The sequence below is a fragment of the Equus przewalskii genome, chromosome 2 (genome assembly GCF_037783145.1).
Source record: "Equus przewalskii isolate Varuska chromosome 2, EquPr2, whole genome shotgun sequence".
Classification (NCBI taxonomy): domain Eukaryota; kingdom Metazoa; phylum Chordata; class Mammalia; order Perissodactyla; family Equidae; genus Equus; species Equus przewalskii.
Genome location: NC_091832.1, coordinates 96,753,374 through 97,330,089, shown reverse-complemented (window position 1 = coordinate 97,330,089; position 576,716 = coordinate 96,753,374). Strand labels below are relative to the sequence as shown.

General features: G+C 34.9%; 1 protein-coding gene and 1 long non-coding RNA gene across 4 annotated transcripts; one reads left to right on the top strand and one right to left on the bottom strand.

Annotated features, from left to right (window-relative positions):
- Positions 1–121,006: 121,006 nt before the first annotated feature.
- Positions 121,007–310,017, bottom strand: LOC139081813 (uncharacterized). Its single transcript, XR_011537166.1, has 20 exons — positions 309,794–310,017; positions 308,603–308,749; positions 308,113–308,190; positions 306,514–306,695; positions 227,726–227,778; positions 206,388–206,448; positions 205,743–205,942; positions 203,857–203,956; positions 189,640–189,784; positions 180,795–181,002; positions 169,766–169,865; positions 144,285–144,387; positions 142,405–142,524; positions 141,902–142,054; positions 140,659–140,791; positions 135,220–135,329; positions 131,495–132,870; positions 123,954–124,063; positions 123,050–123,118; positions 121,007–121,420 (listed from the first exon to the last, which is right to left on the bottom strand). It is a non-coding gene; the product is annotated as an uncharacterized lncRNA (long non-coding RNA).
- Positions 310,018–310,155: 138 nt separating this feature from the next.
- PCDH10 (protocadherin 10) lies at positions 310,156–371,795 on the top strand. 3 transcript variants are annotated; one of them, XM_070609062.1, is made up of 5 exons: positions 310,156–313,661; positions 315,260–315,318; positions 315,877–315,983; positions 323,637–323,942; positions 367,480–371,795. In XM_070609062.1, exons 1-5 carry the CDS (start codon positions 311,031–311,033, stop codon positions 367,548–367,550), a joined length of 3,174 nt encoding a protein of 1,057 aa, XP_070465163.1. In that variant the 5' UTR covers positions 310,156–311,030; the 3' UTR covers positions 367,551–371,795. The 3 variants fall into 3 exon arrangements, with proteins under 3 accessions (XP_070465163.1, XP_070465166.1, XP_070465164.1); XM_070609065.1 differs by lacking the exon at positions 367,480–371,795 and adding an exon at positions 350,142–350,763; XM_070609063.1 differs by lacking the exon at positions 367,480–371,795 and adding an exon at positions 330,620–330,896.
- Positions 371,796–576,716: the final 204,921 nt, after the last annotated feature.

The window sequence follows — 576,716 nt, the reverse complement described above, 5'->3', positions numbered from 1 at the left end:
GAACAGTTGATAGAACAGCTAGACAAAAAATCAGCCAGGATAAGGGCTGGCCCTGTGTAGTGGTTAAGTTTGGTGCACTCCACGTTGGTGGCCCAGGTTCGTGAGTTCAGATTCTGGTCATGAACCTATACCACTTCTCAGCTATGCTGTGGCAGTGACCTACCTATAAAAGTGGAGGAAGATTGGCACAGATCTTAGCTCATGGCTAATCTTCCTCAGCAAAAACAGAAAACAAAAAACAACAACAAAAAATAATTAGCAAAGATATAGACTAACTCCACAACATCATCAAAAAATGAGGATCTAATTGATATGTATAGAATACTAATTGTCATTTTTAGAACATTCCAATGAACAGGAGAACATACATTTATTTGAAGTGCGTATGGGACACATACCAAGAGAGACCATAAAATAAACCTCAACAAATGCAAAAAACAAAATTAAACAAAATCATGCAAAGTGTGTTCTCCGACCACCAAGGAAACAAACAAACATTATTATAGATAACAAGAAAATATCTAAACACCTGGAAACCAAATGACACATATCTAGGTGACCTAAGGGTCAAAGAGACTGTCTCAGGGACATCAAAAAATCCCGAGTGGGCTCGCCTTGTGGCATAGTGATTAAGTTCGCACGCTTCATTTTGGCAGCCTGGAGTTTGCAGTTTCAGATCCTGGGTGTGGACCTACACCACTTGTCAGGCCATGCTGTGGCAGCACCCCACAAACAAAATAGATTAAGATTGTCACAGATGTTACCTCAAGGACAGTCTTCCTCAAGCAAAAAGAGGAAGATTGGCAGCAGATGTTGGCTCAGGGCAAATCTTCCTCAAGCAGAAAGAGGAAGATTGGCAACAGGTGTTAGCTCAGGGCCAACCTTCTTCACCAAAAAAACAAAACAAAAAAACCAAAATCCATTGAATTGAGTATATGAACATATAACAGAAAAATTTATGAAACATAGTAGAACAAGGGCTGATAGAGAAATTTATAACACAAAATGCCTGCATTGCGAAAGAATCAAATCAACAATTGAAGCTCCCACCTCAAGAAATTAGCAAAAGAGGAGCAAAATAAACCCAAAACAAGCAGAAGGAAGGAAATAATAAAGATGAAAGGAGAAATCACTGAAACTGAAAACAGAAATACAATAGATAAAACAATAAAACAGAGTTATATTTTTGAAAAGATTAATAAAAACTGAGAAATCTCTGGCAAGAATAACAAGAAAAAAAGAGAGAACACAAATTTCCGTTATCAGGAATGAGAGAAGGGTATTACTACACCCCCTGTATGAATGAAAAGAATATTGGAATACTACAAACAATGCTTCACATATGAATTTGACAAATTAGACAAAATGGGGCAATTCCTTGAACAGAAACTGCCGCAATTCACTCAGCAGGAAATGGATACTATGAGCGGCCCTACAACTTTTAAGTAAATTGAGTCTTTAATAAAACAGTGCAAAAGAGAATTCCCGAGGCCCATGTGGTTTGGCAAGAAGTAATGAACAAATGTTTAAAGAGGAATTAACATCAATTCTACACGATCTTTTCCAGAAAATAGATGAGGAGGAAATACATCACATTCTATATTGTGATGTTAACATTACCCTGATACCAAAACCACTACAAAAACAAACAAATCCCACATTGCAATATTAAACTAAAGTAGAAATCAATAGCAAATATTTTAAAATCTCCAAATATTTGGAAGTTTAAAAACACATGCCTTAACTCTATCTCTAGTATCTCTTTATTATGGTGTATGCAAAAAATTCTAAGGAATCCTAAGAAGTTTATAGTCATTATACTAAAAATAATAAGCACATTTTGTAATTACACAGGATATGTGGTCTATATAGAAAAATCAACTGTAGTCCATACCAGAAATAAATAATTTGAAAATGAAGTTAAAAATTCATAATAGCATCATAAAATATAAGATTCTTATGAATAAATTTAACAAAAGATGAATAAACCCCCTCCACTGAAAATTAGAAGTTCCTAATAAAATCATACATACATTTATCCTACGATTTGATAATTTCAGTCCTGTGTATTCACCAAAGAAATACAAAACAAACCAAATCCAGCACCATTACCACCATGCACACACAAAACAAAAAGACATTCTCAAATATGTAAGGATTCAAGATCATGCCGGCAGCCCCATGACTTCCCACAAATCCTCCTTGGAGCTGTGAGCCATGAAACAAGAAATTAATTAAAATAAAATTTTGTGATAAGAAAATTGTAGAGGAACGAACAGTTGATGGCCACTCAATCCATTTAACATAGAATTAATAGTGCGGAACATCATCTGAGTTTTAAAATATTTAAAAACAAAATTCACTCTAAAAGATTAACACTTTTGCCTGTTCTATTTAAATTTGAATTGTGACTACTTTATACAATATGTATTATAGAAAGTGAAAACTAAATGAACATTTTTTGGAGAAAATACGCAATCCCAATCAAATTCTCTTCCAACTCTTTATTTTCCATTATATGTTTTGAGTTATTTTCTCAGTGGTTGCTTCAGGGCTTACTATGTACATTTTAATTTATCACAATGTACTTCAGATTAACGCTAAGTTAATTCCAGTGAGACGTAGAAATCTTACTCCTATATAGCCTTGGTCCTTGTTCTCCTTTTCAGTGCTATTTGTATGTGTGTGCATTCACATACAAAATTATGTTATATATAAAATAATATACATAATTTGTATATGTGTATATACAGGAGTATAGATTCATATGTATATAATTATATATATGCATTGTATTTATATATGTTACAAATCATACAATACCTTGTTATAAATATTACTTCATACATTTTTATGTCTATTAAAGAAATTGAGAAAATAAAGGAAATCAAGTATATGTTTATAGACTCTGTTACATTTGCCTTGTTTACTATTTCTTGTTCCTTTAGTTCCAAAATACCATCTGGTGTCACTTATTTACTCCAATTACAACTCTGTTCCCACTAACCTTCTTCGTGTTCTTGTTGTCAAATATATTACATTTCTTTACGTTATAGGTCCAACAATATAACTCTACACATATGTTCATACAATTCCTGTTTAAATCAGTTAGGAGGAGAAAAGAATGCATTTATACTGTCTTTATAATTACACAATTACCTTTAAAAGTGTTCCTTGAGTTTGTGCAGATTTAAATTTCTATCTGGATATACTTATTAGTAGCCTGAAGAACTTCCTTTAGTAGTTTTTGTAAGGTAGACATGATAGCGACAAATTCTCTCAGTTTTATCTGTGAGTGAATTCATTTTTGAAAGGTATTTTCCTGTATGAGCTTTTTGGTTGACAACTTTATTTTCATTTATTATTTTGACTATGTCATCTCACTCCCTTCTGGTTTCTTTTGTTTCTGATGAGAAATCAGGTTTAGTCTTTTTAAGCTTCCCTCACACATGACAAGTCATTTTTCCCATGTTGTTTTCAAGATTTTATTTTTGTGTCTTTCAGCATTTTTACTATAGTATGTGTAAATCTTTTTGAATTTATCTTAATTAGAGTTCATGAGCTTGTTGGATGTGTAAGTTAATGTTTTTGATTAGCCATTGTTACTTCTGATATCTGTTTTTAATCTCTTTTTCTCTCCTCTTTCTGGTACTCCCATTAAGCATATGTTGGTGCGCTTAAAGATGTCTCAGATTTCTCTGAGGCTCTGTTTTTGTTTTTGTTTGTGACTTTTTTTGGTTTCTTTGATGAGGAAGATTGGCCTTGAACTAACGTCTGTTGCCAAACTTATTCTTTTCGCTTGAGGAAGGTTGCCCTGAGCTAACATCTGTGCCACTCTTCTTTTATTTTTTTATGTAGGATGCCGCCACATCACGGCTTTATGAGTGATTTAGGCCCGTGCCTGGGATCCAAACCACAAAGCCTGGGCTACTAAAGCAGACCACAAGAACTTAACCTCTATGCCACTGGGCCAGCCTTGGGCTCTGTTTATTTTACTTCATTTTATTTTCTCTCTGGTCTTCAGATTACATACTTTCTATTGATCTGTCTCCCAATTCACTTATTTTCTTCTACCAGTTCATCTACTGTTAGCCCTTCTAATACATTTTCAAGTCAATTATTGTACTTTTCACTCCAGAATTTCCATTTGGATATATTCCAATTTTAATACATTTATAATGGCTAATTTGAAACCTTTTTTGTTAAATTGCCTCCTACTGGCAATTTCTATTGCCTTTTTTTTCCTGTAATGTCATGTTGATGTTTCTTTGCATGTCTTATAATTTTGTTGTTGCTGAAAATTAGACATTTTAGGTTATATATTATAGCAACGGTGGATACTGATATCCCTCTGCTGTTCTCTGGGCTTTGTGCTGTTGTTTGTTTTTTATTTGTTCTGTGGCTTAGCGGGGCTATTTTACTGAAGTCTATTTCCCCTGTAGTGTGAAGATTTTGGTGCTGCTTCTTGGAGAAAGCCAAGTTCTTGGGTGTGCTTAATACCACACTGAGATGACAATGATTTTAGCAGGATGATTTTTGACTTTCTCTTTTTCTGATCTCTCTGATAAACTGTCTGCTTTGTTTGGTATTACACCTCTGTTTCTTAAGCTCTACTACTTACTGCTCATTGCTCTATTGACAACACCCTGGACTTAAATCGCCCAGAAGTCTGATGCAATTCTGTTTTGGCAGGAGTAGTTTTTGAGGCTGGTCTTTGAGGTTTTGATTCTAGGGGGGCTCTTCTTTGCTGTCTCTTTTCCAGGTTTTCTCAGGTGAACTAGATGGCCTATGATTTAATGAGTTGCTCTTAATTAAAAGGAGCTGCTGCCTTCAAGAGGGCCCTTAGGTTGCAGTTTCCACACTGTTTCAAATAAAATCAGTCCTTTGGGAAGAGCATCAGAGCTCTCCTGCTTTATGGACGGCTTCTCATCCTAGGCAAACTATCCAAGCCACTATTCTTGGTTCTGGGCCAGCAGTAGCTTTAGCTTCTGTTCCTCTTGGTGTTCCTCTTCCTGACTTTCCAGTGCAGATAGTCACCCTATGAGCAAGCTGAGAAGAAGGCAGCTGAGGCCCCAGTATTATTGGTTTGCTGTGCCTGGAGATAGAGTCTGGGGGGAAGAAGGGAGCCTGACCTCTGACTTGTACTCACCAAGAATTTAGCATCTTCATCTTTAAGTTGAAAGGGATGAGAAAAATGGCAGCCAGCCCCTCTTGGAGAGATATAGTAAGCCTTTATTGAAACACGAGGAAAGATCAGGGTCTGTCTTCATTTTTTCAGACATTCTTACCCTGGGCGAAGCTTTTATCAAGCTAAGCTGTCGAAATAGGAAGGGGGAGAATGGAGTGGGTGGTGGCTCACATGTTAGACTCTCACTGATCATACTGGGTTTTAGTAGATTTTCTTGGAGAAATACTTATTCATTTACTATATGCCCTAAGAGAAATTTCCGGAGATTTAGAATAGTTGGGATTTCTTTTGGTTTTAATAGTTTTTCCACTTTGTTTTATTGGGGAATGGGTCCATCGAGCTGCTAATGCTGTCATCCTGGAAATAGACCTCAATTTAAATTTTTTTTTTTTCCTGAGGAAGATTGTCCCTGAGCTAACACCTGTGCCAATCTTCCTCCACTTTGTATGTGGGTTGCTGCCACAGCATGGCTGCCAACGAGTGGTATATGTTCATGCCCAGGAACTGAACCTGGGCTGCCAAAGAGGAACATGATGTACTTAACCACTGGGCCACAGGGCTGGCCTTTCAAAACATTTTTTCATTCTCCAACACATAACACAAACAAAACTCAAAACAAGAAGTCTATATTAATTTCAAAATGATCTAGGAGAGCACCATTCATTTTCAAAGGCTATGAAAGCATACTCAGTAAGAGCATCATTGACATGGTCAGCCTTCAAAACTGCACCCTCAGTGAAATAGGATTGCTTCCTACCCTGAGTGCATTGTCTTTGTATTCATTAAGCAGCATTTCTACATATTTTAATGTGTATACACTCTTTTAATCCTAGTCTGCTAAACGCTTTATCTATTATTCACAACTAATTGAATCCTGCTCCACAGTGTATCATGAAACATTTCTACTTGGCACTCTACATTGAAAACATTGTCATACAGATAGATTTCTTTGGGTTTAAAAAGGAAGAATTGTGCACATTGATAAATAACTTGATGGCACAGCTCTGAAGAGGCCTCAGGACACACTTGTGAGTGAAGTAGTTATCAACTGAGAAGAACTGTCTTGCCTCCAAAATGTTCATAAATAAATCAATAACTAAAGTGTAACAAATGAAAATGTAAAATAGCATGAAAAATGTGACTTCATACATTAAGAAGTAGGAAAGGTCTGCTAAGCATGTTATAAAAACTGGAAAATATAAACAATATAAATTGGATTACATAAAAATATCTAATAGTTGCTCAAAAATACTACTCCATATAAAATTTGAATAAAATCATTTGAGAAAAAGATATATACTTCAGTCAATGGTTTAATAACCCTACTAAAGCAAAGAACTAGTGAGGATTTGAGGAATTTTAATTTAGAAATAGGTGAAAATGAAAACATACTGTTCATGGGAATATTGCTGGATTTAATAAAGCTGCAAACAATTTGGAATCTCTCCCTCAAATATGGACCTTGGGACCCATCTGTGGAGACAAAGTGGTCTCAGACCGGATGCTTATTTAGCCAGCTCTTGAAAGATTATAGCTTTCCTTACCCCCACTGCTATCTCATATAGTACATGTGCCCTTTTCACTACACTAACACCCCATCCTCAAGCATAACCCATTTCTCATGGCTAGTACCCTACAAATATGTAGCATTCATGGGACATACATCCACATCTCAAGGAGTTCACTTAGATACCTATCCTCACTTTGTCAACAACATAAACAAAAATGAAATATAAAATAGAGAATCAAAAGGAATAAGGCCACATGTAGTTGGGAAAAGAAAATCAGGAAGAAAATTTTCATGGGTAAAATGTCATTTATAATAAACTTTAAAGAATAGATAGGATTGTTTCTCCTTGCAGTTCTATCAGTTTTTGCCTCAAGTATTTTGATGTTCTCTTGTTAGGCACATACACATTTAGGATGTTATGTCTTCTTGGAGAATTGACCACTTTATCCTTTTCTAAGCCCCTCTTTATCCCTGATAACTTACCTTGCTCTGAAGTATGCTCTGTCTCAATTTAACCTAGTTACTTCCACTTTCTTTTGATTACTTTTAGCATGGTATATATTTCTACGTCTCTTTCTTCTTAATCTATGTCTTTATATTTAAAGTGAGTTTCTTGTAGACAACATATAGTTGGGTTTTGTTTTTTGATCCAGGCTGACAATCTCTTTTAGATGGTACATTTAGACCACTGACGTTTAAAGTGATTATTGATATAGTTGCATTAATATCTTCCTTTCAGAGTTCATTCAGGTCGCTGAATAAAAAAATACCATATGCTAAGTCACTTAAACAACAAACATTTATTCCTCACATTTCTGAAGGCTGGGAAGTCCAAGATCTAGTGCCAGAGATTCAGTGTCTGGTGATATCTTCCTTCCTGGTTCGTAGATGGCTGTCTTCTCATTGTGTCTTCACAAGTTGGAATGGGCTCAGAAGCTCTCTGGGCTCCCTTTCTATAAGGGCATTAATCTCCTCCCAATGACTTAGTCACCTCCCAATGGCCCCGTTTCCATATATCATCACATTGGGGATTAAGTTTCAACATATGAATGTCCAAGGGACCCAAACATTCAGTCTATAGTTCTACCATATTTAGTATTGATTTCTATTTGTTGCATCTGTTCAGTGTTCCTATTTTTGTCTTTCACTCCTTTCTGTTTTTGTGGCTTTAATTGAGCATTTCATATGATCCCATTTTCTCTCCTTTCTTAGAATTTTAGTTATACAGTTTTTGACTTTTTTAGTGGCGGTCCTGGAATTTGCAATATACATTTACAACTTATCCAAGGCCACTTTGAAATAACACTATACTGCTTCACAGGTATTGCAAGTACTTTTAATAACAAAATAATCCTAATTCCTTCCTCCTATATCTGTATCATTGCTGTTGTTCATTATATGTGTACACAAGTATACATAAGCAACATATATATTTATATTCAAATACATTGTTATTATTTTGAACAAACGCTTATCTGTTAGATCAATTTAGAAGAAGAAAAGTTTTAATTTTATCTTTGCTTATTCCTTCTCTAATGCTTTTCCTTTTTTAATCCAAATTTGAGTTTCTGATTGGTATCATTTTCCTTCTGTATTAGTCTGCTCAATCTACCATAACAAAATATCACGTATTGCACAGCTTAAACAATAGAAATTTATTTTCTCACTGTTTTGGAGACCAGAAAGTCCAAGATTAAAGTTCTGGCAGGGTTCAGTTTCTCATGAGGACTCTTACTGGCTTGCAGATGGCTGCTTTGTCCTCACAAGGTCTTTCCTCTCAGTGCACATGGAGAGAGAGAGAGAGAGAGAGAGGGAGAGAAAGCGAGAGAGAGAGAACTCTTCCCTCTTCTTCTCCTTATAAAACCAAGAGTATTATTCGATTAGGGCCCCATCTTTAAGATCTTATTTTAACCTTCATTACCTCCTAAACACTGTGTCCAGATACAGTCACTGTGAGGGTTAGGGCTTCCCCATATGAATTTGAGGGGGCCACAGTCTAGTCTGTAGCATTCCACTCCTGATCCTTCCAAATTCATATTCTTGTCTTATACAAAACACATTCATTTCCTTCCAACAGTCACCAAAGTCTTAACTCCTTCCAGTATGAACTCTAAAGTCTAAAGTGCAAAATGTCTATAAATATTATCTAAACCAGGTATTGGTGAGATTTGAGGTATAAATCATCCTGAGGCAAAATTCTTCTCCAGCTGTAAACCTATGAAAGCCAACAAGTTATGTGCTTCCAAAATAAAACAGTGGGACAGACGAAAGATAGACATTCCTATTCCAAAAGAGAGAAATTAAAAGGGAGGAAGGGATGGTGGGTCAGTCCCATGCGAGCCCAAAACAAGCAAGGTGAGTTCAATTGGATCTTAAAGCTGGCAAATAAACCTCTTTGATGAGATGCTCTGCAGGCCCAATGGGATCATCAGGGACACGAACTCCCAGCAGAGCTGTGAGGGAATCACTGCAGTGGTTCTCAGCAGCCCAACCCTCAAGGCTTCTGGCAGTGGCAGCCTGGCTTGCTGAAATGGAGTTGGTGGCCCCACTCTTTGAAATTAAAGAGGCAGCCCTGATGATTTCTGAATCGCCTTTGGTGCCATTTGTCCCTTTTCTTGAAGAATAGTGCACCATTGCAGCCAAATAGCTCTATTGTCCAGGACATTAGGCCCCGTTGTCTGCAGAGACATATTCCAAGACTCACAGGGCATGCCTGAAACTGGGCTTAGTACTGAACCCTATACAGACCATGTTTTTTCTTAAACATACATACCTATGATAAAATTTAATTTATAAATTAAGCACAGTAAGAGACTAATAACAATAAGTAATAATAAAATAGAACAATTATAGCAAAATACTGTAATAAAGTTTACCATAGATCTTAGCAACCTCAGCACACGATTGTTTTTTACTTATTAAGCCGAGAACTTTCACCTTTTCACTTAACGATATGGTGGCAGTTGATCTGATAACCGGGGTGACTACTAAGTGACTAACTGGCAGGTAGCATGCACCGCGTGGATACACTGGACAAAAGGATAGTTCACGTCCAGGGCAGAACAGAGATGGATGGTGAGAGATTTTATCATACTGCTTAGAATGACCCACAATTTAAAACTTATGAATTGTTTATTAGTGGAATTTTCCACTTAATATTTTTAGACCAAGGTTGCCTGCACGTAACTGAAAGCAAAACCTCAGATAAGACGAAACCACTGTGTTGTAGAATTCTGGAAGTATGGAAACCTTCTTTTATTTTATCCCATCTCTGTTCCCTTTGATCCAAACTGGCAGTGTCTCGGCTACCATAATCCCATCTTTATTGTGGACTTCTACTGTGATGGCTGATTACGTCTGTAATTTATACCCATACTAATCTCCTTTTTTGTCTCCTTATCAAATAGCTGTTCAGTCACAATCTTAATGTTCTCTTCAGAAAAAGCTTCCTCATTTTTTGCCACATGGACATGCTGAGAATTTTCCCAATCTTTGAGTTCTGGTTCCTTTTTTCCTTAAGAATTCCTTCAATTTATCTCTCTCCTCTCACATTTCACTATAAGCAGAAAAGAGAAGCAAGCCCACACCTTCAACGCTTTGCTTAGAAATCTCCTCAGTTATCTATCCAGTTTCATAACTTTTAAGTTCCCCTTCCACAACACATTACAACACAATTCAGCCACGCTCCTCGTCACTTTATAATAATGATCATCTTTCCTCCAGTTTCCACTAACACGTTCTTCATTACCGTTTGAGACTTGATAAGATTCACCTTTCACTATTTATATTTCTACCAACATTCTGTTCTTGATGACATATGTATTCTTTAAGATGATAGAGTCTTGCTCTATAGCTCTCCTCATTTCTTTTTTAGCCTTAAACAGAATCGCCTTTAATGTCCATGTTTCCATCAACAGTCCTGTCACAGCAATCTAGACATTTATTAGCATTCATTTCAAACTCCTCCAGCCTCTCCTCATTACTCAATTCCAAAGCCATTTCCATATCTTTAAGTATTTGTTACGGCCACGTCTTGGTACCAAATTCTGTATTAGTCAACTCAGACTACCATTACTAAATACCACAAGCTCGAGGACTTAAACAAGAGAAATTTATTTTCTCTCAGTTCTGGAGACCAGAGAGTCTGAGATTAAGGTTTCTGGTGAGAACTCTCTTCCTGGCTTGCAGACGACTACTTTTTCCTAACATGACCTTTGTTTCAGGTTCACACACAGGACAGAGAGAGATCTCTCGCTTTCCTTTTTTTTTTAAAGATTTTATTTTATTTTATTTACTTTATTTTTTTTTTCTTTTTCTCCCCAAAGCCCCCCGGTACACAGTTGTATATTCTTAGTTGTGGGTCCTTCTAGTTGTGGCATGTGGGACGCCACCTCAGCGTGGTCTGATGAGCAGTGCCATGTCCGCACCCAGGATTGGAACTGATGAAACACTGGGCCGCCTGCAGCGGAGTCTGCGAACTTAACCACTGGCCACGGGGCCAGCCCCATCTCGCTTTCTTTTTTTATAAGGCTTACAGTCTTAAGGGCCCTACCCTTAGGACTTTAATCTTAATTACCTCCTAAACCCTATCTTCAAATTTAGGGCTAAGTCTTCAATGCATTGATTTTAGAAGGACACAATTCAACCCATAGCTCATTCTTTCTCAAGAACTTCTTTTAACATTTCTTGCAATGCAGGTCTACTGGCAACAAATACTCCCAATATTTGTTTGTCTGAGGTCTTTACTTTTGAAGGATAATTTTGTATGGTACAGAATTCTAGGTTGGTGGTTTTTTCTTGCAACACTTTATTTCCCTCCACTCTCTTCTTGCTTGCATGATTTCTAAGGAGAAGTTAGATGTAATTTTTATCTTTGTTTCTCTATAGGTAAGGTGCTTCTTTCCTCTGGCTTCTTTAAAGATTTTTTCTTTATATTTGATTTTCTGCAGTTGGAATATGATATGCCTAGGTGTATTTTTTTTGGTATTTTTCTACTTAGTGTTGTCTGAGCATCCTGGATCTGTGGTTTAGTGTCTGACATTAATTTGGGGAAATTATCAGTTATCATTTCTTCAAATATTTCTGCTATTCATTTCTTTCTTCTCTTTCTCGTACTCCCATTACATGTATAATTACACCTTTTGTAGTTGTCCCACAGTTCTCAGATATTCCTTTTCTGTTTTTATCAGTCTTTTTCTCTTTGCCTTTCCATTTTGAAAATTGCTGCTGAGACACGCTCTAGCTCGGAGATTGTTTCCTTAATCATGTCCAGTCTACTTATGAGCCCATCAAAGATATTCTTCATTTTTGTCACAGCATTTTTGATCTCTAGCATATCCTTATGATTTTTTTCTGAGAATTTCCATATCTCTGCTTGCATTGTCCATCTGTTCTTGCATGCTTTCTACTTTATTCATTACTGTCCTTAGCATATTAATCATAGTTGTCTTAAATTCCCAGTCTGATAATTCCAACATTCCTGCCATATCTAAGTCTGACTCTGATACTTACTCTGTCTCTTCAAGCTGTTTTTTCCTTTTTATTATGCTTGTAAATTTCCTCGAGAGCCAGACATGATGTATTGGATAAAAGGAACTATAGTGAACAGGCCTTTAGTAATGTGGTGGTGAGGTGTGGAGAGAGGAGGAGCAGTTTGCCATGCTATGATAAGGTTGCCGTCTTTTGGTGAGCCTAAGCCTCTGACTTTGAACTTTACAAATGCTCCTCTGTCCCTCTTCTCTCCCCTGAGGTGGGGCGGGATGACTAGTGTTGGCAGGAGTTGGGTATTTGCCTTCTCCCAGGTCAGTTAAGTTCTGATGAAACCCCAATAGTTTAGGGTCCAGTAAAATAGTTTCTTTCAAGGGCAGGCCTTAGTAAAAGAACAGAACGGTCTGATGTATTTTAAAATGGTTCCTTTTTCCCTCCCCCTACAGGAAGCATGAGAGGATTTTTCTTTGATAGTCACTGTGAGAACCGGGTTGGGCTTCTGGAGGCGAGACTCATAAAAGTATGGGAGGTTCCCCTATGACTGGTCTGCCCTGATGTTTTTAACTCTCAGAGTTGTCTTCACTGAGCCTCCAGCAATTTGTCGATTACAGTTCAGCTTTCCTAACCTGGTGTTGGCTCCTGGGGAGGTTTCTGTTCAGGTAATTTGTGATTCTCTGTATCACCTCTCTGTCTCTCCAAATCTGGAGAAGAAGATTGCCCTGTGATGTCACTTCTCTGATGGATCTAAGAGCTGTTGGTTTTTTAGTTTGTTCATCTTTTTACTTATTGATAAGGCAGAGTGATGACTTCCAAGCCTCGTACATGCCAGATTGGAAACTGGAAGTCTGGATACATTTTCAATTAGTGCCAATGGCATATTACTATTAGTAAGGGGATAAGTATATAACAATAACTGAAAGCACATTTGTAGGGCTTAGTATGTGAAAGGTTCTTCTAAGCATTTTCTGTTCCCCAACACCCCTATAAGGCACTGACTTAGCAAATACACAGCAAAGAAAAGCATGAGAAAAATAATTAAGCCATGCATACTTTTCTCCAAAAATGCAGGGTGCATGAAAGACAGTATTTAGACTTAAAGCAGGAACCAAAGTTGGAGATAATATTTTAAATGTCTTGAAAGTATTTAACTGAGAATAGGAAAAGACTAATATTTTTGAGCAGGTAATTTTATTTTAGAAAAAAGTTGTCTGACATTACTATCTAAGATATAACAATCTCAACGCCTCTTATGTGCATTACTGCCTATATGATTCGAATACAAAATAACAGACAGCAGAACTGGGAGTTACTCTGCCACTGTTACTGCTACCATTAATTGCTGCTCCACACATACTCTTACTATTGCTGTCACTACTACTGCTAGTGATAATAATGTCAAACAATATTTATAAGTGTTTCCTCTGTGCCAGTCATTGTCCTAGGACCTTAGACGTGCTAGCTTATTTTATTCTGCAATGACCTTTGGAGAAAATATATATGCGTATTTGAGGAACCAGAGGCATGTAGAGGGTACATAACTTGCCCAAAGTCACTCAGGAGATAAGCAGTAGAGCTGAAACTAAGAGGGAATGACTATGCATAATTACTTTTTAAAAATAAACCGTCCCTCTGCTGAGTTGAATCTCAATGAGGATAAAGAGAGATTTTTCTGGTTGGTCACAGTATCCACAGCGTCAAAGTGTCTGGCGGTTCTCCTGTGCTCAGTACATACTGAGCTCGAGAGTGAATAAATTAATAAACTCTGCCTCACACGTGCTTGTACCTAACTCTTTGTCCATTTTTACTTATTTCCTCAAGATAAGTCCCTATAGAAAAAAGTTCAGGCATTTCCTGTCTTACTATCAATATATCAGAATGTAGAACCAATTTACATTGCCATAAGAAGCATTTAAGAATGTCTCTTTACCGAATGGATCACAGTGGTTCTTATGTATTTATCAAATTTTGCCATTTTGAAAGGCAGGGTGTGTAATTTAATATTAGTTACTAAATGTTTTATTAATAATGAAGATATTTCATTTTTTAAAAATTTCTATTGGCCTTGTATATTTATTTTTCTGTGAAATACCTGCTCATATTTTTTTCATTTTATAAAAGATAATCTAAATGATTAAAGAAATTAACCCCATATTCTTACAATACTTGTGATTTGCCATTTCTTTCTTAAACATATCAGTAGTATTTTCAGTTACATGTGTTAATTCAAACCAGTCATTAAAATTAGCTTTTTTTCTCAGACTAATAATCGTGAAAAAGGCTAAAATGCTTGTGCACATTTTATAAAACTTATTATTGGTTTTCTTCTGGCCTGTACAAATAAGAAGAATTCTAGATATTAATTAGAGATAATCATAACGAACCCAGTGAAGCATTGTTACAATATAAAGAAACACTGAAGGAATAAGAAAGAACATCATAATTCTGTTTAATCCATATAAAGAGAAAGCTTTGGTAGTACTAAACAAACAAACAACAAATGAATGAAGATTCACAGCGCTGGGGAAAAAAATAGACTAGGATCTCCTAACAAAGTTTCTCAATATTCTTGCCATTATTAGGTTTTTTCTTACACAGAAGTTTTGAATAAAATGCCTTAACGAGGTATCTCTGCCAATAAAATTGACAAGATAGTTGCAAAGATGTTTTGAAATCCATTGCAAAAGCAATTTATATTCAGTTTACACTCACATACAGTTAAATAACATTGGGATTTAGCTTCTAAGTAATCTTAGAAGGAATGTCACCAGCATTGATTTAGTCAGTACAGTAAAAGTGTACTCTTTCAGATTTTTTTCTCAAGTATAGCACATGTTTCACATTACAGTAGGAATGAAAAAAAAATCCATACCTCTTCTACAGACTTCCTTCAGCATCGTATGTGAATTTGTTAAAAAAGAAAAAGATCCCAATGTAATGTTATACAATTAGTCCACTAATTTCCTCGAATGTATATACACTGTCAATATTTACAAAACTCATGCTTTGAGCTACAACAACAGGATTCCAGGACCTCTCACTGCTATAAGCAACACTTTGTTTTTCTTCTTTGAATATTTCTATTTTCGTGGAAAAAGCTTAAAACATTTCATCCATATTTGTTTTCAATTACATTCTAGAAATACAGCAAATCGTGTCTTCTTGTAATGGCTCCCACCTTATAGCAGAGAATACAATCGAAGCTGTACCTGATAGGTAAGTAGCGGTCATTCAGTTTTTACCATTAACAGGAAATCGTGCATTGACCCATCTCAACTAGAAGTTAATTGAGCTAACGGAAGATACCGTAGGAAGGGGGAGTGAAAGGTCATGGGGGACTTGAATGCAGAGCACCTACTTTATATAGAAATAAAATCTATAGTACATTTTAGCCTGTGATATGTAGTGATTTAAGGAACTTGAATAAAAGGGATGATAGAAATGCATACAAATGCTACATTAAACATTATGTTTTAATATTCTTTCTATGCATATTTATAACTTTTGTATCAGTCAGGATTCTCCAGAAAAATAGAACCAATAAGGATATACGTACAAGTATTGATATATTTTATTTAAAACACATTATTTTAAGGATTGGCTTGCCTGATTGCAGGGGCTGGCAAGTCTGAAATTCTTAAGACAGGTCAGGAGGATGGAAATTCAGGCAAGAGTTTATGTTGTAGTCTTGGGGTGTAATGTGCAGAGTGGGCAGGCAGGTTGGAAATCCGGGCAAGTTTTCTTTTTTTTTTAATTTAATTTTTCTATTAAAGATTGGAACCTGAGCTAAAAACTGTTGCCAATCTTTTTTTTTTTCTGCTTTTTCTTCCCAAATCCCCCCAGTATAGAGTTGCATATTTTAGTTGTGGGTCCTTCTAGTTGTGGTACCGGGAATGCTGCCTCAACATGGCCTGATGAGCAGTGCCATGTCCATGCCCAGGATCTGAACCAGAAAACCCTGGGCCGCCATAGCAGAGCATGCGAACTTCACTACTCGGCCATGGGGCCTGGCCCCGGGCAGGTTTTCTGTTACAGTTTTAAGGCAATATTCCTTCTTCTCAGAGCAGGTTCAGTTCCTTGTTTCCGTCTTCAGCTGATTGGCTGTGGCCCACCCACATTATCAAGAATAATCTCCTTTACTTCAAGTGAACTGGTAGTAGATGTTAATTCCATCTATAAAATACCTCCACACAAAATCTAGTGTTTGACTGAACAACTGGGCACCATAACTTAGCCAAGCTGACATAAAATTTATCCATCACAACTTCAATATGTGATCACTCACATCAAAATTTATACAAAGCAGCAATTATGTATTGAGTATATCTTCTTAAGCATCATACATTTTATTTTATTATTTATTTATTAATTTTTTAAGATTCAATTTTTCATTTTTCTCCCAAAGCCCCCCTTTACAAAGTTGTGCATTATAAGTTATGGATCCCTCTAGTTGTGATATATTTTAAATATGTTTGAGTATTTTGAAAGTATATAAGGCAAATAAAAACAAGAAGAGTCTGAACTATCCAATAATTGGAAAATAATGAGTTAAAAGGAGATAAAATTTCAATAAATTAAGGGTTCAGAGTGGAGGTGTAAAGAACATTTTTATATCAAATTGTCTTTTTCTCAGATACCAAAATGGACTTTTAGTTGAGAAGCCATATAACTATTTGGAAAACTTGAAGATAAATCAATAAAGAAGAGATAATGAAAGCTTAACAGTTACGGTAATTAACACAACTGAAAGGAACCAATAAAGTGAATGATATAAAACTTTTCCATGGATAACATGCTTAAAATCCAAATAAACAATGACCTGAGTTTGCAAATAAGAAGTATAAAAAGAGGAAATCAGGGGCTGGCCCCGTGGCCGAGTGGTTAAGTTTGCGCGCTCCGCTGCAAGCAGCCCAGTGTTGCGTTGGTTCCAATCCTGGGCGCGGACATGGCACTGCTCGTCAAATCACGCTGAGGCGGCGTCCCACATGCCACACCTAGAAGGACCCACAGAGAAGAATATACAACTATGTACCGGGGGTCTTTGGGGAGAAAAAGGAAAAAAATAAAATCTTTAAAAAAAAAAGGGAAAATCATTTGTTGAGAAGTGAGTGAAAGTAATATATTTTTAGTTTGAACAAATGGACTGACCTAAGTAATTAATATTAACTTTACTCTTTTATATATAGTTTTTTACTATCATAACTTACATTCTCATGCTAAATTCTCAGGTGACCTGGTTTCATTTAAAAAGTTTTCAAATGGTTCTCCACCTGAACCGCATTTTAAGTGGAATTATGAGAATCCAACGATATTTTACACAATTTAGGGGTTATCTTGCACACTTCCCTGCAGAAAAACTGTGTGCTGGCAAAACAATAATAGTTTCAATAGAAACAGCAGATTCCACTTACTTTTCAAGAACAAATTGAATACATTTATGAGAAAACCTTTAAAAACCTGCCAAATATGAGTTATCAAATACCTATAGCTATGAGACAATGTTTATGATTATTTTCCTTGTGGGAGAGAACGCTTTCCCCCTATATTCTGTGCTGCATCCTAGTCAAACCAGCAGCACAGCACTCCTTTTCCTGTTTCTCTTGTTGGACAGGAACAGTTTGAACTGATACCGAGATTGCTTAAGGGACAGGAAGGCATTTCAAGTGGCATTAAAACTTGATTATCTTTCTAAAGAACTTAAAAGTATGCTTTATGAATTATTTAAATGTGATTTCGGTTTTAAATTAGATGTTGTGATTACTATAATATTTTCATGAGTGACCATAAAAATTATATCAAAATAAATTAAAAGTGGATAAACATAAACTACACTGTGTGTTTAGAAGCTAAGCCTTGGGGTTTTTGTTTTCAGTGTTGCTGTACTTGTTTCTGTATTGTCAGCTTTGTCCTGAGCTTCCATTTAAATGAGAATTAAAATGAATAGACCTTTTATCCTTCTCCTTGGTGTCAAGATCTTAAACATGTTACTTTTTCTCGACAATTCTGAATTTGCTCCAAAAGAGAGAAGATGGCTACAATAACATGTGAGCGCTTACATATGTCTGGACGCAACCAGATAAAACATACAATAAGGAAACTAGGCAGTGGCTATGTTTATTCATTCAACCATGTTTTTAAACTTTTACTACTGGCTGCTTTGCTTAATGAGTATGTGAATATTTGAATTTACTCTATTTTAAATGTTTGAAATATATCCTTCTTTGTAGTTCTTTATAAACGGTTACATGCATTTATTTGATTTCAATAATGAAACAATGATACATATATTGACTTATACATTGGCATTTTTTTCCAACAAAATTTTTATTATTGATATAGCTTGACGTCTTCAAACCAAACATCATTTAAATTCAAATGCAAACTGTACCTTCTATTTTCATTTTAAGCTAATTCTTGAAATGAAATTAACTATTCCCAGAGAGCAATAAAATAAACATTTAAATAATGTGCAAACGTTTTAAGAAGCTTAATTTTTTGGTTATAATATTAATCACAATCCATTTTTTAGTTACTAGCAATAATGTGTTGCACTGAATTACATTAAATGGAATTAAAAGCAAAATTTCTAGTGAATCAACTGAGTTTAATTATATTTTTATACTTTCATTCTTCATCCCAAATTATTCAGAAGTGGATAGAAGATCATGCAGATAAGATCTTCAAATTATGATACACACACTCCTGGGGGGTGGGAGAATTTCAGAGCAGTACATTGGCACCGAGCTTCATGGGAATAAACTTCCAGGTCCTTAACTTCAACACGGACTTTTTCCTAAAACTGTCTTTCCTGAGCCTGCGCCTTTAGATAGGTTCATTATGTACCTCCTCCCATCGCTCCTATTCCATCCCACCCCACCTGTACCTTTTCCATCTTTGTAAGGAAGGCAAATCTCTTATTGGGAGGTTTCCGTGGTGCATATGTGCTGCAAAAATGAAGGGTGTTAAACAAAGAACAATTTAAAATATTTATAGCTGCGGAGCTTCCATACCATACAAAGATATGTCTTTCGCCCATTTTTTTTTTTAAAGATTGGCGCCTAAGCTAACAACTGTTGCCAATCTTCTTTTTTTTCCTTTGGCTTTTTTTCTTCTGCTGCTTCCCAAAGCCCCCAGTACATAGTTGTATATTCTAGTTGTGAGTGCCTCTGGTTGTGCTATGTGGGACGCCGCCTCAACATGGCCTGATGAGTGGTGCCATGTCCATGCCCGGGATCCAAACCAGGGAAACCTGGGGCCACTGAAGTGGAGTGCACAAACTTAACCACTCGGTCACAGGGCCTGCCCCTCCCTTTTAAGGGTACCAATATTAAGGGCAATAAGACAGCACATCTTTTCCTTGCAGGGGTATTATATTGCAAAATGTGATGAGAATGATGACAGCTTTTTTAATTACCTCATCTCTTCTGATCATCTGCCTGAAGAAAGTCCCATAAGAGAAGGTAAAGGGAACAGAGGTGAGAAATACTGAGGGCCGTGACTCCTTATTACAGCCAGGCAACAAACTCATGGCAAGGTCTGAGCCTTGTCTATCTATTCTAGAATTAGCAATCAGAAACCAGATAGTTGTCTCGGAAAAACACATTAGCAGGTTTTCCTGCATTGCGAAACAAAGGCAGACTTTTTGGCTGGAAACTCAGTCTGATTTGGTTGATTCATTTGACATTGAATTCTGGCTTTGGCAATTAGGTTACATGGCACACATTTTCTTCAAAATTGCATCAGTTAAATCTCACTTCTAAACTTCTGGGGAAAACATCTTTAAATATATTGGCAAAGGTGTTTTGAAATTAAAAATATTTTAATTTACTCAGTCTTAGAGCATCAGATGCTTTAATGTTACAAAGAAACTTTCTTAAACAGGTGCACATATATAAATGGACCTTCTGAGATAGATTCACACGTAATTTTAAAACTTAAAATTAATAAGAAATATGTTGTTTCTATTGCCTTGGGTTTTACATATTTAGTGTATCTTTTGAACCAATATCTTGTGAAATTTCAACCAGCTGGGCGTCTTAATGGGTACTTGTGTGCTTGCAGCCCTGAGATGAGATTGTAAGAGTCTAAAGATTGTTAGAGCAAAATATTGTCCTGGATATTACAGTAAATTAAAATTTAATAAAAATATCAAGTTGAATTTATAAGAAATTGATTCAAAAATCGTTTCTAGGGGCTGGCCCCATGGCTGAGTGGTTAAGTTCGCACGCTCCACTGCAGGCGGCCCAGTGTTTCATTGGTTCAAATCCTGGGCGAGGACACGGCACTGCTCATCAAACCACACTGAGGCAGTGTCCCACATGCCACAACTAGAAGGACCCACAATGAAGAATATACAACTATGTACCGAGGGGCTTTGGGTAGAAAAAGGAAAAAAAAATAAAATCTTTAAAAAAAATAATTTCTATAATTCCATTTATCTCTACAAATATTTGATAGCTGAGTAAAAACGAAAGAGTGGTGCATAATTGTTTTCTAAGAACATCTTTCGTTTATAGATCTTTTGGGTGATAATAGTCACCACAATTGTATTTTCTTTCTGAAATAAAATACTTGTAAAAAGGCTTGACTTGGCCTCATACACTATTGGTGGGAATGCAAACTGGTACAGCCACTATGGAAAACAGTATGGAGATTTCTCAAAAAGTTAAAAATAGAAATACCCTATGACCCAGCCATCCCATTACTGGGTATCTATCCTAAGAACCTGAAATCAGAAATCTCAAGAGTCCCTTGCACCCCTATGTTCATCACAGCATTATGTACAATAGCCAAGACGTGGAACCAACCTACATGCCCAGAAACTGATGATTGGATAAAGAAGATATGGTAGATATACACAATGGAATACTACTCAGCCATAAAAAAGACAAAATTGGCCTATTTGCAGCAACGTGAATGGACCTCGAGGGTATTATGTTAAGCGAAATAAGCCAGTCAGAGAAAGACGAACTCTATATGACTCCACTCATAGGTGGAAGTTAACATATTGACAAGGAGATCTGATTGGTGGTTACCACAGAAAAGGGGGGGTGGGGGGAGGGCACAAAGGGGGAAGTGGTGTACCCACAACACGACTAACAATAACGTACAACTGGAATCTCACAAGGTTGTAATCTATCATAACATTAATAAAAAATAAAAAAAAAAAAGGGTTGACTTGGTCAAAATTTTAAAGTAATGTAAGAGAAGTAGAAAGAAAAACAATAAAACCTCAATACACAAAAGTTTCTACAATTTAAAAAACCCTCCCATTTATAAGTAATATTTACATATAATATCTCATTTTATACTTCAAATTCTGAGTTAATACTATTGTCATTCATTTTACAAGAACTCTAATTTTAACAGCAATGGCATTTCCTTCCACTCACAAACCCTGCCCACTCTATGCTTATCCTAATCTGCTTTGTATTTCAACTAGTAGTTCTACTAATCTGATTATATGTATATGTATCCCACAGTCATGTAAACGTATTCTCCTTACTTCATGTGAGAAATGTTTTGGAGATATATCGTTTTCTTTAGAGGCCCTGTATCTAGAATGTGAAAAACCATAAACTATAAACTATAACTATGGTTTGAGAGCAAACCATAAACTAGCCCTCAATATTGCAGACCACCCAAATGAGACATGGATAGAACCTAGCATCCTTCTTAAACAAAACCATCATTCCATCCTCTCTGATTTGTGCGGCCCCACCCACACCTCCATGTTAGGAACCCCAGAGAATGATGGGAGGCAGCAGACAGTAGTGGTTAAGAGTATAGAATTGTGAAATCACAGGGCCTGGATATTCATCCTGGCATTTTAGTGCACTACCTGTATGGTCTTGAGCATAGTGTTAATTATTCTTAGCTCCCATCTCCCAGCTAGGGATTGCAATAGTATTTGTAATAGCATTCTTTTGAGAGTTAAATGAGATAATTTGTTGAAAGCACTTAGCTTAGGGATAGGAATACAGTAAGCACACCCAAAATGGGGGCTATTGACTGGTTATCAACTGAGAGATTTTAGATTCATTTTTCTTACTGATTTCAGTTTTTGAGATATTTTATTATTAATTAGTATTCTGTCTCAAATAATTAAATGGCAGGTCATTCTATTTATGTCTTGTTCACAGCAAAAATAAAAAAGAGCTCTCTTAAGGGAAGTGGTTGAATCTTTTGGCTTGTTTTGGATATTATCTACAGACATTATCTATGACTTTTTTATTGGTGTGATATGTATAGCCAATTATCATGGCTAATCAAGAAATACCTAAACCAACAATTTTGCTAAATCATCATTATTTTTAAATTAGTGTATAAGACAAAAAATTTGAAACGTTTGTTAGAACTGAAATGTTTCCTTTAAGCCTCTAATTAGAAATGCACATGTTTTACAGCTGCTGTTTATCAAGTCAGACGTCACACCTGTCTACCATATATTTTAAATCCCATTTTTTGTAGATTGATGTTTGCTATAAATGCAGCCATCTCTTAGTATAAAGCTTTCCAGTTAGTGTTTTATGCTTCTTAAAGCCTACATTATATGCTACATGGCTCATTTGGCAAGAGTTGCATTTTGCATTCTTGGAATGATGCTGTATGCTATATAGATAAATTTATTTTTGGAGAAAATAAATGCATTTTGTTATGCAATATTTTGTTTGTGAAATTTAATTTTTTTTTGGGGGGGGGAAGATTAGCCTTGAGCTAACATCTGCTACCAATCCTCCCTTTCTTGCTGAGGAAGACTGGCCCTGAGCTAACATCCATGCTGACCTTCTCCTACTTTATGTATGGGTAGCCTACCACAGCATGGCTTGCCAAGCGGTGCCATGTCCACACCCGGGATCCGAAGCTACGAACCCCAGGCTGCAGAGGCGGAACATGGGAACTTAACTGCTGTGCCACCGGGCTGGCCCATTGTTTGTGAAATTTTAAAGTATTGTTTAGTAGGGAACAGAGGTACATATATCTGCCCAAGACTGAACCTGAGATATCTACTTTTTTTTGAGGAAGATTAGCCCAAAGCTAACATCTGCCTCCAATCCTCCTCTTTTTACTGAGGAAGACTGACCCTGAGCTAACATCCATGTTCATCTTCCTCTGCTTTATATGTGGGATGCCTGCCACAGCATGGCTTGATGAGCAGTGTGCAGGTCCGCACCCAGGATCTGAACCAGCGAACCCTGGGCCGAGGAAGCGGAACATACGAACTTAACCGCTGTGCCACCAGGCTGGCCCCATAGATATCTAGTTTTTAAGATGTGTGTTTGAATTGACAGTAAAATAATTCTATTTCAATAAAGTCATTGGGAATAGAGTTTAAATATTTAAGTCTTTACTTACTACTTTAATGCTTACTCTCCAAAGAAAAACATAACACTTATCTAAATAGTAGATAGGATAATTATTTTATATAGAATAAAACATTATAAATTTCATAAATCTGGATTACAAAAATGATAAATCCAAAAGGCATTCATTCATGACCATTTGAATCTTCCTTAAGTCCAGTTGCTTTTGTCAAAAAATAAATAAAAAAATAAGATCCTGCTAGGCTACATGACAATCTCTATGGTAATGCCATATTCTGTAGGATTTTAGGATTTTAGACTATTAAAAACTCACACACACTCTGCTTGTTCTTCCTATTACATCCATAATCACTCCCTTCCCATGCCTCCTGTAACACTTTGGCTCATATAGTAAAATTATTTATTCTTATGCTTTCTATCTATTAAAGCGTATTATAAGTAAGGTCACCATAAAATTGGTTATTCAAATCAAGAAATTTTGAGAGGGAAATGGGGAGCTAAAAATAATTTAAAGGACATAATTTCTGTGATCTTAATTTACTGAGCAAAAACGGTTTTATAGTTTTGGTGAACATATGAAATTATTCTGTTAAAAAATCGCTTTCAAAATTAAAATTCTTTCTAAAGGGGCCGGCCCAGTGGCGTAGTGGTTAAAGTCACATTCTCTGTTTCAGCAGCCTGGGGCTCACAGTTTGGTTCACAGTTTTGGATCCCAGGCACAGACCTATACACCACCCATCAAGCCATGCTATGGTGGCATCCCACATACAAAAAACAGAGGAAGATTGGCATGGATGTTAGCTCAGGGACAATCTTCCTGACCAAAAAAAAAAAAACTCTAAAATTAAAAATAAAACATATCATGGGCATTTAAACAAAATAAGACATAACTTCCTAATTTGTTTACCTGAACATGTAAATATTGTAAAAAGAATAATTTCTCTTGGTATATATGCCTATATTATAATCAGATTCTTATGCAATGCTTTTTCAAATGTCTTGCTACTGCTATACATTTGAAGAATGCCTTTTAATATAGTCTTATCAGGTTAAATATTTTAATAAAATAGCTTGGAATCTTCAAAGTTGCAATTTATGTTTAGTTAATTTCAAATTATTGTTGATTATTTTTTTCCCTTTTTTTTTTTTTAAAGATTTTATTTTTTTCCTTTTTCTCCCCAAAGCCCCAGGACATAGTTGTATATTCTTCATTGTGGTCCTTCTAGTTGTGGCACGTGGGACGCTGCCTCAGTGTGGTTTGATGAGCAGGTGCCATGTCCACGCCCAGGATTAGAACCAAGGAAACACTGGGTCGCCTGCAGCAGAGTGCGCAAACTTAACCACTCGGCCACCGGGCCAGCCCCTAACTAGAGTTACTTTTAACTAAAGTGATTGCAGTGGAGATAGAGGCAAGGGGACCGATTAAAGATTAGTTTCAGAATTAGAAGCGATAAAACTTGCAGAAATACGCGTTATGAGATGTGACAGAAATGTGGGAATTCAAGATGAACCAGAATGATAACAGATGTATTTGGAAATATTTACAAGGGAGAGGAGGTTATTTTTTGCAAAGAATATGGCTTTGGCTATATTATGTTTATGAGTCTCATATTTCAAAATTATGTCTGAAGGTCAGAAGAGTTGACAATGAAGATCTCAGTTTGTAGCACTGAAGAGAGTGTTTCCAAGCTATTTCTTGAAGCTCCTGCAGTTACCAAGAATCTGCTAGAAGCTCCCACTGACTGCCACAGTCTTCCACAGTGGCAATCTCCTGGTTCATATGAGCTGGTTAGTCTAAACAAGGGGCTCCAGCCACCTTCAATACATCAATGACCTCTGCTTCACCTCCACCTTCTGAAACTTGCAAGAGTTTCTCTCACTGGACAGCTCTAATACAAAACTATACAGAAAACAATGGTCAGAAATAGCACTTGGAGCCAAACAAGAGACTAGTGGTAAGTAGTGTTGAGCTGGCAATAGAAAATCCAGCACATAATTTAAACATCTGATTCTTGAGGTAGTATTTAAGCCACTGGCATGAGAGATTTCCCTGAAGAGAGAGAATATTAAGACAAATAGGGTAGAGAGAGAAAAAGTCCTGAGATAGAATAGAATAGGAGCAGACTGCAAATTAGCTTGAAAATAAATAGCCAGTGAGTTGGGAAGAAAGTGAGAATATGATTCCACAGAATATAAGAGAAGATATGTGTTTCAAGATGGAAGAGTAGAGAATGTTTTCTAACAGTACTTTAAGTTATGAAGACAAAGATAGAGAAACGTTGATTGTTTTGTACAACAGCGAGATAATTATTGGTCTAAAAAGAAAAATTTCAGTGATGGTATAAGAATGTAAGCCAGATAGCATTAGCATTTGAAAATTACAAATGAGTAAGTATAGTCACAAAATATGAAGTGCTTTTTTTTTTTTTCAGAAGGAAAAATCTGGGGAAGCAATTATAGTTACATACAGAATCAAGAAAGGATATTGTTATTTATTAGATGATACATAACTAACACATCTTCATATGTCATTAGAAATAATATCTTTGAAGAAAGAAAACTGATGCCAAAGAAACAGGATAGGGTTTTATAAATGGATCCCTAGAACAATCAAGATTTGCTTAGCTTAGTTAAAAATGTTACAAACTTGGGATTGATGAACAATTGCTATGTGAATGGCACCACCTATAGAAATCTACTCAAGATTGGATTTTCAGTGACCCTGATCCCTCCTTCCTACATGTGGTTGGGAGAAGCCTGCAAAGATGTTCTAAATAATGGAAAGATTTCTGCTCTGTCTAATATATTCAGCCTCTTTCTAACTCTGTTACTTACAACAGAGTTTCTCAGTTGAGGATATTGCAGAAACCACATGAGTTTCTGCTAGAGATTTTGTGAGAGATCATGACTGAAAACATGAACATTCTTTGAGCTTTGCATACTGCAAATTGCTAGAACTTGCCCTAAGGGAACTTGACTAAGCAGGCTTGTTAGCAATTTTGAGAGAAGCCCTTCAGCTTCCTTTGGCAGTGCACACTAAGTAGGGAGCATGTTCATTTGTTGAGCCAGTTCTCAGTTTTTGGCCTGAGACAGGGGCAGCCTCTGATTTTTGTCAAACTTTGTCGTGCACAGTGGGGAGAAAAATCGGCTGGTGATGTCATCCTCTCCCTCGTGGTTTACTTGGCCTGAATTCTTTTATTTGTCACCAATTGACTCACAGGAGCAAACAAACTCTACTGTGGTCTTAGAAAATCAGAGGATGTTTTCATTATAAAAGATGACTTTTTTACATTCCTTGACTCAGCTCTCCCACAGTGCTTCACTGTAATAAATGTTGGAAAGCATGGATTGTGTAGTTAGACACAAATTATATGATAAAATTTGACATATTATGAGATTTTCTCATTTAGTTTCATATAATGCTCATGCCCTTCTGTTTTATATTTGATTGCAGTTTTTGTTTTACAAAGACATCTGATAGTCGAATGTGGCAATTTTTAAAGGTGAGGTAGATTTTAGAAGAGGAAGATTCTAGCCCGAGGCCTACAGACAATTCTGATGAGGTTAGCGATGAATAACTGCAATCTTCTGAGTTATTTCTCTAGAGCAAAAAGGGACACACACACACATACACACGCAGAAACGTTTACAATGAAAGCTAATAATCAGTGAATTTCACATATGCTGGTAATCCAAGTTATCCTTTTCTATTTTGCAAAATTGAAAAAACACTTATCTAAAATCAGTAATTTGGCAAACAAATGTACTAATTATTTTAAAATTAAACATTTTATTTCATCTTTGGAATCTCAAAGAAATTATAACTACGTTATTTTAAAAAGCTACATTCAGTGAAACAGCTCAGGAAGCAAATTTATTGGCAGAACTTATTACTCAGAAAAAGGTAAATCACACAGTTGGTGAGAATCTAACAATGAAGGAAAGTAAAATTGCAGTGAGCAAAAGGCTAGGACAAGATGAAAAGTTTCTACGCTCAAAGAGCATGATAAATCCTTGTGTCAATAACACGTCTCATTTTGCTGAAGAAGTTTTGCATAATACAGTAAACAACAGCTCCCTTATCTAGGTTGATGAGTCAACAGCTTTCTTCAATAAATATTACAATGTAGCATTGATATGATTTGTAAATATTGGGAAATTTAGAAAATTTTTTCTAGAGCAGCAAGTCGTCTAAAATTCATAGTTGGAGATTTACTTAATTTTTTCTCATATCTGGAAATAAAAAAGTTTACCCTGGAGGAAATAAGTCTGCATTTGTACTGATGTTGCCTCATCAATGATTGACCCAGTAACAGGTTTTTCTTCTCAAGAAAGAGAGAGAGAAGCAAGGAGAGGGGGAGGGATGGAGGGAGGAAGGAAGGAAGGAAGGAAGGGAGGAAGAGAGAGAGGGAGAGAGGGAAGGAGAAAGGAAGGAAGAAAAAGAAAAAAGAGAAAGAAAGAAAGAAAAGAAAGAAAGAAGAAAGGAAGGAAGGAAAGAAAGAAAGAGAGAAAGAAAGAAAAGAAAGAAAAAAGTCTTACATTAAAATAGAATACTTGAAGAGTTGGCAAAATTTTTGGAGAGATATATATACATACAGACATACATACATATATATGTATGCATATGTTTAAATTCTAGATAATGCTATAGATAATTTCATTAAATAAAACCCAATCATTCCAGAATGTTTCTTGTTTTGTATTTTTTTTTTAATGTGTGAAGACCTGGAAGAAAGAGCACATAGATCTCTACATACAGCTATCTGGCAGTACAGCAGAAGTGTTTTCAACCAGGATTTTGAGCTGGAAGTTTGTGAAATCCAGGAAGATTTCAAGTAATGGTAGGTCAGGTTCAGTTGAGTTCTTTGAAGGTGAAAATGACTGTAGAAACCGGCCTACTTGGCAGGCTTCTTATAATCACATAAACCTCTTGACTTGCAAGATCCTGCAGAATATGTTTTTGAAAGCAAGTGACAGAATTCTCAGATTTAAAAGGAAAATAACTGTTTGGAAAACCATGTGGCAAGAGAAAATTTTTAAATGATTTCACTGCTGTTTTGGCTTAAAAGTGAGGAATGATATCAACAAGACTCAAGTTTTATTGAAATCGCTGTATTCTTCCCTCTCTTTCAACACAAGGGTGTGGCTGGGTGATGAATCCTTTCTGTGAATCTTCTGTTCAGCCTGAGAACTTAATGGGGAGAAGAAAAAGAACGTTGTTAGATGCAGAGTAATCATTTGAAAAAGATAAGAGTTAGCAGATAAAAAGAACACTCGAATTTGAATATCAGATTAAAAATGAACGATTGTTTAATACGTCTGTATGTGCAAATAAGATCTCTATGTCCTTCTCTCAAGTTTGATCCAAAATTAAGTACAGAAAAAAAAAGATCAAGAACAGGTTTTACAAAAAAGAGATAATTTTCATTATTTACTTTTACTTTCTAAATTAATACTTTTATATATAAATATAGTCTTATAGGAGAAATCAAGAAATCAAAATATACGATCATAATTTCATACATGCTTAATCTTTTCTGAACATGATTGTACACTTTACAATAAAATTAAAAATTTCATACAAAACTGTGTCCTAGGCTACATTCTTATTCATATTGCTTTAGCTTATAGTTTCAGTAGCTTTACTGTTGAACATTGTTAGTAAACTTTCCTGTTGCAAATAGCATGAATTAAAAGTAATTTACAGCTGTGATTTAAGTTAAATCTCTACAGCCAATCTTTAGATAAATAAAATCCTATTAGGGCTTAGACCAGTTACTTAAAATGGAATTATGTTTGTCTTAGGAGTTGTTAACTTTCATAGAATAGAAGTTTTAAAATTTCTAAGGAGTGTAAGCAAAGTTTAAATACTTTTTTTAAAAAGAAAAGTTGACAAAAATTTACTTTCAGTTTTATTTTATTTATTTATTTATTTTTGAGGAAAATGATTAGCCCTGAGCTAACATCTGCTGCCAATCCTCCTCTTATTTTGCTGAGGAAGCCTGGCCCTGACTAACATCCATGCCCATCTTCCTCTACTTTCTATGTGGGATGCCTACCACAGCATGGCTTTTGCCAAGCGGTGCCATGTCCGCACCCGGGATCCGAAGCGGCGAACCCGGGACCGCCGAGAAGCAGAACGTGCACACTTAACTGCTGCGTCACCGGGCCTGCCCCTATTTTCAGTTTTAAATAAGAAAAACGTTCACTTTTGCCCATATCATATACTATATATTATATTCATTAGTATTTGCATGATAGGAATTTGTGACAAGACTTTTAGGCCTACTTTAAAAAGTTTGTCTTTTTTTTTTTTTTTAAAGTTTTTATTTTTTCTTTTTTCCTTTTTCTCCCCAAAGCCCCGAGTACATAGTTGTATATTCTTCATTGTGAGTCCTTCTAGTTGTGGCATGTGGGACGCTGCCTCAGCGTGGTTTGATGAGCAGTGCCATGTCCGCGCCCAAGATTCGAACCAACGAAACACTGGGCCACCTGCAGCAGAGTGCGCGAACTTAACCACTCGGCCACGGGGCCAGTCCCTAATTTTTTCCCTTTTGAGCATAATATTTTTAATTGATATAATATTCTGTCTACACATGCTGAAATACCAGATAAATTCATAGTAAAGCTGCTAAATGGAGAATAGTTTCATTTTTATTATTTTAATATTAAAATGTGGAAATGTTTGTGCTTGGAAATTTTATTAGTTAATTCCTTCTTCTTGATGAAATATGTCAGAGGACAAAACTCATCAAATAATTTGTTTCTATGACTTCTTTGAAAGTTTCGTGAGTTGAGATGCTGCAAAATCATAGGTATTCTTGAGGAAATTATGGAACAATTATAAATTAATCTAGTTAAAAATTGGGGTTCAGTGAAAATTTTCTTTCAACAAGTCCAGATATTTCAAAGCGTAGTTAAGAATTTCAAAATTAAACTTTCTGCACTCTTTGAACTCTCATGGTTTATTTCATTCAATTGCTATCCTATTTTTTTAGCAACATACTTTAATGTTTTCTGTCTTCAAAACTTGTTCTCAATAACTACCATTTTATAAAAGCTTCGGAAGTTGAAGTGTTGGTGCTCATTTTATTGAATAATTAAAGATTTTTCAACTCTTGAAAAACTAGAAGACATTTAATGTTCAAGAATCAACTCAATTTTAGGATGCTTATGTTGATATCTAATGCAGTTCTTTAATATCCCAGCATTCATAGTATGCAACTGATAATGGGCAACAGAGAAAGAAAGCATATAGTGCAATTCTGAGTTTCTTTTTGGATTTAACATCAACTTTATTTACAAAAATGTCATAGGTAAATTAATTCATGTGATATAATTTTAAATTACTTGGTAGCTTAGAAGCTTTATTTTGATTCAATAAATATTGGAATTCTTTTGGATGCAATTGACTTCTGAGTTCATCTCAGCCAATAATGACTACTTCTTGAATCTGTAGATTTCTTATTTAGAAGGAACATTTTTTTCCTATTCACATAATGTGCCTCACCAATTTTTCTATATTATAAACAAAAAAACATCGAACCTTTTAACTGCATTTGCAACAACAATAATATCATATGTTTCACTTTGGACAAAATGACATTCCAAATGTTTTTCCTGATTACATAAATTGGATGAAAAATTGAAACAATTATTGGAATTAACTGATTATCTGAACCGTTTGAAGAAACTGATATAAAATTTGTCATTTAACTTTCACCAAGTTCTTTTGTTGAAAGAGCCACCAATTACACTTAGAATATAGAAAGCTGGAAAGAGCTTTAAAAAAAGAAAAAGCAAGATCTACAAAATCATAACTTTTATTGAAGCCAACAGAGAGCTGAGATTGCAGGTCAATCCACTATCCTGAAATCCAGAAAAAGCAGTGTTAAAACATAAATCGCGGCATATTAAAAAATTTGAGTTTATTTGATCAAAAATCGATTTGAATGTGCCAGTGCCAATCTGGAAGTTGTTAGGAGCGCTCCTCAGACAGGAGCTAAGAGAAAGACTTATACAGAGAAAATACAGAAGCAAAGAAGGGAAATTATTTGATTGTCCACAGCTTAAAGTCTGGCTGGCTGTGAGTGGTTGAGACCACGTAGAGTTAGCTGTCCTTGGCCCCTCATGTTCAAGGGTAGTTCCTTTTACCGGTGAGCACTCTGCATGCTGTCCTGGAAAGAGTGACTTTAGTTATACTGTGTCTATAAAGGGTGAGGAGAAGAGAGGTGAGTTACTGCTTGTGTCTCTGCAACTTAACCATGTTTTGAAATGAGAACTCCCTTCACTGCACATGTGTTTCGTGCCACACTGAGAACATGGCAAAACTCAAGGTGCAAAATGGAGTTCTAACAAATCCACCTGCAGCTTATTTTGATTAATTACGAATAAAAAGAACACTAAAAAGTGAAAATTCTGGGGCCAGCCCAGTGGCACAGTGGTTAAGTGTGCATGTTCTGCTTTGGCACCCCGGGGGTCGCTGGTTCGATCCTAGGTGCGGACATGGCACTGCTTGGCAAAAGCCATGCTGTGGTAGGTGTCCCACATATAAAGTAGAGGAAGATGGGCATGGATGTTAGCTAGGGCCAGTCTTCTTTGGCAAAAAGAGGAAGATTGGCAGCAGATGTTAGCTCAGAGCTAATCTTCCTCAAAAAAAAAAAAAAGTGAAAATTCCAGGACAAATGTTGGATGCTGGGACAACAGTCATAAACTAGGGAAATGCCTGACACATTGAAACACACAGAGCCCTTTAATTCAGTTTCATATCCTACTGGTATTTCTACCCTCAAAATGTTTTGCATCTTCAAATCAGAATTGCATCCTCAAACCTCAAATTTATAGTACTTGATATATAATTTGTACTCCCTGTTGAGTCCAACCACTGCATAAATAAGAAAAAAAATACATTGTGAGATTTTTCTTTAAGCAGTGTAATTAGTAAATGAATCAAAATTGTGCTTCCATCATCTACATTTTCTTTCTTTTCTTCCCGCTCTTCTGCCTTAATTTAAGCAAGAGTCTAAGCTTGCCCAAAAGAAACTAAATTACCAGAATGTAGTATGTTCAAGTTCATTCTTTTCTTTTTTTCTTCCACACTGAAAGGGGTCTTTATGTCAAGTTAGATCACATATGAAAATAAAATTCCTTTTTTAAATGAGAAATTAAAAGCTCCAATAACTTGAAACATACTTATAACCCCTAATAATCTGAAAACTTGGTTAGCAGCAAATGAATAATTGAGGAAAATCCATTAACCCTAATTTGGAGCTATGGTAAAAAAGAAGGGAACTAGACTTTTTGAAAACAAAATTCTGTATGATGTTTGTTATTAATAACATCAGATCTTAAGAAATGTTATAGAGATTCCCTTTGATTTTGGTAAATACAATAAAATAACATGACTGATGTAAGGACTGAATATGACAATTTATGAGAAAACATTTTTTGAAAAGGATTGTACAAATGGAAAGTATTATTATTATAATCACGATATGGTAGGTGAGCCCTCATAGAATTAATAATTACATGCAGACTCTGAAGAAAATGATACATGTTCACAGGTATTGTTCCTGTACTAAGTGATGTAAATGCTAGTTTGTTATTTAAAATAATATGCCTCTACACAGAAACTCACTATGATGTGGGCTAATAATTTAGCCCAACCTCAAATGGTAGAGTTCTTTTCTAACATAAGTCCTGCTAACAGGAAAGAAAAGTGGTAGATGGCTCTGAATTGAGCAACTGTGTTCCCTTAGGATAATGCTAGTTCCCGATATTTCACATGACTTTACCTAAATTAACAAATCTCTGCCATATCTCCCTCTGTAATATATATATTTTTTGTCTCCCCATTATATATATGTAATGTAATTTGCTATTATATATATATAATTTTCTATTATTTTATATATATTATGTAATTTGCTATGTTCAAAACCCTCCCTTAATCTATAATTCTTTCACTACCAGTAGCTTTTATTTCTCTCTTCAAGCAGAGTTAACAGTGCTTACTTTCTGCCTGTTTGATAAATTGTCAAGGCCACGTGTAAAATACTCAAATGTTTTCTCTCAACCTATTGTCTTTCCATTTCATCTTTTATTGTCTTTTTCCCCTTCTGCTTTTCTTATCTTCTTTTTCTTAATATTTCTGAAACTTTGTTCTGTATTCTCTTCTGGTTATTCTATGAATTTTATATTTTATCTCTTTTATGACCCTTATTTACCCTTCTTTTTCCATCTTCTCCTCCATCAAACTGAAACAGAATTTATATTATATAAGCCTTTGGCAATGTTTTTCTAAAGTTTATCGAATATGATACTGTGGACTGATTCTTCACTTTTTACAATTATTAAATGAAATAATTTTGAGTCATTATTAGTGATATAATAAAATGTAAATATAAAATATTAAAATATCAGAAACTATTCTAGAATATGACAATTTTTTATTCTGAACTTTTATTTTTATCAAATTATGATTCAGGTTAAAAACTAGTATGCTCCTATTTGCAGAGTCTTCTAATTGACAATATATCATTTTTTCCATTTTTTTAATTAAATAAGTAACGAAGTCCTACCTAAGAATGTTTTTTATTAGTCTCTATAAAGATAAATTTATTCTTTTTCCTTTTATTCACAAACTATATACTATTCCACAAAAGAAAGGACTTTAAAATTTGTGCATATAAATTACAAAATATATGTGACAATAATTTAAAAGCCCAACAATTTTATACTGATAATTTGGATTGGTTTACTCAATATTCACTCTCATCCCTTTTAAACTGACCTTCGAGTAGAGGAGTAGAGTGCAGGTAAACGTGTTTTTCCTAGCCCTTTTTCCGATTAAGATTTTACGCGCAACATAGATTCAGCCATCAGATTTAGAGGAAGGATTAAGATTCATGTAGAAAGAGGCATCCATTTCGAAGACGCAGGTTATGGAAGAGAAAGTGTGCTTCTGGATCCAGCAGTTATTGTACTGATATCCTGACCTTTGAGTCGGCTTCAAATTTGGCAGCTTCCTCTTCTCGGCAGAGGAGAATTGGTTCTATTAACAGCACTCCACAATTGTGCAACTTCCTGATCGTGAGCCAGCAGGTAATATATACTCTTGGTGGGATCGTTCTGCAGTGTGGACTGGTAGTTCTTCCTAGAGGTTCCGCTTTCACAGTGATATCATAAGGTAGCCACAATTCTAAACAGCTAAGGTGCTACTGCTACTCACAGCTAAAAGCATTAAATAATCGAGTAATTAGTATCAATAACAGCTGTTGGCCACAGACTCTTTAGAAAATGGGAAGTTGGAATTTGTTAGGTTTGAAGTCATTAAAGTGAGGGAAAAGTCCATTTAACTCTGTGGTTAGTGACTTGAATTATCATTGATGAGCACCTCAAATTAAGTAAAATAAGGTGTGAAGGCAAGTGTTAGTGACCAAATCTTTGCTACAAAAAATCACTAGGGATTGTGCAAGGTATGAAAAGACTATGAGAAGTCTGGGTGCTTTAATCAATCAGGAAAATCTTACAAAATTGAAAATGAAGGGAGCCAGCTTTTAATGTATCTCATAGCAAAGTCAGAAGATCTGAGGGTTTCTATGACTAACATAAAAGAATTATTTTATCTCTCTAACAATAGGGTTACTGCACCTGAAAATGAGATTCTAAGTCTCATTCTGTGGGTTGGAGAATTATAATGTAGGTTCAGTTTGCCAGATATCTTTTGTGAAAGTTAGAAAATTTGTGGAAATAGATGGATACCGAAATTGTAATAATGGCATTGAGGAAATGTAGATGACTCGGAGTGCTTCAAATTACCCAACCTACACCAAGCTCCTCCTGCTGGAATAGGCCAAACTTCCTCTCTGACTGATGAATCGCTGAAGATATTGCTTCTGACTGAAGATATCGCTGAAGAGAGCAAGTCATGTCTTATGCCACGCTTCATTTGTTCCAGATTTAAATTAGAAGCCAGAAATCAACATAGTACAGAGGGCTAATTATTAAGTTGTATCTTGCATGAAAGGCTTACCCACTAAAAGAGATGCAATATTTTATCATTTATAGGGGGAATAAACAGAAGAATCTGGGAATGGATTCTGTGGCTTCTAGAACAGGGAATGAAGACAAATTTTGGAGCAAAATAAATTCATTGATGTGAGTCCACGTGTTACCAATTGAACCGAGGGGAGACCCAAGGAAGAGCCTCCTGCCCTTCCTGTCAGGGTCCTTTCTCTGTTCGGTGTCACAAATCTGAAACATAACTGAAACTGTGCATTCAACAGCACAAGCTTTATTCAATGGCCAAAGAATGGAGAAGTGGGAGCTAAATTCTCAAATCAACTTCTCAACTCTCAGGGTGATCACACAGCTGTTATAAGGGGTCAAGGTAATGAAGGGGAGGAATATTCATAGTTATTCAGGGAACTAGGCCAGCTTTTCAGGGGAATAGGGTGCCACCCATTTTCTTCCTTTATTTGGTCTGGAGGTTCCTGTCATGGCCATGGACAAGTGTGTTATTTAGTATAGTAATGTATTACAATAAAGTATAATGAACTGTGAGGTCTATATCGAGTCAAGTTGGACTGCCATGTTGCCTTCAACTGGTTTTTTTTTCCCCCTGAGGAAAATTAGCCCTGACCTAACATCTGCCACCAATCCTCTTCTTTTCCTGAGGAAGACTGGCCTTGAGCTAACATCCCTGCCCGTCTTCCTCTACTTTATATGTGGGGCACCTGCCACAGCATGGCTTAACAAGCTGTGCATAGGTCCTCACCCGGGATCCGAACTAGTGAACCCCAGGCCACCAAAGCAGAACACGCGAACATAACCACTGTGCTACCAGGCTGGCCCTGGCTTCAGCTGGTTTTAACTGGTTTTGACCTATGTCTCTGCCATCTTTTCCTTCTCTTGGTGGTTTCATGTAAGGTAAAGATAACATATTAGGATCGCTCTGGGCAGGGTTGTAGTTAATATCTTATGGGCCCTGGAGCCAGGGTAACACATGTACTAGATACTGCACGTAAAAAACGCTACATTGATTTTCTGAGAGAGATTCTAATTATCAAAGCAGTAGATGAAATACAGATTCACTGCTGATCTTTGATAAAAGAGATTGAAAGTCAGAAATTTCTTGATATAAATTGACTACTACTCTCATTCAGTTCCATTTTAAGGCACTCCTGAATGACGAGCAGATGAGGGACTAAAAGGAGTTTATTTGGATGTCTTCATTACCGGGAAAGAAAGATTACCGTTGGAGGTTTAGATCTACAGTGATTTTTGGATGTTGGTTAATTGTTTTCATGAATGATCAGAGGCTCGCATAAATCAATAATAGAAAATGTAGGTAGACATATGTAAATAAACCTCACAAAATGTCTCCAGGCTATGAAAATGCTTATTTCCATATGAATGCTTAATATCTTTGTTCCCTATTCTGAAGAACAATGTGATTTCTTGATAGAAGTCATGTTTCTCCAGCTATCTCAATGCTTGATCAAATGGCTCATGCAATTTGCTATGGTGACAAGAACAGAGATGTACTGAATCAACAATGTGAATTTTCTCTGTCATTGGTAATCAGTTTACTATTACTGCTGTGTGTCTAATCTGCTATCTCTAAAGATAGATGATAAATGTTCCAAATGATGTCATATCTTAAGCAGACCAGACAGTCATCCAATGCCAGATCGAGAATATAGGTCCCCTTCCATCAAAGAGAGCACAGCAATTTTCCCTTGTTCTTTATCTTAGTTGATATTCTTCACCAACACAATTTTGCTGGCAGTAACAACTATGGATCTTATAAATACTTAACACACCATCGTGATGGTCTACACAACAGTATTCCAAAGAAAGGCTTCATTTTATAGAGCAAATGAGCTTATGTTCAAAGAATTCACTGGTCATACCGTGTAGCACACTAAACTAGAAGCAACAACCATTATAGAATGATAGTTATTCTTGCAAGTTAGCAGTACTGTTCTGAGAAGCACTATTTGTTCAAAGCAACAGCTAATATAGAATGATCTTTCTTTCATGGCCAATGTGTATAATTCTCAAACTAAGGAAATGGGAGAGGCTTCTCATTCTGTTATACCTAATGAGTTACTTGAAATGTTTTTATTTCCCATATCTATTCTTTTGAACTTTTCCTGTTTGGAGGTCTTGGTGCCCAAGGAAGACATAATTATACCCGGGTGTACAACAATAGTTACACTGAAGGAATTGTTGATACAGTCACGTAACCATTTTGGACTCCACATGATCATAACAGAATAGGCCACAAAGGGTTTGGCTGGGGAGAGTGATCTTCACTATCAAGGGAATAGAATGATATTGTTGCCAAAATGGAAATGGAGGTATATTTCTGGAATTCAATCAATCCTCAAAGTGCCTTTAATTGCTTCAATGTCCCCTGATACAAATTAATGGACAACAAAAGCATACAATGCGTGCAGAACCCCCAAGTGCTGCAAGAGCAGATTTGACTCACTCCAAGGGTCAGCATAATCTGCTTGTTGAGGGCAGAGGTAACATGGTAAGGGAGCAAGGAAGTGAAGATGTAGGTGCTCATGTTCTTTTCCTTGCTTTTTTTTTGTTGATGAAGATTCACCCTGAGCTGACATCTGTTGCCAATCTTCCTCTTTTTCTGCTTGAGGAAGATTAGCCCTGAGCTACCGTCTATGCTGGTCTTCCTCTATTTTGTATGTGGGCTGCCACCACAGCATTGCTAATGAGTGCTGTAGGTGCGTGCCTGGGATCCGAACCTAGGAAGCCAGGCTGCTGAAGCAGGGTGCGCCAAACCTAACCATTATGCTAGAAGCGGCCCTTCTTCCTTGTTTTCTTATGTATACATTTATATTAATTAGGCTTTTCTTTTTGTTATCTATCCTGCCTCCACCACCACCCAGTCTTTTCTTTTTAATCAGGTGTGCTGGTATTGTTAAAATAAGAGTTTATTGGAGAAGTTATAAACTATCAAAATGAGACTGTGCCTGGACCAGAGGAGAAATCACTTTAAGGTGATACAGTGACTTATGAGACTTCTGGGTGCCAATTTTCATTTATAAATACCGTAACTGCATTGTATTATACTTGTTTATTTTTGTTGCTGTTGTTATCAGGAAGCTCAGGAAGCTTAAATATGGGGAAAAGGGATGCATATGGAAATTGAATCAATAAAGGAGTTGAGTATAGATAGATCATGAATTGGCTTATTAACACTGATTCCATAGCCCTTCCAGAATTCCTTCCTCTGCTTCTTAAAATGAAAAGTTTATCAACAACAGCTCCCATTTCCCCTTAAAGCTAGAATTTCAGTTGTTATTGGTCCTGTTCCAGGCCTCTTTCAGATAACTTTTCAAAATTTATTTCATGTTGATGTACAGGGAGAGAGGAATATTTTTGATGGCAGGGATCATTTTCAGGCCTGATGTTCTTAGCCCGTTGCTGCTGTAGTTACAGGTAACTTTCTGATATTCCAGCCACCTGACTATGGCAGAGGTTTTATGCAGTGACTCAGTTATGTAGTATAGCCTGGAGAGTTTTTATTTCTGCAATTCTAAAATTACAAATTTATTTGGACCATAAAGAGCTGTATGTCTCTGTAATTAATTATGGACTTCTCCCATTTCAACTGCTTTCAAAATTCAACCCAATAATTCCTTGCTAAAACTTAGGAACCTAATGTAACTATCACAGGTGTCAAAACTGAGAAATAAAAGGTGTTTATCATAGCCCAAAGGCGACTCTACTGAGACGAGGAGAAGCATTGGACCGCCTCTCATGGGAATATATTGTCCTCTTATGTGAAGCATATGAAGCATTGCAATCGCTCCAAGCTTTAGGAATACTTAGAAATAAAGCATGCCGTGCACATTACAGGTAGCAATAAAGTAAGTTATGTTAATTTCAAATTCAAAAATTATTTCAAAATTGAAAGCAACAAAGTAAAAATAAATTCTAGAGATATATGGTGTCAAGATATCGTGGATTTTCCTTAGTTATTTGTGCAGGTAATAATAAAATAACTATATTTTTAGAACTGTATTTAACATACAAAAACACAGATTCTTTATTAGAAAGTACAAAGGGTCATTTACATTGTTAGATTAGGGTTTTCAAACAACGCTGTTACAATTGCTCTGTTTTAATGAGCCTCTGTTGGTTACTGAGTGATTTGCTGAGGTGGGTTGCCGGTGGCGTCTCACAGAGGTCCTGGCATGTTACAGCAATGCTGCCTGGAATATCATCCTCACGACGTCTTTCATACCACTTCATAAAGCTCCTACTTTTCTTTCAAACTTCTACTCATGGCCACCTCCAAAAAGATTTCTTTCAACTTCCTGAGGGCAGTTCTGATTTGGTGCACCATCTCTGAGCTCCTGGGCTACCCTGTTTGTATGTCTTTTATACAATTATTAGAACGTATGATGATTGTTGGTTGGTGGTCGTTACTGCTAAACTATCATGTCTAATGAGTATTTTTTAACGCTCTTTACTTCATTATCTAGTAGAGTCTCCAAAACAGGGCTGATATTTAATCAGTGTTCACTGATTTACTGAAGTGATGCATATCGACTGCATGCACCTTCTTCACCAGCGACTGGGTGGTCACAGTCTGGGTGGCTCATAAATGACAGAAATTTTATTTCTCACAGTTCTGGAGGCTGGAAGTATGAGAGCAGGCTGCCCATGTGGTTGAGTGAGGCCCATCTTCTGGGTTACAGACTTCTCCTTACATCAACACATGGAAGAAGGGGACTAAGGAGTTCTGTGAGCTCTTTTATAAGACCACCAATCTTATTCATGAGGGCTCCATCTCATGACATAAACACCCAACAAATGCCCCACCTGACACTATCACATTGGGCATTAGGATTTCAACATATCAATTTGGGAAGGACACAACCATTCAAACCATAATGAAGTCTATACTAGATTGATTTAAACCTACAGTTGGGTTATGGTAATTGGGAAAATAAAAGAATAGGATTGCAGCCATATTTCAAAGCCAGGAAGGCAGGAACGTTTCTCCAGGAGAGTTGCCTGAATACACCAAGATTCAGTCAGGGATGGGAAGTGTGACAAGCACTTGCTAGGTTTTAAGAAGAAATGTGACCAAAAACAATGGATAGACTGTCAATGACCGATTTCAATTGATTTATTGACTGCCATTCTTTCTTGGAATGGAGTATCGTGTAAACAGAATATAAGCAGACAATACACCTCTGCTACTCTCTTTTTATGAAGAGTAAGAGTTAATTCCAGTTATCACCACATGGATGTGATGTTAATCTACCCTCTGCCTTACCATGATTGGTTTAGGAATAAAAATGACTATGATATTGCAAATGGACATGATCAGTAGCTCAAGTAAAGAGAGATTAGAGAATATTTTTAGTTGGTAAAAAGAGATAAGGCTTACATAGTTGCTACTACCCTCGGCTTTATGTCTGATCTGACAATCTTTAATTTTGGTGTGTAATATATATCAGATAACTTTAAATTGGAAGTGTTTAAGTAGTTATTTGAAATTACCAAATATGCTTCTTTGTTATTAGCAAATATCTTCTTATATATAAGGTAGCAGTACTAGTAGCCTTCAAAATAATATTCCTCAAGGTCATTTCAACTTGAATCACATATGTGAAATTCATATAAACTCACACAAACCAAAAGTAACTGGCAATTTGTGATTGTGGTATATATTGGTCTCAAAGCTATGTTTGTATGTTCAAAGGAGATTGGACTGATATGAAATAAACTCTTGAGCCAAAGGATATTTATAAAACTGAAATGAATAGTCTAAGTAAAGTGTTATATGCTAAGAAAATTATGAGCACATTTTAACATACCCCAGAATTATTTTGGAGTACTGTAAATCTTTTTACTATTGCAAATTATGTCCATATAACTTAAAAATAAAAAATGAAACTGGGTTTTGAAAAAGGTCTTATTTGTGTATTTTATTTTGATTTAATGAATTACCCAAAGAGACATTCTTACCTCTTCAGTTGTGGATTTACTTTGCCTGAAGTAGCTCTTTTAATACATAATATTTGTATATAGAGAGAACATTGGGTGAAGTGTATAAGATTTTAGTTATAGTTATGACTTTGCTTCTAAATAGCTACTTAAACCTAATAAAAATCACTTCACATCTGAAGAACAATTCACCCTCTGCAAAATAAGATAGATGAATTGTGTTTTTTCCACTTCTAAAATTTTATAATTAAACCAATTGTATTACTGAATATCCTTTAAAATTTTACTTCAATTATATTAATTGCATGCAAATCTTGATTATGGTGTTTTTTCTTTAACGATATCACCCATGGATAGAAAAACATGAATGACTGAAATATCCTGAGGCAGTGCTAGAGTGCACGCTGCAGGACCTGTCCGTAGATCATCCGTTATCACAGGACCTGCTGCCTCTCTGGATCTCTTCCCCTCATTTTTCACAGAAAGGAACTCAAAGCCTTTCAATATGTTGGGATAAAGAATTTCGTATTTAATTTCCAACAAATTTGGTTTACCATAAATTCCCCTGGAGAACCTGAGCCAAATACAATTCTAAAATAAAATTCATTGGAATTTAATCAAATTAACTTAATATTTATTTTGATGAATGAGTAAGTAATTTCTGACAGCGATCTTGAAAAATGAGCACCAGATAAGGCGCCAATCCTACCAAGTACCAAGCCCTATTTAATGAAATTTGTTTAAAAGGTTTATTTTAGGGACGAGGTGGCTGAGTGGTTAAGGTGATGGACTGCTAAGGTTTATTTTGATTTGAAAATAGCTAGATAACTATATCCATCATTTCTTTCATTGTAACAAACAGACAGAAACTTACACAGTTAAAAGACTACGGATTCAGCATTGCTCAAGAGTCCATGGGTCAACTGGATGGTTATACTGAACTTATGCAGACTCAGATCATCTGTACTTGGGTTGCTCATGCATTTGATGGGTCAGCCAGGTACGTCTGCTCTAGGATAGCTTTACTCATATGTGTAGCGGTTGGCTGTTTTTAGCTGGTATGGGCTGAGGCAATAGCATTGTCTCATAATCCAGCAGGCTAGTACTACTTTGTTTAAATTTGGTAACAGGATTCTGAGAGAGTAAATGGAAACTCAAAAGACCTTTTGAAACTATACTGAAAATTGCCACACCAACTACTCTCTTCCATTCTGTTCTCCAAAGCAGGTCACAAGGCTAGCCCAAATTTAAGGGGCAAGAAATGAACTCCATTTTCTTAATAATTACACCTGCAAAGTCGTGTTACAAAGGTTGTGGATATAGAACACTGATCAATTGAGGCAACTTTTTGTAACTAATTGATCATTAAGATTAAGGGGAAACTATATAACTTGAAAATAAAACCAAATCTATCAAAGATATTAAACTGTAATAAAAGAGGCAACCAAATATTAATGGAAAATTTTAAAAGATATTGTTATGGTATTAGTTTAAAGTTAGGAAAAATAAATTTTGTACATATACGTATATTATATATAGTATACATCATCTCTACACATACATATCTTTATCTCATAATAATATGAGTAGTGATCTTTTAAATGCTAAGTGCCAGATATTTATTCATCAGTATTTATTTGGAAGAAACAAAAGACATATGACATCTTTAAACAACATTAAGAAGAAAATTAAGGTTTAAGTCAGTTTGGGCCTCAGCAAACCTACTCATCTCAAAACGTAGAAATATTAACAACACTTTCAAAGTTTGAGAATAAGTTCACAACAGGGACAGAACAATTAACTAATTCCTTAATTATTTTTGCAAGAGGAAGCCACTGTCTCAGATTGATAATTTTGGTTTGATGTCAAAGAGCTCTTCATATCATAATTTGGACCCAGATCTTCAAGATTTCTGTTTCATTTTAGAAAATTTATGCATTTCTTATACTCTTCATGCTACTCTTGACAGCATTCGATTTTACTTAGAAAATCGTAGTAAAAACATTGACCATTGAAAGAGTATTATTTTATATAACAATTAAAATAGAGAGGGCTTCAGGAATTTTAAGTAAGACTTCTACAATGGGAATTAGAATATAAAAGGATTATAATCAACATATTTCGTATAATTCACAGAATATTAATTTAGGTTACAATGCAGTTTAGTTGAGCCTGAATTGAACAATTACTTTGTGCCAGGTATTTTACTCAAATGGTTCCATTTAATTATTATAACGTTTTGAAGTAGTATCATCCTTTAATAAGACTTGACTTTAGGGGATTTTTATGTTCAAAGCAAAATTGAGAAGAAGGTACTGAGATTTCCTTTATACCGCCTGTGCCCACACATGCATGGCCTCCCCCATTATCAATATCTCTCACCAGAGTGTTTCATTTGTTACAAATGATGAACCTACATTGACACAGCATTGTTACCAAAGTCCATAGTTTACATTATGGTTCACTCTTGGTGTTGTACATTCTATGGGTTTGGACAAATGTTTAGTGACATGTACCCACCATTATAGTATCATCAGAGTAATCTCACTACCCTAAATATCTTCTGTGCTCCACCTATTCATCCCTCCCTCTGTCCAACTCCTGGAAGTCACTGATGTTTTCACTCTCACCATAGTTTTGCCTTTTCCAGAAGATAATAGAGTTGAAATTACAGAATGTAGCCTTTTAGGATTGACTTCTATCACTTAGTAATAAGCATTTAAGCTTCCTCCATGTCTTTTCATGGCTTGATAGCTCATTTTCTTTTTAGTGCTGAATGATATTTCATTGTGTGGATGTACCACAGTTTATCCATTCAACGACTGAAGGACGTATTGGTTGCTTTCAAGTTTTAGCTGTTATGAAGAAAGCTGCTGTAAACATCCATATGCATGGGGGTTTTTGGACATAATTTTTTATTCACCTGGTAAATAATAAGGAGCTTGATTGTTGGAGCATACAACAGACTATGTTTAGTTTTCTAAGAAGCAGCCAGACTACCTTCCACACCAGTTGTACCATTTTGCATTCCCACCAGCAGTGAATGAGAGTTTCTGTTGTTCTATATATTTACCAGCATGTGGTTTTGTCAGAGTTCTGGATTTGGCTACTCAATTAGGTATGTAGTGGTTGATTAGTGTTGTTTAATTTGCATTTCACTGATGGCATTAGATGTGAGGCTTTTCTTATGCTTATTTGCCATCCATATATCTCCTTTAGTTATTATTACCATTTTGAAAATAAAGGATATGAGAATCAAACAGTTTAAGGAGCTTGTCAAGATTACAGTTAAGAGGAGTTGAGGGGCCTGCCCCGTGGTCGAGCGGTTAAATTTTCGTGCTTGGCTTTGGCAGCCCACGGTTTCGCCGATTCCGATCCCAGCCGCAGACATGGCACCACTCGTTAGGCCGTGCTGACGCGGCGTCCCACATGCCACAACTAGAAGGACCCACAACTAACATATACAACTGTGTACTGGGGAGATTTGGGGAGAAAAACGAGAAAAAAAAAAAGATTGGCAACTGTTGTTAGCGCAGGTCCTAATCTTTCAAAAAAAAAAAAAAAGAGTTGAGACAAATTCTAGATAAACCATCTGAGATCAAAACACAAGTAATTTGTACTATAGTTTAGTGTCTTTGATCCATTCCAACTACAATATTCCACTATTTAGAGATACTAAATATTTGAAAGTCCTTTTCAGAGTTACATTAAAGGAATGCAATGTTTCCTTTTTAGTTATTTCTCAAAGAAATCTATATGAAATATATTTTCTTGTTTCTCTGTCATTTCATATGTGCAAATGTTGGTGGTAGTCTTTTGACTCCTTCCAATATACCATTCACTTGGAAATCCCTTTACTCCCTAATTACAGAGATCTTGTCCATAAACAATAGCAAATACTGTGAGAGTAATAACTCAAGGTGATAAGAAATATTACACATTCATATTCAGTTATTTAATAAGAATTAATTAGACACTTACTATTCAAACTTCCTTAATATACAGGGGAGGCAAGCAGATCAAATATAGTAGTTAAATTGTGAAAAAAATTCAGTGGTGCTGAAAATACGCCAATTGACTTCAAGAAAAATAAACGTTACTGTGAACTGACGTATTCCTTTAAATAATAGTTGAAATTTCAAACATGAGTCAATTCCAAAAGAAGTAAAAATTGCAAAGCTAGAGTGACTGGAGTTAGTGTTGTTACTGCTGCTTGTTTGTTTGTTTTTACAATGCAACCTGGGTAATAATTAAAAAAAAGCTGAGGCAAAGAAAAAAAGGCATTGAAATTTTATTACTATGTCTGATTGTGGGGAGAAACTAAGATGTATGTTGAGGTCAGAGTATCCTCCTGTCCTGTGATGAGCTTTGGCTGAATTTATTACAGAAAACAAAGCTATATAGCTATGTGTATAGAGATGTAAGATTAAGAATAACCCTTGATGCCCATGGGAAGTTCCAGCATTCACATAAGCAGGATAACAAAAGATTTTTAAAGAGTTTTCTATGCATGGGAGTCAACGCTCATATTCACACATCCTGCCTAACTTGAAAAATCAGTGTCAGTGCAATTTTATTCTTTATCTTACATCACAATTCAAACTTCCTGTTTCATAAAAAAATTGTAGGGCTGGCCCCGTGGCCATGTGGTTAAAGTTCCATGTACTCCGCTTCAGCAGCCTGAGGTTCATGTGTTCGGATTTCAGGTGTGGACCTATTCCACTCATCAGCCATGCTGTGGAGGCAACCCACATACAAAGTGGAGGAAGATTGGTCCAGATGTTAGCTCAGTGCTAATCTTCAAGTGAAAAAAGAGGAGGATTGGTAATGGATGACAGCTCGGTGTGAATCTTCCTCAGGAAAAAAAAAAAAATTAAAAGTTACCCATGTATTCTAAGGGGATGAGGAATGAATTATAAAATTGGATAAACATAGGAGGTGGAACTACCTCTGCTTGCTCAGCTCTTCCTTCATTGGGCTTATTTGTTTTCAAAGAGGACAAATTCTTCTCTGTTCTTCCATCCCCTAAGTTTAAATTATGTGGAAAACTCTATCCTATAAGAAGAAGCCTACAGTTGTTCAACCAACTTCCAACAAGATGGGACTGCTTAATTGTGAGTGCTGCACGAGGAAGCCCTTTACTGTCACATGTTTAAGTTATAACCTCGCCTATATCAGTCAAAAAGAAAAACAGTATTTTGATTTCTATCTACCTAAGTCTACGTTTGCTTCTTAATGCTTTAGAGTTCAGAGACAGAAGATGGATTTTATTTATTGGGCCTCCAAATCTACAGGTATCAAACATATAAAATTATTCTGTAGTTACTCTGTGTTGTCAGAGGTGAAGGTTTGTATACAGGTAAGGATATTAGGGAGCATCTAGAGAACAGTCCCTATGAGGGAGTAAAGGAAGCAGGAGTAGCTAGATGGAGAAGTTGAACTGTAATTCAGTACAACATATGCTTCATCAAGCTCATGGGCAGTTATGAAGCTGAGATGACCCTAAGAGATTTCCTGAATTAGCCCTTTTTATCCCATAGCCTTTCAGTTACTGGATACAGGCATACCCTAGGGAGGAACATCAGCCTAGGGGAAAGGAATTAGCACCTTGAGACTGAAGGAGGAGGCGTGTGGTAAACCATAGCATGCATTTGCGTCATATAATCAGTTTACCCCATCTAGGAAGAGCTATTCCAGGATTTTACCTTTTTTTTTCTGGGGAAACTTACAAGAGGATGATTAGCAAGATGAACTATAATCTTTACCACTGCAGCTAGTCTCAGAGTTGCAAGTGACACTCATAATCTCCCTTCTCCACTGCCCATTCTATATCCTTTGCCCTTAGCTAACACTTTTGATGGTCTAGAAGGCTTACCTTGTTTCTTCATTCAGGCTCTTATTCTTGAGGATTCTTTGGCCCTGATTACCATGCCCTTCTTAGGCAGTGGCTAAGTGGTCCATTTACCATCAAAACTTGTCAGGCCATTCCAAAAGATGACCCAAGGAATCATGAAAGGAGAATCATATTCTTCCCTGATTGCACTGGGTAGTCTCAGTCTTTCCTCCTCCTGATGATAAAGCTCAATTTCCCTACTAGAGTGATGTCTACCTTCCTTGCCCTCTGGTCTTTTGGTGTAAGTGGTAGTCATATCTTAAAGATTAAAGGGAACCTTGAAACATTCCCCCGTGGTAAATAGGAGCTCTAAAATTGCAGAGCCTAGAAATGTAGGGATGGCCAACACACACTTCCCATATTAGTCAGCTTGGGCTGTCATAACAAAATGCCACAGACTGAGTGACTTAAACAACAAAACTTTATTTTCTCACAGTTCTGGAGGCTGGAAAGTCCAAGAACAAGGTTCTGGCAGGATTTCTTTTCTGGTGAGAGCTATCTTCCACTTTCTCACTGTGTGCTCACATGGCCTTTCCTCAATGTGTGCTTGTGAAGACAGACAGAGAGAGAGAGCTAGCTCTATGGTATCTTTTTTTATAAGGACACTAATTTTATCAAATCAGAGCCCTACACTTGACCTTATTTAATCTTAATGACTTCCTTAGAAACTCCATCTACAAATACAACCACACTGGGCATTAGAACTTCAGCATATGAATTTTGGAGGAACACCAACATTCAGTCGACAATATTCCCAAAGTTGGTCAATGGAAGTGGTGTTAACAAAGTGTCTCCTTCATCCCATATGAGATAAAGAATCCTGTCTGTTCCAGTGGATCCAAACCTTGGTATGTCCTCTGATAGTGGTGCTAGCTGACTGTGGGCAATAAAGGAAATATAATATAGATGGATTTTAGTCAAGATGAATTACTTCTCTTGGGGTAGAAGAGAAAAATACAATCAACTTGCCACCAAGTGCTTGGTTGATCTCCTTGAGGCCTGCTGCCCAGACAGGTGTTCAGTTGCTGGCCGGCTGGGCATTTGGCAGTGGAAATAACTGGATAAACCTTGGTACATGGGGACCCACATGTGAAGCCCATGAGAAGCTTCCATCCACTAACATAGTTTAAGTATTTCTGTTTTCCACATTAGGAGATTAAAAGGTTAATTTAATTTTAATATTTTATTTAAACAAATTTTAAAAATATCATTATTTCAACATGTGATCAACATAAAAATCATTCATGATATACTTTATATTTTATTCTACATCATTGATATCTAGAGTGTATTTTACACTTATAACACATATCTCAAGTAGCAATTCAGCAACATTTCAAAGCTCAATAGCCACAGGATCCTGGTGGCTACCACACTGAATAATGCAGGTCTAAACACACTAATTAAAAGGCAAACATTCTCATAGTAATTAAAAAAAAAGACCAAACTATATGCCGTACCAAGAAAGTGATTTAAAAATATACAGATATAAAAATATAAGTATAAATATGGACAGAGTAAAACTAAAAGATGGAAAAGAATATACCAGACAAATACTAAACAAGAATGCTGGAGTGGATACATTAATATCAGATAAACTAGACTTCAGAACAAGACATATTACCAGGGATAAAGTAGGACACTTCATAATGATAAAAGACTCAATTCTTCAAGAATATCTAATGAAATAATTTATCCAAGTTTCTCATAACAGAGCCTCGAATAGATGATGAAGCAAAAACCAATGGAAACTTCTGAAGATACTGTGCATTTATAAGATATTTAAGAATGTGTGTGTATATATAATACATATATAGAGAGATTTATTTGTTTAAATCTTAATGTACCAATACAAATATACAAATACATAGTTAATATGGCAAGAATATTTATTTCACATGTAATAGCACCATTTATCCAAAATACCACCTATTCTATTAAAGATAGTGCATTTATACTTGATGACTTTAAAAGTGCATACTTTTAGTCTGTGTCCAAACTCTCTTTGTTCTGCGTACCAAAATATTCTAGTAAAACATACTCTCTACATTCTCATGCATTCCTTTTGTTTGTATTTTCTTTTTTCATGACCCATTTCATAGACAAATAGAACAACAGTCATTGATATATGTAGATGTTAATGAAAATATCTGTAAAGCATCAACTACCCACTATATTTCGATTTTCCCCATGCAGTTTGTTCCTATCAATGTGTTATTTTGATAGGAATAGGTGGGAGAATGAAAGTATAATCTAAGTATATTATCATAAACTGCAGATAGCAATTGATGATATGACAATAAATGACATCCTCAGGGATTTGTAAAAATTTATTCCATAAGTAATAAACAAATAAAAATTAATGCAATGAGAAATAATGATAAAAAATGAAAAACTGAAAATTGTTAAAGATTTATTGAAGATTCTTACTGAAGTTATAATTCTTAGAATTTATACAGTCAACGAACACAGACATGACTAAAGCATATCAATTGACATGTGCATTACATGTGGGAATTGATCTCCTTTCATTGTCTAAGATATTACAAGCATGATTCATTTTGACAGTGGAATAAGAAACTTCTAAAACGGCTTCTCAGTTACAGATATATCAGGTAGACTATGGCCGCGCATCAATAACTTAAAGGAAAGTCATCATGCTTGATAACTTACAAGTAAGGTACAGTATAAATATATGACTGAAGGCCCACTGCATTCCATTTTTTCTAAGACTATAAGAATTTTTATAAATTATAATTCATAGTTTATTTTTAATTTATCAACTTTTTTACTCAATTATATTGTATAGAAATGATGTAACAACAATTTCGCTGACAACCTTCATTATGTAAACTGATCATTTTTAATTGGTTAAGTTTGTTATAACTGTAAATTACACGTATTTTAAACATTACACTGTAAATAAATATAAAATATCAATTACAACCTCACAGCATTGAAATATTTAATATCTGAATCGAAAACCTAAAAGAGCCAGTATATTTTAATGAAATGCAGGCATAAATTGGTTGGTAGAAAATTATATGAGAAGACAGAAATACTCTATGCCAACCCCTAGGCTCAGTGCTGTAATAAATTGTCTCATTTTGTTCTCACATTGAACTCTTGAAGGATATATCAATGCCCATTTTACATATGAGTGAACTGATGCCGAGAATGTTTAGGTAGCTTCAACAAAATCACACTCATTTTTTCTAAGAATAATTCTCATATATTTCAACTCTGCTTTCTTCAGTCAGAGAAAAGAAAGGAAGCTCATGTAGTGTTAGTCTCTCTGACACTCTTTGTAGTATATTTAACAACAAAGCAAGGTGCTATGGCAAGAACAGCTTGGGCTAGGGGGGAATAAAATTTTATGCTTCATAGCAGACTGGAATGTCTATGATAGAAATTCCTCCAAAAGTTTGACTTCCCTGAATAATAGGAACAAAATAATGTAGAATTTTCTCTCCTCTTTGAGTCCAAAAACAATAGTTTATGAAGTAGGATGGATATTTTTTATACGATTCTATTGTATATACATTCAACCTGTTCATTATTTTTGATCATAGCTCATAAATAAGTGCAAAAAATGTGTATCAATAAATATAAGTCCATTATGTTTACTGGGAAAAAATATACAAGAAGCAGGCTTTGCCTTGCTAAATGTTTCCACATCCTTTTGCTCTATGATATCGCCTAGGCTTGGAGAGCCCAGGGCAGTTTGTAGCAGAGTAGGGGGACCTCAGTGCCTCTGAGTTCAGCCTTAAGAAATCCCCAGAACTTCTGGATAACTGAGATTTATTATTACATCTGAGAATTGAGCATGAATTCTATTGGCAGGTGTAAAATCTCTGTATTGAAAAATGGTTGGAATTTTATCTCTCTCTCTCCTCCTTCATTCTAGGATGCATTTCTAAATTCTTGCAATAAGGCACATACTCAAATATATACATCTGGATTAATCCTTTGAAATAATGACAATGCAAAACTGGCTTTTCTGCAGCTGGTTGCTGCTCTAACAGGGTAAATAAAGAACGGACTTTGAAGTCTGAAAGCCTATGTTTTGAGTCCTGTTTGTCCAAAATATGTGACCTCTAGAATGTTAATTTCCCTTTTATAGCATGTTTACTCACATATAAAAGGGAAAAAATATTATATTTAATTTATTTGCTTCCCTGAAAATTAGATAAAATATGTAAAAATATTGGATCCCAGCAGGAGCTCAAGAAAAACCTTAAATTCTCTTTCTTCTTTTCCTCAGCAGTTTCAAATTATTAATTAGATATATTACAGGCTATCCTAAACAAAATAGATAAACCTTGAAGTCAAAAAACTTTTAAAAAGTTTTAATTCCTCCTTGACCAAAAACTAGACAGAAATGGAAAGTGATTCATTTAAAAGTTTGGATCCGCATTCACTGATATAGCTCTTTCTATCAGTATCCATTTCCATTTTCAGGATAATGTTCATGTGCACCTTTCGCTAAAATGGAAAAATATTTTCGAATAAATGTATTCACCTCCTTAAGTGAAACACATAGTTCCTGACTTACACATGATTTTGTGTCAGTTACAAAATTCATACATACTATGTGAATATTATCAAACTGTGAAAATATTAGGGGACTTTGAATAACAAGTTTTCTATTGTTCTTAAATTATCACTTAATTACAACACATAGTCTTAAATGTAGTTGATAGGTGACTTTGTATCCTGAAACATTTCAATTATCCCTGGTCTGGTAAAATGGTTTCTTTGACGATATTTTGCCTAGAACAGGGCTCAAGTTCAGTCATGTGAATGGCAACCTCTGAGCTGCCAGTGCATAAACTGTGATGTCCCAGGCAAAGATCCTGGCCCCTAGCAGCTAAGCGTTTAGTTCATGCCTGGTCCAAAAAAATAGCTAATAAAGAACCAGATTGATTGAACGACAGCAATATTTACATGGAATAACTGAAACTCGTTAAGTAAAATATGACATAGGAATAATCATTAATGTTGCATAGCTTTCAATGTTTCACTTGAGGACAAGTTATTTATGGAGCCTGGTATCATTGTTTGAAGACAATTACCTCTTATAGTTTCTTTTTGAAAAGGTAACCTGAGATTGAATTTTACATTATAGGTGTGAGGTACATCGACTATCTTCTTTTAATTCCACAAGTCCAATTCATTCCAAATAATAGGTTCTACAGATGGAAACTCATTTTCTTATTTCATACATGTGAAATGTAATAACACCTGAAACCAAGTTCTGGCATACATAAATCAATATTTTCAACTATAAATGTCGTTTTCCCCACAGGTTTTGCTTCTTTTGATTTAAGAATCATCATGGTTCAAAGTACAGGTTTATTCCTTAGAGAAGCAGGTTACTGGTGGCAAAATAATCACCCTGGTATGAGTCATTGAACCCTGCCCTTTTAGGTTAGCTGTATGTTAAATAGAGATCCAGGCAATATCCCCATAAAGAAGGACTTATTTACTATAGGCATAACTAAAGTCATTAAAGAGAACTAACAATGAATTTAATTTAAGACATCAAATGAGCAAAATACTTTACAGGGGGCTAGAAAGTTAATGTTATGGTAATGTTATGCTACGTTAAGAAGAGTTAATGTCACATTTCCAAGGAGATGAAGCATGATATTCACCTTCCTTGAGTGCTCATTGTGAGGCTCTCAATGATTTAATTCCCCTCTATCCCCTTATGATAAGACATTACACAAAAATAAAGGTAGCAACAATTTAAAAAAGGACTAGGCAGTTATTTATTTCATCATCTTAGTGAGCAAATTTTCCTGGTCATGCTCTCTCATTGAAATGTTAAAATATGTAAGGAAGCTCCTTGATAATAAAGCAAGTTGATCATTGCTCTGAAGAGGAACGTTTCCATTTCAATATCCAGTGCGTCTAATCGCATTACTCTATGTTTACCTGAGTCTTGATGGGTGTTTGCCCATGGTGCCTATAGTTATAAACCTTGTCCTTTGGAAGAAACATGAGATTGGGCGAGAAAGCAGTAAACTCCACTACTATTCTTACCCGCCTTCGGAATTGCCCAGTTCTTGGTGAACAACCGTCCTGGTTTTGCCCATGATTGAGGGAGTTCCCGCGACATAGGACTTTCAGGACTAAAACAGGGAAAGTCTCAGACAAACTGGATGAGTTGGTTACCCAGTCTCCCTGATCTTGCTGACTTTATTTTAGAAGTAAAATGTCAAATGAACCAGGCAGATAATATAAGCCTGAGGGAGTCAACCTTCCGTTCTTCCTGTCATTAACAAAATGGAAACACAAATAATAAACTTGGTAGATGTTGATGATGTCTATTCTCTCCAGGGCCCAGAGACTTTAGCATCTGAACCTTAACTTTTATGTATAGCAAAATAGACCTATGTCCCATTAGATACCTACTCCCCACTTGGGTGGTAAATTCAATAATGCCTCTGAAATAAGGTATTTGTGATTTTAGGTGAATTTTTGCTTATATAAAAAAGTCACTCTAAAGTAGGAGTGTGGGGCAGTATGGAGAGTCCTTTAAATTAGAGGCTCCACACTCCAGCAATAGGTAGAGCATTGTTAGGCTAAGAAAACCTGTTACTTTTGCAGATGAGTATCTTCAGAGATTAAAATAATAAATAACCTATAGAACATATTCCTGTGATGACATATTCCTGCTTGACAACTTATTCACAATGACTTTAAATAAATATAAAGATAATCCTCCTAACATAGGTTCTGGAGGTAGACTGGATGAATTAAAATTGTAGCTATGCCCCTCTCCTGCTCCATGAACTTGAACTAGCCAATGACTTCTCCTTACCTTAGTTTTCTCATCAGTAAAATAGAGATCATAAAAATACATAGTTTATAAGTTTGGATGATGGTTAATCGAAGTACGGTTTGTAGAGTGCTTAGGAAACTTCCCAGTGCAGAGTAAATGCTATACATGTGCAATTTCTACTAAGATTGTCTTTGAGCCATTGGGTGATTTTTCAGTGTATTAACTCTGATCAAATACGGAAGTGCTAAAGAGCAAAGATCTTGCTGCCCAGTTACCCGTGTCAGAATCATGACTCTACCACTTAATAACTTGAGAAAGCAATTGGTGTCTCAGTTTCCTTATTTATAAATTGGTGCTGATGTTCAAACCCACCACTAAGGATTGGTAGAGAATATATATGTACAAGATGTCATTATTACTATTATCATTGTGTGACCTGGAGGAGAACGAAAGGACATTCAGGCTTTCTAATTCAAAAATCTGTGTAGCCTCCAGGGGGTGGGATGGGGAGGCTTATTTTCTCTATGACACTCTGATTCTGCAAATCTACTAGTGATGGTTTACTTCCAGAAAAGAGGGGGTTCAGGCAGGAGTATCAAATGCAAATGCATAAAGGGTGCAAAAAGTAAATGCACATGAGCAAAACTTATTAGAATTAAGAAAATAAGGAGTGATTCAAACTGGAATATTGGGAATGTGTGCATAGTCTAAAATATTTAAAATTGAGTATCAATGGATTCCTGAGCTGTAGGAACCCAACCTCCTTCAGGAGCTGGATGAGGTCTACTGGCCACCAGTTTGCAGCCTCTGTTTATGACATCTGAGTATTATTTGTTTCTTGTTTTTAGATGTTTGCAAACGGCATTTCAGGAAATATTTTTTGGCCACTTCAAAAGCAGTATCTTACTTTCCAAAATTAGCAGCCATATTAAAAACCACCAGAATTAAATTATTCATTCTCATTGCAAAATACTTCATTCTTCCTGTGTAAAAGAAACTATGTTTATATACTATAAATTCATATATTATATATTTGAATCACTTAAATGTTGCATACTTAATATAAATATTAAATAATGCATTTAGTCAGTAACATGGGTCATTGAGATTAAATAAACTAATTATTATCTAAAAACATTGAGAAATAATTCTAGATATAGATTCATAACCACCTTCTCGAAGTTTCTAAATACTAGAGGAATGGAATTTTTTTTGTTTTTCATATTCCCAGATTAATAAAAACTAGGAACATTATCAGGTATCCTCTACCCTGGAGTTAATTTATAATCAGTTAATATTTTTGTCCTATACATATGTAGTTATTCAAAGGGTCTACCACTTCTCCTTTTACAAGGCAAGTTCCTCTAACAGGATATTTCCTAGTTTCAGGAATCGCATTCCACCTTCATGTTTGCCTTATCTAACCACCAGCTGTAGTTATGTCATTAATATTTGTCTTTAGATCAACTATCCTCTTTTTTTTTTTTTGAGAAAGATTAACCCTCAGCTAACATCTGCTGCAAATCATCCTCTTTTTGCTGAGGAAGACTGGTCCTGAGCTAACGTCCATGCCCATCTTCCTCTACTTTATATGTGGGACACCTACCACAGCATGGCTTGCCAAGTGGTGCCTTGTCCACATCTGGGATCTGAACTGGCGAAGCCTAGGCCACCAAAGCAGAATGTGCAAACTTAACCTCTGTGCCACTGGGCTGGCCCCAGCTATCCTTTTTATACTTAAATTATTTATGAGGGCATTAAGCCCTAAGCCAAACACAGGTCTCTATATCTGCGTCTATTCCCCTTTGCACCAAGTTCAAGTCATTTGGTCTGGCTTTTGCCTCTTGGGATTCCAAGATAAGGTTGGCAATGCCCAGTTTCATGTAGCAGAGAACTGCTAGAGAGGAGTTCTCTAAAATTCTAAGTCCCTTTGTCATCCATAGGGCTGTGCTTCCCAGGCAAATGACGTTTTCAGTATTCACACCAATGTGAGCTCTCAGCATATCTATTTGCTACTGAACTTATCAGAACAAACACTTGCACACCTCTACTGGACCCCGTGTATTTAGAAAAGATATTAAGGAGATAGCGAGGGGTAGTATTCTTAATTGATATTGACAAATAAAAGAATTACTTAATTGACAAGAAGCTAATTAAGTGTTGGTAAGTTATTAATTTTGATGATGTCCAATTTATCTATTTGTGTTAATTTTGTCACCTGTGCTTTTGCTCTAAGAAAACATTAACCAACTCAAGGTCACAAACGTTTACTCCTATGTTTTCCTCTAAGAGTTTTATAGTTTTTCAAATCTTACATTTAGGTCTATTATCCACTTTGAATTAATTTTTTGTGAATGCTGTGAAATAGAGTTCAAACTTAATTCTTTAGTATTTGATTATCCAGTTGTTCCAGCACCATTATTAAAAACTCAATTGTCCCTCATTGAGTTGTATTGGCACTTTTATTAAAAATTCAATTGATCATAAATATAAGGGTTTATTTATGGCCTTTCAATGCTGTTCCATTGATCTGCATGTCTATCTTTATGCCAGCGTCACACTAACTTGGTTGCTATAGCTTTGTCGTCATTGTGAAGTTGGTAAGTGTGAATCCTCCACTTTGTTTTTTCAAGATTCTTTTGCCTATTCAGGTTCATTGTGTTTCTATATGAGTTTCAGGATCAGCTTATCCATTTCTACAAAAAAAAATAATAAAGCCAGCTGGGATTTTGATAGGGATTGCATTGAATATGCAGGCTAATTTGGGGACTATTGCCATCTTAACAGTATTAACTATTCTGATCCATAAACATGGGCAACTTTCCATTTGTTATGCCTTTGAAGATTTTGTCTGATAAGTCTAACATGTGGCCCACTTCATAAGTCCTCATTTTTTCCTATGTGTGGATCACACTTTCCTGTTTCTTTGTGTGTCTCATAATTTTTTATCAAAAACTGAACTTTTTAGATAATATATTTAGCAACTCTGGCTCATAATCCCTTATGCTCCCTCTTCCGCAGGATTTGATGTTGATGTTGCTGTCTTCCTGGTCATTTATTTGTTTGGTGACATGGCTGAAGTAACTCTGAAATCTATTTCCCCACAATGTGGAGCCTCTGATGCACTTTTCTTGTTTTACTGTTTTAGCTCTAAAACAGCATATGCCATTTATTGGTCAAAAATTGTTGTGCTTAAACCCCTTTAACCAGTTAGATTTTGCCCCTTTACCATTGGATGTGTGATAGCTGCTATCACAGTTCAAGATTACTTTTTTGCTCTCTCTCTCTCTGTTTTCAGCCGGGGACTAGTAGATTGGATTTTCCTTGTCTGATTACTCTTGAGAGGACTCCGTCTTGGTCATTCACACAGAATCCCAGACTGTAGGGATGTGTGAGTTTTTATTTTTAAGTCAGGCTCCCTAGGCGTTGCCCCTATGTCAGAGTATCATATTGTCCAGCCAGTGATTGGTCAATGTTGTGTGTCAGCCTCTAGTGCCAGTGAATTTTCCACCCCTTGCTTTTGGATCTGTGTGTGGCTCAGGAATGTTTTCATGTCTGCTCATATGCTCTGATGTCTCCTACGTAGGTACAGCCCAGTGAACATACACAGCCTTTCCAAACCCCAGTGTTGGCTCTGATCCTAAGAGGATTCTTCTTGTCTTTCTCTTTCCCTATCTCTTAAACTTCTGATTGCTCTGTTCAGCTTGTTGTTATTAGCATCACAGAGTTATGAGTGCCCTTTTCCCCAGGCTGCCATTTCGTTTCCAGTATGAAATTGATTATAAATATCTTTGTGTTGAGCTTTATGTTAAGGTAAACCTAGATGTCTCCCAGACTCTTCAAACTAAACATGTTTACACATATTTACATTTCCACTTAGTCTTCTGTTAATCCTGCTAACTCCCTCTTTTTAGATAGGTTGATACACAATCTAACATAATATCTGTTTCCGAGAGCTTTATCAGCAACATATTTATTGTAAGTCTCACACTCATAAGTATATGAGTATCCCCATAAGTCTGTTAACTCACCAAAAGCAAGAATTAAGTCTTTTTCAATTTAAACAAAAGAGATTTAACTAGAGGAAGAATATAGGCAACAGCATCAGATTAGATAAACACGCAAAAAAATTGCAATGCATAATACTTTAAAACTTTCATCTTTATGTAATCTATTTCTTTATACCTACTTATCTATATCTCGAAAGAGAGAGAAGGAGGTAAACAAAGAAAGAGATATTTGATAAATGAGTAAACTTGTATTTGTATATCCTGGCATTTAGTTGGTGCTCATAACATTTGTTAAACTGAGCCCTTCTTGGGCACCTAGAATACACATATTTTAGCTCTTACTAATTTGTTGTGATTATTTACAAAAGAACTCTGATTTATTTGACTATAAGCTATTGAAGGACTTGTTTTATTTGTCTTGGTATACCTGGGCCCCTAGCAAATTACTGACGTTCATAGTGATATAATGCATGTTGCTAAATAAATGAATGAGTGAAGGAATGAATGCATTACCTGTGATTACTACTTATTCAATGTTTTTATTTCCCATAATATATTTAGTATTTTTATTAAAAATACTTTAACGATGACATTCAGAAATTATCAATATCGCATTCTGACAGACAATTATCACAAACTGGATTGTGGTATACATTTTTTTTCCCCATTGGGCAATAGTAGTAAAGTACATGCCTACTGGCAGGATAAGAATCACAGAATATTCCTTGTCAATGACAAAGTATTTAGTTAGATAGCTAATGGACTGTCTAGAGCATGTTTTCTTTCTTTTTTTTAATTAATTAATTAATTTATTGATTTTTGAGGAAGATTAGCCCTGAGCTAAGATCTGCCACCAATCCTCCTCTTTTTTGCTGAGGAAGACTGGCCCTGAGCTAACATCTGTGCCCATCTTCCTCTACTTTATATGTGGGACGCCTACCACAGCATGGCTTACCTCATGGTGCCATGACCCCACCTCGGATCCGAACTGGAGAACCCTGGGCCACCAAAGCGGAACGTGAGAACTTATTCACTGCGCCACCAGGCTGGCCCCTTTCTTTATTTTTAAAGAGTTAGCTCCCCCACAAAATAAAAATAAAATCCTGAAGATTTAACTTTACTGGAGATCATGTATTTCAGAAAGTATATTTTCTAACTCATATGCAGCCTGATTTATTCTTAATCCTTTAGCCAACTCCTGATATTTGCTTTTTCCAAATGCTATTTTTTTCTCTTCAATCTCTCTAGAGAGTTAACTTTTCTTAAAAACCTGAATTTAAGTATGAAAAGTAGAAACTAATACAATTTCATACTTTCAAATGTGTAAAATTTTAAAAGCATTTGATAGAAGACACTTTTGTCTGTCACTTGCTGTTTAAATATCTTGATAAAAGCTTTCAGTCATAGGTGTATATAAAAAATAATAGTTAACTTTAATAATGAATATTCTAAAGAGTTTTGCTTAGGGTTTTTCATTCCAAATTTTGCAAGCGTATAAAAATTGAAATATGACAATGAAAAAATTCACCATATGATCAATTATGACAATTTGAACTAAAATTATTAGGAATAATTTTATATAGGGAATAATAGGTGTGTATTCTTACCTTGAATTTAATATCAGTAAGCATTATCTTGGTATATCCTTAAAATTTCACAACTGAACTTTTTGAAGACATTTCCAATGCATATTTTATATTGAAACATAGAAAATTGATTAAAGCATTATTATTTCTATCACTGATGCATAATGCTAAAGGATGCAAATATGTGTGCCACGTTGAACTGACATGAAGAACACCACAGTTTTAGCAAAAGTGACAGATTGGATGTACTTGGAAATATGTGGCCAGAGGAACAGATTTCCTGTCTACATAAGTAATAAAAGAAAGTCACAGGTATATTCTGGAAATACAGGCCATTGATTGCATTTTCTAGAAATATCCACCCAATATCTATCAGTAATTAGAAACAGCATACAAATACAACAAAGAAGAAATTGAACAAAATGTGATTTCCACAATACTTTAATGTGGTGAAGAAGAGATATATTTTTTATTTTAATACATTTCTGGGTTTTTTTTGTAAAATTACAAAGAATCGGACTTCCAATTTATTGCCTCATGTGTTTATTATTCATTTTCACTCCTTCCAGGCCTAGAGAGGATTAATTGTAGACAATATGCAAAAATTTGCATGGGTCAACTCAGTTGGTGAGACAATAATGCTGATGAAGCTACTATAGTACAGAGAATCCAAAACCTCAGGCAGAATTGCAATAGCTAAAGTTTCGTGTGTTTGATTCTGCCCTAAGTACTTTGCATGAGTAATTCATGTAACAGTGACAACAAACGTACTAGCTAGGTATTAGTATCAACATTTTAGAAATGAAGAAACTGAGGCATGCCAGATTTACATAAATTATCAATATTGTAATTCATGTAATTGTCTTAATATCCCATGCTTTTAATCATGACACTATATTCATGTTTAAATTATTTGAAGCTCTGCCGTTATTAAACCATGAAACCAATGATATCCCTTTAAATGTTTAAAACATATTCTAAGTTGCTTAGAGTTCAGTCTTTCCTTCCCAGTTAGAAGAAGCATAAATAGATTAGGGGAGATATATGTAAACCTTAGCCATAGTTATGTTTAAATGCACTAACTTTGATCATATCAAATTCAAATCCCTACCCTTGGCATCCTATAGGCAATTTTTGAGATTTAAGGAATGCATCCAAAATTGTATTGTTGGTTGAAAACAGTATCTTAAGTAAAAGTATCTCCCCAATATGCCTAAAACCAACTCAACATCAAGATCATTCTTTTTACGATCTCAAGCTTGATCACGAAAATACATAAGAAGTTTGGTAGACAAAGTTCTGCTTAAAATTATTCCTAAAGTTTGCTCCTTAGATTTTCAATTATCTTTTCTGTCCTTATTTTTTTTTTTTTTGGCATTTCTGATAAAGAAGTACCTGAATGCTGCTGTACATGCAGACCAAATAGTATGAAATCAATTTATATTTAAAAATTATTCAAAAAGATGAAATTGTAAGCCACATAGCTTCCTTTTTCAGTCTCCTGAGAGACAAGTTTTAAAATATTGCAAATGTATTTTTTGTACATTTATAGAGGTGATCCTGGAATGGACATTAGACTGTAGCACTGCTAATAGCAATGCATGCTTTTCAAGGGCTCAGAAGAGTGCTGTTTGGCCATTTACACAGTAGAAATGAACAAATACCCTTTTATTGTATAATGTTTCAGGAAATGTTATCTACTGTCTACACACACACACATGCACACACACACACATATATGTATATACATCTGTCAATGTTAAATGTTGGACTAATATAAAATAGTTTTAATTAGGTAGTGACTCAGGTATTAGTCACTGCAGATAATAACAGAAAAGTAGCAAGGGTAGACTCTGAAAATTGGCTATCGTTATAAAGCACCATAGATTATTTATAGCAATTGTTCAATCACAATATTTTCACTTTTTTTACCCAAATTCCATGGCACTCTCCTCTAGGACGAAGCTATGGGGAACACGTGGCTTGTCATAACCTTCGCTTCACTTATACTTAAATATATCATATACATATACACACACATCCATACATATACCTAGTTGGAAAGACTATTTGGCTCAGAAATTTGCAAGAATTATGTGGGGAAAACTCTCTCTCTACAAAAAGAGTGATATCATCTGTGTCGTTAGAGAATGCTTTTAGCATCTTATTCGGATAAATTCCAAAACAAGTTAATACATTGCTTTTAAAGTAAGCTCTTATAACTCTCAATCTCTTTAATATTTTTCCAATTACACCTTGCTCAATTTTTAGCTGTGACAACGATGAGTCACCAAATAAATGAGGAACTCATGCTGGTGGGGAAAAAAAAGATTGTTTGCATTATGTCTGTTATGGAATCTGCAATGGCTTAGAATTGCATTTTGTCAACAGACTTGGAAGGCAGAGAAATATCCATCAGTTCTATCTTATGGACATCCCTGAGGCAAGTGAGAGGCATTAGAGGATGATCTAAATATTTGTGACATCATTTCGTTTACGAAAAGGTAGCAACAGATATTTATTCCAGGGTCATTATAACTCATCTTAATACTAAAAAAAAAAAACAAAAATAGAGAATTTTGAAATCCTCGAGTGTGGTAATAAGAGATCTCAACATATGATAAAGTGTCTGTGAAAAGAACATGCATATGAGTCCATATGGAGTAGGAGGAGTATGTAAACTGGTTAAGCAAATGGGCTCTGGAACTCCAAATTCTGGTTTTGAATCCTGGTTCTGCCATATTACAGCTGTGTAGCCCGATTAAAGTACCTTTCTAAGTAAGTAAGAATTATATTATTACCCATCCTATAGACTGGCTTTAAGGATTCAGTAAGCAATTAGAACAATGTCTAGTGCATTAAAATCATTAGCTATTATTATTCATAGTCATATGTGTATATATTTCAGAAAAATCTTGATTCCATGAGAATAGAAAAGAAAGATATAAGAAAATCTGTCATCAAAGAACAGAACATTTCCAGGTATGTAAACCTGTTTAGGGTTCAAATCATTAGCCAAAAATATCGTATAATTCCATATCTTGGACAGTCTACATATGTAACTATCTATCACACTGCATCACAAAAGAAATTGCCTTAATTCTGTAGAAAGAAGATAAGAATTGTAACTGAGATGTACTCTCTTAGAGATACCAATTCTTAATCCTGCCAAATTCCTCTGCTGTTGAATCTCATCACAGTAAAAAAAGAAAAATAGAGTATCTTGTTTTATAAAGTCATGAAGTATAGAAACTGCAGAACCAACAGAATGACAGAGTTAGAAATTTTAAGTGTTTGTTCTCATCTCACCTCATCATTATCTTTGTCTTTCAGAATAAATTAATTTTGTGCATTTTTTCCTTCTCATTATCATGCCTGTCACAGGAGAGAACAATCCGACTTATAATAATACACAAAGGAGTTGAACAATACGGTAGTGTGCTCCATAACTTTTATATATTTTAAGTCTACACTTGTTTTTCTTGCAACTTCATTATGCCTGTCACGTTAATAAAGCTGTAAATATAAACTGAGACATGAGATACCATTGCAGAGACATATCTTTTCTATTTTTCTTATCTTCTTAGCTCCCATTAGGGCTGAAAGTATCACAAATGAAGTGTCTGCAAGGATCATATAAGTGTATTAATTGTAGAATATAATGCATTATGTGGGTGAAACAGAACCAATTTTATATATTAATATGCAGTGTGAATATCAAAATAAAACTTGAAGTAAAGAGAAATATAATTATAATCTAAGAAGAATCTTCCATCTTAGAGTGTAAAGAAATGTTAAAGATTGTTTTGTAAATTCTTAAGAAGCAGAGCAAACTTTTCATATGACGTGTTTTGCAAGAGACTATAGGAATTACAGGAGAAAAAACAAATTCAAATTTCTTAAATATAGTTAAGGAATTTTCAGTTTACTTAGCATAGTTCAGTAGTTGTAGAAATACCAGACGTATATCACATTTGGTCTAACATTCTCTCTCCAGTAGACCATTGTAATAAACTATGTTGTTATGTACATTCTAAATTAGTATTTCAGATGATTTGCATGTACTCCATAATGTGAAAATGCAGGATAATGAAATCTATTAATTTTTTAAATTAATGCTGGAGATTCAAGTAGCTTAAATTAACACTTTGATAAATTGCAACAATCTAGATATCCATGCCAGAAACAAAGGTGATTAAATCAAAGTAAAAGAAGAAATAATTGGCACTTATACACAAACATCTTAAATACTTCAAAAGTTCAAGATTATACAAAGAAGACAGATGTATGTGATGTATTTTCATGATTAGATGCAGTTTCAGTGACGTTTGACTAATGAGAAAATCTGTCCAGTGATCATCTCAATTCCACATTTCAAGATGAACTCTGAGTCACCAGTTTCCAGAGTGAGTCTAGCATAGCTTGTCTCATTATAAAACTTTCTATTCTTTGAGCAATATGAGTAGATAATTCTATCAATAAATAATAAATGAAATGGTATGATTAAAGTGAGCTACCACCTTATATATCACTTCCAGATTAAAGGCAAAGTTTCAAAAGAATTTTTAAAAGATTGAAATATTATATAAAATGTCTCTGATAGTTCCAATTTATTTTATGAGAAATAATAAGCGCATTAGAGTTCCAAGGGGGAAATAGTGAACATATCATATTACTTTCAAAAATTAGTTCATGTTGACCTCCTCATGTTGTTTCATTTGTGGCTCCAACACATTCTTTTCCATTTACTTTTTGATTTACATACAGTATGCATATCGTATTTTCAAGTTACCGTATTTCTACGTTACCATCTCAGGATTTAACAAAAAGTTATTTGCTTTTTTCTTGTAGATTTGGATTATATTGTTTTTTTCTGAATTTCTTCTTGAACTTTTCAGAACACTACTTCTTGAATATGTAACAGCTATACAGACATAAAACATTTGTTATCTCTTCTTTGAACATGTAACAAATATTTATTAAGTACCAGTGCATTCTGTAGTTGATATTGAAACTACTTCATTTAAAGGGATGTAATTTAGATATTTACAAATGAGCTTCTGAAATCCAGTTTCTATTGACATAGCCCTAAATTCATAAAATATCTTAAATGACTTTTCACATTTAGTGTCTAAAGATAGATATTGGAATTAAAGAGAAAGAAGATTAGATGGATAGATAGATAGATAGATAGACAGATAGATAGATAGATGATAGGTAGAAATAAATACATGGATAAATAGAGTGGGGGGGAGAGAGAGAGAGATAATAAATAAGTAGAAACAAATAGATGGATAAATAGGAAGACAATGATATAGAAAGATATTGACATACATATATAGATATGTAAATACATAAAAGTCATCTTTATTCTAATAATTACTTATTTCCTTACTTATAGAGGGATAGAAATGACAAACAGTTTACAGATTGATTTTTTGTGGTAAAAAAAGTTTACCAATCTTGTTTTGGTTCAATATTATGTCCTGTGTACTCATATTTATATTCATAACTCCAAAAATATTATCAAAATGTATGCTTTTTATGCCTGTATGCACAAGATAGTAAATATACTATAAGGAGAGCAAAACAAAATAGTATTATAGATTCTATTAGAAATGCACACAAATAAAAATTTTAAACAAACTCTTTATTAAAATATAACATACAGACAGACAAATGCATACATCATAAGAGTACAGCCTGATGGATTTTCACAAGGTAAATATACCCATGTAAACAACAGCAGAACATTACTGGCATCCCAGGAACATTCTGTTTCCCAAGCTCCCCCATCCCATGCCTACGTCCTATCTTTAACCTGCCTTTTTGCTGGAAAACTTCATCCTGACTCTTAAGACCATAGGTAAGATTAGCTTGTTTTATAATTTGTATAAAGGGATTTATACAGAACACAATCTTTTGTGCCTGACTTCTTTTGCTGAATACCGTATTTGACAGATTCATTCGTGATGTGTATTTTCACTGCTGTGATAGTTTTACAAAGGAATTACCCCACAGCATATGAATCCAGTTGCTCCACAACCTCATCCAAACTTGGTACTTTCTTTTCATTTTAGGTATTCGATTGGGTGTGGATTAATGTCTAATTGTGAAGTGAATGTGAATTTCTGGTGACTAATGATATTGAGCCCTTTTTCTATGTTTATTGGCTAGTTGCATCTGCTCCTTTTTATAATATCTTTTCCAGACTTTTCCCATATTTTCACTTTTTTCTTTTTCTTTTCCTTTTAACCATGGATTTGCAAAACTTCTTTATGTTTTCTGCATTTTCTTTATTGGATATACAAAATAGAAATACATGATCTCACCTTACATTCAAAATTTCTACACTCTTAATGGCATCTTTTAATATACAAAAGTTCTTGATTATTTTCTAGTCCAAATTTGCAGATTTTCTTTATATATTGCTTTTGTTGTTGTTCTTTTTACAAAATCTATGCCTATACCAATTGTCGGTGTCAAGATCCAATGTACACACCAGGATAGATGCGGAGAGGGCTGATGGCCACTCTGAGTTTATTATAACCAGCGTTTCAATATATACACAGCTTACAGCTGTTAAACATACACAGGTGTTCTGGACAAAGTAATTAGCGAATGCCAAGAATTCTTAGTGATTTCTCAAGGAGCCCTCTCTTGGCCTCTGTTTTGATATTATCATGTTATTGCTGTGCTCGTATATTTTATCTCGGAGCATGCAAGGCCTCCTAGGCAGCGGCCCCTCCTGCTCCTGATATCATGTGTCCATCTGTGCCCCTAGGCAACCACTGCCAGGTTTAGGTTGCCTCCCTCTGGAGAGCTTACCTGTCTTTGGCTAACTGGCCTTCTCACCTCCGGGTCACAGTTTGTTGGCAAGCCTTTTCTAGTGATCATTAACCCTTCCTGCGTCAGGGGCGGTTACACCAATTTGCCGTGATAATCTCCCATGTTTTCTACTGAGTCATATCCTGTTTCTCTTTCATATGCAGATCTAACACTTATTGGAAATTCATTTTTGATCCTATATTGCTTTCATTTAGCCAGTTTCATTTATTAAATAGACTCTCATTTCTCCACTGCACACCATGGTTTTACCTGGTCGTATATCAGATGACTGCATTTGAGTGAGACTGCTTCTAGATTCTCCATTCTGTTCTGTTGACCTACTTGTCTTTCTGTGAGCTGACACTACGCTGTCTTGATTACCACAGCTTTACTAGAACTATTGGTCTATCTGGCAGTGCATGTGCTCCAGCTTCACTCTTTTACTTCAAGATTCCCTCGCCAAATCTTGGCCATTTGCATTTTTGTGGAATTTTAGAACCAGATTGTCAATTTAAAAATTTTAAAAATCTTTCTGATATTCAATTGGGTTTGCAATGAATCTAGAGATAATTTTAGGAGAATTAATATTTTTGGCAAATTTTGTCTTCCAATTATGAACATGTTACATTCCTCCATTTATTTAGATCTTCTATAAGTTATCTCAGGAAGAATTTTTGGGTTATTGAGTATGGAAATCTGGCACTGCTCTTTTTAGATATATTCATGGGTACTTGATATATCTTAGTATTAATGTAAATTGTGTTGTTAATTTCCACTTCAATTTGTTGCTTATAGAAATACAATTTATATTTCTCTATTAATCTTGCATCGGCAACCTTGTTGAATCCACTCAACATTAATTTTCTTTAGATTATTTGTATATTTTCCATACAAAATCATACTTCATAAAAATGACTATTTCATGTATTTCTTTTGATTATGAATGTCTTTCACTGAATCTACTTGCCTTAAAGCACTTTCTAAGACTTATGTACAATGTTCTTTATAAAACTAAGGATGCTCCTTCTTTAGCACTTTTCTAAGAACTTATTTTTCTTAAGCATGGATAGAGTTAAATATATTTCCTTCCTTTATAAAGATTGTTATGAATTTTCTCTTCATGTTCTCTTAATGCAATGACTAACAGTGACTTTTTGAATGGTCAAACAAACTTGCATTACTAGAATAAATTTATTTTGGTCACTAATTTACACTAATTTCTTTACACTCTGTTTATTATAAGACCTGTAAAAATCTTCCAAATACCAATTTTTCTATCCCTCATATTGTTAACCTATGACCATTCTCTTTTTTTCCTTTATGAGGTGTTATTAATACTATTGGCTTTTAAAAGATACAGCTTCTGGCAATGTCAAATTTCTTGATTGTATGATTCTTTTTTTCTATGTTTATGCTTTTTTCTGTAATTTGTTTTCATTTTACTTTCTTTGGATTTAATTATTTATTATTGTAGCAAGTTATTGAGATAGATAATTAGGTCATTAGTTTTTGAAATATAGTATAAATCTGATTCTAATCTTGCCTTTTGTTACATATTACAGGTTTTGATGTGTTGAATTTTCTTTGTCATTCCTCTCAACATATCTTTCAATTCGCATCATGATTCCTTCTCTTTGACATCGATTATTTACATGAATATTGTATACATTTTCAAATATTTGGGGACAATTCTATTTGTTTTAATTGACTTCTTACTTTTAATGTGGTCAGGAAACCTATTCTGAATGATTTCAACATGTCTTGAAACTTTGTCAAGATGTATCTTTTATCTCACAATTTAGTGTATTTTGGAAGCTGTTCTATATGCATTTGGAAAAGTGTATTTGGAAGATTTTGAATAAAGAGTTCAATATATGTCAAGTAGGTCTAATTGCTAACATATTATTCAAATTTTTTATATATAATTATTATTAGGAGAATACACATTTAAAATTATATTCCTGCCTCTTATCAATGTGAAATACTTCTCTATAAACCTAGTAATTCTTTTTTCTTTAATTTACTTTATGTGATCTTACTATCGCTTCACTTGCTTTCTTTGGTTGAGTGTTTTTCCATCCTTTTCAAACTTTCTGTGTTCTTAAGACATGTCTTTATAAGCAGTATATTGCTGGGTTTTTATCCTTTTTTCCAGTTTGACAACCTTAGTCTTTCATATGGAGTATCAAATCAATTGACATTTAACATGATTATAATATATATGATTTTATATGTATCATCTTTCTCTTTAATCCACCTTTTAATATTCTCTTACCTTCTATTTTCTTCTTTTGATTAATTAAATTTTATTCCATATATCTATCCATTAACTGCTAGGTATACATTCACTTATTATTCTTTTAATAAATACTCAAGAGATTAAAAAATGCAGCCTTAAATCTAATAGAATTTTATTTTTACCTTTTCCCTATTAACAGTAGAATTTTAGAAAGTGTTAACGCCTCCATATACTAGTCTCACTTTTGACATTATTTCTCTCATGCCTTTTAAATTATTCTTGACTTTTATACTACTAATTTTATAGTTAATAACCACACATATATACAACGTATTGATTTTATCCTTTGTTCTGCTTTCTTTTCTAATTTTCATATTTCCGTGTAGGATTATTTTCCTGCAGTTTGACAAAGCTTGAACAAATAACTCCCATATATCCTTCACCCATATTCCTTATAAGGTAATATATTACCATATTTGATTTATTCTTTTATTTCTTTTTATATTCCCCCAAACAATTTGAAAAGAAATTATAGACATGAAAGACTCTTACTACTAAATAGTTCTGTACTATGTTTTTCTTTAAAAATGAGGTGGGAGGCATTTTTCTTACATCATTAAGATTTCACCAATTGTCCAAGTATTATTTGGAGCTAAAGAAAATTGCAGATCACGGCTTTTTTAGTCTCTTTTAATCTGGCGAAGTTCTTCAGTCCCTGTTTTTTACAGTATTTATCTTTTTGTACACTACAGACCAGTTATATTGTAGAATGCCCCTTAATTTGTGTTCTCCTCTTTCCTCAATTTTAGAGTCAGGTCATGCATGTGTCACAGTCATGCCACAGAAGTGCTGTGTGAGTTCAGTTTATCACATGCCCTACATATCAGCATATATCTCTGTCTGTCTCTGTCTGTCTGTCTCTTTCTCTCTGTATATGCATATGCACATATACCCATATATGTATATATTTGTGTATATATTTAAGAAATATGTGCATATGCACACAATGTACACGTATAAGAATTTCTATAGTGGCATTGTTGGTACTATCCAAGAATTGGAAACAGTTCTTATAAACAGTAGAATAAAGAGCTGTATAGGAAAGCACTGACAATTCTATTACAATAAATAAACAAGCTGCAGCTACATTCCTTTCTGCAACAACATGAGTTTCTAAAATATAATGTTGAAATATGGAAGCAAAAGACAAAAGCATACATTCAGACTTATTCCCATGTTTGTATTTTTTGCATAACAAAATTAAACTTTGTAATGGATTTGTGTATAGGTAGAAAAGTAAGTAACTCAACGAAATAGTTGTCATGAAAATCAGGACAAAAGTAACCACAATGAGAAGAGGGAAGATTGTGACACAGGGAACATCTGTTCGCTGCCCAAATTCCATTTCCTTTCCTGGGTAATGGCTACATGGATGCTCACATATATATTAACAAATATATGAATATTTGTTCAGTTGTACATATTTATTTTATGTACATTTGTCATGGTGCTTTATATTTCATAATAAAAAGTAAAAGTTTGAAGAAGCCACTGAATAATTTTCAAATTTTTATGAAAAACTGAAAATGTGAAAATATGTAAAAATTATTTTTATTTTAGCAGTTAGAAAGGAAATTTGGCTTAAAATATAGTATAAGAAGAGAGGAACTAATTCCCATATTTGGTACAGAATTAAAGTATCTCTACCTTAATAGTTCTGTATCTAAAGCAAAGTAATTATAATAACAGCATTATTTTATTTTCCTTGATAAAAACACAATAATAAATGATAACTGATTAATGTTATATCAATTTTGGTGGGTTAGATATAAATAATCATACCAATCTTCACCACTTGTGCTTCTCTTTTTCTTTATCTCTTTGTCATATTCTCCTCAATGTTTCTCAAGTAAAACTAGCAGCTTGAAAAATATAAAGAATAAAATGATCAAAAGATGATACATCCCACAGTTCCAATTAAAAAATTACCCTACAGAGAAAAATGCTAATTGCACATATGAGAGAAGCAAAATATGACAGCAGTTCTCTGACTTTATACCCTTAGTTACAGTTTCAACAAATCCTAATTAATCTCTAATTATCGTTTAGGTCAGGGAAGTGACCCAAGGCTCTGAACTAGTCAATTTAATCCCTCATAGAGCTAAACACTTTATACGGAAAGATAGCTGTCATATGATGAATCAGACCCAATGTGTGAGAAATCTCTTTCAGTGAGTGTATCACAAGAAAGACATTATTACCACAATTTTGAAACCACTAAATACATTTCGCATAGTCTTTTTCACTCTCTCATTCACTCGAGGTAGAAGCTATTTCTAAATGTTTGGTAGTGATTCAAGAACAAAGGTAAGATTATCCCTATTTTACAATCATCAGTTGACATCAGGAAACAGACACTTTGTAATAACATATTGTTAGATAAATTAATTAGCAAAGTAATAAATTAGAAAAAATACAATATTCACTAAATTTTCCAGGATCCAATTTTCTAGATCTAAATTCCAATCCAAGCTATTTATGTGGAAACTCCAATGAAATTAATGATAGTAACAGATGAGTGTGTGATGGGAGAATTTAGCCTCTCATCTCTTCAAACACTGTACTTCTACAGGAAGCTTCTAACAATTCAAATGAAGCTCATTAACTAATTAGAGTACAGAAATTGAACAAAGCCCTTGATCCCCTTTGGTTGAACTCATAAGTTATTTTTCTTCCTAAAACTGCTTTATCGATGTAAGTTATTATCTCAAATGCAACATCAGTAAAGTCTTTACACTAGACAAAAATACGAGTAGGAAAAATTCCCCTGAAAGATGCCATGGAGTGTGGTTTTATTATACCTTATTTTTACACTCAGCACTTTTTTATTTTTTTTTGCTGAGAAAGATGGGTCCTGAGCTAACATCTGTTGCTAATCTTCTTTGTGCTTGAGGAAGGTGGTCCTTTAGCTAACATCTGTGCCAATCTTTCTCTATTTTGTACATGGGACGCCGCCACAGCAAGGCTTGGTGAGCAGTGCACAGGTCTGCACTGGGGATCCAAGCCCTCAAACCCCAGGCACCCAAAGTGGAGCATGTGACCTTAACCACTATACCACCAGGCCAACCCCAATCAGGGCTTTTTTAGTGACATTTATTCTAGGCTCTATTTTTACCTTGTACACGTAAAAACAATGATGCCTTTTCCAGTTTAGCATACCTGTTGATGACTTTACAATCACGAATCGACAACATTGGTGGAGGTGACACAAATTATATTAACACTGTTGTACCATTATCTTTATGTTTGTAACTTGACTGATTTGGGTATTTCCATTTTATTACACAGCCTGAAGAGTCAGATTCTCAGAAACTGAACAAAAGTCTCTGAATCTCTGCTTTCTCTCTTTTTAGGTAGGTAAGGAGGGTCTTAACATCCTTATCTCTAATTGGAATGTGATTTCTGAGTTCTTTTGTGGCTTAATTAGACTAGCTTTTTGTGTTTATCAAAAGGGGTGATTAGGCTCATGTGTGGTGATGGACTATAGTTTTTGGGTGGTGAACATGATGTAATCTACACAGAATTCGAACTATATTACGATGTACATCTGAAAGCTATATAATGTTATAATCCAATATTATTGCAATAAAAAATTAATTAATTAATTAATTTAAAAATTAAAAAAATCAATATGAGAATGTTTGATGACTGTCAGTGGTATCTGAGAGATTCAAAAAAGCAGTCATAGGGCGCCGACCTGGTGGTGTAGCAGTCAAGTTTGCACTGGGTTCGTTGGTTCAGATCCCGTGCACAGACCTATGCACCACTTATCAAGCCATGCTGTGGCAGGCATCCCACATATAAAGTGGAGGAAGATGGGCACAGATGTTAGCTCAGGGCCAGTCTTCCTCAGAAAAACGAGGAAGATTTGTGGCAGATGTTATTTCAGGGCTAGTCTTCCTCAAAAAAAAAAAAGTCATATTTATCACTATTCCAATTACTTTTATTGCAAGCAAATTACTTTTATTTTAAAGGCATTTTGGATCAGACACTAGGCTACATTCTGCTAGCTGCCAGAGATACATATCAAACGTGCCTTAAGATTCTAATGAACATCAAAATTCCTGGCAGAAATCTAGCACTTGAACCATTCTACTTACTATATTACTGGAGCTCAATTGGGAGAGTGAACATAATTGAAAAGATGGAAATTTGATTCAAATTTTGTTCAAATTTTCTTGTCAACTCATGGATGCTTCTGCAGTTACTATTAAGGGAGACTAAAAGAGACAGTGTATATCTTCATCCATTATTCCTAACTCGAGTAGATATTCATTGTTATCGCAACTGAAAGAATTTGTTTTTATAAAGATGGCAAAATTTAAATATTACTTTTCCAAACATAAAAGTTGACTTTTAAGATATAATTTATTTTTCCTTCACATCAGTATAACACAAGCATGAATCAATAAATCATATGTTTAATTTGTATAAAAGTAGACCACAGGATGATAAAATAAATGGAGTAAAACAAAAAAGTTATAGTTCTCCAATTCGACATCTTACTTTTAATAGCTGCATAGAGGAAGTAATTTAAAAGATGAACAAAATGATCTATTAAAAAGTATAATATCTAAAGTAACAAAAGTAGATATCAGATTAACTTTTTGCCCATAGTATAAACAAACTATGATATACCCATTTATTGACTATAGTGAAACATTTTAAAATCAAAATTGTGATAACTAAAAAAGAAAATAAGTAGGGGACCAGCCCCATGGCCTAGAGGTTAAGTTTGTTGCACTCTGCTTCAGTGGCCCTGGTTCAGTTCCCAGGCACGGACCAACACCACTCATCAGCAGCCTGGGACACTGTGGCGGCGTCCCACATACAAAATAGTGGAAGATTGGCACAGACGTTAGTTCAGGGGGAATTTTCCTCAAGAAAAAAGAGGAAAATTGGCAACAGATGATAGCTCAGGGACAATCTTCCTCAGCCACAAAAAAGAAGCAATTCTAAATGTAGTTAAAAATAAAGTCAATTATATTCTGTGTGTACATATTTAATATAGCTGGAAACAGAAAGCTGCTTAAATTAATTACAATTAGAGAGGTTTGGGGTAATGGTTATAGCAAAAATTCTCAAGGAATTCAGTGCAAGCTAAATAGGCAAGTCTGAGGAATGGCAAGAACCAGAAGACTCTAAGGCAAACAAGAGCCGTGCAGAGATTGTTTTCACCCTAACGTTCCATAAGTTACTTCACATACCTGTTTCTTTCTGTCTTATTCTCAAATGACATAGCCTATTTGAGTCCTAATTAAAGATTCAATGGGGACAAATTGTTTTACCTGGCTCACCTAGTATTTCCAGGGCAGTAGGAACTGGTGAGTTTCTAGCTGGTACTCGGACATATCAACAGGATGAGTACTCTGTGGCTGGGCGGTTAGGGGCAAGGGCAGGTGGTCACTGCCCATTCTTCAGGAGCTCTGAGTTTAAGAGGTTCTCTGAAAAAGGTAAATGGCAAGAAAAAACAGGATGTATTCTAATCCAACGTTTTATAAAATACCCAAAAGGGGAAATGGTGAAGACAGTTCAGAGCTTGGGTAATGGGCATCATTTGAACATACAAATTTCTGTTAATATTCTACTACTCTTTAAAAAATTATTTTATTGTCATTCTTTTCTGTTTTAACACCCTCTGGCGTCTTTCTCATAGAATACATTTTAATTAATGAATATTCTCCTATGTCTGAAAAATTTTGCTAATACTTTTTGCATTATAAGAGCTCTCATTCATTCAGTAACCTTAGATCCTTGCTACAAACACATAGATTCCATATTAGGAAATTTTATTGATCACTTAAAGTCCTTAATACCAAAGGAACCAAGAAGTTTTCTAGTCCATGGTTTACGCATTACTCTAGCCTTACTCAAAGTTTTGTTGTTTGTTTCTTTTTCCGAAACCTTTTAATAGACGTCTCCTAGTTCTGTGGTGAATAAACCAGAAATTATAACTGTGGAATTATTAACACTCCCTGGGCTCAAAAACCAAGGGAAAGAGAAAGCTAACCAGAATTCTGATAAGGAGACTGATAAGATAGCCCTCTTCAGAGAAGTGGTGCCATTTGCTCATAGGATACATACAGATGGATGTGAATTTACAGGAAGAAACCAGGTAAACTGATCCTCTGAACTTACTCTTGTCCCTTCCTCCAGTTTCCTGCTAGGCGTCTCCATTGGTCAAAGGCAGCTGTAAGCTCAACCACGCGGAGACCCACAAATATAGTCAATCATGTGGATTTCTTGGGCTCTTTGAAATTGGCGAATATAATTTCCATACCATTATAAGTTTTCTGATGGCATAGCTATTCTATTTAAAGAATCCTTCTGTAACGTGTATGTTGCATTTCACATGCACGAACATTTTTGTCATCCATTTCATTTCGTTATAAAATTTTATTCTGTCTCCAATTCAATAGCAGTTTTCATCTTAGCATTCCTCGTTTGCTTATTTGTAACTTCTTTTTCTGAGAGTGAGAAATCTAGTTATCACTATCTGTATTTATTTATTAATTATACATGTGTTAAAAGATAGACTGAAACATATTAAAAATTCGAAGAGTTTATTTGAGCAAAACATCAATTTGAATTGGGGAGTGCCAAACCTAAAGCTATTAAGAGCACAAAGGACAGGAGCCAGGGAGAGACTTTTATAGAGAAAAGGCAGAAGCAAAATAAGGAAATTATTGGTTGGTTATAGCTTAAAGTCTAGTTGGCTGTTTGTGATTGGTCATCCTTAGGTGTCGTTAGGTAACACTGAGGAATTTACAGGCTTGTATTTAGTTTCCAGGCGCACCTTTAAATAATATTGTACTGCTTCATGCCCCTCCTGCAAAGAGCTGATGTTCCCCCTCCTCAGATCCACGCCATAAAGGACATTAACCCAAAAGTTCCCCAATGAACTCCCAATGAGGTTTGTGAAGGAAAAGCCTAGAAGAGATTGTGAACTCTTCCTATATTTGCGACTCCCAGAGGATTCACTTTTTCTTGCCATTACACGTTCAAATGGCTTTTTCAATTCATCACTCACCCCAGCTGAATCCTTCCGAATGCTTCTTACTAGTGGCCCAGGCAAACCGGTGCTGTGTCTCCCTGATTCTCCTTATTTTATGGATTAGTTGGTTAGCCAGCGATCACAGCAGACTACTGAGTTCCAAAGACATGTACACTTTCTGTTTGGATGATATTTTGTCGTTGGTTTATTTCTTTCAGTTTGGGATTGAAACAGTTTCAGCTCACTACATCCTGAGCAGAAGCTGGAGATCTGGAAGTTTATGCATATCCTTTTAATAAATTCCTGCACTATTTACATCAGGTCACTTTACTTATCTTTCAAATAAGAATTCTAACTCATATAGTCTTTAAAAAAAAAAGATGCTTCTTCAATGTAGAACATAGTATTTATTTAGATGTAAAAAATGATATAAGAGAATACTAGGTTTAAAATTTACAATGACTAGATAAAGTTACCTGAAATAGGATGGGGCCAGCTTAGTGGTGTATTCATTATGTTCGCATGCTCCACCGCAGCGGCCCGGGGTTCCTGGGTTCAGATCCCAGGCATGGACCCGCGCAGTGTTCATCAAGTCATGCTGTGACGGTGTCCCACATACAAAGTGCAGGAGGATGGGCATGGATGTTGGCTCAGGGACAATCTTCCTCAAGCAAAACAGGAGGATCGGCAGCAAATGTTAGCTCAGGGCCAATCTTCCTCACACACACACACAAAAAGTTACTTGCAATAAGATGAGTAGAGAAACTGGAAATTTTTAGATACATATGGAAAAGAGTAATTAAGCAGCATGAGTTAGGCTTAAGTGTGCCTTAAAACTTGTAGTATCAAGCCAGGCTACAGTTAGGTCTTTGGCTAACATGGAAGCGATCAGATTAAATCAAAGAATTGGTACGTGAAAACAAACAAGCTGATGTTGGTACATATTAATTACTGGTTAATACAATTGTTACAGAATATTTAAGTAAATGTTAATGCTTGGGAAAAAGTCATGTTCACAACTTTGAAGCTGATCATGAGAATTTTGCCTTGTGCAGATCACTAAATGTTATATAAAATTCCCTAACTCATTTTTCAGTAGTTCTTCATTATTATTCTTAGTTCACATAGCAACTCTGATCGATATTCTAATTTCACAAGTTAGATAACCTGTCTGAAGTAATCTTGTTATAGCATTTGTGCCCTGTGCTAGCTAATTCTGAAAATCTTATTTTGGGTGTATAGCTAATGGTTTGTGTACTTTGTTTAGGTTCATTCGACTAACCAGTGTGATAGATCCATATCAAGGGTGTTGCCAATAAATGTTGCAGGTCAAAATAAAGTCTGGACAAATGTGACTCAATGCTCTTATATAAGAGATGGCACTCAAGTTTTCTGCTACAACTACTGACAAAAAGGCCTAAATAAAATGCAATTGCTAAGACAAATAGCTTAACTGAAAAATGGCTCCAAAGTTTATCCATGTATAACTGTTTAGAAAAATTATATTAATAAAGGTTCCATACTTTTTTGTGAGGTATTACTATGCCTAAGGTTTTCTTTTTGTTTATTGAGATATGATTGACATACAGTTTTGTTTAAGTTTAAGATGTACTGCATAATGACTTGGCATATATATATTGGCATATTGAGATACATATAAGTGAAATGACTACTTCAATAAGCTTAGTTAATATCCATCTCTTCAGGTGGTTGCAAATATTTTATATTTCCATGTGATGAGAGCACTTAGGACCTACTCTTAGCAACTTTCAAATATACCATACAGCAGTGTTAGCTTATCGTCAAATTTTGGAAGAGAGAAGAGAATGAAAAAGAAATAAACTGTTAGACTTTGTGTGTGTGCTCTTGGCATTGTAAATATCCATGAAAGGATGTATATTAGGGAAAAGAGGTTGTAGTGGTTATCGCATAATTAGTTAATGATTATAAGAATCAATTTCTGGCTTTATATGAAGATTTTAACCTATCTATGTTACTCTGAGTCGATAAATTCAACCAAACTTTTTTCTATCTCAGAATTATTGTTCCTCTGGTACCATGATGCCACCACAAAGTGAGAATCAATATTTCCCACTATGAATTGTGGCTTATAATAGCAATGATTATTATGAGTTGTAGTCCATTAATAATATAGGGCTTTTTCTATCAAGAATATTAAGTAAGTAATGTGTTAAAATTCAGAAGATACCTCAGAGCAAAGAAAATCAAAACCACGGATGATTGAGATCTAGGTACAAGACAGTTTCCTGAAGCAAAGAAGCCTACTAAGGAATGTCTGAGTCTGAGCAAGAGGTAAAAGTTCAGGTAGACGTGCAGTATGCAGTAAAGGAAAGCATCAGTAAGCTGTACTCTGCTGCTGAGGTCTTACCACAAATATTGGAAAAGTAGAAGTTTGGCCATAAAGATGATGTTAGTGGATTTGAGGTATAATTTTCCAGAATAAATCATACTAAGGTTGGGTTATAGCAGAATAGGTATAAGTAAATCACAGTTGTAGTAACAACTCCATTTATACCAAGCATGGGAGTTGGGGTCTATAGTTAAGACACAAGAGGTTATTGCTGTAGACTGAATTGTGTTGCCTAGAAAATTCACGTTGCAGCTCTAACCTCCGATGTGAGTCTCTTTGGAAGTGAGGCCATTGGGAAGTAATTAAGATTAACTGAGGTCATGAGGTGGAGCCTCCACGAGGGGATTAGTGGCTTTATAAGAAGAGGAGAAGAGAGAGATTACTCTTTCTCTCTGCCATGTGAGACACAGAGAGAAGGTAGCGGTACACAAGCCAGGAAGAGGTCTCTCACCAGGAATGGAATTGTCCTGCGCCTTGATCTTGTACTTACCAGCCTTCCTACGGTGAGAAATAAATGCCTGTTGTTTAAGCCACAGAGTTTATTGTATTTTATTACAACAGCTTGATCAGACTAAGACAGTAATAAATATACATTAGGAACTCTACTAACCAATTCTAACTATTTAAATATTAGATTCAAAAGTCAATAACCACAGTCAATAATTGAGGAAATATCCACATGTCTAACTGGATACAAACAAAATCGGGATGGAGATGTTTTTTCTCTTCTATGTTTCCTTTTAAAAAAAAAAAAGGAGAGGAGAGAGAGAAATTTGTTTCTAAATCACTGTTCCAAAGCACAGGCAGTTACCAGCCTACATTTCTCTTTCCCAGTATTTTCTTGTCACTAGAAGGTAATTCCAGAAGGAAATTCAAGTTGCTGGATATTTTTTTTTCTGCTCTCTGCCAATTCACTTCATAAGCTGATGAAAATATCTTTTGATTCTTCTTGGAATCACAATGAAACATTATCCGGCCCATTATCTGTTCTCATTCATTTTCTTTAATCTCCTAACGTTACTGAGCATAGGACCTTGTATCTGGGTGATATGTGGTGGGAATGGAACCCAAATAAAGAGATTATTCTTGCCCTCTTCATCCTTGGATTCTATTGCACTCATGAAACATCCATAACTGTGATTAAAAGCCAGATTTCTGCTAAGTATTATATATGAATGATGACTGAGTTTACAACTAAAAATAAGATGTGATCTTACTTATATTATTGTTTTCTCAAATTTGTTGATGCATATATAAAGCACTGGTATTTTGTCGTGTAACTTAATCTTAGATCAAAGTATCCATTTTCATCTCTTAAAAGATAATGAGGACAGAAATTTTTAAGCATTGAAAAAATAGCAGATGATCTTTCAATTATCTAGTATTAAACTATGGTAGAATAAAATTCTATAAGTACATTGAAGAAATCCAAATTTTAAAAATCTTACATTTTCTTGTGTCTAGCTCTTTCAGTTTTTTAATTTTGTCTCTTAAGGATTTCTAGACCTTATGAATAATTGTGGCCACGAATGATTGTCCTTGTGTGTAAAAGCTTCTACTTTCAAGAAAATGTTTATTATTTTAGTGTATTTCAATATCTTGGAGAAATTGCATAATAAAGCTGTATTTTTATTGTATCAGTAAAAAAAGTCCTACTACCTTGCTTACATTATGCTTCACTTTTGACAATTTTTTTCTGAATGTTTTGCTGTTTTTGTGTATAGACAAGGCTAAAAGAGATTATATTTGGCATGTCATTCTTTTATTACAAAACCTTATTCTTCTTGGATTTTGCTTGTATTTCTATTACCTGGATGAAAAAATATTTAGGTTCAAGGAGCGCAGAGCTATCTCATCTTTCTATTTCTCTTGCTTCCCCCAAATCAACATTTTGTTTACTGAGCTTCTGTGTATGCTCTAATAACATGTTCATGGCACTGGACTCACGTGAGAGTGACATAGAGCGTTGTTGTTAAAAATGAACTTCTGTGACTAAAAGAACTGGTGGCCCTTATATAGTATGTCTTCTTTCCATTAGATATCAACAGTGACTTATGGATAACTCCAATGAAACTACTTTAGTAAGTGAACGTGATGCCTGACAAGAGCATCTTGTGTATCAGTAAACTAAAACAATCTACCTTGAACAGGCTGATATTTTATTTATGCTGCACTCTCTTAGGTTCTTTAGGGAAGAGTCTGTTTCTCAGTTCAGTTTTCCAATCAGTCCATTGATTTTGGCAGGAGCAAGATACTCAGCTTAAAAATAGATGGTGTATATGACCAATCTTTGCACCAATCAAGAGTTGAGAACTTTATTGGACACAGAATCAGGTAATATTACAGAAGCATGCTATGGTACAGTGATATTTAAATTTTGTGCATATAGACTCAACCATGCAAGTTATTAAAACATGTCCCACCTTCATAGACTGTTATTCTGACTGTTGTGAGGTTGAAAAACACACATTTTAACATGAATTCTCAGATGACTTTGAGGCAGGTTGCTGGATCAGTACTTTATAGAAAGCAAGCAGTTCAGAGTAAACATCATGATGAGGGGTTAGTCAAACCCAGATTTAATCTTAGCTGGAGAATTTTCTAATATTGCAGGGTTGCTATATAAGTAGACTGACATAAATGTTGTCCCCATTACCTGGTATTTTGTTAACTCAAGAAACATACTTTAAATAATCTAGATTGCTTAAAGTAGAGCTCCACTCATGTAAACTAAATCAATCATAGACTCTATTAGCTGAAAGACTCTTCCAATATATTTTAAATAATACAGACTTTTTGAAGAAAAGAGATTTTACTTAACATCATATGTGTTCCTCAACATAGAACACACTATATTTATTTTGATAATTCCAGTTTCTTCATTTGTGCCAATTCATCGAATTTTTATTTTTAAATATTTCATCCTACAGATTTTGTTGACACAGGATTTAAGCATTTTAATTTTCTTGTCATCTTTGACATGATATATCAAATGATCTAAAATTTAGAACACACACAGAACAGGTGCACCTCTATCTTTTTATTGGAATACATTTGAATTGCTATGAAGGGCAAACTAAACCATCCTTCTAACAGCTGGATTTATGAGGACACAATAGTAACTAGATAGCTCCTACCAGTAAGCAGAAATGATATGGTCACAATAACAGGGAAATATGATAGTAAGATGAGAGAGGATGGTATAGTGCCCAAACTCTCCTGAAAAATCCTCACCAATCTGAGGCTTTTATAACCTCCTAATTGTATTGTGATTAAAGCTGTTCATCTGGTGTATAGAATTATCAACCTAAGCACATAGCCAGCAGTCAATGTTGAAATTCCTTGCAGAGGAAAATTGTACAATTTCAGACTGAAAAAAGTTTACCTGCTGGAAGATAAAATAACCTTGAAGATTAAAATAAGAAAAGTTTCAGAACACAATTGCACATTTTCTAATGAAATGACGAAATTGTTTTCATTCTAGACAGCACTTTTGACAAAGTTCCATATCTGAGGTTAATGACAATGTTTTAAGGTCACAAGTCTTGAAGGAGAGTAGAGTTGGTTCAGAAAATTCAAGAACAAAAAGAAAGGGAAAAATATATATGGATAAAATGACACAGTACAGGGCAGTAAATAAGAATAAAAGTGAAAACAGGTAATCAATAATATGAGTTACTCTAAAACTCAAATAAGAGGCATATCAATATCAAAATCAGTTATAAAAATGTGCAAATGCATGCTACTAAATTTGTGCAGGTTATGTCCAAATAAACATTCAAATAGTAATAATAAAAATAAGTGTCAAATCTTGTCTATATTAACAATAGTAAATCAGCCTGCTCTTATATGCAAACATTATTACTTTCTGGCTTCCTAAGTAGTCACTGTTGGAATTTAGCACCAAAAAAGAAGGATGAAAGTGATTTGTTTACTCCAAGGAAATAAATGAGCAACAATAGTGGGAGGAAGCACGTCTCACTTCTCATGCCTTTCATTAATGAACAATTCTCCACACCCCATCTAGAAAAGGAAATTGTTGTGCTTCGCTCTTTAGCCAGCTGATAAGTTGACATCCTCATAATGTAACTTATGATTAATCATAATCAAAATCACGGTGAAGCATGGACTGTACTCAGGGAGAAAAATTCTTGTAAAGTTAGAAATCTGTGGAATACTTTGTCTATTTCACTTCCGGAATTTTTCTATGATGCTGCCACTTATTAAGCAATCATTAAAGGTTCTTAAGATCTCTCTATATGCCTCAAGTAGAATTAGATTCTTCTAAGGAACAAAGATACACTTGAGTTAAGAATATAGTTTAAGAATAAAAAAAGCATGCTCATTCACATCAATTAATGAATATTCACAAAGTATCACATGGAAGAGATGATCTAACAAAGTCGCAGTGTAAAAGTCTTGAAAAAGTAAGAGGCAATGCAGTGGGTAGGAATTATTCTTAAAAGTGAAAGGCGGTGATTTTGAACTAATAGATATAAATCTATGCAAAGAAGATAGGAATGGTAGAATTGTGACAGTGAGTCTGAAAATAAACAAATTCTCCAATTTTCTAAAGTGGTGGTTGTGTATTTGGAAGTGATTAGATGAAAGGTGTTAAAAAGGAAGAAAGAAAGAAAACAAGGAGGGTTTTGAGTAGAATTATTGTGTAATGACATATTAGTTGAGATATATTATTTGTCACTTGTGGGAGGAACTGGAAGGATTGGAGCCTAAAGAAAAACTAGGGACTTAATGAAGAGATATCCAAATATGTGAAAGAATCTATCTTACATGCAATAATGCTAACAACCCATCCATAATCTCAACTTTGTGCATTCAATAACCTATCTTTCCAGCTCACTTTTTTTTTTGGTGAGGAAGACTGGCCCTGAGCTAGCATCTGTTACCAATCTTCCTCTTTTTGCTTGAGAAAGATTGTCCCTGAGCTAACATCTGTGGCAATCTTCCTCTATTTTGTATGTGAGACGCTGTCACTGCATGGCTTTATGAGTGGTGTGCAGGTCCGTGCCCAGGATCCAAACCCACCAACCCTGGGCCTCCAATGCAGAGTGTGCAAACTTAACCATTACACTATCAGACCAGCCCCCCAGCTCACTTTTTGTATCCCGACTCTAGTGATCTTTCAGCTTCACTAGGCCCTCCACTGCATCAATTTTTCACTGCTATTTACCCCTTTGCTATTCTTGCTCTCCAGCTTGCACAGTTTACATTCTATAATCTATCACTTTCTTTTAGATACTATTTCTTCTCTTATTTTTGTACTCACTTGTCTCTCTCACTGTGTAGTACCACTTGGAAAAAACAAACTATTGATTAAATCCAAATATTTCCCTGATCTGAACCTGTATATCAATACAGCAAAATCAAGCTAGAGAAAAACATACTACTCAACAATGAGTATCACTTAAAAATAAAGATCAACATCAAGTGAGTAGAAAACACTACCATGCAATCGTGTTGTACTCCACTAGTCTGTTGACTCTCCCATTCGTCCACATTCCCCTTTCACATTTCCTTCATTCTAAACCTCCAGTAAGTCCTCCTAATTCTCATTCTTTTCAAATAATTTTGCTTTTTGAATTCTCTGAGATAATTGATGTAATCAGAAGAGATTTTCGACCATCTGACAATCTAATCATGTATTCTGCCTTCTTGACTCATATTTAAAGTTATGCTCACTAAATCCATACTTTTCCTCTTTATCAAGGATATCACGCCAGTAAGGTTCTATGGGTCTTTCATCTCTGTTTTTAATTTTTTTTCACATTCTACAGTTTAATTCCCTTCAGCATAAAAAGGTAAATTTTTCCTGTCTTAACTGAACGTTCTTTTTTCCACAAGTCCCCCAGTAGCTATGCACCATTTATTTCCTCTCCATTGTAGCAACATTCCTCCAAAAGATGTTTATAATTGCTCTCTCCTATTCCTCTCCATCTAGTACTCATTTCATTTTATTTGAGCTATAATTGATACAAAAAATGCGAACATTTAGTGTGCAAATAAATGAGTTTCAACATATGTATACAGCCATGAAACCATTAGCATAATTAAGATAGTGTACATATTTGACACACCAAAAAGTTTCTTCATGCCACGTGGTAAGCCGTGTCTCATCCCTTCCTATCTCTACCCTTTCCACTGTCTCATACTCAGGCAACTCCTCCTCCTATTTTTGTTACTGTGGATTAGTTTGGATTTTTTGGAATTCTATATAAATGAAATCACAATCTATATGATATTTTATCTTCCTTCACTCAGCATAATTATTTATTTTTTTTTTTTTTAAAGATTTTATTTTTTCCTTTTTCTCCCCAAAGCCCCCCGGTACATAGTTGTGTATTCTTCGTTGTGGGTTCTTCTAGTTGTGGCATGTGGGACGCTGCCTCAGCGTGGTCTGATGAGCAGTGCCATGTCCGCGCCCAGGATTCGAACCAACGAAACACTGGGCCGCCTGCAGCGGAGCGCGCGAACTTAACCACTCGGCCACGGGGCCAGCCCCATCAGCATAATTATTTTGAAATTCATTCATGTTAAGACAAGCATAAATAGTTCTTTAATTTTTAGTGTTCAGTAGTATTATATTGTATAAAATTATCACAATTCATTTATCTATTCTTGAATCATTTCAGGTTTTTGCTCATTACAAATAAAAGTGCTATTAACATTTGTATACCTTTTTTTTGTATGGGAACTTGTTTTCATTTCTCTGGGGTAAATATGTAAGAGTGGAATGGCTAGAAGATGTAGTAGGTGTTTGACATTTTTATAAAATGACAAAGTATTTTCAAATGGGATGTAACATTTTACAGGCCAATTCCCAATTTTAGAATTGTGAGTTTTTCATATGCGACTTTTATTATGTTGAGACAATTTCCTCCTATTCCTAGTTTGTTGAGTATTTTTATCATGAAAGTGTTGAATCTTGTTAAATGATGTTTCTGCTTCAATTGAGATGATTGTGTGGGTTTTTTCCTTTGTTCTGTCAATGTGGTGCATTACATCAACTGATTTTTGTATATTGAATCATCCTTGCATTCCAGGAATAAATCCCACTTAGTCATGGTATATAATCCTTTTCATGTACTGTCAAGTTCTGTTTCTAGCATTTTGTTGAGGATTTTGCATCTATATTTATCAGGGATATTTGTCTGTAATTTTCTTTTCTTGTAGAGTCTTTGTCTAGCTTTGGCATCAGGGTAATGTTGGCCTCATAAAATGAGTTTGGAAGTGTTCTCTCCTTTTCAACTTTTTGTAAGAATTTGAGGGAGACTGATGTTAATTCCTCTGTAAGCATTTCATAGAATTTGCCAGCAAAGTCATCTGGTCCTGGGCTTTTCCTGGTTGGGAGGTTTTTGATTACTGATTCAATCTCCTTAATGGTTACACGTTTCTTCAGATTTTTTTATTTCTTCAGGATTCAGTCTTAGTAAGTTGTATTTTTCTAGGAATGTATCCATTTCTTCTGGGTTATCCATTTTGTTGATGTATAACTCTTCATAGTAATCTCCTATAGTCTTATTATTTCTGTGTAATCAATTGTAACATCTTCTCTTTCAATTCTGATTTTAGTTGGGTTCTCTCTTTTTTTTATAGTTAATCTAGCTAATGATTTGTCAACTTATTTTTTCGAAAAACCACTTCTGTTAATTTTTCTATTGTTTTTCTATTCTCTATTTTATTTATTTCTGCTCTAATATTTTATCATTTTCTTCATTCTGCTAATTTTGTGTTTAGTTTGTTCTTTGTTTAGTTCTTTGAGATGTAATTTAGGTTGTTGACTTTAGATTTTTCTCCTTTCTTAATATGTTTACCACTATAAACCCTCTCTTTGTACTTCTTTCACTGCATCCAAACATTTTAATGTGTTGTGTTTATGTCTTCATTTGTCTCCAGATATTTTGTAATTTCCATTCTGATTTCTTCTTTGATCCATTGGTTGTTTAAGAGTGTGTTGTTTAATTCCCACATATTTATGAATTTTCTAGTTTTCTTTCTGCTACTGCTGTCTACTTTCATTACATTTTGGTTGGCAAAGATGCTTTGCATGAGTTTATGCTTCTTAAATTTGTTAACACTTGTTTGTGGCCTAACTTGTGGTCTACCCAGGAGACTGTTCCATGCATGTTTGAGAGGAATGTGTATTCTGCTGCTGTTGGGAGGAGTGTTCTGTATGTGTCTGTTAAGTCCAATTGGTCTATTGTATTCTTCAAGTCTCTATTTCCTCATTGATATTCTGACCGGTTGTTCTATCCATTGTTAAAAGTGGGTATTGAAATCTACTACTATTATTGCGTCGTTGTCTATTTTTTCCACTAAGTCTTTCAATGTTTGCTTCACATATTTGTTTCAACCTCTAATGTTAGGTGCACACATATTTATAATTATTATATCTTCCTGGTGAATTGACCGTTTGTCATTATATAATGTTCTCCTTTTTCTCTTATGAGAGCTTTTGACTTAAAGGCTATTTTGTCTCATTTAAGTATGGCGACTTTTGCTTCATTTGGTTACCATGGAATATCTTTTTCCATCCTTTTACTGTCACCTGTGTATGTTCTGATAACAACTTATCTTTAATTGCATACAAAAAACTTATTTTCATCTCCTCCTTCCCCACTTTATGTTTGATATCCTCAATTATATTTGTTTATATTGTACATCCATTAACATAGATTTATAGTTATTGTTATGCTTTTGTCTTTTAAATTCTATACCAGATTTGAAAGCAATTTATGCACCATTACAAGACTGTGGGATTTAGTTTTGTCTATATATTTTCCTTTGTATGATTTTCCGTTGCTCTCAAGTGTCCTTTTATTTCAACTTGAAGGACTCCCTTTAGTATTTCCTATAAAGCAGTTCTAATGGTGACGAACTTCCTCAGCTTTTGCTCATCTGTCTTCATTTTTGAAGGACACTTTTGCCAAATATAGTATTCCTGGTTGACAGTTTTTTCCCTTTTGTACTCTGAATATATCATTCCACTTCCTTCTGTCCTACAAGATTTCTGCTGAGAAAATATGCTGATACTCTAATAGGAGCCCCTTGTACATAATGAGTCTCTTTTTTTGTCTGTGACTTTTGATAGTTTGATTATAACATGTCTCCATACAGATCTCTTTTTCTTTTTCCTATTTAGAGTTCTTTGAACTTCTTGATTTTGTAAGTTCATTTCCTTCCTGAAACTTGGGCAGTTTTTGAATTATTTTTTCAAATAGCCCCTCTCTCCCTTTCTGTCTTGGGAACAGTTATTTGGGAATTTTATTTTAAAATGTTTTAACCAGGTCTAGGGTTAATTATTCCCCAACACTGTAGCAAGACTCTTTATGATACACTACCCAATGTCCCATATATTATGAAGTTTTTCAGTCTGGCTGGTGGTAACATGAACTCCTTACAGCTCTGTGTGATGTCTTGTAATATTTCCTCTAATCCTTTTAGGCTGTTATTTTTCTAGTCTTGAAAGTTTGCTCGCACGCATCTGCTGACTTGGACAGTGCTAAATACTTGAGCTGGGGGGGCCTTTGCAGATATCTAGGGAGCACTGTCTGTGGAACACTCTTCTCTATGGTACACTGTTCTTCAAACTCCAACTGCCTTAATTTTCTCCTATACTTATCACCAGCTCCCAACTCAGGGAATATGTTGGGCTCCACTATGCCCCTCCTTTCTGAGCTAAGTCCTTAAAACTCTCAAGGCAGTAAGCTCTGGCAATAATAGAACTCATCTCCTTTGTTTCTTTTTACTCAAGGAACAGTAATCTTCACTGGGTGATCACTAGTGTTTTGAGAACAACTGTTTCAGAAATTTTGTTGTTTTTTAGATGTTTCAGGCAAGTGGGTAGGTATAGTCTCTGTGAAAGTTTCATTCTTTCTTAAACCCATTACAGTTGGATTTCACCCAATATTTTATTCAATACTTCCTTGAAACTGCCCTTTTCAAGTTCATGATGATCTCCATGTATCTGAATCTAAAGATAATTTTCGTTTCACATCAGGATTTGACACAACTCTTTTTCCTTAATTATTTTTTGACTTCCAGGATAGCACATTACCATTGTTTCCTCCTATCTTGCTAGCTGTTTTTTCCTTGTTCTACCTTTTCTCTAAAATTCCTAAAGAGCTTCTAAATTCTTGGATAACCCCAGGTTTAGTTTTCTTTGGAGGAAGATTAGCCCTGAGCTAACCACTGCCAATCCTCCTCTTTTTGCTGAAGAAGACTGGCCCTGAGCTAACATTCATGCGCATCTTCCTCTACTTTATACATGGGACACTTACCACAGCATGGCTTTTGCCAAGCAGTGCCATGACCGCACCTGGGATCCGAACTGGAGAACCCTGGGCTGCCAAGAAGTGGAACGTGCGCACTTAACCACTGTGTCACCAGACCGGCCCTACCCCAGGTTTAGTTTTATATATCCTCTTTCTATTCCAGCTATGCTTATTCTCTTGATAATTTCATTTAGTCTACTAGCTTCAAATGTCATTTATTTATTGAAACTCTCAAATATATATCTATGTAATTTTGAGAGAAATAAGCAAGTTTCGGAAAAATTCAGACATTATCAGAAAATTCAGTTAAGAAGAAATAAAGCTACACGTATGTTTAAAGATATATACATGTGTGTAATAAGCACCAAGTTCACGATTGTGCCTACCTGTGTTGTGGAAAGGGAGATTGCATCTGGGAGAACAAGGCAACTTCAACTGTATTGGAGGTATTTGGTTAGTATGCAAACGTTTATTATATATTTTTGTATACCTTGAATTATTTTGATATAAAGATAAGCCTAGATAGAGCAGAAGTAAATGTGGAAATGACTATAGAGGAGGAATTTAATGAGAAATGCATTTTCCTTCACGTGCTTCAAACTAGCCAAGTGTTGTTCTCTTCTTCCCTTGCCTCAAGGACATGTTTTTTTTTTTTTTCTGTTTTAGCAAATAAATAACTAAAGCATCTCCTTCTCATTTGTGATTGCCTAAGGACACTGAAATAATGAAGGTAGTCACCTGTAGCTGAAGTGGATAGACATATCCACCTAGTCTCAGGTAGGGGCAGTCAGCAACTGGTTGCATGGAGGTAGACTGTGGTGCCCTCGAGTTCGGAGAGGCTGCACTTGCAGGGTTAAAACGTAGTGATTGGGTAGCCAGGTTTTTATCCTGGGCATAAGATCTCTAAGCCAATGCAAAAGTTTCCATTAGGTTCCACACAATTGGCCAGAGTCTGAACTTCCACGAATCCAATCAGCTTTGATCACAGTCATTTTGATATTAACCAAATGGGTAGGGAACTGTGTCTGCATATTTACTAAAATTCAACTTTTTCTCATCTTATTTGAAAGGGCCTCAGCACTTAATTTTATTTCAAAACTAATACAATGTAATTTTTTTCCACATCCAAGTTTCTGGACTAAAATTCAAAATGTAGCAATATTGAGAATTTACCCAAAATAGCCAAAAACATAATGTACGATTTCTGAGGTATTCACAGCTATTTTTCCTGACCTTCAACGACGTATCTGCTGGATAAGCCATTTAATAGGAAGTTTGCATGTTATTTTATGTGTCTATTTATCAGCTAAGGAATCTTGATGAGTATTTGTTTTCATGTTACACGTTGAAGACTAATTTAGAAGGCAAAGGCGTTTTTGAAACATTTGTCTTATGTCTACACCAAAGGGCCTGCTGGCATATCTATAGGCAGCAATTCATTTTTTTCTTTTGTAAAGCTTTGATTTATCATATTAGTTTCTAAATATGTCCGGCCTCCTCTCCTCATCTTTCTTTCTGCTTTATATTTCAAGGAAATCATCATACCTTGCAAAATTCTAAATGTACCACTGAATTATCATTCTAAATAATCTTTATCTTAAAAATAACACATTCATAAATACCAAAATGAAAATGTGCCCTTTGTAAAATTTATGATTATATAAAAATGGGACAAAATTAATTCTTCATCTTCTAGACTATGGAAATATGACTAAAGCGTTAAGAAACTTTTTATTATCCTCCATTAATTTAGTAGTTCTCTTTTTGATAATGCATAAAAATGCAATCCTGAGGAAGTTTGTGGTAAAAGAGGTAGGTGAGAGAGTATATACATTTATATGCATGTGTAATTACACATACAAATTAGAGTTCTGAATAATAGCATCATTACTTTGAGAGACTACTGAGAAAATAAATGGAGCTTGTTTTCAACTTATCAACTGCTGAGTGTCCTAGACATTTATCAAGATACACTCACTAATTTTAGAGTTAAATTGAACAATCTTTCCAAATTACCATGAACTTTAAAAATCCATAGAAGTACTTCTTCTCTATTTAATCAAACTAAAAGAGACCAAGATTCCTTGAGACATGTTATAAGAAATGCTTACTCAATTAATAACTATGGAAAAGTACGTAACATCTTAATAGAGGTACTTTATTAAAATCCTTATGAATAATAACATATAAACATCACACAAACACACAACTCTGATGCAAACTATAAGGTCTGGGTTTTTCCAGTGAATTCCTTCCATTTAACATATTGCTAAGTGCTTTGTTTACAGTTCATAGTTCAAGTATTTTTTAAGCTAAATTGTTGTGAGTCTCAAAACTCTTAATCCATTAAAGATTTGTAATGTTTACCAGGATATATGATAAGCTTTTAATGCTTTATATGTATACTAAAATCTAATTGTAATTATGTGGTCCTTGAGATCTTGCAATAACATTCAACTTAAAATTGATAAAGAAAGCAGGAACATTTGGTTTATACAATTTTTCTAATCAATATGTCTCTAAAGACCAAAGTTTGTTTATTTATTTTTTTCCCTGCTTTAGTTATCAGTGGACTAGTTACCTAGATGCTTACCAGATAGAAATTGGGGCCATACAATTTATCACCTAAACTCCACCATTTTGCAATCAAAAGCAGCTGCAAAATGCTAATTTGTCAGATTTACATTCTTTTTGAAAAAGTAGAAATAGCTGTAACCAGATACAGTTAAAGGCAATTTTTAAAATTGAGTAATCTTGTTAATGATTAAAAATAAGATCAACAGAATAATTATTCCTGATATACTTCAAATATGCTTACAGGGAAAATATGATTTATCATCCAATTAGGGACTATTTTGACAGTGCAACAAGATATTAATGATTACACCAGGACAGTTGTTCTGAACTATACCACCGTCAGGGACAATCCAGGATGGATGATCAACCTACAAATTTCAGGGTTTTTATCCATATCTGTCTCTAATAGTTTCATTATCACCAGTATTTTTCTGAAGAATTTTTTTTTAAATTGACCTTTTTTGCTATCTTTATTAAATTAGCAAAATTTTTAAAATATATTTTATAGTTAATAGATTTGGAATTATTGGTCTCTTTGTTTGACTATTCTCTATAGACACAGATTTTTAAATGAGAAATGCTGTCTTCACAGGTGTTGAAAAAACTGGTGAGCTCAGATGCAATTCTATTTAATAATGGACATTCCCAATTCTATTTTTCCCTATTAAAAGATACGAATATTTAAGGCCAAATATTTTCATACGTAGTTTTGGTTTTGGTTCTCGTTACTTTTTCTTCTACAAATATTACATAAGACAAAACTCACCAAATGTTTTGTTTCTTTTAGTATCCTTTTGAGGGCTTCCCAAACTTAGATGACAAATAGGCCTTCCCATTTTCATTTTATTTCAGAAAAAAATATAAAAAATTCCATTTAAATAAGAATTGCATCCAAAATTTTCTAGCTCAATTTGAGATAGTCCAAACCACAATTCTAGAATTTCAAAGTTAAATCCAATATACAAGCTGTTCTCGGATTTAATTACTTACTAACCTGAATAAACTAAATTTTAGTTCCTACTTGGCTTTTCTTGAGAGAAATATTACTGTCCTTTGGTTTGCAAGCTTTCTAACTTCAATTTGACAAGCTGAAGTTTTGGGAGCTTCATAAAGTAATTTGATAAAGTATTTCTGAGACCTGATTTTAACAATATGTAACAAAATTTACAAAATTTGTTAACAAAAAAATGTGAAATAACATTGTAGAAAACTTACACTGACTTATCAAGTAATTCTTCAAGTGCTCAAATATTTCTAAAATCAAACTGATGCATATGGCAAAGAGAGAAATTGCATATTGTCATACAGAGTATTTTTTAAATAAATATCAGTATTTAAAAACTTTAGTTTGGTACTTCAACTGTGGAGACAAAAATAATTGTGAATTTGTCAAGGACAACTTATATTTCAACTAGTATAATATCGCCACGTTTTTTAGTTGCAGTAGTGTATTGCATATACAACACAACCAAGTCCAAGTGCATCTATTCGTTACAAGTTTCTTAATGTGGCAGGAGCATTACCTGTATTATAATAGTGTGCTCCACCAAAATTGATTTACTATTTGAAGCGTCTGATGACATTGAAATAATTTAACTGTGAAGTCTTCCCCTACTCATGGAGCCAACACATTATCAGATATCACAGCATGTTTTGAACATTCACAAAAATAGTGGGGAACAATAATGAGCAAATTAATTTAGGAGAGCAATCCTTGGGTGTAAATTATAAAGTCATCTCTCTGCTTTCACCTCCAAATAACAGAGTTAGAAATCAAGATTCTATATAATTAACACATCTATCTCAATTTAGCATTTTGAGTTCCCAAATTGCACTTTCCCCTAAGAAAATATTTTCTTCTCAATGTTTTTCAATCCTTAACTCTTGCACCATTACATCAGATATTTTCTTTACATCTTCATATTATCATTTCTCTCAAGATCACTAACAACTCCTGAAAATGATTGATGCAAAAACTGACTTTAGGGCCAGCTCTGGCGGCCTAGTGGTTAAGTTCAGTGTGCTCTGCTTTGGCAGCCCTGGCTGGGTTCCTGGGCATGGACCTACACCACTCTGTTAGTGGCCATGCTGTGCTAGTGGCCTACATACTAAAAATTAGAGGAAGACTGGCATGGATATTAACTCAGGGTGAATCTTCCTCAGCAAAAAAAGAGAAGAAGAAGAAGAAAACAACTAACTTTAATAGAGACTTCCTCAGAGCCCTCTGATGTTGGTAGAGGAGTATGTTCTATCAGCCTCTGGAACTCTGGGGAGGCAACAGACTTGGATTTTCACGGTCTACGATAAATATAAACATGTAATTATCTAGCTCCAGAAAGTTATCTCAATATTATTTCAGTGAATTAGAAGATTTAGCTTTCCCCTGTCTTGGGACACTAAAGTGGCACCAGAAGTTTAGGTAGGAGTTTGAGAACTAGACAGTAGACTATGGCCAGCTTTCTATAGGCCTATACTACTGTGAGAAAGAAAGCTGCACCAGGTAACTGTCACATAACAAGAATGTCCATGTGATGACAGTGTGTAGTTCCCAGCCTAAAGAGGGAAAATACAGCAGGCCAACGTTTTGAGGCTCTTCACTATTAGTAGATTTCTTACTCCAAGGAGGCTGTTAAGATCACCAAATTTTGAACAGAATTCTGCAAAGACTTAGGACTCTATTGAGATCCTGCTACTCATTATTACTTTTTATCTTCTATATTCTTGGCATTCTTTGTTTGTTGTTTCAAGAATAAATTGAGTTTAAAGCAATCTTAATCAGGTTTGAGCAGTGTACTTGACTCATCCTTAAGTATAGGCCAGACTTTTACATGCCTGGCCCGATTGACGATGACTTGAAGGTTTTGAGCTCAGCAGAGATGTGCATTATTAAGTTTGTTAGACTTGTCTTTAGTGGCAGAGTTGTATATTTCTGCTTCTGGAGAGTACATTCTGTACTTGGAGTCACTCCTGTTTTCAATCCCTGCTGTTCTGTTAGCTGTGTGTCTTTAGGTAGTCCTGCCCTGACTTCGTCCTCACTGAGGCTTTAATTTTCTCCTCTTCAGCTATAGCTAGTATCTTTAGCTCTTTTTAAAATAAAATTTTAAATATAATATAAATACATATCTAACATTCATAAATCATAAATGCCTAGATTAATGAATTTCACAAATTACAATAAGCATCAGATTAAAAATAGAAAATTAGTAGCATTCAGAAGCTCTCCTTTTGTCATCTCTAAGATATGTTTACTCCAAAAATTATCCATCATTCTTTTGACTTTTAACATGAAAATATTTTCCTGATTATGAACATCATATATATAGATTCATGTATACTCTTTCTTGTTCATGGAGGTAGTGAAATGGCTTCTACTCAGGAATACACTTACTGTATCTAGAAAAGGAGAAGATGTATGTAAATATAAAGCAGCTCACAAACATGAGAGCACTCTAAATAACAGCATTATGACTGACCTAATTAAATGCAATAAATTTGTCCATAAAGTGAGACGATATTTGGTCCTACAATTAGTATCTCATTATATAAATGAGGTAAAAGAGATGAAAATTCATGTACGCTAATTTATTAATCCTACATAAATGAGGATTATCAACATTTATTTTATTTTCATGTTTTCCTTTTAAATAAACCATTCATTATTAGGGTAATAACATTTACTAACATTTTCGAAGTGTGTGACAGAGCTTAGAGAAGAATTTTAAAACCGTATGTTACATATAGTTTTTCAAAAGGACTTTATAAGACCTCTAGGTATTAAAAAATTGTCCCAGAAAGTCTTATTTTGGAAATTATAGCGCAAAAATCACAGTATTGACATTAAATGACTTTTAAAGGGCAGACAATGTAATATGCCTCTTAGATAGAGTCTACAGTTCACATTACAAAACGTAAAGGAAATGACCAGGTTAACCTTGATTCTCAAGGTCTCTGTTTGTTTTTGTTTTCCCTTCTACTTTTATATTATACTGGTAGTTTAAACAATGAGTTTCAAAGCAACACAATAGTGTACATATCTTCAATTTAATACATTTAGAAGTCATTACTAATAGTTTTTTTCCTTGTTCTGAAAATGTTGAAATAACCCCAAAAGCTATGGGGTTATAAAGATCACTTACTTTTCTATGTCTCGATTTATCTGATTATAAGGTGAGAACAATATGTCCCATCTACTTTGGTCTATGGGATTTTAAGACTTAATGAGTGCAAAAAGTTTCTAAGGACTTTACAAGGAAGTAGGCATATAAATAGTATTAATGACATGTCTGCTAGATAGTAATGGGAAATGTGTGAAGCATTATTTCCAAATATCAAAAAAGTCAAAACATGCAATTTTTACCAGCTCTTAGCATTAACCTCTAAGATCAAAGACCCTTCTCTTTTGTGTAATAATCTCTGGAAGCTATTTAGCTCGAAGTTTTTAGAAGAAGATGTCCAAATGATGAGAAATGTACATAGCATTAAGAAAAAATATAAAAGCTTAATATAGAGCTATAGAAATAATGTTAGATAACATAGAAAATAATGCTTAAAAAAAACCCTACCCCTTTTTGAAACAAGATGAAAATGGAATAGATACCTCTGTCATCTATAAAAACTGGTGTCATTTTAGACGTAAGGAAAGTGGCTGTAGAACTTCCCAAATGATGTTTTGTTTTGTCTTCTTTAGGAAGGAGTGTGATCTTCAAAATGGAAAAAGCAACAACAACAACAAAATAGACCATATCACAGGTCAAGAAATCATGCTGGCATGAATGAACTGAATCTCTAGTTCCAAGGGAGTAAGAAAGCCAACTGTAGTTCCCCCCAAACCAGCTTTGATAGTCTTTAATCAATAATGAGAAAAGAAAGAATTTCAGAAAACAGTACCTGGGCAAATGCTCCAAATTGTAAAGAATACTCTGATTTTGTTCTAGATAGAATACCAAGAGGAGGCTTATTAATTTCTTGAAAGAGAATTAAACTCTTAAGAAGTTATAGGCCCTTTTGGAATTGCAATACACACTAGAGTTCACTTGTCTCAACACAATTATTTTACAGATTATAAAATCAAAGTGCAGAAATTTTAGCGACTTTCCTACAGCCTTTGCCAAAAAACACTACCTTATTGTATTTGAAAATTGAGCAAACCATGTAAGCTTCCTGTGCCTCAGTTTCTCCATATATAAAATGGGACTAAACAAGGATGATGATTAAAATGTCCAGCCCCAACTCCAAAACTGATTCATTCTAGTACAAGATTTTAGATTCTCTTTACATCGGAAAAAAACTAAGCCTGTATCTATATGACTCAAGTATCATACATGTGTTTATTATGCCATTTTTCATTTTCATATACACATTGAGAAAACCGTATGATGAATGCGGATTTTATTCTGTAGCCCATTTGCTTTTTTATGGCTTTCCACATCAAAGCATGAATCCTGCCACACTTCTTGTCCCTGGAGCAAAGATAGCCCCAAGGCCCTCTTGTCTTTCCATCCCACACTTATTTTTCTGAAGTTTCCTCTTCCTCCAAAATCTGCCTGGGGTCCCTTCCCAAATCTCTTTGCTTGAACTTTTATCCCTTGCTTCACTCCTCTGGTGCTCTTGACAGCATTCTCTAAAACAGTGTGCTAGAGAAGTTGCAAGTAGCTGCCATTAATACTTACCTAAACAGGGTGTCTGGCAGCAATGCTAGCTGATTTTCTGGGTTCCTGAAAATGCCTGAGATCTATTACCAAGCAATCTTGCAGCTCACACAAAGTAGAAGATGTGGCAGTGATGGGGGAGCAGGGGAGGTGAGGGGTGGGGAGGGAGCAATGACACTAGAGTAGTGATTTTTTAACCATAGAATTACCAGGTGATCTTTTATAAAGTAACTGTGACCGGGCTACTCTCCATACCAATTTAGTCACAATCTCTGGAAGTGGAGTCCAGGAAACCATATATTTTAAGAGCTCCCTGGAAGATTCCAATATGCAGTCAAGATTGAGAACTACTGTTTAGAACAAATATCCCTTGAGATCTTCAGCTCCTTCCTGGCAGGAAGGGTTAGAAATAGAGCCTCTCCAGGGTTTGATGAAAGTGATTGGACCATAAAAGGGACATAAGGCCAAATAAGAAGAAAACAAAGCCATCTGATTAGAGTCAACCAATAGCTCAGTCACATGCAAGCAATATACACAGCAGATTACAAAGCACTGGATAGAAAAAACTTTCAATTTCTGTTCAGCAAGCAAACCAACAGGAATAATCTCTTACTTCTTAACTTGCTTGTAAGTTGGGCAGGAAATCTCAAAAGTAAAACATAATTGAAAATAAAAATCAAACTGATGCAACACAGCACACTTCCTGAACTGCTAGTATTTAAGAATTGTGATAAGGCAATGCATTTTTTTGTGAGGAGAATATTATATTGTAAAATAAAAAAATGCAAGTGTGGCTTTTTATTTAGTTGCTTCTCCAATGAAATCATCATGTTACGTTTATAAATAAATATCTGTTCTATATTGATATTTGAAACCATAACCTAAAATGATGTTAGCAATATCAATGGAATGTTTTAAATTAAATAAAATATTTTAAAATTTCTCTACAGCATAGTCTTAAACTTGGATCTTTTGTCTGCCAATTTGCTTCTACTCTTTCATTCAGTAACATCTTAAACTGACTTGTTACAAGAAACAAAACTTAAACAGATGTGGTAGTATTATGCATTCTTGTGTCCACAAAAATATATCTGTTAAATTAATTTAATTTCTCTTGGTTTCCCAGCCTCCCACATAATTCAATATTTTATGTTGAAGTACATAAGTGTGAATGATTGCACATGCATGTGTTAAAGATGGCGAAACAGCTTGTCAATTATAAAATGCTATAAACACTACAATATGTCAGTTTTAAGTTCAAAAAGGTGCTGGATCTCTTTTGAAGATTTGTTTAAGAATATGCAGATGTTTATATACTAAATAGTCTTAAACAATACAGCGTTTTTCCTTTGTAAATATTTAAAACTTTTCATAAATACAATTAACCACAAAACAAGAATGTTTCTTTTTCTGTAAAGGCTATACCACACGTGTATGCACAAGACAGAATAATCCAAGAAATAGAATTCTAAGCGAGTGTGTGCTATACGTATCGATATTTAAATTACATCTAAAATTTTTTGGAAATGTTTATTCTAAACTTTTGAATAAACATCATTGTGAGAAACAGGTATAAAAATAAAATTCTAAAATAGTTACCATGTATATAGGTCCCATACTTTCATAAATTAAATATCTATGAAAAATACACAAAATAATAATATATAAAATAACACCCAACTACATACACTAAATCATAAACACTAACCTCAGGGATTATGTCTCATTCATCCTGCACATAAGGATGCACATTTGAGTTTATGTTAGGTAATTGTTTGAATAATTGAATGAATAAATTTAGAAAGATACAATGTGTATGTTGTGAAAGGTTAGCACTGTCTTTATTATTATTTTTTGACTCACTACCTTTAGCTCCTGCTAAATGTTAACCAGTCTGACTGCAAGAGTAAGAAAGATGTGAATACACTACTATCTCGGTGATGTTGGTATGATTTATGTAATTGTACTGAAGGTAAGCCCTTTTTGACTACAAACTTGTGAAGCTCTGTAAGAGGAAAGTAGTTTGTGGCGCAAAATAATTTATACTCTATCGTTAAATAATATTTTTAGAATTTATTTTGCTGTGTTTTTTTTACCACTAAAATGAAGCGTAGAAGCTTTTAGTAGCGTTAAGATTGATTTCAAGGTTAATAATTCTTATGGAAACAAGCCCATGTTACATGAATCTTACCCAAAGATTCACAATACCAATGAATATCATTTTTACCCAATTTACTAGATTATAAAGATGGAGCTGAGTCATTCTGAAACAAGAAATCATTCTGAAAATATCTAGATATATAAAATTATTGGAAGTCGTGTTAGCAATTACATAGCTGGCAAATTTCTCTTTGAAAGAGTTTTTAAGGTTTATTCTTGAATCACAATGCATGGAAAAAAATATCAAATTTTTCTAACACTTTCTGATATCTTTTCCATGATGTAATGATAACTAGATATATCTATACTTTACAATTTGATACTTATAAAGAACTGGGTGATTTAGTTTGATTTTATTGGCCCCTATCACAAATAGATGCTGAAATGTGTAATTGGTTTAAGCACAATAAACCTTCTCAATCACCAGACAGTAAAATATGTGCCCCTGACCTGTGGGTGTCTTCCATCATGCTATCATTAGAGGATCCAGGCTATGAAAAACTTGGTTATCTTCAACACAGGTCTTCTGAGTCATGTTACTTCATTTCTAGTCACTGGAAAAGGGAAAGTAGCAGCCATTCTTTTAATGGGTCAGGCTTACATGTGGCCAAATCACCTTTCCTCACATTCTTTTGCTAGAACACAATCATCTGGTTACATCAGAGAAGACTAGGACATAGAGAAATTAAGAGATGTTTTTGGTGAACAGTTGGAAGATTCCACAACAATTACAAAATCTCTGGGTCAGGAGAATGCCAGGTGCGTTAAAGAGACTGCCAGAGAAAAAGCATGAACTGGTGCAGAATGAGTGAGGAGAAATGTGACAAAAGTTGAAGCCAGAGACACAATGGGCAGGGAGGGTGGTAGGCTGTACATATTTGGAAGACCTGAAGTACTATTGGAAGGAGTCTGACTGGTAGCCTGAGCAACAAAGGAAACTATAGAGGTTCTGGGCAGAGGAGTAACTTTGTTTTCAGATTTAATTACCCCAGGTGAAATGGTCTTCATGAACAGGACAGGAAGCAAACGATAGCTGCCAATTTCTCTTCAAAGATAAATTTATGTCTACATACATAATTTGTGCTCTACATAAAAGTGTCTTGAAAGCCTACTTAAGTATGAGTTACCTTAGATTTTTTTGTCTGTTTGTTTTGCAGTTTACAAGGTCCAGTTTTTTCTTCCATCGAGTGTTTTCTCATTCTCTTGTCAGTGGTCTTGTCATGAGTCACTGGAAAGCTCGCATGTAAGCAAATCCATTGCTGTACTTTACCTGACTCTACCTTAAGGAGCCATGCTGTTCACAACTTTCACACCTCATTTACGTGAATGTAATTAAATAAAATTTACATAGCTATTTCTTTTTTTGAACCTTGGCCAGGAAATAAAACTTTGATTGATTATTACAATAATATTTAAATTTTGTCAAGTCAAGGAGCATGCCTGTCACGTTCCCCAGCATATTCTGTTCCATTGCTCAGTGCTAAGATCAGAGCTTGAGCTCAAAATATTGTTCACTTACTTAAAGGTTGTATCTATCACAATCATAGCTATTATAATCAGTCTTGATATTAATCCAATTGTTTCTAACGAATTACTAACTTCTAACTGATTAAACAGTCTCTCAATTTAATTTTTTTTTTCCTAAGGAAGATTTGCCCTGAGCTAACATCTGTTCCCAATCTTTGTCTATTTTGTATGTGGGTTTCGCCACAACATGGCAGCTGACAAGTGATGTAGGTCTGGCCCCAGGACTCAATCCAGGGCCACCAAAGTAGAGCATGCCAAACTTAACCACTGGTCCATGGGGCAAGCCCCAACATTCACTTTATTTCTTAACTTACTCACACAGGCTATATTTATGTCAAAAACCCTTCTCAGATGGTAGAAATTTGTCCTCAATTTCAAATGCTCCAGACTTGTACTTTTCAAAATGGTAGCTACTAGGAATGTGTGTCTGTTTAAATTTAAATTAGTTAAAATTAAACGAAATAAAGTTTTCAGTTTTATAGCCACATAGTATAAGACATAATTCAAGTATTCAATAGTTGCATGTAACAGGTGGCTACCATAATGGATGGAGTAGATATAGAATATTTTCATTACTCCAGAGAGTTCTTTAGACAGAACTGTTCTAAACAGTAATAATCACTTTCGAGTGCCCCCATGGCTCTCCAAAATGAATATTAATTATGTCACACAGTCTATATTTTAAGCCAAACTAGTGGAAATACAACAGGTGAACATGTATGCAGTTTGTGTGATGATTTAATCAACCAATAGGTAAAGTTAATCTTGTTTAAATAGCCTCTTTTTGGAAATCTTGTTGTATAACTATTTAACTGCTCACTATTCCTGACTGGTTTTCTCAGTCCTTTTTAGAAAATTTCTAGTAAATATCATTTATTTATTCAAATACAACAAGAGAATTGCATCATCTTCACTGCAAAAATTGACTACCAAATTGAAATGGACATATACACATGAATCTCATTTGACAAACTTTTCACTTAGGAAAATTCCTAACAGGCATACCCACAAAGCTATTTTAGCATGGCTTGTTGGCAGGAGTATGGAAAGAATTTTACTTAACAGAACCATATATTATGAGACATTTGTTAAAATCTGTTTCTCTGTACATAGAAACATCTTTGGAAACACTTGTCTACATTGAGCTGCAAACCTTTATTGCTTCCTTACAGGCCCCGCCTTATTCCATTGTAGTTTTCAGTGAAGTCTGTAGAATTGCAAGAAATTATAAATCATGTACATCTTAAAACAGACAATTTGATGATATTCAGTGATATCATCTTTATTGCTTTCCATTGTCACCTATTCCCCCCGCCCCCACACACATCTAATCTTAAGCAGCTGGAAATTTTTAAATTATCTTTTTTAGTATGTATTTTTGAAATACATAAAGCATTAGATAGAGCTCAGTATAAAATATTGCTGTCTAGAAACAAGAGGGCAAGATTTGTGAGAAAATAAGCTTTTAAACCACTTCATTTTTAGTTCTACAATGTCGGAGACTGGAGCAAATGAGTAATAAAAGGGAAAACAATTGAGTCTCCTAGGGTGCTAAATTAAGAATTTATAGTCTGAGTGATGTCTCTGTAATCTCATTCAATTTTCTATTACTGCAGATCTTAAACAATTATGAACACAGAAGACATAGCAATTTTCGCTTATAAATCTGCAAGGGTGATAAATATAACATGCAAAATTCATTTTGATGGTAGAGTTAATTGGTCTAATGTTCTCAAAACAAAGAAAAATAATGATATTGAAAGAAAGTAACATTTTGAGCAAATGAAACTGGCTAGAAGAGCTAATATGATATATTATTATCTTAAAACAAACGGAGTATTTACTATGTTAAAATGATTAGTAACTGCAGATGACATTCACATAAATAAACATTACAAATGCTCTGAGAAATAGGTGATGTTTCTGGGGTTAAAAATAACTATAAAACAAAAAGGACTAGAATTTAGTACTTTTGCAACGATGCATATTAAATATTACTTCATTAAAAAAATACTAGCCACTGACGTATGAGTAATTTGATGTTTTCCCTACCAAAAGAAGTTTAGTGTTGCTATCTTCTTCAAAAAATCTTCCTTGAAATCTATTTAAAATTATATCAGAATAATGGGCTGGAGTAATATAGTCTAAGTCATGTAAGACAGTAATGATTACAGAGGTAGATTTTCTGTTCTAAGCAGTGCAGGCTTTTTCATCCTACTAATAAATAAAATCAGCTTCAACTGATACACTGATTCAGCTTATTGGCTTAAGAAGTCAGAGGAATTTTGGAGGAATAATTAGTTCCTTGAGGTAAATTAATTTATTAGTCTTTAAGTTTTGATATATCCCAGAAGTAAGGTGCCTTTTGCTTTACAAGGAAACTCTATTGGAGCAAAACTCAAGCACTATTTGGGTTAAAATTTGTCCTACTGTTTAATGTGGCATGTTAGACTCTTTGTATGGGAAACCACATTAAAAGAAAATGTATTACTGTTTTGTTAGCATATTCTACTAAGAAATAAATACCAGTTTAAAGGGCAGTAAAGTCATGGATATTTTTAGTGCATTTTTATGATATTCCTTTCGTGAATAATTATGACTCAATATAACTTAGGGGTTTTTTCCCCTCGATGTTTGATGTTTGGCCTTCATTTATTTCTGAGGATATCAATGGAATATAAAGTGAAATCTTGGATATAAGAAATGGATATGCCTAAATTGAAAGGAAGACTTATATTAGTGATCAAATAGAAATTGAACTGGAATAATTACAATGTTTTTGTATAAATTTGCTTTAACTTAAAACAGATTCAACTTAATTTTTGCAGCTTCAAATATGGAGCCTGGATTAAAACTTAGAATCTCTGCTATGAAATATACTCCTCTACAGCTGCAATGTATTAGATGCATCTTAATGTTAAAAAGTAATATTCTAGGGACATTAAATATTTTAAAGGTGGTGTATATATATATATATATATATAAAAAATCAGACATTTTTTTTAATTTAGGAAATAGCTTTTTATTATTTTGTACAGATAATCAACAATGTTAGTGAAATTAATGAATTTAATTTTCTTTTAATAAGTAAACTAAATGTTATTGTCATTTTATAAAATAGAGAATAATAGAGTATATAAAAGAACTATGTTAACTATATTCCTTTTATCAGAAAAACAATCATTTTAATCATTAAATAACTTTTTAAGTGCAGCCAAAATATTGGTAAGTTGAATAGTAGGTCTACAAATAAAACGCCTCATCTTTCTAGTATCCAATTCAAAAATGATACGAAGAAGGAGGTGTTCCTGATGGATGATACGTATTTCAAAGGACATTGATCCTGAGAGTGTTTTAATGACCAGGAGACTCATCTATATCATTTATTTATTCTGTTGTTGTGACCTATTCAATAGTACTTATTTTGGGCATAAAACACAGTTAATAATCAGATGTGTTTTCTTTTTGTGTATTTTAGCAACAGTTACAAAATTCTTTAAAAGAAATGAGAAAATAGCTATTTACTCACTCAGAAAGAGATCACCTAGATTCTAGAATCATTGATTCCCTGAGGTTAAAAATGGAACATCCATTGAAGAATAAAGTAGTTACTTCATTTATTCCAATAAGCTCCAAGATAAAGCATGAAAAAAATTAAAGGATACATTTCTCTATGTGACATATTGGAAATTCTCTAATTAAGAAAACATTTTCTCTTTTGCTATGACTTATGCTCTTCTGCTGCCTCACCCATATGCCATTTACTGTGTCTTCTTCAAAGATTTGCATTGTTCTCCAAGAAAACTTCAAGAGTTAAAGGTATGCTGGTATTTCACACTGTAGATGGGGGGCATTTCTCACTGAACAAAAGAAATCTAACCTATAGAAAGTTTGCCTACAGTTGGTCCCATAGATATCTAGCAACAGGATGTTCTATATATCGTAAACTTTGTCAGCAAGCATCACTGACTTTCAGGATGCCACCCTTGGCCACAGCCCAGGCTGAATGGGTTTGGAGTCATGGGACTACATATGGAGAAGAAGGATGAATCTGGAAATTAACTCCATTCCCTATGGGTTTGTAAGCATTTATCATGAGATAACGGTAGAGAATCAAAAGGTGGCGGATATGTAAACCCTAAAACAAGGGAGGAGCTGTTAGGAACCTTGAGAAAATATCCTTGTGACATGTTTTCATTTGTGATTTTGAGATAAGTTCAAGTGAGCAACTTTTAAAACACACTTACTTACCCCCTACAAATGCACACATGCACACACCTTATGGAAAAAAAATAAATTCTATACTGCTCAGCCTGGGTCATACCCCTTTCCTATACGCTCCCTGACACCAGAAAAAGTGATGAGCAGTATTATGGCAAACAACAGCTTACGACATAGCCATAAACTAAAGGGAAAGAGCATCTTACACCCTCACGAATAGAGAATTCTAAAGAGACAATAAGATTTAACCCTATAATTTAGAGTACTTGACTTCTTAAAGGGGATGGGGTGGACATCTTGGTACCGCACTCAGTAGATAAGAAAGACTCGTTATCGAATTTGGTTCAATTCACTGTACATATTAACATAAATTTAACAGGATCTAAGAAAGAACTATGGAACTTGGTCATAAAATTTTTTTGTTTATCATCCATAAATCCTGAGTACATCTTTCCAAATATGGTTTATTCAGTTAGTAATTATATTAGAAATAGTAACAATAGCTATTTAAGAAATATTCCCCCTTTGAAAAACTTCTTAACAATCGTAACAATAACTAACCCAGCCAGGCATTGTGCTAAGCACTGTATATGCATTAATACATATAATCTTCTTGCTTGCTTAAGAAGAAGGTACAGTACACCGTGATTTATGGATGAGTAACTTCCCTTGAGGAAGACTGAAAAGCGAGATGTGGAAAGATTAAATAACCTCACGATGTTCTTAAACAACATAGCTAGATATCCAAATGGACATTGAAATTGAATGAAGTCAATGTCCTTTATTACTTCCCTGCCTTTGTTTTCTCTTCTGCTTCTGTGATCTATAAAACATGACATTGATGAAAACAGAAAGTTAAATGTGAATCCTGATTGTTGATCTTATGTTTTATTTGAAACTGTAGCTGTTACAATCATTTGACAAATCAACCTATAAAATATGGATAGCTTTTTCACAACTCAAAGATCAGTTAGTTAAAATGTATATTTAAAAGCAAAAGAGAAATGCTGGACTAGGTTTCACAACTAATTGTCTCAAATTTAACATGCTTATATAGTTAGTTTAGTTCATTGCAGACAAAGTATAATCAAATCTGATAAGATACATTAGAGGTGATTATGTTTACATCGTCTGAATTAATACTTGTCTCTGCTGAATTATTCTATAGACCTCCAAACGGATTTACAGAATTAAGAGAATTCTCCTAATTTTTAAGCCCAGGCTGGCGAAATAAAGAAAGATCAGGATAGAAATATGTTGGACTTAATCAAAACAAATGCCAAGAGAAATGTACCTTGAGAATTTTTATTGTACCATCAACAAATAGATGTACAGAATTAAGACTCCTCCTAGGTTTTGAGCTTATGCTGGCCAAATGAATAAAAATCAGGACAGAAATGTGTTGGACTTAATCAAAACAAATGCCAAGAAAAATATACCTCGAGAATTTTCATTGTACCATCAATTCTAGTATTGATTGTAAGAGAGATTACACCCTCTTGGGTGGAGTTGGTTTCCAGATTTCTGCCAGAATCCTTTAAGATCCCCTGGAGTGCTCCAATTTTGCTGGAGAATAGGCTAAACACAAGGCAAATTTTAGATAAAAGCTACTTCTTAATGCGAAAACTGTCACTCTCTAATAAAACGTAGTAAGAACCCAGTGATGAATAGATAATGTTTGAGAATGAATGACATCATTATTTTTTTGAGAGTGGCAGACTGAAACTATACTCTAAACTAATCAAACAGTTTACAAAAATCAGCAATGGCTAGTCTACCATATTCAACTTACCTTTATCCTGTGAAAACAGCCAAAATGATCAAACAGAAAGTTCTGACATTATTGAAACAAATACTTAATAACAAAAATATGATGGTTATAACGTTTTATAATGTTTTAACTGTGTCATTTCAAAATCTAAAGTAATTTTAGAATTACCCTCAAATAATATTTCATATGATTCACATGTTAAGCGTATATTATCTCATTCTGTTATCTAAAACAAGACCTCATAAACTGTACTTAACATCTTAGGACATTTCCAAAATTCAGGACATTAGATAAGGCAGAACATTGTATGCCACAATCATCTTAGACAAATTAACATGTAATACTCATATATTTGAGAGATTGACTATGCACAATATATTTTAATTACCTTTCTAATATCACTTTAATGTTAGTGGTGTCTCAGAGTGCAAAGTACATTATTTCCTGTCGCTATCTTCACTAACTAGTAAAGACCCCTTGTTAAATATATTTCAACTTCCTATTTTCAAGCATATGACTCTCTATGGACCAATGAATTTAGTCACCAAGCTGGCCCAAGAAGGTGAGAAAGGCTCAGTTAAGCCCTATAAAAGAAAGTCATACAGCTTCTGCGTGTGACACGAAACGTTGAAGTACTTTTCCTATTGCCTCATAATTTCAGCTAAAGTCCGAATGCTTGGAACAATAGTTGATAAAAAGACTGTAGATTAACTTCCAGAAATGGCTTGAAGAGCTTTCAAAAGAACAGTCAAGGTTTTGTTCTCTTCTACTACCACAAATATTTAATTGAAGTAGGAGAATATATCAGATTTGGCTGTCATTGGCCTTGGGAAAAAGAACAGAACATGGTAAAAGAGCACTTAGGAGAGCTTGACATATGTCCTCTGGAGTTGGGGCACAAATGAACATACAGATTGATGCCTGCGCTGTACCTATACCACAAGTCTGTATATGGAAACCTGGGTAGAACAACTGTCAAGACAGGATGAGGGGAAAGGGCCACCTGAACTTCCACCTTTTGTCACAGCAAGATTTATGAGTCTCCTTGTGCACAAAGAACCTAGCAACATGAGGTTGTGTGGTATATCTTTACAGACAGGATCTGAAGATGGTGGAGCAATAAAAAATATTGCTTAGGATCACATTGCCTACCTAAGGTACATTTTCAGTATACATGTTATCAGGGCCTTTCAAGAACCTCTACCTACACTTCACAAAAAGCCACCTGTTCTAAAGAGGCATTTACACTAGGCCAATTATATTGCAGAGAAGACTATAACAGCAGGAATAATAAAACTAAGAATGATATTATAAATAAAATGAATAATAAAATAATAATAAAACTAAGATAGCAGGACTGTGACCTTCACAAGTGTTTCTCAGGTCTTTTTTCTCCCCATATATGAGCCAGGAAGGCTAGAGGATCTGGTGTTGGATAAATGCCTTTCTTCCGAGAGGGAATCAGGCTCTGATAGTCATCTCCCCAGGAGAGTAGTCCTTTGCTGTAGAGAATGATATGGGCATATTTCAAATGGTTTCTTTTCCCACCCCCAGCCACAACCACAAAGGGATAGTTTTGGCTTTTAACCAAGAGAATCTGTTAGATTCCTAGAGGTGAAATCTATGAAACTTTTGGAGTCCCCTAAGTCTGTGGCTTCCAGGAGTTTTCATTCTCATGTTGGTCCACTTTCCAGCTCCAGCAATTTGTTAATTTCCACCAATTTGTCAAACTTACTGTCTAAGAATTTCTACTATGTTGTGGATCCAGTGGTGTCTGCTCCAGATGAGCAGATCTTAGCTGTGATTCTCTGTATTTGCCTACATTTCCATAATCACAACTTACCAGAGCAAAAACCCAAAAACATAAGCCTCCAAGGGAAACAGTGCAGGGGTAGGAACATTTGAACTGTAACTTATGAATTGAGAGGCTCAGTGTGGACAACTCTGAGAGTTAAAAACTCCTGGGGGTACCAGTCATCAATAGGCTGCCCTACTTTTGTGAGTTTTACTTCCAGGTGTCCCACCAGGTTCTCATAATGAATATTGGAGAAAAATCCCCTTATGATTCCAGCAGGGGGAGGCGAAAAGAACCAAGGTGAAATACACCAGTGCATTTTGTTCTCAAAAAGGCCTGTCCTCAGGAAAAACTATTTTACTAGAGCCTAACCTTCCTGGAAGGTGGAACTATTCAACTCCAGCCCCTCTAGCCATCCAGTCTCACGAGAGGGGCAGAGAAGCACTGGTGAAGTTCAAAGTCAAAGGACAAAGACTCACCAAAGACTGAGACCTAATCACAGAGCTCTAGAACACTTTTCCTTCCCACTCACCTTACCACCAAATTACTAAAGGCCTATTTATCACAGTTCCTTTTACCTTGTGCATCAGGGCTGACTAACAACAAAATATTTCAAAGCATATTAAAGGTGAAAAACTACTTTGAAGAGACTGAACAAGTATCAGAACCAGAGTCACATATGACAGGCATGTTGGAATTAAAAGATTAGGAATTTCAAAAAACTATGATAAATGTGCTAAAAGCTTTAATGGGAAAAATAGATAACATGCAAGAGGAGATGGATAAAGTAAATAGAAAGATGGAAATTCTAAGAAGGAATCACAAAGAAATGCAAAGGATCAAAACCATTGTCACAGAAATGAAGAATGGCTTTGAAGGACCCTTAGAAGACTGAAAACGACTGAGAAAAGAATGTCTGAGCTTGAGGATATATGAGTACAAACTTCAAAAACTGAAAAGCAAGCTAAAAATATATGCAAATTTCCCAAATCTAGAGACTGGATAAATACATTGTAATATATCACTACAATGAACCACTATTCAGCAATTAAAATAAATTAACTACTGATGCAACTTCAATTAATCTCAGAAATACCGTATTGAGTGAAAAAAGCCACACACAAATAGTATATATTGTATAATTTGACTTATATGATATTTTAGAATAGATAAAACTAATACTTATGGATAAAAATCAGTCCTGTGTGCGTGTGTGTGTGGAGTGGTGGGGGGCATTGCAGTGACTGGAAAAGGTCACAAGACTATCTTTTGGAGTAATGGAAAAATATTCTGTATCTTCCTTTGAATGATGGTAACACATGAATATATTGTAAAATTTCATCAAACTATACACTTAAGTTCATTGTATTTTGCCATATAAAAATATACAATAGGACAAAAAATATATTATTTGGCTATGTCCATTCACTATGCAATCAAATTGTTTAATTTTTTTCCTCAATATTTTGATTCTTATTTCCAATATCTCTGAATTTTATTTATAATTATCCTTTATGTGTTCAATATCCTTCCTATTCTTTCTGGAGATATTTACCATGCCTTTCTGTTTAATTTTTGTCTTCAAGGCTCTATGAATTTTCTTTTGTGGATTGGTCAATTTTTTTGCCTTTGTTGCACAGTGATTTTTGCTTTTCAGATAACTCATTTTATTTCTTTGTAAATTTGCCTTTTAATCCCTAATGAAAGTCAGCTCTTTTCATTATTAATGACTATCTGGGGTTGGCCGACAGCTTAGGTCTTAGTTGATGCTTTTAAAGATGAGTTGAGGAGTTGATAGGCAGAGAGTCTCTGTTATTGCAATTTGGGCTTGCCCCTTTCTTTCTGCCACTTCCTACAGTGCTCCCTGATTAAAGAGCCTGTTGCTTTATCTTATGGCCACTCATCCTCCACTGAAATTGCAAGGCACTCAGGGTGGGTAAGGGGGATGCTCAGAGCCTGCCAGGCAGCTTGCCTGTTTCTACACAATCTACATAACAACCAGGCTTCAAAACCATCCTGAACAGCCTCTGAAAAACTGTAAGGCTTATGCTGAGTTTTGTACTTCATGAGTATATATAGAGATTTAGAGATATATAGAGATATAGAGGTACATAGATATATAAATATACCTATCCAGACCCTGGAAAGTGCTTAATCTCTTTTTCTTGGTTCATTCGTATATTTCTTTCAGTCTTTAGTTTTTATGTTACATGAACAAAAAAAGTTTCCTTGACAATATTGTCCCCTAAGATAATTAAGTTAAGAATCACCTGTACTTCCTAAGGTTAAGTTGTCAAAGGAACCTAGCGTTTCCTATGCTACAGGAATTAATTAATCCCTGGGATTAATAGCAGTTTATTTGTCTGTTTCACCCTGTAGACAAAAAGCCTTATAAGAGTACATAAATCACATTTTCAATTTCATTTCTAAAACTGCCTAATCTATCTTTTTATATTACTAAAAAAGTAAAGAGACATGTAAAAGGTAAAAGGTAACATAAGGAAAGCCAAACTTTGGTTAGATGCATTCAGTGGAATAAAAATTAAAACATAGTCTCACACACACACACACACACACACACACACACACTACCTTCACAGAAGTCCTTATTTCACTGCTTGTTCTAAATAGCAAAACAAAATGAGAAAAAAAATATTTCTAGGTATAAAAAAATAACTCTAGATATTTCCAAATATGGAATTCAACTACCATTATCTCTAGATAGGATAGATACAAATAGGACAATAGGAAACTTTTGAAAGTGGTGGATACGTTTATGGCATAGATTGTGGTGATGGTTTCGTATCTCACCAAGATTCTTGCACACATATAGCTAGAATAATAGACGATGGTGGAGATAAAGGAAAAATTTTTATTCTTGAACTAGCAGTTAAGGATAGTCAGCCATTTTGCTTGACAGAGGAAAGAGGGAAGCTTGAAGAATACTTACCTGTTGGAAATTTCACCTTAGACCTGGGGATCTAGAATGGGATGGGGGTGGGAACTTCCCCAAAGATCTACTTTTGCTAGTGCCATCTAGTCAATTCCCACTCCCAGCAATGCTGTGTACAGTAGAGCGGAGCCCTGCCCAAACTTTTTGTGCCATCTTCTCATCTCCCAGGGCTGTATCAGACAATTCTCCACTGCTATTCATGGAGTTTTTGTGGCCAATTTTGTCAGAAGTGGGTGACCAGATTCTTCTTCCTAGTCTAGAAGATCTGCTGAGACTTGTCCACCATGGGTGACTCTGCTAGTATTTGAAATACTGATGGCATAGTTTTCAGTACCACAGCACCCTGCAGCTGCCACAGTATGACAACCAACAGACAGTTGGTGTGGTTCCCTGGTTGGGAAATGAACCCAGGTGGCGGTGGTGAGAGCGCTGAATCTTAACACTATTCTGCCAAGGCTGGCTGAAGATCTATTTAGACCTGAGAAAATCTGAATTCTCAAACTGATTTAAACATTTTGGTTGCATGCGTCCTTTTCATTGTTTCAACTTTGCCAAGGACTTAAAATCTCACGTGGTTCAACTAAAACAGTGATTATAAGCATGGACTCAACATTAGACTAGATCTGGGTGAAAGAGCCTAGATCTTTCCAATTTGTGAAAATGACTTTGGGTAAGTTACTTGAAGTCTGGAAGACTTAATTTGCTTACTGAATAAAGACCAATATTTTTCTGCAAAGCATTATCACAAATTATAATAACATGAGTAAAAGAACAAATTTGATGAATGAGTAAGAATAGAGAGAAAACAAAGAATTAATAGCATGAAATAAAAATCCAACAATATGACATGTTATCTACAAAAATATATCAAGGCATTTATGCAATACAGATAGAGCATTGTAAAGTTTCAGAGGGAAGAGCAATCACTTGCAGTATATACTGGTCAGGTTGTTGATGCAAAGGGGTCTTGCAAGAATCGTAATCTTAGAATAATGTACCTAAAGGCAAAGGAATTTTAGACAAAGGGACAGCAGCATAATTCAAGGATTAGTGATGGGAAAGATTCCAAATTTGTCACTCAACTTTGAGTGCAGATTAAATAGAAATTGTTGCTGAGGAAAAATGAAAGACAATGAGAGAGTTGACAGGTAAAATGGGAGAAGAAATTTTGTTTAATTTTATTTATCTGAAAGACAAGACAAAACAAGTACAAGTTACTCAACAGAAGATTAAAGTGAAATAAATAATAAACTTTTTAAAGTACAAGTTTAGAAAAAACAAAAAAAATTAGTTAAGGATTTGAAAAGCACATTCTCATTTTTAATAAAATAACAAAGTAATTAATTATAATGTTTTAGGGCTCCACAAATAAAACTACCATACTTCTACATCAAATTTTAGTAACATAAAAACTAATATTTCCCTATATTAAAATAAGATTTCCATACTTCTTCTTTTTTATATTAGCTCTTCTTCGTCTTTTTCTTGTTATTGTTGCTATAACATACGTGATCTGACCTTCATTCTCACAAGGCCATAAATTCAAAGTCCAGGCTCTTTATCTGTAATGTATTTAAAGTTAAGATTCTGTTGAAATTGTTAGAAGGGAGATTGAGTATAACCTTCTTTTTCCAAAAACGTGAGACTCAAGATACACAATTTGAAACAGATAGCACGAGTTGCACTTTATATTAAGTAAGCAGTTTCCATATACTTACCACATAAATACTCTGTTAATCTTATACTCGCAAGTCTGGTTAAGGTTAGAAGAAGATCTATATCAACTTAATGAACTCTACTTCTGCTGACATACTCAGAAAAGGTACTTTAAATTACAAAACGTTACTCTCACATAGAACAGGAATTTTTAACATAAGCTAAAATTCAAAGAATGTCATTTTAAATAATTCTTCATGATGTCCTCTTTTATCAAAAAGATTTTTAAGGATTTATTTGGACAGTGTTTTATGCCAACAAATATGTACTTACTACAAAAGGCTCAAATTAAACTGTTCAGTATGCAGTTTGTTTAAGAGTGCCTATTGTTTCCCTCATTAATCAATAATTTCATCAAGATACATTATTTAGTCTTCTATAGACAGTATAAAATTAGGGTAGATATTAATAAAAATATACCTGTACATCAAAATGCAACATTGACAGCATATTGTGGGAGAGGGGAAAATTCCTCCCTTCTCCTCTTGGTTCTTATGGCTGGTTGAATAATTAAAATGACATAAGACAGATTAACAGAAGAAAAAATTTATTACATTCATACAGGAACCCCACATACATGAGAGAGTCAGAGATCCCACATACGGGAGAGGTTCAAAAACAAAGGTAAAATGAGATATTTGTGCTATCTTGAGCCAAGGAATAGGATAGGGGCCTGGGGCTTCAGAGAGGAGGAGGGTAATTCACAGGATCATGGGGAACAGATGTTCAGTAATTAGATGTTTGCCCTGCCATATAGATAGTTCATAAAAACTTATTGCTGGTAATAACTCTCAGTAGGGGCAAGACCCCCAATTTAAATTCTTTGAGGGACAGGTAAAAGTTTCTCTGGAGCCAGCAGGGTTTCAATTGCCTTTAGCTTAAAATCTTCCACGTGTAAAAGTGGCACATCTTGGGGCAGTCTGTTCTGAACCCCTTCAATATCATAGAGCTATAAGTATGTTTTCATTTTCCTTGCCCTAACTTTATGCATAATCTCATTACAGAAGAGATAAGAGAAAAAGAAAAAAAGAGTTTATAAACGAATCTTTATTAGTGGGAGCATTATTTAGAGTTGGATTTTCAAAAAATAGAACACCTTCACTTGAAAGTTAAAAAAAAATAACATGTTAAAACAAATACATAATACCAGAGGCAAGAAACTTAAGTTTTGATCAGATTATGTTGGATAATGACACTAAATTTGAGTGTATTAATTTGAATCTATTTACTGTTTTTTAGCTTATAAGCATCAATTTTCTCATCTATATAGTGTAAATAGAATTACTGTAAATGATATAGGGGTAGTTAATACCCAAGGGAAATAAGTAAGGCAATTGGGATAAAAAATTATATAAATGAAGTACATTTTTAAACCTCTAAAATACTTTATCCTCAAACACAGGATTTTTAAATTAATAAGCAAAGCACCTAACAATATTTCAAATAACCTTCATATAAGTTTTAAAAGTCTGTTTTATAAATGATATCTTCTAATCAGCAAGAAGTTAAAGAGAATTAAAAACAAAACTTCAAAAACATAATTCTTGTATTTTCATTAATGTTTATTTTTAATTTTTATTTTTTTGCTAAGGGAGATTCACTCTGAGCTAAGATCTGTGTCAATCTTCCTCTGTTTTGTATGTGGGTCACCACCACAGCATGGCCACCAACAAGTGGTGCAGGTCCACCAAAGCAGAGTGTTGAACTTTAACCACTAGGCCACAGGGCCAGCCCCACTAATGTTTCTTTTTCATCTATTGTGCCATGTTAGGAGAAAAACGTTATAACAGTAATGTTTATTTCTTATCTATTATTTCATTTTAGGAGGAAAGCATTCTAATATTTTATACAGTGATGACAAATACATAACAGAAATAAATCTCATGAACCAAAAAAGTAATAATATTAATAAAATGAGATAAATCAGAAAAAGTATAATTATAATTTTTTCCTCATTTTTGCATCTAAAACTAAACACTGTCTAAAATTTACAAGGCAGGTTATGAAGGTAATTCAATATCAAGTAAATATAGTGTAAAGAAAATATTATTCATATAGCAATAAAATGCACTTAAGGAGGGAAGAATATATGACACATATAAAAGTAGAAAAAAACATACAAATATTTATAATTGAAAACTGGAGAAGTCATCACAGGAAAAAGAGAAATAGGAGAATTATGAGTATTTCCCTAAAATCTATGCAACTATCTTTGAATACCTTGACAAAAGAAAATATTTTCTAGGACATTTTGTTTTCTATAAAAAGTACCTCAAACAGATAGATATTCTAAAGTGAAAACGAAAGCAGTTAAAAAGATAGCAGTGACCTAACGTCTCGCACTAAAAGGAATATGTTGAAGACATTTCATAAGAGGATTCTTATAAATTCAGTGTTTGGGTCCCTCCAAAATTTATATGCCAAATCCTAACTCCCAAAGTGATGGTATTTGGAGGTGGGGCCTTTGAGAGATGATCAGGTCCAGGTCGTGAGAGCAAAGCCCTCAGGAATGACATTAGAACCCTTAGAAAGGAGACTCCAGGAAGCTCCCTTGCTCCATCTGCCACGTGAGGACACAGCAAAAAGATGGCCGACTATAAACCAGGAAGTGGGCCGTCATCAGACACTGAATCTTGATCTTGGGACTTCCTAGCCTCCTAGTTCTTCCCAGTTTTCAGAACTCTGAGAAACAAATTTCCATTTTTTTTTTCTTTCTTTTTCTGCTTTATCTCCCCAAACCCCCCTGTACACAGTTGTATATCTTAGTTGCAGGTCCTTCTAGTTGTGGGATGTGGGATGCCACCTCAACGTGGCCTGACAAGCGGTGCCATGTCCGCGCCTAGGATCCGAACCCTGGACCGCTGCAGCGGAGCGCGCGAACTTAACCACTCGGCCACAGGGCCGGCCCTGAAATTTCCACTTTTTATGTCACCTAGTCTGTGGCACTTCGTTATAGTAGCCCAAACAGACTAAGACAGGAGCCTCTTTCAAAACATAAAGAAATGGATTATTTCTGTGTTCTTCAAATTTTTCAAGAAAATAGAGATTGAAGGAAAACACCAAATACTTTTCCTTAATCCATAAAAACACTGACACTAAAGCTTGAAGGAAAGGCACATTAAAATATGCATATATTAAAAACTCACCTATAAATTAAAAAAATAATAATATCTTAGAAAGTAGAATTCAGGAGGTTATTTAAAGAATCATCACAACCTAGGGGCATTAATATGAGGAACGCATATTTTTTCAATTATGAAATTCATTATATAATACATTTTATTGAAAAATTCAATAAATCTTTGTAGAGTTAAAAAACACTTCTATTTATATTTGGGATGTAAAAAGATGGGTATGGCATAGCTCTTACCCACTCAACAACAACAAAAAATAAGACAATTAAAAAATTTGCAATGTTTCTTGAACCTATCAGAAAGTTGACTTTGCTCTGCAACCAATTAACCCAAAATCTAAGGAAAGAAGGAACCTAAAAAGGTATGTGAGAATTTGTACACGAAAAGTAAATGCCACTGGACAAAAGCAAGGGCAGTTCAGCCACATTTATTAATGAAATGGTAAACACCAGGTGTGGTCTAGTAAGACAATATTGAAGCCTTGGAAGCTCCAGATATAAGGGGAATCCACACCCTCTTGCAGGCTGTTCACGGACTTCAACAGGCACTCACAAAAAGTAATGGTGAAAGCCCTGAAAAAGGGTCCCTGTGATAAACGCCTAGGTAGTGTTCCACAACATTCACTGCAGGAAAGACGTGGAAAGCTTCCAGATGTTTCTTCCCATCTCACCTAGGTGGTAAAAGCCTTAACATACTGGGAGAAAGAGAATAGATACCATCTTCCATATGGAATTCAGGATAAGCCATTGCAGCTGTAAGAAGGAAACAGAATGCAACCTGCTGAAATAATGAATAGTGCGTGTAGAAAACCCAATCTGAGGTACAGTAAAAAGAAAAGACTTAAAGCTCGTGTTGGAAGAGGTGCTGAGAAATCTGCCAATACCGGATGCAGCAACTGGAACTCACGCATTGCTTGTGGGAACACAGAATGGTACAGCCACTTGAGAAAACCGTTTGGCTTTTCTTATAAAATTAAAGATGCACTTACCATACATCATTAGCAGAATAATGGCACCTCCCTCTCCTCACCCTACCCACCAAAACTGTCCACTTCCTACTCCCTGGAGCCTGTGAATATATAAGGTTACGTGGAAAGGAGGAACTAAGGTGGCAGATGGAATTGTTTGCTAATTAGTTGACTTTAAAACAAGGAGATTATCCTGGATTATACCAGTGGCCCAAAATAATCCCAAGGGTCCTGTAAAGTGGGAGACAGAAGCAGAAGAGTAGGTCAGAGTCAGAGAGAAATTTAAAGATGCCATAATGTTGGTTTTGAAGAATGAGAAAGGGACCAATGAGACAAGGGATGCAGGCAGCAAAAAAATGAATTTTCCCCTAGAGCTTCCAGAAAAAATGCAGCTTTGCTGACATCTTGATTTTAGCCCAACATGACCTATTTTGGACTTCTGACCCCCAGAAAGGAAAAAATATACATTTTTGTTGCTTTAAGCCACTAAATGTATGGTAATTTGTTATAGCAGTAACAGAAAACTAATATATCACATGGTCCAGCAATTCCACTCCTAGGTATTTAACTAAGATAAATAAAAGCATGTTTACAAAAAACCTGTACAGGATTCTTTGTAGTATTTTTATACCTAATCACCAGAATTGGAAATAAACCAAACATTCTTTAGTCAAGCAATGGATAAAAAGTTGGTGATGTATTTGTACAATGAAATATTACTCAGACAAAAAAAAGAACCATTGAGACATACATAAACCTTGATTGAATGCCAAATGCATTTTGATCAATGAGTTACAAAAAACAAAAATACTGTATAATTCCATATGTGACATGCTGAAACACACAAGTGGAGAAAACTAAATAAGTGGAAAACAGATCAGCGGCTACAATTAGGTAAGCAAACAAAATGAGGTAAAAAGCTGAGTAACAGGAGATAAAATAGTTTTATGTGTACTTTCAAATCCAAAAATAATCATCTCACTAACAAACTCTTTAAAATACTAAGAGGATATTTTTATGTCTGCTTATTAGTACTTACTAAATATATATTTTTAAAATATTTTAATTATATCCATATATCATAAATTTAAAGCTTTATTAAAATACTTAAGTGTTTTAAAATGTAAATATAAGCCAGTTTTGTAAAGAAAGTCACCACAAAGAAAAGATGCTAATTCTCCTAGATTTATACATAAATTAAATATGAACCTAACTAAATCATGTGACATAGGGGCCAGCCCGGTGGCATAGTGTTTAGGTTCACACGCTCTGCTTCAGCAGCCAGAGGTTCGGACGTACACACTACTCATCAAGCCATGCTGTGGCAGCATCCCATATATGAAGTAGAGGAAGATTGACAAGATTGGTGCGGATGTTAGCTCAGGGCCAACTTTCCTCACACACACACACAAAGAAAACAACATGCAATATAGCAAAGAATATATCTACTCTTTGTTCCCTATTCCTGGCACACAGCTTCAAAAACCGTTGGATTCCTGCACCACAGAAGTGTCTTGTTTATGCTAATGAGGTGAGTTATCATGGGCCCCTGGATAGCTTTCGTATGAGATTGGTCACTAGAAAGACGAACTGCATGATTAGCAGGTTGGAACTTCAGGCCAGTCTGACCTCTGGGCAGGGGAGGAGGTCTGGAGGCTTTATTCAATCACATGGTCGTTGATTAAATAAATCATGTCTATGTAACTAGACTCTAATAAAAACTACGGACACCAGCGCTCTGTGGAGCTTCTTGGTTGGCAAACACACTAATATACTGGAAGAGTTATGTGCCCTGACTCTAACAGGGGAGGGCATGGAAGCTCTATTTCCAAGACCTCCCCAGACCTTGCCATATGCATCTCTTCTATTTGACTGTTTCTGAGTTGCATCTATCATAATAAAACTGCAATCACAAAACTAGCATTCTCAGTGAATTCTGTGAGTCATTCTGGAGAATTATCAAACCTGAAAAGGTTGAAGTAGCCCTCAATTTGTAAATGGTTAGGCAGAAGTTCAGCTGGCTTGAGGATACTCAAAATTTGCAGCTGACATCTGAAATGGGGGCATTCTTTAAAGGACTTTGCCCCTAACTTGTGGGATCAGCTCTAACTCTGATGCAGTTGGTGTCAGAGAATTGGCATCAGAACAGTAAACACAAAATGATTTTTTTATAATTGAAGAAATGAGATTATTAGACCTACCAGATTCTGCAACACACCACAGAGTTATGGTTTTAGAAAATAAAAGGGAAACAAATGGATAAGTTAAATTTTTTACATGTATTAAAACTAGATTACAATGCATGTGAATTTAACATATAATAAATGGTTTTTCAAATTATTGGCATAAAAACTAGTCAGTAGTATTTTTTTTTTTTTGAGGAAGATTAGCCCTGAGCTAACGTCTGTGCCCATCTTCCTCTACTTTACATGTGGCATGCCTACCACAACATGGCTTGATAAGTGGTGCACAGGTCTGCACCCAGGATCTGAACTAGCAAACTCCAGGCCACAAAAGCGGAACACTCAAACTTAACCACTGCGCCACTGGGCCAGCCCCAGTGGTATTTTTTTTAAGAATTTGGATCCTTGCAGAAAAATAAATTATGAATGGCTCAATTTTTAATGTAAAAATAAAATTATACAATTCTTAGAAGTATATATCTTAACTCATTTACAATCAGTGCTGGAAACATGTTTTCTTTCTAAATAGGACATAACTATCAAAAACCACAAAAGTAAAGGTTAGTCAATTTCCTTTATAAAAATTTAAATTTCTGCTTAACAAAAATTGTTCTAAATGTGAGAAAATGATGAAATTAGTTTAAGATAGTTTTCAAGGAGAGCAAGGGAAGCAACTTAACCAAAATGGAAACATTTCACCAATTAATAATAAAAAGGAACGAATAGCTGGAGAGAAAACTTTTCAAAGTATAGAGAGAGATAATTGCATAAAAGAAACAAACTACGCGTAGAATCCATGCAAATAGGCTCATCCTCAAAGATAATTAAAATAAATCAAATCACTAAAGGAAATATTTTTTCCTTCCTAAGCAGCAAAGGTTAAAATGCTTGATAATGCTTAGCAGCTACAAGGTTTTGAAATAAAATTCTTCTCTTCATTTTAGTAGAGCTGTGCTAACCAATATGGTAGCCTTTAGCCATGTGTGACTGTTTAAAACTAATTAAAATTAAGTAAAATTTAAAAATTGAGTTCCTCAAGCCGCAAACGGATAGAGTTCATCTTACCAGACAACACAGATTTAGAGAACATTTTCCTCAGAACAGAGAGTCCTTTTGGACAAAACTAATCTAGAGAATAATTTACCCCATTAAAATTAAAAGCACACAGACGCACAGAACACAGAGACACAGAGACACTCAGAGATTTTACTCAAGCTAATTCACTATTGATTATTTCCTGTATAAACACACTCTCAAAATTACACTAAGCTCTATGAAAATGATCTTTAGTGTTATTATCACAATTATTTGTGATAACAAAACATAGAAAACAATTCAAAGAGCATCAATGAAGGAGTAGTTAAAATCGAGTATGATATCCAAAAACAATAGGTTGTTTTTCAATTGTTAAAGAGAATGTGTTTATGATAACTAAAAAATAGTGGTATATTTTGGGAGAGGGCCTTTGTGTTGAGGAGACACCTATTTTTTTTTTTTACACTTTTCTGTCCAGTTGGAAATTTTTAGATACATGCTACTTTTATATAAATAAATTGATAGGAAAAAACACATGACTATGGAAATACATAAACAAATAAAACCATATTGTCCAGCTAAAGGGATTACTGAACCGATAGAACAAATTTTACATTAAGCCAAAAATAATGTTACTATGAATTGTAAGACTGAATTATTCAAGTTATCAATCATAATGTATCCTTTTGCTTGTTAATAGAATGTAGGTGTTATTGGATAGTGGTTTTGAGATCATATCAAATTTATACACATAGCTGTGGATTCAGACATTTTATTCTTCCTTGAAAATTTAAACTTTCCATCTGATGACTTTAAAGTCCTTCTTGAGAACTGCAGAACTGGAGTTTGAGCAGAGCTATCATAACCAGTCTTTGTGAGCTGAGTTCATGGACGTTAGAAGCCACGATGATACCGTTCCAGGGAAGAAGAGGAGCGGGGTACTACAGCAGAAACCTCAGGCAAATGTCCTCAGTAAACTTTAATAATGCAATTTTCTTTCTACAAAGACTGCTAGAAAATGCATTATTTGTAGATGGTAGTTTGACTGGTTTTGGTTATAAGAGATTTACTCGTCCCATTGGAGCAGCAGCTTTGAGTCTTTGAAGTTTAGGGCAAAGGAAGGAGGGTGATACAGCCGGGACGCTTGATCAATATCCCTATTACTTTCTCCTGAAAGAGAAAGAAAATTGACAATTAGATTTGAAAAGAAACCTATTTTAGGAATACGTTTTATGCATTCCCAGATTCAACTAAATTTTTCATTGCACTTCTGTCATCCAAAAACATTTTAAACCCAGAAATAATTTCATGGATATGTTTGAATCATGAAATATGCGATACGATATTGAAGTAAATGTATTACACTGGAGATTTGCATGCCTGGCAAAGGTGATTTTATTTCATTCCATTCTGACTGTCCAAAAGTATATTTTTAGTGAAACTGACATTTAATGTTGTAATTTTATGTCTGATCAATGAAGCTTTTATTTATCTCAAGGCCTTTCATGATGAGAAAATAAAAGTTATAATTTATAGCTCCTCTTCTCTTATCAAGGTATATTTCTCAGGAATGACTTTCCATATCAATTCAATTTAGAAGTTTACTGGATCAAATAAATAAATAAATAAATGCCTTAGCACTTCAAACTTCTTAGGATGGCTGCAGAGAAAAAATGTTAGAATCAACTCCTACCACTTCACCAGCACTGTCCTTGCTGAATTTTGTCCTTTCTTGCTAAATCCATTAAATAAATTTTAGTCTTCAGTTTACTGACTCACTCCAACAGTTAAATATGTAAAATTTATATATATTATATTTATTATAGTTAAATGTTAAAATATGAATATTATATTAATATAATTAGCCATATAATAGAAAGATGACCATTTCTTAATTCTTGAAATTTATTTTTTCTTGGCTTCCTGATATTGCACATTTATCTTTTCCTTCTCAGTCACCTGTTTAGACCCTCTTTGTAATTACTGACTTGTAAATACCTGTGGAACAGGGCTAAGTCCAATACTCTGTTACCTACACTTCCACTCTCCGTTCTTCAAATTGATTTTATCTACTCTCATAGGTTTAAATATCATCATTATGCTAATAATTCACTTCAGTATATATCCACCTCTAAATTCTTTTCTGAAGTCCAAAATCATAGATTCAACTACTTACTTTGCATCTATGATGAAATTTCTAACAACCATTTCTAACTACACATCTTCAGAAATGAAAGCTTATATTTCTCCTTCAAAAAATTTTCTCTCATGTTAGTACTCGTTTCTTTAAATTCTATGTCCATATCCTCATGTGCTCAAGATGGAAAACTTGGGATCATCCTAGAAATCCGTCCTTCAAGCTTTTCACACACAGTTTTACCCATTCCATACCTCTAAGATGTCCATGTTTTAGCATCTTCGTCACCCTCAATCTTACACAACCACATTGTCTTTTACCTACATTTCAAAAATTGCTTCTAGTAACCTCTTTGCTCCTATTCAGATTTTCTTTATAGCTCTCTATAAAAGAAAGACCAGTTAGACTTTTTAACCATTATAAGTCAAGTACTTAACCTAAAACTTAACAATAGGCACTCTTTAAATATTTTTGGTCAATGAATGAACCCATCTAATTAAAACATTGCTTAAAATTCCTTTTGATGAAATTTTGTTAGTGACAAAAACATCAGTTGTATCAGTGAGCATGATTCAATTTATACATTTACTTTTATATTTCCTGCACAACTGTGGCTTTCACAATTTAATATGTCCTTCAATTTGATAAGAATACACCTGTACCTTACTTTGAAGAAAGAGAGACTCCTTTTAGGAGTTTGAGTTGGACGCTGAAGTTCTGCCATTCCCTGGCTGCACAAAACAAAGAAAGCAGTTTAACTTCTATGGCCTCATCAGCAAGAAGTAGGTAGAAAGAGGCAAGAGGAAGAAAGTAGGACTGTATAAGCTATGTGGTAGATTGGATTCTTCTGAGTCCTCCTTTATTCCCTGTAGGGGTATTACATAGGCTCACTGGAGCCAGCGTATACTCGCTCACCCCCTGAATATCACCCCCTGAAGTGTGGTCAAACGAACGCCTTTGGTGAAGGTGATGGAATGTGGGTAGAAGTGACAACGTGCCAATTTCAAGACAAAGACTTAGGTGCTGCCGAGACCAGCTAGGCAGCCAGCCAAAGGGGCAGACGGAATTAATAGAATACAATCTATATTATTCAATGGGACAGGGGACCATCAGCTTCAAGGACTGAGGTGAGGTCCCTTGGATCATCACATATTTACTTGCAGGTAAAGAATCACAAGCAATTACAATAGCAGAAACTCATGCCTGCAAGGACATGCAAGCCAGAGTCCAAAGGTTCTATTCTTCATCCCCTGAAGCACACCAGCCCATCCCAGGTCATTCCCTTGGGGAGTATCTTAAGGACAATCAGCAAGGTCTGCAGGCAGCATTCTGTTCCTGCAAGGGCCTGGCATTCCTAAGCCCCTTGCCTTCATGCCGGATAACATATTCCCCTCCAGCCTGAGAGTCCAAAGCACAAGCAATCTGGTATAATGATTATGAGAATCAGCAGTCACATATCCCCCCAGTCACCCATTTGGAATTTATTTTTCCTTAGGCTTAAAGCCTAGCAAGAATGCTGCTATGATCTCCTGCAGCACTTAGGGATCTTTGAATGTTTCTACTCACCCTTTTTCATCCTTTTTGTGCTTCCGCTCTCTGCCATGAGAAGAGCATTCTTGTGGTAGCTGAACTGCCAGATGAATGGAGCAAACCTCAGTTATGTGAGGGCAATAAAACTGTGGACAAAATTTTGCAAATCAATTCACATAACTTAATTTCCCTTGGTCCTGCCCACAATAACCTACGTTTTACCAGATTGTCTCAAATGTAGTGATCATTTATTTTAGTTTAGCTTTATATACGTGTAGCATAGCTGCACCACTGGTAAGCAACTAATAGCATGCATGACACATAGTTGGTATATGAGAAATGAAAATTATACTGGGGGCTGGCCCCATGGCCAAACGGTTAAGTTCACGCGCTCCGGTTCGGCAGCCCAAGTTTTCACTGGTTCGGACCCTGGGCACAGACATTGCACTGCTCATCAGGCCATGCTGAGGTGGCATCCCACATAGCACAACTAGAAGGACCCACAACTAAAAATATACAACAATATACTGGGGGGCTTTGGGGAGAGAAAGCAGAAGAAAAAAGAGTATCAAGGGTTTAAAAAAAAAGAAATCAAAATTATAGAAACAGATCAGTTGTCTAATTTATTTATTTTGGTCTCCTTCTGACTTTTATTCATACAATTCATTATTATGATACTGACAAAATTGAATACCAGTTATTAGACTGTGGTAAATTCAACAACGTAATATCACTCAGTGACCGTATGGTTTCTGGTGAGGATTATTCTCGAAGTCATGTCCTGTCAAGCTATAACATCAATTAATGTGAAATCCTTTTACACACATATGAAAATACAATATAACGAGTCCAAAAAATTTTGGAAACAATTCCACAAGAAATGGAAACTTTTACAACCTCACTCTCCACTGCACTGAAAGTCACAGCATTAAAATTGGTGATTTTGCCATATTCTGCCTTCCTGTGTACTGTCACTTTGTTTTCCACATCCAAAAGGATTCTTGAGAAAAATATTTTGTATCTTTTTCTATTTTTTAATTTATTTTTTACTTCTGGGTATGGTCACTGCGGCTTTATATAGGAAGGATGGGTTTTGGCTACGATGAAGTTGAGAATAGAAGACTTCATAGACAGTTTTGTTATGGGAAGTAAAGAAAAAATGAAAACAGGAAGAAAAGGCATAGAGAACTTTGCTCTGAATGTGAGACAAGTGTAAATTCAAAACCAAGGAACTTGGTAGAAAAGCAGTTGGGGGATTTTGCTGCAGTAAACTTAAGTGAAACAGCATGAGATGAGTGCCAAATAATCTTAGACTAGATAAGAATAAGAATGGCAATGCTTCATAAGTTAATTTTCTAAATTTGTTTATTTGCTGGTGAGGAGCCCATTATTTGCATATCCTCATCAATCACAAAGATTTTGTCATTAATACTTTCTGAAATTTGTATTATTTAGAATTCTATTGTAGCACTGAATATATTTTTGATACTATATATCTCCCCCTTAGAGATTCTGATATTCCAGCACCCCACTTTCTAACCCCAGGCTGAGAATTGCTGATAACAAAAGTTTTCATGAGGACCAATCAGGAAGACATAGCATCATCTGTTAGCAACATCAGAATGTGAAAAGAATGGAAACACATTCTAGGTGATACCAAGATAACAAAACCTACAAACCATATTATATAAGAAATAACGGCTGCAACTAAGAATGCTTAAACGGGATAACAGACAATTCTTATACCAATGATTGACATATACACAAAATTTTTAATTGTTTTAAATTAATTTAAATATGCAAATAAAACAAGGGTCCCTTTTAATTAAAAAAATAAAGAACACAGGATAAACTTAAAATCTCCATTGAACACAACCGATTTGTCTTCCCTTCTCTTCAAGTGATGATCAAACTTATGATTTTGGGTGGTGTCCTTCCAGATAGCTTTTACAATTTGTATCTACACAGACAGACACAGTTTAATATTTTTCTTTTCATGTGTTTGGTTTTGGTTGTGGGTCAAATCATTTTATACTATATTGATTTTTCTAGTACTTCCTAAAAAAATTTAAAAATATGTTTTTGTGGTAGATCCATGTTAATACATACAGATCTAGTTCATTCTTTCAACAGCTATATAGTATTTTCTGATATGATTAAACTACATTGTATTTAACCGCTCAAATTTGATAGATTTCTAAGTTTTTTGTCTTCTATTTTTCACTACATCAAAAATTACACAATTTCTATCTTTGAATGACTCCTTATAGATGAGTAAGATATTCCACAGGGCAGATCCAAGGAATGAAACTTTGAATTACTTTATATGTATTTTCATTGGTCAGAACTCAATTATTGGAACCACCAATTACAAGAGATTCTGAGAAATATCGTCTTTTTATGTACCCAGAAAGAAATGAAATAGGGTTATTAATGACATTTGATACTCCTCCAATGAGCTCATTGAAAACAAATATTTAGTAATGTTGAAAATTGTAACATATTGTTGGCAGGAGCAATTGAGTAGCAGGCTGAAGAATAATTGTAACTGAACTTAAACTTTTTAATTAATTTTTTATATTTAGTAACAGAAGTATAATAATTATTTAAAGAAAAATTCAAATCTATTCTAACCACCAAGTGTTCTTTTTATAATGGTGATATTTGTCTTCAGACTCAGATTTGGCTTTTTCCTCAGATCTATATTGCTTTAACATTTCACTATTCAACAAAAATATCTATTTCTTACCTCTTTTCAAATATAACTATTTATTTATATGTATATACATATTAGGTAGCTTCTTATTTTATTAAAATTTCTATAACCTTAAGTATTTGTTATCCAATTGAGTTTTTGAGAAATATGTTAAAACCTCTCCATATAATGGTGGCTTTAACAATTCTCCTTGCTCTCCTATATATTTTTACATGATATATTTAAAGCTTATTAAAAAGGTACAATTTACTCAATTATTGCGATTACTGATATATATGAAGTTATTTTAGTATATTTTTATTCCAATGTCGTCTCTTCATTTTTATTTAGTTTCTGTTTCTTCTTTGTTTTACTTTGTTTTGATTGAGGATTCTTTTTTTTATACTTTCCTTCAAGTTTTTAAAGGCTTTATACCCTTTAGTTATCCTTAAAACAACAGCAAAAAAAAAATCATTTTTATGTCACATCTAATCTATTTCTCAGCTTTGCACAGAAAACCTTTCCTTCTTTACCTTTATAATATCTGTTAATGAAAAATCAAGAGCCCTGATCATCAAATAAAAATCATTTGAAAACATTAATAATTGAAATATTTGTTCCTCCTTCTATGAAGGCAAAAAGATATTCTTATTTCTTTTCACATATGTCCTCTACTCTTTGAGGGTAAGAAAATATTTGCATTGCATACTACTTTAATATTACGTTTTCTTGTCATTTTCTGGTATCTATAAACTTCATATTCAATCTAATTTGTGTGGATTGAAATTAGTCAAAATTTCTTCTAAATTTTAGCAATAGATTTACTGTGAGACACAATCATTATTGTTGAAAGGAGTTGTTTTATCTTTTTCTTGTAAAGTAAAGAGACTAGAAATCATTTCAGTGAATAGTAGAAATATACCATTTTAAATATGACATCATTTTAAAGGATACTTTTAAATAAAACTTAACATGCTTTAAAGCAGACATGAAAGATGTCATCATAACAATTAACCTTCTTTTTCTCCCTTGTTAACTATTGGAAAAGGTGATAATTAATTATAAACATAAACATTTGATTTTTTTAATTAAGGCAATGTTCAATTTATGAATAATCATTCGTAAATTTGTAAACATTTCATATAAATATTTAGAACCAAAAAAAATTTTAGAGTAATTTCAAGAAAATATTTATATTTACCTTTAGAATCGTGAATCAAAATCTAACTTAGAGGTAACTACACTTTTTTTCTTCAAATTTTTGTACTTATGTATTTAAGTACTGTTATGGACTGAATTATACCCCCCCCCCAAAATTCCTATGTTGAAACCCTAACCCCTAGGACCTTAGAATGTGACTATATTTAGACATAAGGCCTTTAAAGAGATAATTAAGTCAAAATGAAGCCTTTAGGGTGGGTCTTAATCCAATCTGACTGTAGAGAGACACCAGGGATGTGATGCATATCGAGAAAAGACCTTGTGAGGACACAGTGAGAGGCCGGCCACCTGCAAGCCAAGGAGAGAGGCCTGGGGAGAAACCAACCCTGCAGACACTTTGATCATGGACTTCCAGCCTCCAGAACTGTGAGAAAATCAATTTCTGTTGTTTAAGCCCCCAGTCTGTGCTATTTTGTTATGTCAGCTCCAGCAAACTAATACAAGTAGTATTCAGCAAATACAACATCAGAAATCTACAGAAAAATTTGTTTTCTATTTGTTGCTTAAATTGCTGACTTCAGAGTACAGCATAACAGAAGCTATTTGCAACATTATTACGATTATTAATCACATGAAATAAAAATAACAAAAAGTTTTACCCATGAATGAGGATGCTATAGAGCAGTTACACAAAGAATATATTTGTCATACATAACTCAAAGAAGATTGTGTTACTTTATGTGCCTGTTCAGATAACCTGTCAAACTTGCCTTAAATAAAATTAAACCATGTCCTCTTTCACAGTGATGTTAACCACCTGCTTCTCATTGCTGTAGTCATTGTGAGAAATAAAAATGAACATATTATTAATAAAGTTAGCTGACAGGGTCCTGAGAAAACTTACTGTGAGGTTTTAGTCTTCAGCTCTCATTGATATTTCTGATTATGTTAATTGTATTCTATCACAACATCAATTCACGTATTTATTTACTTTTGACTGAACATTTTCACAGACAGCAGGATAAGCATTGAGGAAATAAGCAGGAATAAGACAGTCACTTATGTCAAGGGAGCTTATCGTCACCTTGGATGTGAAGGACGTGTGAAGGAACAGTAGCAAACTAGTTTTATAGTTACTAAGTTTATTCAGGAAAAAGGTACTAAGGAGCGAGGGGTCAATTCTGGAAGAATCAGGTAGTAGGCTATGATAGTTTGACTTGAAAATTAGCTAGAGCATCTAAAAATTCACTTCTTCTGCATTTGGAACAAGACAACTTGAATCAAGAATGAATACTTAAATATAGCCCCAGAAATGGAACTAGCTATTAGTTGAATACTGACAATAGTTTGAACAGTGCAATTCAGATCTGGAAACCCTTTCTACAGACAAATCTGTTTCAGCAGATGTTTTGGGGAGGATGGGATTTTTTTCTTGATCAATGGTGAAAAACGTGTAGAGTTACCATAGAAAGAATCCCCAGCAAATATAATAGAAAGCAAAAAATAATATCACGTAACTTGTAAAATTTTGCTGGTTTTCCAAAATTGTATGAGTTTATAAACTCATAACAATTTTGATTTTGTTTATGGATATAGAACAGAAAGCAAGGACTAGAGTAAGACCAATGTAATTTTTAAAAATACATTAGGCTCCCCTCCCCTAGGGATAAATACAGAATATTTCAACAAATATTTCTTTAAATATACAGATTTAAAGTGCTGTGGATTCAAATATCTATGTGGTAATTAAATGAAAGAATACAGTCAATTAATAGAAATTTTATTACGTATTATTTGTCCTGAACGTGATAATTTCCTCTACTAGGAGAAATATAATAGTTAATACAAATAGCACCTGTCTATTTCACTTTTGATAATTTATTTTTTAACTTTTATTTCTCACATAATCTTAGACCAGCAAAATTTTCATAGGGCTGGCCACAAGTTTTTAGGTCCATTAACATAATAAGGAATAAAGTGCTATTAAAGCTTTCAGATTTCTTTTTTTTTTTTTTTAAGATTTTATTTTTTTTCCTTTTTCTCCCCAAAGCCCCCCAGTACATAGTTGTATATTCTTCGTTGTGGGTCCTTCTAGTTGCGGCATGTGGGACGCTGCCTCAGCGTGGTTTGATGAGCAGTGCCATGTCCGCGCCCAGGATTCGAACCAACGAAACACTGGACCGCCTGCAGTGGAGCGCGCGAACTTAACCACTCGGCCACGGGGCCAGCCCCTCAGACTTCTTTTAATACCCTCTTCTCAAGAGTGGAAACAGTAAAATTTAATCCCCAGTTTCAATTCCTCGTACAACAGAAAATGGACGATGATTACAATGAGTAGCAAAACCAAAAGATTTGTGTAAGACTGATAGCTCTTCAGTTCATGGGCTACATCTATGAGAGTTCTACTTTGAAGAAAGTGAATTTTATCTATACAGTTTCCTTTCACGACTCACACTCAAAAGAACATACATAGCAACACACACACATACGCCCTTATTGCATTCAAACTCCCACACTACACATAAACACACAGGGACACTTGCCAGTGACCACATACAATAGAATCTACAACTCAGACAACTTCATAACAGCCATCAGTGAGGTTTAAAATTCTTATAGGGACATACGGAAGCTTACACTTCAACAAGAAGGTGAAAATTCCAAGGCTCATTGACCTAAAAGGGAACATTAGACTTAAGAGTAATCAACTATGTTGGAGCTAAAAAAAAATAGCTCTACTATCTATGTAAGCACCCATCAATGATATATTCTAGTTTGGGCTCTTTCTGATCTTTTGTGACTTGCTTTTTTTTTCAAAATTATTTCTATTCTGAGAGTCATCATTTTTATGTGTGTGTGTAGCTTTGGTTCATTTTTATGGATTGTTGTAGGATAGTCTGTTATACTCTGTTGGGATATGCATATACACATCTTCTGGAGGTCTTATGTGCAAAATTTTCTCTACGGTACATACCTCAGCATAGAATTTCTTGTTAAAATATTTCTGCATTTTTAACCTAACCAAACAATACCGAAATCTTAGCCAATGTGATTCTACCAATTTATATACTATCAGAGTATGAAAGTTATCATTGCTACTTATCTTCACCAACATTAGTAGAGGCTTTTTAAATTTTTTGCCTTTCTGTTCTCTTGTGTGATGGTCTTAATTTTGCTTTAAATTTCCTTTCCAGTTGTTATCAGTGAGGTCAACATCATTTCAAACATCTATTTTCCATTTGGATTGCAAAATATTTATTCAAATCTTTTGCCTATTTTTTCATTGGATTTCCTATCTTTTTTCTTACAGATATTCTTTGTTTTACTAAAATTTTGTTTATTACATATGTGACGTATATCTTCTCCAACTTTGTATTTTTGCCCCATTTTGAAATTTTCTTGTGAACAATGGTCCTAATTTTATAGAGGTCAAAATTATCAATCTCTTCCGTTATGGAAAGTATTTTATGTCTGGTTTAAAAAATTATTTCCTATTTTGATTTCTGATTTTGATGGACCTATATTGATGCATCATAATCACCCAAAGTCCATAGTTTACTTAGGGCTTATTATTGGTGTTGTACATTCTATGAGTTTGGACAAATGTATAATGACGTGTATTCACATTATAGTATCGTACAGAGTATTTCCACTGCCCAAAAGTCTCTTGTGCATGGCTAATTGGTTCCTGCCTCCCTGATAACCCCTGGCCACCACTGACCTTTTCAGTGACTCCATATTTAACGGCCTGTACAGAATGTCATTTGGTTGAAATTGTAGAGTATATAGCCTTCTTGGATTTTCTTCCACTTCTTACTATGCATTTAAGTTTCTTCCACATCTTTTCAGGGCTTCATAGCTCATTTCTTTTCAGTGTTGAAATAATAACCCATTGTCTTCAGGTACCATAGTTTATTTAGAGATTCACCCACCAAAGGACATTTTGGTTGCTTCCATGTTTTGGCAATTATGAATAAAGCTACTATAAACATTTGTGTGCAGATTTTTGTGTGGACATAAGCTTTCACCTCCATGGGTAAATCCAAGGAGAGTAATTGCTGGATCATATGGGAAGAGCATGTTTGGTTTTGTAAGAAACTGTCAAGCTGTCTTCCAAAGTAATTATACCATTTTGCATTTCAATCAGTAATGAATGAGAGTCCCTGTTGTTTCACATCCCTGTCAGCATTTGATGTCAGAATCCTAGATTTTGGCCATTCTAATAGTGTAGTGGTATCTCATTTTTTAAAAATTTTTCATGTCTCTGATGACTTATGATATGGAGCATCTTTTCATATGTTTATTTGTCATCTGCATATCATCTTTGGTGAGGTGTCTGTTGAGGTCTTTGACTCATTTTTTATGAGTTGTTCATTTTCTTATTGTTGAGTTTTAAGACTTCTTTCTATATTTTGTATAACAGTCTTTTATCAGATTTTCTTCTAGTCTGTGGCTTTTTATTGTCTTGACAGTGTCTTTCACAGAGCAGAAGTTTTTAATGTTAATGAAGTCCCATTCATCAATCATTTCTTTCATGGATCATGCCTTTGATGTTCTATCTAAAATGTCACCACCATATCCAAGGCCATCCAGGTTTTCTCCTATGTTATGTTCTGGGAGTTTTACAGTTTTGTATTTTACATTTAGGCCTGTGATCCATTTTGAGTTAATTTTTGTGAAGGGATCTAAAGTCTGTGCCTAGATTCATTTCTTTGAATGTGGATGTCCAGTTGTTTCAGTACCATTTGTTAAAAAGATTACCTTTTCTCCATTGAGTTGCCTTTGCCCCTTTGTGAAAGTTGACTATATTTATATGTATCTATTTCTGGGTTCTCTATTCTCTTCCATTGATCTATTTGTCTGTTCATTCACTAATACCATACTGTTTTGATTACTGTAGTTTTATAGTAAGTTTTGCAGCTGGGTAGTGGTAATCCTCCAACTTTGTTCTTCTCCTTCAGTATTATGTTGGCTACTCTCCCAGGTTCACGAGTTTGGATCCCAGGTGTGGACCTACACCACTCATCAGTCATACTGAGGCGGCAGCCCATACATAAAGTGGAGCACGATTGGCACAGATGTTAGCTGAGGGCTAATCTTCCTCAGGAAAAAAATAAATGCAATAAATTAGACAAACACTTGACAACATAAATTTAGAAAAGAAGGGATAAATAGCAAATTTCATTAGGGATTAAAAAGAGCATGCAAGTAAATAAGCTGAGAGAGATATATTTACATTACATTATACATATATATTAAACTAAAATCAGTGTGGTAGACAGCTCTAAGATAGCTTCTAATTACACCCTTCTAATTACATATATATCTGTGTGTGTGTATATATATATACATATATATAATTAAAATCAGTGTGGTAGACAAGTCTAAGATAGTTTCTAATTATCCGCTTAGTAGTCATGCTCTTGTATAATTCCCTCCCCATGAGTGTGGACTAGACCTACTAATTAAGATCTAAAAAATACAATACAGCAAAAGTGATGAGATGTCATTTCTGAGATTAGGTTTCACAAAAACTTTCATCTTGCTCTCTTTCTCTTAACCTTTTGCTTACTGGCTCTTTTGGAAAGTCATCTGCCATGTTGTGAGATGTTCTACGCAGAGAGGCTAATTTCTCAAGGAATTAAAAGAGTTAATCAATGGTCAATGAAAAACTGAAGACCTCAGGCCAACAGACACTGAGAAATTGCATCTTGCCGACAACCACGAGTGAACTTGTTAATGGATCATTCACCAGTTGAGCCTCAGATGAAATCCTGTGCAAGAGGGACCCAACTAAACTCTACCCAGTTTCCTGACTCTCAGAAACTGTAAGATAATACTGTTTGTTTTAAGTACTAGATTTTGGAGTAATTCATTACATAACAATATATTAAAAAAATACAAACATGAAAGTACAAGAAAAACAATTTCAGGAAATCTCAAATGTGCTAAATATAATAGCACATAGATGCAATAGTGCTAAATAAAGCAGTGAATGATAAGAGTAATTGTGTAGAAAGGATACTACAGCATAATCACAGTAATGTTTTACCTTAGAGAATTGAACAACATTATTTACCATAAAAAACAATTCAAAAAGGAAAAAATGACCACTACAACATATTCAGAATTGTCTAATGAAATTCAACAACTTCTGTAGATAAACACTGGAAACTGTTAATAAAAATTAAATTAACAAAGGCATTTACGAAAATCTTACAGCAAGCATTATATAGATTGGTGAAAGTATTTGAGTATTTCAAAGAATTTATTTTAAAATTAGAAGCAACCGGTATGTCAGTTAGCTGATCAACAGTTTACTTGAAACTTTAGCCAGCAAAGTATAAGAAATGAAAAGTAATAAAATTAGTTAAGGATTGAAAGGGAGAAATAAAAATGTGATTATTTTCTAATTGCCAAAGAAAATATTGTTTTATTCAACTACATTGAACTTAAAAATATTTGTTTATAAAAATTACCATAGAGTGAGTAAAAATGCTTGAAGTCACAAACTGAATAAATATGCAACACAGAATTAGCAAAATGTTAGTATGGATAATATATAGATTCAGTTCAATAATAAAAAGAAAAATCTGAGGGAAAACTGGCAAAAATAGACAAGCAGGCACTTTGCAAAGGAAGATATACAAATGGCACATCAACATGTACATTACCACATACCTCGTGGTTAATCAAAGAAAGGTAAATTAAAATCACAATAGTAAGTGATTTCACACCATTCACATTTACAAAATTAGACAGTATGTTGGGTTGTAGATGATGTGAAGTATTGAGAACTCCAAACTGCGACAGTATGAAACCAGCACAACACTTTTAGAAAATAAATTCGTATTACTACTAACGGTGACAAACAAAACAGCCATTGTATTCCATAGCACTAGGACACAAATACAGGAATGTTCCTCAGCGGATTCTTCTTTATACCAAAGCACAGGAATCAACCTATATGTTTCCTAACACTGGTATAGATAAAATTATTATATGCACACAATGGAATACTCCATTCTAATCAAAAGGAATACTGTAAGATACATCCACCTGGATGAATATCCTAATCACGTAATTGACTGAAAGACTGAAATCACAGATGACTTCCTTCAGTAAAGTCCATTTATATAAATTTGAAAAATAGGAAAAACTAAGGAATGTATAGTCATGGACACAAATAGGTAAGAATTATTAGTAACAACAACAGAATAACACAAATTTCAGGGTTTAAGAGAAAGATTTGTGTTGAAGTGCACTCTTGGAGCTCCTAAAATACTGGTAATATTTTATCTCTTAGTCTAATAATGTGTGGAAGGGTATATTTTATTATTGTTCAATAAACTATATGCATATATATTAGTATGTGCATTTCACAACAAAAAATTTTATAAACTTTTAAATGAGTTTTTAAATTTATGAAGTCTTGAAAACATTTACCTCATTTTTATTCAAAAATTATTTGTTGTCAGGCTCCAAAAAAGCATTTTCTAGTAAAAAGCATCCACTTCTTAATCATTGCTTTGAAATGAGTAATATCTCCACTCTCTCTGAAAACAAAAAGAAACCCGAAACTGAGATTTTATTGAAGGCATTCTTCACCATATGAGATATGTCACATAGTATCTTTGAAACTATTTTTGAGTTTTTTTTGTGAACTCATTACTTCAAAGAAGATCATTCTCTACTCTTTACAGGATCCGGAGGGATCTAAATTTATGCTTTGTTGAAAAGGAAAAATACTGGTATTCACATCATGTTGATATCACAAATGCAAGAAATACAGAACCAGAGAGAGAGGAAAGATGCAATTTTGGAGGGTTTCAGTTTATCCCTCTGAAAGCCATGTCAAAATGCTCGCTGCCACCAACTAAACTGTGTGTGTTTGTGTGCGTAAAGCTGAGGTCCAGGAACTGCTCCACTGCAATTAAAATGCTAACCCAGGAATTATGGCAACAATGCTTGCAATTACTTAGGAAAATTTCAAAATCAATTTATTTGACTAAAATAGTTTTGCCCAAATTATTAGTAAAAGAGTCCACATAAAAACAAGTAGTCAAAGAATTTTACATGAGTCCATTTATCACTTTATTCCAAAATATTAATGGCATAGCAAAGTATAAAATTATTTTTCATCTTTTCAGCTGAAAAACATTTGGAGCCTAGTTTTAAAAATACAGACAGGCTTTCAAATATCTACATTGACTATTTTCTTTAAAATAGTTCTTCATATCGCTGGCATTTATTCAGATTTCTGTTTAAGTTCTAAGTGAAATCATAGGTAAATTATGAAAGAAGTGGCTCTGCCAATATGCTTTTGAATGAAACATAGTAGAGGAAGAGGTAATCATCAATTGCTTTTTCAAATATATGTGAGAGGTATTTAATTCCATTATAATGCTTTATAAATATTAAAATAAAAATGAATCCAGAAAAAAAGACAAAAGTATATCTACATCAAGATTTAGATGAAAAGTGTTTGTGTGTCTTCTGAGAACCTAACAAATTACTATTTGTAAGTGTCTTACTCAGATCTTTGCACACCACGGCTCATTATAAACGTTTTGATCTGACTGAGTATGTTCAACTGGCTGGAGAATGGTGTTAAAAGAGAGTCATCTTTTTAACTCCATAAACACATCATTTTCTTATTCACTAGTCTTTATTTTTTTAAATTTGTTTATTGGTCATTATACTTCTTTTGCTGTTCTTCACTCTTTTTCATTCATATGGGGAAAAAAACAACAAAACAGCCAATTGATACATATATAATCAAGTAGGTGGGTGCTAAAAGATTACAAAATGAGTTAAGTAAATATATATATGAAATATACACAAGAGAAATGCTTTATTATATTAACAAACTTCTAAAGGAGTCTATAACATTTTCTTTAAATATATGTAAAAAATGTAAAGTTGATGTTTAGGGTTTAATATTGGGTGCGTTCCCAAATTCTAAGCTATTTCTTTACATGAAAACGTGGGAAAATGACTGCTATACTTACCACCATGAACCTAATATTACAGGGTGATCTAATACTATAGTTTGATAGGAAATGTCTATAACAATGAGGCAAATATATCAGAATCAAGAACATTTTTAAATGCTTTACCATGTGAAATAGTCAAGTCTAACATTATAAAATATAAACTAGGTTCCGGAGCTGGCCCGGTGACATTGTGGTTACGTTTGTGGGCTCTGCTTCTGCAGCCTGGGGTTCATGGGTTTGGATCCTGGGCACAGACCTACACAATGCTAATCAAGCCATGCTATGGTGGCATCCCACATACAAAATAGAGGAAGATTGGCACCGATGTTAGCTCAGTGACAATCTTCCTCACCAAAAAAAAAAAAACCTAAAACACTAGGTTATGGATTGGGCATTTTTCTAAACACCTCACGAGGATCAATCTTGAGGCAACAGCATACCCTTGCTCCTCTCACCAATCTATTAGTTCTCAGTTTGCATTCAGAGACAAGATAGTTCAAAATAACTGGTATTGAAGTAATGAGGAGCAGAACTGTTGTAGTATATTGCTATTTTATTTTTCTTTAAGACATTACAAAGAAGGCACTAATTAATAAATGAGAAAGTTAAAGCACAGAGAAGCTATGTAAGTTGTCAAAGTTCACACAGGTATGAAATAAAAGACAGAATTCTAAATCACATAGTCTGCCTCCAAATCCCATACTATTCTATAGGCCTCAAATAAGTCTTTTGAAATAATTTGAAGAGTGGGGAAATCTTATTTTGAAGTTTCAGAAGAAGAAAGGAGAATATAACTCTGAAATTATCTATTATATCAGCCACAAAATCTTCAGAAAACTGGAAACTTCAAAAGGCAAGGAGATACAGCATTTATCAAACAATAAAACAAAGGAAAAGAAAATAATAGAGTGAGAAAAGATGGCATAATGAGATAAGATTGTAGATAGATCACATAGGAAAAGATTATGATGACTAAAGATGCGATAGAACATGACTTATGTCGAACACACTTAGAAAGACGCATGGCACAAAGTAAGCACGCCTGTAAACGTCAGCTATTGTAGTTATTATAAATCTCGTGACCCTAAAGAAAGCAAGTTTGATCCAGACTTTGTTGTTGTTATTTGTCAATTAATTTATTTGTTTTCAGATTGGCAGAGAGTAAATTGACAATTCTTGTCTTCTGATGGCCAACACTCTTTTTCATATCTGAATCTTGAGAGTGGTTTTATGTTCATGACTCCACTTTCAGTACCAGTTTCTAAGAGTCATTTCATAATTAATATATAGTGAACTTTCTTTTCTAGACTGCCTTTTCCAATGGTTCTTGAATTAACAGAATTATGACCAATTTGGTTTAAAGATGTATTGCAGATATGATCTTTGTTTTTGTCTCCTCACTTTTGCTTCTTTACTTGTAAATATCCCTCCCATTCATTCACTCATTTTTTTCATTTATTTATACATATATATTGAGCACCTGTCAAAGGCCAGGCATGTTGTAAGTGCCATTTTGTGTACTATCTGTTAGATCATGTTCTGGTGTTGCATATGATGGAGGAGAATATATCTGAATTGAAGAGATTTTTAGATGCAAATGAAAAATTTCGCAATATTCTAAGGGGGAAAATTTGAGAAAGATAATGAAATTCAAACCCCTCCCATCAAATATTATCAATTATAAGAAATAAAACTAAAAGAAAGGGAGAAAAAAATCACATTTTAATGAAAACTGAATAAATATCAATATGGCCTAACAAGAAACGCAAATTACAATAGCAAGGGAACACTATTTTCAATTGTCACATTTGAAAATTGTGTTCTTAAACATTATCTACTTATTTGATGTGATGTTTTCCACATATTACATTATTATCTATTACAGATAGTTAACCCTTCCTACACAGAAAATAACTGTAGTCTATACAAAGAAGAGAAATGTATTCATATGTTCAAAGAAATAAGAATTAAGCCATAAAGAGCACAGTTTCTAAGTGGTGGATTTGGATGCTTTTCATTATCTTATTTGCATCCTTTTGGTAATTTCCAGATTTTAAAAATAAAACATGTGTTGCTTATTTTTGTTTGTTTGGGGTTTGTTTTGTTTGTGAGGAAGATTGGCCCTGAGCTAACATCCATGCCAATCTTCCAGTTTTATGTGTGCTTCCTGTTTATGTGGCTGTTACAGCATGGCTTGAAGAGCAGCGCTAGGTCCACACCCGGGATCCGAATCTGCGAGCCCCAGGCCGCTGAAGCAAAGTGTGTGAACTTAACCGCTATGCCACCAGCTGGCCCCAAACATGTTTCTTGTGAATCAAAGTAACTTATATTCTTATAAAGAATAAGAAGAAAATAACACCTTGAATGATTGAAGCATAATTTTCCAAGAAGCGGATGGCAAATCTAATTTATCTTTAGAACTTCATGACTAGCATCTTTCAGTCTGTTATACCAAAGTGAATTTTATCTTTAATCTTTGATTCTCTAGACACATGGAAGAAAAAAGGAGTTTTACTTTTTAAAGACATTACTTAATAGGTATATTAATTCAATTGTATTATGGCTCTAATTCTAAAGCTTCTACTTTGGATGTTTGTTATTTGTGCCCTATTTGTCTCATCATGTTGAAAAACAACCTGACAATATCCTTTTTAAGAATACTATATCATGCTGAAAGTATTACACAAAACTGAAATATTGCAAATGAGCTCCAACAAATATTCCAGTAAATTCAGCACTTAGTAAACAAAAACTTTCAATTGTGAGTGAATCAAACTCAAATCAAATCATCTTCAAGCAAAAACAGAATGGGCTTGTGTAGTTAAGGCGTACAGGTTTAGGCTGGCTTTGGATACAGCAGGGTCCAGCTTAGTGGATGGCACCCATTATTATTGCTCTCATGCTCTGCCGTGTTTTAGCTCTATTTTGTAATATGTAGGCTTGGTTCTCTAGCAGGCTATCTGCATATATTCCCCCACCACACACATACACACAATGCCCCCCCTCAACATACACACCAGGGTTACATAGTTTTTATATCTCCTGATCAAAGAAAAATGGAGTCCCTCTTGCCGTCCATTTTATTCCCCCAAATAGAAATCTGACCCTGTGTGGGAATATGCCCAACGAAGCAACCACTGTACCCAGAGGGCTGGCTTGGTTCAAGTAACCCTGTAGAAAGAGTTGTAACCACTTAACTGCCAGTCCCACCAGAGTTATAGCAAGGAAGAAAATGCCAAAAGAAAATTATGTGAGGCAGAAAAATCATCCCTCGGAAACTTAGCCTTTTATTTATCCTTGGAGGCCAAGACTCTAAAAGCTCTAAAAACAAGCACGTTCTTTCATTTTACGGCTGTCATTGTCAAGAAACTTAGACTATACCTGTCTCAGACAGTAGAGAGACCATTAGACACTGTTTGTTTCAGCTCTTCTTCCTCTTCCCTTCAGATAAGTGTGCCAACATGCCCTAGGTGAACTTTGAGGTCTTGCTTAAGTTTACTACTTAATATTCATCCCGGATATTCTAGACATTCTCCACCTCATTCACTAATACATATATTTCTCCCTTTTTCTCTTCATCTAAGGATGTATATTACTAAAGACAGAGACTAATCATATCTTCTTTGATCTATTTTAGTTCGATGAGAAAAGATCATATTAGTAAATTATGAACAATTTATCACTAGTAGGCCTTGTCTGCTGCCTATTAAGAAGCATGAAGTTCCCACAGGGTCAGCAGTAAACCGCATTTGTGAGGTTATGTGCTAAACCACCAGGAGGCACAGAGTTATAAATAGGCTAGTATATTTCACTCAGCATATTTCACTGAGTGAATTATAAGTTTTGTCGCAGATAGTTCTACTTCTTTGAATGAAGAATGTAAACTTACCTAAGCTTCTACTTGTTTAGTGGTTTCTTCTATTTATTGTCTAAAACTCTCAAGAGATCGTTAGTGTATACATGGTGATGCATCTTGGTAATAGTTTACCTTCTGATCATTTTGTGTCTCACATCCTTCGAGCCTGAAAGAGTAAAAACAATGACATCATTGTCCATTTTTACCACTCATACAGAAAATAATGATTTAGAGCAAATTTATCAGTGGCAGATTCACTGATGATATTCTTTCTTCCTCTTATACACAGCCTAACATGGCATCCTTCCAAGAAACCCTGTCCATCTTGAGGCCCCAGAAACCTATCCATTGGAACAAAAATCTCCCCTGATAATTCTTTCAGAGTTGGGGAATTTATGTTATTGGTATTTAGGAAATAACAGACTTAAGAAGAACAGAATCCTTGGTGATCTTATGTGACTCCTAGAGCTTTTATTTTCACTGTATTTTATAAGTTGAATAGATTATTGGATGAATATAATTTTACATAGCTCATCAAAAGTTATGCAGGAAAATATATACACCAAGATTTCCAGGACTGAAATAAATAAGTGTAAGCAAGGAAATTGGAGCAAGCCCATCTTCTAGTCTTCTAACTATGAGGAATTTTTCCATTCTTACTGGGACAGTCAGTCCTTTATTTAAAACACATGCAGAAGTCTTTCTAATTATATCACGGTAAGACAAAAAGTATTTTCTGATAAAGGTCATTAGATGAAACATATTTTCCCAAGATGGAGCTCTAAAATTTTCTAGTTCATGTTAGTACTGCTGCTTTACACATTGTTTCCATTAAGCTTCATTGATTTAAGATTCATGGATTAAACACCTGTGGTGCATTAAACAATTATGGATATACAACGCTGATATGGATATATTTAATTGCTTTGGGCAAGCCTTCGTCAAAAACAAATGTACATTTTAAAATACAACACCGATAAAATTAATGAACATGTTCTAGAATGAGAATTAAGTAGCAAATAATTGATACTGAAAATTCAGCAGAAACAGGAAAAGTAAAGCCCTTTAGTCCTGCTGGAATCTTTGTCACTGCCTGTCAAAAACAAAAGTGTAAAAGCTTTGATGAGTCCAGTTAGCGCAATGCCTGGATCAAAGTGTCAGGCTGATAGGATCAAAGGGAACAAAATGAAGTGGTAATGTTGTGCACCAGATTTGAAACCACGGCAGTGATGAGAGGTTCCTGCAGGATGGAACAGGGAAGCTTTGATTAGTGCACCTTGTTTGTACTGTGAAGGCATCAAAGTGGCAAACGCGCCTGGATCAAATGGGGCAGAATGCAATGGGTAATGGAGCACTCAGAGCTCACTAGAATTTGAGCAGAGATGTTGATGATGTGGTGGAGGCCAACACACACATCTCCATCTGGCAGCTGGAAAGAAGAAAAGAAAAGAAAGAAGGAAAAAGACAGGAATAATTTTAATCACTTGAAAGCTAGCTGATTATGGTACAACCAAAGGATCAAATAGCATTTTCAATTATTGCATGGGATGTGAAAACTACATCAGTTTTTAAAAACTGGGCAATATTAACAATCGTTTGCTATTAAATGTTTCATGCATTCCTTATTCATTCTCAATAGTTCTATCATGTTAATTCACAGAGTAGATTACCTTTGAACTTACATACATGTAAATTTCTATTTGCTAGGTATATTTGTGTGTGTATTATCTCTTTGGAGTACATCACATAAGATGCATTTTACAGCTAAATTTCACTTACTGTGTTTGCAGGGATTTTGCATTCCATAGGAATCAATTCCATTTGAAAGTTAAGTTTTAAGGCATCTGTCTAACTCACTTGATTCAATTCTCTTTTCTCCCTCATTCAGGAGTTACTGGGCTTATAAAGAACAAATAAGCATGTTATTGGAATACTGAAATATTGAAATAAAATATTCTGTAATATAATATAGTGATAATGTTTCAGATAAAAATAGAAAGGCGTTTAACTATATTAACATTACTATAAAATTAAACATCACATTTATCATTATCATGGCTAATATTAATGGCTACAGAATATAACTCCTATGTCCGAGGATTTGTGTGGGTGCTGTCTATTTAGTCTCACTCATCCTTACAATAGCCCCATAAGTGGGTATTTTCATGATGATATAAGATTTTCTGGTAATTCGGGAAAGAAATAAATGTATTTTGCCAATAGAAGGGAAATTAATAATTGTGACCAAGAGGTTAGAGTTGTATTGTTTGCTTCCAAATTATTCCTTTGCTCTCCATCTTTGCTATGCCCACCTCTCTGTCAGAGGAGTAGACTCAGCTGTTCCATTATGTTTGGACATGGTCCTGTGACTTGCTTTGACCAATGGAATATTAGCCGACATGACCAGAGAAGAGATGTTAAGTGTGCTCATATTGTTTGGCTTTGACTCTTTCCTTTTTGCCCTTCACTTTGAGAAGAACACGCTCCAGATAGCCACTGCTTCAAGAGAATGAGCAGACAAGAATTGAATGCAAAGCCTCAGTCAAGCCCAGCAGATCTTTAAACTGGGCCCTGCCAAGTCATGACCTACCCAGTGAATAAAAAGCAACACAAATTTGGTATTAACTATTATGCAGCATTATTTTGGCAATAGTTCTCAAAAAACCCCAGCATTATGCTCATCTGCATGTACACATAAAGAGGTCATTGATCAAATGTACACAATTCTTTGATAGAATGCATTTATCCTTTTAAGCAGAGATCATAGTTGTTACCCAGGTACTATTACTTCCTCCATTACTATTCTGCTCTCCATTTTCCCCAAAAGGGCTTTGCATGGGTTACTAACTTCCCAAATCTCTGTAGGCTGTATGAAGAGATTTGTTCTCACAAGAGCTACAGGGAGGGGAGAAACCTACCGCCTGTCCCTCTTGAGCATTGATACACACGGAGTGATGCTGATGGCACATCTGTTCTCTCAGGTCTTTTGGAAATCTGTCTCCTTTTAAAAATCTTACATTTGTTTTTTTCTCCTATTATTTCATATCACTTTTGAAGCCAAGTTTGTATTTTATAACAAAAACATCAATAATTGCGTCTCAAAAATTACTCATTTTTTTCATTATATTTTCCATCATTTACTGTGTAGAGTTCAAATGTGGGCAGACGAGTAAAGAGGCAGATTTACATTTTACATATGCTCTCGATGTGCTTTTGCAAATGAAGGAAATCTCTACTTAAAATAAAGTTACAGGGTTACAAAACCTTGCCCAAAGAATGGTTAAACTCATTGCAACAAATCTCTTTATTCAGTAATTAAAATGGATATTTTGGAAATATGGAGGAAACTGGAAAAAGTGTAGAAAAGGTTTTCCTCAACAACAAGCTGATTAAGAAATTTAATAAAAATTAGAAGTCTTAGGTATATAATCATTATAGCATAAAACCAAATAGTGGTAAATACTGAAGTCAGAAAAAAGCAAATTCTGTTCATTCTTTCATAGGTTGTTTTAACCTTAACACTATAAATTATAAGGTAACTGAATTAACTTTCTTACATTATTAAATTCAAATGCCTCTGCTAAAATTTGAACTATAATTTATTTAGTAATGAAGATGATGAAATGTCCTATAACAAAAAGTGACAATATAAATAATACCTTAATTGATGAATTTATTAGAACAAATTGTTAACCTCCTCCAAATACGTTTGCTGATATCCTGACTCACACACATAACAACTCCAGGAAGTGCTCAGAAGACCTAAACACACAATAAAGATCAGTAAAGACTCTTTCAAGTCAGGAAAATTATAGCTCACAACATATTAGATTATAACATTGATTAATTTAGTCATTCAATTTTAAACTAATTGTCCTGAAGAGCACTAAGTATTTTACTAGTAAAAAGACAGCTCATTTTACATAAATTTGGACATAGCATAAGTGAGATTATATTCTCCAAACCCAAACGAAGTAAGATTTAAGATAATATACTAGGGTTATTATCAATCTGTAATTCCCTAGGGTTATTATCAATCTGTAATTCCCATTCCACGAGACCACAGCTGTGTTTAGTGTATTTCAACTTTTAACTGCTTTCGTCTTACTAAATGATTGGAAAATCAGTATGCAACTGACTGTCAACATTAGAAGGTTAGTTTATGCTTAAAATTGACAGAATTTATACGAAAGTTTAAAAAACAATATGTTCATTAGAACTCAATAAATTAGATTTATCCTCAAATATAAGAGGAAATTTTAGAGTGTATTAAAAAAAGAATGCTATTTTTTTCTTGCCTTAAGTATTTAGACATGTGTCAGTAATTAAGTATTTTATAACTATGACTTCAAATGCAAATATTTCCAATAAAATATACTTTAAAATTCACACATAACAGATAATTAGTAAAACTTTAATGGAATCTAAAATATTTGTTGCTATATTCATAATGTATATTTATGTTAGAAAAGATAACCTTGTGATGCAAAAAAAAAAAAATTGTTTACCATGGCTCATGATAAGTTAGGGCATGAATTCAGAAAAAAAAAATCTTTTCTTTTCCTACTTACATTCTTGTTATTTCTCAGCACATACAGAGAATGTTTAAACCCTTATATTTAACTTATTCGAGAAGGTTAATATTCTATTTTCTAAAATCATTGGAATAGATATTTTCTAAAAATAGTATAATTGGTTTAGTTAAAGCTACTGAATGTTATAACATATAGAGTTGATATTATATATAATCTGATGCAAATTATTTTAACAGCAGTATTTGACACGTATTTTTTAAACTGCCAGAAACATGTAAAAATTGAATAATATATACCCTAGTGAATTTCTACACCCATTCCTTCATTCATTTATTAATTTCCCTCTCATCAATTTCTTATCAAGTGCCTATAATGAGACACACAGTAGTGAAACGAAAAGAACATCTATACAAAGTCAGATAGATGTTTCAAATTGGACCTCAGTTTGATCATCTGTAAATATGGGAAATGGGAGAGCTCTCTTTTCTTTAAAGATGAGATGAGTTATACCAAAGGATCTAGCAGAGTGCCAGCATGTGTAGGCAACTGTGCGAATTTAGTAACAATTAATCATTATTATTTGTCTGTGCAAAGCCTCATTACTTGCTCTGGCCTAGTGGGCTTGCTTTTACATGCAAACTATGTGTAAAAAATGGCTTAGTGTTGGTAGCCTAGATTCCTATGGGAATATAATGAAAGTCATAGCCATTGGGCACTGGTTGAACTAGCCATATGAACTCAAATTAAAAGAACTACTATTAAATTCAGAAAAATCTACATTTGCCATTGAAGCTGTTAAAACCTTTAGATATTCTGGGGCAGCTTGTCTCAGACTATCCAGATAAGTGTTGGGATTTACAAGTTTTATATCTGGAGACTTTAGGCATTCATATCTACCATATTCTACCCCAGAGAAACACCTTACACTAAGACAATCTTATATGTCAGTTATATCTCAATAAAACTTGGGAAAAAAATAGAAAGGAAGAAGAAGAAAAAAGACTCGTGCAACTCCACCTGTGATAGTGAATAAGAAAGCTAAGAAGAAGAAAATAAGAATAAGAAAAAGAAGCTTGCTTTTGACTGGCTGTCTCTGATGGTGCATCAATTCAACAAATATTTACACCACAGGGAATTACACTTTTTGTGCTATCTACAGCCTTGCTACTTAAACTGTAGTACTTAGAGACCTGAAATTAGCTTTTCCTTCATTTATGTGTGGTTACAAATATAAACCAGGCAGTCATGACACTAGAAGCAAGAAATTAAATCTAATCTTCATCAGCTTTGAAATTTACCATGAAAGTATTTTGGAGAGCAGAGAGCTTTCTTTTCTTATTAATCTTTAAAACTGACGAGTACCTATGTCTATTAAGTGATTTTCATTATTTCTCTTTAAGACGTCAGTCCTGCATTATATGCTTGTGAGGATTCGATCACCTGGCCAAGGCAATCATTTTGTTTTATGTCTGCTGTAGCTTTTAAGTATGGGAAGGTTCTGGTATTATTTGTGGAAGAGGCCGTTTGTTGGAATGAATATCAAACTGTTGCTTTTACAGGATCAATTTTCTTTATAATTGCTACTGGCATTAACAGTCATCTCCGAAACTGCTCCTAGAAAATCGGCTGATGGATTGGTATGCAGAATAATCAACAGAGCTACTGGAGATAATGACATTTCTTTATAGGGAAATGCTTGAGGAAGATTTTCCCTTTTAGCAAGAATGACTACCACATATGGTTAGAAAGTTTAGAAAGGGTTTTCCTTGCCTTTTTGGCCTAAGGCAAAACTATAAGCTCAAATAGGCTTTCTCCCTTGTAAGATGTTTGCTTTCTTCAGCAATTCTTAGCTTAATGGGCATAACAAGAAGAACTAGATTCTATTGTGTGAAACAGCAGGTCAGCATTTGCTCCTGTTCTGAATGTCTTGAAAAAAATCAGATTTTCTTGCACACAACAGTTAAAACATTTTCTTTTGCTAAGTATGTTAGTTGGTGTTTTACAAAGCTGATGAGAAGGAACAGGATTAGAATTTTCTTTTTCACATTCACTGTCCTGAATTCTTTTTCACACATTCATGTAAGTGCAATGTGATAGTAAAAATAAATCCATGTTCTTCTTACCATACTGTGTGAATTTAAATGACTCCTGGCTTTATCTTTTTCTCACATTAGCATTGTTTTTGTAGGCATTTTGTTTGGTTTTTCAGTCTAATTTGATGAAGAAATATGTCAAGAAAATATAGGAATTACTCAAAGGGCAAACACCAAAGTTTTTCTGAGCCATATATTGTTAGTGGTCCTTCTTACCACTTCCAAATGGAAGAGTGTTCTCTGCAATTCTTCTTTCCTATAACTTTTGGTGATCTATTGCCTGGGCTATTGCCAACATCCATGCTATTTTATCCCTCTTTTCATCTTCCCACAGCAGAATTTTGGTTTGAGGGAAAATACAGTAATTCAATGCTATAGCTCAATGCTATTGTCAGTTTTGCCCTAATTCCTGTTGTTTCTTCCTACATGCACAAACACACACATGCACACACCTTCACATGTAAGACCCCAACTAGCCTTCGAGAATGGTGCTATCCAACAGAAATATAACACAAGACATAAATGCAAGCTGCATGTCTAATTTTAAAATTTCTAGTAGGCTCATTAAAAACAAAAAAAAGAGGTAAAATTAATTTTAAAAGACATATTATTTAAACCAACAGATTCAAAATATCATTTCTACATGTAATCAATATTTAAATATTAATGTGATATTTTTACATTCTTTTTTCCGTCCTGAGTCTTCAAAATCTGGCTTATTTTGCACTTGAATTTTTGTAGGGCAAGTATGTGGGAAGGGCAGCCTGGCAGTACTCACTTTGCCAGAGGCTCTCTGGAGACCAGCCCCCCTTGGCCCCGCCCATTTTCTGAGTCCAGTTCTGGCACACCTATAAATTCTATGAACTACCTGCTACCTATCCAACAAATTACGTTTCTTTTTAAGCTTTTTTTTTTTTTTTAATTTACAGTTATTTTCCCACCAGGAACCCTGATCGCTCTGAACTCATATCTCTTTCAAGGGCTCCTTTGTCTCTGCATACATTTAAACCATCCTTAATAAGCAAAACCATTATTAGTTTGTTCTAAATAAATTGTAGTCAGCCATCCTTATCAAATTAATGGCCTAATTAATTAGATATACTGTGGTATGTATAATATATGGGTTGAGCTGAAATGGAAAGTTAAGGCTCTATCTTTAACATTACTCTCATTTCCCTCCTAAGCAGGTTTCTTTTGATACTATCACACAAATATTGCTCTTTTCCAGTCTCTTCTCTCTTTTATACTTACTTTGAGTTAATTTTCATGTGCATGATGGTAAAAACTCACACTTAATGTTGCTTTTCCGAGACTGTCTTCACACAGTATTGGGGATGGATTTGAAAAGTAAAGAGCTATTTCTGAATACACCTTGTCTAAAATTCTTCAAAGCCAATATCCTCCTGACCCCTATAAATTTTAGGATAATTTCCAAATTCCTTAGATTGAGTTCTAAGGCTTTTCAATATTGGACATCTTGCCTTTATACCCGGAATCATTTCTAGGTGCCCTCATTTCAAGTATAACAGGTGTATTATCTTTTGTTACACATTCTTGTCACAGTACAAGATGCATGACTTAATTCTTACCACTGAGTTAAATATTCCATTTAAAAACTTCCAAAACACCTATATTGCAGCATTTCAGCATTTATTTTCTTGTATTGTAATTCTTTAGTCATTCTTACTTCTTCCCCTTGCATACTCTAAAATTTCTGGAGAATAGGCTCCATAAATACTTATTGGATAAACTGAAGGATAAATAGGCAAATCAGCAAGAAGGCAGGTTTAATAAAGATGTACATATTTGTTTTAAACTTAATTATAATTAATAAGATAACTGCTTCTCTCTGTGGGGTTTGTTGGAGAAAGACCACTGGCACTTTGAAATTGGACCTGAATTTGAATAACTGTTCTACCATTTCGGAGTCCTGTGACTTTAGGAAAGTTACATGACCTACCTGAGGCTGAATTCCTTCATCTCTATAATGGAGATAATGATGCCTATCATACACACTGTCAAGATTAAAGGAGCTATAACAAAATAAATGCATCAAGTGCTCAACTAGCACCCAACTTTTAGGAAACACTCATTAAATGTCACTTCATTATTATGATATTTGTTGAAAATATTTAATATTTGATTATTCAATAAATCTTCTTATGCCTGTGAGCAGAAAGCAATATTATTAGCTCTTATCTACAAGTCCTAACTTACTCCTCAAAATTTTCAGGAAAAAAAGTTTAGAAAGCACAAGAGGTTAGATATCCCTCACTGAGAGTGCATTTACGTGTGAATATGGTGTGTGTGTGTGTGTAGAGATGGCTAGTAAACTATTTCTATTTTCCAAATTTAGTGAAGTTAGGAAAATATGAGTTCTAAACGAGAATGACCTTTTCTTTCAGCATCCTAAATTTTGTGAAACAGGACACCAAATGCTACATTTGTATTTTCCTTATATCATCTTTGACTAGAAACTAAGGTCCAATTTGCTTGCTTGTAATAAATTTGGTATTTAGGTGTTTCTTTTTTGAGGAAGATTACCTCTGAGCTAACATCTGCTGCCAATCCTCCTCTTTTTGCTGAGGAAGACTGGCCCTGAGCTAACATCCATGCCCATCTTCCTCTATTTTATATGTGGGACGCCTGCCACAGCATGGCTTGCCAAGCGGTGCCGTGTCCACACCTGGGATCCGAATCGGCGAACCCCGGGTCATCAAAGCAGACGTGCACACTTAACTGCTGCACCACCAGGCCAGGCCCGGTATTTAGGTTTTTAGATCTATTATAACTCTTCCTCTTGGACATCTAATATCCTCGTTGAAAGTTTTTCTCAGTATAGATATATGGGTATTTTGTCTAATGTAAATTAATCCACTTTTCTGTCTCATTATTGAGTGCTGCTACCTGTTGTTTACTTGAAAAGGGTAAATGCTAAGAGTACATCTCTAGAAGGACTTACTTGAATAAAGAATAAAAGCCAATCATTACAGGACCTTTACCCTTGATATTTTCTGGAACGATGAGAGTCATACTATATCTCCCAGATTTAGATGGCTTTTTAAAACTTTGTGTGAACATATGTTCACTTAAATGCCAATTGGTGATGGGCAGGAGAGCCTAACCACTTATCTCCATTGTTAATTTCCAGACTTCTTTGAGAGATTCCTCTAGAATTTTTAATGTCTTTAAAGAAAATGAAAAAAATGTATTGTTTAATATTCTGATAAAATATTTCTCTTGTGGCACAAAGAGCTCCTGACCTGACTGAATTCCCTTAATTCATTAAGCTTTTAGTCATTTTAGGGGTGTGTTGTCTATTAGTCATGCATGAATCAATTTTCAAAAAGTTTTCTAGTTATGAATTTAGTATTAAGATCACTCTGAATTGTTATTATACACTATCCTGGCTGCTCTGTAACATCTGATCCAGCAAGTAGTTACAAGTTGAAATTTGATCTCACATTTGATTTACTTAAAGATATTTTGAAACACGTCTTCAAAATGATAAATTTTAAGCAATTATTCCTCTCATCTTCATTATATAATATCATATATAAGAAGAGGACAAACATCCTTGATTTGAAAAATAGAGAACATGTTGGCAACTTAATGATAAATTATGCCTCTTTATAAAAACTAAGTTATTTCAAAATATCCATTCCTTATAGGTGCTATGTGTGTTTCAACAAACTCATTCGATACATCTTCAATTCTTATTAAATTCTATGAAATACATCGATTTTAATGTCACTTCAAGAACTAGTCGCTATGAGGTGACACTGCAGCTAAGTAAAGTCAAAGAATTAACCAAATACAGTTGCCAGGTATTGACATTTTGACTAAAAGTAGCACCTTTTATAACAGTACTAATGGGACTCACGAAAAATAAGAAGCTGAGTTCATTTGGCTGAGGAATATTCTGTAGTAGGATGAGACAGGAAAAGAAATTCTATTACACTCATGGGCTTCTGAACATGTTCTAACATAAGATAATTGCATTTCTTAGGACAGAGTCACTTCAACTTTATCCATTACCTACAAAACCAGTCTGTTGCTTCTTAGCATTTTGTCATATACTTAACAGATAGAGTTGACCTTGAAATTGCAGAAGTATAAGAACCATAGATACAAAACCTCTCTTTTTTCAGGAATTTTTAAATGGAGGACTCATATGGATACTATTTTTCTTAATATTACTATATCACACACTAGAAAAACATGAGATTTTTACCGCCACAGAATTCAGAATCATATTTTCATTCAAAAACATGTACAAAGATTATTTGGGCTAAAAAAATACAACAATCTATGGTCTTCCAGCATAAGACACAGAGGCCTTACAGGAAAGTTTCCTGGGTCAATATTTCTTTCTCTATGTTTTCAAATTAATTAATGCTCAAGCCCATTCACTCACTGAGCAAACATTTACCCACCAGTTCAAGTTGCTTGGTGCTGGGGATACATCCTTGAGCAAATACAGACTCTTTTCTTTTTCCAGTAATTATTATTTCTAGTGCCAAAGATTCATACTAAATGATCACTAAAATAATAACATATTCACAAACAAAATTCAAACTAGGATATAAATAAGATACTTTGAAAGTATAAAACAAAGAAGTATCACCTAAGCTTACCCTGAGAAATCACTCTAATAGTGAAATATAAAAAATGTATACAGGTTAACTAGTTGGATGGGGTGAGAAATAAAACAAACAGGAAGGAGAGCACATGCAAAGAACCTGTGTTTGGAGAGGCCTTTTGGGACTCATATCAACTACAAAGTTGAGAGGAGTGAGAGATAGAGCTGGAGAGAAAGGTAGGGATTAGACCACACAATGGTGTGTTGACCATGTTAAAGACGGAAGTTTTATCCAAAGAGAAAAGGGAAACATTGACAGTTTTGTCTGTTGTTTTTTTCAACAGTAGGAGTTGACATGGTAAATTTGAATTTTGAAAATGATATCTTAGCTGCAGTATAGAGAAATATGGAAGAGGAGGTTAAGAGGAGACCTATCATTTTCCTATTTTTCACAGACTTATCTACTTATCATCTGTATTCCTATTTTGCAAGAATGTTTTCCAACAACATTTTCTTTCTAAAATGTTCTAGGAATGAAATACGGCATTGATGAAATATTTATCTTTGTATAACCTATTGATGCTAGACGTGAGGAGAGCACATATCAATCTGACGGTGATCTAACTGCCAGCATGTAAGTAGTGGATAGATAAATCTCAGTACATTTTCTGGAGTTTATAGTTGGAGGTTATTGATCCCAAGTTGCCAAAGCCTATAGAAACTACGTAAGGTTACCAGATGCCTAAGTATACAATTACTTCAGAGTTAAGGTCATATCTGCAGGTTTTATTGTCAAAAATATTTACCTATGACAGTATGGCTTGTCATGAGAGATGGATTATTATGTTGAGAAATTGCAAGCACTAAACCTTTTTAAATGTTTATCAAAATATATTCATTGAACTGGACTTATGTTACTACACAGCCAGTCCCTCTACGCCAATACTGGAATTTCCATTCTGTCAAGCCAGATTGTCTTTGCCCATTTTAAATTCTTCTAGTGATACCAATGAGACCAAAATTACTTAAGAGAAGACACTGGAAAATTATTGATTAATAGTAGCTTCCTAAATATCATCCAGACAAATAGATATTCCTTCTTTTCCGCTAAAAAATAAAATTCTATCAACATATTTTACTTGATAAGTGAATTCAATGTGTGTGTGCATGCATGTGTGTTTTCTCTAACCATATATTTCTTTTTTTAGAAGTTAATATTCATTAATGTAAAAAGGAATAGATATTATTAAAGATAACCGAAACCATGTGAAGATTGAGGAGAAAGATCTGATTATATTAACATTTAAAAGAGCAATCCTAATAATTGTGTTAAAAAGTTTGGTATTGAGTAGTTAGTGAGGTGGGAAGAGGACCAAAAGTAAATGCCAAAGAAATAAATTTCCATGGGAAGACAGATTATTTTATTTAATTGTATATCAAATTATGGAAAGGAGGGAGAGGGGGAGAGAGAGAGAGAGTGAAATTTTACCTAATGCTTCTATGTTAGAAATAGACATTTGATTCATCCATGAGAGTGAGCACTTGGTCCTTCCAAATAACACAAGGAGGAATGAAATCATTTCAACTGCTCTCTAGGAGGGTAGACCATCCATTGTGTTTCAACAGACAAAAACTCTCTTTTCGGTAGGATAAAGAATTCTTGTCTTGTTAAGGACTGGGGCTCATTCTTTCATTCAGAATCACTTTATTGTGGCAGGCTATGTCTAAGATTTTGCATCTAAAAAGAGGTAAAACAGAGAAAATCCCTGTTTTTATGAAACTTAGAGAATACTAATCACAGAATTAGGAATAAAATTGCGACAATGGTAAGTTCCATGAAAAGAAGGACATGGAAAATAAAATGAGAAAACTTTCTTTTATGAGAGAGAGTGTAGTGATAAGGAAGTATAGATTGAGCTGAGATATGAATGATGAGAGAGGTCAGATAACTAAAATCTAAGTAACAGTACATACAATTGCCCTTGGGAAGGAGGTGAGATTGTAAGCACAGGGACCAAGAGGAGACTAGCAACCCTGGACCCGAAATAGTTAAAATGAATGTCAAATGAGATTAGGCTAAGAGGAGGTTGGGGGAAGAAATTTCATCTAAACCTTATGGTAATTTAATCTTTCTTATCATCTCTTTCAAATGTATAATCAGGCTCCAATGTATGGACGAAAACAATTAAATGAGAAGCTCTTCAGTGAAGGCATAGGTAGAGGATCTTATCAAGAAAGAAAGAGAAGGGGTAGATGGAAAGGTTCTATGACTGAGGTTTAGATGCGGGGCCCCATGTTTAGGAGTTCTTGCCTGCAGACTGGCAGAGCCAGTGGCCTGGAAGAAAGACTCCTTGAGAACCACTATTTCAAGAGACTGGCTTGTAACTCACCCACAGAACCCAGCACAGGTAGCCCTCACACAACTTATTATGGCAGTTCCTCTAAGGGATAAAAAAGAAAACAAACTAATAATAATAATAAAGAACAATAACACAATTTTGCCTCAAGAACTTGCAACCAAATTTCCAGCTAATTTGGAATGTGGCTAATGTGGTGGAATTTCCTGTCCCAGCATTTCATATCACTGGATCACTTTATGAGGAAATCTTGCCCTATACCCACGTTATTCATAATCATTAACGCATAGGGTAAGGAGAAGCTCTTATATGTGTAAGCTGAGACTAAATTAAAGCACATTTTGGGTCTTTTAAGATCCAAATTAGGGACAGTAGGGAGTGACAAGTCTATTAAGATAATATTAGCTACTGATTATTTAGCATGTGTTCTGACTCACACACTATAATAAACCCTGAAAATACCCTAATTTTATTCTCACAATAGCCCTATTTAGATACCACTACTGTATTCACAATGTTAGAGGTTATAGAATTTGATCAAGATAATTTAGCTATGTGTATTTTCAAAATCCACTTCTTTCTTTATACCCATCAGCAGTGGTGAGTGATGAATGTAGGTTGAGCTACACGATGTTTGAAAAGATGTCATGGAATTTGACAGTTGGACACCTTGGTGAGGCCGATTTTCATAGAGTGGTGGGAGAGGAAGTCAGGTGCAGGGGGAGGAGGAGTGAAAGAAAGGAGAGAAAGTGGAAAGTAAATGTTTGGTTTATTCATGAGAAAGTTCATAGTAAGGAAAATTGTAGAGATTGAGGGCAAAGCGAAAGAAATGACTTTATCCTGAAGAGATTGAGTGATGCATTTTAGCAAGAAAGAAAAGAAGTAACGACAAGAGATAAAATGAAGTATACAGAGACAGAAGATATAACTAACGTCAGAATTATTCACAACGACAAACACACACATGGCGACAGAGATTGGATTGGTAGTTACCAGAGGGGAAGGAGGGTGGGGGTAGGGCAAAAGGGGTGATTAGGCTCACATGTGTGGTGATGGATTATAATTAGTCTTTGGGTGGTGAACATGATGTAATCTACACAGAATTCGAAATATATTATGATATATGGCTTAAAGCCATATAATGTTATAATCCAATGTTACTGCAATAAAATAAATAAATAAATGCTAAAAAAAAGCTATGAACTATCAATGAATAAGTGTTTGTACTTTCAATAGGAATTAAATACATTTTTTATCATCATTTAAAAAAACAAAAAAAAGACTCTTCCCTTCCCTTAAGTGTGAGCTGGACTTAGTAAATTGCTTCTAATAAATCGAATGTGATGTAAGTGATATGTCAATTCCAAGACCAGTCTATAAAAGACATTGCAATTGCAGCTTACTCTCTCTTGGATCACTCATTCTGGGCGAGACCGCCTGCCATGTTATGAGGAAAGGTCCACTCGGTGAGGAACTGAGCCAACAGCCACGTGAGTGATCCATCTCAGAAGCCGATCCTCAGTGCCATTCAAGGCTTCAATGACTGCAGCTGCGGCTCACAACTCGACTGCAGCGCCCTGAGAGATCCTAAGCCAAATCCACCCTGCTAAGCCGTTTCCGGAGTCTTACCTTTGGGAATTGTGTTAGATAACAAATGCTGCGTTAACTGATAAAAAGAAAAAGAATTATTCAGAGGTGACGGGCAGCAATATGATTGACAATGTGCGGGTGGCATGATTCGCCTTAGAAAGGAGACTGGGCAGTTCTCCCTTTGAGCAGAAGGGAATGCTGTAAGACCTGCTGAAAACAAACATACAAACAAATAACTACAAAGGCTATTATTTTCCTTCAGAACAGCATAAACACTCCTTATTCTGAATCCAAGCTCTCCATTAATTGGTAATAAATCGCCCTTCCCTCTAATCATTTCACAAACCAATCCTTTATATAGGCTAAATTACAATATTCGTTGTCATTGTCATCTGAATACAACTCCTGTTTTCTCATTTCTGTGTCTCATTTGAGCGATTCTCCTAGCACAGACGTCTCTCCCTCCCCATCACAGCCACTCTCATCTCTTATGTCCAGTGCAAATCTGCCTCCTCTGTGAAGCCTTCCTTAGAAGAACATTTAAACATTATCAGTCATTTCTTCTCAGAAGGGATTGCATGTACCAAGTTTTAATCATTTATCTTAATACTTTAAGATATTATTTATTGCATTCTATGGATACAGATGGATAAACTATAGACTATAGACTATCCGTCTATCTGTCTAGTGATAGGCTGAATTATGTCTCCCAAAATTCACATTTTGAAGTTCTAACCCCTAGTTCCTCAGAATGTGACTGTATTTGGAAATAGGGTCTATAAAGAGATAATTAAATTAAAATGAGGTCACTAGAGTGGGCCTAATCTAATACCGCTGCTGTCCTTATAAGAAGAGGAGATTAGGATGCAGACATACACAGAGGGAAGACCATGTGAAGAAACAAGGATAAATTGTTATTATTTTCTTAATTTTACAAATAAACTATTTAAATATGATCCAACTAGTATTTCTATAAATTTACTACTATAACTTTAACTATTAAATATTTTTCAATATTTTATTTTTAAAATTAAACATATCATTTTAGATTAAAACTTTAACATTGGATATTATTTATGCATTAAACAGAAATTTTGTAGAAAAGCTTCCACATTTTATTTCCTTGGTAATCAAAATTCATAATAAACTAATTTAAATGATTATACTTCAGGTGGTTTAAAATGAGCACTCACCATTTATCACGTAGAGTGAGTTTACACACTGACTACATGTTTCTCAGAATTTTTTCAGACTATCATAAAGGATGGAGCACTTTAAAAACTCTTTTTCAAATATTTTCCCAATTGACAATAAAGATAATTTGTAATTACAAACTAAATACCAAGTGGGTATCTCATAAGATAAGGGAGCACAAAGTTACCTTTCACTGGGCCAGTTTCTGCCAAATTCCTGAAACACTGAACTTCTGCATTGTGCATTCTAGAGGGTGACAAATACAAAACTCAGATCCTACACAATGCAGTGAATATAATAAGAAACTCGAATTAAGTTGGAAGACAAAGGTCTCCATCTCATTGTAGAGTTGAATAGTTAAAAATATTTTTTTAGAAAAATCCTCAAACAATGGTATTTCAAAGTGCCTCTTTCAACTGTGGTCCTGAATCAAGGGAGAGGATTCCCCTGGGAACCCATAATCAAAGCTAACTCTGGCATGGGCTGAAGCTCTGAATCACAACAAGGCAGTTGAAGTACTTCAAGTGGTAAATTAAGCTAAGTGATTCCAGATTGGTAGTACCCCGAACTAATCAGCAGAAACAAATGAAGTACCCAGCAGAAACAAATTTAGCTCCAGCTTTAAAAAAATTCCCTCAGAAAAAGTGCTCAAGAACATGATTGATCAGTGCACGATCAGAAGCCATAAAACACAAAGGACACAAAAACGACACAAGACACAGAGAATTACAACCAGCAGAAATAATAAGCAGCTGAAAATATATGAAGAGAAGATTTCAGAGGGTAAAATCTACAGAAAAATAACATTTTCAAAAGTTTGGCTAGTTATGTTCAAAGAAATTAAAAACTGCGGAAGTATAAACAAGGAACTAAAGATAATAAGAAAGAGGCAATGAAATTTTATAATAAACCAAAAGAACACCTAGAAATGAACAATATAGTTGTTGAAATTTTTAATAAAAACATAAATAGCTTAATATCCTTGGTTGAAGAGGAAATTAGTGAACTGAAATATATTTCTGAAGAGAGTTTCCAAAACAGCACAAAGAGACAAAAAGATAAAAAATACATACTTTTATATATTTATATATATAAGATTAAGAAATATAAGAGGAGATGGGGCCAGCCTGGTAGCACAGTGGTTAAGTTTGTGCACTCTACTTCAGCAGACTGGAGTTTGCAGGTTTCAGATCCTGGGTGCGTACCTAGCACTGCTCATCAAGCCATGCTGTGGCAGCATTTCGCGTAAAATAGAGGAGGATTGGCACCAATTTAAGCTCAACGAGGATCTTCCTCAAGCAACAAGAGGAAGATTTGGCAACAGAAGTTATCTCAGGGCTACTCTTCCTCACCAAAAAAAAAAAGAAGAAAAAAAGAAATATGAGAGGCCAATATAAAATTCTACTTGGTGTTTGAGAAGGAGAAAGAATAGGAAGGACATTATGGTTGAGAATTAACCAAAGACACATATTCACAGTTTCAAAATGCCCTGTAATACTAACCCAGAGAAAAGAAAAAGTAATTCACACCTGAAGACACAACATACAAAAAACATAGAAAAGACATCAAAAAGAGCTGGAAACCTACAAAGAGATAATAATTAGATCAACAACAAACATCTCAGTAGGAGGCATTCACACTTAGCCCATAACATAGAGTTCATCTGGATTATTTTATTGGTAAGTTTAAGTGCCTTGAATTTTGTTTACAAATAAATTTTTACTTTCATTTCCAAAAAAGTTTGTAAATGGTTTTAATTTTTAATAGCAATATTATAAAAGCTTAGAAAAGCCAGAATTATATTTAATGTAATTACAAGTCTTGATAAACACTGAAACACAATCTCTATAAGCCTACTGATCACCGCCTATTAGCACAAGGTTTTTCTGTTATATTCTCCACATTAACACGAAAATCAGCTGTATGTCATTCAAAATATGGAAGAAAATTCTGCCTTGCGTGAAAAATTGAATAGCATCTGTGTCAAAATAAAACTAATCTTTATAGAATTTGTAAGTTTCTGAAAGGATCAATTGAACTTAGATTTAAAGCAAGCAAAAATCTAAACAAGTATATGAAGAGTATTTTTTGGAAAGCAAAATTTGGCTTTCTGAGAAAAACACCCACATATTTAAATATGAAATTTTTTTCATAATCATTGGAAATGGAGCTTTGTTCAATTATGCCCAATAAAGTAAACATTTGAGTACAAGACATTGTGGGAAGAACAAAGCTCAGAAAAGTTTCCTTCAGGAACTTAGATTGGTATTTAATACTTTAGTTAACACATTAATATATAGTCTCTTACTTAGATTAAAAATATAAACTCATTTTACATATGAATGACTAGCATGAGACCATATAATCGTCATAAGAATAATGACACTTTTGAAAATTTGCTATTAGCCAGTCACTGTGGCCAACACTTTATATCAATTATCTTATTCACACCTCACAAACACATATAAGGTTTTAGATACTTTGGATACTTGTCCTTTAATTATTAGGAAAGTGAAAATTAGGGAGCATAAGTTATTTGTACAGTGTCACACACCTAGAAAGTGAATTGGAATTCAGGCAGCCTAAATTTAGAGACCAAGAAAGTATCTCAGAATCTTCACATAAAAAGCCCATGTGAATAAAAAATATTTCTAAATAAATCCTGATCTGGAGTTAGAATTATTAGAAAGTTTGTGGATAGTCAAAGGAATGGTTTATATCAGTAGTAAGAACTCTTTCTCTCCAAAACAGTTTTTAAAAAATAGTTGAACCTAAACACTAGGTAAAATGCTATATACCACTGTATATAAATTTAAGAATGAACACATATAATGATATAAAATGGTATATGCAAGGATTTCTTGACATAGAATTGAAGTTCTTCCTTTTTAAGAAAATTGTAAGACTGAAATCAGTCCTAAGGGAAAATGTCTCCATACTGTTCCGCTCTCAATTTCTCTATCATCCTACATTTCAAGTGCTGTACAAATTTTGGTTTCATACTGTTGTTCATTCACAAGATATGAACTGAACGTGACTACATCCTCTTCTCAGATCCCTTTTATCTTTTCCAAAAAGCTTTTTAGCCTTTGTATGTATCGGAAATGCTGAAATTTCAATCTTAACCATTTTTCCGCTGGAAAGTTACTATCATCAAACACTAAAACTACTGTGGCTGTTTTACTTATTATCCCATAGTAATTTCCTTCTGACTGCTTTGCCCTGCACCCTGTTTTCTTTGTATATCTATCAACATCTGCCACGTTAGATTATCCAACAGTCAAACTAAGTTCAGGATACCGGCAAAGCTAGACAGTATGCCCGCACACACACACACACACAAACACACATGCATTTTTCAAAGTAAATTATGTATCAGGTGCCCATAGAATCTGGAAATATAGATAATACTTTAATTTTTTTATAGTTTAGGCTATAATCTCTGATGACATGTATAATAGTCTATATTTTCAGACTGTATGGATTTTCCCTATACACACGCATGCACATAGACATTCACACACACATATGAAGGCACACAAGTATGAAAGTTACTGTCTTCGGAAAGATCAGAACACTGCTGAATCTTTCTGAACTTACTTAATAACTATTTTATCTTTAATTATATATGAAGATGATGTTCCACAATTTTTTTGGTCCAAGAAAATCGTTCTGTTTCAGATTGAACACAAAAATACATTACATTTTGATCAGTAAACATGAGAGCCATGCTACCTTCCACATAACTTCATTAGCATATACCCCGTTTAAACACTGTACACAAAACAAAATGTAGAACTTGGGAGTGAAGGGAGCACAGGGAAGCATAGACCTTCCAGAAAAGGGGCTATGGAAGCCTTCAGGTAAGAAATTACATTTAAGTTGGATTTTGAAGGATGGGTAACACATGGACAACCCCAAAAGAGGAATATTTTAGATAAAATTAATGTTATGAGGAAAGCTCACTGATACCAAAGTCAAAGGCAATAGCCTGTTTTACAGTCTATCCTTTCGTAGAACAGCATCTATAAAGCATCTTCACAAAACTGACTGCTCCTTGTCATTCTGTTCCCAGCTTAAATGTCACCTCACTTCCCAACCACCAGTATCTCCTCACAGACTGAGGAGATCTTCATCTCAGCACCCGGTTTTATCTATTTTCTCCTTACCTAGATCACCACCTGCTAATTTAGATAGGGTGGCTGGGAAATTCCTCCAAAAAAAGTGACATTTGAGCAGAGACCTAAATGAGGTCGGATGATACGCTCTGTAAAGTTACTGGAGAGGAACGTTCCAGTCAGAGGAAGCAGTGGAGGCAAAGGCAATGTTAGCTCAGTATGTGCATGAACCACAAGAAAGACAATTTGGTTCACGTGGCAGAGTAAATGAGGCAGAAAGTGGTAGCATATGTTGTCAGAGGTTGGATAATGACAGGTTTTATAGATCATGGAAAGTAGTTTGGATTATAATCTGAATATGATGAAAGACTGTAGAGGGGATTTTAATAAAAGGAATAACATATCATTATATGTACATTTTTTAAAAGGGGATTTGTGGAAAAACGACTCCAAGATAGGCAATGTAGTTTCAGCTCAGCATACAAAGAAAGAATTGTACCTATTATACAATCACAAACTCTTAGTAATGGTGAGGAGACTGTTGGTGAATTTGTTCCCAAAAATGTTCCAGTCATTCATGTTCATCCATCTCATAGACTGATGTCCTAGATACAGCAGGGAGCAGGGAGACCCGTAAGTCGGATCGCACAGCGATCTAGGTGAGATGAGGAAATCCTGGTCTTGTCAGCTCAGGATAAGTGAAGGAACCCTTAGCGGGCCTAAGGAAAATGTGACTAGAAGCTTTTCCAAGGAAATGAACACATTGTAGTACCAACTACATTTTCATGTACTACCAACTGCATTTTCAGTTCTAAAGCCCTATTTAGTCTCTTAACTTGGTGATGTGGATTGTGTAAATCTTGAGGGCCATATTACTTTAGTGTAAACCAAATCTAGACAAAGTGATAGTTGCCTGCATGTTTGTTTATCTATCAGTGGGCCTGCATTGGATTCCACTTTAGATTTCTATGGGAATCCATCTAATTAGACCCATGAACGATCATCAGAAAGATTCTTATATTAGACCAAAAGTGCCTTCGCATTCACAAATGGCATATTTTGGAAATACTGCTTACTTTTGATTAGAAGCAGTTGGAATTAGCAGACTGTGACTAACGTCTATTATTCCTAGAAAATCATACCAATATCTTTGTGGCCCTTCCAGAAATGTCTAGTTGCAACACCAGGATATAGCATGTAATTCCACTATTTTATTATTAAACAACTATTTGTTTATAAATTTGTTCTGCTGATTTTCCATGTTACCAAGAAAACACTGAGTGGCTTGTCTTTGGTGTCCCAATAAATGTAAGAGAGATGTAACTGGATGTAATCAAGAGCCCACAGCCGCTTCCAAAGAAACGTATCATAAACAGAATTCTTCTAGTGAATCAAGTAACAAAGCATCTCCATTCAGCTCTACTTAAACCACAGAGAAACTCTTCAGTTCCCAACCCCCACCACGAAGTGAGCCACATGAACTTGAAGCAATTAAAAAGTATCAATTTTACTAGAGCTCATGAAGCAGTCTGGGAAATTTCTATATACTGCTTAGTATTGGATAAAATAAAGAATGAAGGGACAGCATAAATTTTTGGTATCTAACGTCTCTCAGTATCCTGAGAATTCATATCATTATTTTAAGTAATCGCAAAAAGATCTGTGAGATGGACTTTTGGAATGATTGGAGTAAGGACCTCTGAAAATCCAGACCTCAACAGCAGCAACGGAACGCGGTAAAAATTGTCAAAATCTCTTCTATATCCATGTGCCCTAAAAACATATCCCCAAATATACCAAAAAACGAAAGAAGTAAAAGGAGAAATAGATAATTCCATAAAGATAGTTGAAAATTTTAAGACACCTTTGTTAGTAAGATAGAACAAGTGTACAAAGAAAATCAGCAGAGATTTAGAAGATCTGAGCCAGTACATACTCAACAAGTTGGACCTAATTGACACATATGTAGAACATCCACCCAACCACCGCAGGAATCATATTCTTTCCAAGTGCATAAAACATTTAGCAGACAGATCATATGTTGGACCATAAAGCAATCTCAACCAATTTCAAATGATGAAATAATAGAGTATGATCTGTGATCACAGAGGAATGAAGCAGAAAATCAATCACAGAAAGATAACCAGAAAATCCCAAAGTGTTTTCAAATTAAGCAATACATTCTAAGAAACCAATAAGCTAAAGAAGAAACTACAAGTGAAATGAGATAATATTTTCAGCTAAATGATTATGGAAATACAACCTATCAAAACTTGTAAGATGCAGCTAAAAATGTACTTAGGAAAACAGTCACAGCCGCAGATCATGCAAAAATTAAAAAGAGGGTAGGGGGTTTAATTGGGTCCCTTCCAAAATTATGTTGAAATCCTAACCCCCAGTAACTGTGAATGAGACTTTATTTGGAAATAGGGTCTTTGCAAAGGTAATTAAGATGATGTTATACTGGATTAGGGTACCCTAATTCAATATGACTGTGGCCTTATAATAAGGAGAGAGAGATTTCAAGTCACAGAGAAGGCACAGAGGGAAGAAAGCCATGTGACAGTGGAGACAGAGATTGGAGTGATGCAGCCACAAGCCAAGCAACTCCAAGGATTGTAAATTAAGAGGAAAAAAAAGAGAGGAGATTAACAAAAGAGAGAAAACAAAAAACACTTAGAAATTAAGTAGATGAGAAGATACCAGAAAAGAGGAGACAGAAAGAGCCAGCCAGAGAGGTAAGAATAAAGCCAAATCTGTGGTATCTTGGGAGCCAATGGAAGAAAGGGTTACATGGAGAAAGGAGTTATCAAATACGGCAAATACAGCTGACAAGTCAAAAGTGAAGGAGTGGGAGATAAAGGCAGAAAAGGGAGAATGGATGGCCTAAAAATTCTAGAGTTTCATGCATCATACAATGATGTTTATGCTAATTCCAATATAGAATATAAAACAAATTGAATTTTGAAGAGTTTTTTTTTTCAGTTGTATAAAAATGTACCCATCAGTTCTATACAGTGTGTCTAGTCAGATCAAAGAAAATCACACAAGGTACTTTAACGGAGAGAAATTAATAGAGAGAATTAGTTACATGACGGTAGGAGAGCTTACAGCACAAAAACACAAATTGGATCACTACAGAGATAATAACTGGGGGAAACACCTGCCCCATAGGGCTGTGAGGTCCAAGGGAATAAGGGGGCATTATCAGAACCTAGAAGAGACCCTATTATCGAGCTGGTGTTTAGAACACTGAGTAGGAGCTTTGGCCAAGCTGGTCTTGAAAAACTGGCATGATTAGGCTGGTTCTGGGAGTGACAAAAGAAGCTAGAGGCTGAAACTAATGATTTCTGTGCAAATGAAGGGCAGCTGCTGGACTAAACTGACAGAAACCATAAATAAAAGAGGATGAAGGAAATCCTTTCTCCCACCATCCTGAAAGACAAATAGCTTTATAATCTGCACAATTTGTAAGTATGAAGCTTAATGTAACATACATTTACAATCATAAAGTATTACTAATTAATGAATAAATATGGTATAAAAATCTACATTGTAAATCCTGTGTTTACTAGAATTCTGCATTTTGACTCTCAAGATACACATATCAAAGGAAGCTACCTTATACAGAGAATTCCAGGTCAGAGATCTTTAACTTTCATTAGGCATGGGTATATAAATAATAAAAGTTACATTTATGACAATTATTACAGAAATTATTATAGAAATTTTAGTAAGTACCCATTTATCCAAAAATAATCAGAAAATTGGGTCTTTTGGTTAATTGAACATTCTTGTTAATTGACATTTGTCAAATATATCATACATGGATTAACAGTGTTCAAAGAACTAGAATAAAATAAAATGCACTTGCCATCAGAATTATAACTCTAAGGCTCTTCCTAGCTGTATAATTCTGGCTCTCTTAAGAACAAACAAGTGTTGAGACATTACTTAAAGTATGTCATTGATTCAAATTAATCAACAAATAATTATAGCTGTATAAAATTTAGGAGTAGAAGGTGAAGCTAATAAAACGGATTGTTATTGACTCTTGGACACAGCTTGGAGTTTGATTATATATGTACATTTCTGAAGAAAATTTAAAGTAAGATACAAAATGCTATGGGACAAACCAATAATTCTATATTTTTAGTTGTTTGTTTTCTGGATTACTGGGGTATATCATGTTTAATATAATAATCTGCCTCAACAAGATACATTTTTGAATATAATTATTACTTTTCTCTACATCTACATGCTCTTGGCATGACATTTTTATTTCCCCTCAAGATTTATTTATCTGCTAGTACTCTTTTGGAATGTAATGGAAGTAAACAAGCAAGACTTTCCTATTTGTGCTATGAAAACTATTTTTACGGTAAACTGATTAAAGACAGAATGTCATTCTTTCTGCTTTCTATTGATTATCATTAACTACTGACTAGTTCAAAGAGTTTTAATAATTCTTACAATATAATAATGGTAATACAAAAACATATTATAAATTTGTATGTTCATTGGAAAAAACCTCTTTTCTTATTTGACTCATCAAAAAGTATTAACCACAAGTTCAGCAGGTATATGTAGAAAGAAAAGGTAATACTTTGGGGCCGGCCCGGTGGTGCAGCGGTTTTCACACGCTCTGCTTCTCAGCGGCCCACATATAAAGTAGAGGAAGATGGGCATGGATGCTAGCTCAGGGCCAGGCTTCCTCAGCAAAAAGAGGACTGGCAGTAGTTAGCTCAGTTTGCCCTTTATGTTTGAAGAGAAAAAAATCCGACAATATATTCTCATGAGACAAGTATAGACCACAAAGAATAAAACTTATTATCGGTTAAATGGTGTTCATACTGTAATACCACTGAATGAATTTTAAAACCAGTAAGTCAGAATTAGCAAGAATCATGCCCACTGATTTTATTTTCCTTTTATTTTATTAAAAAAAAATTAACAGCCTTATTCATGTATAATTGGCATACAATAAACAGTATATATTTAATTCTATAATTTGATAAGTTCTGACATATGTACATACCTGTGAAATTACCAAGACAATCATGAGAATGAAGACACACAACACACCCAAAAGTTTCCTCTTGACCCTTGCTAATCCCTTACTCACATATTTCCCAGACCTCTTCTAGCCCCTGGCAACCTCTGATCTGCCTTCTGTCACTATATATTAACTTGTATTTTATGGAATTTTACATAAATATAACCATATAGTATTAACTTTTTTTGGGTTTGACATCTTTCACTCATAATAATTATTTTGAGATTTATTCATTTTGTTACATGTATCACAAATTAATTCATTTTTATTGCTGAGTAGCATTCCATTGTATGAACGCACCACAATTTTTTCATCAGTTTACTGTGATAAATACTTGGATTGTTCCCAGTTTTTAGCTATTACATACAAAATGACCATGAACATATATGTGCAAATTTTTGTACGAAAATTTACTTTCATATGTCTTAGAAGAGGAATGGTTGGGAAATATAAAAGGCATAGGAATAACATTTTAAGAAACTGCCCAATTGTTTTCTAAAGTGGTTGTCCCATTTTCATTCCCAGTAGCAGTGTACAAGGGTAACAATTGCTCCAAATCCTCACCAACCATGACTGGATGTTTCCCTTTTAGACACTGTAATAGGTGTGCTGTGATATTTCATTATGGATTTAATTTTCATGACTCTAATGACTAAAAGTGTCTTTGTCATCTATAATTTTTTAGTAAAGTGCCTATTTAAAGTTTTGACTATTTTTTACATTCTGTTGTTTGTTTTCCAATTGTTGAGTTCTAAGAGTTCTTTCTGTATGCCAGATTCTAGTCCTCTGTTAGATGTGTGATTTGTAAATATTTTCTCCTGGTTTGAGGCTTGTCTTTTGAGTCTCTTAACAGTGTCTTTTAAAGAGCCGAAATTCTTATTACTAACAATAGTTTTCCTCTTTTATTTATGTGAATTCTTATTTTAGATCGTCATCATCATAATCAGTTGAAGGAGACCTCCAGTCTTATAAAGAGTAGCTAGAAACAGGTAAAATGTTATTACTTTTCAATTGAAGGCAGCCTCCCTTTGTGTTACCAACGTGCACTGTACTTTCCACACTTTCCCACAGTCATTCCCCAGAAAAAAATCTGAAGATTTTATTTCTGAAAGGAAGTGATATCAATATGTGAAAACATGCATCTCTCCAGAGTATTCTTGTCTGGAATATTCTAAATAGTCTTCCTTTTGGTATCATTGTTCTTAATTCCTTGCTTTCTACCTGTATGCAAATCTTTTTTGCCAGGTGGCTTTGTTGCATGTCCCATTAGAGTGATTGAAAGTACCCCTGACACTGTTAATGTTGAGTATGGACAAAGGACTTGCTTTGGCCAACGGAATATTAGTGGATGTGACACGAACAAGGTACTTATATGTGCTTAGGTGCTTTGGCTTTCCTCTCGTGTCCCTGTAAGTACCACAAAAGAAGTACGTTCCCTGTAGCTGTTGTTGCTTCAGTCTGGGCTTCAGAATGGATCAGTGGGATGGACCAGACCCTGACCTAAAGCCTGAAGCCAACCCAGTTGGGTCACGCTTCACCCTAAGACAGAGCTGATTCTGATGACTCTCAGAAAAAAGAGCAATAAAAATATATCTGGGGGCTGGCGCCGTGGCCCAGTGGTTAAGTTCTCGAGCTCCACTGCAGGTGGCCCAGTGTTTCATTGGTTCGAATCCTGGGCACGGACGTGGCACTGCTCATCAAACCATGCTGAGGCAGCATCCCACATGCCACAACAAGAACGACCCACAATGAAGAAAATACAACTATGTACTGGGGGGCTTTGGGGAGAAAAAGGAAAAAAAATAAAATCTTTAAAATATATATATATATATATATCTGTATTACTTTAAGCCTCTCAGTTACACAGCATTATTGCAGCAATAGTCAACTGCTATACTTATATACATACATTTTTGGATGATGCTGGGGTCTTAATATTCAAATCACCCATCTTTTATGAAGAAGTATTACTCCTCTTTTATGAAAAAGTGTCATTCTTATGAATGGAAAAAAATCTTCATTTCAAAGAAGAAGAAATCATGATACTGAGAGAAATTCTATAGACAAATTCTTGACTACATTTTTGAAAGAAAATTGGGAAAGAAATATTTTAGAGTAATAAGGATAATGATATCAACTAGCTACCCTTCCTTGAACTTTACATTCTTAGGCAGTTGGAGATCAATGTTTTACAGCTATTGCATCTTTTAAGGCTCATTAACACTCCTATGAAAAATGTCGGCTTATTAACAGCATGCATAAAGCAGTGTTTCTGAAAGCATGATCCCCAAACCAACAGCATCAACATCACTTGGGAGAATGTTGGAAATGCAAATTCTTGGGACCTACACAGACCTACTGAATCATAACCTCTGGGAATGAGGCACAAGAATCTGTACTTTAACAACCAGGCTATTCTAACGTACATTCAAGTTTGAGAACCACTGGTGATGAGGGAGGTGGGTGGGGGATACGGAGGTTAGGTAACTTATACAAACAAAACAGCTAATTAAGGTTTGGTTCAGGATTCTAACCAAGATATTGCACTCTAGAGCTTTCATTATGTGCTAGTGCTGTGTACATATAATCTTATTTAATATTCAGCAAACCTACAAATTAGACATTGTCATTACAATCTTTAGAGATGAGGAAACTGATCTCCCAAGTCAATAGTTAGTAGGTTGGGAGCTGGTCTCTACAATCAGATCTATTCAACTCTAAAGGCAATATTTTACAATTATACAAAACTTCATTCCCAAGAAATTTAATACAAGCAGGGGATCAAGAAAAGTTTTTCCATGTGTAGAATACAATCCCCCAGGATTACTCTAAGACCACTGCATAGAAAATACAAGACTGTGCTGTCAAGGTGTCAATGAGCTGTGTCTTAAACAGATAAGTAAAGAATGGGAAAACCTTCAATTTAGGAAATGCTTCTACAGAAACTATTTTGAAGACAGTTTTCTTGAAATTTACTTCAAGATTAATCTATTAATGAAAAAAGCACAGGAATGTAATGTTACATGTTAATTGGATATTTATCTTAGTTTTTGAAAGGCCATAAAATGCTATCCAATGGATCATTTTTTTTTTTTTTTTCTGAGGAAGATCAGCCCTGAGCTAACATCTGCTGCCAATCCTCCTCTATTCTTGATGAGGAAGACTGGCCGTGAGCTAACATCCGTGCCCATCCTCCTCTACTTTATATGTGGGACGCCTGCCACAGCGTGGCTTGACAAGTGGTGCCTAGGTCCGCAGCTGGGATCCAAACCAGCAAACCCCAGTCTGCCAGAGAAGAACATGTGAACTCAATCACTGTGCCACCAGGCTGGCCTCTCAGTGGACCATTTTTGGGGAGTATAAACTTTTGTTTGGCCCACAAAAAGTGGGTTTTTTGGTTTGTCTTCCATTTTTTGTTTTTAGTAAGAGCTTAAGTCTAAACTTAAAAATGAACAGGGGTTATATAAAAAAATCTATATATCCAACTTCTTTACAAAAACCAGTTCTGGCAACATTGGACTTAAGCTATGGATGATATGACAGGTAGAGCCACCTCTAGTAGAAGCCTTCTCTCTCCTGTTAACTGTTTCCTATTAACAAGTGCCATTGGAGTACCTGTCAAGAGTACAGGCTGGAATCAACCATCCTTGGGTTCCATCTCCACGTTACCATGTATTAGGTATGTGACCTTGGCCAAGTCCCACAGATTCCTCATCTACAAAATGGAGACAACAATAATAGACACCACATTAATTTATGAGAAATTAGTGATTTAATACATAAAAATGTTCAGATTATTTTCTGGCATCTACTAAATAAGTGTTCAGTAAAAGTTAGCTATTATTTATCATTACTCTTTTTCAGCAGTAAAGAATATTTACTATACTATACCATACTTTATTATACTCATGTTTTGCTCAGAGATAGGGCTATGAGTCAGTAGACTGAGTGTTCCCAGTAGAAGATAGATGATAGGTACTTTAGGATAATTAAAGGAAGATTTAATAAAAGGACTATCGAAAAAGATGAGGAGTGTGCAAGGAACGCCCAGGGAACAGTGGAAGCTGTCACCCATCCTAGGCCTGAAAGGCAAGGAAAGGGCCATCAGCTTCCTGAAGGAGGGAAACAATTATGTGGAGAGGGATGACTCAAAAAGAGCTGTGGCTTTTGGCTAAGGAAAGCAGGCAGCTAGAGAAGATCCTGTAGGGAGAGAGTCAGCAGAGTAAATCCTGAGATCTCCTCTCTCTCTGTTCTCATAACTGAACTCAACTCAAAACTAGAGGGCTAAGGAGCTCAATAGTATAGCCTGTACAGTCAGCCTTAGGGCGGAGAGACAGCAGGGTGAGGATTGCTAAAAAGCAGAATTCAACTGAGTAAATTTGAAGATCTAATTGGTTTATTTAATGATTCATGAATCAGGCAGCATCCCATCTTAGCATATAGAAAGGAGCTCCAAGAAGCTATACAAAATGAAAGGCTTTTATAGGCAGAAGGGTGTGGAGAAAGGAAGTTTCTAGCAAAAAATGGATTGTTTCAAGCAAGGTCACCTTCCTTTGGGGGAAGGCAGGGGTCTATAAGGCAGATTACATCACTTGTGCTGACCAGGTAACTCCAGATCAACTCATTAAAGGTCACGTTTCTGGGAGAGGCTCAAACTGCAATTACACAGTTTGCTGATGTAGAACTTAGAACAAGTGACTCCGTTTTGGACCTGTTGTTTCCTTTTTAGCAGGATTAATGGAAGAAATTCACGTATATAAGTTAGAAGACTGCCCAGCATATAATAACCATGCAGTAATACTACACTATTATTAATCATGTATTTTCTAGAGCCTCATGGCTTCTACAAAATCATTATATATTTTTGCTTTTTGTCCCTTTATTATCTGGCTCCCCTTAATTTGTCACACCTTCAAACCCTTTATAAAGTGGATATTGGTGATTAAGATAATTTTCATCCAGATAAAGTAGATTTCAATTTCTATTACCTTAAAAGTAATAGAAAGCCAGCTTATAGCTGATTAAATTTGAAAGTTCCAATAAGCTTGGTCTAGGTCACTGGGATCACATGATACAAAGCGGCAGCTCTTTGCCCAAAAGAATTTCCTAGGGCTCTTGGGTTTTGGCATCCATCTGAATCCCCCCAAGGCCCTTTGTTTGACGGAACTATCAGCTCTTTAAAGTGGCTATGTATTGTGATGTAAAACAATGTATTCTTTTTTACAAGAGTGTCTTTTAAGACAGGTCACAAGAGAAAAGGCCTGCATGTGCTGACCATAGACCTCCCTGCCTCCAATTAGCTACACACCTTCCTGTTGAATGCTCAGCAAGCCAAGCCAACACAACATCTTCCAATTAGCATGTCAGTTTCTCCCACTTAAATATGGTTAAGCATCAAAAGATTGCCAGATATCTGAAGAGACTCTATCACGAAGGACAGAGCCAAAAATAAGAAAAAAAATTTTTAAAGGACTTCGGGTAAAACAAACAAACAAAAATAGCAGAAGAAAAGATAAAACAAATTAAAAATCAATTAACATCCTCAGAGAAATAAGAGATCTCTGATGCATGAAACAAAACAGCCCAGACAAGCTGAAATAGAGAATTTTGTTCTGAAAAACAGCAATTGTAACTGAGAGCATAGACAAATCTTACTACAGAGAAACAAAAAAAAGGAATATCTATACATTTAAAAGGATAAGTCCCTGTGAGTCCTTCTCATGAATGTGTCCTTGAATTCTAGCTACCAACTTTCTCTCTTCAGATAGCACTGTACAAAAAAAAGATAATGTGTTGTTTTCTTGTTATTGAGTAACTTGCAGAAAACGATTAAGACTTCCTTACTTTTGAAAACTATAGCTGGACCAGTTGGACAGACTACTCAAGTTTTTTTTTTTTTTCAGGGTGCAAAGTAGGTATGTGTTTATGTGCACACATGTTTGTCTGTGTCTCTATTTCCCCCCATCTGTGTGATAAAACACACCTCTCATCATAATGGCACCAGGACGAAGCATAAGCTTTGTTTTCACACTTCACATACGTTAACATTTTCTCCCAAGTATAAGTAAACCATTTTTTAATTAAAAACAATCACTTCTGTGGAAAAATGGAGTTTGAAGTATTGTGATTATCCGACAGACTGAATAAAGTCACTAGGCACTTATGTGGAGAATTATTAAAAAAAAAAAAGTTGATCATGCAGGAAGAAAGATTTCCAAGAAATTCCTGATCAAAGCTTGCATTTCACTGTTACATCTTAGTTGTCAATTACATTACAAAGAAAAGTATAAAGTCATTTTGATTATTATCAAAACTTTATAACCCTCAAACCAGAAAATAACGTTTCATAGGGTTTGAGAGTTAAATATAACGTTAGAAGGCACTGAGTCCTACTCTCAGAAAACTGAATTCCAAAGAAGGTAAATGACTTCCTAGGATCTCATATCTTTTCTTTCTTTATTTATTTACTTAAAGTCATTTTTTTTTTTTGGTAACGAAGATTGTCCTGAGCTAACATCTGTTGCCAATCTTCCTCCTTTTGCTTGAAGAAGACTGTTGCTGAGCTAACATCCAAGCCAATCTTCCTCTATTTTGAATGAGATGCCACCATAGGATGGCTTGATGAGCACTGTGTATATACACACCTGGGATCTGAATCCCTGAAACCTATGCTGCTGAAGTGGTATACACAAACTTAACCATTACACCACCTGGCCAGCCCCAAGGATCTCATTTGTTTTAAAGACAGAGGCAAAACACAACCCAAATTCTTATGTAATCCTAACTGTATAGATTTTCCAAATTATCAGTATACTTAAATAACACTTTGTGTTTCAAAAGCTGAAATGAAGCCATTTCATCAGCAGACCTGCATCCAAATTTCCACTCCCTTTCTCATGATGTGACACTGGGAAAATAAATATTTTGGAGTTTTTAGATGTAAAACTGGAATCTTGATTTCTACTGTATTTTATGTTTTATTTCTTTCTCATTTCTTGGAATGCAATATGAAGGTTTTTTGTTTATAGTCAAGTGTTATACACATTTCATTTTGTTTTGTTGCTTTATGATTCATTCACTCATTGGATGACGATTTTCTGAAGGCCTTGTTTTGAACAGTGTGCATGTAGAACTAAATTAGGCACGATGCAAAACCCCAGTGAGCTTTCCATCTATTAGAAAGAAACTGACACGCAAACTCAATGCAATATTAAGATCCTGGAGTCTATATAGAAGTAAACAAAAGGTTCAGTTGCAGAAAAAGGAAAGAGTGGTAAACTATGACTCTGGAATCCATAAAATACTTCACAGAGAAGGTTATATGGATTAACTCTTGAAAGATGAGTAGATTTTATCTGTAGACAAAACGCAGTGTGCAGACTGTAGTGATGGTAGGTATAAGGGGGCAATTGTATGGCGGAAGAGCATTTCAAAAAGAGAGACCATTTTTAGCAAAATCAAATTTTAAGGACTGCAAAGATAAGATTTTTAATACTTAATGGTGATATCTGAGGAGAACTTCAGTAAGAGACGATGCTGGAAAGCCAGTAAAGGCAGAACTTGATGTCTTCTCAGGCAATATTTAAGTGGCTGGATATTTTGTTTTCCTTCTATAGACAAAAATGAGTAAATGAAGCAAATAGTAGAATATTTTTATTGTATAAATATATGAAAATTGTGAGTATGGATTTGATGGGATAAATATTCAATTCTAGGAGACTAGTTTGGTAATTATTACAGTTGTCCACTCCTTAAAGTGAATACAATCATTTATGGGAATGTGACAGACTGATTTGGTGCACGTGCTTTAGTTGGGGTAGATTAGAAAGTGACGGTCACACACAGAATTTGGGAAAGAGAGAACTATTTTCTGGTCACTGACTTTCATTATCATGCAAATTATGATACCATTCCCCGAGACGGGGACTCCTAGTAAATCCGCAAGTTTAGCAGGCAGAAAGGAGAGGAGCACTAAAGCAAATTCTTCAGAAAAAATGCAAATGTTGATTAGACAGTTACATATGTGGGTGAAACTCAGAAGAAGAAAAACATTGTATGGAATATAGACTATCAGCCGGGTTGAACACAGGTAATGAGAAGAAAAGAATAGCGATAGTAAAATTTCACGGGAGTTTTTTTTTTTTTTTTAAATATTGATAAATAATGGAACATTTTGGTAATACCAAATACAGATATCACAGATAAAGTCTAAATTTCACCTGAGCTTCACAAATGTACTATGAAAGGTAATGCACTTCCAATTTAAGTTTGCTGAATCTTTAAGTGGCTCTGATATTTTTCTTCACTTTACTTTTATGAGAAAGAGCTATAACGGAGCAACAAGCTCCAAAAGTACATATTTAAAACAGTGAGTGTAAGATTTTTACTTGCTATACACATTCAGAATCAATTTTCATCTGTACATGAAAATGTTGCCAGTAGTCCTTGAAATATTCTCAATAATCATGAAATATTTGCTTAAAATTAGAAAATTCTTAGTCGTAAAAAATTACTAATTATTTTACCCAACTCTTCCAAGAAACAAACACTTTGACTCCTTTTTTTTCACTCTGATGGATTGCATTATTCATATGATTGAATGAGCGAGTAGGTAATGGAGCGGCATAACTTACAGGATTTCTCTAGAATCATAATCAGACATTCACTCAGATGTTTGATGTTTCCCTGGGTAATAGTCAAGCAGCTGTCATCAAACATTTTTTTTGTTTTTTTCCCAGTGGAACAAGCCATATCCACGTATCTTAGATTTGTTGCTCTGCATCATTGGTTGGAGTCAAAAAAACTATTCAATCTGGTAAGAATTTCAGTATATTCATAACAAGGACAGTAATGCCAAATGCCCAGAACTACTTCCATGATCAAACTATGTGTCTGGGTGTGTGTGCAGAGGAATTTATATCACAGTGATCATGATACCATATGTCTATTTTATAAAAGCTCTTTTTAAATTCTTACACTATCATTCTACATAGACCTTCTGTGTTTCAGATGTCTGGGGGCTTAACTGTCACCTAAAAGCTCAATTGTGATTATGATTATTCAATTTGATACTTCCAATTTTTATCCGTTTTGCCTATTAAAAATATATTTTTCAATTATTTTAAATCTAAAAGCTTTGATTTGATTATCAACCTAAGGAATATGATACGTGATTGACATGACACGTTTAATTAGTTTGATGAATATATACGGTTGGTTTAACTTTGCTTACTGTATATTTAAAAGGTAAAGCTTTTTCTTTTTTTATCCACTATCTTAAAATGTACCTTAGTCTATGCCAACAATATAAAGTAAATTACTTAATCAACCACCCCTAAAATGCTAGGCTAAAAATATTTTTTATCATAACATGTAATTCACAATATGTCTGAAAATGTACCAAAATATTTCACTTCACTTTGCATGTGGAAACTCAAGCTAAGACAAACCAGAAACGCACCTTTCTATTGAGAAAATGTTCCTCTCAGGAAAACATGTCATAATGATGAACCAGATATTAATCAATAAATTATATACTATATTGGCCACTATGTAGATCATGTATACCTATATAATACATGCTTTAGTCAAAGGAAAAATAAATTGGCAAAACATATCGTGCAGGTTGTTTCTTTAAGTTCTGTTATTGATGATCTAAACTTTGAGAGTGAGAAAGGGCACCCTTCCTATAAAGTTGCTATCCCTATGAAACTTCCTAAAAAATACATGAATATCTCCACCAGGAAAAGAGTAGATACAATCTATATTTGAATTTAAATATTATAGCAGTTTACAGTACTGCTCGCTATGAACTGACTAGAAGAATGTTTTTCTAACTACTCTTAGTCAAACTCTGCCAATCTAAATAAGATAAACTAATTGATAAATAGCAATGATAGGTACACCATACTCATGATTCAGACACCTTGGGGGAGCAATGGACCAGTAAAAGCCAGGCCTACTTATAATGGACTAGAGCCAGGATCCAGGCAAGGAGTAGCGGGTGGAGGGGGATGATAACTGGTCTAGCCTGGTAAACAATTCTATACAGATCAAAAATTCTATCTTCTAGTCCACCCCACCATTACCACCCTGAATGTGTGAGCACATTGGCTCAGAGTGATCATATTTGTGCTATGGAGAAAGATAGCTGTCATTTCAAGGATAGTGATAATTCTCCTGCTAAAAAACATATGGCCAATACTACTCAACTTTGATTAAGTAGAGTAGCAATCTCTATTTGTGATGAAACTTGGTGTAAGTATAGAGTGACTTTTCTGCCCAGTTTGGCTATGAGTAGCAGATATTCATAATATGAGTCTTTTAACCAAAGTAAGAGTTTATTCCTTTCTCACATAAACATTTTAAGGAATAAAATCCAGGCCTGCAATGGAGGCTTTGCTCTGAGTCCTCAGGGATTTAGGTTACTTCTATTATGCTTCTTAGCCCTGTGCTAACTCCATTCTTAGCGTTAACCTCATCATCCAAGATGGCTGATCCAGTTCCAGTCATATTCTCAGCATTCCAGAGAGTGGGAAGAAGGAAGATACAAATAACAATAGACAGGAACCTTTCATTTTTAAAGGTTTATGGAACAGGACATTTTCTGACTACAATCCATTGACCACACCCAAGTGTGAGAGAGGATGAGAAGTGTAAACTGTTTTCAGAGTAGCCATATATCTACTCATTCATTCTATCACTAGGTAAGAATGTTTGAATAAATGTTGAGAAGAAAACTGTAGTCTGTACACAATGTTCCAAAATATTGAAAACGTGTAGCCCAAACTATACATATTAAAATTATATTATAAAAGAGTATTTGGCGAAATGAAAGTGTTGGGATGTTAAATCATTGATTATGAAACAAAATTTTGAAATAATGCATAATTAATTTATCATATCCACAGAGAACAAAAATTAGAATAATTAAATAATCCACATAATATTATTAAAACTCATTATTCCAAAGTAACAGAATTGTGGAAATAAAAGGTCATTGTAATATAGGGATTAAGAACTCTGGGTTTTCATTTGTGACAACATGGATTGACCTTGAGGGTATTATGCCAAGTGAAAGAAGTCAGACAGGGAAAGACAAATACTCTATGATTTCACTTATATGTGGAATCTAAAAAAAAAAAAACAAAACAAACAAACAAAACAAATCAAAATAAAACAAAACCAAGCTCATAGATACAGAAAACAGCTTAGATGTTGCCAGAGGGGAGAGAGGGTAGAGGGTACAAAATGGATGAAGGGGTTCAAAAGATACAAACTACCAGGGGGCTGGCCCAGTGTTGCAGCAGTTAAGTTCTCAAGCTCAGCTTTGGCAGCCTGGGGTTCGCGGGTTCTGATTCTGGGTGTGGACCTACATACCACTTATCAAGCCATGCTGTGGCAGGCTTGTCACATGTAAAGTAGAGGGAGATGGGCACAGCTGTTAGCTCGGGGCCAGTCTTCCTCAGCAAAAAGAGGAGGATTGGCAGCAGATGTTAGCTCAGGGCTAATGTTCATTAAAAAAAAAAAGAAAAAAGAAATAAAATGATACTAACTACCAGGTAAAAATAAATAAATCATAGGGATATAATACACAGCATGGTGACTATAGTTAATAATACTGTATTTTGTATTTGAAAGTTGCTAAGAGAGTAAAACTTAAAAGTTCTCATAACAAGAAAAACAAATTTGTAACTATATATGGTGACCCATGGTAAGTAGACTTATCATGATGATCATTTTGCAGCATATACAAATATCGAATCATTATGATGTACATCTGAAACTAATGTAATGTTATATGTCAATTATACCTTAATAAAAAATTTAAAAAAAATAACTCTGGCTTCTGGTGCAGATCTATCTTTAGAATCTGACTCTAACCTTCATTAGCTATACATTTCTGAGCACCTTATTTAACCTTTTTGTACCTGAGTCTTCTCATATGTAAAAAGGAAAGAATAATATTACCTATCTCATAAGGTTGTTGGAAGGATTAAAAGAGTTATTATATGTAAAGATCTCAAAATTATACATGGCATATAATAAGAATTCACCAAATATTAGTTATCTGTATATCTAAGTGGTTTTAATTTATTTTGATTTTTGCTTACCAGCATTTTTAATATATTATATTTAATATTTTATTTTTAATAAAAGTTATATATGATAAATGGATATATACACATATATATATGTATATGAAATACATTCTGAAGTACAGAGGATGTTATAAGAAATAAAGCAAGAAATCTCAATCTCCAATATTTAGATAGAAAGTCCTAATAGTCTTCTATGACTAATATCTAGGGTGGAAATTTATAGCCATTTCTAAAACTTTCCTAGGTAAAAGAGGACATGGCTATGTGTGCTCGCTTAAGTCAAAACATGACAATATCAATAATATCATCTCATTCACTTACATAGCATTTGCCCTGTAGAAACAGTCCATAAGCCCAAGATTAGGAAACGGTATTGCAAATGCTGCAAGTGGTTGTGGTAAAACCATAGGACCGAATTTACATCAGTGGCTGCATGGTAAAAATACCTATGTATAAACCCAGTATGTTAAGCATTGGACTGAGTGTTTAAGAGAAAGTATGATTAGAAAGCAATGCCATAAATTAAGAAAAGTAAAAGGATTAAAGAACTCCAGAACAAATATGGCTCTGTGCGGGTAATGATCACTGCTGTAATTGCACATCACTGATGCAGTTTCTATTTCTCTACATGGACAGGAAAAAGAAACCTAACAACAGCCCACGAGCTATCTGCATTTCATCACAATCATTTAATTTTTTTAATAAATTGAAACAACGATCTCAATTTTGTCTCCGTTCAAAATTATAATTTCACGTAAAGGATTTCCTCTCCCTCCCTGTTGGGCTAATTTAGAGTAAAACTAGACTTTTACAATCGAGATCTGACATACGCCGTTTTAACCGGCAACACAGAGGATTTAAAATTAACTGTAGAGAACTGTAAATGAAATAGAGGGCTTGCAATTGACTGTAGGGATGTAAATAAAGAATAAATCAGGCAAAGAAACATCAGCTCCCCTCAATGATCAGAGAAATTCAACCTATAGCAATTTTTGTCCTAACTATTCAGAGAACTGCTGCTCTCTAAAGCTGTTACAGATAGGCTTGCAAAATCATTCTTTCAGAGCACAATAATTTGAGAACCACAAATTCTCAAATTGAACTCCACAACTGTCTCCTGAAGTCAGACTGTGAAGCCAACCAATTTAAATCATATCTCATTTTCTTGCTGAGTAGATATTTCCTTCTTGTCTCTTAAATGAGCAAAACTCTAGAAATCATAGTTTTTAAATTGTTTAATAAAGGCTTTTAACAAGAAAGATGCCTCAAACGGGTAAGCCATGGATTTTGAAGAGTTGACAGTTAGGTTGAGACTGCTTTCTCAGTTACTTGCCAGTGCTATATTTTGAGCAAATAATTGGATAACACTTTTCTTTCCTCCGCAAAGTCTCAGGATTTTGCAGTGACATTCCCAGTGTCAGCAGTGGCTTCACCAACAGTTACGTAAAATGTGAAGATGCCACCAGGAAGTCCTGTTTCACACTTCAGCAAACTAATGCTAGTGGATGTGTGGGTGTGTAGGTGTGTGGGTGTGGAAAAATAAGCTGTATAGTATAGCAAAGTTTGTAATGGAATGTTTAAAAAAAAAAGGGTTCCCAAAATATCATTCTGTAGGCAGGGGACAACCTAGTGATTCTGTGAAAAATGAACACTTTTGAGGAAGAAGGTTTGTTTTTGCAACGGTTTCAGGCAAAATTTTTTCTAATGCTAACATGAAATATTCAATGGAGAATAGAAATCATATTGCAGATGGTAAATGATCTAACATCAATTCCAGTCTTCCTATGCCTCACAGGTAGAGCTTTCAGAGGGGCCAGATAAAGCTACAATTTCCATGAATAAATAGAACCCTATACCAGGATTATTTAAGTAAGAAGCAAAGTAAATGGGCTACAGTACGCTAGAAATAAAATGCCATATTTAAAATTTCTGGGCACACTGGAGAAATGAGTGAAGAAAACATGAGTATAACTTAAAATGCATTTTTGATTAAAAACAATAAGCATGACAATTCTATCTTTGTTTCTGAGTAGGCTCTATTCCAAGCAAACACAACAATGATATTGATGTAAGACTGTCAAATTAGACACATCTTAATTATCTTACAAATGCATGTTTTTGGTATATGATTTTGCCAGTTTGCAGAAAATCTGTTCCTAAACTGTTGGATGGCATATGACTTTATGTTACTCCCGCCACACTGCAAGAAAGAAGTATTCTGCATAAAATATTTCTGGTGTAGTTCAGCAAGATGGCTCCTATCACTCAAAATATCATCTTACTGAATACCGGCTTTCATTTTCAAAGCAATTTCAAGTTTGTGGTTCCAAAAAACAATGGTAGGATTTCTACTTTCACCTCTGATATGTAAAAAGCTTTGAAGACATCACTTCATTCTCTACAAGTAAAATAATAAAAGTGGAACAAACAAAAAATCAGTAACTTTTCTTGGACCCATGAGAGAATTGAAGTGCCAGGATAAACTACCTCCCTGAGATGTGGAGAAACAAGTGAACTTGGAGTCATAGTAAAGACCTCCTCACCTGGAGCAGAAGCCACTGGAGTCACAAGCTGACAGGCACAATTAAATGGTAATTTTGAGGAATTGTTGGAGGCTAAGTGTGGACTTATGTGAAAGGGAGAAACTTCTCAGGTCTGCAGTCTTCAGGAGATCCCCAGGCTTTCATGGGATTTATTTTCAAGAACCTCAGGTTCTCATGGTGAAGACGCAAGAAAGATCCCCTCCTGGCTCTAGGAAAGGGAGGAGAAGAGTAATCTTGTTAATTACATCACTACACTAGGAGCATTCTCTCTAACAAAGGCCCACTGTCCTGGGAAAGACTTTACTAGAGTCTTATCCCAGAGGCTTGATAGAAGGGCATTCCTCTCACTTTAGCCCACTCCAGATTTCCTGTCTCACATAAGGAAGGAAAAACTTAAACAAGAGGAAAATCTTTTGAAGGTCAAAGCCAGAGAAACAGGCCCATTAAAGACTGAGATAAATTGGAAGGTTACAGAAGCCTCTCTTCTCAACACCTTAACACTACCAACAGGACTCAAATATAACAATAGTGGATTACAGCTGAAAAAGACACAGACTCTTTCAGAGGAGTACTAAGGAAGCCCAGATTTAGAGGAGTGACAAAAACAGGGACAACAGAGAAACTTAAAGCTTCTGGTATGTAAATTGCACGAACAATAAACAAAGCCCAACTCCTATACCAACAATTTACCTTTGTCCTATTATCCTATGCAACATGTTTGGTTTCTATCTAGAATCATATCATGTCAAAGGCTAGGGAAAAAAGTGTCTAAAGAGATAAAGCAAGTATGAGAACAACACTCAGATATAACACAGATGCTGGAACTATCAGACAACATAAAAATAACTATGATTAATATGCTAATAGATAAACCAGATAACAAGAAAAAATAAATGGGTAATATAAGTAGACACGTGGAAATTTTGAGAGAGAATCAAAGGAAATGCTACAAATAAAAAATATCTTAACAAAAATGAAGAATGTCTTCGAAGAATGTCTCATTAATATATGGGACTTAGGAAAGAATCAGTGAGCTTGAAAGATACGTCAATATAAAACTTGCCAGATTTAAATTAAAAAAGAGATTAAAAAAATGGAACAGAAGTTCCAAGAACTGAGGGAAAAATTTAAGAGCTATAACATACACATAATGGAAATAAAAGAAAAAGAAGAAAGAATGGAGCACAAGAAATATTTGAAGCAATAATGGCTGTGAAATTTCCAATATTAATGAAAGATTAAAAACCACAGATCCAGGAAGCTCAGACAACCCAAAGTAGTATAAATACCAAAAAAACAAAAACTAAACCTAGGCATATCATATTCAAACTGCAAACAAAATCAAGGGTATATTGTATTCAAACTCCAAAAAAAATGGAAAAAAGGCAAAGATCAAAAAACCAAAATAAAGACCTTTGAACAAACAGATCAGTTGTGGTGAGATTCTCATTAGAAACTGTACAAGCAAGAAGAGAGTAATATGGAATATTTAAAATGTTGAAAAAAAAAACAACCAAGAATGCTAAACTGCAAAGTTATGCTTCAAAAGTTAAGTAATAGAAATATTCTCAGACCAAAAACAAAACAAAAAACTGAGGGAATGCATTATTAGCAGATATGACTTGCAAGAAATGTTCAAAGATTTTTCTCAGGCAGAGGGAAAACGATACAGGTCATAAATGTGGGTCTACATAAAGAAAGGAAACGACTAAAGAAGGAACAAATGAAAAATAAAATATTTCATTTTCCTATTTTTAATTTATTTAAATAACTAAAGTAGTAATGATAACAATGTATCAGATGATCATAACCTATGGTTAAGTGAAATGAAAGAAAGCAATGTGACAAGGGACAGAATGTAGAATTTGAAATACTCTGTTCTGAGGTACCTATTACACGTGAATAGTAGTGTCATTTTAAGGTAGACATAGACTAGTTAAAAATGTGTATTGTAAACTCCAGGGAAACTGTAATTTAAAAAAAGAGAGATGTAATTTATTTCCTAGGAGAGGAGATAAAATGGAATTACATAAAATGCACACAAAAACAGAGAACACAGAGCAAGAACCTCCGGCAATGAATGAAATAATCATAAACCTGGTTGTTATTGAACCAAGTATATCAACTATCACTTTAAATGTGATCGGTTTAAATATACCAAGTAAAAGACAAAGACTGTCAGAGTGAATAAAAAGAAAAAATTCAAAGAATCAGATTGGTTAAAAATAAAGAGATGGAGAAATATATAAAATGCTAACACTAATCAAAAGAAAACTGGAGTAGCTATTAAGACAAAACTGACTTCAAAACAAAGAAAATTATCAGGGATAAAGACACACTTCACATAAGGATAAAGGAGTCTATGCTCCAAGAAGACACAATAATCCTCAATGTACATGCATCTTACAACACAGCATCAAAATATGTGAGGCAAAAACTAATAGAAATGAAAGGACAAAAGGCATTTCTACTTTTATAGTTGGAGAATTCAACACTTCCCATCAGTAACTGAGATATCAAGCAGGTGGAAAATCACTAAGGCTGTACTTGACCTGAAGCGCACTTTAATCAGATTGATCTAATTGACATTTATAGACCACTCCACCCAAGACCAGCAGAATACACATTCTTATCAGACTCATATGAATGTTCACTCACATAGAGAACATTTTGAGCCATAGATACACCTTTAGAAATTTAAAGGAAGAGAAATCATATAAATTTTAATGGAATTTAGCAGGAAATGAAAACAGAAAAACAGGTGGCAGATCTCAAAAATTAATGAAAATTAAACAATATTTCTAAATAAGACTTGATACATAGAAGCGTCCAGAGAAATTTAAAATATTTGAACTAAATCAAAATGAAAGTACAACTTATCAGAATTTGTGGATTTCAGTGAAAGCAGCGCTTGGAGGAAAATTTGTAGCAGTGAAAACATGCGTTAGTGAAGAAGAAAGATCTAAAATCAATAATCTAAGCTTCAATTCTAGGAAACTAGAGAAAGACGAGCGATATAAGCTTTAAGCATAAGAAAATAAATATTTAAAATTAAAGCGGGAACAATTGAAATTGAGAACAGAAAACAAAAGAAAAAATCAACAAAATCAAAAGCTGATTCTTTAAAAAGATCAACGAAATTGATAAAATTCTAGCGATATTAACCAAAGAAAAAACAAGAATACAAATTACTAATATCAGAAATTAGATGCAGTCATCACTATAATCTGATAGATTGTAAAAGGATAACAAAATATTATGAACAAGTCTATGCCCACAAATTTGATAAGCTAGATAAAATGGACCAATTTCTTGAATAACACAAGCTGCAAAAACTCACACAAGGAAAAATACTCTAACTAGCTCTATACCTATTTTAAAAATTAGAACAATTAATGATCTTCCCAAAATGAAGTCAACAGGTCCAGATGGTTGAACTGGTGAATTCTACCAAATACCCATGGAAGAAATGATACCAAGTCTCTACAATATCTTTCAAAAAATAGAAACAAAATGAACACTTCCTAACTAATTCTGTGATGCCAGCACTACCCTAATACCGAGACTAGATAAACCATGAAACAATATGTCTCATGAACATCAAGGCAAAAATTCTTAACAAAATATTAGCAAATCTAATCCAACAATGCAAATGTAAAATAAACACTACATCCAGCAGCATTTGATCCACAAATGGGGAAGAAAAGACAAATATCCTGTGCAGAAGAAATGATGCATGTAGATACTCTGCCCTCGAGAAAGTGAGTTATAACTCCCCATTCCATAAGTATAGACTGTACATAGTGACTTTCTTACAGAGTTCAGCATGTGAAGAAGGTGGGGAGGAGAAAGAGAAACTTTAAAGTGTAGAAAGTTGACAAAGACCACTCAATCCAGATGATCAAAGTAAACAACAGTGATAAGTCATTGATAGACATACCCTTGATGAGATGTGACGAGAAAGGTAACGTAACTCTGTGGCAGCACAGGTGAATTAGCTTAGTTTAATCATAAGAAAAATATCAGATAAATCCTAACTGGGAGACATTCTACAATATATCTGACCAGTAATGCTCAAAAGTGTCAAGGTCATCCAAAACAAGGAAATCCTGAGAGCCTGCCAGAACCAATAACAGCTTAAGGAGAAATGACTACTAAATGTAAAATATGTTCCTAGTTTTGATCTTAGAAGAGAAAAATAACATTAGGGGAAAAGGAGAAAATCTTAAATTATGGTCTCTAATTAATAATGTATCAATATTGGTTCATTAATTATCACAAATGCACCATACCAATGTAAGATATTAATAATAGGGGAATCTGGCTGTGTGTATATGGGAGCTCTCTGTTCTAACTTCACAATAATTCTGTAAATCAAAACTGTTCTAAAATTTTTTAAAGTTTACCTAAAAAAAATGGCAGACTCTAGAAGGAAAGTATGATTGAGTCCAATATGGTATAGATTATTTTCTCACTCATCCCAGGGGCTTTTCCAGAATTCCTTTGGGATGAACATTTTGGGAGAGATTAAACAGGGTTCTAATATCATTAAAGCCTTTAGGGAAAAAGGCTCTTTTTATACTTTAGAAAAGAATGATACACTTTTTCTCTTGCCTATTAATTCAGCCAGGTGACTGAGTGCACAGAGCGGAAAAGCAGTTGGGACAAAATCAACAACTGGAGTATGGAACATGTCAGTGCATGACCTCGAAGATGTTTGAGGAGGTCACCAGCAGTCAAAGATGAAATGACAGATGTCAATACGTTGAGAAAGAGTATGGTCCCTGACAGACCAAAGCATATATTAGAAATCCAGCATGGATTTTTTGGGAGTAAACTTGGAATTACTCTACTGTTACTATTATCATGACCCCTGCCTGATGGGGCCTGAAGAAATTTGGATTGCAGACAAAATATTAATGTAATAGGCCCAAAACTGTACAGCAAAACCAACGGAATGGTACATTCAATAGACAGTAAAAGCAAATCCCTTATTTTTTATTCAAAGGCTCCATCAATCAACACAAATAAAATTTCATAAACTTTAAATAATTCAAAGAAAAAGAAAATCTGTGTTCAATTTAGTATCAGCGCTACCCACTTTAGGGTCCCTTACGCACTGCAGAGAGAAAGAAGGAAGTATATTTCCCCAAACATAGTTCTGGGGTTGGGTCAGTCTATGTGAGACACTTGTGCTAGACTTCGAAGGTGGAAGGGAGATCCTCTCTGGGGCAGGTAGAGACAGACCTTGCATAATAGGTGAGCCTTGAGACTCACACATTCTGGTGCTGCCAGCAGCTGAGAATGGAGGTGAGAGGTCTCGCTGAGAATGCTGAGGTCCACCATTTAGAGACAAGTCAGGCCAATGGCCTGCTTCAATAGCTAACAATATCCTGATGAGATTGATGAAATTTACTGTGGCTTCCAGTTGGTTACCTGTGAATCAACTACTTTTGGAACTTCTTCCCTGACCTGCCTCCCCAAAACCTTCCAACAATGGTTGGGTAAGCCTAACATGGCCTGTAGGAAGGCCTTCCTTCTCAGACATCCTAGAGTAGCTACTGTTTTCCTGACTGAAATACGACTTTTCAACTGAATGGCGAACACCAAGATACATATTAAAATGATATAATGTTCTAAAATCTCTCTTCCAGGATTTGAGAGAAACATATTCTCATTTGTGGCTTTTACTACCTTAGAATCACAGTGATCAATTTAATATCTTCAGGTCCCCATTTCCTCATCTCTCAAATGAGGACATTGGCCAAGAACCTTCCTAGTTCTGTCATTATACAAGTCCAGAATATTAAGACTAATTTGGTTAGAGAGCAGATGACGAAGACTAATATTCGACATTATAAAAATTGTCGGCGTAGTAAGTTTAACAGAATGGGTCATTGTTTTGACACAATACATCACCTTTGCCTTCTAAAGCTAACTTTTTAAAATAAAATATAATTATAAAATACAATGGACACATTCTTTCTACCTTATCAAATCCTTTGTACTTCTCATGTATTTGATTCATTTTGATGATTTCATATCTTTACATTGGCACCAAAAATCTAAGTTGACCTCTCAAGATAAGAAATGATTAGTCAAAATTCCATTTTAATTTCATATCTTGATACTGCTAAACCCTGGAAAGCTTAACACTCTATTATATTTGGTCACATTCCAAATATAACGTCCCATCCAATTGTTTCTTATGTCTGCTGTAACAAATTACCACAAATTTGTGACTTAAAATAACAAGCATTTATTCTCTTGTAGCTTCATAGGTCAGAAGCCTGAATAGGTTTTCCTGGGCTGAAATCAAAGTGCCAGTAGGGCTGCACTCCCTCTGGAGGCCCGAGGGGAGAACCTGTTGCCTTGTCATTTCTACCTTCTGGAGCCAGCAGGGTAGTATTTATACTGTTTTCTGTTGTCAAATGTCTCTCTGTCTCCCTCCAATATGGATCCACTGGGATAATGCAGGATAGTCTCCCCATCACAGGATCTTTAACAACCATATCTGCATAGTCAGTCTTGTCTGCTGTTTGCCTACAGTTTTGCCATATAAGGTAATGTTCACAGGTTCCAATGCTTCGGACCTGGATATCTTTGGGGGCCATTATCCATCATAATACACCAATCTTACACTTATAACTGCAAACTGCTTGGAACTACAGCCATATTTCTCATTCTTCTGAGAGCAAACAATAAAACAAAATAAAGCACAATAAAAGGAAGTCAGGAAAGTAGATAGAATGACAAACTTGAAAACTAAAAGTCTTTTTTTAATAAAGATTGGCACCTGAGCTAACAACTGTTGCCAATCTTTTTTTAATTGCTTTTCCTCCCCAAATCCCCCTAGTACATAGCGGTATATTTTTTAGTTGTGGGTCCTTCTAGCTGTGGCATGTGGGACGCCGCCTCATCATGGCCTGATGAGTGATGCCATGTCCGTGCCCAGGATCTGAACTGGTGAAATCCTGGGCCGCCAAAGCAGAGCATGCGAACTTAACCACTTCGCTTCGCAGCCGGCACAGAAAATTAAAGTCTTTAATTAACCCAAGCAATGGCAGAAAAGAAAGAAAAAAGGAATACAAAACAGAGAGAATAAGTAGAAAATATTTAGAAAGAATAGGTGGAGTTTAAACACAAAAACTAAATTAAATTATATGAAAATGGTCCATACACTCCAATTAAAAGGGAAGACAAAAATTGTCAGAATAAAAAGAATATACAACCACATGTTTCCAAGCGTTACATTCTAAATTTAAATTATAAATATAAACATAGAAAGGTTAAAAGTAAAATTATGGGAAAAGAGATAGCATGCAAAATCTAAACTCAAAAAGTTGATGTGGCTCCATTAGCATCATACAAACTAGACTTCAGGAGAAGGAGTATTACCCGAGCTAAAGAGGGTCACTTCATAAAGATAAAATAGTCAATTGAATATCCCTAAATATGTACTAAATAAGAGAGCTTCAAAATGCACGGAAGCAAAATTGACAGCACTAAAATTTAAAAGGATAATTCTCCAATCATAGTGGAGCATTTAATATCCATTTCTTAGTAATTGATAAGGCAAGTAGACAAAAATATAATGATGTAGAAGATTTGGACAACACAATCAACTTAATCTATTAAATATTTAAATAATCTAATTAAATAAATAATCTAGTAAATTAATCTAATTAATATTTATAGAACACTATACAGCTATAAGAAATCCCAGGCCATCAAACAAAGTAAATCTCAAAGTATTAAAATCATACAGGGTATCTACTATGATTCCAACAAAATTAAATCAGAAATCATAAAGATACCAAGTATTTCCCCCAAATATTTGGAAATTAAGCAATATAATCCTAAATAGCCTATTGGTTAAATAATAAATCATAAGGGAAAATAGAAAATATTTCCACGTAAATGAAAGCTAAAGTACAATATATCAAAAATATTAGGGGACAAAACTAAATCTATGCATTTAGGAAAATGTACAGCTTTAAATGCTTATATTATAAAGGAAGGTTTAAAATCTATGAGCTAAGTTTTCAATTTAAGAAGCTGGAAGAGCAAATTAAAGATGTTAAAAGACTATATTAAGAAAGATGAAAGTACAAATTAAACAAATTATTCAGGACAAAGACATGAAATAACAGCAAAAATCAATGAAATGGAAAACAAACAAAAAAATCAATGATAGAAGTTAGTTCTTTAAAATGATTAACAGAATTGATAGACATATAGCAAGACTGATCAAGAAAAATAATATTTCAACAGCAGAAATAAAAGAAGGATAATTACTACATAGTCCATAAATTTAAACATATAATAACAAGTATGAATTTGGTTATGTTGATATTTTGGAAATTAGAAGAAAGGGGCAATTCCTTAAAAAGCATAATTTGCCAAAAGTATCAGAAGAGGAAATAGAAATTTGAATATGCCTATATCTTTTTTTAAAAAATGAACTCATAATTAAAAATCTTTCTACAAGAAAGCTCAGATAACTTTACTAGTAAATTCTTTCAAATATTTAAACAAACTCAGTGATCAACTAGAAGAAAATACTCATTTAATCCTGTTGTCAAAACTTTCCAAAGACATTGCTAAAAAAGAAAATTACAGATCAAGATCCTTCACGAATTTAAGTGTAAAATTCTCAAGAAATATTGCAAAGTGAATCCAGTAATACAAAAAAATTAATACAACATTACTTACGGGGTTTAAACCCAGGAATAAAAGGTTGGTTCAATATTTGAAAATCAATTGATGTAAATCACCATATTTAAAAACTCAAGGAAAAAGATGCATCGTCTACACATATGAAGAAAAAACACTTTCCACTTGCCAAAATTAAATATGTCTTCTGGATAAAACCTCTCAGCAAATCAGAAGTAGAAGAGGACTTTCTCTTCATTAACAGTGAAATATTGAATGTATTTCCCCTAAGAAAGGCACTCTTGTCACTTCAGCATGCTCCTCGAGGACTTTGCCTGTGCAAAAATACAATAAAAGAAAGATGATTCATAAAGATTGAAAAAAATAAATGCAACTCTGTTGATTTGCAAGTGATAGTTCACATTGTAAGGAATGAACAATAACAAAAAAAAAACTAGGGGTAAGTGAATGCAGTTGGTAACCACATGTAAGTTCAACAAGATGGGTCTTAAATGTAAAACCTAAAACTAAAAACTTCTAGAATAAAAGCTAGTGGAATACGTTCATAAGCTGCGTCAGTATGTATCCAAATTTCTTAGATAGAACACAAACTGAGCTTATCTAAAAGGAGAAAAGATTTAATTGGACATCATCAACATTAAAAATGCTCTATCCATAAAGATAACCCATTAAGAAAATGAAAGAGAAAACCAATAACTGCAAATATTCCTAATACGTATTTCTAACAAAGAACTTTTATTAAAAACTATATAAAGAACTCTTATTAATAAATAGCAAAGGAAAAACTTTGCAATTTTAAAATGAGCAAACACTTGAGCAGATACAAAACAGATGTGTGACCATTCAGTAAAGAAATGAAAAGGTGTTCAAAGCATATACTTATCAGAAAACTGCAAACTGAATGCATAATGAGACCCTATGTCACACCCTCTAGGGTAGCTAAAATTAAAAGACAACATCAATATTAGTTGGCATGTGTAGCAATTGGAACTCTAATACAATACTAGTGGGTATGTAAAATGATTCAAGTACTTTAAAAACTATTTTTGACAGTTACAAAGTAAAAATATACCTACCTGTGACCAAGTGATCCCACTTTTATGAATTTACCCAAAAGAAGTGAAATGTTTATCTACAAAAATACGTATACAATTACTGCTAATTTTATCTTTATTCATTCAACAAAAAAAACTGGGGAAAAAAAACCAAAATGTCCATAAACAATTGAACGGATAAACAGAATGTGATAAATTCACTTATTAAATTATGGAAAAATAATCAACAATAAAAAGAAATGAATCAACGTCCAAAACATGATGTTCAGCAAAAGTAAAACACGAAAGAGTACATATTGTATTTTTTCATTTGTGTGATGAAGTTATAAATCAATTAACCTAATCTATGGAGAAAAAAACCAGAACAATGGTTGACTCTATTCATGTGTGGTGGTGGGGGTTGACTGGAGAGAAACATGAAGGAACTTTCTGGGATAATTGTTCTAATCTTGATTTGGGTATTCGTTACAGGAAGAAATGGATTTTCAAAACTTATTGAACTCCACACAATACATATTTTTTATGTAAATTTTATTTCAATAGAAAAGAGTTTGGAAGAAAAAAGAACTACACAAAACTGAATTGAACACTTACCATATGACTCAGCAATCCTATTTTTAGGGTTTCTCATGTGAATTGGAAACCTATGTTGACACAAAATCTGTGCACAGTGGTTTTATTTATGCCAGTTTTATTTATAATCACTAAAACCTGGAGACAACCCAAATATACTTCAACAGATGAATGGATAAACAAACTGGATAACATCTGTATAATTGAATGCTACTCAGCAATAAAAAAGAATAAACTATTGATTCATGCAACAATGCGAATAAATCTTAAATGCATTTTGTTAAGTGAAAGAGGCCAGCTCCCAAAGGCTACATATTGTGTGATTTCACTTATATGAGATTCTGGAATAAGCAAAACAATCCAGATAGAAAAATAGATCAATGGTTGTTGGGTAGGGGGTTGGGAGGGTGGAGGGAGAGGTTGTCTACAAGGCACAGCAACAGAAGCATTTGAGGATAACAGAATTGTTCTGTGCAGCACTGTGTGGTGGATACATAGCTATGCGTCTGTCAAAACCCACAGAGTCAACCTTTCTGCTTGCCCATTTAAAAACAAAAATAAAACATGATGTCATGATGTCAGGGGTTCCAACACGGAACGCAGACTGTATAAGAATGAATTTAATTACACTACAAATAAATGATATAACCACATTGAAGGGAGTGAATAAAGGAGCTGACCTACACTTCTGAGGGGATTTACTGTGTAGAAACCTAGCAGATATCACATCATCCAAGTGATCAAGGTCAACATCACCAGTAGAAAACCATGATGATATCACGTTCCCCTTGATATGAAATGCTGAAAATGATAATTCACCTCTGTGGTATTCTTCCCCTAAATTTGCAACCCCAATTGAATGATGAGAAAACTTAAAGACAACCAAAGTTGTGGGACACTCTACAAAATTCTACAAAGTTCCTGAACAGCACCCTTCAGTTTCCAAGTCATGAAAGACAAGGAAACGCTGAGAAACCATCACAGATTGGAGGTGCAAAGGAATCACGATTTCTGAACTTGATGTGGGGCCCCAGACTGAGTCACGGAACAGGAAAAAAAATATTAGTGGAAAAACTGCTGAAATTCAGATAAAGTGTGTAGTTTAGTCAACAATAAAATCCTAATGCTAATCTCTTAGTTTTGACAAATGTGCCGTGGTTATATAAAATGTTAATATTAGGAGAAACTGAACGAAACGTATACAGGAATTCTCTCTACTAACTTTGATATTCTTTTGTAAATCTAAAATTACTTCAAAATTAAAAGTTAAAAAATGAATTTAAAGTCTTTGAGTCTTTGTATATGTTTCAGATATGTGAGAAGCCTGTGGATTATTTGTTCTTCAAAAGTTATAGTGAGTTATGTTGCAGCATAAGCTGGACCATTGTACATATTTTAGAAATGATATTTTTAATAAAAAATCAAATTTTCTGTATGATAAAAAAACAGATATTATAGGTTGACTCCCTATTGCTTACCCACATTCTCATTTCCTATCCATTGCTAGACAGTTTTAAAAACGTTACAGCTTTATTGAGATATAATTGATGTATAATTAACTGCACAGAATTAACATGCACTGTTGGGTAAGTTTTGATACATGTATAATCACGGAGTAATCGCCATTATCAGGAAAGTGAACACTCACGTCATCTCCAAACATTTCCTCATATCTCGGGGTAATGGTTTTGCTAATGTATTGCCCTTCTGTCTACAACACTCAAATCCTCCTGGCCTTGACTGGCTGGATACTAGACCTTGAAGTCTTCGTTTATAGTTCCCTCATTCAAAATGTCTTCCTTAATTATTCCCGCATCACAGCCTGTACACCTTACTTTCACTTAGCTTACTACATTATATTATAACTATGTGTCTGTGGCAATTCTCCCCAGATTAGAAGGTGATATTAATGGTGAAAAGAATTTTGTTTCACCATTGTATCCATAAACCTTAGTATAGATTAGCTGCTAAACACATATTCCTCAAATTTTATAATTCCATGTTTGTGTATCCTTTGCAGAAACACATACTATGCTTCTAATTGTTAAAATATTTTGTTTTTAGACAATATCGTTGGAAAAATAAAACTACCATGCTTATTTTGATTCAAGAGGTCTATGAAATAACATGATTGCCTTTTTTAATTAAAAGCCAATGGTGTGTGTATTTAATTATTTTGGTTAATCAAAACATAACATTCTTAAAAACGTGAATGTGTTATGAGTTCAGTGCCTCTACTATTGCAAAACTTTCTTCATTATTTAATGAAATTATTGACTTCCAAATATAGTTGGTATATTTAATTTATTTTGTTATCTATGATTGCTTTATAGTACAATTATGTGTTCTCCATCAGTGACTGAGAACTTTATATATGAATTTATATGAGATTAGATATCATATTTTGGTACATCTCGTGATCATAATTAACATAAATAGACAACTATAGCTATTAAAGTTGCTGATTACTTGGTAATTAATATATCCTAGGCACGCTGCTAAATACTTTATATATAGTATCTTAACTAATTTTTACCAAAAACTTACAAATTAGGCTTTCTTACTCCCTTTTATTGATAAGTAAGCTGAGACTCAGAAAAGAAAGTTGAAAGGAGTGGAAATGATTAAATGTCTTTTAAACTATGGAATAAATTAAATCATTTTAACTCCTACTCACCTCACCAAGTAAACATCCCCAATGTGTGTGACATCCACCAGGCACAGGGGTTCAGACTGTTTGAGTTATATCATACTATAAAATAGTTCCAAAACAATAATTTACCTTTTTGTAGCCCTTTACAATTTTCCATATGCATTGACAAACATTACCACTTCACAACCTCAAGGCAGTTAAGGCAGATTTCTGCCTCGACCATGCAGTTAAGGAAACAGAAGCTCAGCGACTTGAAATGATTACTCAAAGTCACAAGACAAGCCACCCCTCCTGACTAACAGTGGGTATTCTCCCTCTGGCCTTCCTGTTTCTTTAGAAAACAATTAGGTTGTTCTGTTCTCACAGCATTTACACTTATGTTTCCTCTACCAGAAATTATTTTAGTCTACACATTTTCATGGCACACTTCCCTTCCTCATTGTAATCTTGCATTCCAATATATTTACTCATATTAACACCCCTTAAAATCTTACTATTCACAGAAGTTTTATTCATACAAGTTTTTACCTAGAAATTATCATTCATAATAGAATATAACTGAACTCTAGAGCTTGGAACACAACATAGCAAAATTTATCTCTATCTGAAAAATTGGAAATTATAGTAACTAAATATTTTTCCTTCTAATTTATTGATCATTATATGTAGGTTTATTTTTAATTGAAGGAACAATTTAAGAATATCCTGGCTGTTTTCTGCATTTTATGTTATGTTGGTCCATTATGATTATCCATACCAAGACTTTGTGATTATATATTAAAATAAACTTGTAGCTCATACATTAATTGATTCATGATTTTAGTGTGATGTTAAAGTATTAGCTGTCACTGTCATTAAGAAATGTTGGTATATCTAATACTGTTTTTTAAACCTAAAAAATAAATTGTCCTTCTGTTTACTTTTTACCTATTAAATTAATAAGATCTATTAAAATTTGAATTCCCTAAAATCCCCTAAGTATGTAATTTAAAAAATCTGTTGGGGTTCAGCCCAGTGGCATAGTGGTTAAGCTGGGTGAGCTCTGCTTTGGCAGCCAGGGTTTGCAGGTTTGGATCCTGGGTACAGACCTACACCACTCACCAAGCCATGCTGTGGTGGCATCTCACATACAAAATAGAGGAAGATGGGCATAGATGTTAGCTCAGGGTCAATCTTCCTCACACATACACACACAAATATGTTGGGATGTCAATATATCAATCTTGAAAACTTAGATCATAATACCAATATCAACATAAGCGTAATATAATATTTTATTAATTTTTTCTATATATTAATCAGTTGATGGACTTTAATTGAACTAAGTTGTTTATAGCAGTGGCTAAGTGACAAACAAATATTAGATATTTCTTTCCAGAATTATGTGCCTCAATAATTCTCTACTAATTTTGATGAGTTATTTCTCTAGATATTATATGTTGTATCATTTTTGATTAACAACTTCATTAGAATGTCCTTCTGGTGTTTCCACTAGAAATAAATTATATACAGCCTACTGAAAAATAACTATATTGCTCTGCTATATCAATTGATTGTGACACATTAATAGTAACATTAATTCTTATAATGGGAAAGGAATTTTGGGTTAGGTTGAAAAAATATTTGAGTTTTATTTGATATACTTCTTAATAATTTTAATTGTATAACATTTTACAGTTTCAAAAGGCAAATCCAATAGAGTGGATGTAGTCTGTTGTATTATTTCTAATTAGAGATAAAAAACCATTTTGATTATCATGATTTTTAGTTCTTCTTTGAGAAAATGTAGCTTATAACACTTCTGATAACATAATGGAAGTACAAAGTATTTTTATAATTTCCATGTTTTAATTATTTTTGTTTTTCATTTACTTACCTGTACTACCAAATGGCAAAGTTTTAATATGGAAACTAATTCACAATTTACTAGCTTCCTATCAAAAAAATGATTGCTTTGGAAGAGAACAGAAGTAATAAAATCTAGTTAGTTGAAAATTCAGAGAAAATAAATGCTAATTATTTCTTTTTTTCCTTCCCTTAACTTAGCACATAAACAATCTGGGCTTCTGTGTGGCACATGATGACTCTAGGTTCAGGTTGCCCAGGATACTTACAGTTTATGATGCTGCCTTGGTCTGATTGTTTTCTGTCTCCCATTCACTTTCAAGATTGTCCCAGTAATGACAACAAATTCTATGGTCATCCTTTACTTAGGGAAAACTATACAATTGTGGGAAATATTAATAATTATAGGGATTAAGTTATTTGCTCACTCATAAGTATATTTCTAAATTACTAAATTGGATTTCTCAGTTACTAAATTAAATATTGTGGAACACATATATACATAATTATAATCAATGTGAGTAGTACTGCAAATACTGCAATGCAAATATAAAGAATATATAATATTATATATATATAATATATAATATATATTTATATATAATATATAAAGATTTGAGTTATTTCAACATATACTAAATTTTAATTTATGTTTTTCTTTTTATTTTTATTGTGATAAAATATAAATAGCAAAATTTACCATTTTAGCTACTTTTAAGTATCTGGTTCAGTAGTGTTAGGTATTCACATTGCCGTGCTTAATTTACATTCGAAGAATATATCAGTAATGAGTCATCAATACACCCTGAAAATCATAACTTAACAGATCCTAAGCAAAATTACCAAATGGCTAAAGGGTATGTTTAAGGCTCAAATTCTTCTCTGTGCCCTGATTCCAAATTATGGGAACCCTACTTACAGTAGCACACTTTGGTCCCTGGGTGCTAGGAGAGTGAAACAATTCACAGTCTACTGAGCCACTGAAATCCAACCTGCCTGGAACTGTGCCTGGAAACTGTTCAGGTAATAATAATCTATCAGTACTTGGATCAGAATAGTTAAGTGATTTGGCTATAGTCACACAGTGAATAAAATAAAATTTTGAGTTTTTTATGACTCTAAATATCTCACATTTTTATTATCTATATTAGCTTCTTATTAGAAAGCAGGCATCATCAAAGAAATATAATTTTTATGACACACATTATCAAATTTTTCTGTTGAAGATGTGGGCTGCAAAAGACAATTACACCTAAAACTAAATCTCAATAAACAAATGCTCTCAGCAGTGATTGCTTTTGTATTTTGCATTGTAACTAAAGATGCTATTTTTAAAGCACATAATATAGAGCTAGACTCTGCTTGAATTCACACTCTCTCTTTGAAACTATATAGTGTGTGAACTTAGGTAAGCTCCTTAAACTCTTGGAGCCTCAGTTCCCTCATCTGCATGCAGACACAATGATAGTCACTCCTCACCTGAAAATGGAGATTACATTAATGCTTACGGAAACCATGACCTTGTTATGAGGCTCAAACCACTTCTCATTATGTGGTTCTTTGCAGTTAATAACATGATCTTTGGAATCAGACTAGCCAGGTTCAAAATCAAGTTCAAATGCTTTTAAGCTCATCACTTTTAGCATACTGCTCAACTCAGTGCTTTAGCGTCTTCACTTGTAAAAATGGAAATAATTATAGCTCCTATGTTATACGGTTATTGTGAGGATTAAACGAATTATGTATGCTGTATTTAGAACACTGTGTGGCACAGAATTAGTGCTCAAAATGCATTAGTCTTTATTGCGATAACTTTCTTCATTTTTCTAGTTACAATTATTTCCACTGCAATTAAAAACTCACACAATACAGAGGTTTCACTGCAATAAGAATACAGAGCCTATTGATTACAAGGAAGATTAATAGAGTAGAGCTTCACGGGAAGTGACAATCTTCAGGAACCCTGGCCTAGGAGCCCAAGCAGCTACCTCCACCTGGTAGTGGTAAGAGGATCTGAGAAGTTTTCAGTCGGGTGGCTGGGCTTTATTCAGGCCTCCATTCTGTCCAGTCAACCACCACCATCGTCACAAGAACCAAGTCACAGTGTACACAGAGCAACCACTTTGACAGACTCCTGCCAGAGAAGCTTCTTTAGAAGAGATGCTATGAAGTGTAGTCAATAGAACCCACCCAGGATGCCCATTTTGAAAATAAAGAAACAGCAATGGGCAGATTCAATAGCTGTCAATGCTTCTGCCATTCAGGAGAGGAAAGGAAGGAATCTTAATCCATGTGTTCCAGGCTGCAGAGCCCACAAATTTTCAAAGACTTTTAATTTTCTACAAATAATTCTATGGCTACAAAATTTTTAAATTATAATTGTCTACACTAAAACCTACATTAGACTTCTTTTTAAGGTGCCAACTACTCACAGCTTCCTTCCTGAGGCCCATCCCTAACCCCAGGCTAGGCTCTTCCCTCCCTGAGACCACCAAGATCCAGACAAACAAATTACATTTAGCGAGCTTCCAGGCTAGACTAATCACAGTCCTCTGAGGAGCTAAAAGTCTTCACAAGTTAGGTATTGGCACTGAAATTGAAAGACCGTGCATATTCAAAGCGTGTGTAGAAAGTGCAGTAACCTGAGAAATGGGGTTCCACGGAAAGAGAAGATTGTCTCCTCCACTCCTTCCTCACAGGAGAAAATGTACAGGAAGAAGCAGGGAGAACTGCGAGAGACAGATGGAAAAGCAGCCTCACCTGCTTATATTTCATGGTCTCAGGTCCACCATTCAGACCGGCTGGCTCCTCATTTCCTGTCCTCCAATTCTGGGAGCTCTCTGCACACTGAAGCCCTCACAATGCTAATACTCCACCCTCCTTTTCTTAAGTAGCTCAGAGTCTCCATGCTCTGTAACCAAAAGAGCCTTGACTGGAACAAAGAACACTGAGCTCAGAGAACCTCACTTGCTATAACATTTCTGCACTTCCTCATGCTCCTAAGAAGAAATGCAGAAACAAACAAACTTGGTGAAACAAATGCCTAGTGCTTAACATATATCTCATGCTGTACATACTTCATATTCTATCAAAGTGATCAAAAATGTTATCAAATGATCTCTGCGAACACTTTTCGTGTAGAACTGTGAATGCATTCAATTGCAATTGTGTTAAACATATTTTGTAATGATTCAGGATATTGACTCATAAATTTGTATTTCTAGTATTATTAAATGTATAACACAGATGAGGCCCTGTATTTCTAAATTTACGATTTTTAACTAAAAGAGAAGAGTATTTAATTCGAGGGAAGAAATATGCTTTGGTCTTAATAATAAACATAATGTCTTTGGTTTATGGAGTGAACTATATTTCTTCCTGTCAGACTATAGCAAAATAGTCCCTATTGTTAGCAATACTTCATTATCAATTTTTGAAAATATCTGGGAAATCAAAAAAGGCAATAGAATTGAGGATAAGAATATTCAATTTTGTGCAGGTTAATCTGAATGATTAAATAAAAAAGACAATATGTAGAGTAAAAATTGCTGTAAAATGGCTCCTCTTCTATTTTATTTGCTATGAGATGATGATATTTTAATACTAAATTAAAATATTAGCTTAGATTAAATGTTTTCGGTGTAGTATATTAAACGCAGGGATCAATCTTAAAGTAAATGAACACCTTATTAAAGAACAAAAGATATCTAACTGGATTTTGTATGTATATTAAAGAAATTTAGAGTAAAAAAAATGTTTCATTTTATGGGGGACTGTCATCTATATGTAATATAATTTTCACCGATAAGTGAGGTAGCAAGGTAAGCATAAAAACTCCCAAAGGAACATCAAGGCATAGGAAGGCATAAATGATGTTCTAAGGTCCTAATAAAAGGCAGTGCATAGACAAAGACCAACCCTCTTAACTCCCATCCAGGATTCGTCTTCTACACTAGGTTCCACAAGGCTCCAGGAGTGTTGCAATCGATTCTAATGACAAGGGGAACTTTGAGGAGAGGAAGTATTTCCCTAAAAATCTAATTCTATTTGTGTGTGTGTTTCATGTGTGTTTCAGCATACTACTTCCCTGTGTTGATAGAGCAGATATTTGATGTAGTTTTGCAAAAAGAGAAGATAATTTGCAAGTCATACATAATATGTTTTGATAGAAATGCTGTTCAAGGGCTTTTTTGAAAAGGCCTTTTCTAGAAACTATACTTGCTTTGGGGCCCCAGTCCAGTTTCTGTATCACAGAACATATAAGGAACATGTAATAATATGTGCTAGATAGTGTGTTGAGAATTATAGGAGATGACAAAGTCAGTATACTCAAAAAGATATAATTTCTTTGGATAAGGCATCAGGAGAAGTAAGTGTGAACTAGATACCTCCAGCACCTAAAAAAATTTCCAGCATATAGTCAGTACTCAATAAATATTTTTTAAATGATAAAAGGACAAAGCTTTTCTTGAATATTCTTAATAACCAGGTAATTATTTTGCTTTTTCCTTTGTGTTGGAAAGAATTTAAAAATTGAGACAAAAAAGAAAAAATAATACAATTCATCTCAATAGATTCCTAGCACCCTTATAAGATTTACAGGAACCATTTCCTGGAACACTTTATTTTTGTTTCTTTTCTATCTTCATAGAGTCAGCAATACATATCTACATTGCCTTGAGATAATCAAGTGCTTTTTAAAATTCCTTATTAGTCAGTCAGATTTATTGCTCATCTTAATTTTATTTATAAACATTAAATTCTATGCTATCTAAACAGACTGCCTTAACATTTGTGAATTATGTGATATTATCTCACTTGTAATAATGAAAATACATTTTCAGTGATTTAGTATAGAAAATATTTTCCAAGGAAAAAAGGACAGTAGATTGGTTATAATCTGACATCATCACCATCACTCGCAAATGCATGTGTTATGGGTCTATTTGCACATGATGTTTCACTGGGCACTCCTTCAAACACCTTATTCAGTGAATAAATCAGCAGCTACATGACAATAGTCTTCCTGAAAACAATCAAACTTGAAAACAATATTGAAATATACAGTTATGCAAGAAAAATGCTTGCCGTAAAAATTCAGGATATTATGGGAAGTCAATGTAGAAATTCAAGATTAAGTTCAATAAAAAAGCATGCATCATGTTTTGAGAGTGATATTTATCAGAGAGCTCTTCTCTTCTAAAATGCTTTTGCATTTACTAAAAACAAATTTGAGCACGAAGGTAACTTTTTTCCAAAATATTCAATCCATTGAACTCTTCTTTATACAGAGCTCTGAATTTGCATGAGTTCAATGCAAATCTCTCAAGAAACATGTCTTTGTTTAAAGCTCCAGGATTACCTCCAATTTTTCCTCAAACAAGTCCCTTCTTTAGTCTCTCAGTTCTCTATTTCAATGCGTTAAATAGCAAAATTCAAAACAGAAAGGAAATAGCATGGATTTGTCATGGCGCTAAATACCAGCCCAACTCATTTTCCCTAATCTTAAGAGGAAAAAAGTGTCTGAGAGGACAATACTTTTTCCCCTTCTTACGGTACAATACTTTTTCCAGTTAACTATAAATTAGTAACAGACTTAATCAGACCCTTTTAAAATGTATCTCCTTATTTTCTAACCCAGGTTCCATAAGTATTCATAACTCCTAGGTTCATTATTTTTTTCTGAGAATTGCACAAAACTAAATATTATACAACTGAAAAATGAACCATATCAACTCTGTTTATTATTGATAAAATTTTTACTCCAGAAATATCAATTATTCAAAAATATGTTCAATTATTCAGTAAAAGTTTTTACTCCATAAATATCAATTATTCAAAATTATGCCACATTTTCTAAAGACATGTTAAACTGACACAGTTTTGTCATTAAGGTAATCAAATGTAATAATATCCTACATCAAGGAGACTTCTCTTTTGTGTGATTTTTCACTCACTCACTAACTAGGAAAGTTTGAAAGCTGACATTCCTGCATCTCTAGTTTCCAGGATCACCAGGACACACATGATGCAAAAAGAGTGGCTCTCACTTCCCCCTTATTTATATAAGGATTCAAAAAGATGTTCTTTCTTTCTGTGGTGAGTGTGGCAGACATCGTTTGTCCCTAGCCAGCAAAGATTTTTCTCCTCTTTATTCCTTACCAGGGGATCACTCCTCAGCATCTTTTCCATCTGGACTTCCACAGAGAGATGGAGCAGGAAGAGAAATGATTTTCTTTCTGATAATAAAAGAGAGGTATTGGGTGCTGGCCCAGTGGCATAGTAGTTAAGTTCACGCCCTCTGCTTTGGCTGCCCTGGTTCACAGGTTCAGATCCCAGGCGCAGACCTACACACCTCTCATCAAGCCGTGCTGTGGCAGTGTCCCAAAAACAAAATGGAGGAAGACAGGCACAGATGTTAGCTCAGGGACAATCTTCGTCAAGCAAAAAGAGGAAGATTGGCAACAGATGTTAGCTAAGAGCCAATTTTCCTCACCACAAAGAAAAAGGTGTGAGAGGAAGATCTTTCTCACTGTTTGCCTTGAGTGTTCATTCACTGAAGAGAAACACAATGGTTGGAGTTGCTGTACCATCCTGTGACCACCTGGGACAGGAAGTCATCTAAAATCTGAAGAATACATATAAAGCATATACAAAAAACAATCTAAGGCAGGCTAATAACATAATGAGTTTTCAAATGAAATATGAAGATAATTAAGGCAAATGCTTAATTTTGACTTTTTTCCCTAGAATTAGTTATATGTGAACTCTGTGTAAATTATTTCCACAAATTCAAGTAAAAGAATTGTTTGAACCAAATTATAACATTAATGTGCTTATGCAAATATTAATATTTATATTAAACATTTCCAAATGTTCTTCATTATTGAAGAACGCTTTGAGAAGAAGAAACTTGCCACCAAGCTTATTGTTATTATTATTTTAGGAAATAGTTACAGGATAAACACTTCACACGTTCCTTTCCTTTCCCCATTTTTCCTTTGACCATTTCCAAATTATAGAAAAGCTGCCTTTGTGAGGAGGGTTAATCCGTTTAAATATATCAAGATACATCACATGGGTTTTAACAGGAAACTCATTTCACTGTGTTGAGAGATCAGCGTGGTGTTCTCACTAAGACATTTGGACAGACGATTATAGCCGTTCAGTCAATGCATGAGTCGCGTCACTGCCAAGTCTTCCTCCCTCCAGTCATGGATTACTGACCTTTGGGCAGCTGCCTATGCAAGAACGAAAAGATGCATGTGTCTCTGTCTGAATCCCTCTGTAGTAATTCTAATTGACTGCAGTGATATCTACTGGTGACAGTGGAGAAAGCTGACAGCTGCAGGTCCTGTGGCTGCAGCCAAAAAGCCACTCTTGTGGAGCTCTGAGATGAGTATATTAAGTACTTTTACTAGCTCAGCTGGTAAAGTTACTTTAGCTCACTTGGCATGAGCACTGGCCTGAGAATAGTAAATCAGCTCTTAAAAGTATCTTCTTGTCATCTGAAATGTAAATGTTCAGTGAGCTAATACTAATCCTCGCTTATAAATAGAACTGACCCTCTAGTGCTGTAGCGTCATCAAGAAACTTTTCAAGAAATGAGAGATTTTGCTAACTTTTCTTTTCCTTTGCCTAACCCCATTTGCCCTTCGACACACAATAAGTGGAAATCATAGAACAGCTCAAGATTAGATATCTTAAAGAGGATCACAGGTGAACACTCCAATACATTAGTGTGCCGGACTCACACAGGAAAATGCAGTCAGAAGCTAAACTTTAAATTGTTTGTAGAGAAGAGGAGAGAAAAAATATCTGCTGTCAGACAAGTTGGAGCAAATGAAACATACCGTTAGGGCATCCACAAAGTGCTATTGTTTTTAAGTAGCATATGCTGTCAAACTTTTCCCCAAATCACCTGAAGTTGCTCATGAGGTTCTGTCTTAGATGGCAAAAAGAAATGACATAAGTTCATCATTTTCAACATACTAGAATTCATCACTGGGAATAAACTTTTCCACTAGATTATAATGATTTAGTCCTGCTTGAGGCTTGACTGAATCTATGTTTACACGTTTACTTTATCGAACAATACATAAAATACTCCAAACACAATCACAAACATCAACAAAGAAATCTGAAGATTCTAAAGTCCTGCTTGTAACATAGACAAATAATTGCTAGAGGCACAAAACTTCAACTTTTCCAGCAAAGAAAGCGTGCAATTAACAGAGAAGCTAATTGAATTTTTTCTTACTTGAAATACTTGACAGAATGGGCTGTGTTTTATTGCCTTTCGTATACCAAATGCCTTGAACATAGGAGAGCAGAAATAGTAGATGCTTGGTAATTCATTGCTAAATAAAAAAATAGATAAATGACATTTGTAAGCAGCAACACATTCTTGCCATTTCTGAACTTAGCTGGAAAGTAAAATTGGCAAAATCAAAATTGGATGGTGCAGTGAAATCTGCAAAAATAAAACAATTTATCCTTCCTAGGATGCCCTTATAAGTGAATTAATTGCTTGTTTTATCTAATTAGATATCCTCTAAATATCCCAAAGATTAGTTTTTCCCTCATTCATCACATTTTAATATTATCAAAGTGTTATAAATTACACGGTTTAAGCATTTTACTAACATAGTGCTGTTTAGGATAAGTAATATTTTCTCATTAAAATCTTCTTTGTAATTTTTCCCCAAAACTTTGAATCCCATTTTTCAGATATAGATCTTGTTTTTTAGCTTAATTTAAAATTAATGTTCTTATAATACTTTATAGGAGAAGCAAAGCAGGTCACTTTCTACAATGATCCAGGTTTACAAAGGAAGAAATGGAATGCCTTAAAGCAGATAATCGGACAGAGTAACAGTCTAAGGAAGCAAGTTCATCTTTATACTGGGTTTTAGTTTTATGTTCCTAAATCCAGTGCCACAAAGGTTTTAATTACTACTCATTTTTAAATATGCTCATTTAAAATATTTTAAGTAGTGCTCACTTAAAAATGCTCATTGAATTTGCCAACTTAAGTGCCCTCGGGAACACCTTTCCTGCAGACAACGCAGATCGTAAATACTATGATCAGGATAAAAATAAGGAACAGTGGCTGCCAGGGAAAGATGGCCGCTTGGTCTCCTCTTGGTAGCACAAATTCCCTCACGTACCCGAGATGCTACCTCTATGTCCCTGGCCATTCACAATGAAAACGCAAACAAAGAAGAAAGGTCTATAGATCGTAACAAGCTATATTTAAAAAGCTATTTGATTTGGGCTCCAGATCTGCCCAATTGTTTAATTACTCAAATTTAACTTTCCAGAATGATTTCTTATTATACTGGCTTACACAGACACTAAAATAGAAATTAAAATGCAGAAAAGCATTCAGGCAATAAACTGAATAAAATTCAATGGAATAATATATCTGGACAACTCATACGCTTTTTAAAATCCTGGCTACAGCTTGGATCTCATCTATCCTATTATTTGCTTAGTGTTATAATTAACAGAGGTTCATAACTGAAAGGTTATGTGAGAATTGTATTAATTCTATAGTTCTCACCAATTTATTTTTCATTTTCTAAAATCATAATTATGTGTAGTTAATCCAAACATGTGCATTAGTTTCCACACAGTGTGTGGTTTGTTTATAGTTTCAATTTTCTCATCGGAGAGACCCAGGTTGAATCTAGGATTCCATTAGTTACTTTGTCCAATTCCTAAATCCTCTGAATCTGTTACCCACCTACAGATATAGATAATACCTTTAATTGAGCATTTGTATAACATTTTATATTAATAAATGCAGTAAAATTAATAACAACAATAATAAAATTATGCTTATTTCACGTAAAGAACTATTTGGGATTTGATAAAGAAAATCAATGCTAATGTTGAGGTCTATAGAATATATCATCAGTATTTCATTGGATCATTTAGGAAAGTTATGATTGAAAATATTGTAAAAAAAATTAAGTTGTCAAATTTGTACAACCTAAGAAACCCTTCCTTCCACCAATCCATGATATCATGTAGAACTCCAGAACACAAATTATTTGCAATAATGCATTACAATATGGATCACCAAAGAAGTGTGTCACACCATTCTTTTGAAATGATTCTTCACAAAGCGTCACTATTTACCTTCTTTCTGCTGGAGGTAGGGAGGATGGGTTTCATGGTAAACCAAGAATACACTGTGCTTCCCATGAATTTCAAAATTCACTTAAAATTTTACCATGAATTTACCAATAAAAAGGCTTGAAGAAGTCCTGCAGTAAAATATTTATTTGATTGTAAAACACAATTGAGTGGTGCACCTATAGAGATGCTGCCTTACAGATCTGGAAGAAGCAGAAACACGAGATTAAGAACAGTGGAAACAAAGGTTCTCATAGAATTAACTGATATCTAAAGAAACTAAATTTATTTCAAAAACTATGTATAAGCTTATTTGATAGAGGTCCAATTTTCATAGGTATATTAGAATGATTATGTCAGCTCTAAGGGATAAAAATCAGAGTAATCACATCAATGACTCTATTGAATAGATTTGTTAAGGACATAATGAAGCACAACTTCAAATTATAAAAAAACAAAGATTTTTTCAAAAAAGGACACTTTTGAATACATCAGCCCATATGTCATAAATCCAATCTAAAAATGCTCTGCAAATTGGCAACTGCAACCAAAGCAGTGTATATTGTAATTCTTATGTTTTTATATTGTATAGGGTGGTTTCATTTGTTAAATTATAAGAAAAACATAATACACTGAGACTATGGTTACCTTTGAACATGAGAAGCAATTAATTGGATAGAGAGGAAATCTGGTAGGGAAGAACTCCAACCTGAGAAGATAGCAAAGAGTAGTAAGATGACTAACAAAAAGCAAGCAGGTAGGGTTACCACAATTTGATAGTGCTATAACTCAAAGGATCCAGCACAAAAGTTTATTACTCACAACACAACAAACAGCAGGAGCATCAAGATGGTAATGCAGCTTGAATCCCAGAGTCCCAAGGGGAGACAAGATGGTCCCAAATGCAGACTCTACACAAGGTGGGTTGTGCCACATTGGAAGAGCCTAGGTTCAAGGGCTCAGCGCTTTTTGTAGGAAGCAGCAAATAGCCAGTTCTCTCCCCTAGGGAGTAAAGAGTTGCCTAATAGTCACATATAGTTTCCTTGACCTACTTAAGTGTTTATGTGACTAGCTACTGAAACTGCTCATCATTAGGAGATAGTTGATATATTTGATATATTCAGCAAGGATGTACAAGGACACTCAGGGACCATGGCAGACTGCTGCCAACAAGAGCAAACAATGTCTGAATCAAATTAATATAAAGGAATTAAACTCTATAACATATGTGTAGCAGTTATTTTTTTAAAAAACTGGTTAGTGTGATAGTTGGTAATCATGAGATTGACCATACGAGATTAATTGTTAGCCAATAGTTTTAACTCAACTTTTTTTACCCTTCAAAGTAGCATGCTGTTATTTGTCAATTTTTGCATTTTAGGAGAATGATCCACCTGTTTAGATATAACCTCACTTATAGACAAAATTATAAAATATAAACATTCCTTCATTAAAATCTTTTATTTTATATTTGCATAACTTGATGCATCACTACAAGAATTGCATAAAAGGAAGCTCTATCTGGACCTCAACTCAGGTAAGTACATCTGAAAGTTTGATTACGGTTGAATTATTTTCCAGATAGTAGGGTAGGTAAAGCTATTATAAATTTTATTATCTATTGGCAAAATGTTGTAAATGTCATGTTATGAAAAGTTCCAATATTATGAAAATGGTAATAGTGACATCAAAAATAAAATCAAACAGTCTTTACTAACATTTATGTACCAAAAGACCAAACAAAATTGGAGAGTTTTCACCTCATTATATCATGAAAATTCTCTTTCGTATTCTTAAGTCTGGTGAGGGATACATACATCTGCGTGTATTTGGATAAAGTGCAAATACTACACGATGTATGTACTGAATGCTAAGAGACCACAGAGAAGACCGCTTAAAACACAGCCTGTGTTGTGAAGGCAGGTGGCCTTGAAATCATCCCTGGACATGGTGTTGATATCAGCACCTTGTCGGAGGAAGCATTAACTGAGTAGACAAGGAAAGAAGGACATCTCAAAGCAAAAGTTCGATCTGAGAAACCAATACTGAACTAGCTGAAATGTAGCATGGAAGAGTGGTAACCTTGAAAACTTTGGCTGGAGCACTAAGCAGGGTCCATGTCATAACAGACCCAGTAGGTCATTCTGTTCTGGTTTAAAGCTTGTATCCATTAAGTCATGGGATCCACAAAACATTATTACGGAAGAACATCCCATAATTCATTTTCAGAAACAACATTTTTTATTCAGTGGGAAAAGGGATTTAAGAAACACCTTAAGTCAGTCAATTTAGGAAGAAAATAGTGTAATTACTCAAGTGATAAATGATATGACAGCTAGAACTTAGGTGGTAGCAATCTAATGACGAGATAGTGGAGGACACTTGAAAAGGTGGCATCATGAAATTCTTGGAGGTCAATTAATTGTGTTTGGTGAGGAATAAAGAGGAGTTCAGGAGGATTACTAACTTCAATATAGGGAGATCAAAAACATGATCCACGAGATGGCAATTTAGGGAAAGGATGAGGTTGGAGACATTGTGGTAGAGTGGTAGAGCGAACTAATGATCCCAGCTGGTTACTCTTTCTATATTAGGGTCATGCATTCCTACTCATTATATCACTTGCCCTGAGGGAAAAATATACGAATAACTTTATTGATTTTGAGCATAGTCAAATGACAAGTTTTGGTCGAGGAAATGTGAGTGAATATGATGTTTCCCATGACCTCATCCCGGCAAGTTTTAAATATTCCTGTGAAATATGGCTTGAGGTCTTGTATTCCTAACCTCTGCCATGAGAACACCCAGATAGAGTCCCAGGATTAGAAGACAGGCAGAATCTGGTCAAGCTTAGCAGAGACATAGTTGACCTATGGCCCCCATGTTATGTAAACAACAAATGTTAGTTATTATAATCTAATGTGAAAATGAGTTGTTTGTTATCACAACAAAACCTAACTAATTAGCAAATATGTTTGGTTCAGTTTAACACAACATATTTGAGGTATTTACTAAGAAATCTAATAAAAAATGTCTGATAGGAAGTCATTTAGGTACAGAAGGTACAGGATAATCAAATAAGAGGCAAAGGATGAAGATAAAAAGAAAAAAATGTACCTCCCAAACTGTTTTGTCAATAGTAAAGAGGATTATTCAGTGAGCTCCTTTTTTTTGGACTAGATAAGAAGTCAGCTGAAACACCTCTATCTAAAGATGAGGGTGTCACAGTACAGCCCTAAATTTTGGTTCCCAAGGTGAAAATAACTTTTTGGTTGCAAGATAAGCAAGAGCATGAACGCATGTAATTGAGGTAATGAGTAGGCCTGTGTTCAGCGAATTATCATCGTTCAGTAGTAACTTTTAGAAATCCTACATCACTATACCCACAGTCTCTCTAGAAATATTAGCATCTTGGGATTGTTTTTTTTTCTTTAACTTTGAAAAGGACTCTAATATTGCCAACAGAAAAGCCATTGACTCAGTTTTATTAATGACATAAAGTGTTAAGATGTTTGATTTCTAAGACATACTGACTTTCATTTGATTTCAATCTATTGCAGCCTTAAACATTAGGTGGGTAAGAGCAGCCCTCTGAAATTTTCCTGTGTGAGTTCACAGGTGTTAAAATGTTCCGATGTCTCATTATTAAGCAAGTTAAGCTCTTATTTTATCAGTTAATGTGGATTAATTTTATCTTTTCCCAACCCTCTGACCTTCTAGGATTAATTCAGCTGTAAGAGAATAAACCATTTAAAGAATTATAACCTTGCCAAAAGTATAGTTCTTCTGGGTTCCTGGGTTATTCATGCAAATTGTTTCCTTCTATTGTAAATACCCAATTTAATAGGCAATTTCTAGAGGGTACATGGCCTGTCTTTGTGATAAAAGTCACAAGAATGTCTGAAGATGTGTTATTTACACTCAAACACTTAAGGAATCAAAAAATGAAAATAAAAAGACTTCAGGAATGTGTTACTCGCTAAGATTTTCAGGAAAGAACAATGTCTTCTTTATTTCTGTATCTCCAGTGTCTAGCCAATTCATGGCACATAATAAGCACTAAAGAAAAGATTGAAGAATGGCATTCCCAGCCAAGGCAGTTCATTAATGTGTGTAAGGATATATATACAGTACTTAAGAAATACTCGAAGATCACTGCAAAGATTAGATCTAGCCAGTACTATTAATGAGTTGACTGATAAAAATAAGTTAATTAGTGTACAACTTTGAGATGTAGACAATTTTTGACTGGCACCAGACATCCAACCAAGGATATATAAAAGGCTATGTGAATCTATATAGGCTAAGCAATGATTTTCAGAAAATCAGGTTATCCAAGAGAGATGAGGGAGGTTACTACTTACAAAACATGAGCTGGAGGTCAGCTTTCAGAAACACAAACTGGAAAGGAAATCACCAAGAAGAGATTTTAAGTGTTCAGTGTGGGTCTGAATTTGATATTCAATCTGTTTTAAGCATACAGGCAAAAAACCATGACATAGGAATGTCTCAAAATTAAGAATGATGGTCAAGATCAAACAAGAGAATAGGATTCTTGTAGCAGTCTTTCTATATAAATTGCCAAATATGTCTGCCTCCCAGAACAACATGTGTTTCAGTAGATGCTAGTAGTAATAGAAGAGGGTCAATTTCTCCAGAGAGATCTCAATAGTCTTCCAGTTAGATTTTCAGGGGAAAACTCCTCTGCAGTTTATTTTCTCTTGTGATTCTGTCACCAGTTCTGTCTAAGAATATAAATATTGTGTGGGTAGACGTTTTATGTGCCTACTAAATAGGCCAATATTTTAAATGAATTTTAACTTTTAAAGTTAACTGAAAAATTAAGTTTTAGACTTAACTTGTCATAGCCATTTTATGGAAATGGACATTAAGACAAATAAATACATACAATCTGCATAAATGTCAATGTAGCCCCATCTTACCACCAAAAGTTCCATACTTCGTCTTCACTTTGAAGGTGACAAGTAACACAATTTGCAAAGATAAATAAAGAAATAATTAATAAATTATTATAAATTATAAATTATTTATTTAAAAGTTATAAATAAATAAATAAATCAGACAAGTAAAATATCTGGCTTAGCTGAAGGATAGAATCCAGCATTCTGCAGACCGTTGAATGTCCTGGAACACCAAAAACTAACTAGGATTCTTTAGATAAAAGAGGAAGAAATTAATTGACATACTGTTAGTTATGTAATATACACTATTCTATTCAATGATCATAGTAATTCTTTTAAAAAGACACTATTATTTTGAATTTTCAGACAATGAAACAGGTTCATACTGCTCAAGGAAATTGTGCAAGATCACGTGGCCAGCAAGCAAAGTAGTTTTCATATAAACCTACCTCTGTTTGATTATTTTATTCATGCAGCAAGCATTTATTAAAAATCTAAAGTATGCCAGGAACTGTTCTAGGTAAATACAGCTCCAATAAACTTGGGAATATCCTGTTATATTTTCTTTTCTTTTTAAAAAAATTTATTTATTTATTTTCGGATGTACATCACATTTTGAATTCTGTGTAGATTACATCATGTTCACCACCCGAAAACTAATTATAGTCCTCCTGTTACATTTTCTTAAGCAAATCATTTAACCTTTTTGAGTGTTCATTTCTCCATCCATAAAATGCAAATAATTCTACTATTTCCCATACAAAGTTAAAATAATATATATGAAATTGCTTTGTAAGTTATAAAGTGATATTCAAATATTAGTTTAAAGTAAATGATTGGTTTCCTGTTTTGTATTAGCATGGGCAAATATTTGTATCTGCAATGAGAAAGATAAAGAATAGAATTTAGGGAAATCATTCAACAATTGTATCCAACTATGTTAATTTGTTCGAGCTGCTATAACAAAATACCACAGATTGGGTGGTTTATAAACAACAAAAATTAATTTCTCACAGTTCTGAAGGCTGAGATGTCCAAGATCAAAATGCTGGTAGATTCAGTGTCTCATGAGAGCCTGCTTTTGTGTTCATAGATTATGTTTTTTTGCTGCGTCCTCACATCATGGAAAGGACTAGAGTCTCTGTGGGGTCTCTTTTATAAGAGCACTAATACTAATCATGGAGGCTTTGTTCTTGTGACCTCATCACTTCCCAAATGCCCCACCTCCTAATATCATCACTTTTGGCAATGGGTTTTCAACATATGAATTCCGGGTGTACACAAACGTTCACACCATAGCACCAATAATGATATATACACCATCTCTATGGGGATAGGGTTTGGATAGAGGAAATAAAGAATAAAATTGTTTGGAAGATGCATTTCTAATTCAAGACAGAAGAAATTTCAAAGCTGGGGTTGGAAGTACGTGATTTTTCTGGAGATCTGAGCAGACTTGTAACACTAAATGATGAAAAATTTGATGTCACCTTGAAGTGCTGCTGACCTCCATTCGGAAATTATTTGTACTGGTGAAAAATGAATCTTTGTAGTTCAGAAAAAAGAGTTTGAAGTGGGCCAGGCATTAGGTAACAAGTGAGGATACTAAGATCAAAGCAACAGAGAACAAAACAACAGAGACAGAGAGAGATGGAAGCAGAAGGAAGGAGTAGGGACAAAGAGAAAGAAGAGAAAATGAAATGTAAAAAACAAACTGATGGAGATCTTAGCATCATATCCACTATTCTGATTTGCTATACAGACAATTTCTTCATATATGAATATTGACATTGTTTGAACAGTATATAAAATATAATATTACAAAGCCATCATAAGATATAGTTGATACTGTGCACAATGTAATAGAATTTAATATAAGGATCAAGAATTAATATCTCCTAAATTAACTCAGTGCCTTTTTGGTGTTCTTTTCATTAAGGTTCACATGATGCCTTTAAATTTTATATATATCATGTTGTAATTTTTTTCAGAAAAATATCTAAATTTGCACATTAATCAAGTAAACAATGAATATTACTATCAAGACTCAATAGACTATAATCATTTTCATGTTTATAGTTCAGAAACCAAATTAAGGAGTCATTGCTCTATTTGAGAATTATTTTGTAACATGGGACCAAAATTATAAGGCATTCTTCCAGAGTAGGAAAAACCCATAATTGTTTGTATGGGTAGGGTGGGTAAAGATTAGGAAGCAAACATTTAGAGTGAATGAATCCACACATTAATAATTTAGGCCACTGTAAGGAATTGGTCTTTGTTTAGCTATTTATGTATACATGAATTCTTAAAGTGTTTATTTTATACCATAAGCAATTAATTATATATTAATGACTAGTTACAAAAACTGAAAGCATCATAAATTGCAGAGAATTAGAAGAGACATTAAAATTATATATTCCAGTGGTATTAAAATTTTTATAGCATCAACACTATTTATTCAGATGATATCTGATGTGAAAAACTGATTATATAAAATATAAAATGCTGGATAAAATAATTTAATATGCTTTCAGATATATAAGTCTGAAGAAAATTAACAGAGGCCAAGGAACATAATGGAATGTGGTTTCTGGAATTTATTAAGCAATGAAGTTGCCAGATGCCCTCAGGGAATAGACAGAACCAAAGCACTAGATCTCTTTCATATAAAAATTAGGAGTTTGTGAAAAGTAGAGAAGTAGATTGAAGAATACCAAACACAAAGCTAATCTTTGGATGAAATAAACATGTTGGAAAAGGTAAAAAATAAATAAAACTGCACTAAAAAAAAGCAAACCACAAAGAGAATTCTAGACCTGCTGTTATTTGGTGACTTAAGTAAATGGCTAGCTAGATAGATAGATAGATAAATCCATTTTGAGATATAATGGGCACTATAACAATGGCTTAGTAACAGATTAGAGTTTGAACTTAACAGTGCCAACTCAAGATTTGTGATTTAATTGAAGAGGAACTGGGCTTGCTGTGCTCCCAGGACCTGAGAAGATCAAGAACAATTTCTCCTGGAAGAACAACCATGCAATTCATCCTCAAGAATTACCACAGGGGCTGGCCTGGTGGTGCAGCAGCTAAGTGTGCACATTCTGCTTTGAGGGCCCAGGTTCACCGGTTCGGATCCCAGGTGTGGACATGGCACTGCTTGGTAAGCCATGCTGTGGTAGGCATCCCACATATAAAGCAGAGGAAGATGGGCATGGATGTTAGCTCAGGGCCAGTCTTCCTCAGCAAGAAAGAAGAGGATTGGCAGCAGATGTTAGCTCAGGGGACATCTGAAACATCTAACAACAGAACCAACCTCACAAGTACTTCCAAACTACAATAGATTTTAAAACAATGCAGAACAATCATGTTTCTATGTTTAAGGGAGTAAAATAAGAAAAATAAAGTATAAATTAGGAGCCCTAAACTGTTATAAGTGATCAGGAAGCCTTGACGGTTAGTCAAATGGAAATTTTAGAAACAATGCACAAAAATACACATACACAAATTTTTAAGTAACAGTGGTCTTAAACAGAAAATTAGATAGAGCAGAGAAGAAGATTAATAAAATTGAAACTGGACACAAAGAAAGTATATGGAATGAAGGACAAAGAAACAAATATACGGAAAATACATAACGAATGAAATATAATGAAAAGAATTAGAAAACCCAAGGTCTATGTCACAGAGTTTCTAGGAACAGATTTTAGAAAGAAGTGAGTAGAGTCAGTTAATAAAATTCACCAATCTTCAGATTCAGAAAGTCCAAAGAATCTTAAGCAGAATAAATAAAAATAAATCCATGCCTAGTCACTTAAATGTTAAACCACAGTTACACAGAGAAGGTAAAGAGAAAAGTGATAAGCAGCCACAGAGAAAGAAGGTTTTCTGTAATTGGAAAGAAAATTAAATGATAATTGACTTCTCAAGAACAGTAATGGAAGTTAAAAGAAAATGAAATAAAAATGTGTTGAGAGGAAACCACCTTAAACCATAGAAACAACTGCACCAAGCGTTCATTCACAAACGAGGGTAAGGAAAGTTTTTCATATAAACAAACATAGAGCATGCCTAAATATAATTAGAATAAGTACAATAATTTTAAACTCCTTAAGTCAGGGATAATAGAGCTAAATTACAAGAAAATAGTACAATGTAAGTTGGGAAGGTAGTATTCTAAATTTCTTGATTTTGTTTTTTGCATGGCACATGAAAAATTTAACTCACTTTAGATTAAATTAAATATGCATGCTGAAAATATTAATGACTAACTTAACCTGGAAGAAGAGAAGCAGAAAATATACATTTAAACTAGGAGAAGGAAAATTTAATGAAGGGGAGGAAAACTTTAATCAGATCTAAAGAAAGCTGGGAAAGAATAAGATAAAACAAAATAAATTGGGACAAAGAGAAACAAAATATAAAATCATAAAAAGTAATCTAAATATATTAGCAGCCACTATACATAGAAATGGAAATGAACTAGATTAGTCTGAGTCAAATGCATGCAGTTTAAAAACATACCTCCTTTTTTAATCAGCTCCTTTAAATACATACAAATATATGTGTTTATATATATACATATACATGAAGGTATCAGTGTGAACTATGCATACAAAGATGTCTAAACCAACCAAATTCATCAGAAGAAGAGCATTCCTCAGTTTGCAGATATCAGTGGCCTTTCCTCAAAGAGGTCAGTACTTCTTCATTCTATACAAGCGGATCAGATCAGGCTCGATATGGGCTTCCAGACTCTTCAGAATGGCAGCTGGACCTTCTAAGAAGTAACATTAATCTGAATTAGAAATGCAAGCGTTAGGGACTGAATGTTCATCTACCCTTCAAATTCTTATGTGGGATGCCCAAACCTCAGTGTGCTGTATTTGCAGATGAAGGCCTCTAAGGAACTAATTAAGGTTAAATGAGGTCATAAGGATGGGACACCGATTTCAAAGGATTATATCTCACCAGAAACTAAATATGCCAGTAGCTTGATCATGGACTTCTGGCCTCCATAACTACAAGAAAATAAATTTCTGTTGTTTAAGCCACCCAGTCTGTGGTCCTTTGTTATGTTCTAGGAAGACATTGATTAGGGGGTAATGCTTATGAAACATAAAAGAAGAAGGAAGCAGGATTGGGTAGGGAAAGACTTAGATCCTGACACAGAGCTGGCAAATTCTTGGGCAGCCCAATGGAATCTCTGGAGCAAAGACTGCTCACTAGAGGCGGAAAGGTCAGACCCTAGTACCACCATCCATCACACTTGATCATTTGCTGGGGCTCCCTGGGAAGAGCTGATCTGGGCTCCAAACCTGCTTTGTTTGGGTATTTGGTTTCTCTACTAATTCACAATAAAATATTTGAAGATTTGAACAGTCCTTATTCAATAACTGATAGAGTCTAGTAGGGAAAAAAATAGTGAGAATATAGAAGATTTGAACAAGGCTATTAATAAACTTGAGCTAATTTGTATACTATTTCCAGCAACTTCAGAAAACAAACTCTCTTCAAGGGCACATGAAACATTCATCAAAATAGAAACTATACTGGTTCATCAAGCAGTTCTCAATAAATTTCAAAACCTTTGACCTGAATATCAATGACTTGAATGATACAACCAATCAGGTTGATGGCAAGCCTCTAAAGCAGTGCTTTGAAGAGACTGTACCACTTTGAATGACATGTTACAAAAGAGGTAAGACTTAAAATCAATTATATGAACTCCTATCTCAAGAAACGCAGCTCAAAAGAGCAAATTCATCTCACAAATATGAGAAGAAACTAAGCTATAAATATAAGGAAAGAAATCAAGGAAATGGAAAACAGATATAAAATAGATCAAATCTATAAATCAAAAGTTCATTTTTTTAAAAGAACCTTAAAAATATAACTCTCTAGTAAGATGGATCAAGAAAATAAAATAGCATAAAAGAATTTACCAATTAGTAACATCATTACAAATCCTATAAAAAATTAAAAGGATATAAGCCTAACTATACCAGTATATTTGACAAGTTAAATAAAATAAGCAATATCTGGAAAAAGATGAATTAATGAAACTGACACAAAAAGAAAAAAGACAATTTGAATAGTTCTAGATCTGTTATACATTTAAATTTAAATGAACATTTATACATTTAAATTTAAATGAACATAAATTTAAATGAGACTTTAAAAAATTACTATATTGCTACATTAATTAAGACCATGTAGTATTTATAGGAATATAGACAAGTAGATCAATGAAGCAGAACAGAGGGCACAGAAATTGACTCTCACTTCTATGGCCACTGGATAAAGGCATCAAAACAATTCAAAGGGGCAAAGAATATACTTTCAATGAATGATGCCACAGCAACTGAAAATTCCGAATGAAATACATTACACTTGACCCCTTCCTTACAAGATTCTAAAATTAATTCAAGATAAATAATACACCTAAATACAAAGCTGAACTATAAAGCTTCTAGAAGAAACACTGGAGAATATATTCATCATCTTAAATTAGACAAAGGTTTCTTAAACAGGGCATGCAAATTATAACCAGAAAAAAATGACAAATTCGACTTTATTGAAATTATTAAAAATCCCCTTATTAAGGACATTACTGAGAAAATAAAAAGGTAAGCCACAGACTGGAGGAAAATACCTGCAATTCAAATATCTGCCAAAGATTCCATATTCAGAATGCATAAATTGTACAAATTAATACGAAACAGCAAATGACCCAACGAATAAATAGTAAAAGATTTGAAAATACACTCCTAAAGTAGAATATTCAAATAGACTAGAGGCATATGAAAAATTGTTAAACATCATTACTCCTCAGGGAAATGCAAATTAAAACACAGTCAAAAACAACTAGATACTCACCCAAAAAGGAAAATCAAAACTATTTACAACCCCAAATGAAATTTTCATATACTGCTGGAAGGTATAAAATACTAAACAATATTGGCATTAGTCAATAGGGAAATACAAATTAAAATCATAACGAGATATTATTATACACCTATTAGAATGTCTAAAATTAAAAAGTTTGATCATGCCAAGTGTTGTCAAGAATGTGGAACAACTGGAACTCTCATACTCTTGCTAGGAATTTAAAATGGTACATTCGCATTGGAAAAAAATTTTTCAGTTTCTTAAAAAGTTACAGACCCTACCATATAACCCAGTCATCCCACTATTATTTATTTACCCAAGAGAAATTAAAGCATAAGTCCACACAAAGACTTGCACATGAATAAACATAACAGATTTTTTTTTGTAATAACCAAAACTGGAAACAGCCCAAAAGCCCATCAACAGTTAAATAGATAAACAAATTGTACATCCACATAATGGAATCTTGCCCAGTTAAAAAGGAGTGAACTACGGACACATGCAGTGACATGGATGAATCTCAAAATAATTATCCAGAGCGAAAAAAACAATTTAAAAACAAAAATGTGGGAGCCGGCTCGGTGGCGCAGCAGTTAAGTTTGCACGTTTGGTTTCTTGGAGGCCCAGGGTTTGCCGGTTCGGATCCCTGCTGCAGACATGGCACTGTTTGGCAAAAAGCCATGCTGTGGTAGGTGTCCCACATATAAAGTAGAGGAAGATGGGCATAGATGTTAGCTCAGGGCCAGTCTTCCTCAGCAAAAAGAGGAGGATTGGCAGTAGTTAGGTCAGGGCTGATCTTCCTCAAAAAAAAAAAAAAAAATGTGTACTGTATTACTACATTTATATAAAATTCAGAAAAATAGAAACTTGTATAATGGGGTGTGGTTGGGTGGAGTAAAGGAGTCGAGATGAAATTACAAAGGGGTAAGAGGATAAATTTTGGGGGGGGAACAGTGATGGATATGTCTATTCTCTTGATTGCGAATATGGTTTCATGGATGTACACACATGTCAAAACTTATCAAATTATACACTGTAAACATGAAGTTTATTGTATATAAAACATACCTTAAAGTTGTTGAACACACAATTGAAACTTTTGAGAAGTTTCACCCAAAGTTAAAAATACATATACCCTATGATCCAGCTATTCTACTTCTAGAGAAAGGTGGACCTATAACCACAAAAGTACCTGTACAGCAAAATTTATAGAAGCTTTATTCATCATAGCAAAAATCTAGGAACAACACAGATGTCCATGCCATGGAAAAAAGGAAAATCTATCGGGCTATATTCATACAAAGGAATACCAAGCAGAATTTAAAAAGATCAAATTGCTGATATGTGTAATAACATTCTACAATAAAATAAGTTTTCCATGTTTTTATTTGGTTCATTGTTACATACTACACAAACGTAAAACTTCATATGCAATTATCAAGCTGTACACTTAAGATATGTTTATGTCACTGTATATAAATTACACCTCAATAAATACCCGTATGTATATGTATACATGTGTGTATATATGTGTGTGTCCATATGTGTGCATATATATCTATGCATGTACTTCTTTTTCTACATATATAAATAGATAGATACATGTATACACATATACGTATGGAGAGATGTGAGGAGAGACAAAAAGATATGAAGGTCAATATGATTCAAATTAAAGCTGATCTTGTTATATTTATAACAGTCAAAAATAAAGAAGTTTGTTACATAGTGATAGAAGGCTCAATTGAAGCGAAAATGTTCAACAAGACAAACAGTTGAATCACATTAAAAACCTAATAAATTTGAAAAATCTCTGACAATATCAATGAAGAACCTAAAGAGAACACAAAAATATGCCATATTATAAATTAAAATATAAATATAGCTGCAGATATTAAAAAGATGGGAAAAATATTAAAAATCTTGTTAAAGAAATTTTAAGCAGAAAAAATATCTGATAAAATATAACTAGACAAAAACTGACTCAAGAAAAAAGCAAAACCTGAATATAGTACTAAACAATAAAAAAATCAATAATTTTAATTCTTTTCACACACGTGCAGAAAAAGGTCTAGATGGATTTTACAAGTGAGTAAATTCAGGGAATCAGTCATTTCAATCTAACATAACACTTAAAATTAAACCTTTTGTGATTGAACCTGCAGCTCAGGGTTCTGAAACTTCCTGCTTGGATCTGTCCCCCACTCCTGTCTGAGTTACAGGTCCTGTGAGCAGATTAGGTTGCCAAGGGCACCTCTGTATTTACGCAGTCCACAACCATGTGCAGTGGCCCTGCCTGAAGGGATTAAGAGGGCATAGTCCGAAAACCACAACTTTGGTCTAGTCCGTTTATTGTATGTGAAAGGACACTGAGAACAAGAGAAGTTAAGCATTTTTCAGGGGGAGGTTGGCAGAACTGGGTCTAAAATAGCACCGAGCTCAAATGATTCTAAATATAGTGTCTTTTCAAAATACTGCACTCAAAATCTTTCAAATTAAGATACCTCAATGCTGTTTAGGCTGATTCTATTTTTGCTGAAAGGAAACCAACAGAAACTACATCTTCTTTCCAACAGAGAAAGGTATATGTGGTTGATAAACTATGATTCCAGACTCATTCTCAACACCCAACACAGAGAAGAATCATCTCCATTTTTCAGAAAATAAATCATGAAACTGAGTGTTAAGATAGCACTTACAAACTTCAAACATCAAGAAAAATGCAATATTGCAGGAGAAAACTATAAATATTTGCTACTAGAAGAATAGCGTAAAATGACTTTTAAAACTAACTAACTAAATATATATGGGGTATCATTCTTTCAAAACATTTATAAGTAGGGAATTTCAATTAACTCATATAACAGAAGCCAAGTAGCCTGCAGGCTTACGTGACTAAAATGACAGAAACTAAAATACATAAAAATAATTTTTAGAAAACTTCCTTTGCAATTCTCCAATGAAACATAATACAGCCATTGCTTAGAATCAATAATAGAATCTAACTTATTTTAAAAAAATTTTATTTAATTATGCTCTTTACACTATACATAATCCAAGAAACATAGATCATGTGCTTTTTACAGCACTGCTTAAAGCTATAAGAAGGATTTTCATTTATCAGTATTTAAATATTCATTACTATTGCCTTTAGAACAAGTAGAGGGGAACATAAATTACAATTATTATTAGAATTTTATTGTGCATTTTTATTGATGGCCAATATTGTGGAAATTGTTTTTACATAAAAGTAAATTATTAAAGCACTTAATAAGGAAAAATCACTTTATTTAAAATATTTGTCACGTTGAACATGCTTAACAAATACATATAGAAACTAAAGGAATAAGTTTTCTCATTTCAGATAATTAGAAGGCATACACACTCATCTTCCAAGTATAATTTGATACCCATATTTCAATTTGAAAACTACTCTAAATAGACAAAAAAGAAATGTTTCAAAGTGGTTAACATAATGACTCAAAAAGCTGTCATTGTATAATGTGTTTAAGTTATGATCTGCAACTTAAATGACAACCAAAAATATATATATAAACACACACATACACATACACACTTGCTATAAAAGAGTAGTCAAACTTTGAGTTTTCCTATCATTTCAAAGTTTGGTATTCTATTATAACAATAATCAGTACTACAACAAAAACAGCAGCATTTAATGGCACTATTAACTCAAGAACCTAAAACAGCAACTACATTAATTATATTCATTATACTTAATTGAACACAATCATCTAACCTAACAATTCCTTGTACGCTAATTAATAAAACAGCATGTCTTCTGGATCAGAAATGAATAAAAACAGTCTTTCTTTTTGAGTAGATCATTTTTGATAAAAATGTGTGAACCACAATTTAGTGTCTACAGAAGATACTGAGTTACATTTAATTTTAATATTGTAATTTTAATGTATCCCAATGTCATATTCTTACCGATAATGACTTAAGAATACAGTGCCAGACACATTTTTTTTAAATGTAAGCAAATATTTTCCAATAATCTTTGGAAGGTTTTTACAGCTCTTGTTAGCATGTGATTTTGGAGAAGTTGCTCCCCTCAGTACTTAATCTAGTTGCCATCTCTTTCATCCAATGCCCTCCCCAAACCCTTCCACTTTCACTCCAAGTGCATGATTTTTTTGTCCTACCTAAAAAAATATTTATTTCACCTTTGTCTCTACAAATAACAAGTTCAACTAAATGTGCTCATTTTATTATATTTTTACAACTCTCTGAATGGAAAGGTGTCCCTCCTATTCCAAGGTTTCTGCCACCTGTGAAGCATCTCTTGACAAGGCCAATAATGACTGTGACAATGATTATATACTATGGGCACTCTCCAGTTCCTTTTTTAACCTTCTCTGCAACAACCAACTACAGTTTCCTCCTCAGAGTCCCTCCTCTAGTTTCCCCTCTGTCCAGCTTCACAACTCCTCCATGGGATTTCTATCCTTTTCAGCATCAACTTCACCACCATCACTCACTTTCCCCCGTGGATGTCTACCTTCCCTTCCATCATATAATTTTCCCTTAGTTCTAACATTCTATTTCATTCAAGTCCATAAATTAAAAAAAACACTATATGCAAATATCTCCCTAAATTATATCTAAATTTTTTCTCCCACTATATGATATGACCCACATGTGATAATGACCATGATAAAACAGCTTCCAAATGCCAAATAAGCGTAAAGCACCACATAATCCACAATTCTCAAATCAATACAATATTTTAGTATAAACAATGCTCTTTAATGGGAAAGAATGTTGAGAATCAAATAATTTCAGTTGTTTACGTTTTGACAGCTTGTAAACTGCAAAGCCACGACTGAAATCTTAGTCTGATTACAAATACATGTTTTTCTATCAAGGCAGGTTGCTTCTCTATATCCAAATGACAAAAGAATGTCTCAGACATCCAATAGGTAACTCAAATTCAGTTCCAAAAATGATTCCATCATCTCTATTTCTCCACCTTCTCAAATAAATGCAAACCTCCTCCTCAAGCCTTCTCTATCACAGTGAAAGGTGCTGCATTTCACTCAATCATCTAAACCAAAAATCAGTGAATCCTATGGACTCCTTCATGCATCATTTGTACACAGTTCCTATGGATTCTATTTATTCAATGTCTTTGCAAACGTCGTCTTTCTTCTATTGAGAAGACGACCATGGATACTGCTTCCTTTAAAGCCCTCATCATTTCTGGCCAGAAGCAGTCCACAGACTACTCTCAGTGCTTCCAAACATTCTCCCCTACAATCCATTTTCCACAAGCGTGACGGTGATTTTGTTTTTTTATCATGTCAGATCTGGATACTAGTCTGCTTGAAACAATCCATGACAAGTGGAATCAAAGCCAAATTTCTTAAGACAGTCTACGAAGGACTAAATAAAGTGGTCCTTGAATACCTCTCAACTTGTACTCTCTCCCCCAGCTCCCTGCAGTGCAGTTTTTAGGCTCTCTGTCTAATCCTCCAGTACAAAAGTCAGCTTCAGGGTGTTCTACTTGATTTAAGAGATTTACTTCATTGGCTGCTTTTTGCCACTTAGCTCACAAATTACATATTCACCCAATCTAAACTAGACTCTTCCTCTAGTCATTTTCTATTAAAATGCCCTGATTAATTCTCTTCAAAGCATTTTTTTTTACTATATGAAAATAATGGTTACATAGTTGTTTTCTTGTTTATTATCTCTTCCCAATAGAATGTAAAGTTTCTGAGAGCAGGAATCTTATTCATCACATATTCTGAATTCCTAAAATAGTCTCTGGAGCAATTAAAATATTTATTGAACATATGAAAATACTTTAGTGTCATTCTAATACTTAATTTAAAAAAAGAAGACCCATGTATGATTACATAATTTAAGGAATTATTTCTAATTTCTACACAACAGTTTGCTGAAACATGCCTTTGACTTCAAAGTTACTATTGCCTCCTCCTTCACCTGTATATCTCCTGGTCGTCATTCCAGACAAAACACACATTACCTGATATAGGAAGTATTATCTAGCCTTTAACTTAATCTGATATAGATATTCTTTACTAAAAAATAGGAAGTCATGTAGAAACCTCAAAGCATTTTTGTTACTTTTGGAGTATAAAGTAAAAACATACACAGAGCCTTCCATTTTTAGGAATATGGCCGGGAGGTTGCTTTGTTTATGGTCAAACGAATAGACTTGAATAGGTATTAGGGTTACCTCTTCCGTTGAAAACCACTAAAAATGGATTGAAGAGACGATAAAGTATCCTGGCCAAAATCCAAATGAAAGCAAAATTCAAAGAATTAAATTATTCTAGAAGTTACTTTGGCCATGAGAGCATTTCCTAACTCTAACAACTTGAACTTCAGGTTTTTCTGCTTAGGCAGCACAACACCAGAAACCAAATGCAGGTTATATTCCCCATGGGCTGTGGAGTGGAGCTATGTTCACTATAAATGTAGGATCCCAAAGGCTGCCCTACAATGTAACAATAAACCAAGTTAAGCTCTTCCACCACTTATTGCCAGAAGCCTGCCAGGACGTGCCATACCTTCATCACATCTGTAGGAGGGGAGGATGCTCCATAGGAGTTGTAACAACAGACCTAAACTGCTTATAATTCATGATACTACCATATACCACTTCATATTAATTTGATCTTTGTAACAAACTAGTAACTAAGGTTCATTGAGCACTTGTGGTTATCCCTCACTTTATGGATGGCAAAAGGTAAAGCAGCACAGGATAAAGTACTTTGCTCAATATCACAAAGCCAGCAAATGACAGAATTATAACTATCCAAGGCAGCAACCTTTCTAAACTATGAAACTGCTTTCCTGTTTCATGTTGCTGCCCCAAACACCATTTGAAAACTTTGATTGCCAAATTCATAACTCAAAAAGATGTGTTCCTACGCTCAATTGAAAATTTTCATTGCCAAATTCGTAACTCAAAAAGTTGTATTCCCACACTCACTTCAGATTTTCTGGAATTAAAATGTCATGGCATATGGTGTGTGTTTGTGTGTATGGCATATGAGGTGTATGTGTGAGTATTGACTTCCTTTCAGATTCCTATGGTGATTTTCTGCAGCTAAGTTCAAATATTTATACATTTTATAGACAACGTTCACAAGATAAAATGTTTTAATTAAGATGCTTGAATAAATAAAAAGTTTAAAACAGAGGACACATTATATTCCTTATCTATCTATAAAATGGATAGTATATAATAACATATGTAATAAATGTGTACATATATGTATATATGAAATTTGCTGACTTTCTTCATAATACTTCCACGTATCCCATTCCTTCTTTTTTATCCATGCTTATTTTTAAAATAAAAATCTTAAATCTGTTCTAAAAGAATCAGTAATACTATAGGAACATTCCAATATGGACACGTTCTTAAAGGAGGGAAACAAAAAGATGTTCTCTTAGATACAAAGACTAAATAATGATACCATTCCTACTAACCAAAAGCTATGGCTAAAATGGAAGTCAAGGAAAGAAAGTGTGGAGTATCTTGGAATGAACAGTGAAAAGTAAAACCAGTTAAGAGAGTTCAGTCAAAATGCTTTCAGTTGATAAATGTAAATAGTAATTCTCGTTTAAAATTTTGAATTAGTTTAGATCCAACAGGAAGTGAAACATAAGAGCAATGGAAGAGGGAAAATCCCTACCTCGTGAAAGCAACCCAAGTGCCCATCAACAGATGAATGGATAAAGAATATGTGGCATATATATACAATGGAATACTACTCAGCCATGAAAAAGAGAAAATTGTGTCATTTGTGACCATGTGGATGGACCTGGACCTGGAGGGTATTATGCTAAGAAAAATGAGCCAGACAGAGAAAGACAAACATCTTGAGATATCACTCATATGTGTAAGATGAGCAAACACACAGGCAAAGAGAAGAAATTAGTGGTTACCAGAGGGGAAGGAGGTAGAGGGACGGCAAAAGGGGTAAGAGGGCATATATATATGGTGATGGATAAAAATTAAACTATGGGTGATGAACACAATGCAGTGTATATAGAAATTGAAATAACAGTGATGTACAGCTGAAATTTACACAATGTTATAAGCCAACATGACCTCAATAAAATGATAAAATAAAATTTATTGAAAAAAATTATTGAAAAAAGAAAGCTAAAAAAAATCCACACAACAACAACAAAAACAAAGACACACATAGATATAGCGATTAGATTGCTGGTTACCAGAGGGGAAGTGGGGAGGGAGGAGGGTGATGGGGGGATGGGGTACCAGGTGAGTGATGTGTACAATGACGTGTGGTAATTAGTCTTTGGGTGGTGAACAAGATATAGTCTACACAGAAACTGAAATAGAATGATAGAAAAATTAAGTTCAATTATTTATTTACTTTAATTACAAATGTATACTGTTCATTCACTATGTCCCAAGCATTGAGTTTGTTTCCTTGGATGTATCTTGTAAAAAGGAAAGACTCCTTGGGCAATTCATAGTCAAGTAGAGAAGATAGACATTAAACCTGTGACAGGTACTTTGATGGGGAAGTACATGGTGCCATGAAAGCAAATCACAGAAATTCCTAACCAGTTTGACTTCAAGAAACGATTTCTAAAAGGTGAAATATAAGGTATAATCTGAAGAATGAGTAACAGTAAGGTGCTGCAGAGGGACTGCTGAAATGGAAACAATGTATGGAAAATCTCTAGGCAGAATATCAGCATGCTTGCTCCAGGAAATAGAAGAAGAGTTTGTTATATATAAAGCACAGAACAAAACAGGAAGAAACCAAACCAGACAACAAGTCTTAGGCCAGATGATGTAGAACTTACAGGCTATGTTAATGTTTTGAAGTTTTATGTTAAGCATGATGAAAAGTCTTTGAATCATTTTGATTCAAGAAGAAGGATATGATCAGTTTAGATTTTTTGAAGATCACTTGAGTTTACCGTCATAAATCAATTGGAAAGTAGGCATATTGGGGACAAATGACTGGTTATAAAGCTACCATAATGGTCACGTTAAGATACGGGTGTTGGCACTGGAGGTACATAAAATTGGAATGGTTTCAGGACTATTCTAGAGCAAGAATAAACCAGATTTGGTGGCCAATTGGAGGTATTGTTGAGAAGGGCAGGATAAACTAACTCAGACTACAATTGAAGGGATTAGTGATAAGATAGGAAGCAATGCTTCTTCAGTTCTAACTAAAAGGTGATGAAGGTGGTAGAGGTGGCACTTTAGGCCTGTTGGCAGTAAGTTTTGAGTTTGTTAGTTTCTGTTTTTTCAAGGAAGCCAGGGGACGGCAGTGTGGGTTGTTAAGAGACTTAAAGCATAAGGACAATGACGAAGAAAGTTAACTCTTTACTATAGCAAAGCAGGAAAGTGTTGTTGACGTAAATAATATTGGATTCTTAGGTAGTGTTATGGACAATCTAGGAGTTTATAGTGGTGTTAGCCTAACCAGCTGAGAGATTTTCTCCAGTGGATTAGGCTGTAGTTTTACCAGGCTAGTAGAACCAGAACAAGGATAGTTAATATAGGGGTTACAATAATTGAGTAACATGAGCAACTGCCCTGGTTTTGCTGGGATTGTCCTGGTTTTAGTACTGAAAGTCCTGTGTCCACAGAGACCTCTCAGTCCCAAGTAAACTGTGATGGTTGGTTACCCTACATGGTTTTCTAACCCTTACGTTAGAAAAATCTAGCATAGCAAAGTGGAGAGAGCTAGATGAAATCAGAGGCATAAGATGGAGTTGAAGATCCAACCTGGAGTAGGAAAAAAAATTAGGGGAGAAAATTGTTAAGAAAGGAGTTTTGTGGAAAGAGGGACGTCCAAACTTGTTAGTTCATTAGTTCTGCAGTTGCACTGCTAAATGCTAGGGTGTGGGTAACTAGAAGGAGTTATGGGAGATAAGTAGGTACAGGTGAGAAAGTCAAGAAACTAAGAAGTCAGATTGTTGGATGGGTTGACACGTTTAGTATTAATACTGAAACCCATGGGGTAACATTTTCAATAAAATAGTAAGTACTATTGGGCATAGAGGTAAAAGGCATTTAATCCCAACAGCATGGGCCTTAAACGGGCAAGGGTTTTTAAAAAGTAGGTCAAGGAATAACAGCATGAAAGCTGCTGAGGAACTTAAGAGGACACTTACCATACTTCTGAATAGCGATGTACCGGAAGTGTGAAAGAACGAACAAACCCCATCTGGAAGAGAGGAAAAGAAGAGGCCTCCTCAAGAGAGTGTTAGGTTTTGTTAATATAAAAAGTATGAGAAATGTTAGCTGAAGAGAATGAACAGGTATGAGCCTTCATAAATCCTGAGAAGTGAGTTCTACAGCCAAATAAAAATGCTATCCAACTTTGTAAGCAGACCATGAATTTTTCCTTAATATTTTTACCACAATAACAGCGGATGCTAAATTTTATCAGGAGAAATAGAACACTCCAGGTCTCATTTTCAGTTTTGTTTTTTTTTTGTCAGTGCCTATCCCAGTGAAAACTTTGACCAAGTATAGAGAATGACCTGCAGGTGCTATATAAACCATTAAATTATAAAATTTCTACTTGCAACCTATACTCAGGGTACGAACACTTTCTAATGAATAAACTCCTATAAATTTTGCTGTGTTAGTTTTCAAATAAAAATCAAATTCCGCACCAACCACTATATGAGATAAGGTGTGAGAAAGTCGGTTTCTATGGCAAAGTACCGTAAATTATAAAATGTACGATTGTCACAAGTCTGATGGTGAGATTATTAACAGAACAAAGCTAAGAGCACAGGTTAAGGCCTGAAACTGGAGTCTATGAACCACAAAGAAACTTTCTGGCCAAAAGGAGAAGCTTCCCTGGCCTTCAAACCCTCACAAATTCTGTCAACTATTGATAATAATCCCAACTCTTTTGGTGTAAGTAACTTGTCTTAACCTCAGCACATTTCTGGGTGTTTACTGTAAAGTTCAGTGCATCAAAGCTCATTTTTTTCCTTGCCACCCAAGATTCAGGCCTGCCTGAGGTATCTTATTGCTGAAATTATAAGGATAGTATTTATTATCATAAAATGAGGATATACCTATCTAACAAGCTTTAGTAAAATGAGTGATAGATATGGAATATGCTACGTATCCTGCTTTTAGTTAAATAAGAAATATTAAAAAGCTTTGAGTTTTTATTTTATTATTGAGTATAAGAGTAAGATACAGGGGCTGGCCCAGTGGTGCAGTGGTTAAGTTCGCATGTTCCGCTTTGGCAGCCCAGGGTGTGCCGGCCCAGGATTCACCAGTTCGGATTCTGGGTGCGGACATGGCACTGCTTGGCAAAAGTCATGCTGTGGTAGGTGTCCCACATATAAAGTAGAGGAAGATGAGCATGGATGTTAGCTCAGGGCCAGTCTCCCTCAGCGAAAAGAGGAGGATTGGCAGTAGTTAGCTCAGGGCTAATCTTCCTCAAAAAAAAAAAAAGAAGAAGATATAAAGGTAAATTACAACAGTAACACTCCAATATTAAATACTTTTTAAAGTCTCTACTAATAATTTAAGAATTCTTAAATCTGATATAGAAAAGTTTGAACTTGAAAAATCTAACTTTTAAATAATGTATTCCTTTAAAAAAGAAATCTTTAGGAGTTTGACATTTTCTAATTGGCAAACAAATATTCTGACAGAAAAAAATCATTTAATGTTAAAAGTTTAATGACGCAATGGATCTAGCTTCCAGGCTTATAAATCATTATAGAGAAATAAATTCACTTAGCATATTTGTCCAACATATTTTCTTAGAAGTTTTCAATATTTCTATAAATTTTAGAATTAGCATTACATAGAAGTTTCAGAAACAATACTCAGCCATGGTCACAGTTACTAAAAACAAAAACCAAAAAGGAATTCTAATTCAAAAACATTTTATGAGATTCTTCTATCTGCAAGATTACTGGGAAAGATACTGAACAAATAAAGAATCAAAAGCAGGTAAATCCTAGTTTTCTGAATACTTGGAGTTTATATTCCAGTGAAGGGAAATATACATAAATAAACAAAATCATATTATGATAAGGATATAATAAAGGTATATATGAATTAATAGCTAAGAGTAGGGAGTAAATGGTAGAGATACAGAAATATGTTAGAGAACTGAGTTGAAGCTATAAATAAGAATTAATCTCCGAAAAGAGTAACTAGTAAAGTGAGAGCAAAAGAATAAAGATAAGAGGATACAAGCAATAAAAATTGAAATAATAACATGCACCAGTTTCCTAGGGCTGCCATACAAAGTGCCACAAACTGAGTGGCTTCAAACAACAGAAATTGATTCTCTCAGTTTCTGGAGTCTAGAAGTCTAAAATCAAGATGTTGGCACTGTTGTTTCTTCCCGAGGGCTCCCAGAGAGAAACTGATCCATGCCTCTCTCCTAGCTACTGGTAAGAGCTGGCAATCTTTGGCATTGCTTGGATTGTAGCTGCATCGTTACAATCTCTACATCAATTTTACATGACATTATCCCTGTGTCTCTTATTTTTACATGGTCATCTTCTTATAAGGATGCCAATCATATTTGATTAGAAATCCACCCTACCCCAGTATGATCTCATCTTACATAATTACATCCATAACCACCCTATTTCCAAATAAGGTCACATTCTGAGGTGCTGAGGGTTGGAACTTCAATATACATTTTGGGGGGAACACAATTCAACCCAAAAGTTAAGACCTAACACATATTAATTTGTAACAAAGCATTTTATATACATTAAGCCTTTTCCTCTCATAATATCATTATGTGATAGTTAATGTCATCATTTTGATTTTACAGACGTAATTTTACAAAAGTCATGGAGAAAATTAAGTGGTGGAGTCAGCCTTCAAAATCCAAAACCAATTTAAAAGCTTATATTGTAACAACTAAGTTACCCTGCCTCCCAGATAGTCTGATTTAACGGGACCTATGTGAGGCACAGGACAAAAAAGGAGCTGAGAAGGGAAAGATTCACATAACTGAAATGGATGGAACTGGAACTTGGAGACAATTATAAACAATGTTTGCTTATTAAGGAGGAGTTCATAATCAAATCTATGGTTTGTTAAAAAAAAAAAAACACTGGTGGAAATATGAATCACAGCAGTTGGGGAATATCGGAAGAAAGAGCTAGGTTCGAGGCTAGTGTCATAGTATGTGAGGGATCATGGACGCCGGGACTTTGGAGCTGGGAGACGTATAAGAGAAAACAAATCCATGAAAAATGGAACTTGGATATAATTACATGTGAGGCTAAGAAAGATGAATGATTCAAAGATGGCACTATGATCTCTAACTTGTATAGAGATGCTAATACTATACCGTTAGCTAAGACTAAGGGAGAGATCATTTTACTGATTTAATCTAATCTATAGAAATGATACTTTAAGAGTTAATTTTCCTCATTGTTCTCTGCTGTTTGCTTAATTGTTTAAACACATTTGGTAGGATACTTGGTCACATTTTAGATAAAGGCTAGGCTCTGGGGTCTCAAAGCTGTGGATCTCATAGTGACTCAGCCACTCACCAATGGATTTCCCAGTTGAACTAACAGTGAAAACCCTTTGTCAGAGGAGACTTGGCATATGATCATATCTGTATCACAGGATTGTTTTGAAGAGCAAATGAGGTAAGATTTCTGAAGTGTCTAGTACAGAATGCCTAAAATGGAATCTTCATAAATGGACTGGCTCTCATTTTTAGTTGAATTAACAGAGAAAATCAAATACACAAACAAAAAAGTAAACTAAATCTTAAAGACCAGGTACTTACAAAAATAACGCTAAATTTTTTTTAAAGTGAGGCCTTAAATATTATGTACTAATTATATTCTATAGAATTTTTAAAACTAATAATTCTTTATTATTATTGAAATGTATCTAGCCTCGTAATCATTTTTCACTGGCAGAAAATTAAGACTGATGGTCTCTCTAATCAATTTTATGAAGATATTAAGTAGGAGTTACTGCTTACACTTAACACTTAAAACCCAGGCAGATCATGGAATTCACATAACTACTGTTGAACCAAAAGTTGAACACAAATGTATAAAATTCTATGAAGATATTACATGCAATGTTTCATTGATAAGATATCTAAAAATGTTATCTATGCTTATCGCATACCATGATCATTGCTCTATAACAGTGCTGTCCAATAGAATATAATATGAGAAAAAAACGTAATTTTATATTTTATATCAGCCACATTACAAAAGTGAAAAGAAACACTGGAAATTAATTGTAATGATATATTTTAGTTAATCCAATATATCACACATTACAATTTTAACATGAAATCAAAATAAAAATTAATAGATCTTTGCATTTTTTTAAACTAAGTCTTCAAAACCCACCGTGCATTTTACACTTAAAGCACATCTCAAGTCAGACCAGCCACATTTCAAATGGCTCAAGTGGCTACCATATGGAAACAGTCTAAAAAATACTGTTGTTCATCAGATAAAACTGTTTGTGTGTAATTTTAACAATAATAAAACAAACCCCCAGGCAATATCTAAATTTTGATCTCAGCTTTATCACAAAATCTAAAATAAGGAGAATTAATTCTTTTATCAACTTCTCTTTCTCTACAATTTTACAAAAATCATATGTCAAAGATTGAATAAACTACTCAGACCTAGTTTCTTCAGTGGAGATAATCATAAGAAAAGAAGTCACATTAACTACCCAGGAGTATTTAACTTCACTAAATACATAAATAAATGTGCTCCTGACAAGTCATTTCAAGGCAAAGTTGAGCCCCATATGATAAGGACATGGTTTGGTTTTGTTTTAAACTATCTCTTTCTTTTAAAAGCCCAGCTCCCTGGTTTTAAAGAAGAAAATGATGGAGGGCAGCATTGTGACATCCCTGTCTGTCATTCGCTAGTTTTGTGAACTTAGGCAAGATGCTCACCTTTGTAGTCACACTGAAACAATTTTATTTTTATTAAATCCTAACATAAAAATTGGAACTACTGGATTCTTTTCTTACATTTAATCTTTTAAAAAGGCAAATATATATGTGGAGATCTGAAAAACAGTACCTCACTTGACCTTATATCAGATGGAGAATGATGCTTATCGGTCTTAAACAAAAAAAAATCCAATATAGAAATTCAGGGATAATATTACCTTCTCCACTTTCCTTAAGCCAAAGGTAATGTAGAATAAGATTTAATCCACTGTACTTTCAAGAATGCCAAATTCAGTTGTCTAATTTCTCAGGGTTCTCTTACAGTTAAATCTAAAGAAAATGAGGTTGTATAGACCCATGCCATGGATTATAGGTAAAGTGGAAAAAGAAAAACATGTGGCCTACCTACTCAACATTGTTCCAACAACCACCACGCAAGACTGTAGAGAGGGATGATTCAGTGAAGTCCTTACTGCCATGGAACAAGAAGAGACTTGACTGGAGTAACTGTACATATTATTAAGTAAGAAGAAAAGGTCATTGAGAGATGCTAAATTTAAGAATCTATCAGATAAGGGGTTAATATCCAAAATATACAAAGAACTAATACAGCTAACAACAAAAAAACCAACAATCCAATTAGAAAATGGGCAAAAGATCTGAACAGAGATTTCTTCAAAGGAGATATACAGATGGCCAACAGGCATATGAAAAGATGCTCAACATCATTAGCTATCAGGTAAATGCAAATCAAAACTACAATGAGGTATCACCTCACTCCGGTCAGAATGGCCTTAATTAACAAGACAGGAAACAACAAATGTTGGAGAGGGTGTGGAGAGAAGGGAACCCTTGTTCACTGCTGGTGGCAGTGCAAACTGGTGCAGCCACTATGGAAAGCAGTTTGGAGTATCCTCAGAAAATTAAGGATAGATCTACCATATGATCCAGCTATTCCACTGTGGGTATTTATCCAAAGAACTTGAAAACACAAAGGCATAAAGATACTTGCACCCCTATGTTCATTGCGGCATTATACAGAATAGCCAAGACTTGGAAGCAACGTAGGTGCCCAACAAGGGACGAATGGATAAAGAAGATGTGGTATTTATACACGATGGACTACTACTCAGCCATAAGAAATGATGAAATCTGGCCATTTGTGACAACATGGATGGACCTTGAAGGTATTATGCTGAATGAAATAAGTCAGAGGGAGAAAATCAGATACCATATGATCTCACTCAAAGTAGAAGATAAAAATGACAAAAAAAAAAACCAAACACATAGCATTGGAGATTGGACTGGTGGTTACCATTGGGGAAGGGGGGAGAGGGGAGGGCAAAAGGGGTGATTAGGGTCACATGTGGGTGGATGCACTATAATTAGTGTTCGGGTGGTGAACATGATGTAATGTATACAGAATTTGAAATACGATGTACATCCGAAAAAAATAAAAATTAAAAGAAAGAATCTAAATTATTTTACTAATTGTTTTTATATTATTAGACCCTGCAAAGCATAGAAACGTATAAGAAAAGATCTTTCAGTAGCAGTAACTTAAAATCTAGATCAGAATATAAAGTGTATACATATATTAAATTACATGAAACAAATGGATCAGGCATTACAAAACAGTAGACTAAACGCACAGTTCAAGTAAGAAGACATTTGAGAAAGGGGTAGTTTGCAAGGTGAAAAAGCCTTGAACTAAATCAAAACACATGGCTCCTACTCCTACCTCGAACATTAAGTAGCTCAAGGCATTGATTAAGTTTATATACCTTTAGGCTTTTTAGTATTTTGTTTGTTTACAATTGCAAAAGACAGAGGACGTGGGTGAATTATCCTGTATGACATTTCCAGAGGAAATGAAAAATATTATCATAGTGTAGAGCTCAGAGAAGCCCATCCTGCAACCACTTCATTTGCTGTAATGTGGACAACGGATCTGATCGCATCTGATCTATAGAAATTAAAAATTTTGATGATGTTTATATGCAAAGCATATTCTGTGTTTGAGGTTGTGGGATAAAAGAGTTACACGTCTTGCATCTCATTCTTTTAGGACCTCAAAACTAGTTTTAATATTATCTCCAAACAAGTTTATGCAGTTATACAATGAAAATATTGAAAGAAGATGATGATGATTTTAGTTTAAATTTGACTCTTTAGTATACTAAAAACTAAACTTCCTTACAAATTTCATAACCACTCTATGGATAACACAAGTAAATTTCAAAGCAATTTAATTTAAAAATATAAATTTTCAAATAAATATTTTAAAATAAGTCACAATTTTTGTAAACCTGTTTGATATTTTTTTGAAATAAAAATAACGTCATTGGCAATAGCCTTACTTCTACCAATCTCTTAAATTGTAGTATATATTGGTATCAAATTGACTCATAAGTATAGCTGGCATCAATTCATCTTAAAAAATACAGTCAACCAATCAGACATCTCACAAGTGGTTTGCATGAATAGTATCAGGGAACTGAAGTATCTTTGGTATAACACTTATACAACTCTTGGAATTAAGCTTAAATTAGAAATTAATTGAAGTAGAAAGCATGCTATTATTTAAAAACGAATATATAATTTCAGGAGTATAGACATATACATTAACTGCTTTTATACATTAACGTTCAGAGAAAATCTTTTGAGTTTTAATTTCTAAAGTTCTAAAACTGAAAAAATATTTTAAATTATTAAAAGGATCAGCTACATGGAATGCCTAGCAACGTGATTCATCACTCATGGCACGTCATATTTTATTTCTATTGGGTACATTTATTCGACATAAAGAGATCAAGCAGAGAAAATAAATGACAAACACTTCTTCAGACACCATTTGACCCAGCAAGTGTTAGACTCTGCTGACAAATCACAATGGCTGTAAATAATAGGGTTAATTGCAAGCCTTTTTCTGCTTCAAAAACTCAGTTGTGCTCATCAAGAGAAAAAAACAAAGTTCAGCAGTGATATTATATTAATGAGCAATTTCAGTGTTGTTTATCATTACCGTTGTTTATCAAAACCACAGCATGCTCCAAGGGAGAAAGAACCTTTACTTTTGAACTCAGGGCCATACGAATCAATCTAAAGGGATATATTTAGTATATAGTGGTTGGATTCTCCATCCTACTACTTTGTAATACTGGCTGTATGTGAGAATAGTTTTTAAAATCCAATTTCCCAGGTCCCATCAACATCTAATTAAATGAGAATCTTCAAAGGTAGATTCATGGCTTCAGTATTTTTCAAAAATACCCCCAGATGATTCTTATGTGCACCTGGGCTGACAATCAACGTCTATAATACCTTCTTCCTTCTTAAAATGATCTAATAGAGATCCTTGAAGCTGCGTGGTCAGCAAAATATTATCAATATTCTCTTCATTATAAATCACAATGCTAGATCTATTCTTAATCAAAAATTCCTAATAGTCAGTTGGAAGTGCATACCAACTGCATGGTGGAACCAAGAATTCCATGAAAGATAAGAGCTTCCACTATGCAGAGATTTATTATTTCAAGTTCTCATGTATCTTGAAGGCTCATCTTTCAAAATATGAAAAGACAATGTGATGTCTTCCCATACAGTTTTGGCATTATTGAAGAAATTCTAATTATTTTATTACATGAGTGATAGCAAAACATTGAAACAAAATTTGTTACCAACCACCTATGATAAAAAAAATCAGAGTTCATCTCCTAACCAGGGTATTGGTTGTCAGTAAGTACGGATAGAAGAAAAAAGGCCACCTACAAGAGTCTGAATCACTGGCCCAAACTTCTGTTGTGTCCTCATTTTGGGGACTTGCCTGCTGAGCAGACATTTGCAAAACCACAAACAAACAAACATGACGTCTATAAAAAAAAGAGAGTAGATAAGAGGGATATCTAATTAAGGATAAGAAAGATTTGGAAAGTGGAAACTTATAAAGCCTACAGAGAGAACATGACATCCAAAATCCAAAGGCATATAGAACTCTGCTAAGAATAAGATCTTTGATAAAATAATAGAAATTAATCAAAAAGTCATTTCTAATCTAGGCTGTCTTGATACACTAACACATCTAAAAGCATCTATTATGTTTTGTCTTTCCTACTGTGTTTTGAATCTACCCTAGAAAGAGTTAAAAATGAACCATTTTGGAATTTCAGTCTCTCTAGTAAGCAAAAACACCAGAGGGACTATGGCTCATATTTTGATTGCTGAATATTTTAATTTCCCCTTCAAATAAAAAATATCAAGATTTTGTCATATTTCCAAAAATAAGATGTGGATAAAAAATAAGGTCACTCTGTGTAGAAAGAGTGAAAAGGCTGAATTGGAAAACTGATTAATTTTGTTGTTCATGCAGTGATTTCCAATATTGGTTTTGACATATCCTAAAATAAGATGGCTTCATTGCAGTTATTTTTTTAAAAACAACCCAAAGCAGTTTTCTTTGGAACTCTCTGTAAATAAACTATGATGTGACTTTGATAGTATGTTTGTGAATTATTATACCAAAACTTTAACATTAGCAAACTCTTATAGGTATGGACAATCTTCACAGTTCAAATCACTTTACATATTAATTCAATTCTTACAAAAACTACAAAGTAATATATTATCTCAATTTTAAAATGGCACAGGATGATTGACGAGACTAAAGTCACATAGCTGAGTAATAGTCAGGATTCAAACTCAGGCATCTCAAATCACGAATATTGCAGACCAAGCCTGCAAATAGTTTGGACCTCAAAATCCCTATTCGGTTTTTTGTTGTTGTTGTTCCTGTGAAAGTCAAATTCAATAAAGAAACAGCAAAGACAAACTTCTTTTGACATTGTGAAAGCCCACTTCTATATTTAGAGGATGCATCCTGGAGATTCATTTTTTGACATTGCTAAAGCCCACTTCCATATTCAGAGGGAACATTCTGGAGATTTGGAAATGTAGAGGAAGCAGCCCCTGTCATTTTGCTTGCCTGCTTTGCCTCTTCCGGTGTCTAAACCTCACAGTTAGATATGTAGTCACTTCGCTCTAGACAGACCTCTAATTACCAAAAGGAGTTTCACAGAATTCTAAAATAACAGTAATTTGAATTTTAAACACTTAAAATAATTACGTGTCATAGAGCTTTGGGGGAGAAAGGGGTTTCACGCTATTAACTATAAAGCTGGAGCTTTTAGCCCATCCAAAATGCCAGAAATAATTCTTAGAGTTTCAAGCTGAAATTAACCAAGAACAACACATCTTCTCTTAGATTTGATAGAGCATTTTGACAGAGTCAAATCTAGGCTTCTACTTAGTGTATGAGTCTGTTTTAAAAGAATTTAATACAAGAAGTGTTTATAACTGAATCGAAGTCCCTTGGCAAGATGCTTAAAGGGAGTGCACTGTTTAAGTCAGTGTCCATTCACTGTGATGGGATCTTTATTTGATATGTACTATACTTTGTCGATCACTTAGAAACTGAAAATATCAAGTTGAAGAATTTACCATGATGACAATATTTAACCAAAGAATGTCTATTAGTTTCTGCTAATAGCAGCATATCTTGAAAGGACAGAAACAAATTTCACTCAAATGCCTACTTATATTGGTTCAAAATATTTACATTTACAATTATCTCTTCAGCTTAATTTTTTTCTTCAACTATAAAGGTCTGTGTAATACAGAGAAGAACATACTTGTAGATTGAAATATATCAAAGTAAGCTAAAAGATTGAAATGATCATACCATAGGACTTCTGGTTTTAGTGGTGACATGTAAACAGCTTAGAAGTTGTCACTCCTGCCTTCACAACAACAACATGAAGAAACTGCAAAATAATGACTTTTCTTGGACACACCAGAGAACCGAAGTACCCAAGCAAAAAAGTCACTAATAAATCTGGAGAGACAAATCCAGAGAGTCACAGCTAAGATCTGCTCACCTGGAACAGAAATTGCTGGAACCATAAACTGATAGGATAGTTAATGATCATTTAACAGTATGCTGGAAGGTGCCTAAGGGTTAGCAAGAAAATGAGAGAATCCTGGGGGATGCAGTCTTAGAGAAGCCCACATATTTTTGTGTATTTTCCCTCCACAACACCTGCCTCCCCAGGTTCTCACAGTGGAGAGCCAAGAATATGCCTCCATGAATCTGGCAAGGGTAGGGGAAATGTAACTATTTGGTAAACATCCAAGAGTGTTTTCCCTTACAAAAGTCTACACTCTAGAGAAAAAGCCTTTACCAAAGCTGTATCCCAAACAAGGGAAAGTTATTTCCCCAATTCCAGTCTTCCATAGGCTTCTGATCTCACCTAAGAGGGGAAAAGAAAAAGAAGCTGTATAATCACTAGATTAGTGAACACTCTCCTCCCTCAGCTTCACTACCACAGGAACAGGGCTTCAGTATAGTAAGAGCGGGTTAGAACTGAAAGAACCATAAGAAACAAACTCCAAGGAGTTTTAAGGAGGCCAAAGGATGATAAGGGAAATGAAAACAAGGATGGTAGAGGAATATGAAGCCCCTGGAACTCACAACTACAGCAAAAGTTAAACACAGCCCAACTTCTAGCCAGATTAACATAAATTCTCACCACACCCAGATGCTTTTGATAATGAAGCGTACAAAAATTTAAAGATGAATGCTGCCAGTTTTACACAATATCTTCCAGAAAATAGAAGAGAGAACAGCTCCTCATTCTTTTTGTGAGACTAGAATTACTTCACTACCAAAATCAGAAAAATTAATTACAAGAGTAAAACAGCAGACCAGAAAAGCTCATGAACGTATAAAATCATAAAAATCATAAATCATAAAAAATCTTCAATAAAGTATTGAGAAGCCAAATCCAACATTATGGGAAAGGAATTATATATCACAAACAAGTGGGAATTATTTCTAGCAGGCAAGGCTATTTCAAAGTGCAAAAATCAATCAGTGTAATCTACCACATAAATAGGCTAAGCAAGAAAAATTATATAATCATATCAATTGATACAGAAAAAAGCATTTAACAAAGTCTAACTTCCATTCAGGATCAAATCTCTCAGCAAACTAGGGATAGAGGGAGACTTCCTCAACTTGAACAAAAACGTCTACAGAAAACATTCAGACATCATCATAATCCGAGATAAGAAACTAAAGCTTTCCCCTAAGATCTGGAAGAGGAAAGGATGTCTTCTCCCATCACTTCTATTCAACATCATATTGTAGGACCTAGCTTTCCTATGTATCAGAAAGAACAAGTGGGAAAAAGAAGAAAAAATGCATTGACAATAGCACCAACAAATGAAACAGGTATAAATCTAACAGAATATGCAGCATTTATATGCTAAATACTACAAAACTTTGATGGAAAATGTCAAAGAAGATCTAAATGCACAGTGTTCTTGTACTGGAAGACTCAATATTGTTAAGAGTTCAAATCATCCCAACCTAACTAATAAATAAATGGCGGAGAAGAGACAAATCTCCTGTGCAGAAGAATTGCAAATAATTTAAGTGATACTCCACCCTCAAGGAGGGGGAACATAACTCTATACTCCTTATGGATGACTTATTTCCAAAGGGTACAGTATGGAAAGGGTGAAAAAAAAAGAACTGTGCAGAGAAGAAACTTGACAAACACTACGTCAGCTGGGGAATCAAGGTCACCACGAATGGTCATAAATCATGTTGATGGTAGGTACCCTTGATATGATGTGATGAAAATGGCACTTTACCCCTGTGGTCTTCCTCCTCAAAACCCATAACCCCAATGTAATCATGAGAAAAACATCAGACAAATCCCAATAGCTGGGCATTCTAGAAAACATCTGACTAGTTCTCCTCAAAATTGTCAAGGTCATCAAAAACAAAGTATAAGAAAATGTCACAGCCAAGAGAAGCCTAAGGAGAAATGACAACTAAATGTAATTTAGTATCCTAGACTGGATCCTACAACAGAAACAGGACTTCAGGTATAATCAAGAAAATAGGAATAAAGTCTAGAATTCAGTTAATAACAAATTATCAACAGTATAATGGATGTATCATACTAATGTAAAATGTTAATGATAGGAGATACTGGATGTGGGGTATATGGGAACCCTTCTATCTTCATAACTTTTCTGAAAATCTTAACTGTTCCATAAAATAAAGATTATTTTTGAAAATCATATAGTCACTTGTGCTTGGAACAATTTCACTTTAAATTCAACTATGGTGAGCATACTCTGGAATATTTTAAACATAAGTCCTATTAGGACCTCAAATAGTTTGTTTCATTTCTCTACAGGTGCACTATGTTTATACTACATTATCAAAATCTTCAAAACATTTTAAGGTTCATTTGATAAGAGGAGATGAATTAGCAATGGAAACTATTATTAAAACTTAAATAATAAAAATGCCATAAAAGGACCAAGCAAAAGTGGTTATCATTTTTCCTACACATCCATAATAATTTTCAGTTTTACACATTGTGCTTTGAAATAATATCTTAAACAAGATCTGAATGTCATTTATCTAAATAATCCTAATAAATCTATTATTGTTTCTTAACTATTATAATTGAGGGACATTTTGAGTATATTTAGTCCTGAGATTAAATAAGTGAATAAAATTTTCACCAAAGAATCAGACTAAAAAGTTCCAGTATAATAAGTACTTGAATAATAATTTCAGAAGTCCCATTTGTTTTTTGGTGATTGTAAAATAAGGTATAATCACTCATATTTTATAGTAATCCCAGAAAGTAGGGGTTTCGTTGAAAGCATTGACACTGGAAAATTAAGAATAATTGGTTTAGATGATAATGGAACAATACAGTATTTTGTGGAAGATGGAAAATTCGACCCAGGTAACAAAGATTACTTTGATAGTAATATCCTAAAATTAATATAAGCTTAAAAATGGGAAAGTGAGGTAACAGATGAATAAAAATTTTAAACAGAATATGTGAAAAAATAGTCCGTATATCACTCTAATCCAAAGATTCATAATTTTTAATGTGTTTGAAACATAGATGTTTTCAGCAATGTTTAATTTTCAATTGATACACAAGCTAGAAAACTACTTATCATTTTAAAATCAAAAGATATATTTCTTCATTAAATAAATTCTGTCATCATAACCCTTATCTGCACACTTAAAATATTTTACCACTAAAACATTGAAATAAAATATTTTAATTCCTGGCATATATATAATATTTAACACTACGTAATCATTTTCTGTAGTTATTATTTTGATTTTAAGAGAAAATGATCCTAGATTTCAGTTTAACCAAATTTAACAATAAAAATTTTGTCATCACTGCCAACAGACACAAACATTTCTTTTAAAATTGTCTATACTTCCATATCATTTCCTTCCTGAAAATGCCCTTTCTTTCCTTAATTAGCATTTTCACCCTCTCTGTTTGATCTGATTCTTCTCCTTAATGCCTTTTTTTTTTTTTTGAGGAAGATTATCCCTGAGCTAACTGCTGCCAATCCTCCTCTTTTTGCTGAGGAAGACTGGCCCTGAGCTAACATCCATGCCCATCTTCCTCTACTTTATATGTGGAATGCCTACCACAGCATGGCTGGCCAGACAGTGCCATGTCCACACCCAGGATCCAAAGCGGCAAACCCCAGACCACCGAAGTGGAACATGCGCACCTAACCACTGTGCCACTGGGCCGGCCCCCCTAATGCCTTCTTACCCAAAATGTCCTCCCAGATCCATTATGAAACTGTTTAGTCCCCTTCATGGCAGTTTTTTTTTTGTTTGTACATATTGTAATTTATAACAGTCATATTATGTTCTCCCCTAGAGGAGATTAAGTTCCTAGAAGATAATGACTTTTTTATTCATTTCATAAGCCACATCAAGGATGATTCATATGTTATTGGTACTCAATACATCTTTTTACAATCAGTAAAAAGAACGAATGAGCACAAGTTCCAATATAGATTCATCTTAAATCAAGAGGAAGCAACATGGAGCACTGAAAACCAATGAGTGTCCATATGCACAAGGAAAAAGTTATTATTCCCTCAGTTGTTTTTGATCTGATTTCAGTGGTCTATTTTTCAAAAGATGTTTTCGTATCCACGAATACATGCTAATGAAAGAATTTCCAAAAGAGGAACATGCAACTAACAGGAAGAATAAATGGAAGACCATTGTATTTCTTTTTCTTTTTTCATAAAAGTTGTTAGTCGCTCAAAATTAAATGCATATGTAACTTTATGCATCTGTGTACAAGAATACAACAATATGAAGTTAGAACAACAATGTGGCAGATCCAGCAGGTGCATGAGAATTGTCCCAAGATGATTGCACACTACATGAAAATTAACTGTGGTATATCCACATAATGGAATAGTACTCAGGAATGAATGAAATGAACTCTTGATGTACAAAAAAAAAGAACTTTCAAAATAGTTATGTGAAAGGAAATAGGCCAGATAAACAACATAAACATACTGTGTGTTTTCATTTATATAAAATTTTAGAATATAAAAAACTGATTATTACTGACAGAAAGCAGATAAGTAGCTGCCTTGAGATGGGGCAAAGGGTTAGGGAGGGGCATGAGGAAGGTCCTACAAAGGGGCATTAGGAAATTTGAGGACTGACGGCTGTATTTATTATTTTGAGAATGATGATTTCACAACGATATACACGTTTCAAAACTTGTCAAATAATACACTTTAAATATGTGCAGTTTATTGTAAGTCAATTATACCTCTACAGAGCTTTGAAAAATACTTTGTCAGGGCATCTTCTTTTAGCTATAAATCTAATTTTCTTATCCTCTTCATAAGATTTACATCTTGGAAGAGTTGGTCTTTTCTTCCTGTATTTCTTTCCTCACCTTGTGTTCACCCCTCCGTCCATGCCAATCTGGCTTCCAACCCAAGCTTCTGTCAAAATTGTTCCCACTTAAGTAACCAATGGGCTCTAAATTATTCAATCCAATTTACTTTTTCCTTTCCCATCTCACTTGACTCCCCAAAAGCATTCAACATTGTGAACTACTTTCTTTTTTCTTCAAACAATTTTTGTTCTGCTACTAGAAAATCACTTTAAGCAGGTTTTCATTCACATTTTAGCTAAACTTATTCTCCAGGGCTGGCTTAGTCATTTTAACCTGTTCATTAAACATCAGTGTTTCTATGAATTAAACATAGCCCCTTCTTTTTTCTGTTCTTAATCTTCAACCCCCTTTATTTCAATTAGCATTCCTATACTCTAAATTATTTCAAAATACTTGTTCATGACCTAAAGCTCTCCTCTGAATTCTAGTCCTATACATTCATATGTCTATTGGATATAAAAAAATACCTGAAACTGTTTAATTATCTGTTTTTATCTCCTTTGTTCTCTACAATGTAGTCAGTGTGGCGTTTTAGAAATGCAAATCTCATTTGCCACCCACTCCTGAAAACACATCAATAGCTTCTCAGTGATCCCAGGTTAAAATTTAAATATTTAGCATGATCTAAAACATAATCTTGCCCTTCCCCACTTGTAGGCCATCTTGAATACCCTGCTCCTAATTCTTTGAAATCCAGATATACCGACCTTATTTAAATTACTTGAACATTGCTTTCTCTCAAATGAGGCTTTGATATGCTCTTCTCACTGGCTGGCTTTCACTCCAAGTCCTTGCTTTTCTTCTTTTTAAACTCTCTTCCTCAGATCTCAGCTCAAATGAATTTTCATTAGGAAAGACTTTCAATTTCCTGTTATCTGATATGGAAACAACCTGCTTCTCTTCCTCTTGGCACGTTTAACACATTTTGATTATAAGTTGATATATTTGCTTAGTGGCTATATACTTCACCAACCTGAAAACCCCATTGGGCCACAACCAGACCGATTTTGTTCATCACTGTCATGAATGCTGCCTGATACACAGACGGTAAATAAACAAATTAATATTGTGTGTGCTGTAGAAAGAATTATTACCATGACAGTTAACTCATTTAATGACTTATATAGTTATTATATATATATATATACATATATATATATATATTCAATATTATAGTTTAAAAAGCACAGGCTTGGAACAGGAAGTTAGAGGATCAAATTTAGCCCCTACCACTTCTTAGATGTGTGACTTTGGATAATTTATTCAACTTTCTAGACCTAAATTTCCTTATTTCTATAATGGGTATAATTAATAATTATAATAATAATAAAATAAAAACCTCTCTTGAAGTTTTTATGTATGTTAAATTCAATGATCGATAAAAATTTCCAATAGAGAGCCTGGAAAACCACACAGCCAATACACTTTAAATATTGTTACCTCCATCAATACATTTTAGAGGGAAGTTGCAGGCAATCAGTTCTTGCATAAATTTCAGGAAAGAGTCAAATAAACAAAAATTGGTAATGTCTCCATATGACAGACTTTCAAAGACAATATTTAGCTCAAGAATTTGGATGCAGTACGCCCAGTTTAGGAAATGACCAGTCCATGTTATGACAGAATGCTTACAGAGTAGCCATTTGATTATTTTAAGCTCTACTTACTAGCATTTTCATTCTCCAAATATTTTTTCAATAATACTTAGATCAAGGGTGTGATTTTTTTCATTCTGGTTACAGTTATATGTAACTATTTAAATTTTTATGTCACATTATTCACCATCTAATAATTTCATTAGCTCCCAGTTTGACTGGCCTGCTTTCAATGATTTAAGAGAAATATCATGAAATAATAAAGTCATAAATAATAATGTATAATAATTAATATTTAAAGTCATAAAAATAATGTGGATTAAATTCTTATCATTAATTGAAAAATTACTAAATAACTAGTTATGCACATTGTCAACCATTATTCATGGTATTTTGACAGATACAATCAGACACATTTATGAAACAAAATGTGGTCAATTTTTTCTTTTTCATGAAAAAGTACCAGGACTAAATTTCCTTGACCATGGAGTGAAAGCTATGTGAAATTTCAATTGCCAAAGGACTCTGAAGATATAACATAAAAATCATTACTAAGAAAAAACTACAAAGAAGTGGTTTAATATAAATATTAATTATAAAAACAATACTATAAGTTAAGAATATGATGACAAAAAAATGTATTTTTTCAATATATCTATTTTTTTCAACAAAAAGAATGTTTCATTCCATAGTCTAACAAAGCATCCTATTAAATACATGCTCATGAAAAGGTTAGTTATACACAATGGTGTTATATATCTTTCGTGTTTGTAATTCAAATAGTATAAGAAAAACCACAAAGTAATAATTTTAAATATATCTATAAGAGAATTTTAACTTCATTATAGTAAAATATAAATGCTAAATTTTTTATTGAAATCAACATGACATAGTATAATAAATTAGTAGCAAGGTAGATTAAAATGGCCACATATTTTTGCCCACATATCTCAAAAACAGATGGAGTCTATTTATCTTTCCCTGCAGTTCTTTCTTTCATATGTTTGGAAAGTTTCCTCTTGGAACTTACTCATCATACAGAAAGAATTCCAAGGCAGGTAGGCATGCCATGTGGAGGATGGTCAAGGTGCTCCCCTTGACAGCCTCAGCTAAGCGTCCAGCCAACAGACAACAGCCAGCACCCACCACCAGCCATGTTGAGTAAGCTATCTTAGATGTTCCAGTCCAGTTGAACCTCCAGATGATTACAGTCCCAGCTGGTACCACATGAAGCAGATGATCTGCCCAGCTGAGTCCACCATCTTAGTCTATTCAGGTTGCCATAGGAGATACCATAGACTGGGTGGCTTATAGACTACAGAAATTTCTTTCCCACAGTTGTAGAGTCCAGGAAGTCCAAGATCAAGGCAGTGGCAGATTCAGCATCTGGTGCCGGCTGCTTCCTGGTTCCTAGGAGGCCATCTTCTCACAGTATTCTCACATGGTGGAAGGAGAACCAGAGCTCTCTAGGGTCTCTCTTAAAAGGGCACTAATTCTTTCATGAGGGCTCCATCCTTATGACCGAAATACCTCCCAAAAGCCCCACCTCCTGACACCATCACAGTGGGCTTAGGTTTCAAAATGTGAATTTGGGGGAAACAAGAACATTCAGTCTATAGCAACAGTTAATCCACAAAATCAAGAGAAATAGCAAATCATACTGTTCTTTAGAACCACTAAGTTTAGAGATGGTTTGCTATGCAGAAGTAGAAACTGAAATAGAGGGTAAAGACTCAACTGTGATTTAAAATGAACAGCGACTCTAGACTCAGACTTCCTGCTTTTAGTCCTTGGATTGACAGTAGTTGTGTGACCTTGGTCAATTCACAGTTCACTCCATTTCTCTGAGTCTCAGTTTTAACAGAAATCACTTTGTGGGACTGTTGTGAGAAGTGAGGAGAAGAGTTCCTGTAAAAGCACTTACACAGTGACTACGACTTAGTTAAAAAGTTCAATAAATGTTAACTTTTGCTATGTTGTTGCTATTGATGTCAATATTAACCTATATATCTATAGGTTATATGGATACCCAATACTATATATGAGGTTTCACTCTGCTGAGAACTTGTGGTATTGAATAGAGAATAGAGAAATAAAAAGCATAAAGTCAGAGAGAGCTTATATTCAATATACCTACTTCAAAGGAGACATATTTTAATAGGCTGTTATTTTAAATAATGGCAATATTGTTGAGCAGAAAGGTAATTTTGATATTGAGTAAATAAAGCTATGACTTATTTGTCTTAAATTATTATTTTAGACAAAGTACATTACCCTTTGCCTTTTTACCCAGAAATATTCAAATGGATGCCCTTATTATGATGTTATTATGAAACTTAAATACCTAAACTTATTTGACTATCTATAGTTTGGCATGATGATAGGATTAATGTTATTGCTTATCCAATAAAAATAACTGATTTGGCTATTTAGCATAAAACTGAAGTTATCTCATCCCAGAAACATGGCATACACATGTCTCGACAATATTTCATTACATGCCCCATTTCGTTCTTCATTTATCTGATTAAATTTTAGTTTCTGACAAGAACTCTCATTTACATTGGGCATTCAGAAAATCCTTTTCTCTTTTATTTATATTTTTAAAATTTCCCAGTGGTATTCTCTAATTAGCTCTAAATTTTGACTTCACATTTAGAATGGCTTTTCTTTGTCCTTAAGAGAAAATTAACATTGGATTGATACTAATAACTAGTATCTATTTGTGTTACCCAAACAACAAGTATTTTTATCTTTAGGTTTGACCAACTGCACATTGCAAACCACTAATTTCGCTTGCAAAGAGTCTAACTCTTAATTTCCTCTGCATTTACCCTTTCCAGCTCAGCAGGACATGTCTCTTCTCTGAAGCCTCCATTACAGAAACTTCATTTATCAAATAGAGAAGGGCTGTCATTCTGATACATGGGTATGAAAAACTCTGCTACTGCTCCCCACTGATCTGTCCACCAAATCCCATGGACGTTTCCCTTCAGATTTATCCCTTAGATCAGAGTTCCCATGTGCTTGACTAGTTTCTATAGGTTCACGATATTAACATAAATCTAGACTGGTTCCAACAGATCAGAGAAGGAATGCAAAAGAGAAGTAAATTAGGGAAAATCATATTTCTAAAGGGAATATAATTTTATTTACAAAGTGGACTAAAGAGAATACAGAGATATTAAAATCATTGTGCAGTCCTGAGAGTCTCCATTTTATTGAGTGCAGATTTAAGAGAGCTACTCAAGCTCAGCCAGCTCAGTTTGTTCACTTTATTCTCTTCCTCGGAGTTGTCTTACTCAGAAGTGTCTCGATCAATATGGAAGCTGCATTTAAATTGTTATTCTCTCTAATTATCTGAGTCAATAGAAAAAAATGACAGTGAAAATCAAAGAACTTGCCCAATATTTTTCAATGTCTAAACAGGAAATCCTGATAGAGCCAGAAGTATGAAGAGAAAACCTACTTTAATAAGAAGGATATAGGGATAAGCTAATTGGCCAATGTCAGCTAGCAAATTAACAACTAGTGAACAAAATAAAATTCATGCTTTTAGATTTTCTATCACTAGACTTGTGTTTAAGGCTTTTAATAGCACTAATTTTTAAAAAATCTTAATTGGCATAATACGGGTAATATTGTTTTGACAGTATTATGAGGCTCCTAGAGCAAGAGAAGCTTCTTTAGTTGTCCAGGCTGTGATAGAAGCAGAACACACACTTAGCCCTTGTTACCTAGTGGTAATTCCACAGTGGATATCTGTACCAAAATACATACTATAGATGCAAGAAAGAATCATGATAAACGTAACTTAGATGTTAGAGCAAAGCCACATGCCTATCACAAATAAATAGTTCTGATTTAATTATCAGTTCTTGGCTTCCTTGTTTAGTAGAGACAACCAGAAACTATGTGAGCTAAGCTGCTCAGCACAATTAGGTGTCATTCAATTCACCTACCACACAGATAGGCATGACCGTCAACAGTCCAACACCAAGTGGAAGTACGTACGGAACAGATCCCAAGCACATTCTGCAGGCATAGCTAAGGTGCATAAGGAGCTGGTTCAGACTCTCAGTTCCATCTATTCTTGCTACACTGCCATCTCTCCCTCAAATCACAACTATGGCGCCCTGAGTCCCCAAATTCAAACTCGGCATATAGATGGCACCACATGCTGGTATTATCCAGATCTAAACTGCCACAGCAGCATCACCATATTCAGGTAACTCTACGGGACAGTACATAAAGAAATGCTCCCTTTGGGCAGAATTTCAAGCAATACTCTTGGTTGGCCATTTCACCTGAAGAAGAGATGGCCAGAGATAGAGATTTAAGGGGTAGATAGTTCTCCCCTGTCTTTGGCAGATAGAGAACGGAGTCTTGGCCCGTGAATGATCACTCAGATTCTCCTGGTTTAGGCTCTGAAATTTGAAGTCTGAGAAATGTATACAAAGATAGAGAGTCAAATTAGAGATTATGTCAACTGTGGTGGAGTCAAGTGTCCGGGGGCAGAAGCAGCAGCGAGTTGATCAAAAAGAGAAGCAGTGGTGATGTTCCAACCAGGCAATTTCTCTGGGTGGTCCTGCTGACATCGATCCTTGTTGACGTCTAGTTCTACAGCACACTCCAAGATTCCACAATTTAGCAGATATTTTTCTAAAAAGTTGCAATCTTATTCAATTAACCATGGTTACTTTGTTTTTTGAAATTAAGAAATCTGACAAATGCGATGTCATCTGTCTCTGCATATAAAGATAATTTAAAATTTTTTATTCATCAAAAAATATGCTTTGAGTTTAATTCTAGGTCTATCTGAAAAAGAAAAATACCTTTGCTTCCAACATATGAACACATCTATAGAGATTTGTGTTTTAGAATTAGACTGACATTTTGGGGTTGTGTTTTACAGATAAGACAGCCATAGTTAACAACAAATTTCCATAAATTACAATGTGCTAAAATGTTATTTGAATGATTTTACTAAAAATTTAATATGAAAAAAACTGATATGCGATTAGAAAATTTCTGAAGTGCTGAAGAACATTATATACTAATTAGTATTTGGTAGTTGAGATCGTTTTATTGTTTTAAAGGGAAATATGAAGATTTTTCAGAACATTATTGCAGTTGAAATAAAATGGAAATTAAAATTTAACCCACACATTTTAATTGGTTTTAATATGAGAACTAGTCTAAGTATACTAATGTGGCAGGACTGTGAAATAATCAGCAAGCAATAAAATAAATTTAAAAATTGCATAATTGGAAAGCATCAATAAATAACATTTACTTTGTTTTGAATAATCTATGAACTATAATTACTGCTACTGTTTATTTGAGTCTGGCTCAAAACATAAATCACCTTAAGGCCAAGTAAGCGGCTGTGTTCGTCTTTTGGTCTTTTGTTTCTTTAAAAAATATTTGCAGGGGCCAGGATTTTTACTTTACTGTAAAGTTGGAAGAAGATCCTGCTGAACTCAGGAATAAAAAACTTAATTTAAAACTTAATGGCATCATTTACCATATGATTTATTATAATTAAGCATGTTAAGTGGGCCAAGGCTCCAATGTCTGTGTTAGGAATAGTCGAATATGAATACTGAAGAAATTGTTCCTCATTGAGCCAATAAAGAAAGTATCATCAAAGGGAGCCAGTGACTGAAAGGAACTGTAATCACTACAAATGTCAACGAAGCCAGAAATAGTCCTTTAAAAATCAGCTATGCTGCCACTGAATGCAGAAAGGGCAAAGCTTGTGAGTCAATGACATCATCAAAGTAACAGTTGAATGGGCTACTAATCAATTAATAAGACAAACTAGAATATTCCAGCATTTGAGTTCACTTGGATATATTCAATTTAAAAGGCCACATTCTGTGTATAAACAGATAGAACATTTATATTACTAAAAATTGTTTTTCTAGCTTTTTTAAAGAGAAAATAAAAGTGATCTAGTGCCATAGTCTGAACCTCACACTGTACTTAAACATGATGGGGGGAAGCATTAGAAATAAGAACATTCTTCTTTTCCAACCTCTGGACACACGCTTAATCGGAATAATGTAACTGATGGATGTCCTCCACAAAAATATGTAGAGGTGATGGACTACGCCCAAGTTGCTCATAAGGCACTTAATAAATGAGAGCGAGAGAGAAACAGAGACAGAATAATCAAGTATTTTAGAAGGAGTAAGCTGTAGGTTTTTCCAGGTAGAGAGACATAAAAATGTCAGAATTATTTTAAACCATTTGATACATAAATATGTAATAATGTCTTGGTATCTTGAAAGAGATAATGCAACTTGCAAATACTCTTAGGTCAGAATTTATGTATGTACTAATTTTATCTCATTCAGAATCTAAATTAAAACGAGGCTTGACTCTGATTACATACTGATGCAAATTAGTTTGCCAAATTTATGATAAAACATACGCTTTGATAAAGTTAATTCGTATATCAGGACCCACAAAATGGAGGCTGCCTTAGTGGCCATGTCACAAATCTAAACTTAAGTCAGCCTGCATTTACGGGAAACATCAGTCAAGGAAACCTAACACCACCAATCCCAATCCTCCAACTCAGCTTTAGCTTGCTTACCTTACCCTAGAAAACAGGACCTGCTAGCCTTATAAGGAAACCCCTGCCCTCCTAGCTAATCATACCCGATTTGTGAGTTGCCTCTTGCAATGCTCTATGAAACTTGCTCTTGCCCCAGATCCCTCAGATAGAGTGCTCCACTGCTGGTGAAGCACTGGACTCCCCCAATCCATGGATTGTTTCCCCCTGAATAAAGGACACCAACTCATTACTAAATTGTTTTAGCTTCGTCATTTGACAGTTTATACCAATCCACAAGCACATGTTGATATTACCTAACACACCACTTCAATGGGTATTGTGTGAAATATTCAATTCACAATTAAAATCATAAGGAAACAGTTTTTTACAATCTCTCCCAAATATCCATTAAAATATTTTATGAAAAAAGAAAAATACATGACTTACTCCCTTTTGAAAATAAGACTATTGCCACTATATGAGTAGTTTCCCTTAATTATAACGTCTAAGGATTTCATTCAGAAAAAAATATCCAATCCCTATTTTACGTCTAAAATGGATCAGCTTCATAAACACAGAGAAGGAAAAAAAGATGCTTTATCCTTCCTTCACTGCCTGCATACAAACCAGAAACCCTCAAACTGTAGCAACCATACTCTAAAAGCTGGCGGTGTTCCATTCTTATAGATTGTCAGTTTTTGAGGAAAATACTGCCAACTCTTACAAATGAACCTGAATTTTCTACGTCATGAAGATATAACCTCTCTGAGATTTAAAATATTTTAAATAAAAACACGATTTGAAAATTGGCCGTGTATTATTTTCTTATGCTGCTGTAACAAATTACCATGATTTAATGTCTTCAAACAACACAAATTTAATATCCGACAGCTCTAGAGGTCAGAAGTCTAGCATGTCTCACTGGACTGAAGTCAACGTGTTGGCAGGACTGTGTTCCTTTATGGAGGTGTAGGAGAGGAAGACATTTCCTCTACCCACTCTAGGTCCTTCTGGCCAGACTACAAATTAAATTGACATGAGACAGAATAACAGGAGAAAATCCAACAAAGCCTCATAACATGTTTATGTAGGAGAGGAAGACATTTCCTCTTCCCAAATGTGGGTTCGTCTGGCCGGAGAACGAATTAAATTCACATGAGACAGAATAGCAAGAGAAAATTAAACAAAGCTTTATGAGGAACCATGGCCCAGGGACTTTCTTCCCAAAGGAAGAAAGGGCACCAAAGAAGTGGGGTGCACAGAGTGGTTATATACCCCCAAACAGGGTGTTTCACCTGTGATTGAAATGTCCCTCCCACAATAGTCACAAGATTGCCCTGTTGGCACATTGCTTGATGGACACAGCAGGTAATGGTCTGCTATCTCGGTGGGCGTAGCAGGAGGCAAGTCAATTGTCTGGAGCTGGGCGGTCACAGGTGAGCTCAGCAATCAGTTCCTAGCTTAAGGAAAGATGCTTAATCCTTAAAGAAATGCCAACATTGGGAGGGGGAGGGAAGTTAGTTACAGGAGGTTACCAGACTAGCACAATAAAATGCAGATTTAAGTCCTTGCCTTTGGTATTGATTAAGAGTTTCTAGAGAGAAGGTCATCGCCTTTCTTCTTCCTGGTACAGAGAGGGAGGCACCTTTTACAGATAGAGATTTACCTTACAAATGTAAATGTGTCCTAACAAAGGGCAAGTTCCACTCCTCAGAGCCTCCTTTCCTGTCCCAGTTTATCAAAAGTAATCAGCCTCAAATAATCCTGATGCCAAAGAGACATACCTTGAGGTGGCCAATTCCAGGTCCCCACATTTACATAGGAGAGACTCAGGAAAACTGGGCAACTCACCAAAATGGTGGAAGATCTCACCTTAAATACCATCCTCAGCTAAAGAAAAGAAGGATGCTGGGGGTGGCGGAGTCAGTTATGGGAGATTACCAGAAAAGTACAGTAAACAAGAGTAAGGTTATCATGCAGATTGAAGTCCTTGCCTTCCACATTGATAAGCATTTTTAGAGATAAGATCATCCCACCTTCTTCCTGGTACAGAGAAGGAGATATCTTTACAGATGGAGATTTCCTTTACAAACGTAAACGTTTCTTAACCAAGGGTAACTTCTACTTTTCAGAGTTTCTCTCATGTCTGCAGTTTTTAAATGTACCAGTCCAAAATAATCCTCATGCCAAAGAGTCATGTCTTCTTGTGGTCAATTCCAATCCCCTAGAGAGGCTCTAAGGGGAGTAGCCATTTCTTGCCTTTTCCGGCTTCTAGAGATGGCCTACATTCTTTACCTATAAAGTCAGCACTGGTGCATTGAGTACTTGCTTCACATCACTCTAAACTTGCTTCCTTCATCATCTTCTTTTCTGACTCTTCTGCCTCCCAACTCCACATTTTAAAAACCTTGTGATACCATAGGACCCCTCAGTATAATCAGGAGAATCGTATTTTAAGGACAACTGATGAGCAACCTTAATTACACCTGTACTCTTTTTTTTTTTTTTTTTTGAGTAAGACTAGCCCTAAGCTAACATTTGTTGCCAATCCTCCTCTTTTTGCTGAGGAAGACCGTCCCTGAGCTAACATCTGTGCCCATCTTTCTCTACTTTATATGTGGGACACCTACCACAGCATGGCGTGCCAAGTGGTGCCATGTCCGCACCTGGGATCCAAATCGGCAAATCCCGGGCCACCAAAGCAGAACGTGCACACTTAACCACTGAGCCACTGGGCCAGCCCCCAACCTGTACTCTTAATTTCCCTTTGCTATGTAACCTAACATATTCAGAGATTCTAGAGATTTAAACATGGACATCTTTGGGTTGGGGGTGCATTATTCTGCCTACAACCAGGAGCATAACATTGCTTCCTAGAAAATATTAAAAATTATATAATGGACTTTGACGGAAATGCGGAGAGGAGTTATTTCTGCAGATAATATTTTCCATATACTCCAACAGTGTGTTGTAAAAGTAGTACCATTGGGATACAAGTAATCCATCTCAGGCCAGCAAAGCCACGTAGGGGAGGAAGACATTTCCTCTTCCGTCTCTGGGTTCGTCTGGCTGGAGAACTAATTAAATTCACATGAGACAGAATAGCAAGAGAAAATTAAACAAAGCTTTATGAGGAGCATGGCCCAGGGCCTTTCTTCCCGAAGGAAGAAAGGGCATGGAAGAAGTGGGGAGCACAGAGTGGTTATATACCCCCAAACAAGATATTTCACATATGATGGAAATGTCCCTCCCACAATAGTCACAAGATTGCCCTGTCAGCACAGCGCTTGATAGACACAGCAGGTAGTGGGTCTGCTATCTCAGAGGGCGTAACAGAGGCAAGTCTATTGTCTGGAGCTGGGTGGTCACAGGTGAGCCCAGCAATCAGTTCCTAGCCTAAGGAAAGATGCTTAATCCTTAAAGAAATGCCAACTTTGGGAGGGAGAGGGAAGTCAGTTACAGGAGGTTACCAGACAAGCACAATAAACAAATACAGATTTAAGTCCTTGCCTTCCCCATTGATTAAGAGTTTCTAGAGACAAGGTCATCTCCCCTTCTTCCTGGTAGAGAGGGAGATATCTTTACAGATGGAGAGTTCCTTTACAGTGTAAATGTCTCTTACAAACGGTAAGTAAATTCTACTTTTCAGTTGCTTTCCTGTCTGCAAAGTAACTAGCCTCAAATAATCCTGATGCCAAAGAGACATATCTTGGGGTGGCCAAATCCAGGTCCCCACAGTCACAATACATATGTCAAACAAACACTGAAACAAAGCCATAAATAAGACTTCCATCACTATGGCACACCAAGATAATTTGAAAAGCTCTCCCCCAATCCAAATGCAAATAGATAGATATTCTGGATAAAATTTAATATGAAAATGTCTTAAAATTCATGGTTGAATTTGGAAAGAAAAGAAAAGACTAAAAAAGAGCCAAAAAAAAATCCCAAAACAAATAAAAGACAAACAAATAAAAGAAAGAAATTAGCAAAGGCCAGAAGTAGGGAGGAAATTCAAAGCCTCTTTGGTGAGAAGGAGCTGACATCTTGGTAGCTCCTGAAGATCTGAGTTCAGCTACAGGCCTCAGAAGATACTGAATTCTGGTTCAACGTGCTCACAGCTAGTAAGTGACAGAGTTAGAACTTGAATCCCGGCACTCTGGCCAGAATGTGTTTCAACCACCACACAATCCTGCCTAGTCCTTATTTTCTGTTGTATTCACAACACAAAGCCCCATTGCTGGCATGAGACTCAATAAACACAGGAGGCCCTACCTTAAACAGGTAGGACGCTGCGAACTGAATCCAAGAGATTTACAAAAGGCCCCAAAATGATGTTCTCCTTATTAAAAAGAAAAAAAATGGTAGGGGAAAAACCTACTTTAATACCCTCTCTTGACTTTTATTTAGGCAAGTCGGCATTCACAAAGTATCTGAGAGAAGGTGACACAAGTCTTGACCCCTGCACAGGCATGAAGTCTGCATTTTAAATCCATTTTTGAAGCTGAAACATCAAGCCATGAAATTAATATAAAACGAGTCCAGGAAAGGTGAGAGACCAAGGACTTTGGCAAAAAATAAATACAGTGTTTTATTACAGTTCTTACTATCCAATGAACAAATGACTATCAAAAATAAAACAGCCAAATAAAAAGCATACAGAGAGAATATCGATATTTACTTAAGAAAATGAATCACTATGAGAGAGAGTCATTAGACATAGCCATCAGGTTATTCAGGAATCCCATAACTATAAATAATCAAAAATATGAGACTTTATAATAAGTATGTTTTAAGTGATTAGAGGGTAAGGAATGGACATTTTATTTAAGGAAGGACACCATGAAAAACAGAGTCATTTTAAAAAGAACAAATATAATTTCCAAAAGCAAAAAAATCGATTTTGTGTAGAAAATAAAACTTAACAGATAAGTAAAATAATAAATCTAATTTTTTTGAAGAAAAAATTACACACCTGGAAGTTCCAAATGATATAATTGCCCAGAACGAATTATAGAAGATAATACAGCATTGAGAAGACAAAGATTTAACTTTAGGGCCCACCAAGGAAGAATTCCCAGGGAACACTCAAGATTTGTTGAAATCCCTGGCTAGCTGCACCCAAAGAGAATGAGTGAACAAAGATTAAGGAGTCCTTAGAAAAACTCCAACTTTGCCTCAAGCCAGTTCACTCCCTGATTAGTTCAAGACAATATTTCTTAAAGTGTAGTCTACATGGGTGGAAAATTTTTTCATAGTAATACTAAGGCATTATTTACCTTTTTCATTTTGTTGGCATTTGCACCAACAGTGCTAAGGCAATGATGGTTAAAAGTGTTGGCGCCTTATCACAAATTAATGTACCAGAATTCATTATATTGTAGTCACTGTTTTCTTCACAGCTTGCACACACAATTAAAATGCAATCATGATTTTTCAAATGCCATTTTCACTTACTTTTATTACTTCCTGACCCTTCAAAATACATTTCTTTGTGATAACATAACTATTTGTAAAGCAGATCTGCCCTCTTCTAAAATATATTAACTCAAGAAAAAAGTTATGTGAATTTTCTTTTAGTTACAAGCTGAAATAGCCTCTTTTTTCATGGAATATCGTTTTCAATGGAATCTCATTTTCAATGGAATCAAAAAGAGGAGAGCAGAGATGCAATGAGGCAGAAGTAACATTTGAAGGAATAATGACCAAAACTTTCCAAAACAAATGTAAAAAAGCACATAGCACTGGAAAGGTAATATGGGGAAAATAAAATAATTTAAAAATGCAGTTAATCCAAAAGAAAGCAAGAAAGAAATTGAAAAGGAACACAAAAGTGGAATAAATAAAAACACATAGTAAGGTTATAAATATACACCTAACTATATCACTTCTTACATTTAATATAAAGGGAATAAATAATCTAATTAAATAGTATTTTCAAACTGGAATAAAAAAATCCCATATATCGGCTGCTTTTAAGAAACATGACTTACAATTAAGGACATGGAAAAACTGAAGGTAGCATGATGTAAAATATAAAAACCACACATACAACCACAAAAAGAAGCTAGTTTACTACAATATCAAAAAATAGAAACTTTAGTATTAAAGTCATTATTAAATGCAAAGAGAATCATATCATAATGGCAATATGGTCAGTCCACAAGAAGATATAATTCTAAAACTATAAGCACCTTATAACATAACTTTAAAAATTTTAAATCAATAATTGACAGCAATCAAAGGAGAAGTAAATTACATTCAAAATACTGACATGACAAATACCACTGACATCAATAGAAAGCTAAACCCTACTCTGACAGACTTTATTCTTTCCAAGTGCACACAGAACAATTACTGAAATTGATGATTTCCTTGGTTACATACAAGGTTCAACATGTTTTAAAAGATTAAAATCATTTAGAGTATATTCTCTGACCACAGTGAAATTAAGCCAGAAACCAGTAACAAAACACTAACTAGAAAATCTCCAACTGTTTCGAAATTAAGCAAAAATACTTCTAAATAATACGTAGGTCAAATAAGAAATTTCTATAAAAATTGAAAAGTATTTTCAATTGAAAGCTAATTAAGACATAACATTTCAAACTTTGTGAATGCAGCTAACACAGCACTTGAAGGACTACCTTGAGGCTTAAACACACATATTACAAAAGAAGGAAAGTTGAAAATAAATGATCTATGCTTCCATCTCAAGATGACAGAAAGGAGCAGTAAATCTTACCAAAGAAAACAGAAAGGAGGAACTAATAAACATAAGAGCAAAATCAATGAAATAGAAAATGTGTCCAACAGAGAAAATTCAACCAAGCTGAAAGATGTTTTATTTAAAAATATGAATTTTTAATAATTTCCTTAATAGGACTAATCCAGAAAATAGAAAAAAAAATACCAACATCGTGAATTAAAAAGGAGAACACACTACAGAACTCGTTAACATTAAACAGGAGAATATTGTGAACAAGCTTTCACTAATAAATATGAAAATATAAATGAAATATGGTCATATGCCTTGTAAAACACAACTCAGAAAAAAAATTTGAACACTCTTACATGATTAAAGAAATGGAATCTCTTTTTAAAAACTTTCACAGATAAAACTCCATGTGTAAAAAGCTCCACTGGTAAACTAATTCAAGTATTTAGGAAAGAAATAGTATCAGTTTTATATAGACTCTTCCAGAAAATAATAATAACATAAGAAAAGATTAATATGCCACAAATAAGTAGGTTCTTTTCCAGGAGTGTTAAGTTTATCATCTGAAAAGTAATATAATTCATTGCATTAAAATAAAAAATATTATCTCAACAGATTTTTTAAAGGATTTGATAATATGCAAAATCACTCATCATTTAAAAAAGAACTTTCGCAACTAGGAAAATCGTGGACTTCCTAAATATATTAAAAACATATTCACTAAGTCACAAAAACAAATATTATACTTAATCATGAATTATCAGAAGATTCACTCCTGAGGTCAGAAGTGATACAGAGATACCCACTATGCAAATTCTACTCACCATTATACAGGAAGTGGGAGGCAATTATAATTGGGCAAGAAACGCCTTTAAGATGGCAGTTAAGGGAACTGGAAATTTTAAAAATATATATTTATTAAGCTTTCATTATACCCAGGTGCCACGATAGATTGTAGAATATCTAAAATTATCTACATAATATTAAAATTAATAAGGAATTAAGCCAGATTTCTGGATACAAAATCAACATGTTACAACCCAAATGCATTTCTATGACCACAAACAATAACATAAACATGAACATTTAAAATACTATTTGATTTTCAGTAGCATAAAAATTCAAGTACCTAAAACTAAATCCAATGCAAGATGTGCAAACTGGTACACTAAAAACTTCATGACATTAATGATAGGTCTCTGTGGAAAATTTCTTAAATAGAGGAATATAGCATATTCATGAATAGAAGGATGACTATTTCAATAATATAAATTTCCTAAATTCATTCATAGATCTAATACTATGCCAATCAGGCTCCAAGTGGTAGCTTTATGTTTACTTCTGTGTGTATATGAAGAAACTGACAAGCTGTTTCTGAAATGCATATGGGAATGTAAAGGGTGAAGAACCGTAAAGCCAACCTCAAGGAAGAAATCTAGATGATCTATATCACCAGATATCAAGACTTGTACTAACTTTATAACTAAGAAAGTGTTAACAGAGTCTAGACACAGACAGATGTATCTAAATTCACATTTTAATAAAGCAACAGTACAGTATATTGGGAAAGAATGATTATTCTATAAAGGGTCTAAGTCACTTGGGACATGTACATTAAAAAAATGAATCTGAACCTCTAACTCACATCATAAACAAAAATCAATTGTAGAGGCACTATAGCTCTAAACATGGAAGGTAAAACAATGCTTTTAAAGGAAAACATGGGAGACTAGCCTTATGATTTTGGGTAATCAAAGATTTCTTTAAAAAGCTAAAAAAAAATAATAAAGAAAAAAGTAGTACCTTGGACTATATTAAAATTTACTTGGTCAAAATGCACTATTACGAATGAAAAAAATTTAATATTTACATATTAAATTAATATATTTGTATTATATCTTAATTATTTAGTGTATAATGTATATCATATATATGCACATGCAACAAAAATATAAATGGAATAAATAAAAACACACTCTTAACAATTCCATATGATAAAGGTAGAAAACAAAAGGGAAAAAAAGAAAGACTTGAATAGGCTCTTCAAAAGAGAAATAGTCAAAAGGCAAATAAACACATGAAAAGTGCTCAAATTCATTAGTCATTAGAGAAATGCAAAGTAAAATAGGATACAACACCACTATATACCCGCCAGAATGTTAAAATGAAAAAGAAAGACAATTTCCAGTGTTGGCAAGTGTATGAATAAATTTGAATTCTCATATGCTGTTACTTTAAATTTGTAATATTTACAAAATCGCTATCAGTTCTATATCTTAACACATACATACCCTATGATCCAACTATTACCATCCTTTCTATATGTCTACAGAAATGTAAAAATATGTTTGCCAAAAGATATGCAACACTTGTTCATAGCAGTAGTATATAATATAAATATGGAAAATAACACAAATATACATCAATATGACAATAAACAGTGATACTTGTGCAATAGCTTACTATACTGCAAGGAAAACAAATTATTACATCTTCATGCTACAAAATAGGTACATCGCACAATGTTGAGGGAAAGAATCAAGACACAAAAGAGACAGGCTGTGTTATATCATATAGATATGAAATGTAAAAAATAAAAGGGGGGGCCAGCAGCAGTACTAATCTATGGTGCAAGAAGTCAGGATAAAGATTACCCTTCAAGTTGATGGGTACTACAAAAGCAGAAACATAATGTGGAATATTTCTGGAATGCTGGTAACATTCTGCTTCTACATCTGGTGATACTTACAATTGTGTAGTTACTTTGCAAAATTTCACAGAGATCTACCTTTAAAATTAATGTACTTTCTTTCTACGTATGTTACAATTCAACAAGCATTTACACAAAATAAATAAAAGATAAAATACAAATTATAATCAATAAATATCCAAATTTAAAATCTATATTATTTTAATAAATGTATTTTATTTATTTAGAACTTTCATTATTAATTTTCGTAAAATAAAGCTATTTGCAACTGTAATGTTCAATGGCCACTTACTTGTTAATGAAAAAAGCTAACATGTTTTATGCGTGAATATAGACCACATATGTAGAACTTCAAGATAATTTGAATTGTATAGAGTTGCAAAATGTTTCTCTCCTGCTTTATAGAGGAAAGAAGGATTTTCCAAGTTAGTAAAGGCGTCTTCCTCTGCTCTTCTGCTGTTCAAATCCTCCTTGTGCTCCAAAGTCCATTTCCAACATTGGGAGCAGCCCAAACTATAAATTTCATAACTATGAATGCAGTCACCATTTTGCTTTAAAACATATGGCAAGAGACGTGGAATGTGTTTTTCTGGAGGCTGAAAGGTGTGGGAATTGCAGGTTTATTAGTATTATAGTTTGGAATGTGCCAGCAATAGGGGTTGAATTTGCACACAGATGTGTTAGTGGTGCTGGAGTCTGTACATGCAGACTTCTAAAAATTAACTGTTAAATTTTCAGTAATTATGTGAGCGAATTTCTAAACACACACATTATTAAGAATTTTATAAACTTATATTTAAAAAAATTATATTAAATGTAAAAGAAAAAAATATTCTAAATGAATCACTAATTATTTTACTATTTTCTATGCTTATGAGGTTTTTTATATCTATCTTATCTGTATGGTGGAGCTACTATATAATGTGTACTACTGTGCCTCTCTTCCACATAGAGATAAAACAGCCCTGTTGGGAGTATTTACATGACACACACAAAAATTAGGCAAATACGGGGCTGGCCCCGTGGCCGAGTGGTTAAGTTCGCGCGCTCCGCTGCAGGCGGCCCAGTGTTTCGTTGGTTCGAATCCTGGGCGCGGACATGGCACTGCTCATCAGACCACGCTGAGGCAGCGTCCCACATGCCACAACTAGAAGAACCCACAACGAAGAATACACAACTATGTACCGGAGGGCTTTGGGGAGAAAAAGAAAAAAATAAAATCTTTAAAAAAAAAAAAAAAAAAAAAAAAATTAGGCAAATACTATAAATCAGGTATTTATTATTTTGTTGGCTGTCTAAATTTAAGAAAGTGAAAGAGAAAATATTAACAATGTACACTGAGCTTAAAGGTGTGTCTTGTCTGCAGCCATTACATTGTGAATAGAACAAAAATTGAATAAATCTTATTCAGTTGTTGTAAATCTATTATCCACTTCAGCAAAGAGTTGCTTGTAACACTGATAAACAAATGAAGCTCCAATATACATCTTCATTATTTCACTTTGTCATCCTCATTAATGTAAATAAAAAGTATCAACCAACATTCATGTGAGGACTACACTTCTTAGTCAATACACTCAAAAGTAGGCTACATACACAAGAGTAAAGCAAAGATCAATGCAAACATTCTGAGGCAAACAACTGGCTATACATAACTTACAATAAATAGTATTGAATATTTTATTATTATTTGTAAGTCATGTGCTATATAACCTTTATATCAATAAATCTTATTATAACATATATATGTGTGTGTGTGTATGCATATACACACACACTTTTTTGAGTCTGTTGTTAAATATTTACCAGCATAACAATAAGAGAGATCCAAGTGTTATTTAATAAATTCACATTTTTTGTGTGATTGTGATGCACAGAATCTTCCAAAGGGCAGGGCCCAGAGGAAGGTTCCATCTCACCACTGTCTAAGATTGGTACCATCAGGGAGGTTGAGTAACTCTCCCTAGGCCCATAGCTTGTTAATGGCATAGAAGCCTTACAGCCAGAAAGTCTAATACTAGAAGTCATGCTTTTTTCACTCTACAATCTCATGAGAGCATAAGATGTATCCCAGGAAAGCACAAATTTTTTTACTGTAGGAAATAGAAGCAGGAAAGACATTTTAGAAAATTAAGCAACCATTTAAGGTAAATAAAAAATTGGAGGAATAGAAGTGAAATAACTTTATAATGTTTAACTATTAAAACCTATAGCAAACATCTTATTAATTATTGATATTTAGAAGCATTCTATTTTAAATAAGGCATAAGACAAGGGAGGCCACTATCACCCTTAATAATCAACATTTTCCTGGAAATCTTAGCTAAGGCAATATGATGACAAGTAAACATGATTAGTTTAAGGATTGGAATGTAACTAACAATTTTATTGCAATTAGCCACATACAGTATTATTGTTTAATTAGAAAATCCAAAATATTAAACCAATGGTAGAAACACTAAGAAGGTGATCAAAGTTCTTAGGGAGGCAATATTAGATATTGGTGAAGATTCTAACTCTGGAGACAAATGACATGGATTCAAATATCAGCTTTTTCTCTTATAACTTAGCACATATTAGTAAGCTCTCTGTATCTCAGTTTCCCAGTTAGTATAATGAATATAGCAGTCTCTACTCATAGAGATATATAACAAGTTGATATATAAATGGAACATTGAGAACATTTATCATATAACTGGCTGTTGTTGTTGTTAGCATATTAAAAGTGCATAATATGCATGCCTCTGTTCATTGCACCATTATTCCAACAGCCAAAATACAGAAACAATCTAAGTGTCCATTGATGGATGAATGAATCAAGATGTGGTATATATGTATATATATGTGTATATATATATACACCACACACACACACACACACACATATATATAATGGAATATCACTCAGTCATAAAAAGGAATAAAATCTTGCCATTTGCAGTGACATGAATGGACCTTGAAGGTATTATGCTAAGTGAAATAAGTCAGAGGGAGAAAGTCAAATACCATATGATTTCACTCATATGTAGAATGTAAAAAAACAAAACAAAGGAACAAACATAGATACAGAGAACAGATTAGTGATTACCAGAGGAAAAGGGAGTTGAGGGGGAGGTTGAAAAGGGTGAAGGGGGTCAACTGTATGCTAATGGACTGAAACTAGATTTGTGGTGGTGTATCACTTTGTAGTGCATACAGATATTGAATTATAAAGCTGTACACCTAAAACTTATACAATAAAAAAGTACATAATAGTATCCAAAAGTTGAAACAAATAACATTGAGTTGGAGAGACTAAATACCATAAGAACATCAATTTTATACAAATTAATCTATAAATTGGTTGCAGTCCTACTCCAAATTCCAAAAGTGATTTTCAAAGCTTACAACTGAAATATAAACCCATGTGGAATAACGAAGGGCAGTGCATAACCAAGACAAAGTCATTAATTAAAAGACAGAGATTGTGAGAGTGATCCACATATATCTTGTCTTCAAAAATCTACTTTAAATATAAAGACTCATATGAATTAAAAGTAAATTAGATGGAGAAATATATGCTAAGCTAACACTAATCAAAAGAAAGCAGGAGTAGTGATATTAATTTTAGACCAAAAAGTAAGGAAAGTTAACAAAAAAAAGAAGGTCATTGCATAATGATAAAGGGGCCAATTCTCCAAAAATACTTAAATCTTAATGTGTCTGGGCCTAGCAACAAAGTGTCAAACTACATGAGGCAAAAGCCAATAGAACTGCCAGGAAAAATAGATAAATCCATTATCAGAGTTGGAGACTTCAACACCCCTCTATCAGAAATGGACAGATTGGTAGACAGGAAATCAGTAAGCATATAGTTGAACTCAACAACGCCATCAATCAACTGGATAGAATTAACTTCTGCAGAATACTACATCCAGAAACAGCAGAATATGCTTTTCTCAAGCTAACATAGAACATTCATCAAGATAGACCACATTTTGGGACACAGAACACAACTTAACAAATTTAAAAGAATAGAAATCATACAATGTATGCTCTCAGACCATCATGGAATTAAACTGGTAACCAATAACAGAAAGATAACTGGAAAATTCCAAAATACATAAGGATTAAATAACACACATCTAAATAACACATTGGTCAAGGAAGAAATCTCAAGAGAAACTGAAAAATATGTTGAAGTAAATGAAATAAAAACACAACTTATTAAAATTTGTGGGATGCAGTGAAAGCAGCGCTTAGAGGGAAATTTATAGCATTCAATCTATATGTTACAAAAGAAGCAAAACCTAAAATCAGTAACCTAAGTTTCTACCTAAGGAAAATAGGAAAAGAAGGGAAAGTGAAACTCAAAGCAAACAGAAGAAAAGAAGTAAGAATTGTAGCAGAAATCAATGAAATTGAAAAGAGAAAATCAACAGAGAAAATCAATGAAACTAAAAGTTAGTTCTTTGAAAATATCAATAACACCAATAATACTCTAGTCAGGCTAATGAAGAAAAAAAGGGAAAGGACACAAATTACTAATATCAGAGTTGAAAGAGGGGAGATCCCTACAGATCTCATGTAACTTAAAAGGATAAAAAAGGAATACTGTGACCAACACTATGTCCACAAATTTGGTAACTTAGATGAAAAGGATAAATTCTTTGAAACACACAATCTTCCAAAACTCACACAAGAAGAAAAAGAGTATCTGAATAGTCCTGTAGCTCTTAAAGAAACTTTATTAATAAATAACTTTTCAAAACAGAAAGCAAAAGTCCACAGTGGGTTCACTGGTGAATTCTACTGAACATTTAAGGAAGAAATTATATCAATTCTCTACAACCTGTTTCAGACGACAGAAGCACAGGGGATACTTTATAACTCATTCTATGAAGTGAGCATGACCCTAATACTAAAATCAAATGAAGACCTTGTAAAAAAAGAAAACTGCAGACCAATATCTCTCATGAACATAGATGCAAAAATCCTCAACAAAATATTAGCAAATCTAATCCGACATTTTATAAAAAAGAGTTATAGGGGCTGGTGCAGTGGCACAGTGGTTAAGTTGGCATGCTCTGCTTCGGCAACCTGGGGTTTGCCAGTTTAGATCCCAGGTGCAGACCTGCACACTGCTTATCAAACCATGCTGTGGCAGGTGTCCCACATATAAAGTAGAGGAAGATGGGCACAAATGTTAGCTCAGGGCCAGTCTTCCTGAGCAAAAAAGAGGAGGATTGGCAGTGGATGTTAGCTCAGGGCTAATCTTCCTCAAAAAAAAATTAATATTTTAAAAAAAGAGTTATACATCATGACCAAGTGGGATTTACCCCAGGTATACAAGGCTGGTTCAACATTCAAAAATTAATTACTAGAATCCATCACATCAACAGACAAAAAAAGAAAATCACATGATCATGTCAATAGACATAGAAAAAGCATTTGAAAAAATCCAACACACATTCATGATAAAAACTCTCAGCAATTTATGGATAGAGGGGAACTTTCCCAACTTAATAAAGCCCAGCTACAAAAAACCTACAGCTAACATCACATTAATGGTGAGAAACTCAAAGCTTTCTCATTAAAATCAAGTACAAGGCAAGGATATCCCTTCTCATCATTACTTTTCAACATCATACTGGAAGTTTTGCCTAATGCAATAAAGAAGAAAAGAAAATTAAAGTTATATAGATTGGAAAGGGGACATAAAACTGTCTTTGTTTGCAGAAGACATGATAGCCTATCTAGACAATCTGAAGGAACTGACAAAAACAACTCCTGGAACTAATAAGTGATTCTAGCAAGTTTGCAGGATACAAGATTAATACACAGAAGTCAACTACTTTCCTATATACCAACAATGAACCAGTGGAATTTGAAATTAAAAACACAATATCGGGGCTGGCCCCGTGGCCGAGTGGTTAAGTCTGTGCGCTCCACTGCAGGCGGCCCAGTGTTTCATTGGTTCGAATCCTGGGCGCGCACATGGCACTGCTCATCAGACCACGCTGAGGCAGCGTCCCACATGCCACAACTAGAAGGACCCACAACAAAGAATATACAACTATGTACTGGGGGGCTTTGGGGAGAAAATGGAAAAAATAAAATCTTTAAAAACACAATATCATTTACGTTAGAAACCATAAAAGTAAAATACCTAAGTATAAATCTAACAAAATATGTACAAGATCTATAGGAGGAAAACTACAAAACTCTGATGTAAGAAACCAAAGAGCTAAAGAAACGGAGAAACACTTTATGTTCATGGATAGGAAGACTCAATATTGTCAAGATGTCATTTCTTCCGAACTTGATCTATAGACTCAGTGCAACCTCAGTCAAAATTCCGGCAAGTTATTTTATGGATACCAACAAACTGATTAAACCTAAAGTTTATAGAGAGAGACAAAAGACCTGGAATAGCCAACACAATATTGAAAAAGAAGAACAAAGTTGGACAACTGATGCTAGCCAACTTTAAGACTTATTTAAAGCTAAAGTAAACAAGACAGTGTGGAATTGGTTAAAGAATAGACCAACAGAACAGAATAGAGAGCCTGGAAATAGACTCTCATGATATAGTCAACTGGTCTTTGACAAAGGAGCACGTGCAGCACAATGGAGCAAAGATAGTGTCTTCAACAAACAGCGTTGGAACAACTGGACATCCATATGCAAAAAACAAATGAATCTAGCAGCTGGCCCAGTGGCATAGTGGTTAAGTATGTGTGCTCCACTTTGGTGGCCCAGAGTTCACAAGTTTGGATGCTGGACATGGACCTACACGCCACTCATCAAGCTGTACTGTAGTGGTGTCCCACATGCAAAAAATAGAGGAAGATTGGCACAGATGTTAGCTCAGGGCCAATCTTTCTCACCAAAAAAAAAAAAAAAAAAAAAAGAAGACTCTAGATGTTGATGTTACACCTTTCACAAAAATCAAAAATTAACTCAAAATGGATCACAGACCTAAATGTAAAATGCAAAACTATAAAACTCCTAAACAATAACATAGGCGAAAACCTAGATGACATTGGGTATGGCAATGCCTTTTTAGATACAACACCAAAGGCATGATCCATGAAAAAGAGAACTGATAATCTGGACTTCATTATAATTAAAAAACTTTTGCTCTGTGAAAGACAATGTCAAAAAAATTAAAAGAGAAACCACAGATTTGGATAAAATATTTACATTAGATATATCTGATAAAGGAGTATCTAAAATATACAAAGATTCTTAAAACGCAGCAATAAGAAAATAAACACCCAAACTTAAAAATGTACCAAAGTCCTTAACAGACTCGTTACCAAAGAAGATATACAGATAACATAAGCATATGAAAAGAGGCTCCACATCATCTGCCATTAGGGCAATGCAAATTAAAACAATGAGATACCACAACACACTATCAGAAGGGCCAAAATCCAGAACACTGACATCAAATGCCGAAAAGCATATGGGGCAATAGGAACTCTCATACATTGCTGATGGGAATGCAAAATGGTACAACCACTTTGGAAGACAGCTTGCCTACTTCTTAAGAACTAAACATACTCTTACCATATGATCCAACAATTGCACTTCTGGGTATCTACCCAAAAGAGTTGAAAACTTATACCTATACAAAAAACCTGCACACAGGTATTTACAGTAGCTTTATTCATAATTGCCAATTCTTAGAAGCAAGTAGGATGCCCTTCAAGAGGAACAAGGTGGTCCAAGATGGCTGCATAGGAAGGGCCTGAACTCACTTCCTCCTAACTATACACCTACATATGGAGCAATTCCTCCTGAAGAAGAACTGAGGGCTGATTAAATAGCTTCTGCACATAAAGGGGCCACATAGAAATGGGTGGGAGAGACGGAGACACAGTATCAATGGAAGCCCACCTCTGACATGGAGACCTGCAGCAGGGAGGGTTAGGACTGAGGGTGAGCTACTGAAGCCATCATTTCACTTTTACCCCTATAGTTTTTATGAGAGTATCTTGCGCATGTGGATATGGAGAAAGCCAGGCTTGAGGAGATATGCTAAAAAGGGAATAGTATTTGTGACTGTTTACAACAAGCTCACAAGTTTTTTTTACATTCGCACTCATGGGCAAGATCTGAGGCTGGTTGCTGGGCATATAAGTGGAAAGGAAAGATTTGAAGACGGGTGATAAATAGGTCTGAAAGAAAGGTATGCATGAAACTTTCAGAATGACCATAGAGTATGAAGATGTTTGTGAATGGCCACATAAAGTGCAGGAGTCCTCAAGGTCATCCTCCTCTCTGACACCAACTTTAAGCTCGGAGGTCCCCAAGACCACCCTTAGGCCCAATAATTCACTAGGACTCACAGAACTCATAGAAAGCATTATACTCCTAGTTACAGTGTATTATAGCAAAAGTATACATATTAATATTAATAGGGTCCAGGAGTCACCAAGTACAAGCTTCCAGTTGTCCTCTCCCAGAGAAGTCATTCAAACAGTGCCTTTTTCTCACAACAATGTGTGACAAAACACGTGGAGTATTGCCAAATGGGGAAGCTCACCCGTGCTTTGACATCCAGAGTTTTTATTGGGAGTTAAATCACATAGACATAGCTGACCACTGGCATGGCTGACCTTAGTCTCCAGCCCCTCCAGAGGTCAAACTGATACCATGTGGTCTAAGGCCCCCACTGTAAATCACACTGTTAGCATGGACTAAGTGGCTTATCTCCAAGGGGAACAGATACTCTTATCAGGCAGGGCATTCCAAGAGCTTAAAGCTTACTTCTCAGGATCCAGGAGCAAAGGCCAAACCTATTTTGGGGCAAGATTAACCCTTTACTGTGCAGTCAATGGAGGAAACCCACTGGAGAGGAAGAGAAACAACTTGTTCTATGAATACTAATCAGCCTCTTACCCGAACACCTCAGTACCTTCTCCCTAGGTTCACGTGCAAAGTGACCATAGTACTTCCTCTAAGATCCATGTTCCTCATTCTCATTTTTGGTCTCAGGATTGATTTCTTCCTAAAATTATTGATTGTGCCCATATTAATTCCCCTTAAGTGAAACTCAACCCTCCAACCCACAAGAGGTCTTGTCATAGGTTCTGCAAAAGGATATTTCATCAGGACACAGTGATTCATCACCTACATATTCCCAAAGTTTAAGTCATTCTGTATGAAATATTAGCATACATATGAAATCAATGACTCAGCTTGGGTCCAGATCTTCTAGACTCTTCTGCAACATAAAGAGGCATCCCTTTAACCACATTTGGATCATAATTCCTATGGAAAACTGCTCAAAGTGTAACAGAATACTCCAGAAGACAAACAAGTTTATTCAGGTATATTGTAATCTGAAATTGTTATTAGGAAGTAAACATTTCTCTTAAGCAAATTTAATTTACAGAGGAAACTTCCACCCTCTCTTGACCAGACTAGCTTCTTAACTGTTCTTCCTGCTCCCACTCTCGCTGCTCTGTGATCCATTTTCTACAACATAGGAAGAAGGTTGGATTTTTGAATCTTTACTTTTGGATCTTCTAATCAAATGCTTCCTTCTGTATCTGACGTATCCCCTACTTAGTCTCTAACTCAGCACTCTGTCTTTCTTCATAGAACTGTTCATAATTTATAATTACTTCTTTATGTGTGTTCTCCTCTCTGTCTCTCTCTGCCTCTGTCTATCTTCATCGCTGTCTCTGTCTTCATCTCTTTCTCTCCCTCCCTGGCCCTCTCCCTCGCTCTTCCCGCTTCTCCCTCCGCCCACTCTCTCTCTCTGTCCCAGTTTATTCACAGACACCAACTCCCTGCAGCCCAGGGGTGTAATTGCCCCAAGAATAGGACTATGTCTGTCTTTCTTGGTTCTCTAAACCCAGTGCTTGGCACATCATTAACAATGAATAACTTTATGCATTTATATAATGAACTCTTTTATAGCATTTACTGTGTGCCAGGCACAATTTCTAGTGTTTCAAAAATAAAAAATAAAAGCACATTGACTTTTTCCTCATAACAATCTGATGAGATAGCATCATTTTTATCCCCATTTTACAGTTGAGAAACTGAAGCAAACAGAAATAAGTTAATCAAGGTCACAGGTGGTAGAGACAGGCTTCTAAACCCAGGCCATCTGGCTATAAGGAACCTGCTCTTAACCACTATGTTCTGCTGATTAAATTAATGGAGTGCAACACTCATTTTCTTGCAAACAGGTTTAACTTCCCGGAACTATTCTGGTGGAATCTTTTATTTCAGAAGAGGCCTCTGCTTTATATTTGCTTAATTTAAAGACTCACTCAAGAGATTCCCCTCTTTGTGAGAGAGAGGAAGAGATTGTTCCCCATGGTGCATTTACACTGCAACCTTTAGAGTAGCTTTTGCTGACTTAAAATGGAAACACACAAAGGCAACCATCCGCTAGGCTTGAGGTTTTAAAAAGTTATTGCTTTTTTCATTTAGCCTAAGAAAGAGTAACATAGCAGTTAGATTTAAGTATATCCAAAGGAAGCTCCAATTACATTAAATTGATGGGAATGTTAATGATTAATCCACTAAATTTTCTGAATATAACATTTATGTTTTGAAAAATTCTCACTAGCCAGTAAAATATATTTCACTCGGAGTAGCTGAGCGATTTGTCTTTTGAATAATAGTAAAGAGAGCTCACATTTATTTTAGAATGTCAGAAAACAGTCCAATTGACAATATTAATACAGTGGAAAATCCATGATCACAGAAGCTTTCCTGTCAAATATGACAACCTTCTAAATTACTTGTCAAAGTTGACCTGCACACAAACTTAGCTAGGCAAGTTAACAGTGAGTGTAAAAGTAAGATAAATCTCAGAATTTCAACGATACTTCGTACAAATCTCGGAATTGAACAGAGAAAACCGAGGAAAAGCTCACCTACTTCCTATAACCATCTAAGAATGAAAGGTATATTTACACCAAGTTCAGAGAATGCCTTCTATGACGTGTTTAATGCAACCACGCACACAAACACAATGGGAACTTTTGATTTATCAACAACTTAAAGGAATTGTTAATAAGGATGTCAAATAAATAACAGGTATGGTAAAATCAAACTATAAAGCTGATATTTACACTTAGAAATATTAACTTCTTTTCTAAATTCAAACTTTAATTCCTAAAACCTAGGACTAGAAAATAACTAAGGAATATTTCCATGAGATAATCCATCACCCAAAGGTATTATAATTGTTCAGCATATTTCTAGATGCAAGATGAAAGCAATGTTTAAAATAAAGAATATTTCATGCAATGTTTAGGGATAAATTCCAAGGATAGATATTAGAAGTAAATTTATTGTTATGGTTAATATTTAATAACACAATATGCTAGGCACTCTTTTGTCATCTCACATGAGTTATTCACTTATTAATCACAATTGACCTATGACAAGGACCTATTTCTAGTTCCATATTTTTTAGACGTGAAACTGCGGATCAGAAAATGTAGGTAATTTTCTCAAACTGCTAAGTATAGAGCTAAAGTTAAAACACAGATGTCAGACACCACATTCCTAAGCACCAACACAAGGAAGCTGAAGTTAAAGATTCTACATTATTAGATTTTTGTTTTGATAAAATTATCCAAACACATTCGCAGTCTGCAAATCCATAAAGTGTCTACAGAAGTTTTATGGTAAATTGTAAATTTGCCTTGAATCGTCCTTTCTAAAATGTTTATTAAAAATTTAGCACAATTTTCCTTTCACTATATAATGAACTAATTTTTATGCTGGAAGAGATCTTATGTAGTATGTGTTAATATACTTCAAGAAACTGAGTATTGTGTCAAGGGAACACATACTTTGAGTTTATCAGGACACAGCAGAAATTGAGCATGCAATAAACCACAGAAAAAGAAATAATTCAGAAAAATTCTTAAAAGTGCTGGTATATTCAGATTTCTTCCCATTGCCTCCAGTGAAGTGCATTTCTAAGAGATTAGAGAATCATTTGGGCCCTCCATTTTCTATTACTATAATAGTTACTTTATTATGCATGCTAATTAAGCAAGAAAGTTCTAGATTTCCTCTTGGTGCAAAAAGAATTTATTGGCAGCAGAAGAAACTGGTAGTCCTCATAGTACCCTGATAGCTGTGTTATAGAACCACAAGGTCTATAGGCAGAGGGAAATAAAAAAGCAAAGTACATAGTTTCCGTTTACTGAGCAGCACCTAGTACCATGACATACTGTACTGGCTATTTTAAAACATCAATTCATTTCATGCTCACAAGAAATTCCAGTAGACAAATGGATTAGTGTGCATACTTCAATGTACTAGATGGCTATAATTTTCCAGCACTGGAAAGGAAGTTTTAGTTTATAAACAATTCTGGGTTAGAAGACATATTGTCTACTTATCGTGCATTTCCTTTCAGTACCTCAATATAGAGCTTTGCAGGGCACTGATATTGAGTGAATGTTCTTAGTATCCTGAGAACTTGCTTTTGTATATTAAAATCCTTAAAGAAGGGTATCAATGTTTTATCTGGGATCTTTAGCCTTCATTTCCTCAATTGAAATACCAAAAATCAAGAAGGTATAGCTTATTTTTCAAAAAGAATTAAGATACAATATATTAGTAGCTAAAGACCTCAGATATACTTTTAGATTGCTTTAACAAATATTTATAGAGATCCTACCATACGCTGCTCATTATGCTTTGTACTAGAAGCTATCTACATCAAAGCATTCACATCTAGCATTGGGTTGTGTGTGCCTATGTGTGTATGTATGTGTGTTGGGGAGTGGAGTGCAAAGATAAGTATATATAAATATGAATAAAGATAAGTATAGATAAATGGATATATAAATATCTATCTTATTTATCCTAATAAATACAATAACCATGTCTAATACACATATGCTGGACATTCTTCTGGTAGGTTAATTAGTGTTGTCTTTTCTCTCTCCCAGATAGTCGCCTTTTTTCTGCCTTCCCTTCAAGAAACGAAAAGCTCCATGCTTCTTATACTTAGGGTAGGTATATAACTGCACTGCAAGGAAAGATAGCTTGCCAGAATTCTGAACCCTTGTTTTGTAAATCCTAGACCACTGAGCATAATAGTGTTGGTGGTAAGTCAAAAGGGTCTTGGAAAAGCAGGAGGCAAGTTGGGGTTTCCCCTAAATTACAGTTTTCCTCAGGTTGGTGGGGGTTCAGAACTACATGCCCAAAGACGGGACAGTGCCACAAGGCCTCCAAGAGGAAAGGCTGTGTGAGAGTGCGAGAACAAACGACCATGGTCACTGGGTCACCAGTCTCAGCAGAGATTTTGTCACTCCAAATATGGCATGGGACCAGCTACAAAGTGGCAGACAAGTGGGTCACTGTAAGTGCCAGCAATGAGAAGGTCAGCATGGACCATCACAGTCACCAGAAGCTCCTTTCCAATCCCTGGGCACCAATTAGGCCTCTCAGACTCTGGAAGGACACCAGGTCAGGGAGGAGAACCTACCATGTGGAAGATGGTTTTTCCTGTATAATTAGAAAGCTAAGGGGTTAAAGCAAAATAAGTTTTAAGTGAAATAAAGTGGAATTGCATGTACATCTTGGCTTGCAGGCTGTAATTAATACTTTCTTGGTTTTCCAAGTAATAAAAGTATGTGTGAAGCATATAACAAGAAAGACAAAGGATTGATTAATGTGTCACAGAGAGGTGACATCTGAGAAACACTTGAAAGATGAGTAAAAGCTTACTTAACAGTGGGAATAACACATACAAAATTAGAGATATCATTAATACCATACTTTGACCTAAGTACCATCAGCAATCCGTCAGTGTAGGACTGGAATATAAAAATTCACAAGGAACTGGTTTTGAGAGATGTGGAGCTGAGAGATAAACATAAAATGTATTGAATGAGCAGGAGAATATTCTTCAACTGCAGTGGTTCTTGAAGTGTGGTCAAAGGACTCCTAATGATTCCAGCAATTTTTCAAGGGGTCCACAAGGTCAAAAGCACTTTTCTAATAATAATTAGTCATAATTCTCACTTTTTTTCTCTCATAAGAATGCAGTGGAAGTTTCCAGAGGCTACAAGATATATGACATCATACAGATTGAATGCACAAATAGATATAAGAATCCAGCTATCTTCTATTAAAGAGACTTGCAAAAATGTAAAACAATGCCCCTCTCCTCACATTTTTGCCTTAAAATTATCACTATTTTTAATATTCGAGTATTCTTTATATTAACATGGAATTAAATAATTTTAAGTGGTTTTGAAAATATTTGTCCTAATTTCTAATGTGGTAGATACTGTGAGATAACAGCCACGAAAACAAAAACTCTTTGTGGTTGATCTCAACAACTTTTAATAAGGTAAAGTGGTCTGAGACTAAAACCTGTGAGGATCTATTTTGAAATCTAATATGGGCTAAGTATATAGGCTTCATATTTCTTAATCCAAAAATAACTACGATAATAAAATAGAAAATATAAATAATCAGCATGGCTATTAACCATGACTGCAGAGTTGGTATAGATAAAGGGTGCATTGATGGTTAAGATGCGAGATGGAGGTTGATGGCACAGATTTAAAATGGAACCGAAGGGTAGCATAAATAATAGATTAATTAAAAAAGGAAAATAATCAGGTGGTAAGCAAATATGCTATTTATTAAAAGTAGGCCCACAACATTGTTATTAAGTTGTTTCCTCATTGACATAATTTTTCCTAAATTAGAAGAAAAAAAGTATACGAGTTAAGCTTTTGCAGGTTGATTAGTACTTTATGCATAAATTTTCGGCTGAGTGTCTTATAAGGAATCATAGCAATAATGGAACATTTGCATTTAGTTTTCAGTGTCCAAAATGAATATTTTCTGGGATAAATTAAGAGGGCAAAAGTAGCCTGTTCCAAAAGTTTATGTTAGAAAATTCTATGTGAGGACATAGGAAATGTTTGAATATTAGATGCCAATGCAAAATTACTATAGACGTATAGTAAATTTTTAAAAATAATTTATTATTACTGAATATGACCAATATTTAGGGAAATAACTTTAGCAATATTTCTAAAATCATTTTCCTAAATACTGGCCATATTTTCTATATGGCTTAATAGCTCAAGGGCTATTTTAATAAATCATATTCAAGCCCGATATCAAGAGGCAAACTGAAAATTAAGTTGATTTGGGACAAATACTGTGATTTATAATGATTTAACAACACAATGATATAAAACAAAAATTGCTTAGATCAAACAAAAACTCAGAGAAAGAAGATATAATTGGTTATTTTTACTGTTGTTTTCAGAAATGCTCATAAGCAATTCTACAAAATATTTTATATAAAAATAAATACAAATAGGGGCCAGCCTAGTAGCACAGTGGTTAAGTTTGCACGTTCCGCTTTGGAGGCCCGGGGCTCACCGGTTAGGATCCCGAGTGCAGACTTATGCACTGCTTGGCAAGTCAGGCTGTGGCAGGCATCCCACATATAAAGTAGAGGAAGATGGGCACAGATGTTAGCTCAGGGCCAGTCTTCCTCAGCAAAACGAGGAGGATTGGTGGCAGATGCTAGCTCAGAGGTAATCTTCCTCAAAATAAATAAATAAATAAATACAAATATAGAATTTATCCTAGTTTTACTTACTATGTTAGAAATTGTGCTATCTTAAAGTCAGTACTCTTAGTAATAATGCCATCATCCAACTCATGAGAAAATCAAAAGAAAACTAAGAGAGGAAGATGAACTTTTTCACTCACAATCAACATTTTAAGAAAGAGAGGGCAGAATTAGGCAAAAAAGTAATCATATAATACTTTATTAAAACAAATACCTTCTAAGAACCATATTTGATTATGTCACATGAAAACAATAGAATGGATTTCCCATGTTTTAATGGTCCCCAAAATTTGAGTCTCCTTTGGTGATGGATATATCTAAAAGAGTGAAACACAGAAGTCAGTGTATAATACTTATTTTCTGCTGTTTGTTTTTAATTTAACATTTTCATGTAGCCACAATGTGCTTGTTGTCATTTTGACAGTGTTTCCCCTGGTACAAAGTCTACAAAGGATCTTAGGGAGTATTTTCTTTAGATGTACCTCAATGAACACAAATGAACAACACATTAAATAATCTATGTTTCCTGTAAAAGATATCTTTAATTTTACAATATCTTTTATCTGACTTCTATTTTATCTATATCTATATATATTTATCATATATTTTGAGTGCATTTCAACACCAAAAACCAGGTAAAGGCAATCAACTCTCTGACATTCAGAAAGAAAAGCCTTGCTATCAAGGCCTTGATACATAGCTACTTAGTAATGTACCCAGGATTATCTATGGTGGCAAGAACTATGACAATTTGTTTATGGTTTCTACCATATTTTTTACCGTCTACTATAACAAAAAATACTGTTATTTTCTGAAACAAATACCAAGACATATATATGAGCGTATGCTATATTTTTTCTACTCACATAAAAATTACCATAAAGCTTCCTACACTCATTCTCAAGCAAATCAAAATGATAATTGCTATTTGAAATGAACTAACATAACTTGATGCTTTACAGATACAGATATTACTATCTCAAAACCTTTTGAAGCTTACTATCAATGATACAGATTTGATGGCTTTGCTAAAGCTGAAAACATTCCTCATGACTTTTCATAGAAATGCTGTATATGCCTGCACAGAAAAGAACAGAAGAATCACCCGTGTTGGTAACCTCGAAGAGATCTGAGGTGCTGGATGACCTATTCTGGAGGAGGTCATTGAGAGGACATGGTCATAGGTTGACCCTCGAGCTGAACCTGAGCAATTGGAGGCTCCTCGCCCCTCCCCTGTCCTTGGAATGCACCTCTGCCTACGGTTCCCAAAGTGGAAGCCATTTTCAAGGACACAGACTGGAGAGAACAATGTGTTGTTCAGGCCATCTGGATGGTATGCGTGACCAAAGCCTGTTAAGGATTCTCTACGAACTTCTAAGATTCTACTTGGTAGGAAGATCTACTCATCTTGCAGCCACCCAAGATGAGCCTCATTTGCAAGTTCCCTTGCTAATTAAACCTGCCACCTACCAATCTGGAGTGGTTTGCCTCTTTCTTCAGTTTCCCCTTACCCTTCCAGTTTCAGATATCACCCAGGAAGCTCCCAAGGGTGCAAACCAATACATATTAATTAAAATGCAAAAACCGTTTCCTTTATTGAAAGTATATACAAAGGTCACGGCTACCTGGAATGCTTTCTTCTGTTTTTCAAACATCTTAATTTGAGCATCACTTAAGCACAGTCTTGTGTATTCACTGGGACACTAATAACACTAGTATGATCTTTGACATCTACTCTTCATATTAACTATCCAAGTTTATCCTTGAAGAAATAAAATCTGTGGTTTGTCACTGTTAAGGCAGCAACTTGATTAAGCCGCTACCACACATACACTTGTTCTTCTGTGATGGAAATGGGGAGGTTTATATAAAGAGAGACCTTGCTTTCTCCTCCTTTTCCATAAATCTTTAAGGCTACAAGTATACCAGCAGATGCAAAAGCAGGGCAATGGATATGGTGCTCACATAGTAAGACGTCTGCCTTTACTTCTGTCTCTAACTCCCACCACCCCGAGTCACAGCCCATTGGCTTAGTTTGGGAATCTTCATATTAATCCTTCCCTTCCTTATCCTCACATTTATCATCCACTGTCTGCAAGGGCCACAGTTTGCCTACCTCACCACTGGGAACGTCATATTTGGTGGCATATGGACAGGATGTTGATTGTGAATCTCAGAAAATTTACTGTTTAAAAAGAAAAGAAAAATTACCCTGGAAATACCTTGTAAATGCACTTCAAACCTCCCTTTAAGTTGAAACAAACAGAATGCATTTTTCCTTCCTTCTCTGCTCTCAGTCAGATGATATACAAAATAAATATAGCAAGGAAAGAAAAATTACTAAAAGTGCTGCTCTTTCTCTGTCAGCTAAGAAAATCAAAAGTCTCTGGGGGTTTCTCTCCTCTCTCTTCTTGGTTGCTTCTGTCAAATTTTATAATAAAATGTATCACTAAAGTGAAAAAAAATATATATTCTATTTCTTCTGATTCTGGAGAAAATACCTAAACTTTATGTGGTGCTTTGAGAATTATTCAGTCCATATAGTTTTTTTTGATAGTTAGGGAAAATAAATATACTGAAATCTTACTCTGAGATGAGATGGTTCATAATGGCACACATTTTGACTTAATTTGATTTTAGATTCTGTTCAAGGGAGTTTAATAACCAAAAAGATCCCAAAAATCACCAGGAATAAAAGATTTGACCCCAAGAACAAAAGGCTAGAGAGGCTGTTTGCAACATTTTCTCTTCTGCTATTCAATATAAACAGATGGTCTATTTGGACTCCTGCATTTTCTTATAGTTTCACATAATCTCTCCACTTTATTGACCCTTTAACCACATTTTTTACATCCTTTCACCTTCACTTCACATAGGGAGAATTTGAAAAGCTAATCTGAAAAACCACAGATTAGGGCTCAAAAAACTTCATGTATTTCTCTCTTTTTATTTTTTACAAGAAAACTGAAGTACTTTTTTTAAAGCACCGCTTTGATATACAATTGATTTTTCTTTCCTTATATAATATATGCTTGTTCATAAACTTCACTATATGAGAACTCATTGCAAAATTGACCTTTAATTTTGGCATTCTGTTAGTAATCTTACGCTTGCAATAATGAGCATTTTCCTGCTGGTTCAATTGTATGTATTGTAACACACTCTTTAGCCACATTTTTCTTTTGGAGCTCAATAGTGTACTTAGGCTTGCCATGAAGAGTGTCATTAGCCTAAGAATGGCAGAAAGGATACATGATACAAAATTTACGACACTCCAAACACATTTCATTTGTAGGCGAAATTGTTGCAGAATATTTTCCCTAATAGGAATGCCACACTTTGACAATATAGTACATATGATAAAATTATACTACGAAGGGGTCAGCCTGGTGGCCCAGCGGTTAAGTGCACATGTTCCACTTTGGCGGCCCAGGGTTCGCCGGTTCAGCTCCCGGGTGCAGACATGGCACCGCTTGGCAAGCCATGCTGTGGCAGGCGTCCCACATATAAAGTAGAGGAAGATGGGCATGGATGTTAGCTCAGGGCCAGTCTTCCTCAGCAAAAAGAGGAGGATTGGCAGCAGATGTTAGCTCAGGGCTGATCTTCCTCAAAAAAAAAATTTACACTACGAAGCTAGTAACCTTGAAGAATGTGCCAGGAACTTGCATTCCTCAAAAGACAGGAGTCTTAGCCCTCACCTAGCAAAGATGAGTTTAAGACTTCTAATCCTTTAAAGATGGTTTAGAAATGTATTACTAGGCCACTCTCTATATGAATTCTTAGAGAAATTCCTCAGGATTTCATTGGGTGAATAAAGCCATAATTCCATTAAAATCCAAGACTTTATGCCATTTGGGACTACACAAATTTTAGGCTTGTGTGAATACACTATGTGAATACAAAAGCGCTATATAGAATTGATGACAAAGCCACGTGCGTATACACCCATCCTGCACATACACATACACATATGTGTATATGTATCATGTTTACAATGCTAAAAAAAAATGCCTTACAGTATTCGGAAATTAAAATTTAAAAGATATTTACATGCAGAAATTGTTGCAAACATGTTTCTGAACGATCAGATAGACTGCAGTGTATAGAGAAAAACAAATGGTTCATTTGAAACATCAGTACCAACAAAATGCTGAAGAAAGCCAAAGACAACATATTTTTTTTAATTCTTAAAAGGTTGAAGAGGTCTTCCTTATTTGGATCTCAATATTCAAAAAATTCAGTCCTGAACAAGACAACAGGAGGAGCCAGGAGACCAGGTTCTAACTGCCATTTTTCCATTATTTCACTTTGTCACTTAAGCAAATCAACCTATCTAAATCTTAGCTACATCCTCTTTAAAATTAGGAAATAGGTTAGATGATTTCTATACTTGCTTCAAACTCTAACAGTCTATGATTCTGATTACATTCTGGCTTGAGACCAAAAATCTTCAGAGCAAGATAAGAGGCTACCGCTTAATGATGCTGTGACCTTTATAAATGATGTCCCCACAAATCTAAGAGGGGCGAAGCTTAAAGGCAGTAGAATGAAAGGCTCACCCTTCCCCAGAGAGCTGCATGGTTCATTTCCTCACATCATTCAGGGCTTTCCTGAAATACCCGCCCCGTCAAAAGACCTTTCCTAAACATCCCATGTAACCACTCACCCACCTTTCTCTGCATATTATTATTTTTTATTTTTCTTCCTAGCACCCCTTGCTGCCAGATATTTTACAGATTTTTAATATTTTGGATGTTTATAATCCCCCCACTAATATAAACTCCATGGGGGCAGTCTTGTTTTGCCTTGTTTTAATCCACAGTAGTGCTTCCAATGAATGGTGCCTAGCATATCAAAGGAACTCAACGAAAGTTTGTTGATTCAATGACTGATACTGTCAACCATAAGTAGACCCATGGAACTAGATCATAGAGGCGTGCTGACACTGTGTAGAAGAAAATGAAGCTGGAAAAGTAAGCTGGAACATGGTAGGAGTGGTATAACTTTCTAAGGTAAGGTTGTCTAATAGAACTTTCTGTGATGATGGACATGTTCTAGATTAGTGATGTCCGATTCAGTGGTCACTAGCAAGATGTGGCTTTTGAGTACTTGTAATGAGGCTGTGATGGAGGAACTCAGTTTCTTTTATTTATTGTTATTCTTTTATTTTCTGTAATTCATTATTTATTTTATTGTTGTTGAAGTTGTTAATTTTACATTTAAATGTAAACAGCCACATATGGCTAGTAGCTACTATACTGAGCTGTGTAGTTTCTAAGGAATTTGACACTTAACTCCAAAAACAATAGGAAGCCATAGAAGGTTTTGTAGCAGGAAAAATAAGCCATAAGAGCTGTATTTTTGAAGATGATACTGAAAGGAAAATTTAGAAGGCATTGGATTAGAGAGGAACTGGAAAGCAAAATAACCAGATAGAAACTTACAAAAATCTAGATGTTAGGAACTGAAGACCTGAATTAGGGCAATGACAGTATGAATGGAAGAAGAAATGACTAGGAAACATTGAGGAGGCAAAATCAACAGGATTTTGACCCATCCCTGGTGGCCTGGAAGTTAAGTTCAGTGTGCTCTGCTTCTGCAGCCCACATTCAGTTCCTGGGTGTGGACTTACATCACTTGGTTAGTTGCCATGTTGTGCTGGCGGTCCACATACTGAAAAACAGAGGAAGACTGGCACGGATGTTAGCTCAGGGCGAATCTTCCTCAGGAAAAAAAAATCAAGAGGATTTTGATGTTTATAACTATGAGCCCATGTTTGCTCCCATAGATGATCAGATGGATAATAACACCCCTAACAAAGAACTCAGATAGTAAAGAAAAACCATATTGGTGTCAAGAGACATTCAGTGATAAAAATTCAGCTCATTTTGAGTACTTTTTCAATCCAGATGCCTAAATCTCAATTACAGTCCAAAAGTCAAATGCATAAATTTAAAAAAAGAAAAAAGAAAAGTCTTTGCTTACTTTCTGAGTTGGTCAAAAAATAAGTCCAAAGAAAGTTCATATCCAATTTAAAGTTAAGATTAAATGAAGACTGTTTCTAACATTGGATATACATGTATGGGTGTGTATGTGTATACATAAACATTGGATATACATGTATGGGTGTGTATGTGTATACATACATATGTTTGTAAGCACATACATATATAGTTCAAAAAATAATTTAAGATTTAAGATGTTGTCAAATAAATCTACTTTGTTCCTCATTCCTATAGAAAACCACCTGGGACATGCTTTTTTTTTAAATGGAGGAATACATTTTTATTCTAAGTTCACGTCTAAACAGTGAAACCCTTTCTATCACAACACAAGGAAGACTTCTCCCATACTGGCAACTGTTTTTATATGGTTGGCAGGTTTCAATGGGTCTGAACATGAATAAAATCCAACTCCTCTACTGGATAAAAAGCTCACGAACTTCCGCTTTTAAAGACGAAGTAGAAAATAACTGTCAGATGTAAGAAAGCCAAAAAGTGATTTAATATTTTATCAACAAAGAAGCCTTGACCCTTATCAGCACTATTAAAATCTTAATATAACAAAGTCATAGAATGAGACAGTCAGAATTTAGAAGCAAATAAAATTCCTTGGCAAACTAAGGGTTTTTGCCATCTGTATCTCAAAGCAGAAGAAAACATACTCCGCGTTCGGGCTCTGTAATAAGCATATTAAAGTCAAAGGTACATCTATATATCCCAAGCTAAGTAAAAATGAAAAGAAATGCCTGCAGGGCTCATGTTCTGAATAAAACTGTCTATATTTTGAGAAACTCTACTCTCTATGGACTTCTAACGATCACAACAGCAGGAGATGGAGCCGAAGAGACTCAAAGTAAATAGAAAAGCATTGTTTTAAGGGAAACTCTCAACACTCAGTAGAATGATAATTCAGACTTACTCAGATTTCAATCTTTGATACTAGTTGATATCCAGTGGGACAAATATTTGGACAATAACAGTACGACAGAATATAATTCATCCAAGAAACTGGCTCATAATAGACACCTTTTATATTGTTCTTCTGAAAGAGATGTGATTATAATTATAAAGCACAAGAAATTATTTTAAAGTATATGTGTACTAGGATTTCAAGTCCAGGAGCTACTGAAATTTTCAGAATGAGAAATAATGCTAAAAAGTAATCACAGGTAGGAGCATGTATGGAAGATAGCTTACCACTTTAAGGCTGATGTCAGTCTGATAAGATCAGTCTCATTTTGAATAACAAAATTTTCCTTAAAAAACAAAATTTTCCTTAAAATTCATTATTATATGGATAATATTATAATTTATAAGAATTAAATAATAAATTGTTCTTAGCCTTATGCTCAAAGGCAAATGGGGATTAGAAAATCTCACAGTGGTGAGCATATTTATCTGAAGGTACTGAAGGTACTGTATTAATCTAGACATTACATTTTTTAAAGTTTTTTCAAAATTTATCAGTTCATTACTATATTTTCATCCCTTTGTGTAAATAGGGTCAACAGATTCATATTCCCATTTTTTCCTGTTTCCCTTGCCCATCCCATAACCTCAGAGACGTAGCCTTCATCATTGGTTTGGATCTAGTAGAAGTGTTCGGAATCACTGAGTCTGTTTTTAAAAAATAACTCCTGAAATACATGGTTAGAACTTATCCTATTACAAATATATAAATCTAACTGTCAACGTTTTAAAGCAATAAAACTTACGTATTTTAAAACTGGATTAGCATAACTGGAAATAAATATCTTCTTAGGAATAAACTTTCAAAAAGGCAACCATAGTCAAATCTGTTGCAGACAAACAGTAAATGAACTTCTCTAATTGGATCTTTTTTCTTGTCTTTCCCATATTGCCCTTACATCACTTATCTAACACATATGCTGAAAAGCAAACAAGGACAAAAGTCCACATGCCTAAACAAGGTGTACCTCCAAGGACTCCCTATGCCTCACCCCAAAATTCCTCAAAGGGCAAGAAAATGCCTTATATTCAGCTAGCGTGTAAACAACAGGAATAACTTTTGAAAGGATTATAAATGTAAATAATTTTATTTGAATATGGATAAGGCAAGAATACTCATACAGAGAAATTTGGAAGTACTTTAAATTAAAGCTGGACTCTTTCACTTATTTTTAACTTGGCAATATCATTTAAAATAAGTGAATTTGTAACTTTAAAGTTTGGGATTGCATTTATGGAGAGACATCAAAGGAATCTAAAAAAAAAATCAGCCTTGAATATATATTTCAACACTTAACTTCTTAGCTTGTCCTTGAGTATGTCATTCGATGTCCCTGAATCTCATAATCTTCATCATAAAACAATCTTAATTATATATATTTATAGATTCATGAGATAATTGAATATCATATGTAAAATAACTGGTAAGGAGTAAGATGTAGTCAGATACCTAACTAATATGAAGTATGACCAACATTGAAATCACTTGAGGAGATTCTTTATCCCAAGCACTGAGTAAATCCAATTTCAAAACCAACCTTCTTTTATCCATACTTATTGGATAGCTAAGGCCCATCATAAACAAATCTCCCAAGAAAACAGAAAATGAACAAATTAAGACTGGCCTCCAAGTTAACATGGGAAAGCCAATAGAGAAGAAATATACAACACTCCTAAAAGTGACAGAATTTCTCCCCACAAGTAAGACTTTATTATAACCTAACTAGATTACCATCTCTAAAAAAGAATGTGTCAATAAGAAAAGGGTTTAGCTGGTTAAAGAAACACAGGAAAAAAAAAAGAATTACAAACAGAAGCATTGGAAGGAAAGAGTAGGAAAGTTTTTTAAAAGCACTAATCATAAAGAAAAAGATGGATAAAATTTACTACATTAAAAAAAGAACTTCTACTCATCAAAATACATAATAAAAAGAGAGTAAAGACAACCACCACATGATAGAAAATATTTACAGTGCATGTAATCAAAAATGGACTCCTCTCTAGAATTATACTGTAAGAAAAAAGTCAAATTGAAAAATGGAAAAAATGGGAAAAAGAATCAAACTGGCAGTTCACAAAGTACAATTCCAATAAACGTATGAAACTATATTAATTTCACTGGTAATTATGGATATTTAAGTAAAACCTACCATGGAATTGGACTGCACACCTATGAAATTATCAGATAACTAAAATTTCAGCCGACATCTTGTGTTATAAAATATGTGAGAGCAATGGGAACTCACATAAAGTGCTGATGGGAGGTATATTGCTATAATCTCTGACAAACTGTTTGTCATCATCTGGTAAGCATACATCTCGCATAACACTGTGTAGATTTATACTAGGATAAACATACAAAAATGTTCATCACAACAGTGTTTGTGATAGCCAAAAAAGAGAATATAAAAAACATATACAACAAAAGTAAAATGTATTAACTAAGTTGTAAAGAAAACAAATTAACTGCAGCCACCCTCAATGATGCATATGATTCTTATGAATATAATATTAATTAAAAGAATCATAACAAAATAAAAAATGTAACAGTCACATTTACTTAAAATTCAAAAATACGTAAATGAGTAGCAAAATTTTAAAGAAAAGTGAGGAAGTGATTCCCATAAAGTCAGGATAATTCTAGCAAAGAGGATAGGGAGATATCATTAAAGGCAAGTGTGCATTTTCAGTGCTGGTAATGTTCTGTGTCTTGATATGGGTGGTAGCTACTCAAGAGATCACTTTATTAATTATATTGTACATTATGCGTTACATAGTTTTCTATACTTTGTTATATTTCACAATTTTAAAAGATTTTTTAAAATGCAGCCATGCTTATCATAGTGGGTTGAACTGTGACCTCCCTAAAGATATGTCCACCCAGAACCTCAGAATGGGATCTTATTTGGAATAAGGGCTTTTGCAAATGCAATTAAGATAAGGTTCTCTGGAGATCATCCTGGATTAAGATAGGTCCTAAATCCAATGACAAATTTCCTTATAAGAGACAGAAAAGGAGAAGAGACACAGGGACACACCGGAAAGAAAGCCATGCGAAGATGGAGGTAGAGACTGGAGTTATGGTAGCCTATGCCAAGGAACACCGTGAGCCACCAGAAGCTGGAAGAGGCAAGGAAAGGTTCGCCCCTAGAGCTTTTGGAGGGAGCCATCACCTTGATTCTGGGCTTCTGGCCTCCACAAATGTGAGAGTACAAATTTCAATTGTTGCAAGCCACCAAGTTTGTGGTAATTTGTTACAGCAACCCTAGGACAATATTGCACACTGAGTCCTTTACATTTGGGGCTGTGGAACTGGCCTTGGTTACCATTCTGACTCAACCATTTACAAGCCTTGGACAATTTATAATACCTTTTTCCCTCAGTTTTCTCATGTGTAAATGAAAATAATATTATTAATCTGAAAATGTGGCATTAAAGGGTAAATAAAAGTATTAGAAGAGCTCAATAGATTGGCACATATTAAGACCCCAGATAATTATACACCTTTATACCCCCTCCTCACATTAAGCCACAAATAATGGCCTATTCTTCAAGTAAGACCATCACGTGAGAAGACGAATTCATTAAATCAGTTTAGTGATATTGTAAAATTAAGCTGAGTTAACTTGCCTTAATCTTATATCAGAAACACCAAGCAACTGGTTCCAGCAGGGGCTTAGCAACATGAAATAAAGAGGCTTCTCCAGTCACACAGGTCTTTACAGCACTGGCCTCCGTTAGTTATTTATCACCATATTTAAATACATTCTGCTAGTATACCTCAGTCTTACACTGCTGGTCAATGAGAAGCAATACCAGAGAAACAGAAATAATCTCAATATATAAAAAGAATCAGGTTCTTAAGCCAAACTGTGGACCATGAAAGATTCACTTAAATAAACACTTTTTGGGAAACAAACTGTTGCCCCTTCCCCAAGAAGAAACCATATCCTTTTTCTATGCTGTACACTTATTTGAATCTCTGGTGTAATAGGATGATTCCTAAAGAATAAAACCACCTCAAAACGTAGGCACCAACTACACAGAAGTCCCTGGTATCTTTGTCATATAAACCAGAATAACTCTAATTAAACCATTATCATAGTTATTATAATTGTACTTTATTTAAAATGTTAAATGAGGAGAGATCAAACAAAACTAAAAAGAATGACACATAGAACCTAAGCACCAATTCTCTTTTATTTTTTTAGGCAATATTTATAGTCTAATGAAGTTGAGCAGTATTAGTTTTACTTAAAATGTGGTGATCAGCTTCTACTTTGGAAACAGAATACGTACCTCTGACATCTGATCCAGTTTCCCAATAAAATTGTTTTGAAATTTATCATTAAAAAGTTTTTTTCCACTGAAAGGTTACTCATATATTGTCTGTTCTGACTAAAACCATCTATTCACCTTCACTGAGCTCCTTAACTTCTCAGCCAAAAAAGCAAGTACTAAGTTGGATGGTGGTTAAAAGTCAAGATCCTTCCTAATTTAGAAGAGATAGCAGGGTAGACTACAATTAGGAGTTGAGATAGGGGCTTAGGGTAAAATTCTTAGCTATAGTATTTATCAACTTTGTCTCTCAATTTAGGTTATTTAATTTTTCAGGCTTAAGTTTATTCATTTATAAAATGAAGATGATAATAATACCTACAGCAAAGGATTAGTACATATAAAAGCATTACACAGAGGATCAAGAGAAAGCATCACTTAATAAATATTAATTGGCATCAGCCTTATCACGACCTCTATTTTCTACTCACTCTTTTTGCATTTCACTTTACTCTCCCACAAACCCTAAACTTTTGGGACACTGTCCTATCCCTCTTATCTTTCAACCAAGCTTCTTGAAGGATTTGTCTCCATTTCTCTTTAGTTCCTCATCTGCCATTCATTGCTCAATTCACAAAACTCTGACTCAAAAATAAGTTTTTTAATATACTTGCTGTGATTCACACATACCCACATTTCAAAATGCAATCTACATGCCAGCGACTTAATTTAGGACTGTGAAATGCTTACCCCATCCTCCATTCCCTTATTTTTATTTAAACATAGAAAGCCATTTTTTAGCCTGCCACATTACCACACAGAATAAAAGGCCACATTCCAAAGGCATCCTGGTACCTTGGTAAGATATGACTCAATTCTGGTGAAAGAGACATAAACAGAATAGATTGGAGGTTGGCCAAGTCTCTTTAAAAGGGAGAGGCTATACCTTCTTCCTCTCTTACTTCGTTTTGCTACTGAAGACATCATTGCGATGGAGCATTTACACCAGAAATTTTGGACCCTGTGGGAGGAGTGTCACACCTTGGGATGCCAGAATGGAGATCTGGAGAGAGTCTGGATGACTTTGTAGCGTTCACTTCTGCCTAAGTTCCCTTCTACTGTGCTTCCTCCACAAGACTGAAATAAACTTCAGTCATTTTTAAGCACCTGTGATATGAGAGTATTTCTGTTCTGTGTAGCTAAGCTAATTCAGTCAATTCTAAATATTTGAACCAGATCTCTCTGATGAGCTCCAGTGCTATATAACAGGTTGCTATGTAATATTGAAAAGAACCTCACGGTTAATGTATCTGAAACCAAATTCAACCTGTGTCTCCCCCAGACTTCTTTTCTATATTTCATATCTTGATTAGCCATGCCAGTATCTGCCCACTTGTTCAAAACCTACATTATCCTAGAAGCTTCCTCTCTCGTTTGTAATATGAAATAGACAACAACAGTACTACTAAACAATTCTTGAATTCATCTCCTCCTTGAGTTTATCCCCATTTCAATAGTATGTTCTTTTATCTCTACCTCAATTACAGAAATTTCATTATACATCAATATGCTTACTGAATTTTATGCATCTGAGTAGGATATTTTGTGATATTGATCAATGATATCAATATTTTTATAGGCATTACTAATATCTAAAACTTACGGACAACAACTGGGGCAATTATTCTAGAAATAGGCTAAACAGCAATCGCAATACTACCAGTAGGATGTCTTATGCACACATTTTTAACATTTGTTCTTAAGTACTATAAGAAATCAATTAAATATGCTGGTATGATTGGTGATATTTATTCACTAAGGAATTCAGTCAGTATATAGATACAAACATGTGCCACATAACAACATTTCCGTCAAGGGCAGACCACATATATGATGGTGACCACATGGGATTAGGACCACATTGCCTAGGTGAGTAGAGGCTACACCATCTAGGTTTGTGTAAGTACACTCTATGATGTTCACACAATGACAAAATTGCATAACTATGCATTTCTCAGAATGTATCCCCATCTTTAAGTGACACATAATTGCATACGTATTTTTAAATCATCTTTATTCCAGTGGAGAAAAGATCAGATTTGAATTCTACAGTTAGCAAGTAGTAATTTTCTCACAAGAATATTTTGCCATCTCAGTTTATGCAAATAGTCATTAATGTGAATTGACTAAAAGAAAATAATAAAAAATATAACTTACAAAATAGTTCTACACATTAAAATTATATTACTTGACTTCTAGTTGAACATGTTTTTCCTCTGTTGCCTCTCAAAACTGTATTAAGGTGAGAAGTGAATGAATACCAAAAAGATACATATACACAAGAGAAGAAGAAGAAACGACAGGAGATGAGAGAGGTCAGGAAATTTTCTGGTAAAAGAAAAGTAGATGGATACAGAATAACTGACATAGCATAGTGAAGAAAGGCAATGCCAAAGTGCCCTTAAGGGTAAAGCCAACAGGAAGAAAGCCACGTGCATCTTTAGAGACCACTGAATTACTCAGGAATTCTAGGAGGCACTAGTAAAGCTAAAGCATATGGGCTAAAACTAAAAATAGGGAGATTTGTTAAAAGATGGAATAGATGACTTCTCAGATCTTTTTAACCTTCCCACCAGTCCTCAAAGTACCCCTCTCCCCTAAACATATGCTAACTTTATGGAGATGTTAAGCAAAATAGGATTTTAATTCTAGAGCACCAGACATGTGAGAGAGATGGAGGTAATGGACCCAAATAAAAACAGAAGGTTTAACATGAAAGTCTACATAGCCAAAAGTGGAATTCCCCAGCCCATTTTATATGTTTATCTGCAAGAGATTAGGAGATTTAGCTCTACAAAAATTAATCCAGGATAAATGATCTCTAGACATTGATATTTAAGAATCCCCAATTTAAATGACTCTCCCTACGCTAGGGGACATGTACCATTCTCAAGCTGACCTCACACACTGAGCGTCAAATCAACTCTTTTATTCTGAACAGTAAGTCAACATTTTAGTTCTCCATTTAAAACTGAAAGGATGGTCAATGAGTAACACACACGAAACAATCCTCTAAATGAAAAGTAGTGAACAAAATCAATAAAGAGAAAACGGGATCTAAGAAGAAATATAGGATAAGGATAATAATTCAATAGAAAATATTATTAAACTTTTCAGAGACATAGTAAAAAGGTAAATTCAGAGTAAAAGAATTCTTAGAAATTAAATATATGATAACACAAAAATATCCAATAGAAGGACTGGAAGATCAAGTGGAGAAAAAATTAAGGAACTGATTTAAATAAGTTTCAAGGAAAAAGTAGTACAAAGAAAATAGAAGAAAGGGAATTATTAAAAAATAGTACCAAAATATTTCCAAACACTGAAAGATATATATTTTCAGAATGCAGAAAGGTCCAGTGAGTACTCAGCTCAAAAAAAACGTGTTTTTTTTTTCTTTTGTGTGGAGCAGCACACATGTTGTATCATCTTGAAATTTCAGAATACCAAAGATAAAGAGAAAATTCTAAAATCTTCTAGACAGATAAACAAGCACAAAGGGTCACTTTATACAGATCTAAATCTAGGATCAGAATGTCATAAGATTTTCCAAGAGCAACCCTGGAAGCTAGAAGAAACAGATTAATACCTTCAACATTTGGAAGGAAAAGAATTTCTAAACTGGAATTATATCTTCAGTCAAATATGATGTTCGATAACTTTTTTTTTTCAGAATTGTAGGATCTCAAAAATGTAACTCCTAATATCTCTTTCTCATAAGTTTCTGGAGGACATGTTCACCTAAAATTAAGGAATAACCTAGAAAGAGGACAAACCTAAGACTGAACACAGAACTCCAAAGGGAATTTGGGGATGACGGTGAAAGGAAGTCCTGGATTGATAGTTGTATAGCTGACCTACAGGTCAGCTGTTGCCGAACAGAACAAGAAGCTGTCAGTGAAAAAGGAAAAATAAGAGAACCTAAAGATTACCTGATGTGTTTGCACCAAGAGAATTTTATAGTGCTTTTAGAGAATTTATATAGGTAAATACAACTGAAAGACATGATAAAATACGTTAACAACTCCAGATAAAAACGGTTGCACAAGAAAGCAATTATATTCATAGTATATAGTATTTAGGTCAGATATAAATAAATTTACATACTCATAAAATGTAAACATCGAATAATGTCTTAACCAAAAATTATAATAAGACTCTAGTGGGATAATGGAAGAAGTGTGTTTTTATACGTATGAGGAGATTGTTAAAAAAGCTTCTATTCTGGGAAATTAATAGATACATACAGTCTAAAATTGAGAGATCAAGGAATAGAAATATGAATAAACTATTTAGATAGGTAGATACAAACACCAAAAGAAAAAGCTTACAAAGTTCAAACACTTTCCCCTGGTGATAGGCATCTTGGATGGGGAGGGTGAGAGCTGAAGATGTCTCTGATTTTTGCACATTAAACTATTAGGTTAAAATGTATTCTAATCTATTACATTGAATAAATTAAATTAAAAAGTAGTTATTTTTAAGAAACTATAATAACTTAAAATATGTTAAGATCTAAAACAAGCCAATGTTTCCTAGAAAGATAAATGCCATGCTTAATTATATCAAAGTAATTAAAAATAATGCTTTGAATGTTTTCAACTATTTTTAAAACATTGAAAACCACTTGATCTCTAAGTATGTATACTTTTCTTATCTAAATTTTTACACTATTTATTTCTTTGGTATACTCTCTTTTCCACTGTGTTAAAAAAGTTCAATACCAGACTCAAATTTTCAGAAATTCTAAACCAATCAAGTGTGAATTAATGTATGATAGATCCTAAATGGCAAAATCCCAAATACTGGCATAAATTCTGCCTTTGATTCAGCCTCAACTGAAAAGCAGCAAAACTGAAAATAATCTCCATAAAAGTCCAATATTTACAACATAAAAAATAACTGTTAAGAAAAAATAAGAAACAGTCTTCATTACCTACTGAGGGGCAGGTAGGAAACACATAAACAAAGCGTTCCCCATTCTATTACTTGTGCATTATCAGGAGGCTTCAGTTCTGCAATTTATATTCCCCCTGTCTTGTGCTAATTTTAAGAAAAGTTACTGTTTGCTTTTTTACCAAAGTGAATAAGAAATGAAAACACTACCGGATTGGCCTGGCATAATGCTTTTGTAAAGGTGAAACCTTTAAGTGAAATCCAATGAGGCAGAGGAAATCAAATGAGCTCAAGGATTTAACTATATAACCAGGGAATAAAAGGTTATTCATTTTTGCAAAATCAAAGCAGTCTCTGACGAGTCTAATTAATGAATAAAATTCTTGTTTCTTTTACAATAGACCTTTAAACTATTTCTGCTCAGCAGTCTCAAAATGATTTCACTGGGAGGTACTGGAGTTATTGAGCTGAAATGGCAGCTGCTGTTTTTCTTAGTTTCCTTTATTCCGTAAAAGGATTCGTAACTTACATTTGGCTTCAAAAACACTTCTCCACTGGCAACTCCCCTCTGCTTTGTGTCTCCCGAAAAAGTTTAACCTAATTTAGAGTATTCAAAGGGGAAAGAATCAGGTTCTCTTAAAAAGTAATTAAAAGCATGATGCCTTTCATTCACTTGCTTCTAAATTAGGACTGCCCTTTCAAAAAAATAGTAAACTGAACCAGATAAAGTTCATCTTAGTAAATACTACAATTATCTGGGGATGGAAGGATCTCTATGTAAGCCGAGCTCTCCATCCCTGTGGTTTAGCAATATCCACAAGAAAGGAAGATTAAGCAGCTCTCAAACTGCATTTTGAACTGTTCAATAGATGTCAACGTAGTAAATCCCTTACTCTTAAAGATCAATGAGATATATTTTCATATTTGAATATTTCTTTATCACTAAAATATATTCAGTGCCTTCCCGGTAACAAAATATGATTGTTATTGACCATAGATTTACAGGCTTCAACAAAGTATTACTTAAATAAAAGTATACAATCTGGAATTTTTTTAGTGAGTCATTTTAGAGTGGCAACACTAAATCAAATGAGTGGGGAGAAATGTAAAAAGATGAAAAACCCTCTGACTCAGCTAAGAGCAAGCTCCCTCAGACTTTTCACAACTAAAGGTTTTTCTGAGGATAAGTAAAGTAACCAAATAGGTTATCTTCGTGTTTCTTAATTACTCTCATTTCTCCCAGAAAGATATTATATGAAATTTAACAATCATTCTATAGAAACTAAGACACACAGTTCAACTTAATGTGAGGAAATTAAGTTAGAAAAAAGACATCCACAGTTAAGTACATATAAGATCATTCTATATATTCTGTGCTAAAGTAGAGCTCATTGTATGAAGACGGAAGAAAAATTTAAATAATTCTTTGAACATTTAGAAGGATTATAAATATATTCATTAATTGCAATGTAAATCTATAACATGTTGGAAATTCTTTAGAGAAAAAACAGGTTTGCAGCAAATCAGGCATGGCAAATCAGTAAGCTAAATGGATATAGAGCATTTTTAAAAAAAAATAGATTGAATACAATCTGTAATGGTGTGATTTATCCATCAAAGTCTAAAAATAAAATAATCCATACAAAATAATTTTCTTTACAAAATAACTTTAAATATAACTAATCAGGGACTTCACAAACTTCTTAAATATATAAATGTGAACAATTATTATTATTAACGTATTTGTTATTAACTTTATATATAGATGTGGACCATTGTATTGAAATCATTCTGAAATGTATTAAAAACGTCTCTGTCTTATTAAAAGGAGTATAGGCAACAACATTGAACTGTTTCTTTTTGTCATCATTATGAATATCACATACACAGTGCTTCGTTGAACTCAACCAGATTTCTGTTTCTCTGCTTCCAAACCTAGTGATACTTCAAACTACATCCTCATTATCATCCATCTCTCCTTTCCAATCAATGTACAGCTATAACCTAGAAAGAACTAAATAGTGGTTCTCAAATTGGATACTGGGATTAGCCATATCACCTTATCACCTTTATGAAAAAATTTCTGTAAGCACCTACCACAATGTCCTAAACATACAGGAGTTCATTTCCTACTTTTTAAAATAAGTGATTAAATAAGTGTGTGAAGTTAGTAAGCAAATAAATAAGTAACCTTGGGACATGGGCATGCTGGTAAAATAAAACAATGAAATTTTAGGAGGAGAAAAGCTTCCTGAGCACTATAAGAGTGAGCATTTTGTAATTACAGACCTTGCATGCACAGAGGACATGACTTGCTCTAAGACCACCGCTTGTCTAATTACACAACTCACTAGTTGAGAGAAACCTTATAAGGCATACGTATGCAGATAGCACACTCCAGAAGCGCCCATCATATTGACATTTAGCATGTTTAAGCATTTCCATTACAATTGAAATACAAATCATATTTTTGCAAAGGCCAACGGAGGCAGGTTCTTAGAGCAGACAAATTTGACAAAGTTCTTTGTCATCAGTTTCCATGTGAAACTGATTTGCTCAAATGACAGTAACTAGATTTTTCTTCGCTTTTAATTTCTTTCTTTTTATTATTGTTTAGCTTTTCCCCATGGAAGGGAAAGATTTTACTGAAGCAACCAACAAATTTCTCTGAAGTCTCCTGCTGGAGATTCAACACTTTAAACCCAAGTTTTGCCTCCACTGACACATTCTTAAATACTACCTCATGTTTCTTCAAAAAGAAAAAAAGCAGCTATCAAAAAATGGCAACCTACTCTACATCCAGACACCCCTTTACTTTAAAAACCTTCCTACCATTAGAATGACAGAGTTGTTTTAGTGGTTCTCCCGCTAATTTAGTGTTTGGGGCAAACTGTCTAGTGGGAAAACATTCAATTTAGTGGCTAATGAGAAATCTACTTTAAAGCAACTCCTGAAGGAAATCTTAAAAAAGAACAGCTAAAGCGGTGTTTGTTTTCTCTTCCCATGGCACAACAACCATAGTCACTTACTAATAAGCCACTCTACTTCATGTCAGTTCTATTACCCTCACAAATTTCAGAGGGAAAAAGTACTTAATTTTAAATTAAGAGATCCTCTTAACCTGCTCTGCTTTTCCTCTTCTCCAGAGCACTTTTCACTTGCTAACATATTAGATTCTTAATGCACTTAGTGCATTCATTTGTTGTTGTCTGTATACACACTAAAATGAAGGTGAGAATATTTGTCTGTTTTATTCACTCGTGTATCCCAAGCAGCTTGGCACATGGTAGGTACTCAATATGTATTTCTTGAATCAATAAATGAATTAACCAAATTTTTTTGCCATTTTTTATTTCAAATTGAAGTTATATGGGTCATTACGAGTTATTCATTTCTGGAGGACCTTATATTTAATAAAGGTGAGTTCACAGAAGTTAAGGGTCTGAAATCTAGATTATCATATAAATCCACGCAAGCATAACCGAAATGAATGATTTTTTCCTACACCCTAGCCAAATATGCAAAATAGGTCAGCTGGACTTAATGCAATATCCACATCTTGAAGATGTTTTTTATTTTTTATTAAACCTAAGCATCAGTAGTGGGAAGGATTGAGATTTCAACTAATACATTTTTTAAAACTTTTTAACGAGACTTACCCGGTGGGAATGTGGTAGCTCTAAGCATAACATTTGTTTCAGGTAAAAAGATACTCATTTGTAACTTGCTATTTGACTCAGAAGCTATCCAGGAGAGTAAATCATTCAAAAATAGGGTGGATAAAACCTGGGGCCCATTGCATGTCTCCAGCCCAAATAGGAGACTTTGGGCTGATCTTGTATTTTAACAGATTTTCATGGCTTTGCTTTATTTTTAAAACGAAATTAGCTCAATACATTAGCTAATGTCTCCTTGGGTTATATGGTTATAAAAAGAGCTATATGGTCGACAATTCTATGCCTGTTTTAAACTCCAAATACTTAAGTGTTCAGACTTCTGAATGCTGGAGAACAACCTCTTATCAAAAAACAATAAAATTCATTAGAAAGTACTTGAGAAACCTTCAAGTTTAGAGAATTTATCTTGTTGACCTTGAAAAAGAGGAGGAAAAAAAATCTGAAGAAATAGCTTCTATCTGAATTTCTTTAAAGCTGCTTCTTTCCTATTAGAATTAATGTTTATATATCAGCTTGAGAGAACCAAATGATCCTGAAACAATCCGCCAGCACTCATATGAGCATTTGCAAGCAAGCACATCTATTGGAAAATTATAAGCTACACATGGGCCAAGAATGGCAAAGTAATTGAGTGCATTAAAATGAATAAACAATTTATGGTGGCGAAGAGGACAATCAAAGCAAACAAACAAATAAAAAACCCACACTGAAGAAAACATAAAAGCAAGTCAGTACTGCTTACTTATCAGTGGTAGTATTGCGTAACATCAGCCCTTCACTGATAATTTTTGACTTGACCCTGGGAAAGTGTCTGAATCTATGCAATTCTGAATTTTCTCCTCAGTACAGGAAGAACTTGGATTAGATAAAGGACGTCAGTTTAAAAGAAAAAAGGGTGTGGTATTTCACAAAGTGTAATATGTAAAACAAAACAACAGGAAAACTTCAGGGCATGAAAGTTTGACCTGCTTTCCTCTTTGGCTCTCAATTCTTCTCTCTCTGCCCACCCCGCCCGCCCGCCCTGCCCCTGCATATGCTTCTTCTTTTTTTTTTTTTTTTTGAGGAAGATTAGCCCTGAGCCAACATCTGACACCCAATCCTCCTCTTTTTGCTGAGGAAGACTGGCCCTGAGCTAACATCCATGCCCATCTTCCTCTCTTTTATATGTGGGATGCCTGCCACAGCATGGCTTGACAAGTGGTGCATAGGTGTGCACCAGGGATCCGAACCAGCGGACCCTGGGCCATCAAAGTGGAATGTGCGCACTTAACTGCTGAGCCACCGGGCCAGCCTCCCCAGCATGCTTCTGAGTTACCTTCATGAAACCTGTGCTGCACTTGTGAAGGTCTCTGGAAGGAATGGACTGCTGTTATGCCTGATGTTCTTATTCTCCATGAGATGCCACGGTATGGCTATCGATCATCAATTTAAGGTTGATTCTGTTTCTCTACATCATTTATAACGTTATTATCATCCTCCTGAATATAATGCTTTCAGCGTGGATATCACGCATAAAGAACAGCAATTTCATACTTAACATTCTCAAAAGATAGATATCACAGCTCAGGATAGTAAATCAAGAAAGTAGTGCATTTTTACAACTTGGCAATCAAGGCACATTTGCTTATGACTTTTAAAACAGAAAATGTAAAGGGACAATAAGAAAATTTTCTGTCGCTAGTTTGAGATATAATTCTAAGAATCCTTTCAGCTTTAAAATTCTGATTTTAATTTTAAATCAACTTGTCAGTGAATATTATACTCTTTTGAATGTATCTTTATTTAATAACATTTTTTTAATAAAACTTCTTAACTATCTTTCAGAATGAACCTGAGATTTAAAATACTTCCTAAGAGCACTCTCTCATCTGAGAGAGTTTCTTTGATGTTCTTATATTAACAACGAAAAGGAGGAGGGAGTTTAGAATGGGGGCTAGAATGAGAAAAAGCTTCAATATAAAATTGTAAGCAATTGAAATATCTTGTATATACCTGCAACAAAACAGGGAATTTAGCTGTGTATACTGCCACCTATAATTCACTGAAGTATAACATTCTTCTCAGATAAAAGAAGGAAATTCACAAATGTCCCAGAACGCAATAAAAATTCATCAGGGACTGTGTGAACGTCAGCAATTTAAGACAACAGCACCATATTAAAAAAGATGTCCTTAAATGCCATGGCCTTTATTTCTTCCTTTACCCATCTAATGCAAAATTATTAAAGTTGAAATAAAACTCTAACATTAATAACATTTCTGCCTTTACATCTAAAACTTTTCTTCATATGTGGGTAAAATTTAACAGCACAGAAATAAATAGAGGAGCTCTTGTTACCATCTTTGATCTATGAATCAGATCTCATGCTTTCGTACATCTCCTTATTTTAAACATAAAAATATTACATAAGTTATGAGAATGCTAGCTAAACTTAAACTACTAACTTTAAGGGAGAGGAAGAAAAGTATTTTTTTAAAGAGGTATTCATTTTAAAATTGTAAATGAATTTTCCCATCTCAACATAGCTTAATTCTGACATGACATTAAAAAGAATCATGATAAAGATCAATAGATTTTTTAAATAAATAAATCATGTGTTCTAGGTTACTATCTACTTATTCTTTGTCTTTCAGAGATAAACACAATCTTATATATTTTAATTCTAGAAAAAATATAGCTAATCAGATAAAGAAAAAGATACTAAAAGATAAATTAAGAAACAAAAAAGTTTAGAAAAACTCTAATGTAAATTTCAGTAAGAAATAAATAACCATAAAACAGCCAGTAACTTAGTTTTCCAATCAGAAGAGATTGTCAAAGCTATCTTTGCATATTAGAAAAAGACTCCAGTATTCCAAAAAACACTCTCTGCTTGGAATCTGAAAAACAGGTTACTATTTAAGGACTCTCCAACTGCAAGAAGGCTCTTCCTTGAGTTTCTGGGATCCCAAAAGCAAAAGTTGGGATTTGTTTTTCCTGATAATGAGAAACACATTCAAAGGCTAACAGTCTTAATTTCCTCTCTTCCCACACTAACGTCAAAAGAGACTCAGGTTGCAGTAGGTCAAAACTTTCAAGCCTGATTTCCCCTTCCAGAATCTCTACCTGTTGCTACCAACAGCAGTTTCAGCTGACAGAGGGTACTAAGGAGTAACTCCCGTGAGAGGGCTACTGCTCTCCACTGAGTGCTTAGCATCACGGGAAGAGCTTCCCATTTCTGCTGTCCCTCAGATACTTCTGTTTGGGGAGTGTCTTTTTCCAACACTTCAGGAGTAGACCTGAACAGCACAGTGTTAAGCCCTTTCAAAATACATATCTGGAGTGATGTAAACATTCCATATGGGAAAGGATTTCAATCTAAAATGGACCCCGAGGATATTAAATTGAGAATCCCTCGCATGCGTCCTCAGCAAAACAAAACAAGAACGGAGAGACTGATTTTTCCATAAATGCCTGTCTTACAGAAGACTGAAACGTATCTCCTGACCAATGAACATCGGTCAAGAATCTCTCCCCATCCTCAAGCCAATGAATTTACTGCTTGACCTCTGGCTGGACTCCTTGTCCATCAATACAGCCTGCCCCAAATCCTCAGCAGACTCACCTACTGTAGGCTGCTACAGTTTTGGTTACCGAATTGCAATTCCTCTGCCATTCCCGAATAAACTCAATTTCTGGTAATTCAAGTTTGCCTCAGTTTACCTCTTTATCTATGTTGACAGGTACTACTATAGATCTAGTTTTCCCATGACTTTCTATTTTTATTTAATGCTCAAGTCAATCTAGAATTTGTTTTTGTATATTGTGTAAGGTGAAAATGAAACCTTTCCTTTCACAACAGACATGCCACTTCTCCACTGTAAACCAAGCAAACCTCTACATATAGTGTCATCTGACTTTGTGTGATCTATCCTGTTTCACTGATACATGCATACTTGCTTATAACAAAAACATAGTTTTAACCACTATGCCTTTTTTTTCTTACATGTGTGTACATGTGTGTACTTTACATTTACACTTAAACCCTTTCATTCTGGCCAATTAATCCCAGCTTTATTAGCCTGGGAAAGCCTCACAGGATTACTCTTAATCCTGCATGTATGAAATAACTACTAACCTGATTACAGAATTAAGTATTTTCAAATTCTATAATATCGAAACCACAAACAATATGGGTTTGTCAGTTATGGAATAAGGAAGCTGGGGAATAAAAAAAGATAAAAGAAAATATACTCTGGTTACCAAGAGCCTTTTTTGAACTGACATACCTCCATTTCCGGAGACTAAAGAACAAAGAAGCTAGAAACAAGGCAGTGTCCCCCTCTTGCTTGAAATTCAGGACATTGGTTTGAACCTACCAAGTCAATCAACCTTCCTTTTTAACTTCACCCTGAAACACACTTCTAAATTACAAGATCTCCTGTTTCTGCCTAAAGGCAGCAAATTTCCTCCCATCTCAGCCATATTTTCTCTTAACATCTAATATTCTAATCACAGAGGACTCCTTGGCTTGTCATCTTGACCTCATAAAAAGAATAAAACAATTCAGAATACTGGCCATTTTACTTACTCTGTTTATGCTTATACAGTCAACATAGTATATATGAAATAAGATGAATATTAGAAAACAAGGTAAATCATAAGATGACCTATAACGTTTGAGTAGTAGTTTGGAGAGAGAAACAGTGCATTTTGTTAGTTGTAAGCAAGGGATAAAGTGTTTTTAACACACTTGTAATGGAAAGTCGATTTTCCATCTGAGGTAAGCTTTCTTTGAAATAACCAACTTAAAAAGATCTTTCTTAAATACAGATTATTAGAAACATAGCTTGTAGAATTGAGTATAATATCTTAGAAATATCTTTTAAGATGAATAATAGTAGAAAGTTAAAAAGGTCAAGCATTCATTCATTTGGTCAGCACATCTTTATTAAGGACTAGCTATGTAGCCAAAAAATCCATCAAAAATGTGACCATTCAGCTGAACGCTTGCTAGATTCCTTGGGTTTAACAATACTTCTCTCTCTTGTCTTGTCCAGCAGAATGAAAATATATTCTTATTAAATTAGGTACTTGGTTTGGTAGTCTGACTGGACAAGCTCAAAAAAAATGTTTTGAGAAAATCAGCAATCAGCACTTTCCCATTAAATTAGCAGCAGAAGCCAAGGTTCTCAAATATATATGCTAATGAATGAGCAATAATATTAGGTTTTATCATAATTCTAAGTCTGAACATTGGCTATGAGCCCAAGCCATACCAGAAACATTACTCAGGTGCAAATGCTGAATGAGGATCTCACCCACCTCCGCTGATCTTAAATTTGGCCAAGTTCTTGCGGGTGGGGATAGAGGGAACAAATCAAAGGAAACAAAATTGAGGCTGCCTGGCATCATAGATTTGAGGAACTGGGTCCAAAATTGGGATATTGACTCATAATTGAGAAGATTAATTTGCTCCTTTTATGATCTCTATGGAAAAGCTTTTTGCCATCGATGCCTTCACTTCTTGGCTGTGCAAGTCCCTCTGACCCACTTCAGATCTTTCTTTCCACTAATCTGTATCATTGTTGCCTTTAAAATCATAACAAAACTGTCCTTCTCTAGAAATCTTTGCTTAATTAACTTTATTCTAGTCTTTGCTTTACTCCCTGTGCACTCACACTCATAGTCATTATATGTTTCTCCATACTGTTTAATAAAGTTACTTAAACCTTTGTACGCGTATTATTTACTTATCAAATTAAATATGAATCCTTTAGTAATACATCTATGATTTACATTTATTTTCCATTCTCTCAGTATTCCTATGGCTGTGCTCCCATCACACCAGCACCAATGCATGTTTTTGCTTCTAAACTTTTAACTTACTAAAGAGAATAATAATAACAGCAATACAAGGCAGAAAAATGGCAAGGAGGAGAACACTGAAGAGAAAGTCAAATACAACTGAGGCTTGAGGCTCAGAATTGGTCATTCTAATAAATTCATTCTATTTTAAGTGACTGATTTTCACCAATTTGTTTTTACTTTTGAGAATTTTAGTACTCACTGACATGAATAGAGTAGTAAGTATTAAGATTTTACATCAAGGAATTGGAAGAAAAATAAGTGAACCTATCAAATAAGAGTCTTTTAATTCTAAAATTTTAATAAATATGAAAATAAGAAAAATAGTTTACAATGAAAGAGCCATGTTCCTATGAAAATGATTTAAAAAATCTATCTATATATCAGTTTTATCATATAAATTTAAACTTACATAAAATTGAAACTTATCTGGAAGGAAGCAAATAACAGTGTTAAAACAACATGATTATGAAAAAAGATCATTATTGATTTTTATGTTTTGAAGTCCACTTAAAATTTAGTTAGTCTTCTTCATTTATTATTTGCATCTAGTCTTCAAAATGATAATTTCCTGCAAAATAGGGACAATGTAAAATTGTTTTTGCACCTCAAAGTAAATACTTTAGTTTGTGTTTCATAAAGGAAATAAAACCACCAGGAAAATCAATGAGAATTATTCTCGATAAATATCTTATTTAAGGACTACCTCATTCAAAACACCTTGCCATAATAATACTTAACATTTACTGAGAGTCTACTGTGGGCCAAGAATTTTACATATATCATTTCAGTTTAAGCCTCACACTGACTCAATAAGGTCAATATATATTTTAACAGATGTTTAGAACAGTTGGCACACTTTGACACAGTTTCAGAGGAGTTAAGGAATTTGACAAAGTTCAAATATTTGGAGAAGCAGAGATTTGAGCCCAATTTGGTTTAATTCTCAAGTTTATGTTCTTCTTAACATACTGTATCATGGCCTGCCACAGTTGGGTGCCTTCCAAAGTGAGTAAGATATAGAACATACCTTATAGGGCCCACATTACACATACTCTGAATTACTGGGCACCCTTTAAAAGAAGTATGATATTTTTCTTCTGTCAATACTTATTACCAAAATAGCAATACATATTTTACCTACAGTAAGCAAATAAGACTTCACAATCATCTTCTTTTGTCTATTTCTTTGCATATTTAAAGTTATTTTTGTTTCCTTCCATTTTCTACTGGTACAAGATTGTAAAATAAATTTAATTGTTTAATTGCCAGAAATTTCAAATTAAAACAATCTTTTCTGAGCAACATTGAAGAAATTAGTATAAAGGGATAGCTGAAATTTTGCTTAATGAAACAAAGTTTCCCTTTTAAATTAAAGATCAGTTCAGAAATATATACAAATAAACACTAACAGTTGCATTGTGTAAAATGGGTGTTCTTCTTGTTTTTTCCTGGCTGTTAACCTCTGATTAAGTGAGCAAGGCAATGCTTCAGGGACCATTGATCAACATGGTGTTTTTCATGAATGGATGGAGCAGAGCTTCCTTCCTTTTGGACGCATTTGTGTTATCAATTTCCATTTTCAGTTACTAAAATCTATGACTCTCATATTAAGCATTTCTGCATGAGAAAGAGATGGTTGCTTATAACCTCATTCACTTGTAAGAAAACATATTCAAGCTTTGGTTTCCTGACAAAACCTCAAAAAAAAAAAAAAAACCCTCAAATATATGTATGAATTCCTCCACAGCTCAACTCAATGACATACCAGCCGTTTTGACTAGGATAAAACCAGTACTCCTGTCAGTACAAAATCTGAGTAAAGCCCATCTTTAAATTAATTCACTTTTTGTTTTACCTCCCAAGTAAATCCAACTCAGATAGAGAAGAGAAACATCATAGTGCATTAAATGAGCCTAGGCACCAAAAGGCCTAGATTTGAATTTTGTATTAATTTGATGAGTTATTTAAATTCTGAACATCCTTAGTATCCTTATCTATATTATTGGGATGATAATACTTATAGATATGGGGGAAAATGTTATAACTTACGTAAGAATACTTGGCACACATTGGCTGTTTAAAAACCACTAGTCACTTTCACCTAAAAAAAAAAGTGAAATTACAATAAAATAAAGCATTTTACAGTATAGAATTGCCAAGCCTATCAAATAAGATCTCATGAAAAATAAGTCTCATATACAAAGAGTTATACTAACCAGGCAGTCAAACTGAGAGAGACGCTTTTTTAAGTTGAAGTAATTATTTTACTATTTGTTCTGTTTACTATTGTAATTCTAATAACTAATATAATTCTATGTTTGATATTCTTTCCACGGTGTCTATCTCCAATAAGGTTTTCAAAACTCTTCAGAAAATAACTCTATGACTTGTAACCCTAATTACAATTTGGGTAATCTCATTTTGTATTTATAAAATCAAGGGGCTTCCTCTTAAGAAAACAATTTATACTTGCCCAGGCACACATTAGTATTATGCTGACTGTAACACTGTCAAATAAGAAGCAACCCACTGGGAATGAAGAAAGAGAGAATTCTAGACACCTTTTCTCTTATTCATGTAAACTTAATGAGGGCTTGCAATTAATTTTTGAAATTGTTCTATATCGACCTTAATGTTTAAAGCTTCATTTCTACCTCGGGGCCCCATCAGTAAAACCCACACATCATCCCTGTTAGCAAAGCAGCTGGCTTTTCAAATGTGATGTCTTGTAGTTCTTATTTACAAACCTAATCACATCATTGATTTTAGTAATCTTTCAGTAAGAGTGATTATTAATGCTGTCAAAAGCCGAAGCTGGGATTCTTTTTTTTTTATTTTTCTTTTTTAAGTAAACCTGGATAATTAAGATTAAGTCTAATAATGCAACTCTAGAGGCCTCTGGGCAATTAGAACCTTTCTGTGGTTGAGCATGTAATACAGAAAAGACACTATCTTCACTTAAAATTCTACACACACCCTAAAATACTTACTTATATAAGCCACAAATGGTTAAATAAAAATGCTAAGTACTCATCATATCACAGAGGTAACTAGATTTTTTTTTATTTTTCAGACTCGAAAACAAGCACGAGATAAAATTTTATTTATTTATTTATTTATTTATTTGTAATTTAAGACAGCCATAAGATCTATTTCGTCTACTAAGGCCAAAAAGACGAAGGCATATCACCTTGTTACTAACTCTCTTTAGTCTACTAAAGACTCAAGTGTGTCTTTAACATACTAAGAAATTAAACAATGCACAGAAAAAATAGGATAAGACAAATATGAAGAGGATAAGTGACACTTTGGAGAAATTAGATTTTTCAATATCCAAAGCAATAAAGGAAAAGAGTAAGATGAGGTAATGCATTTTGATCTTCAGAAAAAGAGGTCATGATGTAATAAAGATTGTCATTCTAAATCAGATCTATTTATTTGCATTCTGAAAGGTGTGGAACAAAACATAAATTTCCAAAGGACTTTTTTTTTCTATCACTAAAAGACACAATAAGTGAAGGAGCTGACAAGAATGTTAGTATGTTCAATGTTCATCACGACCCCCTATACTTAGGAAAAATATATATATTTGGAACCAGTATCAAACACCATTGCCTAATTTAAAAATATTCCTGGACTTCTTTTGATCGATATCTCTTATAGAAAGGATGAGAGTATAGCATCTGAACCGAGACAGTATTATTAGAAAATGATATCGTGGGCATTAGGATGTATAATTCATGTTGCTTTCATTTGCTCAGACCATTGTAAAAATCCATAAATCATTTTCTTGTTCATGTATTGCTTAAGTGCAATTTGTCATTTTGCATTAGAGGGTTGCTTCAGCTCATCAGTGTCTTTAATTCACTGTTTAGAGTTTAACAAAATGCTGGCCCTGTCTGAAAACTGAAAAGACACTGACATGTGAAGCCACACTAATATCAACCAGGTTAAACAAAACGGAGAAGAACATTGCTACTTTGAATATCAAGTAATGCCTAATAGAATATCTAGTATTCTCGGTCCCCAAAACATGGATTGGTTTGTTCTCTGTTGGGTTCAAAGCATTAGAGCACAGTAACTAAAGAGTTAGCTGAATGCTTATAATAGCATATGCCACAAATCTTTTCCAGAAACTCTAGTCAACATACACTCTTTACTGTAGATAAACAAAAACTAACGCAGTGTCTGTGGCCCTGGCTCCAAAGCCTTGCCTTCCTAACCTGAAGCTAGGTCACACTACGACAAATAATCTTATTTCGTGGTTACCCATAAGAGATGCCACGTGGTCCAGGTCCTTGGTGTTGGTTCCTTGCTGGGAATGACAAGTGCCAGGAACCATCCAGCTCAATCCTGGCCGAGCCTAGTGTTTGAAAGACTCCTTATTGACAATTTTAATTTTTTTCTCCCATTTCTTTAAAAAAAAATCTTCTCTCAAAGCTCTGGGCACACTGCAATAATAAAAGGATTTAGAAACAAATTGCTTTCAAGTCAAGTTAAGTCATTGCAAACACTCATTTATCCAAACGCTGGTTAACAAACTTGTTTCCCTCCTGCCTTTTCTAGAAAAGGGTAGGGAAGAAAGCAACCCGTTGCCTAGTTTCAAAGTTTGTAACTCTGTGTATAGAACTCCTTTGTGGGATCCTTAGCTGCCCCGACCCCGCCATTTCTGCTGCATTTGGAGCCCGGTGAAATAGACGAATATGCATTATCACTCTCATACACCAAGCAGGACTTCTATGAAAATTGATTTTGATAACCCTCCTCCAAATAATAACTACTATCTCCCTCTGTTTTAGGATGAAATTTGTTTTGGCCCAGATGGTTGGTTGGCGCTCCTGGAGGGGGGTTCTGTTCCCTAGAGATTGCTTCTCCCTTCCGGTTCCAGTAAGGGGGGGGGGGGGGGACGTCGAGGGAAACAGTACACATAGTACACATGATATTCTGCACTCAAAGAGGTCGTCAACCCCACCACCGAGGTTGTTATTTATATAATACGGCCTCACTAATTTCTGGGGTCTACCGAAAGGAGAGTGAAAAAAAAAAAAAGGAAACAGGAAAAAAATCTGGTTGATTTTTTACAGCAAGGTAGAAAGTAAACTGGTTACATTTAGGAGGCATTTTTTAAAGGAACCTTTAAAGTATTTGTTTTGCGGTTCACGGGGTGAGGCTGTTTAATGGTTCCAGGGTAAGGAGGTAGAGAAGACAACCCCAGTATCTGAATCTTGGCCCGAACTAAATGCTCTTGCAATTGCCCTTGGCTGGGGCTGCCTAGAGGGAGGCGGGCGGCCGGGCGCGGGTCTGTCCTTCGCGGCAGAAGACCCCAGCGTTTTCTCGTGGGGGCCGGGGCGCCTCGGAGACTAGAAGTCAGAGATGCGAGACCTCTAGAGGACCCGGGTTCGCGTCGCCGGCGCGTACAGAGGCCTCGGCGACCCAAGAAATCCTGCAGAGCCCCCAACAGGCGAGCCCTGCCGAAGGAGAGCTCCAAAGCAAAATTCTCTGGCTTGCCCTATGCTGCTTTCGCCGCTAGGAGACGCCTGTAACCCACGTTTGCAGAGAGTTCCCCTTTCAAACAACTGCTACCAGAAGAAAAAAAAAAATGCAGCTCAAGCGTTACAGTAGATGTAGTGATTATTTACAGGCAAATCTGGCCATCTCTCCACGTTCTCATCTCCACCTCTGGCTCTCAGCAAATGCCCCCAAGTCGGCTCAAACTTCATCTACGTTTTGAGAGCACAAACCCTCTTCCCCAATTTCTGGATCTGCATTGTCATTCAGCCGCATGTCTCTCACACGTAAACACTCGCGCACACGCGCGCACACACACAAGTGTTTCCATACGTACAAATGAAAACATTAGAAAATTACCGTCATTTAAAAAAACGCTTCAGGATTCTGATGAGTCAGCTTGAAGAGCTCAAAACATTTCATTTCAATCCTGCAGATCTAAAGAAAGGAAGGGGGGAGGGGTAGAAAGTACAGAAGCGATGCCGTATTAATATTCAGATACACTATAATCTCCTTTTCATTGATCCACAGGTCCTTTTATAAACTGCCGCTCCATTTTCAGCCGCAGACGTGATGCTAAAATCATTTTAACTGCGGCGGTTTTCGCTTGGCTTTGGCCGGTCGTCAATTTACTGCAGCTGGAAAAGGATTAGCCATTTTTGCTGGCATCCTTTCCTTCCAACCACTCAAAGGCAGGACCCATCTCCATGAAAGAGTAAGGGGTGGGTGGGGGGCGGGTAGGGCAGTAGACACGCACTCGCGGGACTCACAGGGGCATGCCTCTGTCTACAATCACGCCTCTGGACACTCGCCCTCCGTAGTTCACTGCCAGGAGGGAATGGCAACGTACCTTGGGTCGGGCAAACGACTCTCCTTTTCCCGCAGGTTGTAGCGGTGTTATTCTCGGGTCATTCATTACCAGGAAGCTGCAAGGGACCTTCTTATCTTGTGTCGTAAGGAGACTGCACAGGAACTGCTTTAATGTATAAACAACCACCTACAGACCATTAATTAATAAAAAATTATGCTTTTTAAATCTTTTCTTGGAGAATTGACATTCAGTCCACTCTCTGGCAGTGAAGAGTTCGCGCTATATTTTAACTTCACAAGCACTGGGTGCCTAGATGCACCGCTTTGTCCCTGCTCTTCGGGAGCGGGCACTCAGAGCTGGTCAAGCGCATCCTTCGAGACCCGGGAGGGGGGCTCCACTGGTGCTTACACAGAGCTGAGCGCCGGGCCAGGGAGGATCGATGTGAGCACTGTGAATGCAAGTGCGTTCGCGGACACCAGCAACGGCACACACTCAGACCCCGAGCGTGCACCCTCCTGCTCACGCCCCTACCCCACCCCATCCCCACCCGACCCGCCTGCGTTCGCCGCCGCCCAGCCGTCCTCATCCAGCCGGCTTGCCCCAAGCTGGGCAAGAATCGTGTTCCGGTCTAGCATAGGAGAAGGCGGGGGGGATCTCCAATTGTCAGAAAAAGCAGAAAATAGCCTGTGCGCGGGGCCGCTGAGTAGCCCTTGGCGGGGTAAGGCGCAGGGATATCCGGGGCTTCTTGCAGCGCCCGGCGGTGTTCGATGCCCAATGCCAAAGAGTCGGGCGTTAGGCTGGCGGGCTCGAAGGCAGAGCTCAAATCAAAGTCCTCAGTCATTGATCAAAGCGCTCGCAGCTCTAACTAGGTCCCCAAGCGAATTAATCTATTTGCTAAGAATACTACGGATATACATTTAGGAAGGGAAGAGGCAAGTCTATCGCGTCTGCACGTCTATAAGAGCCACCAGCCCTCATCCCTTGGCGTGAATCCTCGGCTTTTCAAGACCCACCTCGCCCCACACTCCCACTGCTTCACTCCCTTCCACTCGGCCCCTGCAGACCCTCACGCTTAGTTTGACACAGGCCACATTACATCCGTTTTTTTTAAAGTCCTGCCAATCTCTTCCAGAGTCCGTTAATTGGGTAACCCCTGACAATTAGTGACCCCTCTGAAACTTTTTCCCGTTCTCTGTGATTTATTTCCACAATCAATAGCAAGGAAAATACCTTAAAGGAAAAAGAATGTTAGCGTCATTGGAAACCCCCGCTCCTGGGAGAGGATACCGCCGCTGTTGCTATTGTTTTCGCATTTGCTGATGCAAACAGGGGAACCTCTCTATTCCCTCTCCGTTACCTGCGGCTGGGGACTGGGAACTTTCCGAGGCAGCGTCCCCAGCTAGCGCCTCGGGACCTGCCGGGCTGTTCTCTCTCTCACACTCACGCTTACCTCTGCCGCCCGGGCGCGGGTTCCATCCAGCCCCGCCCGGCAGCCGGATGACGCGCCTATTTGACGGCCAGTTTGGCCAATTAGCGGTGGCTCGGTGGGTGGTGCTCTTCAGCGATTGGTTGGCAGAATGAGGGCGCTGCGCAAAAACAGAGAAGAGAAGCGCTCGGAGCTCAGAAACTGCCAGCCGAGATCACGGGCTTTAAGGCTGAGGCAGGAGGAGGGAAGGACTGGAAGGAAGAGAGCTTAGAGGAAAAGAGGCTTGGGAAGAAAACAGCAGCAAAGAAACTGCTCATCACACTTACAGAGAGGCAAATGACCGCGGGGATGAGGACAGAGAGAGACAAGACTATGAAAGGCAAAAAATACAAATAGAGCGAAAGAGGAAAAAATGCCAAGAAGAACATCCATCCAGAGAAATGAAGAGAATGAAAGTTTTATGCTGCAGAGCCGTTCTATGCTTTTCCGGCACAAAATTTTCTCGCTGTTTTTAAGCCCTTTTGCATTTGCCAGCCGTTGACATTAAGAGGCATGTTCAGCGGTGCCAGCAGCATCTCCTCTTCCTTCTCCTCTTCCTCCTCATCTTCCTCCTCCTCCTCCTTCTTCTTTTCCTCCTCCTCCTTCTCCTCCCATCAGCAAGAAGACAAACCGAGGACAGTCTTGAAATATCGAAATTTCCTCCTTGGGATTTGCCAGCGCCGCGTTGCGCCAAGATTGTCGGAATAAAGGACGCTGACTATTGTATTATTATTTTATTAATTGGTCAGTGGGAAGATTACAGATGAGGAAAGGGGACGCCTGTCACCCTTCCTGTGCTAAGATTGAAAAATGAGGCTGAATTGGGGGAAGCCCTAAAATGAAGCAAAAGGAATAAGATTTTTAAGGACAGAAAGCCACAGGAGCCCCCCACACAGCGCACTTTTATTTGTATTTTTTTTTGAGATTTTTTTTTTCGTGGTGGTGGGGGAGGTGATTGGGTGGCTGACTGGCTGCGGGAAGCTGCTTCCTTTCCCTTTGGAGATGATTGTGCTATTATTCTTTGCCTTGCTCTGGATGGTGGAAGGAGTCTTTTCCCAGCTTCACTACACGGTGCAGGAGGAGCAGGAACATGGCACTTTCGTGGGGAATATCGCTGAAGATCTGGGCTTGGACATTACAAAACTTTCAGCTCGCAGGTTTCAAACGGTGCCCAACTCGCGGACCCCTTACTTGGACCTCAACCTGGAAACCGGGGTGCTGTACGTGAACGAGAAGATCGACCGCGAGCAAATCTGCAAGCAGAGCCCCTCCTGCGTCCTGCACCTGGAGGTCTTCCTGGAGAACCCCCTGGAGCTGTTCCGGGTGGAGATCGAGGTGTTGGACATCAATGACAACCCCCCCTCCTTTCCGGAGCCGGACCTGACGGTGGAGATCTCTGAGAGCGCCACGCCAGGCACCCGCTTCCCCTTGGAGAGCGCATTCGACCCAGACGTGGGCACCAACTCCTTGCGCGACTACGAGATCACCCCCAACAGCTACTTCTCCCTGGACGTGCAGACCCAAGGGGATGGCAACCGATTCGCCGAGCTGGTGCTGGAGAAACCGCTGGACCGAGAGCAGCAAGCGGTGCACCGCTACGTGCTGACCGCGGTGGACGGGGGAGGAGGGGGAGGAGGAGGAGAAGGAGGGGGAGACGGCGCGGGAGGGGGCCTGCCCCCCCAGCAGCAGCGCACCGGCACGGCCCTACTCACCATCCGAGTGCTGGACTCTAACGACAATGTGCCCGCCTTCGACCAACCCGTCTACACTGTGTCCCTTCCAGAGAACTCACCGCCAGGCACGCTCGTGATCCAGCTCAACGCCACAGACCCAGATGAAGGCCAGAATGGCGAGGTAGTGTACTCCTTCAGCAGCCACATTTCGCCCCGAGCGCGGGAGCTCTTCGGACTCTCCCCGCGCACCGGCCGGCTGGAGGTGAGCGGCGAGCTGGACTATGAAGAGAGCCCGGTGTACCAAGTGTACGTACAAGCCAAGGACCTGGGCCCCAATGCCGTGCCCGCTCACTGCAAGGTGCTAGTGCGAGTGCTGGATGCTAACGACAACGCGCCGGAGATCAGCTTCAGCACCGTGAAGGAGGCGGTGAGCGAGGGCGCGGCGCCCGGCACAGTGGTGGCCCTGTTCAGCGTGACCGACCGAGACTCAGAGGAGAATGGGCAGGTGCAGTGTGAGCTGCTGGGGGATGTGCCATTCCGCCTCAAGTCTTCCTTCAAGAACTACTATACCATCGTGACCGAGGCCCCCCTGGACCGAGAGGCGGGGGACTCCTACACCTTGACCGTGGTGGCTCGGGACCGGGGCGAGCCGGCGCTCTCCACCAGTAAGTCGATCCAGGTGCAAGTGTCAGATGTGAACGACAACGCACCGCGGTTCAGCCAGCCGGTCTACGACGTGTATGTGACCGAGAACAACGTGCCCGGCGCCTACATCTACGCGGTGAGCGCCACGGACCGCGATGAGGGCGCCAACGCCCAGCTAGCCTACTCGATCCTCGAGTGCCAGATCCAGGGCATGAGCGTCTTCACTTACGTCTCCATCAACTCCGAAAACGGCTACTTGTACGCCCTGCGCTCCTTCGACTACGAGCAGCTCAAGGACTTCAGCTTTCAGGTGGAAGCCCGGGACGCCGGCAGCCCCCAGGCGCTGGCTGGCAACGCCACTGTCAACATCCTCATCGTGGATCAGAACGACAACGCCCCTGCCATCGTGGCGCCCCTCCCGGGGCGCAACGGGACTCCGGCTCGAGAGGTGCTGCCCCGCTCGGCGGAGCCGGGTTACCTGCTGACCCGCGTGGCCGCAGTGGACGCGGACGACGGCGAGAACGCCCGGCTCACCTACAGCATTGTACGGGGCAACGAAATGAACCTTTTCCGCATGGACTGGCGCACCGGGGAGCTCCGCACAGCGCGCCGGGTGCCAGCCAAGCGCGACCCCCAGCGGCCTTACGAGCTGGTGATCGAGGTGCGCGACCACGGGCAGCCGCCCCTGTCCTCCACCGCCACCCTGGTGGTGCAGCTGGTGGATGGCGCTGTCGAACCCCAGGGCGGGGGCGGGGGCGGGGGTGGGGGGTCAGGGGAGCACCAACGCCCCAGCCGCTCCGGCGGCGGGGAGACTTCGCTGGACCTCACCCTCATCCTCATCATCGCGCTGGGCTCCGTGTCCTTCATCTTCCTGCTGGCTATGATCGTGCTTGCCGTGCGTTGCCAAAAAGAGAAGAAGCTCAACATCTACACGTGTCTGGCCAGTGATTGCTGCCTCTGCTGCTGCTGCTGTGGCGGTGGAGGCTCGACCTGCTGCGGCCGCCAAGCCCGGGCACGCAAGAAGAAACTCAGCAAATCGGACATCATGCTGGTGCAAAGCTCCAACGTACCCAGTAACCCGGCCCAAGTGCCCGTGGAGGAGTCTGGGGGCTTTGGCTCCCACCACCACAACCAGAATTACTGCTACCAGGTCTGCCTGACCCCTGAGTCCGCCAAGACCGACCTGATGTTCCTTAAGCCCTGCAGCCCTTCGCGGAGTACGGACACTGAGCACAACCCCTGCGGGGCCATCGTCACCGGCTACACAGACCAGCAGCCCGACATCATCTCCAACGGAAGCATTTTGTCCAACGAGGTAAGGCTGAAGCGAAAGGACCACCATCTCTCATCTCCTCCATCCGAAAGCCTCCTCTAGCCCAGCCCTTGTATCTCTGGTGCACTGTGTATTTATTTTTAGGATATTAGCTTATTTGTATCTTTGTGGGGTCAGGAACGGGCGGTCACCCTATCCCACCCCTTCGTGTGTAACCTAAACTTCGTGTTGTCCCTGATTTTCCGAGCTCCACCCCTCCACGTCTATTTTCATTCCCTCCTCTTGGTGCTTTACCACCTTAGACCTTCCTTCTTCCCTCTAGCATCTTTCCTTGAAAATTCTAATCCCCTCTCAGTCCTTTCCCTTCTCAGAAATCTCGGGGCAAAGGGGAATGTGCGCGGGCGGGGGTGGGGGGAGAGGGAAACGCGGTGGAGGGACTTTCTGGCACTGGCAAAGGTCTTTTTCTCTTTGCGTTTGTCCCAGGCGTTAATAAAGTTAATTCTGTTTGGCTTTGTTTATCGATGCTTTCAGTCGTGTGTAAAAGTAAGCTAATAGAGTGTTTAACTTTGCACAGTTGTCTAAACTCGAATGCGTGTTTTAGTGAATGAGTTATCAGATCCTTGTCCTCTGAACTCGGGTTGAGAAAAGCCTTCAGTTCTGCTCTGGACAGCATTTACAGACGCTCTTGAAGCCGAACGCCCACACAGTGTGAATTTGAATGAAGTTGCTTTGGCACAAACCCCTGTAAGAGTAAACTAACGAAAGGCTTAAACAATTGTTGTCTTAAATATATCTCTTAGCTATACTCACCTTCTTGCCACTGTTCTTGATAAATCACTGCTGTTGCCTTTCTTCAAAGAATTTGGCTTGTCAATTCCGATTTCTTTTTAAAAGATGGAGAAGTGGCAAAGTTGAAAGAAGGGAGGGAGGGGGAGAACGGAGTGGATTGATGTAAAAGAAAGTTTGGACCAGAAAAGGTGTGTGGATGGCGGAGGCTGGGAGGAGAATGCAGAGGGCTTTTGGAAGGGGAAAAGAACTGGGGAGGGAGGGAGGACTATGAACTCCTTTCTTGGCAGGTTATTTTATTTATTTGAGACTTAGATATTATTAATTGACTTTCATGAATATTTGTACAGCTCATTTGTATCTTAAGCACATTTTGAAAATAAACAACAAAATAATTCCATAAAATATCCAAACTTTTTGCTTATTGAGCGTGCTCTTTTTCTTGTGTCAACCAGTATGCACCTAAACACTTTTTTAGGCCACTGAACAAAAGCCTGCAGAGGATAACCAGGTTGACTCTATTCGAGACAATAGTTTATGAGCCCTAGCTATGAGGTCATTTGCATTCTCTCCTTTAAAAAAACCCCACACATTTAAAATTGGCCTTTTATTTCTGCTTCTTCTTCTTCTTCTTTTTTTTTTTTTTTACCTTTACTGGAAGTCTAGATGGAAATGTCTCTGCATATCTCCCTGCCCTTGGCCAGCAATCACTAGGTAGAGGTCTTAGGACAGCTTCGAAATTCATAAAAATGTACACAATTATTTACGATAGAATTAGCTCCTAACCTCAAAAGCAGAGTGTTAGTTAAACCCTTAGTGTTCAAATGCTCTTGATTTATTTATTTTTTTTCTAGACTAAACACCAACGAGCAGAGCTCAGCTATCTAGTTGACAGACCTCGCCGTGTTAACAGGTATGGACTGTTTTTTTTTCCCCCTAGCTTGGTGTATGAACAATGTACTACCTAGTAAAAGTAGGAATTAGGTATATTATTCACTATTAAAATATAAAATGTATCAAGTATTTCCAATTAGGGCAGGACATAAAAACTGATTATGTTGGGTTTCCTAGACAACACATTAAAAAATATGAGTATATTTCATTTATATACAGCTTACTAAATGTATTTGAATATTTTATCAGTGTACACTCCTACACTGCTTCTCATAGCCTTTCTAACTATTCCAGGTGTATGTATACACCTGTTTTAGGAAAATGATATAAACATTTACTTAGGTCCAATAATAGAATAATGCCTAAACTTTACGTGCCTTAAGGGCTCAAACTGACTGCTAATGTTCAATTTTAAAGAGTTAGGCTTAAGTTTGTGAGAGCTAGCTGTATGCAGAGATAAAGCCAACGGAGACGTCTATGAATCTGCAGCACCATCGGTGACCATGTGGTGGCAGAAGAATGTTTTCTGTGTTTCCTTGCCTTTTTTATTCTAATATTCACATTTTTGTACTTCTAGTTCTGCATTCCAGGAAGCCGACATAGTAAGCTCTAAGGACAGTGGTCACGGGGACAGTGAACAGGGTGATAGTGATCATGATGCCACCAACCGCGGCCAGTCAGCTGGTAAGTATGATCAAAGGACAATCTAAGTGCTAGCTTTTATAGTGTTTTCTTTTTTTAAAAATAAATCTAGAAAGGATGATTTGTAAGTTTAATGTTCGTAACTCTACAGAAAGATGGAGTTGTCCTATGCTGAACAATTGTATACTCAAAGAGGATTGTAAAAAGTAATGTTCCTTTGGAGAGTTAGAGTTAGAAATTCATTGTTGAATGTGTTAGAATGTGAAATATTTCTTCCTCATGTAATGTTCTTTAATGGGATTATATTGCATACAAAAAGCCGTAGATCTCTCACCTGGTCTAGTCTGCAATCTTCAGTCAATTAATGTATTATTAGACTTGTTTGTGGATGAGGTAACTGAAGATGAATGAAATTGATTGACCTGCACAAGGTCACAAGAGGTTAAGTGGAGGATTGGGTACTAGAATCCAAATTGCTTGCTTTCCAGAGCAATGCATTTTGCACACCACTGAATATTGAATGAGAGAAGGAATAGTGATGAAAAGTCATGAATAGGTTGAAAGCAGGATTTCCAACACTAGGTTCTTAGGCTTCAGGACATTGATAAACATTTGATAATGTATATTTTCTGAAGTGTAGTAGGTTTTCTCATATTTTCAACAAAGTCCATGACCTGTCAGAAGTTGAACTCTGTGTATATTTGTATGTGGGCTTAATGGTAATCAGTGATGGAGTTGCAATGTGATACATATTTTTTACTTTATTTTACTTTACTTGTTTCTACATAAATTTAAACTACATTTTATCGGATCTTGGTAACTCTAATTACTAATACTCAAGGAAAACACTTAAAAGAAATATGTGTTCCTTAAAATAATGAAAATAATTTCATAAAGTTTGGATTTCTTTCCACTTCATTTGCACTTTAACTATGAAGGATGCCTGTTGAATTTTTTTTTTTTTACTTTTTCTTTTTCCATTCAGTTTTGTGTTTATCTGATACATAAGGAAATGGAAAGGCAAGTCCACTTTTGTGACTACTAAAAATGTCCATCACTGGACTGTCTCTGGGTTCAACTCTGTTCGCTTGAGATTTGAGCTTTATTTTGGTTAATGAGATAACCATTGAATGATAGGGTCCTCATTTCCAAAGTTATCTTGGTCCTGGAGAGCACCCAATCCTGAAGTCACTCAGTGGACCTTGGACAGTGCTGCGGCAGTGTGTCAAAGGGCAGGACACGCCCCACGGTCGCCTGGCAGCAGTGGCTGCTGCAAGCCACTCCCTTGGCTAATGTGTGCTGTGTCTGAGGCTGCCTTAGCCTTGGGAAACGCAGGCAGGAGGAGGGGAAAAAAGGCTGCTCAAGGGTCTCTTTATACTGCTGCAAGTCATTAATATGCAGACCTAATGAGACTTGAGAACTGCCAAGAATCCCCGGAGGTCCCTGCCCCTTGCGGGCCTTCACGCTAAGTGAACAGAGCATCTATTTAGTGTCTGGGAACCTGACAACAAACCAGATCTTGCCAGAAGTTTATATTTGAGTACAAAGTCCCTTTCATTTTTGGCCTATATATGGCATATGATTTATTGTTATCTTTAGAAAGCTGTACCTTTAGAATTGCTCATTCCTATTCTTTTCTCAGAGTTTCTAATGTAACAGTCAGCCTTTTAAAACTTTTAAAACAAAATGTTTAATATTTAAAAAGGAGTATCCACTGCGTGTTTCCTTGAATGCGTTTTATCCCTTTCCCACTCTCCCACTTCGTTTTCTTCTGTAGCACTCCAATCTCAATGAACATTTCAATTAGTTTAGTCTCTCAGACATAATGAGCCATAATAACCTAACAGAAGAAAGAGAAGCGAATAAACATCTACAAAAAGTGCTAAATTTGGAAGATGGATGGGAATATATTCTTATCCATGCCCCTTCCCAGTAGCTATTTTATTTCACAGGCACTCAGTGTTGCCATTTTGGTAATGTTTCTTCCAAATTATTTGAGATGCCAATGCATTAAAAGGAAATTTAAAATGCTAAATTGTGTTTTGGAAAATACTTTTAAAAAGCAAGGCAATTTATACTTTTCTTTATCAAAATGGCAACTTTTTTTTCCCTCTAAGTTCTTAAACATGTAAAAGGATTACAGAGTTAACAATCTATTTGTGTAGTTCATTAGCAGTTATGGGGCAGCCACAACTACTGGGCACAATAATAGCTGTTTTAGAATTGCAGTAACACACTCATATTAAGAAGTGATCGCACCTTTGTGTGCTGAGTTGCGATCAGATTTAATGTGTCTAATTTTATTGCAAGAATTATTTTGAAGTGTTTCCTTTTTAAGTATAAAACCTTAAATGAAGAGAATTAAAATGCATTTACTTAATCACTTTTCCGGTCCATACTGATGTTGTGTACGGTAAACCTCACCCCAAGTAGCTAGAATATTTCCCCAAAGTTAAGTCCATTCCAGGTAAATGAGTACATCTGTTTTATTTCCGTGTATAGCCGGATCTTAATGATCTTCCAATTTTGCAATATTTAGGAACTATTATTCATAGCACATCTATTTCCAAGTTTAGGATATGAAAAAAATTTCACACTAATAAGCAAATCTTGCTCAGCTCAATTTTAGGGGGAAAATTAGATTATGAAGGAAAAATAGCCCTGGAAAGATACAGGTTCTGAGTTCTCTTCTTTAGTTTGAACCTCATTCCCTCTTACATGATATACACTGTTTCCTTTAGTGCCTCACCTGTTTAAACCTCCTAACTTTTTCTGTATTCCCACTTTCTTCTTCTATGTTAGCATTACTTTGTATGTATTTATTTAGATATGCCTTCTATTTATTCTTCTATGAATAGTTTTCTTTTTTGTTCTCCCCCCAACACACCCCCCCACTTGTTTTTCTCCTTTCTAAGCCATTTGCAGTCACCAATCTTGTTCATAGAAGGGCTTTAAACAGAGGCAGCTGCACAGAGCATCACATAAGCTTGTTCAGTTTTCCACTGCACCTGGCTCCATGTGTGAAATTCTTCGGCTTGACCACTGCTCCCGGGCACTTTCTTTCTATAGCCTTGTCAAGGTGCTTTCCGTTTTTTTCAGTGCACTATTGATGTATTGCTTAGATATGGCAGAAGTCCAAGGAGATGTGGTAAAGGCCTGCAAAAGCCATCACAAGAGGAAAAACTGATTAATCACAGCTTAAATAGCCAAAATAAAGTCAAAGTGGACTTAAAGGAAATATATTTTCAATTTTGTTTATTATACCCTTTGACTAAAAGATAAACTTTTGTTCTAATTTAGAATACTGGATACAACATTTTTCCTTGTATATTCTTAAACATTTTAATATTATTAGAGGTAGATCTAAGGGGATCTGTTTATTAGTAAGAAGTTTTTTTTCCATTTATTAAAGACATACAATGTACATACTAGCATTAATTATGAATCTATTTTTAATAATTGTAGCTTCTTAAAATATATATTGAAGAGCACCCTAATAAGCCATGATTCAGTTAATGTTACTTGTTATAGTTTACCTCAAAATTGTCAAATTTCTCTTCTTGTAAATTTTTCTTTCAGTTATAAAGGAACTTAGCTTCTCTAAATGTGTTTATTTCTTAATTAATTATTATGAGGTTTATACATGATGCATGGTCAAAGATTGGCTATAAATTAAAAAATAAAGTGATTTGCATTATCAGTATTTTCAAACAAGTAGATAAGGTATGTCACGAAATGTATTAAACCATTACACTACTACTGCAATATCAACAAGAGAATTCTTGTTTTATCATAAAATACAGATTTCCCTTTCCCAAGTCCAGCAAGAATTTAGATACTGGCAATTAGCTCTGGCTTTATGAATAAAGTGAATTTACACCATTGTTTGCAAAGGTTATTCAGGTTTCTGGTGAAAATCTGAGCTACAATTTGATAATGCAAAGAGATTTATAATTGGAAAAATGTGTATGAAAATATTGGAGAAAAATGTATACATTTTGAAAAATGATAGATAGGGAGAAAATTTTGATGTGCATGTTTGATTTTTCTAAAAATCTTCCTGCAAAACATATTTTTCTAAAAGTTATAGCAATTTTTGTGGTTAGAGTTACTATCTCTTAGTTTTCCAGTGCTAAATGGTTAAAGGAAGACTGAAAATTTCCTCAAAAAACTGAGTGCTGATTTTCTTTAAAAGTAATTTATTATATTTTGAATAAAATAAACATTTTTTGTGAAGGCTTGATGCATGAGAAATAAATGTACATGTAATTTTATATTATTACATTAGTCAGAAAAGAGCACAAATTGAATACAATTATACTTTTGAAATCACAATTTGTTCTCAGTGGTAATATCACTGCCTCTGACTATAAGGGACAAGTTACTTGCCAGTTAAAGAAGATGTATTTTAAAATTTGTGTAAATATATCTTTGCATAACAGCCAGTCTATCACGTCAGCTGTCATGCCTTGTGGAACAGATTATTTCTAAGAACTGAAAAAAAATAAATAACTAGGAGAAGAAATTGCAAGTAAAATATATATGTTGAAATGTTTCTTAGAAATTTTACCAAAACTTCAAGACTGAAGTTTGGTCTGTATTTTCCTGCTATACAAATTTCGCAGGTTCTGAAGTAAGGGCATTTGAATTAGAAAAAAAAAGTCAGGTTAAACTTATTTTCTCTTGGGGCTTCAATTTGAGCCATTAAAAAATTCTAAGAGTGATGTAAAGGTATGCATTTTAATATGCCACATGTCCTATAATACCTGGCATTCTTATGCACCATGTAGTCATTTATCACAATAAAACCTAAATACACCTCTGCTTATTTGCTCATTAAAATAATATATTTTATGGGACTTGTGATAAGAGAAAATGATAAGATAATGTTAGTCTTTCAATGGCTTCCTAGGGTGAGAACCGATAATGGGAAAAATTTATTTGGTTCTCAAACTATATATCTAAAACACAAATTAAAAGTTCCATTTTCAACAAATGTTTCTGTTACTTATTTGAAATTTATTGAAGTACTATTTATGTTATTTTTAAAAAATTTTGTTTCAATATCTGATATTTTCCTGATGAGAAATAGATACACTTGTTTTATCAGTAAAACTGGTGAAACATTCACATGCAATTTGTCCCACCTTGCCTGTCATTCTGGTTATATAAAACCATGTATTATTACTGTGGGAATTCCATTTTAAAAGAATTAGTTAATAAATTTATTAGGAACATTATTTACAACTTTTTTCCCATTAGGCAAGTAACATTGTTCTTCCAACAAAAAATTTTACCTTATTCCTCATTTTTCTTGTTAGGCCCATGATATATTTCTTGTACAGGTTCTCAACTCATGAGAACTTTATTACACTATCTAAATGAATTTTAACTAGCTTCTAATGGTTAAAAGAAGCAGAAAACCATACATGTTGAAAGAAGAGAATGTGCACAATTGTGTATAAGTTACCCATAAAAACAAGTTCTACTAATAATACCTTCTAACATAATCAAACAACATCTCAATAATAATGTTGAGAGACTAGTTTAATAACATTTTTCTGTGTGAAATTACCATATTCAAAATTATAAGAGCACTTGGTACAGGTGCTCAAAAATGCGAAAGATTGTTAATGGTCTCATGTGGTATACTTAAAATGATATTTATCAGTCATGTGAAGAAAAATTGTATTAATTCCAATTTTTGCATTTGTACCCATCGTTCTCAGGATCCAATAATACAATTCTCTCTTAATATTTAAATAATTCCATCAACTTCACATTTAATATAACTTGAATTTGTTTTTAAACTAAATAATTACTTATAATAATTTTGCTCTGAACAGTAGTTTCGTTTATCAAAAAAGCCTCTTTATCTCCACCACACTATAAACAGGGAGCATTTATAGTACAGTGTGTCAAAATACAAATCTCTCTGGTTCTATGGCTTCTACCTACCTGGTACAGCACGGTATCAGGGGCATTCTCCTTTCCTTCCTCTTCTCCTTTCTACATATCTCCTTGCAGAAATAAAATAAAGAATGGAGCTTCTCTGGTGTCTAGAGAAACACTGACATGTTTCACACGCCGTTCTTATTCTGGTTCCTTATCCGAGCTTCAGCTCACGTTTACGTTCCTCAACAGTTCACTGATCAGTAATTTATTTCCAGGCTTATGCATGACAATTATCAATGGAATGTTATAATCGAAGTCAGACTTGGCATTATACGTAGTTTAATTTAAAATAAAAAAGTTATTATAAAGTGAGATTAAGATATGATAAAAAGCTTGGTGTTATGTCTTTAAACACAATTTACAGAACTGACACTTAATTCTAAAATACATGTGGATAATCTAGAGAGTTAATAATTTTGAAAAATTATTTTCTTTATTTTATATAAACAGATGTTAAGATTTACACACAACAAGTAAATTAGGATGTGACAGAATACCGTCAGCAATTTAAAAACTAAAACTTGTTCAAGAGCTCCAATCACTCACGATATTTATGAAGAAACAATTGTGTTCATTAAATACATATTACTCTGTTAGTTAAAAAAAATCCCTAGGCTTTCCAGACGAGGCAAGCATTGCAGTTTGTGTACAGATTAATTGTACTTTGGTTATTTCAAATTGATCCTATTTTAAAACATATTCAATAAATATGTTACTATGTTTAGAAAAACATTAAATGCGATTTTTGTTTATGTACTTGTTTTTCTGCATAGTGCTATTTATCAAAATGAATATCAGATAGTATTCTATAGTGCTCAAAAATTGTTATGCTTTCCCTAAGAAACTGAATAAGCTTTCTGGAGTAATAAATAGATAATATTTAATAGTCTTGTCAAACTATAGGAAACAATGAAACTTGAAGATGTCATTTGAAATTTTGGCATTCTAGGATTAGGAAGCAACACTTCTCTGTTGATTACGACAAGTGTTTTCTGATGTAGAACAAGTAATAAGGTATTTGTCAATTGTATCTACAGCTGATTCACATGTACTTGGTTACCTTGGTTTCACTAATTACAATCATTTGCTCTTGATTTGTCTAAGGTGGTAAATGATAAGTGATTTATAGTAAAATGGGCTACCAGAGTGTCATTGAGAAATACCTTTTAGAAAGCCATTTTTAGGAACCTAAGAAAGTATACTCTTGGCCGCTCATGAAATCTTGTTTCATTGTTATTATACATTGGCTTATCAATATGTATGCCATATTTCTGTTGAATTTAACTTTCTGTTTCATGTCCAGATTTCATAATCTAAATATCATCATTAGTGTGTCACATATTTCTTCCAATTTTGTCCCTAAGAAAAAATTGTCAGGTGACATCATCTTTAGAGATTATGGATTATGAAGGCTTTCTACTTGGGTTTTTTCTCTGTTAAGAACTTCACTAGAGATTTTTTAAAATATTCATTCTTTTTCTACTCACCATTTCCTAGTTATTTAAATAATTTAGAGCCAACATTTTTTTCCCAATACTTTGAGTAGTTAAGAAACATCTATCTCAGAGGCCTCTGCCGAAAGTCTTACCCTTTACAAAAGAATACAGACAGATTTTTGGTTCCTGTCAGGTTAAGACAAGAAAGATATGATATCTTCACCCATTATTCTTTATACTGCCTGTAATCCTTCACTTCTAAGCAGCTGGTGATGTTGGTAGTTTCTCTTTTTTCTGCTTACAGGTATGGATCTCTTCTCCAACTGCACCGAGGAATGTAAAGCACTGGGCCACTCAGATCGGTGCTGGATGCCTTCTTTTGTCCCTTCTGATGGACGCCAGGCTGCCGATTATCGCAGCAATCTGCATGTTCCTGGCATGGACTCGGTTCCAGACACTGAGGTGTTTGAAACTCCAGAAGCCCAGCCTGGGGCAGAGCGGTCCTTCTCCACTTTCGGCAAAGAGAAGGCCCTTCACAGCACCCTGGAGAGGAAGGAGCTGGATGGACTGCTGTCTAATACACGAGCGCCTTACAAACCACCATATTTGAGTAAGTATTACATAAAAGCCTGTATCAAAGTGTTATCTTTGAGGGAATAAAGTTCAACACGCCATTCTTCTTAGTGAAAACAGAGTTCAGATTGTTTTCAAAAACAAGGGTAAAAGTGACTCTTGGGTACAGACAGCACTTTACTATGGAAAAATAAATATGCTTAACAGGAGGACGGGTTGTTAGGATGTGGTTGTTGACGACAATCAAACATAACTTTTGATGTTGTTGAAAACATTTTTCAAATGCTCTTCGTATTTCCTTTGATTATTGCTTTCTGGCTTATTTGATTTCCATGTGTTTTGAAGGGCTTAATAAGGTGGGAAAACATCTTTACACACTTGAGTCACTGAGAGATCTCATTTTCTTATCAATACCAACATTGTCACCTAATCATACTTTTACCACAGTGACATTAAACACATTAGGCTAAATTTTGAAATCAATGCAGCCATCACTTTGGCCATTCAGCATGATTTAGTGATATGTTGGTATGGAGTCAAGTCTTTGATCAGAATTGGAGGAACTACCTGATGGAAACGTATCAATACAGCAATATCCTTCATTTACTTAAAATGATAGTTCTTCTAATATTGAGACATTGATCATTACACTCAGCTCTTGCAATATTAGGACCATATTCTCTAAATGGATTATTTTATACAACCACTGTGAAAAATAAAAATGCTTTGAGATCCTGCAGAATACTTCCTTTGAGGATCTTGGTAATGAAATTATCCCATTTATTATCTGCTACATAGGAACCTTTTCCTTTTAGTTAATGGATAAATACCACTGACAATTCAATATTTTAGTCAAACCACATAAACTAATATTTAATAAGGATAAAAATTATAACAACTCAATCAAAAGATGACTTTTATCTTATATAGCAAATCCAGTGTACATGATGTTTTCTTACTTTCATCTTCTAGTGCAAAAAAAATTGTGGAACCATAAGATAGAAACAAAAATGAGACAGATTGCAAATGTATCATTTCTTTTGTGATTTATGAAATGGGAACAAAAGAGAAAAATAAAGAGAGGAAAAAACTAGAAGAACATATATTTTAGTCCTTTTGAATGTGAATGTGAAGGCATGGGTTGAATGCATTGAGGCCATAACTTCTACTCTAGGCATTGATAATAAGAGTAGACAAGTGTCATAAGATTAAAGGAGTGGATGTACCGTTGCTTACATACATTGTGATGGCAACAATGATCATAATGTTTTATAAAGGATTGTGTTCAGCTTTTCAAATTATTTAGAAATACCATTACCCCAGCATGATATAGTATTTTAGCATTTCAGAACCAAATAATTGTGCTTCTCTATAAATTATTGATATTTGTTTTGCTTTATTTTTTAAAGTTTTATAACATACAAGAAGAGTACACATGCTTAAGGAAAGGAAAGTATTGAAATGTCTAACATAATAACTAAGATGTAATTTGGATGCTAAATCCTAAAGGTTAACTTACACCTCTACACACACTAGTGATTTAAAGTAGCCTAAAATCAAATTTTAATAAATGAGGACTATGATGCAGTCCTTGTCCTTCAAACTGAATTCTGGATTTTCAGTCTTATTTGTCATCAAAAACCAACCTTTTTCAAATTTTAAACAGTATGTTCTCACTATTGTTTCCCTTAAGTAAAAATATACTTTGTAGAGATACATTATCAATAATTTCAAGGCAAAAATTCAAAAAGCATATTACTCAGAGTAATTCAGATATGTATTTCAAAATAAATATAAATATCTTCTATTAGAATATATTAACTAGTAAGGCTACATTAAAATAGTGAAAAAATCAATTCTCCCTCTTTTGCTCTTAGTGAATACTAATCTTGATGAAATTTTCACTTACATTTAGAACTGAAATTTTAAACATCTACAAATGTCTTGTCTCCACTGACTAATTTTTAATCTTAAAGTCACAGTAACAATTTTTATTAGTAAACATATTAATGCTGCAGATATTTTAATGCAAATTTCTCGACGTCTTAAGAATCAAGTGTTTTTATTTAAAAAGCTGATTTTAGGGATTATGAAATATGTTAGCAGTTATGTGTGTTGCTAGAAATCAAAGAATGCATCTATGATTTTACCAAGAAAATTGATTCGTATGCATATTATCCAGATATGTACTAGAATAAATTGGTTTTTAAATATTCTGTTTTAGCCAGTTCACACTGCTCAAAATTTAGGGTTTGGGATGAAGTGTGACTTGCATGAAAAATAAGCAGAAATATAGCTATTTTTTTGTTTTTACTTATACTCTCCTTAGTTCTTCATATAACTTAAATCATGCGTGAATTTTTTAAGTTTCTAGTGTTTAATATCATCTTAGACACACAATTATCTTTAAAATTATGGCTTTGATTTAATAGGCATGGGCAATTGTATGGTTAATCTAATAGTACAAACTATAATCCAAATCTGCTCGTGACTATTTTGCCCCAAATTTGCATGGTAATAGTTGTTAATACTTGTATCATTTATTATCAGGAATGGAAATAGTCTCATCTTATAAATTGAAAAGCACGTCCCTTATGTAATTAAAGAAGATAAAAATTGACACTAATTACTTGCTTTTAATCAGAATGCTTAAATAATTATTGAGGTAGCAGTTTTTCTTTTGCTAAACTTGCGTTTAGTTTTTTAGTGAACATAATGTACATTTGCTGTTAAGAAAAGTAGCTGTATATTTAGTTACTTTTGTAAAGCTTTAAACAAGCTTAATGAGGCTACCACTGTCATTTATAAAGTGACAGAGAAATGGTCATATGCTTAATAAAACAAATGAGATCGTTGTCTAGACCCAAGAACTTTGCATTTCTATACCTCTGATTGCTAAAGTTAAATTGCAAGAAACCAACTCTTACACAAAAGTACCTGTATGCACATGTTAAAAAAATGTACTTTGTGTTTTTCAAAAAATGCCTAAATGCAGTCATATTTCCTTTTTTTAATATATAAGAAAAGATCCATGAAGAGTCTACATGATGCATTTAATGAAATGGAACTTATTTTTTTAATCAGAAGTAATTTTGAACACATCTATTAAGGCTTGCCTCATTAGTCATGAGCACTTCATGAACATATTTTCTCTTATTTTTGTTATAATGTTCTAGTTTGCTAATTCTCTGATAAAGACCAAAGGGATGCACTGACAGATTGAGGAAATAAATTTAAATATGTAGAATGCGATTGTATATTCAAAACACAGTGTTCAGGTTTATCTTAAAATGTTAATGAATTTTAGCTTAGTTTTACCTTTAATTTTTTCAAGTAATAAAAAATACTAAAATATCATTTTAACTTTTAATAAAAATTCATTACTTTTTCAACACATTAAAATGAAACAAAAAAGTATTCTCTGGAGTTTGAAAAGAACGTTGCATTTTTATCATGAAAAATTCAAGAATTTGTTTAGCATTATAGACATCTTATTTAAAATAACTTAGTCTTTCAAAAGACACAATAAGTTATACATAAAACAGTCTGGTTAGTCTCAGCAAATAAAGAATATAAAAATGATTTAAGTTCAAGAGTATAATTGATAAAGGCAATGTTGTTAATATTATTTAGAAAGTCCAATAGTTAAAACAATATTTTTAATGTTATTTTTGTAATGTCACTTATGATTTTGGCTTCACATTTTGGATATCATCCTTTAAGATTTTTGTCAGTAAACAAGCATGTCTTTTAGTTCAAATCAGCCTAAACAATATGGTACTAAAGGTATAAGGATTTGTTATTTGAAAAGTTATTGATTTCTTGTCAACAAACGTAATCATTCCCTAAGAATTGAAGATAATCATACGATAAATAATCAATGAAATTTCATCTAAAGTATAGTTTCTTTCATTTGTATCACAAAATATACTTTCTTTCCTTTGTTTAAAAGGTCCTGCAATTGGGGCTCGCCTCATGGCCGAGTGGTTAAAGTTTTGCATGCTTTGCTTTGGTGGCCCAGGTGCCCGACTTCAGATCCCAGGCACAGATCCACTCCACTCATCAGCCATACTGTGGAGGCGTCCCACATACAAAAATAATAGAGGAATATTGGCACAGATGTTAGATCATACAATAATAAATTCTATTGAATAAAGTGAAATAAACTACAGTGACAATGCTTTTTAAATCCTAAATCCGTGACATTTTCTAGAATCATAAGACTGTAGGGTACCATCTATTGAAAAGTGTCACAGGTCCATCCTGCCTTTGTATCATACAACAGTTAGCCTAGTCCATATATGCCAAAAAATCACTCTAGCTGTCTTCTGACCTAACTTTATTTTTGCCTATTTTTGAGTTCTGTTGAAATTTCAGCCTAACTCACCCATATCATGACATAAGAAAAGATGTCAGAACTTGGAAACATTACATTTAACATATTGCTGACAGTTCACCTGGACATCTTTTCAGTAAACTTCGTTTTGGGAAGATTCGTTTGAGCATCTATCTTGCTTCTGTGGAGCACTTCAAGTTTTTAGTTGCTTGAAATTGTAAAGCATGTTTGGTTTAGTCACTTCTCTTCCAATTCCAGAACAAATATAGAATTCAAAATAAAACGACTTTTGCTATGGTACTCATTACCCTCATATCACATATCCCTGCGGAGTGTATTCTCTGCGATTTGTATATTCCTCTAATGTCACAAACATAGCATCACTTTATCAAATACTAAAGTCCACAAGTAAGTATTTTTATACATAGCCTTTTAACATTTCTGTCTCTCAGGTCCATAGAGCACTAAATGAATGAACATCTTTTTCATGATTTTTTTCTTTTCTAGTCAATATCTTAATTTCTGCTTGCTTTTTCTCCAAAGTGTGCTCCTTTTTTTATAATATCTTATTTCTGAGATTTTTGTTTTCTCACTCTTCTTTATAAGGATACATCTAAGTTTGTGAACCTAACTAAATTTCTCACTTTTTTAGTTTATCTCTTTGTGACAAACCTCTGGTCTTTCTATTTTTTCACACCAGTCTTTCTATTTTTCCATTAAATTCTTTTATCCAAACACTAAGAATTGATATCTCATAATCAAAATAGTTGACTCACCTCAACTCTGTGAACAGGAAACAAATGATAACTCAGAATCAGAAAAAAACTCAATCCCATTTCATTTTCTCTCTATATTGACTGATAGAATTTAATGTTCACTGAATTTTATGATATTTTACTTCTTTGAAAAATGGTAACCTATTCACAATTCCTGTCAGTACTCCAGTTAACCAATGCAGCAGCGGACTGGAACTTCCCTATAACTAGATAAATGAGATAGTCTACCATCTCGTTTCTTCTACTTTACTTGCTGAGTGATGGTCGACTTCAACTAATATGATTTAAAGTGAAAGCTATAAAAATCCTTCTAAGGTGGAGATGTGAAACAGAAGAGTTCATTTTATATCTATACATCTGGCAATTTCTGTAGGCAATTTATTTTTTACTTATTCACAGATTAGTGCTTCTCTTTGACTTATCACGTCATTTAAAATTTGTGCCTTTGGTTGCATCGGAACTAGTTAATATCCAGTACTCTTTTGGCATATTTAGACTCATTACCCAGCAATGTATATTACCAATGGTAAATAATTATGTGATGAAAAATGAATGAATGGATGAATCAGAGTTTTTAAAGTACCCAAGTTTTTCTTAATGCCATCACTATACTTTCATTTAAACACAGCTCTGCACACACAGTTTTTGATATCTCTAGGCAAACTTTCTTCTTTTCTTCCAATTATTTTGTGGGGCGGGATGAGGAAGATTGGCCCTGAGCCAGCATCTGTTGCCAATCTTCCTCTTTTTGCTTGAGGAAGATTGTTGCTGAGCTAAGATCTGTGCAAATCTTTCTTTATTTCATGTGGGATGCCGCCAAAGCATGGCTTGATGAGAGGTGCTAGGTCCACACCTGGGATCCGAACCCAGGAACCCCTGACCACGGAAGTGGAGCATGTGCAGTTAACCACTATGCCACCAGGCAGGCCCTATCTTCCAAGATTTATAAATTGTTTTAAATTAGTTTTATTTCTCTCTAGCTAGTACCTACAAGTTTTTAGGAGAGGACGTAGATTTTGAATTCATTCCAAATATAGAAATGCTTCTAACCTAGTTGTTCTGTAAAATATGATGGAGTTCTTCAATACTTTGAGATTTTAAACTTCTCTTGACTTATTCTAAGAATTTATTTTATATCCTAAGGAGGAGTTAAATTTGTTTCATATTTCTTAACTCTTTTAGAACTTTAATTACTCCCCTTTCTTACTTGGTCTGCGAGATAATCATTCTTTTACATATTTTATCTACTAGCAGCTTTCATACTTTAGCTCTCATCTTCTTTTTTTTTATGAAGCTATAGATATATATTTTCTTTTGGTATAGTCAGTTATTTTTCTTATTTAATTCCCATTTAGGAGTCATTTTATTGCATGTTATTAATTACATGTTTGAGTTCATAGATATATAGTTAAATAAAATGGATATTTAAGAGTATATAGAGACGACACCTGATAGAAGTAATTTGTCTTTGTTCAACATTTTCCACTCCTTAGTATGTGAGTCCTCATCTATTATTTAAAGTAGTTTATTTTGTGCATACTTTGCATTTTATTGAGTTAACAGCATATTAATATTATTTCTATACCTCGCTTTATATTACAGATCATTTCCATCCTCTTTCTTATTTTGTACACTGGAAATAAATCCATATAAGCATTTGTCCATCATGTGGGCCTAACGAAGGAAGATTATCAATTAAGATATAAATAGAATTATTCAATGAAAAGAAATATCTACTTGGAAATTTTTTCTTGCCTCATCAAACTGAAGATTTATGGGTTGAAATTTACATTCACTAAGTTATAAAGTATTGTAAATAAGTCTGGAATATATAAATTCAATTGCTTATAAATATCATTAAACATTATTTAATACTCAATGTGCCAGACTTTTTTTGGTGAGTCTGCGTCCTCTGAAATCTTTTTAATAGGAATTAGACAGCATCACTTAGACAATATAGTTTGAAAACTGTTTTGGACTGTGATGTTCATTGTTCAAGATTAAATAGTACTACTGAATCAAGACTAAACTCAGCATAATGTGAATCAATTTACTGTTTCCCAAAGTACAATAAAAATCTTGAAGTTTTATATTGAGGTCCAATAAGACTCCCTAATTATTGCATTAGTGGTTCCTAATCACCTACATCATTTGGATGGGGAGAGTGTAGAAGATTTGAAAAAATTGAACCCCAGAAATTACATATAAGAAGACACGGATAAAAACAAATTTCAAGGTAGAAATTTTGCAGGTAAAAATCAGTGTTTTATTTCTGATTCTAAATTGATACATTATGTGACATTATATTCATACATTATGCTTAGGCACATATCCATATTCTTCTCCCAGAGATACATTTCTTTTAACTGTAAGGATTCGAAAGATCATATATGAAATTTATTTTAATAAAATTTCTACAATCTGTACAATAGAGTGTTATTTAAATTAACAATGATAGCTTTTAAGTCATTGAGTTCAACAAGTAAGTATAAATATATTTTCTGTGTTTTATCTTTATGATTCCGTTTTATGGAACATTGGGCATATATACACCCCATATAAAAGTATTATATTTTGTTTAATTTAATTTTCAATTAAATTTATCAACTACCAGAGAAAGAAGAGACAGTGATTATGTTTAAGAGTAAAGTTATTTAATGACTGGCTACTTCATTCTCAGAAGCTGTTAACAGGACAACATGGTGCTTTTTGAGAAAGAAGATAAGTGATACAATCAATTTTAGTCTGTTCCTTTATTTTTTAAGGTACCGGTTGTACTTTTTGAAGACCAATTCACATTGCGTAATGTAATGAAATTAACCATGACACTCTAGAGGAAATAGAAGTCTTTATTATGAGGAAGACATTGTTCTTACTGCTTATAAAAATGTAATCAGTAGGACATTTTTCCTCTTTTAATGTTGGCATCAGCCAGAATTCTACGCTAGATTCCAATATTACCTGTGTTGGATATTTAATTGTATATATTATGCATTCTATAAAATCGATTTTAGTTTGTCATCAAGTGTTCTAAGTTTTATATATATCTGCCAATAACTATATTTCAGCTGAAAATTGGACAATTACTGCATTATTCCATATAAAGAATATATGCAAATATTTTTGTCAAAATTTTCAAATAAGTGTATTAAAAGAGAAAAAAGACCTGAGCCTAAAAGTAATAAGTAATACATAAATAAAATTGATATCAAATGTATATTTCCTGGGTTAAATTCTGAATCTCTCTGGATAAAGAAATAGCCAGGGTAGAGAAGTTCTCTCATACCTAACTAAACATTTAGTTGGCTTTTGTGTCAAAGTGCAACACATGGTAGAAACTTCTGAGTCAACAAGGGCAGCAGTACAGCAGTAGATCAAGTGTATATAATACGTTGTCTTGATGATGTACACCTGATGACGTATGCAAGATAGAATATTTCACATTTAGGTTTAATTGAAATGGTGGTAGAAATAGGTCCTTGGATGTGAGAGTTAATGTGATAGTTTGGCAGTTGCTGTCATTTTATTCTTAGCAAATGTTTAGAAAACCTGGAGGCTGACCCATAAAATTAGTATAAAATTCTTGCACCATTTTTTTCACCATATTAGTAAACCTGATGTCAGAACTAATCGCCTTGCTAGTCACTAATATTGTGGACTTAAGGTTTATATGCCATAGAATTACTCATCAGACGATTGCATTGCAGGTCATGAAATCCAGATCTGTTTTTGTAGATATGTTTTGATTCCTGACTTAGTTTTTTTGATAAGAACAGTGGAAATAGAGAACAATATTATGTAGAACCCGTAGAGTTCTACTAAACTATATTTTTAAACGTTTATTAAATGATGAATAAATTAAGGCATATGCAAAAACAGAAAGAATAGTGCACTGAACTCTCCGTGTTCTTTGGCCTATTCTTGGCCAAATTTGTTCCATCCAAATGCCAACACATGCCCTCTGCTCAGATTTTTAAAGCAAATCCAGAGATCCTACTGTTTAATCCATTAATGTTTCAGGATATGTTTATTAACGATAAAGTAAGTATATTTTGGAGCCTGCCTGGTGGTGTAGTGGTTAAGTTCATGTGCTCTGCTTCAATGGCCTGGGGTTTGCAGGTTCAGATCCTGGGTGCAGACCTATACACCACTTATCTAGCCATACTGTGGCAGCATCCCACATACAAAATAGAGGAAGATTGGCAGAGATGTTAGCTCAGCAACAATCTTCCTCAAGCAAAAAGAGAAAGACTGGCAACAGATGTTAGCTCAGGGCAAATCTTCCTCACCACAAAAGAAGAAAGAAAGAAAGAAAGGAAGGAAGAAAGGAAGGAAGAAAGAAAGAAAGATGAAGCATATTTTTTAACATAATCGCAAGAATGGTGTTTCTCCTAAAAGAATTTCCCTATCATTTATTGTCTAGTTATTGTTCAAATTTCCATAATTTTCTCATAAATATTATTTACAATTCATTTGATTCATGATTAATTGAGGTTTATAGATAGCAACCCATTTTTATTTTTTATTTTTAAACTTTTTACTAAAGTATAATATGCATATAGAAAAATACAAAAATCACAAATGCATATCTCAAGAGGTTTTCACAAAATAGACACACCTGTGTAATTAGTGATGACAACATTAACTAGGCACTGTGTCCAGTAGCCAAAACATCACCAGTATCTCAAAAAGTTCAGGATTCTGTTTCCTTCCAGTTGTTACTACCCCAGGGATTACCACTGTGCTGGCCTCTAACGAAAGATCAATTTTTCCAGGTTTTAAATTTATATAATTTGAATAAATGAAATAGTATAAAATGTTTGGGTTTCACTAAAATATAATAGCCAGCTATTCTCTTTGATAATATAGGGAAGGCAATCAGCATAGCCTACAATATACCAGTGCATAAGCTAAAAAGACAATTTAGTTAGATGTGTTCTCCTTGGATATGATTTCTCTTACTATCTTTGGAGTTCTCATCATGTCTAGTCTTTCAAAATGCCTGATACTTGTCCTTATAGCTTTCTTATTGATTGAAACATAATATTCTATTAATTTAGTGGTGTTTCATAGGAAAAATGTTTAAATGAATTGATTTGAATACTATATTACAACCAGAGAGTAGAAAAAATTGAACTGTCTGCATTTCACACTTCCCTGAGGCTAGATTAGAGGATTGTGGCCAATTGGACACTATCATGCTTAAAGGAGACTCTGAGTAAATTTTAGAGGTTAACATTTTGGAAAATAGCATATCTTAGGAGAGTTTTAAAGGATTGAGGGGCTGTGAATTGAGAAGAAAGGGGAGAGGTGATATAACAAATGTTAAGTGTTTAAACAAATACTACACAGATAAGATAGCAATCAGTTAATCTTTCTTTATTGAGAGCAGAAAAGAGAAAATGGATCTATATTGCATCCTGGGAGATTTAAATTACACACTATGGGAAATATCCTGACCCTGACATTGGTATTTGCTCCTGAAACACTTTACCTAGAAAGCTTTACAAACTGCAGACGTATGCATATGCCAACTGTGATTTGGGGAAATAGCACTTTCTATCCCCATGATGCACTGCCTACAGAATGCCTTTCCCAACACTGGGGCTGGTAAGGAGTGAAGAGGATGAGGCTCAGTGTTACTGGAGAGTCAAGGAAAAGCAATTGAGAAAGCCTGAGTTTTTATCTATTTCTTTCACTTCCTTTTCTTATGTGGATGACATCTTAGCTCTCTTACTTTTGAATTTTGAAATCACAGTTTTAGAAGAAAATTTGGGGAGATGTGTAGATTGCAGAAGCTGAGTATGAAAATGTCTAATATATTTTATATGTATGTTCAGTAAATAACACAATTGTGTCTATTAAAAGTATGCTTCATACTTTAAGGTTTAAGACTTCATATAATATATAGTTATAATTTATAAAAGGAAGACAGATGACTATAGATTTTAAATATCTTATCTTGTCAAATGTTGAATCCTTCCTTTACTAAGTTGGCTTGTTTCTTATATAATAAGAGTTTTCCACTTTTGATATGACGTTATCTTCTGCTGAATTTTAAGGAAATTCCTTGGTGTCAGTTACTGTGAAATGGCTTACAATCATATAAAAACGAGACATCTATTATTAATGATTCAAGGTCAAGTTGCCTACTCCCCTTAAATCTAATAGTAATACATGGCTTCTTAGTTATTTTAGAAGATATGATAAGCAGGCTGTATATAATCATTATATTTTGGGTAGATATTTTGGAAAGTAAATTAAAATGTAGTGTTAGCTTGGTAATGTGGAAGCATGAATTAATCACACAAAAAATAAAATGAAAGGGAAAAATATCAAATGGGGAATTGTAAGTTAGCTAAACATTAATGTTAAATTTAATAATAGTAGTAGCTACTTCTGAGTGCTTGTTTCATAGGCATGAGAACGTGAAATAAGACAAAACAAGGCACCAATTTTATATATACACAACCAATGTTACAAGGTGATAGTTATTCTCATCAATCAAAGGTCATGAAATAAGCCCTAAGAATCTCAGGCTATAGAAAAATAACTTTAGAATTAGCTATATGAATATTTTGTAATTATATAAATATACTTAATCATATATAGGCAAAGGGGTTGCTTAATATTAGACAATGTAGAAAAGTCTTTTGTTGATTGAAGTGAATTCTAACTCCTATGCACTTGAATTAAGCTAAAGATTTGGGAAATCTATATTTTTTAATTATGTCATGAAATGGTGTACAGATAATTATTTCTCAAATTATAACAACAAAATATTGACTCATTGAAACTACTGGGAAAGGTAGTTTTTCAAAAATTCAGGCTTACACTAGAATTATTTTTAGGAAATACTTGACATTGAATAATGTAATTTTCATCTCTCACAATTAAAATTGAGCTTGAGAGCTAGAAACAATCCTTGAGAACTTAAATTGCTTGCTTTGCAGGAAGTCTTCGTAGAAATTATGTTTTCATAATGCTTATAAAAGTGTGCTAATATATCTAATATGGGGGAATACTGCCTTCCTTTTAAATGAAAATATTTAACGTAGTTTGCAAATGGCATACTACATTGCTTTGAAGTTAATTTTAAATCTATGTCCTTTTTAAAATCTTTTAAAGTTTTTCACATTTCCATTCCTTTCTAATTTCAGAGAGATGTCAATAGTTCTTATTAATTGTAATACTGTTATTTATTGTAAAGCAGTGCCATGGCAGTTTAGAACCATAACAACGTTTTTAAGTAGCTGCTTTAGGCAATTCTTCCCAACCTACTGACAAAAGCAGTGTGACCCACATTCAAGAAAACTTACTGAAAAGCCCTTAAAAGCTTCCAGGCACAGAGGTCTTCAGGTTTGTTGGCTCCTGAACTCAATTATATAAATGTTCTCAAGGCCTGCTCTATAGGAAAATGATTATGGCTTATGAGCTCCTCACCGACTGATGTGAAAATAAGATCAATATCTTAATTTAAAACATGAATGTAGTAACTGAATCAATTGAAATACCTCTGAGTGATATCTAGGGGGAAAAATAGAAATACTTTGAGAACTCTGGTTGAGGACGTAAAGGGCATCAGATCAACGTCAGTGTTAGTGATAACACAGAGAGCCTCATGCACCCTCATTTCGTATAAGGCTACTCTGCCTCCTGCACAGATCAACATATTCAGATCAGGTCATCTTAATGTCACCCGCTCTGGGCCCTCCTAGAAACACAGAAAAGCCTTTTAAATTATTGATACCCACCCCCAATACGTCATGCAAACCAACAACCCTCCTTTGAGACAATTTTGAAGAAAGTTAATAAACCAACTTCAGACAGATTACAGGACCAGGGAAAAGTGTTCAACTTCTTTTACAGTGTACGTGAAGCACAACTTGCTCACCCAGTTGGATTGTGGCGTCTTTAGTAAACACTTGAAAAATACTCTAGTTTTATTGTTTTCGGGATAGATTTTTCTAAGCATCGCTAATTTTATCCATTTAGAGTTTATGATAAATTGGAACTTTGAATTTCAGAAGATATCATTTTCTAATTTTACTCTCAAAGTATGCATGCACTTCCTTTGGACTCATAGCTTGCCGTGGAATTATGAGAGTGGGTCTTTTTTTTTTCTTTGGTTTATAACATTACATAAATTTCAAGTGTACGTCATTATATTTTGACTTCTGCGTAGACTAAATCATGTTCACCACCCAAAGTCTAATTACCATCTGTCACCGTACACATGTGCCCTTTTACCCCTGTTGCCCTCCCCCACATAGATATAAAGACTGGGTCTTTATACCCATCCTCACATCAGAGAAGTGGCGTACTTGAGAGCTCCGGTTATGCGACCAATCTGCCAGGGTTCGTATATAGATCCAGCCGGTTACTGACTTCGTAACCTCTGTAATTTCTTTAACTTTCCTATAACTCATTTTCCTCATCTGTGCCATAGATCCTCAAAAGCTCATTGCGGAGATTAAATTATTTAACGTAGTTAAAACAGTGAGTGCCTGGCCCAAAGGAAGCACTCATTAAGTGTTCAAGGCAACCATATATTCAGTTAAAATTGGAACAATGACATCAGCCTGAGTATGGAGAAAATTAAAATTCCGGGCTTAAATAGAACTAATTATGCTTTCTTTTACTTCCAGAGAAAAATCAGACTCCAAATGTTCTTTTCGCGATATATCACTATTTTACATCTGCAGTCTCTATTCTTTCACATAATACATATGTTTTAAATATACAGTATCCCTTTTTTCCCTTTCTTTTGCGAAACCAATGGAATGGATAGAATAGAACTAAAGGTATAATGCCTAGCAAAAACTAAGTTATATTTGTTTTCTGATGTTAGTCACGAAGCATGATTATAACTTTTAAAATTTCACATTCTCATGATTTTATTTAACTTGTGCGTTTATAAGGAGTAGAGATACTTGATTAGGTACAACAAGCAGTAAAAATAATCTGACAAAGAATACTCTTTTGAAACAACAGATTTTTGTTTCAGTATGGGAAGCAGCATATTGTATTTGGTGATTGGAGGAAAATAAAGAATTTATATTTGTTTAGGCCAGATTTTTTAAAAAGTGATACAAATCAATGTCCATATCCAATTTGACTTAATCTACATTTTGACAATTGTGCTGGCCCATAGGGTGAATTCTGGCCTTAGACAGGATAGTGTAACTGTTCTTATAGCCCTGTGTGAGAGACACAGAGGCCTAATATCATCACACACAATAAACGAAAACTGTCTGTCAGTGTGGAAAATTGGGTCTTTCTATAAGATATACCAAAGATATCTATGTCTGCTATAAATCAGTATTTGAGTACACAGAAGCCCAAAGATTTTCTTGCCTCCTTTTTCTTCACTAAAATCCTCTTATCTGATAAACCTGATTCTCTCAGTCAGCCTTATATTTATATTTTTGTACCTTTGGCTTTCAGAGTCAGACAGAACTAGCAAATGATGTCACAAGCCCATTTGAGAAATGCCCCCAAACTGCCCAAACTTTACTTTCTTTTTATGGTTTATTCATTGGGCTCGCTGTGTCATTATCATGACTTTATGATTCTGTGTGTTTTCTGTCTTCTGCCTTCCACATCACTTTTTCCTGAATAACAATAGACAGTAGTCCAAACCACTAGGTTCCAGTGCCCAAATTGCATTTCAACATCATATACTCTTATTTCTCTGTATGCACATGTCTCATTTGAAAGCAAAAATTTCTCATTTTTTATAAAATGGTGAAATCTATTCTATTTAATACTGCTGTTTCCCAACTATGGAAGAAATGAAATTTTAAAACAGATTTAATTGGTTTTTCGTTTATCATATCTGTGAATGAAATTGCAACGTCAACAGCAATTAAGCATTTTCTCTCTTCTCAGACTGCACTGTTCTTCAATGATTCCACCTTGTTTTTAGTTTCTTCTCTCATTAACAGATGAAGGAGATGTTTAGTTGATTAGAATAAAATGTCTTTGGCTATTTTTGGAAAGATTCGTTAGAGGGTAATCAAGGAAGGATTCAGAGAACTCTGCTTTGGGGCCAATATTGGAGCACCGTCTGCATGATTTTAGCTGACAGAGAAAAATGGCCTTCTAGGAGTCCAGAATTGCATGAACAAAAGTGCAGAATTAGCAAATAAATATGAAGAAGTGAATATTCTAGGTTGCCAAATCTATAAGATAAATCCAGGGGAAATATTGGAAGTTAAACTTTGAAAGCAATGTTTTGGATCAATTAAGACATGTTTTGAATGATAATACCAATAGTGATAGTAGCTAACAATTGTTAAGAATTTATGAGCCTGCCACTACTCTAAGAACTTTGCAGGTATTTTTCCCTTTAAATCTTACAATAACCAAATGAAACAAGCATTCTTGCTGTCTCCATTTTACAGATTATAAAATTAAGAAAAAGGGATGTCCAGTAACTTGCCCATGGTCTCATGGCTGATGAAAGAGAGCCAGGCTTTCTATTTGAGACCATCTGATTCTAGAGTAAGTGTTGGTAACCAGTTCCCTACTTGAATCTCAGGCTTAAGAAACCGGACACTATTCAGAAAGAAGTCAGTAAGGAGTTTTTGTCCGGCGTGGGGTTTTTGGTTTTGTTTTACTAGCAGATTGTCAAGTTTTGTGGCCACAAGGGCCTGGTGGAGAATGAAAATGACGGGATTACTATTAGAAAAATTTTGAAAAACAATTTATAGTATTAGAATCCTAAAAGTAGCAATGAAAGGTAAAGAAAGTAGTTATCAAGGATGGTTCTCAAGTCTTGAGACTGGATAATTGGGAGGAGATTGCATCCTCAATACTGCTAGCACTACTGTTAATAATAATAAACCTCATGAGCTGGGAGGGAGTCGATTTTGATTAGAAAATTGATAACCAATTAGGAACACCCTCAAAGTCTGTTTCGGTAAAAAGGAAATAGTTAGATGAAAAGTTATGTCTGATGTGTATATCAAAAATGCAGGATTTTTTACACTCTCACAATTAATAATTGAATTATTGAAATTAATTGTGAGACAGTGTAAAAAACAAGTGTAGTTCCATTTTTTAAATTTAATTTTTGGAAGTGAAAAGTAGATCCCAGGAAAGATGATAACTGAAAATACTAGAAGATTGAGATATAGCAGGGGTTACTTTTGGATAGGAAAGATTTGATCAAACGTATGCGACCTTTAATCACTTAAAATACGTTATTTTAAACGCCGTAATTAAAATCATCCCTGTGTCTTTACTCCTTCTGTGAATTGCAGACCAGATGGTCCTAGGGTGAAATATACTTGTGAGTCTCTCTATGATAGAAAAAATCTAGAAGCAATATTTTATTAAAAAAAATTCAGTCTCAGTTATAAAGTGAATTTACTATTAGTCTGTAATCATTATCTGCCTTATTTTTTTCCTTGTTAAAATTTGTGGAAAAAATGTCCCCTGCTTTTTTATAGGTTCCTAGCTTTTATTGCTGCTAATGTTACCTGAGACTTGAGATGGTGGGATAGCATCACTTCTTCGAGCAGCTCATTCCACCACGTTTTTTCTTTCACAATTACCCTTAGAATTGACTTATCAGCCACAAAGCACCCAGGCAGTCATTTTGACCTCAAAACGTTTTGTGACATTTGGATGATTTAGGGTGATGGAATGCAAACTCTTTCCAGATATGTAAAGTATAAACCCTGGAACCTCAACTGGGCTCTGTGAGGAGACACGTGGCTCCTTTCTTCTGTGTTCCCCCATCACAGTCTTTTCTGGCTAGCTCACCAAATTTAATGAAGATGTCTCTACTTTTCCAACTGGCTTCTACTGTCAAATAATTATTTATTTATATTTATAGACATTTGACTTCCATATTTTTTAAATTTTTTAAAAATTTTGAGAAGCTCTCTGTTGCAGTCACAAGAAAGTTCACATTTTTTGTGAGGAAGATTAGCCCTAAGCTAACATCTGTGCCAATCTTCCTCTACTTTGTGTATGGGATGCTGCCGCAGCATGGCTGATGAGTGGAGCAGGTCTGCATCTGGGATCCGAACCGGCAAACCCTGGGCCTCTGAAGCAGAACGTGTGTAACTTTAACCATTTGGCCACAGAACCAATCCCTACGTTCACATTTTTACCAGCTATAAAAATTTTTTGTATTTAAACCCTGCCTACATTTTTTTCTTTGTGTCATTCAGCGCTTGTCAGTTTCTTGATCCACCAGTTTTCCCAGGTCCTTGTACTTTGACATATTCCATTTTCCCTCTGGAATGCTCCCTCATCTACAGAACCACTCCTCACCACATCTGCTTGGCCTTCTCTTACTCGTCAATCGATTCAACTCATTTTACATTTAGTGAGAAGCTTTCCCAGACAAAGAGATATAGACGTTCTTCTTGTAACTTCTTATAGATTTTTATACATGATTACTCTTTTTAAAACATCTTGTAAAACAATTGTTTGCCTATTGGACTCTTAAATCTTTTAGAAGAATCCATGTGTATTCATTTTAGAGTCTCAAGACCCAGAACTTTGTCTGGAGCAAAGTAAACACCCATAAATGCTTAAAGACAACATCAATGAATCAGTAAATGAAACATCCTGAAACCAAGGAAGCACATGCATTTTCGTTTTTGGTTATCTAGGTATCTTCTCGACTTATGTAAATTGATATACTGAATGTCAAAACAAATAACTCCACAAAATCTTTCCATTTCCGCTCCTAACATGTTCTCCCCAGGATTTCGTCATCTTTCAACCTTTTGTGCTTTTCACGTCCTTTTTATTCTAGCCTTAACTATTCTAGTTCTTTTATTCTTTTTTCTGATTGACCACTTTCTCTTTTGTTTTCTCCTTACACCTCATGTTTCATCATCACCAACTGCTAATTTTACTAATCTATTTCTTTGCATTTGTCTGTCACATATAATTTACAAACACATACGTAAACATTAAGTAAATATAAGATAATCTTAAACCTGAACATAAAGGAGGATCCATTGTAGATATATGATTAGGGGCAGGAGGTTGTTAATAATACACGGTAATACACTAGAGGCAATTTATCTGACTTTCCTTTACGGTTCTGGGGTTTTCGTGTAACAGTGTTTAATTCTGTGGTATTTTTACTCATCATCATTATTGAATAAGTTATTTTCAGATTTTTTTCTTAGATATTGTGTGTCTTTTTATGGCATTGTGGCAACTACTGTGTATCACCAATGCTTTTCTTAATAATGATACAAAATTTTGATTTTTTTTGCAATAGCTTATGAAGTATGTAGATAGGTTTGTACATTTGTTATATTTTAATAATGATATAGATATTTTACATATAAATATACATTGCCAATACTGTTTAACCAGCATCTTTTACTGGCCCAAACAAAGGTTATTTAAAATTAGAAATTTTGGGGATTTATTGTGATACTTCTCATAAACAGTAATGTACAATATACTTTTATTTTTACTTACTTTACTATGTGATTAAATATTTGCAGTAATTAAGATGAACCCTAATCAAACCCAAAGTCTAAAGTAAATATGAATTTATATTTTAGTACATATGAATTTATGTTTTAGATAACTGAATTTTATTTATTTATCTCCTTGTGAATTCTGACATCTTAATTTTAAATCATTTCAGATGGAAATATGTGTAAAATTTGTCACATGAACTACAGAGTTACGAAATAATTAGAAAATGTGGTGCAACATTTTCCTAGAAAACCCAGTGTAACATTGGCCTCGGTGGTAACTAGTGGCATCTGCGGTATCATGAAGCAGATGCCTTGAGGACAGGGTTGCCGAGTTTAACAAACAAAATAGTTCACACTCAAATATTGCATGGGGCGTATGTATACTAACAAATTATCCATCGTTGATCCGAAATTCAAATGTAACTGGGCCCCAGGTATATTATCTGGCAGCCCTGCTCAAGGGATTATTGAATGCTACGGCCTTGGTGTTCCTAACCTGCTTTAGTCTGGGGGTGTTTTTCTGGAAACAGAAAAACAGTGGTCAGCTTCCAGTTTTCAATATGTTAGCATTTTAACTCCCCTCTAAGCCTGCAATTCTTGTTTTTCATGTGCTGTGTGATTTGACATAGAAGCAACGGAGTTGTGTGAGGGGAAATCAGATCAAGTAGCTTAAATAAACAGCCTTACTTTCACACACAGTTTCTAAGTCGCATGTGTTGTGTGTGTCTTTTTTTGAACATAAACTTGTATAAATTATGTTATAAGTATTTTATTTACAAACCCAGCAAATTTTCCACTTATATTCATGGCTTAAATATCGAAGGCTTTAATTAAATTATTTTGAAATCTTATCCCTGTTTAAGTAGGCTGTTAGTGGTTAATGAATTAGATATGTGGCTATATATTTGTCAAATGAAGTTCTTATGTATTCATTCTTAAGTTTTTCTCATCTTTTGTTGCTGGAATTTATGCTTGGTTTTCATATAAATGGTGAAGTTGTGTACATCGCTGGTAGTTGGTCCAATATTGTAATGCAATGATATTGTTTGTTGCAAATAGGTCCATACACGCATAACAACCCTATACTTATAGGAATAACCAATTGCATCCAAGCATTTTCCACCTTCTGCTTTGAAAATTAATGCTAATTTCAACCTTACAGGGAAGTAACTAATTTAATCTCCTTATAATGTTGTTTTGAAGGAAACTACTTGAAATATGAGTATCTAAATGTCAGTAAATATTATCAGCTTCATAATTCTCAAAGAAAACAAAAGAGAATCATTTATTCTTTAAAGGAACATATGGATATCTTGTTAAAGTTTCAGACGCACGAAATAAGAGTATTTGTCTAACAAATTAGAGTATCCTTTATCATTATTAAAGTAAGATATAACTGAGTGGATTGTCTTCAAAAGAAATTTCAAGAGTACTTCTTTATTGCCAGTGTACAGAATGTGATTTTCAAATAGTTCTGGAACAAATCACAGTTTCTATATTTTAGTGGATTAGTGTAAAGAATTCCAGAAAAAATTTTACTCTTATAAACATGGAAAGCAATATATGTTAGGATTCCATTCCCTAAATATATGCCAATGTAAAGTCGGAGCATTTGAAAAATAATTCAGTCTCCAAACTTGATTTTAAGACACCAATGAAGCAAGGAGGTTTGTTTACCAGAGGGAGCTTAGTATAATGGCCAAATTTGTTAAGCTTCCAAGGCGTAATTGTCGACATTTCTAGATAAATTTGGAATAATCCCCCTAATATATAAAATTCTATGTAAGCACATTGTCATAGTAGGGTTTTTTTTTTACAAGTATTTTAATTTAAAATTTTAGTATTTCTGGTGTTTAAAAAAAAGATATTTAAAAATACTGAAAATTCTTGTGTCTAGATAGAAAAGTTATACATGATTACTGTGTGTGTTTAGATATCTTGCTGAAATCAATTCAGAAGATGGTAAGAATCCAAGTATATTCTCTGATGAAGGGATCTAATGATACACTATCAGTGGTTTTTGTCATTGAGTTCAAAGCACTATTAATTAATACAATTAATTAGTGATAAAGATTTTTAAACTGAACAAAATTGCATTACTATAATTACATCTACCCTGTTATAAATGTTAGTGGTATTTGGCATGATTACACTAACCCACAAAATAGATATTTCCTGGGGAACCAGTTGTAAATGTACTGTCGCCTTTGTAGATGGTGGTTCTAAATTACACATACACACAAGCACGCGCAGGTATATAGAAATTTCTAAAAGCCTATGGATCCTCTATCTAGAAGGAACCCACGATGTTTCAGGAGACTTACTTTCTCATATAAAGCTACGTGAGTATATTGGTGTACTGTCACACTTGTGGACTGTACTTGTGGACAAGTAGAAGCCCGTGTTTTCACGGCTAAGTCTTTTACTTAATAATAAAATTTAGTTTAAAAATAAACACTGAGCAGTACTAAATTCTGAAATTTTCACTGTTAGTAAATTCAGGGCTTTGCACAGTACATCAACTCTACTTGATCTCTAGGGTACCTTCCAGCTTATCCAGTAAATTCCTTCTTTGTACACACCATTCTTAGTGAGAAAATGAGGCCCAATTCATTTTTAATCCACAGCCTAAAATCAGTATAGTCTCTATCACAGGAAAAATATAGCAGTATTGATAGCATTAGATTCTTAGGCGACAGGGTGACAATTTAAGGGTGACAGAGTTGCTAGAGCTAGAATTTCTACGGAGAGAATGTTATGCTCAACACGCTTCTCTCCTCACTTAGAAATGATCCATTTTCCTCATTCACTGATGCACATTTCTATTCCACAAAACTTCACTCGCTGGTTTATCTCTTTAAAAACCCATAGATTTAACTTTAAATTTAATAAACATTTATTAACTGCAAATTATGTTGTAAGCATTGCATACACGTATAGACTAAACTAAAAACAAACACGTGGCTTTAACATATTTCTTACATGAATGGTCTGAAGGATTGTTTGAGTCATTTATTTCACAGAGTTTCCTTTCTAAAAGATTAATCAAGTTTATATATAGGAACCACCTCCTCTAAATGAACTCTTGTTTTCTAGATATATTCTGTAATTCCTTGTCTCTGTCAAGCTAGAATAAAAAGGCATCCTGTTTGATGAAAGATAAAAGGAAATTTAGCATGAGGATGGTGTGAATATTGTGAAATAAATATAGGAACTCAAGTTTATGCTGCACTAAGCTATTATTATTGGACAGAAAGACAATATCTATTATACTAACAGAAGGCTTTCAGTCTTTATATAATTTATAATAACATATAGGAGGTAATCAGTTTTTCACTTTATATATATATATGTTTTTTAATTTAGAATCTTTTTTGTAATTTTTTGTGAGGAGGAAATCAATTACAATGTGAACAATGTACAACTATATTTTTAAAAATGAAAGCAGGCCAGCCCCAGTGGCCTAGGGGTTGGGTTCAGCGCACTCCACTTTGGCGGCCTGGATTCAGTTCCCTGGTGTGGATCTACAGCAGTTGTCTATCATTGACTTGCTGTGATGGCGGCTCACATGCAAAATAGAGGAAGATTGGCAACAGATATCAGCTCAGGGCGAATCTTCCTCAGCACAAAATAAATAAATAAAAGCAAATATACCCATGTTCAAGTGAGAAGATAAAAGACAAGTCAAGCAGTGACCAACTTTTAATAGTTAACACTGCTGTGCTCATTTCTGGACTTTGGGGTTAAACAGAAAAAGAAAATTCTTTAGAGAGATTTTCAAAGAGAATCCTCAAAAATGGTTCAAGAGTAAGACAGAGGAAAGTTTTAAAAGAACTGATTATTCAACTAGACAGATCTCTAATGGAGGCTTGCTTTTAAACGATCTTTCCGTTTATAACATGCTTTTACACGAGGAACAGAGAACAGGTGCCTCTGACTTCTACAAGGGGTAATGGGCTTAAACTCTTGTGTGCTAGATCCTCTTGATATATAGAGAAGCGCCCTGACTGTGAGCTCATTAAACATCGGAATGCGCTCTGGAGTAGGTTACTGATCTCAGCCTCTGGAAGTTTTTCACTGCAGTGGCGTCTCAGTCATCAGGGATGTTTGAAGGCTGTTCTCTCTTGCAGTCGCAGAAGTAGATTAGATCACCTCACAAGCTTGATTTATTGCTTTAGCTTCTGTGGTTGATACTCTCATAAAGTATAAAGGATGTTTTGCTTTCTGCTATGCAAGTATAAGAATGTGAGTATTCAAATTATTAAATTGTCATTTTAGTATATTATACAAAATTGTTTTTCTCCAGGCTATTATTATACTATTATACATGGTGTAAATAGGAGATCAGTACTGATATTTTTGTAGTTATTTTTGCCAAACACGTTTGCAGTCATTCTTCTTAAGTCATTAATCAGAATTTTTAAATGTCCCAAGTTTAAAATCATACTTTACAAATTATCAAAGGCAATAACAAGATTCCACAAGACAATGAAAAGTATGCATCACGAAACTTTCACAAAAAACTATAAATATGCTAAATATATACATACATATATATGTTAAATATATGCATACATATATATATATACTAGATTATAAGAAGATAGATATTTGAATATCTCTTTTCCATTAAGAATGATTTTTCATCTGCAGTTCAGACAGTAAGACAATGTCTTAAACGTAACATTTCTGTGACTCACTATGAAGAATAAATGCAGTGAATGAAAAAATAGAGGTTAAAAGGAATACTAACAGTCCTTTTCCTATTACATTTGATTAGATACAAAACAAAATCTTTCATCCATTTCAAGTGACCCATTTCCTACGTATATTGATGAATAGTGAGGGAAAGAAATGCTTTTGTGAAATGAAAAGAAAAAGCAGAAACTCTTGAAGCATGCTTTGATAATTCCAAAACATATATAGAATATATCAGAGAGCATAGAGATCCGATGAATTTGACCCATTCTTCTAGCCTGAAATGCTTCAGCAAATGCCTAGCCATAATAGTTAATACTGAACAAGAACTGTCCTTGGCACTGACTCTAAAATGTAATAACATTGATTTTTTTAAAATAATATTTGTGTGCTACTTGTCCAACATTAACCCATACAGCCCCCAAAGAATAATGATTATTCAGTAGTCAAACTCGCTTCCTAAAAGCCTTGGAAAAAAATGTATGTGAACTAAAACCTTAGTAATATAATATTTCATTTTTTTGTTTGTCTTGCAGTACTTTACATTTGGGAAATTAGCTTCTGAAATGGAGGACGTCTTCCCTCCCCATTCTCATTTAGTTGACCTTCAACCTCAGCTCTTATACTTGTCCTATTCAGATTTGAAATCTTGAATTAGCAAATAAGTAGGAGGAGGTAAATTTAATAAAAGGCAGTTGTATTTTCCAGACAACTACTGGAATAAGAGCACTTTAAGTAAAAGCGCAACACACATGTAACCCAGTAATTAAAATATGCCTTTTAACCTTATCTTTATATTGAAGATATTGAGTATATTGTGCTAAATATCTGTGTTCTTATAACCATGAACCATTTTAATAACACAAGTTCTTTTTGTATTTTGACTAAATCAGATGAAGGCAGAATACCCATGCTAATAGCTTTTTCCATAAGTAACCTTTTAACCTAATTAGAAATATTTTACTGATTTAAACGTGTTAGCTTGACTAATTTCTGCATTTATACAAAGATGTAGCTTTTCAGTACATTCATTTTTTTCACATAATGAATTAGCTTGTAAGTTGAGTATAGGTCACTCCTGAGTTTGTTTTGTCCTTGAACTACTAGAATAATGTTTCCTATAAATCAGTATTTTCTGATTTATACTATTTAAAGAAAAAAACTTAAACCTGTAAATAACATCGCCAACTTATTTCAAAAAAAGTAATATTATTTGTAGGGTGATCATATTTCCTGGTTGTCCAGGAAAGCACAAGATTATGTCTTGTGAAATTATTAATATTGTTCCCTTTGACTCACACAATTGCTCATTCTGGACAATAACTTATTTGGTGATATAATTATTTGTTCCAATTCATTTTATTAAACCCGAATTTCTATGGTGGCTGACTATTCTAATGTACTGAAGAATTTTAAATTCTCATTGGTATACACAAAATATATTTGAATCATTTATACTCAAGTTTATCACGAAACAGGGAATTTGAATTCAAGGGCATAGGAAAATTGGTTTTGAATCTTTTAAAAGAACAAAGTTTCTATTTGCTTATAGAATATTCTCTGTGCCGTTTTGACCAGGTAAGTTATAACAGCTACCACGTAGTCCCGTGTTGTAGCTAACTTATCTTATAATTCATGATATTATATGATATGATAAAATAAAATGTGTTTTGATTGCTTTCAGTGCTGGTTACTACACAGGACATGTATATATTCATTTTCACTTTAATTTCTGTCAATGATGATGCTTCACTTTTACCATTTTAATTGATGTGTGATTGCTAAGAAGTGAACTAATAAAGAAATGCTTGATAGCCTAGTGAGAAACTGAGTTTGTGAGGAAAAACAAATGAGAGGATCTGGGAAAATAAATTAGGAAAAATATATAACTAGATAATCTTTTTGAAATGAGTGAAAATACCATAAGAGAGGAAATGAACTGATCAGCATGTTCTTATATTTAAAAAAAGCAACAATTCACCAGATTGAAACAAGTCAGTTATGCTATTCAGTATAGTTTTTCATTTTTAATGAGATATACATATACAAACAATTGTGATTTTTATCACAATTGAACTATCTTGATTTTCAGCACAATTTTATTGTATGTTTATTATATGCCAGATACTGATTTAGGGGCTGCAGTTTCTGTTCTCTTTGTGCTCATGGTCAAATAATACAAAGATTATGGATGGGTGCAAAGAAATATCCTGTATCACTATAAATAAATAAAATACTTAGAATCATAAAATCTCAATGATTAAATCTGAGCATTCTGCTTCATAATTCAATACATTTTATAAGACTGGAACAAATTCAATATGATCTTTTTCTCCCCTTAGCCTTTACTCTCTTTATGAGAAAGCCGATTCCTTTGGAGGGATACATTTACTTAAAAAAAATAATTTGTAGGCCATAAAAAGATCTGGTTTTTATACAATTTAAGAAATGAGATAAATATGAATCATTCTTTAAGTTTTTAACTATGTAAACACTTTCTGGTACAGTTTTCTGTACCAGATTTAATATATGTAATTTAGAGTTTATTAAATTAAATATATAACAAGTTTTCATTGATATTCTAAAGACCTTTCTAAAAATGTGAAGGCCACGTATGTTTTCTATCCTCTGATCTTGTGTAAATTACAAAGTAGAGATTTTTTTGTCGATAATTTAAAAAGTTAGTTTCCACATAATTCGTGGTTGGTATATAAAGTATACATTTCCGATTTGAGACAGATTTGCATAAATGTCAAAATTGTCATTTTTAGAAAGCCAAACAACAGAAAGTCTGTGACTATTAGAAACCAAGGTCATGCTGAAATATTTTGACACTAGATAGGTCTGGAATGGGGATACAACTTGTTTCCATTGTATTTGCTTCTTTTACATTAATGTGCGATTCTAAACACCAAAAGTCAGGCTCTTTTTCTTAGAGTATTTTTTTTTCTTTTTCACAGCACGGAAAAGGATATGCTAGTCAATTCTACAGGATTTACCTGAAGCAGCATGATTTGCACAAAGTCGACCAACAAAAGCATCAACTTTTCAACTTCATTATCTTGGCCATCCAGTTAGTTGTGTGTAACTGAGTGTTAGATTGCTGGCGGAGTCATCATGGCCAATTATAGGACCTAATTGCTCTCAGCAGGCCTGAGAAATGAGTTGAAATGTGCAGAACTGTAGAAACTTTAGGCAACTGATTTTGCCTCTCCGATCAGTGTGTGCCTGTTTACAGCACTATATATCTTTCTCTCTCCAAATGTCACTGAGCCCTCTAGATGTTTATATTCACCACAAGAAGCCAGTCATAAGATAAAGGAAATTTGTGCATTATAAATGCAATATCACTGTTTTCAACTTGACTGTTTTATATTATTTTTGTGTGATCAAGTGTTCCCCAAACTATTCCGACTTTACAAGAGAGATTGTGATTATGTTCTTTTCACCCGTGGGTTATAAAAATGTTGTATTCTGAAGACCCACAAAATATCAAAGACATTCTGTAGTTTATACACCGTGTGGCAAAGTGTTTACTGTACTATTTCAAAGCTTCTAAATAAATATAAAATATATATATTATATTATATAATTTTCCTAAAATGTGGTACAACTCAGTTGGTTTTTAAATGGATTCATACAGTCCACATCATACAATAAAGTAAAAGGTAATTCAGGGTCCCAAAGATAAACTAAGGAGAAAATAATCATTAATAGTTTCCTTCCAGTTTGCATATCTCATTCAACCCTGTTTTTCCTTGTTTGAAAGAAAATGAAGCTACAAAAGCTACAAAATTTTGTCAATAACTCATACTGAATTTTCAATGCCAAAGATCTAGCTGTCGATGTTATCAGAGGAGCACTGAACATGTACTATGAAGATATCTAACAATCTACATTATTTCGATTCTATTTCTATGGCTTTGAATTTAGAATCATTTAAAGCTTTTATAAAGAATCTATGAATTCACCTGTATTTGTTGTTAGAAAAAAAGCAAACACTGGGTGTCTGTACATTTCGTGGTGTAAAATATGTAATGGAAGATTACTATTTTAAGAAGTCTTCAATCATATAACTCACACAGAATTTTATTTTACATCGTTTGCATAGTTTTGTGACTTCTAATAACACATGCATATAAAATCTATTTATAACTCTATATGAATATATAGAGATATACAAATATCTGAACTGGTAAAGAATAACTATAAGATATAACGGATCTCTAAATTTAACACAAATCAAATAAATTTGAAGATAGAAACATGGTACATTCCTGTTTCGGTATTACATTATGTGTGAAAATTTTATAGTTTAAATGTAGTCAGTGTTTATCAATGAGAAAATTCTTCATGAGTCAGCCTTGGAAGGTGAAGCTTGCCTTTTAATTTATGCCAATAAGGTTAATTATTAAATTCAATGAGATGCATTTTCCTTTAATTTACATATTTTCCGTTTTTTTCCTACTGGTGTTTATTGCTTCTTGAAACAATTAAGAGAGGGAAAAATCAGAAAATGTGAGATCATCTTTTAAGCAAAAAACGGAATTGTCACAACTCCCCTGTAAAAAAGCCTCAACGTTACATCTAAACGTTTGCTCAATCCAAATTACAGATCGATTTTAAAATATTTCCCTTAATTTTTTACTGATCTTATGTCCAATGATAGTTTGAACTTGGTTCTCTGATTAAAGAACAGATTAAAGCTTAACACATAAATGTTTTTGGCCTAATTTTACATCACTTAAATGGGAATATTTTCCCTAGATTTAACATTAAAATGCTTACATACATTCATAGGTTTTTGATGTGTATATTTGAGTGATATCTTGATATCACTTACTGTTTTCAAATTAGACATCAATATCGCAGTCTCAGTCTATTTGTATATCAAAATAATGTGCGTAATGTTCCAGTCTTTTGGGGACCCTTTAAAATACATGAAGCTGACCCACCATATATGACAAGAAAAAGCACATACATTCACTAAGTGCAACAGTAAAATTTTCTCAAACTTTCAGCATTACTACTTTAATATTTTGAATGATAGACTGTTTTAGTAAGGAAGTGTTCCTACATAATTTAATGGGAGAAAAGTCTGTTTGTTGTAATTGCTTTTTAAACAGGAAAATGATTTTCTTGTTGAATCACTCTGCTTTAATTAAAACCTTCCATTCACCATTTTAAAATTATGGGGAAAACACATCCATCTGCCCCATTAAGTGCATTGAAAATAAGGTCATACTCACTTCATATACAATAGCCACAGTAATTCATTTGACTTAAATAAAGTTTCTTTAATTAATGTTTTATATCACTGTATATAATCTCCCTTGAACCAACTTCTTATAACACATATTTGTGTGTTAGTTTTTTAAAATATATCATAGTAACCAGTTATACTAATTATATAGTTATACTAGTTCTCGAATTTTATCAGCAATCTTTAAAAACAAAAAACAACAAAACTTTTATCTAATTTGAAGGATCTAATTTTATGTTATCATTTTCCAATAAGATTATTTAAACATGAAATACTAAATGGTTAGATTATTAATCAAGTATCTATTGCATCCAGAATAAATCAGAAGTTACAATAGAGTAAGACTATGATTTTAGTAAATTGACTAATGTGTTATCTACCTATGAGGGAGACTACAAAATAGAAGAATGAAACCAACCAATAACAAAAGTTTCCAAATAAATGTTTATTAGATTGGTATGCAAAGGAATTTTAGAATAGGTTTTCTATTTAATCTAGTCATCCTAATATCCAACATCCCATTATTTTATACATATCAGAGAAGAATAATACCTAAATTAGTAGACAGTATTTCATCAATAAATTATTTCAGAAAAGAATAATCATGACATTTACGCCTTATTAACATGGTTAGTTTTAGAGTAAGAAAATGTCAAAATATTTTCCTGTGGAAATAGTGTCTTAATGTTTCAAAGGTATGTCAAATGACAATTTTTAGAAATATTTCATCCACATGTAAAATTCTAAGTTTTAACTTGTGAACATAATTTTGTGAAATCATTTTACATCAAGTATTTAAATATCACATCAGAATTACTTTACAGATATAATGATGTTTGTGTTATTATGTGTGTCATCTTTCTTGGGAAATATGTATATTTTATTTTATGAAGATATTAAATGCAATGCCTTTATCAAACATTGCAAATTAAGTACTATATAGAGATTTAAATATTTTAATTACTCTTTCTCTTGTCTCATTTCTTAATAGTGTTATAAATTGCTGTCAGATCTTTCTTAATGTAGAAACCCTCCTGCTTCTTCAATAAGAGGAGGGAAAAAAATCCTCACAGTCCTCTTCATAAATTTTAATAACTGTGCATTAATTGTACCATTTTACCTTCCAAAACTTACATACTGGAGTAAAGTTCATCTTTAAGATAATTACTCAGAATGTTGCAAATGTTAAGCAGGATAAAGAAAATTATTCACATTACTGACTGATAATAGCACTGTTACTTGTCATTACCTGTGGTATTTTTTCTCCCCCTTATATTTCTATGTGTGCTTTTAATACCCAAGGAACTAAAAAAAAACCTAAAACATTGGTATACTTGATAATTTTTCTGAAAATCTTATATTTTTCATATTGTAATTTCTTGGGTTCTTTATCTTTTTCAACTCTAATTTTGTAGTGGTAAAGGCTTTGCACTTAACATCCTTTTTATGTTCCTTTTTAACAAGGAAAAACAGAAAATGACAAAATTCCATATTTTTTATGCCTCGAAGTAGTAAAATTATTTTATATATTGTTAACCCTTCAAGGACTATCCCTCTGCTAGGTCAAACAAAATCCTTATACCTTAATTTGTGAAACTACTGTTGAGTAGAGTATTTTTTTTCTTCTAAAACTTGGCATAGGTTTTAGATTATAGCATTCTACGGGAATGCTGGTAGGTGGGTGCCGCCAGAGTATTGCAGGCAATAATATGACTACAATTCTAATATCCTTAGTGTGCATGCATGTATTTCTGACCACTGTTATTTTTTAAGTATTTGTAAAATTAGAAAAATGGTTTTTATTTCTTGAAAACTTGTCACATGCTTAGTTTGAAGTTTTACACTCCAGACGTTTTTGAGTTGCGTGAAAATATTGCATTAACGATGCAAAAAAAATTACATTTTCATGAGACTCAAAAGTTTCTGAATGATAGAACTCAGACTTCCAATACATCCATACATCCTTAAGCTGAAAGAAAGCAGGGAATTTCAGCTCTAAATACATTTTCGAGACAGTTATCTGTGAGTGAAAACAGGGTATTATAACAAAAGATGAGTTTAAATCTTAACTATAGTGTTTGTTACTGTGAATGCTATAATAATACATAAGTAAAATGAGTGTAAATGTAATATATTATTTTATACTGCTGTATACATATGAAATAAATAAAACTAGGATACATATTATGCCATTCTTCCATGCATGGATCTTCCACTGACGCCTGTGGGAGCTTTGAATAAAATCAGTAGCAAAATATGGCCCTAAGTTTAAAAACAACTAATGCTGATCTAGTAATTTCAGTCTTAATATAACAAGTCTAAGGGAACATTTGTTCAAAAATGAGTCTCATTTGAAGCAACATATGCTAAGTTTAAAGGATTTTACTATATCTATAGTTGTGAAAGTAGGCATTTAGTTCCACATGATTCTCATGATACCCACAATGAATATTTTGAATATATATTTTTCCACCTGATGTTATATTTTCTTTTCAACTCTTTTGATTTGTAGTAATACCAAGGGCCCACAAGGATTAATGCAGAGGTTGTACATAAGATATGAGTGCCTTCAAGCAATAAAAGAAAAAACATTTTATCTAAAATTTTGCAAACAAATTATTTCATATTGAAAGTCGATGGAAACCTAACAAAAAAAAATTCATATGGGTATCATTTACCAAGGAGAAAATATAAATTAAAGTATAAATTTTTTTAATGTAGAAATAATCTGAATGAATCTTACACAAATTTACATTCTGAAACAGCCAAAAAGTTACAGAAGAAATGTTGTGTTTCTTAATATCATATGTGGTTTGTATAACTGATTTTCTTGAGTTCAAACTATACCTGTCTGGTCAGAGGTTCATTTTTTGAGGCAACCAGGAAGAGCACTAGGTATTTGTCTTGCTTGAAACGTATAATAAAGCCAAGCCTATCGTGGGAAAGAATTGAATAAAATATACAGGAATGATAGATCTCCATGAAATGTTAACAGCTATATTTTCAAGTTGCTTTGGTTCCCCAGAAGACCTGTACCTCCTATTTCTTACTTTTGCCCTTTCTGGGAATCATATCATGGACTCTTCTACTTAGCAAAGGTTATGAATTTTCATGGGTAAAATTAAACTGTATTAGATTACAAAAATATATTAAGGCCCGACAATGAGGGGATATAAGAATGCGTGGTAATATCTGCCTTCAGGAAAATTCTAGTTTACTTTGGGAATCAAAGAAATTATGGCAAAATGTTAAATAATCGAATGATCAAATAATTAAGTTGTCAAAATTGGTGGTCAAAATCTGACAGTGGGTGCTGAGAGCAATTCAACATATTAAGAGGATAACATAAAAACAAAAATAAGCAAATAGAATAGGAAAAACGTAGAATAGAAAAGTATCAACACACATCATTCATAGTAAAAGCAAATAGTTCTTTGTGAACCGTGTTTTCAGATACATGAGTGAAATAGGTCACAATGTGAGATATATTTCTGACTGTGAATCATTGCCCCGAATGTTTGAAAAGCACTGTACCAGATGATCTCTATTTCAAATTTAAACTTATTTCATGCTGTGGAAAGACAGTGAAGATCTTTCTGAAAAGTTACTTCACATCTGAATCTTAGTCTTTACCTTTGTAAAATATGGAGAAGTACAGTTAGTTGTAGAATTTTTGTGAGAATTAAGTGAACTGATGTATGTGAAATGCATAGCACAATGCTAAAACACAGTAAGTGATATATTTTATTATTAATATTATTTTCCATTACTTTACCACTATTCTTGGTTTCCAAAATATGGAATACAGTCTACAAATGGAAATAATTCTTTTCTCAAAATTCCACACTGCTTTAAAGTTGTCTTTAAGAAGTGCTAATTTCAAACCCTGAAGATGAAAATAGACTTGACCTTGGTATCCACTTGTCAGCTCAAGCCACTTTTGCCTCTCTATTAGAGGTACGGAGTCCAGGAAATAAAACTCACAGCTGAGTTCCAGTCATCTCCCTCATCTCTTTTGCAAATCTCAAATTGTCCTTTATCCCTACTCTTGAAAAATACACATGTATGATTGCACTAGGAAATATTTACCTGATCTTTTTCCTTGACCTCAATGTGCTTTCTGAAAATCTTTCTATTCCCATGCAAATAAATATTTGTTGAATTACTGCATATTTGATAGAATCATATTTTTCACATAGATTTCTTATACTATAAAAAGGAATTTGAGCAGAATTCAGTAGCTGCTTGATAGAATTGGATATTCTTTTAACAGTTCTATCTGCCAACTTTTTTTGTGTGTGAGGAAGATTGTCCCTGATCTGACCTCTGTGCCAATCTTCCTCTACTTTGTACGTGGGATGCTGCCATAGCATGACTTGATGAGCAGTTTGCAGGTCCGTACCTGGGATCCAAACCCCCAAACCCACAAACCCACGAACCCCAGGCCACCAAAGCAGAGCGTGTGAACTTAACCACTATGCCACTGAGCCAGCCCCTAATTGAGGACTTCTTGAAATTGTCTTTTCTTAGCTTGGCAGGCACTATTCTCTAGAGCTGTCCTTTGGCTGTTCAAATTTTTTCTTTAATTTGTCTTTTGTTTTTAATCAATTGAAAGTTTTATTTCCTTGCCGTGAAAACTAAATTTAGATTTATCAGCTAAAATAAGGCAGTTCATATTAATCTGTGACCAAGTTACATGTTTCTAAGGAAGCATTTATATTTTAAAGGAAATGTATTAATCCACGTAAAAACGTCTATTGAGATTATTGTGTAGATGAAGGTACTTTTTGTTTTATTTCCTCTTAGGGACTTTTCTGAGAGCAGTTGATAATCACTGGGCAACTTCTCAACCAATCTGCCTAGAAGTAAGAAACATTCAATTAACATTGCCATCACTTAACCTGGAACACAATCTCTACCCCCTCATCATCCCCACTCCCCTTATGAGTGCCAGTGATTTTTCTCTTAATCATGACAACTGGAAGAAAACAATTATTGACATGGTGAATTGCATAAACCTGAAATTCTGAATTTTATTCTAAAAGTGTGAGAATTCTTTTATTCTTAGTTGTGTTTCTTAATTAATAACAGAGGGAATGGGCAATGTCAAAGTTTTCTGGTAATATATTTGTCTCAAAATTGATCTCTGTGTGTGTATGATGGGGAAAGGTATTAATAAATAAAAGAGAGACTCATATGAAGGAATACACGAAGAGAAAGAACCATCTTATAGGTAAATACATTCTATGTCCTTCTGTTAATTAGTGTTTAGAATATCAAAATGCCTGGTGGAAGATAATAATGTTTGATCATCAGCAAGCTAGCTTGGGCTTTTCCACACTTGGGCAATCAGTGATCAACTTCTTTTGACATTGTGTGAAAACCACCCTTACTTATTACTGGGCTAGACAGACCACAAAGAGACAACACAATGGGTATAATAAAATATACCAAGTAAAGCTGAATTAGAGAGAGAAAGTGAGAAATGAGAGAGAGAATGCAATTATCTTCCTTCATTCTCCAATAAGTTTTAAGAGACTGAAAAGCAGTTTTAATTTTTGAAGTCCATGTAGTTGTCTACGTACATAAGTTAAAACAATGAGAAAAGTAATGAAAATGTCGCTTGGGTAATTCTACTTAAAATCCAACAAAGAATGAAGTAAAGTGATACAGTATGCCCTAAGAAGGAGTAAAAAACAGAAGAGAGAGAAAAATTTTATTTAAAAATATAGTAATACCAAACTCTCTCATTGTGATACCTTTGTAGATGCTCCCTTTGTTTCAGTTGTTTCTGTGACAAAGATGTATGGATTCACATGCCAGTGTTTGCAAATATTACTCAGCCTAAAGGTGTCTCAATGATCCTAAGATAATGCACTTGCAAGTGCATTCAGCAAATATTTTTGAAAAAGTCATAACACCTTCATGCTGTTTAACCTGTATTCATCAGCCATCATCGAACCTCTATTAGCAATTAATCTTATTTTCTATGTTTTTTTTTTTAAGTAGACCTCATAGAATAATAGAATTTTAGTGCAAAACAGAGCCTTGAAAATATTCTGGTCCTTATCCTACCTATGAAGAAAATGAGACAAATATAGAGCAACCTATGGAAGAACCCAACCATAATCCAACAAACTCATTTACCCAAACCCTTTCTCTTGCTTCTGAATTCTCAATCTGGGTCAGGATATGTTTCTAGTCTCTGTGTCTTATTTTAACTTGAAATCCAAAGAGTAACTATATTTAAAAATATACAAATAAACCACAGCATCTAGAGCTTCACTTTATACTTTAAAATTTCAGTGCTCTCCCTATGCCACATGCTCATCTGTAAGGATGATTCTCATGTATAAGGCACTATGAAATTTGGCCTAAAGACAGTTCTGACTGTCCTTTTATGATTTATATTTAGGATAAAGTGTTGTTTTAATATATGCATTTTTATTCCTCTTTACCAACATGTTATGTTGGCAGTGAATAAGCAAAACTAGAGTCAAGTAAATATAAGTACTTCTCCTGGAGAAATCATATTTAACAAGCTGTTGCTTCACCAAGAATAGGCTTGACTTGTGTCTGGCCTGGTGATGCAGCAGTTAAGTGCCCACGTTCCGCTTCAGTGGCCCAGGGTTCGCCGGTTCGGATCCCAGGTGCAGACATGGCACCGCTTGGCAAGCCATGCTGTGGTAGGCATCCCATATATAAAGTAGAGGAAGACAGGCACAGATGTTAGCTCAGGGCCATTCTTCCTCAGCAAAAAGAGGAGGATAGGCAGCAGATGTTAGCTCAGGGCTAATCTTCCTCCAAAAAAAAAAAAAAGAATAGAGTTGACTAACCTGACTTTACAAAATCATCATCATCCCACCTAATAAATTCAGCCAATTTAGCTCAACTTACTTTAACTAATTTAGTTAAATACTGAAAGAAAAATAAGAAGGTAGGTAAAGGATTGTTTTAATCATCAACTATTCAACTATTCCCCCTGTTGGTGAGGGAGACACTTCTACCCTAGGGTTGTGGCATGGAGAACACGCAACCTCTGACCCCGGACAGACAGATGAAGTTGACAGTTCATTAGTCACATAGTCTCACAGCCTGGGAGAGAAGGACACCACACAAAACACAGGGCCACACTGAGGCTACACTCAGAGAGAAAATCAGGGACAAGGAGAAGCAGGCTCCTTTGGTATCAAGAGGAGGCTTTCTCCTGGTTCCTACTGGAGGATGTGATTGGTTTATTTGAATTGGATGGGTTGACAAGAAAATGAAAGCTCACTACTTAAGGAGGAACTGTGACTGGTCCTCCTGATAAGGGTGGGGGATTGTGTTTACGGGAGGAGAACAAGGAGGGTGGTGTTAGCCCATGTGAGGCACTCCTGGTTATGCCAGGTGTCAAGGCAGCACATAACATTGGGCCTTAATTTTAGTCCTTATCCCATAATCGACTCCTTGATGCCTTAACATCAACTGTTACCGTGGTGGTGAACTGAGATTTCTAGGGAGAAGAAGTGCCTCTCTAGGATGTGAAGTAGGCACTTGACCAGGAGGAAGAGGGCCACATAGTGAGGTGGTCTTCATAAACATGAACTTTAGAGGGGTTCCCTCTACAGCCACTAAAGTAAACTGAGGAACCTGCGTGGCATTAGTATAGGGAGTGCATGTCTGCAGCGGATGTGAATTTAGGCTAACCCATACCTGTGGCAATAGCAGGAGGTCCATTTACTGTCTTTGGAGTTTTTTAAGGAGGGAGTTACATGTTATGCCTCTCAATTAAACTGGTTGCCTGGGGTCTAGAGGAGACATGGAAGTTGCATTGAATGCCTTCTCCAAGACCCCAACATTGTCTATTTTGAGAAGTGAAATGAAAGCCTTGGTCACTATCAATAATCTCTGGAATTCCAAAGGGGGTAAGAAGTGTTCTGGTGAGGCCTTGAATTGAGGCCTTAGTGCATGCAGTGACATCTGTTACCTTGATTTATATTTTATGTCTCTGTGAGGTGAAAGATTCCCAGAGACCTTTACCTCAAAGAGGGCAACTCTTAGACAATACACCAAGAGTTTATAAAAATGTACAGATGGGGCCGTTTTCTAGCCAGGGTGTTTGGTGCTAAGAGGCCTGCCTGATGCATGGCCAACTGTGCTGACCCTTAGGTCCTGTCGTTTATCAGGGACATCCTGGATAAAGAATAAAAAGCAGCAACATCCCACTGAGTTCCACCATATATAATGGTGGCACTATGATCCATGAAGTGTATAAACTGCCATTAATGTTCACTCAGTTGCTCCCAAGGGGCTCTCCAGGTTGCCAAGGGGTCTGAGAGAGGGTTGACCTTCTCTAGCACAGTGGCATCTGTCAAGAGACTGAGGAGAGGTGAGGCTACAACCCTCCTACATATGGGATATGTCAGAGGGTCCAAGTCTGGCTCCAGCCTGTAGAAAGGAGGCCTTGGTAACTGTGCAGAACTTGTGGAGTGCTGCTTCCATGACACGAGGCACAATGACCAGCTTGGTATAGTGAATAGATGCTCAGAGTCTGTGAGAGACTATTTTCAGAAGAGCTCAGTATGTGGTCAAAAATGACCACTCTAATGGTATATGGTACAAGGCCAAGGAGGGCAGTTTCCTGTATCAGAAATCCATGGATATATATGGCCATCATTGTTGGCCATATGAGAGACCCCAGGAGGGAGCCAGGAGAAGAGGTTGCTAAAGTCTCTACAGTGAAGGAAACTCTGAGAAGGATCAGTTACTGTTTCTTGACAGTGTTAGGAATGAAGCAGCCATCAGTTTACCAAAGAAGTTTCAGGAATTTAACAGAAGCAGCAGGGTCTTCACTATGCATGGAGCAATGGCCCATTCTCTTTTTGAGAACAGCTTTGTGAGAATTTGTATGCCCTTACTGCATGTGTTTAATGAATCTCCTCAGAGGAGGACGTCTACAATATAGCGTCATGTCTGTGCTCCTGGAGAAGGACGTATACAATTAGGATCCTAGTTGCAAAGACTGTGTGTGATAGGAAGGCTGCTGAGGAACTCAAAGGTAGCCTGACAAAGGCATGTTGAGTCACTTTGGTGGTGAAGGCAAACTGTGACCGAGTGGCTGTTGAAATAGGCATTGAACAGAACACACTGGACAAATCTATAATAGCTAAATACGTACCAGTTGTTGGTTGGATTGAATCAGTAAGTGAAAAAATATTGGATATTGGATATGGAGGATCTGACTGGATTGGACCACAGCGGTAAGGGTGTGGTCACCCACTATGACATACCATCCATTCCTGCCGAATTTAGGAACAGACCAAATTGCACTGTTAAATGGAGAAGCAGTGGAGATAACCATCCCTTCACTCATTAGGTCTTACATAATAAGTCTTAATTCTTGACAGTCCTGTTTTAATTTACAGTGGGACATATTAACTATTTTAACTTGGGGTGGGGTCTGTAGGGTCCTATCCATCAAGCCAATTGTAGTGTCAAAGACTTAATTTAATTTTAATATATTTTTCATTGTGTCAGAGTGTTCATGCCCACTACGGAATTGTACTAAAAGTAAGGCAATGGGTGCTACAATCACGGGAGATTTAGGAAAGGCTGGCGGTTAAGGTGAAGCATTCCTATTTGTCCTCTATTTTATATCAGTAACTCTTCTAAGGTTATAAGGGGTACCATCTTTAAATTTAGTGGGATGCCCATGTATGATTGTCATTTGAATCCTACTACTCATTAAATCCATAAAGGTTTGCCATTTGGTACATCAGTAGACGTTAGCTAATTCAAAATCTATGTTATAGAGGCACAAAATCCAGTCAGTCTTCTTATCTTTTTGTTACATATATTCTTTTAGTAAATTTTGGGTTTCCGATTGGCCCAAATTGTGTAACTTTATTTCCGTTTTTTGTTTCCTCTCTCTGTATCGGAGATTCTTTCCTTCCTCCCTGCCCTCCTTCCTCTCCTTTTTCTTTTTCTTTGTCCCTGGATACATTTGGTGGTGGTGGCTTCCTTTCTACCCTGCTCTTATTTACAATTTTTTTACTCCTGAAAGCCTCAAATCAGTATCATCAGTGTTGTGGCCTCCCCCAAGGCAATGGGTGCGTTGCAGGACTTAAGGATTCCCTTTGCTTTGCCATAGAGGTGCCAGGGGTGCTTTTTCCTATCATCTTGACAATAAAGATCTTTGTGACAAGAGAAAAACAGGCATCAGAGTGGCACAGTGGAAGTGTTCTTGGCTGAAAACACAGAGGTCAGTTGCTTGAAATCAGCCTTTTCTATAGCCCTATGGGCTTCCTCATTTTTTTTTCTGTTCCTCAGAATATTTTGGATTTATAGTCATGTAAAGTAGTCATGGCTTTCAATTTCTGCCTCCATCTGATCATCTTTCTGGATAGTTGAGGGGAAGCAGTTTAGGAGCCCAGCAGCCCACCTGTAGACAGCTATCTTCTCTTCCAGGGAGTGTCAGTCAATGTCCCCAAGGTCAGAATCCACCTCCAGTAAGGTCACTTTGTCTACAGTGCTGGTTGGGCAATCAAGCTGAGTAATCAGAAGATTAGCCCTTGGCCTGCTGGTAACTAGCAGCACTAAGAAAAGCCCAGACACATTGACTAGGGTCTTTTCATTGAAAGAGCAGTTGCATTACCTCCTTCATTGTTTTCGGAGGCGCTGATACCCTATGCTCCTTCCCCTTCTCATTATTATTTTTTTTCATCAGTCCATGGTCCACAGGTTGCCACAGATATCCACCTTGATACCCTCAGGAGTAAGGAGAATACAGGACAGCAGCAAGAGGAAACAGTAGCACAGGAAATGGACAAGGTAGCTACTTCCGCCTGAATGACATTTTTTAGGTGACTTGGGTGCCATGCTTAATTCTCTGTAGGGTGGTAATTTCCTTCATTTCCATAAACCCCACAGTGAGCATCCTTGGGCTCCTCCTGAGGGTGTGCGGGCACAAATAATGTCCATATGGCTGTTCCAAGCAGTTAGTGGTATTTACCAAGTTAGATGCAGTGACCAGAGAGCTCTAGCTTATCCTTGGTAAATAAAACTCAAGCACTAACAGGCCAGGTAAAGTGCTGTGCTGCCATGGCTTTTACAAGCAGGAGTCCCAGAGACGCCCGCCAAATATAGACTGAATCTGACAGAACATCATGCTGAGGTATAGTCAACTAACAACAATTCTCCTCTGGGGGACAGGCGCATTTTACGGTGGGAAGAGAAGGCAACACATGAGAATGACAACAGTGTCCAACAGGCCAGCGTGCAAGTCCAGAAGAGACCAACAGCAGTTTATTCATCACATATATTCACAGCCCAGGGAGGGAAGGGTGGGAAAGATACTGCATCCCTGTGCCAAACACAAGGATTGCACTTGGGTACAGCGTGGGTAATCAGGGGCTGTAGGAGGCAGGCTTTGTAATGAAAAGAAGGTGGAGTGTCCCTGGTTCTGGTGGGATGATGTGATTGGCTTGTTTGAATAATTCTACAGACTAGTAGGGAATTGACACCCACTACTCGGGATGAACAGGACTAGCACCTGGTGGCCTGAAAATCAGGTTGTCTGGCTAGGGGATCTCATCTTCGGGAGCACAGTGGAGAGGCGAACTTGAAGTTAGGCTATTTTTTTTCTTTTTGAGGAAGATTGGCCCTGAGTTAACATCATCTGCCACTAATCCTCCTCTCTCTCTCTTTTTTTTTTTTTTGGCTGAGGAAGACTGGCCCTGAGCCAACATCCATGACCATCTTCCTCTACTTTATGTGAGGGAGGCCAGTCACAGCATGGCTTGACAAGCAGTGCATAGGTCTGCACCAGGATCCGAACCAGTGAACCTAAGGCTGCCAAAATGGAATGTGCGAACCTAATCACTGCACCACCAGGCTCGCCCCTGAAGTTAGGCTATTTGAAGCCTTCCTGGTTTTGCTGGATGTTCGAAGCAGCACATACATTGGGTTTTAGTTTTAGCCATACCAGGAGAGTGAGCAGTAAGCTGTGTGAGAGGACCCAAATCTCTGAGAAACCTTGAAGAATTTAGGACTTGAATTTAGGTCAGGCTTGATTCAAGCCAAATGTGTCAGATGGAAAGTTTAGATTCTTCGAATGGGTTTCTACATTGCCTTCCAAAGTAGACCATTTCGTAAATAAACTTTTCATCAATACAGTTCCCCAAACTCCTCGGGAGACTTAATGAGAGGGTCTTTTTGTCATCAAGTTCCGAAATTTCATTTTATCATATGCCTTGGTATGGGTTTATTTTCCTACATATTGCAAGTTCTTTGTGAGCTCTTTCAATCTTTAAACCCAAGCCTTTCAGTTTTTGGAAATTTTCTTGAATGATTACTTTCAGTATTTCTTCCCTTGTTTTCTTCGTCTTTTCTGATCCCTTATTATTTGGATGTTGAACCTCCTCTGCTGACCAACCAATTTTCTTCACTTTTTCTTCCCTATTTTCTCTTTCTCTTTTTTTTTTATTTTTGGTGAGGAAGATTGGCCCTGAGCTAACATCTGTTTTTTTTCCCTCCTGAAAGCCCCAATACATGGTTGTATATCCTTAGTTGCAAGTCATTCTAGTTCTTCTATGTGGGATGCTGTCTCAGCATGGCTCGGTAAGCGGTGTGTAAGTCTGCACCCAGGATCCAAACTGGTGAACCCCAGGCCACTAAAATGGTGTATGTGAACCCAACTACTCAACCATGGGGCCGGCCCATTTCTGTTTTTTAAATCTACTTTGTAGGAGATTTTCATCTGTTTATCTTCCAAACTTCTATTGAACATTTTATTTTATCATTTTATTATTATTTTGAATCGAAGAGTTCTTTTTGTTTTCTCAATATTCCTCTTTTAAAGTACTTTGAACTCTTCCCACGTATGCAGTATTCTCTCTTATTCTTCTGAAGATATTGATGATAGTTTATATTACATTTTATTTCCCTGCAGTGTCTCTTTCCAGGGATTATGGCAGAGATTTTTTGCAAATGTCTTGTGATACTTGGCTGTCTGCTTGTAATTAAGAACACTACTCTACAAGCTGAAGAGGGACTCTACTTATGTGGAGGGCTTTTGGAGTATGTTTATGTATAGAGTGACACGGCTGGACCAATTAACTGAGGAACCCCCAAAGTCAATACATTAGGTACATTTTTCTTCTCATGCTAATTAGATACCAAGAGAAATATTTTCAAGTCTTCTGCCTAGAAGTCTAAATTTGAACATTTGCATTCTGAAAGCTAATTGGGGAAAGATGGCTGGGAGACTGAAGATTCTAAGTTTTCTTGGTATGATGATTTCACGTTAAACCGTGCTGCTGTCTTCCCATCTAGACACCAGTTTCAGTCTCCTTGGAGGATAAATCTGTCTTCTAACCAGAGAGGACAATTGATCACTTACATGTACACAGTCGATGAGGGCAGCTTGGAACTTTAATTGCTTCTTGATGACATTTTTTATCCTTCTTTTTATTTTTATATTCACTCCCACTTCAGAACTATCTTATTCCATCAGTTCCTGAGGCTTCATATTAACTTCCAGCTAAAGACCAAATATTTTCAAAACTAAGTCGGTTACAACTTATTAATCTACTTCCAAACTTTCAAAGTGTTGGGCACTATTGTTTTCTCACTTGTTCATACCTTTTATTTGTTCTTGTAGATTTTTTCTATACAATTTTCTTTTCGTGTAGTGAAGTTTTAGGACAAGTTAAGGTTGGCGCATGAATTCACCTCCTCTCTCTCTTTAACTGGAAGCTTGAAAATGAGCTTTGGACATAAGGAACAAAGTCTTATAAATACAACAGAGAATATCATGAAGAAATCTGCTCTCAGTTTGTTGAGAATTTGTGGGATTCTTGCTAGTATATTTTTGTCGTTGTTAGCGCTGTATAGAAAGCACTAATGTTTGACATTGAGTAGCATTTGAGAATTAATAATTCAAATGCAAAATAGAAATAATCCATTTCTCTCATTACATATCAATAAGTGAAATCACAAAATACAATATGTAATTCCAATTTCCCCAATGGGACTATTACAATAATTTAGTTTTCATAGTTTGTAACAACTTTATCGTTATCTTGAGATCTAATAGAATTTTAGATGATGTTAAAATCGAATATGTGATACGCATTGTTATATTTGATGTAGTTAGAATTGTGATTATTTATTATTTATGTCTTTAAGGTTATAATTATGTATGAACATACAATTTAAAACCTGATAGAGCTTTTCTCTCATGACATTGGTTTATTCACTATTTCACTCTACTTTGAATAGTGCTTGAAATTAGTGTCCAAATAGTATCAGGCAACTTGCAAGCTTCAGTACTTGAGGTCAATTTAATTACACTGTGCATGACAGAAACTAGGCCATTTGGGTATTGCTTTTGCCACCAGCAATTGACACCTGAGTGTTAATGAGCTGGTAATTAAGAGCTGGCACATACAGACACATTTTACTGTTTGGGACTAGGATAACCATATGCTACATAACTTCGGTGCTAAGTATTTTGTTAGCTCCAGAATTTATACAATTATGTTTGCGAGATTTTTTTAATCTTAGTCTTTCCATGTTAAAAAAAAAGATAAAAATAGTTACTTTAAAGATTTAAGTAACCGTACTCATCGTTTTCAAGTTATGAAACTTTTTAAAACTAGCACGATGATATTTAGAGAGAAAATATTTGGAAGAATAAAACTGGTGAATTTGTGTAGTAGCAATTATTTTCAGTTTAAAACCACATTTACAGGACTTGTATTTGAAAAGTCTTTTGTAATACGAAAAAGTACCAAAAACAACTTAACAAGAATGTATGTACGTGGAGTAGGCAGCCTCTAGGATGGACCATTATGATTTCCACCTCCTAGTATTCACCCCCTAGAGTAATCCCCTTTTCTTGAAGGTAGATGGGATATAGTAACCCATCTCTAAGATATGGAATGTGGTATAAGTGGAGGGATGTCACTTCTGACGTTGGGGTATTAAAGGGTGTGATTTCAATCTTGGGGCCTTTTTGCACACTCTCTCATTCTCGTTTGGATTTCTTTCAGAGATGTTGTGGAGGCAGCTGTGTGGCGAGACCCATGTGGCAAGAGATGGAGGCCTGTCAACAACCACGTGAGTGAGCTTGGAAGCAGACGCCCTCCCGCAAGTTGCATCTTCAAAGGTGACCACAGCTCTTGCCAACAGCTTGACTGCCGTCTCAAGAGAGCCAACCTTAGCCAGAGGCACCCAGTTAAACTGCACTAAGAGTTTCGAACCATACAAATTTTGAGATAATAAATGTTTGCGATTTTAAGTGGCTATGTTTTGGAGTATATTATGATGCAGGAATAAATAACTAATACACTATGGAAGTGAGAATCCTGTTGTCTGCTACAGCAATGCAAAGTATTGATTTTTTCTCATGGGATGTGACCATTTTCACAAACAATTTGTATGATATATGTGTACTATTTTTTTGTTTTCCTCTCCAATTTTCAATTCTCCTTTCCTGCTCTTCTCCTCTCTACCTCACAAAAAAGTCCCCACCATTTTCTAGATTAATCTTCTATTGGCTTAAAAACAATAAAACTGTTCTCATCAGATGAAAAATGTATTAACTTTTGTGAATTTTAGTTGTGGGAATTACTTCTAATTTTCTTCTTTGAAAGAGTTGGCTTTTCCATCGAGCCCTCTGTAGGACATATAGGCTTTTATATGCAGATTTGTATAATTACGCTTTGAAATAGCTTTGAATTCCCTGTAGCTTAAACTGAGAACATGAAAGGCCAAATGTTATATCGAACTGAAGGATATGAAAGTGCACGTACATCAATCCAAAATGAGATATAGAAATGAACAGCTCTTTACACAGTGATGTCAGTTTTGACAGATTATTGAAGGATCTTTGTAGCTGCCTAGACTGCTTTGGGTAGCGTAAAAACTCTGCCTGGGGATAGCCTTATCAGTTTGTATTTTTTATTCTTTCCATACCAAAAGGTGAGTAGATGTTAAGTGAAACAAGAGAAATACTCTCTGACAAAAGCTTTAACTCTTTTCCCTAAAGATGATACCTGGCCCCAAATGGAAAACACGGTGTGATCCAATGATGGAATCATCTACCCAATCTGTCACTCTAGAGATGGCAGCCTAGATGAGGAGGCTACACTTAGGAAGTCGTTAGAAAACCCACCTGGCAATCTTCACCTCCAGAGAGATCCCAGTGACAGACAAGGACCTCGTCTGCACAGGAGGGGACTTTGTTGTGCCAGGGACAGTCATGTCAAGAGGATTTAAAGCGCTCACATTCTTTCTTATCACCAACAGAAAGATAAAAGGAACACAGTAGATTTTTGGATGTTAGAAACTTTGAAATCAATACTATGTTTATTTAAAAACAGATTCTAAAAAAACCTAACTTCATGTTGAAAGAGTATATACTGTTAACTTTTAATATCCTGACTGCTTTGGGCCAAGTAAAAGCATCTGTCAGATTTGTTCTTTTGTATCAGTCATGAATAAAGAATTTTTTTCTACTTAAAGAGCATATCCTCCCCTGAAATTATAATCCAACCTAAAGATTAGAATATCCATCTCATCTGGGTTTGTTAGTAAAGTAAATACATTTTAAAACTGAAGACAAAAATGCCCTTAATCCTGGGGCCGGCCTGGTGGCGCAGTGGTTAAGTGCGCACGTTCTGCTTCAGCGGCCAGGGGTTCGCCACTTTGGATCCTGGGTGCGGACATGGCACCGCTTGGCAAGCCGTGCTGTGGTAGGCGTCCCACATATAAAGTAGAGGAAGATGGGCATGGATATTAGCTCAGGGCCAGTCTTCCTCAAAAAAGAAAAAACAAATGCCCTTAATCCCGTTGTTTCTAGAATATGTAGATATTAAGTACAATTGAAATCAGAACAAGAGAGGGGTAAAACTCTTTGAACAAAATATACACTTTGAAACTAACACAGATTCAAGCAGAATTGAGCGGGTGACGAATTCAATCTAGATTAGGAAATTTTACCGTGTTTAGCACTTTTCAAAGTTTACCACTTACTAATCTACAAAATATATATGGAAGGAAACGATGATAATTCAAGCATTAGTTGAGAAAAAAATAACTGTTAATTATCTCTGACACTACAAATTTTTTTAAAAAAATACCAACATGCCACTTTTCTGAAAAAGTTGACATGAATTTGAAAAAATTCAAAGGCTTAAACATATAACTTAATATATATTACCACCCTCCATTAACTTTGATACTGGGAAATATATAGACAATGTGTAATGGACAGCATGATGACTGAAATTATTCCAAACTGCATTCTCTTCTAGCTCTATTACTAAAAATAGCATGACCTTGGTAAAGTTCTGCAGTTAATTTAGAGACGAATCAGTTCCCACATCTAAATTAGGGTCATGAATTGAATTTTAGTTGGGAATGATGTTAGACAAAACAATCTCCTTTATGTAGGTAGAATATGTTATGATCTGAGGGACATACTCATTCCATAAATTCTCGTGGAACTCCCTGTTCGCTGGAAGTTCTGGGTAGGAATAAAAAAGCAAACCAAAAAAACTTCGAATACTCTTACCGACCTACCAAAATAGTTCTAGCTAATAGTAGCTTCTAAGTTATACTGGCAGGTATTAAAAGTCATCTTTTCTTGATAAAGGTGATAAAAGAGCATGTCTACCATGAATTTTTTTTTTGAGGAAGATGAGCCCTGAGATAACTGCTGCCAATCCTCCTCTTTTAGCTGAGGAAGACTGGCTCTGAGCTAACATCCATGCCTATCTTCCCCTACTTTATATGTGGGGCACCTGCCACAGCATGGCTCGCCAAGCGGTGCCATGTCCACACCCGGGATCCGAACCGGCGAACCCTGGGCCACTGAAGCAGAATGTGCCGGCCCCTACCATGAATTTTTATACAACTCCAAATTGTGACACAAGCCAAGATAGGCATGTAGGACTCACCTGAAAATCAAAACTGAGACAGTTCTAAAGTTATAGTGAAAGCCAATATTTATTGAGTGTTCCATCTGTGACAAGTACTGTGCTAGTATCATGACACTTATATGAGAAAGATGCTATTTTTAACCTATTTACAGATGATTAACCGATGAGAAGCATGTACACTTGATTATTTCCTAATTATAACACTAGTGAGTGTCGGAGCTGGGAGATAATTTTTGACTTATGGACCTCTGCTGTTAGCTACCTTAAATAACATGGAAAGAAGATAAAATAAAATGAAACAATTAAGCAAATAATGTTTCATTAGAAATGTCCAACACAGATATATAGTATATTGAACTTTAAAGGGAAATCATTTTTAGATACATAAATTCCTTTCACATTTAAGCCACATTGCCATGTGGTTTACACAAAGCTTACAGGTCAAGTATTAGAAATGATAAAAACACTCTAAGATTTAACTTGTAGGTTATCTGCTTTTCTCTACATCTCCAGACCACACTAGTATATCTCACAGTATACTGAGTATGTGTGTGTGTTTGTGTGTCTGTGTGCGTATAAAATGAGGTAGGAACTGGATGCTCACAATATTGGAAATGAATAAAATAGTATAGAAGAGAGTACAGTAGACGATGTTGGAGTAGAATGGGATTTAGAGAACTCCTTGTCTAAAATTTTCCAAAGCGTGTCACATGAACCCTTAGTTTCCCTTGACTGAAAGTGGGGGGAAAGGGAGCAGTATAGGCATTTTCATTTTCAAATGGACGTTGCAGGCTTCATGAATTTCTGAAAGATTTCCAATTCACCTTAGCATGGTAAAAGTCTCTCAGGAGTCCTTCCATAAAAAATACTGTTCAATGCTTTCTAACCTAGTATCCTAACAACTCCCCATGGAAATCTTTTTTCTACAAAATTATTGTCCCAAAATGAGAGTTTTGAGGCACGTGCTTTGGGAAATCTTGATTTACCATTTCACGTATTTTGCAGAAGAGGAAAATCAGGACTTAGGGAGCATCACTTAAAGTCCTGTAGCAAACTAGTGGTTGAATTGGCTCTGAAGTACATCAACGAGGTTCATTTTACAGACATATCAAACACAGGTTATGGAATTAGGTGGCCTGGGTTAAAATCCCTATTCTAATACTTTAAATCTGTGTGACTTTTTAAAAATCATTTAACCAAATTGTGCCTCAGTTTTCTTATTTGTAGTGTGTAGTAATTTAATTGTCCCTACTGGATTGTTGGCACATACCATGCTTCAATTTATATAAAATTTGTATTATTAAACGTGACGATGCTATAAGTGTAAGATATAATGTTTATTATTTTCAATTGTAGTATGTTATATATGTTTAGATGGATTATGAAAGAAGTAAAAGGATCATTGCAAGGCATTTTGAGCTACAGGTTCTATGTACTTCTTTTTTCCCAAAGTTTGCAAACACAGCTCTAAGATCTCATTTATATACTGCTAGGAAATAAGAAACAACTCTGTGGAGACTTTACCTTAAGAAGAGAAAAATTGGGGCACTATGTAAAAGAATGGGACGTCCGACACATGAGAAATTATTCAAACGGTGATTGGGCTTGGAAATCTGTCTATGTGGGTTCTAAGCCTTGCCAAATCACTCCATACTGACTGTTGGAGGATTAAATAAGTCCCTCTGTAAATTGTAACTTTTAATAACGTGCTAAAAAACATATTTCTTGGTTCTCATCCCCATACTCATAGCAATGATTTATCTTCTAGAAGGCAAAATTATTGAGACCATTTATCATGGACTTAATAATGTCAGTGATTTTTGTATTTCCTACTTGAAGACTTTCTTGGAGAAGACAGTTGAAGAGAAGGAGATGGATTGTTAAATCTACATGAAAGTAACACAAACGGTTTATCAGTTTAAGTCTTAAGAGTAGAAGGAAACCCACAATGACCGTTATTGTAAGAACGTCAAAGACCTTAAAAACCCGTTTTTAACATGTAGGTTTATTTCTGTCCAGAAAATATTGCTTATCTTCCCCTGTCCCCTTCTCCTCTTCACATCAGATGAAAGACAGCACAGAGCTGATATCAATTAGGAACGCTTTACTGTGATTGAGTGCCATATTTGGGGTTTATCCAACCACGCCTTGTATACTCATATGAGAGGAACTTTAGCTAAATATTCTACTTGTAACAATATTGATTCTTTTGCAAAATTCTCTTCTAGTATCAACATATACAATTTAAACCACTTGTGGAATAAATGGTCTTTATGTGGTAGCCAGGAAACCTGGGAGTACATTCATAATATTATGTCTATAAAAAACAAATGCCATGTTCTAAAATTCGTCTTACAAATTACTCTTTAATAAAGGAATTATTTGTAAGTTGGAGACTATCAAATAATGTTTTTCAACCATATCTTTTGAATAGCACCAATGAAAATAAACTTAAATGCTTTTTATTTCTCTTTCTGTATATATGAATAAAGCACTTTTTATTGATTTGAGTGTTCTAGAAAACTTTTCCAGGGAGTAATTTCTTTTACATAGAAATACAATGAATATACGTATAAATTTATTTTTTATTTCACACTTTATTATGTTTTAACTCTCCTGATTTATAAGATCAGAAAGTAAAATTTAAAAAAAGTTTTACAGAATTGTCTTTAGGATATGTACACCTAAATATTATATATACACAGTGTATATGTTTAGTGTACGTGTGTATACACACACATATAAATACAAACACACATCTGTTCTGTACATGTACATATCCATAGTGTCTATGTGTATAGATATGTATATAAAATTTAATAAACATTTCACCTAATGATCTGAAAGCAAACTATCATCCTTCAGAAATGATGTGAAAAATAATACTCATTGTTTAAAAGCAATTATTAATAATTGATTTACATGTAATCAAGGCCAATAAGGAACGTTTTAAGACACTGATAAATTGTATTCATTACTTATTCTTAATTAAAAAGTGAGAAAGCACAGCTTGATGGAGAGAGAGGAATTAATGTAAGCTTTGGAAGAAATGATAATTTTTTTCCCCTTTTCTGACAAGAAGCCTTCTAACATGATTTACCTGATTAATATTTGAAAAGTATAATCGTCAGTAATAACAGATCATGTAACTACTTTTTCAAGTTTGTACATTTCAAACAGAGTAAGTATGCATACATCCCCAATTCAAGAACCAAAGTATATGAAAACTAACATAAAATTAAATTTAAAAAACCTTAGTTCTAAGAAATGGTTTTCAGTAAATTTGATAATCTGACAACGTCTTTTATAGTTTAACATTCTTCAACTCAGCTATCACGTATACTAAACATTCCAGTACAATCTCATTTCATACTATTTTCCCTTCCTTTCCTTTCCAATGTTAAATCATTACTACTTTCCTCAAGCCTGAAATCCAGGCCTGTCCTACCAACACCTTTCAGTGGATGATCTTGCTTCCCAGTTGAGAGAAATAATTTAGGCGTCAGAAAAGATCTTATAACTTCTAAGAGACTTATAATCTCAACATTATCTGCACCCACCTTTACATCTTAAAAGGGAAACTTTTTGCCACTGTTTGTATAAGTTAGGACTTTTGTGTTTTCTTTTCTTTTTATTTCTAAGTAACTCTACAGCCCATTGCTAATCTTTTTTTTTCTTTCTTTCTTTTTCAGGGAAGGATTGCCCTGAGCTAATATCTGTTGCCAATCCTCCCCTTTTTTTTTTTTTCTTCTCCCCAAAGCCCCAGTACATGGTCACATATCATAGTTGTAAGTCCGCTGCCACAGCATGGCAACTGACAGATGGGTAGTGAGGTTCTGCAACTGGGAAACCAACCTGGGTGGTGGAGGTGAGAGCATGGAACTTTAGCCACTAGACTATCAGGGCTGGCTCAAACTGGCTGGCTCAGTACTTTTGTCATTGTAAGCGACAGGACCTCAACTGGCTTAAGAGAAAAGGACTACTTTGGCTCAGGTAACTGAAAGGTCTATGCATGGGTGTATTTAAGGATACAAATGAGACATCTTAAATTCCAAGGTTGATCTATTCACCAATGCTTTTAATCCCTTCTCTTCTTGCTTGCTTCCTTAGACAACTTGCTCCATCAATTGTCTCCTCCTTTTCTTCTTCCCCTCCACTGTTTTGTCCCTTGGTATACAAACATGCTCAAACTGTCCTAACTTAAAAACACATCCTTCCGCAATGTCTAGATTCATTTATACATGTAGTTTCTCACTTTGCCTCCATGTATGCTCACTCAACCACTTAGATGTCCCTTCACCTCTAATCCTCATGTTTCTCAGGCAAACTCTTCAAACTCAATATACTTGAAAATTAAAGCCTCACCTTGGACCCTATGGAACTTGTCCTGGAAGCTGCTGGCTTACCTCTGCCGCTGCAGTGATCCAGGTTCCCTCTAGAGCTAGCGCTATTCCAAATTCCACCTCTGAGTATCCTTGGCTTCCAACTCTTCTGTCTACACTCTAGGAGCCTTCTGGCTTCACTTCCAACTCAAATGAGCCAAGTCCTCCTTGTACTGAAGGCATCATTTGCATGAACATGAAACTACTACTTGAACATAATATAATATCCTTAATCTTAGAAGATAGACCCACTTGTATGGGGGAGGGTGTTGTGGTAGAAGGATAAACAAGATCTTTGGATATGTTCCCACTGTTTCAAATATTGGCATTCCGCTTTTATCTATTTTATATCTAGGATACCAAATAAAATTTTAAAAAATTTTCACTGCCAAAAAATATTTGAATTCCACTGCTTTACTAAATACAATATAAACAACTTCAGTTTGTATACTGACCAATGAATTCAACCTTGCTTTTTCCTAAGTTTGCCTCACGTTTTTCAGTCTAGGAACCTTGAATTGTATTTCCCGCTAATTGAGCAGCTCTCTCTCAACTTCTCTACCCCTTGCACTTGGAACTCATTTCATGTGGAACATCCTCAGTCACTCTTTTGCCTGGAGAACTGCTATTCATCTTTCACTCCTCAATGGCTCAAATGCTAATTTTTCTGTCGCATCTTTGACTTCTTTAGATAAACATCTACGCCTCTTTTTCTTGACCCTCTCCTACTTCTCCTAGAAGTGACTTGAAAATGAATCAAAGAAGAACTTCGCCTTCACAGTGTTTATAATCTGGACACATCTGGGAATCATGTACAAAATGCTTAAGAATGGGAAAGGCAATGTATAAGTATTGTCTAAGATACGCTTAAGAGGTAAGAGATTCTGGAGTGAATCTAAGTAGAGTTTATTGGAAAAAACTTCTTTACAGAAATTAGTCTAAGTAGAGATTACGGAAGACAAATGAAACTGAATTATGTATGAGTAGATTATTATAATTTATCAGTAATAATCTGTAGGCTCTTTATAAATGTGGTGGTGGAGGCCACTCTATTTTGTTGATGTGATAATGCTTATATATTAAAGCAATATGTTGACAAAATGAACAATTTAATACAACACCCATAAAGAAATTTTAAATTGCTGCGAAAAATTTTTTGCTGAATATATCAGTTACCGTCTTATCTATATAATTGTCATCAAAATATAGCCTAAACATTTTTTATTTTGGTGAGGAAGATTGTCCCTGAGCTAACATCTGTGTGAATGTTCCTCTATTTTTTGAATGTGGGATGCCATCACAGCATTGCTTGATGAGCGACGTGTAGGTCAATGTCCGGGATTCAAACCTGCAAACCCCAGGTCGTTGAAGCGGAGCATGAGAACTTAACCACTATAGCGCTGGGCCAGCCCCCAAGCCTAAACTTTTTAAAACATTAAAATAGAAGGCATTTTGAGGGGTTTTTTTCCTCCTTGTTCATCTGAATTACTTCGGAAGGATGTTTTTATTTCCAGAGTTTAGCTTTACAGCAATATCATCAACATCAGGAAATGCAAAGAACTCATTTTTTTCATCCCAGGAGTCTAGCACCATGCCCAGTATTTAGCATACTTTAAATAAGTATAAGTTGAAAGGCTTTTTGAGTGAAGCTGCTCAACTCAAGCCGATGTTCTACATCAATCTGAGAAGTAATGTAATTATCTTCCCTGGAATGTTGTGAAAGCAGAGACAAATTGACTTGGGAACAGAAGGGGTATCTGGATAACTTTCCAACTCTTTGTAATTGTGTCTCCTTAGTGTGACTTCATCACCTTTAACCAAATAATGTGAGTTCTTTGAATAACTGACATATCCTATGGAGAAAATTGTATATACATATAGTAGTTTTCAAAAATGTTCACTATTTTTTATTTTTATGTTATATTTTAATGTTTAAAAGAAGCAAAATATATAAAATATTTGCCTTTTTTTTGAGGAAGATTAGCCCTGAACTAACTATTGCCAGTCCTCCTTTTTTTGCTGAGGAAGCCTGGCCCTGAGCTAACATCCATGCCCATCTTCCTCTATTTTCTATGTGGGACGCCTACCACAGCATGGCGTGCCAAGCGGTGCCATGTCCGCACCCGGGATCCGAACTGGCGAAGCCCGGGCCGCCGAGAAGCAGAACGGCGAACTTCACTGCTGTGCCACCGGGCCGGCCCCTGTCTTTTTTTTTTTTTTGCTATGGAATCTATATTATCAACTTAGATGTATCTTATTTTCTTTGGCATTTCTCCAATTCTTAGTACAATACCATTTTTTCTAAGCACAAATATTTACCTTAATAACAAAGAGAATATTGGCTTCAAGCAGGAAATTCCTATAGGACGTTTTTTCCCTTTAAGATAGAGGAGAAACGTGGATAGACACAGCAGCTTTAGTTGTAGAAGCAGAAGGGGCAGTAAATCCCCACTGCGTTTGGTTGATAAATATTATAACTGGGAAATGCAAATAGTGGCAACATCTCTGGAATGCCATAGTAAAAACAATATTCCACACTAAAAGTGCTTTCCGTTATTCACTCATTGAGATTTTTTTAGACAAATCTGTACTCAACATTTGGCTTTGCCATTTTCTATCTTCGTAACAGTGAATAATCTGAGTCTCAGAGTGCTCAGGGTAAATTTAGGTTTGTACTGCCTTTCCCCGGGCATTGTCATATGGACAAACTATAAAGTGATAATAATGGGTAGAGTTTTTGTTGTTGCTATGGTGCTGATGATGACAAGGATGGTGATTATTATTATTTTTTTTTAATTTTCGCTTTTGAGGAAGATCAGCCCTGAGCTAACATCTGCTGCCAATCCTCCTCTTTTTGCTGAGGAAGACTAGCCCTGAGCTAATATCCATGTCCTTCTTCCTCTACTTTATAAATGGGATGCCTACCACAGCATGGCTTGATGAGCAGTGCCACGTCCGCACCCGGGATCCAAACTGGTGGACCCCAGGCTGCCAAAGCAGAACGTGCGCACTTAACGGCTGCACCACAGGGCTGGCCCCAAGGATGGTGATTTTTAAGTGAGCCACCATACTATCCCTGAGCCAAGACCACGGGATACAGTGATGAGTAAGATAGTTCTGGCAGTTCAGAACCTCATATTCTAATATCCCTATAATGCACAATTTTTCCATAATTGTGAAAAATACTGTGATGCAAACTGACTAAGACTGAATTGTCTTCATCTGGTCTGAAGATTTCACTTTCTCCTTATATCATATGCAACAGAATAACATCGTTTTTGCCTTGAAATCAATACTGAGATAAGTAAGCTTGGAGTACGTCCGAAGAGCTGTTGTATTCCTTCATTCAGTCATCAAGTATATCTGATGTTTCAGACTCTGCTTAAAAGCTAGTGATCATAAATGAGTTTTATGTAGTCTCTGAACTATAACTGAGGCAGAATGGCATCAGAATCTTCAGCCACGAAGTTAGGAATAAGGTCAACATCCCCAGATTAAAGTACATTGCAATTGACAAGAAGGAGAAATTGTAAAAGATAGCTAGAAGTATCTTAAAACTTCCAGGAATTTACAATGCTTTTAACTTTTAACTTAATATGCTCAAAAGTATATTTCATCTACAATCGCTTAGCTGTAGCTTATACAGCACACATTTCTGAGGGTTCCTCAATAATCGTGATACTCACTCACTTTTGTTGAACATTGACTATATCCCATTCACTGTGTTAAACAATCTACATTACATTTAATTCTAACAACACGCATTATTGGTCAAAGTTCCATTAGAAAGAAAAAAATCCCCTCTAGCTATTTTAAGCAGGAAGGAATTTATTACAGATTATTAAATGTCTGACATAATCCTAAGTGGGGTTAAGGACAGAGAGATCTTTTACTGAGATTGTAGAAATCCCTTTCAAAGCTATGCTGCAGGACCAAGTTTCCAATGGAACTACTGTTTGTCTGTGATCAGCAGGTGTGTCAACACTTCCACTGTCACGGTCAGGACACCACCATGGTCAGGAAGCCACCGCTACTTTGGGAAGAGGAAAACCTTTGGTAAGCAAAAAGCTCTCTAAACCATTGACTTCTATATAAACAAACTAACACAACCTTTTGTGTTTACAGTACACATCGAAGCCTATGGACACGAAAGAAGAACCTCTCCTCTGTATAGTGAAAGATCAGTGTTCGTTAACTATTATTTCCTAAAAACTACGGAATACATGTTTCTTAAACCTATCCTCTGGTTTGAGGTTTGCTGCGAGCTCTATACTACACAAATCATCCTTTGAGTTCGAAATCAAGTCTAAAATGGAAGACAATCTGAGTAGCTTAATGAAGTTTTATCAAATTATGTAGGCAACAAATGCTGACAATTTTTCCATCAAAGAAAGTTAAGCATCAGTGGTCATTGATCTACATACATAAAATGCTGAAAACAAAAAACCCTCTGATAATAATAAATTCATTGATCTCTTTAATAGTTAACTGTGTTCTTTCAGAAACAGATTTTTTTTGACAATGTATTTCTCTTTTATGTATTTGCATTTTTCAGGCAACTTAAACCATCGATGTCATTTGACTCATATACTTTAAACAGTACAACTTTGATATCTTTCATCATTTGCTATGAAAATGTTCTGGGCAACCTAATGAATTGTAGACCAAATTATGTGTTCAACAAGGAAGCTTGATGAAGTCTTTTATGCAAATCTGCTCCTGATACTGTTTGTCCTTTCAGATCCACCAGATTTCTTTGAATTTTCAGACATTGTATCAGACTACACATCCTTGGCAAACAAACATGGAACATGACAGAAAATATACTACAAGCCTAACTTAAGTGACATCACTTGTAATAAGTACAAAGATTTGGAAGAGGAATGGAGTGGCCACATTCAGATTAATAACTTGCTCTCCTTTCAAAGCAATATTTTTTACTTAGTGGGCATTGTTAGAAATTTACTAAAGATTTGTGTAGAAGAAAGAGAGTAGAATGTTTATATTACATAGTATAGCTGATTTCTTGCAAAAAACCCCCACTAAATATCTCACTTTTATATGTCTCTCTGTTCTGTCTTCCAGCCTCTGGGTCTCTGTTTACTCCTGTCCTCCAGGGTTAAGTGTGCTCTGTGTGGGTGCCGCTTTCCTAGATCTTCATAATGAGGATGCAGATTTAGTTCATGATCTTCTGTGTTGTTGCAATTAACTCTCTGTAGTAGATTTCAGGATGTCAGGGTCTTCTTTTATTGCAACTTATTTTGCTTGTTAAAATTGTAAGAAAGTTTCAAAAGTTTAAGGTTAGCACTCAGAAATTGTGAGTTGTATAATACACAGCTTTAGAATTCTATCCGTTTATGTTGTAGAAGTAAAAACTGAAATAAATAGAGTCAACTGGATATTCGCATATGTATATATACACACACACATTCCCACATGACATCATACGCAGAAGTCAGTTATTGATTGTTTGCATGTTTTAGAAGAAAATATTGCACAGTATCTTTGTGACTTTGAAGTAGATAAGTTTTCTTAAACAGAGTTAATGATAAGTGAAAATAATAATTTAGACTGTTAAAAATAAGAATAACTGCCTTCACAAGACACTGTAGAGAGTGGAAAAGCAACCCACAGAAGGGAGAAGATTTCACAACACATGTTTCCCAATAAAGGACTTTTATCTAAAATAAACAAATAAATCTTACAAATTAATAGTATAAAGACATAGAACCAGTGGAAATATGGGAAAAAGATTTCAACAGACACTTAACAAAAGAAGACACCCAAATAACAAATATCAGTAAACGTGGAAAGTTGCTAAACTGCGGTCGTCAGATAAATGCAAATTGAGACCACAGTGAGATATGCCACATACTCACTATAATGGCTCAAAAGAAAAACAGACAATACACGTTTGGGGGCAGGATGCGGAGCAGCAGGAATTCTCATGCAGCTTGATAAAATGGGTTATATCTACCCAAGAACATATGACTATTTTAAGACCCAACCATTCCAAACAAGTGTTTACATGAGTTCAGCAAAAGATATGTTTGAGACTATTTCTAGAAACTCTATTTGTAGTAAACACACATACATATAAACACACAAACAGAAAACAAACAAAAACTGAAAAGAAAACTTCCAACCAAATAGATAACCCTCATAAAACAAACAGGCAAACAAACAACAAAATAAAACTACTCAAATGGCTAGCAAAAGGAGATGCATCAATGCATTGCAGTTATAGGCATTCAAGGAACGATTACATAGCAGTAAGAATGAATCCTCTACAGTTACATATAATAATATGAATGAATCTCACAAACATAATGTTGAGCTAACAAAAGCGGATACAAAAGAGTACACACTGTATAATCCTGTTTTTATAGAGAACAAAAAGAGGCAAAATAATACACAGTCTGAAAGGGGAGAAGAAAGGATTCCAGGGTGCTGGCCTAACTCCATTTCTTAATCTGGGTGCTAATTATTCAGATGTGCTAAATTTGTGAGCCACTCTGTCTTATGACACGTGCAATTTTCTATATGCAGTTCATACTTCAGCAAAGAACTTAAGGAAACTGTAACAACACAATTATTCAATAGGCATACAGAAATAAGAAGGCCTTTTTCAGAAATGTTGGAGAATTTTGTTGTGGGAATAAATGGTACCTGATGCACGAATAAGGAGTAACCGAGAGAATTCAAAAAACCCATGACAAAGCCGAATCATCATTTGTGCAGGAAATACCATGTAACGTGGAGGTATAAATTCAGCTGTTACCATGTAACTCTAAGTTAGAAGTATCCCTCATTAAATAGAGGGATATTTTCTCTCATATGGGGAGAATGATGTCTGCCACTGCTCCCAACTCAATAACATTCACTACTAGTTGTCACTTCAGATTTTTAAAATGCCTGGAAATAGTAAGTTAAGAATGGATGGACAGGCTCTTCCTGATGGAGTTATTTGCACTGACAAGTTGTGTTCTGTTTATTTTTCACTAGGTAGTCATATTCAGTTGTGCTGTCGATTTAACTTGTGTCGTAGCTATAATATGCTCCAGAACGTGTGTGTGTCAGAAGCAGTGCATTTTCTGATTTCCTAAATTCAATTGTATTTGGCTGTACTATCACACTTACCAGAGTGGAGAGATGTCCAACTAATGTGGACCCATCCTCTCTTCCTGCTGTTCTTTTGACAAAAGCAGAAAGCTGTGTATGTATACTCATATCGGCAGAAAAAAATTTACATGTAACAGAAATTTTTCTATTGCTCTAAGAGTGCAAATGATCTTAATTACTAAATGCAGCATGCATTTGGAATTTATTTTCTACTTTGATATATTAATGGTATTTAAAATATTTTCTCACCAGATGCTTGCCTCTCCTTTTAGTTGTATTCTGAAGAGATACTCTTTTCTGATTTTCTTAGCCCTTTCACTCTAACTCCTCCATCTCATGTTTTTTTTCTCCTCTCTCATTCAGTGTTAGGTTTCCCCAAATTTCCCTCCTGGATGTTCTTTTTGTCTCACTCTCCATGCTCTGTCTGAAAGATATCTATCCACTTCCGCGTGTTTTTAACTTATACCTTTGTGTTTGTATCTTCAAACTTGACAATTTATCTAGTTCCCATCACAGGATTAATTTCTGCCTAGCAATTGTCATTACATATGGCACCTTACTGTTCCACAGGCACATTATGATCAAGGTGAATAAAATCAATTTCATTGTTATGCCATAAGCTTACCTCCTTCTGAAATACGTGTATGAAATGATTACCTTTTTCTTATAATTTGTCACTAAAACATAGATTCTAGCCTTCAAATCTCTTTAATATGTCTACCCTCATTCATCTCAATCTATTTAACCTGATGGAAGCTTCCTTCACTTTTTTGCATAACTCACTGCAATAATTTTTTTAAATTGTTACCAAACTTCATCTCTTGGTGCCACCCCGTAGCCAAGTGGTTAAGTTCGTGTGCTCCTATCCAGTGGTCAGGGGTTTCACTGTATCGGATCCTGAGCTTGGACATGGGCAGTGTCCCACATAGCACAACCAGAAGGACCTACAACTGGAATATACAACTGTGTACTGGGGGGCTTTGGGGAAAAGAAGGAAGAAAAAAAGAAGAAGATTGGCAACAGTTGTTAGCTCAGGTGTCAGTCTTAAAAAAAAAACAAAAAACAAAACTTCATCTCTTTTCCTTCTAATGCGCAAGGCATCACACACCTTTCAAATGTGCATAACTATCACGTTACTGCTTTACTGAGTTTAATCAGAGATTCCTTTTGTTATAGCAGATGAAGTATAAACTCCCTCCCATGTGACAGCACCTTTTTCAGCCCCATCTTGTAGTACCTCCCACCAGACATTAGATGCTCTCATCAGGGAGAACTGCTTGCCCTCTCTTCGTGTCTCCTTGTCTTTTCCCATATTAGTTTTTCCTGCCTGGAACATTTTTCCTCTGTATGCACATGGAAAACTTCTCCTCTGTCTCCTAGATTCAGGCAGTGGTCACTTGCTCTGTGTCGTCTCTCTGGCAGGTTTAAATGCTGAGAATGAAAGGGTGTACAAAAGGACAAAGTCCTTGACCTCATGGAGACTGAATTCCGTCCAGAGCTAGAGACAGACAATAACCACTTGAACAAATGAATAAGAGAATCACATGTTATCGTACATGCTTGAGAATGAATAGAAGGGATGAATAAATTAAAAAGTGCTTCATGTTTTAGCTGAGAACTTGAGCTGGAGCTTTGCACCAGACAGTAGTGGCATTTAACTATAGTGGTATGAAAAGAGGCAGATATTTGTCATTCGAGAGTTCCAGAGACAGGCTACTGTTACAATGGTCTGGCTAAATGATGAAATCAGTGACTTCTTTATCCTTAGCTACTTGGCTTTCTCCTTCAAGCCTGTTGCCTCACGGTTACCCTACTGCTGCCGCATTTTTATTTATCACACCTCTGTTCAAAGAAGAAAGAAGGAAGGAATAGTCACATCTATTGTCTGTTTTTAGAGAAGCAACAGATTTCTCAGAAAAGTGTCCCACAGCGTTTTTCTTACATTGTATTGCCACAAATGGGAAATATGTATGAACTAAGAGCAAAGGAAGTGTGAGAAACTCTAGACTATTTTTTGTTATATTTGGCTTGGAATAAACATGATATCTTCCTTCACACAAAATTTTAATCTAAAACACAGGAGATAGTCATACTGAGTAGGCAACTATTAGTGAATGTCAAAGACCTTAAGCTTGAGAAATATCTTGTTATGTCAAGCATCCCAGGCAGAGGGGATCTCCAGCTCAAGCACTTGAGGTAGAAGAGTCTTTTGTGAGGAATAAAGGTAGTCTGTCATGGCTCAATAGGAGTGAGAAAGATGCAGTATGGTAGATGGTGGGATTCAGAGATACAAAGCCTAGCTTATAATGTCTGTCTCTCACACAGACAATTACTCAAGTTGAGGAACCACTTTTTACGCATTTTCTTATTCTAAGTAACTTGCACAGTTCTAGGCTAACAGTAAGCTTCAATTTTTTTTTTAATGAATGAATTAAGGGTAACACTCTATATAAATATATCAAAGAGTTCTGTGATTTCCCTTTTTATAAATAGCTTAAACTGTATTCACAGGAACATTTGTTAATAGATCAAAATCATCTCATGACTGGTAGTCTTTGTTTTCAGCATAGATATCTCTAGGATTAATCATATTACTTGAAACCATGAAGGCCCACTTTTTATCATCAATTGCCTCCATTCTATAATTTCTCCTTACATATGTTCATTTGTTTTGTTTTGGCAAAAGAAGTCCTATGAAAAAATATATTGTTATATCAGTCTAAATTATCAAAATAATCATATTGATATTTCACAGCTATGATAAATTCACAGATAACTTTGTTCAATAGTATTTCATTAAGAAATTATAGATTGTGAGTTTTAGAATTGGGCACTGAAATTTGGGTAAAGATTTATTTAACCAAATATTATATTGAATATATGATACATCACTCAAATTTAGGTGGTGTGCAGTTTTTATCATATGAACTGAAAAGAAATGATTGACCCTACTATTTTCAAAAGAAATATGCTAAATTGCAACTAGTGCTATACCTCACACCAAGTGGTATATGTTTTTCCCTTTGTAATTGTTCTTCAGAATTCTTTTTAAATACACAGCACAAGTTCCAATGAGGAAATATTAGCAATACTTTCCTTTATAGACATAATAGAAAGCTATTTGTAGAGAATTTTATAATATGTTACAGTTGATTAAATTCAGTACCATACTATACGTTATGACATTCAGAAAGATTTTGTTATTTGTTTTTTTATAAGATCTTCAATACCACTGAATAGTTTCCATTTTCTACTTCACTTCATTGAGAGCAAAATATGCTTTATTTAATTTTTTCCATGTACGCTCTAACGAAAAATGTCTGGCAAATTTTTGTGTAATTAATAATAAATGTTTATAAAGCATGAAGTTATTTTCCAGGTTCCAATGTACCTTATACTGAATTATTTTGAAAGTCTAGTTTTTGTTTCTTGTGTTTCCCATCTGGTCTTCTTACATTATCATTCTATGATCTGTTTCCAAAATAACGCTGGGAAATGGAGTGTTGATTTCTTCTTTACTAAAATATATTTTCATTATTTTTGAAGTAATGAAAACATTTCTATTTTTGTTGAGTTAGCTGACAACACCTTTTTCCATTATTTTATTTTTAGCTGGCTAAGTTTAAACTTGACTGTGTGCCTTTTAAAATTCAAAGTGAAATAATCAGACCATTTTACTCCCATTTGCCATCAGCTGAAGGATTAGTTACTTCAACAAGAAGACAATATAATCAATAGTGGCTAAATTTATGCCCAAGATGACCATCCTTGAAGATATCCTTTTCCTTCTTGGAAGCATAGTAAAGTCCATCATAAATTTAGCCAAGAAAAAGATCCTCAATTCCTTTTAAATGTCTGTCACTCTCCTCCAGTCCATTTTTATGGAAGGGAGGTAAAATAATAAATCACAAACTATTAGTCATGAAAGGTCGATCATATCTTCCTAAAATATACTGTTCCACCACTTAAGGTCTGGACAGTTTTTATATAAAACTAAGCAAACTTTTTTTGGTCATTTTCATACTAATCAGATCACAAAAATTTGCATAATAAAACTTGGAATCATCAGGATAATTTAGATTACCTTATTTTCATGGATTACAGAAGTAATCCGACAGGCTTCTATTTCCTTTCCTTACTGAACTGCATGCATCCAGAGTATACGAGTTATAGTACCTAATAAATGTTAAATAATGATTTTAATGCTTACAATAATTTCCAGGTTCGGGAGCAATGGAAGATGAAAAGTAAGATTTTACTGTGCTTACCATACTCATGCTAAAAACATGAAACTGCAAACAATTGAAATTTAGAGGAAATATAAAAGTGACATAGCATTACTCTTATAAATAGAAGCAAAACCCGTTTAGCCTCCATAAAATGCTACTCTCAGGTAGTTTGCAAACAAAATCATGTGTATTTATTTTCTGAAAATAAAACTTCCAAAAATACCTCAGTAAGACATTATTTTCCTCAGTTAAACATTGGCATTCCCTTGGGTACAATAATATGTATCTTTATAAGCTCTCTCTACCCCTTTCCATTCCAAACAAATTCAAATACGTATTTCCCTTCAGTAGTCGCAAACTTGTTCTATTTCTACAAATTAGAATACAGCATTTCCCAGTGAAATATTATTCTGGTCTTAAATTCTTCACTCCCAAAAGCGTGTTCCAGAGGAGACTCTCCATGTAAGAGTCCTTCATGTGAGCAAAGACTACTTGAGGGACTACATTAAATCCTCTTTTCTATAGACTGAAGATCTGTACTTTCTTTTATATTCTGTTGCTGTGCCAAATCTTCAAGTATTTTAGCTGTTTTTCAAACCTTCCCCATAGACCTTTCTTTTGAGTTACATTGCTCAAAAATCTACACACTATCCTAGCAAAATTCTGACCATTGCTCATAATGGCAGAAGAATTGCTATATTCTTTTCCTTCATCTTGCATCACTGTATCAAAATTTAATTAAATGTTACTCTTTTTAACTTACAATTGTGTCATCTGTCACTATTAACTCTTCTTAGAACATTCTCCTCTCTTGGTTTTCCTGAAACTGGCTCCCTTTACTTCCACACTCAGTTTCATACTCTCTCTCCTCTATCTATACACTTTCTTTTCTAGGGCTCTGACTCTGGCATTAGTCTCTCTTTACTCTTGCTAGGTTATCATATTCACACTCACATCTTAAACTATCACTGATCTAACTATGCTGTATGATGAAATTTCAACCTTTCTCCAGATCCTCCCGTCCAATTAGACATTCCTACACGCATGTCCCACTCTCCCTCCCATCTTACCAATACCTCCCGGTGAATGGTGTTATCAGTCCCCAAATTTCAAAGTCTGAAACTTGGGAGTCTCACTTTATCTATGTGTGAATGCCTTAATTCAGGGAGTCCACTTAGATTATTCAAGTAGCTTCCTTCTCCTTTTCTCTGTCCCTAGTTTCCTATCCTCTTCTCATTTCCTTGCCACTGACCTTTTCAGTTTATCTTCAAAAATACTGCCACAGTATTTTCTAAAATACGGCAGTTAGGTGATATGCTGTTCCCCTTGCCTGGACTCCCCTTTGTCTCTCTGTTACTAGTTTAGTGGAAAGCATTACAAAACATTTCCTAACTTCCAGGAAGTCTCTAGAGCATCTCACCTCACATTTTCATTGGAATTTGGATGGTTGCTGTTCTCTTGAATGCCAAGTTCTGGTTGTAATTTCTTAAGTATGACTAGACTCCACACTGGACTACAAGGAAGAGACATTGTTCTTCCAGTGAATACCTTTAATCCTAGTGGAGTGATGGGGTGGGGTAAAAATTAATCAATGAATGAAAGAACATATAAATGAATGCCTATGCTCTTCACAGGTAGAGCCTACTGTGGTAAACAACTATAATAGGCAGGTATGGTATTAGAAACTTAAATTTTCTTAGTAATTCCAGAGATTTTCATATGGTAGGTAAGCATTAATGCTGTCGGTTTATATGAACTATTTCAATTTAAGAACCTATTTAAGGAACTTTCTTTCCAGTAAGTGCAATGCTTAGATTTCCTGTTTATCTCGTCAGTCTTCCTCGTGTGGCGTAAGCTTTGAAGTTACTTAATAATGAATGAATTGATTAGAAGTTTACAGGAAGAGTAAAAATTAGGAGTAAGGGAAGTAGATGCTTCATTCATTCATTTGCTCAGCAAATATTCATTGAGTGTATACAATCTGTCGGGCATTGCTAGGTTTTGGATAAACAGCAGAGGTAATACAGCCCTCCAAGTTTCCCTACAGAGACAGACTTGTCTATCAAACTGCGTGCTCAACATTTTCACCGGGATGTCTAATATGCAACTCAAATTTAATATGTCCAAAACCAAGTTCTTGAAATTTTTGTCTCAACCCCTATTGCTATTTAAGTCTTTCTCATTTCACTTAATGAAATCATTGTCAGGTTAAATACCTGGAAGTCATTCTTTATTAATTTTGCTTCATATCTCAAATCCAATACAACAGACAATCTATCAGCTCTACTTTTAAAATATATTCTCTTAGATGACTTCTTCACTGTTCCAATTCGCTCGTAGACTTCTGCAGTAGTCTACTAATTTTTCTCTTACTTCCATTCTTGTTCACTAAATTCCTCCATACAGGGACTAGAAGCTTTTAGAAATTTAGTTTGGACCATATCACTACCCTTCAAAGCTCCTTTTTCCAAGCCCCACTTAAAACTTCCATTGGTTTCCCCTTGTATCCAAATTAAAATCAGTTTTTTAAGTAGTATAAAGGTCCTACATAAGATAGCCTTTTCTTACCTATTTCGCTGTTTTCTAACACTCTCCTCTCATTCACAGAGCACCAGCTACACTGGCTTTTAAAACATAAAGCCCATCCCATTTCAAGGATTTGTCCTTGCTGCCCCCTCTGCTCTTTCCACAAGTCTTTTCCTGACTGGCTTCTTTTTGTCATTCAAGTCTCAGTTCAAAATTCACCTCAGAGAAAACTTTCTTTACCTCACTGAAATTCTAATGTACTCCTCACAAGTTCCTTTCTAGCCAATTTTTACTTTTTTTTTCATAACATATCACAATCTTAATCCATCTTGTTTATTTTGTTTTCCTGCTTGACCTCTCTACCCAACCAACAGTATAGAAGCTCTATGAGAGCGGAAATTCTTTGTGTCTTCATGCTCGGTCTTCAGTGGGCAGCACACTCTCTTGTGAAATTTGAATTTTGGGAAAGATTTCCCTTAAATGCTGGAGAAGAAACTTTGATGGCGATATTATAAAATATACTGTATCTTTTCGGTATTGTTGATTTCCTCATCTGGAATGCCTTTCCCATGGATAACAAGATAACAAAGAGCAAGCTAGCCAGTTGAAAGACCACCACAGGATCCCCAATTTCCAAAACTGCTTCTTGTATATTATTTTCCCCGGACCTCCTACCATTTTGGTCACACTTTTCTGGAGGAACTCTAATTTGATAATGTTGTTGTTAAAATGTGTACTCAAAAAAAGAATCCAAAAGTGACTGATCAGTACAGAGTATTGTATCTCTTACATCAATAATGTGAGAAAATTTGAATTCATCATTTATTTGAAACAAATTATTGATTATGCCCTGGAATAGATAACTTAACCTATTCCTACTTAATTTTCTCACCAGTAAGACCAGGTGTACCTAGAAATGACCTCTGGGTCCTCTCTGGTCTCTTCATATATTTCTATGATATTACACTATCATGATAGTATTACATGTTATTTAATATGAATGATATTTAGTAATTTGTGATATATTACTGGAAAAATCACATTAATTAGTTTAACATTTTCCTTAAATGACAATAAATATCACTTCCTGTCAGCAATAAAACATTAATTAGATTGATTATATTTCAGGCATTATTCACCCAAAATTGACTCTTAGACACATCTATGAGTCAAATCAAAAGGTTAATAAATTCAATAATTAGTTGATATTCTTTCCAAAATATTCATCATGTATTCTCTTACTGATCAAAATGATTGTTTATTTTTAGTTTCAATGACCTAAAATAAAAATAGAAAGAATACATATGTTTAAAAAAATAATTAAGCATGCAGACATTCATTTTCCTGTTTTTTGACACCTCAAAGTCGTCTTTATAGCTGTGCACAGTTATCCTGGCTCTGTTTAAATGTTTTGAGTGATAAGTAGTTTATGAGACTCTCGTTCAATTGCTGCTCTTCATTAAGTATGCTCTTAGAAATGTCCTCCGAAGTCAGGTTCTGTCTATTTATGACTTCCCCTTATTACTGCTGAGGTGGCCTTTGGAACTGCAGTGGAGCTCTTCTTCTAAGAAAAAGTCCCTCAACTATTTGTGGACACTTTTTAATCTTTTATACTTAAAAATTCTAATGCCAAGGCATTATTTTCTCTGTTCTTCAAATTTCTAACACAATATGATTTTTAAACGTTTTTTTTTTTCCAATCGGGTCAGCCTTCTCTGAATAAAATTAATTTATCCACATCTTTATTAAATCTTGGCCTTCCAAATTGCACATTATACTCCAGACATGGCCTTGAATGTGCAAGATGTCATGATTTATACAATAATAATGTATTTGAATGATAATGTAAAGGAAAATGCTTTTTGTTTGTTTGTTTCTTTGTTTGTTTGTTTGTTTCTTTCTTTCTTTTGGTGAGGAAGATTGGCCTGAGCTAGCATCTGTGGCCAATCTTCCTCTTTTTGCTTGAGGAAGATCATCCCTGAACTGATATCCATGCCTATCTTCTTCTGTTTTGTCTGTGGGCACTTCCACAGCGTGGCATGATGAGTGGTGTGAATGTCCATGCCCAGGATCTGAACCAGTGAACTCTGGGTTGCCAAAGCAGAACACACGAACCCAACCACTATGCCACCAGGCCGGCCCCAAAATATTTTAATTCTTAAGGGTAATATTAAACCAAGGAAAAAAGTAATTTGGAAAGCATAAATGGAAGTGGTAAGTTTTGAAATATTGTCATTTCCTGTAATTTTTTTTCCTCTTTTTGAGGAAGATCAGACCTGAGCTAACATCTGCTACCAATCCTCCTCTTTTTGCTGAGGAAGACTGGCCCTGAGCTAACATCCATACCCACCTTCTTCTACTTTATATGTGGGATGCCTACCACAGCATGACGTGCTAAGCGGTGCCATGTCCGCACCCAGGATCTGAACCGGCGAATCCTGGGCCACTGAAGCAGAACGTGCACACTTAACTGCTGCACCACCGGGCTAGCCCCATGGGCCGTGGTCTTTTGGAAAGCACTAGGCGAGAGTCTGTTCCAGGCCATCCCCCTGGCTCTGGTAGTTCCTTGACTTGTAACAATGTATCTCCAATCTTTAAATAGTGTTCTTCAAGTGTGTGTGACTTTGTGTCTAATGAGGACATCATTCATTGAATTAGGAGCCCCCCTTATTGAATATGACTTCATTTTAATGTAACTAATTACATCTACAATGACCCTATTTCCAAATAACTTCACATTCTGAGATACTGGAGGTTAGAACTTCAAGAAACGAATTATGAGAAGACACAGTTCAATCATAACAGTGACTTTCTCTTTTAATTAGACTATTCAGGCCACGTTTTGCATTCTTTTAGAATAATCAAGTATTTCTTATTATTTATTTTTTATTAATTAGCTTGTTAATTATACCCTCTTTTAGTAGTTCATGAGCGTTACTTTAGAGTAAACAAACTGGCCCCTTGACTGATTAAGTCTAATATAACAGTGCTGTCTCTTCTTCCCAGACAATGCAACCAACTCAGAACCGTTTCCTACTTTTAACTGTTTAACCATATCCCTCCTGCCATCTTCTGAGAGCTCAGGAGCATGTATCATGTTAGCATGAGCAGTTAACTGTGAATTTCAGAGGAGAAAACTGGTGATACACTCATTAGCTTTGATAATCACTCAGACAAATGTTGTTCACCAATGTGGTATTTTGAGTGTCAGTATATTAAATTTATTTCCACTGTTAATTCTATGTATGTTTTATCTCATTCTCATTATAGTCTATTAGATTAAAAAAAAAAAAAAAAAACAGAACCACTGACTTGAAATACAAGTTATTAAGAAACAAAAAGATCTTAAAATTGGAGAATTAGCCTCAAGGTAAATTTCAACAGACCTCAAATTTTTATTCACATGCTCAAATGAAAATATTTCTGGTATGTCAAAAGCCAGTATAGTAAAGTGAAAATAGAATAATGATTCTTGCTGAGTGGGTTTTATTCACAGTGCATAAAATTTTTCAATATTTGCAATTTTCTGTTGAGAAAATGAGTTAGCAAATATCATCTGGAAGTCATTTCTATTTTGTTAAAATACTTTTGAAAAAATATCCATAGAATTATAAGAGTAAATTAAGTTTTTAATTTTTAGGAAAAATAAATAATTCAAAGCATAAGAGTGACTTTGTCTATTTTGGTATCATGATGTAAAATTAAATGTAACATGTGAACGTGGTTTTCTGAAAAGCTGAAATACAATTTGAAAAGATATATGCACCCCTATAGTCATTGCAGCATTATTCACAGTAACCAACACTTGGAAACAACACAAGTGCCCATCAAGGGATGAATGAATAAAGAAGCTGTGGTATACACATATGATAGAATACTAGTCGGCCATAAAAAAAGACAGAGTCATGCTATTTGGACAACACAGATGGAACTTGAGGGTATTAAGCTAAGCAAAATAAATGAGACAGAGAAAGACAAACACCATATGATTTCATTCATATGGGGAAGATAAACACATGCATAAGAAGATCAGATTAGTCGTTACCAGAGGGGAAGGGGGTTGTAGGGTAGGCATAGGGGTAAAGGGACACGTAAATATGGTGACAGATGCCAACTAGACTTTTGGTGGTGAACATGATGAAGTCTATACAGAAGCTGAAATATAGTGATGTACACCTGAAAATTACGCAATGTTATAAACATAAACCAACGTGATCTCAATAAAATAATTGAGAAAAGAGAAAATGATGGGGCCGGCCCAGTGGTGTAGTGGATAAGTTTGCGCGCTCCACTTTGGCAGCCAGGAGTTTGCAGGTTCAGATCCCAGCACAGACCTAGCACTGCTTGTCAAGCCACACTGTGGCAGCATCCCACATAAAATAGAGGAAGACTAGCACAGTTGTTAGCTCAGCAACAATCTTCCTCAAGGAAAAAGAGGGAGATTGGCAACAGATGTTAGCTCAGGAGCAATCTTTTTCACAAACAAAAAAGAAAAAAGAAAATGAGTTGTTGCCAGTATTGAAAAAAATTAGAGAATGTTTAGAAGTCCTCAACAGAATGCTCTATGAAACAGAAATAAAATATCCTCCAAAGACAGAATAATGTCAAATTAAGGGGCAAACAAAAGAAGATGTGAATACATCTAACTCAGATTAAAAACAAGGGTTGAAAATTGACAAGGGTAGACATAAGTGAGATTTTAAACCTAAACCTTATAGATATTGTTAATGAGAAATTAAAATAACTATAACAAAATTTATGACACAAATTTAATAGAAGACAAAGCACTAGAGCTGAGAAAAGTTATGAGTCGGCATGTTAAATTTTTGTCTGTGTCTCACTACCAAACAAGATAAAATTCTTTCAGAGGTGTAGTCGAAGCTGCATCTGGACAAATTCACTGAAATAATGCAAATCCCACCTAAGAGAGAAATCATTCTTTTATGAGTAAATATTTTAAATTTGGATTATTTGATTTTTAAATTTTATACATAAGGTGTCAACTATACGCCAGGTGCTATTAAAATTGTTGGTGTTGTTAGTGATGCATTTCTCCAGAGAGCTAGTGTCTTATATTTTTTCCTTTTTCTCCCCAAAGCCCCCCAGTACATAGATGTATATTCTTAGCTGTGGGTCTTTCTAGTTGTGGCATGTGGGACGCCGCCTCAGTGTGGCTTGATGAGCAGTGCCAAGTCGGTGCCCAGGATTCGAACCGACGAAACACTGGGCCGCCTGCAGTGGAGCGCGCAAACTTAACCACTCGGCCATGGGGCCAGCCCTCAGAACTAGTGTCTTATGAGGGGCACACACAAAAAAACTCTAAGAAGTTAGTTAAAATTAATGAGAGGGGTTCTGTTTTGCAGAAATGAATCACACTTTAATGATATAAATTGACCATATCGTTACCCAAAAGATAGTGACATTGTGTTTTTATATATATATTATACTACTATACTATATTAATATACATTATATAAATATGATATAATATAAATATTCTTGGCTATTAGTTAATTCTATGTTTGACCAAGAAAACCAAAGAATATCTAGATTGCTTTATTTTCATAAGGAATCACAAATTATGCAAACACATACACTTTCTGTGTGTGTGTGTATGTGTGTGTGTCTGTGTTTATCTGGAGTTGGTGAAAAAGACACAGCTGAACAGGTTACCACTGGGGCTGAAAATTAGAGCAGAAAACAACACAATAAACAGAACACAATAAACAGAGATGAGTTTGCGAATGACCTAAGGGCCATAGTGATGTTCCAGTGGTACCAATCCTGTAAGGAGAGCTGCAGCAAACAGACACTTGCCCAGGTGAGTCAGCTGAGTGTTGCCTATTTTCCCAAAGGAAGAAGGGAGATAGATCCTTCAATTCACAAAGGATGGGGACTATTTAGATTTGCTTAATTAAATATAATACCTGTCTCCCCCTTGGTAGCACATGTAGTTTATCATAGAAAATGGATGGGTATACACAACATAAGGAACATTTCAGAATGATAAGGAATGATGAAACTGGCAAGGTGGTAGTACTGTAAAACGTTGAATCATAGGTAGGTGGATTGCAGGAGAGGGCTTCAGGCAAGCCTGAAGCCTATTTCTTCTCCTCTGGTTAAATTGTCTTTATTTCCTCCTGAGTGAATGTAAACACTGATAGCAGGTGCTGGAGTTTAAGGATTTAGGAGGCTTACCTGAATGTGTTGTACTGATCTGACCTCTGCTTTGTGGTATATTTTCCTTTGTACAGAAAGGTTTAAGAAAAGTCTTTACATTAAAAGAACTTCTAACTTTTAATTGTTTTCATTGCTATCCTACAATCAAGTGCTGTTGTTCCTTAGACAAAATTGCTATCAAGAAGATAAAACAGAATAATATTCTAAATAGTTACCAGCATTTCGAAGGGAGATAACGCTTTAGATTGGAGAGTGAAAGGAAAGCTTCTCTTGGGAGTGTCAATGGAGCTAAAACCCAGTACAATTCCTACACTAAGCAAAGATTGAGTGGAGAATTCCAGTGGGAGTAAAGGATAAGGAGAAAGAACCTAGAGTTGACAGAAAAGAAAGATCATGTGGATGAAGTGTAGTAAAGAGAAGGGGGAAAGTAGAAGAAAGGGAAAGAAAGGGATCATGGAGCAAACTTTAAACCACAATGAGAATTTTGGGCTTCATTTTCCATGCAATGGTAGGGCTTTGGTTTGTATGTAGCGAAATGCTATCACTCAGGGGGCTGCGCGGAAAAAGCATTGTAGCAGTATTATGGGTATCGTGGTAGGAATTTGAATTGACTCTCTCAATCCTGTTATATCTGTGGTCTGTTTCCCAGGGTTAGATTAGCTAAATTCATTTTCTTTACAGACTCCTTTTAAAGTAAAGTTCTGGAGACAAAGAAGTTTCTGTCAATTAGACACTTTACCCAGAAGGAGGAAGTCAAGTGGACGCTCTCTCCTGTGGCTCCTGGATTTGGCCAATCCGACAAGTTGTGAAATTTTTGAAAAATGTTCCAAACCTGAGGTCTCCTGGGTTTCATGTAAAATAGCAGCAGAGATAACTTCTTTCTCTGACACCAAATCCCAGAATCAGATCTCCACTGCTTGTTCTCCAGCTCCCTGTTGCCAGAGGCTTCTTTGGGGCAGCGGTAATTCCAGCCTCTAAAAACAAGCCTACATTCACGACCTCAGTGGTCAGAGCTCCAACTGTGGGGAGATTTTGTATCATTTTGGGAGAGCATCTGAGAAGCACCAGCTAACACTTGCTCCTTCAGCCATTCCAAGAACATGTAATCAACTAGTTCCATGTGTTAAATTCTTTCCTCCTTAAAGAGATTACAGTGGTTTTGTTTTCTACTTATTCTTACTTGATACCAGGGACGAGAGTGGAATCAGGGGCATCAGCTTTAGGAGACTATTACTGTTACAGGAATGCAGGGTTGTGAAGAGAGCTGAATCAAGATGTTAGCAGTGGAAGTGTTGAGAGGAGATCATACATGGGATGTATTTAGAAGGCAGGGGTTTACCATCAAGGCCAGGGTTGGGGATGCTAATGTAAGGGCTTCCAATTGGTCATTTTTACTTCAATAGCTCTTACTCAGCAGGTCAAGGAACCAATGAGAATGTTTCGCCAACTGCTAAGTATATGCATTAAGGAACTAAGAAATCGTCGATGCGTGTGTCCAAGTCTCAAGAACTGTGAAGAGTCTGATTTTGCTCTATTTTCAAGGTAAGAAGTTAGCCTGCCACAGTTTCACGGTTGCTGACATTCTGTGGTCAGAGACAAAAGATAATAGATTACTGACAGGAATAGCAGTAGCCAGAGTATCATCATTTTGCATCAGTGTCTCAAGCCCTAATTCCCACAGGGCAATGCGAAGAGGCCAGCAACATCTTTGAAAAGATAGTCAAGAACAGTGGGCAGACAGGGGCCAGCCCAGTAGCACAGCGGTTGAGTTGGCGCACTCCGCTTCAGAGGCCCGGGTTCGCCAGTTCAGATCTTGGGCGTGGATCTATTCACCGCTCATCAAGCCATGCTGTGGTGGCATCCCACAAAGAAAATAGATGGGCACAGATGTCAGCTCAGGATCAATCTTCCTCAGCAAAAAGAGGAGGATTAGTGGCCAATGTTAGCTCAGGGCTAATCTTCCTCCAAAAAAAGACAAAAAAATAAGCACAGTAGGAAGACAGTGCCAGTGCCTCAACCACAAGAAGGGTGCAAATGTGAGAGACCTGTAGTGTCATTTGTCTTGTACCCAAAGGACTTCTATGAACATTTCTTGAAGTGCTGGCCTCTGCTGATATAGTCTTTCAGCTTTCGTACGCTTGGTAAATCTTTTCTGCTCTTTTGTTTCTTAAACTTAAGACTCCCCTCTCTTCTAGCATGCCATATTTCTGTCAAAAAGAGTGCTGCCATGCTTACATTTTTCTCTGTGAATAATGTGACTTTTTCTCTGGCTGATTTGAAGATTTGGTCTTTACAAGTGTTTTTAAGCAATTTGGTTTTGATGCGCTTTGGTGTATGTTTCTTTGAGTTACAGGTGGGGTATACTGAGTTTCTTGGACCTGTGGTTTTATAGTTTTAACCAAATTTGGAAAATTTTGGCCATTATTCCTTCAGCTGTTTTTCTCTCCCACCTTCTTTCTCCTCTCCTTTGAAGAATTCAATCATATACCTCTCGGGTCACTTGAAAATATTTGGCACCTCAATGATGGTCTTCATTTGTTTCCGTACTTTTTTTCCTCTGTTTTTCTTATTTGCTGGTTTCTATTGTTATGTCTTCAAATGGCGAGTGAGAACAGGACTATTCTCCTGCGATTCGTAGATATTGTTTCCATTAGTCTTCGGCTGGTTCCTTACCCCATCTTGGGTATTTTCCTCACAGGCATGTGTTGAAGAGTTCTTATCCATGGACTTAAGAGCTACACTCTGCAGATCTTCAGATTCCTCGTTCTCTTGTCTCTGACATTTTCTTCTTTGTAGACTGTAGCCACCTTGGTCTATCTGGATACCCAGCTTTATCTCCTCAACTCAGGAAGATGGTCGGCCTTCACCTGAACACCTCTCCTGCCATGGACTGTAAAACACAATTGCAAGACAAGTGTAGAATTCACCTTGTTTGTTTCCCATGTCTCAGAGATTAATGTCATTCATTGCCTAGTGTCCAGTGTCTTGAGCACTGATGTTAGCTCAGTGACAATCTTTCTCAAGCAAAAAGAGGAAGATTGGCAACAGATGTTAGCTCAGGGCCAATCTTCGTCACCAAAAAAAAAAAAAAAGTATTGCCTCAATTTCCTTCATTGAATTGGAAACCTGAGTGCATACAATATTTTTAAAAGCTGAGATATGATATGTCAAATTTTATTTAAAACAATTTTGTTAGATAACTAATATAGCTACATTTGTAAATGAAACTTTATTATAAGTGTAGATGTGTGTGTAATGAATAAACTTTTAAATTTTGAATGCCCATATAGGTAAGTGGCTTTAAATAACTTTCATTTCTTTTTCTCTTTTTCCTACAACTCCACTAGCAGCTTTATATTCTCTTTTCAAATCAAGAAGAATTTATATTTATCCAATTCAGTGAATGCTAAAGCTTTCAGCTTATTTTCAGGAAAAGAGATGTAAAATTAATGTGTATTTGTGAAAATCAGACATTTTTCTTATTGATACTTTCAGACTACCTCACTTAATGTTCTAATTCAATCTCTGTCAAATTAACAAAACACTTTTTATAAGAAATGTAATTTACACTGCAACCTAGTACACAGAAATACATATATAGAGACACATAAACATATTCGAAACACAAGTTTCATAAAGCACTTCTTGACTCTACTTCATGTGCTATATTCATCTACCTATTGGTGCATTTTCTGTTTCATAATCTTTTATGCTGCGGAAAAACCAGATTATGTATGCCAAGTCCACAATTTGAAAAACATGAATTTAATAAATGTCAAAAATGAGAACAATTTTAAGTAAAATGGATTTATAAACTGCACTTTTATTATCAACTGCAATTATTCATCCAAATGGCGAACAAATTGCTATTTCTTTGCAAGAAAGAAGTCCTTCTTCATAAAGCCCTTCTGAGTAGAATGGCATACTGGGCCTTAATTAATGAGTGGGTACTGATCCACTCTAACACATAACAGTAGGCTTGAGTAAGATTCCTTTTTAAACAATAGACAAAGATTATACACAAAATATTTCTTATTCCTTTCAGAATAACAACAAAAAATATCTTCTGGATCAACCTGCAGAACACAGAAACAAATTTTGTGTCATAACTTTAGAATCCTACCCTGATCTACAAATAGCAGCCACTTTTACCTACCACAGTCATCTCATTTAACCCACTAACTTTTTTTTCTTTTTGGTGAGGAAGATTGGCCCTGAGCTAACATCTGTTGCCAATCTTCCTCTTTTTGTTTGAGAAAGATTGTCACTGAGCTAACATCTGTGCCTATCTTCCTCTATTTTGTATGTGGGACACTGCCTTAGCATGGCTTGATGGCGGTGCGTAGGTCTGCAACCAGGATCCAAACCTGCGAAATCCGGCTGCCAAAGCAGAGCACACGAACCTAACCACTACACCACCAGGCCAGCCCTAGCCCATTAAACTTTTGATGCTTTTCAATCATGTTAAAATATCCAATCATACCTCCAAGGACAAATTTTTGCATTAATTTATATTTAAAGTTAGGGATATTAAGAAAGAAGCACTATAGGCTCTCAAATGAGTTGGAAAAAAATAGATTTGAAAATGTTTGAATCAATTTCAGCAGTATTAAAATGAGAGCATTAACTTTCAAAGGTTTATGAGCCCTTATATTGGCTTAAATATCACATGCTGATACACACCATACTCACTATACATAGCACACATTACAACAAGCGTTTCTTCTGACCTGTGGCTTTTTCTTTGCCTTCTTTCCCCAGCAACTAGACCTGTGTGTGGCATATACTAGGTACTCAATAAATAGCTTTACTTAACTGAACAGCACTATAATAGTCTTATGTAATCGTATTTTCATAAATTATGATATACGTTAAATGTTATATTGACCAAGAGGAAATGGCCTTTCAAGAAAGTAAAAACTTCCAGAAAGGAACAATGCTATTTTAATGAGTTATTGATGAATTGCTCCAGGATAGCAGAAAAGCATTTATATACTGTAGCTGGTTTAAAGACAGGTGACCTTTTAAGAGATTAGTTAACCTTTCCGCAATTTTGGAGAGTTACTGTTTTGAAAGATAAAGGTCAGAGTAGAACTCAGAATGCAGTTATTGTCTTCTCTTTGTTTGTTGCCGTGCCTTTAATTTCCAATAAATTAATTCAGACCGTAGAATTTGTTCAGAAGTAGATTTATTGATAAAATGAAAGAACACTATCGGTTTCAAGTATTTTCCAAGTAGTGGATATGAATAGTCAAAACATGAAAACTCAAAATCTTACTTGTAAATTTCATTTTGAATCTTATTTTGTGCTCAAAGTTACCAAAACAAAAATGCATTTGATGGGGCCAGCCTGGTGGCCTGGTGGTTAAGTTTGTGTACTCCACTTCGGCGGCCTGAGATTTGCAGGTTCGGATCCCCGATGCAGACCCCGCACTGCTCATCAAGCTATGCTTTGGTGGCATCCCACATAAAATGCAGGAAGATCGGCACAGACGTTAGCTCAGTGACAATCTTTCTCATGCAAAAAGAGGAAGATTGGCAACAGATGTTGGCTCGGGGCCGATCTTCCTCACACACACACAAAATGTGTTTGATTAAAGAAAAATGCATGATGCTTATGGTTATTTTTTGTCTTTAAGAACAGTTTATTGCCTTTTTTGTTTTACGTCCCCCCAAATATTTTTGTGCACACTTAGCCATTCTAATTCTCTTCTGCTAAGACCCTGCAGTCATAAACCTGGTGTTTACTTACTTCTCTCCATGTATTAACACCAAAAGGAAAACCAGTCTGAGTGTTTAGAAAACCGTTGTATAAAATAAGATTTCTGTGCCAGGCTTTCAAACAGTTGAAATTTGTGCAGAGGAAATAACCTAAAAATATTCTAACATTCATGGATTTTGGTCAGATTGTAAGAAGCAAAGGCTCATTAACGTGACCTACATGCTCTCTTTCTTCTTTGTAGTTTCTTATATCCATATTTGAAAATGCATACAATTTGCCTCTTGACCTATTCGTTTCTAAAGAAACCACCCTCTAGCTTGGAAATAAAGAAAATATGTTTTTCTGCTAGATTTGATGATATTTACAAAGAGGTCAAGCCAATTTTATATTACCTGGATATATAACTTAGTTTCTGATGTTTTATTCATATTCAACCATGAAACAAATATAGATAATACAGTCCCCACACTTAAGAACGCATAAAAAAAATCAAAGGATAAAATCATATTGTAACAACTACAGTCTTATTTGAATGAACTAACACTATTTTGGAGATGGTAATAAATATACGGATAGAATTTTTACCTATTCAAAAATCTGTCAGCATTTTTACAATAGATTTCACTTTATATAATAATTACTATTCACCACTTCTCATCATTTCAACATCAGTGTAGTCTTAAAAATGAAAGAAATTTTGATGGACGTTTGAATTGTCTGGTCATTTATTAAACAAGCACAGAGAGGAAAGGAGAAGAAAATTGAAGTTAGGTGAAGGATATTTTGAGTAAATAGACAGGGTTTTTTTCAGTGTAACTTAGTATTGATTTTATTATTGCCCAATGTGAGAGTCTCTTTGGGTGGGGGAATAGCATTACAAACACGGGCGTAATCCTCATTGATACAAAGATCTGTAAGACGGCTACATTGAGGGCAACTGACAAATAACATCTCTCATGTTTAAAAGTCAGCAGACGGCTTCTGGTTTGGTAACCAGATCCTTCCATCCCACCATTCTAATCTTTACTAGTATGCGCACTGAGTCCATGGGCCAAGATGACTGCTGTAGCTTCTGAAATTACATCGTATTCTAGGCAGCTGAATAAAGGAATGGACAGAGCCAAATTGCAAGTGGCGTGCACCATATATCTTTGACCCTTAGTGTATTATTAGTGTGCATTGTATTTGACTTTAGTTTTTCTTTCTATTTTTAAACATTTCTAACTATTCGTAATGATTACTATTTTATGATTTTCTTAGGGATCTTCCAAAGAACAAAGAAAATGTCTTTTTTTTTATTAGAATAAAATTCATTGTATATTGTAATCCCTTGTACGGGTCGCTGGATCCTCTTACAAAGCTCAGATACTTTATGGGTTCTTAAATTATCTTTGCTATCATCATCTGAGAGATTATTTCATTAATAATTCTACACCATGCTAAAAAAACTATGAGTACATGAAAACACACTATGAGAACATCAGCGTCCTTCAATGTTCTTATTCAGTTCTCCAGGTATTGCGTCATTATTTCAAGAATGCACAAAGGGAGCTGATAGCCTGCTTTTGGCTTCATTGAACACAATTGAGAATTCAGAGTTTTTCATTGTCCACTTATAATGAAAAAGAGAAAAAATTGATATGGTTAGATGTCTCACAATTATTAAAAGATAAAGGCAAAGAGACACATAATTGTCTAGAGTTACACTGTCCAGTATAGCAGCCATTAACAGCCACACGTGGTACTGAGGATTGGCAGTGTGCTCAAATTGAGATGTGTGATAAGCATACACCATAATTTGAAAATTTACTGTAAAAAAAAGAAGGCAAAATATCTCATTACAATTTATATTTATTTCATGTTAGAATGACAATATGTTGGACATATTGGATTAAATAAAACATATTACTAAGATTAATTTCACCTATTTCTTTTTACATTTTCAATGTGACTATAAGAAACTTTAAAATTACATACGTGGCTCATATAATTCTGTTAGATAGCACTCCCCTAGATTCTAACAATGTTAAGCCAAATTGATCATACAGAAGGAATCTCAATCTAGGAGTTTTCAGACTAAAATTTCCTAGTTAAATTTTCTTAAATTCCAGAATCATTTTGTGAAATATATGTATCGTAGTAAATGAAATATATATGAAATCGTCATCCAGTTAGTCATTCAGCAGAAAGGACTTCATCATACAACACATTTCTAAAAGAATTTGGACCATTCTATTTGTTACAGGGAAGAATGACAGTGTCCTTTCAGCCTTTATGATATTTGTGCTCCAAAATTTACCTGATACAAAGAGCTTTATTATACTTATTTTTTTTTAAAGACTGGCACCGGAGCTAACATCTGTTGCCAGTCTTCGTTTTTTCTTCTTCTTCTTCTATTTCTCCCCAAAGCCCCCCAGTACATAGTTGTATATTTTAGTTGGGAGTGCCTCTGGTTGTGCTATGTGGCACACCACCTCAGCATGATCTGATGAGTGGTGCCATGTCTGTGCCCAGGATGCCAACCCGGGAAACCCGTGGCCACCGAAACGGAGCGTGAGAACTTAACCACTCAGCCACGGGGCCAGCCCCTATGCTTATTTTTCATTAACATTTCTAATAAAGATTTCCTTTTTTTACTAACCCTTTATTCTTACTCTAGTAGATTATTCATAAAATAACTTAAAAAATTCCAAGGGTCCATTAGAGCCAGATGGCAACTGCTGATAACTATGTTTCTTGGTACGCAGAGAGCTAAGGAATTTTTTCCAGAAGAGGTCACTCAACAATTCGCATATTTTGCTGCTCAGAACTTAGTCACATCCCCTGGTAAAGGGGTTGCCAGGAATTGTAGTATTCATTTTGAATTCAATTCATTTGAATTGAATATATGCTTAGCTAAAAGACTTAGTGGTTTCTATTTCTAAAGCAGTAGGAGAGAGTAGATATCAGGGTATATATATACCTGTCTCTGCCAAAGCGTCTATTCACATTTTTTTCTCCATTTTTGGATTAAAACTTTTGACAAAAATGCTTCAAAACTTATCCTTTCTATATAAGATTTAAAATGAATCAGGATCCAAAATTTAGTACTCTTTACTTATACAGGAAAGGAAAAATTATTTTTTATTTTTTATACATTCTCTAACCCGATTCTCAAATATCCTTATCCCTCTTGGTTGTTGAAGTGAAGAGATTCTTAAATTTCCAGTTAACATATCTTGGTCTGTTATTATTTGAGGCGGTTTGTCTTTATTTTAAATAATCTCTTTACAGCCACCACTTTCTCTCTCTTCCCTGTCCTGGTGAGAGAGAGAAAGTTTCGGTGCCTCCTGAATAGAGGAGGAAACTCTACAACATAACACAGAGTCTTTCTCTTTGTCCTTGAGTTGGACTCAACTGCACGACTGTTGGCTTGAGTAACCTCCAAATTGCTTGTACTTGTATCTGTCAAGATGACCACTGATGAATTTTTCCATTCTCTTGTTGGGTGAGTGCCCAGTGCTTCTCTTTGCCAAACCCAGTTTTAATCACATGGACTCAGCAGACTCTTCTTGGGTTTCAGCCATGTCCTCCACCGGGAGCCTGGCTTAGGATGTCCGTCCATCATTACCTTCCAGGGTAAGGTCATCTATCCCCTTGCATGACAGTCCTATGGATGTCAACTCAGCCTTGAGGCATACTGGAAATTTGAGGATCGTTTTTCTGATGAACAGAATTTGTAAGAACCTCTCAAGTACAACTCTTGTCCTCTGTCAGCCTGCCATGTCATACTATCATTTTTGGTTTATTTTGCCATGGGATGCTATCATTTTGGTTTCCCTTAATTTGGGAGTGCCTACTTAATAGTCACCTCCCCAAATTCCCAAAGTGGATCAGAGCACAATCTCTTGCTATCTATCCAAATTTTGTAACATCTCGCTTTCTAGGATTTTATCATGGAGGATATGAGCAAGAACATATCTGTCTGATTAAATGAATTCCCTACAGTTATCCCTCCCTTCTGTCCCCCTCCTTCTAGGAATGGAAGCCCTCTGTTTTGCTTTTTCCTTTACATCTGGTACAGACATCCTCTGTGCCATCACAGCCTTCTCCTTCTGCCAGCAGAATTCCTCTCTCTCATTTCTTGCAATAAATAAAAATCAGTGAGCATGTATGTAGTAAAACCTTAGCTAGAAAACTAAAATGATTACTCGAGGATATTTTAATCTCACTATGAAATTACCCATAATTAAATAGAATCCCTAACAACTAAGAGAAAGTAAGATTTTAATTAGAGCATCTGTACCCAAGGCAATTGCTAGATGCTCTTCAAAGGTTTACAACATAGTCCCTCATGTCAGGTCTCAAGTATGTGACCAAACAGTCACAGAAAGGATAAATTTGAAAATCTGAGATGGCATGTGGCATGTCAGGTGCGTTCCATAGGAACTGAGAAGAAGAGCTAATGATTTCTGACTGACACAGAGCAGGCAGCACAAAGATGTTGAGATTCAAAAGGAGCCTTAGATCAGTGTCCATTTGGTTAAATTTAGAATAGAATTGAGGGCTATTTGGATTTGATTGTGATTGCAATTAATAACCAGTGTTCATTCTATTAAAGATTCTGTTGGATATCTATCTCTCATCAGACATATGAGAAAATGGTATGTGCATTATCTCATTTGGTGGTAAAGGTTTTTGAGAATGAGTATCATTTCACAGTGATGTGAAAGAACACTGATATAGCAGGGATCTCTGAGTAGTAGACTTAGGTAAGGAGAGATCCAAGATAGACTACATACTTTAAGAAGTATCCAAACATTAGGTAATAAGAACTTGAATGAAAGCAGTGGTAGTGGGCAATTGCTATGTATTTAAGAAGTATTTGAATGCTGTAGTTGATGATGTGGAAAGAACACAGGCAACAGTCTCGATCACAGCTGTGAATGAAACACGTTTCCTAGGTATGTGATCCTAGGGAATTTCTTTAACCTTTCTTCCTTGTTTTCTTACCTCAAAAGTGAGAATAAAAATAACTAACAGATCCATTACAGTGATTAAGAAAAATTTAATGAGAAAATGTAAGGATAATATCTAAAAAATTATAAAAGCCCAGAAAGTTTTAAGTATTGATAATACTAGGTGATGCAATGGAAATGAAAAAGGGAATGAATGTGTGGATCTAAAATTAAAGCACTATAAAAATATTGGTATTATCATGAGTCATGAAGAGTAAACAAACTTTTGAGATAGAAGTGGGTGAACCAGCAGCCCAAATATCCATTCCTCTACTCTGGGCGAAATTCCAGGCCAGAAATGGGTTTGTGAGGCATTATGCCCTGGTAAGACTTTTTATTTGCTTTGGCTGTCAGCTAGAACAGGGATAGACATGATCTTCTGCTGTCTGATTGTGTGTAACTCCCCTGTGAATTCGAGAAGGTACATTCGCCGAAGTGTAATAGTTTGCTGTGAGGCAAAGGGAGCTTGGACAGTAGAAAGAGAGCAAGAAGGAAGTAGCTTTTATAAAAAGCTTTAAATGGATGTATTGACTAATTCTAGTTAATTTTAGATCACTTCACAGAGAAACAGCCTTGGATTTTTCCCTTGATATATTGACATTGCTATGCACCTGTAGAAAATATCCCTTAGAAAAATGTCATAGGTTGATCTTTGCCTCTTTTACTTCCTATATAATCCAGAGTGCCTTGTGAAAGGCCAGCTATAGTTTTCCTAATTAAAACAGCCCCCCAAATCTGGAAAATTCTCCCAAACATGTGATTCAAATGGGAGATTTTACCTTCTTAGAATCCTGTCTTGGAAATAAGTACTTGATCTAAGCTAAGGAAGTCATCATTCCCTCCTCTGTCCACAGTTGCTTAGCCCAAGTATGGACATCCCACCCAAATTGGGCAAATCTGTGCCCTTTCCCAGGATGGTGACCTGTACTTCTTTTCTGATAGCAGAGATAGAAGGTGCTAGAGTTTTTGGTAGTCCTGGCTCCTGCTATGGTAAAGAAACTGGTCTGCATAAAAAAGAGGAAAGATCCAAAAATGACAGAGGAGAGCAGTGAGAGGAAGAGGGGTGAGGGAAGAGGGACAGAGATGAAGAAGAGAAAGAAAAATGAATGGAGTGATGGATGGAGGGAGAGTGGGAGGGCAGGAGAGAAGAAGGATGGGGGGGAGATGGTGCTGTAAAATTCCCTTTTTGCTTAAGAACTCATCAAGTTAGTCTTATCTCACTTGTACTTGAATAAAAATGTTTCCACAATTACATCTCAGTTTTCTGGAATTTATACTGATGTTCCCACATGCCCATGATGATTTTTAAATGACAGTTTAGCTAACACGTCCATTTGTGAGAGATTTATATACAACTTCTCTTTTCAAATTAAATTCAGACTCTAGTCACAAAGAATTACTAAGCACCAATATCAAATATTTTTCACATTCATACAGATTCAATATTTATTATATGAATAAAGAATTATTCACCACAAATCACTGACCTGAGATCTGCATTTGAAAACAAGTTGGAATAAGAATATTCCTGAAATTTTCTCTCTCTTTTTCTAAATCACAACCTATCTTAGTATTTTCTAAGTGTAACTTTCCCATACTTTGTGTTTTATGCTTGGAGTCTAACTTCTAAATTTCATATTAGCAAGATAATTTAACTTATGTGTTTATACAGACTATCATCACTTTATCGCCAAGATTTTCAAATTAAAGAGCATTCTGTTATAATGAATCATGCAGTAGAGTAACTTACTAACCTGAATATGAATCTCATTGAATTAGTAAAACTACTGAACAAATGAGCAAGTATATCACATGTTTTAATATTTTGTCAGCTCTGTTCAATTAAATACCTGATTCTAGTGCTTAGAATAACAAAGTTTTAAAATTTTAAAAAGTTCAGTTACTAAGGAAAAGATATAAAGTAGGTTGTTTTCTATTTTCCTATTAAAATTGCAATCTCAACACCTGGGATATTTTTTTTCTTCCAATGAATTGTGTCTAGGTTAACACACCATGATTTTAAGAGCTAACTACAGAAAAAAAGAAATAAGGAAAACCTGCCTATAACTTTCACATGTTGAAAACTGTCATTGGTGGTCATTCCTAGCATGTCATATTGAGGAGGATGAAATATGTTTATTTTATTAAAAGTGATGCTATTGTTACTAGAGATGGATTAATTCTTTAAATGAAGCATAGATTGATAACTCAGCTAAGTACATGTTTGATTAAACATTACGTTCTGCCTTTTCTTCTTGCTTTAGCCACTCTTCTTTTCCCCCTTCTCCTTTCCTCACTTCCTGCCTCCTCTCCTCCCTCCTGTTCTCCGTTCCTTCTTTCCTCTCACAAATGGTGGTGAGTGTTTGCTCTGCACTAAAGACTGCTAGGAGAAGAGGACAAGTAAATAAGAAATTGCAAAACAGGGCAACTTCTCTTATAAGGCAGGGACTTGGTCATAAGGTTGCATAAATTCACGTAGGAAGTGTTCCCAACTGAGTGTACTGGAGGTCCGAAAACGTGACCTCAAGGAAGGAAAACTTAAGTTGATGGGTGATTAGTGTATATCAAGGAGAAGGTGATGAGTATGGGGGGAAAATATTTTCAGGAAGAAAACAGCCTTCTCAAAGGCAGGGAGATGAGCTAAAACATCATGAATGTGGCACTTTAATGGTACAGAAAATAATTCAGAAATGCACTTAGCATGCTAAACTGGTTCTTAATCATGAAGAACTTATAAATCATGTTAAGAAGTTTTGACTTAAATCAGAAGTAGCTAAGGGTTTAAACAAGAGATTGGTATGGTCAGAATTGCAGTTGATAATAACTTTGGGACTGGGTGAAGGATGAATTGAATGATGGGTGTGAGATAACTATTAGGGCCGTGGAGACCAGTTTGAGGCTGTTGCTTTAATGTCGGTAGAATAGCAGGCAGAATAGGGTAGCAGCAACAGACACTGAGGAAATTACATAACATTGGGAGAAATTTGGGAGGTAAAATAGGTAGAAATTAATAACTGAGCTAGGACGTAAGACCATGGAGATGATTTCAAAGTTTATACCTTAAGTAACAGTGCCTTTTTCTGTCATAAGGAGCATAGGTTTTGAAGATAAAATGGTCCACGAATGAAATGTATATGGGGACACAACAGTAGACGTTTAATAAGATTTAGACAGAAGATAAACATTTTATAGAACATAGAGATAATCGAACATCCTATGTATATCTAGATAGACAATGTATAGACCCTTAGGTATCTAAGGGCAAGGCCAAGACAAGATAGGAAGGGTCAGCAATGTCCTCACTAAAGATTTCATCACATATTTTGTTTCTCTGTCTATATGACAAGTTTGTGTTGGCTTGATTCTAGAGTTGAGTTCAAAGTTCAGCACCTATCATTAATCTGTGTCACCTAAACAAGTGGAATACAAAATCACATTAGGACATGAGTGGGAAAATAGAGGAATCATAGAGCTAAGCACTAAAATTGAAGGCCTATCATTGAACAAGTGACACAGCCACTGCAGGTTTTGTCCTAGTACAGAATACAACCCATGTACAGCCCTGAAAAAGGATGTGAGGAGGCCACACAAGGGAATGCACCAATCCTTCTACCCGCTCCCAGAATCCCTACAGAATCCTGACAAATGGCCAGCCAATTTGTATTTTATTTCCAGAAAACAAGAGCTACTACATCCAAGACTTCTTCCTCATTATAAAGTAAAAACCCCATCTAAAAATAAAGTGAAATCAATTTGGTGAAACTTGTTTTTGATAAGCTCATGTTGACCACTGAATCAACCATGAAAGTACTAAAGTTACTACGAAACAGGGAAGAGAAAAAATGTAAATTGCTAACACTTAATACGGACTTCTTTTGAGAATGAAACAGCGGTTCCAGCAAAATTTTTTAAGATGGATAATGCAATATTAGATTTCATATTACTTTTAACGTAGGCCATGTAGAATATTGAATGATTTATGTTATATATACTATAGAACAGCGAATATTTAATCATTACAGAACTCTACATAATAATTAAGTCCATAATATGCCTAAATTTTTGTTAATATAAGCATATTTAAATGTATTACCAAATTGGAAACTTTCAATAAACTATTTTGATATGTAAAGTAATTTAATATAAAATGATATAATTGAGCAATATTTAAGGGCATTTGCTTATTAAATTACTAAAGGAATTCACAATAAAATATGCCTTCCTTAGAAGGCAATGTCCTTAGCCTTCAGATAGCATTATAATAGGTCTCCATACACAAACATCCTTTATTGCAAACTATTTCAAAAACAAATGCTTTCAACCTGTTTCAGGCTGCTATATTTCAGATATATCTGGCTCTATGGGGCTGGGAATATACAACTAACGTTGAAATTCATAACTTTATATATTTTTTAATATCTTGGCTGTAAACATAAATGGAGGTTTACAAATCTTGTATATTAATATTAAAATGGTAAACTGCATAAAAAACAGAAGTAATTCTTTATCACAAAAATATATCCTTTAATTTGTTCATAGTTTGAAGTTTAATTACATATACACTATAATTTGTTGGTCACTATACACAATACTATATGAAAAAAGAATAAAAGAAATCCTTTTAAATTTTTCACTAGTTTTACGTTAGCTTTCTTAACTTACTGGTATCTGTATTTCGGCTTCTGTTCACTTCTCATCTCTAGATTGAACAGACAATAGAATGCACTCGTTGGGGTGCTAAAATGGAAATATCTGGGTTCAATGAAGGATTCTAGTTCATCACATCGTATAAGCGATTATAGCGAATAACTAAAGTGTTTTGCTCAGCCAACCCTGGAAAACACTCAGATTTTAAAAAATTTAAACAGAAATATTTTTTCTCATTTTAATAGAGAGCTGCACTTTATGGCCACTGTGATCACGTCCTTAACTAATATTTAAAAGTTGGATCAGTTATAATATAACAATTAACTTATGGCAAATGTAGGTTGTTTAAATAAATAAATTGATTTTGTTTATAGATACTTTATATCAATTCAGTAGGAATTAGAGCAATATCTCCAGTAACAGGGTGTTCTGCTTTTACCTTTTATATGGTCAGAATCATTAATCCAATGATTTTTAAGTTTTTCAGTTTTATTATATTCAGAGGTTACAGGATTCTCACCCAACAAATATCTATTTCCTGGCCTATGTAAATCTACCTAGTTTAACCCTATGAAATAAATGCTGTCTTTGAATCCTTATTTTACATGTGAAGAGACTAAACATCAGAGAGGTTAAGTATCTTGCCCAAGGCCACAGAGTTATAAAATAGAAGACAGGACTCCAAGCAATGTTCTTTTAAACTCACATCCAGTACTATTTCCACAATAATCCTGCTGCCTTGGTAAAGTAATTAATTTTTGTGAAAGTCTTATTAAAATTAGAAAGCCAAATTATTTATTTATTATAGATGATAATACTACCAAGTGAAAAAAAAATATCAAGGGGCCAGCCCAGTGATGCAGTGGTTAAGTGTGCACGTTCTGATTTGGCAGCCCGGGGTTCGCTGGTTCGGATCCTGGGTATGGATATGGCACCACTTGGCAAGCCATGTTGTTGTAGGCATCCCACATATAAAGTAGAGATCCCACATATAAAGTAGAGGAAGATGGGCACAGATATTAACTCAAGGCCAGTCTTCCTCAGCAAAAAAAGGGAGGATTGGCAGCAGATGTTAGCTCCGGGTTGATCTTCCTCTAGAAAAAAAAAACATTTTTTTTTCTTTTGATGATACTGGAGTATTAAGTTTCAAGAGAAGTTTCATAAGCCTATAGTAACTTAAATTTTCATTTTTTTCATTACAGAGATAAATGCCAAGTCAGGCACATATACTGTGTACTATGGCAAATAAATTAGTATAACGTTTAGATGGCTCAAATCTCTTTAAAAATTACATTTTTTTGAGTAATACTTACACGTTGATCAAAATCCATTCTTCTCTCAGCCTCTTTAGAACTCCAAAACACACAGCATAAGGGTGAAGATTATTCCCCAGCTGTGATGGTTAATTTCATGTCATCTTGAATGGACTAAGAATACTCAGGTAGCTGGTAAACATTGCTTCTGAGTGTGTCTGAGAGTGTCTCCAGAAGAGGTTAGCATTTGAATCTGCAGACTAAATAAACAATTATCACCCTTACCAAGGCAGGTTGACATCATTCAATCCCTTGAGGGCCTAAGTAGAGCAAAAGGATGGAGGAAGGGAAAATTTTTCTCTCTAGTTGAGCTGGGACATCCATCTTCTCTTGCCCTAACTTCTGCACTCATGACTCAGGCTCTCTGACTCAGACAATTACAACACTGGCTTTCCTGGTTCTCAAGTTTGCAAATGGCAAATCAAGCAAGTTCTCAACCTCCATAATTGCATGAGTCAATTCCTACAATAAATTTCTCCGGGAGGCCGGGTGGCATATCTGTTAAGTGTTCAAGTTCTGCTTCGGCGGCCTGGCGGTCGCCGGTTCAGATCCCGCGTGCAGACATGGTACTGCTTGGCAAGCCATGCTGTGGTAGGCATCCCACATATAATTGGGAGGAAGTATGAGCATGGATGTGAGCTCAGGGCCAGTCTTCCTCAGCAAAAAAAGAGGAGATTGGTAGCAGATGTTAGCTCAGGGCTAATCTTCCTCAAATAAATAAATAAATAAATAAATAAACAAATTTCTCTCTCTCTCTCTCTTTCTGTGTTTTTCTCTCTCTGTATTATATATATCTCCGATTTGTTCTGCTTCTCTGGAGAATGCTGGCTAATATCAGCTCTTAATAATGGTGTTCTTCTTTTGTGCTTTTAAACTTTTTCATTGTTCCCAGGTTTATTTATGGCTGTTTAATAATATTTGGTTGGGTGGTTAATCTCCTGTGACTTCGATTATTTTTTAAACCCCTCCACCCATTTCTCCCACTTCCTCTCCTTTGTTTTGAATTTAAGACACTTAAAATCTTCCAACTGGATAAAAGATCTTCAGCAGCTCTTTCACAAAAGAAGTCCAAAACGCTATTTAAAAGATTTTGTATCCCACTTGTGGAAACCATAAACAACTTTTACCTTAATATTGTTGGGGCCCGGGCCAGGCCTGCCCCAAATATCCCACAATAGCATATTGATTATTTTGCATTAAAGTTATTTGAGAAGAACAAAGGGCATCCTGCCCCTCCTGTCATTGTTCCCCTTGACAGCAGGAAATAAATCTCCCTTGCGAAAGGTGCTCTCCTGCATCCTGATCAGCAGAGCTAGGAGATCCAGGGCTCAGAAGCCTGCATAAACAAACCTTGCTAATTGACTATCTTAAGCCTAAACCCTGCTTAAATTCCTCACTAATTATGAAAACGGCTCAATACAAGGTTAACATAAGAGAAGTCGTGTTGTAGAAAGAGACCATAAGGTAACTTTGAACGACCTCTGACTAACTAACCCAGGTGGATTTGCACCCTCCAGGAGATCTACCTGTTCGTAGATTTTATGATGTCTGCCTGTGCATACACCTCCCAGCTGCGGTAAGACAATAACTTCGTTCTTTTGAGTTCCTTAGGCATGTGATGACTCCCCAGACAGAGAGTCTATGCTGATAGCCATCATCAATGAAAACTGAAAGATCTGCTGAGGCAACTCCCAGTCTGCCACACCCGAGGGTTCAACATTTCCTAACCCCCTCCCTATGACCCACTGGCCTGTATACCTGCTTCACGATTCTGTGCCCCCTTTAAGACAGTTCTTTTGGTCATTAGTCAGCAATCCTCCCTTTTGTTAGCTAGCTGTAATAAAATGCCCTTTCTCTGCCACCATCTTGCCTGTGGACAACTGGCTTTTGTCTTGTGGAGAGCAGATCGTGCCCTCTGTGAGGTAACAATTGCTTACCCCAAACCGAAGTTTCTTTGTCCTGTCACTTCTTCACAAATTGACTGTTTCTTTGTGTAAAAGATATACATCCTGCCTAATTTGTTCACTCTCCGAACATCATTTCTTTATGGTCTCCAATATGTATGTATTAAACTGAGTTTGATCTTGTGTCAGTTTTACTATTAGTCCAGCCACAAGAACACAAGAAGAGAAGAAAGGTGATTTTTCCCCCACCTCAACAATCTGTCAAAATAGAGCTCAAGAAAATTCAGGTCCCCTTCCTTTCTTTAATTGCGCAATGTTTTATTTATTCTTATGGCTTATAATTAAACATGGCAAAACAAAAATGCTCCAACAAATGTTCTTTAATAATTTTTTATTTAAGATGTTTTAAGTATTTTGTATATTTTCTATGATTGGAATCAGCAACTCTCTTTATTAATGAAATTTGTATAGAAATTATACTGAAATTGTTAAGATATTTCATAAATATATTACCTTGACAAATTTCTTTGTTTGAATCTCTCAAATTGATATAGAAAATTATATGAAATTTCTAATTCATCAGAAGTTAAATTCATTACCTTTTAAAAATTCCATCTTGCATTCATTGAAATTTATTCTAAATCATGTCTTTAGATCAAACACAGTCTCTGAAATCTAGATAAGAGAAAGATTAAGCGAGTACCAGTGAAAAGCCTAATTAGTGCATTTCACCTTCATCATCAAACATAAGCAGAAAAGTGATCAAAACCTTTTAATGGTCAGAAGTGGGCAAGTTTATGGGCATTATCTTTTATCTAAAATAGCTGTTTTTGCATTATTTCTGAAGGTCGGTTGTTTGGCCTTGTTTAGAAGAGGTTCAAAAATTTTAGATTTAAAAGGAAATTATGGAATGACAGTTTTAAAACCTTATTTTAAACATACATTTTTCATCATTTGAAGTATATGAAAGAACTTCAAAAGTAGGAGAAATTAATTCTACAAATGATTAAAAAGAAACAATGGAACTTCCTTGCAAAATTAATCACAATTACATCTATATAGTTATTAACGATTTTATTTTTTATGTTAACAGGTTGTTTTTTAAGTTTTTTGAAGCAGAATAATTTAAATTATATTTTCAAATAGGAAAACAAGTCAACTGAAGCATACACTTGAAATTTGTAAAACTTAAAATGAAGGAATTATAAACAAATTCAAGCATAGGGATTTTTGAAAGACTAGATGATTTAATATCAAAGAATTTTCCATGATAGAAATCACTAGTTTTTATCGATTACTGATTAAAGGAAAGTTCAGACCTTTTCCTTTATAAATTCACTCATAATTATCATAGTATTAGTATTTTCCACACTTACACATAAGAAAGTTGAGGCAAAGTGTAGTTATGAGACTGTTGCAAGGTAACTGTCCAAGCCAGGATTTAAACATGTGCTGGTGTAAATCCTTTCAGTCACTACATTACGAGGTGGCTACCTCATATTGAACTTGATTGCATAGAAAAGAGAAACACTGTGCCACTTACTACGAGTGAATTGATTCATAGGATTTACTCACAATTTGTGACTGGTCAAAAAAGTCTATTTCTTTGGAGTAATAACTTTAAACAAGTACAGGAACCCATTACTCTTGCATAGATATATATAAACACACACATGCATATATATATATATATATATATTTTGTCCATTTATTTATATCAGGTTGGGTTTATATGTATGTATATATGCATATATTTTATGTGTGTGTATGTGTGTGTATATGTATATATATATATATTTTTTTTTTTTTCTTTTGGTCTGCAGAATTGCTAGAGAAATTGTCAACTAAAAAGAGAAAAAGTCATGGCTGGAAAGAATACAAGTAAATTAAATACACAATCTAACAAGCAACTATAAGTTCAATTTCAGAGTCACTTTCTGAGGTGAAATGACTACTATAACATACATAACAGGAAGTTAAAAGAGAAAAAAGAAGACAATGCGTTAAGAAATTTGCAATCTAATTGAAGAGAAGAAATAAACACTTGTGGGTATAAATGATACATATAGTAGCTGAAAACCTGGATAGAAACCTCGCTATTTTCTCAATCTTTGAATTTAAATCTGAGATTTCCTTAATTTTAACACTTCTTAATCTTGACTGCATTTTGAACTACTGGAAATTGTTTTTAAAAATCCAAATATCCTGGCACAGCTCAGATATACTGATTTAGAATTTGTGGGATCTAGTTATTTGTATGTTTCAAGAGTTTCTGCAGAGTGGAGAAACTTTATTTTAGAAGTTCCCATTATGAATAAATTCTCTCCGTTTTAGTTCTTTAAGTATTTTATTTCACCCTCACTTTTGAATAATTTAGTTTGGCACAAAATTCTTGATTAACACCCATTTTCTTTCAGTCTTTTAAAGATATTATTTAAGTGTACTGTGACTTCCTTCTGCTGGTTTGTTTTTTTTTGTAGAAAGTCCACTATATCTCTCCAATTGCTTTTATTAAAAAAATTATTAAAGTATATTAAATATACAGAAAGGTATTACAAGTTTATAGCCTAATGAATTCCACAAATTGAACAAATGCCACCAAATCCCACCAATGAAGAAACCAACACCCAGAACCCCTGCTCTCAGACTCCTTGAAAATTATTACCCCCCTTCCTCTAACTGGTACATGTTCTTTAGTCTTCTAATAAACTTTATTAGTTTTTGCCTGATTCTGGATTTGCATAAATAAGATTATACAGTGTGTACTCTTTTGTGTTTGACTTCATTTGTCCGACATCTTGTTTATGAAATTTATGCATATAGATTCACGCTGGTGTAGTTTGTTTATTCTCACGGCTATATAGTATTACATTGTGTGACTATATCAAAATGTATTTGTTCATTCTGCTTTTGATAGCATTTCAGTTCACAGGAGCAGTTATGAATATTCTAGTACATGTTTTGTCTTTGTTTAACTGGCGAACAGATGTATGTAATTCTGTTGGGATTATACCTAGGAGCTGAATTTGCTGGGTTATAGATTAGGCATGTTCCTCTGGAGTAGATAAGTTAAAAACATTTCCTAAAAAATATTTACCAATTTACCCTCTCACCAATGGTTTGCATGTGTTCAAGTTGCTTTATATGTCACAAATACTTGGTATTTTTCACCTTGTTCATTTTAGCCATTTTGGGATGATGAGTTGTATCATACGTGATTTTCATTTGCATTCCTCAGTGACTAATGTGGTTGAGTATCTTATATTCATTGGCCATATGTTTCTCCTCTGTTAAGTGTCTTTTCAAAGCTTTTGTTCATTTATTTCTATCAGGTTTGTGCCCCTTTTTTGGGTGTTTTCCGCATATTCTTGATATAAGCCCTTTAGAAAATACATGAATAGCAAATTGTCAGACTAATTTTTAAGATCTTCTGATTTCCTTTTTCATTCTTCAAGGAAACTGTCATGTGTCTAGGTAAATGTTCCAGTTAGCATCCTAAATTTAGTGGCATAAAACAACTATTTTATTTCACTTACAGAGATTCTGTGGATGAAGAATCCAGGGAGGACCCAGCAGGGATAGCTTCTCCCCGTTCCAAAATGTTTAGGGTCTCAGCAGGGAAGACTTGAACAGCTGGGGTCTGGAATCATCAGGGGGCCTCTTCACTTAAATGTCTGACACCTAGGCTGCGATGCCTCTAAGGCAAGGCTCAGCTTGAACAGTTGAGTGGAGCAGCTACATGTGGCCTCCTTGTGCGGCTTGAGCCTCTCACAGCGTTGAGAGGGAGATTGCCAAGGGAACTTCCCAAGATCAAGCATTTGAAAAGAGGAGGAAGGCACATGACCTCTTCCGACCAACCTGCGGAAGTCAAGTAGCATCATCTCCACCACAGTCTGCGGTTTATAAATGAGTCCCAACGCCACCCCAGATTCAAGGGGAAGGGAATTCAATTTCTTCTCTTGGCCGGAGAGTGGTTACATGACAAAAAAGCATTTGGAGGAGAGGACATGACACAATTGCAGTCGTCTTTGTAAAAATACAATCTTTTGAAGTATGGAATTTTTTTAATGTGTTCTGTTTGAGATGTATTGTGCTTCCTAAATAAGAAGGGTCGTGTTTTTTGTTTTCTTTTTATCAATTCTGGGTCATTCTCATTTATTATATTTTTTAAGATAGCGTGTCCCTCATTTTTGTTTTTTTCTTCTTCTGGAAATCCAATAAGGCAAATTTAAGATCCTCTCATTTCATCATCCATTATTTTTCTTGCTTCTTGTAAAAGCATGCTGCAAATCTGAATAGTTTCTTCAGCTCCATATCCAGTATCATTAATTCTCTCATCATCCATATCCACTTGACTGTTTAACTTAGCTTTGGACTCTCATTGCTAATGATTATATTTGTCAAATCTAGAAAATGCATTTGATTCATTATCAAATGTACTTGGACGTTGATAATATTTTATTTGTAAATCATGGGACCCCACCTTTCACTTCTTTTAAACATTTATATATACCTATTTGTAATTTATATCTTATTACTTAATACCTTAACTCTTTGAGCAGATTAATTGTGCTGTGTGTTGTTTCTGCTGATTCTCACTCATGTTTGCTTCCTTTGATGATTTAGGATTATGAGCCTTATAGACAGAATGCTATGTATAGAAATCCTGTGAAGTCTGCTTTAAGGTTGTTTCTCTTCAGTGAAAAATTGCATTTTCAGGTGACTCGAGATGCCACTAACTCAATGCCATTTTAGATTGATTAATTTCTTAGTTTGGGGTCTCCCATAATATATTGAGAATTTAAACTCAAACTCCAAAGCCACGTGAAGTTGGGGCAGGGTTTTCGCATTCTCATGGCACACTGTGCCAGTGCAAACAGAAAAGTTTCTAGTCATATCCCCTTACAAGTGGGCATATTTTTCCTAGTACCCTTGTAGCTAGCATCTTTGTTTTGTGTGGGTCTCAGTTTCAACCCACAATTTTTGTAGACCCAAGGTGTTGTCCCCAGTTCCTGAAAAAGTAGTTAAACTGCAAGCCTCTTGGTTCTAGTAGCAGAAAATACCCCCAAGGTAGCTGTGGTTCAGCTACACCTTACCACCCTGTTTCCATTATCCTTTCCATTTGGGGCCTCCAAGGGTTTTTTCTTTTACTTATGAGTTTAGCTATGCTTCTTTTTTAAAAAAATTATTTTCAATCCAGATTTTTTGGTATTTTGAATCAGGGTAATTTTCAAGATGTCAAATCTGCTCAATATCAGAAATGGAAATCCTTCTGAGGCATGTATTTCCAAACACTTTATAAATATATAATTGATCTGCGTTATCTATGTGGGAGCAAGGCTGCTTGATCTTATAAATGCTATTCAAGCCTCAGTATAACGAGGTTTCCTTTGAAAATTACTTTTGTATGTGACCTTTAATCAGTAATTTAAGCATTTTCAGATTAAAAAAGTCTTAAAAATATGAGCATGTTTTGCATTTTTCTGAGGGCTATTTGAATATACTCCAATATGAGTCATTATGTAGTTAATTATAAGTTATTTATTACGAAGGATGGAATTCCATTATAATAATCCTTGTGGCTCTCATGTAATGAGTATAGACGACACTGCTTTGTTACCTTGTGAGCTGGACCTGCCCCGTAGTCTTCAGCAGGACCTGCGCATCATTGCTAGTGCTGATAGCTTGTATTGCAATACCTTACCCTTGACCCTTTCATAAAAGATTTATAAATATTGCCTTGTGAGCAGCGTGCAGATTCTGGTTTCTGGGAACCAGAGACGGCATTTTTGGTGGTGGAGACTTGCTTTAGGAAATCTTTCACCCTCCCTCCTTAACAAACCCATTGACCTTTAGAACCTGGGGCAGTACTAATCCTTTTGGTCTGACATTTCTTAGCAGGAATTCACTACAATTTCTTCTTTCTGGAAAATGTTAGTAGATAACATTAGCAGAAACGCTGTACTTGTATTTTGTACATGTGTGCAGAAGTCACAGTGGTATGAATACCTAAAGTAAATCCAACAATTTGCTTCTCATATGGCTGAGGGGATGTCCTATTAGAAGAGAGTTACTTTTTTTCCTGCGTATTGCTGAAATGCAGAATTAGGAAATATAAGTGAAAATTATGGAGTCTACTTTTCAACAGAAGGATAATATTTTAATAATTAAGACTGTTCAAGAATGGAGTAAAGATGCATGAGAAAATAAGATCCCTGGTGTTCAATATATTAAACATATTTTATAGTAACAATTGCTCTTTGTAAAGGGGTCTGGCATTTAACCAGGGATAGACCTGAAAGCAGTTCCATTCTAAGAGTTTTCTAGCCTAACATTACAATATGCAGTGAATCAGTTAGCTGTTATTGTATAACAAAATATCATAATACTTAGCAGCTTAAAGCAATAAGCATGTATTTTTTCACACAGAAATGTTTTGTCCCCTCTCAATCACTTCCACACTTCCAAAGGTAAACACTGCTTGTAAGTTTATCCTGTTTTTAAATATTATTTAAATGCAATCATACAGTATATAGTCTTTTATGCGTGTCTCTAACCATCTGAATTATTTCTTCCTCCTTTTTACCATGTTTTATATGTAACACTAGTTCATCCATTTAAATGCTACATAGTAGTGAGTGTGGAATATACTACAATTTGTTTATCAATTCTAGTGCCAATTGACATTTGGGTTATTTCCTATTTTACATTATTAGAATTGTGCAGCTTCAAATGCTCTTGGACGTATGTTGTGATACACGTATATTTGCATTGTTTTTGAGTGTGTTCAGCTTTAGTACGTACTACCAGTTTTCCAAAGTGTTTGTACCAAATACACTCTCACCAGCGATATATGAGATTCCCTCTGCATTGCATCTTCAACAAAACTCGCAGGCTTTTGTTTTTTAATGTTGCTATTTTTATGATGTTTTTACTTTTGCTTTGCTATTCTTGTGTGTGTGTATGAGTGTGTGGTTGTCTACTCATTATGGTTTTAATTTTCATTTTTCTGATGTAGGCTGATGATAGTTTCAAACGTTTATTGACTATTTAGATATGCTGTTTGGTGAAGTGTATGTTTAATTATTTTGCCCACTTACATACTTATTTATACATTTATTTAATATTTATTTATATATTTCCTTATTGGTTTATAAGATTTTGATAAATATATTGTAGGTACAAGTGCTTTTCTGTTTTATATATTGAAAATATGTTCTCTTGTTCTATAGCTTCCCTTTTTATTGTCTGCATGATGCCTTTTTTAAGATTATTTTGGCTAAGGTTGGGCCATCGAGTTTCTATATGTGTCCTAGCTCTAGGATGAGCTTGTGATTTCCATAAGAAAATCTGCTGATAATTTGATTGGAATCTCATGGTAGGACTGATATCTTAACAATACGAAGCCATTCAATCAATGAAAAGTGATATATCGTGTTTATTTAGGTCAATTTAAATTTCTTTCAATTCTGTTTCACCACTTTCTGTATGGGACTTGTTTTTGTTTTTTTTTAAAGATTGGCACCTGAGCTAACAACTGTTGCCAATCTTCTTGTTTGTTTTTCCTACTTTTTCTCCCCAAGTCCCCCCAGTACATAATTGCATATTTTTGTTGTAGGTCCTGCTAGTTGTGGCATGTGGGACACCGCCTCAGAGTGGCCTAATGAGCGGTGCCATGTCCACACCCAAGATCTGAACCAGCAAAACCCTGGGCCACGAAGTGGAGAGCGCGAACTTAACCACTTGGCCACGGGGCGGCCTCATGTTCTTCTTGTATTAGATTTATTATTAGGTATTTGATCTTTTTTGATGCTATTGTAAATGGTAGGATTTTTACACAATTTTTAATTGTTGCAAAATATAGCAATAAAATTGATATTTTTCTATTTTTCTTGTTTCAAGTGTATGTGCTATACTCACCAATTTGTTCTAATAGCATATGTTAGAATGTCTTGGAGTTTTTACATATACAAAATTGTCTTATGCAAATCATGGATATTTTATTTCATATTTTTCAATTCTTATATATTTTATTTTTTGTTGCTGTCTTACTGTATTGGTATCTTCAATAAAATATTGAATAGAATAATTTACTTGTTTCATTCTCAACCAGGCAAAGTCTATTTTCATCATTAATTATGATGTGGTTGTGTGATTATTTATTCCTTTTATATTTTGATCAATTTTTACAAACATGTTTTGAAGCTGTGCTATTAAAGTTTTATGGTGGATAGCCCTCAATGATACCACAGTCAATTTCTTCTGTCTCTGCATGCATTTGATTTTTCTAGGATCAAGAGAAGGAAACTAATCCTTTCCTCTTGACTCTGGTCTTGACTCAGTAACTTGCTTGACTTATAGGATGTGGTAGAAGCGATGCTCTGGGAATTCCCACATGAAGTACACACCCAGTCACCATTCTGTAAGAATATCAAGACTCATGGCAAGGCCACCTGCAGATGTCCACTGCAGAGTCCATCTATCTTTTCAGGCATGAGCCAGAACAACTGCTAGTCTTCTGAGTGAGTCATTTTGGAGATCCAGTCCGGCTGAGCTTTCACATGTCTCCCAGACCAGCTGCCATCTGACTGCAACCACATGAGATTCTGAGTGAAAATCACCCAACCGAGGTCAGTCAACCTTCGGAATCATGACAAATAATAATCAAGACCACTACATTTTGAGGCGGTTTCATTACACAGGAAAGGACAACTGAAGTGAGTTCTTATGTATTTTGAGTTCTTCTGTCTTCCTGATAGATTGATATTTTTGTGATAAGTATATGAAACTGGAAACTAATGACATCTCTAATCTTAAACTGTAATTTGTCTATTAGTGTTTTTACTCTTTTTACTTAGTGTTGGCACTATATATATTTTTAAACTTACTTTAAAAGTTTTTGTATGTGCATATTTGATATATGTGTCATATGTATACTTAGATTTTGTTCTTTTATTCAGTCTGCCACCCTTAATCTTTTAATTAGTATAGTAAGACTGGTTTCATTAAATTTAATTATTGATATATTTGTAATTACTTAGCTATATTTTTTCTTGTTTTTCTATTTTTTTCTTCTATTCCATACACTTATTTTCTACCTCATTGACATTTATGGATTAATCCAGTATTTTTATTATTTCATTTTTCCTCTTAAAAGCTCATTTTTACACATAACTGTACTATTTCTCAGACTTACTGTGGAGTTTACAACATGCATCCTTAACTTCTTAAAGTTTAGGATAGTAGGTACTTTTAGATCTTTTGTTTGTCTGAAAATGTGTTTATTTTGCTTTCCATTTGAAGTATATTTTGGCTGGGTGTAGAGTTCTAGGTTGGCAGTTATATTCCATAAACAATTTGCAGGTGCTATTCAAATTCAGAAATTTGGCTATAGATTTTATTTTTTCCCTGTTGAGAAATTAGCTGTTGGTTTTATTAAAGCTCCTTAGAAGATAAAATTATTTATCTTCGGGGCTTAAGCATTTTTTTGCCTTCTGTTTCACTATAATGTGTCTAGGTATAGTTTTCTCCAGATTTATCTGTTTATATTTTGCAATTTTCCTTGAATTTGTAGTTTGATAACTGTCATCAACTTTTGACACTATTTTAACTATTATTACATCAAATATTACTTCTTTCCAATTTTCTATCTTTCACCTTTTAGGGCTCTGATTAAATGTATACTGGAATGTTTTGCCAAGTAGCATAATTTTCTTTGCCTACTTTTTGGAATTCTTTCTATTCTTCTATGTCTGCGTGCTTCATTCTGGAAATTTTCTAATCTATTTTCCAATTCACTAATTCAGCTGAGTCTAATGTAATAGCGATGCCATGCAATAAGTTCCCTAATTTTATTTATTATATACTTTTTTTATTCGTAAAGCTTCTACTTGGTTATATTTAAATATTCCAAATCTTTGCCATAGTTCTCCATGTTGCCATTTATATCCTTAAACATATTAATTAGAGCCAATTTAAAATCTCTGATATCTACATCTCTTCTGGATCTGTTTAGATTGACTTTTTTTTCTATTTTGTTAATTTTTTATTTGATAACTTCTAATGATTATTTGATATAATACAAGACAAACTGTAAAGATGATTAGAGATTCTTGATGCTGTTAACTTTTTTCCAGAGATAAATTACTTTTGTCTTTGCCAGGCTGTTGCTGTAGAGGCAAATCACCTTAATCCAATAAGGAATTAAGCTGTTAAAGCTAGTCTCCTTCCTATGCGGGCTGAAGATTTTCTAATTTGCCTTTATTCCTGGAGTATATTATCCCAGGGACCTTAAGTAAACACTCGAAGTATTTACCAGACTATCCTATTGTAGAAGTGGGAAGAAGGGGCTGGTTGGGAGTATTAATATGGTCACATCCAAGAAGTATGAACAAGGTACTAAAACAATTAGTCAGCACTATACCATGGGCACTTTCTCAATAATACTGAAAAATGTTATTGAGACACAAATCATCAGAGCAGTGTGAATAAGAATCATGTTCTTATGCATGTTAACTACTATGCCGACAGTATTGATTTCCATATTCAGCCATGTATATAATACGTATTGTACTATTTAAGTTTAAATGTTTTCACATACTAATTTGATCATCCCTACAAAGTTTAACTTTCTAAGAAACATGTAGAGGAATGTTATTTTAAGTAAACTTAATGAGAGATAATTTTTTTAAAATATGAACAAATATTTACATGTAAATAAGAGTTGATATTTCAAAACGAATAATGTTTTGGTAATTTTGCTATAATAACAGTTTAAATTAATTATTGTTCATTTTTAACAGAGGTAAAAACTAAATTCCAAAAGAGAGAAAGTGATTGACTGGGGCCACATTTCTTGTTACAAATAGGGTCTCGATCATTGTACCTGACATATAGACTTCATATGTTTTCTACTTAAAGCAAAAGTGTATTGTGAGCATGTCTCTGTGTGTGTGTGTATGTATGTGCACATAAATATATATATATATATATATATATGCACAGAGAAGCCTATATTCATGTTTACTTGTACATTTGGGAAATATATTTGTAGGAACTAACATGTGTAATGTCTCCTTACTGTATTATCAGTAATATTCCTTTAAATTTTTTTTACAAAATCGTGTTTAGGAAAATGAAAATGTGATAAAATAATTTAAAAATTATGAAGTAAAAATATTAAATAAGCTAATGTAGAGCGCAGATGAAACTCTGCAGCCACTTCTCTTTCTTTGGTTGCAAAATGCCCATATTGTTCGTTGGGATTTTAGTCACCTCTGACTTGGGATAGTTCCTAATACAGACACATATTAGACAAAGCTGTGCACGTGAGTTCATGGTATACATGAATTTTAAATTAAGACTTTTAAAATGCATGTTTCTCTCTTTTTAAAGCTCCTCATTCTCCAAATGAGAAATAATAAATGGTTTACATGATATAGGATTTACCACTGGTAGACAGAATATTGAATTTCAGTATTTATAACAGTATTTATGTAACAATTTATATAAATAGTTAATTATTAGTAGAACACAAAAAGTCTAACTTTACCCTAACTTTTTTTGTGTCTCCAATGGACTCTAGATTTCTCAAAAATAAAGTGGGGGATGGTAGTATTACTGATCTCATTGTTTTGTTGTAAGTTAATAAAGCAAGTACTGAAAAATGTCTAGTTAGCAGTATTATTATAAATATTATCAAAATGTGTATAGATATGTTTGTAAAAATAAAAATATAACTATAACTTTAGAGAAATACAACTATATAGAAATATGACTTTAGAGAAATATAACAAGAACTTTATTTCAATAATTTATGTAATATAAATTCCTCAGAAGTTGTATAGAAACTTTTGAAGATTCTCTTTCAAATTTTTGATTTGTGATCAAAGTGAAGCACTCATGTAACCTAACATCCTACTTTCTAATTGCCAGTCTAATGCTTGCCTTAGGAAGGCATGGCTATAAATCTCTTTTGGAAGTACAATGAAACATGCTACAATGGAAAAAAAAATTTTAGTACAAGTTCAAAACTATATTTGGCAGACACCACAGCCAAATCCACAAATAGAGCTCTCTGGAAGATCAAAGGTAACAATCAGGGATATTCTGTTGCCTGGGTCACACAAAGATTTTGCAGTTAATTTGAGGTTGTGCGTACTGATTTCAAAAGAAGAGCCTCAGAGCTTAGTTATTTTCTTTTTGAGAATTTGGCTGTCTTGTGTATTCTATTGTATGGGAGGGGGGAACGTCTCTTTTAAATGATGTTATAATTTATGCTCATTTCCATTGCAGATTTAAAAGTAATATTTTTCATGACTAAGGTCAAGAAAAAACCTAAGCTCTGTGATATATTTTAGTATAATAGTTTATCTGGTGAATATTCTTAATGTTTATAAAGGGTAATTTACCTGTCAATCCAGCACTACCCTGGCATACAAATTAGTGCCTGTAAAGAAAATATTTAAGTGTAGAAACAGCAGAATTGAAGAAAAGTCGGCAGTCTTCAGAAACTGTGCCATTGCATTTTCTCATTAAATGGAAACATTTATTTGGAGTCAAAAGATGTCATAATACATAATATTACTGTGTTCTAGAAATACTAAAATATTTGTAACCCATAGATATTGATTTTAACTATACCATACAGAATGATATCCAAATGATTAGATTTAAAACAAGAATCTTTTACTTCATGAACACAACTTAATTTTGTAACTACTGATTCATTTCTGTTTCAGTTTGACCAAGTTAATAGCTCCAGAATATAAGCACTAATGTAATTTATCTATTCACTACTTTATTTTTTTCAATTCTTTAATAAGGTGCTGCTACTCTTTTATATACTGATATTATAAATCTATCCCAATTTTATCCTGAAACCAATCTAAGTGTGGCCAACTATCACACGGGTAAAAACAATAGGATAATTAGATCATCAGTTTTAGTCTCCATCTAACAATCAAAAGTACTGTTTTCACTCCACCATAATTATATTAACTCTAAAAATGTCTGGTAAAGTTTAAGTAAGATTTGATTAATTAAGAGTGAAATTCTAATTTGAATGTTTGCTTACTTCTTTTCCTGTTGTTGAGAATTCAAGTAAAGTAATATTTCAAATTCAAACCTACATATATTTTTAGGAAGAAGAATTCATTTGTCATATATTATGCCATTAGCAGCTGTTGGTGGACTTAACTATGCATATTATCCACGAGAATTAATGCAAAAATAAATAAAAGACTAACATCTAAACAACCAACAGCCAAAACATCAAAGTAATGTTCATTTTTATCTATTCAGACCATAATGTGTTTATATTCTACATGATAATTCCTTTGCAATATGTGGTACAAATCAGTGAAGACAAATTTTCTTCGCTGCATAGTCTGTATGAATTCTTCAGTAGCTACCATTTGACTTGTTAGTTTTGGCAACATCTGTGTTTGCACAGGTCAGCACATAAAGAACGTATTGCAACCTTAATGCCTCTAAAGGGACCTCTCTTCCCAATTGTATAATCACTAGCATTTTGGAAGGTTGAGCAGACATCCATCCAGTGTGCAGTTCTAAGCATTTCAGGAATTTACTTGCAGCTGAAACAATTATACAGTACCACGGAGAGATGTGACAATAGAGATAATCAGTCTCTCAAGGCTATAATTCGTTCTTTGTATGCATGGTTACAAGTCAGGGCACCAGAGAAGAACACTAGGGCTAACACACAGGGCAGCTGCCATTACAAACTCATAAAAGGATGAGGAAATGTTTCAACATGATCTAGTAAATGGATGGTACAGCTATTTCATCAAGTTTAAATCTAATTGCTTTAGCCCTTGTCACACTAATGGCAACACTGTTCCCGTTACTGCTGATTCAGAAACAATGCTGCTGTGTCCATTATGGAAGTCCTTCAATCTAAAATGAAACACTATCTGTATGCCATTATAAGATGGGTATGCAAAGTGTAGCCAGTTAGAAAACACATGAGAATCTTTCTCTCCATTTTAAAGCAAGTTTGAAGCACTAATAAGCCTTGAAATTCAATGGAACACACGCAGCATATTGAATCAGAATGGTGGCAACTACGTCAAAGGAAACGGCACTCAACGTACAGCATTTTTCAAAAAAAAAATTTATTACTTTATTTGTGTTTGACAGATACAGATTTATTTCTGTGGTCTATTTTATCTGTCCATAGAAGGCATTTGACAAGTGTACTGATTTAAGGAAACTAGTAAATAGGTTTTTGATTTAATAGTCAACTTTTTATCAAAAGAAACACATGATTGTAGTTCTTCCTCTACTCTTTTCATTCATTTCCTTATTAAAAGAGCCAAGCATGCATGCATTCAACATATACTAATTGAGTACCTATTCTGTGCTAGGCAATATATAGGTGCTGTGTTTATAGCCAGAGGTGACACAGTCACCACTGTTCTTGCTTTATAAGGGTTGTAATTAATTGGAAATCATTGTCAATCACTTTCGGCAAAACAGAGTGCAGAGATTGATACAAAGATATCCTTTCTTTTGCAAGTGTGTGTAGAAACGCGGGAAACCATTTTTGTTGTGAAAGTAACGACAGAAATATTGAACATAAAAGATGAATCTCTGTCTATTGTTGCTGCTGGGAAAACTGCCACCTGAGACGGGAACGGGATGGGGAGATAGATTCCTAACATTCAAATAAGATCATTGGCTTCCTCACATCCTCCATGCCCATGGAAATAATTTCATAAATTTGTTGAACTTATGCTATTAGTATTCATTGCACAGTAATCAGATTCTGTGCATTGGCACCAGCATATAATCATTTCTGCAATTTTAGGCTTCCTTGGTTCTAAATAATCAACTACATAAGGGATCTTGGAACACAGTTCTGTTTGTAAGTTGAATTTTGCCTGCTTTTTTCTCATGGTGAAGAACATATCTTTAAAAAATTATGAAATTATATGACAGGGGATCCAATTTTTTCCATAGAAAGAAGAGATTATCATCACCCTATCTCACAATTTATAAGTGATATTTTTATTACTATTAAAGTAGATGATAACTTTTACAGAGAACAAATAAAATGGCCATAAAGAACCACACAGTAATGTATTAAATTAAAAATTAACTCAAGGGTTCTGAAATGGAAGGGATGTCAATATCCATATCCATATAAACATATATTTTATGTATAATTAGATATTCAATAGTCATAACATGATATTTTCTTTTTTTAAAAAAAGATTGACACCTGAGCTAACAACTGTTGTCAATCTTTTTTTTTTTTTTTCCTGCTTTATCTCCCCAAACCCCCCAGTACATAGTTGTATATCTTAGTTGCAGGTCCTTCTAGTTGTGGCATGTGGGACACCGCCTCAGCAGGGCCTGACGAGCAGTGCCATGTTCGCGCCCAGGGTCTGAATCCTGGGCCGCCGCAGCGGAACGCGTGAACTTAACCATTCAGCCACAGAGCCGGCCCCAGATATTTTCTGTAATAAAATATTTTTATTATATTTTTATTCTGAATAAGGCATTATAAGGAATAGTAAAGAGTCTTCTCTTTGTTTCATTGTCTGTGACTTGGTTTCAACATAACTGAGAGAATTTTTGAAGAGCTTTATCTCATAAGATTGTTTTTCAATCACTAATTTAAAATATATTTTGAGTCACTTGTTTGTGAAATGCATAGCACCAACAACCTTGGGGATAGTCTAAAGGAATTTCAATCTGAAGTAAATCATAATTTTAGGGGATTTACAATGTAGCAAATGAGAAAAGACAGTAAGTGGTAAGTACTTACCTCTCACCAAATTCTAGATATCAAATTATCTTGTCATTTGAAGTCTCTTGAAGTTTGGTCTGGAAATATTGAAGTCTAGCTTTGAAGTATTCTCAATTAGCGGAAGTTATTTAGAAAGAACCCACTAATGCCATATTTCTCAAGTCAGGAGTGCCAAAATGTTATATAACTTTATAGCCAAAGTTTTAATCTTAATAAACTGACTCACCTTCGCTTATCTCTCTGGGACTTCTCCCTTCCATCTCTGATTTCTGGAAATCCTGGTCCTATATCCCAACTAGTGATAATAACTTTTTTCTCTCCACCATTCAACATACTTGAGATAAGTTTATACTAACAGTATTCTAGTTTTGGTCCACCCTTTCCCTACCTGGGGCAGCACACCATCCTCTCCAATTTGTCTCCTTTGTGTCTTTTATTCTAGAACCTGATTCCTTCTGCACAGGTAATTATTTCTACCTGGCCTTTGGTTATTTGACTCATATTTGATTAATAAGACCTGCCAAAAATGGCCTGAAAAGGGGTTCCATTACTGTTCACACCTTTGCCCAACTTCCTTATATTGCTTATTTTCAATTGGATCCTGCTTGCTTTCAGAATGTATTGTGACTGATAAATTCTGATTACAGCGTACGAAACCACTTGAGAAGTCTAGGTAATATGATATTGGAGTTCAGAAGAAGGAAAACTTCCTTCTGATGGACAGCTTCATGGAGGAGTTGATGTTGGGTTGCATCTTGAGTGATAGATAGGGTTTGAATCTGTATAATTGGAAAAGATTTCTTCACACATAAAAGCAAATATATAGTTATATAGAGGTATACCTATATATAAATATATAAGTATATCACCTCTCACTGCAAACAAGATTAAATAGTGCTTTAAATGGCAGCTCTGTGGGGCAGTGAAGAGGACATTCTTGATAACAAATGGATATGAAGCACATAACTTTGCTCCACATGCTTGAGCATATAAATAGAGCAGGAACTTTTATTTTTCAAGCAAGGCATGAGTGTCTATCCACTAGTTGTGTTTGCAGGGAATACAGTATGCTTCCTTTTGAGGCTCCTTTCTCCCTAATTGCCCAAACTCTTCTGGTTCAAGGACAGAGTGGTCAACTAAACCTAATCCAATGGGTCTGTAACCTCAGTTTGCATGAGTTTTATTTAGAGTTCTTGTTAAAAATTCTGAGGTCCTTCCTCCAGAGTTCTGAGCCAGGTGGCGATTCTGAGGCAGATGGTTCAGAGATCACACACTACTGGATATGCTGGACACTTTGGTGTCCTGTGATTGCTGTTGAAGCTCAGTCCTGTACTATCCCAAAGAGCTGTTCCTCCTGAGTTGATGCCTTTGCGTTCCCGGTTCAAGCACTGCCACTGTGGGCTGTAGGGGCTTTCTCTTGGAGTCTAAAGCATTCTTCACATACCTGTATATATATACGTGTTCAACATGTTCATAACTATTCCTCAAAGCGCTCCATTGCTGGGCTGTGAGGGGCATCCAACCATGTCCTTTTACACAACTGTACTCTCCCGCCTACCCTGAGATATTTCTCTGAGCTGCTGTTGCCTCAAATGTAAAAACTTCTCACCTGCCGGTGAATGCCTTTTTCAGGTACTGTCTCACTCATGCAAATGTTTTCCCTTTTTACCCTGTGACCTGTTTTGAGTCTGAAAGTAATTGGGAGATATTGGGTAAATCACTGGAAATAAGAATTAAATACTAAAATTACTAACAACAACCATAACCACAACCACCAAGTTCGTCTGGCAACCTTTTTTCAGGACAACGAATGCCTACTGTATTATATTAACCTAGTCGATAAGGCCATTTAAGTGGTTGCAGGACCGAAAATATCAGCTCTAGACTTTTTAAAACTTGTACCACGGATTATGTGTGTGTGTGTGGGTATGTGTGTGTGTAAGTGTTAGTAATTCTATTCTCATTGGACTCATTTTATTCTGGGAAGGAGACAGCAATAGCACAGAAATAAATAATGAGACTCACCCTCTCTTCTTCCTCATCTCGACGTTTGTTTTTCCCTGACAGAATTTTGTGACAGGTATTTATGATGATTTAGATGATTTATGATGATTTAACTACAAGCATTGAAATATTCCTAGATTGAGGGTTTTATTTTGTTTCTGATTATTACCAGTCTTTTTCGTAACTTGGAATGATGCTAGAGCAGCAATGATAGCACCAGGCCCTACCAATCCTTTATAGCATTTATCAGGAAGAAGCTGGGATCCATATGGCAAAAACAAGGATTTTCCTACAATTATCATGTATAGCTATGCCCCTGAAATAAAGTCTATATTACGTAAAACGTAATTTTACAATCATAATAATTGTCTCATCCTGAGGGAAAAAAATAAAACAATTTTATTCCTGAATTACTATGTCCGCTATGTTGTAGTTTGTAGTTCAATTGAAATTTTTTACACGAAGTTTCCAAAATATTTTGGGAGTGTTGTAATCTTCAAGGGAAGAGCTAGAAGATTAAGGAGACTTTTGTATGATTTGTGGTTTACTTCTCAAGCATAGTACTTTATATCACTTGTTCTCTAGTAAATAAACAAGAGACTACATCGGAAAAAGCTTTTAAGGCAATTTCATGACAATTTCATGATTTTCACTGAATAAAACAAGAAGTTTGGCTTTTACATGCTAGAAATGATGTGTTCATTTGTGAACATATCCCATGGCTGCCTTTGACTGGAAGGTAAGTTATTTAAGGATCCAGAGTTACCTCCAGGAAAAGACATTCTAAAGCCCTGGTGTATTGTTTCTTTGGAAAAAAACACTTTTACTAATATTTAAAGTAGCATCTTAGGATTTATATAAAACATATTAAAATATATGGCTATTGAGCATCAATTGAATCAAACTCTTCTCTTCTGTCCTTGAAGAATTTTCCCCCTTAGCATAGTAGCTATCTTAAAGAATGTGACAAAAAAAAAAATAGCATCCTTTCCTCACTGTAAGTCATATATTCCATTATTTCAACTTTTCATCCTTTTATCACATTCCAAAATTGAAATCTTTCTAGACCACAAGATTTTTCATTTCTCTCAGGAATTATTATAACTCAAAAGGATGCGAGAAAAATCTACATCTCAAAACTTATTTTGGAAGTTTACAAAATGAAAAAGTGAACAAATCTTGAACTTTTCATTCTCCTAGTAAGTTAAAAGTTAAATCCCCGAAAAAAATGATAATTTTCATGAAACATCTTTACCACTTTCATTCATGATTTTCATGTTTAAATGATTCATTTCAAGGTGAGAGAAAACACCTATATTGCCAGAAATATTATTTATTCAAACTGAAATAACTATTGAGGAAAGACAGCTGCATGAGTCCATTACCTGATCAAGAAGCTAGAGAACTCTGACGTATTTCTGACAGATAAACCAACATGTGATAGGTCTCTGGTAGAACTTATTCAGTTTCTCACTGAAATATCTATGAATAATATATGTATAAAATATATAATATAATATACAATATATATAACCCTGCAAGGTCTAACAATAAAACTAATGATAAATCTGTTGCTAAAGTAGGACGGGAATGACCATATAATACAAAACCTATTGTGTTGCACTGAGAACATTGTTTAGTGGTTTAGACTTATTGTGCTATATGAAACAGAACAAAAACCTGCCAACTTTAGGAAAGTTGCAAAATTCTTGTAATGTTATTCACTGTCTCAGAGATCAGAGTTTCTGCCAATCACAATTCCTAGCTATTATCCCTTTACAGCAAAGATATTGCCTTTTGAAGTAGACAGAAAATTCTTGGACCATTTGAAGAAACTCTCATTACAATTTGATGGAGGGAACATTTGGTGAGGTCTCCATACATAAAGCTCTAATGGTGGAGAAAAGAAAGTGCTTTGATAACTGACATGTTATATATTGTAAATTTTAGTCTATCTTTTACTTAAAATAAAAGTAAATAATGAGGAGTAGGAGCGTGCCGTATACCATCCAAGACAGGTGAAATTCTATGACTTGTAGGCACAGGAAATACACTAGAAAGTGTGAATCAACTAGTCATCTAGCTCTAGACATGAGAAGACATTTGCTTTTGTTCACTTTGTTTTGTTTATTTTGGACCTTCATTTTCTCAGCTCTTTCATGGAAATGACAGAGCCCAAGGAAAAACCCATGCCTGCTGCCTGTTAGCAAACACTGTGTCAGAAAATATTTCTCCTAATCAAAAGAAGACAATCATCATGGGGAAGAAATGCTTCCTTGCTGCATCATAAGGGAAGGTAAAACAATAAGAAGTACTTAAGGGAAAAAAAAAAGGAAACCAAAGAAAAGAAGCTGAAAATACACAGAAATCGAATTTTACAAATAGCAATACATTGAGAGGAAAAGGGAACCAGTAGGGGTGTGTGTGTTGGGGGGGAACGACCCCACTTACATTCAAATTGATATCATGATAGAATTAAATAAATAATTTGGGGAAATTATATTAGTCATGAGTCAGCAAAAAACAAACTGAAATTCGCCAAGAATGTAGGTGGGTGCCAAAAACGAAGATGTAGAAATGTTAACGGTGAATGCATACACATTGGAGTTAAATAACAGAGCTTCAACAAGTGTAGCCTAAGAAAAGTAGAAAAGAATAGTTGAAAGAAACAAATGTCATGTGTCCAGAGCTGTCCTAATAACTTCACACAAACCAAAACTCTGTGAGGGAGTTACTGATGTCATTATATTTACTTTACAAATAAAAGCACTAAATGAATCCAAAGAGGTTAAATAACGCAAAACTACTTAGTAGAGTCAAGATTTTAACCCAGTTTCAAGCATCACCCTTCTTCAAGAACATTCTGTTGGTAAAATGTATTTTCCTATTTAAAAATCTTGCAGATGGGGGCCAGCTCTGTGGCTGAGTGCTTGGGTTCGAGCGCTCCAGTTCGGCAGCTCAGGGTGTCACTGGTTAGAATCCTGGCCACGGACATGGCACCGCTCATCGGGCCATGCTGAGGCGGCGTCCCACATGCCACAACTAGAAGGACCCACAACTAAAAAATATACAACTATGTACCGGGGGGCTTTGGGGAGGAAAAGGAAAAATAAAATTAGAAAAAACATTAAAAATAAAAAAATCTTGCAGATGAATACAGAATAGGATAGTTATAGTAAAGACCTGAAAAGTACACTATAAAATCAGTGAAAAATATGAAAATTCTCTTAAGGTTTCTGAGGTTTTCATTTTCCATGTATTATTTTTACCTAGGAGCACATGCCTGTGCACACACACTTATGTATATATATGTATATGTGTGGGAAGTGTGCATATATATATTTGCATGTGTGTCTGTATGTGTGAGAGTGAGAGAGGGAGGGAGAGATGATATATACAGAACAACAGGCCTTCTTTCCACTCATAGAATGGAGACTGAAAAACAAGAAGGAAAATGTACCTTACCTCGTGGTGAGAAGGTGGATATCTCCTCTCTTATAAAAGCTAATGACAATAAATCACTGATACTATTTATAAAAACTGAATCATTCATCAAACTAGTGAGTCACATTCCTTATAAAATAGAATTCTCTTTAAATACATGTTTTCTGCTAGAGATTTTGGGATCATTATAGAGTGATTGCAACTTTTATCTTTCTATTTTAAAATGTTTTAGATATTTGGGAGCAAATACCTTTACATAGAAAAAAATTGTAGGTTGACAGAGTTTGTGCACCTGTGAATTATTGTTGAAGGACAGTATTCAACAATAACAATAGCTGACCTGAAAGAGTGATGCTCTGATATCAGAGCGGGTTTGGGTTCAAATCTTAACCTAGACATCCTTGGTGTGATGTTGGTTATGGAGTTTAATATATTTGGGCCTCAGTTTCCTCTTCTGTAAGAAAGTGTGATATTGACTCACCAATGTAATAGTTGTAAAGATTACACACGCAAATTTTTACATTTATTGAAGATACTCTTTAGTGTTGCATCAGGCATAAATCCAACAAATGCATCTTGTGTGCCACACACTATCTGAAGTGATTTAGGAATGTTAAGTACTTATAATGATCTTATGAATTAGTTTCTATTGTTATTACTTTACAGATCAGAAAATTGAGGGAGAGAGCAGTTAAGGAACTTGTCCAAGGTCACTTACTTAGTTAGACTCAAATCTGAATTTGTGCTGTTAATCACTTCCTTACCCAACATTCCCTGTTTCCTAAAGGGGCACTAAGTGAGATTTTGCATAACTCTAAGGCACAAGGAGGATGCTTCCGTGTCTTGTTCAGCCTAGTTGACTGAGAATCAGGTGGGAAACAGGATGTCACACCAGAGGACTAGTGTGAACAAGGAGGAAGACTGATGAATTAATGATTAAGAAAGCTTCCCTCACAACACCCTCATGCCAGTTTGTGGAGAACATTAATTTGACTAAAAAAAAAACCCTAAATTGAATTGACGAAATTTGGCATGAATTGACTGTAACTTCACATTTCACTTCAGAGCCTGAGATTAGTATTTACCTGCTACTACTTTTGTTATCAGACCGTCAGAAATGTTTGTGATTTCTGTTAGGAGATTCAGTAGAGATGGAAAAATATAGAGGATAATACGATCCTTTTGATAACACTTAGTCCTATTATATTGTTTTGCCTTAATTCTGTATGATAATATTAAGAATTGGAGATATACTTTCTCTAATTTTGTCTTTTTGTAGGAATTAACACTATATAAGTGAAAAAAAATCTGGCATGTCTTTTAGCTTTTCTGGTGAATGAATCCCTTTCTGTAATGCTCCACTTAAGCCATTTTTGAATTTTATACAGTCATATGATATTCTCTCTGCCCAGAACTCGCTTCATTCCTCTCTGTCACTCTGTAAATGTTTCTCTGACTTTTCCTTCACAGCAACACCTTCCCTTTTTTAGATGCCATCAGTCAGTATTCTGACCAGTCGCACCAAGTGAAGTTGACTATCTAGACATTTTGTGAAAGGTAATTTTATGTTGGCCAGAGATGAGAATGATTAAAAGTAAGCTGCTTGAGGGCAGGGACCTTATCTGTCTTGTTTACTGTTGTATCTTACTGTCTGGAAAATGCCTGGCTCATAGTATATGATCAATACATTTTGTTTGATTGATTTAAACTCTGTGAGGCTCTCCTGTGCATTAAGCATTGTGCTTAATTGTGCATTGGAATCCACAATATGGTTGGACAAGAAAAACTTTCAGTAATGAAATATTTGATGAGCTTCTTAACTGCAGTGGAATCTTCAGGAACATTGAAAGACATTCCCATCAGTATCCCTCAATACAGAGCCCTCTGATCTCAGAGAAGAGAAATTGATCCGGGCCAACAATTACGATTCCAAAACACAGACATAAGTTTGATGGGAGGCAGGTTAGGAGAGAGAAATAACAGTTTGTTAGAAGAAATTTGCCACAAGTGGAGCCATCTAGCAGGGTGTATTAGACTGTGTAGCGTGGCCTAAATTTCAGATGGTGGTAATACGTATGAGAGGAGACAGGATCTAAGTGTCCCTGACTCCACCTACGCACCACATGCCGCTTCCCCTCCTCCCTGCACCCACTATTAACCAGCACCTTCACAAGTGCCTGTGTGCCTGAGTAAAAGGGAACTGAATTTTAATATCAAAACCTGACTCACTAGGAACCTAAAACCCTGCTGTGGAGAATCTCCCTAAAAGAGAGAATAGGTAAGAATTATCTTTCTGCTGGCCAGGGTAGTAAAGAAAAAGAGCAACATATTTAAGAAGCCGAGAGAAGGTCGTCAATTGTGCAGGTAGCAGCCTGAGAACAGATGGAATTCAACAGTCCAGTGAAAGCTGTTCACAGATGCACACACACACACACCCACAAATACACAAAATAACAGAGAAACAGTCATCAAAGAAGCCAGAAAAGCAGATCCAAAGCAGAGGGATGGTAGAGATGTGAGCAGCAATCATGATTGTATGAGGGATACCCCCAACCGTATCCATTGACCTCAATACCCTTATTGTCTGATGGCCTCTTAGAGGGACTTACCAGAAAATAAGAAGCTTAGAGAATTTGGAAGTACTGATAGTCAAATAGGTAAAGATTCAGAAGGTGTCAAGTTAAGATATTGGTTACATGTGACCTAATATGGTACGCTGGTGAGTATCGTGGTACATCAGTCCCTATTGATAATGCCAGGGGACATAGTGTGTTATTTGTTTCTCAAGCTCAGAGGTATTTGTTGTTGTTGTTGTTGTTTTTAGCTGTCAAAATGTTTAATTGAACTGTGGTGGTAGATGAAGCGGAAATTCATAATCAATATTGATTAATTGGCAATAATACATTCGGAATTATCTACTTATAGAAAATAACAAAGTTACACCTGTCACAAAAATGAACACGGCATTGGCAGAATGGTAAAATAAGATCTTACAAAGCAGAAATGAAAGATAACAACTTGACCATCTGACTCAGGCTTGCTTTTCCCCCATCTGGGGCTTCTCTCGCTCTGGACCAGCAGCTGCTTTTACTGAAATATAATGTGAGGCAAAGAATTTAAAAATTTGAGTTAAAATTAAAGGAGAACTAAAATATAAATATTCACCAGTAATAGTCGTAGAATATTTTAAAATTTAAACTATAGAGAAAATCTGGATAAATAAGCTATTTATATGCTTGTGTTTGCATGTGTGTGTTCATGAGTTTGTGTACATTTACATCCTTTCAATTAGTCTTTACTGGCCGTGTATTATTTGTCAGGCACTGATCTTGGTGCTGGGGATATATCAGTGAATGAAAATACCTATCCTCCTGGAGCTCACATATAGCTTAGAGCGGATATAAGCTCAATACATGCAATAAATAAGTAGGTTGCATATTATCTTAGAAACGAACAAGTACTATGGAATATAAAATGGAGCAGCATAAATAAAGTTCTAAGTGTAAGGCAAGTAGTAGTGAGGTTGCAATTTTTAAATAGGGGAGACTGAGGCCTCATTGAGCTGGTGACATTTGAAGAATTATTTCAAGAAGGTAAGGGATAGATGAGAAAAGTGTTCCAAGCAAAAGAAAAGACCAGTTCAAAGGCAATGAAGTGATTGAGTATTTGCTTGATGATTTGGAGGAAGGGCCAATGTATCATAACTGAGTGAGCACGGGAGAGGGTACTATGAGCCAAGACATATGGTGAAGGGGTATAGGGGTTGTAACCTATCACTCTAGGAAAATGTTTGAAAGCACAGGATTATGGGTGATATGAAGAACAGGAATTCTCCCTACAATGTTCAGACTTTGCTTTAATACTTTTAGTTAGAGGGCATTCTCTATTAGGTTAAGGAGCTTTTTGATTTATTGGTTACTAAGAATGTCTCTCTCACCAGCCTAAATATCTCCTCGTAACTTCTAACACCTGATGTAGTTCTCCAATATCAAAAATACACATCAGAAATACTCATCTTTTTCCTATGCCAGCTCTTCATATGCATGATAACGTTTATCATGATTCCTTCTCTAAGTGTGCTCCTTTCCAACCACCTCATCTTCACTTCATCCAAATATTCTACATGTGGCAAGTTTTCTGACCTTCACTGGGAAAAATTACCTCCTCTGGAGAGTTAATGTTTTGCTTAAATGGGGACTCTTCTCTTTACTTAAACGGGGAATTTGAGTTCCTTACCCCAAAGGTTTAAATATTGTAATAGTGATGGGGAATAAAATGTGACTTAGCCCTCTTTTTCTGGAAACCACATGTTTATTAGAGTTTTTAACCACAACATACGTTGTGGCTGAGCTCCTGTGGACATATAAATTACTAATTAGGCAGATTTCTCCAACAGTAACCTATATTCCCAATTTTTTGAGGCGCAGAACAGGACTTTTTATTCATACTAAGTATATTTTCCTTTCTACTTAGCACAATATAGTATATTTATTATTGTTTGTGGGATTCAATATATTTTTGTTGTTAACAAGTTTATATACCTTCTTATGTATCTTCAGCCTAGCCATTGATCACAAATAGATCATAGTTAGTGAAAGGTACTTGCAACTTATTATTAGGACAATCACTCCAGACTAACATAAATACATTAATTATCAAACTATAAGGTCATATTTTCCAATCACTTATAAGTTCGTATTATAATATATTAATCATTCGGTCCTCTCCCTCGTCTAAAATATTACAAGCAATTTTGCCAAATTTCACATTGAAATAAAATACATTGTTTCATTGGGTCAAATTAGTAATCTTATTTTGAAAAATAGAGTGGGTTAGTTTTTCTGTGTTGGTTTCTAGTGATGAATTTGGTGGGAGGGGGAGTCTTGCAAACTCTTTTGTGTACCAATTTTCTTGAGATTTAGTTCATATGTCATACAATTCACCAATTTAAAGTGCACAAATTGATGATTTTTAGCGTATTCACAGAGTTGTGCAACCATCACCACAATGAATTGCATAATAGTTTTATCACTTCAAAAGGAAATTTCGTTTCCACTAGCAATCACTCCCTATTCATCCCCAATCCCCCGCCACAGGGAACCAGTAATCTACTTTATGTCTCTGTTGATTTGCCTCTTCTAGGCATTTTATAGAAATGGAATCCTACAATATAAGGTCTTTTGTGACTGGCTTTGTTCTCTTAACATGCTACTTTCCAGGTCCATCCATGTTGTAGCATGCATCCGTACTTCGTTCCTTTTTATTGCTGAATAACATTCCATTGAACACATATATCATATTTTGTTTATCCATTCATCAGTTGGTGGATATTGGGTTATTTCCAACTTTTGGCTGCTATGAGTAATGCTGCTAGGATCATTTATGAATGAGTTTAAATTATTTAGACATAAGTTTTTGTTTCCCTTGAGTGTATAGGTAAGATTGGAATGTGTATGGTGACTATGTTTATTTCGCGTGTGTGGAATTGTCAAACTGTTTTCCAAAGTGGCTGCATCATGTTACATTCCCACCAGCAGGGGGTGAGGGTTCAAATTTTTCTGCATTGTTACCATTACTTGTGTTTTAAATTAGAGCCATCCTAGAAGACCTGAAGTGGTATCTCATTGTGGTTTTGGTTTGCGTTTCTGTGATGGCTGATGATGTTGAGCATCTTTTCATGTGCTTATTTGGCCATTTATATATTTTCTTTGCAGAAATATCTATTCAAATGCTTGCTTAATTTTTAAATGTGTTATTTATTGACAGTCTGATTCTCTCAGAGTGACACTCCTCCTTTAGAATCAGAGTGCCGGGTGAGGGTAGTAGTCCCTGTTCATTGCACCTTACCTTTCTTTGTGCTGAATCTCTGCCCAAGGGGTGAACTAGGGTGAGAGTAATAGGGACTCAGTATTCCTGGCTTGTCACATCTGGAATAGAGACTCTGCCAGAAGTGTGGGGGCTGTGTGGAGGAAGGGAGTCCTCAAAATGTTGGCTGCATTTGCTTGAAATTTAGCCTCAGCAACACCGCGGTGAATGCAATAAGAAATGCTGGTTGTATTGGGGAGGCACCTGTAGTCCTTGCCTGGAGCAGGGGAGTGAGCCTTGTCATCCTGAATGAGTGAAGCTGAGTAGGGCGAAGGGAACAGGTCTTGACTCAAGTGTCACAGAATCTCTCTTTTCTTACTGAGATTTAGAAGATTTTCTTGAATAAACGTTTATTCATTAGCCAAACGCCCTTATAATATTTTCTAGAAACTTTAAATGGTTGTTTTTAAAATAATTTTCACCAGTTTCGGTTGTCTTGCTGGGGAACGTCTCTGCAGAACCCCTCATCCCATTATTCCAAAAGAGAATCTTTCCACCACATTCTAGCTTATGGGAAAGGGGAAAGAACTCTCACCAACTCTCTCCTCAAAATATGTAATCCGTTGGAGAATTTTTTGAAGGTTGATAGTTTTACTAGTAGCTTATGAGCATCATGCTTTGAAAAATCAGGAAGACATTTGGTTGTCTCTGACTATTGGTATATCTATTTTCCATGTGTTTCAGAAATTGTTGAATGCCTCAGGAAGGAGCATTTCAGTATAAATCGGGGTTTCTTTTGAAATCATGGCAATCTTTGATAAAATTGCAACTAGTTTTGTTTATTCAGCAGGATCACTGAAAATGCGAGCTCTACAGAAGTCTTACTATAGTATATTCAAGATAATCTTTTATGCCCTTTCACTTCCGAGTCTTTGTAGCATCTGAATAATAATAAAAACTATGGTTGGTTCTATTCATGGTATAGTAGAAAATATTGAACTGTGAGCAATTGTAGCTGTAAGTTATTGTGTTATGAGACATTTTTGATCATGTATTGGTTTAATAAACACTCGTTACCACTTCTAAAGTGATTGAAACATTTGGTCTTAGCTTCATAATGCACTTGATGTTTAAGTCTATCCCACTGAACTTGACACTCTAGCACAAATCCCTTCTTAAGTGAACAGGGATAAAGGTAATTTTTCCAGATTCACACACAGTAAATAATTGTACACAATGGATGTATCATCGTTTCTGTTTCTTGTTTGTTTTTCTTTACTCAGGGTAGGAATGCTGAATTTTTAATGGGATGGATACATTCGTATTTTGAATGACAAGAGAAGATCGATTGAGAAAAATTTGATTTGATTTTTATTTACTGTTGCAAGATTAAACTTTCAAGAGGTTATCTTGAGCACTTCTGTGTTTATTTTAATACATCAATTTATAATTTAGGTGGAAATAACTGTCCTTAATTCTCTTCTCTTTGGCATTAATTATCAATTTTTTGCAATGCGTGTGTATATATTTCATAGTATGTTGATACTTTTGTGTATTCTAAAGTGATAGCTCATTTTGAACTGAAAAAAAATGTATTGGAGGGCTAGCCCCAGCGGCCTAGTGGTTAAGTTCAGTGCATCCTGCTTTGATGGCCTGAGTTCGGTTCTTGGGCATGAACTGACACTGCTCATCTATCAGTGGCCATGCTGTGGCAGCAGCTCACATACAAAACAGCGGAAGACTGGCAACAAATGTTAGGTCAGGGCAAATCTTCCTCAGTAAAAAGAGGAAGATTGGCAACAGTTAGCTCAGGGAGAATCTTCCTCAGGAAAAAAAAAACAAAAACAAAAACAAGAAAAACCTAAAACTTACTGGACTACTTTTAGTTATTTTAAAGAGAAAGTTCATCAAATTCATTTAAAGAGGTTGGAAATTTTACTTATGGTGTTCTATGTTTTAGGTAAATAGATAACCAGCCTGTGTCCCTTTTTTTCCATTATTTCCATGGATAGAGACAAATACCAGATGTCTAAAACGAAGGCAAGGTTTATTCACAGTACAATTATTCTGGAGAAAGCTAACATAATTTTAAAAATTGAAAGCTTCGAGTCAGTTTCTTCCACTAAGCAGTGATCCCAAAAAATGAAATCTGAAGTGTTGGACCAAACGTTTGTGACTAATACTGAGCTAATGTGGGATTTTTTTATAAATCTTTAATAGCTATCGAATGGAATTGTTAACCTTAAAAACGGTGAACTTCCTTTAATGAAAAAGTACTAAATAAAGTAAGTTGGATTTCTGCATTTGATGAGAATTGTAGGAAATGTTCTTTTAAGTCTCTTTATTTAAGATATCATGAACAGTAATTTATATTACCCAAATCTAAATGTTACCACAATTTAACTAATTGAAAACAAAACTGATTATCAAACTTAAACATGATTTTTAACAATGTGTGAAAATGTGTGATTAGTGCCCTGTTTATGTTATTTCTTCCAGTTATTATAACAACTGAATAAACTAAGTTTCAAAAGATTTTAGAATTTGCCTAATGAAGTTAGGTACAAAGTTTGGATCTGAATCCAGGATTGTCTGAATCGAAAAACTGAACACAATTTCTGTTGTTTTACCTTGATTAAATTTGAGGGAAGCTTATGAAAATTCAGGTATAAAAGTAAAAACCTTAAAAAAAAAGGAAGCCAAGAAATGTGGGGACGGAGGAGAGTTAAGAGTAAACATGAGGTCAGTTTGCCCTTAAGTGATAGATCCAATGTCATAAAAAAGTAGGAGTTTGGGTCAATTCCAGAATCCTTGAAGCTTAGCTTCCTCTTCTGTAAAAAAGAGATCACATTTGTCATGGATTACACACCATATTTCTGTTTTCAGATCAATGAAATAATTTATGTGTTATGTACATGTAAGGAAGTACAGCTGTTATCACTGAGAACCCAGGAGTGAAAGACCAGGCGTTTGTCCTCAAAAGATATTGAAATGCATTTGCCCTTTTGTCAGTGGTAAGAAAATGTCAAACTATTTAGTCTTTTCTCTCCTTTTGTACTTCTGCCCTCCTTTAGAAATAAATTTTTATATACAGGGTGATGGTAAAGTCACCGTGATGTCTGCAGTAGAGGAAGAAAATAAGATACTGAGATGAAATGCAATTAAGTTCTAAGGAAAGAAAAAAAAGAACACGATAACAATGGTTTTAAAGTCTTGTACTTTACTACGTGTTCACAGCATGCTATTTAAATGTCAAATATGGTATCCTGAAAATGTAGAACAGACGCAGTAGTGCTGATCAATAATGATTTGAGAGCAGAGAGTCAATACAGTAGTATAATAAACCAATTATATAGTAAAATAAAGCCATGTATGAACATTTTCATGAGTAAAATGTGTACTGAAGATGCACTATGGGATGAATGATGTTTAATAATACCTTGAAACCAAGAAGAGAGCTGACTATTGCTTTGTAGTTGATTAATAAAATGGTTATGTAGGAGATACAGTCAGGAAGAAATTTATTATTGCAACTAGCAACAGATATTTCAATTTTGAAAATTATCTATTTCACAAATTTTTGCTTTTCATGCTAAGAAGGAAACAAAAGCAGACATATCTACATATCTTCATTTTGAGACAAGTGAGGTGATTAGAATTTATCTGACTTAATAAAGGTCATCAACACTGCGGGCGAGCATGAGTAAGAACGCGGCTCTCGCATTACAGTCAAGGTCATGTCATCTCTCACTCCAAAGGAACGGTAGGCAAAATGTGTGCCACAATCATAATGCTCTTTCAATGAGGACTTTCTTACTTTGGCACAGGATTCTAACATGATGGCTGAAGCACAGGGTCTGGAGTCAGAATACATTTGAATTCTTCTGTAAGTTACATACTTGAGAATCTCAGCCAAGATTTTTGTGTGTGTGTTTGTTTTTCCTCTGCCACATCTAAGAAGTTTGTAGATACCTTTATTTTTAATTATGTGTGTAAAAAGCTTGGCAAAATACCAGTATATATTAAATTTTCAAAAAAGAACAAATTATTTCTACTCTTAGTTTTATTTACATTTTTTCAACATCCCTGTAATGATGATTTTCTTTAAACTGTGTCTAATTTGTCAATATTCTTTAATAGGTACTTAAAAATGTCTGTTGAATGAATGAATGCGTGGACAGGTAGATGGACTTCCTTTAAAACATAAGTAGAAAAGATGTGTGACATTACATATGTAAAATTTAAATTTCCATTTTTTTTTTCAGAGCTTTTGTCTCTAGTGCAGAGCTCCAGAAATGTATGATCTTTTTGCTCCGATCTTTCTTTCCTATACAGAGCCCCAGAACAGTTTAGGGATTGATAAGGTTGAAATTCTACAAATAGGAGGACTTCTCCATGGGATGAAATTGCTCAATATTTGTCCCTTTATATACACATGATTTTGAATCTGTATTAGCCTTCCTTTTTAAATTCAGTTTTCTATTATTTCAAAGATATGTTATTGTTTGTATATTCTGCAGCACTTTTTCCAAGCAATAAAAAAAGATTTAATTTTTGTTATATAAACAGTGTATGTGGAAGAGAAAGCAACACATGTAAGTTCATTAAACCCATTGCTCCTCCTCCCAAGTTAGCCACTAAATGAAAGAGATTAATAAAATAAAACTGAAATCACTTATAATCTTTATATATATATATATATTTCAGCAGTGAAATTTGTTGTAATTCACCAACTTCCTCATGGCATTTTCTTTTTGCATCTTATAACCTAAGCTGATGTTCATTTGGATAAATTTAGAAAGTGAATGCCTCGTTTTATGCGAGAGAGGTGTAAGATTAAGTAGAGTAGAAACCTCGCTAATTATCACTTCTCTGATCTACACACCTGATACTTCTTGCAAGAAGATTTTAGTGAATATTAAAAAGAGACGATATATATCAAAGCATTATTTTTATATTGTCACAAGTAGAAATTTGAAAATATATCTGTGCATTTAGCATTTTAGTTAATATTTTCGGTATATATATTATACAATGTTACTGATTAAATAGAGTATCAGTAAATTAATTGCCAGGAAATATGTTATTTGATCTCACTCTATTCTTCCTCCTCCTCTTCATCACAAATATGTTTTCTTATTTATTCTCAAAACTTTCCGTAGGGCTTTCTAGGTGACCGTCTCCTAGGATGATGTCCAACCATAATCCCCAAGAAATTTGGCATGAGGGTTGCTTCAAGGCCGCTCTGCCTTTGGTTTTTTCTGTGGAAACAAAGTGTTTAAACAGAAAAAAATACAGTGAAGTCATTGACATTTATGTAACAGTGGAAAAGGATATAGATCTTAACAGCTCAAAGCTTTACTTTGTCTTCCATTACGAGCAATTTTGTATAATTTGCCTAGATAACTACCTCAGCAATTTTTAAAAATATAATTTTTATTGTAAAGTACAGCACATGTAGAGAAAATCAATGAAAGCATCAATTACATCTCAATGAGTTAGTACAAAGCGAAAATAGAGGCCAAGTTTGGCTTCTTGGATGTGGCCACACACTTAGAAGGGTCATATACTTTGTTTAACGCTATATTGTCAATCTTCAAATTCCTAATAGTGTTTAAACAAGAGGCTCGATATTTTCATTTTGCACTGGGTCCTACCAGTTAAGTAGCCAGTCCTGTATACAGGTGAATAAATAAAACACGGCCAACAACTCAGAAGCCTCCTTTGTGTTTCCGTTACTATCAACGTCATAATATTTTCTACTTTCCATTGTGATTTCTTTTTGACCTAGTGTTGTTTAGAAGTTTATATTCAAATGCTTGAATATTTCTAGTTGTTTTATTTTTGCTTTCTAGTCAATTACACAAATGCACAATTTGAGTTGTTGTTTTATGTTCATTGAGACTTCCTTTTTGTGCAAACGTATGATCAATTTATAGTTTTTTAGTGCATACTTGTAAAGAATGTATAATCTATAGTCGTTAGATGCTGTCTTCTGCACATATCAGTGTAGTCAAATTTGCTAAGCATGAATTCAAAGTTTCCTATGCTTTCTTATTTTTAGTCTTCTATCAGTTCCTGAGATGGCTGTGTTAAAATCTACCACTATAATTATGACTTTTTCCATTTTCATTTTTAGTTACGGCAATATTGCTTTATATTTTTTTATAAATATATTGTTAGGTAACAGATGTACAATCAATATATCTTCAAAATGAATAGAATGTTTTGCGTTATACTTTATCACTCTTTAGAAATGTCTGTTTTAAAAGTAACATTATGTAACATTAATAGAACTGTATGTTTTCTTTTGGTTAGTGTTTGAAGCCATTCCATTTCTTGCTTTTACAGGGAAACTGTTTTCCTAAATTTTTATATGAATCTTGCAAGCATAATATAATTTGATTTTGTTTTTATCTACTCGAACCATCTTTATTTTATAATTGAATTGAAAAGTCCTTTTACCTTTGATGTTGTTATGCTTTTGATCCCTAAGTCTACTGTCTTACTATTTGCCTTCTAATTCTTCTCCATATTCTGTTATTTTTCTCTCTCCTTTCTCACATTATTTTTAATGATTGAGTTATTTTCCCCTTCTCTTAGCCTGATAGTTAAACCCTCTTTCACTTAGCTTTAGTGATTGGTCTAGTGAGAAAAACAGGAACCCTTAACCATCAACATGTTAATTTACTGTCACTTTACCCCTTTCATATAATGCAAGGGTTTATAAGTCCACCCCTTACTTATAGACTCATGTTAACATGTATATTTCTAGCTTATAAAATATCATTGTTAACAAATGTCTGCCCATATATTTACCCTTCTCTTTCGTCTTTCTCCTTTCAGTCTTAGAACGTTTGCTTGGGAATATTTCCTTTGCCTAAAGTCATTGGTGGGACATTTTCTCAGATACCGTTTATCTGAATATATCCTTATTCCATCAATTGTTGAGGCATATTTAAGGAGGGATAGAATTCTAACTTAACAGTCATGTTTTCTTAAACTTTGAAGATATACTGCCTTTGATTTTTGATGTCCACTGTTGAAGTTGAAGCCGGCTAGGAGTCTAGTTGTTGCTCCTTTGAATGCAGTCTGTCCGTTTTCCTGGCTGATTTTTCAGCTATCTGCTTTATCTGTGGTTTTCAGCTATTTTACCTTGATATACTGAGGAGTAGCTACCTGTTTCATTTTTTGCTTGAAAGTCAATGAGAATATTGAATATTCCCCAATTTCTCATACTAATATTACTTTTAAATTTTGTACAAAATAAATGAAGACATACACGCCATTATTATTCAAAAATAATAAAGCATAAAGTAAATAGTTAAAAGTCTAACATTTTAGTCTCCTTTTCAAATCACTCTCCTTCATGGAAATAATCACGGTTAACAATTTGATATTTTCATGCCCAGGATGTTTTCTGTTGCTTCATGTGTGTATGTGCTTGTGTGTGCGCGCGTGTGTGTGTGTGTTTGTATTACTGAGGTGTTGGGGAGATTTATATGTGATGCATCTCAGTTCTATTCCCATTTTTAATGTTTTGTGTATTTTCTTAAACTGACATTTTCATTTAACTTTTTGAAGTCTTGTAATAGATAAAAGGTTTAAATAGTTAATTCAACTAAATACATTGATTTATTTCCAATTATGGATCTTGCTATGATGTTTTTCTTAAAAAAAAGTCCTGACATTAAGATTATAAAATTATTGCCTGTAATTTTTTAAAAATTTTATATGATATGATTTTTGTTTTACTTTCTTTTTTCCTGCTTTTTCTCCCCAAATCCCCCCAGTACATAGTTGTATATTTCAGCTGTGGGCCCTTCTAGTTGTGGCATGTGAGATATCGCCTCACCGTGGCCTGATGAGCAGTGTCATGTCTGTGCCCAGGATCCGAACCAGCGAAACCCTGGGCCTCTGAAGCGGACCACATGAACTTAACCACTCCATCACGGGGCCAGGCCCTTGTACTTTTATAAAAGAAAAATATTGGAACTTACTTCTGTGCACTTTATGAGTATAAGTTTGTTTCCCCAAGTTAAATAGACTATTCATTTATTGAATAGGATAGACTGCTTTCCAGTAATCTAAAATATCCCCTAAAATTAAATAAGATCTTAAAAGCTAAACATTGTACATTATACCCACTTCTGGGTATTTATCTGAAGAAGACAAAAACACTAATTTGAAAACATATCTGCACCCCTATGTTCGTTGCAGCATCATTCAGAGTAACCAAGACGTGGATACAACCTAAGTGTCCATCAATGGATGAATAGATGAAGAAAGTATTGTATATATAGATATGATGGAATATTATTTAGGCATAGAAAGCAATGGGATCTTGCAATTTGTGACAACATGGATGGACCTTGAGGGCATTATGCCAAGTGAAATAAGTCAGACAGAGAAAAACAAATACTGCATAATCTTTCTTATATGTGAAATCTAAAAAATATATTAATAAATAAAAAATAAAAACACTAAGGTCACAGATACAGACTGGTGATTGCCATGTCATCCTAGTTACCCATCTTATTTTATGCGGACTTTAGTAATATATTTGCCCGTAGAAACCTGTATAAAAAATATTACAAAAGTGAACTATCTATACTATCTTCTAGTCTTCGAAAATAAACATAGATTAACCTTAGAATATTTTCAAATGTTGAGGATATGAAGATTTGCCTAGGAGAGTGCTTTTCTGTTACTGGTTGTTAATGTCTTTAAGGTCTTTCAGTAGTATTAATCTGTTGCTTGGTGTGTGACAGCTTCCGTATAGTTGATGCTCAGGATACCCCATGTGCTCTTTACCACATAGCAATCCAAATTTGTGGACTTCCAGAATACTGAAAGTATCTTCACAAGGATGTTTAAACAGTAGAGAACAGAGATATATCAAGTTATCACATTCTCTTCATTATCTCTTGTTTTGATAATAGTGATGATAGAAGCAGCTTTAAAATATTGTGGCATTTTATCCAGGGATACAAAAACTAAATATCCAAAATTTGTGTGTTCTTTGGAAAATGACAAACAGGCTTGGTTTCATGTGTTAGGTAAAATGACGATATGTAAGGTGATTAAGTTTTGCCATAAATGTCATATTTAACATATTTAAAATATATTCAATACAACCTATGGATTTCACTGAACTTTAAGTGGCAAGTCAAGACAGCTAATAAAGAGTCATAGAACACTTTCATTCTATTATCACCGAAGTGCAATTCTTTTTAATACAAGGATTGTGGTTGTTGATATCATAGTTGAGTGCTGTAAATGGCCCTCTTCAGTTACTACATTATAATTAGAAAATAATCAAAAGCTAAGGAAACAGAAGGGTTTTAAGGACTAAGTGAATTAGGCTCCATAAATTTGGATCAATTTTAGTTGTCTGAGAAGTGACAGCAGCTGAGTGTGCCATGCAGTTATAAGAAATTAAACGTTTATTCTGTTGTTATTTCCTTGGGTTTTTTGGTTGTTGTTCTAAACAAGGCTTGTTGGAAAATGTTTATCCAGCAAGGAATTGAATAAACACTCCTCACACTTGATAAAGTAGCAATGGTTGAAAAATCAGTGGAAGAAAGGGTACACATTGTAATCATTCTAACACATGAAGATCATAGTCAAAATAGCTAAGCATCTGTTATAAGAGTATGTGACCACATATATGTGCCTTCATACATATACCTTGTAAACGGGAAATCTTGCATCTATATTACAATGTAAAAGATTAACAATTAATGAAAAATAAAGTGAACTTGCTCCAACCTAGCTTATTTCATTGTACCACAATTTTGATGTCAAACTACATTTTCTGCCTGTTTACATTTTGCAAGAGCAAGAAGACTCAGCTGGAAAATTGGCCCATAATCACAACCTATTAAGCTTTTACTGATATTGCAATAGAAGTAATAGGTTTCTAATGAGCTTACCCATTTTACATTATATAATTTATTAAATTTTTTCTTTCCCGTATTTCATATATTAACCAAAAACTTAGGTTTAATAATTTTCTTTACTGAACTTTTGAATCCTCAGAATTCAGTAATAGCACTATTTCAAGTTATCATTGAAAGTTTTCTTAAGTATAAGCAGTAACTTGGGTGTTATTGTAGGGCTACATGTGCTATGAAGGATTACTCATGTTGAAAATTCATAGCCCACCTGGGGCATGGTACCTGCCTTAAACCCACCTAGGGTAGGAAGAATATCAACTTTCACAGAAACAAAGGTAGCATTACTGTCTTCAGGCAAATAAATCTCAAATATTGCATGTTGCATGAATTTTCCCTTGAATTCACTCTTACTGTAATTAGTGGATAAATTATAAGACTGTAGGGGAGGAAGACATTTCCTCTACTCACTGTGGGTTCTTCTGGCTGGAGAACGAATTAAATTCACATGAGACAGAATAACATGAGAAAATTAAACAAAGCTTTATAACATGTATACATGGGAGAGGCTCAGGCAAGCTAAGCAACTCACCAAAATGACTGAAGCCCCCACCTTAAATATCATCTTCAGCTAAGGACAAAGGAGGATGTTGGGGGTGGAGGGGGAGTCGATCATGGGAGATTACCACACAAGTACAGTAAACAAATGCAGATTTAAGACCTCGCCTTTGGCACTGATTAAGAGTTTCTAGAGATAAGGTCATCCCCCCCCCCTTCTTCCTGGTACAGAGAGGGAGACACCTTTACACGTGGAGATTTCCTTTACAATGTAAATGTCTCCTAACAAAGGGCAAGCAAGTTCCACTCCTCAGAGCCTCCTTCCCATTTGCAGTTTATTAAAAGTAACCAGCCCCAAATAATCCTCATGTCAAAGAGACATATCTTGGGGTGGCCAATGCCAGTCCCCCACAAACTAAGAATCTCCATTGGGGCCTAAAAGCAAGGCAGTAAAGAGTGAAGAGGTGTTTGGACTCTGCTGGTAGAGAAACTAGCACGAGAGCCCTGGGGTTGGGGCTCCACCCAATGGAACACCTGAGGTGGATGTCTTTTTTTTTTCATCCTTTTGTAATTGTTCTATTTTGCTCCTTTCATTGGAAGAATGTAGTCTTGTTTAGAGAACGACAGTTAGCTGGTCAAATTTATCCTTAAGACATTTATCCATACTTAACCAGAAAGGTTTCAGAGGCTGCTATACCAGTCAGCTATTCTAAACTCTTTTACGTTAAATAGGAACATTTTAGCAATACTACTCTTAAGTCACGTCTCATTTATCTTCTTCCTTAAGAAGTGCATAGATTTGTTTTAAATAGTTTAAACACCTGTAATAAACTACAGTTTGCTAAGGGTAGAGGCACTCTGGTTAATGCTCAAAATGATGTGGCCAGAGGAAAAGCAAGCATTATCAAATATGAATGCAATCCTTACCAACACAAATTGAGCCGTTTTTTAAATAAAAAAGCTAGTCCAAAAAAAGGTCTCATTCTATAAAGATATATCATTTTCCAAATCACAGTGAAAGGAACTTGAGTAATTTACCAATTTTGTTTTCTGCTATGTACCTTAGCGATACTTCACTAAAAGCTGGTGTCTGATGCAACAGAATAACATTTGCAGAATGTAATATTGTAGTTACAGTACCGAAGTTTATTGTTATAGACATATTAAACTCTTTGAATAATAAATGGTTACATCCTAACTATTTCTATAGAACACTGATCCAATAACAAAAGTAAAGAACAGTAGCTGGAAATTTATCTCATTCAATGTTTACAGATAAAAGGGTCAACCATTCTTTCCATTATCTTCTGCAGATAAGTCCTTTTTTCATATTGAAATCTGATGACAATTAAATTCTGGCGTTTTCCCAAGCTACTATATGAAGAGGATGCTGAAGACCATCACTATAGAGCATATTGCAACCTAAGGATTCTTCCGTTTGCCTTAACTTTAATCAGTTACAAGAAAGCTCAGCTATGACCACATGGTTTCAATAGAGGAAACAGTCATTGTGCTCAATTCTGGCATACTTCCAAAATATACCCGACAATCCAGTTTTATGTCTGTCCAGGAGGCTGGGTGCCAAGGATTGGATATAAGCACAAGTACATAGACGTAGACAGAGTGAGGCCTGTGAAGCCCCAGCCACAACACCCTTCCAGACCCAAGGCTGAGGTGGATGTCTTGAAGATGAATAAGGCGAGGGTGGGAATGAAGGACCATGCAAAGCCAAGGAAACATGACCTTTTTCTACAATATATTTTATTCCAGTGGCTGTAACGTACCAAACTTAAAGAAACAGTTTAGGAAACTTTTGGTATTAGTTTATCCACGTCACTTAGGAAATAAATTATTGATCTTCCAGAATTTTAAGGAAGTTGTAACCTAAATAATAATGAGCATGCTCATAAATTAGTCTTCTTAGTTGCTTTTATAAATTTTTGTTTTCCTTAAAAGAAATAGCAGTCATGAGACTAGTTTTATGTGTGTTTTTAATTTTTATTTCTACTGTTTTTTATTTATGTGACAACCATATCTCCTGCTTTGGCAAACAGAGATGTCAAATGTTGCAAACAGTAAGTGGAAAATACATTGAACTTTTGCTGGAACTAGTAAATTAACCCATTTTCGTAGTAATGCTCCCTTGAAAACAATTTGTTTTTAATTGTCACCACAAACACTGAAGTAGCTCCTTTGTCTTTCTGGAAGACCTAAAAAAGATCCAGTAATTTTTCACATGTCTAAATGCAATAAGCTGCATGATATTACATCATTATATTATCTGCATCTTATATACCAAAATATAGATATTAAGACATAGATATTCAAATGAATTATGATCATACCAAAAATCAAAACTAGGGGACTTCAGAAAGATGACCATCATCAATTCTAATGTTCTATGTCGTTTACCCTCCGGTTACACACATATAAACAAGCATATATTCAATAAGAAAATAAATTACATTTTCTTTAATAAATTAAATTTAATTTAAAAATTTAATTAATTAATTTAGTCTAAAAATTAAATTAAAAATTACAGATAATGTTTGGGGGTAATCCACAATTTTCAAAATGCCATTCGAGGAAATTTTCAGTTCTTCCCTAAACAGAAAAATGTAACCTACTTAAATGAGCTGAATAAAAATTTCTAATAACTTGTTCATGTTATAGAATAAAAGAATTTGTGTTAGGTCCCAGAGTGTAAGAGTGAACCAATTTAGTGAGACTTCTGATTTTACATGCCACACTCTGATCCAGGTGCTAAAATGCTCTCGAGCAGAACTCGGTCAGGCAGTATACCTCTTCTATTCATTAGGCCTCTTACACCATTTCTTGGCGGCTGCCCTGCAACAGCATGAGTCATTAGCCCAAGTCCAAAATTGTGTGAAGAGAGAGCTATGCTTTTGTCCTGTGGAAAGTCTTTTCAGTACAATCAAATTTGCTTCACGGTGTAATTTCACAGCTTGAGCAGTAGTCGCTGACAGCTCGCAGCACTGCTGTTATTCAAGGCTAAGCAGATGAGAGAGACGTAAACGACTAACAACATGCAGGAAGTTATGTCTTCAAAGTAGCAGCCTAATTGTGCATCTTCATTTAGTGAATGATTCAAAACAAATTAAACTTTCCTGACCACTGGAGGCAAAGCAAAAGCCAAGCGAATCGGTTCTATAAAATTCTTGTACGGAAATGTTCTTAATAAAATGTCACAGAAGGAAAGAATAGTGAGAATAATGCAAATGGGCTAGGATATGAAATCAAATAACCTCAGTAGTAAGCAAATCAATATAAATCTGAGCAATAATAAATACGGTTTGACTTTGCCTAAAATATGGCAAAAATGAAAGACTAAGATTTAGTGATGGGAAAGTATAGGAAAAGGATAACCGCATGTACTTTAGGTTAAGTATCAGTTTCCCAGTAAATGTTTTCTTTTTATTGACATAACATTGATTTTTAACATTAGATAGTTTTCAAGTGTACAACATTATAATTCAACATCTGTATATACTACAGTGTGCATACCACCAAATATGTAGTTTTCACTCATATCCATATAATTGATCCCTTTTACTCATTTTGCCCGGCCCCACTTCTCTTCTCCTCTGGTAACCACCAACCTGTTGTCTGCTTCTATGAGATTGTTTTGTTTTATTTTGTTTGTTCATTTGTTCTCTTTTGTTTTGCTTTTTATATTCCATATATGTGTGAAATCATATGGTATTTGTTTTTCTCCATCTTATTTCACTGAGCATAATACCCTCAAAGTCCATCCGAGTTATTGTAAATGGCAAGATTTCATATTTTTTATGGCTGAGTAGTATTCCATTGTGTATGTATATATGCGTACCCATATAACATATGTATATATATATGTGTGTATACATATATAGGTGATATAGATGTGTGTGTATATACAGTGTATATATATACATGTACTACATCTTCCTTATCAGTTCATTTATCAATGGACACTTACATTGTTTCCATACCTTGGCTATTGTATAATGTAATGAACAAAAGATAGGTCTGCTCCCAGCATCTGAATCTGTGAACCCCAGGCTGCCAAAGCAGAGCACGTGAACTTAACCACTATGCCACTAAGCCTGCCCCATATCTTTTTAAACTAGTGTTTTCATATTCTTTGGATAAATACATAGAAGTGGAATAGTTTGATCATATGGCAGTTCTATTTTTAATTTTTTGAGGAATCTCTATACTCTTTTCCATAGTGGCTGCATCAACTTACATTCCCACCAGCAGCCTGTGAGTGTTCCTTTTTCTCTACGTCTTCTCCAACACTTGTCATTTCCTGTCTTTTTAATAATAGCCATCCTAATGGGCATGAGGTGACATCTCAATATGGTTTTGATTTGCATTTTCCTAATAATTAGTGATGTTAAAAATCTTTTCACCTGCCTGTTGGCCATCTGTATATCTTCTTTGGAAAATCGTCTACTCAGGGTCACTTCCCATTTTTTAATCAGGTTGTTTCATTTTTGCTGTTGAGTTGTTTGAGTGCTCTATATATTTTGGATATTAACTCCTAATCAGATATACGATTTGAAAATATCTTCTCTGGTTTGTTAGATTGTCTTTTCATTTTGCCGATGGTTTCCTTCATTGTTCAGAAGTTTTGAATTTGATGTAGTACCATTTTTTTTATTTTGGCTTTTGTTTCCCTTGCCTAAGGAGACATATCTAAGAAAATATTGCTAAGACTGATGTCAAAGAGCATACTACCTATGTTTTCTTCTAGAAGTTTTATGATTTTAGGTCTTACATTTAAGTCTAATACATTTTGAGTTAATTTTTGTGTATGCTGTAAGATAGTGATCTAGTTTCATTCTTTTGCAGGTGGCTGTCCAGTTTTCTCAATACCACCTATTGAAGAGACTCCTTTCTCCTTTGCATGTTCTTGGCTCCTTTGTGATAAATTAGTTGTCCATAGATGTGTAGGCTTATTTCTGGGCTCTCAATTCTCTTCCATTGATCTGTGGGTCTGTTTTTCTGCCAGTATTATATTGTTTTATTACCATAACTTTATAATATTGTTGAAACCAGGGAGTGCGATACATCCAGGTAATATAGACCTTTTAACAACATTAGTTCTTCCAATCCATGAGCATGGAATATCTTTCCATTTCTTTGTGTCTTCTTCAATTTCTTTCAGTAATGTCTTGTAATTTTAAGTGTACAGGTCGTTCACCTTGGTTAAATTTATTTCTAGGTATTTTAATCTTTTTGTTTGACTGTAAATGAGATTTTCCTAATTTCTCTTTCTGATAGTTTGTTGTTAGTGTGTAGAAACGCAACAGATTTTTGTATATTGATTTTGTACCCTACAACTTTACGTTTGTTATGTGTGTATTTGTTTATTATTTCTAATAGTTTTTTGGTGGAGTTTTTAGGGGTTTTATATATAAAATCATGTCATCTGTAAATAGTGACAGCTTTACTTCTTCATTTTTAATTTGGATGCCTTTTATTTCTTTTTCTTGCCTAATTGCTCTGACTAGGACTCCCAGTACTGTGTTGAATAAAAGTGGCAACAGTGTGCATCTTTGTCTTGTTCATGATCTTAGAAGAAAATCTTTCTGTTTTTCACCATTGAGTATGATGTTAGCTGTGGGTTTCTCCTGCATGGCTTTTATTATGTTGATGTAATTTCTTTCTATACCCATTTTATCGAGTTTTTTAAAATCATAAATGGATGTGGAATCTTGCCAAATGCTTTTTATGCATCTATTGAGATGATCATATGATTTTTATCCTTGAATTTTTAATGTGGTGTATCATGTTGATTGTGGATTCTGAATCATCTTTGCATCCCTGGAATAAATCCCACTTGATCATGGTGTATGACCCTTTTAATGTATTTTGTTTTCAGTTTGCTAATATTTTGTTAAGATTTTTTGCATGTATGTTCATCAGAGATATTAGCTTGTAATTTCTTTTTTGTGTTTGGCACTTGTCTGGTTTGGATATCAGGGTAATGTTGGCCTCTTAAAACGAATTAGGAAGTGTTCCATCGTCTTCAGTATTTTGGAAGAGTTTGAGAAGAATAGGTATTAATGTTTGGTAGAATTCACCAGTGGAGTCATCTAGTCCTGGACTTTTGTTTTTCGGGAAGATTTTGATTACTGTTTCAGTCTACTTACTAGTGATTATTCTATTTATATTTCCTATCTCTTGGTGGTTCATTCTTGGAATGTTGTTTGATTCTAAAAACTGATCCATTTCTTCTAGATTTGTCTAAGTTGTTGGAGTATAGCTGTTTGTAGTAGTCTGTTATGATCCTTCATATTTTTGTGATATCCATCGTAACATCTCTTTCTTTTCTGATTTTGTGTGAGTCTTCTCGTTTTTTGTAGTAAACCTAGCTAGAGTCTTGACAATTTTGTTTATTTTTTCAAAGAAGTAGCTCTTAATTTCATCGAACTTTTCCATTGTCTTTTTAGTCTGTATTTCATTTATTTCCACTCTAATTTTTATTATTTCCTTCCTTCTACTGACTTTATTCTTTTTCTAGTTCCTTTAAGTGTAAGGTTGGATTGTTTATTTGAAATTTTTCTTGTTTCTTGAGGTAGTTCTGTATTTGTATAAACTTTCTTCTTAGTATTGCTTTTGTTGCATCCCATAGATTGTGATATGTCATTTTTACTTTTATTTGTCTCCATGTATATTTTGATTTGTCATTTAATTTTTTCTTTGACCCTATAGTTATTCAGTAGCATGTTGTTTATTTTCCACATATTTGTGATCTTCCCAGTTTCTCCTTATAACTGATTTCTTTTTTTTTAAGTTATGCCTTTTTTTGGTGAGGAAGATTGGCCCTGAGCTAACATCTGTTGCCCATCTTCCTTTTTTCTTTTCTTCTCAAAGCCCCGGTACATAGTTGCATATCCTAGTTACAAGTTATTCCAGTTCTTCTATGTGGGATGCCACCACAGCATGGCTTGATGAGTAATGAATAGGTTCATGCCCAGGATCTGAATTGGTGAACCCCAGGTCACTGAAGCAGAGTGCATGAACTTAACCACTCGGCCACAGGGCTGGTCCCCTGGTTTCTAATTTTATACTGCTATGGTCAGAAAAGATGCTTGATATGATTTCAATCTTCTTGAATTAATTGAGACTTATTTTGTGTTCCAATATATGGTCTATCCTAGAGAATGTTCCATGTGCATTTGAGAAGAATGTGTATTCTGCTGCTTTTGAATGTAATGTTCTGCATATATCCACTAAGTCCATCTGGTCTAATGTGTCATTTAAGACTGAGGTTTCCTTGTTGACTTTCTGCCTGGATGATCTATCCATTGATGTAAGTGGGACATTAAAGTCCTCTGCTATTATTGTATTGCTTTCAATTTCACCCTTTAGATCTGTTAATAGTTGCTTTATATATTTTGGTGCTCCTATATTGGGTGGTCCCTTATGCTATCCTTTCATATTTACTTTCTCCCCCTGCCGTAACCTCCAACAACTACTAATGTGTTCTCCGTCACTACAATCTTTACTTGCCCCTTTTTCCTATTAGCAGTTATCTTTCCAGGAACAAAAGGTTTTAGTTTTAGTGAAGTCTAATTTATCATTTTTAATGCACCATGTTTTTCATGCCACCTACAGATTTTGGATAAGAAATTTTATTGTATAATTTTGTGAAGGATTCAAACAAACTCAAATGTCTAATGGAAAGAGATTGCGTAAAGTATAGCATCCACATGTGATAAGATCATAATCAGCCATTGTAAGACACAATTTAGAAGAATATTTACAAATGCAGAAAATGCTTCTTATATATTAACTGAAAAACCAGTGATTGCAAAAGTTTTATATATGTCATCTTTTAAAATCACATATAGTTACATAAATGTGTGTGTGTATAACTAGTATATATTTTTGGAAAAATATATATTAAAATATTAATGATTCTCTTAGTATTGAGAATAACCACCTTAATATTTTTCTGAATTTTTTTACAAAAATGTATTTGTTAAAATTGGCAAACAGAATTACATTTACAGAAAATGAATATTTCATGAATCCATATTTGTACTTCGAGAAATCCATACTTTAAAATGTATTTGAATACATGCTAGTCATTACAATTATTTTAAACTTCAGGATTTATTTGACACATTTTAAGTGTTCATTGTAGGTTAGAGCATGTATGCTAGAATCATTCAAATGTAGAATAGACATGGTTTACCTACCTTTGGATATGATTAATATTTCCAATAGTCTTAGAATTCCTACAACACATGATTTTTAATTTTACAATGAAAAGTTTCATGATCTTGTATATATAAATTTTCCTGAAAATGTGCTTTTCTATGTAGAGCAAAATACTCAGTTGATGAAAGCAAAATAACTTATAATTTTAAAATAAATCTTTAAATAGATTATATCTATTTATATATATTATATCTATTTATATCTAAAGATTATATCACATTTTTTCGTAATATGCATATTAGCCATGTATTACTTTTTATCCAATCTCACTTGAGGTTAGATAGTTTAGAAAAACAATTTTTAAAATGCTGCAGGTAAAATGATATAACTTGGGTAATGAAGTTACAACTGAAAAATATATTCCTGTTGTTAAACCTCTCATTTACTTTGTGAAATGCATACCACAATTAATTTAAAATAATTGTTACTTTCTTCCCTAAAGTTCCAAGTTGATTTTAGCAGTTGTTTTAATTCAAATGCATTTATTCTCTCCTTCTAAAACAATACAGGTTTATATCACAGTCTTAATACTAGGAAAATTAGTATATAACTATATGCTTTAAAGCAAACTGGTGTGCTAGCTACATCAATCATGTAATTGCCGTGGCAGCCACTAGGGGGAAGAGCGACAAAGTGCTGCAGCTGAGATTCCCTAAAACGTCTAGTTCCAAATGAGGCCCTGGCATGCAGGGATTTCTGACTCAGTGGCCTGGTCCCTTCAAACTATAAATCATCAACATCCTTAGAATGAACCTCTTCTATAGAATTCTCTTAGACTTCTTAAGTGAATCTATTCAATTCCATCTAAATAAAATATATCAGGGCTTCTCAAATGCAGCTTGGAAGCTGGATATATAAAAAATACCCTTGTATATCCTCCCAAATTTTCATGTTCTGAAAGTTATCATCTATCTGTAAGTTTCAGACTGCCTTGTGTATCTCTAAATCTAAAATATGTTTTTTTTAACATTCTTTAAGCTTTTGTGAAAAGGAAAAGACTACACTCAGAGGCTCAAATTAGAGATAATTTAAGAGATAATTTCTATGATTTAGATGAGAAAATGTAAGTGCAAAACTTGCTTAAGCTTACACAGGTATTGTAAATGTCAGGCAATAATGTGTTTTGTTAAAAATGTGCCAGCTGGACTGGAATAAGGGCCAGCAGAGTTATAGTTATAAAATAAATTCTCATGGAAACTCTACTAAGTAGATATATTTAGTCAAATTGTCAATGTACATAAATTATCTTTTATGACAACATTTTGAATATTGTTGAACTTTATAGGTTGGTAGAAGCCCTTTGTTAAAAGGCTATGTATTGATTTCTTTTAATCCTCATTATCAGATTAATAACATAAAACATAAGCACTGTTTACAAAATATTTAGAGGATGATTTTTAGATAGTATTTTCTATCAAGATATTTTATAATAAAGGGCCAAAGTACGAATATAGCTGAAGAGACTAACAAAATCCAAGGATATCATATTATTTATTTAATTGATGCTTATAGGAAATCATGCATGTTCTTATGGAAAGTAGGAGGAATTTCTCCCAATAATGAGGAGAAATCAGAAGATGATTTGGGAGATAGATTATTTATGAAACAAAACTCTGGATGGAGGAGAGGAGGAATCTGGATGAATGAGAAGGACAAATCACCAGAACAACTTTTGAGATGCAGAGGAGGGGAAGTTGTATAATCTCATCATGACAATAACAAGTAGCTTCTCCTCCCCTAGAGTATGATTTTTGAAGTGAGGGAAGTTGTTTTTGGGTGCAAATTTTGTTAAGAAATGCTTTCCAATTTAGAAGGCCATGGAGAAAGTGGCATTATTTGGTAATAAATCTGGTATTGGTATTCAATTATTTATTGAACAAATATTTGTTGAGCACATTTCACGAGTAAACACTGGCAAACTAAACACATGTGCTTTCTTGAGGTTCATAAGACAGTACAAGAATAGAACTTCAGGAAGTATTCAAGACTTGATTTTCATTCATTTCTTTTCCATTCAGATGTCAGCTTAAGTCACATACCCTCTGAGATTTAGGTTAGCTCGGGTCCCCTCACCTAGACCAGGTGGGTAATTCTGTGCTTTTCCTAAATGTGTAACTTCCTGAGGGGTTTCATTCTCTGGGGTTTGAAGTTCCGCTTTTAATGAACTCCCTTTTTCCGGCATATCTCACTCACCTGGCTCTTACATTTTCTTAGTACCTCATTGAGCCAGACAAGAAACCCAACCTGATCTGTGATTCTTATTCTCTGAAATACTTCCACAAGGCATTTGTACATATGGCAGATAAACTGAAGGTTTAAGCAGCTGGAGAGCATTTACCAAGCAGCAATGCAAAGAGTGTGAAAATGAAAATCAAGCGTACTTTTCCTAAAGCATCTATTTACTATCCTGACCCAATTTTCCCACAGATTTTGCCACCTGCCTTATTTCTACATGGCATCACTCTCTCCGTCTTGTCTTCCTCTCATCCTACCCATTACCTTTCCTTCCCTTTTCTTCCTTACTCCCAAGTTTTATTAACATTTATGAATATCTTTGTTCCCAGGTCTCCTAACAGAGGCTGCCCTGGTTTAAGTGAGGAATGGCGGAGGCAAGGAGCTATAATGTTTTTGGTCTCCTACTTCTATTCAAGGGCCCTGTAAACCCTTCAGCCAATGAAGAACACCATCCCCTTCATTGAACTCATGATATATTTTCTGCAGTGCTACATTTGACCTTTAATATTGGGATACTCAGTAGACATGGAGACCATCCTTTAGCTCTATCACTGTTTGTGCGTTGGTCAAAGTCCCAGTAAGAAAGAAATGGCATCTTTCCAAGTTGTTTGTGATGTGGAACACTTCAATATGTTCTTATTTTACGTTGAGTGACATAAAAATTCTCAACAATGGCCCACAAGACCTGAGATCATCTTTAACAATTGAGATTCCTTAAACTTTGGCCTTTTAGTTTCTGGGAAGTACCAAGTTGTTTTGTTTTCCTCCCACCCTTCTAGAGATTCACTGATGCTGTTCCCTTTGTTTTAAAGACTATCATCATGATCCTTTTATTGTTTTAACTATGGTAAAATACACATAACATACAATTTAGCATCTGAGCCATTTTGAAGTGTATAGTTCACTAGTGTTGAGTATATTCACAATGATGTGCAGTAGATCTCCAGAACTTTTTCATCTTGCAAAACTCGAACTCTATACTCATTAAGGCACAAGTCCTCATTTCTCCTGCCCCCAGCCAGGGGCAACCACCATTCTATTTTCTGTTTCTATGAATTTGACTACCCTAGATGCTTCATATAAGTGGAATCATATAGTATTTATATTTTCATAACTGGCTTATTATGCTTAGCATCATGTCCTTAAGGTTCATCCATGTTGCAGGACATGTCAGAATTTTCTTCCATTTTAAGGCTGAATAAAATTCCATTATGTGTGTATATCATATTTTGTTTATCCATTCATCATCCATGGGCACTTGGGTTGACTCTACTTTTTGGCTTTTCCTGAATAACACTGCCATGAACATCAGTATACAAACATCTCTTCCAGACCCTACTTTCAATTTTTTCGGATATTCTTTTCAATACTCAGAAGTAGATTTGCTGGATCACATAGTAATTATATTTTTAAATTTTTTGAGGAATGGCTATACTATTTTCCATACTGGCTGTACCATTTTACATTCCCTCTGATATTGCCCAAGGGTTCCACTTTCTCCATATCCTAGCCAATGTATCTTTATGCTTTTTAGATGGGTGACTCATTATATCCACTTAAATGTCAACATCCTGGAAAAATCTTGATGATCTGATCTAAGGATGATGCCTACTCTGCCCAATTTATGTCCATCAGAGTGCCTTGTTTGTTACATTAATAGCATTTATATAACTTGTTCTAACTATATAATTATTGGTTCCTTTACATTTTTATTGTCTGTTTTTCCCAACAGACTAGCTCCATGAACACATGAAATTGGAGCTGTATTTTTTTTCCTCTTGTCACTCTCTGATACATAATAATTTTTAAAATATTAATTAATGAATGCTATCTATATACTATTCATTACGTGCACCTTTAGAGAACCTCAACAGCAATAATAACAGTCACAAATTGTGGTAAATACATTTTAGTGAGCTAAGCATTTTATTGTTATTCTGTAATCTCTACAATATTGAAAGTTACACATTTTATTCCTACTTTATTCTTCAAGAAACTGAGCTTCTAAGCATAAAGGTACACGAGTAGTCAGTGGCAAAACTGATACCGAGAACAATGTCTACTTGATTAAAGTCAGATTGTTAGTACATAGTCCTTGAAGGATAAAAATCTAAACTTCACCTGAACCCAAGATTGTGCATTTTCTCTCTAGGATACAGAGAACGTGCACTTTCTTTCTACACTAGAAAAAGAATTCCCTAGCAAAGTAAGTTTCTGCATCCCCTACAGAGTCATCCTTTCTATAACAGCTTCACCATATGAGTTCACTTTTTCACTAACAGACAAGTTCACCCCTGTTGCTGTAAGTAACTATTATAACATTAAATGACTTGTGTGTATACACAAATTATCATACAAATGTAAAATTGTGTTTAGCTTCCTCGTGAAACTGTGCATCTAGCACTATAACTATAACGTTTGTTGAACTGGTTAAAAACAATGTTGTGCAGAAACAATTAATGTTGTGCAGATATATTGTTTAGGACAAAAAATAGAATGATCTGATTTGCGTTGATAAAAATTATAGCAAAACTAAAGGAATTAAACAAATATGGTACTGTTATTTGTATAATTTCACTTGAATTTGTATGTTTATCAAAAAGTACTTACAGTTTTTATTCTATTAAAGAGTTAATATGTAAGGCATAGAATTAATGATATAACACATATATTGTGAGTAAGGAAATTTTTATTTCTCTAATCATTCTTGTGAGCTGACTACATGAGAATCATTTGACAGAGTGATGCAAAAAGCACAGCAGAATGTTAATCTCTTAAATTTTAACCAGTTTTAAGTAATAAAACCTTAGGATTTCAAAGCATACATCATGATTTCCTTCTTTTATACATATAAATAATTATAGAGCTTATACATGTATAAGCTCTATAATATACATGTGTATAAGCTATAAACATATAGCTTATATATGTGTGTATATCACAATATTTTTGAATGGCTGAATATGGTCATTAAATCATTAAATAATATATTACAATATATTATATATGTTATATTTTCCTTCAATGCAAGTGGATAAATATATGAATCTGTACAATTTACAATACACACATTCAACTTGTTCATAAGAAAAGTCTTTTTTTTAAGGGCATGTACTTAAATGACTGAAGCCAGGGCCAAATATATTCATATTTCTACCACATGTTATACCTATATCCATTCTATTTTCTCACGTGAGCATTTTTTACATGACTCTTTTCCATGAAAATGAGACGCTTATACTGAAGAAAAGGGAATGGGCCTCTGAGATTACTAAATAGAATGTAGACCTGCAACCTAGCGCTTAAATATATAACTTTCCAGAGATTTTCCTATTTGAAGGCTGAGGTAATGACATGCAAATTTCACTGCCACTGACATTTTTCACTTGAGAATTAACATGTATAAAACAAGTTTTTTGTTATATGAAAGAAATAATCCTCTCTACCTCCTCCTCCTCTCTACCAGCTTTCCATCATGGCTTTACTATTTCTATGAACGTTGAGTTTATATTGCATTTTGCTAAGGAAAGAAGTGTTTTTGAACAAAACTTTTGTTGAAGTATAATAGGCATGCAGAAAAGTGCACACGTCTTAAATATGTTGAATCACTCAGATTTCTGATATGTGAATCTGCATATATTTAAATATTTTATGCAGTTTTTAAATTGTCAAATACTCTTAAAATATGAGAAAAATGATAGAAACACTTAAAAATGATATTGTAAAACAAACTTATTCATCCAGAACATAACAAGGCTACCACATATTCTTATTTCAGTTGCTGTAAATAAGTAAAAAATATACTTATAGATGAGAAAGTAGATTCTGTCTTATGGTTAACAGAGTTATAATCTCTGTCAGCTATGAGAACACATTAAACCTCTTATAACTGTACAATTTTTCAGGACTTTCTGAAGCTTTTACTTAACAATGATGTTGATGGAAATAATAAGAGCAGCTAGCATTTATTGATGCTTACTGTGAGCCAGGTATAGTTCAATACCCTCTGTGTATATCATCTCATTTAAGCAATTTGTAGCAACCCTGTGTTCTGGTTACTGACACCATCCTGATTGTGCTAGCTAGGACAAGGACAAATCTAATTCCAATCTAATGCCAGAGACATTCTCTTTTATCCACAACATTATACTGCCTGCCAGGGCATTGAGAAATGCAGTTCTACCTGAAAACTATAGTTTTTGATATTTTAATTAAAATCTTAGAAGACACACCAAAATTTTATACTGTACTCCTAATGGTGATTTCTTTTAATTTTTCATATGTATGTATACATCTGTCTCTATACATAATGTATAAACTTAGCCTTTTAAAGTCAAATGTGAATACTTCAGAGATTTTCTAGCCAGTCGTCTCATTCTGTAAATGGTAACCTGTGAGAACGTGAGGCCCAGTGTGGCAACCATCTCTAGCTGAGTTAACGGACAGGGTCAGGAGAACTGTTTTTCTGATATCAGATTCAGTATCTGTTTGTATTACAGTGGCCATAAGTCATTGCGATTACTATTATATTTGTTTATATGTAATATATAATATCAAGCAACACTTTGGATCCACACGGAAAAGTTCACTAAACAGCATGGACAGCTGTTCAGAAATAATTTCATTACTTTGGCAAAATACAGGGTTCTAGATAAATTTGGCCAAACTTGTGGAACACACAGTCAACCATTGTGCTGAAATAACCATAATGAAGTTAGATCTTCCCTGGTTCCTCGAGTTATTTTTTCTTAAAATCTTCTGTTGAATAATACCTATGACAAATATAAACCTTGAATGTGTTAAATGTTCTTTTTAGCACATTATCGTTTCTAAGGTCCAGGAAAGAACAAAAAAGATATTACTGACTAGTGTCTATAGTCACATAATGTAAGAGGCTAAAGTAGTGTTTAAAAATCTACATGGGCTGAACTTTCTTTTATATTACACATATGGGACACATCTGGGATGCATCAAATGAAGTAAAACATGTAATAAATATTCTCTGAGTTTACCAGAATGCTGAAACCAATGCTCATTTTCACACACTGAAAAGTAAACATGCCTGCATTATATTACCTCAAGTGATAATTAATATTAGACAGGTTGAGTAATTCTTAGCATCAAGCTGTAAACAAAGCTTTAATTAGTGAGACCTCACAGAATTGCAAAACAACTATTGTTTTTAACTGGGATAAGTGAACAAAAAGAATGTAGGGCACATTAACGCAATCTACATGTAATAGATAGGCTTTATCAGTGCAGGGTTAACTGTGAACTTGATGAGAAATAAAACCTTCCCCTGGGTTGCCTCTGCTCCATTGCAAATTCCTGCGATCTCATTGGCATAAAGGAGCTACTTGATGAATATTTGTTGAATAAATGAACTTAGTTTCTGTCATATCAGTATCTTTTTAAAGAAGATGGATTCTGCTGAATATTTGACAATTTATGAAACAAAGTTTTTCTCTGAAACTTTAAAATATAAAATGTTACGTTGGATGCTTAACCTATATATTAGAAACAAAAATAACATGAGTAAAGTGTTAGGAAATTAGATGAATATATTGATGTAACATGGGCATAAAACTGATTTTGTAAAAAGGAAAATACAGTTTGCTCATAAATATATGAAAATATGTACAATCTCAAGAATAATGCAATATGGGGCTGGCCCCATGGCCGAGTGTTTAAGTTTGTGTACTCTGGTTGTGTGGCCCAGGGTTCACGGGTTCAGATTCTGGGCACTGCTCATCAAGCCATGCTGTGGTGGCAACCCACATATAAGAAAAAGAATGACCTACAGCTAGGATATCCAACTATGTACTTGGGTTTTGGGGAGAAAGAAAAGAGAGAGAGAGAGGAAGATTGGCAACAGATGTTAGCTCAGGGCCAATCTTCCTCACCAATAAATAAATAAATAAATAAATAAATAAAATCATACTTTACAAAAAAAATAATAATGTAATAAATGACTATAAATAAAACATAATTTTATCTATGATATATATAGTTAATATTAAAAAGGGCAATAAAGTGCTACAAAGCTGAAATTATAGGAAAGAAAGACTATCAAGTGATTTTGCTGCAAGTGACAGGTTTTTTAGTGAGACTTTTGTTACTATATCAAAACGTAAACCAGCATTTCTGTCTTTACTATAGACTGAGGTACTGAAATGTGAGTCTATTTTGGTCATAAAATAATTTACATTATCGTAATATATGCCTTATATAAAACATCAGATTTTTATTTGAATACTTTATTTCTACTGTTTTTTTCTATGTTTGTTTTCCTTACTTGTTAAGGTCAATGTAAAACCAACAGAAATTATGAGTGAGAAACTGTTCCTTCATTCCCAAAGCTATTCTCAAAAACTGATTGAAACAGGCAAAGAAATATAAAACTAGGGGAAAATAATGAATTGGCTCAGGAAACTAGCAAAAAATAAATTTTGAATGGCTCACAATTAGGGGAATTATACTAGATAAATTGCGGAAATGGCCAAATGAAGAACGACACTGAGAAACAATTTATAAATTTCCTTAAGGAACAGAGTAGAAAATAACTAGATGTCCTAGAAGAACTCCACATAACCAGGAAAAGGGAAAGGGGTGAGAGCTGGAGTCGAGAAAAGACCATAGGCGGGATGGACCCTGGACACTCACAAGAGGCTAGTCAACCAGCTGCAGATGGATAACAATTGAAATAAGCAGTTCCAGATGTTAGAAAGGTACTGAAAAGAAAATCTGCATGGTACTATAACCATATTAGCAATGTTTTAGACAGTATCATTTCACTAGTTTTAATTAGTAAACCCTCCTCTTCCAAATTCTTGATTTCTTATTTCTATTCATTTCTAAAAATTGGAGTAATACTTTAAAATGAAAGAATGTTGTTTTAAAAAGAGTACATTTCTATTTTTAAAACAGAAGAAATGTAGTGTTTATTCAATATTAAATTTAATTTTATCACTAATACTTGTAGATTAGAAGCTCAGATAACACCACAAGGCTTGTAAGAAGAAAGCCCTTTTCCTGTTCTGCCTTTTATTCTCTAGAGTTGACTTCTAATTATTTGGCCTGATTTTATAATGCTTTTTTTTTTTGTGCTTCTAAATTTCTCTCATTTTTAAAATTTTTGATATTATTGATTGATTTTCCACTATGAAAGATACAGATTTAAAACTTTAACACTCTCCTGCTTTCACTTTCTTTTTGTGATCCTACTAACATAATTATATCAATTTTTTGCTTAAATCAATAGTTATGTTGCATTTCCTCTCTTGAGTTGTTAATTTACTTGTTGACCTTCCCGGAGGTAATAACTGGCTTGTTCTCTCTTTTGTTTAGTTTCCTAGAGGTCCATAATTAATTCATCCTCAAACACTCTGATAGACTCTAAAACACTATTTAATGCTCAAAGTGATAAGATAATTTATTTGCTCAGCGTTATTTTTTCCTTGAATATAAGTGGTATGCTGAGGCTGGCCTGAACTAGCTCTTGAGAACTGATCGTGATAACGCTTCCCAAGTCAGCAGGCAGTGATGTCACGTTATCAGCTTTGGTAAGAATATTTATGATATCAAACCTGAAGTGAGTTCGTTCACCCATTGCACAGCAAGCCAATCTCTGACACCAAGTGTAGTGGAAGAAAGTAGGAATTTTACTGTTGCACAGTACTAACCAAGAGAAAGGGCAGCTAATGCTAAAATCCCAAACTCCTTGAAAAGCAAAAAGTAAGGGATTTTATTTGGAGTTTTAGGTAGGGGAGGGGGAGCATATGGCCTTGCTGGTTGGAGCTTTCCCACCAGCCTGTTTGGCTTTGAGACTACTTGCAGAGAGGAGAGGAGTCCATGACCTTGCTGGTCAGCAGCTTTCCCACCAGTCTGTATCTCCTTGCCAGGAGGAGATAACAAATCCAGGTCCTTGTCCTTGGCCATTTGTCTCCATGGCGGATAGTGGATTCTGGATTCAGGAAGCCAGGGAGTAAGCAGGGAATGAGTGCTTTGGTTTTAACCTCATATATGCTGGATTTAATGTAGGGAAACTGATATCGGGGTCAGTATCATTTACACCACAGAAATTAGCAGATGCTGCAAAATGGGGCTTTTATTTATTTATCTTTCTTTTTTTATTGGAAGATTAGTCCTGAGCTAACTGCTGCCAATCCTCCTCTTTTCGGTGAGGAAGACTGGCCCTGAGCTAACATCTGTGCCCATCTTCCTCTACTTTATATGTGGAACACCCACCACAGCATGGTGTGCCAAGTGGTGCCACATCTGCACCCAGGATCTGAACCAGCAAACCCCTGGCCGCTGAAGCAGAACATGTGCACTTAACCACTGCACCACAGGGCTGGCCCCTTGTTTACCTTTCTTAAATGTTGGTTGATGAACATTCTCCAGTACACCACTGGATATAACTCTCCTAGGACCTGCCACCTCTTTGCTGAAGTGTGGATTATTACATCTACTACAGAAGTGTCACTTTAGCATTTTCTATCACCATCATCCCAGGAAACACTTCTGCCTCTCTCCTCTGTGTTTGACCTTCTATTTCCTGAACTACCTATCTTCCTTTTTCTTAGTTCACACTCTTTTTTTGATCAAAAATGTCTTTCAGTTGCTTCCCAAGAGAGCATGGAAACTAAGTAAATATTGTAAAAGTATGCACTTCACAAGATTTCTTTTTTCTAGTTTCTTGAATGATATTTTGGTTGGAATTAGAATGCAATTTTGAAAATCATTTTTCATCAGAAGAATGAGGGGCTGGGCCAGCCTGGTGGCTTAGTGATTAAGTTCGCATGCTCTGCTTGGTGGCCTGAGGTTCACAGGTTCAGATCCCATATGCGAACCTACACACCATTCATCAAGCCATGCTGTGGCAGTGTCCTACATACAAAATGGAGGAAGATTGGGACAGATGTTAGCTCAGGGACAATCTTCCTCACCAAAAAATAAAAAGAAAGAAAAATAAGGGAATTAGTCCTCTGTCTCAGCTGTCTTAGTTGTATGAAAGTTAATGGTATTTTGACATTTGATCATTTGTATGAGATTTCTCCATCTCTCTCTCAGTTTATACTCCGTGCTTTGCTCAAGGTGTGTTTAAATTTTCGTGAAGCTATGCCTTGATTTTTATTAACCATTCAGTATGCTGGGTACAAGTTTGTCATTTGTTGTGTGAAGATATGTCTTTTAATCCTGGAATTTTTCTTATATTATTTCTTAAATAATTTTCACCTCTCCAGTGTTTAATGTTTTTTCCTCCTTCTCCTTTTCCTCCTCCTCCCCTTCTTTCTCCTCCTTCTCTTTCTACTTCCTTTGCATATTAGTCAGATGGTCATTCTCAAACATTCTTATATTGTTTTCTACTTTCCAGGAATTTATCTTTTTGTTTTACTATTTGGATATTTCCTAAATTTTATCTTTCAATCTTTCCATTTTTAAATCAATTTTATTATATTTTTAATTTTCAAGGGTATTTCTGTTATTTATTGAATGTTTCTTATGGTGCCATTTGTATCTCATTTTTTTATTCTCTCTGAAGATATCAATTGATTCATTTTAATATTATATTTTTGTTTTTGTACCCTACATTGCTCTCTTTCTTCAAAATTATTTTTACAGCTTTCTTTGGTGTCTATCTTTCATTTCAGAGGATCTCCTCACATGTCTGGTGAATCTTGATTAGTATTTAACAGTGATGCCCTAAAAAACAGGTGGAAGTTTTTTTCATGTAACAGGGATTCTCAAATGGAGTAGCACACTGTTGGAGGATGTATTAGGCAGCTCAGGATGCCATAACAAATTACTATAAACTGGATGGCTTAAACAACAGCAATTTATTTTCTTATGGTTCTGGAAGGTAGAAGTTCAAGAGCAAGGTTCTGGCTGATCCAATTTCTGGTGAGAGCTTTCTCCTAGGCTTGGAGATGGCTACCTTCTCGCCATATCTTCACATGGCCTTTCCTCAGTGCATGTGTGGGAGAGAGCTCTCTCGAATTTTCTTTCTTATAAGGACACTAATCCTATTGGATCAGAGCCCCACTTGTATGACTTCATTTAACCTTAATTACTTCCTTTGAGGCCCCATCTCCAAATATAGCCACACAGGAGGTTGGAGCTTCAATATATGAGTTTTGGTGAGACACAAACATTTAGTCCAAAATGGACAATCAGGCATTGAGTGAGATTTTATCTGGAGATTCCTAAAAGACAGTAGTAAAAGGATTTTTTTCTTGTGATGATTTCCTCAGAAGAAAAATTGTCTAATCTAACTGGGATGAATATATCCTTGATAAGAAGTTTTCTAGCAACACAATACGGAGTTAGGTCTGGGAGTGGCAGCAGAAGCAAAGCCTTACACTTCAGTACGTTGAAAATCTTAAGACAATAGAGCATTCATTTCAGAGAAAAAATTTATTTCTGTAACTAAGAATGAGATATTTCATTTTCGATGTTGTTGTTTAGGAAATTAACACTCCAACTTCTGATTAGGCATTAACATATAAGTCATATAAGGAGTATGATATTGATAATTCTCACTAAGTGTATAGAATACAATATGATTACATAAGTTTAAATTTGTTAAATATTTCAGCCCATTACTGCTATTGTCTCTTCATAGGTTACTGTCTGAAATTTTTAATTTTTAACTTTTCAAGTACAGTCATGCATCGCTTAACAACGGGGATAAGTTCTGAGAAATACGTCATTAAGTGATTATGTCATTGTGCAACCATCACAGAGTATACTTACACGAACCTAGATGGTATAGCCTACTACACACCTAGGCTATATGGTATTAATCTTATTGGACCACTGTCGTATATGCAGTCCGTTGTTGACCAAAACATCATTATGCGTAGCATGACTGTAATGGAAAATATTTTAATGTCAAAAATATCACGGTAGATGGTCAGAATACTTTCTACAATTTTTTCCATGAAGGAATACTGGTTACTACTTTATTAGTTTAAAGGAAGTTAAGAGCATATCTGTGAAAAAAATCACTATGTCTTGAGGTCTAGCATCAAATATTTTATTTAGTGGGTGTCAAATGTAGTTGAAAGTATATGCACAAAGCAATGCTCTGTGAAATGTTTACATTATATAAAGAGTGTGTAGGAATAAATAAGTGTTCACTACGTTGCAAAACAACTAAATTTGCTGAACATGTATTGAAAAGGAGGACAAATCATCAGCAAAAGAAAGTAACAATATGCTATTAACTGGACTGAATTATTACATTTTTTAATGGTATATGTTAAGTAATTGAGCAAATTAAGTGTTTTAAGAAAGAGGCTAAGAGAATGCTTTAGAAATGTATCACTTACCTAAAGCAAATCATTAAATTAAGTAAGATATTTCAGTGAATACCAACAAAACATTTTTAGGCAACCAATAAGGAGTATATTGGGTAAATTTTATTATTGATTTTGAATATCCTGGGAGGATCTTCAAAAGATGTTAGGTCCTATAAGAAGAAATGCATGCATAATATATTATTAAGGTACTTACACAGAATTAGGTAGGAAAAGGAATCTATATCTTGGTATAATGGTATTCAAATACCTGAGATGGATTTCTTTGAAATGAACATACCTACTGTAGGCAGTATTCTTTTGTCTCAAATCACTTTGAAAACCTGAGAAGTTGTACTTTGGGACTTGTTCCTCATTCATAAGCATATATTGTTAGTGGACCAAAAAAGTCACCAATATTTGAGATTTCCCAAACTAATATCTAAAGAGAAGATTAAAATAATTAAAGAGGTGTATGACTATACCTTATGATCACACACAAGTTCATACTTTTGCTTCTTTAGTTTTCTAAGTAGAACATCCATTTTCTGATACATATGATTCTGTTCTGAGTTTTTAGATGTTCTGCCTTGATCATCGTTGTGAAGTGACTTGTATATATATATTAGAAATTGGCTTTCTGACGTGATAGTGAAGATAAAATTTCTTTCATTTTGAGATGAATTTAATTGGTTTTAATTGAACTGCAAGCAGTAATACCAAAGCAATAACACATTAGAGACTAAAACTCCAATTAAGCATATTTTAGAGATCAGCTAACTTAGGTTAACTTAAGTATTAGATACTTAAGGCAATGGGACACACAAAGTAAACAGACTCAAAGCTAATCAAAACACAGCAAGCTAAATTAGGAAACTCAATTTCAAAGACTTAAATGTAATTACATAAAATTTTGAAATGTCACAAAATAAGAAAACATCCCCCTTATAGTACTAGAAAGAAATATTTACTAAACTAATCTTTCTTTAATTTCTTCTTTGGAATGCCCATTTTGAATACTGTCTTTGTATTCATTATTGAACTATTTTTAAAAAATACACAAAAATAACAAAAAACTGGCTCTCTTATTTACTTCATTCTTCTCCAAGATCTCTTATTCTCAAATGAAAGATAAGGATTATCTCCTTCTCTTCAAACCTTAATTGATTTTACTCATTTTGAAACAACAATAACAACAACAAACTTTCACTGGACATCATTGTTATATTATGTAATCTGACTTTTATCCCTACTGAAACTGTACTCTTGCTTCATACCTGAATTATTGCTGTGATCTAACAAAGTAATTTCAGTACATCCCTCTTGATTAATCCCCAATCTAACTCTACCTTAAGACTTTATACACCAAAAACCTTCCAAATTTCCTATGCCTAATATATTTTTTCTTTCTTCATTTAGAAACCCTACCATTATTCAAGAATCTAGACAATTCTTGTATCTTCCACAAAGACTTTCTTAGCTATCCTACACTGACATCTCCATTCACAGAAAATAGCAGCACTTTAAATATTTTTGTGCTGTGGCTCTTGTTATGTGCCCAATCATGTGACTTTTGTCTTATTTTAATGGTTTTTATACCTATGCCTTATCTTTAACCATATTATAACCTCACAAAGGCAAGAATGTGTCATCTATTTCATTTATATACCTACCCAACAGAATGTTAAATTATATGTTCACTATGTATTGATGAAATGAGTGATGGAAGGAAGTAAGGCAAGCTCTATGAAAGGAAGGAAGGAAGAGGGAAGAAAAGAATGGAGGGAGGGGAGAAAGAAAGAAGGAGGGAAGGAAGGAAGGGAGAAAGGAAGGGAAGAAGAGAAGGAGGGAGGTAGGAAAGAAGGAAGGAGGGAAGGGAAGGAAAGTGATAAGATCTGCCAGAGACTTTTGAAAAATAGTCAGCCAATATTCTGCCACTTAATAAAACTCAAAAAACATTGATTTTATGCAATGCAGTAAATTTGATACAATAAAAACAACTCGATCATCTTTCTCAAAAACGAAAATAATAAAATATTATTGGAAAGCATTGATGGTCACTGGGTCTAATATATGACTGCCACTTTATCTTGGTAAATTGTTTTATATGTTTGTAGGACATGGCACATAAAAGTGTTAAAAAAGGAAATAACTCATCTCAGGTCCTTGCAACTGTATTATATCCTTCTACAATTTTGAAAATACCAGAATGCGTTATCAAATACTTTGTAGTACTCATAATTCTTGTCAAATGAATTGATTGTTTTGGTCTCTTCAAATGATCCCACCCAAGTTAATCAGGAACAATTTGAAAACAATATCTTCAGTTAGAATGAAATTATTGTTTATGTCACTATTTTTCAAATGATAAATTTTATTTTGTCATTTTAGAAATGGTCTAGATGAAAATAGCTTTATATCAAAGACTTGAGTTGACATAGACTGATGTTGCTTTGTCTTTTATATGGAATCAGTCTGTTCATTTGAATTTCCCTATGTTCCTTTTAATTTTTGATATTTTAAGAGTGTTCTTCACTATATCAATCACTCCTTATATATTAAGTCTGTTATCAAATAGTTCTTTCAGAATACTACATTCCCAGATTACTCGTGACTGATTCACTACCCAGAGGTATAATAAAATATTTTGTATAAAGAAAGTAATCGATGAAATGAACACACATCTAGTAATAAGTATTTATGATATTTTCTATTACACCATGTACAGAAACAAGCAAATACATTTGTAACCAGGTTATGTGCAACTTTTAAACTAATTACAGATACATATCCAAATAGTTTATTGTTTTCTTATTGAACCTTTCCATCCTTTTATTCATTTAGCCCATGTCTACTCTATTATATGCACTATTTTAGGTGATCAAGGTACAGATTTAAATGAGACATAGAATGTGTCTTCAGGAAACCCTCATAGCAATGGCAAATGTAGACATACTATTTTTCACTAAGATACTGCATGTGAGTATTATAGGAGTCCAGAGGAGGTAAGGACAAAGTTACATATTCAGATCAGGGAAGTTTACATAAAAGTGATGACTTGAATCATGAATGAAAAAAGGAGTGAACATTTAGCAAGAGCACTCCAAAACAGGATGCCAGGTGAAGAAATAGGAATTTGAAAAATTTTGGTAAGTTTTGGTTGGTGGAAAGCCTAATATGACTGCAGTACAGTGCATGGTATGAAAAGAGAAGGATAAGAATGATTAGTACAGCTTGAATTCTTAAGAATCTTGTGCATCAAGGTAAAAGTTTTGTACTTTTTTTTTCTCTCACAGTGGTAGATGTGAGAAAATGTTTATGTTGTAGAAAACTTTTTATAATAATTGTGGATAGAGTATATTAGATATGATAGAGATTAAAATCGTAGAAAAAAGTTCAAAGTTCCTTGACAGTTTGAGTGAGAAATAATGAGGAAGTGGCCTGGCCTCAGACCTTGGTCCTCTTCCCTTTTTCTCTTTTCTCTCTATATTCCCTTACAAAGTGATCTCGTCCTGTCTTAGAGCATTAAGTCACATTTATCCAGACATTTCTCCTGAACTTCAGTCTTCTATATCCAACTGCCTAGTCTTCATTCCCTCATGGTTGTATAATAAATAGCTTAACATGAAAATCTGAAGTATGTGTAACAAGTCAAAATCTGAACTCTTGTATCATCTCCCACGCTCTAGCTAAAACCTTTCCCCAGATGCAGTTTTCCCATCTCAGTTGATACTGAATCCTTCTTTCTCCCCCAGAAAGAATAATTTGGAGTCATCTTTTCTCTCACATTTACATATCTTACACACCGCTGCTACTACCCTCTTGTGAGCAGCGGCAACCCACTTTGACTACTTGAAGAGTCCCCTTTGTGGTCCGCCTGCCGCCACTCTTGTTCTTCCACATTGTTTTCTCACGACATAGTAGCCAGAATGATTCCTTAAAAATGTTATTTCCACATACTCAAAATCCTTCAAAGTCTTTCATTTCACTTAGAGTAAAACAAAAGTTTTGCAATGGCCGCCTAGTTCCTACATTATTAGCTCCCAAACTCTGAACCATTTGCCCTCAATCCATTCTAAGCACATTGACCTCTATATTCTTTCTCCAGCACATCAGAGACCCTTCAATCTTAGGGCCTTTGCACAGCTTTTCCTAATGCTTGGAATGTTCTTCTATTGGATATCTTCATACTAACTTCCTCACATCCTTCAAGTCTTTTCTCAAGCATCAATCATCCCACTGCAGCCTATCCTGCCCCTTACACTTAGAACTGTAGCTCTTTCCCCAATCATTCCCGATTCTCCTTGCCAGACACAAAAACCGTCTCTTCCATGCAAGGTATTTTACCTCTTACTATGTTTATTATTCATTGTCTTTCCTCCTGCTAGAATGTAAATTCTGGAAGTGCAAGGATTTTGTCTGCATAGTTCACTGATGTATCTCTAACACCTAGAATGTGCCTGGTGCATAATAGGTACTTACTGTCTGCTTTTTAAATAAATGAAGGAATGATCTGCATTAATGTGATGGCAACTGTGATAGAGGGAAAGAGACAGATGTAATAGCTGTTTATTACGGCAATTTAACTAGAGGGAAGGTTATGGGTTTGGAATTTATGATTTTAAATATGTATTCCCATTTTCTCATTTATTACTCTGTGATTGTAGGTGATAAGGGAAAGGAAACAGTAAAGCAGTTCAAAATAATCATTAGAAGGATAGGAGGAGAATGTGGTAAGAATGATATCCCAGAAGCCAAGGAAATTCTTTAAAAAAATTGGAATAACCAATGTTGAGATGGACTATAAGTAAGTCCAATAATAGCTAATTTCATCTGAAAATTAGTGTGTCATTGATGGTAAAAGAACTATTTTCAGTGGTGTGATAGGGATAAGAATTTGCTTTGTAATAGAATTCTATAATGGATTACATAGGGGGCCTGTCTGGTGGTGCAGCGGTTTTCATACAATATGTTTTCTACAAATTTCAGACAAGACAATTAATAAAACTCAGAGTTGTAAGAGTCTAGTCTACCTTGAATAAACACAGTCTTTTTCAAAAGTAAGATTATCGCAGCTGGTTTTCTTATACACTCTTTTTTCCCTTGTATAATTCAATAGTGTGAGTTGCCATAAACATGGAGTAAATTAATAATGATTTAGCAGACAACCTGAAGGACGTATAAAATTAATTTAGGAAGAAAACAAGTATGTAAGTCTAAATATATCTTTAATATATTGAAAACTAAATTTATTTAAACATTTTAAAAGGTAGAATTTCAAAAATATGAAGCAAAGTAGCAAAATTTTACCCAGATTACATGCATTAGGCATTGACTATAATATTTTGTTATTCATCACTTTTTGAACCTCTCTGTGTCTTAAATAGTGGTGTCAATAGTTTGTGGCTTATAAATAATATAGATGATTGTGGTTGGGTTTTACTATTATTTTTATTCCCAAGAAGTAATAAGTACATATTACTGGACAACAAATTATAATCATAAAAGATGTACAGCTAGTTGTAGTCCTGCTCCTAGAGCTGAAAAGACAGAACACTCACATAAGATGAACTTTAGACAGGGAGCTTTTCTTCATCTGCTTTCCCTCCAAACTAATGAACACTTTCCAACTTTTCTCTCAATTCATACACAAAAAAAGAGCATCCATAGAGATAATATGGGATATTTAATTGTGGCAACACAACTATGTCATTGACATAATATTCAAATAAATTAAAACTACAAATGTTTTAAAATCCATACAATTTTATCGTAAAAATATGGGTTACAATTTATATAATTTTAGGGATGGAAAGGTTATCTGTAAGTATAAGGTCAAAGACCGAAAACAGAAAAGATAAATAATATTGAAATATTAGGTTACTTAATTTTTAAAAAATTCTGTATATCAAGATATCATAAATAAAATTAAAATGTAATGGCAAACTGTAAAAGTGTGTTTATATGATTTATATGACAGAAAATGATATTCTTAACACATAAAATGCCTTCCAAATTAATAAAAGTAATGAACAACTAGAAAGATTGTGATGAAAAGGAAAACAAAATAGTTTATAAAAGATATAAAATTGCTATAACATGTTAAATCTTGAACCTCAGATGCAGTCAGATAAATGAAATATATAGCTCCCTTTGAGTTTATCAGATTGGCGAATGTTTTATTTTTTCAATAATGATTCACATGCTATTTTTAAGATACAAGAAAATCAATGTCACTTCTGTAGACCAATTTAATAGTAAAAATATGTAAAAATGTGCAAACACATACCTTTTAATGAAATGTCTCACTTCTATAAATTTACCTTAAGAAACAGAAAATATCAAAAGCCTGTATATGAATAATTCTTCTGAAAACATATTGAAAATCAAATATTCTCCAAAAAGTAGAAAAAAAGTTCAACAAACTACGTAGAGAAATTAGAAAGAAGAAAATAAAATAAATAATTGCATAATTAATAAAATAGTATACAGCACAGAGAATCACCAAACTAAAATGTTCCTTCCAAAAACAAGCAAAATTGATAAGACCATGATTAGACGGAGCTAGGGAAAAAAAACAGGAAAAGAGTGTAAATTTTCTGTATCACAGACAAAAATATGTACAACAGTATAGAATCTACAGATAGTAAAAAAAGAAATTTATGACAAAATTTTAAAATTTGATGTATTTTCAGTGGTTTGTGCGCTTCTAGGTTTGGCTATTTTTCACTACTCTCAGATAATAGGGGCCCTGGCAAAACCACCATGTTTTTTTTGATGCTCATGTTGACAACTCACTGCCATCACCTTAACCTCAAACCCGTCACTTTCAGCAACAACCTTTTCTTCATTTCAGTGTCAAACATATCAATCTCTAACCATTACCTTCAAAAGTTTAGCCTCATTTGCTCTAGCACCCTACTCAAATCTTATTCAGTCTCATTTGCACCTTCAATCCATTATCCTGCCAGTTTCTATTGTCCATGACTCCCTCTGTATTCTCTCTTCTCTCCTTCCCCACCTTCCATTCTAGACAAACCCTCAACCCTGCCTTGACTGTGCTCTCACCTCTATTGCCTTCCTAGGTCCGTTATTTCTATGGGTATACCATATTCCTGGTTAAAGCCAATTCTTCAGTTACTCCTTCCCTGCTTCTGGGATGGAGATGTGGCTAGATAAAACCCAAAGCAACCCTAAAAATCTCACTTTACTACAAGCCAAAAATCTAAAGCTGCCCGGCAATCATACTGCACTCCCCTGGCTGATGATCTTGCTTCCTGCTCAAGGGGAAAGCCAAACAGAGAGGATACAAACTTTCTTCACCACGTTTACCACCTGCTATGCTGGTATTGCATGCCTTCAATTTTTTTTATTGTGGATGAAACATCTCTGCCTGGAGCTAAGACCAGATCCTCCTTACGTCTACTAGATCTTAACTTTTCTCACCTATTCAGTGGTTTGACCCCTGTATCGCATTGTGTGTTTTCCTGCATCATGCATATGTGTTTTCTACAAGATCTTTCCCAATAACAACAAACTCTTACTTCCTCATCTTAAAAACAAAACCAAGAGAAAACTCTATCTTCTCTTTTAAACCCACATATATCTCTAACCAACACATTTCCTTCTGATATAAATTTCCTAAAATGGTTATCTATATTCACTCCCTCTGATGCCACTCCTACCATTTCCTCTTGAAGCCATTTCAATCAGGCTTTTACTCTATCATGCTACCCAAACCTTTTTTGTTCTGACATCAATGATCTCCACAATGCTAAGTCCAATGAATCGGGATATTTCTACCCTAATCGATATACTAACAGCATTTAAAATGGTGATGACTCCCTCATCATGGAAGCATTTTCTTCCCCTGACTTCTAATGTGCCACACTCTCCTGGTTTTCCTTCAATTATTAGGGCCATTTCTTCTAAGTCTCCCTGGCTGGTTTTGCCTCATCTCTCACTTCTCATTATTCAGAGTGTCCAGGACTCAGCTCTTGGATCTTCTCTATTTTCTCTCTAAACACACTCAGTAGGTGAAATTGTCTAGTGTCATGGCTTTAAATATACTTCCACACACCGTAACTCCCAAATTTTAACTCTCCCTTTAATCCAGATTTGCATATCAGATTTCGAACTAGACATCTCCACTTGTATGGCTATAATTGTATCAAATTTCAAATGTTCCAACTGATCTCCTGATACTCACCACAATAGCAGCTACTTTCAAAATATTCCCATCTCAATGAATTTCAATTCCTTCTTTATACAGTTCTATTAATAAAATAATTCAAAGTTATCAGTGGTATTTCTCTTTTTCTTACAATTCACATCTGGTCCTTTGGCAAATCACATTGGTACTGACGTAAAAACAAAATCCAGAATTTACCACTTTTTTTCCCCTCTAATGTTATCACTCCCGTTCAAACCATGAATATCTCTACCTGGTCTCTCTGCTTCCACTGTTGTCTGCTTTCGCCTATCCTTAACACAGCAGCCAGAGTGGTCCTGTTAAAAACCTAAATCAGACCACATAGGCCCTCTGCTCCATGCCCTCCAAAGGTTTCCTGACCCATTTGAAACAAACAACAACAGCAAAATAAAACTAAGTTCTTAAAATGGCTTACAAAGCCCTAAAAACTCTGCTTGCTCCTCTGTCCACCATCACCTCTAGGATCTCATCTTTTACCATTCTGCCCCTCTTTCTCTCCGTCTCCATTTTGTTCCTTGAACATGGCAAGAAAGCTCTCTGCCTAGGAATACCTTCTACTTAGAGCCATTGGCCTCCAAACAGCCACATGACTTGTATTTCACCTCTTCAGGTCTTAACCAAATGTTTCCTTTGTATGGAGGTTTTTCCTGGTGATTCCTGCCCTGTCTACATTTAAAAAAAGAGCTGGCTCCACCTACATTTCTTATCCTACTTCTCTGCTTTATTTATTTTTTTAAATAGAAGACATCTTCATGCATTAATGGTGACGGGTAAGATACTCGTTTGTTTTGTTTGTTGTCCTCTCCCCTTACTAGAATGTAAGCTCCACGAGGGCAAGGCTATTTGCTGTATCCCTGTGCTGAGCATATAGTTAACTGTTCAATAAATACTTGCTGAGTGAATTACTGAATAAATCCAAGAATCTCTGTAGAGCTAGTGGAATATGGTTATCTCAGATAAATATTCACTATTGTGGTTGCAGAGCTATTGCCTGGTTCCTGAGCCAAATTCAAATCTTGTTTTCAAGGAAGAAAAGGAGATGAACTGGTAAATTTAAGCAGTCAAGAGTGTCTGCCATGCACATAGTGATTAAAATAGCTAAAGAGTGACTTTGCATTATCCACTTTTAAATTTAACCATGTGGAAATCACAGTATTACAGTAATTAGAAGTAAATTAATGTGTTTGGAGGATAATTTATAGCTCCATAAATGAAAGTCTGAGCTTTGTGCATTTTATTGAAATCGTGAATTAGCATGTTGAAAGCATATTAAATAGCATTTAAAATAACTTTATATTTTAAGAAGATAGTAAAAAACAGACTTTATGTAAATAGAGATGTTTTCTTATGGTAAGATGGAAGTGCAGCAGAAAAAAGAGGTCCGCTGGTGTGGGGGAACAAATAAATTTATTATACCAATATTAAGAATCTATTATGGTAATACATTCTACTAAGCTCAACAAAAGATACAAAGATGCCATTACACATAGTATATGCCTTCAGCCATTCACAAATGTCTAGTGAAAAAAAGACATAGAAAAATGACTATTGCCAAGAACAATGAGGCCCATTAGAGAAGTAGAAAACAGTGAAGAGGAAAAGAATGGCAAAAAACTTAGAGCAATTTTCAGAGAGCTCTGATATTTGATCTGCCCTTCAAAACGTGGAGAAAAATTTATAACATGGGGATCAAGATATGTTAAGTGATACAATCTATAATTAAATTTTAATCATCTGATATACTCAATATTTTACTATTTTGCATTTCAATATTCCCTTTCTGTGTTAGTTTCTCAGGGCTGCCTTGACAAAGTACCAGAAACAACTTGTGTTGGCTTAAACAACAGAAATTAATTGTCCCATAATTCTGGATCCTAGAAGTCCAAAATCAAGCGATTGAGAGGCTGGTTGTTTCTGAGGGCTGTGTAGTAAGGGGTCTGTTCCAGGTGTCTCTGGCTTGTACATGACTGTCTTCATGTTCACACGGGCTAGTCTTTTTATGCCTGTCTGTCTCTAAATTTTGTCTTTTCCTAAGGATACAAGTCATATTGGATTTGTGCCCACCCTAATGATCTTACTTTAATTTTTGTAACTCTGTTAGGACCCTATGTTCAAATAAGGTCACAATCTGAGCTGGCGGGGTTAAGACTTCAATATATAAATTTTGTGGGGAAACAATTCAATTCATAACACTCTCCATAAGTCAGTGAGCTCCAGTAGGTTTATTTATTTATGTATTTATTTATCTATCTATCGTATTTCCCAGGAACATTATAGGTGTTCAAAAATACATACCAAATGTTGTTGGAGTTTGTTGTAAACTTGTTCATTAAACACAAAGCCTGTTTCGCACACAACAAATTTGATCGTTTTAACATCAAATTAATTGGAATTGTTTAGAATTCTAGAATCAGTAATCCTTTATGGCATTCACAAAACAACTCTTATTCTTTTCCATTTTTCCCTTATAAGCAAATAATGAGCATCTTTATTACCCAGCCCCAGTTAACTGGAATCATAGTACTTGTGATTTCCTTTGACATACCAACCAATTTGGAGTTATATGAAATAGATTTATTGCCCGTTTGAGCCTAAGTATACTGCACTTATTGACATGCTAACCGTGTGCCACATTTCTTCTAATCTCTCCACAGTTGTATGTGACTTTTGACCTAGACTTCTCTATTTGTTCTTAAATTGCAACACAGTTCCCTTGGTAGGGCTGGGATCTTGCCTCAAACTCTAGCCCAGTTTGCTAAGGTCTGGCTTTGAAAACTTTTGCTAGCTTAATGATTCCTACAGGATAAACTCCCTTCTCTTTCTTTCAAATACTAATTTTTAAAATTTTAAAAAGACAAATAGTCTTTGTGAGAAGCTGAGGGACATTTTCCCCAAAGAACTTTGTTAGCAGGTGGTAAAATGAAGCAATTAACATCGAGTCACTATCTCAGAGAAAGGTGAGAAACTGGCAGACAACTTCATCTTTCTGGTGGCGACATGTTTGGAAAATGCTAGCTCTCTCTGGCATCCCGGGTAATTAGTCTCAAACACTTCATTTCTAACCTTAGGCTTTACCTTCAAATGACCTATGATGTTTCACACTCATTTTTCTTAAAATCACTTGTTATTCTTACTCAAAAGTCAATTTAAATCTTTAATAAAAAACTTCAAGATGGCCAAATATAATTTAAAACTCTTCTGACTTGTATGGTGTGAGTGATTCTCAGTTCACTGCCTAGAAATCACAAAACGAACTAACCTTCGTCTCTTTAGGAAATTTTTTCTCCTAATTCCAAAAAACCAAGTTGCATAGAATTTGGTAAGGCAATTTAAAATCTATCAGATTTATTAATTTAGAGATCTTCTATTTGTAACCAACATGGATGATGATTATGTTAAACACACCTATGGAAAAATAATGACTTACTGGAGAAAGATTTTCTAGTGCAGTAATGTATAAAGCAACCCCTGCCTCCTTCCTCTGAGACTACATTCACATTTCAGTGTTAGTAATCTCAGAATTCTCATTGGAAATGAAAGAATACTGAATTCAGATGCCAACACTCAGTCAAGAGAGCTCTCACCAATTATTACTCATAGATGTGTTAGAAATTCACTACAGAAAAACATTTCAAAAGAATTAGTAGGTTCACATTATAACCTTGAATATTGACCTTGAATACAATAACCTTGAATCATTTTGATTATTGTTTTGAAAATATTGTGGTGAGAAATACATATATAAAGAAACATATACTTGTAATTGGGGGGGCTTATCATACCAAGACTGTATTATTTTAGATTGCAAATATGTGCACAGCCTTCTTTTTCATACACCAATCATAAGCAATTTATTGTTGAATACCAACAGTCTTCAAATTAATTTATTATACAGAAAGTACGTAAGAGATCTGAAAGTTAAATTTACTACATTACACAAACGTTATTTTGAGGTATATTTTTGTGGGTAAAAAAACACAAACGTGCCTCATTTTATACTTGTTAGTAAGAAAATAATCTGGATTTTGATTAATAATGTAGTGCCACTTTGAATTCAATTGACTTAATTTTCCATGGGGTCTCAACCTCTCTATATTAGCCAGTGTGCTGACATGGATTGGTGTCTTCAATTAGCTTCATTTAATTATATGAACTTGTGATTAGAGGCTAACTGTCAGCCAATGTTGTAATTAGATCTTCTAAAAATAAGAAATAAGAATCCAGTTGCATCTGATAGGGTCACTGCATGCCTGTAATAATAATTTTTAAGTACAAATAAGTGGACATAGGTATTTCAAACATATAAAACAGTGTATTTGAAAATAGAATTAGCAAATCAATCAAGCATAATGTTTTTTTCTTCCTAAACATTCAAGTCTGAATTGTTGCAAAGATGCTTTTGCACAAATTTGGGGGGAAAACTTTGTACCTTTTAGTATACACTGAAATTGTTCCTCTCATTCAAAATACATCAGTTATGTAAATGATTTTAGTATAATATGCCTTTTCTTCATGCTGTTTTGCTTATATTAATACAATTTTTCAATCTTTCTTCTATGACAAATGTATTATATTTAGAAGCTTATTCTTTGTTAATGCTATCTTTATGAAGAAATTATAATTGATTCTGTACCTGCTGCTTCAATGGAAAAGATTTAATTTGCCCAAAATTATTTTAATGCTAACACCATTTATTTATTTTTAATAATCATGTCTAAATTTGGAAGACGGAGACATATGTGTATACGTTTGTATATATATGTATGTATATACTCATATATATGAATATGTATATTTAGATAAAGAAACATAATAAAATTCTGTGCTTTTATGACATTATATATTTGAAATAGTCCTGCATAGTTAGTTGATTTATAGGAAAATCCAATTTTAAGATTTCAAAAAGGAACTTTTGATTATATATCATAGAAGTTAGGTGATTTCCAAATTAATTTATCATTTCTTTGATATAAAATATCTTTTGTGTAACTGGGGAACTAATAGAGATATAATTATGTTAATAAGCCAACAAAGTCTAATTTACTGTCCATTATAAATGGTGAGTATTTTTCATGAACAAAAAGAGAAATTACTTGCGTTTTATTTACAAGGGAAATTTTTAAAAAATCAACGCATCTCTTCTAGAAAAATCAACTGATAGGGAAACTTAGAATTTTGAAAATTTACTACATACTAGCAATTTAGTAGTTATTTAATAATAATTCATATTTAGCTTAGTGTCAGCCAATGTGCAAATTTTTAACATATCTTATCTCATTTAATCCCTGGAACATTTTGTGCATACTACACAGATGAGCAAAATGAGTAGTTTAGTAATTTCCCCAAATTGCATGGTTAGCATCCATAAAATTGGGTTTTAAAACCTGGGAAAACTAGATGGGGCTTTCCTGGTGGTGCAGCAGTTAAGGGCGCATGTTCTGCTTACGGTGGCCCGGGGTTCACCAGTTTGCATCCAGGTGCAGAGCTGTGCACTGCTTCTTAAGCCATGCTGTGGTAGGCATCCCACATAAAATAGAGGAAGATGGAGATGGATGTTAGCTCCGGGCCAGTCTTCTTCAGCAAAAAGAGGAGGATTGGCGGCAGATGTTAGCTCAGGGCTAATCTTCCTCAAAAAAAAAAATAAAGTAAAAAATAAAATAAAATCTGAAAAAACTCGAATTTGAAACTCAAAAATTCACTTTTTCATTTACTTCACTACTACACTTTACTGCCTCTAGCTTCTTTCACCCTTTTACAGGTCAAAGAGGAAAATAAGTGCTTTGGAAAAAGTGATGCACCTTGTTAATGGCAACAGGAACGATATTCAAAATTTTGCCATCATTACACAACAAACATTGCCCGCAAAAGATGAACTTTCCCAATAAAGAACAAATAATGTTCCTATGGTTTCCTAACAACTGAATAGCATCACATAGTATTTGTTTATCTTGGGTTAAAACATAAGAAATTGTGACTGAAACAAGAGAATTTTTTCTATTATACTTCTTTGACTTCCAAGATTCGTTATTTCCTAAAGTCCTCAATGTTTGTATAAAATCAAGGGTTTGTGAAGGAAATGTTGTACCATGCTATTCTAAAGTCCAGTAACGGCCAATGTATTTTATAAGTTTATGGTATATCATATCACCTAAGTAGGTTTTTATTACAAGCAATATTAACAGTAATACTACCAATTATTGAGCACATGTGGGCCCTGAGTAGTTTTTGTTCAGTCCTTGAAAAAGTCTTTTCATGAGGGCTGGCCCCATGGCCGAGTGGTTAAGTTCACGCGCTCCTCTGCAGGCGGCCCAGTGTTTCGTTGGTTCGAATCCTGGGCATGGACATGGCACTGCTCATCAAACCACGCTGAGGCAGTGTCCCACATGCCACAACTAGAAGGGCCCACAACGAAGAATATGCAACTATGTACTGGGGGGCTTTGGTGAGAAAAAGGAAAAAAACAAAATCTTTAAAAAAGAAATTAAAAAAAGTCTTTTCATGTACAGAGTCTTATCCAAATTTTATAGTATTAGTAAATTAAATAAAGAGAATTCAAACCACTCGATTCCATGGCTGAGCTGGTAAGTATGAGTTTAGGAGTCAACATGAATCTAGAGCTGTCTTATTTTAAAGCTCATACTCTCTCCTACTGCATGTGGGCATCACTGCTCTGTTTTACTTCCTTAGATATCCAGACAGTAAAAATTAATCCAAATATTGCCTTAAAATGATTATAAATAATATCCTTAAAAATTGAAATAATATACTTTTATATAAAGCAGTATTAGGTCAGAAAGACTTTGGATCAAAATCTAAATCCAGCACTAAATTAATGCTGTTATTTTGCACAATTATTGGCTCTCTCTACACTCATTCTTGTATTTCTTATATTTAAAATAACATTAGATTTCTTGTTATGTGGCCAAAATCACACATTTAAGAAACTGCGCTAATTGAGTGATGACTAGCTCATAAAAGATGCTTGAAAATGGCAGTTATTATTATAATTATTATTTATCATTATATTAGATATAACTATCAGATACCACAACCATATCCAGAAGTGGTTTAAATAAGGAGGGAGTAATTTGCCTCTAGTCTTTCTGTCAGTATTTACACGGTGATGTTCGTTTTCAGATTTACAACCTCAGATTTCCTGAGAGGCTTGTGGCCCCCACTACAGCACTTTACCTCTTAGGAAACATTCCATCAACCAAACTTCCTTTGCACCTCTTCCTTTAGGATTCTTCCTGTGGGTTAGTCAGATAAGTCAGTGCCTGCTAATGTGCTGAGGGGGTAAGTTGTCATTACCTTTGCACAAACACCGTCCCTACTGAGAGAACAATCTCTAATTATGTAAGAAGTCATCCCAAAAAGGAGAGTTTCAGGTTTGGGGACATTCCAAGAGGGGAAATCTTTTTTACTCAGTGGCTTTAAAATCAGATAGGCTACAGAATAATCCTATCTATAAATAGAAAATCCTGGACTGTGCCTCAAAAGATCCTCATTCATGCTGGCTCTGTGGTGTGGTAAACGTTGAACATAGTACTTCATTGCTCTCCTCCCAGTTGCATTCTAATTAAGGATGAGATCTAAGCAAAATTATTACTAAAACGTTTTCGGTGTTGATTTTTTAAACAAATATTTAATACTAGCTACCATGGCAGGATACTTTTGTTTGCTTGTCTGTTTGGTAATGAGAATATGGCAATGAACAAGCTAGACACGATTCCTGCTCTTATTGAGAATCCATTCTAGTGAGGAAAAGCAGAATATGCTTTTTAAAAGAACACGTTTGTTTTAAAATATGTTCCTTTAAAGAAAAATAACATTGGTTTAAAAGAAAACAGTGCTATGAAGATTATTCAAATATGGTTATACTATAAAAAAATCCAAACTGAAAATTAGCTATTGCATATTGGATGGTCAGAGAAGATCTTCTGAGAAGACGACGTTCAGACTGAGATCTGAATAACAAGGAAGAACTGACCTTGCATGCCAAGACTGGAGGAAAGAGTGCTCTAGGAAGTAAGAACAACTAGAGCCAAGATCTTAAGGTAAGTGTGAGTTTGTTTGTTTATGAATAGGAACACTTGAGAGTAGGAGCAAAGGATGAGAAATGAGATAAAGTTAGAGGGGTAAATCAGGGCCAGATCATGCAGGGCATTGAAAGCCATGGCAAAGTGATTGAATTCTGCTTTGTGTTCAATGGTACTGAAGTGTAAATTTTCACCCAGGGGAATAACATGATCAGATGTATGATGTTAAAATGATGCTGCATTGAGTATGGGTTGTAGGAACATAATAAGGAAGGATAAGAAGTAGAGTTGGAGGTTATCAAATCAATGTAGAATTATAATAGTTTGGAGTAAATACTTAAAGGAGAGATTTAAGGAATTCAGCAATCTAGAATCTTTTCAAGTAGAGTGAACAGGATGTGACAATGGGTTAAATGCTGAAGTGAAGGAAGATGATGACCAAGAAGGCTTTAGAGTTCCCCTCAGCTTGACTACACTTTAGACAGATTTCTTCCCTGCAGGCCCCTAACCGCCCTTTTCTTGTAGAATTTACTTTAGAAAACTTGCAATCGTAAATTTTTCCCCTGCTCTTTGAGATGTAAATCTTCTACAACCTAGGAAGGTCTTTCTCAAGGACCTGGGAGCCTTGTCTTTGAAAGGGAAACATCAAGAAGGATAACACCCTTATCTCCCAGCGTTTGTGGGAGGTTAAGACCCTAACTTTGATAAGCACTAATTAGCAAACATAGATGACCTAATCATATTGACCAACTTCCTACCAACTTCTTTCAATACTTTTCCACAGGTACATCCCAGTGCTTAAAAACTCTTACCATTTCTTTCAGCAGAGTTGCATTGAATCTCTTTCCCCTATTGCAATATTCTTGAATAAAGTCTTCCCTACCTGTAAAACTGGCCTACTGCAATTTTTCTTTTACGATAATTAAGACGAAAACTTAGATTTTTGGCTTGAGTGACAGTGTGGATATTGGTGCTTTTTATTTAATGGTGAAGGCTGGTAGGAAGAGCGCGAGATTTTAGAGAAAACAGTTCAGAGATAGAGGTGCTAAGTTTGGGATGTCAATAACTTTACAAAGATAATAATATGTGCAAATAGGAAGTTCATGGAGAAGAACTGTGTTGAAGATATATACATATGGAAGTTTTCAGCATATAGATATTAAATAAATCCATGCGACTGGATGAGATTCTGTAGGGAGGGTTATATGTGGTTGTATGGACAGTAAAGAGAAGGAAGCCCTGTACTTATCTCTGGGACTCCCAACATTTACAGATGGAGCCTGGAAGTGAGAACAAGTAGAGTTTGAGAATAAAAGGCAGATGAAGAAAAGGTGCAGCAAGAGAACAGTAGCTCACTTTTATAGGATAGTATAAAGAAATACTAAAATGTTATCTTATATTTTATTCAATAACGCAAAGATATGAATATTGAAGCTCAATGTGTTTTTTGGGGTTTTTTGGTGAGGAAGATTGTCCCTGAGCTAATCTCTGTACCAATCTTCCTCTATTTTGCACGTGGGATGCAGCCACAGCATGGCTTGATGAGCCATGTGTAAGTCCACACCAGGGATCTGAATCTACAAACCCCAGGCAGCCAAAGCAGAGAGCGTGAACTTAAAACACTATGCCACCCAGGCTGACCCCGGAAATAATACTTTTTCAGTGACCTCTGAAATAGAACATTGTAACAAGATCCACTCCTTATTTCAATACCTAGAGTCACTTTGTGAAGACCTAGCGATAATGAGGTTGTTTATGATTTTTATCCAAATAAAGCTTTGTGGTCTGGTTTTCCTTTCTAAGCCCGCAGCATAATGAAGAAGTTTAATGTTCCATCAAGGGCAAAAAGACAGTGAATATGAAATGATAGTTCATTGTTGCAAAGAAATGTCTCTTTAGATGATGTCTTTGAAAGAATCAGAGGAAATTGCAATGGGAAAACACTCAGACAAACATCTGAGAGATCGGTTAAGTGGAATAACCATGTAAGACACTTGTGATCATTTGGGAAATTTATTACTGAAAGCAAATATTCAGAGACTCCTTGATCAGGTCTAAGTCGTCTGTGAAATTTAGTTTGTTGAACTCACTTTCCTTTAAGAAGAAAATTCTGCTTATGACTGTAAAAGATAAATCAACTGTTATACATCTAATTAAATTGCCAAAGTGTTTGTTCTCTGTGATTTGCCTCTGCTTCCGCTTCTTATAACTTATAACTAATGATTTCTTATCTTCAAGTGATTGATTTCCACTTTACAGAGGAACTTTAGAAATCATACAAAGAACTCTTATATCCCCATTACTCACACTCACCTATTATTAACTTTTTCCAACATATATGGGCTCTCTCTTCCTCTCTCCCTCCCCTACCCTCATATATATGTTTACAAATGACAATACATAATATTATTTTTTCTGAGTCACTTGGCAGTAAATTGTAGACACAGGATATTCTATTATTGAGTTATCTTTAGCATAGATAAGACGTTTCATCAAACGAAATGTGGTGTGGTGGTTAGCCAAAAAAAATATAAGCAGCATAAAATTACAGATGATGCAAAGGGCTCCACTTGGAGGAAATTACTATCCTTGCCATACATTCCATCTCTGGTAATTTCTGCCATTGACATGGGACTGGGCTGTAGTTTTTGTTGTTCCTTCTCTTTTCAGTAATATTTTGAACAAATATTAACCATGAACCAAACACTTGAAAAAAGACCAATTTGATTAATAGTAAATCAAACAGAGTCTGATGCTATATTTGTTACTGACATATGAATAAATCAAAATTAATTTGGTTTTAGGAATGAAAAAGACCCTGAAACTACAGTAAATTGAATGAAGAAAAAATTGTAGGTGTAAGCGTATTTCTGAAAACAGAAATAAAAAGTTTTGGAAACTTAGAATGACCCTTACTGTAGAGTTCCAGATAGGTTCTTTCTTATCTATGTATTTTGGCCATTTGGATTTGATTTTCTGTCAACTGGTTATTGATAGCATTTGCTTATTTTTATTCAAATTGCATACCATTTTATTCTTACTTTGGAAGAGGAATTTGTGTAATATATGTCTTAATTCTTAGCCATGTGTATTGGAACTATTCTGTATCTACAGCATTTGTCTAGTGACTTTAATATATCTTTTGCTAGGATTTTTTTAAAGTCAAATGTCTTAAATAAGGAAGTCTTCTCACTTAATTATTTGTGCAAGTTTCTAGATTTTCTTTTAAAATATATATTGTTTTTGCCTTACCATTTTAAGCCTTTGATCCATACAAAATATATTTGGAGTATGCTGGAAGAGAGTTAAAATTTTTCTTTAAATAGTCAGTTATTTCAGCACCATTAAAAATACATTATTTTCTTATGAATAGCTTATAACTATTCTTTGAAATAATGTGTTGAATTCACTGCCATCTTTTATAAATTTAAACTTACATTAAAACAAATTAGTCTGTCATTTTTCTTCTCCTTCATTTTTAATATATTTAAGTATATAGTCCTTAATATATTTAAATATATAATCCTCCATTTAATACTAAGATTTTTTAATCAATTCTAAAGCAAATTCTGTAGGGATCATAATTGAATTTATTAATAATATTATGTCTTCTCATGCAAGAATATTTATTTTTTACAATTATTCGTGTTCTTTTAAAATATAAAATATAAAATATTTACAAATACAAAAGAGAACAGTGCCCCAATCCATTTTAAAGACTCACTATAAGTGGTTAAATAAATAAATAAGAAAGCAAGAAATATCTATTGAGAAAACATGTCAAAAATCTTTAGCAATACAGATATGTTATCAAAAGATTTGGAGAGTCCAGGCTGTCTACTGGCTTTTTTAAGGCACCCGGGCTTGTGTAGTGGAGGCCATGGCAGCAGAGGTGGAATGGGGGAAGCTGCGAGATGCAGGGATGGCCAACTGGTTGGCTTCTCTTATGGTGTCCTAGGTACGCTGAATAGAAAGAAGCTGAATAGAGAACTTTATACCTTATTTGTCAGATGCAGAAAGAAGTTCAAGAGGATGATGTGACTTTCCAGAAGATCTCGGGCTTAGTGGATACTTGAGGCTGGTCTGAGGCATTCTTGGAGCAAGCAAAAGTACCTACTTGTTTACCTAATAAAAATAAAAGAGGCTGAAGTTCTGTCCTAATATTTCAAATAACACTCTACTTGTCATTCTTCACATCTTTCAGTTTTGGAGGAGGTGTGGACTCTGGGCACTAACTGTTGCAGATCTTTGCACTGATAGGCTGGTTTGGTTTTTTACCTGCTGGGCATTGAACAAAGCAGTAGATGCAGGTTTGATGATGTGGAAGAGGTGGAGAATGAGTTGGTGGAATGCACTGAGGAGTGGAGGCGCAGGCTGGGGCTATCTGAAGTGATCTTACTTAGATACAACCTTCATGGATTCTTGGCTGCTGCTCACACTCTGGAATCCAGCGCGGCCACGTGGCCCTGATGCAGAGAGGATATTCACCTTGCGACCTTTGTGAATGACACTACATAGTTGGGCGAGGCACAGTCATTCCCAGGGGTTACAATATAGATGTGCTCCCTGGAGGAGTGAACCATGGGGGCCTCTCCTTCCAAATGGTGACAATCTATTACTTTTATCTTCACTTCCAGTCAAATAGATCTAGTCTAGCGTGGCAAATCACAAAATATTTATTTTACTATTACATTTAGATTTTCTCAAAATGACTGCATCTTCTTTATGTATAAATATATTAATACTTTTTGTATTCACTTTGTTACAAATCACCATATTGAACTTTTTCTTTCTAGTTGATGTATATGCAGCTACAATAGATTATATATTTTATACAATGTTCATTTAGAAAAATATGTATGAATATTGAATGAATGGAAGTTGAAATATAGGTTAGATTTGTTTTTCTTTGTTCTAATTTCTTGACTTTTAAATATATAAATTCATTTTCCTTCTTGTTTGATATTGATAATATTTAAACTCTTGAATTTGTATTATGTTTTGAACCTTAGAGATTGTGTTACATGTTATACTAATTTTCTCTATTTTGAATTATTTTGTGAATAAGGATTTTGATTTATTTTTTTAAGAAGCTTAGAAAAGTATTTTGATTTTTACTTTTATTTCACTGTGATAAAAAATATAGTTGATGTTATTTCTTTCTTTTCTTAGAAAATTCTTTACTTTTTCTTTCTGATGTTTTGTTAGCATACCAAAAGTACTAAAAATCATATATATGAAACTGTATTAAATTTCTCAAATATTTTAGACTCATACATTTCTAAATATTTTGTTTTATTTAATTATTTGATCTGCCTAGGTCTTAGAAATATGCTCACCTCTTATGACTATTTTGTTTCTGTCCCTTCCTTGTTTTTATTTAAAAAACTGTTTCGAATTTTTGTTTTTTGAGGAAGTTTAGCCCTGAGCTAACATGTGCTGCCAATCCTCCTCTTTTTGCTGAGGAAGATTGGCCCAGAGCTAACATCCATGCCCATCTTCCTCTGCATGGCCTGACAAGTGGTGCATAGGTCCATGCCCAGGATCTGAACCAGTGAACCCTGGGCCACTGAAGTGGAGTGTGCAACCTTAACCACCATGCCACTAGGCCGGCTCCTGTTTGGAGTATTTTGATACTGTATAATTTAACTTGTGATAGTTTTTCACATTAGTATGTATTTGCTGACATCATGACCTTTAACCTTCTTACTTCATTTTCTTTAAGAATGTGCCTTGTACATAACATGGAGTTGGGTTGTAGTTTCAGCCCCAATGTTCTCTGTATTCCTCTCTAGTATTGGTGTCCTTTGTGAACTGCTCCCATTTTGTAGATGACCTTTGTATGGATGCTTTGAGTGAGATTTCTTCTCATGTTTTAAATCCATCTGCCTCTGTCTTTCAGATATTTCCTTACAGTTCCTGGTCCACCACATAACCTCCTCTTGTTTTCAGCACCTTCTTTGTGTGTCCTCTTAAATCACATCTCTAATTTCTAAAAAGAAAGCAAATATGTATACTCAGTCCACTATTTTGAGCCAATACAGGTTGCTGTCTCTTTTCATGAATTTGAACTGTCTTCGATAAAATTAAATTAAATAAACTGTGTGTCTTTCAGGTTGAGCTGTGAAGAAATCAACCTTAAGCTGGAAATATACTTGGAAGAAATCTTTGGCTCATGAGACAGTAGACAGAATGTCAAGACTGTAAACTATTTTGTCCTTTTTGCTATAGGCATAATTGGATTTTTTCCTTAGTATGAATGGACTTACTTACCCACATGTAATTCTAACCAGAGAAACTTGCATTTTCTGTTTCCAAAGAGTTTCATGATATTTAAAGGATGTTTAATGATACTATCATATCCTTAATACTGATGTCTTAAAATCAACTTGAGATTTTAATCATATGGGGAAGAGTTGGTGAATGTTACAAACTTGGCATCCATATTAAATGCATTTGTAGGCGGGATAATAAAAGTATTTGGCATTTAATATGGCACTGGAAGTGACTATTCAACATGGGAAATTGAGCAATTAGAAAAAAATCTGAACTCAAATACTGGTATGCTGTAATAGTGTGCACCTGCTGAATATTGATTGTTTATTTATAAATATTTGTAATAATTCTGGACTTAAGGAGTCAAAATGCTATGAAAAGTGAAACAATGCCATTGTCTAAGAGCTATTGTTTTTTAACTAGGAGCATTCCAGAGTAAGTGGCTGGCTTAAAAGCAGGTATTCAGTTCTCTGTTTAGAAGCTGCTACAAAGCCAAGGCAATTTTAAGTGAAAAGACAAGCTGGAATTCAATGTCTTTTAATTAGGCCACATAGGCAAAATTTATTTTTAAAATCAAGAAAGATAGGAGAAAAACAATGGTCCCACAAAAAGAAAGTTACTGCTTTAAAAATTATTCTTGTCTGAGTTAAATATAGAATTACTATTTACTTTAAAAATCAATCACAATTCCACTTTATATCATAAAGTAAGCTGTTTTGCAGAATTTAATAGGATTATACTATTGATTCCATCTATTCAATGCTAGCTGGTGTTGCATACCTACGAACAATGGCCTATTATGTTACTGAGCACAAGAGAAAAGGGATTAGCCTACGAAAGAGCAAGCAGCTTTCACGGCTCTGCACAATGTTCACATACCTGTTTACTCAGTAGTCATTTTAAGTTAGTAAGTGTCAACCAATAAAAACAAAGCAAAACAAAAAAACTAGTGTATTCTAATCCTTGAAGCATCCAGCTAAGCTTTTTGAAAAACTCAGTTTGGATACCTATTTAAAATCCAGGCACTGCCTATGAATGTCTAGTTTTTGTTTGTTCTCCTCACAGAGAGGAAAATCTTATTGAATCACTGATTTCAACTGCATATGATTTTGGTAATTTCTGTAGTGTCTTCTTGAGAATCATTAATCAGACCACAGGCTAATATCTAGGTATTCCACCTTATCTGCAGTCCAAGTTAGGGAAAAAGTGACAACATTAGGGTATGAGGGTGGGAGAGAGAGGCAGAAGGAGATTTGATGACAGTGGAAAAGGCAATCTGATGGCAGAAACAGACACGAGACTGGAGTCATGTGCTTTGAAGATGGAGGGAGGGTGACAAGCCAAGGAATATGAATGACAGCTAGAAGCTGAAGAGGACAAGGAAGCAGATTCTTCCTGGAAGCCTCGAGAAGGAAAAAGCCCTGCTCACACCTTGATCTTAGCTCCATAAAATTCATTTTGGACTTCTGATCTCCAGAATTTTAAGAGAATAAATCTGTCTTATTTATGTCACTAAGTTTTTTTTGTAATTTGTTATAGCAACAAAAAGAAACTAACATATTTACTTTTCACTTGATTATTGGTCTCCAGGTTTGCCTTTGATAACCAATAAACAGAAAAGACTATGTTTTGAAATATGTCAACATTTATTATTTATACAATGGGCATCAATGTGTTAGTCTAATTCTACTGAGAAGCAGACAAGGTCTTGTTAGAAGTGAAAGATTTATTGGGGATAAAGTCTGCGAAAGTCAAAGGAGAGAGGAAGTAGTATTATAGGGAGAATCTTCAGATCTGTGATGCAGGTTTCACATCTATGAAAAGGCAGAGGTAAAGAAGAAACATCGGATAGGGAGAGCTACTGATGCAGTTCTGAGAAAGTCCCATTCATGCCAACAGGGAACCCCAGAGCCAAGATTACCTGTTAGGGAGGTCTCACATTGGGCAGAAACAAGACCCTAGCATTGCACCGTGCCCTGACATTAGCAGGAACAGCCCAGGAGGAGTATGTTCTTGGCTAGAATACTGTGGCGGGTTTTAAAAGTGTTGTAACTGCAACTGTGAGCTGACTGCAGTCCTTGTAGCAAGTTTTCTCTTGCAGGAGTATCCAACTGGCATACTTCTCTGGCTGCCACAGTCAGTTCAACATTAATGGAAGCTCATTATTACTGTCTATCAAGCAGGAAAGTTTGGGTCATGCAGGTTACGGAGGGTGAAGAGATGAGCATAAAAGTTCTTAGGGGACGTACATATTTATTTCGGGTAAGACCAATTCTCTGATATTTACAAGTCAGTAATTTTTCAAATGATTGCACCAAATATGCATATCTTGGAGTGTATGGCGGTCACTTATACTGGTATCCAATAACATGAAAAATTGTTATATTATTAACCAAAAGTCAGCAATTTAATATGTTTTGCCCCTGTATTGTTTTTCTACCTCCATTCTGAGACCTTAACTAATGTAACTGCGCTTCAATTTCTCTGTCTCATCTGTGGATGTACATTGTCACAGGCAAGAACTGCTGAGGCTCAAGTTATTTTCAATCTTGGTCTGATCCAGAGCTTTCAATTTTCCAAATTAGATTTTTTGGGGATATCCCCAAATGTACACTATCTCAGTGGTAGAAACTCTCTCCAAAACTCTATAAAGGATGAATGTATATGCTGCAGTCAATCTTCTTAATTGCAAATGTATTCAATTTATGGATTCCTCAGTTTGGTGTCAAGCTCAGGGAAAACTATTATTTTGCCAAAGATTTCCCTGGTGTACATTGACAAAACAAAACTATGTGAAAAGAAAAACTGAACTATTCCCGCACCAATACTCAATTTCATTCTCCCCCTTTCCTTTATCCCCCTCTCTTTCACCATAGCAAACAAGCAAAATTTCCATCCACCAGTACAACAAAGTGTCTGTTATGTTACTAAATATTGATAACTAGTTGTTTTGAAAAATAAATTACAAACTTTCCAAATGTGTCATATGAGAAAATTATTACCTCAAATCTTCATCATTCCTCACAGGCGTTATTAAATATCTGAAAACCTTACACTCAACAGCTGATGAATACTTCCTTGAGAAACTTGAAGTTATTCGGCACATTGGTTCTCAAAAAATTCAATCTACCTTCAAATTTATTTGCATCATCATTCACCTTTATCTCTTTTTCCCCATTCCTAAAATGAGGGACTATCCTTTTTCTCAGGGCCGGCACATCTAACTCTGCCTTAATCTTCTGTCTCTTCCAGTTATCTTCTTTTATACAGGCCTTCACTCTGAACAAACAAAATAAAACAAAAAGCTTTATTTAATTCCATGTCTCCCTACAGCTACTGTCAGACATCTTTCTCCATCTTCTCTACTAAATTTCTTGAAAGAGTTGTCTAAATTCACTCCTTGAATACTTGGAATAAGATTTTCATTGAGAAAAACTGTTACTCTGACTTTTCTCTCTGAGATGCTTGGCTGTTGCCACATTCAGTATATGTATCTATCTGTTTCCTGCTATAGACACCACTGGTTACTCTTCTTTTTCTTGGCTTCTATGTTAACACAATTCTTTTTCTTCATACTTTCACCACTGTTCTTTCTATCATCCTCTCTGATTTTTTTACTCCCTTCCTCTTCCCTGCTTTTTTTTTTTTTTTTTTGGTCCTTCAAAGGATTCCATCCTCAGGTCACTATTCTTGTACGTTGTTCTCGTCTTTAGGAAGCACCATTCACTTTATTTTGTCCCAAGAATGACCAATAAATGCAATACTATGATATTTATATTCTCCAGTCCAAACTTCTTCCTGACTAAAGTAACTATTATCTACCTTTCTGACAAATGAATGTTCCACAGAAAGCTTGAATTCAAAATATTCAAATTTTTACTCATCTTCTCTTATAAAATCTATTTCTCCATTTGTGTTCCTTACCTGAGTTGATAGCACCACCATTCACCCAAGCAATCTTGAAAATCTCTGATTGCCTTTCACTTATCCCATATGCTAATTACTTGCTGAATCTCGCTGCCATAATCTTTTAAGTATGTACTCTATTTGTCTTATCTCTATAAATATACCCCAAATGGCACCTTAAACACATGACCAAAAATAAAATCATAATTTTTTTCCTAAAATTTCCCTTCCTTTTATTTGTAAACACATCACCCAATCCAATGCCAGTGCTAGAATAAAATCATTCTTTCTGTCTTACGTAATACATCCTATAAATTACCAACTCCCGCCAATTTGATTAATAAATGTGTCTCAGCTCCATGTCCTCTCCATCTTTATTATCATTGACTTAGCACAGGTGCACATCACCATTTGCTGGCACTATTTGCAGGAGCGTGTTAACTAGTTCCCTGTCTCAAAGATTTCTCCTTATCAATATTCTTCACACAAGAACGAGAGTTATCTGGCTAAATGCAAACCCACTTATTTAAAATCAATCAGTCAATCCCATAATCTAAAGGATAATGTCCAAGTTCCTCAACCTGGCATATAAGGTCTTGCAAGAACTAGTATTTTCTTATGGCTCCATCCTCCACTTACGGTTTTACAATCAGCGCTTTTTATTCTCCATTGTTTTGCTCATCTTCTCTGTTACAATGTGCTAGTCAGGATTCTCCAGAGTAATAGAACCAATATCATGGAGATAAAACATATCGGTAGAGAGAGAAAGAGAACAAAAGATATTTTCTTTAAGAAATTGTCTCACGTGATTGTGAGGGCTGACAAATCTGAGATCTATAGGGCAAACGGGCAGGCTGGGATTCAGGTAAGAGTGGATGTTGAAATGCTGAATCCAAAGGTTCAAATCTTGGGAAGAACTTCTATGTTGCAGTTTGAAGGCAGAATTGCTCTTTTTGGGGGGGAAATCTTAGTCTTTGCACTTAAAGCCTCCAACTGATTGGATGAGGCTCACACACTGCATGGAAGATAACTCCTTTTACTAAAAATCACCTGATTTTTAAAATTAATCACATCTAAAATATACCTATACAGCAACATCAAGACAAGTGTATGACCAGACTACTGGTTGCCATAATCTAGCCAAATTCACATGTAAAGTTAATCATCACCTATGATAAATGCCCTTTCCTTTTTCTCATCTCCCCATATAGTTTCTATTCTCCTTCAAAATGCAGCTGTTGGAAGTCTAATACGACTACTTTAAATAGTGTTTGGTGGCCCTAACTTACGTTTTCCTAACACTTTCAGCTTTCTCCATGATCTCACCTTTCTTTTTTTTTTTTTAAAGCTTTTTTTTTCCTTTTTCTCCCCAAAGCACCCCCCTCCCCCATACATAGTTGTATATTCTTAGTTGTGGGTCCTTCTAGTTGTGGCATGTGGGGCGCCGGCTCAGCATGGCTCAATCTGAACCGTCGAAACCCTGGCCTACCTGCAGTGGAGCGCACGAACTTAACCACTCGGCTACGGGGCCGGCCCCATGATCTCACCTTTCATATTGATTATAATAGCATTTTAGTGTATTTGGGTTTGTTTGTTTTTAATGGGCATCTTTTTTCTTTTTTTCGCTGGGAAAGCCCTGAGCTAACGGCTTTTGCCAATCTTCCTCTCTCTCTCTTTTGTTTTTCCCTTCCTAAAGCCCCAGTACATACTTGTATATTCTAGTTGTTAAGTCCTTCTAGTTCTTCTGTGTGAACTGCTGCCACAGCATGGCTACTGACAGACGTGGTTCCGCACCTGGGAGCTGAACCTGGGCCACTGAAGCAGAGCACATCGAACTTCAACCACTAGGCCATCAGGGCTGGCCCTTTAGTGTTTTTTTTTTTTTAAATCTCACCAGCTAATCACCTTCTTAAGAACCTAGATTGTTTCACTCTTTTTTCCCCTGTAACATTATTCAGATAATAATAGGTATGCAGTAAATATATCTTAAATTAAAAAGAATGAATATTCCATCATAATGCTGCAAAAGTCTAAAATCTCCACCCACAATAGTAACTTTTCTCTAATGTTCTATCACTTCCACCTTTACATTTATTATTTCCTTTTGTTGAACAGCCTTGGACAAACATATTTAATATTTCCCCAATCATTGTGCTATATTTATTACTTGATATTAGATGAAAATCTTTTTCTTTATATTTTGAATGTCCATCTATAGATTCATAGACTACTTAGTTGTTATTCATAGATTTAGACACACATAGTCTAGACTTTATGGTTAAATATGATCTTCTAACTAGAACTTTGAAACTCTCTCATCAAATTTTTATAGTTATCATCTTGGATGGGGTGTTGTAACAATGGCTGAACTCACGCAGCGTAGCTGACTGTATTAGTTAAACTTCAGCCTCCAGTAGTTACTTTGTCCTTGCTTCATACAATTAACACCTACATATCCAACACTAGCTTCTTCATATCATCATTAAGAAAAAAGATTGAAATTCAAATAATGATGTTCTTATAAAGGAAGACCTTATCAGAGAATGTTGCATCATAGTATTTAATTGATTAGGGGTTTGCATAATTTTACTGTAAAGGGAGGGAAAGTCCACTAGAGTTTGTAGGCCACATATAGTTTCTGTCATATATTCTCTTTGTTTCTTCTTTTTTATAGCCCCTTAAAATATAAACACCATTCTTAGCTCATGGGCCAAACAAAACATAGAGCTCAGCCAGATTTATCTTTCGTGTGGAGCTGTTAAGTAATTGCATAATTCTCTAAGAGATGTACAATGACAGGCAATGTCTCCTCACTCTTGCAAGTATATTTATTACCTGGTCCATTCTTTCCTGGATTAAGTAAGATTTTGTTTGTCTATGGACAATAGAAAAATCTGAAATACCTGAGACAGAAATTTCATTCCTCCAGGTAAACTTACAGAGGCATAAAATGCAAATCTGATCCACAAATTCCTTAGGGATCCAGGTTCCTTCAAGTTTATCAGTTCACTCTCATCCTCTTAGTTCAAGATAGAGTCTGTGTTCCAGGTTGGATGAAGGAGAAAAAAAATACGAAAATGTGGCAGCATCAAGTGTATCTAAAAGAAATGTTCAAGGAAGCTTCTTTTTATTTCAATCGCTCTTGATCTTTATTTTTTTTCAATCTTCCTCTTTTTTTTTTTCCTCCCCAAAGCCCTCCAGTACATCGTTGTATATCTCAGTTGTAGGTTCTTCTAGTTCGTCTATGTGGGACGCCACCTCAGCATAGCTTGATGAGTGGTGCTAAGTCCGGGCCAAGGATCTGAACCAGTGAAACCCTGGGCCACCAAAGCGGAGCACGAGAACTTAACCTCTCGGCCATGAGGCCTGCCCTCAAGGAAGCTTCTGTAAGCACTTTTTATATCCATTTGGCCAGAACTTACTGCGGTGGGCATATCTAGATGCAAGGAAAGCTAGTCAACTTGTTGTCCTTATACAAGACAGCAGTATGCTTGCCAGTTTCTCCTATTCTGTCGTGATATGTGGAGAAGTTTTAAAAACAGAAAGATATGAAAGGAATATTTTTAAATAGTTAATTGTTCTAAAGAAGAATTCTTTAATGTTATATTTGCCCAGAATAATCTCCTCAGAAAATGACTTTACCAATAAGCACTTCAACCACAACTATAAAAAATTGGCAGGTGTATAAATTCCCCTATATTTATGGCACGTGCATTATTAAGTAAGTGAAGGCCAGTGTTACAAAGGAGAAGTTTGGATGGGAATTATGTGATGTCTAACTCACCTTTCTACTTGTCTTATATACATCATTTACCTTTTCCATGTCTTACATTCTCCACAGAAAAAAAGACTATTTACAAAATTTATTCCTACCCTACCTGGGAAATATGCATTAATTCATATACATATTCATATGAATTTTTGTGTAATCAAAATATAGCAAAGACTAAAATAAATAAAAAGTTTGAAAATATTAATTTTGAAAACATGTACGATAGCTTTTCAGAAGCTCATAAACAGGTGGAATTATCCTAGAATTACTCCACAATAAGAATAATGTATAGTACATTACACTAAATGAAGATTTCTACAATGGCTCTTTTCGCTTATATTATTTCCTTCCTAGACAACATAAACACAACTGGTATAGACATAATTTTTCTATTATTACTAGATATTTATTAAACTACTGTGTTTTACAGGGTTTGATTTGAATTTATTGGAAATAAATTACATAAAATAATCTTTCCACCAAAATTATATTTAAAGACAAAATTAGCATTTATCTAGTTGAAGAATGCTTCCATGAAGGTTTGTATATATAGACTGATTTATTCTGCAGTCCTTAAATGTGATTTAAAGGTAGAGGAAGTTAACCTAGGCAGTGGCCACGTCTTTCCTGCAAGATTTTTATTTCAAAAGCAAATTAATAAGAAGTAATTCTGTCCATACTAAAAAATAATTCAGGAGTTCAGGGCAGAGAAGAATGGAGAGTACTGTGTAACTATTTAACTTACTATTCTACATAGGCAAAACCAAGGCTTGCCAGTCCCGTATAACGTAAGCAACTAAACTACTAGTTTCTTTCATTTTGTCAATTATGCATTAAGTTTGAATGTACTTGTGAATTTCTTGTGTATTAAGAAGCTTTCAAACTCAGCACAAACATGGGAAATCCAAATGATTCATACTTCTAGATAAAAATTAATATGCTTTCAAATATTTCTGAAAAATAGAAAAGGAAAAAGAGAAAGAAGAGTAGCAAATCATTTTGTCTGAAACTTCAGTTTTTTCCGACATGTCCCCTATGAAAATTATCTGATTGTTCTATCACAGTTGTTGCTGCCAACTGCAAACTCTTCATCCTAAGGTGTGCTGCGTAGATTATTATGGTAGCTAGAACAGATTTTTATTTATACTTTAAAGTCACATCTTCTTGAATTTAGCATTTAGTACTACTAACATAATTATTCACCTGTAGAATTCTTAGAAATAACTGAATCAATTTTATTTTGCTTTCTTAACTACAAAGTAAGATGTAACCTTTTTAAAGTGACTAAATACCTTTTTAACTTCAGCAGGGTAATATAAAATACCTTAAAGTAACCTCTCCAAGGTACACAATTATTTATGAAAATACATACATATAGTTTAGTATGGTAAGGTGTAGTATAATTAACACCAAAAGAAATGAAATAATATTAATTGGTTGTAGTTTCCTTGCCAGAGCCAAGAATCCATTCTATCTCTATTCCAGAGGGATTCAAGTAATTGCTATTTAGTCAAAGGAAGTTATTTACTTATATTTTATTTCTTTGACGGGTACTTTTGGGGTTCAGATAATGATTGTTTCTGCTATCAGATGGCTGATTTTTATGTAATGCTCTACTTCTCTTCAAATATTGTGTAAACATGACATTTCATTAGCAAGTGCAATGTCTTAAAAAATAATTCTTGCTTCAGATTCTGATTTGAGACTCTACTCAGAAGCTACCATGAACTATGCTGCTTCGTATGTGTTTTCCTTGTGGCACGTTGAATTTATTAATAGTTTGTTTGCTAAAGTAAAAGACATTCTGAAGATTTATAGCAGAAATATTCTCAGCGGATATTCACTGTATTGTATTATTAGTAGAGGTTTTGTTGAGCTCATGGCATTCTTTGATTAACTGCCATTAGAGACATAGTTTGCAACAAGACTGTGTCACGGTTCTATGTCACCATGTTTCATGAAGTTACTGGTAAGCCTTCAGGGAGGGTAAGTGTATAAACATTCACTTAACAAGAGATGTATGGACAAGCTGTGAAAGTAATGACTAATTGACTGCCATCCGGGATTTATTTGGAGATCTTTTGACTCCAGCTCCACCTCACGTAATGATGAATGATGTCTCTTTCTCTAATAGAGGGAAACAGCAAGCTTGGGCCCAGAGCAGGAACTTAGAGATGTGACTGAAAGTCATAGTGTTTCAGTCAGTGGAAATGAGTAAAGAGAGATAGAGTATGTTAGGCTTCCCAATTCCTGTTTTGGTAGTGAAATTAATAAATTAAGTATATAAAATACAACAATTTGTTTCTCTGCAGGTTTAAAATAGCAAATAAAATTGAAGTAAATATGGTTGAATTTCAAATATTCTAATTCTAGAGCTGTTTATTATTGATTGTAGAAAGAAAGCATAGTTTCTGCTTTCTGTGAGGTGTAGTTTATATTTTATTCTCTCTGCTAAAATGTAGAATGGCCAAATGTACACATTTTCTTGTTCATTTTCATGGTCTTATTTAAAAGGACTAAATTTTGCTATAATTAATTTGCTCATAGCCGTGCCTATGCCATCAAGGAGCCAAGTCCTCTCTCTTGTATTTTAGTTCCCTGTAGTCTGCCTAAAAAAGGTGCAGAGTAATTGGAGAGAACAGAAAAGGGGATCGAGTAAGCATTGTTGGGATTAGTAAATGAAACTTTTTATAACTTTCACAAAATCAAATCGATTTTCCTATTTAAGTATTTATTTAGACATTTTAGACTGTAATTCTTTAAATCTAAAAGTATCACAGGACACTAAACTTTTAGTTCATATTTAAAATTATGAGAACTCCATCTTAAACAACTCAGGTAAAAAATGCAGGTGCTTAGGAAGAAATGGAGCCGACAGCACTCAGAAATGTAACACTTGCCATATGGTCTTGCCCTCAAACATTGTGCTAGCTTCTTGAACTTATTTTGGATCCAAAGATAAGAAAGAATGCAGTTTTTACACCTCTGACTATTTAGGCATACCACTTGGAAAAGAATTATAAAATTTTCAAAATACCAAAACAAATACAAACAAAATAAAACAAATATCAATTAAAATAGACCAGTATGTGAAAAAATCAGCAAAAATAAAACACAAGGGAAATATGAAATAAAACAATGGCAGATCGGAGAGTGAAATGACAACTTATGCAACTAAAGGTAAATGAGCTTACTTTTCTTTCCAAAGACAAATATTTGCAGAATAACTTGCAAAGAAAAATCCTTCTGTATGATTATAGAAGATACAGACCAAAAGAAAAAGATATTGAAATAAAGGAGAGAGAAAGGAGTGTCAGGTGAATACAAGACAAAAAGAAACAGGAGTTGATCTCTGACAAGGTAAAATTCACCTGAAAAGAACCAACAAGACAAAAGACACTTCATACTATATTAGGACAATTTCCATAATGAAGATATAACGGCCATAAATATCCATGAGCCAAATCAGACAGCAGCCATCTTTCAAAAGCACTATTGACAGTAATGACAAGACGTTAACAGAAGCGTAATAAAAATAGTTGACTTGAACGTATCACTCTTAGCCTAAGATAAGTTGAATGATTAAACTATAAGTTAGCAGTTATAACCTTACAATACATAAATGATATAATCAATAAGGTAAATTCCATGGATGCATAGTGAACTTTGCATCTACATAATAAACTATACAGCTTCTTTTCAAAGGCATGTGGAGAATTCAAAAGAGGTAGAAGAGATTTAATAATCATTTTATTTATGTTTATAAGTTGAAATAAAATATTTTATCAAAATGAAATATTTAAGAACACAACCTTCTAACTAATATTAATAAATCACCTTCTTCCTGTCAGGCGACGTTCTAGGTACTGCTGTGGATCCATTACCAAGTTCGTGTATCTCTGTTCCACTTTATGTGAACCATGTATTTATGTATTATTTCTCTGTTCTAATCCTCCATATCTATTAGCATAACAATTCCAGATAGTTTTGATTCAGTTGCTAGATCCAAGATATATATTAAAACGCAAATACACACACGTGGAAAAAAAAACACCCATATTAAAGACTATTTTAATAAATAATTTCTTCCTTTATAACAGCCCAAATAAAAAAATTCGATTGCTGAGAGACTGCTTCATATACTTTCATAATTGTAAGTAACTTCAGAAGTATTGAGGATGTGAAATCAAAGGTTAAGGAAAAGTACTAAGGTAAGATTTTGGTTAAAACTGAAATAAATGGCAGAATAAGTAAAAGAAAAGGATAGCACTGTTGATTGTGCATAAAAGAGAAAAATGGGAAGGTAATGAAAGTTGATTGGCGATTGCTCTGCTTCCTGTGTTGCCTTCTGTAATGCCTCTGCATGTCTTTTTCTGCTTTTATGATTTTAATTTCATTTCTATGCAGTATTGCTGAGGCACAGGCTCTATCAATATCAATGAACTATTACTATGCCTCTTTGAATTATATTTTTTCAGCAAATCTTTTCTGAACAGGAACAAGTTGAGTCTTTTGAAGGCTCTGAAAGAAATCTTAAGCAGTTACCAGGAAGCTGTATTTGTGCAGACTTTCAAAATAAAGAATAAAGTATATTTTAATGTAATTAAATGAAAATCTATTCAATTAAGATAATTTATAGGATAAGGAAGGAGCAAGGCTAAAAGCAATTGAAAGACATTTAAAAACCAGGCTATTTTCATAAAGATTTTGTGTATTTGGGAAACAAAAAAATAAGTTGTCTGCTAAATGTAACAGTTTATAAAGTATTAGAAAAATAGATAGCCAATAAAGCAGTATAAATGCCTAATTAGTTCCAATGCAATATTGAAATAAAAGTTCAAATCAATATGACCAGTATATGAAGTAACAGATAGTTAATTGAGAGCAAATAAGAATGAAGCATATGTTACCTCTTTCTCAGCAGAATTTTTGTTTTAATTTTTCATTTTAAATAACTCCGAACAAGAGTTCTACCCACTGATATAAGTATGTGCATATTATTCACTTATTATTTCTCAAATGGATATATTTTATTCAAAAGAAATATCAAAATATTATTTAATTTTATACAATAGAAAATAATATCATATTCATTTGGAATTTGATTATGGGCAACACAGATGTTTAGTTGATCAGATTTATATTTATGTGCCATGCGTTACTAGTAGGTTGATTCAAATGACATGGCTTACCTTTTCCATACTTCTCATGCCCTTTTCTGCTTATCTTATGCCCTTGTTTGAAGACCACTGAACTTCACTTGAAATATCATGTAGAAAAAAGGTCAATATACAGGTAAATTAATCTTATAATGAAAAACTTTTCACTGTATTTCCCTCTGGATATATGCTGCAAAAGACATATGCTCTGGGGAAAGTAGATGGGTCATAAGTGTGCAAAAACAAATTCTGTATCTACGCACGTGATAGATTAGTTATGTATGAAAGCCTATTTAGAAGTTTCTTATGTGTTTGCCAGTCCATCCCCATTGAATTCACGTCATCTTTTCCTTTATATTAAAAAAAAATGCATTGTGTCTTAGTAAAGAAAGATGATTGGGCACACATCTTCTATTCACAGAATGAAAGCACTCAGAAAACTCCAGAGGTCACTAGATTGGTCACCTGATCTGTAGGAGTATAACGGTCAGTATGATCCAATATTTTTCCAGTGAACAATGTAAAAATGGTCAAGATCATTGATATTTTTCCACATGTGGGCTAGCAAATGTGCTGACGCAATTTACAACCTGATATTTCAGAATATTATGTGTGTTTCATTCATGTATGTTTTCTTTTGGTGTTTATTTCCTTGGCTTATTTTTCTGATAACTTATAATGGTGGGGCCCCAGACAATCACCATCTTCTATCCTATGTCTGTAGTTAAATGAGAGTGAGCCTTTATGTGATAGAGTTTGGCACAGTGTCATAAGAACAAAAATAATCATCCAAAATATCTATTAGTATGAATCTTTCTTAGTAAAATACATGAGATTCTACCAAGTGATAATGGAATTGCCCTGTCTCTCACTTTCTAGCCAAATGTTCTTTTCCTGTCTCCCAGATAAGTACTTAGTATCCTAGCATTCAATATGACACAATGATAATTTAGGAGATTATGTGGAAATCTTAGCAAAGTTCACACTATATGAATTTAAGAACTACAGTACATCTAAAAGAGAAAGCTAATTTTGTAGATCTTGCTTGCAACTTGTGGTATTGAAAGCCTCTATTTTAGAGTTAACAAATAAATGTTGATTTCTTTCTAGCCAAGTTGTGCTAAATGGGAAAAATGACCTAAAATTAGGTATATCATCCTTCTGTTAAATTTTTAAACATATTTCACAATAGTTCACAAAAACATATAAATATATTAAAGATAGTTTTGTTAGACAAGAGGTTGTACCAAAACATTCCATAGCATTATCCTGTGAAAAAATAACACTCAATATCTAAACAAGGATGACTGCTGTAGAAACAGCCCTAAACTTTAAATTTTTCTTAGGAGAAAAAGGTATTTTAGAATGCCAAACATTCCAAATTAGAACTCTTTTAAAATGCAGTTTCTCAGGTTTCATGACTGAAGACTCATACAGTAAATCTAAAATAGGATGTAGGACTGCACTTTTAAAAGCATCTGTGTGATACTGACAAAAATGGCTTATGAGCCATGTTTTGTGAAGCTTTATAAAAATTTTTTCTTGCATCTTATTTTCAGTTTGGGAAGGTGACTGAGTTCTCAAAACTCAAACTTCTAATATTTGATGCTATCAGGTGTAGTTCCCAGGTGTGGGTGGGGAGAAGGAGGCAACTGATTAAGTGGCCTCCATTCTGTGGCACAGCATTACGTCTTCTTCACTTACCACGGACATCGATGCTTAGCTTTCAAAAATGCACGAATATGTTCATCAGTGCTCTAGACCAATCAAAGTCAAAATCCTGCCTCCTTTAAGTTGTTTGGCACTGGTGAGATGTACTGGAACTTTCAAAATAACGGTTTAAAAATTTAAGAAGGATAAAAAGAAATATATATTTTAAAATGCGTCTTGTGGAGTTTAGAGTTTGAATCATATCTCAGTTATGTTTTACTTTAGAGTTCACAGGTTTATTTCTCTTTTCCCTCTGGACTAAAGATAGCAATTATCAAGTCTCAAAAGTCCTCCCGATTTTATATTCCCCACTAAAAGCTACTCCAGTTTCAGTTGATATTTTACCTTCTATACACAGAAGTCTAGATTTACCCTTTGTAGTCATATCAGCATAAGCTCATCATAAAACAATAATATTGCAGTATCTACTTAATAAAGAGACATTCATGCAGTAAAAGGAGTCTTGATACTTCTAAGGCTAAACTGATAAATACGTATGTTGGTGTAGAATTTTATAGAAGGAGGACTTCTACTTCTTTCTTAAATTTTCCTCCATAAAAGAAGAACGAAAACCAGAAATACAAACTCCAGCTGAGGCAAATCTAAAAGTCATCCATAAGGGTGGGTCACAGTGTTTGAAGCGGGCTTGTGAGTTAAAGTGATGGAAGTGCAGGAAGAAACTGATTGGTCACCTAGGGTTTCATATCAGAGTGAGTACATCTGAGGTAAAGGTAAAAATCTTTTATTCAGAGGAATAGAATTGAATACATACCCTGGGTATGAGTTCTTCTATGGATAGCATTTGGCACTCAGACCCCGGAGTAGCAAAGGAGCCAAGAAAAATTAAGGAACATAAGGACTCACCATCTTTGTGGGAGGAGAAAGATAGAATTTTGAGCAATCTGCAGTTGATGATCTCTATTGACCACAAACAAGTGTACTCCCTGTACAACGTTGAGCTTCACTGTAAAGCAAGGAACTTTCCCAGGGGCCTGAGACACTGCTCTTGACCACTCAACTGTGTGAATCATTTGCAAATAGCCAACATGGAAAGAACTCACACTTCAGCATTCAAAGATTTGTAAAAGAGATTTTTCTGTCAAAGTATAGGACAAATTTCAGGTCTGACATGTAAAGAGCTTGGAAGTCTTCACTCCTGTCCTGGAAACAAAAATACTGAACAAACTGAAATCAACAATTCATCTTAGTTCCATCAGAAAATTGAGATTGAAAACTGCCACTCCCAAAACTGGAGAGACAGGCAGATACAGAGAATCATAGCTTACCAGGAGCAGAAAACATTGCTAGAGAGAGCAATTGAAGGGAGCCTTTAAAGGTTAATTAGCTAATTTCTGAGGACTAGCCATATACTAGCTTGAAAGTTTCTGGAGGCTGAGCCCTGAGGGCGACTGACACTTTTGTGAGTTTTACCTCCAGGAGCCTTACCAGGTTCTTTGGGTGAAGAGCAGAAAATATCTTTTCTTGTTTCTGGCAAGGGGAAGGGAAAAGTAATCATTTTGTAATAGCCTAGAGCTTTCTGTTCTCTTTAAGAAAGGAGAAACTATTTTACCAGAGCCTAACTAACCTAGAGCAAGGGAAATATCAAACTCCAGGCACTACTAGGCTTCCATTCTTACTTAACTGGCTAAAGAAAGCTGAGGAGCACTTGTGAAGGTCACAGTCCAGAGGAATAGGCTCACTAACAGACTGAGACCTAATCATAGAATTGCAGCGTGCTTCCCCTCTTCCCTCCAGTTCATCCCTAGGGCCTGCTTACTTCAGTCCTCTTACCTGATACATCACATCTGGCTTTCAACCAAAAATTGCAAGGCATACTAAAAGGCAAAAACACAGTCTGAAGAAACAAAGCAAGAAACAGAATCATAATCAGATACGGCAAGGACTTTGGAATTATTAGATTGGGAAGTTAAAATAAATGATTAATATGCCAGGGACTCTAATGTAAAAGGTGGACTACTTGCAAGAACAGATGGGTAGTATAAGAAACTCTAAGAAAGAATCAAAAAGAAATGTTAGAAATAAAACACATAATAATAGAAATTTAAAAATGCCTTTGGTGGGATCATCAGGAGACTGGAAATAGTGAAGGGAAGAATCAGTGAGCTTGAAGATATGTCGATAGAAATGTCCCAAACAAAGAAAAAATAAGGAAGGAAAAAAAGGAACAGAATATCCAAAAAGTGTTGAGCAATTTCAAAAAGAGTAACATATGCATAATGGGAATACCAGAAAGAGAAGAGAGAAAGGAACAAATGAAAATTTGAGATAAATAAAATGGCTGAGAATTTTCCAAAGTTAATAACAGAAACCAAACCACAGATCCAGGAAGCTAGGAGAACACAAGATAAATACCAAAAATTCTGTACCTGTGCATATGATATTCAAACTGCAGAAAAATCAGACAAAGAGAAAATCTTGAAAGAAGCCAGAGGAAAAAAGACACGACTTATCTATAGAGGACCAAGGAAAGGGATTATATCAGACTTCTCTTCACTCAAACCTTGCAAGTAAGAAGACAGTAAAGTAAAATATTTAAAGTATTGAAAGAAAAAAAAACAACAACCTGGAACCATTCAGTTCAACTAGCCTTCAAGTGAGGAGATAATTGATAACAGTATGATATTAATAACAAGATGCTATCTAGAAAATATTCCAAAATTTGGAAATTAGCAACACACTTTTAAATAACCCATGGCTCAAAGAGGAAATCTCATGAAAAATTAGATTTTGAACTGATAATTTCAAAGTGAAAATAAAACATATCAAAATTCGTAGGATGCAACTGAAGAAGGAGTTAGAAAGAAGGAAACTTATAGCACTAAATACTTCTTTTAGAGAAGAAAAATGTATCAAATCCATGATTTAAGCTTCTCCCTTAAGAAATTAGAAAACAAGCAAATTAAATCCAAAGCAAAAAGAGAAAATAATAAGAAAAGAAATCAATGACATTGAGAAGAAAGAAAGACAGAAAAATTCATGGAACCAAAGCTAGGTCTTGAAAAGACTGATGAAATTTAAAAACCTCTTGACAGACTGACCAAGAAAAAGAAGCCATAAATTATTCATATCAGGAATCAGAGAGGGCATTTTACTACACCACACAGACTTTAGTCTGATAAGAAGGAAATACTAAAATCTCTGTGACCAATTCTCTGACACAACCTACCAAAATTGAATTTAGTATAAAATGTCCTAATAAAGAAAACTCCAGCCCCAGATGGGTTCATTAGTAAATTCTACAAAATATGTAAGAAACATATAAAACCAAATGTACACAATCTCTTCCAGAAAACAGAGGAAAAATACTTCCCAACTCATTTAGTTCAGCTTTACCCTGCTGTTAAAACCTGACAAACACATTAAAGAAAACCACAAAAAGCCTTTAACACTTGAATTGTCAAATAGCTGACCTTTTCTACTCCACATCCGTCCCACTTCAATCTCTCCTGAAAAATTTCTATCAAATTAAAAGAAATAATAAAATAAAATAAAAAGCCCTTAGATACATTTATGTAGCTAAGGACCAAAGGAAAAATACCATCAGCTTCAGGTCTCCCATTGCATGCCCTCTGGTGCAAGGCTTAATGAGTGGAGATGGGGCTAATTTTAGATCCCATTTGTCCTGTAGTAACCTAAATAACCCCCTAAAGATATCCAGCTTGTAATCTCTGGAAGCTGTAAATATTATCTTATATGGCAAAAGAGACTGTGTAAATGTAATTAAATTGAGGCTCTTGAGATGGAGAGATTATCCTGGATTATCTGCTGGGCTCTAAATGTAAGCACAAGTGTCCTTATAAGGTGACAGAGGGAGTCAATTGTATTCTATACATTAGCAATGAAGAATCTGAAAATGAAATTAAGAAAACAATTTCATTTACAGTAACTTCAAGAGAAAAAATAAGGATAAATTTAACAAAAGAAGTGTAAAATGTGTACTCTGAAAACTGGAAAGCATTGTTGAAAGAAATTGAAAAGAACCTTAATAAAAAGAAATACTTTCCCTGTTCATGGATCAGAAGGTTTAATATCATTAACATGGCAATACTCCCCAAATCGATGTATACTTTCAGTGCAAGTCCATCAAAATCCAACTGACATTTTTTCCGAAATGAAAATCTGATTCTAAAATTCAGGGAAAGGCAAGGGATCAAGACAGCCAAAACAATCTTGAAAAAGAAGAGTATTAATGTGTTCATATTTCATGATTTCAAAAGTTATTACCAAACTACAATAAGCAAGACAATGCAGTATTGGCCTAAGCATAAACATATAAATCAATGAAATAGAACTGAAAGTAAAAATTTAAAAAAAAAAGCAAAATTTTTGGTTACTTGATTTTACACAAACTTGCCAAGACCACTTAGTGGAGAAAGAATAGTCTTTTCAAGAAATAGTGTTGACACAACTGGATATCCACATGTAAAAATAATGATGCTGGGCCACTTCCTTACACCATACACAAAAATTAACTCAAAATGGATCATGGACCTAAATGTAAGAGCTAAAATTAAACTCAGAAAAAAATATAGAAGTACAACTTTGTGAATTTGAATTGGGCAATGATTGCTTAGCTATGACACTGAAAGCAAAAGTGACAAAGCAGAATTAGACAATTTGGGCTACATTGAATTTACATTGTGCTGTAAATAATACCATCAAAAAAGTGAAAAGAAAACTCACAGTTGGAGAAAATATATGCAAATTGTACATCTAATAAAAGATTTGTATTTGGAATATATGAATAACACAACTCAACAATAAAGACACAACAACCCAACAATGAAAACAATTCAATAATAAGAAGACAACTACAAAACAGGGAAAAGATCTGCACAGCAGTTCTCCAGTGAAGACATCCAAATAGCCAATAGGCACATGAAAAGATGCTTCACATCATTAGTCATCAGGGAAATGCTATCAAAATCACAATGAGATATAATTTCATACCCAGTAGGATGGCTATAATAACAAAAAAGTCAGATAATAGCAAGTTGGTGAGGACATAGAGAAACTGGAACACATTGCAGCTACTATGGAAAACGGTTTGCCAGTTCCTCAAAATGGTAAACATAGAATTAACATAAGACCCAGTAATTCTGTTCCTAGTATAGATCCAAGAGAAGAGAAAACCTGTGTCCATTCAAAAACTTATTCACAAATATTTAGAGAAGGACTATTCACAATAGTCAAAAAATGGAAACAAATGTCCATCAACTGATGATATAAACATATTGTATATCCATAGAATTAGATATAATTTAGCAATAAAAAGGAATGAACTACTGATAATATCCTATACGATGAATGACCTTGAAAGCATCTCGCTAAGTGAAAGTAGTTAGTCAAAAAAGACCACATGTTATAAAATTCCATGTACATAAAATGTCCAGAATAGGCAAATCTATAGAGACAGAAATTAGATTAGTGGTTTCATAGCGCTGAGGTGTGCATTTGGGAAGAGATTGCTAATGAACATGGGGTTTCCAGCGGTGGAGGGTGGGACGGGTATAAACATTTTAAACCTATATTGTGGTGTGGTCGCCCAACATTGCCAAAATCTAATAAAAACCACTGAATTGTACACTTTTTATTGGTGAGTTTTATGGCATGTGATTTGTAGATGTTTTTTAGAAAACTATGCTGAATAATATCACCTTGGAGCTTTGTGACAAGAAAAGCAAACTATTTTGGGGATACAGTATTACTCTTTAGTACTTGCCGTCTTTATTTAAAATAAATTTTTGACGTAGAAAGGCGCTTAGAGAGGCCGGCCCCATGGCCAAGTGGTTGAGTGCACACATTCCGCTGTGGCCCAGGGTTTCGCTGGTTCCGATCCTGGGCGCAAACATGGCATCGCTAGTCGGGCCACGTTGAGGCCGCGTCCCACATGCCACAACTAGAAGGACCTGCAACTAAGATATATGACTATGTAGCAGGGGGGATTTGGGGAGATAAAGCAGAAAAGAAAGAAAGAAAGAAAGAAAGAAAGAAAGAAAGAAAGGAGCTTAGAAATGATTTACTTTAATTACTTTCTTTTATAATAAGGAAACTGAGGCACAGAGGTGGTAAGTAGCTTGCACAAACTATTAAAGGCAATATAATATCAAAGCCTATCTCACATCATTGTCGTGTAACTTCAAATTAAAGGTGAAGACACATGTAATCTATAAAGTGCTATGTTACATATAATGTATATATGATGTTATAAAACATAAAATATTTTATTATTATTTATGACTTTATTAAAGTGAAGTCTAACTTTAATATTCATCATTTTGGAATGAAGGGCAGAATAAATTACGGCATGTGAATGGACAAAATTTCAATTTCTATTCCTCTTATCCTTTACTGTTTGGCTCTTACCTCTACTCTGAACTTTTTTTTAATGTTTGGAGAGTTTCTTGGTAGCAACTTTGAGGATAGAGTATCACTTGATCATTTTAAACTATATTTTTAGAGGAAAATAAATTCTCTCTGGGTTTATGATCATAAAAAAATCAAAATCAATAGAGAATAAATTAATCTGGGATTAGTTTTGAAAGTTCTCATATGGATCGGGGGCCAGAGCAATGATTTGAGTCTCCTCTCCTTAATGGGTTTTTCCTTATATTATTTATAGTACTCAAAGAGAATTAATCCCCGTTGTGGAGAACATTAAAGGAATGGATCAATTTTTCCCTCAAAGGAATTTTGAAATAACCCATATGACCTTTGCCTTTTTGATTGTTCAAAATCCTAGGATATCTTAGTGTGTCTCTTGAGGTTTCCTTTTTCTTCTTCCTTTTCAATATTTGTGTTAGGTGTTGGTTTTCGCCTGTGGCAAGAACCTAATAGAGGAGAAATAGTAATACTTTTGAAGCACAAGAATCTAATATGCATTTTTTAATCTAACATTTAAAGGACTATTTCATTTTTTTCTTAAATTCAGTCTAGGGAGGAAATCTGGAGGACTGAAAATTGTAAAAATCAAACTTCTGTAAGAATTTCCAAAAACATTCCTCTATATTCAAGTCTCTGTTTGGCCATAATAAGCACTTTCCCTGTTGCCCTGAAGAAATTTTTCCTCACTTGTGCTCTATTTAACTAAATCTATGGACATTCTTACAGATATTGACATACTCCTGCCCATATCACTTTTCTAGCACTCATAAAAAGATACATCATTACTAAACCATCTGTCTAGGTGATTTTTCCATATTAAAAAAAAATTGTCTAGTTGATAGAAACTTGGTCAAACCTATCTATCCTAGTTTTAGAAAGGTCTCTAAGGAATTTATTTTCAGAATTTATTCCCAGTCATAATTGAAGGGGTAGTCTCAGTTAGATTGGGGTCTCCAATGTTATCTTTTTTTTTCATTTAAATATCTTTCTCTTTTCTACATACCTGGTGCCAGAGTGAAGAGTTTAGAGATAATCAAGTACAATTTGGAAAATGGTAAGTCACATGGGCTCAACAGAGATTTGAACATTTTTGACTGATTCCTTTTTACGTTAGAGATAACTTTTAAAATGTGATAAAGTTATTAGGGTAGTATAGTTCTTCTTCACAAAAGTTATTTTTGAAATATTATATTTTCATACTTCCTACTTAAAAAAATCATTCCAAATCTGCTCTTATGGAAATAGCAAAATTATATTATTTTTACTTAAGATCCAATTCTTCAGTCCCTTTGTTCTAGGAATTATTACTGTACCTATGCCACAGCACTGCAGGACTGCCTGACTCAAAAGTCAGATCAGATTTTTTAAATTGCTAAATTTTCCTCTTTCGTGGAAAAACACATGTAATATTCCATTACTATCCTTTTGCAGTCTTTAAGATCTGTAATGATGTACACTCTTGTTCTTGATATTGTTCATTTGTGTCTTGTTTGTTCTTGAACAGTTTGGCCAGAAGCTAATCAATTATATCAATTGTGTCAGTTTGAGTCATGCTAAAAATAAATATCAAGACGGGATTTGTTGTTCAAAGGATTTACTATGGAAATGCCCAAGAAGGATAACAGATAAGGAGGGAACAGAAGTCAGCAGGGAAAACCTCCAGCTCACACTGCAGTTCTGACAGTTGTGAAGAGAAAGAGGAGACAGAATTGGGTGGGAAGATCCGCTGACACAGCACAGTTCTGAGAAACTTTTGACTGTGACAATTGGTCTCCCCATTAGAGAAGTTCTGTGTTAGGTGGGAACCAGCCAGGACTGGTATCCTGGAAGCTGTGCCTTGTCTTTGACTGAGAGTGGTCCCTGAGTGAACCTGATGGAGCTAACACTGTCAATCAATTATTTTCTTCATATCAGTTTCTCTTGAAGGGGATCTGATTTTCCAGGGGTGCCACAGCCTACAGCTTGTCCCAAAGAGATACACTTATCCATGCAGGTTCTAGAAGTAGCTCTTCCATGGATCCTGTGAGTCTCTCTTCCTGAGGAGAAACTGACCAGAGTGAAGTTAATAGGATAAATTACAGCCTCTATAGCAGTTGGTATTGGGGTCACAACTGGTAACTCATTCTCTTCTTCCCACCATATTCTAATCTCCCCTAACCCTCATCTATCACATTGGCAGGTCTTCATAACTTCCCTGATGGCATGAGTCAGATCCCCATTCTTAATAGATCTGAACCCTTGGATGTCATATGGCCTTCTCAGGCCAGGTTGCTGCACATGTCAGTTCGTCATTCTAAAGAGGGAAGGGATAACCAAGAGGCACCGGAGTAGATAACTAGTGTTCCATATTTCTCCTAGTCCTCATAGTGCAAAACCAGTGCAACCTCCTTCTGTTTATCAGGGCCAATTACTCCATCTAAGATAGTGACTCTTTTCTCACCTACTATTCCCTGAAAACTGGAAGTCCAAACTGCCCTGCAGCAGTGATATCATTCAGTTCAATGAAATCCTTGCAGTATTCTGTGGAAAGAGTGTGCCCTTTTTGTGGACTAAAACCTTCAACTCCCAGAGTTTTGGGATACAAAACAAAAAGTCCCCAATGGGTCACTGGGAGTGATGACAAGAGAGGCCACTCTTGTTTCCACTAGTTGGTACTTGATCCCATTTATTCTTCCTGTTGAGGAAACAGCTCCATTCGGAAATCTCTGATTTAATGTATATACTACATCCTGAAGAATGGTACACATCCTCTCAGAGCATTGCTTCTAAATTGTTGCTTCAGCTGTGTCTCCACGAAGCTATTCCAGCACTCAGTGAGGCTGATTGCTTCTATGGAGCAAATGGTCATGGGCTCACTTCCACACCTCTGTATGTATGAATTAGCTCCTTTGTTGGGTGCTATGTTATATGGGATTCCATGTCCGTGGATCAGGTATTTTGTAAGCACCTGTATGTTGGTGTTTGCTAAGGTTCTTCAGATAGATTGGAAAATCCATACCCGGGGTAAATATCTTTCCCTGTGAAGAAAAAACACTGAGCCTTCTAGGAGATGAAAGAGCCTCAATTTAGTCAAGTTGCCGCCAACAGGTTCATTGGTCTCCTTCAGGAATAGAGCCATATCCTAGGACTCAGTGAAGGCCTCTGTCACTGACAGGTTGGACATTCTGAAGCAGCAGTAACTAGATAGGTAAGTGAATACGGAAGCTATGTAGGCAAGCCTTGGAAAGTGTAAGTCTATGTTATTTGGTTCATATGTAGCTTCCATCTTTGCTACTGTGGAAAGACCATTCATGTGTTCATTGTGCTGTTCTGTGGTGGCTAATAACAAAGCATGACTAAGGCCAGCTCTTCAAGTCATTTTGGTTGCTTATTGCCTCTCCATGATGGATACTTTCTGGTGGGTGTAAATGTGTCCATCCACATGGCTCTCACCCAAACCTCCTTGTGTTCATGCCCATCATCCTGTTCCTTCCAGACCTCAGATCAGCCAGTCTTGCCATTTGGGGAAAAACTGTAAGTAATAATTTTGTCAGTTTTAATGCAATCTCTTTCGGTCGTATTTTCTTAGATGAATAGAAAAGAACAAACACATTAGACAAATGAGCAACTACATAAAATGTACTGAGGCCCCATTAGTTTGCTTCAGCAACTATGCAACTTCCAGTAGAGAAGCTACCATTGGGGCCACAATTAGACTGAGTTTGCAGTACTCAACAGTATTCTCTCGGATTCCTGGGGTTCTCTGTGAGTCCAGAGTGGAATTTTAAACGTAAACTTCATAGGGACCACCAACCCTACATCCCTTTAGCTCTTTAATGGTAGCACTAATCTCTGCCATTCTCCTCATCCTGGGATGTATATATATATATTGATATATATTGATTTATTATCTTGGCCAGGATGGCAGTTTCAGAGGTTTCCATTTGTCATTTTCCCCCATGATAAATTTTTTCCAACAGCAAGGGACACAGTGTGGTTGTTACTCTATATCTATCAAGACCATTTATAGATTTAGAGACTAGGAAAACGATGATGGGATGGGGCTGCAAACCCAGTGGAGTCACTGTAAACTGGCGTCTGTCCAGGACTCCATTTATTGCATGGCCTAACAAGCCCTCACTCTAAAAGCAGGCCCATGATGACACTTTGGGTCTCCCGGTTTCAGTGTCAACTCATGTGTCATTTAGTCATCAAAATGTTTAGATATTCCTTTTTCTAGGGTGTAGTCACCTAAGTAAATGCCTTCAGTCCTTTTGGGGAAGAACTGGGAAAACATTACAGTGTATAATATGGTAAATAATTCCTCCGAGGACCCCACATCCACTTCAATCTATGGGTTCCAAATCAAAAAACTGGCTCAGATCCAGGAATTGAGCAAAGGGACAGTGAGTTTTTATCAGGGCAACCACTCCTCAATCTCAGCAGGGAACTTTTGCCTTTATACTTGAGGCATATTTTCACTAGATTTAGAATTCTGGGTTGACAGAATTCAGCACTTTAAGAATGTTATCCAACTTTTTTCTTGTTCTCCGTTGTTTCTGATGAATCAGCCATTAATTGAGTCATTGTTTCCATTATTTAATGTATGTCTTTCTCTTTCTGCTTTCAAGGTTTAGTTTTTATCTTTGACTTTTAACATTCGACTGTAATGTGCTGCATCATAATATTTTTTCTCATGTTTATTCAGCTTGATATTCATTCAACATCTATTGTGTTTCATCAAATTTGGGACATTGTGGTGCTTTATTTCTTCAAATATTTTTCTTCCCCATTCTTTTTTCCCTCTCCTTCTAGATACAATTACATGTGTGAAACTCTTTCATATTATTCAACAAATTTCTGTTTGTTTCTTTTTCTTTTCAATCCTTTATTTCTTTTTTCGCTACATTTGATGATTTCTACTGGCCTATAATCTATTTCATTTACTAATTTCTCTATCATTTCCATGTAGCCATTAAGTCCAGTAAATTTTGCTTTTAATTTTAGAATTTACACTTTTAAATTCTAGATTTGCATTTGGCTCATTTTATCGTTTCTTTTTCTCTACCAATACTTTCTGTCTTTTCCATCATTGTGAATATGTTTTGTTTGGCTTCAGACAAGAGTTACAATAGCCTCTTTAAAATCCTCGATTGCTAGTCCCAACATCTGGGCCACATCAATTTTGATCTCAGTTTCTTTTCTGTCGAGAATTTGTTGCATCTTAAAAATTCTTCTCATGTCTGATAAATTTGGATTTTTTTAATCCTGGACAGTATATTATAAAGTGCAGAGATTTTTATTTTGTTATATTTTTTCAATATGTGTTTTTTTTGTTTTAATGGGCAATTATCTTGGCTGAACATGATCTTTAAACTTTGTTCATTGGACTACAATTCTGGACGCAGTTTCATTCTTTTGTCTCTAGCAGAGTTAACTTGAGTCTGTTCATATTTGGCTGAGACTCAGTCGGAAATTTCATTAGAGGAAATTTAGATCTCCCCTCCTGGATCTTTTTTCTCCGGGATTCTAACACTGGCATCCAGCAGCCATAGCTCTCCCGCCTTCAGTTTTCTGGTTCGCTCAACCAGAAAGACTATTGGTTTTGTCACCTTTGCCCCTGACTCCTTTCTCACTGCTCCAACTACACTTAGTTCCAAACCAACAGCCACAAAAAGAGGAACTTCCTTTGTGTGACATCCTTTCCTCCTCCTCTGAATGTATCTTCTCCAGCGAAGACCCTGTGAAATATTTACTCTTTAGCACTGTCAGATAGGTGCTTTTCGTACTATATTCAGATTGGAATCTAAATCTATCATTGTCAGAAGCACAAATCAGAAACATAAATGCAACAAAATATGTTGGGAATCAACATTGACATTTAATATAGTACATAAATTAATACAGAAGAAGCTAAAATGTCTAAGATGATATATGAATCAAAAATAAAATTTCAGACATATATATTTAAAATAAAGCTAAAAACCTAAATTTTAAAATAATAGAATATAGGAAGTTTGACAATGGTTTGACTCCATACTTCTGTAAGGAAAATAAAATCATTTTTCTTATTACTGTATTATAAATGATCACTTTTTAAGAAGGTACCTTATTTAAAATTTCTTAAAGCATACACAAATATTCTCATAGGAATTGGAATGATAATGTCCTCTAACAGACAATGTCAGTGTGAAACTAAGAATAATTTTAAGAGAAAGACAAGGATTGGAATTATAATTTCTTGATATATCAAAAAATCTTTTACTGGTTCACATTCTCATTATCAAAGCAGTTAGACATCGACTTCTTTTCCGACTTTCAGAAGGGGGACATTTCCTGTTTAGAGCACAATGTCTGATGTCTACCGCATCATTCCAGAGAAATATCAGGTTTACTATTGTAACATTTACAAATTTTACATGTTTGACCTTATAAGCTAACCTAAAGTTTTGTCTAGGGGCCTATAGAATAAATGTTAAGTGTGAGTTTATGCAAATATACACATTAGCTGGCAAGTTAAATGTTAAAGTGATGCTTTGAGGGTGGCAAAAGACAAAATTAAGGAAAATATGATAAAAATTGATCAAGCTTATAAAGTTGAACACATTTGCTTTAGTTTTGTTATTTTTTTCAGGGTTATCCTGAAAATTATTATGTGAATATATAGGTTACTAATTAATACCAGCAAATGTTAACACTTCCGAATACTTGATTTTATTAAATTTGTGCTTAGATTTTAAATGAAGAAAGTCTATCCTTCAAGAACCACATTGACTTCTGTTTTATATCTAAAGAAATAAAGCAATAAGGTAATGTTTGCAGTAATTCAGTACCTCAAGCAAATAACAAAGCTAACAAACTTTTTTTCATAGCAACATTCTACATTGCAACTTGGTAGAGGGAAAAGTATTCAGAAAAACTATATACACTTTCTCAACATCAGTTTCACAGAAAAAAAAATTAACATTGAAATAACTGAAAAAATAAATATCAAAGAGAAAATTGAAATCTTAGCTACTTTTTTCATTTCTAAATACATTTTGGAATTATGATATAAACAATTATGTATTGATACTAACAAAAATATTTTAAACTTTTGAAATCTTTGGTGTTCCAAGAGAAAGTTTTATTTATTCCTTTTTAATGTTTGAGTTTGTTTTTTATTTACCGAAAATCCACGTTTGGATGTTTTATTACAAGGTAACTCCAGACAGAAAAAAATGAAGAATGGCATTTGACTATATTGGAGGCATATTTTAGACAAGCAGAAATGACATTCTCATAGGCCATTGACACCGCCTTCTCTGAAAAACTTAAATTCCAATTTTTTTAAGAAGGGATATGGCTCTTAGTGAATACAAATAGTAGCCAATTTAACTTTTCTTTGTATTATAATGGAAGCCAAAGCTCACAATATCACCCAAGCCCACAATATCACCAATAGGAATGTGGGAAACATCATTACATCTTGATATACGAACACCATTGTTTTTCTTATCAAAGAAATACTAGAGTAGTACACGCTTCAATTGGAATAAAAGTAAAGTATCAAGACAAAGCATGATTTATTCTATCAACTAGGTGCTAGAAATTTCTTCTGTCTGTGCTAAAAATGAACCTTAAATTCTTGGGAGATAATCTAGTGGGAAAAGAGTTTTGCATAAGAAGTGGTATTCATTTTGCATTTGAAATAATATTATTGGCTAAATTTATGATTTTTCCATGGATTAAAGTAATTGATATTTCTCTTATAATATGCTAATAGTACATAAAATCTACTGATATTTTATTTCCTTCATAACTAAATTAGGCAATAAAATATTCTGTATTGAAAAAATAGAATTATTCTGTTTTTTGTTGAATAGTTGAAAGGTACTAAAATTGAATTATTTTTTATAAACAAATTTAATCTTCAATACTGAAAACTTTGGAAAAGTTGCTTTCTGTAGGAAAAAAAGTTATTTATCTTAAATTAGTTTTATTTTGTCAACTATAATCTATGGTTAATTTTTCCAGTAACTCAATTTTGAGCAAAACTAGTCACTGTTTGAATTAAGAATGCTGATGAAAAATCGCAATTGCAGTGCCAGTTAATAAGTCATTTCTTGCTGACATAGACCATGTAAGGCTTAAAATCTTGTCTTTTGCATGATACATTATCATAAGGTCATATTCACCTTTTTAGAAGATTGATGATACTACTCTGAAAGACACTAGTGCGGTTAGGTTTAGTTTTATGGCCAAACATTTTGGTGTGACTTTCACCCAATCAAACACAGACACGTAGAGAAATGACTTAGAGATATTATAATAGAAAGACATTTCAAATTTGTGACCTAAAACAGTCACTGAAATGCTACTCATACCATATTTCATGGAGAGGAGTTATATGTAAAATCGGTTGGCTCTACAAAAATCATAAATGTTTCAAAGATATAATATTCTGATCTACGTTATTCAATTAAGCTTAGCAAGGACTACCTTTCCATTTTCATTGCGAAGTAAATCAAATAAATGGTTTGTAGGAGTGCTGCTTAGTCAGTCTCCCAGTACAAGTTTATTTGAAACTTTGTTAGTTTTAGAGAACTCCTTTAGTCGAGAAAGTACCTTTCATAACCATGAACTAATCAGCATCCCTCTTATTTCTGTAATTTTAACTTTTGAAAGAGATTATCTAAAAACATAAATATCACTTTAATAATCATGATAGAAACTCTATTATGCAGAGGTATTAATAAGCAAAAAAGCTGAGATAGCATCTTACCATTAAAATAGCTCACCCTTTCTGCAACTTTAATATGTCCTTTTTCTCTTGGCCATGATTGAAGTTGGCAGTATTGAAACCAATTGTGCATAGGGCCAGTTGAATTAGCAACAGGAGATAATTAGATTTGACCAGATCAACTGAGAATTTTCGTAGACTTTTGTCAGTTTATAATAATGAACTGTGTGAGCCTTCAAAGGAAAATGTTGACATAAGAAAAATATTTACATTTTAATATGCTGAAAATTTCCAAAGGCGTTATTCAAGCCTTGTTTCATCTTTTATATTTATTTTTGTTTGGGAGACTGAAAAAGCTTCACAAACTAAAACTGCCTGTTGATGTCTCACGAAAATGGGAACTAGCAATTTCAAACTCTGCTGTAGCACTGGCACTCTGTTGACTGACTTTATTCTGTTGCTTTCTTCCAGGTGAAGTAATTTTTGACCTAAGTAGACTTTATTTTATAAATGTGCAAATCAAATGATGGAGAAATGCAAATGTTGTAAATATATGAATTGTTTACTTCCATGTACCTTCCCAAAGCCCCAAATTTTTAATACATAAAGAGAAGTTTTTAATATAAATTTTTTGAATGAGCAGATTGAAAAAGTTCTTTGATACCTCTTTTTGTCTCAAACTATATGCCTAATCCATGAGCTAGTTCTGCTGTTCTACTTTGAAAATATTTCTCAACAAAATTTTTAGCACCATTTTCACCACTAGTGTTACCAAAACCAAAGTGTGTTCCCCCCTGGTGAGTTAAATCAGGCACTACACCAGAAGTAGTTGTCTCACAAAGTAAAGGATATTTGTGGCAAATAGGAGACCATGAGGAATCATTTCCAGAGCCATGGTGTCCTGGAACAAAGGGGATCTGGGACATTTATCTTGGATGAAGAATGAATATTCAAAGGGAGAGGTGGGTATTCTCCTCCACAGGCTCAGATGGAAAACATGCTTCCAAATACATTGCAGGTTACTGTAATAAGGCCTTAGCTCCTGATGGAGAGATCTTAGTATTAAAAATAAGACAAAGGTCATAGGCATAGCTCTCCTGTTGAGGCTTGATCTGGTTCGTGGTGGTTGGTGATTGCATGTCTTTAGCACACAAAAGGAAAAAGAACCATTTGCAAAAACAGCTAAAATATCCAAATCCACCCTTGAGTTAGTCGTGACACTAGCACCAAGTCAAAGCCTCCATCAGCTCTTGCCAGAAGACTTTAACACTCGCCAAATGGACTTCTGGCTTCCAGGTTACCAATCTCACCCTTTAAGTGAAAATGGAATTATGTCATTTTTCAATGGCACTTTACAATAGGACTCAAAGTCCTTACTCTGTCCCACAGATTCTGTAACCTCAATCCTGGCTCATCTCAGAGCTTCCTTTTTCACCAATCTCCCTCTCCACTCCCTTGAATTTGGGGCACGCTGGCCCCGTTTATGTTTCTTGAACACATCAAGTACACTCCTACATATAGGTCCCTGCGCTTTGCCTGCTTCCTTCTTCATACTGGCTTCAGCTCAATCACCATCTCTTTAAACCCTTTCCTGGATCTATTATCTAAGATGCCAACCTCTGTCACTTTGATTCCTTTAACTTGCTTATTTTCTTAAAGCTGTATCTGATAGCCCTCTGTATATGCATTTATTTATCTGCTAATTTCTGTCTCCTCCTTGATGGTGGGAGTATTTTTATTCTCTCCTCTGTCTCCCAGCACCCAGACAATATCTGGCACACAGTGACTTCTCATAAAAAGTTGGTGGACTGGGGCTGGCCCCGTGGCCGAGTGGTTAAGTTCGCCCACTCCACTGCAGGCGACCCAGTGTTTCATTGGTTCGAATCCTGGGCGCGGACATGGCACTGCTCATCAAACCACGCTGAGGCAGCGTCCCACATGCCACAACTAGAAGGACTCACAACGAAGAATATACAACTATGTACCGGGGGGCTTTGGGGAGAAAAAAGAAAAAAATAAAATCTTTAAAAAAAAAAAAAAGTTGGTGGACTGATTGATTATAAATGACCAACTTGAGAAATGGTTCAAAGAGTCTTAAAAATTGAAATGTATTGAACAATGTCACGAATCACTTAAGGATGAGATTTCCAAGACTATAAGTCACCATAATCAAGAATATCACAGGGACTTCAATTTTAGTAATTTCTTGTTATTCATGCAAAATTTGAACACAATGTTTTATTGCCAATGTGTTTAACTCTGAATTAAAATGGTCCTTTCACAAAACTATGGGCTGCAACACTTCTTTAAATATGATGAACTCAATATTATTCTCTTATATTTAATGAAACATTAGTATTTTCACTAGTTTAATCCTTAAAATCTGTAAGGATATGTAGTTCCTTATAGCTATACAATGTGAAAGTTAGTTTACTCACCAGAGCTTTATAACTGTCAGAATTGTGCTCTTCACTGTGCTCTTTTTTAAAAAATTTACGAATAAATACATATAAATAAAACCAAATATCTAAAAGTGGCAGCTAAAAAGGCTAATTAGTAACCAGAAGTGCAAAAAAATAATGTTATCATACATAATTGTTAAACAATGCATTTTGTGTAGTAAGCGAATCTCTGCTCATTTAAATATGAATATTTCCTAGAAAAATAAAGGTAAAATTCTTACCAGCTACTAATTACATAACTTTTTTCCTTAGAGCTTTTATGCATAAAATTCTTACCAGCTACTAATTACATAACTTTTTTCCTTAGAGCTTTTATGCATATTTATGGACAAAAGCACTTTCAAAATTCTTTACATTTTTATTAAAAAATTGAATATATATTGAAAAACCAAAAAAAAGAAACTTCAGTTTATTCCTATACATCTCTTTCATTATACATAAAACATTTAGTACATTGATAAAGACTTAGTATTCTATTATTTTACGTAATACACTGAAAATATTCCTTGAGTATTCATTTTGCACATATGCTTACAATTTCCAAATAGTTCTGTGATAATCTAAATACTTGTGTGCCTTTAGTCCTCTGAACACAAACTTTTAAAATTTAGGACAAGAATGATCTCTAGTCTCTAATACTCACAACTAAACAAATATTGAAACTGCATTTTTATACTCAATTGCTTGTTCAAAAGTGATACCAAAGACAAATCTAATCTGAGAAGCAGATTTTCCAAGATCTACCGTTATAGCATACCACAAAGAGTTACAACCACATCACATGCCAAAAGTCAAGAAATAAACAGCTGAGGACTTCCAACTACATTTATGGAATGATGGCTGAACCTTGAACATGCTGGGGAGTTATCAAAGGAAAAAGTTACCTACTCTCAAGAAAACTTAATGTTTGTTTTCTACTTTCTCTTTCGAATGTATGTGCAAATTTTAAAATGTTTTACAGATTATATTATTAAATTTTTAATTAAGTTTTGATTTTATATGTGTAGGGTCTCAGACTTAGCGATCACATACAGTGATGTCTAAAGCATGGAATGGGCAGTGGTGGGAATCCATAAAAATTATTGTTAATCCAAATCTGAGACTCAGTTAGTCAAGTGGCTGTGCTGATGAGAGGGACAGATTTGGAGGCTCCTGGCCTGTCAATTTTCCACTACCATGTTTGAACAACCCATTTTTCTACAGGCCCCAGAATGAAGAAATTATTTAGGGTGCTTAGCTATAGGCTAGCCGTGGAATCAGGGATTTTTGATAAATTTGACTTCCTATCAGTTACCAATTATTAACCAATGTATGTAATATTGACACAATACTAATTCTATGGGTTACACGTATTTGGATTTCCCAGATTAGACAGTAAAACAACAAACCTAGAGGGACATTGCCTTTTGACAGAAATCCAAAGAGTCTCACCATCACATTTACTCTTTTAAAATAAGTTTACATGATTAATAAAGATTAACAAGACATATTACACTCCACCTGCATTCAGTAAATGTGGGGCCAGTCAAGATTATAATTAAAATATGCGTTATTTTCCAGATATTTTCATCACAAAATTGATGGGCAAAACAAATTCTCCTTTCATCTTCTGTAAAAAAGTTTCCTATTTTCTACTCACTCAGTTTATTCAATGAACACCATTTAAAAGACGTTTAAAAATATATCTCCATAGGGGCTGGCCCCGTGGCTGAGTGGTTAAGTTCACGCGCTCCGCTGCAGGCGTCCCAGTGTTTCGTTGGTTCGAATCCTGGGCACGGACATGGCACTGCTCGTCAGACCAGGCTGAGGCAGCGTCCCACATACCACAACTAGAAGAACCCACAACGAGAAATATGCAACTATGTACTGGGGGGCTTTGGGGAGAAAAAGGAAAAAATAAAATCTTTAAAAAAAAATATATATCTCCATATAAGAAAAGCTTAAGAAACAATGAAACACAATTTTTTCAGTTTGAATTCTGTTCAACTCAGGATCAATTGCCTAATGCATTTAGATTCAGCACATAAAAAGCACAACATTGGGGCTGGCCGGTGGCACAGCGGTTAAGTTCGCATGCTCCGATTCTCTACGGCCCGGGGTTCGCCAGTTCGGAGTACAGGTGCAGACATGGCACCGCCTGGCAAATGCCATGCTGTGGTAGGCATCCCACATATAAAGTAGAGGAAGATGGGCATGGATGTTAGCTCAGGGCCAGACTTCCTCAGCAAAAAGAGGAGGATTGCGGTAGATAGCTCAGGGCTAATCTTCCTCAAAAAAAAAAAAAAAAAAGGAGGAAAGAAAAAGTACAATGTTGTTTTGTCCAAATTTTTTAATAAATGTCTGAAGCATCTACAGAGACATGGGTTTAATAACAGAATTATTGGAATATTTACTCAGAGTTAACAGAATAGCTTTTAAAATATGACATGTATATAAATATATATAAATTCTTACTGATATATGACTTCTTAAAAATATTTATAATTGTATATTATCCCTATCTCATTTAGAACTTTGAGAGAAAACTTGTTCATTTATAAACAAATATTTACTGTGTCTATATGACATAAGACCTGTGCCAGGTACGATAGGGCCAATGATTTAATGAAACACACATGCCCTCTGACCTAAGGGAGTTTGCGAATTAATAAAAAAAAACCCAGAAGACAAATGACCTTTAAAAAATGCATGATTATTAGGGGCCAGCCCTGTGGCCAAGTGGTTAAGTTCGCGCACTCCACTTTGGTGGCCTAGGGTTCGGATCCCGGGCACGGACCTACACACTGTTCATCAAGTCATGCTGTGGTGGCATCCCATGCAGAAGAACTAGAAGAACTCACAACTAGGATATACAACTACGGACTGGGGCTTTGTGGAGAAAAAAAAAGAGGAAGTTGGCAACAAATGTTAGCTCACAGCCAATCTTCCTCAAAAAAAAAAAAAAGCAGGATTATAAAGATTACAAAGTATCTGCTATGAAACAAAACTAAGGGTGTTCCAGGACGTTACAATAGCAGGCCAAATTTTATATGGAGTTGGGAAAGGCACTTTCAAAGAAGAAACATTTAATTATAAACAAGTGGTTCATGGAATGGGGAGCCAGAAGGAATACCAGGGAAGAGGATATATGAAAGCTCTGAGTGTGGCCAGGGAGGGCAGGCACAGAGAAAGATCTTGCAAAAGAAGAGGAAGGTCAGTGGGGTTGTAGTGTAACCATTGAGATAAAGCGGAATAACGACATCAGATAAAGTTGAAGAAGTTAAAAAGGTCAGATGATGCAAAGGTTTGTAGTTGAGAATACTCCAATATGGGAGTATCCAATAAAGATATTTTAAGCAGGGACGTGCTTTCACTGGTATTGGAAGTACAGATAAGGAGATCACTTACAAAGTTTGAAGCTATGGCAAAAACCCAGGAAACGTGGTGATGACTCGGACTAGGGTATTGGCAGTGAACATGAGGGGAAGCAGGGGTAGGTAAGGGTGTGTGTGTGTGCATGTGTGTGTGTGTGCCTGTGTGTGAAAGAGAGAGAGAGAGTAATTGATATTATCCTTTCATCAATTATCATAGAAATATCAAAGAAGTTTAATAAGATATCCAGCTGGTATTTTATTATTCAGTGTTATAAGAACTCTGAGGGTCAAGGGAAGGAAATAATGTTGAATGCTGTTTTGAGTGTGAAATAATGTTGTGTGCCTTGTAAGTAGAAAGTAACATGAATGATATTAAACACGTCATCTGTAGACATTAAAAGATTTCCTTTTGTAAGATTAACTTGATTAACTCATCAATAAATTTTGAATAGAGTTAACTGGGTTATTTTTAAGGAACAAACAAGGAGATAAACACTTTAGAATCAATACATGTAATTAAGCCTGTTACATGTTACAGTCATTAGTTTCATAGTTTAATGGATGACAGAAGCTCCTATTGGAACGGAATCGAACGTTCCTGTTAGTAACAATGAGTAACAATAAAGTACAAGGCTATGTAACAGAAACAAATGAAGCGTAAAGTAAAATAATAGAAGAACATGACAAGTTAAATGTGTTTCTTTTTTTTTTTCCGCTTTGCAATGTTCTTGGAATAGAGTACCTCATAAACAAAAAGTTCACTTTTGTATCTGCTAATTTCATAGACGGAAACGTAATGGATAGACAAGTAATCTGCTTTGCTGGAGTTTTTCAATCAAATCTCAGACTTCACAGCCTTCAGTAGCAAGTATTTGGCTCGTATCATATGACGTAATTAGGACAACTACAAATTATCTATTTTAAACTGAATACTTGTTGTAACTCTCTTTTCTATCCCCTCTCCTCATGTGATAGAGAGGTTATTTATTCAATATCTTACTAAATATATGGAACTTTTCCTGAAAATATGCCTGAGTTTTCAATTTCTAAGTTGTTTGTTACTGATACATTTAAAGCAGCTTTAACCATTTAATAATAGTTATAATGAAAAATTGAACAATAGAGTTCAAAAAATGGAGAATCAGTAAACATTTGAGAGACACTAAATGCAATAGCAGAATCTAGTAGCCAAAGAACCAGGACTAAGAAAGCAAACAGAAAAGACCACAAAAATAATGTAATAAATATGATTATAAATAGTGGAAATGACATCTATCTACTAAACAAAAATGAATTCTGTGAAAAGGAAACCATCCCTGTTCTTTTAAAACTAAAAGATAATCCTCTTCCCTTAAAAAATATATATGTTAAGTTAAACAGAAAAAGAGAGCTTAATTAAGGTCAAATTTGTGAGCTGAAAGATAGAGTCCAGGAATTTTCCTAGCAATAGAGTTAAAGGACAGATAGATAAGAAGCAGAAATGACAAGTTAAGAGGAATAGTGGCAATATCTAGCAGTTATAATATTTATTGGTCTAATAGGAATTCTAGATGGAGATACAGTAAAACCAGCGATGACATTCATCAGTCAGCCAGCTCACAAATACTTAAGTGCCTACTTCTTCTACTCAATGAATTAGGCACGAGTGACACAGTGATACCAAGGGAGACACTTTTCCCTAGAGGAGCAAACTAACAATAGTCATAGAAAAAATAAAGTACATAATTTTAGGTACGTATAAGTACTAAATTAGAAAATAAAGACTGTAATGTGATCAACAATGATGTTTGGATAGGTGTGGCCAGCATTAGTTTATCTAAAACAATCAGTATTGTGAATATCATTTGAGTTCAAAAAAAAATGAGAAGCGGGTCATCATGTGAAATCTAGAGCAGATTAGATCAGCAAGTATAAGAAACTCTGGAAAAGGAATGAGGTTGGCATGTTTGAGAGAATGAGAAATAGTGGGCTGGGCATTATAGAATAGGATGAAGTTGGAAACGGGCAGGGTCTTATCAAGTGGGAACTTTTGGCCTGGCCTACAGAGGTAGGATTTTATTTGGGTTGCAATAAGACTATAAGGCTTAAGAGGATTTTGCTTGATGCTTTAAAAAGGTTTGATCCTGCTTCACAAAAATCGTCTTAATTGGTGGGTAGAGATGCTCTTATAGCTCAAAGGAGGCAAAGCTGAAGAGGAGATCCGTTAGATGGCTGTCGAACTAGTCCAGGTGACAGACTATGGTGGCTGGCATGTGCAAGGTTGGAGGCAACTGTGCCTGTGGGCTGCATGGAGACGCTTCCTGAAGCCTGGGATAGTCTCAGCTTTGTCCCCACCACCTGTCACTGTGGGCATCAGGTCTGTGGAGATACACCCTTCTTTGGGTAGTCTTATTTAATTGATAGTGAGGAAGCACTAATTGTATTTTGATTGTATAGACTCCATTTTAGTTTGCATTTGCAAATGACCAATTTTTCTAGGACAGGTCTATAGACATTTGTTCTCAATTTTACACAGCAAAAAAAGAGTTTTAGTGAAAATTTAAAAGTTAATTTTCTCAGACAATTTTTGCACAAAAATAGAAGTTAAAAAATATAAAATGAGGGGTCAGCCCAGTGGCGTAACATTTAAGTTCACGCACTCAGTGTTGGTGGCCCAGGTTCCTGGTTCAGATCCCAGGCAGGGACCTATGCACCACTTAGCAAGCCATGCTGTGACAGGTCTCCTACGTACAAAGTAGAGGAAGATGGGCACGGATCTTAGCTGAGGGCCAGTCTTCCTCAGCAAAATGAGGAGGATTAGTGGTGGATGTTAGCTCAGGGCTAATCTTCCTCAAAAAATTAATTAATTAAAAAATATATACATATAAAATTAAACTTGGAGTGTGCAAGGGCACATTAATTTTGCCACTGTTACCTAACCAATTTAAAGAAATTTCTATTTCTATTATAAGGAGATTTCATTGGCTTGTCTACAGCATGAACAACTTTAGATTAATAAAATTTTACAATTTTGGCTAACGTCACATTTGTCATTAAAGTGAACAAGGAAATGCACTGAATTTTGTTTAAAAGATTAATAAATTATATTTCTTTTAAATATCATTACTAAAGAACCTGAGAAAAATATGCATTTCTTTGGAGCCCATGCATGACCAGTAGCTAATTTTTCAAGTTTTTTGTGTCTGAGTTGTGCTTTCTGGATTTCAAAAGCAGTTAGATCTAATTAAATTTGCTGAATTGCATTAAATTGGGGGAAAAGTTTTTAAAGGATTTATTGAAGATCAAAGAGAAATCCAACTGTTTAGTTGGTGTGGACATCGCTCTTAAGAACGAGGGTTAAAAGCTTAGCATAAAATGCCCCTTTATTTCTGAATTATCCAAATTTAGGGACTAGTCCACCCCTCTCCTCTTTCTTTTCAGATAACACTGACAAGTATGGTTCTGTTAAGGATGATTAGTTAAACTGCAGGCTAGTCCACTCTAAGAAAGAGGTCCAAAATATAGTGACCTAAATAATACAAAAATGTATTCATCATCATTGTGTCAAGAGAGAAGCAGGCCACTCCTGGGAGGTGACTGCCTTCCTCAATATGTGGCTTTAGTTTTGGGGACCAATGCACTCAGTACCTTTTTCTCTCTCACATACTTTCGCGTATCTATTTCATTTTTTAAAAATTTAAATTGATCCCCATCATCTGTCCATATGTTTTAGAGATGACACTGTAGGCTCAACAGACCAGCACTAAGACAAATTGAAAATTTAGCATTATTCAGCTACAATAATCTATAGTGCTATTTGCTGTGAAGAACGTTCACTTCCACAAATATGTGAAAAATTCCCAAACCATTACTGATAGATACTGGATTTTTCTAATCAAAGTTAAGTGTCTGAATATTTTTGGATAACTTATTTGGAAATGACTATGTTTGTATTATCCATAGATATTTCTATTTAAAAAGTTATAATATGTCCTCCTTATAAATTGATCAAACACAGATTAACTATAAATTAAGCAGTAAAATTACAATTTGCTTAACTTCTTAATGCAGCTAATTGGACTTAAAATGTCATATAGATATATAGATATATATATCTCTATATATGTTCCAGTTGCTCATACATGTGTAAATATACATATATATTCTCCATTTGCTTTTATTTTATAGAAATAATATGTTCTCATTAAGTAACAATTAAAAATACAGAAATGAATATGATAAATGGCTAATATTCTTATTTATATATCTTTCTCCTCTCCCCAACTCTGATTCAAAAATTTTCCTTGGAGTTCTTTGTAACTAGCAGTTTTGTATGTATATTAGTGTTTTTATATGTCTTTAAATATATTTTTGTTTACATATGTATAAACTACTTGGTTTTCTTTTGTGATTTCCTACAATTGAAATCACACTCTCATATGTTTATGAAACTTCTTTTAAAATTTAAGATGCCTTGTTTGCCTTTTGCTTTAATACACATAAATTCATTTATTTTTGATTAGTTATTTAAATTGTCTTGAAAGCAACAATTGCACATGGTAAAGAAAAATAAGTAAGCCGTGGAAAACCTATGCAATATATAACAACGTTCTCTTGCACTGCTATTAACAGTGTTTTGTGTATTTCCAGTATAAGATGGTATTATATTACATTTTAACTTGATATCTTTTTTATTTAAAAATATACTGTAGAATGCTTCTCGTTCTTTGTAAGATTGTTTATATACATCATTAACCGAAAATAGCATAGTTCTTTAAACAGTGCGCTATTGCTGGGAGTGTGTATGGTTTCAAATTTTCTGTAATTACAAATAGTGTTTTAACAAACATGTTTATATACATATAGTCATATTTAACATGCATTTTATGTGGTTTAAGTGCTTTCATAACTTTTGAGTTTTTTGCAATATCACAGAACTTTTGAGTAGGTGGCACTTGAGAGAGTAAAATCGAAATTCTCCTTTATAGATAAGGGAAGTCTGGTTCTCCAGTGTCACACAGTAATTTCACCACCACCATAAAAAGCATCTTTTTTTAAAAAATTACTTTTATGTTTTTCTGCTTCATAAATGCACATTGGTTGGCCAGGATATGAACTTCGGACCTCTGACGATCTAACACTATGCCAAGTTTTATCTTGCTTCATACTTGGAACAGTGACTTTGCTGTGCAGAATTTTTTTTCTAAGTTTCCCAGTGCTGAAATTACAAACTCCCGCATATTGTACCCTCATCAATCCTTATTCTCCTACACAGATTTAGTTTCTTGATAGCATTTGTCACCTTAAATTACTTATTTTTGTTGTTGTTGTCAATTGTTCCTTTTCCTTCACTAGAATACAAGCATCATGAAGGAAGTGACATTTGTTTTTATACACAGGTGGAACCCCAGCACTTAGATTGATGCCTAACTCATGGCAGGCACTCAAATATTTGTAGAATAAATCCTTTTCTGCCTTTGTTGCTGAGATAAGTATTTTCCTTTCGTCTGTCACAAATGTTATCATACACGGTTATCATGTACTCATTTTTTATTTACTCTTTTGGATGTTCTTCTCAGAGTCCTATGTCTACTTGTTCTCAAAAGAACTGATTTTATTTAGATGTACTCTTTGCTCTTTTGTTCCTTTCCTTTTTCTCTGCTTGGCAGTTAGAGGGCTATCTCAGTTTCAAAACTTTTTATTTTCAGACTTGGGGCATTTTCTTTTATTATCTCTATGAGCACTTCTTCCCATTCTATATTTCTTTTTATTTCTCTTTATTTACTTCCCAGTAGACCAATACTTTGCCTTTTGGATTTGTGCTTCCTTTTCTCTCGTTCTTTCTATACCTTTGTCTTTTGGTTTCATGATCTGGGAAGTTTCTTCAGTGTCACATTTTATTATTTTTGCTATCATTATATCTTAATTACCAAAAATTTTATCTTGTCTTTTGAATATTCATTTTTTGTAGCTGTCCTTCCTTATGTTTTGAACAAAATATTTTCTCTAATCAATATGAAAACACTGAGCAGAATTCTCTTCAATTTCACTATTCTTCCCTGAATTATCATTGTTTCCTCTATAGTTAATTTTTGGGGTTTTTGTACTTTTGTTTCTTCTCTTTCCTCAGTTGTTTGGCTATCCTTGTATGTTGGTTTATAATTGTGAATGAATGAGAAGATCAATTAATATAGGTAGCTGGAAGAGATTTCTTCTCTGCCTTCCCTTCCTTCTCTTCCAAAGGGTAGGTTTGTTTCTTTTCCAGATTCATCTGAAAGGGATGGCTCGCTGTGAGTACTCAATAGGTAAATGGGGGTATTAGCAGGAAGGATTCACTTTAGTGCACGAACTCCTACAACGCAACACATACGCTATGCTCAGAAAGTTTTCTCTTCTCCTAACATTTCCGCTAGGATCCTTAGCTGAACTCTGAAAACTATTTTGAGTACAAAATTTGTTCTTATTTCGAGAGACAGTAACACTTCTGCTATTCTCTCTGAATGTGTGATGCTGATGGGGATGGTAGGCTATCTGGCCCAGTTGTTTCCAAAGTGGTTACTATGATTACTGCCCTGCATCTCTTTCCCACTCTCTGAATACACATCATCCGAGTTTGGAGCACTTCTGAAGCTTCACAGGGAAGGAAGTTTTCCATACCAAGTCAGGCCTTCTCAGTGTTGTGAACTGTGATCTTCTCCTCTCCTGTGCTCTCACCTGATTGTTTTTCAACCTGTTCTCAGCACCTTTAGATGCCCTCACCTCAAGGTTATGGTGGCTATATGAGGGCTATACCTACTTAATTTTGAATGTGCTGTTCCAATTCCAGTGAAAGTTTGACAGGAAGAGGTGAACATATGTATGCCCAGCCATCATCTTAATGGAACACAGAATGTCTTTATGTTTTGTCTTGATTGTTCTTCTTAAAGTGCTTGATCAGACAAGTAATACTTCAAATTAATCATCTATTTTCTAATGATCAAAAATGTAAATATTACTCAAATAATATATGACAAAGGAGATTTTTTCCCTCAAACTTAGAGATATTCAACTTACTATATTCCATTTAATTCTTTCTGTATATTAAAATCTATTAAAATCTTATGAGATATATATGTCAACTTTAAGTCTTAATGGTCAATATTCTTTTCTATTTCTCCATAGTTTTAGCATGCACCCAATCTTCCCAACTGTAATGAAAAATATTCTCCATTAATTAGCAATACGTAAAAATAACTATTAACAGTTTTTATTTAATTCATACTATAACGTTTTATACAAAATGACTTACATGTGTAAGAGCAAAAATGTTAGTATCTTTATTCACAGACTGTGGAACCATATTAATTATACAATGGGTTCTTGGAGAGACATGAGGGTATTGATTGGTTTTCATAAGACAAGTCCTTGAACAAATGTTACAGCAAACTATGAATAAGATTTATCTATTTTTTCACATTCAGCATTTTACCATGCTTCGTTTTGGTTGCTGATATCTATAAAAGGATTTAGTTCTACTTTTTCTCTATTGATGAAAGATTTAGCAGTAATTTATTTCCTAAAGTCAATTGTCTCTCATAGTTCTGGTGATTTCTGTGGGCCTGGCTACTAGAAATTGCTGGGAACTAGGTGGAAAACATTGTACTTGGTGTTGTTTCCAGAGATTTTATGCTTCATTTGATCTGTAGAAAAATGAACACAAGCTTTTCGAATAGCCGTATCTTGCTCAAATGCGTTTTTATGACCTAACTCCAAAGCTCTAACTAAACTCTAAAGCTCTCCAGTACTTTGGCTCACCATCAAGAGTAGCGCTGTGAGCAGCAATTCCATAATATAGTATTGCTTTTGTTATTTTATGACAATCTGCAGGCACTCAGGAGAACTGGATTGGCAATTTATATAATTCTACCACATAATGCAAATTTCCTTGAACTACAAGGTAGCATTTGTCTTAGTAGTAACATGAAGGTGAACACTGAGTACTGTAGAAAAGCCAGTGATTTATGATCCATGGGAATGATTCTGCCCCACCGGCTGGTTAAGTGTGGGGCTTTAACAGCTATAAAGCATAAATCTACTGTCTATGAGGCAGCTCAGTTTTATTACTATTTTTCTAACTTGAGAATTTTCCTGTTGGGGATAGAACCACCTTGTCTCGTCATTTATTACTCATGCTTAAAGTTTTTGTTTCAGCATGAGTCTGCGTATGGTGGTATTAGAATTTCTTAGTTGTACTTGGGATAACTTGGATCAATTCTCTCAGGCTTTCTCATTCTCTTCTTTATAGTTTAAGGAGGGAGGTTAGTGGCAAAAGGAAGTGTATCATTAAAAGATTCAGGGCCATGAAGAGTCCAATTCTGAGAAGCTAGGGAAATAATGCAGGGAAAAACTGAGGTACCTTTGGTAATGAGAGAAAACAAATCAAACCTTTTAAAGGTGTCAGAGGAAAAGCAAAGACTAAGACAGGAGTGCCTATAATTCTTCTTAAAGGTAGGTAAAGAGGGCACAAAGGGAAGAGAGATGGGGATCTTTGAAACACGGAAGGTGAATATGAATTGAATCTATTTCTGCCTACAGTTAAAGTCTTTGTCTATCTGATCATTTCTACTCCCGATTTTATTTTTCTTTTTCTTCCACTTTGGGTCTATTCCTAGCAATTTCTTTATCCAAAGCATCTTCTTCTTTTATTTATTCATTTCATCAAAGAGGAGAATGCATCACTCATCTTTCTAACCTTTTGTTTAACAAGTGAATGATGTGTATGTGTGGGTGTCACATAATTACTGAAACTTTTCACATTGGCATTCCAGGTTTTGTAGAGTCTTGTGTAGATATGCTATATCTTAAATATCACTATATGTCCCACAGAAACTGCTAGCTTTAACTGGAAATAACCTTCTCAAATGGGTGAATCACCAGGTTGTCCACTGTTAATACCAAAGTCAAATGAACACTCCATTTCAGCAGGTTTAGCAGTTTTCTATGAAGGTATATCGTGACAGCAGCAGTCTTGGGTAGAAAAAGTTCTCTTGCACGAGTCTGGTGGCCTGTGGTCTCCCCCAACTTCACAATTTATTAGTTCTGTGACCTGGAGCATGTCCTTTTGTTATCTTATCTTGGCTCCCTTTTTTTTCCAATCTAGAAAGAAGGACAAATAATGCCTCCCCAAATGTCACATACTGCTACTCTGAGTACAAATGGATGTCAAACTCAAAATCAAATGTAGGCTACTCAGCACCAGAGAAACACAAAGAATCATCTTCAGAGTGTGCGAGAACGTATTGCACGTAAGCATATATCTCTTTTTGAATTTATGTGAGGCACAGGAGGTTTTCCTTTGGTTAGAGTATTGTACAATAGAACTTTCTATTAGAGCCTTTTGTTATTATTATAAATTCATAATAATATTTCAGGACAAACTTAATTTATAACCAATCCATAACTGTTATCAAATTATTTCAATATACCATACAAATAAGCATTTTTCGTGGAAAATATAGAATGTGTGTCACTAGTACATAGCCCAAGGAGTAGACAACCTGAATAATCATTTGTGTGTTATGATATAAATTTTCATTTCTTGGCAATAATGAATTACTTACTTATATTGGGATTTTTATTACTAAAGAACTGATAGAAACATAAAATATGTTTTTAATATAGTTAATGTCTGTCTGGAAGGTTCCATTATATAACGTTATGATTTTACACTATAGGCAAGGTGTGAATGTAATTCAGTGACAGCAAAACTAAATTTGAATTATATTTATTGATTTTAAATTACATGTTTCAGTGTTTAATTTAGAAAAACAATTAGAATGAATCATTTAATCAAACTTAATCATAACCAGTAATATGAGGTATATACCCAATAACATTTTTCTGTTACCTTAAGTATACATTGCTACTGAGTTTTAAAATTACAGGAAAATACGTTTAGAAGTCTAAGGGAAAAATATTTCTTAATAAAGTGAAATTTTATTATGTCATGTTTAAAAGTTTAATAAAAAAAGACAAACAATGACAGCAAATTATTCATTAATAATTTTGCTCTGATGCCACAACTAGAAGGACCCACAACTAAGATATACAACGATGTACTGGGGGGATGTTGGGAGAAAAAGCAGAAAAGGAAAAGAAAAAGAAAAAAATAATTTTGCTTTAAGGAAAAAAGGATATATTATCAATTGCTTAAAGTATGCAACTATTACAATTATATAATCGTTGATGGTATTACTATAGAGCATTGCACAAGTCGTATGCATTATTTCTATCATATAAGTGATTCACATTTATGTAGCAGTATAAGTGAGGCACCCATATAATTGAAATCAGTATGAATTTCCATTTTATTGAATTTATTTCAGTTTTATTAGCAACATGGTATCACTTAACAGAGATGAATATTTCATTGATTAGTTGATTAAATAAAAAAGGTTACTGCTTTTCCCAAACTGCTCACATGCTGAGACATGGTAAGCAAGATGATTAGACATAACTCTGTGTACCAAACATGTATCCTGGAGCGCTGGGACCACGTGCAGCCATCGTTGAAGAATGAAAAGGTCAACTGCTTCGTTATGTGCTTTCGTGCTTGGCCAACATTCAAAGTTCACACATCAGACAATGAACTGAAGTATTTATTTTCTCTACAAAAGCACCAAAAACTTTTTAGAACTAGGACCTAATGAGAAAATCTCAAAAGGGAAACACTCATGTTTAGACTATTGTTTTCCATAGGCTATTACTAAACCAATCCTCTAACGTAATTAAAACCCTTGAAGTGTGGCCAGGATACACACATAAAATTACTTTTTTATCTATGGTCATTATGTTGAGGGGCATTGTCAGGTCAAAAAATCTAAATGCCTTGGAAAACTGTGGAAGAAGCATTATTTCTGGAGAATTGAGAATATATTGTGATGTAAACAAGTTTTAACATGTTAAAAGCAGAACATCTGAATCTGAGTGGGCAGGATTTACTAATGGAATGTTTTCTCATTAATATTATCTCCAGGGCCTGAATATATCTGGGTGATTTTGTAAGGTGATCTTTCCAAAATAATGTAGCTGAATAATATGTCAGAAAGAAGGACGGGGTTGTTCAAGATGAACTGGTTGTGGCTTTTATAATTCAGTACATGCAGAAAAAACATGTTATTTATAAAGACAGATGTGAAGGCACACTGCACTGAATTCACTGGAAGTTTTAAATAATTTACAATGACATATTGTGCTATCGTTTAGAGTCTAAATTTGTATTGGTTTTCAGAGAGTTGTTCTCCAAGGTTTCTTGCAACTCTAAAACTTGAGTGGGGGGGGACCAGGGCTGCATTCAATTCCTGTGCTTCTCTGTTCAAAGCATATGGAAAGTGTTGTCTGCCGTGCTAAACATTCTCATACACGTTTGTGTGTTTCATCAATATATCATTGTCCTCCACATCTTGTGCCATATTTTAGTGTAAATGTACCATCAGTTATCCCTCTGTCTCAAATATTGTCAATCCGAACTGGAAAGGGAGCAGACTGTTAGCAAAGCTACCGACTTCTGATGCAGCTGCTGGTACTAATTATAATGAAGTTCAATATAATTGTAATTGTAAGTGAACTTGTTCCAATTCTTCTTAATTTGTTCTATCACTTCAGTCTCACAATGTTCTCTTTTTTCACTCTGGGTAATAACATTTATTTTACCAGTAGTTTTATTTAGCAGTAATCATTCAAAATTAAACAGCATTATTATCCTTTGCCTCCTGCTGTACTTTTGGAATCCTGGTACTGAAATAGAAGTTATGAAAATTTCTGTTCATTTGAGCGAAAGCTCAACGGAAGAGATGACAGTGCTCTTCTACTCTATGATTTTTACCAACACTCCCTTGAAGTGGTTTTGGAAATCCTATGCTAAAAGCCCCTATCCTTTGGCAGAAAACAGGTACTGTTTGCCTATTGTAGAAGCAAAATACAGTTGTTGCAGTAATTGTTGGGTCCTTTTTACATCAAAGATTGGGCGAGAATGAGTGAAAAACAACTGAGCACTCAAAAAAGTTCCCAATGGGAGCTCACACTAGCATCTCCAACCTGCTGTCTGTGATCATTCCAACTGCATTTTCTCAAATGTAGAAACTTAGTCTGTTGCTTTGTCCTCTTACCCTTTCTTAAGGATACGGAAGAACATGGGTGGGGCATCATTCACTATCAGGGTAGGAGGGGTAATGCAGCAGAACTTTGGGAACTGGTAATGGAAAATGATGAGAGTTTGATAAGACCAAACAGTAGAAATAGTTTTAGGGATTGCCAAATAAAATATAGGGGTAAAGACATCTCAATCTCTCATTGTCAAAGAATGAAAGTCATTAACATTTCCACACACTCCCTCACATATCTATCTATCCATCCATCCATTCATTCTTATATCAAGTGGTAATTGTTTCTGTGTTGTATTGCTTTGTGTTACTCTCTAAATGCTTGGGAAATTGTTCTGTATAATATTGATTAATACCATTGGAACTTGAGAAATTTTCTAGAGTTTATATGACTTTCCATGGAGTTTTGAGCTAATTATTGAAAAATTGTAATATAACTAAGCAAGATCACTTGCTTAGTTTCATGTCTGGGGGAAAAAAGTTTCAATAACTAAAGGCAAAGGAATTGACCAGAAAAAACCTCGAATTTCAGAGTCTGATAATTTCAATATGTGCCTTTATTTGGGATTCGACATTCAGAAGCATAACCAATCTAAGGTTTTTCAGAGTATTTTGCACAAAAAGTGTGCTATTTACCACCCCATAAAAATAATCACTACATTATATGTCAGGGAGAAAGTATCTCATTCACGTTGCTTTATAACTCACTAGCAATATGCTTCCATACTCTTTCTTCCATTACATTCTTACTCTAGCTGTCTTTAAAAGTGGATTTTCTTATTCCTTCCTATCTTTTGCCTCTGATTTTGCCTAAACATCAAAATTTTAAAAAATTCTATATAGATTTGTATTCTTACTGGTCGATAGCCCATCCTGACTGCACAAGCACTGTAGTTTTCTGGCCCCTGGAAAAGCCTAAAGCAAACTCCTCTCAGTGGGGCGCAGTAAGAAATTAGAAGGGGGCATTTCAAAAGCAAACACTACTTCCTTTTGTGGAGTACATATTGTCCATACACAAGTCTGGAGCTGTCCCTCAATAACTAAACTAGTTTAACCCATCAAGCATGTACTTTCTTGGCTATTACTTACCTCAGTTGTAATTAGATCACAGTGGTGTGTTATTTCTTAATTATCTGTGCTCCTGATAAGAGCAGATATTGGATCTGATTTGTTCAGCTCCTATTCCTAGAACCTAGAATAGTACCTGACAACTGGTAAACACTCCTGAAGAATTTTTGAATCAATGTTTATATCTTGGACATCTGGACTTATAATGAGCTATGTGTCACCTTCCAGGATAAATATGTCAGACTGCTAGATTTTTAATTGTGGAATTAAAACTACATTAATCAAAATGCTTTAACATTACTTTATATTTGGAACTTCATTTTATTGACCAGAATAAAATCATGAAAGACATTAATTTTTTTTCAATAAGAACTAGTGATTTTAAACTTTTTATGGTATCTTTATTGATTCTACCTAAGGCACACCTACTTTGGTGTTGATCTACTTATATTCTCTATTTCCTACTATTTGGCTGATTCTACCTAATTTAATTCTACCTAATTTAATTAATACCTAAATAATTTCGCCATATGAAAAAAATTGAAATATAAAAGAATTTAATAATAAAAGAAAATATATTTTACTTTTATAGTCATGCACTGCGTAATGATGTTTTGGTCAATGATGGACCACGTAAATGAGGGTGGTTCCCTAAGATTAGTCCCATAGAGTCTAGGTGTATAGTAGTTGGTACCATCTAGGTTTGTGTTGGTACTGTGGGGGAGGAAGAAATTTTCCTCTACCCTTCTAGGTTCTTCTGGCTGTTCTAAGAATCAAACTGACATGAGAAAGATTAATTGGAGGAAAACAAACAAAAATTTAATAACGTGTATACATGACAGAAACCCAGGAAAACGGAGTAACTCTCCAAAATGGTCAAAGCCTTCACTTTTGAGCTTTTCAGCTAAAGAAAAAAGAAGGTGTTGAGGGTGGGCAGAGTCACAGACTTCAAAGGGGAGGAAGGCAATTCACAGGTAGGTGAAAAGGAGCAAACATTTGGAAAACAAGGGTTTGGCCACACAGAAACAGAAGAACACAGAGGAGAGCCCAACATACAGGCTCTTCTACGTTCCCCCCTGTATACCACCTGGTTCATGTGATGCTAAGATGATAGATAGCTCACTGCCTGCGACAGGCTTTTTAAATCAGAATTCTTTCAGGCCGTTAAAGGGGAGGTAACGAGAAACTTTCTGAGTCTTGTGTTCCTTAAAAATAACCAGTCTAAAATAATCCTCATGTTAAAGAGATACATTTTCAGGTGGCAAATTTTGTTCCCCTTCAGTATACTATATGATGTTCACACAATGACAAAATCACCTAGCACATTTCTCAGAACATACATATCCCCATCATTAAGTGACATGTGACTGTATATTATTATTATTTCTTAGATTTCAGTCACCATTTTTAAAACAAGTTAACTTGTTTCAACCTGTAGTCTAATGAATTCAATAGATATTTTTAAATTTGTGTCCCTATGTATGATGTTTTCAGTAACAGTCCAATGATATTCTATAATTTTCATGGTAAACAATTTGGTTTTGAAAGAACTATATAAATTTTATATTTAATTAACACTTGATTCACAAATTCATGGTCTTTTCTTCTTTTTTTCTTTTTTTTTTTTGAGTAAGATTAGCCCTGAGCTAATAGTTGCTCTCTTTTTGCTGAGGAAGATTGACCTTGTGCTAACATCTGTGACAATCTCCCTCTATTTTATATGTGGGATGTCTGCCACAGCATGGCTTGATGAGTAGTACATAGGTCCACCCCTGGGATCTGAACTGGCAAACCCCGGGCCAGTAAAGCAGAGCATGTGAACTTAACCACTACACAACCAGATCAGCCTCAATTCATAGATTCTTGAATGTGTTTTCTTTTACTCTCCATTCTTGCTTTTGTCATATTGGATATATTTCTGTTGGTGTCTAGCAATGAAATAATTATGACTTGAATTTTTTTTTTGCTGGGAAAGATTGGCCCTGAGCTTACATCTGTTGCCAATCTTCCTCCCTCTCTCTTTTTTCCCTCCCCAAAGCCCCAGTAAATAGTTGTTTATTCTAGTTTTAGGTCGTTCTAGTTCTTTTCTGTAAGCTGCCGCCATAGCATGGCTACTGACAGACAAGTGGTGTGGTTCTGAGCCTGGGAAACGAACGAGGCTGCCAAAGATTAACGTGCTGAACTTTAGCCACTAGGCCATCAGGGCTGGATCTAATTATGACTGTTTTTACAAGTTAGTTGCCTTTTATTGAACTATTAAGAAGAGTTGTATTGTTCCCTATAATGCATAAATCCAATGATATAGATATTATTGTTAATTTTATGTAAGAACTTTGCTGAGCCACAGCACCCAAATATTTGGTCAAACATTATTCCAGATGTTTCTGTGAGAGTAGTTTTTGGATGCAATCAACATTTAAATCAGCAGACTTTGAGTAAAGCAGGTTGCCCTTCATAATGTAGGTGGGATTCACCCAATACGTTGAAGGCTTTAATAGGAAAAGACTGACCTCCTCAAATGAGCAAGAAGGAATTCTGCCAGCAAATTGCCTTTGGACTTGAACTGCAACTCTTCTCTGCATCTCCATCAAATTTTGGACTTGCCAAGCCTCTATAATTGCATGAGCCAATTCCTTAAAATCTCTCTCTCTGCCTCCCTCTCTTTCTCTCTAGACACATGCACACAAACATTTTGTTGGTTCTGTGTCTCTGGAGACTTCTGCCTAATACAACAAATTTTACTCATACTATTCTTGAAGCAGATGCATCTAGCAGTTCAATAGTTCAATACTATGTTAAGCACTATCCTTCCAGTATTTTTTCTGCTCCTTCAATCGTATTCCTGTTTTGTATTTTGATATGAACTGGAATAAACCACACCCTTATTGACTTTGTTGTCAACTCGATCATTCAAGTGTGCTATTGAAGACACTAAATATACAAATGTAAGAATCAGTTATATGTGACAATATACTGATCAGTATTTTGAAATAACATTTTGGGTTACCACTGTTTTATTGCAATCACTTGTTTTCACATTTCTCTTTAAAGCGGTATACTGTTGATGAAAGAGAGGAGTGCCATGAATGCTTACTACTCAGCTATATCCTTACTGCCTAACTCTTAGCCCTGGCAGTTCTCGAGGCATCCTCATTGAACCTTGTTGATTCTACCACCACAGTTTTAAAAGCATTCACTAGGGAATGGTCCTATTTATTCTTCTTTTCTTTCTGTGTTATAGCTGCTCCTGTGGTTGTTTTAGTATGCATTCTATATTCTGTTTTGCGTGTCTTATTTATAAGCCTTGCAGTAACAAGTGCTCAGTAAATATTTTATAAACTATTCAAGTATAGCTATAGTTTCAAAGAGCATACTCTATCTGCAGGTCAGGTGACCAGTCCTTAAAGGACAAGTATATTGATCTAATTTAAAGTGAAAACAATCACAGATGGGGTGAAAAAAAAAAAAACTAGCAAAGAAGTCAGGGAAAAAAGAACTGGGAAAAGTTGTGGATACTTGGAATTGTTCAAAATTTTAATTGAATGTGTTAGGTGAGCAGGGCTATAAATTAACATAGTTCTTCAAATTAGTATGAATTATATTTGTTTTCTAACATCTGTGTTATAAGTCTTTCGTGCTTAACTCTAGATCATATTTTCTTATTTTATTTAGTGATATAGTCATTCATCTGTACCCATTTTCTAAGTTGTTGCAGAAAGAGTGTACATCTGTTTGCTATGTTTTTTGTGATGATGTCTTCCTCAGGGTTCTATAGGTCGTTTGGATCCTTCAATAATTCTGAAGTGTACTGTACTTATGATTCATTTTTATTTGATACAAATACCAATTTTTGATTGAAATAATCTCATATTCCATCATTAATGATGCAGACACCAAGAGTCAGAGGCAACTGTGGATGGATGTTAAATTGCAAAATATCTATCATGCTTCAGGGATTGAATTTTCATAATGGGTGATAACAGAAGGGCAAGCTATATTGGCATATTTTTATCCATAGGAAGATATATGTTTTCTTGATGTAAACATTGATTCCCAATTTAGCCTTAGTCACTATGAATGTGTGAGTCAATGAATCTTGGTATTGACCTTAATAGTAATCAATTCCTACTTCATATTGCTGAAGTCATAAATCATAGTTATATGGCATTCTGGTGTTACTGTTTTCTAATTTCCCATGACATTCTCCGATCAATACCTCACTATTTACTGAATGAAGAAAACAATTTATTCTGATAACTCATTTGTAGTACATAACATTTTAAAATTACAAAGCTGATATTTTAACTTTGATAATTCTCAGAAAGCATTGCAAGATAACATGTGATCAAGGGGTCTTATACTCTTGACACCTTTGAATCTCACATAACTTGATATATAATTAATGATTGATGCACATTTTTATTTCTAGGTGTGAAAGCTACATAAACAAATAGGTAGTTACATTATTTTATTCACAGACATGCCACTTAAAGAAATATTATAAATGCAAAATACTTGAAATTGAATTAAGCATTTTAAGCTGATACATAAAATTACTTGTTGAAATGCAGAGTTAGGAGATAATTGCCAGATTTCAGCATCAGTATGTACCAATTTCTAAAACTTTAGAAGTGTTATGGCAGTAGTTAAAATATAAAAAGCTGCCCCTAGATGAAATTGACTCATCAAAAGAAATATACAGCAAAGAGACTACAGAATGGGCCTGGAAAATTAGCAAGGCCTGGTGTTCTCTGCCTAAATCATTGTTACACACTAATTAGTGCTGTGCTCCGAGTTGAGGCTTTAAATTTTTTCCTTTGAAGATTTTCTTAAAATTGTATTCAAAGGAAAGGCTCTTCTTTAATAAAACTGTATAATTCTTCGTTCACCGGGGAAACAGCTTCCCAGCATAATGCTGCTGAAAACCAAGAACTGACTTCTAATAGAGGTGCTAATTATTAACATTCCAGCATCAGCCAAATGCTGCATTCTCTGAGCCTGGAATAAAATAATAGTGCACAAATATTTCTCCTCCATTCCAATAAGTACTTGAAAAATTCAATAATGTTCATTAAATACATAAATGTGAATATTAAAAATAAAGATTTTTCCCTTGTGATTTATTATGTACTGTCTGAAAAGTAAAGCTGAAGGAAGGCATCATTATATGGCATAAAAAGGAATTTTTTGGCTGTTAATTATAATGTAAATTTATCATTATACCAGAGGAAAAGAATGGCTTCGTATTTAAAACCATCAGGCATGGCTGGTCACTCAAACTACAAATGCATTAATCTTTAATAATTCATACAGTACAAAATGGACAAGGGTAATATAAAATGATGAGATACCTTAAAATGATTTAAAAGAAAATTCTAGTAATGGTCTGCTATAAATGGAAGCTTGACAGAAGAAAAGAGGGTATTTTACATTGTCTTCTAGAAGATAAAGTAGTTAATAGGAAAATTTACACAGACTTTAGCTCCACATAGGCTGCAAAATACCTTATTTACTACTGTCTTTTTCTCTATCAGTCTTACAATGAGACTGAATGCAATGTAGAGGCCCCTTCCTAAGTGAGTAGTTATCACTGTCGTGTTAGAAAAGAAGGGACTTAGACTGGGAGTTAAAATAATGAACTTGGTTAAACATGAACTCTCTGAGTGTCCTTGGTAAATTAACTTATCCTCTCTGGCACTGTGTTTCCTCTGTGCAATCAGAGTCAGAGAAGCTGGCTTCCAAATGCTCACAATTTATAGGATGGAAATCAAGGCAGCTTTCACCCTGGAGAGGTGGCAGCTACCGAGTAATTTTGTAGTGTGTCAATTTAATCTGGAAATATATGATACTTCCCAGAATTTCCTTCCTTGTATGCCTCCAGGTAAGGATTGGCCACAGAGATGTTTGTGTGAGACTGAGGAGACGAAGGTGAAACAACAGCTGTTGCACTTTGAACGTCATCACGGTTTTAGGCAATGAGGGACAGATCCAGAGTCGCAGCTTGTTCTTACTTTGCTCAATGTCCAGCTCTCCTCATTGATTTCTGGCCCTGCTGACCAGCCAGATGCAGGCAACTCGCAGAGCCAACAGCTTTCCACAAACATCTCCTATAGCCACTTGGTGGTTTCACTCCAGCAGCTTCCTGCCAACTCTGACTTTCTCATGTGCATCAGGGCTATTTAGTGATATTTTCCTGATCTTTTCTGGTCTTTTAAATCTTCAGTTACCCCAATAATTGTGTAAGACCTAGTTAAATAAGTTCCTGATTTTCTAATATTCATAGTGATCTTCCTTTCCTGATGGAAGCCTAGCTAATATAGTTGGTAAATGCATGTGTCAGAGCTTGCATACTTTAAAAGGTTCATAGATAATGTATATGTAATAGCTGAAAAGAAAGTAAACACCTGCATATCTATAATTTTGTAGATCCCAGAATGTTATTAGAAAAATACAGAATTCCTAAGTATATTTAATCTTGAAAGAAGAATTAAATCCACATACTCTAGGTTTTACATCATTTCACTTTTCTGGACTTTGCCATATATTTGAAATTCTGTTTAAATGCAATATTTAAAGAAAACTTTAAATTAAACTGGGATTTGATATTTATATAAGCTATCTGAAGCTAAAGAAAAACTTCAAATAAAAATAAATTTAGGGAAAGTTTACTAATATTGAAATGACTATATTTAGAAAGGTATTAGAGCTCATCTAACATGAATTCATTGAGGAGTTCAAGTTTCTCTTGGTTTCTAAACCCCAACTGAACATTTTGCTTATGTTAAGCATCATTTTCCAAAATCATTGTTTCCTGTTTCCTTTCTAGGACTCTGGGGTGTTTTTTTTAGGAGCAATTATTCAAAACTTCCTTCCTGCTTCTTTCCATCAAAATGTATGTGTACAATTCATTTATGAGGAAATATGATGGGATACATTAAACCATTTCCTGGGAAGATTACTAACTATCAGAATTTGGGGACTTGTGGAAGCTAAAAGAAGCAGCAGAATGATGTGTAGATATACAAGTTTATGTTTGTCTAAATCATATATTTTCATTTACCCTTTTCGAATTTAAAGCTCATGTCTGCTTATGAACTGTGACTTTCAGAGAAACTCAAGCATGTGGATGAAAATTTCACAGAAATAGTGTGGATAATGATAGATACTGAAATGTCTGGAAATTGGGTTCATAGTTAAAATCCTGGATAAACTGAGGGAGTCAAATGAGTATAATCAGAAGACTTCAGCAGAGGCAATGAGGAAAGGAGAAATACTAGGGAGACTGCCCATCTTTTTACACCATAAATGAGAAGAAAGGTACACAAACGTAAACAGCATATTATTCTAGAAGTACTGAAAGAAGAGATAAACCAGAACTCCCTCTCCCCAAATAATATTCTAAACTTCTGCCTTACATATGTTGTGGCAGATAATCTTGTTCTTTACTGATGGGAACTAAAGTAAGAAAAAACAAACTGGAGTAGAACTGGGGAAACACAATGTAAATATTTTACCCCCCAAGTATTTATGGCAAAATGCCAATTTTTCATAACTTAGATCCAAGATAGAAAAATTATAAAATATTTTCATAAAGCTAATTCCAACGCAGCAATTAGTTCCCCAGCCAAGAGAGGAAAATTCTACGTATGAATTATCCAACTTGATGGGGTTATCCAACAAACAGCTAACAGAGGCACAGGGAGGAGAACTCAAGACAAACAGGGTGGGAGGTGCCAGGAAAAGATGAAGAGCCAGAGGTGAGCAGCGGTGTGGTGTAATACGTAATATGTGGGTAATCTGTTCTCTGTAATAAAAGGTAGGACAATAATCATTGTATTCATTAGACAGCTTTGACTGCAAATGTTCAGCACAAACAGCAGCAGCATAAGTAAGATATAAATTTCTTTCTGGTGTAGAAGAAAGCCACGTTTCAGCAGTGCAGGATTGTTCTCATAATTTACTTTGCATTTTTACAAAATTATTGGTGAAGTAGACACAATTCTAACACGGCTCACAAGAATCCTTACCCCTAGTGTACGCACCCTATGTAATCATCTGTTTAGGCAGAAACTGTGACATTATTCTAACCAACAGAATACAGAAAAGGTAAAGGGATTTTGCAGATGTAATTTAAGGTCCTAAACAGTTGATTTTGAATTATCCAAAGGAAGCATATTCTTGGAGGGCCTGACTTAGTTAATTGAGCCCTCTAAGAGAGATCTCAGGCTTTCCCTAAAGTAGAGACTTGAAGCCAATTCTTTGCCAAGTATATCTTTCCATTTCTTTAACTTGAACCTTCCTATATCCTTATGTTTAATATATATTCCCTATATACCATATATACTCTTTAATTCAATAAAAATTTTTCCAACATATGACTTTCTGTATTTTGACAAGTAAGTCTAATCTCTACATTTACATTAATTGCATCTCTATTGGGATATATTTCTACAATCTGTGCTTTTGTTGGTTTGTTCATTTTTAGTTTGCCAAACTTTCTCTTTGCTGTAGTTGTTCTCATTGTTGTTGTTATTATTATTACTTACAAAGTGTTGCTAAACTAACGATTAAGGGATTTTTGTTCAATAAGAAGGAAAATGAACACAATGAAAGAGTGGAAGAGATACAAAATAACTCTAAGTCACTTAACCCTTTAACCTCATTTAACTTGTGTAAAATAAAAGGTTGGAGCCAAGTCATTAAATTCAATTCAATATAAAATATAATTTAGGGGTTTCTTAGTCTTGATATTGTTTTTTATACTGATTTGCATACATTGCATCACTTTTGACTCTCCATTAAGTTTCATTACCACAGCTTCCTTTATCACTATGCTACTTCTCATGCTCTCGATATAACCACATGTTAAACTCCACCAACTAAAGAATAAAAATTTAACAATTGTGATATATATCTTACATGTATATACATTTCAACTTTATGATATGAGATATATTTATTAAATATCTTTTATTTTAAAAATCAATAGAGCTTGCAAGTAAGTATGGTGTTACTAGGTTATGAAACTGATATCATATTCTTGCAATCAATGCATAGCTTTTCAGTTACACACAATATGTTCCATATCTTGCCTTTTTAATTGTGATTATAGAAATGCTATTTACCATTTTTGGACTTGAGATTTGAAGTCTTGATTGTGACGGTTCTTTCCACAATCTCCAAGAAAGCCACATTACAACTCTATTTCACGTAAATTAGCTTTCTCAGCTGTGAAGATATATTATGCATAGATTTTTTATTTAGTTGAAACACAGCAAGCAAGCTCTTATAAAGCTATCAGTTTAGATCAGTCTGACTTAGTATATTGGCTCGATGGATAGAGGGGTCTGTTATTTTTCTGATATTCTTAAGTTTCTCTGAAGTTTTTCTGATCTAAACAAATTCCACTCTCCTTGTTAAAACTGAAGGACAAAGGGTCGCAAAGACTGAACTCAGTTGGAAAAAAATTAAACTGACTTTAGTTTCAGCTAATATAATGTGGCGTGGAGCTGGCATTTAATTCCCATTTGTTTACAAATACCAGACAATATGGAGCTTCTGAAACCTCAGGAGGGACTCCTCTTAGAGAAGGGAAATAAATTAAAAGAAAAGTAAAAGTCTCTTTTATCTTTTTCCATTTGTGTACCCAAGCTGTGACATTCTAACTAATTTTATCTATTTCAAATTCTCTGTGTTAGAAAAGAAATTTGATAGTAAATATTTATTGGCAGAATAGGTAACCTATAGAATTAGAGAACAGTCTAAATGGATAATGTAGTATTGATCTATAATTATTAGATGAATTTGGAAATTACATTACTCACACTTATTTTAGTAATAAGGCTATCATTTCTTGAAACAAATGTGCAGTTGTAGGTGGATAAATCAGATGGGACTTGGGGAGAGGTGGGATGAAACCTCCAAACTGACACCAGATTAGCTCCCAGTTCTTCACAGGCTGTGCAGATCTGGTTAGCTACAGCAAATAAGGAGGAATAAAACCACATCATCTAAGACCATTCTATTGCTCTCTCTTCTCTACAGCCCTATGACACCCTGGAAATGAGTGTTTCTAATATGGAAGTCAAAAAGGTTCATGCACTTTACAAGATAGAAATTTTAGCTTCAAAATTTCTGGTTTGGAAAATGGCTCGAAGCCCTGTGATGATGAAGAAACAATTCCTGGGGCATTGAAATGGTCCTGAGATTATCTTGTAAAGTATCCCATCTCCTCATCTTTCATACTTCAATCTGTCTATGACAATGTCTGAAAGTTTTTTATAACTAGCTTATTTACTGGTCATGGAAGATAATCCCAATTTGTAAAGTTAAAGAAAAAAAGGAAAGTTTGTCATCTTTTTAAAAACAATAAAGTATATTTGGTGTCTCATGTCACATAATCTTATTTTTTACAAGGCAGATTTATTTTTAGGTACCTAGTTTTGGGAAGTGGCTTTTCTTTTAATCTTTTTAAAATTTTCTTTCCTTTATGACTTCATTAAATATTACTTAAGTCTACAATGATTTTCTTTGCCCTAACACTCAAAAGGCCGTAGTAATTTTGAAGCTACATGAAAGATTTAAAAAAAAAAACAAAATATATTCCAAGTAAACTAAGTCTTGATTTTATTTGTGTAATCCTAAAAAAATACATTGGGAAGAATAGTTTTTTATTACCAAAGCTTCCTCTCCTATGATTCTAGATACAGAAAATGTATCAAATCACTGAGGTCCATCCATTTCATAATATAAACATGAAAAAATACATCCATTTGATTGTGAACTCATAATATGTGTCATAATCCTTTAACAGCTTTCTTCTGATTTCTCACAGTTATCCCTTATATTTGTGCTATGTTTTAAATTCCAAGAGTCTTTTAAGTTTACTTCTAATAATAGCAGTTTATTATGATCATTATTATTCCCACTTCACAGATGAGGAAACTGAGTCTCCATCAGGGTGACTGATTTAATCCAGGCTACATGGCCAATAGGTGGTAATGGGTGCTCCAGAACATAACTCCAGTTATTTTCCTGAGAGAGTCTTCTTTCTACTGAAGTTGCTTCAATATTCTCTCATTTTATTGTTACCATTGTCTTCAAACATTAATCCAGCACCCAACTGAAAACAGCAATGTGTGAGAGACCATTCCAAGAGGAAAGCTTGTGCTGCAAAATTGTAATTGCTTGATTATGAAAGCATGCATGAAAGGTGTATCTATTTATTTATAAATTCCTTACTCAGTAATTCCTAAAAGGAACTATTTAATACTAAATAGATAAATAGCTGCAGAACATATGACTAGAGAAAGAAAACTACTTAATATTTGTTTTATAACTGACACAAACTGCCGGATCATTTTGAGGTGCAAATATAATTATACCATTTCTAATGTCCAAATAATTGCTGGAGTCCAAAATGTTTTTATTAGCTGGAAGCACAACATTTCCCTGCTGAGCTTGTCCCTACCACCTCATCTCTAAATGATCAGAGAACCAAGAGTTTGGATGTCAAGTCAAAGGGATTGGCCCATCTTTCTGACAACAGATATTAGGCAAGTAAGTGATTATAAAGAGTGATCTGTCCTCCAGAACCTATAATTTGGTTGCTGCCTCGCTGCGTCACTGTGGAACACCCTCCTCCAAGAGTCCTGACACAACCTTTACAGCTCCATTTCATTTCATAATTTGCAATTTGTATCATGTTCCAAAGTTAGAGTAATTTTAGTTCACCTTCATATACTTAACCTCCTCCTCAAAGCAGGGCATTTTGCCAGGTAATTAAGCCTGGAGACGCTTCCAGGCTTGTCCCTATATTGTGCCTGAGACTGGAATACCCACAAAACCTTTGGCCTTTGATGCAATTGCAGGTCTTCAGCAAAGGCTGCAGCTTCCTTTAGGGGAAATTTTCCGTTAGGACCGTTGATCTATTTTCATGCCAGAAGATGAACCTCAGTTAGAATCATCTTTAACTTTCAAAGGTGCTAATAAAATAAATTGTCAAAGGAAAGTGAGTCATAATTTTATTCAATTTGTTTTAATAAAAGTTCCCTAATGCAGATTCAAGTACATCTTGTCTTCCATATACAGTGGTCCCCCCTTATCCCTGATTTCACTTTCCACGGTCTCTGTTACAGGGTCAGCTATCGTCGGAAAATATTAAAAGGAAATTCCAGAAATAAACAATTTTTAAGTTTTACAGTGCACCCCGTTCTGAGGACAGTGATGGAATCTCGCCCCTTCCTGCTCTGCCTCCCGCAGGACCTGAATCATCCCTTTGTCCAGCATGTCTGTGCTGTCGACACTACCTACGTGTTAGTCGGTAGCCAACTAGGTTATCAGATCAACCATCACAGTATCACAGCACTGTGTTCAAGTAACCCTTACTTTACTTAATAATGACCCCAAAGTCTACTTTATTATTAGTTCTTGTAGTTAATCTCTTACTGTGCCTAATTTATAAATTAAACTTCACGTTAAGTGTGTATATATAGGAAAAAGCATAGTATATATAGGGTTTGGTACCCTCTGTGGTTTCAGGCATCCACTGGGGTTCTTGGAACATATCCCCAGCAGATGAGGGGGACTGCTCTGCCAATACATTCCAATAGGTCAGAGGAGTGGGACAACTTTCATCAAACCACAAATGGTTCTGTTACACAGGACAATAAACATCAACTGACTTTATATTTGTGGAGCTGAGACTTCATGTTATGGTTTTTGGCATGAAAATAAAAACGTGTTACAGCCACGTAATGCCTTGCCTGAGCAATTACACAGCAGATTCTATTACTCTATTGCTGTTGATTCAACATTCCCAACCACCAACCCACTCAATCGAACAAATCTTGAAGGACGACCAAGTCCCAGATTGTTAGAACAAACTGAAATAACAAAACAAGCTCAATAATTTGACATTTTATTGTATTTTATCGTTTTATTATAAAAATTTCATAGTTCAAAGAACTTTATAGAGATGCTGTATAAACCTACCATCTACATTCTATCATTATCATTGTAGTGTATTTGATTTGTGATACATTTATCAATGTATTCATCCCTCTATCCATCCATTGACCAAACTTATGTTTTTTCTGGTGCATTTCAAAATAAATTGCAGACACTTTTCCCTGAAGATGTCAGAATGTATATTATTAGATAGACTTTAGTATTTGTTTAGTTTTTCTTATGATGTAAAATGAACACGTTAACGTGCATTCTCTGAATTTTGTCACATCTACATAACACAACCCCTTAGCAATATACAGAATATTATCATTACACCAGAAAGTTACCTCTTGGCCTCCCCTAGTCCATCTTGGCCACATCCCCAAGTAAACATTGTTATGGTGATTTCCCAATATATGTTCAATTAGCCTGTTCTAGAAGTTCATATATAGAGAGTGATCATGCAGTATGTACATTTTTGGGTAGGCTTCTTTCATTTAGTATAACACTTTTGAAATTCTTCCATACTTTTGAGTGTATGGGCAGTTCATTTCCTTTTTATTGCCAAATAAAAGATATGTTATTGTATGAATACAGCATAATTTATTAATTCTCTTCTTGATGAGCATTGCAGCTATACCCAGTTCTTTGCTATTATGAAAGAGCAGTTATAAACATTCTCAAACAAATTTTTGTGACATTTGCTTTCACTTCTTTTGGAAAAATACTTCAGATTAGAATTGCCCAGTCATAGGGTAGGTATAGGTGTAATTTTACAAAAAATTGTCAATTTTTTTCCAAAGTGATATAGTATTTTGAAATCCTACCAAGAATGTAGGAAATCTGGTTGTTTTACATGTTTGTCACGCTTGGTATTACAAGTCTATTTAATTTTAGTCATTTTAGGTGGATATCGAGCTGTAGCTCCTTGTGGTTTTAATTTGCATTTCTCTAACGTCTAACGATATTAGCTGTTGACACTTTTTCATACGCTTATTGGCCATTTATATATCTTCCTTTGTGAAGTGTCTGTTCAAGGCTTTTGCTCATTTTTATTATTGGATCGTTTGTCTTTTTTATTATTGAGTTGTAGGAGGTCTTCATGGTGTCCTATGATACTTAGGTTCCAGTACTTTCTCAAAAATATGTTTTTGTGAATACTTGCACACAGACTATGGCTTCTTTATTTATTTTCTTAATATTTTCACTGTATAACTTTTTAATTTTGCTGTAGTCTAATTTGTCATTTTTTTCTTTAGAATTATTTATTTCTGTGACTTGTCTAAGAAATATTTACCTACTCCTCTATATCAAGGAAACATACTCAAACGTTTTTCTCTAAAAGTTTTATGGTTTTAAGTTTTCTGTATAGGCCTATGTTCCATCTCAGTTTAAATTTTTCTGCAGAATATGAGGTAGGCATCAAGGTTACTATTATTATGTTCATATATATATCTAGTAATTCCAGCACCATTTGTTGAAAAAACTTTCCTTGCCCCATCAGCTTGTTTCGGAGCGGAAACTGAAAGTTAAATAAGTATATAAATACAGGTGTACTTCTAGGCTCCCTATTTTGTTTTATTAATGTGTAGATTGATTCTTATGCCAAAATTGAATTTTCTTGATTACTGTAGCTTTACAGTAAGGCTTGAAAACAGCTGGTCTAAATCCTCAAAGTTTGTCTTTTCAAGATTGCTTTGAATATCTAGGTCCCTTGCTTTTCCATATACATTTTAGAATTAGATTGTCAATCACTACAAGAAACTTGCAGAGGTTTAGATACGACATTATGTTGAATCTATAGATCAGTTTGAGAGAAAGTAACATCTTAACAATGTGGAGTCTTGCAATCCATGACAATGGCTTTTCTCACTATTTATTTAGGTCTTACATTAAGTGTAGAGGTCTCAGTGCCTATGCTGTTAAATTTATTCCAATGTTGTTTACGATTTTTGACACTCCTGCAAGTAGAATTTTTAAAATTTTTTGTTTATAATAAATAAAATATACTTTTTTAATGTTAATTTTGTATCCTGAGATCTTACTGAATTCACTGATTAGTTCTGGTAATTATACTGTCACTCCCTGATGATTTTATATCTAAACAACATACCATCTGCAAATGACTTTATTTCTTCCTCTCTTCTCTCTGTGCCTCTATTTCTATTTCTTGCCTTTTGGCAATGGCTAAGACCTCAGTAGAAAAGATGAGAATGAGCATTTTGTTGTTGCTCTTCCCAACTTGGGAGAGAGTGCTCAAATCTTCAATATTACGGGTGATGTTGGCCCTGTGTTTTTCATGAATGTCCTTTATCCAGTTGAGGATATTTCCTTCCACTATTAAATTATTACAAGTTTTCATTTGGAAGGAGAGTCAAACATTATCAAATGCTTTTGATTATTTATTGAAATTTAATTTGTACGTTTTGCCTTTCTTCTGTTAATATAGAGAACTACATCAATTGATTTTAGAAAGTTAAATTGATCTTACATTCCTGCGATGAAACCTATGGGCTAACATACACTATCCATTTTATTTATTGCTGGATTTAATTTTCTAAAATAGTGTTAATTAATTTTGCATATAGGTTCATGGAAGCATATTAGTCCCTAGTATTATTTTATTTTAATATATTTTTTGTGATTTTGGAAATGTTCTCTCCTCCTCTATATTGTGAAAGAATTTGTGTAAGACTGATATTACTTCTTCCTTAAATGTTTGAAGGAATTCGCCAGTGATATCATCTGGTCCTAGAGTTTTCTTGTCTGGAAATTTATGATAGTGGATTCAATTTATTTGCTAGACATAAGGTTATTCAGATTTTGTTCTTGGTCTCCTGTCAGCTTGAGTAAATTTTGCTTTTCAAGAAAATTGTCTATTTGATTTAAGTTATTGAAGTTGTTGGCAGAAAATTGGTCACAATATTCTCTTATTATCCTATGTATGCTTATAGTACTTGCAGTGCTAGCCACTACATTTCATTATTGATATTGGTATGGGTAATTTGTCTTCTTGCTATCTTTTCTTGATCAATCTAGTTAGAATTTTAGAAATTTTGTTGATCTTTACAACAAAACAAATGATCTCTGTTGAGTTATTCTACCAGTCGTCTTCTATTTTACTGATCATTGCGCTTACCTTCATTATTTCCTTGTATTTACTGGGGACTTATTTTGCTGTTGGGATAAGTGTTGTATAAACATCAAAATAGGTGGTTAATGGTCTTATTCAAATCGTCCATATCTTACTGATTTTTGCTGAGTTATTCTAAAAACCAATCATTATTTTAATGGAATATATCATATATTTTGATTCTTTGTATGTGGAGTAACTAAAATTGTTGATATTTTTGGTTTGTATGTTTTGGTAGGCATTTAACTGTCATACTCAAAATGCAAAGCCTGTCTCTTAGGCAACTAACAAATCCCAGGTTAGTTCTTTTATCTCCAAGTGGAGTCTCTCTCTCTAGGCACAGTTTCTGGGAAGTCAGAGAATCAGCAGAGTTTACATGCAGAATTTGGGGAGCTCCTCCACTTTGGCGCTCTCTTCTCTCAGATTCATCTTTCATTTTGTAACAGCTGTGGTTGCCCCAAACTCTGTCTTCTACTTTTTTGGGCTGAAAATGCCACACTTTCCATCATTGTTTTAACTACTGCTTTGGTGCCACAGAGATCTTCCTTAAAGCTTACAGCCAGTAAACAACAGTACAGCTACTCCAATCCGTTTCTTTCCTTTCATATTTGACTGCTCGCCTTAATCTGCTGTATCTGTTCACTCTCCAGTGCCTTTGTATTTTGCTGAGAGTGATATGTATGAGGACAGGTCTAGTAGGACCCTAATCAGTCGTACCAGAAGTGGACTTCCCCAAATTTTACTGATTCAAAAAGATTCATGGTACTGATATTCTAGTTGCTTAAGGAAGTTTAGTTATATTTAGAACCAGATAGAAGGTACATGGGAAACATTCTTAATGAAAGCTTTGACAGTCAACCATTTCAAGTATCAAGAAAGACCCACCAGATTTTATTGTTTAACTAATTATTTTATACGTAATTCAATTGGTAGTTACCATTCATTATCCTGGGTTAACTTTTTTGGCAATGTCACATAGATTTACCCAGAACAGGAATTGATCAACTGTGGTCTTCAGCTTAAATCTGGCTCACTGCCTATGTTTGTAAATGAAGTTTAATCTGAACACCGCCACCCCTATTCATTTATATGGTCTGGGGTACCTTCCTCTATATTAGCAGAGGTGAGTAGCTGAGACAGACATTATAGAGGCTGCAAAATCGAAAATGTGTAGTCTTTATGGAAAGCCAAAAATATTTATTCTTTCTACAAACTTTATAGAAAAGATTTGCTAACCACAGTCTAGAATATAGTATGAGATTCTTTGCTAAGTTGAAGAGTCTGAAGTATGTATAAATTGTTGCAGCTTGTACACTGGTGGCAGATAATGTTTCTTTCTGCTTAGAAAGCAACCCTGTGAGACTTTATTTGGCTTTACTACTTCCTCCTCAAGTCATTGAATTGTGAATCATAAGACTGTTTTGTTTTATTATAATTATTATTCTATTTTACTGTAATGATCTCCAGTTTTTATAAGATTAATAATACCTTCAGCTGTCATATATTATATATGTTAGCATGTTCCAAATGTAATTTTAAGGAAATTATAGTTTATTTTGCTTATGGTATGGAACTCGCCTGTATAGTACAAGAAGGGCTCTTTTTTCATGTCCTATATGAGTTTAATTTCATCATGTTTCCTGTTTTCTGGTATTTCAATATTGAATATTTAAAGGCACATTACCTATGCATATAAGAAATCTAGTAATGACTGACTTCTCACAATAAATGATTAAGCAGTCTATAGTAATATATTTCTCAGACAAGTTTCCTTTATGATTTTCATACTCATTGATCAGATAGATGTTCTCTGATATGCTCCCTACAATTGTTTACTTCCTGTGGCCTTTGTCATTGAGATAAGTTGGAAATTTAATAACTACAAAGTAAAACAAAAGGAGGAAAGAAAATTTACCTTAATTGTTCATCACCATCGTGAATTTTTTAGGTAAATCAATAAAAATAAAAAATATATATTTCCTGTGAGAAATCTTGAAGATATAATATTCTGTTGAGAGTAAGGCTTGAATGCAGACTTTTTAGGAAATATGCTGATCACTTGAGCGTTTCACATATAAAACTCAACATAGATAATTTTTCTTTTAGGCTTTTATTGAATTTTTCTATCTTCATTTGGGCAGGATATAAGGGAACGAAGTGAAAAAGGCTATCTGTTCACCTAATATTCTTATTATTCATATTTTATCCCACTTTCAACCTCTAATCTTAAGATTCATGTGAATATTAGCATCTGTAAAGTTACATTGCTACATATCTATTTCTTCCATTGCAATTTCCTTTCTGAAAAACATTGAATTACCTTTTACAGGGTCAGCCTAAAAAAGTCACAGGATACAATAAAGTTTTTAATCTTCCTATGTCCACATTTGGCCTTAATCTCCTTGTTCGTTTTTGGACATAAATATCCAGAATAAAATTTTATTTTCCTCAGAGCAGAGAAACACATTCTGTAGCTTTCATGTTTAACAACTCAACAACCTTTTGCTCAAGATTAAATACTTCATTGTGTCTACAGGCAGTTGCATATTTATTACTCCCGAGGCAGTGGTATTTGAAATAAATGGAATTGAATGACTCTGTGAAATAGTTTCTGAAATCCATCTATCATGAATTGCTCTATCTCAAAGGAAAAGAAAATATTTCCGATCCCCACTATGAGAAGAGCAGGCCATGGGAGACATACCAAGGCTATAAAAATGAAGGACATTTTAATATTAGTCATTGTGGTTCAGTTCCTTTTTTGCTGTTGATCCGAATTCTTGGAATCATAGAAATGGTTCTCCATATTTTTATTTCCTTTTCTTAAGAGAGAATGGATCTATCTCTCTGGATTTTTAAGTTTCTGTATTACAATTTCACCACATCCTTCAAGTCCACTATTTAATCATGTTTGTCGTATGCCTATTAAAACAAGTTTGGGTATTAAACATATACACAATATGTATATCTAATACATACATAGTCTATATATATGTATATACTTATACACACATATATGTAGATATAAATGCATTTTTTTGACTCATCCATACTATTAATTTCAAACTTCATTCCCACCATTCTGGCCTCCACACTTTTCTGAGATAAGTCCCAGAACATGATCACATCTAGACCTTTTCTTTACTCTGCCCTCTACCTAGAATTTTTCACCAAAATGTTTGTGCATGATTGTTTTCCCTCTTTCTGAAAGTCTATGCTTGAAATTCCCTCATCAGAAAGGTCACCCATGACTCACTCTCTTCCTCTATTGCCTTCCTCCATCATGTTTTCATAGTCTTATCACCCTCTACTTGTTGTCTTCATTTGCTTGTTTATTGTCTGTCTTCCCTCTCTAGAATGTCTGCTACATGAAAGAAGGGACCACATAATGTGAATATCTATGAATATATACATATATTATATATATAATCCAAAAAATATATATATTTTCTCTCTCTCTATATATACCTCCACAAACAGCAATATGTAAAACAAAGCAATTAGATTGCTTGAATGTAGAATAAATCTTGTGTGATGCATACTGAAGCTCAATTAAACACCCTGAAATTATTTAATTATATATTTTACTAAATTCACATTTTTAAAAAGTAACTCAATGATACTAACTAGAAACAAAACTAAAATTTTTCAATGTAAAATAGTTATCTTTCAAAAATAACTTTTTAAGGAATTCTTCAAAAATGTGGCATTGCCATACTTATATTGTAATAACTCCACAATGAGATTACAACCTGTGGTCTCAACACTACTTATCAGCATACTAGGTTAATGTTCAACATAATACTGAATTTGAAAGAAATGTTAAATAAAACTATAGTTTAATAAAAATGTGAGAGAAGTGTATAAATTATTTAAGTGACTAAAGTAAATGAATAAATTAAAAGTCAATGTTTTATTGCTTAGAAGGATAAATTTCAGTTATCTGTGAATTTTGTTGATATAAAGAGTCTAATTTCTTAACAAAGGGGATGGTTCAGTTACTATTTTGTCTTGCTATTCAGTCAAATTTTTAAAGTAAGCAGATGTCTAGGGTAATGCTTAACTATGCCTAACTTCCTAACTCATCAAATATTCTTCCTTGTGTGGAAATATTTTCTCTTTCTCTCAAAGTTTTTGTGCCTCCACATTGCCAATAGCATTAGAATTAAATATTTTTAAAAACAACAGTAACAGCAAAAACAAGGCTGTTCAGAGCCACTTCATTTTAAGAGGTGACCATGCTTATTAGAGCAAGCAGTGTATTGCTACCACAAAAACGCTTAGTTACTGAGTCATAGAAGTTGGGCTGAGAACTGAATCCAGACGCATCTATTCTAATTTCATTTCTCTCTTTCTTTTCATTTTTACCTAAATAATTCCTATCATACTTCCAGATTATGTCTGTGGATGATTAGCTTTCTCAAGCACTTAACTTCAGGCATTTCACAACCATGCTTTCCTATTATCATGTGGGTGTGTGTATGTGTGTGTTTCTTAAGCAAACCATATGATTCCTTTGCCATGTTCTCATCACAAAATTCATCTCTCTAAATATCAGTGATTTCTCCTAAGTTATATTTATCTCTTTGTGTTGAGGTTGATTTCAAATCCACATTTTTAGCTGTTATGTTCCAAGCTAGTATATAGAGATCTTAATATTATTCATGAATACCTTTCAAGTTATTTTCACCTACAAATCACTGAGTGCCTACTCTTCTATGGAATTTTTGTGTGTTGAAGTGAATATTTTTCTTATTTATGTGTGATTTTTCCTTGGTCTTTTCTTGTCTTTCCCTAAAATACTCTGAATTAGGTTTGGATAATTAGAATATTGGCAAAATTACCTAGCTGTTTTCCAAATATTTTTAAGTCAGCTACATTTTCAAATATCATGATTTTTTACAACTTACTAGAGTGAATTGCTAGTTAGGTCAGTAATCATTGTAACATAATCATTTCTACAGCATTGCAAAATCTCGTGTGTGTGTGTATATATGTGTGTGTGAAACCACTATTATATTATTCACTTTTGCTATATGTTTAAGTATTTATTTCTCTAACCTTACTGTGTTATATATTCACAAAGCAAGTTTCGATCTCCATAAATCGAAGATTTTTCTCACCAACCTGATATTATGCCACTTATTTTAAATCTTACTGCATATTACACTTTATTCTATCCAGCATTGCACAGCCTGCTCAGCTTAAAATCCATCTGACAAGATATTAGCATAATAATATATGTATATTATGCTGTTCAGAAATTAATTTTCTATATGGATGAGACGTTGCTTGCACACATGTGGAGGTCCTGCATATCACCAGGATGCAATAGCACATAAGTGGAGATTCACTGGTTAAGAATCCTGGCTTTCAAGTTAGTTAGGCCTGTGTTTGAATCTAATCTACCATTTATACAACGTCCTTTGTCAACTTAGAAAATCCCTCTAAGATGTTGTTATTCCTCAATAAAACATGGATTTTTTACTGTACCTCCATATTGTGGTGAGATATATGTTAAATAAATAATATATTTAAAGTTTTAGCAACATGAACATTAACGAATGCTAATAAAATTTACTTATTATTATCATTGTAGCTATAGCTCTGAGAATCCTGTTAACTGTGCTCTTTTCCTATCTCCATGAAATGAACTAGAACTGTTGACATGAATTTATCAATTTGGTATCACAGTCCATGCTATAAAATACAAAATTCACACCTTTGATTCCAACCACTTAGCCAGCTGCCCACTTCTTGAAAGAGCTTCCTATGTCTAAGTTATAATTTGCCCAGTAACACTGCCCAGATTCTTCAAGTTCTTGACTCAGACTTTCAGAGTACTAAAGATTTATAGTCCCACAGCAGACTTTCTCATATCTGTAAAAGAAGAAAAAGATGGAGGAGGAGGAAAAAAAGGAGGTGGATTAGAAGAAGAAAGAGAAGAAGAAGAAAAGGAAGAGGAAGGAGGGAGGAGAGGAAAGAAGAAAGAAAACATGAAGATAAGGCCTATCTCAGATGCTATATTTTAGCTACATGAGTTATGCAACTTGCCATCTCCTTATCCATCAGTGTTATATACCATCCACTTGCATATCTACCTCTTTCTCCTCTATCTAGAAACAAGATTTTTCCTGTCAGTTGTCAATTATGAAATCTTCAAGCAGTTTTTAAAAGATCTGAATTTACCATCCATGAGTGAAATTTCAAATCTTATATGTTCAAAGGAAAAGTTTTTTTAATCATGATTTGAATATGTATTTTCTACTTGACTTTTTACCCCTCTGACTCTCTGCATCAAATATACAGTTTTATCTAAACATATTAGTCTTATCTAATAAACTAGGACATAGAGAGGTATTTCTAAACTCTATTATTATTTCCATCTAGAGGTTAAAGTGAACATCCAGAAAAAGATACAATAAATAAAAATGGACTTTGTACCACAGCACGTCCCTATTTAAGACTTTGTATCACAGCACGTCCCTATTTAAGACTTTGTATAAATCTCCATTATTACCGTAAGAATAAAATAAAACGTATTACATGGCCTATTTAGCTTGCTGTATTACTTGCACCATAATTATTCTTCAATTTCACCGGATCTGCAATCTATAGATATCTTTTTCATCCCAATCCATTAGAGCTGTGTTTTATGATCTTTTAAATTTCCCAGCTTCTAAACTGTGATAGATATTGTGATGCCCTGCCCACATCCTCCTTCAGGAAAGAGGAATTTATTTCTCAAGCTGCTAGGGTCGTGGTTGGGAAAAAAAATCCACAACTGTCATCTCCCACTGGAGACTACCTCCAGTAAAGAAAGCTACATCATACAAAGTCACATCCTTTCTTAGGAAAACCCACATCTTATGGGGGTATGAAGGCCCGGGTTCCTTACTCCAGCTTAGATAAAACCTGAAGCATCATCCCAGATATAGACTGCATCACAGCTAACTTCTCTGCTATATTGCTTCCTTCCATTCCCTTACGCAGGTCTTGATCTCAAGAGTAAAACTCTTACCCACCCATATTCAGGCTAGGTGATGCTATCCAGGGCCTCAACCTGCCGACTTTGGTATCAAGAATCTGAGAATACATGCAAACATGGGATTTCAGAGCTGGATCATGTACCAGCAGCTGGCAACAAATCCACCATCGTTACAGCAACGAAATCTCTGGCACAAGGTAGGAGAGCAATTATTAAAATTCTCACTTGAGGTGAACTGGATTGAGACATGGGTGGAAGGGCATGCATTAGCTGGTGCTATGTATCTGGCATTTGAAATATGGAGGAAATAGTGCTATAAGGACAGTAGAATTGTATATGTATTGCTAACCTCCATTGAAACTTTAAAAGAATTTTTAAAAATCTGTGAGTCATTAATTAAAAATTAAAAGCTAAGTATGAGAGCTGAGCATTTCCTTGGTATTAAATAATGAGGATTTCTCATATATATATACATATATCCCTGGATTTGAGATTCAGGTCCAGGACTTAATTGTAAGAATCCAGGGAAGCTCCAAGAAATTTAATTTCTAAAACTAGGCCGGTCAGTTATACCAACGATGTCAGAACCCTGTTTTGGATGGAGGCATCTAAGTACATATGAAAATCTTCGATCCTAAGATTCCCCTGAATCTTCTTTGTCTACAGAAGGAAGCTGTTCCTTACTGTCTTGCACAAGCATTCTCCCATTGCTTGAAGACAATGCAGAAGCCTCTCCCCTACTAAACAATATACACCTCCTTTGGGCTATGTCCCTACTTCCCCTCCTTGCCACTAGGTTTAGTTCATAGCGTAACTTAGCTAGGACTAGTCTATACCTGATAAAGGAATAAATAGGCTATATTTCAAAGGAGCTTGAGGAACTACCCAATATATACAAGCAGGATTTGCAAGAGTATGCATGGGGTCAGATTCAGTGTGGGGCTTGATCAAGGGACAGAACATACAGTTTAATAAAGTAGTTGTATTGAGGGGATCACTCTCTGGGAATACAGGATTTAATGACCTGCCATGACACCAGGGGATAGGATAAACATACTTCTAGGTTGGTTCCTAGAAACAAAGAAAATGATAGTCTACATTGAGTGAGATAGAAATGACAGAATCTGCACGGCAGACAGACATAAAAGGATTAAAAGATTCCAAGATGCAGTTATGTGAGGATAGAAATTTAGTACAGTTGGGAAAATCTGACCAGAGGACTGTGTTTCACAGGAGGACTCAGAGGATGCACCATTTACCAAAGCAATAAGGAATCGGCTGGCGAGATTCACCAAGAAGCTCATGAGTCGCTTCCCTCCAGGACAGGGCTGGCAGTAGGAGATGTCTTTACAGGGCTGGGCTCACTGATACTAACAGGGATGACAGGATTCCAAAACCACACTGGCCAAGTGGCAGCATTTAACTGTCAAAAGACAGGAGCCCAAGATTATCATAAAAACTGGCAAGTTCAGACAGAGGCCAGGGAGGGTTGACTGAGAGAGTCATGAAGTGATTAATAGAATATAGTATTTCTAGGGTCAAAATAGATAAGCAGCCTATACAAGTACTACTTAATCTATAATTCAAAATAAATAAAGGATGGGTAATTAGAAGGATAAAAACAGTCTCTCAAATAAGAAGTCATTATGCCTTCCCCGGTTTCTGGTCTTAAGAAAATTTTCAGACCCAGAACACAAAGGAGAGGCCAGGTCCTCAGGAAGAAAAACTTTCTCTACAATACCCTGAGAAATGACCATGGTAATTATTCCCCCAGGCCTTCTCCAAAAGACCTGTAACCATATGATTGAGTACTTGTATGCAGAGAAAGGAGACAACTCAAACGTTTCAAGGGCTATTGGCCATAGTGTCTGACTTAATGCTGATATTCTAAGACCCGAAGTGTCATCATGACTTTCTATTAGAGCGATGATATATGGAGGCCAGGTAAGAAAAAGAGTCTTTAGACCATGCTGATTATTTTCACAGTCCCTGACTATATAATGGGAAACACACACTTGGCTGTTGTTGGCACAAATCATATGTTGCTTTCCTGTTCTATGAGATAAAAGGTAGTGAAAGGTATTGGGGAAGGCCAAGTGGATGTCTCTGAAATTGTCTCTCTAAACTTCCACCAGCCAAGAAGGTAAATTAAAAAATATTATATTCTGGGTGTAATGACAAAAATCAATGCCTCCCTTAGAGACCTAGAAAATGTAGAGGTGATGATCCTCCTCACATACCCATTTAAGGTATCAGTTTGATCTATGCAAAAACCAGATGGTGGTCTATGCAAAACTGGATGAATCCTAGAGCATTATAGTGAAATAAAGTTAAATCAGTGAAATAACAGCCCCAGCTGGAGCTTTTGTGCCAGATAGAGAGTCTTTGCTAAAGCAGGTAAAATGTCTTTGAGTGCTTATTGTGTGACCATTGGTTGGGTAAAAGTATAATTTCAGAAACAGTTCAAATTTACTTGGACTAGACAACTGTATACTGTCATAGCCTTTCCCCAAGACTGTTAACTCTCCTGCTCCCTGTCATAATATATTTGGAAGGGACTTGCTGAAAATCTCACTGTCCCCCTATACTGATGACACTGTGCTATTAGATGGGATGAATAAGAAATGACACATACATTGGAGTCCTTGGTAAGAATATGTGCTACAGAAAGAGGGTGATAACCTATGAAAATTCAGAGGCCGACAACATAGTCAAATAGTTCTGAGACATGAAAGGGCAACTGGTCCGGAAGAAGGGGATAGTTACTGCATCTGGTACTTCCCACCACAAAGAAGAAAGCATAATGCCTGGTCAGCCTCTTTGGGTTCTGGCCAGCATATATTACACCTGGGAATTCTGCTGTGACCTATATACTAGGTGATACAAAAGGCTATTAGTGGGGATCACACAGGAAAACTCTGCAATATGTCCATACTACACTACAACAGCATTGCCTCTTGTGCCATAAGGCCCAACAGACCCTATAATATTAGAAGCCTTAGTGATGGGAAAAAGCCCAGTGCAGTTTCTTATAAGCCCATGGGGAAAAGCTAAAACAGACACCTAGAATTCTGGAGCAAGGCTATGCCATCTATAGTGCAAGATTGTAAACCTTAGGAAAAAAAGATCCTGGCGTGTTTCTGGGTCCTGAGAAGTGACTACTAACAAGATCTAAAGTGATCCTGCCATCGAAATTACTTACTGTGAGCTAGATTCTTTTATAAAATTGGGCGGGACCAGCAACAATCTATCGAGTAACCTGGAATTTGTACATACAGGATCAAACTTGTACATACGGTATGAAGCATGAGTAGGTTCAGGTGGCATGAGTAGGTTCAGGTGGCATAAGTAGGCTACGTAAACAGCTGGCCCAGAATCTCATGTCATCCACCACTGTTGTACCGGCTGATACCAATGTCTGCATGGGGGATATCTTATGACCTAATGGCAGTGGAAGAAAATGCCTGAGATTGATTTACAGATGGGTCAGCTGAAAATGCATGGTGATTACATTACAGCCCCACTCAGGAGTAGCCTTGAAAGACAATTGTGAAGAAAAATGTTCTTAATGGGCAGAGCTTTGGGTGGTACATTTCACCATCCACATTGTATGGAAAGAGATATGCCCCTAGGTTATGGATTCATAGACATTGATGAACAGCTCTTTGGCTGGTCAGAGCCCAGGAAGGAGAGAGAGCTCAACTTCTTCTGCCCAATCCTACTTTCTTTTCTTCCTTTCCACAGATGTTGATGCCAAGAGAAATCCCTAATATAATCTCTGCACACTTATCTATCTCAAAGTCTGCTTTCCTAGGAAATGAACCTGCCACAAAACCCATGGTCCATCTGTGGATGCTTTTATATCCCATTGCCAATACAGTATTTCACCAGACACAAACTAAAGAGAAAAAACACAGCTTTCTTCATTTGACTATAACTGTCCAGAGTGTATTTTGAGGGAGGTGGGAATCAAGGTAAATGCCAAAGCTGGAAACTTAATTTAGTCATTTCCAATTAAAACTCATTCATATTTTTATTTCTTGTTCGTTACAAGTTGAACACAGTCAAATTCCAGATTTCCTCCTTCCTTCTCTTTCATATGTTAAATTGATTCTAAATTTTGATGTTAATAGGAGACTTGGATTGTTCTTAAAATCTCCTGCACAAATATCTCCCAGTAAGTTCACTCATCAGTTGTGACTTTTGGACTTCATCATTCCTGCTTCTTAGCTGTTGACATTTCTCCACTGGGGTGGAAGAGGGGTGGGAGTGTGTCACTGAAGCCATTGCATCTTCTTCTGTTCTCTTGTTCACATGGTGCACCCTAATATCTGACGTTACAATGGCCTTATCATAATCATGAGACCCCTTTAGGCTGGTAGTTTTCCCCCCCAGCTATTTTGCTTATCCTTTTCAGGAACATGAAATGTTTCTACTGCTCATCTTTACCGTTGTCAGGTCTCGGGGACCTCAGGCTGTCATCTCACCCTCCCTGGCCCTGATTTCAGATGCCTCCCTCTCTATTCTGCCCCCACACAGTTAGGGGACCAGATATGCCTATGGCAATAGCCTTCCTCCAGGAGTTCCAGTTCCAAAGGGGAGCAGTAGTGGCAGATACTCATGGATCCTTAAACTTAAAAAGGTGCTCCAAAATCCCTCCACACTGGTGGTTAAGGTGTATAAAGCAGAGGACTTGTCATAATGGTGTCAAAATCCTGTTTATAATCCCTAACACAGAGAAGTTTTATCAAGTCTGGAATGTGAAAATTATCTCCTATTGTCAAGCATTCTTCCCAAATCTATTGTTTATGGCATAAACATCACTTCGGCATTCAAAACCAGATTTTGTTTTCTCTCAAGTTATTGTTTCTGGATAGAGCTTCAAAAACTCCTATTTAGAGATCGAAAAGTTCAGATTCTTGGCATACAGGCTCTAACAGCCCTCTTCTGAGGGCGTTTGTGCTAGATCTCTTCCTTTGCCCCTCAAGAGATAGACGGGCGGAGCATGCCCATGACTCTGCCCCTTAGTTTGTCCCCTCCTCTCTCATTCTGCTCTGTCCAGAAGCATGACGTCTGTGTACCACATTTACTGCTTCCCATGCCCTCTGGTTTCCTGTGGGACTCCCCACAGGGGAGCTGCAGCAGAAGGACAGAGGGAAAAGGGGTGTGAGATCAGGGTACTTTTCCCCTAACCCTCTCCCTGCAAAGTTGTCTGGACCTAGCTGTGACCCAAGTCACTGCACCTCTCAAGGCCACCAATTCCCCCATACACTCTCCTTCATTTCCCAGAAGTGCACCCATCCTCTGTGCTTTCGACTTGTGCTAACTGCACAGCTGAGACTAAACCGCAGGTTAGTCTGCTACGTCTTGGGGTTTCCTCATACCCACCCCTCTGTAAGTAATTAGTCCCTCAAATAAATCCACTCCTAATTATTACTCTTCAAGAGTGCCATCATTGCTCTGTTTTGAAGAAAGTCATCACTGCTGCCTGAAAGGTGAAAGGTTACTAATGATAGCAAATCACTGGGAAAAATGTTTGTTGATATGAGAATGTCATACATCTCAGATCGGCTGACACAGACATAGTAATAGTTATGGTGTTTCACATGGAGCTTTTAGTTGTGAAAAAAAAAATCTTCTTTAATTTTCCTTTGTTCCATTCATGATTTCCTTGCTCAGAGAACTTTTTCTCAGAGAATGGTCGCTATATTCAAAGAGCACCCGCATCATGTTATCATGGAAAATTATCTGGCCTATGATCATTCTCTAGACAAAGCCCTTCTCAGGGAAGATATGGCACCAGCAGGATCTTGCATTTCTTGCATTCAGCACTGGATTATCTGGAATCCCACTGGGGCATTCAGTCCTCGATTCATACGTGCTGCATCCTCATTTTACGGATTATTTCAAAGTAGCAGTTTTCTCTTAACCCTTTTGGTCCTCTTATGGCAGAATACAGGCACTTTCCTTATCTCCTTCTACACTTATTGAGGCCTCAGGACACTGACTTACCTTTGGCTCTCTCACACCAGCTCTTCTCTATCCCGTCTTCTTTCAAGAAGCCAAGCATACATATTCTTTATTTGGTTCTCTCCCAAGCCTATCCGAGTTTCTTTTTCTCCCCCTGGGACTTGTCACATGGAAGTGACTCTCCAGTTTCCTAAACTGTCAGTGTTGCTTGAACTTCATTGATGCTGGGAAATGTTCTGTTTTCCTATGAGCAATGGTAAAGAAGTACCCTTGCCCAGTTCCCTTACAGTTATCCCCATTTTTAAAGATGTCTGAGTTCCCATTCTGAACTTTAAAAGCCGTCCCTGGTCTCTCACTCATTGAACTCCTGGGACGGGGGAAGCCAATGACAGATCTTGCTCTTGGAGACCCACCCCACTTCTAAATCTATTCTCTCTCAGATCCTTCTTCTGCTCAGTTGGACTTTATATAAAACATATTACTTTGGCCACATTCCCTTTCCTCTTGACTTTTTGTGCCATTCTAGCAGTAAAGTGCCAGTTTCCTCCTAGCTCTTTATCCTATCTGTTTGTCATAAGAAGTTCTAATGATCTTTTCAAAAAGCAACTTTGATCCTGTCATCACTCCTGCTTAAAATACTCCAATGTCTTCTCTATACTCAGAGAAAACAAAATATATATAAATTACAGATATGTTATACATATACAACACGGGCTGGCTTCTGAGGCAATCTCCATCATGTTGGCTATACTCCCACCACATTGATCTAATTTTGATTTCTTGGAAATATTATGCTCCCTCCCACATGCTTGCACATGCTTGTTTGCATATCCCCCTTTTCATACTCAGCTCTTATTTTTAGTTTCAATCTCAGTTTAACAGTTCCTCTCAGAGAAACTTTTACTGGCCTCCCAATTTAAGATAGCTCCTCTCTTACATGCTTGTATATTACTAATATAGACATAAGCTTTGACCTACACTTACAACTAGTCATATTTATCTTTATAGTTATCTCAGTTTGAATTTTAAACAGAATCTAACTCTATTACTCTACAATCAATCATTTGGTTGATATTTGTCCTTACTACTAGACTATAAACTCACAACAAAAACCTTGTCGGGTAATATATGATCAAGTTTCACCAGTTTTCACAGCGCCTAGCAGAGTGCCTCAAAGTTAGTGGACTCCCAACAAACAACATGCGTAAGGACTAGATCTACGTCAGCCTCCTCTCATACCCTCCTCCTTTGCACTAAGCTTCAGTCCACATTCATCTTTCATCTACTCTAGAACATGCACAATCTTTTCCCTTTTTTGCATCTTACTTTTCTTTTCACTTTCTTTTGCCTGGTTCCATCTATTTCTTCAAGTCAGGGTTTAAATATCACTTCCTCATGAAGATATTCTTGGACCAAAAGAAGAAGAAATGCTACACTGATATTTCTTTCACTTAACATATACATGTTTCACGCATAGCAATTGTTAAATAGCTCTGTTCCCCAGTAAACTGTAAGAATCATAAGACATGAAGCATGCCCTTTTTTAAACCATTTTGAAAGTCCCATGCCTAGCACAAAACTTGGTAGCCCATAGATGGTTGCTCTTCATAATGCTACTTATGATGCTTCAGGATTCTTGCAATAAGCTGCATTTGAGCCGTGTCATCAAAGAAATGACATTATTGATACTTGGTCTAATGCTATTTTCTTATATTATTACTAATCAAAAAGATAATTATCTTGTGCAGAAAGGATGAAAATATTGCCCAGGAACATCTGAGAAGCCATGCCCTATAACACTTTGATCTCCTAACTTCCAGCCATACATTACTTGTTCAGTACAGCCCAAGCATTTCTATTTCATATTTATTGTGCAACTTCTATGTAATACTCATTGCTCAGGACATTTTATAGAATAAAAGGAAATATAAAGCACAGACTTCAAACTGTTTATGGTTATGTTGATAACACAATGCAAACTTACATTATGCTGTTAGGGCCAAAAATTTACAAGGTAAAAAAGAAGAGCAAATAGTATGGTACTAAAATGTGGAGTTTAAAGAACAAAGTGGTCACTAGAGGTCAGAAGAGACAAAACAAATCAAACATCTTGAAGGAACTAGGACTTGAGCTTGTTCCTGAAAACTGAATAATATTTGATAGAAATGAGGAGAATATTATTCCTGATACCTACATAATTATCAAGCCATTGCAAAGCCCCTAGTTTTAAAAGAATAGCATTGTCCCTGCCATCTACAGTCAGAGACATGCAAAGTCATCCCCAGTGAAGTCACACGACCTTTTAAGGTCCCCTGCCACTGTGCCTACCATTAACATTGCAGGTATTGCTTTTCAAAAATAAATTAGAATATATTATAAGCATAAACTTCATTACGATTGATTTAATCCTATTTGTGTCTCCTGTAGCCAGAATGGAGTACATTATTTATTGATCTCTTACCCACATTCTTCTACTTTACTATTACTAAATGAATTTTGGCTTATAAAGAATGACCTGTAGAGTCAAATGTCATCTCCTACTCAATAGAGTGCTAATTTTTGTTACTAAAATGGTCTCTCTCTTATCCTAGAAGCGTAATGCATATGTTGCTTATTATAGGATTTCAATAAAATATTGATGTACTAATACCTTATCCACTTAAAGAATATGAGGTCGAGGGTTCAAGAAGGAGGGTATTCTACTCAGATTTTCATCGTAGGAGGATACTCAAAATGCAGGGGCTCTGGATGGAAGAAAGAAGAACGCCCCGCTGTCATACGTTCTATGGATTTTGCTCTAACAAGGTTTGTGCCATATTACAGCTCTGGAAGGGACTCTGTGAAGTGGGAATTTGAAGCAAATTTTGCTACCTTTCATGAAATGGGCCATATTGAGATCTCTTAATGTAATTATCTTTTATGCTACTGGATTATTATTTCTTTAATTTATTTGGTATTTTATATTTTCAGGAGTACAGCATAGAAAGTATAAAATCTGCTTTAGATAGCTATTGCTAATTAACTGTTATAGCCTCTGTTAGATGAGAAAAGTCTTCATTATTAGAACTAGAAAGAATCCCTTCAACCAAATATCTATGTGTAATATCAGCTGCAATTTGTAAATTTTTATGAAAACTGCAAAATAATTTATTGAAATGACTGAACTATTTGAAAAGAGAAAGACACATTTCTAAATATATTTTTTAAAAATAAAAAAGACATATAGTAGCTTCTGGTACTATGCTCTAATTTTCCTCCCTAACGTTCCACTGTAACCATCCGAATAATGTATTTCCTAATTTGTTCTTGGTGCTTCTTTTTCAAGGTTGTGGGAATCCTTTGGTGCAGATTCAAGTAAAGTTCTTGTGCTTTGCTATCTAGGCTGGATGTCTGCCTCGGGGGTCTTAGTCTTTGCTTACACACTCGGTCAAAGCACAGTCTTTAAAACACCACGACTTAATCACCTGCCTTCTGCAGACAGATTTGCTTCCTTCTAGAATATTCTGCAAAATGAAGCCTTCCTGTTTTACTGTTGAATAGTGAGGCTGAATCTCTTAGCCTCTGTCTCCAACCTGAACATTCTGAATCACTGTGATTGACGGAATTTTATCTGCCGGCTGCATTCTTACATCCCCAACTTGCGTTTTGCTTTTTAGGAGAGTGAGAGCAATATTTTTAGTCTTTTGGGCTGGAAGCAAGTTCTTATTTAGTGTTAGAGTTGAAAATAATTACCCAGTTCTCACTTAGCTCCACACAAAGCATGTGCTTTCTAATAAATTAAATACCCCTTCATCAGCAATGACGGCTCTGGATCTGCTGTTTAATCACTTCATGGCTAGTTTTATGT

Coding starts and splice junctions, on each gene's coding strand:
- PCDH10 (XM_070609062.1), top strand. CDS start 311,031: ATGATTGTGCTATTATTCTTTGCCTTGCTCTGGATGGTGGAAGGAGTC. Junction 315,319..315,876: donor AGACCTCGCCGTGTTAACAG/GTATGGACTGTT, acceptor TTGTACTTCTAG/TTCTGCATTCCAGGAAGCCG. Junction 315,984..323,636: donor CAACCGCGGCCAGTCAGCTG/GTAAGTATGATC, acceptor TTCTGCTTACAG/GTATGGATCTCTTCTCCAAC.